Source organism: Danio rerio, chromosome 21 (assembly GCF_049306965.1).
Source record: "Danio rerio strain Tuebingen ecotype United States chromosome 21, GRCz12tu, whole genome shotgun sequence".
In the NCBI taxonomy this organism is placed as follows: domain Eukaryota; kingdom Metazoa; phylum Chordata; class Actinopteri; order Cypriniformes; family Danionidae; genus Danio; species Danio rerio.
The window spans coordinates 38,747,723-39,301,880 of NC_133196.1; the positions used below are offsets into that span (position 1 = coordinate 38,747,723).

Below are 554,158 nucleotides of genomic sequence, written 5' to 3' on the forward strand. Positions count from 1 at the left end.
GTGGTGGCAGCATCATGCTGTGGGGATGTTTATCAGCAGCAGGAACTGGAAGACTAGTCAGGATAGAGGGAAAGATGAACGCAGCAATGTACAGAGACATCCTGAATGAAAACCTGCTTCAGAGTGCTCTTGACCTCAGACTGGGGCGAAGGTTCATCTTCCAGCTGGACAATGACTCAAAGCACACTGTCAAAATATTAATGGAGTGGCTTTACAACAACTCTGTGAATGTCCTTGAGTGGCCTTGCCAGTGCCCAGACCTAAATCCTATTGAACATCTCTGGAGAGATCTGAAAATGTCTGTACACCGTCGCTTCCCATCCAACCTGACAGAGCTTGAGAGGTACTGCAAAGAGGAATGGGTAAAGATTCCCAAAGACAGGTGTGCCAAGCTTGTGGCATCATATTCAAAAAGACTTGAAGCTGTAATTGCTGCCAAAGGGGCATCAACAAAGTATTAAGCAAAGACTGTAAATACTCATGTACATGTGATTTTTCAGGTGTTTTATTTTTAACAAATTTGCAACAATTTCAATCACTCTTTTTCACATTGGCATTATGGGGTATTGCGTGTAGAATTTTGAGAAAATAAATGAAATAATTCATTTTGGAAAAGGGCTGTAACATAAAAAATGATTAGGAAAATGTGAAGTGCTATGAATACTTTCTGCATGCACTGTATATTGTATATACTTATTGTTTATTATACTATTATAATGCCATTATTAATTATTAAAACTGATATTTAGCAAAAGAGACAAGGAATGCTTCATATTTTTCAATGAAAATAAAAGAAAGCAGTTATGTTATAGGCTCAGTTTTGTTATAAATATGCATAGAGTGAAGATGACAGTCATGTAACTACATGACGCCTCAACGTTTTTGGTGTCTGTTAAGTTGTTAATATCAAAAGTAAATTAGGCAGTTCCTTATATCATGTTTTCATCTTACTGTTAAAATTATGAAACAATGTAGCCAGATTGATGCGAATGGCATTATATAGTACACGGTTCCCTTGGAAGATTTACTCGACGTGTCCTTGGGGGCTTGTTTTTCATTTCAAACTTACAAGGACGCAAGACTGCGTTTTGTGTACTTAATATTGAGAAAAAGCCCCAATCAGATTGGCGAATGTCTGCAGCCATGCTTCCATTTTCAGATGTCTTCGTTTCCCCCCATCCACACTGACACAGAGCAGCATCATTTTAAAATGGAAATAGCCTCTTTAGTGTTTAAAAATGCTTCGTTTTTGGGGCTTGAAAACTCTGGGGTTATGTGGACAGAAGGAATAACTATTGCAAAATGTATGCGTTTTAAAACTAAAACGTATTAGTGTAGACACACAAAAAGATATTTTGAAGAACGCTGTAAACCACTGGCTTCCATAATATTGGTATCTTCTACTTTGGATGTCAATAGTTACCGGTTTTCAGCATTCTTTAGAATATCTTACCTTGTGTTCGACAGAAAATAGAAACACATAAAGGTTTGGAACTGCTTGAGGGTGAGTAAATTAGACTTTTTTTGGGGGGAACTTTGACATTGAAAACTTGAAATTGTTGCTAAAAATCTGCTTTCCTGTCACAGGAATTACAAAATTACATAAACAGTGATCATTTACCACTACTTACAAAGCTACAATGCAGAGTTATATGCAGTTTTTAAATTTCGTTTGGGATTTTTTTGTCTGGCAAGTTTGGAAAGTGTTTGCACCAAAAATGCCAAATATGTATGTAATAATGAATTTAATTATTAAAAAGAAAACGCAGATAACAGGAGTGGATTCTATTCTTTCAGATTACGTTCAGCCTATCTGCCTACCAGATCCCGGAGCACACTTTGAAGAAGGGAGAAAGTGTTTTATTGCTGGTTGGGGATTACTGTCTGAAAGCGGTCAGATTTGTGCATTGTATTTTACTTTTTTGTCTTCCTAGTTTGTATTCGTTTGGATATGGATTTTATAAGCTCTGTTCTTGAACTCTAGGTTTAAAAGCTGATGTGTTACAGCAGGCTGTTGTGCCTCTGTTGAGCAACACACAGTGTCAGAAATGGCTGCCTGAATACAACTTTACAGAGCGCATGATGTGTGCTGGGTATGCTGAGGGTGGAGTGGACACTTGCCAGGTTTGTATGTTTTTCAAAATACATTTTAATTATTTAACGCTTATAAATAAATCTAACGCCAGGTCAACTTGGTTATAAAGCTGAAAGTATTCTCAATTCAGCATGTTTTTTTTTTTTAACTGACGTTTCCACTCTTGACTAATTACAGCATTCAGTTTAGTTAAAAATAAATATGAAAAAAATCTGCGTGCTTTTTATTGATTATACATGATGTCATTTTCTGACAATTTAAATATAAAGATAATAATAATTATATATGGTGGCGACTATTTGCTATGAGAAAATAGTTGTCTAAGCAATATGTGCTTTTTAACAGAGAAGGAGTCACTTTTGTTAAGGCATTTCCTATTTATTAAATGTTCTTCGAACGGAGTCATGAGGACGGAGAATATGGGTGAAGCAGCAGGGCGATTAACATTGATTAACATAAATACAAATGAATTATAATAAGATGTCGCTAACACCAGGTGGAAAATAACTGTTTATATAATATTTAAAATAACTATTTAGATGCTGTTCATACACATGAAATAGGCTAAACCTTACTAAATACCCACGAGCCACCTGTGACTTTCGTCTCAAAATAGTTGTCATTGGATTAGGGACTGATTGAAGGTCTTGCATGTTAACTATTTACTAAACTGTTGTACATGAATAAATTATTTATTTTTCATAATTTCTCATTTAAAAAATTGCATTGGCTTAATTAGTGAACTTTTGACAGGGGGATTCTGGCGGTCCGCTGATGTGTGAAGAGGAAGGGCATTGGGTTCTTGTGGGCGCAACGTCTTTTGGTATCGGTTGTGGACGACCTCAGCGGCCTGGAGCATATGCTCGTGTCAGTCAGTTTGTTGACTGGGTAGCAGAGAACCGACGGCTGTATTCAGATTGGAAAGGGTCATAATTAAGTGTGCAGTGATATACATTTTTTTCTTGGTTTCCATGGCCTTTTAGACACCCTAAAGAGTTTGTAACTTCATTGTCACTGCTAAAAACGTGAGTGGTGGAGGAAAATGTATTTGTTTGTGACCCAATAGGCTCCTTATGTAAAAACGACATTGAAAATGTCATTAATGTCATCAAAAACACATTAAAAATGTAAATCGATTTAATGTCATTTGACTATCTTAATGTAAAAGGGTCATTAATACTATAAAGTGCCATTAAATAAAAAAATAAAATAAATTTGGGATTTTCTCTTAACCACACAGTTAAATTATTTAGACTGTAAGAAATTATTGTTGGTCAGCTCCTGCACTTTTTATAAATAATCTGCAAGCAGAAAAAACATTAAAAAACCTCAAATTGTGTCAACCCTGTCATGGACAAATTCAAAGTAGTATAAGTATATTTCATTGCAGTGTGATTATAAAAAATCCATTACCTTTCGGAATTGAAAAAGAAAAAAAATGAATTCACTGACATTTCATGAAAAGTAATACATTCTGATTGATTTTTGATGTTTTTTGACAACAATTTTAAAAGTTTATTTAATCAAGGTGGTTTACAAGCATTTGGAAACACAAAATTATGTGTACGTTTGTAATTGAATCTTTCAGATGAATAATTATGTTATAATACTGTTTGTGTTGTTGTTGTTTTTTTGGCGGTCAAAAGGGTGTGGATATTAAATGGACATCAAGGTTTTGACATAAATAATTTGCATTTTTGACTTTTTTTTCCATGTCAATGTCAATTTGATGTTGTTTTGACATTAAGGTGCCCGCTGGGATTTTGTCAGTAATCATTGCTAAAATGTGATATTGCTAACTCAATTGCTAACTCTTATTTTGTAGATACAATGTTGAAGTTTACTAAAAGGAATATTAATTTGCTAAGTAAATAAAAGACTTTCTTGTAATGGTTAAGAAGTTGGTTGTGTGTTGGAATAAAAAAAAAACGAATTCCCTTTGTCGTTTGTCTGCTTATGTATTTACACAGAGAGTGTGTTCAGGTCATTTCAGAAAACAAATATCAAACAAAAAAAATGTATTTTCCATCAAGCACAACGGAATTTAATTAGAATGAATACGTTTGGCTTTGTTACGATACACTATGAATGAAAATTTTTTTTTCATAAAATCCGGAACTCTTCATTAATGTTCCGAAACACGGCGGATTTATTTTTTAGGCGCACCGCAACACAAGCGCCACGCTCAAAATCTACCCTAATTATTTTTAAGCGTGTTATTTTCAGTGTTAATGCAACAACTTCGGGTCTACAAAAGGAGAAAAAGCAAAAAGGTGTATTAACAATGCCAATAAATTCTTAGCAGCGTTTTCTGTAATTTTAAGTTACCTTTACTCTCCTGCTACTCCGAACGACTGAACCAACTGATAAAATGATTCTGCATATAAACAAAAGAAAAACTTTTGCACCTGTACCAAATGTTGCCTTCCCCCTAGTCATTACTATAGCTTTAAGTGTAGGGTTTGGTCAGACTATTGAGATTAATCCGGGTAAATGTCTCGTTTGGGGTCCTGGATTGAATCCTGATGTTGTGCTTCCTGTCCGGTACTTTTACATACAAACTGTTGATTCACAAGGGGAAAACATCACCCTCTCTCCAGGTAAGAATGAAAATCAACAGTATTGATATTATTTTAAACATGAAAATTATTTGAAAATGTAATAGACCGTGTTAAGTTGTTATCATAAGAATAAAAGCATTTTGTATAAAATGTATGCGTGTTTACGTGTAGGTTTTGTTTTCCATTAGACATTTTAATAAAGGCTTCAGTATTTCATCACGTTTTTCATAAAAAACCGCACGAAAAATAATATAGTAAGTTATAGTAAATACTAAACATAATTGTATTTACTAACTTGCACTGTAAAAAAATCCACTTAATTTCTTCATGTTGTCCCAACACAAATTTATTAAGTTAGCTTAATCATTTTAAGAAATGTAAGTGGATTGAACATAAAACATATAAGTTGTCCAAGAATTGTGTTTCAACTCATTTTAATTATGTTGTTTGAACAAAAGTAATTGAGTTGAGTGTATAGTATTTTTGTGGGAGTTTTTTATGAAGAACATGGTGAAATACTATAGTAAAGTACTTGGAGTCATTAGCTGTAGTAATACAACAACTAAGCCTAAGATGTAATTAATCCACTGTTGTAGACTACTATGTTTTTTTTTTACATCTATATTATGCAACACTACATGTGCAAACACGTTATGCAAAACGGTTTGCTGTGGTAAAAACTAAATATACCACAGTATTTATTACAGTTTATCAGTTCACTATAGTTAATACTACAATATGCTGTAGCATTCATTAACAAACTATAATATATACAGTTTAATACACTTTACCACAAGTATAATTGAAAGACACTTATATTTTCATGTGGCAAGTAATTTAGTAATATTTCAATAAGAAATCCAAATAATATTGTGCATAATATTTTCTAAAATTCATATTTAGTTTATCAGTCAAGTGCTCGTCACTTTCTCGTCATGCATGCTATGATTTCTGCTGTATTTTAGATAAAGACTCTTTTAAAGTGAAGATTTCCTCACTGGAAAAGGAGTATCTTCGAATACATGTCCCAGCACCCTTGGATCGGGGCGACGGCTCCCTTCTTGTCAGATACCGCCTCTATGGAAGTACTTTGAAGGGATTAAAGATTGAAGTTTTGTACCAGGACAAGCAAGTGGCAAAGTCACCATACACTCTTAACGGTAAAGTCTGTATACTTTCTAATATAACATCTAAACTTTGTCTTTACAGTATGTTATTTGGGTAATGTTGAGTTGTCTTTTAAGTAGGTATTTGATACTAAAGCATAAGTAATTCATAAAATGTTTATAAAAGTGTAATTACAAATATTCCAATAATTGCCAGGCATCGAATTGAAGAGAAATGAGGATAAATTATATTTTAGTTTATTATGAATGATTGTCTCAGGGTTCATACGGTCATGGAAAACCTGGAAAAGTCATGAAATTTTGACATGGCATTTTCCAGGCCTGGAAAAAATTTGGGAAAACAGAAAAACCCACAAGGTTTTGGAAAAGTCATGGAAATTATATTTCGTTTAGTCATTTAGCAGACATTTTTGTCCAAAGCGACTTAAGCTGCGGTCACACTAGAGCTTGTGCTTGCAAAATTCTGTCATATGGTGCTGTGAAAAGGGGCGGGGTTATACAATATGATTAGACATTAATAAAAGTGAGCAATTGCTCCGTAATTTTAAATTTCTTATTTTAAATTATCTTCTATTGGTCTTTCGTAATCACCTGATGTGATTTTGTAGGTAAGATTTCACTAAGCTTGAACTTTTGAATGCAGTGAAATGCAAAACTTGTCGCACGTGCTTGCGATTCTGGTCTGCCGCATTCGCATGGCTATGAATGAAAGTCTATGGACCGAAAAGTGCAGTGTGATCGCAGCTTCATAATAGAAGTAGTTTTACCTACTATTACTAGTTTAACAAACTTTTAAGATTATCTAAAATTCATACATTCATTTATTTTCTTTTCGGCCTATTCCCCTCATTAACCTGGGGTCGCCACAGCGGAATGAACCGCCAACTTATCCAGACTATGTTTTTACGCTGTGGATGCCCCTTTTCCATCTGCAACCCATCACTGGGAAAAACATTCATACACTTTCATTCACACAAATACACTACGGACAATTTAGCCTATCCAATTCGCTTATACCACATGTGAAACCCACGCCAACACAGGGAGAACATGCAAACTCCACACAAAAATGGCAACTGACACAGCCAGGGCATGAACCAGCGATCTTCTTGCTGTGGGGGGAACGTGCTACCCACTGCGCCACAGCTTTAATGAAATTCACTATGAAACAATGTTCTGCAACCAAAATATACATTATTACTTTATACATGTTTAAAAACAAAGTCCGCAATCATACTTCTAAACAACATACTTTTAAAAGTAAAAAAAATTGTGTTTGACCCACTTCTGTTCTTTCGACCTACTGACATTTCATTTTCTATGACGTTCACATTCAAATTTCAAACACTGAAAAAAGCACACAACACTATATTAGAATATCATGCATATTTTTGAAGTATATTTTATAATATAATCATATACTTTTTCTGGGGTTTCACAATTTCATTTTTCAAATTATTTTCAATTTAAAACAAACTTTTATCAAATAGAAAGGGTCGCCACAGTGGAATGAACCGTCAACTTATCCAGCTCATGTTTTACACAGTGGATGATCTTCTAGCCACATAACACTTGGAAACACCCATCTACTCTTGCATTCACACACATACACTATGGCCAATTCAGCTTTATTCAGTTACCTATTCAGTTCACCTTTAGCGGATGTCTTTGGACTTTGGGGGAAACCAGAGCTCCTGGAGGAAATCCACGTAAATACCGGGAGAACATGCAAACTCCACAGAGAAATGGCAACTGGCCCAGCCAGGGCTCGAACCAGCGACCTTCTTGCTATGAGGAGATCGTGCTACCCACTGCGCCACTTTGACACCATTATTATTATTTGTTATATTTTGAAGTATATTATTTCCATAATTTTTATTATGCAGAAGTGTACAGTACACTATTTTCCTCATGAGTTTAACCAAACAATTTTCAATTTTTTTTGAAGTTAGTTTTTTTATGTAAAAGTTTTATTTTATTTTATGAAATTCATTGTAAAACGACATTCTATCACCAAACAATACATTAAGTGCATTCAAAATCAAATTATTTCCATAATTTTTATTATGCAGAAGGGTACAGTACACTATTTTTTTACTCATTAGTTTAACCAAACAATTTTCAATTTTTTTTAAGTTAGTTTTTTTATGTAAAAGTTTTATTTTATTTTATGAAATTCATTGTAAAACGACATTCTATCACCAAACAATACATTAAGTGCATTCAAAATCAAAGCCCGTAACCATACTTCTAAAAAACATACTTCTCAAAGTCATACTAACCCACTTTCTTTCTTTCAGCTTTGCGCAGTTTGATTTTCCACACTTTTATGATGTTCACATTAACCACCCCCGCCCCCCCCACCCAAAAAAAAAAATTAACTAAATAAAATGTACATTGAAAAAATAGCTACGACACAAATTATATTCAATTGTTTTACAAAATTATTTTATGTACATTAAAAAAATTTTATTCGTTTTTTGTCAATGAAAAATGTAAAAAAATATATCAATAAAAAACTGAGAATGGAATGTAAAATCTGCCAACACTGTGTTATTCTGTAATTTGATCAGGTCCCATTTATCATGAATACTGTGACTGTCCAGAGTCTGATGTGGCAGCCTGGCAGAGGGTTATGCAGTGTCCACAGGAAGACCCACAAATTCAAAAGGATTTTAGTTCATTTCCATCTATTGACCTGCAGCAGCTCTTGCAGGAGGTTCCAACACGCTTTGCAAAGCGAGGAGGACTCATTCACTACACCATTTTAAACAATCAGGTGCATCGGCGGTCACTTGGGAGGTACACTGATTTCAAGATGTTCTCTGATGAGATACTGCTGTCCCTCGCTCGAAAAGTAAGCAAAAGAACTTGTATCCTACCATGTATTTCATTTTTTAAACAGTGGAAAAAATGTGAGAACTTTTGAAAAAATGCTTGTAAAATATTTATTTTAATTATTTTATTTCTAATTTAGTTATAATTTATAAAGTATTTATTTGTTGTAATAAACTTATTTTGGTGCATAAAGGAATTTATGTACTTATAATGTAATTTTATTACCAAATGCATAATTCATATCCAAATTTTTTCATAATGGCAAATGTGTTATTAAAAATATATTTAAAAATGTCACACATGCAAGTGTCAATAGAATTCATTTGACTGTATTCAATTGAGAATAAATGCATGCCAGTCAATTTCAAAAGCATATTTTAAAATGTTGAAACTACATTGAAAATTGTTCTTTAATTTTTCTTAAAGGAACGTCCCACTTTTTTTGGAAATTGGGTATTTTTTTACACATCCCCAAGCTTAACGTTAAACTCTTGAGTTTTACTATGTTTTAACTAATTCAGCTGATCTCTCGGTTTGTTGGCATCATTTTTAGTTTAGTTTAGGATAAATTATTGAATCAGATTATAATTACCATAAACATCGATAACATTTGCTACTCTAGGATATTACACAGCACCTAAAAATAATTCCTATCTACATAACTTGGTAACAATGCTGCATAGTATCATTTCATCTACAGCAGAAAACCAGTAAATGTTAAGATCCATAGTAGAAAAAACATACTATGGAAGTCAGTGGCCAATGATGAAACTATCCCATTTTCATTTACAATTCTTTGTTTAATTTTCAAATATTTCTTTTATTAATGGCTTGGGTGCAGTAAAAGGTACACTCTAAGTATTATTAACTAAATATACAATAAATTATTAGTATTTATTTGAGCTGCCCAATATTGGGAAAAAACTGACATACAGTTGAGGTCAGAATTTTCTTTCTTTTTTAAATACTGCCCAAATGATGTTTAACAGAGCAAGGAAATTTCCACAGTATATCTGATAATATTTTTTTTCTCTTTAGAGAAAGTCTTATTTTATTTATTTATTTTATTTGTTTTACTAGAATAAAAGCAATATTTAATTAACCTAGTTAAGCCTTTAAGTTTATAATATTCAGAACTAATTTGTTTGTAATAATCAGAACTATTAATGTTCTTCTGAAGAAAGTCTAGTAATTATTTTATTTCGGTTGGAATAAAAGCAGTTTTTAAATTTTTAAACAACATTTTAAGGACAAAATTATTAGCCCGTTAAACAGAAATTGGAAGGAAAAAAAATTAACAGACGGCTAATAATTCAGGGGGGTTAATAATTCTGACTTTAAATACATATGAAACAATATATGGTGCAGCCCTAGTATTTATTTATGCATGTTTTTAAAAATTTTTTTATGACATTTCTTAAAAGATTATGGTGCTTAACAGGGTCTTTCATGTCAACTATTTTACTGTTGTACCTTTCCTGTCTCCACCAGGTAAAATTGCCTGACGTGGAGTTTTATATTAATGTAGGAGACTGGCCAATGGAGAACCGAAAAGTGAATGACAATCCTGGACCAGTGCCTGTTATTTCATGGTGCGGCTCCACTGAAACGCGGGATATCATACTTCCCACATACGACATCACACATTCATCCTTAGAGGCAATGAGAGGGGTAACAAATGACCTGCTGTCGGTGCAGGGGAACACAGGTGCTTCTTTAAACATCATTTTTTTTTTGTTTTTTGTCAGCGTCCAATATTCGCTTACTTTTTCCATGTCTAACCTCTCTGCATAACTGTTTTCCCAGGTCCCACATGGTCAGACAAAATGAACAAAGCGTTCTTTAGAGGCAGGGACAGCCGTGAAGAACGTTTGCGTCTGGTCACCATGTCTAAAGAAAATCCAGAGCTGCTCGATGCAGGAATAACAGCATACTTTTTCTTTCGCGATCGGGAGAAGGATCTTGGAAAAGCGCCTCTGGTTGGCTTCTTTGACTTTTTTAAGGTAAATCAAGTCATTTTTTTTTTCTTTAGGTTGCATTTACAATGTACAGTTGGTTGTATCGAAGCAGCTTTACACAAATGAAAAACAAGATCTTATCAGTAAGATAAGATAGGATAATACAGATTTAGAACTGTTGCATCTTTTTCTGTTCAGAAAACACCTTACCATTTGGTAAAAATTCACCATTTTGAGATCAGATTTGCTTAGATCTAATGAAAAAAAAAAAAAAAAAAAAAAAAAATATATATATATATATATATTATATATATATATATATATATATATATATATATATATATATATATATATATATATTATATATATATATATATATATATATATATATATATATATATATATATATATATATATATACACACACACACACACACACACACACACACACACACACAGTTGAAGTCAAAATTATTTGCCCTCCTGGTAATTTTTTCTTCTTTTTCAAATCTTTCCCAAATGATGTTTAACGGAGTAAGGAATTTTTCACTGTATTTCCTATAGTTTTATTTTGGCTAGAATAAAAGCAGTTTTAAATTTTTTGAAAATCATTTTAAGGTCAATATTATTAGCAGTTATAAAGAACTGGTTGTTTCAATCAGTACATTGTTTTCTTTAAACTTTTTTTTTTTTTTTTTTTGCAATTTGAGGTCTTTTGAGTTTGGGAGAGAGAGAGAGAGAGCTTGCAGTTTACCTTTGCCATCTAATTAGATGCCTCCTAATTGGTCAATATTTTAAAATAATATGAGGATTTGGCTGAATATATTCAGTCTTTTAAACAAAAGCGAGTTTGGAGACAATGTGAAGGATGGGATTGGGAAAGGTCTATAAGCCGGGACTCTAACTCAGGATGCCTGAAGCACAACTGCACTATGTTGGCGTACTGTTATTGGTGTCAACAAATATATTCAGTATTGAAAGGATAGTTCACACAGTAATTTTAATGTATAGTTAATTTACTCATTCACTGAGAATCAAAGAAATGGGTGACTGATGATACACTGAGGGCTGATGAAGGGAATCGATTGGTCTGTTGAAGAAAATTAACATTAGTTACAGTATTATTAGATTTAATCTACATCCTGGGCAAAGCCATCTCAACATGAGCACTTGATGACATACGTGAGTGCGCACTCAGACACAAATTCACTTATCAGAATAGTCATGCCTGTTAGTGTAATTTATACCAGCAATCCTATGTAAGTGTCATTTTGGCAAAAATGTGAATTTTCACTCTCGTTACCTTATGATTGTACTCTTATGCATACATCATTGATCAACCAGATTAAAAAGTCACCTAGTTCTTCGATGGATAATGAGGGTTACTTTTCATTTTTTGGGTGGACTGTCCCTTTAAAGCCTGCATCAAAATGTACAATTTTTTTTTGCTAGTGCACAATATTAGTTAGTTAATCCACTGAAAAAGGTCACTTGTAAAATAAGTTAGTCTGCATTTACACTGCATGACTCAACTGAGCCAATTCTGATTTTCTTCTCCCATGTGGCGCAGATAAGACGCACGCACGTGTAAGCAGGCAAAAACATCACATATGTTCTAATTTACTCAAATCAAATTCAGGCCTTGTTCGAATGTGGAAATTTATCTAATATGAATTGGATACATGCTCTCTTGTCTGCAGTGTAAGCAGGTACATGTAGATCAGATTTTCATCTGTCAATGCGAGTCACACACCATTAAAATGGTAGTAATTAATGTAAACTCTGATAATTTTATTTTGGAACTAAGATCTAAGTCCCATAAGTTATAAGATTTAAGTCCCAAACATTAGAGACAAAAAAGCTTTTATATTGTAGTGTAGCACATGTTAATGCTTTTAAGTATGTTATAGACAGACAGAGAGAGAGAGAAATTTGAAATTGAAATTTGATACATCTTTATTTAATACAACATTTTAAACTACAACATGTTTCATTGATTTAAAAAAAACATATTTCCAATTCACACAATATTTTCATTAAAAAACAATGCATTATTTTCAACACAACGAGAGAGAGAGAGAAAGAGAAAGAGAAAGAGAGAGCACGAGCGCAACATCTACCACATTAACAATATAAACTAATTCAAACTATTGCATACTTTCGTTGCCTAAATCACGCCATTGGCATGACATTAAATTGCCTACTTGTTACAAAAAAGCCTAGATTAAAAGAGGATGGCCAAATGAGAACTTTTCTGTCATGAACTGTAGCAAATCAACTTCTTAATAAAAAAATATATATTCACAGTGAACAGATTAAATACAAGAATAGAGAAGAGAAGCTCTTTTTTTATTTTTTTTTTATTTTTTTGCATCTTTGCATGTGTGGTGTAAATGCAGACATCGGATACGAGTCGCTTAAAAAATTATTTAAGCGGGTCATACAAAAAGTCAGATACAGTCACCAAACCGAAATTGATCCCCAAGATCTGCAGTGTAAATGCAGCTATACTTCTCATCTGGAATAACAGTCCCCTGATGCCATCAGTTTGACGGTTTGGGTGAAATATGCTTAACCACACCCCTCCAACCTTCAGTTTGCTGCAAGTGAAAGATGAAAGTAGGAGTGTAAAAAAAATAAAAGCCTTTTTTTAATTCAATATTCTTTTTCAGTCAGCGCCAGGGATGTAGTGGTTAGTGCGTCACCATATGCACTCCGGTGCTCACGGCGACTCGAGTTCGACTCCGCCTTGAGGTCCTATAATGATCCTTCCCCTCTGTCTGCTCCCCATGCTTTCCTGTCAATACTCTCTACTGTTCTATCCAATAAGGCGAAAACCCCGAAAAAATAATTATGAAAAAAAAAGTTGTAAAGTTTCAGTTGTAAAATGTGTTATCAAAGTGAAACAAAGTTTTTTTTTTTTTTTTAGCAATGTCCGATTCACACAGACTTTAAACTTAGAGAAAAAACAAATGTAGAAAGTGATCAATCATCAATCAATCAATCAATCAGCCAATTAATCAAATGATCAATTATACTGTGTTTTGTGAATGACAACCATGATAACAGCACAGATTGTCTTTGGACTGTTGTTTTACCCTACATAAAAAACATAACAACATACATGATACAACATTTTAACCATTACCAGTTGAAATTATTTTACAGATAGATGCTGATTTACTTAAAAGTGAATAAAAAAGCATGTAGTGTCCTCACCCTTTTTAATCGCAAACCTCTTTGCATCCCTGCTCTTCTCTTTAACCTTTTTTTAGTACAAGTACCAAGTGAATGTGGATGGGACTGTGGCGGCCTACAGATTTCCATACTTGATGCTGGGCAACAGTTTGGTCTTAAAACAGGACTCACCATACTACGAGCACTTTTACACACATCTGAAACCAGGTGTACACTACATTCCTGTGAAGAGGGACCTTTCTGACCTCATCGAGAAGATTAAATGGGCCAAGGTACAATCCATGTCCATGTTTTCAACTTCTAAATCTTTTATAGTCTTTATAAAAACATGTAGTGAAATCAAGTCTTTGAACTGCAACTGTTTGATGCAACTGCAACTTAATGCACACAGAGCAACGACACAGAGGCAGAAGCCATAGCCAGGAGAGGACAGTCATTGGTGAGAGATCTGCTTCAGCCTCATAGACTCTACTGCTACTACTACACAGTGTTTCAGGTAAGAGTCTGACATTTACAGCTAAGTAAATGCTGAATAATTTGTTGATCCAATATAGAGTATGACGCAAAATGTATTTTGCTTCCCAGTTCATTCAAAAGTTGCAGAGAGCTTTTTACTGTTTATAAAAATGTATAAAGCTACCAACAATGAACAGATTTCAGCTTAAACTACAATATATATGATCAATAATTCTGAAAAGTGATGAGTAAATGCACAAACTTGTCAATTGACTGGATTGTTAGTGTTATTACAATGGTATTACTTTATGTTGTGTAACATACTATCACTACCACTTGCAGGCTTTTTAAATAACAAAGAAATTTTTAATTCAAAGCCCATATGGCTTGTTTTGTAATTTAATTCTAGCTTTACTTCCTGAAGGATGGTTACGGCGCGTTGTGAATGTTGGCGTCACCGTAGAAAGTCAAATCTTTCTTTAATTTTTTTGGCTTTTGTTTGAAAGCTTTATGGAATGGCTGTAGCTGTCCAAGGTATTGTTGTACGATTTAAATTATAGTCTATACATGCACCAGTAAATAAATCAAATGAACGAATAAATAAAATAAATATGGATTCCTAAATGTCGGTGTTGCTTTTACTCCAAAAAATATCAATATGTTTTGACAAATGTTTTATAAAAATAAAATGAGCAATTTCATTTCAGATATAGGGTGTTATACAATTCAATAAAATATAAGTTGTACATTTATGGGGCCGTGTAACATGTTTCTATGTGTTTTTTTTTTTTTTTCAGTGATCTAAAATATACTGGGTAGCTTTGCAAAACATTTTCTAAAACGTTAAGCAGGAATTTGTTTATAGCTCGTTAGTTGATTATGAAGACAAAAAATAAAATGATAAAAATACTAAGATTGAAGAGCAGCATTTTAAGCAGCAATATAATAGTCCATTATATCCTTTATCCTGATATGCTATGTGTTGTTTCATATTAGTTTTTATTTCATTTTATGCATTTGTTATGTATTGTTTGAATACTAAAACAATTAACAGCCATTGCTTAAAAGGTTATATTTTACCATCAAAATGAAGTATATTTTATATCATTATCAACTTTTGATATAAATTGCTATGTGTGATTTAATTGATTGATTGTTAAAAATTAAATAATTTAAGTTTTATATTTTTAAATACTGAAAGTGCCTGCCCACTTTTGACAAGGTCCGTCCAAAAATATATTTCTGCCACTAATACAAATACACGATTATTATTGCATTATCATTGTTTATTTTTCTGTAATGTACAGAGATTTTAAATGAATTATTTATTCCCCTAATTTTCAATCATCACATTACATTTTGGTCATTTTACCTCCAAATTAAATTTGCCCAGAGCTGTAGAACATATGACCTCTAAATAAATACGGGTGCTGTGACTTGTAGCTATATTTAGCACCTTTATACGAGAGAATGGCACGCGGGTGTTTAGTCTCGCGGTTGCTTTCACTTTTACACATGAAAACATGAACATGAAAAAAGTAATTTTGCCTATAATTTAAATTTAATTGAATTAAGGGAGCCGTTTACATATTGTCAGCCAGGTGACTACTGATGCGTTTTGTGTAACGTTCCAATGAGCTTTGTTGCAGCACGACGGTGAAAAATTAAACCATATCTGTGCTGTCTGGCCTGGTTTGACACGGAATGGAACGGTTCAGCATAAAGAACTGTTCAGCACGATAGTGGAAAATGGCTTCAGACGCATTCACATCCGCACTGTTTATGAAAATAAAAGCCTTTGGATACTTTTCCAGACACACTTAGCTGCTAGATGTTGGTCAGATAACTTTTCTGTTCCTTCTTATACTTTGTACAAAATGATCAATAAAATTCTTATGATAAGCTGTTGTTTGTTTACTTTCAAGCTCTGCTTGACGCGTGTGCACGTGAAGTGCAGGAGTGCTCCAGTGAGCGCCAGCACACACACATATTTTGTACATCTCGACATGCAAAAGCGTTCCTCCATGTTTTCATCGAAGTTGTTCACAATACTTAACTATCCACAGAATTTGTAATGTTGTTAAATGTGTAAACATTTAGCTGCGGTTAGTGCTTTTGCCTTTAAACGTCTCTGAGATAAGCTGCATGAATGCCAAAGCTTTAAATAAAAGTGAAACCATTAAGCCAGATCTCTATTACAAATACAATTGCAGCTGTTTTGAGCTAATTTCTGGTTAATGATGTCAGAATTTACTGGTATTTTGAAATAAATGTTTGAACGATCATCAGAATGGGGAAGTCCCAGAGTAAAATGAGAAAATATGATACACCAGTGTTTTGTAATATGGAAAAACTGTCTTTAAGCTCTTTTCATATGTTTTTATATTATTTGTTTTTATTTTATTTTATTTTTGTCTCTTTTATTCCTGTTTATGTAAAGCACATTAAAGCACATTGAATTGTCACTGAGTATGAAATGTGCTATATAAATAAACTTGCCTTACTCTTTTAAGTTGAGTCAAATTTTTTTCTGTTTTAGTATAACGATGAACAGTTCAGTGCTTTTAGTAAACCGCTGTCTTTTTACAGACCTATGCAGATCGTCAGAGCAGTCGGCCTGCTGTTCATCCTGATATGGAAATAGTGCCTCAGCCAACAGATCAAACTGCTTTGTGTAACTGTAAGAGAGCAGAAAATCAGAAACCACAGAAAGATGAGCTCTGAGGTCAGTCCAAACCCTCACAGTTCCTTTTCCACCAAAGATTAACTTACAAAATGATGCCACAAGCGACGCAAAAGTCTGATAAATCTGAAAGGAAAATCAAACACTCAATGACACTGAATCAGAATAGTTTGTGTTCAATGTGCTTTCAAAGAATAAGGGATGGACTGTTTCACTTGAAGCAAAAAGATAAAAAAAAATATCTGTACCCATGCATTACACACTTTTTTTTTTTTTTCATTTTGCACATTATTTACTTAAGAATCCATTCACATTGCATATATGAGTTGAATTGAGCAATCAAATACTTATCTTTTAATCCCTTGTTTATCCTTACTAGGCTTCATCGGTATGGAAACCAAGGTTAATAAATATATATTTTAAAACATTGCACAAAAAAAGTCTGTGAAACCTGTGAATAGGCTACATTTAGTTTACCAGTGGAAGCTAAGCATTATACTCATTTCCTAACACTACACTCATAAACTTAAACATGCTTGAAAATATTGCATTCTATGACCGCTCAGAGTGGACTGCTGAATTCTGGTGATGTGATATATGTGTGTGTTTGACTTGTGGAGATCTTTTAGAAATATAAACAATCATTGTGAAGTTGCCTTAATTCTATACACATTCCATTTGTTTGCAATCTCCATTTGTGTCAAACAGGTGTTTTTGTGGTAGTGTGACATTGTTATGCCAACAAACTTGTTTTAATGAAAAAGAATAACAATGCTGTTTCTTAATAAACGCTCTTCAGTCATTTAATCTCGTGTGCTTTTGCCTTTTTTTTCTGGCTTCATTTTTGTACTTCTCCATTTATCTCTAACACTAATGAACACAAGATCTTAAATTTAGCTTTAACTTACATTTGAAATTTAGCAGACTCCAAAAATAACAACAAATTGATTTCATATTCTAAAGGTCAAATCCAAAGAACAGAAACAACCATCTTTTGATAGCAGGGTTATGTTGGGTAAAGTTACTTTAAAAAGTATTATAATAAAATCTTAAAAGGTCACAAAACACTAAAACACAGTTTTTAAGATGTTGAAAGTCATATATGTGTCCCACATTGCTACAAACACTATAAGGACTATTTCACTATTAAGTGAAAATTGGTTGTTTACATACTTTAGTCAAAATGATTTAGTTACTACGTTACAGTATGTTAATATCACTACATTATTATGGACTAAAAGAGCCGCTGTAATTGCTGCTCTCCGATTGTAAACATGTAAGCACCTTAATTAAACTATTACTGTCATGTAGAATTTTCACTGCATTTTGTGGCAGGATAGTCTGTACACACGGCTGTTTGACGCTATTCTCTGCACCCACCTAGAAATGCGTAAGGTTTTTTTCTTCCACATGGCATGCAGTATTAAATTCCATTAAAACTACACTCTTCCAGCAGTTCCTCACATCTAATGTCTGATTTGTCATGGGGGGCATTCATGAAATGTTCCAGAATGAAAGTGAAAGTTCCAAACTGCAGTTAAAGTTGACAAATTAAGAATGAAACCCCCAGAATTACATGAAACTCCGGAGGAAATGTGGATAGCGTGGTGACGCAATGACGTTAATCAAATGATGTGTTATAAACGGAATCATGAAAGGAACATTCAAAAATCAACTCCTGTAAACACCTTAATCATATTATTGTCTAATTCAGATTAAGGCAAATAATTTGATCTGATGTCCATGTAAACATAGTCACTGTCACCCCTGCGTATGTATTTGTGTTGCCTCTGTGAAAATCAGCGTGTACGTGTAATGAAACTCCCATTTTCATGCAAACCCTTCCCTTTTTCGCCACTCGACACTTCCACCTTAACAAACTCACCCTCTTTCCTGGGGAGGTGTGAAACTAGAGGTGTGAAAACACCTTGCTGAGACGGGGGCTTTCATGGCCCTTTACTAAAAAAAAAAGGAACTATGAGCGCACTCGCACTATGCCATCCGTACCGTGCCCAGGCCCGTTTCCCAGATCGTTTGAGAAGTGTGAGTGCGCTGAATCAGGCTCAAGCTGGTCGGCCCTGGCCTGGTTGGAAGAGGTGGGCCTGAGCGCGGTTCACTTGGGCTTTTGTTCGCGCCAAATCCCGAAACTGAAAGCGAGACGTGACTTTTAAGGTACTGTTTCATATGGATTTATTAACCATTCTTACTGTTCAGTGAACACAAACTGCCGTAGCTTATTAAATACGCAAACCCCTCACTGCACGACAGGTGCGCACCTTCAGCAGACCTCCTCATTCCTGCAGCACGAGGGATTTATGATTTTTTATGAGCGCCAAAAGTGGCGGATCTGTTCGGCGAAATATCTGACTGTCACCGCATCCCTAAGGACTTTTTGCCGCACAAAATATTTGACTGCATGTCACTACAAATCAAACTGACTGAAACGATATAACTACAGAAATCTACACTGTGCTGCTGAGTGACAGCGCTTCTTACTGAACAGCGCAGCATCGATGACGTAAGCGTGCCCAGGCCCGATTGTGGTGTGACTGCGGATTTGAGAACGCATATTCTTTTCAGAATATTAGCATTAAAATTGTTGGTCTACTAACTAGGAATGGTTAAATACCATTTAACCTTTTTTATGTGTCACAAAATAGTAATAATAACACAGGCCTTTTTTCTAATAAAAATGTCATCAAAACACATTTCATCATTTGTTAGTTCCAAAAAAAAAAAAAAAAAGTAAATATGGCATGCCGTATACTGTGTATTTGTTTAGATTTAACCTCTGAATCTGATTTTACCCTTTTTTCTTCATTATACAACACATTTTGTTATCTTCATTACACCTGAAGCAAATAACTGCAGCAAGTTTCGCCAAAAAAGCCTGTACTTTTTTTAAAATGAGAAAATAAAGTCTTTTTATACAGGATTCATATTTATTTTGCTTTTACATGTCTTCAAAATGCTAACAAAGAGATGTTGGGGACATAAAACATCATGATATGCAACAGGAAAGTAAAGTTTACTAGTGTGCTTTCAATTTTAAAATTGTGCTTGAGAATTTTTTTTATTTGTTTTTAAATAAAAACCAAAAATGTCAGAAGCTCATGTTTAACTACCACTGTATAATTTGTTTGTAGTGTACGTTTATCTTTTTACTTCTGGTCAGTCATTAGGTTTAGACATCAGAATTTGTAAAAGCTGTTTATATTTAAATATGCAAACATGTGCAAGAATCATAAAATTCTGCTTGTTGCAGAAGTTATTTTTATATGCAGTAATTTCGACCCATTAAAAAGTATGTTTTTATTAAATACTTTAATGTTAAATACTATAGTTTTTAAATCACACTATAAATAAATAACTTCAATTATTCTGTTCTGGTTATTCTATAGTTCATATGGTTAAACCCTTTAAAAAGCTCATTTCAGCCACTGAATAAAAAGATAAAAAATAAATATAAACAATGTAAAAATATTATAAAGTCAGAATTCCGACTTATAAAGTCAGAATTGCGAGTTATAAAGTCAGAATTCTTAGTAATGAGGTCAGAATTCTAAAAAGTTATAAAGTCGCAATTCTGAGTTAGAAAGTCAAATTTTTTAGGTATAAAGTCAGAATTCTGAATTATAAAGTCGCAATTCTGAGTTTCAAAGTCAAAATTTCGAGTTATAAAATCAGAATTGCGAGTTATAAACAACAACTATATAATTAACAAATTACCCAATACAATAGTTTTCTATAACTAGTGTATATTATACCACAACACCACACAGATTATTGAAGTATACTACAGTTTTTAATCCAGTTTATCAGTTCAATGTAGTTAATGTACAATGTAGCAATCATTAACAAAGACTTGTAGGTACGGTGTATGGGTATTATATTATTTTTCTATAGTACTGTTCAAAACACTACATTCTTTACTTTAAAATGTTTGGTCGCTGTTAAGTGGCTTACAAACAAATGTCATTTGTTTTTGTTTTTTTTTAAATCTACATGAACAGAAAAAAACGTGACCAAACCACAGATTTAGTATGATGGAGATTCCACATACTGTCCAGATGGTGTCAGTGTTGTATAATGCATTATATTACATTACATTTTAAAGGGGTAGTTGACCAAAAAAAATTACATTTTTAGTCACTACACTGTAAAAAAAATGCAGGGTTCCACACAACTTGTTGCAAATTGATTAAGGTAACTTAACAAATTGTGGACTGAACACAAAACAATTAGGTTGTCCCTAAAAAAAATCCCGAGAATTGTGTTGTTTCAGCACATTTTAAATTAGTTTGAACAAGCAGCAAAATAATTGCAAATAATTGAGTTTTTCCCCCCTGCTAAACACAAAAGAAGATATTTTGAAGAATGTTGGTATCTGGATAACCATTGACATCCACAAAAATTAAAATAAAATAAGAATAATAAATAAATGAACACATTTTCCACAAATATCTTCTTTTGTGCTCAACAGAAGAAAGAAACTCAGGTTTGTTAAAAGTGAAGGTTGAGTCAATGATGACAGAATTAAAGTTTTTGGGGAAACTATCCCTTCAAGGAGCCAAAGTACAAGAGCCTTGTTAATCATAACAGTCAATAATATCTTAAACCTGACTCATATGATACAGTATACAGCATTACTGCATGATTGCTCATTTATGTTATCAAATAAACTAAAAATCAAGAATTCCAATATCAGTTTTCCAAATCTGAAACTGTCAGAGAAAAGTCAGTTCTGTAGACAAATTATGTATATGCATTCAATTATTCATTTATAAAACATCTGGAATTTTAACAAAAAATGTTTAAGTTTCCTTTATATTTAGCCGTAAATCCACTTTCCCATGTGAAATTCCCCTTTTATTCATTTTTTTGTTGTAGGTGATGGTATGACAGGCCTGTAGACAGCCTGGTGAAATGGGTGGTTCTTTTTTTTTCAAAAAAGTGGACCTTTCTGCAATTATACGCCTCATTTTCTATTTAATTATGAGATTTAAATAGAGCCTTTTAGTGACATTTTAAGCACTATTCTGAATAAGCTTGTTGGATAGTGGTCATAACCACACTTTTTGACTACTTTAGCCAAAACATTATTCAAATCAATTTTAATATTATTTTCGTTTTTACCTTTTTATTGGTCTTTTTTTGTCAATAAAAGGTCCAAGATTTAAAACAAAAGTTACTTGTAAAATGTTTTCTGAACAATATACTGTAGTAGCGAAAGATCACTTCTCTTACATCACATTACACAACTGGATGTTGGCATCATAAAAAATACTTGTTAGCATTGGACAAAACTGATTAGCTGAAGTCACACTGAATGGACAGCAAACAGAGGATTTTGCTCAGTCTTAAAGCCTTTACATGGTTTATTTTCACCAGATGGCATAGCAGTCAAAATAGGACAAATGAGTTTATGTATGGGAAAAATTCTGGATATTTGTCAGTAAGGGGCGAGTCTTACGAACCACTTGAACCCCTGTGGCTACGGGCATGTATGATGGTATTTAGTAGCTGTGTAAATGACATTGAGTGCCTTCTATATAAACTCACCGGCCACTTTGTTAGGTACAGCGTGCTAAGACTGGCTTGTACTTTTGCCTTCAGAACTGCCTTAATTCGTCAGGGCATAGATTTAACAAGGTACTGGAAATAATCCTTAGAAATTTTGGTCCATATTGACATGATAGCACCACACAGTTGCGGCAGATTTGTCGGCTGCACATACATGTTATGAATCTCCCGTTCCACCGTATTCCAAAGGTGCTCTGTTGGATTGATTGATGTTCAAGAAACCAGTTTGAGATGATTCACGCTTTATGACATGACGCGTTATCCTTCTTAGAAGTAGCCATCAGATGAGTTCACAGTGGTCATAAAGGGATGAACATGGTCAGCAGCAATACTCAGGTAGGCTGTGGCATTGAAACCATGCTTAATGGGTACTAATGGACCCAAAGTGTGCCAAGAAAATATCCCCCACCCCACTACACAACCACCCCAGCCTGAACCGTTGATTCAAGGCAGGATGAATCCATGCTTTCTTGTTGTTGACTCCAAATTCTGACCCTACCATTCGAATGTTGCAGCAGAAATGGAGACTTATCAGACCAGGCAACATTTTTCCAAGTTAGCCTGTGACAATTGTAGCCTCAATTTCACATTTTTAACTGACAGGAGGAGTGACACCTGGTGTGGTCTTCGTGTTGTGCGTTCAGAGATGCTCTTCTGCATACCTCAGTTTTTAACGAATGGATGTTTGAGTTACTGTTGCCTTTCTATCAGCTGGAACCAGTATGGCCATTCTCCTCTGACATCTGGCATCAACAAGGCATTTGCTCTCTCTTGTGTCATTGCGTATCCTTCCCTTATTCGTCAAGCCCCTATCACATGACTGTAACTCATGGCTTTAATGCTACCACAAGACAGTACTGTAAACAACAACATGGACACAGAAATGGGAGCGTTGTTTGCACTATTGTCTGTTTTAGGCGCCATTGTGCAGTTATTCATTTGTTACGTTTAGTAACAACTCGACCTTGTCATCTGTCCACAAAAATACCTCTCTTGCTTTCTTTGCCATCGCGTTTATTGTTCAACCGGCGTTTGTTGACTAACAATAACCAAATGCCGAGCGAGGCGCATGCTTTCTGTTTATACTAGAATGTGCATGCCCAGAGTGCGCGAATGGTCACGTGATATGTTTTTGGTGGCGTAGTGTGGGCGGAGATATGTTCAGAGACACTATAGTGAAACGCTAGTGTGGACGCAGATTGTTTTTGATCTAAAACGCCGTTTTAAAACTCAAACGCACTAGTGTAAACGTGGCCTCACAGAACTGTAGCTCACTGGATATTTTCTCTTAACCCTAGATATGGTTATGCTTGAAATTCCCAGTAGATCAGCAGTTTCTGAAATACCCAGACCAGCCTGACTGGCACCAACATCATGCCACATTCAGTCACTTAAATCACCTTTCTTCCCCATTCTGATGCTCAGTTTGAACTGCAGCTGATTGTCTTGACCATCTCTACATGCCTAAATGCAAAGTTGCTGCCATGTAGTTGGCTGTTTAGAAATTTACATTAACGAGCAGTTGGACAGGTGTACCTAATAAAGTGGCCAGTACGTGTATAGTATACGTAGTAAGTTTCTGTGCTTGTTGTGATGTGTTTGTGATGAGTGTCGTTTCATCATATAATTTTTTTTCGTCCACACATGCTTATAGTTGTTTTTGTCAGTGTTGTGTAGATGTTAGTACATTGATGTATAATTATAAATGAAATATGGTCATTTACCATAAAAACATTGTTGTTACTGTACTTTTTAAAGTTATTCAGATTTTTGCTGTTCGTTCAAATTACTTATTTAAAATAAACTGAATCAACCCAATTTTTCAGTTTTCTTTTGGGACAACTTAACACTTTTATGTTCAATCCACTTATATTTGTCAATTATAAATAGATTTGTGTTGGGACAACATGAAGGAGGTGTGGAACCCAGCATTTTTATAGTGCTGTGTTATACCATAAATTATTTTATTTTATTTTATTACAGTACATCTAAAAACATTATACAGGCTATAGCTAATTTGAAATGAATGACCAAAGTGTCTTTGTAATGACCTATATATTTATGCATCTGCATTGTAATTTAGTGGCTTTATACCACCGAACGTTTTATATGAAAGGTCCAACTGCTAATTCAACTGTAGTATGCTTATTATACATTATTTTAGTACTTTAACTAGTAACAGCACCCTCGCCAATTTCAGAAGCACCCTCAGTGATCTCTAAGTGCTACACTTAGTTCAGCTTATCGTTTTATTACCGAAAGTCATTTTTCGGTTTTAGTGGGGTGAATGTTTTTAAGTGTATGTTAAGAACGGTCATCCATAGAGCTCTTGTACTTTTTGTTTGAGAACATTGAAGGTTGAGACATGAATATCGAGCACCTCTATTTTTGATGCTATTGAAACAAGCAGCATAGTGCCAACCTGTACTTCAAACAGCAACGCCAGAATCATGAGCGTGATAACCATGGAAAGGCAGAAGAAAGCAGGGCTTGGGAGTAACAAAATATATATGTGTTTATAAGTCAACATGAGTAACTGTATTTTCTTACAGTAACATTTTTGAATTGTTTGTAATCAAGTTAGTTACATCTATAAAGTATTTTAGATGACCAAATTAAAATAAGTGCTGTTTTTATGCACTATTTATGAGGCTGTCTCAAAACAATCAATTTATTTCATTCTGTGTAAAATTGAAATTGTCAAGAACAAACATCCAGCCAGGGGTCAGCTTAGGTTGCCTGCTAGACACTCGACATCTGGCAGTGCACAGCACGGGAGCGTCAAAAGGGGTACAGAGGCTGGTGGCTGGCAAGAGCAACAACCTCAGAGGAGAGTTGAGGCCACTGCTGACCATTGATGGCCGATTATCAAGCAGAACACAGGTGAGATCCAGAAACTAATGCTGGCATGCAAGACAAGTTACAATTAGATAAGACAAAGCTTTTAGTGGATAATGGTTGCAACTAGTGTAATCCGATAACACAGAAAAAAAAATTAAGTAATAATCTGAGAGACAGAACACACAGGTAAATAAAGAGATGTCGATCAGCTTGGAGTGATAACAGGGGCCACAGCAATCAACACAAATAGCAAGGAAATGGAAAACAAAAAAAGAAATCAAATGTGGTCTATGACAGTAGCATGCAGGGGCATGGAGTTTGGTCTCTCTTCATGAAAAAAGTGGAAGCAAAGTGGAAGAGATTACGATACCAAAAGCCAGTGACTCAGAGAGAAGTTTTTTGAGAGCTTCACTCTCTGAGACTGACAACGAAAATAATTTACCACAGGGAGGCCTACTACCTGGTATAAGATCAATACTGCAGTTTTAGAGAGGGTGAGAAGGAAGAGAAGCCACCCTTAACTGACTGAACATCGCCCGCAGATTGTGGTTCTCCACCAGATAAATATCCAGGCTACTATTCCCTCCAGACTTGAAAGAGCCCAGTGATCAAGCGATCAAACACCTTAACTATTTCCTTTTTTCCCCCAGAGATGGGTTGCAGCTGGAAGGGCATCCGCTGCGTAAAACATGTGCTGGATAAGTTGGCGGTTCATTCCGCTGTGGCAATCCCGGATTAATAAAGCTGAAAAGAAAATGACTCCCAGACGGCCGTGCCCCTTTCTCTCTCCCTGCCCAGTGAGAAGGAAAAGGACAAAAGCAATTATTTGACAATCCTCTGTGTAAGTGGCTGGCTGGAGGGAGAATATTCTCGGTGGAATGGTCATAGTAATATGGGGGTTATTAACTCAGGGCTTGCTGAAAGTGTGATTATCGGCACTGACCTGAACCCCGGGCTTCAGAAATTGCAGTTGGCTGGTCAGTTCCATCACCTGGGCTGCAAAATTCCCCATTGTAAACCTGGCAGGCTACAGGTCCTTCCCGTGACGACCAAGCATGGCTCTCTACAGCTCCACCACAGAGCGAATTGGTCTCACCAATTTAATGGTCAGATTATTCTGTCAAGAACAAAAACAAGCCAAGAGTGTGGACAAAACAAAGGTATTTTATTAAGCAAAAAGTAAACTTTGGCAGTCTGCTACACACTGGACATTGGGTGGTGCACAGCACTTGAGAGTCAAAAGGGGTACAGAGGGTGGAGGAAGCCCGCACTGTTGGAGAGGCTGCTGGCTGGTCGGGTGGGCTGGTGAGGAGCAACAACCCCAGGTGAAGAGTGGAATCCGCTGCCAACCCTTGATTAAGGATGGCTGACGTGAAACTGACGTTTCGACACAGTGTCGAGATCCCGAAGCGCAAGTGTTTCGAAACACTGCACCGAAGCAGGATCCGAAACACCCAGGTCACGTGACTAAAGTGTTTCAAAACACTTGGTCACGTGACTAAAGCGATTCAAAGCATTGATCATTTCAGAGGCGTTTCAAGACCCGCAGAATCTGCATATGACTGTCATGATCAAGTTGTCAACTGTGTCTTGTATGGCTTAGTGGACCGTGCCTGTGCACTACAGTACTGTGTTTCAAATTTGTTTTGGGTTCGAATCCCGACTAGTCCAAATACTCCAAAATCATGATTTTATATATTTTAACCATGTCACTGTTTTATGGTGTAGTCTAGATAGGATACAGCTGCGGATATGCCATCAATTTAGCATCATTTTTGTAACACTGTAAAACTATAATTCATATTTTTACAGTACTGTGATGGGTTTAGGTTTTGGATAGACGTTAATAAAATACAATGGGAAATTTAATTAATAATATAAGTAATTATTGTTAACTTCTGGCCACAACTGTATCTGATCTAGCAACAACCCTGTTTTATGAACAAAACAATACAAATTTATTTACAAGGTGTTTATTCGTATGTCAGAGCAATGTTGAAACAAAACGACACAATAACAAAGCATTACCAACTGGTATTAAAGCATTTCAAAATAACAGTTTCAGTCTTGATTCTAACCCATTATTCCCACATGGCGGTCACGAACTCTAACCGCTCAACTAAACCATTTGCAGATTTAAGGCTACAAAGTGGGATTTCATACCCTAATTTGCTCAACTGTTCTTTGCTGAAGCTGTTTCAGTGAAATACAAATAAAATGACCACTAGGTGTCACCGTAGAGTGTGTTTCGAAACGTTTCGAAGCTTCGACACATTTGCTTCGATAGTTTCAGTGTTTCACGAAGCCTCGCTTTGCCCACCACTACCCTTGATGGCTAATAATCAAGCAGAACACAGAGAAGATCCAAAAACTAATGCTGGCACATGACAAGACAAGACAAGACATGAATAGAAAGGATAAAGCTTTAAGTGATAATGGTAGCAACTAGTGTGATCTGATAAGACAGAAAGAAAAAAATTTTCTGGCAAAGAAACACAGAACACACAGGTAGATGAAGAGATACCAATCAGCTTAGAATGATAGCTGGTGCCGCAGCAATCATTGCAAATAGCAAGGATCTACACCTGGGAGAGGAAAAGAGCTCCAAAAATGAAAAATAAAGTAATCAAACATGGCCCATGACAGTACCATTGCTGGGATGTAGAGTTTTATCTCCTTTCTTAACCGAGAAAAAAATAGCCCCCTTTGGTGAAGTGAAAGAGACTATGGTATCAGCAGCCATATCTCTGAGAGATATTTCTTGAGGGCTTCATGCTTGGGTATAGACAGCACAAATAATTCACCACAGAGAGGTGTGCTGCCTGGAATGAGATCATATTGCAGTCATAGGGACAGTGAGGACAGAGGGAAGCTACCTGGGACTGACTAAACACTGCAGGCAGATTGTGGTACACCTCCAAACCCCCAGATAAATCCCAGGACTCCTCCTGAAACACAGAAACAGAAGACACAGCAGGAACAGCAGATTCTAAGACTTAACAGAGAATCTAGGCCAGTCAATCTGTTTAACGATCTAGGAATGACTCAGTACCATGGGTATAAGGGGTGAATAAAATAGAAAGAAAAAAAAATGTCTCCAGGTGGTTGCCAGAGAGACTTTCACTTACAGGAATGGTTATTCATCTAACGGTGGCCAAACTTTGTCTGTTGAGGGTGTAAACATAAATGGGTTCTTTCAAGCACTTAAAAAGGATTCTGTGCTTGAGTGCTTCAGACTAATCAATAAAGCTGTCCCTCACACCTGATGTATGCTAGAAAAGAGACGGAAACATCAGCCGAGTAAAGAAGAAGAGGAAGGTGTGTCTGGGACTTGGAAGAAGGGGACAGGGTTGTTGTGCTCGCCAATACTCCCCAATCTTCTGTCGAGCTCATTCTTTTACTGGACACAGCATCACAAAGTGCTCTTGAGTGACACAGTACATGCACCGCCACTTTATCAGGCGGTTCTGGCATTTTGCAGAAGCAATATGCAACCCTCCATGTGCAAGCTGCTGCTTGGGTGCAGCGCCACTGGTGTATCAACGCATCTTCATCCGCTTGTCAACTCAAATAGCCAGCACTGCAAGTTGGTTGAAGTGAGGTGAAAGGTCACGGTTGAAAAGTTCCTCTATAACACCCTTTTTAAGGCCATCTAAGAATCGAGCGATGAGGGCTGGTTTGTTCCATTGGCTGGTGGTGCCTAATGTGCAGAATTCTATGGTGTAATTGAACACGGATCTTTTGCCGTGACAGAGTCCAACGAGTAGGCGGGAGGCTTCATTCCCGAATACGAGTATATCCTGAATAATATTACCTTAACCATCTCCTGTATGAAGAGTGGGTAATGAGCACAGCACTCAGACTTAGACTCTCATATGGCCATGCCCCAGTCTCTCGCACCGGACAGTAAGAAGGGAAAGGAAAAAAAAAGTAATCTTCAAATGATCCTCTGTGTAAGTGGCTGTCTGGAAAGAGAAGACTACTTTTCACTGTGTCAGGACTGTTCTGCACTTGGAGGAATGGCGGGGGTAACATGGGGGATTATTAACGAAGGGCTAATTGGGAGCGTGTCTGTCAGGGCTGCCTGAACCCCAGCCATCAGACATTGCAGTTGACTGGTCAGTTCCGTCACCTGCGCTGCCAGATATTCTCCACTGAGAACCTATGGGCGAAAATCTCTTTCTTGTGTTGACCAAGCATGGATCCCTCAGCTCCACCATGGAACAAATCAGGGTCTCACCAGTGGGCTCCATGCCCAGATTATTCTGTAAAGAACCAACAACAAACCAAGAGTGTGGACAAAACTAAGGCAAGTGGGCTGGGGAGAAGCAAAAACACCAGCTTTGAAAATAAGCGATCTGCCCACCATAATAAAGGGACTTATTATAGGGACCTAATCTTTTATGCCCATTTAGGACAAAACTAGTTGTGTTTAAAAAAACCCCCACCAAGATTGACATCTTTAGAATTATTATTGTCAATTATGTGTATAGGCGAGGCAGTGGCGCAGTAGGTAGTGCTGTCGCCTTACAGCAAGAAGGTCGCTGGTTCGAACCTCGGCTCAGTTGGTGTTTCTGTGTGGAGTTTGCATGTTCTCCCTGCCTTCGTGCAGGATTCCTCCGGGTTCTCCGCTTCCCCCACAGTCCAAAGACATGCGGTACAGGTGAATTAAGTAGGCTAAATTGTCTGTAGTTTATGAGTATGTGTGTTTGAATGTGTGTGTGGATGTTTCCCAGAGATGGGTTGTGGCTGGAAGGGCATCCGCTGTGTAAAAACTTGCTGGATAAGTTGGCGGTTCATTCTGCTGTGGCAAACTGAACTGAAATTTGTCGCACGAGCCAATGTTTCTGGTCTGCCGCATTCACATGAGTATGAATAGAAGTCTATGAGGCGAAAGTGCAGTGTGACGGCGTCTTTAGTTCGTTGCACATTTAAATTAAGCCAATTGGCACTTTTTCTGTTATCTTGGCTATCTGTCATCTTTTTTGATTATACTTTTGTACATCCACTTACCTCACTCATTGGTTAAGTCCACCTCTGTCTATGATTATTCTGAATGATTTCAGTTATTTCCCTGCCAAATTAAATCAAAACAGAAAAAATTGATAAGAAAAGTGATGCAGCCACGTTTTGTCAGCCTCAAAGTCCTAATGAAAACTACACACTTCCTTAATGATAATTTTGTATCAAAGGCACCCGTCGTTCACCTGTGTGTTCAACCTGATTGGTTTCAATCTCTTTTGATTCTGCAGACTGATCTGCACTGGCAAACGCACAGTGATTAGAATAAACATAAGTGTGCAGGTGCCCATAATTGCATATTCTTTAGACTTGCATTCAGTTCATCCAATTTCAAGATGCCTTTTTGCATTACTTTGTGTTGTACCCAGGGACACAAAGGGATTAGAACCATTATAGTCATTAAAGTTCAACCGCTGCACATTTGGCTGAATGTTCTTTGGTCTTTTTAATCTCTCATTTGTAAGTTGCTTTCAACAAAAGTGTCTGCAAAATGACTGCATGTTAATTATGGTCTATATAGACCATGAGAATGATTTTTGACAGGTCATGTTACACTGAAGGTCAACTCATTTAATCGCACCCTTTATCTTATTTCTTATTTTCCCTTTATATTATTTTCTCTATAGATGTTGTTTTGAGGCTTTGGGCAAGAAATTAATTAATTAATTCATTTTCTTGTCGGCTTAGTCCCTTTATTAATCCAGGGTCGCCAAAGCGGAATGAACCGCCAACTTATCCAGCTAGTTTTTCGCAGCAGATGCCCTTCCAGCCGCAACCCATCTCTGGGAAACATCCACACACACATTCACACATTACGGACAATTTAGCCTACCCAATTCACCTGTACCACATGTTATTGGACTATGGGGGAAACCGGAGCACCTGGAGGAAACCCACACAAACGCAGGGAGAACATGGAAACTCCACACAGAAACACCAAATGAGCCGAGGTTCGAACCAGCGACCCAGCAACCTTCTTGGTGTGAGGCGACAGCACTACCTACTGCGCCATTGCCTCGCCCGCAACAAATTCAACTTTTAATAATAATAATAAAAAAAATGATTGTTTGAATAAAATGTATCAATGTCTTACTACCAGACCAGTTTACAAACTTCCTCCTTGCACACAGAAGATATATGTGGTGGAAATGTGTCAATTGCAATACAGTATTATACACATTTGTTCATTTATTTTCAATTGTTTATCTAGGGCCGCGTCAGGGGTGCTGAAATCTCAGGAGTGAACTCCAGACTCTTCCTCCAGCTCTTCCAGGTGGATTCCAAGGCTTTCCCTGGCCAGCCGAGAGACCTCCTTCCAGCGTGTCTTGGGTCTTCCTCAAGGCCTCCTCCCGGTGGAACATGCCTGGTACACCTCCCTAGGTAGGCGTCCAGAAGGCATCTAAAGCCCAAACTATCTCTGCTGACTTCTGTAGGAGCAACTGCTCTACTTCAAGCTCCTCCCGAGTCTTCCTATCTACCCTATCACCCTATGCTTACCCAACCTATTATACAAATTAACAAACTTGCAATGCAATGCAATTCTGGGATAGTTCACCATATCAGTTACATTATCATCCTGCATGTGGTTTTAAACCTTTATGACACAGGTGTCAAATTTTGCACAGTTTAGTTCCAACCCTAATTAAACACACCAGATCAAACTAATTGAGTCCTTCAGGCCCCGTTTACACTAGTGCGTTTTAGTTTTAAAACAGTGCGTTTTAGAATGAAAACCATCCGCATCCACACTAGCAATACACCCAGCGTTTCTGAACAGCTCTCAGTCTACACCAAAACGACTGAAATGCACATCACGTGACCACACACACACACTCTGGCATGCGCTGCAGCATACAGTATCTAGCCAGATGAGACCTGTGCTCGTCGGATTGCTCATCAAGCATCTCCCTCTGGATCTAATCTCACTATATTTGTTAAACGTGATATTTCATCATCTTGTTGTCTTTATCTAACAACATATTCATCGACTTTGGTCTTTTGATTCTATTACTTGTTCTTAGGTAACGTGTTTTGGCTGTGGGCAAAGATGAGTTAATGTAACCACGTAAATTCTGTATATTGACTGATTGCTTGCCTTTATTTCCTTTAATGTATAAACTTATTGTATGTTATACTTTTATAATGGCCATTATTGATTATTACAACTGATATTCAGCAAAAAAGAGTTATGTTTCGTATTTTCAATGAAATGAAAGGAGGCAGTGATTTTACAGGCTCCGTCTAGTTATAAATATCCACACAGTGAAGATGATGCTCATATATGCAGCACAACACTTCAACATTTCTGCTGTCTGTTAAGTTATCAACTGAAAATAGGCAGTTCTTTAAATCATGTTTTCATTTTATTGTTGAGAAAGTTAAACAACGAAGAAAGGGTGATGTGAATGAGGTTATAAATTACACTGTTCCCTTTGAAGATTTACCAGACATGTCCTCGGGAGTTTGTTTTCTATATCAAACTTGTGAAGTCTGAACTTACAAGGAGAGGATGCAGGACTAAACTGTGTGTGTAGGCTACTTAATATTGAGGAAAAGCCCTAATCAGAGAGGCGAATGTCTGCAGCACCGCCTCCATTTTCAGATGTCTCCGTTTTTTCCCATCCACACAGAGATGGAGCAGCAGCGGTTTAGAATGAAAACGGCCTCTTCAGCGTTCCCAAAATGCTCTGTTTTCGGTGCTCGAAAACCCCGGCGTAGTGTGGACGGATGGCGGACCGTAGCAAAACTTATGCGTTTTAAAACAGAAATGCATTAGTGTAAACGGGGCCTTAGTCTTGTTTGAAATCCACAGGTAAGTGTGTTGAAGCAGGGTTGCAACTAAACTATGCAGGGCTGTGGCCCTCCAAGAACTGAGTTTGACACCCCTGCTTTATGAGGTTTAAGCTGCGGTCACACTACAGTTTGAGCTTGCAAAATTCTGTTGTATGGCACTTCGAAAAGGGGAGGGATTAAACAAGATGATTAGACATTGTAAAAAGCTAGCGATGGGTCCATGTTTTAAAAGGGTCCTGTTCTGCCTATAGAGGTCATGTTCTGATCTTTAATTGGTCTCACACAACCATCTGATGAGATTTTGCAGGTCAGAGTTCACCAAGCTTGAACTTTCCAATGTAGCAGACTGTTAAACCTGTTGCAGGTGCTTACGTTTCCGGTCTGATGCATTCACGTGCGTATGAATGGAAGTTTATAGGGAGAAAAGTCCAATGTGACCGTAGCTAATCAATGGCTGAACTAGTGGAAAACTCCTCAAGCAAGTGAAAAGTGAGTAAATGATGAGGGAAGTTTCATTTTGGGCAGACATACTAATAGGTAAAAGCCCAATTTTACCTACATATTATGAAATGAGGCATGAAGGTTGAGTGTTAGGTAGATCTAACACCTGACTCACACGGGGTATCAGCGTCAATGCTTCTGTTTTACTTTGAATAAGCACCACATCAATGTTCACTGCAGAAGTTGGGAGTGCCATTGGAAGCGTCAGCCAATCAGATCACTTTATGCAAATATCCCAGTTTAGACAGTAGCTAATTGTGGTTTAATTTCATTGGCTGACACTGCTTAAGCGATTGCATTTCAGACATGAACTCTGTCAAGCATTGACACTAACACTCTATGTGAATGCTGAATGCCTATTTTTTGTGGCCAATACAGCATCACTTCATCTTGGGAATGACAGATACAAGTTCTGCACAGTGGCCAGAGGGATTTTAAGCCATTCTTCTTGCAGAATTGTGGCCAGGTCTCTACGTGATGCTGGTGGAGGTAAACGTTTCCTGACTCGCTCCTCCAAAACACCCCAAAGTGGCTTAATAATGTTTAGATATGCTGACTGTGCAGTCCATGGTTGAAATTCAGTTTCACTTTCATGTTTACCAAACCACTCTGTCACCAGTGTTGCTGTGTGTATTGGTGCATTTTCTCTGACCACATTTCTAGAACTGCTCGATCGTGCAGATTCGCACTCTATAACATCAGAAAGATCCGACCCTTCTTATCTGAACATGCAGCTCAACTCCTTGTTCAAGCTATTGTTCTCTCCAAACTGGATTACTGCAACTCTCTACTAGCTGGCTCTATCAAGCCTCTTCAGCTGCTCCAGAACGCAGCAGCACGAGTGGTCTTCAATGAACCTAAACGAGCACATGTCGCTCCGCTGCTAGTCCGTTTGCACTGGCTGCCAGTTGCTGCTCGCATCAAATTCAAAGCTCTGATGTTTGCCTACAAAGCGACTTCTGGCCTTGCTCCTTCTTATGTGCTCTCACTTCTGCAGATCTATGTGCCCTCCTGAAACTTGCGTTCTGTGAATGAACGTCGCCTCGTGGTTCCATCCCAAAGAGGGAAGAAATCACTTTCGCGAACGCTCACGCTCAATCTGCCCAGTTGGTGGAATGAACTCCCTAACTGCATCAGAACGGCAGAGTAACTCGCCATTTTCAAGAAACGACTAAAAACTCAACTATTTAGTCTCCATCTCACTTCCTAATCTGCAATTGCCTCTCTGGATATCACACTAACTGTAGCCAAAAAAAAAAAAAAAGAAAAAAAATTACTAATACTTTCCTTCTTAGACTTTACAGACCTGAAACTTGCCTATAGCACTTATTCATAGTTGCTCTTATAGTTGTGTAAGTTGCTTCCTTGTCCTCATTTGTACGTCGCTTTGGATAAAAGCATCTGCTAAATGACTAAATGTAAATGGTGCGTTATTATCCAGATACGCAGCAACGTATTCAGGATACAATGTTTGAACCATTGGATTCACATGGTCTTTCAGAATGATTCGGTAGCCTTTTGTAGTGACGCGGCCATCTAGCACAAGTGTTAGGCCTAGGTGATGACATGGTATTGCCCAAACCATTACTAATCCACCCTCATGATTCATTCTGGGCATGCAACAGTCTGGGTGGGACACTTTTTTGGGGCTTCTCCACACCATAACTCTCCTGGATATGGAAATGAAATTGAAGGTGGACTCATCGGAAAATATTACACTTCACATTTTCCACAGCCTAAGATTTTTGCTGCTGGCACCATTGATACTGATATTTGCAATTGGCATGAGGTGACCAAAAATTTAGCTATAGCAGCCCAGCCATGTATATTGACCCTGTGGAGCTCCCGACGAACAGTTTTGGTGGGAACAGGAGAATTGAGGTGTACATTTAATTCTGCCGTGAGTTGGGCAGCTAGTTCTATGTTTTTTTTTTTGTATACAATCCAGACAAGCACCTGGATATCCCTAATTCCCTTTCAGACAGCTTTCTCTTGTATCCACAGTTACTCCTGTTGGATGTGGTTCGTCCTTCTTGGTGGTATGCAGACAATACCGTGGTTCATGATACACCACAAAGACTTACTGATGCACCAGTGAGATGCGCACCAACAATTTGACCTATTTTGAACTCTGATATGTCTCCCATAATGTTATGTGCATTGCAATATTTTAAGCAAAACTGTATAATTTACTTTGCTAATTAAACCTTCACTCCCTGCTCTTACTAATGGAATGTGCAATCAATGACGACTGGCCATATTTAGCCATGAAACCTCCAACACTAGGTTGAACAGTGTTTTAGTTTAATTGTCCAACCCCTACACAGACACACATTTCTGCGTAACTAACATTGAGTCATCATCAGTGTAGCGAAAATAAGAGGAGCCCTACAGGCATTGTGGTGGGCTCTGATTGGAAGCAACAGATCACTCTGTATGCAAAAAGCCAAATGTGTTTGATATTCTTTCTTGGAAAGACTTGTCGTCCCAGGCCTGTAGTCCACCCACTCCTTCATTAAACAGCCTCTATACTGTAAGACTTCATTTTAAAAATGTAGAAATTGTTTATTTTTACAACAGAAAAATTGCAGTTAAAAACATTCAGTGATCTTGCCTGCGTATGCATCTACCCACTCATTCATCCTCACGTCTATCTGCACATTTATTGTACCAATGGGAAATCACAGAGAGAAAAATCCATTTTTATGCCCCTCTCAGTCACTCAATAAACAAACTATTAATTTTCCCGTGGGGCTCATAGTCATTACTCCAGATGTCCTTTGAACTGTCTGAATTACAGCTTGACGATTTGTCTAAAGCTGCGCAGAAGAAAGTATCTCTGTGCAGTCTTATTCAAGCAGCTTTTTGCTTTGAAATAAGCATTTACACCTATTCAATGTCATATGTAAAGGAAAACATTAATCTAGAGTTGTTCACTCAAAATAAGTCTGACAGGCTTACGCTTTATAAGACTGTAGGGCTTTATTTATTAGGGAACTACTCTGCTACATAAATGCTATTCTTGCTAAGATTTTTTTTTGTCTTGTTTCTAGTCCAAATAAAAAATTTAAAATTCCTAAATCATGAAGAATTTTCATTCATTCATTCATTCATTCATTCATTCATTTTCTTTTCGACTTAATCCCTTTATAAGTTAGGGATCGCCACAGCGGAATGAACCACCTACTCATCCAGCATATGTTTTACAAAGCAGATACCCTTCCAGCTGCAACCTATCACTGGGGAAACATCCATACACACTCATTCACACACATACACAACGGTCAATTTACTCTACCCATTTCATCTATACCGCATGTCTTAGGACTTGTGGGGAAACCCACAAAAAATCTACAAAAAAATCTAAGAAAGAAAATCGTTTTTTTGTGGTGTTTAAGCTTCTCACACTTCTAAAAAATTACACAAAGTTAGACAAAGGCGTATTTCACAAAAAACATACATAAACGTTAATTTTAAGTACAATATTTGTTACTCAAATGAATAGTTTTCTAAAAAGTGAACTTACCCTTGCTTTTTCCAAACTTGGGGTGTGTTTCCCAAACAACGATGGATCTCACGGCTAAACTATCGTAGTACAATTCATCGTTTGGGAAAAGAACAATGTAGTGATGAGGGTTTTCCAAAACCTGTAGTTTTTTTTTGTCGCGCATCCATCGTTTAAACCACGTTAGATATAACGTAAAATGCATATAATGATGCTCTAAAGGGAGTGGTAACAACTTCTTTAGAGAAGAACCCCATCATTTCTTTGTGCAAATTTTATTGTTTTACATGCACACGCATTTTAAAAAAATTACTACTTTTGGTAAAAACATGCACTTGCTTTCCATATTAACTGAAATATATGTAAATGGCACATATAGGGCCTGTGTTTCCTTTACAAATATTATTGAGAACATTACATATTCTATACTAAACATAAACTCACGTATAAAAGCTAAAACGTATTCTAATACCATACATAAATAAATAAATAATGAGGCGATTCATTAAAAAATGAAATTTCATTCATTCATTCATTTTCTTGTTGGCTTAGTACCTTTATTAATCCGGGGTTGCCACAGCGGTTTGAACCGCCAACTTATCCAGCAAGTTTTTACGCAGCGGATGCCCTTCCAGCCACAACCCATCTCTGGGAAACATCCACACATACACACACACTCATACACTATACGGACAATTTAGCCTACCCAATTCACCTGTACCGCACGTCTTTTGACTGTGGGGAAAACAGGAGTACCTGGAGGAAACCCCCGCGAACGCAGGGAGAACATGCATACTCCACACAGAAACGCCAACTGAGCTGTGAGGCGAACATGCTACCCACTGCGCCACTGTGTCGCCCATAAAATGAAATTTTATATTTATTAATAGGAAATGAAAAAAATCCTACTTCAATAATAATATTAAAGATGATGACGATTATTATTATTATTTATTCATTTATTTTGTTTTTGGCTTAGTCCCTTTATTAATCCAGGGTCGGCACAGCGGAATGAACCACCAACTTATCCAGCACATGTTTTACACAGCGGATACGCTGCCCGTTATTATTATTATTATTATAGGATATTGTTTATTTGTTTTTATTTTTTTGAAAAGTCTACTTTTACAATTTAACACATGTAAACACTGCAGAAATGTTCTAATCAACAGACCCATGTCATATACAGTACAGATACTGTACTTAATAAATCACCTACTATAAATAAAAGCATTAATGTATTCTATGTTTTTTTTTTTCACAAGCTTTGGAGACATAACATTAATTCCGCTTTTAAATATTAGATCACCTATAGCGTTCGTTATTCAGCTTTTCATGTTCAAAATGACATCAATGTTTTCAAAGTGCACTGCGAAGGGAGCGCAATTGTAAACATGAAGATCCAAGTTTAAATGTTAGAATGTTCTAAATGAATAGGGCATAGGGGGATAACTGGAAACAGAACACAGCCAGGAACTATGTTTCTAACTACAGCTCTAGAGGTGTAGTCGCAAGCGTACAATTTTGTTACGCAGTTGTGAATGTTCGTTGGAACAATGATTTGGTAAACGCCAAATCAACAAACTATGTTTGTAACGACGCATCTTGCGACTTTAGTTGTCTAACCATGGTTTTCGCCATGTTTAAGTTTCTTTCTGCTGTTAAATGCAAAAAAATGTTTTCTGTTTTTCCTATATGGATTTGAATAGTTACAAGTTTTCAGCTTTCTTCAAAATGTCATTTTTTGTGTTCAAGAACAAAGGTTTACAACCACTTTAGGGGAAGTAAATTTTCATTTTTGTGTGAAATATCCAGTTCAATACAATTATAATGTCAAATTTTAATGTTTTATTTCATAGCTTTGAAATTTCTTAATTTGTCAAGAGTCAAAACTGTACAAAATATCGAATTTGATTAACTAAATAATTAACTTAGATTAAGTGGCGACGCAGTGGCTTTGTGGCTAGTGTTCTCGCCTCACAGCAAGAAGGTCACTGGTTCGAGCTTCGGCTCGGCCAGTTGGCATTTCTGTGTGCAGTTTGCATGTTCTCCCTGTGTTCGTGTGGGTTTCCTCCGGGTGCTCCGGTTTCCCACACAAGTCCAAAGACTTGCGGTACAGTTGAATTGGGTAGGCTAAATTGTCCGGAGTGTATGTGTGTGAATGAGAATGGATGGGTGATTCCTATTAATGGGTTGCAGCTGGAAAGGCATCTGCTGTGTTAAACAAATGCTGGATAAGTTGGTGGTTCATTCTGCTGTGGCGACCCTGGATTAATAATGGGACTAAGCCAAAAAGAAAATGAATGAATGAATAAGGACAAGGTAACACTTCTTAAAAAAAACAACAACAAGGTCCTGACTCTCTGTGGTTTGTAGTTGTTAAAAATCCCAGTATGTCCTTGGAAAAAAGTAGGGGTTTAACCCTGGCATCCTGGCCAAATTTTCCCACTGGCCTCTGTCTATCATGGCCTCCTAACCATCCCCATATTATAATTGGCTTCATCACTCTGTCTCCTCTCATCAGTCAGCTTGTGTGTGATGCGCAATATGGTAACGTCGTGTCATTAAGGTGGATGCTGCACACTGGTGGTGATATAGGAGATTCCCCCAAATGTGTAAGGGGCTTTGAGTGTCCAGAAAAAGGAACTATTATTATTATTATTATTATTATGACCACAACAACAACAAAAAAAGGCTTCATGGTTTTAATTTGGTTAGTAATTTTATTGAAGCCCTCGCACTGCGTACTTCAGGTTAATTGCCAACTCTTTGAATACTTTTTGGATTAAGTGCTGCTGATACTTAAAAAAATATTATTGGCAAAATAACAAACAAATAAATGTAAAACCATGAGGGGATGTGATTTACCATTTTGCTGTAATAGACTAGTGTAGTATGTGATCTTGTAAGACAACGCTGTGCTGCTTCATACCATTTGGTTCTCTAAATGGAATGTAGCTGTTGTCAAGTCACTCCGCTAAAATGTAGATACCGGAAAAGCTACATACATTCACCGGCCACTTTGTTAGGTACACCTGAGCAGCTGCTCGTTCACGCAAATTTCTAATCAGCCAATCACATGGCAGCAACTAAATGCATTTAGGCATGCAGACATGGTCAAGACAATCTGCTGCAGTTCAAACTGAGCATCAGAATGGGGAAGAAAGGGGATTTAAGTGACTTTGAACATGGCATGTTCGTTGATGCCAGAAGGGCTGGTCTGAGTATTTCAAAAACTGCTGATCTACTGGGATTTTCACCCACAACCATCTCTAGGGTATACAGAGAATGGTCAGAAAAAGACGAAATATCCAGTGAGCATCAGTTCTGTGGCGGCAAATGCCTTGTTGATGCCAGATGTCAGAGAAGAATGGCCAGACTGGTTCGAACTGATAGGAAGGCAACAGTAACTCAAATAACAACTCGTTACAACAGAGGTATTCAAAAGAGCATCTCTGAATGCACAACATGTCGAACCTTGAAGTGGATGGGCTACAGCAGTAAAAGATCTCTGCGGGTGCGACTCCTGTCAGTTAAGAACAATAAACTGAGGGTACAATTTGCACAGACTCGCCAAGATTGGACAATAGAAAATTGGAGAAACGTTGCCTGGTCTGATGAGCCAATCAGGTAAATTTCTGCTGCAACTTTCAAATGGTAGGATCAGAATTTGGCATCAGCAACATGAAAGCATGGATCCATCCTGTCTTGTATCAACAGTTCAGGCTTGTGGTGATGTAATGGTATGAGTGATATTTTCTTGGCATGCTATGGGCCCATTAGTATTAATTGAGCATCATATCAATGCCACAGCCTACCTCAGTTTTGTTGCTGACCATGTTCATCCCTTTATAAACAGTGTACTTGTCTTCTGATGGCTAATTCCAACAGGATAACATAAAGTGCGAATCATCTTAGACTAGTTTCTTGAACATGACAATGAGCTGTTCCAGTTCTGAAGGCAAAAGAGGGTCCAATCCAGTTCTAGTAAGGTGTACCTAATAAAGTTGCCAGTAAGTTACAAGTAACTCAGCTGCTTGTTGCTGTTGTTTATGCTCTTTCATTTCTGTGGCAGACTGCATGTCACACACTTATGTAGGTGACCTTGTATAGCTGATACATGTTTATTTATTCAGTATGACAAGAAGACCAAAGAGCACATATAAAGTTCATTTTAACTTAGTGTTTACAGAACCCTGCTGAAAAAAAACAGCTTAAACCAGCCTATGCTAGTTTTAGTTGGTTAATCAGCCTGGTTTTAGAAGAGTTTTGACCATTTCCAGGTTGGCTTCAGACATTTATTCAATTTCTTTTCAGCTTAGTCCCTTTATTAATCTGGGCTCAGCTTTAAATATGTCAAACTGGTTTTAGATGATCGTAGCTGGTCAGGTTGGAAAATGACCAGCTAAAACCATCTAAAACTTGCTTAACCAGCTTGGTTTAAGATGGACATGGCTGGTCTCCCAGCCTGGGAGGGCTGGTCAAGCTGGTTTTAGCTGGTCATCTCCCAGCCTGACCATGGTAATGCAGTTGTCTTGTCAAAACATTTAATTTTAAAATAAGTGAAAAGAAGTTATTATTATTATTATTATTATTATTATTATTATTATTATTATTATTATTATTATTATTATTATTATTATTAAACAATTGTAACATGTAATTTGAAGCACATTTAGCAACAATGCTCTTGTTCTTGACAAAGATGTGGTTTCGGTAAGAATAATATGTTTGATTATTAAAACCTCATAGTCAATCCAATTATAATTTGATACAAGTTAAGATGTGAATAGTAAATAAAGTTTGAGACTAAATAAATAAATAAATAAATAAAAAATAATAAAAAAAATAAAACACTAGTCACCAAAAGTCCTTCCGATAATTTCCTTCAACACTAGATGGCGTAAAGTGTGCATAATCTTTACTTAAGAAATTCACAACTACGGCATTACAAAACACCATGTTTATTTTGTCACTTTGTACATTGAGCAGCTGGTTGGACATACAAAAATAAATAATAAACAAAAATAATACGGCTCAAAACATTTTTGTAGTAAAAGTATAGGAAACAGTTGCACTTGGCGCTTCGTGGAATGACACAAACTAAGCAAATACCATCAGAAATGTGCTGTCAAACACAGTAACATATTAGGCTAGTGCTTTGTCCATAGATTCATACAAAACGTGCCTAAGACGACGTTTGACTTTGAGGAGAAGTTACTAATACTTTTCACAAGAAGCCGAACACACGAACGTATTTATCAAGGTATTAATGACGCCATTAATACAGTACCCACAACAAATTTAAGCAGCCTAAATGCCTCACATAAAGAAATCGATTCAAGCTTCTCGTTTTTTTCTATCCCAAAGAATATATTTTATAAAAAAACAATTCTATAGATATTTGAAATACTTAATACTTAGGAAAAGTTAGCTCAAAACGTAAATAAATACACTAATATTGATTGTACAAATTGTATATGAAGAGTTTAGATGCAAAAACCTCTAAATGCCGCATGTTTTTTTTTTAATTATCATTTTTCTCCGACTCTTGTGTGTAGCCTTAGGAATTGTATCTGTATAGTAACAAATAAGTTATTTTCATTGTCTATTAAGTAAAGAACATATGAGACTGAGAAAAATGCCAATTTTAAGAGAAAATTTTAGACAGCATTAAGAGGTTTTTGCATCCAAACTCTTCATTTATATTATTGTACATTTAAGTTTGACTAAATTATTAAAAAATCTAAAAAATAATTATAAAAAATGTGTAATAAATACTGTATATATTTCTTATTCATTCAAGTATTAAGTATTTTCAATATCTGTAAGTTTTAATCCTTACATACTGTACACAGTTCTTCTCTAGCTACTGTACCTCATTTCTTCTGGAATATAGACACCATATTAAATTGTATGTGAGTAAAACAAAAGCTGTGAGGACCAAATCATGCACTGTAAAAATGTTTGTCTTCTATTGGCACTGTTTTTAAAAGCTGAAAATGAGAATGCTAATAATGAACACTAAAGGGTTTTAAGGACACTGTACTTCTATGCCTCACAGCCTTTTTCATACATGTAATTAATAGATTAAAATAAAAACAGCATTACCCTGACTGAGGTCTATGCAGCCACATAAGCTTTATGCATTTGGTTTTTATGTCTAAACTGATTTGTGCACACATACTCAGGAAGGAGGCTCAAAGATCACAACGCATGCTATGCATATGAGCAACCCCACTGTCAGTGACATCAACCACACCATTGCGTAAGATACATTTGTCAGCTTTTTGTAATGTCAGACATTTTCCAGTAATGCATCCAGTTATCAAGTACATTGCCTGAGCTATTATTATAAACAGATGGAAACAACCATCAGCTTGTAATCGGGATTTTGGGGTGTCTGTCCTATGGACTGTTAGCTCAGGAATCTGTAAACAGTAAAAACATTACAGTTATGGAAGCATAACCCCCATAAATTAGGTTCCATAAGCTGTGTTCCTGAAATTAATATGCTTACATAGCATTGAGAGTCAACTTTTAAATACTGTTTAGTAATGAGAATAACTTGGCACCATCATTACATGTAGTGACGTGTTAAATACGCCATCATTCTGTGCCACCCAGCTCGCAAATGTAGACTTGTGTACTTACTTTCATAAACACGACCCTTTATAGATACGGCTTCAACTGTAACCTTAAAATGGTTTCCCAGTGGAAATGTTAACAGGGGAAGGTTGAAGTGCAGGGCTTGGAGAACTGCTTGGCTCCTTCACGTTTGACAAGAACAGCTGGTTATAGCACAGGCGGCAATGTGCACCTGTTGTCCCTAATCAAAGGGTTATATTTCGTCTCTCCGGAGGAGGTCTCAGAGATACTGAAGACCCTGGTTTTCTCTTAATGGAATGTAACATGTCTGTCTGCTATAAGACACTGCTCTTTTTGATCTGTAATCCACATGTTCCGGTTGTAAGTTGGGACATTTATTCATAAATTACAAATGAAATATCAATGCAGGTTTTTTTGAGACATAAAAAGTGTCTCGAGGTAGTAAATGTAATCCAGAGGTAGACGTTCTGACTGTCTTGCCTTTCCAAATCTGTCCTGGATTTCATGCACAAAATTTGTCCCAAAGCAATACTTCATTTCCGTTTGTTCTGAAGTTTCATAATTAAATATTGTCTAAATATAGGCAAACCATCTTGGTTCAAAGGCTTAAATATCTAAAATGGATGTTTTGTCACAGACAAAAACAGTTTCAACCGGATATATTTAGTGCCCTAAATGGACGTCACAGTTTTATTATAATTCCCATTCTTGTTTTTGGTGCCTGCAGTCAAACATTCAGCACCAATTTCTGTTTCACAAGCCGGCGAGGGCTCTCGTGGTCTGGTGGTCTTTGTGTGAACCTTCCAGCTGTGACCACTGTAGAGATATCCCTTTTTACTCCTTGTGGAAGGTAGATGAGAGGGTCTCCAGCACAGGATTTCCTGAAAAGCACATCTAAACTCAGGACTCCTGCAGTAGATTAATGGGTTGAAGGCAGAGTTGGCGTAGCCAATCCAATTTAAGATCCTGAAGGGCAACATGATGTTGTCCATCTTCCAGATGGCTGCCACCACATTAAGCACAAAAAATGGCAGCCAACACAGGGTGAAGGTTCCCATGATGATCCCCAAGGTCTTCAGAGCTTTGTGGTCCTTCATGCAGAACTTGGTCCTCCTGTTCTTTATCTCATTTCCCTCCTGGGTGCTTAAGCTCTGTGTTCGTATTCGCCCCTCAATGCGGTCTATTTTCTGAAGCTGCCTACGGGCCTCTTGGAAGACCCGGCTGTACACGAACGCCATGATGACCAGCGGGATGTAGAAGGAGATGATGGAGGAGGTCACGGCGTACGCAGCGTTGGTGTTGAAGTCACAGCAGGTGGGTTCTTCCAAGCAGCTCAGCGCCTCAGGTTCATCTGACACCCACCACTCCATGTGGATGGGTAGGAACGAGATAAGGGCGGCCACTGCCCACACCCCTATGACCATCCCGCAGGCCTTCCGCTTTGTAAGCATAGACTGATAACGCAGAGGCCACATGATGGCTATGTACCGGTCCAGAGCAATCACACACAATGTCTCAATGCTAGCGGTCACACACAATACATCCGTAGCCGTCCAAAACTCGCAAAAGAAGTTTCCAAAGTGCCATGTATTGAGGAGAATGTAGCATGCGCCGAAGGGCACCACCATAAGACCCATGACTAGATCAGCACACGCCAGGGAGCTGATGAAGTAGTTTGTGACAGTCTGCAAGCGCTGGAATCGTACAATGGCACTGATGACCAGCGCATTACCAAAGACAATGACTAGAACCAGAATGCCTATTAAGATGCTGATTAAGACCACCTCTGCATCGCTGTACTCTGAGACAGAGAGAGACACTGGTGAGGAAGCGTTTAGCCCAGCTGAAATGTTCATATACAGGGAGGTGTTCTCCGTGATCAGCGTATTCTCTCCCTCCATGAGCTTTGACCTGAGGAAGGAAAATCAACATAAAGTATGGTGAGAGCTATGCTAGACTGTAAAAGAATGCTTTATGGTTAGCATGAGAAATGGAAAGTATATACAAGTGCTAGAACGAGAATGATCATGATTTAACTGCATTCTAAATGTGTTAAAGGAGAACATTCATACAGAGACAAATGTACAGTCAGTGCACTTACTAAATCAGAAGAGGGTGTGAGTTGTCCAACTTAAATCCACTTTTCATGGACTCCCGTGAGATATCCAAAACGAATCCCTTTGAGATGTTGTTCTCTCTGAAAGTATTCTGCTCTCACAAAGTGTGCTCATTGATCTTTCTGTTGCACCTTGTCATTTGTCTGTTTCTTTGACATGCTCACAGCGCTGCCAGCTGAGCATGTTGTAGACTAAATGTGCCCCTGACTATCAGCTGGACTCTTATAGCAGCCAGTGATGACATCACATGCCAGCAGCCAATAGCAGCAAAGCTTCCTTACACTGTAGAGTGCTTTACACTTGTAAAGCGGAGTGGAGAAACAGAACAAGACAGCTTTTGGTTTAACATTCGTAATTTATTTTTATGTAATTGAAAAAATATATATTTGTTACAGAAACAGAGTTCATTGGGGAAGAAAACACTTGTTTTGTTCCTTCTTTAATTATCTCTACATGAATGTTCTGTGTTCCAAGAGAGGATTCACACTGTTTTGTCACTAGCTGTGTTGGATCAATATGTTTATTTGTCAGGGTTAAAGTTTTCCCCATATTTTTTATGTAGATAGGCAACTAATATTATTAGATAATTCTTTCTTATATATAAGAAAGAATTATTAGCCCCCCTGTAATTTTTTTCTCTCACAAATTGCTGTTGAACAATGAGAGGGTTTCTTTTCAACACATTTCTAAGCATAATAATATATGTTTATTATAAAAATATTTTACTACATATATTTCAAGATACTTCCATACAGTTTAAAGTGACATTTGATTATGTTAACTGAGCAGGTTAGGGTAATTAGGCAAGTAATTGTATAACGATGGTTTGTTCTTTAGACTATCGCTAATAATTTTGACCATAAAATGGTTTCTAAAAATGTAAAAACTGCTGTTATACTGACCAAAATAAAACAAATAAAACGTTCGCCAGAAGACAAAATATTATCAGAAATACTGTGAAAGTTTCTTTGCCCTGTTAAACATAATTTGGGAAATATTTAAAAAAACATAAAAACAAAAACAAAGTGGGGCTAATAATTCTGACTTCAACTGTAAATACAGTTAAAGTCAGATTTATTAGCCCCCCTGAAATATTAGCCCCATGTTTATTTTTTTCCCCAACTTCTGTACAGCATTCGCCTGATTTAAATTTAAATACTCTCAAATTAAAGCTGACAGTCAGCAGTTGAAGTAAATCTTGTTTGTTTCATTTCAAATCCACTGTGTTGTTGTATAAAGCCAAAAAGGTAAGAATTGTGTCGATTTCCAAATATTTATTGATCTAACTGTATATATACAGTTAAAGTCAGAATTATTAAACCCCCCTATTTATTTTTCCCCCAATTTCTATTTAACAGAGAAGATTTTACAACACATTTCTAAACATAAGTTTTAATAACCCATTTCTAAAAACATATATTTTATATTGCCATGATGACAGTACATAATATTTCACTGGATATTTCTCAAGACACTTCTATACAGCTTAAAGTGACTATTAAAGGCTTAACTAGATTAATTAGGTTAACTAGGCAGGTTAGGGTAATTAGGCAAGTAATTATTTTATGATGGTTTGTTCTGTCCACTATTACAAAAAAAAAAAAAACTTAATGGGGCTAATAATGATAACCTTAAAATGGTGTTTAAAGTGTTAATAACTGCTTTTATTCTAGCTGAAAAAAAAAAAAACTAATAACTAATAATTTTGACCTTAAAACGGTTTCTAAAAACTGCTTTAATACTGGCCGACATAAAACAAATAAAACTTTTTCCAGAAGAAAAAATATTATCAGACATACTGTGAAAGTTTCTTTGCCCTGTTACATATATATAAAATTCTGGGAAATTTTCTTACCCCTTGGTTTTGATTGTGGTCCGGAAAAATCTTAGTTCGAAGGGGTATCTACCCCTTCCCCTTAGCCCTAGACCTTCAAGCTAAAGAAAATTGGAACACCCTTACCCCCCTTCACGTGAACGTGCAAAACGAGTGGTAGGGGTAAGGGTAAGGGCTAAGGGGTAGAATTGAGATTGGGCAGTAATCTCTTATATAGTTGATTTTGTTGGTACGATTGTAATCTTATAAGACAATAGATTATAGGAATAATCACATTTAAAAGATACATTCATCCATTTTACAATACTATCAATAATTATAAAATTACAATTTTTTTTTTACATTTTTTAAAGTGTTATTTGTTTCTGCTTAGCAACCAAATAATACAGCACAAATAATAATGAAAACAAACAAACAAAAAATATTTCTCTCTTTGGAAGTAAAGAAAAGTTAAAAAAAAAATTTTTTTCACTTAAACATAAGTACTTTAACACTGAAAACCAACAATTTCCAATTATTGGGTTGCAGGTAGAAGGGCATACGCTGTGTAAAACATACAGTATGCCGGAATAGTTGGCGGGTTATTCCCCTCTGGCGACCCCTAATAAATAAGGCACTAAGCCGAAGGAAGGAAATGAAAATGTATAATTGCTTCTAAAGCTTTGTAAAAACATATGCTGGAATAGTTGGCAGTTCATTTCACTGTGGTGACCTCGGGTAAATCAGACACTAAGCCAAACGAAAAATGAATGAATGAAAAACAACAATCAAAATAAAATAGTCCTTGTCTTTGATATTTATATATAGTAAACAAATGTTGTCAAATCTGCTGGACCTCTGTTTGAAAAGCCTTTATGATCAGCTATATTACAACATTGCTCTGTATTTTCATTTTGTGGAAAGCTTACAACTTTCTGGACCCAAGTAGTGATAAAAATGAATTAGCTAACTTCATTAGAAAATCATTACACATTAAAGTGACTGCACTACAGTAAATAGATGAATGTGCCTCACAGTGTCAGCATGCTGAAAATTAAACTACATTTTAAAGTCCAAAGTTCAAGTTTTATTGCTATCCTGGCGATCAAGCCAAATGTAAAAGCAGCAGCTAAAAAAGCACAAAAGGTTCCTCTATGGTATGTGTAAACTGCTTTTTGGCACCTTTGTTTTTAAAGTGATATTAGCAGCAGTTTGGTCTCGTGCTTAAAGCAGGATGAATGGATATCAACAGTGCTGTTATGTAAGACTAAATTAATAATAGAATCTGTGGATGTACAGACGCATGCTAGTTTTAGACATGTTTTATTTATGTTGATAAGCTACTACTTTTAAACAGCACTGGTCTCTCTCTCTGGACTGTAATTGTACCCCTAGACCGCAAGTGATAGCAAGTATAAGAAAGAGACTGGCTAAATTTGAGGATTAGGAAGACATCACCCAAGTCAATATCAAGTATGAATATATACAGTTGAAGTCAGAATTTTTAGCCTTCCTTTGTATTTTTTTTTTCTGATGTTTGACAGATTCAGAAAATTTTCACAGTATGTCTGATAATATTTTTTTCTTCTGGAGAAAGTCTTATTGTTTTATTTCGGCTAGAATAAAAACAGTTTTACATTTTTTATGAACTATTTTAAGGTCAAAATTATTAGCCCCTTTAAGCTAGTTTTTTTTCCGACTGTCTACAAACCATTGTCATACAATAACTTGCCTAATTACCCTAACCTGCCTAGTTAACCTAATTAACTTATTTAAACTTTTAAAGGCCACTTTAAGCTGTATAGAAGCGTCTTGAAAACTATCTAGTTAAATATTATTTACTGTCATCATAATAAAGATAAAATAAATCAGTTATTAGAGATGAGTTATTAAAACTATTATGTTTAGAAATGTGTTGAAAAAAATCTCTCTGTTAAATAGAAATTGGGGAAAAAAATAAAAAGGGGGGCTAATAATTCTGACTTTAACTGTATATATACAGTTAGATTAATAAATATTTGGAGATCGACACAATTCTGTCCAATTACTTTTGGACCCTTAACAAGTAGGAGGCACATATGCAAACTGTTTTAATTCCCACAGCGTTCACCTGATTTAAATGTAAATACCTTCAAAATAAAGCCGACAGTTTGCAGTTAAACTACATCTTGTTCTAACAAAAATGTTAGAATTGTGTTGATGTACCAATATTTATGGACTATATATCTTTATTGATTTCAGCCACTTTGACTAATAGTTTTCCAACATTACTAGCCATTCGCCATTTTCACTAGCCACAATTTTATTGTTGGAAAAATATACTTTATACACATAAATATGACTTTGCCATGCTAAAATTACTTGATTTAGGTTTTGCGTTATCTCCACATGCCTCCTCATTCATTTGACTTTTTGTGTGTCGTTTATGAGCTTGCTCTATAATCATGAGCAAATGGGTCAAGGTTTCATAGTATTACAATTAGTTTTTATTTCACATTATTTTCAGAGCTCAAAATGAAGGATTTACCAAGTTTATGTCTGACCACATCAAACATAAACAATTAATTATTTCTCAGCCACAAATTTTAAGGGCCCTATCATACTCCCGGCACAATGTGGAGCAAGACGCGACGCAATTGTTATTTGCTACTTTCAGCTCGGTGAAAGAGTCGTTTTGACGTTTTGCGCCACGCTGTTTAAATAGCAAATGCATTTGCGCTCATCTGTGCACCCATAGGCGTTCTGGTCTAAAAAAGCAGGCGTGTTTTGATGCATTGCTATTTTGAGAAACTATAATAGTCTGTTCTTTAGACCAGAACAAAGCCGGTCTATTGTCTGGCGCAGAGTGCGCTTGGCTTACACACTGTTTAATACACACAAGATGTAGAGCAACACGCAAATGTCCTTACATATGAAAAATAATTAAGATATTAAGGATATATATAGGATATAATAAGGATATATATGGGAATATATAAATATAAAGGATTAAAATATCACAAAACATAATTTTTTCTAGCCTACATGAATTTAAAAACCACTGCCTTCATACTTTCTTCATCTCGGGAGGCTTTTTCAGTTCATTCAATTTGCTTTTGTATAATGTTATTATTATTAGCAGTATTATTTATTATATCCATATTTATATTTGTTTTATTAAAAACTAGCTTAGATTTGCCCACCTGCAGGTTTTAGACCATTTGGGGCATAGCATGTGTATTAGGATATTTTTGAAGTGTTTTTGACCACACTTTGTTATTATTGTTCATTTATTTGTTTTCTGGAAATTAGAACTGAACTTAGAAACAGTTTTGAAACAATTTTTTGTGCTTAACAAATGAAATTAATTATTTATAGGCTAATTTATGTCTGTGCGTACAAGGTATCCCTATCCACGAGAGCAAAAGTGAAACTAGATTATGAGATCCCTATCTCTCATTCTAGTGCGGTAGATGCTCTGTTTAACAGTTTTCTTGCTGAAATGCTCAGTTTTTCCACCTACACTTACGCTACATCATGTAAAAAGCAAATGCGCTTATGGCGGAATGCAACTGGCTCTTAAAGGGAATAGGAGATGAGACTGTGATTGGTTTATTCTCATAACACACCCATAACTCATTAAGAAAATAAGCTCAACCCTTTTAGATCATCAGCCACAGCGCAAAGCGGATTTTTCCATCCTTATATTAGCAAAAATGGATTTTGAGACGCCCTGAAAGCTTTTGCGCCCTGGGCTCTGCACTTTGCGCATGGATCGTCAAAATAGAGCCCTAAATGTGCCAAAACAAGCAAAATATAGTTGTATACTATACTTTTTATTTAACAAAACATATGCACAGTAATCTGTCCTGGTTAAAGGTCCCAGATCATCAGTTAATTACACATAAATTGGGAGTTAATCTCCCATTAAAGCGATGTTATTGTAAAAAATGTTAATTAAACCATATTAACGCAAAAGAAAGGTGAAAAACATACTGTAGCCTACCGTGGGATAATGAAAGGATGATCATACACGAGTAATGTTAGACCATAAATAATCTGTTCAAAGAATGGGTAAAGCGAAAGCAACTAGCACTGCTTACAATAAGTCAACTTTGGATATCTTGAAAGTTTGCATGTGTGCATGTTCATTACTTTTTGTCTAGAGAACCGATCGCATCAATTGTGTTTCTAGACACAGATGCTTCACGAAAGGAAACGGGAGCGTGCACGTGCTATAAACAGTAGCGCGAGTGATTATCCTCTCCAGACCCGGCGCTACAAAATTCTTTCAGTCATTAATTACTAACACTCCCATCATTCCAATCTTCAGAACACACATTTAGATATTGTATGATATGAAACAGCAATTAAATTATAAAAATGGTGAGATTAAAGCTAGACATATAGTCCAGAAATCTGGTCCCCACGTTAGGCCAGGTGCGCCCATATATAGCCTTTAAAACGCGCACGGGGAGGCGCACTTACTGTAACTCACACAGGAGAAAACTAGACTAATGACATGAGGCTATAGCAGCCTAATTCATTACATGTTTTGGTAAACTAATTCTTTAAATACAACTCTCTTGAGCTCTAAAGGGCAAAAAATGCAGAAGAAATTTGCCGTTAAATTAATTTGAGCAAAAAGGCAACTGCCAGTTCTTCACATTAGTTTTTCAGTTATGTAGCCTATTAAAATGTTTAGTTCACTGCACAATGCCACAGTAGTCTACACCACAGGTGTCAAACTCAGTTCCAAAAGGGCTGCAGCTCTGCACAGTTTAGTTCCAACCCTAATTAAACACACCTGATCAAACTAATTGAGTCCTTCAGGCTTGTTTGAAACCTACAGGTAAGTGTGTTGGAGCAGGGTTGGAACTAAACTGTGCAGGGCTTCGGCCCTCCAGGAATTGAGTTTGACACCCCTGGTCTACACTATAATTATTATTTAAATATATTATATTTATTATCATTAATATTATACAATTGACAAAACGTAGAACCCTTTTGAATGTTTGCTTTCATTTTGACATGCTAAAGCACACTTTAGTTTTGTAAAGAAACATCCCATTAAGCAGCAGCAGTCAAGTTAGGACACTTAAAAATGCCTAATATATATATTCAATCTTGAGCCCTTAAAAGCAGCCGGACTGTGGGTACACGAGCATCGCTATTTGTCCAGTCTATTTCAAAGAGAACCGATCGCACCAGTTGCGCTTCCTCTTTACACGGTTGTTTAGTAAACAGGAGCGTGAGTGCACACTTTTTACAGTCGCACGCATCACATCACCTGTGCGCTTGAGTAGTCATCCTCTCATAAGGTATTTACCTATTTTTAGAATCGTACTGCTTCTCAAGTCTAAGATCACATTTGCACGCATATTATATACATATTACTACACATAGTGCAGATATGGAAAATGGAAAATTATTATAACAATAAAGTATTAAATACAAACAATTGCACTCATTGTAAAGTTGTATTGCTGTGAGTTGAGAACCTTAATTATAAAGTAGAAACAATTTTACTCAGTCCTCTTTTACATTCAGTCAGTTGCTAAGACAGTTCAGTCTGTTGACATTATCGGGAGAAATCTGTGTTACAAGTTAAACAAAAATTCTAATAAACAATTATATTTTGAATTTAAATAGTTTTTGTCTTGCGTTTACATTAATTTTACATTTGTATAGCCAAAATTACAAAATTTCAATCTTTTGAATGTGATTAATCATGATTAATCGCAATAAATTTCCAAAAAAAGCAGCAATTTTACTTTTATAGTAACAAATAAGTTCTTTTCATTGACTTTAAAGTAAAATAACTGGACATAAACACAGGAGGCTGAAAAATTTATAATTTTCGGAGAAAATGTCAGACGGCATTTAGAGGTTTTCACACTCACTTTTGAAGGTTCAGTGAAGAGCTTTGAAATGTGCATTTTTTTATTTGAATTATGACGTATTCTCAACTGAAACATGACAAGAGGGAGGGACATATAGTAGCTCCTCCCCTTAAAAACAGCCAATAGCCTTTTGTTTTCTCACAGCTCTGTGGTTGAAATCAAGCACATCAAATGAAAAGCAAATAAGAAGTCTTAAAGGGTGCGGGGCACATCAGATACTAGAGAGCATTAGATTGGTCAAAAATTAGATGGAAACTCAAGTATGAGGTGATCGATTTAGTTGATCGATTTAGTCAAAAATGGCAAATTGCATGCTTTGGATGTTTCTATCAGTTTTATATTTTCTAAACACATTTATTTGTCACTGTTGGAGCACAGTATAGCTAATAGAAATCCTTAAAACTAACAGACTGAAACTTTCCTACTGCTTGGTCTCTGTTTCAGGGGTTGCCACAGTGGAATGAATTGCCAACTATTTCAGCATATGTTTTACGTAGCAAATGCACTTCCAGCCCCAACCCAGTGTTGGGAAACACAGACTGAATCTAAATCTACATATATATTTTTTTATTTTAATTTCACGGGCCTTTTAATGCATTTTAATGATCTAATTGTTTTTATTTTCTATGCTGCAAATTGCTTTGTAAACACTCCAATAAAAAGCTGAACTATGTGTCCAGAGGAACATTAAATAAAGCACAGGGATTCTTTCGAGGTTTTTAACCAGAATCAGATAAGACAACATGAAAGCACAAATCTCCAAGTATCTTCTCTTGCTGAGTCAAATGTCCATGCATCATATCTCAGCATATGATTAATCATTCACCAAACTGTGCAGAATGTACCTCATGAACGTAAGTTGAAGCAATAGTTCAACTAAAAAGGACAATTCTGTCATCATTTACTCACCCTTGACTTGTTCCACACCTGTTTGAGATTCTTTCTTCCGTTACAAAAGAATATATTTTGAAGCATGTCAAAACTGGTAGCCATCTATTCACTTATTCTTTTGTATATATTATATTATATAATATCTATTTCAATGGAAAAAATAAACAAAAAAATTTTGTAATTAAGTGGGTTTCTTCCGGGTGCTCTGGTTTCCCCCACAAGTCCAAAGACATGCGCTATAGGTGAATTGGGTAAGATAAAATTGTCCATAGTGTTTGTGTTTGAATTAGTGTGTATGGATGTTTCCCAGTGATGGGTTGCAGCAGAAAGGGCATCCGCTGTGTAAAACATATGCTGGATAGGTTGGTGGTCCATTCCGCTGTGGCGATTCCGGATTAATAGCCGAGAAAATGAATGAATGAATGAGTTTGTAATGGCTTGACGTTTTCATTTTTGAGTGAACTATCCATTTGCACTAAAGTTATTTTATTCGAGTACATTTTGTGACTTTGTAAAAAATCTATTATTTTTCAAACACAAAAAACTCGAATAATTTAATAATAACATAAAATTATATCTAAAAATATTGTTTAAATGTGTATTTAGGTGTATTTTTGTCTTGAAAATGTTAACTTAAAGTCTACATGATCCGGAAGTTGACTGTCCAGAAGTTGGCTAGTAACACTTTACAATAAGGTTCATTAGTTAATGCATTTACTAACATGAACTAATCATGAACAACACATTTACAGCATTTATTAATCATAATTGAACATTTACTAGTGCATTATTAACATTCAAGCCCATGCTTGTTAACATTAGTTAATGCACCATGAGTTAACATGAACTAACAATGAACTACTGTATTTTCATTAACTAACGTTAACTAACATGAACAAATACAGTAGTAGATGTATTGTTCATTGTTTGTTCATCTTAGTAAATCCATTAATTAACATTAACTAATGAACCTTATTGTAAAGTGTGACCAGTTGGCTCAGAGTTTTATTTCAGTATGTTGATGTACTTCCAATGATGTATTTGAGCCAGCCAGCCTCAGAGCTTCCGGTTAACTTTCTATTACAAAATTACGACGTTTAAGATCTGTTTTCTTTAAAACTTTAAAAGTGATCTTCATTGCCTGATAGATATACAATGTGAGGTTTGTCTCAGATCGGACAAGAAGGACTTAGTTAAATAAAAATTTCCTTTTATATTTTTAATGGAGTTTCTGCACTGACGGTGCTAGCAGTTAAATGGTCTTTCATCTCGTTTTACGCTTGAACAACTAAATGAATATGTACTGTAAGTCTTTTTAACTGAATGTAAAGTAATTACATTACAATATTGATGCTGTAAAAGCAACCTTGTAAAATTGAAAAAAGTCACATTAACCTTTCACCGGAAGTTTATCACTGGCGGAAAAACACTAGCTGTGCATATCGTCACCTTAGAATTATAAGGTTCTATCTGCATTCTGAATGATTTTGAGATATTGAGCTACAAAGTTTTTGCATACCATAGCAAACAGTATGTTGGATGTATTTCTTTTTAAAATAAAAAGTCCTAAAATGTAAACAACTTATAAAATAACATCCCATAATGTAAATAAGTTGTCATTTGATAAGAATGTGTCAAAAAATCAATTTTGACAAAAATGTCAGATAGAACCTTATAAATCTAAGGTGACAATACACCCCAATTAAATCAGGGTTTATACAGCCATGGAAAACCTGAAATTTTGAAATTTGACATGGCATTTTTCAGGCCTGGAAAAACCCACAAAGTCTCATATCATGGAAATTAATTTAACAAATATCTGTACACTTGAATTAGGGCTGCGCGATATTGGAAAAATCTGACATTACGATATTTTGTATTTCTGTGATATATTGTGATGTGAATACAAATAAACAATTAACAGGTTTATTTGGATTGATTGGGGGGGGGGGGGGGGGGTTGTAGAGGAGTGAATCTTGAATAATATACACTGTAAAAAATACCTTAAATTCACAGTAAAGGTAGTTCACAGTAATTTACTGTGATTTTGTTAAATTAAATTATTGTGAAAGTACAGCCATATAGTATAGTGTAACTATAACTATAATACTATAATAAGTCCACTACTGTGATTTCACAGTATTATCTTGTCGAATTAACCATATTTTACTGAAAAGCAGGCTTTCCTCTGCTAATCATTCTGACATTTACCCAGACTTTGAAATAATTTTGGGTGTTCTACAGTGTTTGGTTGTATGAATCAATTACTTTAGTTCCAGTTTTTTGTGTTTTTAAGTTTTTTTTTTCATATTTCCATGTTAACCTTATAAAAACTAAATAAAGGTGCAGTGCACCCAAAAATTAAAATTTACTTTGACATTCATGTCATTTCAAAGCAAGATGATTTTCTTTCAAGTTATTTTTGAAGATGTAACCAAATTGTTTTTGGAGCAGCAATACCATTATGTTATTTGTAAATATCAAAAAGTGCCAATACTAGCTTAAAAGTTCATTTGTATTATCTATGCTAAATGAAATAAACAGAGGTTGACTTCTTATAAGTAACATGTAAAAGATATAGCCCTTTTACAGTAATTTGGTGTAATTATGGAACCTGCCTTAATTTCACAATAGAATGATGAATACAACACATTACTGTGAACTTTTACAGTTAAATCCTGTAATGTGATACTGTGTAATTTACTGTGAAAAATTACAGTAACATGTTGTGAAAATCTGGACATTTTCAAAGTGTACAACAAATAAATAGATAAATAAAATATAGTAAATTCAAAATTTCAGGTATTCACTATTCAGGTACAGATATTAAATAATTAACACTGCATTGTATATTATTTCATCTTTAATAAAGTTACAAATAATTTATTGTGGTCGAATGTTTTAAAATTTGAAATATTCAAATGTTCACACAGTCACAGCTTTAAAGGGACGGTATACTCAAAGATTAAAATGTACTCACTATTTACTCACACTTTACTTGTTTCAATACTATAGGAGTTATTCAATTATATTCTTTTTGTGTTCATTTAAAAAAAAAAAAACTCATAAAACTCATAAATGTTTGAAACAAGTGAAGGATCTATTGAAAATGGTAATTTTTGGGTGAACTATCTTTTTAAAAGTGCATGCAGATGATACACTTTTACTCTATTATGATTAACTCTGTATTAAAGTATAATCCCAACATTGCATATCCTGTGATGTGTCTATAGCGGATGCACACATTGTGATATAAATGCTGAAATGATATATTGTGCAGCCCTAACTTGAATAAAGGTTAGTTGTCCTTACTTTCAGTTTTTGGCCAAAAACTTGCTCTCACATTATTAGTGATGTGTAAGCATTATCAAAATCAATGTTACATAGATATAAAAGCAAAAGAGATTGTTGCGTGTTCTATGATTGCTGTTATAAATTTAAACGTCATTGTTTTTCTTATTATTTACCATGTTGTAGTCAGACTTATTAGCCCCCCTTTGATTTTCTTTTTCTTTATTAATTTTTTTTTTCAGATGATGCTTAACAGAGCAAGGACATTTTCCCAGTATGTCTGATAATGTTTTTTCTTCTAGGGAAAGTCTTATTTGTTTTAATTGTTGGCTAGGTTAAAAACAGTTTTAAATTTTTTAAAAACCATTTTAAGGTCAACATTATTAGCTTTTAGGCTATTTTTTTCAACTGTCTACAGAACAAGCAATCGTTATACAATAACCTACCTAATTACCCTAACCTGACTAGTTAACCTACTTAACCTAGTTAGGCATTTAAATGTCACTTTAAGCTGTATAGAAGTGTCTTAAAAAATATCTAGTTAAATATTATTTACTGTCATCATGGCAAAGATTAAATAAAGCAGTCATTAGAAATGAGTTATTAAAACTATTATGTTTAGAAATGTGTTGAAAAAAATCTCTTAGTTAAACAGAAATTGAGAGAAAAAATAAACAGGGGGCTAATAATTCTGACTTCAACTTTACATGTAGACATTACATATAACATTACATCATGAAAATGTACTTAAAAGTTCTGGAAAAATCATGAAATGTTAGTAGTAAAATGTGCATGAACCCAGTCAAATGGAATATTGAGTAGGGGGCGAGGTTATTGTACAGTCGATATGTTGTATGTACAGTCGATATGGGAGCCCTCTATTTGACGTCAACAGAAGGACTCCAAGTGTGGAAGCAAATGGTCAGATTTTCATTGAAAATTACTAAACCAAGTCAACACATTTTAGCGAAATAACTTGCAAGGATGAATTATTTAGTTTAAAAAGAACAATGTGAGATAACAAAATAAACAGTAAAAAAAATTCACATTGACTTTACAGACTCCCAGTATAGCTATTTTAGACTGTGTCCACCTGCTGAATCTTACATTCACCTTCAGTTATCATAAAAGTCTAGTGTTCATATTTTTTGTGTTTACTTTAAATAAACATTTTTTAAATCAAAACCTATATGTTTATTTGTAATTTCAGTATTTCCCTGTTCTGGTAATCTCTTTTACATCTTATAAACAGGGATGACAATCAATGTTCTGTTGTGAAATAAAGTTTTTTGCATTTACTGTAAGCTTTCGGTTGACCCGTGCTGCAGGTTAATCAGTTATGCAAGTTTGATTTACTGTGCTGTTGTGTCAGTCACAACAGGTTGTCATGTTCTGTTTGTGTTCGGTTCACCACCCGCTCTATCACACTCGTGCAGTATTATTAGTTCACCGGCTCTCAAATCTGATCTCAGTGTACTGTTCAGGTAACTGAATAACTCTGGAAATGGGTTAATTTCGAGTTAGAGGGGGTGTTAGCTATGTTAAAAAGTATTTAATTTGTGGATAAGTAATTACTGGACATCCAAACTGTTTTAAATGATTTAGTTTAATTTGGTGAACTGGTTCAACCGGTTCACTTAGGTCATGTCCACATGTACACTGTTATTTTTAAAAATGTGGTTTTCACCATTTTCGTTCAAAAAAATTTATTTTTACTTAAAAATGTACTGTGATGCAATGTCACAGCACGGTGACACAATGATGTTAATCAATCTATGTACTATAACATGTAAAAAGGGATCATGAAAGGAACATTCAAAAAGCAACTCATGTTAACACATTAATCATATTATTGTCTTAATCAGATTAGGGCAAATAATTAGATTACTGATTTCTATGTAAACATAGTCACAAGCCCCAACCCTAGAAAAAAAAGGTGTTCCCTGATTTTGATGACAGCCTTTCCACAGGTTAGTAGTAAGCTAATTTAATGTTAATTGCATAATTGCATGATGCAAAAAAATCTAATCATGCTAACAGACAAATGATCGAAAGAAATATATTAATGCAATTCAATTCAAATATAAAAAATATATATTCATGGATATTTTAAACTATAATTACATTATTCAATTAAAATTATATATATTTTTTTGTCAAATAAAAGATTTTTCTAGAGTCATCCACCATAATTTTGTGGCTCAAAAGTATCAGTTTAGAAAGCATTTTGGCACGGTACCATTTTAAAAGTATCGATTTAGCACCGGTATCAAAATAACCCCAAATGATACCCAACTCTATTCACCTGACACTGCGTTTTTGTCTGGACAAACAGTGAAACCGTTTTGAAAACACTCATGTTTGTGAAGACAGGGCCGTAGAAGATCTGGTTATGAAGAATGATTCATTTGCAAATCCGACACTGAGGCATGTCATTTCTTTTCTAATTAATTGTACAAAATATTTAGGATGCAACAATAGTAGTTTAACTGATTATATGTCAACTGTTATAATCCCCAGTGATGTAGCCTTCATGGAGAACACTCCCTGTCATTCTAATGAACTACATTTCCCATCATGTATTGCAGTCACATGCCAGTACCCGGGCCAGACAGAATCTGCTGACATTTTTTTGGTATTTCTGCAGAGAATTATGTAAAAAATCTGCGGATTTATGCAGAATAATTTTGTAAGCATCATAACTAAAAGCTTAATATATAAAATGATAATAAAAATAATACCTTTTTACCTTTTATTTAATATTTACAATGCAAATCTAATTAGATCCACTTATTTGTTAAACAAAGCAAGTTTTTTTCATATAATTTATTCACTACAAGACCAAAAATATTACTTTACAAACTTTATTGTGAATAAATCACATGAACATTTTAATATTAGACAATAATTTAACCGAAATTAATAAAAAAACTAATAAATTTAAGTTTACACACATTTACACAAGTAAATATATAGACTCAATGGTGGGCCAAAAATCTGCGGAAATCTGTGGATTTCTGCCAGCGCCGATTCCGTGTGGGCCTACCTATTGATTACACACAAACAACTGAAGCTTGTCATGACTGATCCCTTGTGCTATGGTTCATGGAAGTTGTTTGGATTTTTGGTGCTTTCCCCCTCACTCTCACTCACTTTCTCTCTCTCTCTTTCTCTCTTGCGCTGTCATTCGCTTTTGCTCTCGCCTTTATTACCTTTTGTTCTGTTTTTGTATTATGATTTGTTAATTCATGTCTCTGAACTAATCTATATCTGTAGTCTCAATATTGTTTAAAAGTTTACTTGAGCTTGGGATCTCGACACGTTAGTCAAAAAGTCCTTCGCCAACTTTAGTTAATTTCTCATTCACTTTTTTATAAACAATATTGAAAGGCATACAGTTTTGTTTAAGACATGCCGTGTGGTGTCTGGATTGAGGTTAGCATCTTGAGCTAAGCACAAAATGGTGGAAAATATCAACTCAGTTTTTGTCAACTCTGTTATGCTGTGATCACACCAGACGCGGAAGAAGCGTCATGCGCTAGTCATTTACATGTTAAGTCAATGCAAAGATGTGCATAGACATCCTGCGGCATGCTACATTCGAATGAGGTGGCGCAAATGACACGATTCACGCAAATGAAGCGGCACGAGTTGAGGATTTTGAGCCAACGACACACTTAACATGCGTATCACGTATTTCACGTGAATTGCTTGAGTTCGAAAATCTGAACTTCAGCTGATATTTGCGCTGCGCTAACCAATCAGGAGCTTGCTCTTGTATATGCTTGATTATGATGTAACGCTTGTTGTTGTTTGATCATGGGGAAAATCCTCCTGCCAACACCGACAACAGTTCATCAAACTGGGCTCGGCTCAGTCAGAAGCACCTCTGAAAACTACCATCAGGTTAAGTTTCTGGAGGAGATTATGTAATGTAATGTAATGTGTATTTATATAGCGCATTTATTGTGTATGGCCATACACCCAAAGCACTTCACAATCATGAGGGGGGTCTCTCCACACCACCACCAGTGTGCATCATCCACTTGGATGATGCGACGGCAGCCACAGGAAAACGACGCCGGTGCGCTCACCACACACCAGCTATTGGTGGAGTGGAGAGACAGTGATAGAGCCAATTCGGTGGAAAGGGATGATTGGGCCAGGAAGGGACTTTGGCCAGGACACCGGGGTTACACCCCTGCTCTTTCATGAGAAGTGCCATGGGAGTTTTAATGACCACAGAGAGTCAGGACCTCAGTTTAACGTCTCATCCGAAAGACGGCGCCCACTGACAGTGTAGTGTCCCCTTCACTTTTTACTGGGGCATTAGGACTCACATAGACCACAGGTTGAGCGCCCCCTGCTGGCCTCACTAACACCACTTCCAACAGCAACCTAGTGTTCCCTAGTGGTCTCCCATCCAGGTACTAACCAGGCTCAGCCTTGCTTAGCTTCAGTGAGTAACCAGTCTTGGGCTGCAGGGTGATATGGCTGTGTAGTTATGAGCTCACTGAGCTGTGTGCATCTTTGAAAGGATCTATTGGACTCGGATACCACTCCAAAGGAATCAACTATGTTTTTCAGCCTTCACAAAGCACATACACACAGCTACTCTTTAGCAACAAAGCTAGAGTCACCGGGCAGATAGAAGCCTTGGCCATCAAGCGAAACTGTGTCTGTTGTGAAGTGAATTTGACGCGCAACTAAAGTGAGTAAAGTCAAAATGTTCACGCGGCTATTTACACGTAAATAGTGTGATTTATCCATGGTTGCCTCATTGCTGCATGTGAACACAGCATTAGTGGTTTATAAAGTTTAACAATAATTTAAATAACAATTAGTAAGAGAATCAAACCTTCCCAGTCAAATTTAAATATTTGTTATTATTTAACGTCAATAATGGATTCAATTTACTGCAAATTGGGCGACACGTTGGTTCAGTGGTCAGCACTGTCGCCTCAAAGCAAGAAGGTCGCAGGTTTCCCTCACAATCCAAAGACATGCAGTATAGGTGAATTGAATACTTAATGCTGGGCTGCGGCTGGAAGGGCATCCGCTTCATAAAACATATCCTGACTAAAGTCTGCGAATTAATTCGCTGTGGCGACCCCTGATGATTAAAGGGACAAATTCAAAAAGAAAAAGAATGAATGAATGAATTTCTTGTCAATTCTACATTTGTACAGCGTTTCTTCTTAAAGAAAACTAATGGAAAATGCTCACAATATATCTGCATTTCTACAATAAGTCACATGCTGTTTTCTAGTATGATCTGCAATGTGAAAAAAAAACACTATGTTGTGCAAATTAATGTCTAAAGCTGTCGGTGTATGGATTTTTATTTTGATTTCTATGCGCACATACTGTAGAGTAACATTAGTGAATACCCTGTTGTAACCTCTGTTTTGTGTTCACTCTTTTCAGTATGCAGCAGTAAACAACAGCTAAGTGTACAGCACATGCACAGAAAGCCCTTCATTAATTGTAAATGTTCTGTGCCTTTCCATACAGCCCCTTTCAATCTGTGAAATTGTAGGTTGAATGTCCTGTGCTAGCATAATGATGAAAACATAACCGCTCACGCTATTAGGATATTAAGGTGTTTTAATTGGTTTAAGCGTAAACAATTTAGCTGTGGGAACACATTAGCGTTAGTATTTCTGGATGGTGCAATGCAAAACAACAACAAGAAAAAAAAAGACTTTCCTACCTTAAAAATGACTGAAGATGTCTTGTTTTCTGAAATGAATGGATCATAATTAAAAGGTTTTACTTTAAAACGAAAAAGTCTGTCCGTGAGGTCAGAAAAATTGTTTAGTTTTAAACTCATTTAATTTTGATAAAAATGTTCAGACTAAACTCTCAAACAAACGCTTTAAGCTTTTGTAAAGTGTATTTTTTTAAACAAATAATATACCTTAAAATAACTCTTAAGTGTGAATTAAATGTAATGTTTTAATTACCCGATTGCACATTATTTGTAACTTATTTCATACATTCATTCATTCATTTTCTTTTCGGCTTAGTTATTTTTATTAATCTAGGGTCGCAACAGTGGAATGAACTGGCAACTTATCCAGCAAATGTTTTTAACAGTGGATGCCCTTCCAGCTGCAACCCATCATTGGGAAACATCCATACACTCTAATTCATACTCTATGGACAATTTACCCTATCCAAATCACTTATACCACATGTCTTTGAACTTGTGGGGGAAACCGGAGCACTTGGAGGAAACCCATTCAAACACAGGGAGAACATGAATAAATAATTGAATGAATTATATGGGATTATTGTATTTTTTTATGATTATTTTGCATTTAATTAAGAATTTTGCAGAGAATCAACTATTTGTTGATTTTGCGCTGGATTTAGTGAACGCAAAATCACGAAAAACCAGGCCGTCTGACTTATTATGCGGTCTCTGTCGCCATCTTGTGAAGCAACCGCCTTTGCTCTGCTCAGTATGACAGTTTGATGGCCGCCGACTCCGAACAATAAATAATTAAAGTAGGGACTATCTACTTCTCTATGTGGGCGGAGTAATACACAAGAGTGTAGAGGCTGTACGAGTGCTTTTAATGCGAATATATATAATAATATAAAAAAAATAAAAGTAAAAAATAATAATAACTATAATAATAATAATGATAATAATTATTATTATTATTATTATTATTATTTTATTATTATTACTACTAATATTATGTTTTTCATAAAATAATATTTAGCAATTAACTCTATATGCATTGCAAACAAAAAATAACCACAATTCTACTGACTTATTATTGATTATTAATTAACATAATAAACAATATTATTATAAATAGCAATTTTTAAGTGCACTTATCAAAGTGTCCTCTCTTTAAGTACACTTAAGTGGCTTTTAATGCCAAAAACATACAATTTTCTGCAAGTATCTTTAGATATTTAAAGCATTATAATGCAACCAAGCTCTCATCAGTCATTTTCCTTCACAGTAAATATAGCTTTATTTAATATTTTTAGATATCTGTAAAGACAAGAAATAAAGCAACAAAATAACAAGTATTGCAGTACATTGCAACTTGTTTTTAAAGGAATTTTCTTCGTCGGGGAACAATAATCTTTTTTTTTTTTGTGGATCAAACAACAAGGAAGACATTTTTGTGAGGTGTTTCCTCAGGAGGGACACCCATCATGTCCACACTAACGCGTTTACTTATGCATCTCCTGGCTCCGGCAATAACTTTAGACAAACACATACAGTGGCATAAACACCCTCACACGCTCACGCAAAGGCAAACACGCATCCATACTTCACTTCACTAGAGCGCTGAGAGCAGTTAAGGAAACGAGGCTCTTTAAGAGAAGCTTTTTCCACAGGATGCCTCCAAAAACTCTTTTATCACTGACATGCATACTGTACTGTGTGTCGGCCATATTGTCATTCAGTGCCAGGGAGATCTGACTGAGGAGCAGAACCCAACTTCCTGTGGAAATAAGGGTGGAAAGGGAGTCTATTAGTCATGCCATAAATCAAGTTTTAGCAAAGAATTCAGCTCAACTACAGCCAATAGTGAATTATCATCATGAATATGATTTATTTATCTTCATTTTAATGATGAGGAATGATTCTTGTTACGAACAAACTGTTAACTTTGACTTTTGCCTCAGTAAATTCCTAATTTGCTGCTTATCAATAGTTTTTACACTGTAAATAATAATGGTGGACAGTAACACTGCCTTTTTTACTTTACTACTGTAGTTAAGTATAGGACAGTTTTACTTTTGCTTACAAAATATAGTAAGTTTTACTGCACTAAGCTGAGTAAAAAGGGATTTTGAAAGAAAGAGATCATCATGATTGGACCAAGTCTGGCTTAATACAAGGGCCAAACATGGTTTGACCCATATCTGGGCCAAGTCTCAGCCAAGTATCCATAACTGGGCTTGAACTGAATCAGATATGTTGGTGTGTCACAATTTCAATGTATTAGATAAACCCATGAAGCATTTTGCTTTATGGCCATGCTTTTTCTCCAAGGGACCCGATTGGTAAAATGTTTTCTTTTCTCAAAAATAGCTTAAATGTATTTTAAAAGTGGGTCAAGATAGGCCAAACTTACGTGGCCCACATATACATTTTTTAACATCTGGGCCAAATACTACATTTGATCTGGCCCAGATCTTATGTGCTACCTTAAAAACGGTGACACCTCTGCCAAACCAGGGCCATGTTTGGCCCAGATGCTGTATGCCAGTGCTGGATGAATGCCTGCTGTGCCAGCTTTATGCCAAATCTAGGCCAGAATTTTTTGCTATCTCAGTTAATGCATCCCACATAGCAAAATTTCTCAGGCCCAGATCAGACCCACACAATCAGTTTTTGTTTGGCCCACATGCCGCAGTGAATTATGGTACATGATTGGACCAAGCCTGGCTTCCATTTAAGGGTCAAACAAGGACCATATCTGGGCCACGTCTTAGCCAAGTAATAACCATAACGAGACCTGAACTGGGTCAGATATGTTGGTGTGTCACAATTGTAGTGAATTAGATAAACCCATGAAGCATTTCGCTTTATGGCCATGCTTTTTCTTGAAGCGACCCGATTGGTAGAATAATTTTTTTACTGAATATTTACTGAATATTACTGAAAATAACTGAAATGTATTTTAAAAGTGGGTCAAGATAGGCCAAACTTATGTGGCCCACATATACATTTTTAACGTCTGGGCTAAATGCTACATTTGATCTGGCCCAAGTCTTATGTGCTGCTTTAAAACGGTGCCACCTGTGCCAAACCAGGGCCATGTTTGGCCCAGATGCTGTATGGCAGAGCTAGATGAATGCATGCTGTGCCAGCTTTATGCCAAATCTGAGCAAATCAGTTGCGTTATTTTTTTGTATTTATATTGTTATCATAACAATACAATGTGGCAATAAGATCATAACTTTACTGTGCATTTACACAGTGGTCATATTCATGTAAACACAAGAAAACAACAAAGCAGACACTTTTACAAGCTCATTCACAGCCACTAGACTTTTCTGACAGGGTATTCAAGTGTCATCGAGTGTCAGAATGTTGTGGGACTGCTATTCAGGAGTTATTATTATGGGTAGTAGATAGCGAAATTTAGCGGTTTTTATTTTAACGTTTTCCCGAGACAGTAAAACATGAATGCGAGTATGAATGTATTAAAATGTGAGCTTGTTTGTTGTAAAAATTCATAATAAGGACAAAAAAATAAAAAATAATTTGTGGATCTCCTTACTTCCGGGTGTAGCTATGCTGCTGTTGTGGCTGGTGTATTCTGGGAAATTTTCTAACCCCTTTGGTTTTGAGTTTGGTCCTGAAAAATCTCAGTTAAAAGTAGTTACCCCTTCTCCTTAGCCCTACGCCTTTAAGCTAAAGAGAATTGGGACACCCCTACCCTTTACATGCAAAGGGGAAGGGTCAAGGTGTAGAATTAAGATCAGGCGAAATTATCCTTTCAATGCTTTACTTTTACTTTTACTCCACTACACTTCTTAAATGAAGCTCAAAAAGTAAAAAGTGTCTTTTTCTCATATCATAAAATATAATATGAAGGTATGGCTGTGTCCGAAATTGCATACTTCCATACTATATAGTATGTTAAAAACAGTATGTGAGCTAAGTAGTATGTCCCAGGTGCGTAGATTAAGGTTGGACTGAGGGGACACGTCCCCACCAATATTCTCCCCGCCACAGAAATATCCCCATCATTAATATAATCTACTTTTTAAAATATCGCGCTTTCAACATTAACCTAAACACGCAAAAAGGGTTATCAAATCCTCTCCTTGCGTCCTCCGGCCCCCGAAACGCATATATACATTTTGATTGGCTGTGCCTTTCCCTGCTATCATGTGAGAGGCTGTGGCTGCCTTCAGATACAAGCAGCGCCAAATGCAGTGGATTGTTTTTTTTTTTTCCCGTGCTAGAATAAGGTGTGTTGGATGAGACAAATTAGGATTACGGTAGTAAAAAAAGGTGGACATAGGTTGCTTTTTTTAACGAAAGTGTAAGTCACATAAACGTAAATAAGCTACTGAATGAGTCCATCATGATAATGCCATTAATGCTCGTATTTTCCTCCGCTTTAACGCACAGTCTATCATTACAGCAGACTGAACAATATGCTCTGCAAACTAACTGCAGAATAAGCAGCTAAAGTATATGATTCCCGCCAGTTCTCCTAATCTCTCAGAGTAGCATGTCCAATTTCAGTTAAAACAATTTGTCAGAAGAAATACAGCTTGCATAATACTGTTATAGGATGTTATTATTGCTCTATGGCTAAAATAAACTTAAGTCTTTATTAAACTCTCTCTTTACCAGTTAACAAACATTCTTTTAACATTACACTATCCGCCCTGTAGCCAGCTTAACAGGGTATACGCTGAGCTAGTGTTTTTCCCATACTGATAAACTTCCGGTGACCTGTTATTGTTATTTTATATGATTCCTTTTACAGCATCAATGTTGTAATGTAATTAAAACACATTCAGTTAAATAGACTTGGACATTCATTTAGTTGCTCAAGCGTAAAGCGAGACAAAAACTCGCCTGTCAGAATCGGCAGGCTAGCACAGAAGCTCTATTGAAATTACTGGGGTAAAATAAATGCTCAGATTATAAAGACATGGCGGGGGAAAATGTCATTTAATGCAATGCTTTTTGTAAAATCTGAGACCCACTTTATATCAGATATCACTCAGTCATTGAAGATCGCTGATTTTTAAAGAAAACAGACCTTAAACCCGCCGATTTTGCAATGGCATACAGTTCACCAGAAGGACTTAACCCAGGTTACTGGCAAATTAATAGTCCTATTTTTTTTTTTTTTTTTTGCAGTTATTTGCCTGATTTTCTATTTAGTTATGATTTATAAGTATTGCATTTTAGTGACATTTTAAAAACTAGTTTTACTGGATTATTTTGTCAGATGGTGATCATAAGCACAGTTTATGATGTACCAAAAATATTTCCAACCAATTTGTCAAATTGCTTACCCTATTATTTTAAGTATTTTTTTTTTAAATGTGCATTTAAAGTTTTATATTACATTAAATTGTAAGTTTTATATTACAGTTATTTAAGTAATGAACATTTTCAATAAAAAATATGAAAAGATACTTATTTTTAAAATACAAATGTATAATCATATATCATTACATTTTTTTAGAAATCTGTTAAAACTGGTTTTACATTAAAACCTGAATCCAACAGGCAAATTCAACTTTTCATATATATATAAATGATGTTCGTTCTTGGGGGATGGGGGTAGTGGTGTTTGATTCACCTGTTCCCACCAATTTCAATTGCAAAACTACACCCTTGGTATGTCCAAACTACACTATCCCATGATGCCCTGCGAGAGATTTCATGAATGGGAGAGAAACGACGTAACTGAAGTGGGTAAGTCACGTGATCATGACAAAATGGCGAATGTAATACGTCCGAGTTCCATTCATACTACTCATACTGTATAGAAAGTACTTTTTTAACAGCCGAGTAGATTTTTTAAATTCAAATACTGTACCCATTGAGTAGTCAGCCATTTCAGACGCAGCCTATATTTTATATATCTATGATATACAAGCAACATTCACAGCTAGATTTTTGGGAATGGCTCAATAGGGAATAAAAGGGTCATGAAAGGTTAATGAACTTGTTCCATGATTCCACTGAATTGCCCTCTTGCACAATGACCAGGACCCAGCCATTTAAACAAAGCCAACCTTTACAATTTCAGTGATGGACGAATATTCATGCTGTCACCACAGTGCCAAACAGCGGCGCCAACCCGATCCATTTCTTTTTTTGCACGCACTGGAAAAGCACACTGTCAAAGCAAGTGACAAAATAATGGAAACAGACAGCGATGCACTTTGGTCAATTATAGATAAAAGCTTACTGTCCCAAGAGTCAATCAGAGGATAAATCTACAGCACTTAAAGGACGTACATGCTCACTTTAGGGTATATATATATAAATATATATATATATATATATATATATATATATATATATATATATATATATATATATATGTTTTTTTTTCTATGTTGGATTATTTTATTTTCTCTCTTCTACCTTCTTAGTATCTTCTTTGATTTTTATTGAGATCACAGAATATTGATGCGAAATGGATAAAAGCTTGTCATTTTATTTAAATATCTTGTTTAAGTAAATGTCCTCTGTAGTTTAGTGAGCCTTATATTGTTATGCTGTGCATATATTTTACCTGGCAACCTACAAATGTGGCTCTTCATGGGGTAAATTAAAATAACTGCAATAATTCTAGCACAAAACTGTATTTTATAGTAATAAATCTTAACTGGAAAACAAAATAAAGCTGTGAATGTTCTTTTTTTGTATTGTGACAGTTCATAGAGAAATAAATATAAAATTAAAAATCAATGGGGTGGATTGTTTTTTCTACTGCGAGCTGATTGGATGTAATAAAGTAGGCATTTCATTTAGAAAAATTTAAATAACTGCAGGAAAAAGTGTTTCAGGAACACTTTAAAATCAGGAAAAGTGTTTCGGGAGAGTTATTACAACCTAACAGACACCTCCTCCTCACCATTTCTGATTGTTGTCATAAAGCTGTCAAAACAGTTGGAGTCTTTCAGACAGACATAGGGACCTGTCAAACATGTTTGCCCCGACCTGTTGCTGTTTTCAGACCAGCGCAACCTTCATTTTCCAGTTTTCTTCCACGTTGTTTAAATAGCAAATCTATCTGCGCCACTTTGTAGACTGATGCGTGTTCATGCGTCTAGAAAAGAGGTGTGTTGAAGCACATTGTTGGCGCATGCTAATTTGAGAAACTAAAATAGACTGTATCAAGAGTTCACACTTAGCTGATGATTTACAAAGCTTATTTGGCATGCCCCGGGCTCGAGGAGCTCAAGGGCTCCTCGAGCCCGGGGCTTCCTCCCGTTGGCAGAGCAAGAAGGGAGCCCGAGCTCGGTGGATCTCAGAACTCCCCTGCTGCTGTAGCTAAGGGAACGTAAGGAATTAGACAAGCTTGATTGTTATGTATGTTGAATGTCTTTGGATGGTGGGAGGAAACCGGAGAACCCGGGGAAAACCCACGCGGACACGGGAAGGACATACAAACTCCCCACAGAAACAATCACCGGTCCTATAGAACTAGGACCGGCAGTATTCTTGCTGTGTGGTTCACAGTGCTAACCACTGGACCGCCGTGCCGCCCAATCGCAGGTAAAGGAGGAGAATAGGGGAGGAGGGGGGTTTCTTCCAAACGAAGATAAAGTGAACTGAAAACTGAGGCTATTTATGGTGCTCTAGGGCTCATATGATTGGAAGATTAGTGATTAGCAAATACGAGACTGGACGTGATAAATCATAAGCACGTGATCCTCTCGAAATTAGTTTATGAATAAACTTCACTTCAAGAGTTCACACTTAGCTGATGATTTACAAAGCTTATTTGGCATGCTGTCCCGGGAGAGAGCCCCGAGCTCAAGGGCTCCTCGAGCCCGGGGCTTCCTCCCGTTGGCAGAGCAAGAAGGGAGCCCGAGCTTGGTGGATCTCAGAACTCCCCAAAATGCAGAAATTAATCGCTCGGGACAGCAGCCGCGTATTCAAAGAAAAACCCCCCAAAAGGCAGGAAATTTAGAGCTATATCCGGCTGCTGGATATAATAGAAGGAAAAAAGGTTAAATGCATGGGCATTAATTAGATAGGATTAATAAGGGTGAAGAGAGGATTCTATTAACTCTTGCTAGAGTTAGCGCTTGAAGGAACCCCTGCGGGGGTCATGGTTTTCAGGGTTATGAAAAAGGGGAGAATAGGTGGTTTGAAGCAGTGTAAAGAGAACTTTGAGTGAATCTTGTGGGAGTTGGAGCTCTAAGTGACCCCTGCGGCGGTCAGGGTAGAGTGAAGGTATGGAGCAGTGAGTGGAGGAGAGTAGCTCTTACGAAAGATGGAGCTCGGAGCGCCTCTGTGGAGGTCGAAGCTTGAGGGTAGAGTGTAGCTGGGAGGAGCAATGAGTGGGAGGGAGTAACTCTTGTGAGAGTTTGAGTTTAGAGCGGCCTCTGCGGAGGTTAGAGCTTGAGGGTAGGGTGTAGATAGGAGCGACCTCTGCGGAGGTTTGAGCTTGAGGGTAGTGTAGATAGGGGCAACCTCTGCGGAGGTCATGGCTTGGAGGTAGCGTGTAGATGGGAGGTGCTGGTTAGCGGTGAAGTAGGGGTTAGCCGTGAGAGGTTTTAAGGGTAACTCTTGCGAGAGTTGGAGCAAGGAGCGACCTCTGCGGAGGTAAGCGCTAGGAGGTGGTAGGAGGCGGTGGGTGGAAGAGAGTAACTCTTGTGATAATTGGAGCTTGAAGCGACCTCTGTGGAGGTCAGAGCTTGGGGGTAGAGTGAAGATAGGGGGAGATAGGTAGCATTGAGTGGGAGAGAGTAACTCTTGTGAGAGTTGGAACTCGGAGCGACCTTGTGGAGGTCAGAGCTTGAGGGTAGATTGCGGATAGGAAGAGATAGATATCTGTGAGTGGGAGAGAGGATTTGTATAACTCTTGCAAGAGTTGGAGCTCGGAGCGACCTCAGTGGATGTCCGAGTTTGGAGGTAGTCTGTATAGCAATTGAGGTTGCTGAAATGCTAACTGTAATGGCCTTTGGGGGCGTCCTTGGCAAACCTGTAGGGGTGCCATGGGTGGACGATTAGGCTTCTGCTGAGTTTGGTTAGGATGACTCTAGCGAGAGTTGAGGCTCTATTAGGTACCTTTGTGAGTTGGAGCCGTGTGAGGAGTTGCTTGGGGGTTGGTTAGAGCCTGTTGTGCTTCCTTGAGGCGGTATTTACTGAGGCGTATGTAAGATTTGAAAGCTTCAGAAGACCAGCGACCAAGGGTCTGGATCTGATTGTGTGAGAGCCCGTTAGAGGCTGCTGTAGTGGCTGCGCCAATCCTGAATGAGTGGCTGGAAAAAGGCTCTGGGGAAAAACCTGATAGGCGAAGAATTTCTTTAAGGTGTTTTTGGAACCAGAATCGAGATACTGGACGGTTAGCGTCGTCAGTAAAAAGCAGGGCCATAGGGTTAGCTACTTGAGATTTTCTTAGATTAAGATAGGCTAGGAGGGTTTGGAATGGGCGAGTAGGTGAAGGTATGTCGAAAATGAGGATAGAGTGTCCTTTCTGGATTTGATCTGTTTTGCTTTGTTTGATAAGGAAAGAGATAGTTTCCTTATCTTGCAAAGCTAGATCTGAGATGGTGGGGTGGAGTAGAGGGTTAAATTTAGATGTAACTGTTAATTCGGAACATTTAAGAAACCCAAAAAATGCTAGATTAAACATAGCATCTAAGGTGCGGGCTGTATGGGAGGAAATATACCCTTTGCGAAGGGTGTAGATGCATGAGGTAAGGATTTTGAGTGTGATGGGTTGTCTAGCATCAGGGCTGGTGGGGTGGTTTTTCTGAATACCCTTGATAAGAAGGGAGGTTTGCGAATTTGTGATGGCGTCGGAAGGAGACCCATGGATTAATTTGTGAAAGAACTGGATCCCGCTAAGGTAGCTCTTTATTGAACTGGCTTGTAGGTGATTTGGGGTGTGAAGGTGGGATATAAAGGAAGTGATAGAGAGGAGAGAAAAATCAGGGAAAGGAAGTTGGTGTAGAATATGGAATTGTTTGAACGAATTCCATGCTGTGAGGTATGCATTGAGGGTTCTAGGAGCTATTGCTTGCAGGATGAGAGATAGAGAAGTTTGGTGAAGATTATGAAGTGGGTGGTTTATGGCAATATCGTTTCTGAATACGGAGGTACAGGCGTTGGGTGAGGGTCTGCTTCCGGGGCCAGTTGCCAGAATTTCTGTAGAGAGAAGCGAGAGAGAGAGTCAGCAATTTGGTTTTTGCAACCAGGTACATGTTCAGCAATCATGATAAATTGTTTTTTAGCAGATATCCAGATAAGGCGTCTTAAAAATGGCATAAGTGCTTGGGAGTGAGAGCGCCTTTTGTTGATGCAATGCACTGTGGCTTCATTATCGCAGTGAATGAGAATGCTAAAAGTAGACCATTCGTCCCCCCACAAGATGGCTGCTGCGACAATGGGGTAGAGTTCGAATAGGGCTGAAGAACATTGGTCTTTTGGGATGGAATTGAATTGGGGTGGCCATGTTGAGGCAAACCAGTGTCCTTTGTAGTAGCCGCCGAAACCAATTGAGGGGGCAGCGTCTGTGTATAGGTTAATGTCGATGGGGGATGTTGTTAAGTCGCTATAGAAAAAGGAACAGCCGTTCCATTGCTTAAGGAAAGAGATCCATAAGCAGAGTTCATCGAGTTCAAACCTTGAACTGTGGTGGATAGTTGAAGGAGGTGTGAAATAAAGGGGCGGCCCTGTGGAATGATGCGCATAGCGAAATTTAGATGGCCGAGAATTGATAGGAGTTCTCGTTTTGTGCACATCTGTTTTTCGAGGAAGATTTGGGATAGAGAAGTGATCCGATCGATCTTCTCTTTAGGGAGGGATGCTTGAAATTTGTGCGAGTCTAGATTAATGCCCAGAAATTCGATTGAAGTACTGGGACCTGAAGTTTTTTCCTCTGCTAGAGGAATTCGGAGATCAGCGAAAACTTGTTGGGTGATCGCTAAGTGTTTGGCTGGAGGAGATGACGGGGGAGAAATAATGAGAAAATCGTCTAGAAGGTGGATGAGGTATGGAATTCCGTAATTATTGGATAGAATCCAGCATAATGCTTCTGACATCATGTCAAATATTTTTGGGCTGCTTTTGCATCCGAAGGTTAGTCGGACTGCAAAATAGAATTGATTGCGCCAATAAATGCCAAAAAGGTGCCAGAAGTCTGGGTGGATTGGCATGATTTTAAAGGCAGAAGAGATGTCTACTTTGGCTAGCCAGGCGTTGTGGCCGGCTATCTTTATAAGAGAGATTGCTTGATCGATGTCGTGATAGTTGAGCGTATATTCTTCTAGTGGTATCGTGCTGTTAATGCTAGGGAAAGAGGAATTATGTGGGGACGAAAGGTCGACTATGAGGCGTTTTTTGCCGGAAAATTTTCGAGTTGCGACACCAATGGGGCTAATGCGTGAAATATTGAATGGAGGAGCCTTAAAAGGTCCGATCATGAATTTGTTGTCGATTTCTTTTTTAATAAGATAATCGACTGTTTCGGGTTCGGAGGTCGCAGACTGCAGGTTAGGACAGATTAAATTAAGTGAAGGGAGAGCTGCAACACCTGGGTGGAATCCGTGGGTTAGACCTGAAATGAGAAAATCAGAAAAGTTAGTATCAGGGTGAGAACTTAGTTCCCGAGCAAGGTTAGAAATATTCACAGGAGTCGACAAGTAATTTTTTGATTTTTTATTATTAGCTCTTAGAATTTGGCAGATTATCTTGGCGTGGGCGCCGCCACAGTAGGAGCACAGGTGAAGGTATCTGCATGGCATCCTATGACATCTACCCATGTTGAAGTTGTGGCAGATGTCGCGGCTAGGAAGGGAGGGTTTAGTAGGAATAGAAAAAATAGAAGAAATGTTACGACTGGAAGGGTTAGGAACGTAGCTGGTAGATTTAGAAGGAGGTTGAGTTGGATCAGGAAGAGGGTTAACTAAAGGACAGGAGGTAGTGGAGTGCAGACAGGAGCGACAGACAGCACAGGTTAGATTGCGGCAACCCAAAAATACCCTGTTGTGGAGCTCAGTGTCCAAAGCCCCCCAGTAGGGACACTGATTCCACTGGGTAACACGCAGAGCGCATTTAGCAGAGAATAGCTTGTGGTAAGTGAAAAAGTGGGTGCCCCCATAGGATAGAGCGAGCTCAGCAATAATGGCCATGTAATCATTAAGCTCGCGTCTCCTATGGGGAAATACTGAACAAATTATGTCGGTAAATCTTGAGAAGGCTATGAAAAATTCGGCTAAGGTTAGGGTGCGGGACTGATTATTGACTGAAGATTTGAGGGATACTGAAAATTCACCGCAATCAACCTGGCGTTCTGCCGCAGGGGGTGCTATAGGTGAGAGGAGTGAAATGAGGTCAATATCCGCACCTGAGAGGATTAAGTTGCGGGCTGAATTAGAGATGGGTGGAGGTTCCATAGCTAGAGCATTATTCGGCGGTGGGAGGGGCGTGGCAGATGACAGAGTGAAAGGGGGGCGTGTAGAAGAAACTTGATTAGGAAAAGAAAAGGAGTAAGTAGGGTTAGAGTTAGAGTGAGCGAGGGGAAGTGAAGACGAAAAAGATGGAATATTAATTGGAGGATTTTGAGATGCAAAAGGCAGGTTTTGGGAGGAAGGGGGGGGGAGCAGAGGAGGAGGGGGGGGAGAAGAGGATTGATTTGGAGGAAGAGCAGGGGGAGCAGAAATAGCAGGATGAAACTGAGCATTGGAGGTAGAAGGGAGATGAGGGCTAATGAGAGAGCTAGAGGGGGCGGGGGGCCAGGAGAAGGGGGTAGAAAGAGTTAGAGGGAGAGGGAGAGAGGCTGAGTTCTCTTGAATGGAGTCCTGTTGTGGGAGAATGAGTGACGTCATCGGAGGAGGCTGTGTTTCCTGGTGTTGTGATCTTGCGTGGGAGTGTCTTGCTGTGTGTTTTTGTTTTGACTTCTTTTTTTCTGGTTGTGAACGGGAGGTTTGCGGGTATGGAGTGAATCGAATCGGATTTTCCTGAGCGACTCATCTTGGAGGAGGACTTGCAGAGGGAAGGGAGTCCGATGTTGCGTTTTTGTAAAGTTTTAGGAGTTCCAGTTTTTTGAGATTTTTGGGAGCGTTGATTCCGAGGATGGCGAGCTTGTTCCTGATTTCTGATATGGTGATTCTACTTGGATGGAGGACTGAGGAGGTTGCGGAGATATAAGATGAGGTAGGTGAAGAAATTTGTTGCCTTGGAGTGGATTGCGTTGGTGATAAGTTTTGACGGGACCTAGTAGCGGTGGAGCGTGTCATGCGTCGGCCTCTTGTGACGGCCTCGGGTTCAGGTTGAGAGCCAGGCGGAGCGGGGAGAGGTTGGTTTTCGGAGGGAGAGTTGAGAAGGTCTGGCTGGTTGTTGGCTTGCTCGTTGATGTTCTCGCTGTTCATGATGGCTTGTTTTGTTGGAGATGTTGATTGTTGGAGGGAATAGTAGATAGCGGTAGCAGTTGCGGATGATAATGATGATGATGAATAAATGCTGGATCTGTTTGTAGAAGTTGATGTTTTGGAGATGAGCGGCTACAATTGGATAGCTGGAGCACAGTCTGAGGCTGAGCGGTCTTCCAAACGAAGATAAAGTGAACTGAAAACTGAGGCTATTTATGGTGCCTTAGGGCTCATATGATTGGAAGATTAGTGATTAGCAAATACGAGACTGGACGTGATAAATCATAAGCACGTGATCCTCTCGAAATTAGTTTATGAATAAACTTCACTTAATAGACTAGCTGAAAGCAGGTCTAAAGTCCAGCGCAGAGCGCATTAGTTGTGCAACTCGCTTACACATTGCTTAAAACACACAGGATGTACAGCAATACCCAAATATCTTTACAAGTGAAAAAAAAACAAATTAAAATATATTTCAAAATGATTAATTTCTACATATATAATTAAAAACCACTACATTCATGCCTTCATCTTGGGGGGCTTTTTTCAAGTATTTCTTGACAACTTGCTTTTGTATACTGATTTACTATTAGTAGAATTATTTAGTATATGCATATTTATATTTGTTTTATTAAAAACCATTTTAGATTTGTCCATCTGTCAAAAAAGTCAAAAAGTAAAGGCCGATTGGCTGCTTTATCCTTGTGCATATTTTGGGCCCTATCATACACCCGGCGTAATGTGGCGCAAGGCACAACGCAATTGCTATTTGCTACTTTCACCTCGGCGCAAGGGTCGTTTTGTGGCATTGCGCCACACTGTTCAAATAGTAAATGCATTTGCGCTCATATGTGCGCCCATAGGCATTCTAGTCTAAAAAAGCAGGCGTGCTTTGTCGCGTTGCTATTTTGAGAAACTGTAAATAGTCTGTTGTTTAGACCAGAACAAAGTCGGTCTATTGTCTGGAGCAAAGTGCACCTGGCTTACATACTATACATAAGATGTAGAGCAATACGCAAATATCTTTCCATATGAAAAAGATATAATATATTAGGGATATATATAATAAGGATATATATAGGATATAAATATAAATGATTAAAATATGACAAAAAACATATTGATTTCTAGCCTACATGAATTTAAAAACCACTGCCTTCATACTTTATCTCGGGAGGCTTCTTCAGTTCATTCAATTTTCTTTTGTATAATGTTATTATTATTAGCAGTATTATTTATTTTATCCATATTTATATTTATTTTATTAAAAATAAGCTTAGATTTGTCCACCTGTCAGGTTTTAGACCATATGGGGCATAGCAGGTGTATTTGGAAATAACTCAGTATTTTGACCACACTTCGTTATTATTGTTCATTTATTTGTTTGCTGGAAATTAGAACTGAATTTAGAAATAGTTTTGAAACAAATCTTTGCCACAAATGAAATTAATTATTTATAGGCTAATTGATGTCTGTGCGTAAAGGTTTCCCTATCCACGAAAGCAAAAGCGAAAGTGAACTTACTTTATGTCATGTAAATAGCAAATGCGCTTATGGCACGACGCAGCTGGCTCTAAAAGGGAATGGGAGATGAGACTCAGATTGGTTTATTCTCAAAACAAACCTATAACTCATTAAGAAAATAAACTCAACCCTTTTAGACCATGCGCCACGACGCAAAGCGGATTTTCCCGTCCTTATATTAGAAAATATGGAGTATGACACGCCCTGAAAGTGTTTGTACCCTGCGCTTTCTGATTTGCGCATGGTCTGTCAAAATAGAGCCTGGTCTGTTTAATTGTTTTCTCGCTAGTGAAGCCAGGGAAGTTTCAAAGTCCGCCTGAAAGAAACCCCCCCACCCCTGCCGGGAATGAAAAAGTTATGGAGGCAGTGGTTTTTATATTTATGAAGAAAATAATAATTTTTGTAATATTAATACTTTTTCATTTGCATATTGCTGTACATCCTGTGTGTTTTAAGCAATGTGTAAGCGAAGTGCACAACTGACGTGCTCTGCGCTGGACTTTAGACATGCTTTCAACTGGTCTATTGCACAGTCTATTTTAGTTCCTTAAAATAACAACACACCAACAATGCAGTTTACACACCTCTTTTTTAGAACGAAACACCCATGAGACTACAAAGTTGTGCAAATCGATTTGCTATTTAAACAACGTGGTGGAAAACGAGAAAATTAAGGTTGCGTTGTTCTAAAAATAGCAAAACACATCGGGGCAAACAGGTCTTGCACTTTATTGCACCAGGTGTATGACAGGGCCCTTACACTTTGTGCCTAGATTGTTAAAATAGAGCCCTTATTTAACGGAAACAAACAAGAAGTGCATTTTCAGATTTCAATTTCAGATTACAAGGGCAAACTTTCTTTTCTTAATGACATGCACTGATGATTTGTTCACAACAAAACTAGTCATGCTGGCTAACATAATTAATATGGTTAGTTTTGATTTCATGTGCACTTTAAGGGTCATTTGTTTTTCAGTCTTGGAAAACATCCGTACACAGTCATGTAGACTATAGCCAATTTAGTTTATTCAATTAACCTGTACCGCATGTCTTTGGACTGTGGGAGAAACCGGAGCACCCAGAGGAAACTAACGTCAACATAGAGAGAACATGCAAACTCCAATACCAACTGACTTAGTCGGGACTCGAACCAGTGACCCTCTTGCTGTAAGGTGACAGTGCTAACCACTGAGCCACCGTGTCACCCTGAAAGCATTATACACTCAATTTTAAAAATAAAACAAGCTGAGTATGTAAATGTGAGTATATAACATTTATGTTGATTCGACAACAATTGACTTTAATGACTTAATATGGACCCGGCACAATAGGGCGCAAGATGTGTTTCCACAACGTGTTGCTATTTTCAGACCAACGCAAAGCTAATTTTACTGTTTTCTGCCACGTTGTTTAAATAGCAAATCCATTTGCACCACTTTGTGGACTCATGGGTGTTTCGGTCTAGAAAAGAGGTGTGTTAAGGCGCATTGTTCATGCGTTGCTATTTTGAGGAACTAAAATAGACTGCACAATAGACCAGCCGAAAGCAAGTCTAAAGCAGAATGCAGAGCGTGTTAGTTGTGCACCTCGCTTGTACATTGCTGCTTATATTGTCTGCAATGAGGTGGCGCAGTAGGTAGTGCTGTCGCTCTACAGCAAGAAGGTTGCTGATTCGCGCACATGACTGGGTCAGTTGGCATTTCTGTGTAGAGTTTGCGTGTTCTCCCCGCGTTCGCATGGGTTTTAAGGATAAACAAAAAGTTTATCCTACTTAGTTATGCGCGTATATTTTTTAATGCATATTTAAAAAATGTATGCGCATGCTGGCGTTTCCATCAATGAGTTTTTATGCGCATATGCAAAATGTACATAAAAATAGGTGGATGGAAACATAGCTATTTTTATGCTGATCTGTTTTACTGTTCTCTCCCTAGTGAAGTGTTAGTTTTTCTTCTTACAAAGTCTGTCATCTAAATAGCAAATGCGCCATGGAACGATACAACTGACTCTTAAAGGGAATGGGAGATGAGACTCTGATTGGTTTATTCTCAAAACACACGAGAACTCATTAAGAGAGTAAGTACAACCCTGTTAGACCATGCGCCGTGGCGCAGAGCTTTTTTTCCCATCCTTAAAACAGTAAAAGTGGATTCAGATGCACCCTTAATGCTTTTGCGCCCTGCCCTTTGGACTTTGCGCCTAGATCTTTAAAATAGAGCCCTGTGTTTCACAATTACGAGTTTATTTCTTAAATCTTGTTTTTATGTTTGAAATAAGATTATTTTGCTTACCCCATTGGCTGATTATTTTGCTTGCTTTAAGCAAAAACTTCATTCTTTCTTATCTAGAAAATGCTTAATGACTTAAGATTTTTTTTTTTTTGACATTTGGACTAAAAACAAAACAAAAATATGACAAGAAAATCTTTTTTGTTTTTTGGCAGTGTAATTCATGGCATTTAGGACTTTTTGTCTTATTAAAGCAACTTTATTTATCATAATTTGCACTTTATATGTATCGCGCAATTGTGTTGATGTTCTTTATTTATGACTTCACATGAACTGTTACTTGCTTTCTCACTTTATTTTGCATATAACTGTGAATATATTACTGTATTTCTTTTTTTCATAATTTATGACTTCATACCTCACAATTGTGACTGTATGTCCTGAAATTTGTGACTTGCTATTACAAAAAATAGTTTTTATTTGAAGCTGTTCATATTTTTTGATTCATTTTTTTTCCCTTTATTTATTTATGATTTTGAATTACATTATAGCACCTTGACCTTTTTCTCCAACAAATTTTAACCTTGAAAAATTGGGAAAAAATTACTTTTATTACTATTTGTTATAACTTAAAGTAATATATATAGTCAGGGTTGGTGTTGTATATTATGATACAAATTATGATATGATCTGCCAGTAAATTTTCTCTTATTTACAGACTTGTTTCTCTGTATATAATTTTTTTATATTATTTCAAACTACTAAAATGCCAATAAAAATCACTTTGTTAACTGTAGAATACAATTTTTAACACCAAAAGTCAACAGAGCTGAGCATAATGCAATTCACAACTCTAAATGAATAAAAAAACACATAAAATATGGAAATAACGGTTAATTAACAGAAATTTAAAACTCATATTTGTGTTGATGTTTGTTATTGATGATTTTAAATCAATTGTTGCTCAATTTCTCATTGATTACAACTTTATTTTTCATAAATTGTGCCTATATTTCAGAATTATGCCATTTCCCATCATTTATGACTTCATAATTTACAATTTCACATTTCTTTTATGTCTCACAACTTTAAACTTTTTTTTTGTCACTTTATTTTGAGGGTCTGTTTGTTACATTGCATATGTCAACTAATTCTCATTAGATTCTAAGTAGACTGTTAGCTCGGGGTTAGGGTTAAGTTTAGTATGGTAACCTTAGGTTAGGTTAGTTGACATGTACTTGCAAAGTTTCTTATAGTCAGTTAAATTTCTGTTGAAGAAGCAGTATCAACAGATATTAAGTAGACAGTATACTAATACTCAAATGGACCATCAAAATAAAGTGTTACCAATTTTTGTTTTTTTTTGCAATTTTGGGACTTTAGATCACCCCATTTTGAATATTATTTACAATCATAACCTACAATTTGACTTTAAACTTTTAGAATACAGTTAAACAGTTTTTGCATGTGTTTTAGCCATTTTGCACTCAACGAATATGTAAGTGAAATAATCTTTTCTCAGCACTTCCTTTCTTTATCTTATCTGATTGTGTCTTATGTAAGAATATGTAATGTTTAAAGAGAACTGGACAAGCTATAGGTTGTTATTGAAGACCAAGTGTATGATTTGGAGTGTATAAGGAAGATACTCATAAATAATTTGTAATGTACTTGTAATACAAGTTAATATAACTAAGTAATGCACTTAATCAAGTAACCATGTATTGAACTTATCTTAAAGTATACTTACCTTACATTAAATGGTCATGCTTTACAAGGAGGTTCCATTATTTAAGCTTAATTCATGCGTTTATACCATGAACTATTAATTGTATGGCATATATTATTCATAGTTAAACATTTACTAATACCTTATTAAAATGCATGCTTGTTGTCATTAATTAATGCACTGTGACCTAACATGAACTAACGATGAATAAATTAATGTATATTTTATGAATTAACATTAACAAAGAGGAACAGTATGCTGTAATAATTTCTCACCTTGGAATTAAAAGGATCTATCTGTGTTCTTAATGATTTTAAGATATTGAGCTTCAAAGTTTTTGCATTCCATAGTAGACAGTTTGTGTGTAACATTTTTTTTTTTTTATAAAATTTCCTAAAATGTAAACAACTTAAAAAAAATCCCATAATGTAAATAAGTTGTCATTTAATAAGAATACGTCAATAACTCAATTTTGACAAAAATGTCAGATTGAACCTTATAATTCTGTGACGAAATGTATTATTTATTCATGTTAGTTAATATGTTGACTAATACCACCTTATTGTGAAGTTTTACCCACTAAACTGACTTAAAACATCAAGCTGAATCTTGTATATCATAAAACATTTAACTGAACTTGAATAACCTACTTCAGTATGCTAAATTAACATAAAATGTGTTGTATGACTTATTTATCATATTCATTTTTTTACAGCGATGGTAATTTTTTATTAATAAACATTATGTTGGATTTATTGCCTAATTGCTATTTAAATAAATGAATGAATAAATAAACTCAACAGATTTCACAAATAAATAAATAATAAAACAAACAAATAAACAAACAAACAGCCCATTATCAAAACAAACACAAATAGAAACATCCAATTTCCTAAACAAACACAGCAAATTTCCAAACAAACAAACAAACAAACAAACAAACAAACAAACAAACAAACAAACAAACAAACAATCAACTGATTTTCAAAATAATAAACAAAAAAATAAACTTAACAAATTACCAAAAACAAACGAACAAACAAACAAACAAACAAATTTGATTTTTGAAACAAACAAACAAACAAACAAACAAACAAACAAACAAACAAACAAACAAACAAACAAACAAACAAACAAACAAACAAACAAACAAACAAACAAAAAAACAAACAAACAAACAAAACATGCATAGCAAATTTCCAAAATAAATAATAAAAGAAACAAACAAAAACATCAGATTTTTAAAACAAACAAACAAACAAACAAACAAAAATGATTTTAAAAAAGCAAGCAAACAAACCCAAAAATCTAAACAAACAAACAAAAACATAAGATTTTTTAAATAAATAAGCAAACAACAAACATCAGATTTTCAAAACAAACAAAAACATCTTTTTCAAAATAAATAACAAAAAATCTAACTAAAACATCTGATTTTCACAAATAAAAGAATAAATACAATAAAAAATAAACAAATAAAAACCAAAGCAGATAAAAAATAACTAAATAAACAAGCAAAAAAATATATATACATAAATAAACAGTAGATTTCACAAATAAAACTATATAACTAAATAGCTAAATAAATATGTACGTTGTCTGCTATTTATGAATTCTAATGTGTTTTGATGTTTGATGTTCTGTGCCCCTTGTTTGTGAAAAGGTTAGCGGGTTTAGCAAGTGTTTGTTAATTCCTTGGGGCAGACACAGTGTGCCACACCTATTGATGCTTCTTCCACCCTTTAAGGGTTTCGAATGTCAGTCAAGGGTTCACAGGTCCACAGAATGAAGATAGGGAGGTGCGCTGTCATCCTGTTGATGCCTGGTCATATAGTTTACAGCTGGTGCCGTCGTTATCAGAGTAGATTCATTCGTTTTTCTGCGTGGCAGGGCTGAATTCTTAGATAAATTATCTAAGATGCATGGACATAGTTTTCCGTGACGCGACAGAAGACAGGTGCAAACTAAAAGGTGGCTGGCTTGATTAGTTCGATGCATAAGTGAGAGATTTGTAAGCTGGGCTGGGGAAGATGAAAAACCACTTAAGAAAGCCTATCATAAATCATTATTTTTACCTTTAAAATAGTAATAGAAGTTATAGCCTATTGAGTTGTGCGTTATCCATGCCAAAATGTAACTAATTTTCACTGTACTGTAAAGTTCTTTCTTTCTTTTTTTAAGATAGACAGAGTCTAGTAACACAGTTAGCTACAATTTTAAAAAAAGGACATTACATTTTAACATAACTTTTGCCTAACACTGATATTGGTTGGGTAATGAAGTGTGACGACTCATTTATGATGATTGTACTTTATACAATATGGTTATACGATAGTGGTTTAGCTTGCATGTGTGGGCATAGTTTGACGTTTTTACTTAAAACCTTAAACATTTATTATTATTTGAAATAAAACAGAAAGAAATAAGGAGAATAAAATATGATTTAAACCACTTGTTTGGCGCTAAAGCCATGATCCGTCTGTGTTAATAAACGGTCATAGCAAAACTGCATATTATTATTACTATAAAAAGTATATTATTGCCTTAAGGCAGTAATGCAAAGTAATAAATTAGTGAATAAATAGCCTAAATAAAAGGAACAAGAGGAGCTAAAATCAGTCACCAGGTATAGTGCCCCCATTTGGGATTAAAATGCGCCATCAGTTTTGCTGAAATATATTTACATTTCACACAAGCAGCACAAAACCTTTATTTTTTAGTATTTACTGTAAATTTGATAAAATCCAAAAAAGTGACACATGTTTATTAACTCTCTCATTTTTGTCTTCAACTACAGTAGCAGTACTTTAATTACTTTGCGGACATTAGAATACCACGAATTCCTCATATGCGGTAAGTTACTGTAAACGTTTCAAAATGAACCCACAATGCAGTGCATATTACAGTAGGGGACTGTAAAGAATGTATGTGGTATTTTACTGGGCGTTGTTTTCATGTAAATTACTGGAACATTGACAAGTTATATTTATTCATTCCTTCCAGCCACAACCCATCACTGGGAAACACACACACTCATGCACTACAGTCAATTTTAGCATACCCAATTCACCTGTACCACATGTCTTTGGACTGTGGGGGAAACCAGGGCACCCGGAGGAAACCCACGGGAACGTGGGGAGAACATGCCAACTAAACACAGAAATGCCACCTGGCCCAACCAAGGCTCAAACCAGCGACCCAGGCTAACGGACTACCACCTGTGCCACTGCGTCACCAATTTATATTTATATCATAAACATTTTATAATATAATTATTTATAATTAAATATTTATTATATTTAATTATATTTGCTTGTATCTGCATATATTTATTTTGTCTATTGTGTTTACTTTGGGCATTTGCTTTTATTTGTTAAATCATTCAAAGCTTTATTCCATGTTAATGGGGTTTTTCATATTTGGTTACACTTCTTTGAGTTTTATTTTGTGTTTGACAGGGATTCTTAATCACAGTCCTGGAGGTGCGGTGTCCTGCAGATTTTAGCTCCAACTCCAATCAGACACACCTGGGCTAGCTATTCAAACTCTTACTAGGCTTTCTAGAAACATCCTTGCAAGTGTGAGGCAAGTTGGAGTTAAAATCTGCAGGACACTGGACCTTAAGGACTGAGTTTGAGAACCCCTGGTGTATGAAAAGAGCTATAACTGTTACCACAGGGGAAAGTTAGGTGACAACAGAGAGAGAGGATCCTTGTGCATCTTTATTTAGAGTTGTCAGGCATTGGTCAAACACAGGGTCAAACAGGTATGTTCAGGGTACGTTTAAACAGGTCGCAAGCAAATAAATGGAGCGACTCAACCAGGAAAACTTTGTAATGTTACAGGGTAACAGAGTTATAGAGTAATCAGTCCCAGCTCCCAGCTGTGTGTTTGTAATCAAATGAGAACTGGAACAGGTGTAAGTGAGGTGCATGACAGGATTTGTAGTTTAAATGGTGACAGGATTGTAGTAGTAGTAGTAGTAGTAGTAGTAGTAGTAGTAATAATAATAATATTAATAATAATAATAATAATAATAATAATAATAATAATAATGGGCAGCACGGTGACACAGTGGGTAGCACAATCGCCTCACAGCAAGAAGGTCGCTGGTTCGAGCCCTGGCTGGGTCCGTTGGCATTTCTGTGTGGGGTTTGCATGTTCTCCCCGTGTTCATTTGGGTTTAAGATTAATAAAGGGACTAAGCAAAAAAGAAAACAAATTAAATAATTTGTTACCGCTTTTCCGGGGCCAGGTCGCAGGGGCAGCAGTCTTAGGAGAGAACCCCAGACTTCCCTCTCCCCAGACACTTCCTCCAGCTCCTCCGAGGGAATCCAAAAGTGTTCCCAGGCCAGCTGAGAGACATAGTCCCTCCAGCATGTCCTGGGTCTTCCCCTAGGCCTTCTCCCGGTGCCAAAGCCCCCTCAGCTGACTTCTCTCGATGTGGAGGAGGAGCAGCTCTACTCCTCTGTCTACAAGAGTGCACCCTGCCACCCTGCGAAGGAAACTCATTTTGGCCACTTGTATTCAAATCTTGCCCTTTCGGTGATGACCCAACACTCATGACCATAGGTGAGAGTGGGAACATACATTGACATGTAAATCGAGAGCTTTGCCTTTCGACTTAGCTCCTTTTTTACCACAACAGACCGGTACATCAACCGAATTACTGCTGCCATTGCAACAATCAGCCTGTCAATCTCATGTTCCATCCTTCCCTCACTCATGAATTTTTATTATTTTTAATAATAATTTTATTTTTGTTAATAATAATAATAATAATAATAATAATAATAATAATAATAATAATAATATTGTGGTTTAAATGGGGGTTAAACTATCCATTTAAACCACATTAAAATTAAATTTTAGGTCACGACATGCTGCTACAAACAATCCATTTGGTTGATTTTTAGATGTGAAAACTTATGAATTAACTTGACCTTGTACTGATTGTGTGATAATTTCTGTACCCTTCTGAAGACAGATCTTTCAGCTCTGCTCAGGGATCTATTGGATCACATGTTTTCCTAAGGGAAAGCACTGTTTGAAAAGCTCTACCCCATGCAGCCCTTCAGGACAGAAGACTACTCTATTAGTCAAACATCAAGCCTTTACCTAATTCATGTTTAATGCACAGAGCTATAAGTGAAATATTTCGAAATCTCTGTCAAAAAAAAAAAAATCATCTTTGTTTCTGCTCAGTAGGTATTTCCGTGTGTAGACGGCAAACAAAGAAAGTAGGAAAAAAAATAAGCCCCTTCCTTTAGAGCTGCAGGATGTTTAGTTAATTAAGCTGCAGTACAAGCTAAAAATAAACGTGCATTTACACTGCATTTGAGTCATATGTATCTGAACATTTCCTGACTACCCATATAAAAGCACTGTAGTAATGTATAATAAATGCTAAAGTCTTTTAAAATAATACTATAGTAATGTATACTTCAATTTATCTGTTATGCTTATTCTGTAGTTGCTGGTATCACAACTATAGCAATATAAATAAATGACCCAATACTGTATTTTTTCTACAACCCAATAGTAGAACACCAAAGTTTACTGTAGCAAAAAAAAAAAAAAAAAAACACACACTACAGTGTTTATTACAGTTTAGCTACACTCACTGGCCACTATAATAGGTACACCGGTCAAACTGCACATTAACTCTGGTTTCTAATCAGCCAATTACATGGCAGCAAGTCAATGCATTTTAGGCGTGTAGACATGGTCAAGACGATCTGCTGCAGTTCAAACCGAGCATCAGAATGGGGAAGAAAGGGGATTTAAGTGACTTTGAACATGGCATGTTTGATGGTGCCAAATGGGCTGGTCTGAGTATTTCAAAAACTGCTGATCTACTGGGATTTTTTCTGTATAACCATCTCTAGGGTTTACAGAAAATTGTCTGGACACAGAAAACATCCAGTGAGTGCAGTTCTGTGGGTGTAAATGCCTTGTTTATGCCAGAGGTCAGAGGGGAATGGCCAGACTGGTTTGAGCTGAAAGAAAGGCAATAATAACTGAAATAACCACTTGTTAAATTTGAGGTCTGCAGGAGAGCATCTCTGAATGCACAACATGTCCAACCTTGAGGTGGATGGGCTACAGCAACGGGTCAGAGTTTGGCATCAAAAACATGAAAGCATGGATCCATCCTGTCTTGTATCAATGGATCAGGCTGGTGGTGGTGGTGTAATGGTGTGGGGGAGTTTTCTTAGCACACTTTGGGCCTGTTAATTCCAACTGAGCATTGTGTCGATTCCACAGCCTACCCGAGAATTGTTGCTGACCATGTCCATCCTTTTATGACCACAGTGTACCCATTTTTTAATGGCTACTTCCAGCAGGATAACGTGCCACGACTGGTTTCTTAAACATGACAATGAGTTCACTGTACTCAAATGCCCTCCACAGTCACCAAATCTCAATCCAATAAAGCAGTGGTTCTCAAACTGTGGTACGTGTACCATTAGTGGTACGCAGGTTTCCTTCTAGTGGTACATGGAGGAATCAAATATGTCATATGTACACGCTACAAATTTTTAAAAATCTATCAAAAATATTTATACATGAATATGAAGACATATAGCCTATATTTCTAGGTGTTCATAAATAGACTACTATCTTAATACTTTACAGGAGTACAGGAGTTTTTTTTTACTTTTTAAGAAAAGTAAACTATCATTTTTAACTTTTAAAACCACATTTTAATTTAAATGTTGACATTTTTAGTTTTTTTTTTTTACTTTTTATACAATATATTTATATTGTTTAAAGTGGCTGACAATTATATTCTTATTATTAGGAATTAATCAGCTTTGTTTTTTAACTGTACAAAGCTGTATCTGTATTACTGGGCCTAATACGCTACTGTATTTCAATACTGCTTATTATGGTGGTACTTGGAGAGACAATTTTTTTTTCTGAGGTGGTACTTTTTTTTTTATTATTGGAAGAATATGTACAATTACAGAATGTTTGCAAATATATAAAAAAAGATCCTCCACATTTTACTTATGCAAAAAATAAAATAAAAGAAATTAAAAGAAATTAAAACAAAATATTTCCTTCTATAATTATTAGGTACAAGTGATTATATTACAACTACATGTCTATATGTATATATACATACACATACACACATACACATATATACACACAGACATACACACGTACATACAATTTTTCCCTTGGTCTATTAACACAATTTACAGAGTCTACCTACAGTATGAATATGTAAACCATTATCTGAATTGACAGAGAAAAAAAAACCAAACAAACTTAGTTATCATTACAGAAGGAAAAGAAGAACAAAATATATACGAACTCAAACAAAATAGATCACAGACAAACGAAAATAATACCCTATAATACCCCCCCACCCGTCAGTTTCCGTCTGTAGTGCACACCCGTAGGGAGCTGCCATATGATTTGACAATATCCCCATCAAACAACTGTTCCATTTCTCCCTTCCAAGTACCTTATGAAAGGTTCCCATATTTTAAAAAATGTAGGCTTTTTATTCTGTAAATGATACCGTATTCTTTCTAAATGGAGTGTGTTTGTGAGTTCACTGAGCCATAATTTGAAAGAGGGAGGAAGTTTACTTTTCTAGAATGTCAGAATAAGTTTTTTGGCTGTTAAAAGGCCATACGAAATTATTTGTTGCTGAGACTTGGACCATCCAAGCTCGTGGTTTGAAACCCCAAACACAATTAAAAATTAATCTGGATCAATAGTTTGCCCTATGATTTCAGTAAAAACATTAAATATTTTGCACCAAAAGTCCTGTAAGCTAGAACATAAGGCATAACTATGAAGCAGCGATGCGTCAGATATTTAGCATTTGTCACATTTTGGAGAGACGCTTTGAATAATTTTAGAAAGCTTTGTTTTTGAGTAGTGCAATCTATATAGAATTTTGAATTGGATAAGTTGGTGTCTGGAGTTTATGGAGCAGTTATGTATTTCTTCCAGACACTCTGTCCATGTTTTATTAGGAATCTCTGATCCTAGCTCGTCTTCCCAAAGTTTTTTGATCGTGGATGTTGTGGGCGATTGGTGGGTTTGAAGGGTGTTATATATGCGGGAAATCATTTTCTCCATACCAAAATGGTCCTTCAGACAAATGTCAAGACAGGAAGGATTGATTGTTGTGGATTTCAAGTAAGAGTGTACATAGTTCCTGACTTGCAAGAACCTAAAAAAAAATACTTCTGTAAAGCTTATATTTTTCTTGGATTTCTTGAAAGGTGGCAAAAGCACCATTCTGGTAAAGATCCCTAACTGTGTAAATTCCTGCATCTCTCCACTGGGAAAAGCCTTTATCTAGTGTAGAAGGTATAAAGGAGAGGTTACCGGCTATTGGCATTGATAAAGGTAGTGGTTCCACCTTAAAATGAGATTGGATTTGTCTCCAGGTGCGAATAACTGTTAATAACAGGGTTGTTTCTATAAATTTCTTTTTTAGATCTTATTGGTGAAAGAATGACAGCACCAAGATCGTAAGGGGTACATTCATCCTGTTCTATCCCGAGCCAATCCAGCTGTCTAGAGTTATCATGTAGTATTATTGATATAACTCTGAGATTAGCTGCCCAGTAATAACAGCGGAAGTTTGGGAAGGCCAGACCCCCCACATTTCTAGCTTTGGAAAGGTGCACTTGTTTAATTCTGTGATTTTTATAATTCCAAATAAAGGGCAAAGTAATTTTGTCAAGTTGTATAAAAAAAGATTTAGGGATAAACACTGGTATGTTTTGAAACAAATATAATAGTTGTGGCAGGAAAATCATCTTAATGGCATTTATTTTACCTATTAATGAGAGGGGGAGGGTCCTCCAGAACTGAATATTTAATTTTAGTTTTTCTAAGAGAGGAGTAAAGTTAGCTTCTTTTAAAAAGCTAAATTTCTTTGTCACGGCTATTCCTAAATAAGTAAATCTATCGATGGCTAATTTAAAACGAAGTGGGTAAATTTGTGAGAGATCCTTAAGACCGACTGGCATGAGTTCACTTTTATTTAAATTAATTTTATAACCTGAGAATGTGCCAAATTCTTCAATAACTTTTAGTAAAATTGGAATACTATTCGCAGGTTTAGTTACATATAAAAGAACATCAGCGTACAATGAGATTTTATTTGTTGTTTTTTTAGTGTTAAGTCCATGAATTTTCTCGTTCATTCAAATTGTTTCACTAGGGGTTCAATGGCCAGGGCAAAAAGAAGCGGGGAGAGTGGGCAGCCTTGACGTGTACCCCTAAATAAATCAAAAGGATGCGACAAAGTTCTGTTTGTTAGTATTCGTGCCCTTGGGTTTTTATATAAAGTTTTTAACCAAGAAATGAGTCTTTCCCCCAGTTGAAATTTATGTAAAAGGGCAAATAAGTAAAGCCATTCTACCCGGTCAAAGGCCTTTTCGGCATCTAAAGACAAGATCACTAGGTCAGACCGGTCTGTTTGGGAGAAGTATAGTATATTAAACAATCGACGTAGATTGTTAAAAGAGTTACGGCCTGGGACAAAGCCAGTCTGGTCAGGTTTCACTAGTTTTCCTACCAATGTGTTCATTCTGATGGCTATTGTCTTGGCTAATATTTTTTGATCCACATTAATGAGGGATATTGGCCTATACCCCTCAACCTCTTCAGGAACTTTTCCTTTTTTAGGTATAACTGTAATTACTGCTTCATTAAATGACTGGGGTAGTTGTCCCTCCTCCAGAGCTGAGGAAAACATATCAAGCATATAAGGCGTTAACAAATTGTTTAATTATTTATATACCTCACAAGGGATTCCATCAGGGCCGGGGGCTTTACCTCCTTTAAGTGACTTTATAGTATTCTTTATTTCATCTAAAGTAAAATCTGCTTCTAGAAATTCTCTATCCTTTTGATCTAGCGTTGGTAAATTACAGCTGTTTAAGAATGTTTCTACAGCCTTGGGATCCTTGTAATCACTTGAATATAGAGATTCATAATATTGTTTGAAACAATTATTAATGTCTTTGGGGGATAATGCGTAAGTCCCAGATTTTGATTTAATTCGATGTATTGCACGGTCATTTTCAAGCTTTCGTAGCTGTCTAGATAACAATTTATGTGGCTTATCACCAAACTCAAAGAATTTTTGTCTCATAAACATTATAGAGTTTGAAAGCTTTTCAGATATTAATTTGTTATAGTGATATCTCAATTTTAATATTTCTTTATATAGATCTAAAGATGGTGTAATAGCATTCTGCTCATCTAGTTGTTTAATTTGTTTTTTCAAATCTATTAAGGTAGCTTTGTTTTTCTTATTCTTTGCCCCTTTAAATGATATAAAACAGCCTCTTAGATATGCTTTAAAAGTGTCCCACAGAAGTGAAGGAGAGATGTTTGGTTGGTTATTAGTTTCAAAAAATATTTTAAGTTGTGTTTGTAAATACTCACAGAATTTTTCTCTGAGGTGGTACTTGACAAAGAAAGTTTGAGAACCACTGCAATAGAGCACTTTTGGGATGTGGTGGAACTGGAGATTCGCATCATGGGTGTGCAGTCGACAAATCTGCAACTGCTACCATGTCAATATGGACCAAAATCTCTGAGGGATATTTCCAGTACCTTGCTGAATCTATGCCATGAAGGATTAAAGCAGATCTGACGGCAAAAAGGATCCACTAATGGTTGCTAAAACATTGCTAGATGGTTGCTAAGGTTTTGCTAGGTGGTTGCTAAGGTGTTGCTAGGGGGTTGCTAAGATGTTTTGAGAGGTTATAGGAAGTTGCTTACATAAATAGGAATTAGCATTATGCTAGCATGCTTCTAGCATAAATTAGCATGTTGATAAAATGGTTCTAGTATGAATTAGCATGTTGCTAGCATGTTTCCAATATGAATTAGCATTCATTCATTTATTAATTTTCTTTTCGGCTTAGTCCCTTTATTAATCTGAGGTCGTCACAGTGGAATAAACCGCCAACTTAACCAGCATATGTTTTACTCAGCGGATGCCCTTTAAACTGCAACCCGTCACTGGCAAACATCCCTATATCTACTGAAAAATCCAGCTTAAACCAGCCAAGGCTGGTTGGCTGGTTTTAGCTGGTCGACCATGCTGGTTTTAGAGGGGTTTTGGCCTTTTCCAGGCTGGTTTCCAGCCTGGTCTTAGCTGGTCAGGCTGGAAGATGACCAGTTAAAACCAGCTTGACCAGCCTAGCCAGGCTGGGAGCCCACCCAAAACCAGCTATGTCCAGCTTAAACCAGGCTGGTCAAGCTGGTTTTATCTGGATTTAGCTGGTCAGTTTCCAGCCTGACCAGCTAAGACCAGGCTGGAAATGGCTGGAAACCAGCCTGGAAATGGCCAAAACCCCTCTAAAACCAGCCTGGTCGACCAGCTAAAACCAGCCAACCAGCCTAGGCTGGTTTAAGCTGGATTTTTCTGCAGGGACACTCATTCACACACATACACTATGGACAATTTAGCCTGCCCAATTTCCTATACTGCACTTCACACAGAAACGCCAACTGACCCAGCCGAGGCTTGAACCAGCTGTTGCTGTGAGGTGAAAGTGCTACATACTGCATATAAATTAGCATGTTTGCTAGTTAGATGTTTCTGGTATGTATTGGTGTATTAGCATAAATTGGTATGCTGATATGTCCAATGTAAAGTCAATGGCAGTTTTTACAACGGAAGCCCATGGGACAGTAGCTAAGGTGCCAAGTGGCTGTTAGAATGTGGCTAGTAAGTTGAAAGGTCATCAGTGATTGGCAGATTGTTAGTCTGAGTTAAATGAGAGTAACCTTAAGTCTGTATGGCAGTCTGGTGGAAAGTTATGAGGTCACAAAGTCTGAATCAATGTTAAGTCTATGAGACTTTTTCGAATTTTCTAGTCAGTTATTGGAAAACCTAAGTTTGGTGGTTGTTGTATGAACCATATAGTAGGAGATGCATTTACATTTACATTTACATTTAGTCATTTAGCAGACGCTTTTATCCGAAGCGACTTACAAATGAGGACAAGGAAGCAATTTACACAACTAAGAGCAACAATGAATAAGTGCTGTAGGCAAGTTTCAGGTCTGTAAAGTCTAAGAAGGGAAGTATTAGTAGTATTAGTAATTTTTTTTTTTTTTTTTTTGTACAGTTAGTGTGATATTCAAAGAGGCAATTGCAGATTAGGAAGTGAAGTGGAGACTAAATAGTTGAGTTTTTAGTCGTTTCTTGAAAGTAGCGAGTGACTCTGCTGTTCTGATGCAGTTAGGGAGTTCATTCCACCAACTGGGCAGATTGAGCGTGAGCGTTCGCGAAAGTGATTTCTTCCCTCTTTGGGATGGAACCACGAGGTGACGTTCATTCACAGAACGCAAGTTTCTGGAGGGCACATAGATCTGCAGAAGTGAGAGCAGATAAGAAGGAGCAAGGCCAGAAGTTACTTTGTAGGCAAACATCAGAGCTTTGAATTTGATGCGAGCAGCAACTGGCAGCCAGTGCAAACGGACTAGCAGCGGAAAGACATGTGCTCGTTTAGGTTCATTGAAGACAACTCGTGCTGCTGCATTCTGGAGCAGTTGAAGAGGCTTGATAGAGTTAGCTGGAAGCCCAGCTAGTAGAGAGTTGCAGTAATCCAGTTTGGAGAGAACAAGAGCTTGAACAAGGAGTTGAGCTGCATGTTCAGATAAGAAGGGTCGAGAAGGGTCATTTAGAAGGGTCATTTAGAAGTTAGTCTCAAAAGAAGAAGAGGAATATTAAGGAATATTAAGTTTATGTAGTATAACAGTGTGTTGGCTTCCTCAAGCCACCATAACAATTCATTTTAACCAGTTTGAATTGGAGCGTGTTGAAGTTAAAGCTTATTAGTAAATAGTATATTAGTATAGAGAAGTATATATGAAAAGTTTTCTTAGAAATACCCGTGCTCTTGTTGGCTTCTGAAAACACTTTCATGACAAAAGATTATGTATGTGTAGTTTCTTTTCACAGATTTCAGCTTTTAACTGAACTTTTCCATCATTCTGATGCCAGGACACAGGCAGTATTTCTGCAGCATTATCAGTCATATACTATAACATGTGAAGAACAATTTATAAAAAAGCAAAAAGATTCATGTTTAAACATTTCACCATAAAACACAGAAAAATACATAAATCCAAAGGTTTAATAACAGATATGAGTGATCGAAAAAGTGAACTGAACATTTTATTTTATCTTTATAATCATAGGAAAATCCTGCATTTAAAGGGATAGTTCACCTATAAATAAAGATTTACTCACTATTTACTCTACCTCAAGTGGTTCCAAACCTGTAAACCTTGTTAAACACAAAAGTATGGAGTCAATCTAGAGCCATATGTACTTGCAACATAAAAGAAAGTTTTGCAAACAAAAAATAAAGTATTAAGCACAAAAAAACAAAAACAACAACAACAACAACAACAACAACAACAACAAAAACTATAAAATAAACTATAAAAATAATGCCAGGACCTGCCTCCTATAAAGCGACGTCATCAGCTGGAGACATTCAACCATGAATCGATGTCATTAATCTAATCGAGATTAAGGCCCCGTTTACACTAATAAGTTTTAGTTTTAAAACGGTGTTCCACACCGGCATTCACCCAGCGTTTCTGAACAGCTCTCCATCTACACTAAACTGCTGAAACTGCTTATCACGTGACCACACACACTGGCATGCACTGCTTTGAGCACATCTACCCATATGAGACTTGTGCATGTTGGACTCTGCATGAAGGATGTACCATCTAATCTTACCATATTTGTTACACATGATATTTAACTAATCTTGTTGTCTATATCTAAGGACATATTCCCCGACATTGGTCTTTTGAATCTATTACTTGTTCTCAGGTAACATGTTTTGGCCCAATGCAAAGATGAGTTAGGTTAATATCTTAATTAATGTAACCGCGGACACTGATTTTGCATATTGACTGATTGCTTGCCTTTTTGTTATAAATATGCACGAAGATGACGCTCATATAAATATGCAGCTACACGACGCCTCAACATTTTTGCTGTTTGTTAAGTTGCACATATCCAAATGAAAATAAGCAGTTCCTTATGTTATGTTTTCATTTTATTGTTAAGATAGTGAAACAGCATAGCCAGGGTGATGTGAATGAGGTTATAAAGTACACTGTTCCCTTTAAAAATGTACCCGACATTTCCTCTGGAGTTTGTTTTCCATTTCAAATTTGTGAAGTCTGAACTTACAAGGAGAAGATGCAAGACTGAACTGTGTGTAGGCTATTTAATATTGAAGAAAAAAACCCAATCAGATAGGCAAATGTCTGCAGCAACGCCTCCGTTTTCAGATGTCTCTGCCCACATGGGAAGAAACTATATGAAACTCATATTTTCTATTATCAAGGCAATAACTACCCAGATAGCAGAGTGGCATTAATTCAGAAACATTATTTTGGTTGATGTTTTAACATTTATTTAATGTTAATTTAACTTAGGTCTGCTATCTGGGTAAGAACAAACTTAAAAAATGCAAAAAACGTATGTACGTGCCACTTAAATTTAGTATCGCTTGTAATTGGCATGTTATGGATTTTAACTATAAGTGATGAGAGATGGAAAGCTATAATGGCTACATGTTTTCCTGAAATATTTACAATGCCAATTTTTTTCTTGTGTAAAGGCAGTGGAAAACAAAGAAATGTATAACAAATTTGGTTTGTCTTTTTTATTGTTGTTGTTTTTTTTTGCCTTATTTTTGTTCTTGTACTATGTTTATTTCTTGGATTATTTAAGTAAATAAAAATTGTAATTTCTTTTAAATAATGTTGTCTAGGAGCTGTATTTTAATAATTTTACTAACATATAGGCAAACATATATGTACCCATTTATGTGCACATATGTACATACAAAATAGGAAAACGGCCAATTTTATACATGTCACATATAGCAAAAACCTATATCAAAACCTATATTAAAACAAATGTTTATATAGGTTCTTTCCATGTGGGCGTTTTCCCCCCCATCCACACTGACACGGATTTTAGAATAAAAGCGGCCTCTTCAGCATTTCAAAAATGCTCCGTTTTCGAGGTTCGAAAACTCTGGCGTAGTTTGGAACTATGACGTAAATGTAGCAAAACTTATGCATTTTAAAATGAAAACGTATTAGTGTAAATGGGGCCTTGGTAAACTGCCTGAATCTTCTGTTTTTTGAGAGTCTGTCTAAATCGTCAAATAGTAAAACTCGCAAATCAAAATATGCATTGCAATTTACTTAAGAAGAGGCAATACTGGAAAAAGCATTTAGCAAATATATACATTTTTTGTATGATTTTTTTTTGCAGTTCTTTATTTTTGTTTTGCAAAAATCCTTTTGCATTTCAATTTTCACTTTGCGATTTTTATTTTTGATTTTTTTTAGATTTGCATTATTTTTTTTCACAATTTTTTGCTAAATGCTATATGTAAGAGCCAGTTATGTATAATTTATTTGTGATGATAATTTAGTAAAAAAAAAAAAAAAAACATGTTGAGAATTGTATATTGAATATTAAAATATAATAAGAATTCATAGTGGTTGTATTATCTAAAATGCAAAATTTAATAATTAATACAATTTAAAAACTTTTACTTTGGTATTTTTGGCTTCTGACTGTAATACATCATGATGTCGTTAGCTTGTACGTTTAGGTTAGATAGCAGTTATGGATGTTGGAAGCAACACAGTTTTTTGACCGAGCTATATTGTACGGAATAAAATTGCTGTCATAAATATTTTGAGCGTAAATTAAATTCACCCATCTGTGATTATATCTGGCTGGATCTGGCTTATATATAAGTGGATCTGGCTTTAAAAAAAAGGTTACTTAATCAACAGATATCATGCTATAGTTAAACAACGTTAAGTGATTCATTAAGAAATTCTGTTCTCGTTGCCTGTAACGTTAACTTACATTATGCTCTCTATCCTCTGCCCGTTTTTAATTTTGATTCTGTAAAATGTCCAAGAAGCACAGCAAAAATTTACCTCTTTAAGTTCCAACCTTTATTACCACTCATGACAGACATTTCTTAAAGAAGGAATAACAAAAATCTTATCTGACACGGTGTGTGGGAGCTCGAGTGCCCAGCAGGTGCACCGTTGTATTTGATTGCTCTTGCTTTTTTATTAATGCCTGTTCCTGTAACAGCGCTGACGTAATTTTGACAGTGGAGTGTCGATGTTTGATTTGTACTCGTAATCAGGTTGTCGTGTCCGTGGTGAAACTGTATTTCATGTTTGTAAAGAACACCCATCGTAAATTTATCAGTTATATACAAACAGACAAGGAAAATGTTGTATCTGTGTCTGTTCTAATCGCAGATTTTGGAATTGTACTCTTGTAAAATTACGAGTACGTTCCGCTTTCCTCTACGTTTTTAAAATTACAGATGCCTGAATTTATGACAGCGAATTTTTTTCCATATATCGAGTCTATTGTACCTTTGTATTTTTGTTTGCATATCTTCAATAAACCCCTTTTAAAAGAATATTTGGTTTTACTCATGTTTTTTGGTACATAAGGATGTGCATGAAAGGTGTGCAAGGTTATGTTGCAAGTATATATGGCCCTATATTGACTCCATACAAAAGAAGACATTTTGAAGAAAGCTGAAAAGCTATAACTATTTACTTCTATAGTAGAAAACAAAACAAAACCAAATACTATGAGAGTCTACGGTTACAGGTTTCCAGCTTTCTTCACAATGTCTTCTGTTGAGTTCAGCAGAGATGGCAAAAGTGCACACATCCTTACTTAAGTAGAAGTACAGATACTCACGTTTAAAATGACTCTGGTAAAAGTAGAAGTACTGACTACACTTTTGTACTTTTGTTTAGTAAAAGTAAAGAAGTACCGCCTCAAAAATGAACAAAAGTAAAAATTACTCATTTTAACCACAGTCCAAAAAATTGTGTTATAGGTGAATGTAGGTAATTAAATTAACAGTAGTGTACAAGTGTGTGTGTGTGTGTGAGAATGTGAATGTGTATGGGTGTTTCCCAGTACTGGGTTGCACCTGGAAGGGTATTCGCTGTGTAAAACATTTGCTGGCGGTAAAACAATAATTGACGGTTTAATCTGCTGTGGCAACCTCTGATAAATCAGGGACGAAGCTGAAGGAGTGAGTGAGGATAGGCAGGTATATATTAAATATCTGACATTTCCAATTTTTAAAATGTTTATGTATCATCCTGACGCGAACTCACAGCGTTCAGCATGTAGTTTTGTGGCTGTTAGATCAAAAACATCAGCCGCCATTCATGTTGATTCATTCTAAAATAATTGTGTAGGCCCGTCTATCTTTATAAATATTGGCTTAAATTTTACACTGAATTCTGTCCAAAATATACAGATTTTTTTTTTTGCTAAAATTCTTATCAAATTTGACTGCAAAGTTTGTTTGTTTTTTTTGCATTAAGCTAAAGCTGCTCATTTCTTCAAAGAGCAACTCTTATACATAACCCAGAAATAAAGGAAATAAACCGCAATGCATACATTTTTTATAAATTGTTTGATTGTTTTATTACTAAATGTATAAGTCTTTACAAAAAAGCACAAGTTTTCACTGTATTAGATTGAAAGCTTGTGCAGTATTATCGGAAGTGGACAAAAGGCTTAAGCATGTTTTTGAGCGAGAATGTGTGTCTCTTGTTTACCTGTGATCTGACGAAGCAAAAAGTTTCTTATTACTCTGTAAACAGGGCAGCATCATTCATTCATTCATTTTCTTGTCGGGTTAGTCCCTTTATTAATCCAGGGCCACCACAGCGAAATGAACCGCCAACTTATCCAGCAAGTTTTTATGCAGCGGATGCCCTTCCAGCCACAACCCATCTCTGGGAAACTTCCACACACACACACACACATACACTACAGACAATTTATCCTACCCAATTCACCTGTACCGCATGTCTTTGGACTGTGGTGGAAACCGGAGCACCCGGAGGAAACCCACGCGAACGCAGGGAGAACATGCAAACTCCACACAGGTACGCCAACTGAGCAACTGAGGTTCGAAACAGCGACCCAGCGACCTTCTTGCTGTGAGGCGATAGCACTACCTGCGCCACTGCTTCACCCAGGGCAGCATCAGTCATGTCAAATTTGCTGACTCTCTCACATCTGTGTAGTCATCCTAGCCTTCCTTATAGTAATCTTCATAAACTAGCCCACGTACAGTGCGCGATAGCCGTGCACTGCAGCACGCAGGCGCACAATGAGGAAAAATAGACTGATTGCATCAAAAAGGCGCTCATATTATTGAAATACTATAGAGCGCGCCATCAAACACATGAAAACAAAAGTAACGACCGTGGTTTTAAAAATGTAAGAAGTAGAAAGTACAGATATTTGTATAAAAATGTAAGAAGTAAAAAAAGTTGTCAAAAAAATAAGTAGCTGAGTAAAGTACTGATACCAGAAAAATCTACTTAAGTACTGTAACAATTGTACTTCGTTACTTCCCATCTCTGAAGTTCAGCAAAAGAAATAAAACGGCTTTGAAACAAGTAAAGCGTGAGTAAATAATAACAGAATTTTCATTTTTTGGGTGAGCTAGAACCTCTGTTTGACCTTGGTAAATTGACACTGCTGAGCATCTGGCTAATGTTATTCATTTATAAACCAACAGTATATTTGCAATGTCATCTCATTTGTCATGAATAGATTTAAAAGGCAGAGCATGCCAACAGTGTTGCCAACTTAGCGACTTTGTTGCTAGATTTATTTCACACCCCCCTAGCGACAAATTTTCAAAAAAGCGTCTAGTGACAAATCTAGCTGTCACACAACCAGCGATCGCTCTCCAGAGATCGCTGGTTCTCACACGAACTTCAGGACTACACTTCCGCATTTCCCAGGACTACATTTTCATACATGCACTGCTCCCAGACACCCATGCTCACACATCTAGCTTGATTGCACTCACCAGCTGCATCTTGTCAGAGACTGATATCACACCATACATAAGCCACTCACGAACCCATCCAGTTTGCCGAGTCTTGTTTGCATTTTGTGACATTACAACGCGGTTCCCTGTCTTGTTTCTCCTTGTTAGACCTTAGCCTTGTTTTCCTTGTTCTACTGTTTAGCCGCCTGCCTTTTGACCTGTTGCCTGTTTATATCGACTACGATTCTGGACTGCCTGCACATACCTGTTTGTACCTGATTTGACCACTGCTTGCCTATCGCTGAATAAACCTGCATATTGGATCTTACCTCCTGTTGTATCTGTCACCTCCACCCCCGTCGTTACACTAGCGACTTTTTGTGAGTTAATGGAGATTTTTATAGACTTTCATGTCCATACTGTACCATCCCTACTCTTCTCAACAAACTGTGGGCGATGTCGCTGGCCCCTCCCCCGCCTCAGAGCACTGACAGGCGGCCCAGTCCTCTTACAGCAGCCTCCCCCACCTGCAGCCCTAGAGCAGATCACCCCTCTGCGTACTGACGGCAAATGATTTAGCACCAGCAGTGTCAAGGTATTTCCCTTATACAGTCAAACCGATCTGCTTCTCCTTTATTTTAACCATTTAATTTTTCTGTTTATTATTTTCTTGTTCACAATCACAGATATTCACAGAAATGTTAAGTTTCAGAACTTGGCTGAGTTTATCTGAGAGACTACTGCAAAGTCACCACATATCTATTGATATACTGTATTCAAACAGCAATTAATTTAGTTGAATTGACATGCAAACATAAAGCATAGTGCAAATATAAATACTCCTTTATTAACCATAGGCTGTTAAACAAACAGAAATGGTAGAACGTGATGATATAATTAATATGCAAAGTAACGTATGACATAATCTAGCGACATTTAGCGAATTTTTAGACAGAGCTTAGCGCCTTTTTGTTGAAAATAGTTGGCAACAGTGCATGCCACACAACATAGACATTCAGGCAGTGACTTTAAGGTAAAGCGGATGTGAAGAGAATCCATAGAGAGGTCAGGGCTGATTCAAGGCCACAACGAGTCGCATTTGTCTTCCTCTGATGTCTGCAGTTCAGGAAACTGCTGGAAGACTCTATATAGGACAAGGGCACAGTAGCTGTTATCACTGTATGTCAGGGGCACTAATCAAAATCTTTGAGTCAAGAGGGCAGTCAGTCAGATTGAGGGTCAAAACAGAAGCTAAGTAATACTGTAAAAAGGGAAAAGATGTGACAAATAAAGGTGAGGCACTGGAGCATTTCATAGCACTTACATGTTGATTCTGTGTTGATTTTGATTGCTTCTATTGCCTGAAGGCTTCAGTTATTCTCAAGAAATGACTAGATTTTCATTAATGACCTATTTTTTTTTACCTTCTTTAATCTACAAACAAGCATTTATACTGCCTACCCATACAGTATGTAGAATGAATGAGTAAAATGTGATACCATGTGTTTCTCTCTCTCTCTCTCTCTCTCTCTCTCTCTCTCTCTCTCTCTCTCTCTCGTTTCAAAATGTTTAACCATTTAATGCATTTTAAGTGATGACAATAGTAATTATATTCATTTTGTGTCATGTGTGACAGTAAAAATACAACACCATGTCAACAACCCATATATGTACTACAAGGCCCCTTGAAATAATGATTCTTATTGGTCAGTCACAACATTTAAAATGGGATTTCTGAGTAAACAACCGCACTTGTTAAAAAAAGTACAGTGTTATGAAAAAGTATTTGCATCAAACAAATTAAAATATTAGTCAAAGATAACACAAGTAAACATATCATGCAGTTTAGAACTGAAGGTTTTAATTATTAAGGGAAACAACATACAAAGGTACATAGTCCTGTGTGAAAAATTGTTTGCTCCTAAACCTAATAACTGGCTGGGCCACCATTAGCACCAACAACTGCAATCAAGCGTTTCGATAACTTATAATGAATCTGTTACAGTGCTGTGAAGGAATTTTGGCCCACTCATATATGCAGAGTTGTTGTAATTCAGCCACATCGGAGGGTTTTTCAGTATGATCCGCCTTTTTAAGCTCATCCCACAGCATCTTAATTGGATTTAGGTCAGGACTTTAACTAGGACACTCCAAGGCACCACATTGTTCAAATATCAAATCCACTTTGTGGACTTATGGGTGTTTCGGTCTAGAAAAGAGGTGTGTTAAGCTGCATTGTTGGCACATTGCTATTTTGAGGAACAAAAGTAGACCAACTGAAAGCAGGTCTAAAAAAAAAATTAAAGGAGGGTGGGGGAGGGGGTCCGTTTATTCACGACAGCTTGCTTTTGTATAATTTGATTATTATTATTATTATTTATTTTATGCATATTTATATTTGTTTTATTAAAAATAAGCTTAGATTTGTTTACCTGTCAGGTTTTGGACCATATGGGGCATAGGACGTGTGTTTGAATAAAACTCAGGTTTTTGACAACACTTCATTACTATATTATTGCTCATTTATTCGTTTGCTGGAAATTTGAACTAAATTTAGAAATAGTTTTGAAACAAATCTTTTTGCTTAACAAATGAAATTATGTAGGTTAACAAATGTCTTCAGTGGAGTGCGTACAAAACAGTTTCCTTATTCACGAAAGAGAGAAAGAGAACGTAAAGAGCGATTGGAGGTGGCTAGTTCTTTATCCTCGTGCTGCAGATGGTCTGTTTAACTGTTTTCTCACTAGTAAAGTGTTCAGTTTTTCCACTTACAAAGTCTGCCATGTAAATAGCAAATGTGCTATTGACGCAACTGACTCCTGAAGGGAATCGGAGACAAGACCCTGATTGGTTTAATGCACGTTGTGCTCAAAACACACCCATAACTTATTAAGAGAATAAACTCAACCCTGTTAAAACATGTGCAGTGTATTTTTCCATCCTTAAAATAGCAAAAGTTGATTCGGACATGCCCTTAATGGTTTTGCGCCCTACGATTTAGACTTTGTGCCTAGACCGTTAAAATAGAGGCCTTATGGTTGGTATGGTGTTCTTTTTCTGAAATGCGGTGATACATTAATGACATAATGGGACTGACCCAGGCTCATTCTAAAAACGTACTGCTATAAACATTTCTTTTGCCAAGCACATCCCAGTTTTTGTTTTTGCGAATCCACAAGAGGTCACTGTATAAGCTTTTTGAAATCTCAAATATCTCTTGCGAGTACCGTTGTTTATTTATTTCTTTAGCTTCTGTTTTTGTCTTACCTGCTTTCTGGAACCTTTCTTCACTGGACTCAAACCTCGTTGTTGTGATCAACTCTTCTCTGTATCTGGCGAGCTACTAGACAAACTGGTAACAGCGGGAAAGCTGCCCATTCGGAGGATAAGCGGTCAGCTGGTAAGCAAGAATAAGAACGGTGTCATACCACCCCTTAGCGTTCGTTTTAAAGAAGAAATGCAGCTATATATTCCTCTGGCTATATAATTAGCGAACACCAGAAATGTATATAGGGTTTTGTTTTCAGAAAGAGCCTATATTTAATGGGACACACATCTTCCAAAAAGTTGCACATTTTTCTCAGTCTACAGAGTATTTTCCCAAAAGTCTTGGGGATCATCAAGATGTTTTCTGGCAAAACCAAGATGAGTCTTTATGCACTTTTTGCTCAGCAGTGGTTTTCGTCTTGGAACTCCGCCATGGAAACCATTTTTTTCCAGTCTCTTCTTTATGGTGAAGCCATGAACACTATTTACGTAATTCTTGATTGCAAACATGTCTGAATGTAGCTAGAGAAATTGAACTCAGGTGTGCAAAGCAGGGTTAAATTATGTTTTAACATGGGGGTAAGGGGATGGAGGCAAACTTTTCTACCAGAGATATGAACTACACTAGTTGTGTTTTTGTTTTCCCTTAACAATAAAAAAAACCTTTTTTTAAAAACTGCATGGTTGTGTCTAAAGTTTCACTGAAACTGAAACACTGTAAGTTTGTTTCAACATAAGCACATTCTAAAAAATGTAGCCCTTTATGCATTTCTGGGTATGACGTTGTTCCTTTTCGCGCTTACCGCTGGATTAGAGAACACGATTCAGGAGGATTTGAGACGCAGAGCAGAATTGAACATGACAACGGTGTTTGAGTCTGGCGAAGTACGGTTCCAGAAAGCAGGTAAGACAAAAAAAAAAGGCAAAAACATGAAATAAACAAGTAAATAACAGGGCGACGCAATAGGTAGTGCTGTCACCTCACAGCAAGAAGGTCGCTGGTTCGAGCCTCGGCTGGGCCAGTTTCCTCCAGGTGCTCCGGTTTCCCCCACAGTCCAAAGACATGCGGTACAGATGCAGTACAGAGGTGAATTGGGTAAGCTAAATTATCCAAGTATGTGTGTGAATGAGTGTGTATGGGTTTCCCAGTGATGGGTTGTGGCTGGAAGGGCATCCGCTGCCTAAAAACATATTCTGGAAGAGTTGGCAGTTAATTACACTGTGGCAACCCTGGATTAATAAAGGGACTAAGCCAAAAAGAAAATGAATGAAGTAATTAACAGGGTGAGAATGTGGTAAAATCTAAAAATGCAGTAAAAATCAGGCTGGGCTTACTCAGAGCTTTTCTTTTTCTGCCTTGCTTTTCAAAACACTGTCGGATGGGTTTAGGGAAGTGGGTGGGCGCTGGTCAATCTGTGCTTTTTAAAACACTATCGATTGGATTCAGAGAAGGGGATGGGTAGGGGATTGGTTGGTCAGTCAGTTAGTCAGTAGACAGCGGCCTCTGGTGGATTTACATGAGAAGAGCAGACGCGAATGGCACTTGTAAGAGAAATTTGAGATCTCAAAAAGCATACACAGCGACCTCTGGTGGATTCGTGAAAACAAAAACTGCAAAAAATGTAGCTCCTGGGATATATTTGCCATTCTCCAAAAATGTATATAGGGGTTTGTGATCAGAATGATCCTGAGTTGGTTTGTTTAATGATCTGAAACATTAAAATGTGAAAAAAGTAATCTTTAGGGGGGCAAACACTTTCTCACACCACTGTATTTGCTGGTAAGGTACGTTTTTATGCTGGTTTTTGGCGGTCAGATGTGACTTTTCAATTTGTGATTAAATTTCCTGCTGTAACTCTGTACAAATTCATAATTTAATACAGTCATTTCAATAGAAATCTGTGCAATCAGGAATTTGGCCTGTGGTTGAAAAATGTTTTTGGGAGCTTTGGTTTATTTACAGTATTATTACACTACTGAAAATAGACAGTAGCAAAATAGTCATTCAAAATCAAACTGATTAAGACATGTCCTCTAAAACCACTAACTCAATACACATCACACACAACATACTATATGACCCGAAGCCAATTCAGGCAAATGTCACTATTTAATATGTCTATTACCATGCAGTGTAATTCATTTCCCTGTCACTTTTAACTGTATCCTATTTGCCATCATAAGCACAACCTTTATATTTGAGCGTAATAGGACGTAAAGCAGGCCAAAGAGGTCGAAATACAATTCTCCTTTATACAGGCCAGCTACCACTTCATCAAACACGCTGACATAAGTAATTACCTGTATGAATAAATAGTTTGTTCTCATATCTGTATGAGAATGATCTTATTTTAATGAGTGAGAATCCTGCATACACACGGCAGTCTTGAACAGGTGAAGTCAGAATTTTTAGCCACCCTTTAAATTTTTTTTGGTTTTGTTTTTTTTTAATATTTCCAAAATGTTGTTTAACAGTGCACGTTTTTTCATACAGTGAAGATGCTTTAACCACAGTTTGTTTCATATTTTTATTTTATTTTATTTATTTCCCTTTCCTTATTTACAGGGAGGAAAATAACTGTGCAAACAGTTAAAATCAGATTTATTTGCCCTCCTGAATTATTAGCGACCCTTTCCCCCCAATTTCTGTTTAATGGAAAGATTTATTTTCAACCTATTTTGAAACATAACAGATTTAATAACTCATTTCTAATAACTCATTTCTTTTATCTTTGCTATGATGACAGTACATTATATTTTACTAGATATTTTTCAACATTCTAGTATTTAGCTTAAAGTGACATCCAAAGGCTTAATTATAGTAATTAGGCAAGTCATTGTAAACCAGTAGTATCTTCTGCAGACTATCAAAAATGTATTTTGCTTAAAAGTGGTCTAATAATAATGACTTTAAAATAGGTTTCAAAATATTCTAGCCGAAATAAAACAAATCAGACTTTCTCCAGAAGAAAAAATATTATAGGAAATACTGTTAAAAATCCTTCTGTTAAACATCTTTGGGAAATATCTATATATAAAAAACTAAATTCACAGGAGTGAATAATAATTTTGACTTCAACTGATAATCAATTTGACTAATCATGATTACAATGACATGACCAAAATAACCGGGATTATGATTTTCCTATAATCGAGCAGCCCTATAACTTAGTATGGCCCCTAAATGATGTTACAAAAATGTAAATGGCCCTTGATAGAAAAAAGGTTCCTCACCTCTGCTCTAGATCAGTGGTTCTCAAAGTGGGGGTCGGGACCCCTTGAGGGGTCGCGGAACAATGAAGGGGGGTCGCCTGGTGATTTCCAAAAATCTACTTATTATTATTAGGCCACAAGAATTACCATATTTTATCCATGACCAACTGAAGAGAAAAAAAAAACAGTCGTTTATAGTTACTATAGCAGCTTATTTACTTGTTCTATTGGATTGCGTCCCCATGGGTAATTACATTATGTTAAAGACAGCAATAGCGTCAGATGCAGCAGATGGATTTTATAACACCAGGTTAAACCTTCTGGCCCATTTACAGCACTGACATACAAAAAAAAAATTAAACGAAGAATAGACTTTGGTCTATTGGTGTGTGTGTGTGTGTGCACCATTTCATGCAAGTTCTCTGTATTTATAACCACCTCAGAGGATATTGGGGGTCGCGAGTCACTGGCATTGTTATTTTTAGGGTCGCGTGCTGAAAAGTTTGGGAACCCCTGCTCTAGATGATGATTTATAAAGCCCAGACTATCTTCTTTCCAAAGATACATGAACTGTAAATGTAGACCAAATCATTCTGCAACTGTTAATGTTTTAGTTTAGGATGGTCATTTTGGAGAAAGTGCCTCTGACTTTGAGGAAAAAAGGACACCAATATAGCCTCAGAAAACTTTTTACAGAAATCTCATTTTGCATGCTATCTTTATCAAATTTGAAATATAAACTCATGAAACATTGATGATGATTATCCAATCAGTCGGCACTGACTTTCAGACACTTTATGGATTGTGATTTGCCATGCTTTCCTATTTCTGACTACTTCTTTCAATTGTTCCATGTTCAAGTTCGTGTCAGTCTTGATTGTGTCCAGCTATCGTGTTCTCTGACGCCCTCTTCTTCTCGATCCACTGACTGCACCGAGCATTAAAGCTGTTTCCATGGAGTCGGCTCACATGATATGACCAAAGAACGAGAGCAGCTGCTTGGTGATTTTGCCCTCTAGTGATATATTTTGTTTGACACGCTCCAGAATCGTTTTGTTTGTGATCCTCGCTGTTCATGGTATACACATCATTCACCTTCAGCACCACAATTCGAACACATCGATCTTCCTTCTGTCTTTCTTCTTGAGTATCCAGCTCTTACATGCATACATGAAGATTGGGAAAACGATGGCATTGATTATTCTGATCTTTGTTACAATGCTGATGTCCCTGCTTTTCCATACCTTCTCCATTCTTCGCATTGCACTGCGGCCAAGTGCGATTCTTCGTCTGATCTCTGGCCCTGACTCGCTATTGTAGTCAATCTTGGATCCAAGGAAGATGAAGTCTTGGACTGATTTGATTTCCTCATTGTCAATTGTTGAATCCAGCCATGTAGCTATTATTGTTTATCTGTGTTTGTATATGGAAAACGAAATATTAAACACAATACAAATTAGCATGAGGGTAATCCAAAGTGTAGTTGTGATCACAGACGAAGAGGTCGGTGCAGGCGGCAAACAGCAATAACAATAAAAAAGGCAGGGATAAAAAGGCACGGCAAGACTAGACAAGAATAACGCTTTGTAATGTTGCAGAACAATACAGTGACCTGGAAGAGATGTGATGGTGGGGAAAAAAATTGGGTGGGAGAAAAAACCCTAGTGTTTTCGCCGGAATTCTCCTGTATTTTAACATTCTATCCCGCAATCATCCTATCATTAAGTATTTTCCCGTATTTCTCCCATATTTTTAATCTTGAAAGCACATTAAAATTAATATATAAATGTCCACATTCACTATTTTTCTATTAAAGCTGTGCATCAATCATCGCCCTTCATATGCAACCTCTGAATCAGCAAATTTATGAATAAGTGCTGACTGACAGACGTGCTTCATATGATAAACTGATCCCAGATTAGTTTCTGTACATGCCATTTAAAGAGAAGCTAAAATGCAGGACACTTTGGCATTCGGGTGAGTGTTTAAACAGACAAATACACTTAATAATATATAAACATGTTCGTCCTATGTGTTTTTTTAAACAACACATTTTCTCTAAAATGAGCACAAACAGTTACTAAAGTAATCGAAGGCTTTCATTATAGATCTGTGAATTCACAAAACTAAAGATTCATTTGCTGCTGTTCACTTGTTTGATAACAGAGGTGTCACTTTAAATATACAGCATATACAGTCCTGTCGTAAAACAGTTTTGTGGGGGAATGCAAAAATATAAAATAAATATATATTTTCCTAACACTTAGTTTTTTTTATTCCATCCCACCCTGTTTTTTTTATTCCATCCATTTTTTCCCTCCCACTATCACGTCCCTTTCGGGTCTCCATTGAACAAGACTCTGAGGTGTGAATTTGAGGTGCATTACAGTACAGTGCATCTGGAAAGTATTCATAGTGCTTAATTTTTTGTAGGTTACATGTCACAGCCTTATTCCAAAATCGATTAAGTTAATTTATTTTCTCTAAATTCTACACACAATACCTTATAATGACAATGTAAAAAAATGTAATTATTGCAAATGTATTAAAAATAAAAAACTGAAAAACACATGTACACACTGAAAAAAATTATTCAAAGATGATTCCTTGGATTTACTCAATTTTTTATGTTAGGTGGTTGTAAACAATTTATTTGGGCTGAATTTAAACAAACAAATTAAGTTGAACATCATTACATTTAATTTGCTTATTTAAATTCAACACAAATAAACTGTTTGCAACAGTTCTGCGTGCAACACTTTTTTCAGTGCATGAGTATTTACAGCCTTTGCTTAATACTTTGTTGATGCACCTTTGGCAGCAATTACAGCCTCAAGTCATTTTGAATTTGATGCCACAAGCTTGGCACATCTGTCTTTGGGAATTTTTGACCAATCCTTTTTGCTGTACCTCTCAAGCTCTATCAGGTTAGATGGGAAGCAACAGTATACAGCAATTTTCAGATCTCTCCAGAGATGTTCAATAAGGTTTAGATCTAGGCTCTGGCTGGGCCACTCAAGGACAGTGGTGTGCAGCCACTCCATTGATATTTTGGTGGGGTGCTTTGAGTCATTGTCCTACTGGAAGATGAATCCTCGTGCCAGTCTGAGATCAAGAGAACTCTGAAGCAGGTTTTCATTCAGGATTTCTCTGTACACTGCTGCATTCATCTTTCCCTCTATGCTGACAATTCTTCCATTTCCTGCTGCTGAAAAAGATGGTATTAGCCTGGTGATAAGTGGTGCCTGGTTTTCTCCAAATGTAACACCTGGCATTTACGTTAGAGTTAAATTTTAGTCTCATCAAACCGGAGAATTTTATCTTTTGGCAAATTTCAGGTAGGGAGGGGCTTCCGTCTGGCCACTCTACCATAAAGGCCTGATCAGTGGATTGCTGCATAGATGGTTGTCCTTCTGTAAGGTTGTCCTTTCTCCACAGAAGAACGCTGTAGCTTGGTTTGTACGTTGACATGCACTGTAAACCTTGGGACCTTATATTGACAGGTGTATGCCTTTACAAATCATGTCCAATCAACTGAATTCACCACTGGTGAACTTTAATGAAGCTGCTGAAACATCTCTAGAATGATCAGTGGAAACAGAATGTACCTGAGCTCACAAAGGCTGTGAATACTTATATACATGTCATTTTTCAGGTTTTTTATTTTTAATAAATTTGCTACAATTTCAAAAAATATTTCTTCACATTATTGTGAAGTCATTATGGGGTATTACGTGTAGAATTTTGAGGAAATACATAAATTTGATACATTTTGGATTAAGGCTGTAACATAAAAAATGTGGAAAAAGTGAAGCGCTATAAATACTCTCCGGATGCACTGTATGGTCCATGTAATAAGTATTCATGATCTATAACTGTGCAAGAAATCAGTGGTGATCCCGAACTGGTGTGTGAGTGAGGTGCCTAATGGGAGATGTGGTGCAGTTAGGTGGCAGAATTTTAGTAGTGTATGTTTTCCTGCGATCTGCAAAGCAAGGTTCTTAAAATTTAACAATGAATGAATATTAATTATGGTGACGAGGTGGCACAGTGGGTAGCACGATCACCTCACAGCAAGAAGGTCGCTAGTTTGAGCCTAGGCTGGGTCATTTGGCATTTAAGTGTGGAGTTTGCATGTTCTCCCCGTGTTCGCTTGGGTTTCCTCCGGGTGCTCCGGTTTCCCCCAGAGTTCCTAAGACATGGGGTACAGGTGATTTAGGTAAGCTAAAATTGACCGTAGTGAATGTGTGTGAATGAGTGTGGGATTGGTTGCAGCTGGAAGGGCATACGCTGCGTAAAACATATACTGGATAAGTTGGCGGTTGATTCTGCTGTGGGGACCACAGATTAATAGCAGTAAGCCGAAAAGAAAATGAATGAATGAATGAAACATTAATTAAATTAACAATTTTAAATAAAAAAAGAGGGTTAATAATTTTGTCTTTAATTTTATATGTGTATATACTTTCTTTTTATTCATCAATGGTCGCCACCGTGGAATGAGCCGCCAACTTATCCAGCATATGTTTGACGCAGTGGATGCCCTTCCAGCTGCAAGCCAGTACCAGGAAACATCCATACACACAACATTCACCACAGCCAATTTAGTTTATTTAATTCACCTGTACCTGCACCTGTAATTTACTGCATGTCTTTGGACTGTGGGGGAAACCAGAGCACCCTAAGGAAACCCATGTGATCATGGGGAGATCATGCAAACTCCACAGAGAAATGCAAACTGACGTAGCCGGGACTCGAATCAGTGATATTCTTGCTGTGAGGTGACAGTGCTAACAACTAAGCCACCGTGTCACTTCTTTCTTACTTAGTTATTTATTTTATAAAATCTTATTATACATTTATAGGCACATTTTTAGTTACTTATTTTTTGAAATCTAATTTTGGACAATGTTTTTATTTGTTACTTGTTAACTTATTTAATCATACAGTGTTGTTTAATTATTTATTCAATAGTGATTATAATAATTTTATTTATTTTTCATTATAGCTCCTGTATTATGATATTAGTGCATAATAATTGAAATGTCTGTAACCCCTGCCTTAAAGTACTGAACAGTGCAAGAAAAATAAGAAAATTGGAGTGTTTTTCTCACATCTACATCTTATTTATTTCATCTTTTGGAATCTGCTTGTGGAAAATACAACTTCTGTCCCACTGAGTAAATGTTTTATAATAATTTCAGATGCCTTACTGAGCTGTTTTTCCACCTCTATTTTGGAAAAGCGCACTTTGTGCAGGTCATAGATACGATTTATATTTTTTTGCTGATCATTTTGCATTATATTCTGATGTACTGCTGCCTAACATTTCCACATTCAACATATAACGACATATTTGCTTACTGAATCATAATAGCCCGTTTTCCTATACTCACTCATGCAAACATTTATGTTACTATGTATAATAGAATTCCAATCAGTCATGCAGTCAAGAGACCAACTGTTCACAGCTATTGACTTATCTCTGCTGTCAGACGAGAAGGCTAATCGCATTCTTGAGCTGGCTTATTCTCATGTTCCGAAGTGACGCGGTTTGACTATAACAGCTCTCTGTGATACTGTTGACAGCTTTGGAAATGGTCAGAGCGGAAGAATGTTTAATGTATTTTTTTCAATCATTTATTCTTTGTTTCTTTTAAAAAACAATCCATAACATGATTGTAGCCATACTTTAGATTCAATTGTTTTTGGTGGTTTTGTGAGAATCTCAAATGAGAGAGTTAGCATTTAGCAATTCCGAAAACATTCTGAAATAAATGGTCAAATCAGATTCCAGCTTTTCTTTAAGGGAAAAAAGGAGTTTCTGTTATAACAATAAATACAAATAGTGTAAGATATTAAATGTTTTGGTCATCAGTTATATCTTCAAAGCACTGTTAGAAAAAGCATGTTACTTACCTCAAGCGATGTTGCGTCCTCTAGCGGGAAACCCTGGCAGGCATTGAGGCATGTAATTATTTCACTCTCATTCATTTGTACAAATGTTTTGGGATACAACAATAGCAGATTAATTATAAGTCAACTCAGTTATTGTGATATTTCACTGGATTTTCTTTTTGAAAACCATAATATAAGGAAAACAATAATAATAATACGTTTTATTTATAGTGCACTTTTCTCAAACCAAAAGTGCACTATAAAACACTAAAAAGAGCATCAAAGCACAACAAAACATAAAATGCAAAAATACAAATTAAAAAGAAAGCCTCAAAAATTACAAGCAATAATAAAAAGGTGAGTTTTAAGAAGTTTTTTAGAACAATCCAGGGAACGTTCGAGGTTACTAAAGTAACCCTTCGTTCCCCGAGGAGGGGAACTTCAGCACTATAAGTGGATTTGATTGTAAAATCCACGCATTGGGAGGTTCGGTTCAGAAGCTACTCGTCTGAAAGAGTATTGAACGGGCCAATTAAGAATGAATTGGCAGCGCAAGCCTGCGCAGGTGAGCGGCATAAGCAATCAACTGAGTATATAAGCTCACCTGGCGCCAGCAGACGCTATCCTTTTCGCTTCAGAGACTTTCTGATCGAGTCGATGAGGGTTCCTCCTGCTGTGACCAGCGATTCTGAGCGAACGAGAGCATTCTCCCGGTCCAGAGTGTGTACACGCAGTGGCAGACGGTCGAGCTGGGTTTCTCCCTTGCCTGGCGTTCTTTGGGTCCGGTCCTCCAGAGCGGTGCGTATAAAGTTGCAAACTTCACAGAAAGAGCAACACAGTCGTGCAGCACGTCCTTATCAGGACGGCGCTCCGACTGTGCGTTTCTGGATGCGGTGGTTTCCTGTCCTCGGATGATGGGCGCGGGCACTGCGTTGCATGTCTGGGGGTTCAGCATGTTAATGCGCTGCTCGCGGGCAGTTCATGTCGTCATTGCGATGCCATGACTGTTGCGCAAGATCGCGGTTAGCCTTTGCAAAAGGGTGAACCACCCCAGTTGTCCCCTGCTCTGCAGCGGGCACTCGGGCAGATCTGAGGGTTTCAGCGAGAGATAATCCGTCGCCCACGGGCCCGTGGACCTCCCGCTCCTCTAAGCGCTCTATCCAAGCTTCGGGCGGGGGAAGCGATCCGTCTAACAGATGGTAGCCCTTACGCCCGATGACAACGGAGACCAGATGTCCACCGCGGCATCGGAGGGTGGGCTTTCATTGTCCGATGATGATCCAGACCCGCTCGCCCCCTTCGGGCTGGTGAGCGCTGTCACTACGGATCCTGAAACGGACATGTTAGCCGTGCTTTCCCGGGCTGCTTCGGCCGTGGGTTGGAGATGGTTTATCCCCCAGCTCCGCGGCCGGACCGACTAGAGGGGCGTTCCCTTCTTCCCGGAGGTGCACAGTAGGCTCACGCGGTCTTGTAAAGCACTTTTTTCTGCTCGTGCTGCGTGTTCCTCCACCCTAACCACTCTTGACGGTGAAACAGCCAGGGGGTATGTGGCGATTCCTCAGGTTGAGTGCGCGATGGCGGTAAATCCGCGCGGCGCCTCTTCTTGGCGGGGTCCGCCTCGTCTTCCATCCAAAGCCTGTAAGTTATCTACCTCCCTCGGAGCTAGAGCTTACATAGCTGCGGGCCAGGCTGCTTCCGCCTTGCATGCGATAGCCACCTACCAGCGCTACCAAGCGCAGGCGCTGGCCGAGCTGCACGAGGGTGGGTCCAACCCAGGCTTACGAGCTTCGCACCGCCGCCGACTTAGCTCTTCGGACTACTGAGTCCGCTGCGTGTGCGTTGGGGAGGACGATGTCCACATTAGTGGTCCAGGAGCGCCACCCCTGGCTGATATGCGCAAAGTCGACAAAGTCCGCTTTCTTGACTTCCCCATATCCCCAGCCAGGTTCGGCGACACTGTCTGTGAATTCACCAGGAATTCAAGGCGGTGAGAGAGCAGTTGGTGGGTGATGTCTTATCGGCGGTCCGTAGCCCGCTCCGCCCGCCGTGCCATTCATACCTGCTCCTCGCCGAAGGCGCCCGCCTACGAGAGCTGCTCCGCCCCCGCACACGCCTCCGGCGAAGCGAGCGCGTCGGGCACCTCGGAAGCAGGCTGCCCCCCTGCCAAGAACGCTGCTAAGTCTGGCAACGGACCGCGAAGCGCCCCTGGGACAGGCCATCTGGAGAAGAGGGAACTTGCTCTTTCCCCGCTGGAGGGCGGGGCCCCATTTCACAACGGCACTTTTTACTGCCATGAAAACATTATGAAAGGGCACTTTTCACTTCCCCAGATGTGACAGCCCGAAATCTGCCAGTCTGGGACGCTATGCTTTCTAGCTTGCAGATTCGGTGCGTTTCGCCAGTGGCTCACGAGCGCTGGGAGGACGGTCTCCTTTCTCCCACCCCTCGAGCCTCCCCTCCGGAGCTCGGGTTTGGAGTGAGAGCAAATATCTCACCTCCAGCTTTTCCGTGGGACCCGCGAGCTTCCCGGATCAGCACACCCACTCCGCGCTGCCCCACTGCTGGTACGTCAGCGATTGTAGCGATGAGTCCATTAGCGAGAGCTCTGCCTGCCTGGGCTGGCTTCTCTCACGTCCTGAGACCCCGCCCGCGATATGTGCCCAAGGTTCCTACCACTCCGTTTTAATACGAGGTAGTGAGCCTGCAAGCGCTGCCCTCGGAGGAGGCAGACCCAGCCCTTCTTATTGTCCAGTTCGCGTTTTGCGTATTATCCGGACCGCACTCAGAGTTTAGATCATCTGAGCAGCTCTTCGTCTGTTATAGCGGTCGGCAGCAGGGAAGTGCCGTACCGAAATAAGTTCCCACTAGATTGTGGATGCCTTTCTTTCACTATCAGAGCCGAGATGAGCCGCGTCCCCCGAGAGCGTGTGCGCACTCAACTCGGAGCTTCGCATCCTCTCGAGCGCGCGCACGCGGCGCCCCTCTAACAGACATCTGTAGAGCTGCGGGCTGGGTGACACCCAACACATTTGCAAGGTTTTACAATCTGCGAGTGGAGCCGGTTTCCTCAAGGGTATTAGGTAACCCTTGGTGATTGAGGAAACAATTCGGTAGGGTGTTGAAACACGCTTGCTGCGCCATTTTCCCTAACACGGAGATACGTGCGCCTTTTTATCTGTCAGTAAAGTTCCCCGTCAGGTGAGCCCTGCAGATTCCTCCGTGGCCCCCAGCACTGACTCAGCGGAGGAGTCACTTGCTGGCCCACTACGTTGTAGGTCTGCCCGCTGGTCAGCCCGCGTTTTGGGTAAAGGTGCCTGCTATGCGTGATCCCCACTAGGCGATCCCATATGCTTATTCCGCCACGGTTAAGTCCCCCCCCTGGGCGGACCCGTGTCTTCCCTCCCCGCTAACCACTCTTTTGCTATGCGTACTCCCCCTTTTTAGGGCTAGTCCATATGTAAATTCTGCCATCTATCCCCCCTTGGGTAACGGATGGCCTCCGCAGCGTCCTCCCTATCGGGATTGCACGCTTCCCAACGTACTGTCGTATTTTCCTAGAATTATCTAGATGCTCACGACTTCCCAAAAAATATATATAAATCCGTAAAACTTCTGTTGAAGTAGGATAAATTAGGGCCAGGGACACGTTGGAGGACCGCGCCCCCCATGATGTGGGTGCGTCACGCTTGCTTGACTATCTCCTCATCGGGGGTGTTGGTAAGGTGCAGTCATTATGGCGCTTTCAATGGGCTCCCAATGCGTGGATTTTACAATCAAATCCACTTATAGTGCTGAAGTTCCCCCCGAAGGGGAACGTTCGAGGTTACTAAAGTAACCCTTCGTTCCCCGAGGAGGGGAACGGAAGCACTATACTCCGTCGCCATAATGACTGTCCCTTAGCTGTTGAAAGTCTCTTCAGCTTAAAAAGGATAGCGTCTGCTGGCGCCAGGTGAGCTTATATACTCAGTTGATTGCTTATGCCGCTCACCTGCGCAGGCTTGCGCTGCCAATTCATTCTTAATTGGCCCGTTCAATACTCTTTCAGACGAGTAGCTTCTGAACCGAACCTCCCAATGCGTGGATTTTACAATCAAATCCACTTATAGTGCTGAAGTTCCCCCCGAAGGGGAACTAGTGGTTTCTGATGTTTGTGGGTGCATTCCACAATTTACTGTAGGTGGACGGAGGGAGAATTGGAAGGAAAGTTTGCAATGAGGCTAAAGCAAGGTGATCCCGAAGCGGAACGCAAATAACACGAGGAAGACGCTGTAGATATAAGATTACATACAGCTCAAGTCAGAATTATTAGCCCCCCCTGAATTATTAGCCCCCTTGTTTTATTTTTTTCCCCAATTTTTGTTAACGGAAAGAAGATCATTTCAACACATTTTTAAACATAATAGTTTTAATAACTCTTCTCTAATAACTGATTTATTTTATCTTTGCCGTGATGACAGCAAATAATATTTGACTAGATATTTTTCAAGACACTTCTATACAGCTTAAAGTGACTTTTAATGGCTTACCTCGGTTAATTAGGTTAACTAAGCAGGTTAGGGTAATTAGGCAAGTTATTGTATAATGATGGTTTGTTCTGTAGACAGTCGAAAAAAATTAGCTTAAAGGGGCTAATAATTTTGTCCTTAAAATGGTGTTTACAAAATTTAAAACTGCTTTTATTCAAGCCAAAATAAAACAAATAAGACTTTCTCCAGAAAAAATAATATTATCCGACATACTGTGAACATTTCCTTGCTCTGCTAAACATCATTTGGGAAATATTTTAAAAAGGAAAAAAAAAAAATCAAAGGGGGCTGATAATTCTGACTTCAACTGTAATCAGTCATTATGCTTTTTTTTATTTATTTATTTTTTTTATTTCAAAAAATTATATTTGTACATACTTTTTCTATACTGATGGATAAGTGACCGCACGGGCATTGCCGACAAAGAGCATGTGTTTGTGTGCATGGAAATGTATTATCCTCCTTCCCTGTTAAATTTGATCTAATCCGTGTCCTGAAACACACCTCCTCTCTCCTGCTTTTACTTCTAATGCTAACGGAGGGAGCGATTCGTTTATTAATGAATCTTCGTTATGAACGACTCGTGTGAACCATCAATATCCCTGCCTCTCAATGTGCATATCCACCTTTCTAATCTAAGCAGTAACAATTGTAATATTCAATAATTTAGGGTTGACAGTATGCACATTGAGGCGCAGGCACATTAATACTATCAGGCACACTACTTCAAAAACTAGCCGTTACTTCACTTAGCCAAAAATAATACACGTTTATGGCAGTCTTCTTGTCATATTTAATTTACATTGTTTACTGATTTTATTCCACAATTTTAGCATTCTAGTCTAGAATTTAGTGTGAGCTAATGCTACTTTGTCTTATGGTCAGTGCAGAAAGTGACTATTATCATCAATATCGCTATTTGTTTAGCACAGAAATTTGTAACATACAAAAATGTAAAAAATGAAATCTTACCAATGAAATGTTCTGCCTTTATGCTTTGTTTTCTTTGTTTACTTGTAACAAAACCAGCGCAAAAGTCCAGCATCTTCAGATTAGCTTTAGCCTTGACTAAGTGTGGTTAAAAAACCTTTGTTCTGGGAGCACTGTACAAATGTGGTTGCAGTATTGATTGACACTTGCTCAGGGTTCATATTTGATATCTAGTGTATATATCTATGGTTGAGCTCAATTGCATCAAATGAAAAGCAAATGAGAAGCATCTTGTAGGGAATGTCAGACACTAGAGAGCATTTGATTGATTATGATGTGATAAGAAACTACAATGTGATATGACGTAAATAAAACCGTTGGTCCATTTAGGTGGAAGAGACAAACTACAAGCTTTACATGTTTACATCAGTTTTCATTTATTCATTCTTTTTTTTCAGCTTAGTCCTTTTATTAATCTGGGGTCGCCACAGCGGAATGAACCGCCAACTTATCCAGCATATGTTTGACTCAGCGGATGACCTTCCAGCTGCAACTCATCACTGGAAAACACTCCAGTTTAAGAAAAATCAATGGAAAATGCTTGAAATTCTATATCATGATTCAATATACATAAAGCCTGATCTCACGAGAAAACATAACTATTTTACGGTTTGTCAATTTAGTAGCTAATTCGTACGAATTCAGTTGTATGAAAAAATGTAGGATTTTAAAAAGTAGGCGTAGCACCCAACCCCAGCCCCATAACCCTACTATCATTGGGGGATAATCAAGTCGTACTATATTGTACAAATGAGATCATATGAATTCATACAAATAAACCATTAAATCAAAATGTTACGAATTGCTCTGAGATTGTGTTGGAATATTCCAAAAGTAATGTATTTCTAATTTTTTTTAAATAGTCTAAAATGAATACATCAGAAAAAGTCATCAAAAATGTCTTCATCCCTACAGTTTCCAAGCTACTATATAGTCTTTATTTCAGGAACATTTGTTTAAGAAAGTTTGTTAGCACAAAATCCTAAAATTCTATTTCGCCACTTATTAGCAATGGATACAGATCACTCATCTCAGTATTAAAACACTCAAAGCATGTGGTGAGCCATTATTACTGATGTGTTTTATGTTGTAGAATTAAAAACACACCTGTCTTAACTGCTGACCTTATCTCAGACATTTAAATTTTCCATTTTCTTGCACTTATTTTCATACATTCAAAAAGGACATTTGCTGTTTGCTCAAACTACTAATGTTAAATGAGCTGAAATTCTTTAGTTTTTTGGAGGAACAACTTAATTGTTTTATGTTTCATCCACTTAAATTAAAACTAACAAGATAACTTAATTCCTTCATGTTGCCCCAACACAAATCGATAGTGTGTTTACAGCAGCAGTTGCCAACAAGGGGGTCCCGGGCCACAAAGGGGCCTCAGCGAGCTCTGTGGTGGGTCATATCATATTTAAAAAAAATTAGCAGTGGAAAATTAGGAGAATAATCATGTTACCTTAGTTCATTTTATCCCCTGGCTTACCAGAAATGGACAAATTTATAATTCGTTCCCTACAAAAAAAAGAATTAGTCTCACTGATTTGCCCTCAGCAGCTAAAAGTAATGACCCAAGCATACTGGACCAGGGTGAGTAAGCTCAAAACATTTCGGGTTGCAGTGCTAGCAATACTGGAACCACGAAATGCAGGAAATACGAAGATAGTAACAATGTTTTATTCAATTTTCTCGAAGCAAAGAGTCCCTGACCCAGCCACAGTGAATTATCTGTGCCAAAGTTCTTTCTGATGAATGCATGAGGTTGTCCAAATTAATAAGACATTTGCAGACGACTCATCCCCAATACCGCAACAAGTCCAGAGCAGTTTTTGAGCGCAAGGTGGAAAGGCTTACGTTTTTCCTTTACAAATGGCCTATTGATGTTTTGCTTTATTTTTTTACATCAGGCTATTATTTGTGCATAAACATATATATATATATATATATATATATATATATATATATATATATATATATATATATATATATATATATATATATATATATATATATATATATAATAATAAACATACCGTTTGTTTGAAAACAACATTCTTTGTTATCCAGGGGAAAGGGGGGTCTCAGGCAAAAAAAAGTACCTCTGGGAACCCCTGGTGTAGTGAGTACAGCACAGAGAGCAGAGAGGAAGTGAAATACCATTAGGTGTTCAAAGTTGAATTGTCTATAGCACAAATATATGCCATTAGCTACACAACTACATCTATATTTTAATTTAATTTTTTAAAAACTTAAAAACACTTAACTTTTTTTAATGTTCTATAATCTGATGTGGACTGTCTACAGAATACCACTGACATTTTTTTATTGTTTGGAAATCATCAGGATGTTATAAAATGCACTTCCATAGCTATCTTCTGCCAAAGTATACAGTATGTGAAATTCACGGCATTGTCTTTTAATAACATTGACCTTTACAAGAAGTCCTGAAAGTTTGTCACTTTCCTCAAGCATAAAATAACTGTAAAAACATTCTCACTTAAGTGACTCAACTGTAATCTTAAGAAGCTCCAAGCACAAGAAGCTTGTGTGCCCCCCCGCAAAAGTTTTTGTGGTAAGATAACATTGAACAATATTCATTTAGATAAATACAAATCACAAAAGTTTGTTACTCATGTGTTTTATATTGTGGAATAAAAACACACTAACTGCTCATTTAATTTAGGCATTTAAATTTCCCATTTTTTGCACTTGTTTTTTATGTATTCAATAAATGACATTTTCTGTTTTTTCAAAGTGATGCTTTGTAAACAAATTTCAGGAGGAGCATGATCAGTCTTTGAGGAGGCTGCGGTCACACTGGACTTTTCTTCCCATAGAATTGATCACCGGCTGCAGCCATGGTTCAAGTTGAATGCACCTATTGGGATAAGAAAAACTCTGGTTATGTGTAGTGTGTTAAGCTGCGGTCACACTGGACTCTTCTTCCCATAGACTTCCAAATCACGCACGTGAATTCGTCAGACTGGAAGCGCAAGCTTATGCGTCAAGTTTCGCAGATTACTGCGTTGGTAATTTCAAGCTGGGTTTACTCTGACCTGCGAAATCGCATCACTTCACTATGTGAGACCAATCGAGAATCAAAACATGACCTCTCTGTACAGATTTTTTAAATATGGATCAATCGCTTGCTTTTTTAATGTTTAATCATATTGTTTAATCCTGCCCCTTTTCGAAGTTCCGCACACCAGAATTTCGCAAGCTCAAACTCGAGTGTGACCGCAGCTTAATTCATCACAGACAACCATTCTATTATCCAATCAGCTCAAGACTAAACCCCTATAAATAGTCAAACAAGTCATACCTCTTTTTCTCTTGACTTCAGCGTCCCTCCACCCCAACTCTATTAACACTATTAATCCCGATACCTACTTAAATCTGAGGGGAAAGCGTTCTGGAGCCGGGCTAGACACTGCGCTCAGACAATATCTCTCTCTATTCTGATAAAGGGGAAAACACGAGTTAGGGTGTCTTTCCGAGCTCAGAGCCCTCTCCCTCGACAGCAAGCCAAATACACATATTCTATTCAGTCAAATATCTGCGAGTTTGAACTCATGAACTACTTGTTTTAAATAAGCTTAAACATTGTTTCTTGATTATTGAAAAGCGATGGTTCTTAACCATCTTGCTGGAGCCTCCTTTAGGTTGCACATTTGAATATTATCTGGCTGCAGATTGACATATGCAAGTTGAGACACGCAGTCTTAGACATGCAGTCTTAGGGTGTATTCACACTAGGCATGGTTGCCTTTAACCTACACGAAAAAATACAATTCCTCGCCAATATCCTTCTTTTTATCAGGTTGTGGTGTGTGTTTACTTAGAGAATATGACAAAATATTGCCATTAGAGTCAACAGTGCAACAATCACTGTGTGCATTGTGGCTATGTGCATTGTATGTGCATTTTGGCAATGTGTATAAAAAAATGGTTAATGGAAACGCCAAGATGCACATCGATTTTGAAAATGCATGTAAAAAACATATGCGCATAACTGAGTAGGATAAACGTTTTATTCGGTAAGAAAAGATGCACATAAACTACAATGGAAACACGTTTACCGAACAAATTCAAGTAGGCTATGCGCGTTTAAAAAAAGTCATATGATTTTGTTAAAAGAATTTGATTTTGTGATAAAATGTGTGTGAATGGACAAACCAGCAGGCTGAGCACATTGTAAAACATCTGCAATGTTGTTTTGGTCATTCTATAACACCTTAACCGCTTCAGTGTTATTATATTATTAATGACCTCCAGAACCGTCAAAAGCATCTGTGCTTGCGTCTCATGCCTTCAAACGCCACTTCGCGTTCACTGCTTGTCTGCATCGTCTTCTAAGGTGCAAGTCATTCATAAGTTTATTTTTAAACTAATTTCAAGAGGAACACGCACTTATGATTTTTCTCAGCTGGTCCCGCATCAGCTCATTATTGATTCTCCAATCAGATGATTACTAACTCACTATAAATAACGAGAATTTTTCTTATCTCAACATCTTCATTTTAAAGAATCCCCCCTACCCACCCCTACTCCCCCTCCTTTCCAGATGGGTGACATGGCAGCCCAGTGATTAGCACTGTTGCCTCACAGCATGTCTCATGTCTCTGGTTAAAGTCCCTGCTAAACCAGACGACATTTCTGAGTTTTGCTAGTTTTCCCCATGCCCGCGTGGGTTTTCCCCGGGTTCTCTGGTTTCCTCTCGCGGTCCAAAAACACTCAACCTAAGTAAATTAAACACACAAAATTGATATCATAGCCAAGCTCTTAGCAAATACACCTCTCCTCAGTCTTCCATATCTGTCATTTAGCTAAAAATAACTCCCCTCTCGCCCTGCCAATGGGACGGAACCCAGGACTCGAGGATCTTATAAGCCAGGGCCCCCTCGGGACAGCATGCCAAACAAGCTTTATTATCAATTATCCGCTAAGTGTGAACTCTTGAAATGAACAAAAGATTTACTCAGCTTCTCCTACTGCAGCAAATTTTATGTTTACTGTTGATATTTGGCACCCGTTTTATCGGAAAGTGACGATTTTGTTCTGTTTGACTCATTGGATGAAAACGCTGCTTTATTTGCACGTCTTCTATGCGATATATCAGCTTTGCACAGAAATATAGTTTGCATCTTTGAATGGAAACACAACTATTTGTAAACAAATTTGATTTCGCACTTTTTTTTTTTTTTTGGCTAAAAATTGTGTGTTTGGAGCTTCTTATGATTACAGTTGAACACTGAAGTACATAAAACTTTTTTGGGGGTTCTTTTTTTGAGTATTGACTGATCTTGACTTGAGGGTGAATTAATAATCGAATAGGTAAATATGCACAGCAAGTGTTGTGTCTCCTACTGATAAACTTCCGGTGAACAGTTAATGTCACAGTTTTCAATTTTATGCGGTTCCTTTTACAGCATTGATGTTGTAAAGTATCTAAAATAAAATCAGTTAAATAGACTTTTAGTTGTTCTAGAATGAAAACGAGAGGAAAAGTCGTTTACACACACGCATCCTCAACAGGATCAGCAGGCTAGCACAACAACTCAATTGAAAATACTGAAGTAAAATAAATGTTTATTTTTTAAAGACATGGCGTGAATAAAAATGGAATTTAATGCAGTGCTTGTACATTTTGAGACCAACTTTATGTTGTATATCAATCAGGCTGTAAAGATCAATGATTTTTAAAGAAAACTTTAAGATTTTATAATGACTTTTTTTATAATGACATACAGTTCACCAGAAGAGCCTTAACTGTGCTACTGAAAATTTAAAGTTATACCAAAAATACCCTATTGAATTTTTTGTGTGAACTAATCTATTGCACTTTGTTAATTGCATCCTTTAATTAATGTACCAGTTACTAGAATTACCACATAAACCTGTTGGTAAAATATAAACAAGCTGATAACAAGCATTCACAATTAAGCCTGTCAATAGTGCCACCCAAAGGAAGGTGATGATTATTATTCACCTTATAATGATTATTATTTCTTATGTGAATGCTGTATCAGCCTTTAGTATGGTTATACATTTCCTCTCTCTCTCTCTCTCTCTCTCTCTCTCTCTCTCTCTCTCTCTCTCTCTTTCTCATTAGTGTGCACATTCTGGACAAGAGCAGTTTCAACTCAGATCAATTTAAAAAGTCTGCTTGATAAAACACTGCAGAGAGTAGACATCCTATAAACAAACTTAATGAAACATTATTTTTAATGCACCATTTGTGTTGAGGCTTCCTATAAAACAATGAAGGGGCGGCTTCCGTAAAGTTATTGCCAAATGGAGAGCAGGACAAAGCTTTAGATGCAAGTGGAATTGTTAAAGACAAAAGTGTGTAAAAGGTTAAAGCATTAAGTGCTGGAATATAACTGTTATGAATGTAGAATATAATTGTGTAGCTGTTTAAACTGTGAGGCCTGTTTAAAATCCACACAGAATTATTAGTGGACAAAATAATGCATGTAAAATTCAAAATCTAATTAGATTTTTTCTGTACACAAATCTCATTTCACTGGCAGAAACACATTTCTCTATTCAGTGCTGATTGAAGCTGATGCAATCTTTCATTAGATGATTTGCCATGATTAATAATTCAAATATTTTCTTTGGCTTAATCACTTATTTATCAGGGGTCACCACAGTGGAGTGAACTGGCAACTATTCCATATACCATATGTTTTACGTTGCGGATGCTCTTCCCAGCCACATCCCAGTACTGGGAAACACCTATACATTCTAGCATTGACACAAACACACACCCATATACTATGGGCAATTTAGATTTATTCAATTCACCTATACACTCTCAGAAAAAAGGTACGCGAGCCCCAGAGACATTGTCAAAAGCCCACGCCAATCCCCTCCACCCCAACCCCCCTCTTAACTTTCGGCTGCGTTTGCCACCCCCCAACACCGCCAGCCCCCCTTCACTCGCCTACCAATCCCACACCAACCCCACCCACCACCATTTGACGTCAATACGACGTTTGTTTAAGATGTTGGCTCAACATTGGTTTTTGGCCACTTTCCAACACAATCTAAAATCAACCAAATATCAACGTGACTTGACGTCGTCATTGGACATCAAAATAACATTGTCTTTAGACGCTGACTAGACATTTTATTTTGGTCACCTGACATCACAACCTAAATCTAACCTAATATTAACATCTTGTGACATTCTGTGCCTGCTGGGCAATAACTAAATGCACTACAGAATGTTACGTTTTACACACAATTTGGGTAATTTTTACAACACTTTTACTCTACTTGCACTATATTTTTAGGAAAGTAATGGTATTTTACTTAAGAATGATTTTTCAATACTCTTACCACCACTGGTTAATTCAAATGAGTGTCACATGTAATCTTGCGTGAAACATGGGTGACAAGCAAAAGCGTTCCAAAAACACACATTTTATTTCAGTGGTTTTAAAATCTTCTCGTGTGTCACATACAGTTTCGCATTTGCAAATTCACGGTCATGTGATCACATGCAAATTAACATGTGAAAGTTGTGTTATATTTCTGTAGGGTTTTTTGATGAGACGTCAAAGAAGGAGATTATGATTAAGCAGTGATTGGATTTTGCACATCAATTTCTTTTCCATCATATATAGATAGAGCTGTGTTTGGAATCGATTCTGAGAATTGATTCTTCACTATTGTAAAGATTTTTTCTTGATTCTTGCTTCTCCAACTCGTCCATCAGTAAATATGGTACTGACAGAAGATCAATCAATTGTGCAATTAATTGCATAGATGGTGCAAGAGCATAGAGTGTCTAGATGTCTAGAATATAAACTGTCAACAGCAAAGTGTATGCTAATCATATAGGAACACTGAGAGAAATCATAAATGCTGTGTTTTTGCATGGAAGATATTTCTATCACAAGTAGAAAAAAATAGAAAATAATAGTCAAATTTTATTTAAAACAATAATAAATCTAGAAAGCGGAGCTGTATAACATAATTCTTAATAACATAGTTCATACACTGTAAAAAAATTATTTGTTCATATAACTTAAATTAGTTAAGTCATCTTGTTGCATTGACTCAGTTAAGTTGTTTTGACTTAATTCTTTAAAGGGTCATGACACCCCCCACTTTCGGTTCAGGTCTACTTGAGAATTTTTTCAAAAGATGCATCAGAACGGGCGTGGAGCTCCGCGAGCAAAGGGCAAGAGTGGGCATGGCCAGCAGGGAAGAAGGAGGGGAGCGAACAACTGTTGTCAGTTGGCTCACAAAATGAGACACAAACCATGAGGATTCCCATGATTTTATTGTGTACAAAGTTCAAATGCAAAGAATTAAACAGTAAGAAATGTAATGCCCTGCTACATTTGTTTTTGGTAATTTCATGTACAGATAACCACAATTTATATCATTATAAACATAGCCGTGTCCATATAAACACTGTGAATGAGGACTTTCCACAATGCCCGGGCCTGAATCAAAGGTCTGAATGCAGACTCAGTGCAGCAGGTCTCTTGCTCTGTCTATTTTAACCATTAGCACTGTTGGTAATCTAGAGGATTTAGGCAAACACAGCAGCAAAGCGATGTGTCTAAATGTGAACAAACTCCTGATAAAAGACAATGTCTGACATTCACTAATGCAAAAAAAAAAAAAAATGCTTCCTGGAAACAGCATCACTGGGAAAATCATGCAACAAACCCTGTGGATCATGGAAGCAAACACATACGACTCTTCATGAACAGCTAAATACTGTGTGCCGTGGTTTCCGTGTCTCACAGCTTGGCACTGGCAGTTCTGTCTTGCCTTCGGAAAACATGCGCAGTCATGAATAATAAAGAAGCCGGCTCCTCTCATAAAAAAAAAAAAACTCAGCTATGAATATTAATGAGAAACCGACGCGTCATCTTAGCACTTGCAGTTTTACACTATGTCGCCGATTTTGATTCCGCCCAAAAAATCATTTTAAACCCGGAAGCTCAAATTTATGGCTGACAAAATTATCCAGTTTCCCCCATAATTAAAGCAAACAGGTGCTAACATTGTCTTAACGGATGCTCAACACACACAAATCTGTTAAGATCTCAAAAAAAAAAAAAAAGTACTCGAGGGTTTCGTGAACCTTTAAGTTTTCTCATCTTAAAATGTTTAGTTGACAGGGTTAAATAATTGACTCAGCTACACCTATTTTAAGTTAACTGGACTTGCAAAGTTTAATAGGTTTTAATAGGTTAACTTACATTATCAAGTCAGCAGAACTTGTCAAGTTCACTTTAAATACATTAACTTCCATTTTCAAGTTCACTGAACTTAATCTATAGCAGATTTTCTCAATTAGAAACAGAACACACAACAAAATAAATTACACATTTTTTAAAAAGGTCTTTATACCCAATTTAGCAATTACACACAACACACTTACAATATAATTGTCTTTACAAAGTATTTTTCTTATAAAATATTTGTACAAATTAATTGTAAAGTAAAAGTAATCTCAAGAGGAAAAAAAATGCAAAACTCTTAAATACACAACTAACTAAGACACAGAAGAAATGACACCAGAACTTGTAAGATTATAAAGTCAGATGTTTATTTCAATGTATTTTAAAGTGAGCGTACTCTTGCACTGCAAATATCTGCTCCAGTGTTCATCAACAGTTTTTTGATTTCAAGGAGTCATTCCTCTGCTCAGCTTTTCTTCAGAGTCTGTGTGCTGTATAAAAAAGACAAAGAAAAAAATCTTTACCTTTCTTTCTTTATATTACACAATTTATGACACCAAAGCTGGAAAACACAAACTTAAATAAATGTGGGATAAATAAGGGAATAAGCTAAAGGAAAATGAATGAATATTCATTTGAATGTTTTTGCATGACATACCACAATTAGATTTGACAAATTACATGATTACTCTTGCTTTAGTACAAACCTGGATGACTTGGTTTCTTCTTCAATGCATTCTCACAGCAGTTTGTAATGTTTGATTTAGTGGCTAGTTTGTATCAATTTGTGTGATAACATTTGTACATTTTAGTACGATTCTGTGGGGGAAACCGGAGCACCCAGAGGAAACCCACACAAACGCAGGGAGAACATGCAAACTCCACACAGAAACGCCAACTGAGCCGAGGATTGAACCAGCGACCCAGCGACCTTCTTGCTGTGAGGCGAACATGCTACCCACTGCACCACTGCGTCGCCTCTAACATACAAAAAAAAAAAAAAAAAAACGTACAAAACTAAATCTTACCTATGAAATGTTCTGCCTTTGTGCTTTGTTTGCTCATTACAACACCCGTAGATGGCGTTGAACTCCAGCCTCTTCATGTAGTAACACTGTCTTGACTAGTGCAGTTGAACGACACTTGTGCTGGGAGCACTGTACAAATATGGCGGCGCTATTGATACATGCTTGGGGTCGCTATGCGATATCTAGTGTATTTATGATTGCTAAATAACAGGAGCAATCAAAATATGACATAAAATTGGATAAAACAACAACAATATAATAATTTAACAGTATAAGAAAGATGCAAAAAATGTTTAAACTGTACAGTAACTTTATTTTAGGTAAAAAAGGTTGCAAAGATTTATTTTTCATTTGAAGTACCGTTTTATTTGTGCATATTTAATGAATAACGTTGTTTATGTTTTTTTTTCCTGTTTATAATATAACTGAGCCTTTATTTGTCATTTATAAGGGATTTATAAAGCATAAATAGTCCTCACTTTAGATTAGGTCACAAAACAAGATGAAGTTAAGTTATTAAAGCATTTATTAACATATAAAGGAACTATTAGCATATGCCTGAATAATAAGAATTATTCATTTAATTTGAATAGTTTATTAATCATTTACTATTTGCTAATGCTTAATAATTGGTTCATAGTGTGTAGTTGTTATAAAGTGTTACCAAATTTATTTTCAGCTTTTAAATATTTAATTTGCACCTTTATATGGCCTAAAAATAAATAAAGCCTATTAAAATAATTTTTCCTTACTCTTTCTAAACTTTTATGATTTTCTTTCCTCTGTTGAACATAAAATCTAGATGTAAGCACAGGTAGAACTACCTGCAAGGCATTTCTGCCTGACACACCTCCGCCGGTGCCATTTAATCTGGCTGCAGGGTCATCAGCCAGGAGCCGCCCAAGGTTGATGTTTCGTTATTTTGATTTTATTGTTGGAAGCCTGCAGCAATTGACATCCATAGAGGCAATACACATGCTATGGAAGTAAATGACTGCTGCTTTCCAACATTCTGCAAAATATGTTCTTCTCAAATAAGTTTGGAACAAGTGGAGGGTGAGTAAACGATGACTACATTTTCAGTTTTTGGGTGAACTAACCTTTTCATTCATTAATTTTCTTTTCGGCTTAGTCCCTTTATTAATCTGGGATCGCCACAGAGGAATGAACCGCCAACTTATCTAGCATATGTTTTATGCAGTGGTAGCCCTTCCAGCTGCAACCCATCCCTGGTAAACATCCATACACACTCATTCACACACGTATGCTACAGACAATTTAGATTACCCAATTCTCCTACTTCATTTGGACTTATGGGAGAAACCGGAGGAAACCCACACCAACACAGGGAGAACATGCAAACTCACACAGAAACGCCAACTGACCCAGCCGATGCTCGAACCAATGACCTTCTTGATGTAAGTCGAACGTGCTACCCACTGCGCCCCCATGCAGCCAACTAACCTTTTCAGAGTAACAAATTATATAAAAGCTATCATTTTCTGTTTATAAACATAGTTATGTGTACGTGTTTGAAATCAGGGGAGCATTTATTTCAGCATTTTCTGGCAGTCATTGGCTGAACTTTCAGTGAATCATATTCCACTTATCTGCTACGGGAGCGTTGGAGAATCACTGTGTCACTTGCTGAAACACCATGTGCTCCACTGTACCTAAGGCTAGGAAAGAATGTTATTACTCCAACACACTTCTCCAGCTAATATCTTTGATCTGGGTGAGACAATGCGTAAGCACCACATCTTGACCACTGGAATGCATTCAAAGAAAAAATATCACTGCCAAAATAGACGTTGTATCAGGCCATAGATGCAAATTAGTTTCAAGTAGCAGCTGTCGTACATTGTGTACAGACTTGTACCGACTGGGTGTGCATACAGTCCCATGAGCATTTTGCCATCACATCTCCATGGTGATGGGAAACTTGACCATTGGTGGTCAGATAAATAGTCCTAATGTGTACCTGATGTACGGCAAGTCAATCAGCTGTGTTTCAGTAACCATGGTGACAGCGTCCACATCTTGTTTGTGTTTGATGGAGCCAAAGGGAAGAGAGAAAAATAAAAGCAAAGCAGTCTTTAGACTGAGCCTGGTGCCACTCTCTTAACACTGGAATAAATAAGACTGCAAAAACACATTAAACCATGTTTTCACTTAATCTTACATTTTAATTGTGTTTTTTAATAATTTTCCACCCATGTAACCTTAATATTAAAGATGAATGGACTTTATATATTTAAAGAGCCCCTAATTTGGGTTTTTGAAAATGAGCTTCCTTGCAGTGTGTAACACAGCTCTAAGTGAATGAAAATATCCAGCTGAGGTTTAAATCTAAAAGTGCATTTTGTTTAAAACTATTGATTCTTTGACAAATAGTTGACTCAAAGTTGAATAAACGAATCGAGTTGGGTTTGTAACTTTTATTTAATCGCATTGATGTCGATACGATACATCACCAAATATGTACTTCCAATTCCGGTAAAATGTGCACGCGATTTCCTCCACACACTAGCAGAGGCGTGGGGAACCACGGGACTGATCATGATGCGAAGATGGTGATCACTGACAGATGGAGATTAGGCTGCGGGGAATAAAGGGTTAACGTTCATTTTCTCAACAATACCACAGCCAACCTAGTGCTGTGTTTGTTCCTGTCATTTTCTGATGATTGATACAATAACCTACACTGCAATGCAGGATTCACCGGCCGTTTGATATTGAAGGAGCAGCAGAGACTATAGGACTTTGTCAGACTTTGACAGGGACTTTGTCAGTAACTTTTACAGTTCAAATAGACCAGTTTCTTCTTCCTCCACATCATAACATTTAAGCATCATTAAAATCAACCCAAGCTCATTCTGGAAACGTAGCCCCGCGGACGTTTCTGGAGACCGCGATTTACGTGGCCGGAGGTACGTAAAGGCCGCATTTATTTTTTTTCGAGCGAACGCCGCGGGGCGGTGTGGCGCCGCTCCGCCCCTCCTCTTCGTGCTCGCCGGCTGACGGCTCGCCTCCGAGTCGAGGGCTTTCCCGACACAATCAGTATGTCCGCCTAGCTCACAGTGTTGCATCGGCGGAGCGGAGGCCCCAGAGGAGGAGGACCTGCCGGAGCCGGCCGCGGTGGATGACGACCGGGATCGAGTCCGGGGAACGGCGGGTTCCGGAAATCAGGTAAGACGAAAAACGGAATCCGGAAAATAAGGGCGAGAACGCGGCGGGATCCGAAAACGCGGTCAAAATCGAAGACAGGGGCTTTTGCTTTTTTTTTTTTTTTTCGATCCGGCGGCAATTCGCGAGAGAACAGCGCGGGCGCGAACGCCGCACGCTCCCGAGAGGCGCCCGCCCGAGACGCGAAAAAGCGCGCACAGCGGCCTCTCGCGGATCCGCGAAAACAAAAAAACGCTCGAATACGTACCTCCCGGGACGTAAATCGCGGTCCGCAGAAACGTCCACGGGGCTACGTTTCCACAATGAGCCCGGGTTGATTAAAATTGTTGCCTCCTTTTGTGTAGTTTGCAAAATATGTTTAATTGTGTGTAATAAGTTGTAATCTACTATATCTACTATAGATCAGTGCTTGTATCTCTCAAGTTAAATTTGAATGGGGCTGTTCTAGGGATGCAACAATACAGTTAGCCCACGGTTCAATACATACCTTGTGCCTTTTTTATCACGGTTTTCGGTTCGGTTCTCATGGCTTGACACGTGTGTTTTTTTTATTCTATAGGCAATAGGAACAGTAAGAGGTTAAGGAGAAAAAATAAAAAAGATTTATTGCATTACTCATTTTGTTTTAATTAAAAGACAAGAAAAGTACACTAGTTCCTAGTGTAATGTATAAAAAAAATTAACACTGAAATCTCACAGCTGCTGGCGGCCCATGTACAAACTGGGGAACACATACATTCCTACATTTAAAAAAATAAACATACATGTGAAGTTAATAAAGATAAATTGGCCATTTCAAATTAACATATTTGTACTTAAGTAAACAAAAAGAAACCATCTTAATTATCTCGGTGCTGAAAACATGCGAGACTGTAGTCTGTAATGCAGATCGAGTGCTTTTATAAGATGACAAAAGTCATCTCCAATCACCGGTAAAGGCTGCAAACCTTTAGCAATAAACACATGCACTGCCTTTGTTATTTTTATGTGCCTCTCCGAACCAGTGGGGTATGTTTTCTGGAAAGATTCAGCGATGGATTGTTGCTATTTGGAGGACTTTATTACCTTCTCTGCTATCCTACACTTGGGTACAGGTTACCCGAGTGAACCGCGGTCAGGCACACCTCTTCCAACCGGGCCAGGGCCGGCCAAGTGAACCATGCCTGAGCCCGATTCAGCACACTCACACTTCTCAAACGATCCAGGAAATGGGCCTGGGCATGGTACAGATAGCATAGGGTGAGAGTGGGCTCTCAAATTGGTGGGGGCCATTTCAGTGACTGACAATTCATAGGAGGGCCGTTGTAACATTTAAGTACACGATAATAGTGGAAACCTGATGATGAAACCAGACATGAAGTTTATATTTCAAGCATTACCTGTCACCAGTGATAATGCAAATCAGCATGTTTCTCGTGTCACACATCAGCTGTTGAAATATATCTGTGGTTGTTGTGTGTATGGCCCAGCATTAGACACACACTTCATTCTTTCACAAAGTATATGCAGTCAAAACTCTATCTTTTTATTTCTTGTTGTACATATTGAATGAGCTCGTTTAACAACTATGAAAATGCTAAAAATAATAGGCATAATAATTATTATTCTTTCCCAACCAATTATATAATCCCAATAGTATCCCAACTTTACTGGTAAGTGTACTTCTCAATAGCTTTTTTTTTTTTTTTTTTTTGTAAATCTACAACAAAGAGGGGGAAAGTGTGTACATATTCAAGTTAAATTCAACTGGCAGAACAAACAATTTTACTAATGAACATAATTTTTATGCAAATCTAAATAAGCATATGAGGAAAATCTATTAAATGAGACAATTTGAATAGAATATTAGCAAAATTATCATATTTGTTACACCACCAGCATAACACATAAGCTATAAAGAAGTGCTTGTACAACAAAATACAAGTGGAATAAAAAGGATAATAATCAAACGACCCTTGAATATTTACAAAAATAGAGCTTTAGTTAAAATAGAGCAGTTTACAGACATGTATTTTAATGTTTAAATCAGTCACAGAATTCAAATGCATGTGTGTTAATCTCGACCTCACGCTGTGAGAAAATGAAAGTAAAACTAATCTGAATGCAGTACTTTAAAATTGACTAGGTGGCTGACTGCACAAAAATGATAGTGGTTCAAAAATATATGTTTTGGCAGGCTGAATCTTGTCATATTTTTGACGTCAGTTGCAGGCTGGAGGGAGGAGTAGGGCGAGCCATAAATGGCACGCGGGCTGGCAGTTTGAGACGCCTGTACTAGAGTATTATATGTTCAATAAGTTATGCTTAGTCAACAGCATATGCAATGTATTGTTTTTTTTTTTTTTTTTGACAAAGTTGAATATCCCCTATATAATTGTTTGGATTCATTCCTTTTCCTTAAGGCTGATTTATACTTCTGCATCAAGTGATCGGTGTGACCCACAGCACATGCCTTGCACGTAGTCGTGCATTTATACAACTGCGTGCTATTTCTGTTACTCTGCAATAACACTTCCGAAATGCTATCTGGCAGTAGGTTTTTCAATGTTCCTCTGTATCAAGTTTGTTCAGGGGTGTTTTGTTTTTTCTGAACGCTAACTTAATATACAAGTGGCTAAAACTCATTCAGAGGCGGGAACCGACAGACATGCAATGACTTTAATCATAAGGTAAACACAAAACAACAGTTTCCATCTGGACCCCCTTCTCGGAACTCGCGAGTCTCAGCCCCACCCACACTGGTCACAGCTACCAAGCCGACCTATCACAGAGCTTGTGCTATGCGTCATTGTGATGTGTAGTTAAATTTTTTGAGAGGTGTGTGTCAGCGTCTTCGTCAGCCTCGGCAAGGGCTATGTGACCATGCAAAAGTCTGCGCTGGAGCATACTTCTGCTCTTAATGCAGAAGTATAAATCATCCTATAGTCCCTTATTTGTCAACGGTCGCCATAGCGAAATGAACTGTGAACTGTTCTGGCATATGTTTTGCGCAGTGGATGCCTTTCCAGGCGCTGCCCAATACTGGAAAATATTGGGCTGGAAAATATTCTTGCATTCATATTGCACACACACTCATACAGTACAGCAAATTTAGTTCATCCAATTCACCTATACTGCATATCTTTGGACTGTGGGGAAACCGGAGCACCTGGAGGAAACCCTTTTTGCTAACAACTGAGCCACAGTTCTGCCCAATTTTAGAGATTCATTAATTTTCCTTTAGCTTAGTTTCTCATTTATTAGAGGTTGACACAGCGGAATGAACTGCCAACTATTCCAGCATATACTCCAGCATATGTTAGAATAGGTTTTACACAGCAGATTACCTTTCAGCCAAAACACAGGAACCAGCTGGGACTCAAACCAGCAATCTTTTTGCTGTGAGGCAACAGTGCTAATCACTGAGCCACAGTGCCACCCAATTTAACAGATTCCTTTACATATATTTTTTCTTAAAATAATAATAATAACAATAATAAATAGTAATAAAATAAGACATCAGTGGGACACAATCTTTCTCCACATGCACCAGACACTTTCTTATAAACACTCCATGTTTCTGGAAAAACATTGTGCAATTCTTAATGGGGTTCATGAAGGTGAGTTGGCTTGATAAACCACCTGTAGGCAGCAGGATAACTCCCCTTTTAAACCCCCTTTATTTGTGCCCCCTTTACTTTCTATGATTTTTTACTGTGTGCCATCATTGCAACAGAAAAGTGTCTGAACAGAACACAGAGTCTGTGTGTGTCGATCCAAGCATCTGTGTCCAGTAACTTTGCTTGCATGCTCTAAAAATAACTTGGTGAAAGTTCCGATGAGCAGGTATTGCGGTTGAAATGATTGTTTCAGACAGCAATAAAACCCCAAGTAGCAACAGATGACTTCATGGTTGATTCATGGTTGATTCTGTATACTGTATGCTCAGGTCAGAATAATCATATTTTCTGTCGGACAGAATGGATACAGCTGTTTATATTAGTCTAATAACACCAAAAATATTTTTTTGCAGTTTATGCATGAAAAACAATTAATAGAATAAGAAGAAACATTTTCATATTATCTGCCTACATATTAATTTTGCTGCTGTCTGTCAACAATTAATATGACAAAATATTGATTCAGCAAACAGTTTTTTTTTTTTTTTAATTTTGTAACATTTTGAGGTTAGTTTGAAGTTTTATTTGTTTAACCAGCTTTTTTTCTGGATTTTGTTTCACGTAAATCCCTAAATATATGTTAATGCAGGTAATGGGATTTTTACAACTCAGGCTCATTCTGAAAATGTAGCCCTATATACATGTCTGGAGAGCACCAAATACGTCCCAGGAGGTATGTTTTTTGCCGTTTTTGCTCGAATCTACCAGAGGCTGCTGTGTACGCTTTTTGAGATCTCAAATTTCTCTTGTCAGTGCCATTTGCCCCGGCTCTTCTTGTGTAAATACACCAGAGGCCGCTGTCGACTGACGGACTGACAAAGTGATTGACAGACGCACCCTACTCTTTCCCTAAACCATATATATATATATATATATATATATATATATATATATATATATATATGTACACATACATATGCATATATATATATACATATGCTTATACCGGCCCCTGTATTAGGTACACCTGTCCAACTGCTCGTTAGCGCAAATTTCTAATCAGCCAATCACATGGCACCATCTCGATGCATTTAGGCATGTACACATGGTAAAAACATTCTGCTGCAGTTCAAATCGCGCATTAGAATGGGGAAGAAAGTTGATTTAAATGACTTTGAATGTGGCATGTTTAAGTATTTCAGAGACTGCTGATCTACTGGGATTTTCATGCACAGACCATCTCTAGGGCTTACAGAGAATGGTCTGAAAAAGATCAAATATACAGTCAGCATATAGAGAGGCAACAATAACTCAAATAACCACTCATTACAAGCGAAGAACGCAGAAGAGCATCTTTGAATGCACAACACGTCCAACCTTGAGACGGATAGGCTACAACAGCAGAAGACCACACCGGCGCCACTCCTGTCAGCTAAGAACAGGAAACTGAGACTACAGTTCACACTTTAGGCTCACCAAAATTGGACAACAGAAGGTTAGAAAAATGTGCCTGGTCTGATGAGTCTCGATTTCTGCTGCGACATTCGGATGGTATTGTCAGAATTTGGCGTCAACAACATGAAAGCATGGATCCATCTTGACTTGTATCGATGGTTCAGGCTGGTGGTGGTGGTGTTGGGGATTTTTCTTTGACACACTTTGGGCCCATTAGTACCAATTGTGCTTTGTGTCAACGCCACAGTCTATTTGAGTATTGCTGCTGACCATGTCCATCCCTTTATGACCACAATGTACTCATCTTCTGATGGCTACTTCCAGCAGGATAACATGCCATGTCTTAAAGCATGAATCATCTCAGACTGGTTTCTTAAACATGGAAATAAGTTCACTGTACTCAACTGGCCTCCACAGTCACCAGATCTCAATCCAATAAAGCACCTTTGGGATGTGTTGGAACAGCAAATTCGCATCTTGAACATGTAGCTGATAAATCTGCAGCAACTGCGTGATATCAATACTGACCTTGTTGAATCTATGCAGCGGAGTATTAAGGCAGTTATGAAGGCAAAAGAGGGTCCAACCAGCTATTAGTAAGGTGTACCTAATAAAGTGGCCGGAGAATGTTTATATGACATGAAAAATGAATTTTTTTTTTACTTCAGTCCTAGCTATCAATGTAAAGCTTCTTTAAAGAACACTAAATGATAATTACGGATGACTTAAAATCCATTTTAAATGAGAGTTGAAATCACATTTTCCTGACAATTCACTAAGTATCTCCACGTATTGTGCACATAAGAAAATCATACATGTTTTTTTGGAAAAAAAAAAAATTATTACTCATTTTCAATTTTGGTGGAACTATTCTTTTAAGTGCCCTTGAAGAGATCAGGATTACCCCAAACCCTGACCCCTAACCTTTACAGTAATATATCATTTCAGGCTAATTTCACAAGCTCCACGTTATATTTCCCAGGAGTGTCCTTTGAAAATCTAACAGTTTACCTCTGGAGTATCTTAATTCCCATGAGTCAAAGTGTGTAATCAATATCCACTGGCCATCCCAACGCAGTCCTCAGCCTCTCCATGTGAGCAAAACACTTTCGCATTAGTACAATCTCTTACATAAAGGAAGCCCAACACGCTGGCAGGCCTCCAGTGACCTTTTAGAGACTAGTGCTCCACCGAGAGTCTTGGCTCTGCACTCAATCTCAAGCGCTGCCAGGTAAACTGATCTCTGGGGTTAGAAAATAGACCGATCACGCTTACAAAATGAACCGTAATGTTTCATTACGAGCCCCTTAAACATCACAGCTCCACTCTGAGGCAGTGCCAGCATGGAAGAATGCCATCAGGCAGATATTATGTACAATAGCATTGAATGGGACTAGCATGAGCTGTATTAGGTGGTTCATTGGATGCCTAATGATTATTGAGATTGACTGGCAAGCTAACGGATTGAAGGGGATTGTTACTGCGATTGTTTTTTTAATCAAATGAAATGGTATTTGGATTGTTTACAAAAGATTGGATTGTACCTCCTTCTAGAAAACGCACACACAATTCTACTGAGTGACCAACGCATCTTGCCAACTATCAGTGACGGCTATAGAATTTCAATAATGCTAAATAAAGTATTACTGGACATATGACTCTTGAGTACTTTTCCATCATGTAAATTGTTAATTGGCGTCTTCTTGATAGAGTGTGATAGAATGATACTACTGTTTGTGAAACACACACACACACGTTTGTTTTAAAGGGACTTCTCATAGATGTAATGATTTTTATAACATACCGACTGCATGTTTTTCTGCATGGGGACTAAAACAATGTCTGAAGTAGGTAAAAAAAAAAATGTGGACCTTGCTATATTTGTGGAGACATAAGGTTCCCACAAAGTGATGAATACCACAGCAGCACACACACACAGAGAGACACAAGAGAACTCCAAATTCAATCTGATCTGGCAACATGAGTCATTAGGTGCTGGATTAGATTTATACACCTGCCAAACACTTCTATCCCAGACATTCAAGATAGACATAGCGGTTCATGGATTCTCTGGGAAGTGAACATGTCGCTTGCACAATACCGTACACTTTAACCTACTGGAATGCAATTAATGTATGCCACTTCCTTTATAGACACAAGATTAATCATCTCTGTTATATATTCTTTTGCTGAGACATTAAAATATATTTATTAACTCATTTTCTTTACATTGCTTTTAGTTCTTTTGATCTTGCAAGCTGTTTTAGCTCATGTATTTAGCACTTGTGAAGTATACAACCCAGACTCATACTGAAAACGTAGCTCTATATACATTTCTATCAAATACGTCCCAGGAGTTATGTTTTTTTGCAGTTTTTGTTTTCGTGAATCCACGAGACTTTTTGAGATCTCGGGCACTATCATGCACCTGGCGCAATGCGACGCAATTGTTGTTTGATAGTTTCAGCTGGATGCAAAATGAGTCATTTTGGCGTTTTGCACCATGCGGTTTAAGTAGCAAATACCTTTTCTCTCATATGTGTGTCCAAAAAAGGAGGTGTGTCAAGATGCATTGCTGGCACGTTGCTATTTCGAGGAACTAAGATAGACTGCACAATAGACCAGTTAAAAGCTAGTCCTAAGTCCAGCACAGAGCGAATTGGTTGTGCGCCTTTCTTACACATTGCTTAACACAATGGTTCTCAAAGTGGGGGTCGGGACCCCCCGAGGGGTCGCGGGACAATGAAGGGGGGTCGCCTGTTGATTTTAAAAAATCTATTTATTTTTATTAAACAATAAGTATTACCATATTTTATCCATAACTTACTGAAGAGAAAAAAGTAGTCGTTTATACCATATATAGTTACTATAGTAGCTTATAGTTACTACTTCTATTGGATTGCAACCCCTGGGGTATTAAAGTTATATTAAATGATTAAAATTATATTAAAATTATGATTAAAATTTTTATTATTATTAAAATTATATTAAAGACACAGCAATAGCGTCAGATGCAGCAGATTTCATAATACCCGGTTAAACTTTGTGGCCCGTTTACAGCTCTCATACATTAAAAAAATTAAAAGAAGAATAGACTTGGGTCCATTGGTGTGTGTGTGCGCCATTGCATGCAAGGTTTCTGTATTTATGACTACCTCAGAGGATATTGGGGGTCGCAAGACACTGGCATTGTCATTTTGGTGGTCGCGGCCTGAAAAGTTTGGGAACCCCTGGCTTAATACACACAGGATGTACAGCAATACGGCTTTCTCAGTTTATTCATTACAATTTGCTTTTGTATAATGTTATTTGTGGGGAGGTAAGCATGGTCGAACACCCAATAAAGGGGGAGTGCATGCTCAGAGCCCGGCGGCTAATCAGCAGGCCAATCTGAAATAATAAGCAACACCTGTTTATTCTAGTGACTGGGCCGGAGAGACACCCGTCTTAAGGAGAACGGGAGGAACAGTCGGGAGAGAGAGCTGCCTGACGACCACACAGTGGGAGTGTCTGTTGCATTTACCAACAAAAATAAAAAGTCTGTTACTTACCTCAACGCTGACCCTGTCTTCTTCTTCCTTTGTCCTTAACAAAGATCCTTTGTTACATTATTATTAGTAGTATTATTATTTATTAAATGCATATTTATATTTGTTTTATTAAAAAAAATCTTAGATTTGTCCACCTGTTCGATTTTGGACCATATGGGGCAGAGCATATGTATTTGGATATAACTTTTTAACCACACTTCGTTATTATTTTTCAGTTTTTCAATTGCTAAAAATTAAAACTGAATTTAGAAATAGTTTCAAAACAAATATTTGCGCTTAACTAACTAAATTAATTATGTAGGCTAATGGATGCTTGTGCGTACAACACGTTTCCTTATCTAGGAAAAAGAGTGAAAGTGAAAGTAAATAATGAGGAGGCTCATTCTCTCATTCTTGTGCTGCAGATGCTCTGTTTAACTGTTTCTCTAGTGAAGCGTTCAGTTTTTCCAATTACAAAGTCCGCCATGTAAATAGCAAGTCTGCTATGGCGCAACGCAACGGACTCTTAAAGGAAATAGGAGATAAGACTCTGATTGGTTTATTTTCAAAACACACCCCTAAATCTCATTAAGAGAATAAGCTCAACCCTGTTAGACCATGCTCCACAGCCCAAGTGGATTTTTTCATCCTTAACATAGCAAAAGTGGATTCTGACACCCTCTTAATGCTTTTGCGCCCTGCGCTTTGGACTTTGCGCCTAGATCGTCAAAATAAAGGCACCTCAAATTTCTCTTGCGAGTGCCATTTGTGCTTGCTGTTCTCATGTAAATCCGCCAGAGGCCGCTGTGTACGCTTTTTTAAATCTCAAATTTCTCTCGCGAATGCCTTTCCCGCCTGCTGTTCTCTCATAAATACATCAGAGGCTGCTGTCGACTGTTTGACTGACTGAATGACTCACCGATTGACTGACCCACCCTCCCCCTTCCCTAAACTCAACCAATAGTATTTTACTGGAACTGTTCTTCACCAGACTTGAACCCAGTCGTTGTGGTAATGTCTTCTCTGAACCTCACCTCATCTCTCATACATTGTGAGCTAGCTGGACAAGCAGGTTACAGCCAGAAAGCCATCCATTCAGATGTAAGCGGTCAGCTAGTAAGCGCAAAAAGGAACGGCATCAAACCTCACTGTAGCATTCATTTAATAAAATGAAATGCAGCCATACATACTTCTGGCTACATAGTTCCTGTTCTCCAGAAATGTATATAGGGTTACGTTTTTTAGAATAAGCCTATGTTGGAAGCATAGCACTTACGTTTGACAAAATGGAAATCAAAGTAAATTTGCTCGTAAATTTAACAGTACTCAAAAACAATCTACTGCTATGCTTCAGCCCATGTTATATCTTACATTAGCTTTTGATAAAGCAACGCTATGCAACTTTCTCTCACTGCTCCCTCTTATGGTTGATAAGTGCAATTGTCTGTTACCAACAAAGTAGGTAACAGCTCATAGAAATTTCTATATAAGTCCATGGTTCCGCTGGCAGGGATGGGCAGAGCTTTGTGTCTACCAGATTGGGCTTTCAGTTCTTATGACTTTGCAAGTTGTTTTTAGCTCATCTATTACACATTGTACTTGTGAAGTATAAAACCCAGACTCATTCTGAAAACAGACCATCAAATACATCCCAGGAGCAATGCTATTTTTATTTTTATTTTATTTTTTAATTTTTTTTGCAGTTTTGGTTTTCGCAAATCCATGAGAGGCCGCTGTGTGCTCTTTTTGAAATTCCAAATTTCTCTCTCAAGTGCTTTTCGCACCTTCTGTTCTCTCAAAAATCCACCAGAGGTCGCTGTTGACTGACTGTTTGACTGACTGAATGACTGATTGACTCAACCAACAGTATTTTAAAAAGCACAGACTTTCAGTTCTTCTGATCTTGCAAGTTTTTTTAGTGGTAGTACAATTTCTCGAAAACATAAAATCATGATAAAAGTACTCATGAACAATCTATTGCTATTGTTTTAGCCAATGTGATATCTCACTTTACACTGTAAAACTAAATCACCATTTGTTCAGCACACTATACTTTTTCTGTTGTATATACTAAGAATTGTGAATAAGAATTGATTACATAAAAATATATGGTATGTCAACAATATTTGCTAAAATGTTACAGTATGTCTGCATGTTTAACTGAGTTTTCTGGACAGACATTTTTGTGTTGAACAGGAATGTGGATATTTAAATAATTCCCGCATGCGTGACGTGACGATTGAAAACTAAGCTTGCTTATTAGTTGCTTGAAAGAGGGGTGACACAGTCGCCTCACAGCAAGAATGTCGCTGGTCCGAGACACGGCTGGGTCAGTTGGTTTTCCTGTGTTCACGTGGGTTTAATAATATCGAAATTCAAATTTTAGGTTTTTGGGAAACTCTTTTATAACTTGCAATTCTGAAAAAGAACTTAGAATTGCAACTTTATAAATCAGAATTATGACTTTATAACTCAGAATCGCAAATTTATAAAGTCAGAATTGTTATTTTATAACTCAGAATTGCAACTTTATAACTCAGAATTGTTATTTTATAACTCAGAATTGGGACTTTATTAACTCAGAATTGCGACTTTATAACAGAATTACGACTTTATAACTCAGAATTGCGACTTTATAACTTAGAATTGTTATTTTATAACTCAGAATTGCGACTTTATAACTCAGAATTATTATTTTATAACTCAGAATTGCGACTTTATTAACTCAGAATTGCGACTTTTTAACTCAGAATTGCGACTTTATAACTCAGAATTGTTATTTTATAACTCAGAATTGCAACTTTATAACTCAGAATTATTATTTTATAACTCAGAATTGGGACTTTATTAACTCAGAATTGCGACTTTCTAACTCAGAATTGCGACTTTATAACTCAGAATTGTTATTTTATAACTTAGAATTGCGACTTTATAACTCAGAATTATTATTTTATAACTCAGAATTGGGACTTTATTAACTCAGAATTATTATTTTATAACTCAGAATTGGGACTTTATTAACTAAGAATTGCGACTTTCTAACTCAGAATTGCGACTTTATAACTCAGAATTATTATTTTATAACTCAGAATTGCGACTTTATAACTCAGAATTATTATTTTATAACTTAGAATTGCGACTTTATAACTCAGAATTATTATTTTATAACTCAGAATTGGGACTTTACTAACTCAGAATTGCGACTTTCTAACTCAGAATTGCGACTTTATAAACTCAGGATTGCAATTTTAGAACTCAGAATTACGACTTTATAACTCAGAATTCTGATTTTATTACTCAGAATTGCGACTTTTTAAACTCAGAATTGGGACTTTATAACTCAAAATTGCTAATTTCTTACTAAGATTTGGGACTTTATAACTCAGAATTCTGAGTTTATAATAGTTTATTTTATTATTATTTTTTTATTCAGTGGCTGGAACAGGCTTTCATAATAAGCAGCCATTCTGATATTAAACAACCACACTGCACATATACTGCACATAACTAAGCTAACACTGATATAAATAGCACACAGGGAGTTTTGTCAACTTTTATTGTTGCACAGGGCATTAGTCCATCAACGACAAGGTCACTGATAAGAGGAGAAACCAAAGGCCATTTGTTGGCCCAACAGATCAATCGTTCGATTCCACTCTGAGTTAGACAGCTGTCTTAGCCATTAGCATCTATTAGCATTTATTTGCTAAGGTGTGAGTGAGGTAAGGTACTGGTGCTTTTTACACTCACACAACTCATATACAATGCCTGCAAATTAGCCACCATTCAGTTCTCAAGTCAGCAGCAACCTGAATCTGCTTCTGATATATAGCAATACTAATGTTAAAGATGTTTATGAATATTATTAGCATTAATGCAATTCTGACATTTCATGCATTCACCTTTTAAGTGCAGAAAATGATGATAACATTAACCACAATCACAATAGCTTGTGTTCTTTCATCGCAATCACTTGGATGGTAAATTACAGGCTCATGATTGTTACTTTTTCTAGTGAACCCCTGCAGAGAAGCTGTTGCCTACTTAGCAGAAGAATGACAGCAGAGAGTTTCAATTATTCTCATAACTCTGTACTACATGTTCTGAGATTGATATTGCTATACAAAGAAATTTAGTCATTATACAAGTGTATATTCCATGATGTGTTTGAACGTGTCGATATTTTTTTTCCTCTATTCGCAACAAATTCATTTCACATTTAATTCTATTGCGCTTTTACAATGTACAGTAGATTGTGTCAAAGCAGCTTCACATAGAAGATCATAGTAAATTGAAACACTGTAGTTCAGTTTTCAAAGTTTTAAGTTCAGTTCAGTTTAGTGTGGTTTAATAATCACTACTGAGAGTCCAAACACTGAAGAGCAATCTATTAATACGCAGCTCTACAGATCCCGAACCATGCAAGCCAGTGGCGACAGCGGCGAGGAAAAAACTTCACCAATTGACAAAAGTGAAAAATTAAAAAACCTTGAGAAAAACCTCAGTTGGGCACCACCATTTTTCCACTGGCCAAACATCGTGTGTAGAGCTGCAGTCAAGGCGTCGGAGGCCGGAAGCAGGACCTCATCGAAGACTCGTCTGTACCTGGAGCGCCACAGGAATCAGTCGTATGCTCTCCACTTCTCCATGACCAAAACAGCAGCAGCTCAGAATACAGCCTGGTCCATGATATGGAAACCTTGGGATCATCTCGTCGCTGGGCTTGAATTGAATCAGTGGTGCTCCATAGTCTGAGGGCCTCGGGATCCCCAGGTGGAAACATAGAATAAAGAGAATAATTAGCGTAGCTGCTGTTCATAGTGTAAAGAAGCAAGAAGAAACCTGTGTGGAGCACATTTATGTATTATACCGCTAATTGATGAGTGTAAGCTTTATTAAAAATATATGTCTTTAATCTAGTTTTGAATTGGGAGAGTGTGTCTGAGCCTCGGACATTATCAGGAAGGCTATTCCAGAGTGTTTGTGGCATGGGATATATGACTTTGTATCCCTCTAATCCCTCTAATAACTTTGTATCCCTCGAATTGTCGAGTTGTGAGATCTGCTGTGTACAGGATTTAGGCCCAATAAGTAATTCAACTGCTTTCAAGATTTGCAGGAACTTTTTCGACACCAATTGTCTAGAATAATGTTCATGCTTAATATTTAAAGTACAATTCATAATAACTATGGTTTTTGCATCAGCAACCTCCTAACTGGCTGCATTTTAATAGTTAGCTAGGTTGAAGTATTAGGGAATATAAAATAAGACCATGTAGAATATGCACTTTATACATAGGTGCTGATAAAGAGTCAATATTTTCATAATAAGCAGATAATTAGCCACTATGTAATACTGAGAATCGGTCCCTACAGCCTGATCTCATGAGGAAACGTAAGTATTTTACGTTTTGCCAGGTTAGTGGCTAATTTGTACAAATTCTTACGAGTTCAGTCAGACGAAAATATACGATTTTAAAAAGGAGGCGTGGCACCCAACCCCACCTCTAACCCCAACCGTCATTGGGTGATGAGCAAATCGTACTAAATTGTACAAATTAAATTGTACGAATTCATATGAATTAGCCACTAAATCAAGTTACAGATCGCCGTGAGAATATGTTGGTCCCTAAACTAAAGTTTTACTTGCTATTCTTAAAAAATAAAAAAAGATGTTTAATCAAAATGCCATTAAAAGTATTTAGGCCAACAAACAAACAAATGAGATTTATGTCTGATTCCATATATAATTTCCATCCATTTTGATTGCATACTTTTAGCATAACTGAACTCATGGGTGTTGCAAGGCCTATATTTCTGCTCAGCCCCCTAAAACTTTTGCGAATAGCTTAAAAACTGTACACTAAATTATCGCCTCAGGCCCCTTTGAATTTAATAAGAAAATGGCGGCAGAATTCAGCTCCTCCCCGTCATTTGTTTTTCGTTTGATCAGCAAACCACGGCCATGGAGAGCGAGAGAAGTGTGTGTGCTTATTGATAAATTGTTATAATATCTGCTTATTTGCAGTTCTTTAATATAGATAGCCTTGTATCACCTGCATCCCAATGTCATGAAAGAGCAGTCGGGTTTTCTTCTCATCAGCACAGCTGTTTCCTACAGCAAAAAAAAAAAAAAAACTCTTAACGAACATTTTGCTACTTTTATTTTTTTATTTCAAAATGAACAACCAATATTAAACATTTATTGTGGCATTAATTATACCTTTTGAAACCCTTTGAATTCTTTTTGCTATCTGAAATATTTCTCAAATGATGTTTAGCAGAGCAAGGACATTTTCACAGTATGTCTGATAATATTTTTCTTATGGAGGAAGTCTTATTTGTTTTAGTTCAGCTAGAATGAAAGCAGCTTTTAACTTTATAAAAACCATTTTAAGGACAAAATTAGTAGCCCCTTTAAGCTATATTTGGTTCGATAGTCTACAGAACAAACCATTGTTATACAATAACTTGCCTAATTACCCTAACCTGCCTAGTTAACCTAATTAGCCTACGTAAGCCTTTAAATGTCACTTGGGGTCTTGAAAAATATCTAGTCATATATTAATTACTGTCATCATGGCAAAGATAAATTAGTTATTAGAAATGAGTTATTAAAACAATTATGATTAGAAATATGTAAAAAAAAAAAAATGAACCACCAACTTATCAAGCTCATGTTTTACGCAGCGGATGCCCTTCCAGCTGCAACCCATCACTGGGAAACAACCATACACACGCATTCACAGTACCGACAATTTTAGCTTATGCAATTTTTGGTTGCACTATTTAGTGAACAGTTCTTTAAATAACCAGTTTTCATAGTGTGAAGAACATTTTAGTAATCTAAAGAACCTTTTGTGCTGTGAAAGGGGTTTATAACAATAACCGTGTATTAGCATGTTTCAGTTTACACAAAAATATATTTTTCAGTGCATCTCAGAAAACAATAATTGTCACAGTATGAGTTCAATGAAAAGGTATAAAGCTTGCATTCAGCTGTTTCTTTACACACACATCTATAGAAACCCCCTTGGGTGACTATACACCTTTCACAAGATATTGACTTTTCTCAGTAGCCTGGCTGTGAACTGTCTGAAACAACTTGCCCTGCGGTCATACATGGCTGATTTGCTCATGAATGTCAACGATCAAATAATTGTCAGGGTGAATTAAAAGCTAATAGTGTCTAGCTCCTCTTTTTCACATTTAAATGAGGCGAATGTTGGCACTACCCCTACAGTTGGTTATAAATGTGTATAAATATATTCAAAAAGAATAGACTCTTGGGTTTGTCCATAATTGAACCAACATTGTACAATCCAGCCTTTAAAAAATAAACAAATAAAAAAAAAACGTCTAAATTCAAAATTATATTGAATAAATGTAGAGAGCAGAAATGGTTAAATAAAATCGAATCTCTGCTGAGATGCAAAAAGACAAGGCTAATTAGCTTGCTCCATTTCACTGAACACACAATGTTCTAAGTACTGTTGTGCTTAACAAGGATGGCAAATTGCCCTCATTTTTGTGCTACATCACAAGTGAACAACATGACATTTGCCTGGAGTGAGGGTTAAAGCGGTGGCATGGCTGACAATTGCTTCTGCTTCAGTTACTAATATTGCTTCTAAGTCAGACTCAGTTGCGTTTGTCCATATTTGACCAAACATTGGATTACAACAGTCCAGCATTGTTTTTAGAGTGTAATGTAAATAGTGTAATGCATTGACTTCCAGAGTAGGAAAAACAATGACTTTAAGAAGTCAATGGTTTTAGTTTTCCAGATGTATAAACTTTAAGTGCTAGATAAAGTTATCAATAGGTATAAATCAGCTATGTATGTTAGATCCAATTCCAACAAAATTACTGAAAGAGTTTGACCTGTAGTAAGAGAACCTCTTCTTAATGTTATCAACTCTTCTTTATCTCTAGGTCACCTACAAAACCCTTTCAAGCTAGCTACAATTTACTGCATCTCACTACTAGTATTAGTTGACTTCAGTGCTGCATTCAACACTATCAATCATGGTATCCTCATAGATCACTTAAATTTTATAGGTGTCCAGGGACAGGCTTTACAATGATTGAAGTCATACTTTACTGACTGTTACCAGTTTGTAAATATAAATCAACAACTTTCACAAGATAGGCCAGTAAAGTATAGGGTGCATCAAGGATCAATTTAAGCCCTTTGTTGTTTACAATATACATGGGATCAGTTTTCACTGCTATCCAGATAAATTTGCTTATATATTTCAATACAGTCTGATGAAACATCTGAACTGTCTAAGCTAACTGGGTGTATTAAAGATGTTAAAGACTGGATGACCAACAATTTTCTACTATTAAACCCAGACAAATCAGAAATATCAAGTTACAAGGCATGTTATCTGTCTCAGATGCAAAACAGCTAGTTCATGCTTTTATGACCACTAGATTACATTACTCTAATGCAGGGGTTTTCAAACTTTTTCAGCTGAGGGCCCCTTTGTGTAGGGCAAATTCTTTCAGGGACCCCCAAAAAATAAAAATGACGCCACACCCTCAAATTAACAACTGTACTTAATTTTTTAAAATTGTATCATTCAATACATTTATATTATTATATATTATTCAATAATTCTATATTATTCACTATCTGGATTAATTTTTGTAAGATGTTAGTTGAGTTGACATGGTTTCAGTGCTTCAATCTATTGATTAAATCTTCATGTTCAGTGTTTATTGTGGTCTGCTCTCACTGGATTCCATCAAGCCATATTTTGTGTTTGAGTCATCACGTTTACACAGTTTTTTATGCCATTTTTATGCTTTTTTCTGCCTATGCACAGCTAGACTCTTCTGTATTTACCCTTACAGCTGAGAGTCTAAATGTATCTAAAGATTTAAAGCTTTGAAGTTTTAAAGAGTTTTGTCATTCATCAGCCTGTTAACAGTTAACTGTACTGTTGTAACTAGCAATACTACAATAGAGGCTGTAGTGGTTCAGTGTGTTTTGTTTGTTTTTATTCCTTTTTTTTGTGCACATCATAATTTACCCAGGTCGACAATCCTGACTTACACTGATAAAAAACAATTTCTTAAATGCAATCTAGAATTGGGTATTCAAGTTCAAAGAGCCACAAATTTTACTTTGCATAATTTTAGAAGCTTTGCTGACTTTAAAATGTTCATACCAGTTTGTTCTATTAATAATAATACTGAACATTACATTTAAATTAGTTACACACATAAATATGGGAAAAAGTGGAACATCTTGTATTTATATTCAGAGTATTAAAATTTGATCAGATATGTTGAGCTCCATTAAATATGGAGCACTAATACATTTTAATATTTAATAATTAATTAGCCCTATAACATAACACAAACAGATACATTATAATTTTTATAGGCTATAGTGGTTTTATTCAGGGTGTATACAATTTAGTTTTTTTTAATCATCCAGTTATGAACCAATGCGAGTAAGAGGTCCACTGCAGAGCTCATCCAGCTGTCATTAGTGTAGCAGGAGTGAAACTCTGAGAACTCGCTGATGTGATGTCAGCTCCATTCATTGTTATTGCAGAACTTTTTGCTTTACAATTTTAATATGTTTGTTTGCCATGCTGCAAAGAGGACCGTCTTATATTTGTACAATGCAAAGTGTAAAGCCTGTCACACTGTGGACGAGGTGCAATGTTGTGCCGTGTCTTTAAAATGATATTTGTTTCCTATGAGTGAAGCCTGCGCAGAGAGGCGCGCACTCCGCAGCACCCAGCTGATCGCTTACTTAGGAACGCAAGCCATAAACAGGGAAGTGCTTTCAGCCTCCGATAATGTTCTTACACAAAATTCATCCATGTGGGCCCATTGATTACCCCTTATCTAAATTTTTTTGCGGCCCCCCTAGCGCCATCTGGCGGCCCCCAGTTTGAAAACCCCTGCTCTAATGCTCTATTCGCTGGTTGCCCAGCCTCTTCTATTAATAAACTTTAAAAAAAAGTTTTAAAAAGAAAGAGTAAATGTTGCATCCACTGAAATGAATTGATTCTAAACAGAGAAAAGTGTAAAGCACTTTTTTGCTTCTTGTCTGTGAAAGGTGTATATAAATACATTTTTACTTTTAGGTATTACATATCTTAAGCTTTTCAAAGTATTCTAAACCATTTAGATTAAGACCTGCTGTAGGGATGTATAGAATAAGGTCAAAAGCAACAATATATTTGATGTATTTTGCTATTTAGTATAAAAAAAATATCTGAGTATAGAATGAGGAGAAAAGAGAATAAGGCAATAATATGTCATCTGCGGTGCTTCATAAAGGTGGGTGGGTGGGTGCTAAAAATCTTTTTTTTTTTTGCTAGGTTTGTTTTAATTTTCTGGCTGATGAAGAATCATTTAGCAAAATCAAGAAACCTAGTCATTTTGGCAGTCAATAATAATAATAAAAAAAGGTCTTCAGCAAAAGAATATACCATAAATTAGCATCCTCATTGTCTGCAAAGTTTTAATTTTTATTAACTTATTCCCATATGTGAATATTTTTATATTCAGAACTTTAATGCTCTATATTACTGGTCACTTTTTATCAACAGCAACACTAAATCTTTTTCAGTGAAATTACTTTTAATTACAGTAGGGAAACGTGATGTTGGTGAATGGGCAACAAAAAACAACGGAAAAAAAAACGAGTTAGAAAGATACAAGAAATTAAAAAAAATACAACATACGCCAATTTAATTTCAATTTCCACTGAATTTTGTGAATTTCCCTTTGGGATTAATAAAGTTTAAACAAACAAACAAACAAATTGGCTTCAAAATTTGATTATAAGAAATGTTTCTTTTTTAGAATAAATATCTAAACATTCTTAAGATTTCTTAAGATATCGTGCTCTTAAATTGTTGTATAGATAATTTATAATTTATAGTATTTTATGTTTTTTAATTATTGATTTTACTTTATCATTTCATATATTAGTAGTTTTAATAGTCAAATATTGTGTAGAGTGTGTTTGACGCATTTCAGAGAACTATGCTGCATTACCCTGTCAAATTTTAAATAAACTAATTTATTTTAGTTTTAGATTTAATTTCTGAATTTTTTTCTGCATAAATAAATGTGTTTTGAAGCATCAAAACAGACAAAAGATGTAATGTGGTACACTGCCAACCATTAACTTAAACACACTTGGTGTTGTATTTACGATTACTAGTTTTTAGGTACAAACTTTTTAAGGCAATAACCTATGAAAAAAACTTTATTCTCTCGTTTTATTAATCTTGCATCTCTTATTGTCACAATCACCAATGATCCAGGCTTGTAGATCACTGGGAATCATTCACTTTCACTCAGGACTACAAATCTGTCACCATATGGACTACAAATCCTGTCACGCACCACAGACTCACACCTGTTCCGGTTTTCCACTGATTGCTAACACACACAGCTGAAGCTGTTCATAACTCATTTCATGGACTTTAAAAGCAGCACAGAGACATAATTGCTGAGTATTTTTAGCTGTATTGTGATCATTGCGCTTGCTATGCCTTGATCCTTGTTTTGTTCATTTACGTTGTCTGCTGCCTGCATTTTGGTCAAGTGCCTATTTATTGACCACATTTCTGGATTTCCTGTATACAGTACATCTGTTTGACCCGGTTGACCATTGCTTACCTGAACATTTTTTAAAAACCTGCATTTGGGATCCGCACTCCTTTGTCAGCGTCCCTTCACATTGCACTTATGTAATATACACTGAAAAAATTATACTTTGTACTAACCTAAATAAAATACTTTAATGTGTTACAGCTAAAAAATGTTTGTCTTTTACAAATTATAATTTACCTTGGGTTCAAACTTTAAAATTCAGTTAGTTAGCTTTTTTATATAAGACTTTTTTGTTTTTACAAGACAACATTGCCTAAAGTGCTGAACACAATCAATACTAATTAAAATAACAAGTCATACAGAACATAACAATTAAAACATAAGATAAACTACTCAACATAAAAAAGGCTTAAATGCTGAAAAGCAAAGATGCCATTTCAGAAGGTTTTTACAGACAGATAAAGTTGAAGTGTGGACAATGTGGGGTGGAAGCTTGGTCCAGTTTTTTGGGGTAATAACAGCAAAAGCCCAACCCCCACTTCGCTTACACCAGAAAATGTGGTTAATTTAATTTAATCTCAATCAAAAATATTTGTTGTGGTTAAAAAAACAAAATTACATTCACACAAAAGTTAAAATATTTTTTACTATAAAGACATTTATTTGTTTTTTTGTTTTACTTTGGTACAACATAGATTTTTATTATAGAAAAAATATAATTTTATTATTAGATCAATGATTAATTTTGGTTTGTACTAACCTAAAAATAAATGGCTGTAATTTGTTATCCCTAAATTGCTAAATTACCCTCAAATTATACTTTTTTTCTTGCTTGAAACTGCTGGTTTGAATTAAAAATACTATTTTGAGAAAAATAATGCTTTTAATTTTTCCTAGGGTTTTTTTTTTTTTTTTTTTTTGCTTTAAAGGGTTATTGAATCCCTCTGTTATAGTTCAAGTCTACCACAGAAATTAAAAAAAAAATTCTCCGAGATGGGCATGGAGCGCTGTGAACAGAGGGAGGAGAGGGTGTGGCTGGCAGTACAGGGGAAAAAGAGTGGAGCAAACAACTGTTGTCAGTTGGCTCACAAAATGAGACACAAACTGTGAGGAGACCCATAATTTAATAGTTTACAAAGTTTAAATGCAAATAAATAAACAGTAAAGCTGCATCTGAAACCTCCCACTACACAGTAGGTACTGCATTTGAATTTAAACGTACTCGGCCGTTAGAAAAGTACTTTCTATACAGTATGAATGTGACCATTGTGAATAGAATTCGGACGTACTACATCTGCCATTTTGTCATGGTCACATGACCTACCTGCGTCAGTTGCGTCACTTTACTCACATTCATGAATTCGCTCGCGGGGCATCAAGAGATGCCCAGTCTAGAAGCTCGCCGGAATTAGTGAGCCATACGGACACTTCTCGCATACTGATTTTCGAATTCTATAAACTCGGACATACTACTCGGCTCACATACTGATTTTAGCATACTATATAGTATGGAAGTATGTGGTTTCGGACGCAACCTAAGTAATTATTAATTATGTAATTTATTAATAATAAACAGTGGATAACAGTGCAGCAGGTCCCTTGCCCTATCAATTTCAACGATTAGCCCTGTCGGTAATCTGGAGGATTTTAAACATGTGTGAACACAGCAGCACGGATATAGGCAATGTGTCTGAATGGTCACAAACTCAACTGATAAAATTCAATTCAGTTTTCAATTCATCTTTATTTCCATAGCGCTTTTACAATGTAGATTGTGTCGAAGCAGCTTCTCATAGAAGATTATAGTAAATAGAAACAGTTTTAGTTCAGTTTAGTTCAGTGTGGTTTAATTTTCACTGCTAAAAGTCTAACCACTGAAGAGCAAATCCATTGATGTGCATCTCCACAAGTTCCAAACCATGCAAGCCAGTGGCAACAGCGGCAAGGAATAAACTTCACCAATTGGCAAAAGTGAAGGGAAAAAAAAACTTGAAAAAAATCTGGCTCAGTTGAGCTTGTCTATTTCTCCTCTGGCCAAACGTCTTGTGCAGAGCTGCAGTCTAGGCGCTGAAGGCTGGAGAATGCTGGAAGGCCATTGTGGAGAAGCTGCAGATGGGAGAGGTCACCTGCTGGTGTACAGGCTGGCTTTTAGAATCAATGCGAGGACTTGTCTGTCACTGGGGTCTTGCAGGAATCTGTCTCATGCTCTACACTTTTAATATTCTGGGCTCAATTATTAATTAATTATAGTATTAATTCAGCATAGAGAACGTGTTGGGCAGTAATACACCATAAGCTCCCCCAAATACTGGGGAGCTAAGCCGTTCAGGGCTTTGTAGCTAGTCAATGAAATTTAAAGATTTTATACAATATTTAATAGGGAGCCAATGCAATGATGAAAGAACAGGAGCATTATGATCATATTTCTTTGTTCTAGAAAGCACTCTAGCAGTTGCATTTTGAACTAGCTGAAGTTTGTATACTAGACCAACAGGGCAACCGCCTAGTATTGCTTTACAATAATCTTATTGAGAGGTCATAAAAGCATGAATAAGCTTTTCTGCATCAGTCATTGATGGCATATGTCAAAGTTTGGCAACATTTTTAAGATGAAAAAAGCAGTTTTACAGATAAAAGACAAAGTCTGCCATTCTCCTATTCTCGTACAGCTTTCCCGACAAAAACACTTGCTGCAAACCAACATCTTTGCTTTATCGGCCAGCATCGTAGGGAAAAACATGTTACAAACCCCGTGGATCATGGAAACAAACACATACGACCCATGATGTGCGCCAGTCATTGGGTCTCACAGATTGGCAGGTCTGCTTTGTCTTCGGAAAGCACATGCTCTCATGAATAATTTAGAAGCAGGGTCTTCTCATAGGATAAGAAAGCTCCGCTATAAATAATAATGAGAAACTGACGCATCATCACTTCACTAGCAGATTCAGGCTACGTCACCGATTTTGATACGACCCAAAAAATTATTTTAAACCCGGAATATGAAATTAGCTGACAAAAGCTCAAAACTATCCAGTTTTCCCCACAATAAAGCTAACAGGTGCTAACATTGTCTTAAATCCTGCTTAACACACACAAATCTTTTATAAAAACTTTTAAAAAAAGTACTCCAAGGTGTCTTGAACCTTTAAGGCAAATGTAATAAAATAGGTTTAAATAAGAAATCCTATGTGAAAATATACTTTAAATGAAGACAGTAGTTTAACTTTTTTTGTACATCAATATGTACTGTTTCTTTCCCATCTGTAGATTTACTGTAAAAAATGTAATGCTATAACAATTTAATGTCATTAAATGAGGCTTATAAATGGAGTCTTGTTATTTTAAGACTTTTAATATGTGATTCAGTTCCATTGTGAACGACGAAGGTAATTTTCTTGCTCATTTTATATTTTCAGGTGCAGAAACAGTTTTTAGACTTGAAAAAGAACTAAATAAAAGAGCGAAAGACAGGATTGTCAGACGGAAAATGAATAAATCAAGACAATCGAGACAGAAAGGTGCAAAAAAGAAAGAGGCACACAGCTTAAAAGAGTCTTCACATCACCCTGAAGATAATTTGACTCATCTCCGGCAAAGACTGTTTTTAGATCAGTCTGAATGGCCCTGAAAGAAGAGTGGTAAATGGTTCGCACTTTGCCAGCAGGTGTTCAGCCTACACTAAAAGCAAAAGTACAAAATCTTGTTTGTCAGAATATGTGAACAAAACCTCATTAATGAAAACCCAGAGGAAACAGCACTTCTTTATTTGACCCTGCACAGTAGAAAAGATGAGGGTTCCACACAGTTCATTCATAATGATCTCAACACAAAGTCATTAAGTTTATTTAACAGATTTAAGTGGATTAAACATAAAACCATTTAGTTGTTATCAGCCAACCCAGGCTCATTCTGGTTACGTACCCCTATATACATTTCTGGAAAGCTAATATGCCAAATAATATAAAATAAAAAAAGTTTTTGTATTCGCAAATCCACCAGAGGCGCTGTGTACGCTTGTTGAGATCTCAAATTTCACTCGCCAGCTCAACTCACATAAATCCACCAGAGTCCGCTGTTGACTGACTGATCAACTGACCAACCCTGCTCCTTCCCTAAACCCAACTGATAGTGTTTTCAAAAGCAACGATTGACCTGCCCACACACTTACATAAACCCAACCAACAGTGTTTTCTAAAGCAATCCAGAAAAAAGAAAAGCCCTCACGACTGATTTTTCCCACGTTTTCAGATTTGATCACATTCTCATGTTACTTACGTGTTTATTTTATTTTATTTTTTGCCTTTTATTTTTGTCTTACCTGCTTTCTGGAATCGTTCTTCACCAGATTCAAACCCTGTTGTCACGGTCAAATCCGCTCTACATCTCAAATTCTCCGATGTACGTGACGAGCCACTGGGCAAACTGGTAACAGTGGAAAAGCTGCCCACATGGTGTTAAGCGGTCAGCTGGTACAGTAAGAGCAAAAAAGAACGGTGTCATACAGCCCCGTAGCATTTGCTTTAAAGACAAAATGCAGCCTAACAGTCCACTGGCTATATATTATGCGACCTTCAGAAATGTATAAAGAGCTATATTTTTACAATCAGCCTGTGTTGGTTTCAACTCATTTAATATAAGTAGTTAGAGTAATCAGTTATTACAACTTATTTTACTCTTTACGTTGTCGTTATAAGATAATTTCAAACCAAACAGTTCAAATGCAGTTTAATTACAAGTATGTATTCTGAAATCTTTGACTTACAATAAGCTAGATTCATTTATACATTACGATAGACTTACTGTATGTACAGCTGAAGATAAAATCATTAGCCCTCTTGTGAAATTTGAATTATTTTTTAAATACTTAAAAACATCTTCACAGTATTTCCTTTTTTCAGAGAAAAACTTTCTCAAGTTTGGCTGTAATAAAAGCAGTTTTATTAATTAATTGATTAATTGTTCTAAAAACTATTTTTTTAAGATCAATATTATTAGCCCCCTTACAAAATTCTTTAAGTTTCTTGTTGTCCAATGACATGCTTAGTTAACCTAAACTAATTATCAAAGTTAAGCCTTTAAATAGGATTTTAAGCTAAGTGTCTTGAAAATTAAGTAGCAAAATCAGTCATAAAAACAAGATTGTTAGAAATTAATTATTAAAACTGCATTTCTTTTTTACAGGAGGGCTAATAATGTTATCTTTAACTCTACATAATGTTAATGTTTCAGAATGGATTGTAAATCTCTTTTAAAACATGTTCATTTGCGCAGTGACTCATTATTAATGACACACATTATCACAGTGCTAATTTATTGATCCAATTTTATTAAATATTTATATTTATCAGCAATTAAGAATATCATCAATTAGGAATAATCATAAATAATTAACATGAAAATTGATCACTAATTATGACTTTAATTTATACATGAGGGTTAAATCAATCTAGTATATCACGATGGGAAAAAAATGTGTTATTACACCTATAAAAAATATTATATTAATATATTAATGCTAATTAAAAGTGTTGAATTATCAATTAAATAAATAAATAAATAAATAAAACCACAGATGACTTTTAATACTTAAATGCAATTGGTTGTTGTTTTATATACATACATAAATACATACAGTGGATAAAATAAGCATTGAACATCATAGTTTTCTCAGAAATCATATTTCTTAAGGGGGTCGCACACCGGATGTGCCGCTCAGCAGCGTGCACATGACAATTGGAAGTATCGCACATCAAATGCACACATTCGCATGTTATTTAAAATGAACTATTCAGATGGCGCTCTGTGGCATGGCAGAAATATGAACAGTGTTCTGAGGCGTAGCTGGGCACCACTGAGAGTTGCTGACTTGCAGCGCTGGTGTGCGTACCCTGATAGAAATCTATGTTTACAATTCTAAAATGCATTGCACTGTGTGGTGCAGCGTGTCGCTGAGCGGCACATCTGGTGTGTGACCCCCTTAAAGGTGCTGTTAACTTAATTGATGTCAGTAACAACCAAAATAATCTATTTATAGAAAGAAAATTATGTTATGTGTAATAAAACGAAATGACACAGGGTATTGAAAGTATTAAACACATGAATAAAGGGATGTGTAAAATTTCACAACATGTTACTTTAATTTAACACTGTAAATTACATTAGTGGCACTTTACAGGATTTAACTTTTTAATTTTACATATTCTGAATTTTATTGTGAATTTAAGACAGGCATCATGATTAGAGTAAACTACTGTAAAACATGAGATATCTTATATCTTGCACGTTAGTTATAGGAATTCAAACACTATTACTATTTTTTCAACAGAAATTTATTCACATTAACTAATGCTATAGTACACGCACTTGTTTTCATATTTAGAAATACTTACAGAATTATTGTAATTATGAAGTACCTTACAGTAATTTACTGTGAATTTACATACAGTACCTTACTGTGAAAGTAATGCAATTATTAGCCAGAAATTTACTGTAAATGAAAGGTAATTTTACAGTGTACACTTAGGGCAGGGGTGTCAAACTCAATTCCTGGAGGGCCGAAGCCCTGCACAGTTTAGTTCCAACCCTGCTGCAACACACTTACCTGTAGGTTTCAAACAAGCCTGAAGGACTTAATTAGTTTGATCAGGTGTGTTTAATTAGGGTTGGAACTAAACTGTGCAGAGCTGCGGCCCTTTTGGAACTGAGTTTGACACCTGTGACTTAGGGCAAATTTATATTTTTGGCAGTTCACTTATATAATCAAAAAGACGGCTTAAAATGCAATTGTGCATGTAGATACATATGCCAGTATCAAAACATTTATGAAATTATATATGATATTATGCAACATTTTATTTATTAAATAATTAGCTAAATATTAGAACAAATAACAAATAATCGACTGTTTTGGAGCTTTCCATAATTCGAAAGGCAATAAATTCATAACTCCATGGAAAACATACTGATTCCCATCCCCCTCAAAGTATTTATAGTTAAGCCAAAATAAAACGCCAGATAATGCACTTTCAAAGTCCCACATTTCTTCTTTCAGTAGTTTGCTGCCACCTTGTGTTGAGTATTTAAATACAGTTGAAGACAAAAGTATTATTTCTATCCAAGTTTTAGGAACAACAAATAATAACTTGACTTCTAGTTGATCATTTGGTATCAGAAGGGGCTAATATGGAAGGCAAAAGCCTCTAGATTACCCTTATTTTACCAAATAAAATCTGATGCCTTGATTTTTAATTAGGACAGTATAGTCTGAATTTGCTTAGACAAAAGTCTTGTCACTTAACGTAAAAAATGTACAGTATAAAATAAAAGTCATGGTGCAGTGGAAAAAGAATTAATATTGTGGATGACTCCGATGAGCTTGGACGACTGCATCCATACATCTCTGCAATGACTTATATAACTTATTAATAAAGTTATCTGGAATGGCAAAAAAGCCTTCTTGCAGGACTCCCAAAGTTCATCAGGACTCCTTGGATTCATCTTCAATGCCTCCTCCATCTTACCCCATACAGGCTTAATAATGTTCATGTCCAGGGACTAGGCTGGACAATCCTGGAGCACCTTGACCTTTTTTTGCTTTCAGGAACTTTGATGTGGAGGCTGGAGTATGAGAAGGAGCGTTGTCCTGCTGAAGAATTTGCCCTCTTCTGTGGATGGTAATGTAGTGGGCAGCACAAATGTCTTGACACCTCAGGCTATTGATGTTGCCATTCACTCTGCAGATCTCCCGCATTGTCTACAGAACAATCCTCAGTTATCCAATGAATTTTTTAAAAATTTTTAAAATTTCAAATAATTTTGACTTAATAAGCTTTATGACATATACAATGTGATGAAGTCAAATGGAAACTCGGAGTACTTAACTCACTATATTTATATATGCTCTCATGAGACACTATGTGCACTAAGAGACAGCGGTCTGGAAATACAGAAATACTGGATTTTCTGTTGTTGATTGTCATCAGAGAACGTCCTCCCTGACTTCTCTTATGAGTCACATGCATCAGATGGTGTTTACATATTGTGCAGACATACAATTATCATCTAGTTGAGGCATGACATTGCAGCAGGTTGCCATGGAGGCATACGAAATATCTGTTTATTACCTTAATTTATTATTTAATAGTTTCATTATGTGATGTTTGTATTTTTAAACCACTGCCCCACCACAAGTCCCACAAAGAGCCCAGTGTATTAGTATCAGAATATAATCATGGCTTCTCGAGTCACCCTTTGAGTCCCTTATAGTTCACTTAATCCTTTATTATATTTAAAAAAACAACAACAATAATGTATGTAAAAATGTTTTATTCATCATAATTTACTTTTTTTATTAAATGTTCTAATTATTAAACTTTAAATTTTTTTTTTCTTAATGTAGTTTTATAAACGCTGACATTTTGGCCTGCAAATCTGTCCGCAGCAGTGTACACTTTGTAGTGCACACTTTTGTTCACTAGGGCGCGCCACACATCAGTTCCAAACAAACAGCTGAAGAGACATTTTTGGCATTAAAAGAGAAAATTTTTTTTAATCATGAGTCAGTAAAACGCATTAATAAATTGTTAGAGCCTCATTAATTCAGCAGCTGTTTAGATTTTTTTAGATGCCATGGATGCATATTTTCAAATATGATGTTGGACCCTAATTGCTGTTATTATATTATTATTATATCATTATTTTTATTATATAGGTCTAGCCTACTGTAAAAATAGCTCTGTCGCTTTAACAAAGTCTCATTGTACTGCACTCTTCACTGCACCCTACCTGCCATGTGCCTTTATTAGTTAAGGCCAAGGGTGTTTTTTCCATGCATTTTTTTTATTTCTCTTTGCTATTTGGGCTTATTGGAACCTAATTAGAATAAAAATCTACGTATTATCTTGTGATATGATGTACTTTTAGAGAAAAATGATGCGGACTTGTGGTCCGAATTTACATAAAACACTTTTTTTCCCTGAATGTTTTTAATTCATATTTAACAAAGGATTTTTTACTTGCTTTGACTATCAGAGAGTAAAAAAAAACTACTTTTTTTTTTTTTTGGACAGTTAAAAATAGGGTTTTGGACATTTCATATGCTGCAAAATAGTTGCAAGATGACATGTAACAAAATAGAAAACATTCAAAGTTTTTAAATAGCCACTTAAGAGCTAAAATGTGCTGTCCACATATGTTGACCCTCAAGCCCTAGGAGGGTATTGTATTTTTGTTTTTTCTTTCTTTCTTAATTTTTTCTAAAGTTATTTGTATTTATTAAATATTTACATTCCTCTTCTAGTGTTTTTGTGTGCGCTCATGAGTCTGAGAGTAACATAATTTCAATTATATATATATATATATATATATATATATATATATATATATATATATATATATATATTTATATATATATATATATATATATATATATATATATATATATTGTTGTTGTTGTTGTTGATATTATTATGTTGATTGTAAACTAGGGTTTTCAAACTGGGGCCGCAAGGCGTTGATAATTGATATATTTTTAGTTTCGTTTAAAACGAATTTCAACGAATTATTGGAAATTGTATTATTATACAAAAACAGAGCAACCGTTATAAACGTTGAAAACACGTTAAAAACCGCGTAAAACTAATTCAAGGAAACACGTCCTACAGACAAGACCTACATTTTGTTTAACGTGTCTTACAGTTAAGACTTACAGTTTGAATCCCTTTTTCTTTAGCATATAATCAATATACACTCTCCAAGCAGCGTTGTCTGTCCATCACCCTCAGCTCCTTTACCGTGAGCGGACTAGAGACGAACACCTTGGCCGCGTCTCGAAACCTACCTAGGAGCCTACCTAAACAGCATGTCAGCACCTAGAGTGTGCGCTTTCCGAACGCTCGGCGAACAGGCAGCTGCCTAGGCTTTGAGTTACAGCCGCGTGTGCATAAACCCGCCCCGCCTCTCCACAGCTGATGCCCGCGCCCTGTCAATCTCTATCCCGGCAGAGAGAGAGGACGGGGGGAAACCGAACCAGAGCGGGTCCGCGGGGGGAAGAGGCGCATGAAAACATCCATGGGTGGCTGTGTGGGCAGTCATCATGATTCTTCAGGCAGTTTAAACGAAAACTCGGACGGAACCGGAGGTAGGAAGCGAAGCGTTTCCAGGAAATGCGAGTCAATTTGTGCTGTTGTTTTTTTGGGGGGTCTGCGCTGCTTCCCTTGTCTCCTTTTCGGCTTGTTGGGGCTCTGAAACATCGTGGTGGGTTTGTAAAGCTCGACCGCTCTTCACGGACATGAGGAACAATTAAGACTGTGATTTTTGTGATTATGCAAATGTTTTCATAATTCTTCCCCCGCCGCCCTTTGTCTTTGGGCAGTGAGTCGTTTTGCATATAACACCTTCCTACTAGCTGGTTAGCTTTAGCTGTGTGTGTTATATATATACAGTATAAAGAGAAGTGTGTGTTAGCTGCATGGCTAGTGTGGGTTTGTTTCTGCTCCTTTTAAGAAAATGTGGGTCATGGTTTTGCCCTGGAATGCAGAAATACGCCAGGTTACTCCTCGCTATGATGTTTGTTTTGTTTATTTTACGTTGTTTTGGTTTAAACGTCATTTCATCCTGAATCAGGGTTGTTCATTAGATTATTCTCATACCCAAGAGTGCTGTTGTACTGAATAACAGCATGGCAAAGATTGGGCTGATAAGCACAGCCTGTGCTGAATATTCACACCGGCAGCATGAATGCAAGCATGTGATGTTGAGTATACACATCCTGCTTTTCCCCCCTCAAAACATTTATAGGAAACCACACAATTGAGTTGTATTGCCAAGCAAAGCAGTTTGGTTTTATATTCACACATATATAAAAGTATTCTTTGCAAATAGGGAAATCATATAGATTGTGGTGAAGCTGGTTTATAGCATGGCTAAACATAGAAGTCAGAAGATGCACAAATTGGTATTTTTTTGTCATTATTACAAATTTTTACAACAAACAAGCACATGTTTTAATACATTCATAATTCACACCGTTATGCTTTAGGAAATAACCTGATAAAATAAAAAAATGTCGACACTAAATGTCGCTATCTATAATCCCTTTTAATAACTCCTGTATAGTAGTCCCACAACATTCAGTCACTTTGACGCTCGGAATACCCCGTCAGAAAAGTCTAGTGGCTGAGAATGACCCTTTTACAGTGTCTGGTATAATGTAATAATACTTTAGTGTGTTAACATAGATGAATATGGCCACAGTGTAAATGCACAGTATAGTTATAATCCTATTATACAATGCCACATTATATTGTTATGATAACACGATATATTAGTGATTTCTGGAAGATAAATACCAACAAATAGCGCGACTGGAATAACTACAGCAATTGCCATTGTCGATCTCATATGAAGCAAGGGATTGCGATGACATGTGCACGTCTTGTGGTGTCTATGCATGCGTCGGTATAAGATTCTGACGCTATGATAACCTTTGATAGAAATATCACGGTTTCAGGGTTTTGTGATTACTGCTCTAAAATACATCTTTTTTTAAAGTCTGGGTAAAACACTACTTTTTCCCCCTTTGAACACAATATGTTTTATTTTGAGAAACATTTAAAGTATTTTGGAGTAGTAAACATGTCAGACTAAGACTTCTTCTGTCTTCATTTGTTTCAAAAACACAGATTTCTTTACAACTTAAAACGGTATCTTTCGATATATTTTCTGCTGGTGATACTTTTGTCCTAAAATATGTAAATAAAAAATCTCACACACACCTTAGGAACAGTATTACAGAAAATATTGGTGGTTTTAAAACCTTGACTTTTCCAAACTGCGGTATACCTTAAACGGCTATCGTCCCATGCCAATGTTTCATTTCTTAGGGGTACAATTTGAAGCTTTATTCTTTACACTCTGTTTCAAGGGCTAAGGGGAAGGGGTAGGGATACAAAAATAGAATTGATATTGGGCCTAAATGGTGCTTTCTCACAATTTGAATTGTGGGTTTATTATAGTACTATAACTATAGCAAGTATCACACAGCTGTTTCATTACACCCACTTGGTTCACTTTAGATTGTGCAGCTGATTCTTTTTTATTTAAAAAATAGGCGTCGGCGATCTGTGGCTTGGTGGTTAGCACTGTCACCTCACAGCAAGAAGAGTCTCCGCTTGGTCAGTTGGCATTTCTGTGTGGAGTTTGCATGATCTCCCCGTTGTTTACTCCAGGTGCTTCGGTTTCCCACAGAAGTCCAAAGACATGTGGTATAAACTAAATACTAACAATACTAACAATAAACTAAATTGGCCATAGTGTGAATGAGTGTGTATGGATGTTTCCCAGCACTGGGTTGCAGCTGGAAGGGCATCCTATGTTTAAAACATATGCTAGATAAGTTGGCGGTTCATTCCGCTGTGGCGACCCCTAATAAATAAAGGAATTAAACTGAAGAAAAATGAATGAATGATGAATTTAGGAAAAGTGGATGCTTGGATTATCTTAAATTGCTATAGCCATTCTCATGGCCACCGTTAGAGTTTAACATCTTTTTAGCACAAAGCAACACAAGGCAAAACTTGGTAAGGTACCCTATACAAAGATATTTTATAAAGATATGTTTGTTTATTACATATAAATAATACAGTACTATGTAGGGATGCACCTATACCATTTTTTTTGGAACTGATCCAATCCCGATACCAAAACTCTGAGTGTCGACCAGTACAGATCCAGTCTCGACACTGTGCCGTTTTTAATTATTATTTTATGCACAGTTTCTATAGTTCTGGCGATAAACTCAAGTAATATATGAAAGACACACAGTTTGAATTGGAAATGAATGGAGAATGATTGACAGGCACAGTGGCGGGTGAACAGTGCTGAAGTGAACATGAATTTAAGCACTTGAATAGATTTTTGTGTTGGCCTACATGACAACTTTCTAAACCCTTATAATAGGCTATCTTCATGGCTTTTGTTGACTGGATTTCGATCAGTACCAGCTGGCCGATACCCAATCTAGCAAAAATATGAGGTATCGAACCAATATCTGATCCAAGTATAGGGATTGGTGCATTCCTAGTGCTTTGTATTGTAAGCACTTACACCACAAATAAGTTAGTCAACATGACATTAACATAGTTTATTTTTGCTAGCGCAGAAATGTCAGTGCTAAGGTTAATTATTAATCCATGCAAATTAATCCACTGGAAAAAATGTTTTAATCTTTAATTAAAATCTGGTTATAATAAAAATGTGCTTATTCTCGGGAATGGCAGCAAAGACTGTAGAATAAACAAGGCATGTCACTTGTGTAGTTTTACATGGAGAAAAGTGTAACGATCTATACGTCAACTGAAGCCCCGCCTTCTAGTACAGGAGCTAATCATTGATCGCTAAACTGGCCCAGACCAGTTTCTGCAGATTTTGTGTGTTTGAATGTTTCGAAACTAAACTAAAGTGACAGTTGTTCTTTAATCTTATTGGTGATTCCTAAAATAAATTTAAATCTTAAGCTTGGCAAGCAATTTTGGAGAGTTTGATGTTTCCCTTCAAACAGAACGCCCGAGCATATACTGCCTGAGAGGCGTTTCAGTGATGGCTGCCGTGTGAAATTACTTGCTTTAAAAGAACTCTGATGACAGTCCTTCTCTGATGATGTCAGTCTGACATCTTGGGCAAAATATGCTTAGCCATGTCCCTCCTCCAACCGTTAGTTTGTTGTGCGTGAAAGATGAGTGGACGTGCACAACAATAAAACCCCGGCCCCTACTCAATATTTAGTTTCAGTTGAAAATAAGCCATCATCACACTGAAAAGAAAAGTCTGCAGCAACTTCCTGTTCACAGAAACGTCAAGTTTTAAACCATGGTTAGACTATTCTACAGTAAATATACATTACTTTCTGCGTATGTCACTGCATTTGTGGTGAAACTGCTGTTAAAACTGAATCTACTCATTCTGGATCTACTAGCTATATATTATCTTGATTTTGTCAGAGGTATTAGCTGTTCCCGATATCTCAGTCTATTGTCGATACACTACATCACTGTATCTTTATCTATGTCAGCACAACTCTAGGTTTATCTGCTGAAAAAATCCTTCTCTTACAATATTGTCCCCTGCTGTCATTATAGCCGACTTTTTCTACCCTATAATTAAAAGAAATGTATAGCTATGATTAAATGGTTATCGTCCTCAGTTAGCTCTTAAGCCAACTCTGCTTTTTTGCACTAATATTGAGAGAAATCTGCAAACATGTATGCTTTCTTAAAAAATCGTCACTCAATTTCCCCTTTTCTCACTGACAAAACTACTAGGCTATAATTCAATGAAAGATATCAGTGATTTATTTACTGTGCAAGTCTAAATAACTCCTTTTAAATGACTGTTAGTGGAGAAAGTCTCTTTTTTGCTTTATTATACTGGCAAGAGTTAATTAGACCACGCTAACAAGTCAAACCTTGACCACTTCAGAGGTTGGTGTGAATATTTCTGGACATCTTAATCACCCAGTGCCAAGTTAGTAATTGATATTAATGGTCTGTTTTGCTGGAATAGACTACAATTTAAATGTGGACATTTTCTAATACTCTTGTACAGCAGCAGCAGCAGCATCTGTGAAAAATGTTTTCAGAGGCTATATTTATGGATTAAAAGCCACAAGTCTGTTATGTTTGCTAATAATTGTAACATTTCTGTTTTTCCGCATGCGTTACAGCTTATGTCACAATCAGTTTTTTTAGGGAAGTGCTGATGTGCACAAAGCTTCACTAATCCTTGTGCAGAAATCACAATTTGGATCACATAAAGCGTATATAACATGACGGCAGCAATTACTGTCCCTCTCGCTCAGGCGCTCACATAACAAAAATAGCTTCTAGACAAAGCCTATGGGACTAAATTACACATCATGTGTCATTATTGTAATAAGAGAGGCACCCTTAGATGAAACCCTGAACAGTTCCTGCAATTGACAGTTACCTGCAGACTTAATGGCTGCTAATTTTTCACAGCACACAGTGCTTGATTTGGATGTCAACAATTTAATAGCTCTTTGGGGGATGGTGGTAGTTGTGCCACAAAGGATTGCAAATGTTTCTAAGGAGTAATAGTAAAGCAGATCTAAGATATTGAATTCAATATGAAGTTTCCTTTATGTTTGGTACTACATAACTGTTTTGAAAAAATATTTAGTAATATTTCACCTAGGGCTGGGCGATTTGGCCTAAAACAAAAATTTTGATTACTTGAACATTTGAACTCGATTACGATTAATGAATGATTGTTTTATTCATTTATTTTTTCTCCTGATAGTTCACTGGCAAGGTTTGCACAGTAAATATGCTCAGATATTACCAGAGAGATTTTTTAATGAAGGGTGCATTACTTGATTTAAAAAAAATGATTGAAGAAAACAGACACTATCTATGATTATTTATTGAACATCAACGTAGAACAATTGAAAATTAATCCATGCCCATTGCTTGTCACCACTTTCAAACGAACCAATCACAAAACCTGCACTACATGTCGACGCAACATGTAGTTACATTTTTTGCGGCCGCACGAAGGCTGTGCCAGACCATAAAGTATGCAGAAGTATAAATCAGTCATGACAGAGCAGGGTCACGTGACTCCACACGTGGTAGGGAAAATAATTGAAAAAAATCGACCGGGAAAAATTTGTTAGATTATTGGTTATGAATGTTGGTTTTGATTACTTTTTTCGATTAATCGTCCAGCCCTAATTTTACCTAAAAATGTTTTTGTTCATGCAATGAAAGATGAAGGGGTCAATTAAGGCTTGATGATTAGTCCAAATAAAACATACCATGTCAACATTGGGATGTGAAAATAAGGGATTGCTTTCCTAACTCGCTCTTAGGCGCGACGGCGCCTGTAATGGAAATAAAGGGAACCCTGACATTTTTATATTCATTTTTTTATAGTTTTCATGCTTTAAAAATGAAAGCACAGAACAGATTCTCATTTAAGAGCAAGAGGCGTTTGACAGTATGGTTGCGCATAGGGAGGATCAGCTCTTTAATGTTTATTACCACTCTTCGTAAAAAGATAAAAAATACGGGAGAACTACGGGAGAATACTTAAACGGGATGATAGCAGGGTAGAATTGTAAAATATGGGACAATCCTGGGAAAAACAGGAGGGTTGACAGTAGGGTTGGGCGATGTAGACCAATTTGGCATTGTAAGATGTCTAATGTGAACAATTGTGATGGACGATGGCATTGTCATCATGTGAAAGGCAAGGTGGGGGGGATGTTTGATAGTGCACACAACGTGTCTGAAGAGCGAGGAGGGATCCGGGGATGATAAGGGTGTGCGACTTATTTGAGGACCAGGAGGGAGACGTGCGATTAACACTTGTTTGCGGGCATTATAAGTCCCGCAAATGCATAGAGACTCCCGGAACTTCCGGGAGACTTGGGATGTTTGAGTATCACGTTTCACAACTACAGTAAGATGCGATCTAATGGTACATCCTTGATAAACTCAACAAATAAAGTCAGTTATTGATTTGAATGATTTATTTTGACAAAATAAAATAGTTTGTGTTCAAAGGAGAAAAAGTTTTAGTTTTTTACCCAGACATTTAAAAAGAATATATTTTAGAGCCATAATCAAACTATCATGAAACCTTAATATTTTTATCCAAAGTAATCATACTGTCAGAATCTTATACCGGCCCATGCCTACTTTATACTGTAGTTACAACCTCCCTGATGTACTTTAGATCTAACTTAACTAATACAACCTCATTGTAAATTGTTACCAATTACATTAAGGTGACTTCCTGACAAACTTTTAAATGACTACAAGAACGTAATCCTATTTCAATGTTCATGAATCTCCACTCAGATATTTGGGTCATCTTAACACTCGCCTAAAGTCTATTCATTCGCAGTGTTTTCTGCGCTGTTGTGAGGTGAAACTTGAGTGGCTTGTCTGTCTTGCATTATGCAGTGTTTGAGTTCTACAAGCAGGCAGGCGCATCGGTCCTCATGCCAGGCCTCGCTTCACCTGGATCATTGGGTCGTCATGGTTATGAATGTGGAACGTGTAGTAGGCTTGACATCTTGGCCAGCTTGCTTTAACGCTAACGTCGAGGCCTCTCCTATGGAATTAAAGGAATGTTTATTCGCTTTATGAAATGTCTGTATAGAGGAAGTAAGAATGAAAAATTAGCCATCACAGATGTATAAATTTAGTCTGGGGGCCTTTATGTTTTTAGTTAAAGTGAAATATGATTTCGGGGACTGTAAGCTATTGGCTGACAGACGTTCTCCATGAAGTGACCCATACCTGCCCATGTTATTAAACCAGACAGCTTGCCATTAATTTCCACAAATTTCTTTGATCTTAGAGAATGTTTTATTGTTGGCCGGCTATCAGAGAATTCAAGACAGCTGGAAGTTATTCAGAGGCTTTTGCAAGGGCAAACCAGGCAATGCAGAAAATGTGAACTTCATGGCATTACGTGTTTAGACGTTGATGGTTAATGCGATATTTCACATAAAACATGTCATAATTTAGTCACCCTCAGGTTGTTCCTCTTTTTTCTGTACTGCAATACAACACTTTTACATGCTTTTGTATTGAAAGGAGGTGTCCATTTTAATTTTGTGATTGGTTATGGTGTGATATGTGGTTGCAGCTTGTAGAAATACACACTCAAAAGTAGGCATGGGACGATAACCGTGTTCAAGGTATACAACGGTTTGGAAAAGTCAAGGTTTTTAAAATGACAAAATGTTCTGCTTTACCATTCCTATGGTATGAGTAAGATTTTTTATTTATGTTTTTTGTGTTGTTTTGCTTTGTTTTTTTTTTTTTAGGACAACAGGATCTCCAGCAGAAAAGATATCCAAAGATGCCATTTTAAATTGTAAAAAAAATCAGTGTTTTTGAAACAAATGAAGACAACAGAAGTCAATAACTCATATGAATTATTTCAGGGTTTCTACACGTTTCACCAAGGCAAACTTAAGACTTTTTAAGATACTTTTAAGACCATTATGAATGGAAGTTTAGACTCATAAAGGACTAAAGGCTAATGATTTTGTGAAATAGATGGAAAAGATTTTTATCATATATATATATATATATATATATATATATATATATATATATATATATATATATATATATATATATATATATATATATAATTGAATACATGTAATTATATATTAATTATATTTTAAATAATTTTTTATAATATATTTTTCTTAGCAAAATGTTTTAAATATTATATAAGCAAGCTCTTGTATCTATACACTTTTTTCCAACATAAACTTTCTTAAAAAAATTTTTTTACAAATGTTTAAAAAGTATAATAAACTAAATCTATGCACAACAATCTTTCCAGGTCAGTGTCCTCAGCAGTAAATACCTGGAGCACTTTTAAACATATGTTATTGTAGGGAAAATAATTAAACCATAATTATAAATAAACTTAAAAATCACAGTTTAAAATAAATAGTTTAAAGTTTTTGAGTTGTTGGTGATTGTATGGGTTTTGGCCAAATTAGCAATACATGAACAAAGGAAAATTAAGACCTGTTTAAAAAGATTTAGGACCTACAACACAATATTTCAGTAAATTTAAAACTTTTTAAGGCCTAAAATTTGGATTTTGAGATTTAGACCTTTTAAGACTTTTTAGGACCCTGCAGATTATCCTGACATGTTTACTGTTCCAAAATATTTTAAATGTTTCCCAAAATAAAAGATATTGTGTTCAAAGGGATAAAATGTTTTTTTTTTTTTTTTTAAGATTTTTAAAAAGAATATATTTTAGAGCAGTAATTACAACACTGTGATATCGTGAAACCGTTATATTTATATCCAAGGTTATCATACCGCTAGAATCTTAGAATACCGGCCCATGTTTACTCAAAAGTGACTTTTGCTGCTTGTTTAAAGTACTTCTTTAAAATCAGATTTTTGGGAAAACTTAATTGTTTTATGTTTAACCCACTTAAATGTATCAAAACCATTAGGTAAACTTAATGGATTTGAGTTGGGACTAGGGTTGCAACAATTATAGATTTTGGTTGTATGATTATAGTCTGAGGAATAGTCACGGCTTCATGGTTATCACCATTATTATGCACTCATTATTTTCAAAACACGTCTATTTTAGAAAATCAAACAATTTAAAGTGTTATTTATTGCGGCTTAGTAACCAACGAATACAGAACAAAATAATAAAAAAATAAACAATAGTCCATTTCTCTTAAAAATAAATGAAAAAAAAGTTTTTGGCTTTTAAACACAAAAATGACAGAACAATTAATAAATAATGCATGGTAAGTTTATACACATTTCATACATAATGGTAATTCAAAGTGCTTTACATAAACAGAAAAAAACAAGAAAATAAAAACTAAAAATAAAAAAGATTAAAAACTGATTGAAATGTGTTAAAACAGGTTTTAAAGGAATTAAAAATAAAGGAAAGACATACTAGTGCGATCTGTCAGTAGCAAAGTGCTCATTCAGTAAAGGCACAGCTAAACAGACATGTTTTAAGTCTTGATTTGAATGTGCCTATTGTTAGAGCACGTCTAATCATTTCTGGAAGACATTTATCATAAAATAACAGATATTACATTTCAGAAATTTACTGGAAATTTTAATTGTAATACATTTCTGTAATTTAACATCCATTATTGTGTATGTAATTTAAATGTGTGTAATTTAATGGCCGTTATTTTAGGTTTTTTAGGTATTTTAGCGCCTAGGGCCGGGCTTGCATAAAAAAGAAAAAGAAAAAAAACTAAACTATTTAAAAAAAAAAAAAAACTATAAAAAATTTAAACTAAAATTAAATTTTACTGTAAAAAACGTTAAATAACAGATTTATTTTTTACACAGTGAGGGGCTCTAGTTGGGACAACATCATTGAGTTGTGTGGAACAAGGTAAAAAAGCTAAGTTCCACAATTAGGCACAATTAGGTTGGCCCAAAAGTAGCTTTACAGTTGTGTTGTTTCAGCTCTATTTAAAAAAGTAGTTTGAACAAGCAGCTAAATAATTTATTCTTAGTGAACCCTGTATTTTTTACAGTGTATGATCACACAAGCAGTAGAAACAGTAATCTAATGCACACACAAATCTACTGTATACAGGAAGAACAGAGAAATTCTGCTTTTTGTTTTAAGTTGGTCAGCTACTTTTAAATCATGTGTTGATGGCTTACAGTACATTTTGAGTTGGCATTTTTATTTATTTATTTTTTCAAATGAGATTTGACAACCATTCGCCAGATATTTATCAAAATGTTGCACATGGAAATCTCTAATGTTAGTTCCCACATGATATTTCTAGATTCAGATTGGGGATGCACACTATATTGTTTTAGCATCGATATCACTATGTAATAATTAGCACTAAACACATCGCAGGATATGCAGCGTTGAGTTTGTATTATAATTCATAATTTGAATGCATTTTTGATGCCTGTAATTGTATAATGACATTAAAAGCATTTAGGCATAAGAAATTGTACCAGTTGTGACTTTAACAGCGATTGATTTGATTGAATTATTAATTGTATTTATCGATTGTTATGCATAAAAATACCTACAACACATGCAAATACAGAAATGCACTGCAAATAGCACAGAACACAACGAAAATGTGTCGGGGAACCCCAAAATTTTAATAGATTTTTTTTATTAGATTTTATGGAAATCAAATAGTAAACATGACTGAACACATGCATAGAAATACTCACAAGACATGCAAATGCAGAATCGCACTGCAGATAGCACAGACATTTTATGCAGATGCACTCCCACAGCAGAATCATCCCAATTGATCTAACATTATAAATTCTTTCCAAATGGATATATTAAGTCAGCGGTTCCCAACAAGGGGGATTTGGCCCACAAGGGGGCCTCAGCGAGCTCTGTGGGGGGTCATGTCCTATTTGGCCACATTTTTTTAGCAGTGGAAAATTAGGATCATGTTGCCTTAGTTCATTTTAATCCCCTGGCTAACAAAAAATATATAAATAAATAAAATAGACAAATTTGTAACTCGTCCTCCACAAAAAAGACAGAATCTCACTGATTCACCTTCAGCAGTTAATACTAATGACCCAAGCATACCAGGTAAGGAAGCTCCAAACATTTCGCGTCACAGCGCTAGCAATACTGGAAACATGAAATGCAGGAAATACCAAAATAGTTACCTGAACTATGGTTTTATTTTATTTTCTCTAAGCAGAGTCCCTGACCCAGCCACAGTGCATTATCTGCTCCAAAGTTCTTGTTGATCAATGCACGTGGCCGCCCAAATTAATAAGACATTTTTGGACGACTCATCCCTAATACTGCAAGGTGTACCCAGAACAAATGGCCTACTGATGTTTTGCTTATATATTTTACATTAGGCTATTATTTGTGCATAAACATATCTAGATATAAATATACCGTTTGTGTGAAAACAACTTTTTTTTTATCATACCTATTGCAAACTTATGTGAGCGATAATATCATGTAAATGTAGAGGGGGGCCTTACATTATTTTTCGGAAGGGGGGTTTTGGGGTCTCAGAAAAAAAAAAAAAGGTTGGGGACTACTGTATTAAGTCATCTGGTGAAATTGTATATATAGCAATATATATCACAAAATAAAAAAAAATCTAGATTTTTCCAATATTGTGGAGCCCTAATTCAGATAATATACAAACTTAATTCAGTTCAATTTGTATTTTCATCTCAGGAATATTGGGTCGACAAACCAAAAACAAAATTAAAAATTTGTTTTGTTGATTCATTTACTTCATAGAACTTTCATTTTCTTGCATCATTTTATGCTTAAAAATTGTTCATATGGGAATTTGTTACTTTTACTGCTCAATTTATTTTTACTCATTGTTTTATCTTTCATTTAAAGTGGTGGTCCACTAAGATATCATATTTTAAACTTTAGTTCGCGTGTAATGTAGCTGTGTAAACATAAACAACATCTCTGATTGTAATTTGTTTAAAGTTCAAAGTTAGCTTAGCAAAACCTACAGCAAACGAAGTTTAGGGACTTTGAAAAAAATGCATCCGGCTTAGTGAGTTCACAAGTGCTTTAGGTTACACGCATACACCCCATACAGCAAAGAGAGAGAGTTATAAAGAGATTATAAAAAGATATAGCTAGCATTTGACAAAGGACAGTTTCCAATTTCTCCCAGTTCAGTGCTGGATTTGGCTAAAAACTCCTCAAAGAAGGAGCAGTTCCAACCATAATAGACAAAGCTGTGAGTCTTAAGCCACAACCTGCAAGTGTTTTTAATTATTAAAAATGATCTATTACATGTATAGTTTCTACCATTAACGGTATGTTGTAGGAAGGACATAAACAAGGAGGTAAACAACGGGAAATGCTTTTTGGCACGTTTAACAATTTAGCTACAAATTAATTTTTATCTGTCAAACCGCTGTAAATACCCACAATCTTCATCAGCGATGCAGTGTCTCTTTATGCGGCCGCTTTCCCTGCATTCTACATCTCAAATAACCAACTCGCAAAAGATATGTCAACGTTTCATATAACTTACACATATGAAGTATGTATTCCAAATTCATAGATTTTATTTTAGAGAGCAGGCGTGAGGTTCAGCTGTGTCCTCTGTGTCAGTTTCTTTCTGATTCAGGCTTAAACTGATATGGCTAACAACTAAACTGACTGACAGTATTTACACAGCAGAGGCAAAGCGTGTGGTTGTAGGCACGTGAAACTTTTCCTGGTGATATAGAGCCAATTCGTGAATCAAAGCACGTTATGTTAGCTAACCAATCAGAGCCTCTTGAGGGTGGGCTTTCAGAGGAACTTGGAAATATGACAGTCATTTTCATGATAGCTGAGTATCTGTACATAATCAAAGTAAGATTTGGAAAAAAATAACATGATTTTTGTTTTTACAAATGAAGCATGAGCACACATTGCTTTGCATCTTATAAACACAACCAAGCCTTAAATTAAACTCTAGAATAGAGATCTGCCGGGAATACATTTTGAATCCCGCTCCCACCAGGTTTTAGCCAGAACCCGACTGCTTATATTGTTGTCCCGCTGCCCGACCCGCCCCGTATTCAACCCACCGCACCCGTTCCCGCTACAAAACTGAAAAACACCCAGCTATACAGAGTCCAGACAGCCTATAACAAGCTGTCTGTATAAACACACACACACACACACACACACATACCTCTCATTCGTGTGCACACACACACACTCAGCAACAAACAAGCTAAATGCAGCATCACGCTGTCTCATTCACACACATACATACGCGTGCTCGCTCGCTCGGGAGTAGGTATCGATATTGTTAGACCGCTCGCTCCCGTCCAAAATTAAACCAGTTACCGACCACGCTGTATTCTGAAATTTATTCCTGCGCTGCAGATATCTGGTCGGGAATGCAGACCTCTACTCTGGAACACCCTTTTAGTAGCACCATGCGTATTAGAGCTGTTTTATTGTTGTAGTCACATGACAAAACATAATGATATTATGTAAATTCACGTAACAGCAAATGTTTTTCATAATAATTAAGCAAGCAGAACATGCCCAATGTGGCACACATTGAGGTTTGCACAGAATCTGCATGCATTTTTATGTGACAAATCTCACACATGCGACTAGTTTCACTTCTGTTCATTTATTTTTGATGTCGTTTTCGTACATGGTAAGTATTGATTTTTTTTATTTGTATGAATTATTAATGATGTAGTAATCATGCTTCTCTCTCTACTTACTGTCAAGTAGCACTGGTTAATTTACTTTCTGTGCTCTTGACATTAAGGCAAACTACAAGCGGTAAATGTGAACACAACGTGTTTAGACATTGATGCTTTCCATAGTTAATGCAATATTTCACATAAAACGTGTCATAATTTAGTCACCCTTACACCCAATAAAGCATACTACAAACTGCCCATTGATGTCTGTGAGAAAGTGATGTACACTTCATGAGTGAATGCTCTCTGTGCACACTCAATCCTTTCAGCATGCTTCTTATCAGCTCACTCACAGCAGCTATACAGGCATGAATATTGAATTTATGTCGAACATTCTATTAATTATATACATTTACAGACATCCTTAGTCACTGGCAACTCCATTCGGTTGTGTCTATTCTGTTGTCTGTTTCTAGCTGTGTGGTATGTTTATATATATATTTGTATATTTATTTATTTATTGTGGTATTAGAGAATATTATTGAGCATGAGTTAGGGTTGGCAGATTAATCTAAGCCGATTTATGATTTTTAATGTACATTTTGTCAGTAAAAGCAGTTCTAGTAAACCTCCTACATGTGCTTTAAGATGGAGCAGAATTAACTACACAGAGTCTTAGTTTACTGACAGTCTCCACCAAATCAGTTTAATCAGGTGATAATGACAATAACAATATGTCCATCCACCTATTTTTATTTGCAATTTGGATATGAGCATAAAAAAACGCATCATAAAAATGATGCACATACGTTTTGAAAATGCGCATTGCTGAGTAGGATAAACTCCAGTGGTACCCAACATTTTTTTTGCCTGAGACCCTCTTTTAACCTGGAAAATATTGTAAGGCACCACATTTAATGATAATTTATCACTCATATAAGTTTGCAGTAATGATGACAACAAATGTTGTTTTCAATCGAATGGTATTGTATGTTTATTACAATATCTAGATATGTTTATGCACAAATAAAACCTAATATAAAATATAAAAACAAAACAGTAGTAGGCCATTGGTAACTGAAAAACTTAAGCCTATTTGAAATTTCGTTTTTTTGTAGGTTGCTAGGCGGCCATCAACCATTTTCTCAGAGGATGACAAGCTGACAAAACATTGCTGTCACTCTGATACAAGTTTTATTCATGGAGAAAGGTACTAAGCACTGCAGTGTTTGTTTTCTGTGTTTGTCTGAGAAAAGTAGTCTTACCGAAATGTAAATACTCCATGCAAGCTAAAGCTGATAGATCATTTCTTGTCATGTGACTTGCGATGCGCTCGCGGGGTTCATTGGCGCAATCGCATCACGACGCTTGTGCGAGCAAGCCGCACACCTCCATTGGAAACAACAAACTTGTGCAAACTCTAAAAAATATGCAAAATGCGAACAGCCCCTAAAAGGCCGCTGTCATTTGCGATGTCCATCAGTTGATCTTCTTCCACAGCCATGGTGGATTCACCTGATTTGTTGACGAATGGGTTGTGAATCCATACCTTGGCAGTTCGTGGGTCCTTCACTGGGCCTTTTCCCTTTTACCAAAGAAACTTTCCAAAGACGTCTGTTTCTTACTCAAGTGACTCAAGTGACCGAGATGTAACCATGAGAATATGGTCATTTTCCAAAATAAAAGACTTTTCAAAATAAAAGATTGTTCAGACTCGGATAATAAATAAAACGGAAATAATTCATGATTTCTTGTGCGGCCGGGTACCAATTGATCCGCGGAATGGTGGTTGGGGACCACTGAGTTGGGGAATAAAATGAACTAAGGCAACATGATCATTCTCCTAATTTTTCACTGCTAAGAGATTTTTCAAATATGACGCAACCTCCCACAAAGCTGGCTGAGGCCCCCTTGTGGGCTGGAACCCCCCTGTTGGGAACCACTGTTATACACCACCATGCGTTCATTGCATGTTGGCATTTGTCTTCTGAGGCGCAAGTAATTTATCAAATAAAAAAACGATTCATTCAGCTTCTCCTATGTTACGTTTTTACATTTTATGTTTGCCGCAAGTTAATCAGGAAGTGTCAATTTTGTTGTCTTCGACTCATCGGATGTAAACGCTGTTTTATTCGCGCGTCTTTTATGCAATATTCCTGCTTTGCTCATAAATTTAATTTGCATCTTTGGATGGAAACATAGCTATTAAAATAAATGTTCTTTGATTTATGAAAGTAAATCAAAGAAAGTACTAAGGGTGGGCCAATAAACGATATCATATCGAATCGCGATAAAATTTGTTAATATCAATGATAAGCTCTGATCTTTTTTATTCTATATAGATCTAAGACCCAATCACAAAACAAAAATGTGCAACAATAGGAATCTAAAAGTGCGTTGATATTAGAGATGTATCGAATTTTCAGCCACCAAAAATTTATCAGGCGAAAATATGTTATGCCATTTAATGCATCCTCGTAATGGAAGCAATCAAAATATGTATTGAAATGTATATTGCTATTGGTCAATATGGAAAATAATTATTGATATTGCATTTTTGCCATATCGCCCAACCCTACCTCAAACTCACTTTGAAACTTCAATCAAATGTTTGAATTAAATCCTTGTGTGAAATGGTTCCATAATTGTGTGTTTGTTAGCCATACGTCAACAATGAAAGCAGTTAAGTCTTCCATTTAAAATGCAACGCTATGGGGATTTCCTGGTTTTCTTGTTTGTGGATATTTGGATTTTCTGTGTGAGAGCACACTCTGGTCTTTGTTAAAGATTTACTACATACAGGATCATTAGTTGTTTAGTACCAGTATGAGTACATTTTGAGAGGGCTGCACAATACAGTGGTAACAGCCAATCGCAGCCCTTTCTGTTGAGCGCGTGACCAATCAAAGGGGTTTAAGAAAGAACTTGGTAGACAGGACTCAGAAAGCGAGCTGATATTTATATTTGTTTATTTGCTATAAATGCTCGTGTTGTTTAAAGGTAAAGTTTATATATCTGACTGTTTGTATTAAAGGACAAAATTGTATTACTAATAATATATATACTAATAATAAATATATATATATATATATATATATATATATATATATATATATATATATATATATATATATATATATATATAATTGTCTATGGAAAGCATATCGAATTAAACCGAATTGATGGCATGATAATCATAACCGGACCATGAGACCAGTGTAGGTTCACACCTCTAGAGGCCAATATCGATTGTAAATGCATATTGTTCATCAAGAATAACACAAATGAAGGATTTTTAATTCTAAATTCAGGTCACGGGTCCAATTATAGCAATGTAATTCACTATTATAAAGTCTGTCTTATAGGCACACCATATTCATTGTATTCTTAAGAATCAAATGAGGAAATACAGCCTCTCCTTGAATTTGCCCTTACGTAGACAGTTCTCTCATTTTGAGAAGAGCTGGAACCCGAGATGAAGATTGGTACATTCGTCTCCGGAGACTCCCAGAGATCTGAGATGCCTCTGCTGGACTGGCCAGAGGTTGTGTGATTTGACCCTTCTGTCATGCGATCCTGATTCTACGTAGGCTACTTGAACGTGGCCTTTGAAAGAAGAACCATTCTTCCACTGCTTTCTTTTCCACTGTCATCATTTTATCTCCTGCCATACATGACACATCTAGAAAAAAAAAACAACAAACCCAAATGACAGATGATTTTCTCGACGAGACACAAAGCTCCTGCCACTCGCTACTGAATTATTGACACCCCGTATGAAGTCCTGCCCGTGTCTCGACAGGCCAAGCTCCCCGGTCGATGTTGTAGACTTAATTGCGTCAGGCTTTTCTTTTGTCTCGGCCTCGTTCCCACTCTTTCTGTCTCTGCGCGGTTGTGTATCAGCGGCTCTCGCTCCCTCCCGTGTGCAGGCCTGGCAGTCCCGATAGTTCCCAGATGTCAGCACGCCCTCACACAAATGCTTCTCAGAGAGTCCTGTGGCTGACCGGCCTGATGGGAAGTACATATACAGTATTAAATACCTTATGGATGAAGTCGGTTTCTCTGTGTTTTTATGAGGGTGTGGTGGTAACGGTTTCCCTAATGGGTGTTGATGCCGACTTTGAATTGGGAGGAATGAAGGCAGAAAAAAAGAAGGATTAAATGAAAGAATTTGCCTGTGAGAATCATGCTCTGGTTGCACCCAAGGATGATTTTTTTTTTACTTGCATACACATGCCGTCAAGAAATGTTCTCCTTTCGGAGCTTAATCCAGATGGTCCTAATTTGGGGCTCTTGTGAAAATGAAATTCACACAGCTCAATCTTGCAGGAAAAACTGGGATAAATCGGTGGGCTCTGGCGTTTTGCTGTGCTGTTAGTTTCCACTGTGTAAAAAAAAAAAAAAAAAAAAACAGCATAAGGATTTGTTTGTGTTGTGGTGGAACTTGTCTGTCCGAATACCTCTCAGGTGTTTAACTCTTGCAAATGAATCTTGCAAGGTTTTGTTATGGCTAGTTTTAAGTGAGACAGCTATGGAATACATCAGGGGTCCACATGTGGTGTTATTGCAGTTCTCCACAAGTTTAAGCTACCTATAAAGGAATTAAGGGAACATAATTCAGAAGCCATTTATATGCTGTACCTCAATTAATCTATTTATACTATGCAGTATACACTTATACTGTTATTGAAGTGCACTTGATCTAATTTTTGTTTTTGCTTTCGCTAGTACCATATTGTCCACAGTTCTCTTTTGGCCCATTTCCACTGAGTGGTACAGTATGGTACTAGTCGGTACGGGTCACCTTTTTCAGGCTTACGTTTCCACTGCTAAAAGGGTTTTTGTGGGCATGGTGTATGACAGAATGTTCTGGTGGACATCATTCTCGCTTGAGGAAATATCACAGTAAAGCCATACAGGTTGTTCAAATATCATATGAGAAGCATTTCTCACAAAACAGATGCTTTATACACACAAATACTTCTGTATAAATGTTCATCACTAACTTTTCTATAAACAGGATTTGATTATAACTGCAGATCAATAATAATACGAAATGGCCTACTGCAACGTCTGCAGTTATATAAAATAAATAAATAAATGCAACATATATGAACACATACAGACGCTTACTGTCTCTGATATGTTACCAACTACACACTGCATACATTTAGTCCTTATTTGGGTTCAAAAACAACACTCAACATATAGCCTACAGTCAGTGCAAACCTCTTGGGCTCTATTTTGACGGTCCATGCGCAGGGCGCAAACTCTTTCAGGGCATGTCAGAATCCATATTTGCAAATTTAAGGACGGGAATATCTGCTTTGCGCCATGGCGCATGGTCTAAAAGGGTTGAGTTTATTTTCTTAAGGAGTTATAGGTGTGTTTTGAGAATAAACCAATCAGAGTCTCATCTCCCATTACCTTTAAGAGCCACCTGCGTCGCGTCATAAGCGCATTGGCTATTTACAGGACGTAAAGTAAGCTCACTTTCGCTTTTGCTCTCGTGGATAGGGAAACCTTTACGCACAGACATCAATTAGCCTATAAATAATTAATTTCGTTTGTTAAGCGCATTTGATTTTTGATTAAGATTTGTTTCAACTATTTCTAAATTCAGTTCTAATTTCCAGCAAACGAATAAATGAACAATATTAAGGAAATCTAAAATCTAAAACCTGACAGGTGGACAAATCTAAGCTTGTTTTTAATAAAACAAATATAAATATGGATATAATAAATAATACTGCTAATAATGATAACTTTATACAAAAGCAAATTGAATGAACTGAAAAAGCCTCCTGAGATGACGAAAGTATGAAGGCATTGGTTTTTAAATTCATGTAGGGTAGAAATTAATATGTTTTGTAATATTTTAATCATTTATATTTATATCCTATATATATATATATATATATATATATATATATATATATATATATATATATATATATATATACTTATTATATATATATCCTTAATATATTATATCTTTTTCATATGTAAAGATATTTGCTTATTGCTGTACATCTTGTGTGTAGTGTGTAAGCCAGGCGCACTTTGCGCCAGACAATAGACCGACTTTGTTCTGGTCTGAAGAACAGACTATTTACAGTTTCTCAAAATAGCAACGCGTCAAAACACGCCTGCTTCTTTAGACCAGAACACCTATGGGCGCACATTTAAGCACAAATGCATTTGCTATTTAAACAGTGTGGCGCAACACCTCAAAATGACCCTTGTGCCGAGGTGAAAGTAGCAAATAGCAATTGCGTTGCGTCTTGCGCAACATTGCGCCGGGTGTATGATAGGGCCCCATCGTAACCAGCCCATGAAACCTCCGTTAGAAAGTAATTCCATCATTTTAAATTCATTATAGTCCTAAAGGCGTTGATAATAGTTAAACATGGCAGTTTGTTTACGTTTTAGGTTGCTGAAACAATCATTTGCTCCTTCATTTTTTCATGCATCAATCTCGCGTTTGTCCATTTCTGAAAGGATCGGATGTCAGAAACACTCATGAGAAAGCTAAACCACTTGCGATTTAGACGGCCTTTTAAAAAACTATGGGGCTCAGGCTAGATTCTGCTCTTCTTCTTGTCTTTGTGGCTGTTCGTCAAGACGACAACAAGGTTTGTTTGAGCTCTGGTCGACCATGGCTTGTTGGCTTCTTTTACTTGTGATCACATGTGGAAGAATCAGTGCTGGTTTATCATACTAAATAAATGTTAAGTTTCTGTTATAATGCTTCTTTGTGCCGTGTATTAAAACACATGACATATTAAAGCATCTTTGGTGGTTACATCCATTTTTTTATTTTTATTTTTTTATTAACCAAACTGGAAATTAAGGGTGTTTGAAGTCATTAGCATGCCAACACAGGACATGGTCCCTGTCACTAGTTGCTTATTTCTGGAGATTTTAACATACTTCAAAACATTTTAGATACTGTGCATCCAGAAAGTATTCATATCACTTCACTTTTTCCAAATTTTTTCTGTTAAAATCTTTTTCCAAAATTAATTCAAAAATTTATTTTCTCAAAATTTTACACACAATACCCTATAATGACAATGTGAAAAATATTTTTTGAAATTGTTGCAAATTTATTAAAAATAAAGAACCTGAAAAATCACATGTACATAAGTATTTACAGCCTTTGGTGTAAAGCTTTAAATTGAGCTCGGGTACATTCTCTTTCCACAGATCATTCTTGAGATGTTTCTGCAGCTTAATTGGAGTTTACCTGTGGTTTGATTCAACATGATTTGAAAAGGCATATACCTGTCTATATTAGGTCCCAGTGCATGTCAAAGCACAAATCGAGCATGAAGACAAAGGAATTGTCTGTAGACCTCTGAGACAGGACTGTCTTGAGGCACAAAGCTGGAAAAGGTTACAGAAAAAATTCCACTGCTCTGAAAGTTCCAATGAGCACAGCGGCCTCCATCATCTGCTAGTGCAAGATGTTTGTAACCACTAGGACTCTTCCTAGAGCTGGCCGGCCATCTAAGCTGAGTGATCAGGGGAGAAGGGCCTTAGTCAGGGAGGTGATCAATAACCTGATGGTCACTTTGTCTGAGTAGCAATCCACCAATCAGGTCTGTATGGTAGAGTGGCCAGACAGAAGCCATTCATTAGTAAAGGCCACATAGCAGCCCACCTGGAATTAACCAAAAGGCATTTGAAACAAAATTCTCTGGTCTGATGAGACTTAAATTAAACTCTTCAGAGTGAATGCCAGGCGTTACATTTGGAGAAAACCAGGCTTCGCTCATTACCAGGCTAATACCATCCCTACAGTGAAACATGGTGGTGGCAGCATCATGCTGTGGGGATGTTTTTCAGCAGCAGGAACTGGAAGACTAGTCAGGATAGAGGGAAAGATAAATGCAGCAATGTACAGAGACATCCTGAATGAAAACCTGCTTTAGAGTGCTCTTAACCTCAGACTGGGGCAACGGTTCATCTTACAGCAGGACAATGACCCAAAGCACACCACCAAAATATCAATGAAGTGGCTTAACTACTCTGTGAACATCTTTGAGTGACCCAGACCTAAATCGTATTGAACATCTCGGGAGAGATCTGAAAATGGCTGTATAGTGTTGCTTCCCATCCAACCTGATAGAGCTTGAGAGGTAATGCAAAGAGGAATGGGCAAAAATGCCTAAAGACAGGTGTGCCATGCTTGTGGCATCATATTCAAAAAGACTTGAGGCTGTAATTGCTGCCAAAGGTGCATCAACAGAGTATTGAGCAAAGGCTGTGAATACTAATGTACATGTGATTTTTCAGGTGTTTTATTTTTAATAAATTTGCTACAATTTCAAAAAAAAATTCTTCACATTGTCATTATGTGGTATTGTGTGTACAATTTTGAGGAAATATATGAATTTAATCCATTTTGGAATAAGGCTATAACATTAAAAACAAATGTGGAAAAAGTATAATACTTTCCGGATGCACTGTAATATTAGTACATATGTCAGCAAAAAATATAACAGTGGTCTAGTAGTTTTTAGTAAATCTTACATTTTATACCTTAAAAGTCTACATCTGGCCTGTCGTACCATAGTAAAATGAGCAACCCCTCTCCTTGGACACAATAGCAGTCAGATCTTAAATGCCACGGAGCCTTTCTAATGAATTAAATTAATGTGGTCACCCGTCCATTTTACTCAGCTGCTAGTGCATCATTTACCAAAAGGGAAATGGAACTGTGATGTTAATCAGGCTATAGATTTTCTGTCTGCAGCATGGAGATATGTGCACCCTGAGGGAAGTCCACATGCTCAACAGCTCTCAGAAAGACAATGACTGTTTTTTTCTTTCTTGGAATAGAGGATCATTGTTGCGACTCTTAGCGTATTTACGGTGCATTTTGTTTGTATAGAGTCAAAGCGTATTGCTGCTGGAGTCATTGTGCTGGTTTGAACGCTTGATCACAGAGCGCGTCCAAAACAATCGTGTTTTGTGGACGATCTCATTTTCTCGCTGTCACAATCCTTCAAATACTTGTTTGGTGGTGGTCTACTGTGCGTATTTTCTGTTTATATACTTGATTAGCCTTCAAAGTAGCAAAACATCAAGAAAAGTGACTGCAGTGATTGTGTAGAACTGTATAGAATCTAATTTTAGCAGCCACAGCTCACCTCTCAGGTGAGGATCGAGCTATAAATCACTGTTTAAGAGGACTTGGTGTCATTTTTGGTGCGGCTGAAGTAGAACATAGCTCACAGAATGCATTTGGAGAATGTAAGATGCTTTAAAGAAGGAGCAATGGAATTATAATGAACAGCAGTGCCTTGGATACAGCAAAACATTTTAACCTTTGACTTAGAAACATGTCAGATTGTATCTTGTTCCTGTCAACCGCAGTTGCTCCCTCAATTTCAATCCTAATTTCTCTAACAGTAATTCTAGAAGCAGTCACTAATTTAATTATTTTATCATTTATCATGAATGTGTATTTTACTTTGTAATTTAATACTTATTAATGCAAGTAAACATAATAAATAAATTACTAAAAATATATAAGTACAAATTTTGCTGCTGTTGGAAAACATAATGTACTTTTGAGGCTTTTTTTCAGTGGAAAATGTAGTTGTTTAGATTGCAACTATGTTATTTATAAGGATAGAGCCTATTTTAAATATTTATAATTTCAGAGATACAGCACATCCATATCCATCAGCCTGTCATTGAGCAGAGCAAAGACAGTTGACATTGTCCATCCACAAGATGGCTAAAGAAACCTTATAATAAGCCTTTAGAGGAGAAAAACTTGTAATTTCTAACTACAACTGATCGAATCATTATTAAACTGGTAAGTGATACTCTAAAGCCACTTTCACACAGTGATACCAGTAAATATTTGGAAAATTTCAGGAATTACTTCATCGGTAAATTCAAAAAAGCACTGTTCACACAGGCGAGGACATTACGGAAGTTTTACGGAAAAACATTCACACATCCGTTCCAAACCACTGGCAAATTCTGACATCATTAACTAGAAATGACCTCTAAACGGCTGTGCATGTATTTGTAAACATTTACAAAGTCTGTGGATGGATCAGTATTGTAAGCAACTTCGATAAAAACATATAGAGAAACACTTTCACATGTCAAGATGTACGTAATATGTGTGTGTGTTGGAGCTCACTCCTTTACGGGCACACGCGACACGTCAAGCAACTGAAGGAAGCAGAACTTATGAGACTTATCAGAACTTAACGGCTTATCATAAGCATCTTATCGATAATTATTTACAAATTTGGCATTAAGAAGGAACATATAAATGTTGTCTGACTAACATCTAGTAGCTAAATTTGTCAGGAATAATATTCAAAGACTATTTATTATAAACCAAAAAAAAAAAAAAAAAAAAAAAAAAAAAAATATATATATATATATATATATATATATATATATATATATATATATATATATATATATATATATATATATATATATATATATATATTAAAAAATTTGTTTAATACATAGAAATAGTCCACAATGCACAGTAGCCACACAGGACAAATATTTTTTTTTCCAAATTCTGTAAATTCTTTTGGTCACTTTTTTTTTTTTTTTTTTTTTTGGATTAGGCCTATAGTCTTTTTCTGTTGTTAATTTTTCAACCAAACTCTGGAATTAAACATTGAGGAGTAATTGTGCAATTCTTATTCCTTAAAAATAAAATTTGGTTGGCGCAATAGCCCAGTGGTTAGCACACTAACATATGGTGCAGTAGCACTTCAGGGCGTCCCGAGTTCAAATTTGGCTCGAAGACATTTCCTGCCCAAAACCCTGCCCTCCTATTTCTCTCCCACTTTGCTTTCGGTCTCTGCTTTGTCCTATCTAACAAAGTCAAAAAGGCCAAAAATAAATCTTTAAAAAATTAATTAATTAAATTATTATATAAATAAATAATTTGACAAGTGCATTTTACTTTTCTTTTTTTCACCATTTCCTAAGGTCACACATACTCTTATTTTGACAGGTTGTTGTAAAGATACTTTAATTTGTCTGGGCACATTATATGGTTATTTTTTTCTAACATAACACCGTAATATTTATGTGTTAATGTGTTGAGAAACATAAGCATCATCCATACTTGAGTTACTGTGTAACTCTAAGAAACTGTGGTATTGTTTCCTTTAGGTGGTAATATTCAAGCCATTCCAGCGTTATGGATGTGACATTTGCAGAAAAAATTCAAAACATGAATTCACAGAGAAAAGAAAAAAAGTATATGTTAATATTGCATTAAAGCATTTTCCAAAACAACTAACCACAGTTATGGGATCAGAGAAATATTCATCTGTAAACATTTTTTTTTAGATTTTAAATGATGAAAATAAACGTGTTATGGATGTGACAAAAAAGTTATACTTTGTAAAACTTTGGTAAATTAAATTGCAGAACCTAAAAGAAATAATGCTTTTCAAAAGGATAAGAGTTGGCTCTCTACAGAACAAAACAAATTGATTTTATTTTATTTTTGCATTGATGATAGGGATGCTCAAAAAAGATGAACCGTTAACCAATTAATGGTATAAATTCAATGATAAAAAAATGTTATTTTATATATTTTTTAAGTTTGGCTTCACAAGAGGCCGATCACAGCGAATCCCTTTTTTTATGGTGAGAGGCACAGCTTTTGAATGGTTTACTAACGGCCGCGAGTGTTTTGCAAGTTGCGTATGCGCCCTGCGCGCCTCACATTTTTGTCGTTGTGTGCTAAAAAGTGAAAAATATCTAGGGCAGGACTATTTATTTTATTCTTTTTTTTTTGTTTATTCTTTATTTCTATGGTGTTGGAAACACTGCAGGTGCGTGAAGATGTTCTGTTGTTAATATGTTGGCATGTTAAAATAAATCCAGTATTTTAAAATACAATATTTAATGTGTCAGACATAAAATAGACACGTCAATTATTTTCTTTTGTTAAATAAAAATTTAATATTAATCTGACCAGTTAACCGTTAATATTTGGTTATCGATCGGTGGTTGTCGGTTGGCAAAATTAACCAAAATGAGCATCCCTAATTTATGAGAAAAAAGCTTTGTTATGGATGTGCCACTTCTCTGTTATGAATGTGACAGATGGCAAAACTTTGTTAAATCAAATATAATTGTTTGAAAACATTGACAGAGACAATTTAGAGTACTTTTGAAATCACACACACTTTTAATTTTTAGGTGAAAACATAATTATTATTTTTTTTATTCATGGCAAGGTTGATGTTTGCATGGAATTGCTCATACACAAATACTATAGTCTACATCACAGTTTAATTGGGTGTGCAGTGTTTGATTTATCCATCCAAAATTCAACACATTATGTCTGCTTGTTTGTATTTGCATTTGGTGATTTGTTTGCTGTTTTGTTTATGAAATAAAGATGAAATAATGGAAATAATAATATATTCCATAGCTAATTGTTTGTTTCTATTTCTCCATACTTGTTTTATCTGATAAAATTATTTAGTCAGTAGAATTTGTTAACTATATGTTTATAGGTCTGTCAAAATTAGCGCGTTAATGCACGCAATTAATTTTAAATGTTTAACCAGCCAAAAAAAAAAAGTGTATTCAGGGACGGCACGTGCATAGAGGCGAGAGCGGCGTGATTGCTGTTTGCCTAGAGCAGTGGTCACCAAACTTATTCCTGGAGAGCCTATGTCCTGGAGATTTTAGCTCCAACACTAATCAAACACACCTGAACAAGCTAATCAAGGTCTTACTAGGTATGCTTGAAACATACAGGCAGGTATGTTGAGGCAAGTTGGAGCTAAATCCTGCTGGGACACCGGCCCTCCAGGACCGAGATTGGTGACCCCTGGCCTAAAGCGCCAGTTCAGCTTGCTCCAGCCCTGCGTGTGTTTAATGTGCAAAGAAATTTGGATAAGACCAAGGATGCGCTTTTCTAAGGAAAGTTTCAGTATAAAACAATTAATGTCGCATTACCAGGCTATCCTGTGTTTCCTCCAGAGTTTCATGCAATTTCGGCTGTTTCATTTTTAATCTTTAGACTTTAACTGCAGTTCACTCTCATTCAGCATATTTTCATTCAGGATGTTTTATTGGAATATGATACCGCATGGCGAACGGAAAGAAAAACCTCCACATTTTGGGACCTGCGTGACTCTTTAAGGTAATCAAAAATTACTGCCTACATGGTAGACTCTTAAACAGTCAATCTTTTTTGTTTGTCATTGGCACTGTTTTTTTTATTTTATATTTTTTATTTAAATGGCACTTACATGCCTGTATTTTTATTTCTGTAATAAATACAGCGTTTTGTGATTAATCATGATTAATTACTAAAAAGTGTGATTAATTACGTAAATTTTTTTAATCATTTGTCTAGTTTATATACCTTTTTAGAGTATCAAGTTGTTAGTGTATCCACAAGCTCTACTGGCATGCAAAGTTCTTTCTTTAAAATCTGTCATTTGTGGCAACTTCAGGATGCAGCTGCATATGTGTAGATTATAGACCATAATAGGAAGTACTGAACCAGTACTATCTTACCAAACATATTTTTAAATGAATGGATTCACCTTAAAGCTGCGCGATATGGGGAAAAACTGACTTAGTATTTTGTATAATTTATTGTGATTTGGATACAGTGTCACCAGATGATTGAATAGCTCTATTTGAAAGGAATTTATACTTTTAGACTGATTAGGACTAGTTTGAGTGCGTTTGCTTAAAATAAAATAAACAAATTTAAAGCATGGATAAATACAATAAAGCAGAGATACAAATAATATCAAATGTTCTGTGTGTTTTCTCAGGAATCTTGACAATTCAGTTACAGAAATTAAATAATTAAATGTAAAAGAACAACATATTGTCTTCATAAAAACATGATACACTATCCAATGTTAAATAAACTAGATGCTCTATGGGGCTGTGTATGTTTTCCTATTCTATTTGTTTTGTACAGTATATAAACAATTTAGTCTGCATGAGAACAATTATTTATCAAATTTTCTGACACTGATATTAAGCCTGCTAAAATAATCTGACTGATTATCAGTTCAAGATTAAGAACTTGGATTAGAAAATTTAGTTTCTGTTTATGACAGAAACTTTTAATAATGGAAATCTGACATTTATTAAGCAAAAACTGTCTCATATGTTTCCTTTCTAAACATCCAAATCGAACAAAATCAGCATTTGTTTTCAGGTTGCCCAAGCTAATGTGCATGCGCACTTGAAAGGAACGAGATCACGACATCAACCTCATTTATGGCCATTTTATGCATTAATATCCTCTGGATAATGCTTTGTCAGATCGCGTTGCTTGTCTGAAGTAATTCACAACTTGGTCTTCGTGGCGAATCTTCTTCAGAAATGACCGCGACTCTTTGTTTACAAGTTTGTGGACCTTTGAGCAGTTGCTGCATTGTGATGTGCGTTTGACAGGACGGACTGTACCTTGTGTTTGTTTTAAACAGACTGCAAAACCAAAAAACGTTTCTTTTTAAGTATAGTTGGTTCAGTTAAAAGTATAGACTTTAAGCTTTATGTGAATACATTACTTATGTCTGTGAAGCAAGTATTTGCTGAGATTCCAGTGTCATTAAAGCACACGTTTGGTTACCGACCTACATCACACATGATGTCACATGGTTCAACCCTGCATACCGGTTGCAAAAAAAAGGCTGGTTTCAATAAACTGCAGACACTGAATGCTAAGAATAAAATGTAAAAATGTGAGTTCACATACCCTGCCATACAGGGGCAGTCCGCTGTAAGAATGCAGTTGTTCTGATCGTTGATGATTACCCGTCTTTTTTCCTTGTCTTTGGCTAGGCAGAACTTCGGTTTTTAGCACTACAAAGTTTTGAGTCTGGTAATCGTGGAACATTTTTTCTTGCACATGACCACAGAACAAAACTGTTGGCATCCATAGACTTGTTGGCCTTTAACTTCTCTCTTGTAAATTGACTTGGGGTTTCAATCAGATAGTTGTATATTTGGGGCTGGATGCTTGGCCATTTTGTCTAATCCAATATTCATTGACAGGCTGCTATCGCAAATGGACCTGTCTGTTGAACACCACTCCTTTTAATGTTAATTTTGCCTAATAACTGTGCTTGTCACTGGGTGACAAGCTGTTATAATCTGCTGAAAGCATTATGTAAATAATATATACATAATATGTAATCATAATAACTCATCTTTAATACAACAACAAACTGTACAGCATTGGATGTCATTCTCTTGCTGTAAATGCTAGAGTTCCCTTTTTTTTTCTGCAACCTCACTGAATGCGAAACCTTGAATTTTTACAAACGGTAATTCATCTATAGTCTTTGGAAGTATCAGTCGAGACTGCAATGTGCAAAAAAATCAAGCTGTAAGGCGATTTAGAAATCGTAAAATCGTGATTTCGATATGATTTTAATAAATTGCACAACCCAATTTTAAACACTCGACTGGTGTTACGAGGTGAATTTGTAGTTAAATATGTTAATAAACTGTTATTTGTAAGCAGGCTCAAACATACAAATCTCACTTGTACTACTGTAATAATAAATAAATAATTTCACCAAAAATTATAGGTTTTATCCAAGCGGCAACCTCCCCCTCAGGAAGCCAATACGGAAGTAACTAAAACTGCAATTCATCCGAAATTCCGCTAGTCCTGGCCGCTCCTGGCTCCAAAACAGAGCAAATTTTAATTGAGCCCACTGTTAGAGTGGCCAACTTTACAGCAGAAAAAAAGGTGTTTACAGCCTGGTACAAAAAAAGATTTTGGTTAATACAGGTAATATCACCCTTCATGACAACTGTGAGGGGGGTGAATTTTTTTTATAACTCATCCGTTTCCTTTATATTAAGTTATATTAAGTTTGCATAATTAAGGGAGTGGCCACTTGAGTGACAGCTAGGTCTCGTTGGTCGCCGTCACGTCACCTCAGCTGAATCCTGCAGATTAGCCACTGAACTCGGCATATTTATCATATTTCTGTGTTGTTTTATGTGGCTTTACACAGTCAACTGCCTTCTGGACTTGTTTCCTACAATTATTAGATGGCATGGCATGCTGAGTGCACTTAATTGTGCTCACAAACCATTCACGTGGCCTCCGTTTCCTATGTGAGTAAAGTTGTATACTTATATACCATCTCTATACATGTATTTGTTTTATTTAAGATCATTTATCGTTTATATTTATATTTAGAGCTGTAATGCACTCCAGAATCTGTCAGATTGATTAAATGTAGGCTCTAGATCAGTCATCTGAAGCATTGTCATACAGTGTTATGCTGGATTTCATCAATAGTCTTACATTAACTAACACAGACTATCTGAAGTGTTTGGAAGTAATTCGCGTTTTCCTCTTGTTGAAAAACGTCATAAGAATAATGTTTAGTGGCTCAATGTATTACAGCAGTGTTTTTGAAAGTCTAAACACTTTATTGATATAGTATACAACAAAGCACAAGTGGTCAGAATACAAGCGAGTCACAGGTGATAAAGTATTAAGCATTTCTCCCAAAGTAAAGTGTGTCTGAACCAGGTCCAAGCTAAATGCTAGCAGGTGTCTGTAGCTCCGCTCACTCTCACTCTCTGATGACGCCTGACCAAAATGGCGACGGTTGGCCGCGCCTACTTGTGGCTTCTTTTGCGCTCTTCAGAAACCTATGGGTGACGTCACGGATACTACGTCCATATATTTTACAGTCTATGGTTTTATCGTAATTAAAATAAATATTTTTTTTTATCATGGGGCAAATGTTACAGGTTATATTGCAAAAGATAAAATATCTCCCCTCCTACACTGTACAAAAAACCCATAATTTTACGGGATATTTCCGGCAGTTAGGGTTAAATTACAGAAATTTACCGTAAAATAACAGACATTACATTACAGAAATTTCCTTAAATTTACATTTCTGGTAAATTTCTGTAATTCAACCTCGGTTATTTTACAGTAAATGTTTGTAATATAACGACTGTTATTTACCTACCTTATTTTTCCGGTACTCCAGCTGCCGAAAATGAACCGTAAAATTACGAATTGTTTTACAGTGTTCTTTTAAAGAACTCTTTTGAGTGATTCTTTTCAGGTAATTCCATCTGGAAGATGGTATGAAGACCCTTGATCAAAAAAAGACATGTATTTCCACTGCTATTGTTTTACATTTTTTAATAGGATCTTAAAATAAACTATCTGAAAATGTTTGTGCTTGTATTAAATTTTTTATTTTTGGAATTAAATTGTTGTATGAAGACAAATTTCTAACTTCAGCTTTTTTTTTTTTATTAAATTTTAGTAACAAACCAAGTTATTGTTTTTTTTATTAGAAGTGGCACAAAGTAACATGCGTTGCTGGTTCTCTTGACAACAGGAAGGGGTCATCAACGAGCTGTTTTGTCGCAGAGAAATAGCCTTGTTTCACAGTGCAGACAAACAGGAAGTGAGCACGCAGAATGTAGGAAATATATCTTCTCTTTTTACATTAGTAGGGTGCTGCATCAGACGACAGGAACTGATTTTAGGTTTTTGAAATATGGTTTCTCTCTGGCTGGTGTTTCTGGGTCATAAAAAGAGCGATACTGATTCAGTGGCTCTGTCTGAATTATTAATGGCCAATGGCTGCAGTTAGTTGTACTCTTTATGTACTGTAGTTTAGGCTTGTTGAATGGTTTGTTTTTGTGTCTCTCATCACTGAACATCTCACTGCTTGGTAGCATTATTGCAGGCCTTGGTTGCTCTACATCCTGCGTTCCAGACCCAAATGTTGTGTATAATAGCAGCCAGATGTTTTACCCAATAAATCTGGCGTTCTCAAAGATGTCTCAGGCCCTCTGATGTAACTGCTTGGGTTTCAGCCCTTGGTAATTCTGCCAGTATTATTGACTGGGAGCCTGTGTGTCTGTAGTCTGCGCGCTGGTTTATAGAAAGTTCGATACATCTCGGGGTTAGCTTTCAGCAAATGCCATTACTGCATTATATGTACTCCCGAAGGAACTGGCAGAATGGTACAACACATGCCACAAACCACCACTTCCTATTCAATATGGGATGTATTTGCGCCCTTTTAAATAGCAAAATATAAATAAATAATTAGCTAAATTACAAGACTGAGATTAAAATTATGAAACAATTGTCATTAATTAGCATTATCCAATGAAAATAAACTTTACGTTTTATGATCATTTATTTACACTTATTTCAAAATTTGTACTGAGAAAAGATTAATCGCATCCAAAATAAAAGTTTGTTTTGACAGATGTGTTTGTGTGTGTGAACTGTGAATTATATATATTTGTGCTATATGTCATAAACACACATACATAAAAACAAAAGTGTCCTAAAGTTTTTTTTTTATATGTTTTTCTATTTATTGTGTATAGATATTTAAATTTATATATGTTGTATAATGTACATATATTATGAATGGACATAGATTACATTTTCTTAATTTGATTAATCTCACTATAATCTTGGAATTAATCAAGATTTAACTGGCTCGTTTGAATTCTGCCGAAGGCATTCAGAATATGTGTGCTACTTAAATAATGACTAAAAGTAAGTCTTTAAGAACGGGTTTCTCAAGCCAGGTGGCACATTAGAGCAGGGGCTCATCTCCTGTTTCCAAAAAGAATCACAAACTTCTCAAGAAACTGTTTTACTATGATAATTGGTGATAAAAATAAATTGTTCAATAAGATGTCCTTGTGTTTACTGTTTATTCAGTTAAACATGAATTTTGAACTGTAGGCCTACATAAGCTCGAAACAACGATTTTTGATTACCTTAATCCGACTAAAGTCTGATTTAAGTCTAAACTGAACTAAACAGAAATGGAATTAAGACATGTGGAGTATGCAGATATTAGTGGCATTATTGAAGTAAACAGCACAATCAAACTATTACCATCATGTAGGACTTTTTGCCATATTTTCCAACCAGATCCACACACGCAGAGTCGGTAAACGACCACAAACACACACACATCGTGAAATGCGAGAGATGTTTTTTTTCCATTTGGCGTGCGTTATTAAATAAATAACACTCTCACCAGTCCTTACTCCTTATTTGCATACCTGTATTGCGTCTAATAACTGTATTGCGTCTAATAACTGTATTGCGTCTGTATTATCTAGTAACTGTATTATCTAATAAACTGTATTGCGTCCGATACAGTTTGCCAGGGGACATGAATAAAATGTTCATGAGTTAAAGTGAAACTGCCAAACTGCAGTTAAAGTCAATCAAAATTACAGGAAAGTCTTACATGAAAGCACTTCACGTAAACATCTTAATCATATTATTGTCTATTAAGGCAAATAACTAGATCAAAGATGTACATGTAAACGTAGTCAATAGTGTCTTCGAAGTAAGAGAAAGATCCAAAAGGGCATCCTGCTGATTTGATTCAGAAGGGCACTTTTTTTGTCTGACGGCTCACTGGTCAGGTATACATCATTCATCAATTGCTTGCGTAGAATAGACCTAGCTCCCAACACAATTTTGAGAATAGATTAACGGCGATAATTTTTTTTTTTGTACAATAAGAGTCTCACGTTAATGTAGCATGTTAACACTGAAAACGACCCACCACTGACATATATATTTTATATCTAAATAAATAAGGTATATGCATGTATGTGTGTTTTTATATATATATATATATATATATATATATATATATATATATATATATATATATATATATATAACCGTTTCTGCATTTTTTTTTGCGTTGGCAAGTATCTTACAGTACTTAAGAAATACTTAAAAATGTATATATTTATATAAATATATAAAATTAATATAATTAATATATATATATAAATTATATATATACACACTAGGGTTAGGAAAATAAACGATGCCATATATATATATATATATATATATATATATATATATATATATATATACAGTATATATTCAATTCAATTGTTTATTGTCATATGCACAAGAGGGAAACACGTTTCTCTGTACAATGAAATTCTTACTTTGCCGTCCACAGTGAAGTCATACACACAACATACACATCACACACGACATACACATAAATACACATATATGCACAGAAGTGACTGAAATATAATTATAAAATGTAAATGTATAAATATTTATGAAAGTAAACAAAATATAATACTGATTGTGGAGTAATGAAACATATGCAAACAACAAAAAGTGGTTCTTAAATTGTGTTTAATATGGAAAAAGTGCCTAGTGCAATTGGCTTATGTGCAAATAACATTATAATGGCCGGAGCAGATTTAGTGCAATTGTATGCATTAAAAAGTGCAAACTGGGATGGAGAATGTAGTGTTCTACTGAGCTGAAAAAGAAGCTGTTTATATCCACTGGTTATCCGTTTAAAAGTCTTTGGACTTGTGGGGGAAACCGTAGCACCAACACGGGGAGAACATGCAAATTCCACACAGAAATGCCAACTGACCCAGCTGAGACTTGAACCAGAAACCCTCTTGCTGTGAGGCGACAGTGTAAATCACTGAGCCATAGTACCACCCTAATATTTTTTTTTAAATGAAACCTAAAATATTATTTATTTAAATACTTTGACAAAAATGGTCACATTAGTTTGTTAGTTGATGCTTTATCAATATCCAGAATTAGGACTAACAATGACTATATTTTCATAATTAATGAAAATAAATGAAGAAGAATAAATGTTGTTATAAATGTCTTGTTTCTATTTGTTCACGTTTGTAAATAAATAACCTAACTTGGTAACACTTTATAATAACTACGACTATGAATCATTTACTAAGCATTAGCATCTAGTGAATTCATTATTTATTAAGCATTAACTCTACATTAATAAACGTTAGTAAGCAGTTTATAACTGCAGCTACAAATGCTCTATTCTTGACTTTTAAGCACCTGTATAATGTGCTTAATAATTGTATTTTCATACTTAGTTAATGATTTATTTTTCATTCCTAAATTAGGTATTGCATTATTTACAAACTAGTTGTATTTAAGAGTAGTTGAGGGTTTTTAGGATCATTCAGAATGAGTTAGTAAATGATTAATAAACTATTGAAATTAACATTTATATATCTTATTATTCAGGCATATACTAATAGTTAACTAATATGTTAATAAATGCTTTATTAACTCAACTTCATGCAGTTTTGTGACCTAATCTAAAGTGAGGACTATTCATGCTTTATAAATCCCTTATAAATGACAATTAAAGGCTCAGAATCAAATGAACAATAATCTTTGCAATCTTTTCTAAAAAGTAAAATTACTTACTTAAGTTTAAACATTGCCAAATTACAGGAGTGTCAAAATACAACATAAAACTGGATAAAGCAACAACAATATAATAATTTAACAATATAATAAGATGCAATGTTTAAACTATACAGCTATTTTATTTTAGATAAGGTTGCAAAGATTTATTTTTCTTTTGAAGTACAGTTTCATTTGTATATCTTTAAATGAATAGGAATGAATAATGTAATTTTTCCTGTTTAGAATTTAACTGAGCCTTTATTTGTCATTTATACAGGATTTATATAGCATACATAGTCCTCACTTTAGATTAGGTCACAAAACTTGATGAAGTTGAGTTAATAAAGCATTTACTAACATACATAGTAACCATTAATATATGCCTGAATAAAAAGATATATGAACGTTGATTTCAATAGTTTATTAATCATTTACTAACTCATTATGAATTATTCTAAAAACCCTCAACTACTCTTAAATACAAATGGTTTGTAAATATTGCAATACTTAATTTAGTAATGAAAAATAACTCATTAGCAAAGCATGAAAGTACAATTATTAAGCACATTATAAATATTTTTGTAAGTCAAGAATAGAGCATATGTAGCTGAAGTTAAAAACTGCTTACTAAGGCTTACTAATGTAGAGTTAAAGCTTAACAGATAATGAATTTACCATTTGATAATGCTTAATAAATGATTTATAGTGTGTAGTTATTATAAAGTGTTACCACTAACTTTAACTAATGGAAGCCTTTTAAAATGTGAACAGAAAAAAAAGTATTTTTTTAAAGATTTTTCAAACCTTTGGCTACATTTTATCTTTTATTTATTCATTCTTTTCACAAAAGTCACTTTAATCATCAGTAGTCGCCACAGAGGAATGAACTACCAACTTATCCAGCATATGTTTTACATAGCGGATTCCCTTCCAGCTGCATAACTTTTATATCTTCTGCAATTTTCTTTAAAAAAATTTTTTGCCAACTTAAATTTTTTGTTGTTGAATTTAATAACTTTTCTAGCCTTCTCAACTTACATCAATCAATTCAGCTGAAAGCTGATTGGCGTATTAAACTAAGTTCAACCAACATTTATTTATTTTTTATTTTTTTGGCATTTTTTGATCAATGTTTTACAGTAGAGACTCCTGACACCTTTAGGTTTGAATGCTGTAAGTTTGTTTACGAACTGCCAGTTTCACACCAAATCCATTTAGTTCATTCCATTTCTTTTCTTTTTTTCTGTCTGCCATGCCCCATTTTCTCATGATCAACATTCTTGAATTCAGTCTCAACAGCTTTTCAAGCGTTGTTAGCGGTTTTTGGTGGTATTTCAAGTCCTGTTTTTTATTTATTTATAATTTTACAGTGACTGTTTTGCAAAGGCATTTTGAAGTGCAGCTGTGACCGTCATGTGTTTGAGTTTGGCATTTGATATTGTGCCTCTAGCAGGGAGATGCCTTGTTTGGGCATTTTTTATTCGTCCAGTTGAATTTATTCTCTTGGACTGGTATATCAGAATGTGTGCAGTTCATCACACTAGACTGTGCTATTGACACAGGCTCCACTGTGTCTGTAGAATGTACAATTACATGTGTTTTATAGTTTTTCTGGTTTTGTTTACAAATACTTGTTATGTTTATGCTTTGTACACTCCTAAACATGCTGGGTTCCACACAACTCCTTCATATACTCCCAACACACTTTGATTGTTAACTTGTTTTTTATTTATTTATTATTTTATTTTACAAATTTAAGTGGATAGAACATAAAACAGTTAACTTGTCTCAAAAAATAGGAATTGTGTTGTTTAAACTCATTATAAATAAGTTTGAAGTGTGAGACATCTTCACTGTAAAAATGCTGGATTCCACACAAATCCTTCATGTTGTCCCAACACCAATCGATTAAGTTAACTTAATGGTTTTTACAATTTTAAGTGGATTGAACATAACCAGTTAAGTTGACCTCCCAAAAATAATTGAGCAGTTTGAACAAAAAGCAAAAACGAAAAATTCAGTGTTGATAGTTAATAAAGTAAATAAAAAACAAAATGCTTTAACATTATATATTATCCATCCATTACCAATCCGAACTGCTGCTTATTGGTGATTTAACAAAAATATATATTACAATTGTTTTCAAATCACGATTCACGATTTTATCATGAGTCTTTCAAATGTTTTGTGGTTTTATTAACATAAAATGGTTTGTTCTAACGACTATCGAAAAGATATATGGCTTAAAGGGGCTAATAATTTTGAGCTTAAAATGGTTCTTAAAAAAATAAAAACTGATTTTATTCTTGCCGAAATAAAACAAATAAGACTTTTTCTGGAAGAAAAAAATATTATCAGACATACTGTGAAAATGTCCTTGCCCTGTTAAACATCATTTGGGAAATATTTTTAAAAGAAAACAAAGTCAAAGGGGGGCTAATAATTCTGACTTCAACTGTATATATAAACTATGCAGCCCTAGCTCGTACTATAACCTGGGGTAAACAAATAACCCTGGGTATTCAAGAAAAAACACTGTGCATTCCCAAAACCCTGGGTTAACGTTCTTATTCGCATAATTGTGGTCACTGTTGCAGTTAAGTCTGTTTATTTGGTAACACTTTGGGGATTTCCTGGGATATTTCTTCTTCATGGATATTTGGAGTTACTGTGTGAGAGCGCCCTCTGGCCTTACTGCAGATCCCAGAGCCGTTTACTTAAAAATGTATGCAGTTTCACCGATTGTTCACAGTTTACCAAAAGAATTTACACTAAGTATTTTGGGGTAGGAAAAAGGTGGATTGGATCTTGACCTATTTGTCTCTGTTTTGCAGTTGCACTGGGGCGAAACCAGCCCCTGAAGAGAGAGAAGCCTAAATGGAAGAGCGACTACCCAATGACGGATGGGCAACTGCGCAGCAAGCGTGATGAATTCTGGGACACGGCACCGGCTTTTGAAGGCCGCAAGGAAATCTGGGATGCACTTAAAGCGGCTGCCCAGGCCTTTGAGAGCAATGACCACGAACTTGCTCAAGCCATCATTGATGGAGCCAGCATAACATTACCACACGGTAAGAGACACACATTACAGATGCTGCTAGACATGTTTTGATCCAAACCAAACACTTGTCTTGAGAGATTGCACTGTTAGTATGACCAAATAAGGTGTAAGGGCAGGTCAGAACGTAGGGTTAGAAGTCATGGTTTTGTTTTAAGTATGGCAAAAATAATACTTCATTTTTGGATGAACTTTCTCTACAAGGATAATTAAATAGAGAAATGTGCAATAATGTTAAAAAATGGTTTTATTTTGTTGATGTACACTATCTGACAAAAGTCGTGGTGCTATCTAAGTTTTAGGAATAACATATTCATTCATTCATTCATTTTCTTGTCGGCTTAGTCCCTTTATTAATCTGGGGTCGCCACAGCGGAATGAACCGCCAACTTATCCAGGAAGTTTTTTACGCAGCGGATGCCCTTCCAGCCGCAACCCATCTCTGGGAAACATCTACACACACATTCATACACTATGGACAATTTAGCCACGCGAATGCAGGGAGATTATGCAAACTCCACACAGAAAAGCCAACTGAGCCGAGGATCGAACCTGCGACCCAGCGACCTTCTTGCTGTGAGGCGAACGTGCTACCCACTGCGCCACTTATATAACTTATTAATAAAGTCATCTGGATTGGCAAAGAAAGCCTTCTTGCAGGACTCCTAGAGTTCATCAAGATTCTTTGGATTCATCAATGCCTCCTTCATTTGATCTTTGATCTGAAGGCTGAAGAATTTGCCCTCTCCTTTGGTTTGTAATGTAATTGGCAGCACAGATGTCTTGATACCCCCATACTGAATGTAACCCCAAACCATGACTTTTCCTTCACCAAACTTGACTGATTTCTCTAAGCATCTTGGGTCCATGTGGGTTCCAATAGGTCTTTTGCAGTGTTTGTGCTGATTGGGATCCCGTTCAACACATGATTTATTGGAAAAATGTACCTTCTGCCACTTTTCCAAATGATTAACTAGAAGTCAAGTTATTATTTGTTGCTATTACATCTGGGATTGACAACAAGACTTTTGTCAGGTAGTGTATTTAGGTGCACAAAAAAAAAAAAAAAAACACATGCAGTTTGTAATTAAATATATTGAACGTTTTTAAATGTTTCGTTCAGTAAACTATTACGTTAATAATCAAACCGTAATGTGCAGTAATGATTGGTTACCAATAAATATATATGTAATATAACACTCTTTTGGTTATCATTATTGGGTGGATGGCAAATAAAGGAAATACATTTATCTTTATAATTTCCTTCACCAAATACGGCCAAGATCCACTTTTCAGTAATTACACAATAAAACTGGCATATCACACATGTTGACTGATCAGATTTGAATAGATGTCATGGATCCTTTTCACATTTACAGGCATCTCATCAGTGGAAGTTATCAGAGTTGTGTAAACTTTGAGCACAGTGAATTGGAGAGTACCACAAATTGTATTGTATTCTTATTTGCCCAAATAATAAAAGAGAAACTCCACGATAGCATTTTTATGACTTCCAAAAAAAAAAAAGGGAAAACAATTGTGTAAGTCACATGTCAGACAGAAAAATAGAACAGCATCAAATTTAGGCCACGTCTACACTTATTCAGATACATTTGAAAATGGTGTTTTCATCTATAAATGCTCCATGTCCACATTTTCAATTCTTTCTGAAAAAACTCCCCACTAAAACGACTGAAAATGCATTCGTTCATGAACTGCACACATAACTTCAATGATTTTAGCTGTGTCATATTAGCCTGGTGTTTATATACTTTCCATCTCACCCAAAATCTTTGCTCTATGTGGGGTGTGTAACGACAAAGAAAATAGAATACACAAAACATGTCACTCATAGTTTTTATTGGGGAAAAGTGTAACGGTAAATATGGCGAATGAAACCCAGCCTACTAGTACAAGAGCCAATCATCATTTGCTTTATACTGACGATTGTCCGGGGGAGAAGCTCAGATCAGACATGTGCTTATACAGTTTATGTAGTCAACAAACGCAGTGGAATCTGCACTGTTCAAGTGACTCAATTCCAAATTAAAAAAAAAAAAATTCTCTCCCATGTGGCACAGATTGAATATTGTCCATGTACGTGTAAGCAGGAACAAATCACATGGATTCCGATTTACTCAAATCAGATTCAGGCCTTGTTCGTAAGTGTAAATTTATCGGATCTGGTTTCTGTGTGGATTTTGTATGTTCTCCCTGCGTTCGCATGGGTTTTCTCCGGTTACTCCGGTTTCCCACAAAGTCCAAAGACATGCAGAACAGGTGAATTGGGTAAGCTAAATTGTCCTTAGTGTATGAGTGTGAATGAGTGTGTATGGATGTTTCCCAAAGATGGGTTGCAGCTTGAAGGACATCCACTGCGTAAAACATTCTGGATAAGTTGGCGATTCATTCAGCTTTGGCGACTCCAGATTAATAAAGGGACTAAGCCAAAAAGAAAATGAATGAATGAATCAGATCTGTGTTCTCGTGTCTGCAGTGTAAGCAGGTAGATCGGATTTTCATCTGTCAATGCGAGTTGCGCATCATTAAAAACCGTAGCGAATGACATCAAGTTTGACACTTTCTTTTCAGAACCGACTTCAGCAGAGTCCCAAACCTTAAATCTCATACACGAGGACTTAAACAGCTTTCATATTGTCATATAGCACAGGTATTTAAGCATGTTAACGAGAACGAGGAAGCGCAATGTCAGCCACGTAACCAATATACAACATAAAACTAGTGCACACATCAAGTGCATAAATCATGCCATGGACATTACATTAAGATGCCTAAAGGTTTAAAAAGCCTATTTATGTCAAAAGAAGATAATGAGAACCTTTTTGTCATAAACTTTAGTAAAACAGCTTGTCAAAAGCTGCAAACAGATAACATACAGGAATAGAGAAAAGAGCACTCTTTAATTATCAGCTGTTAGTCAGCACCCACTCTTTTTTTTTTTCTTGGTCATTGCGCCTTTTCCAAGTGCTGTGTGAATGCAGACGATCGGAAAAGATTCACTTTTAAGAGATGATGTAAGCAGGTCATCACAAAAGTCGGATACAGTTACAAAATTGAAATTGACCATCAAGATCTGCAGTGTACAGTAGATGCAGCCTTAGTGAATACTTACTTCACAGACAAAATAAATATATCCAAATAAAGCTTGAAAAACCTCTAACTCTATTTTTAAATGAACCCACTACCATAGAAAAACAAAAGTTGTCTGGTTTTGTAATCTGCATGAACCAACGCGAGTTAAAGTCCGTCCTGTCAACCGCATATCACATAACAGCAGCAACTACTCAAACAACCACAATCTTGTAAACAAGGAGTCTCTTTTATTTCTGGAGGAGATTCGCCATAAAGACCAAGTTGTGGATAACTTCAAAGAGCAATGCTATCCGTGTGTAGGACGGCCGTGAATGAGGTTGATGTGATGATCTCCTTCCTTACGAATGCGCACCTGAAAAAAATGTGATTTTAGTTTGATTCGAACTTTTAGAAACTAAACTTATGAGACAGTTGTTTAATTTTATTGGTGATTCCAAATATGTAATGTAATTACAAGCTTGACGTTTTAAAGAATTTGATGGTTCCCCATTCAGGCAGAATGCCCAAGCATGCTGCCCTAGACGAGTTTCAAAAAGATTGCCGCCAAGTAAAATGACTTGCCGTAAAAGGACTTTGGTAATGCTACTGTAGTCTGCTTTCGCCACTTAACAACAACTTCCAGTAAACATTCCGTGTTCTTTGAAGAGAAGCAATATGGAACATGTAAAAAACAGACATAAATCTTTAATAAAGCTGTTAAAACTGTCAGCACTTGCTTTACGATGTCTTCCACCATGTTAGCTGAATTGGTCACATGACTAAAATGAAAAGCCTCTATTTTCACAATCCACACTACAACACGAAAATGGTGCTTTTAAATTCATCCACTTTGGACAGAGCTTTAAAAAAAAAAGATACATTTTTGTTTCTTAAAAATGCTGTCTCAGTGTGGACGGAGGCTAAAACGGAGAGAAAAATTAGCATTTTTAAACCAAAGGTATTAGTGTGGCCATGACCTTACTGTTGCACCCATATTACAAACACCTCTCATAAGCGGTAATTTGTTTTTTTTCCGTATTTTAATGAAGAAAGATGAAATAATACAAAGTATAGCTTTATAAATGTACAGTGCTTCCCACACAGACTTTACTTGGGTGGGCCGCCCAGATATATTTCGTGGCAGATTTTTAATTTTTTTATTATTATTATCATCCTTTTACACTTTTTTTTTGTTTCCGCTCAATTTCAGCAAACATCTGTAATCGATTCAATAGTTGAAAATCTTCTTTCGTTTTCATGTTTCATTCTGTGCGTGAGAAACTGTCAGCACTCCCACAGACAGTCTCACGTGCTCTGCAGTCTCACAGATGTGCTCCAATCAATTTTTTTCCCTACCGCAAGATACTTAGTGTAAATTTGTTTAGCCGTGGTTTCAAAATCTCCTAAAATGTCAGAGATTCGGTTTTCTCTTTCTAAAGCTGTCATTTGTTAAATGCGTTTTTGCATTACCTTTTAAGGGTGCTTTCACACTAGCACTTTTGGCCCGCACCCGGGTTTGTTTGACGTCATAGTGCGGTACGTTTAGCTAGTGTGAACGTGTCTTCTGAACTCAGGCGCACACGTAAACCGCACCCAAGTCCACCTGAATGAGGTGGTCTGGGGTACAGTTCTTGAAAACTTTGGTACGGTTCACTTCTGATGTGAATGCAATCGTACCAAATAACAGAGATGAACTGCTAACTGTACAACAAACTATTATCATAACGTTCATTCGTGTGTGTGTGTGTCTGTGTGTTACGTTTCGTACCTTGGTGACACACAGGACTGAGCCAGGGCAAACACAGTGATACACAGTGATGTCTGCTTGTCTCCTCCAAAAACAGCTTTTGCAGACACTGTGTGATGTTCTGAATGTTTATAATATTTTTGCGGCAGATGGACGCGACTCGCTTTTTGTATGTCCAAAACCAAAAGCTTCAGCAAAAGCAGAATGACCGCGATGTGCTGATGTCTTTCCATTTCGCGCTTGCTTTCGTCACCGTCACCTAGCAACGGCTGTAAACAAAACAGCACCTCGATGACACAAGCGTACGTTCAGAAGGAAAAAAGACAATGTGAACACAAACAACTGAGGAGGTATCTAGGGAGGACAATCGAACTTGGGTACAGTCCAATCAATTGAACCAAGTGTAAAAGCACCCTTACTTACGCATACTATCGCTTGGCTTTGCAGCTCACAGCATAACAACAGTCGTGCGAGCAAAACATTTAATTATTATACTATATAATATATAAAGCTTTATTATATTCTCGATGAGGACTAAATGGCCGTTATAAACTGTATAAACGGTATAAACTAAATAATTGTTCTAATTGTTTTAGAGATATTGCCTGTTTTTGTTTCTTTTTCTGTCATTTATTTCTCATTTATTGTATATTTTATTAATTTGATGATGTCAATATGTTACATAGGTTATTTTATTTACATATCTAAAATGCGTTGACATTTAAGTTTGCTTTGAACTTGAAAGAAAGAGAGAAGCAGATTTGACCTGTCAGTCAGTGGGTGCACATGGCTCCTTAATAGTATAAGAGAAATAATGGATTTCTTTTTTATTTCAACAGTCATTTTTATACTTTAACCCATTATAAAAAGAAACAGTATATAATAAATAGAATTTCATTTCATTTTCTTTTCGGCTTAGTCCATTTATTAATCCGGGGTCACCATTTTGGAATGAATAGCCAACTTATCCAGCACATGTTTTTACGCAGTGGATGCTCCTCCAGCCACAACCCATCTCTGGGAAACATCCATACACACTCATTTACACTTATACACTACAGACAATTTATCCTACCCAATTCACCTGTTCTGCATGTCTTTGGACTGTGGGGGAAACCGGAGCACCCGGAGGAAACCCACGCAAATGCAGGGAGAACAAACTCTACACAGAAACGCCAACCGACCCAGCCGAGGCTCGAACCAGCGACCTTCTTGCTGTGAGGCGACAGCACTACCTACTGTACCACTGCGTCACCATGAATATAAATATTGTTAAAGATTTTATTGTTTTTTGTTGTCAACTTAAAAACAATAAAATGACTCATATAGTCAACTCATATAGTCTACTATTTATGTGATGTGGGTAAATGGCGTGTTTCAATTCAGCTACCACTGCAAGTAAATTTCAAACCTGTGGCAAGCACGTATGTACATTATAATAAAGTATGAAGATGCTGTTGACTGTTAAATGCATCATAAAGATAAATAGATGAATGAGCACAAATTTAATGAATTGTTTATGTATTTAGCTGGACAAAAAAAAAATCTTTTGATGCAGTCTGAATATTAAACATTTTTAAATGTAAGATATTTAACAAAACAATTAAATGCATTCATAAAATTATACAATTTTATATTTGGTAGTCCTTTTAAGCATGTTACTTAAGGTTTTTGTAAGTTTTCAGTAAGACAGAGAGAAATAATGCTTCATTTTGGACAAACTTTCTCTATAGAGAGAATTAAATAGAGAAATGGCCAAGAATTTAATGGTGAATGGTTTTACTTCATTTATGTTTTTAGCTGGACCAAAAAAAAAAAAAATGCAGTTCATAATTAAATATATTGAACTGTTTTAACTGTAAAATATTTCAAATATTTAATCAAAAATATTGGATTATTCTCAAAATAATACTAAATTATATTTGATAGTTCTGTGAAGCATGTCACTCAAGGTTTTTGTAAGTTTTCGATTTGATAGAGAGAAATAATAATCAATTTTTGCATGAACTTGGAAGAATTAAATAAAGAAATGAGCTTAAAAATAATAAAATGGTTTTATTTCATTTATGTATTTACCTGGACAATATATATATATATATATATATATATATATATATATATATATATATATATATATATATATATATATATATATATATATATATATATATATATATATATATATATATACATACATTTATATATATCAAATGCAGTTTATAATTAAATATATTGAACTCTTTTATATGTAAAATATTTCAAATATTTAATCAAAAATTTTTAATTTATTCTTAAAATAATACAAAAAAAAAACCATGTTGCTCAAGGTTTTTGTAAGTTTTTGTTATAAAACTTCATTTTTGCATGAACTAGGGAGAATTAAATAGAGAAATGGCCAAGAATTTAATAAAATGTTTTTATTTAGTTCATGGATTTAGCTGGACCGAAAAAAATACAGATGCAGTTTATAAGTAAATATATTGACCACTTTTAAATGTAAAATATTTCAAGTACTTAATCAAAAATGTTTAATTATTCTCAAATTAATACCAAAACCTTGTGCAACATGCTTAACAGGACTACCAAATATAATTTAGTAGGTTTTCAGTGTGGCAGTATGGCAAAAACTTCATTTTTGGATAAACCTTCTCTACAGGGATAATTAAATAAAGAAATGAAAAAATATTTAATGAAATGGTTTTATGTATTTAGCTGCACCAAAAAAGATATCACATGCAGTTTTTGTAATTTTATAAATAGTTTTTTTTTTTTTTTTTTTAGATATAAAATATTAAAATGACTTAACCAAAAATGTCAAATTATTCTCAAAATAATATAAAAACCTTGAGCAACATGATTAACAGGACTACCAAATGTAGATTTTGGCTGGATGGAAATCATGTGGCATCCTGTTTGATCCTTTGTGCTTGTTTTGAACTTAGAACAAAAGCTTGGTGCAAACTGCCTTAAGGTAAAATATGTAGTAAAATGTAGTAAAATATATAGTTGTATGATAATGTTATATGACATACAGAAATAGGGCTGCTTGCTGAATAAATGTTGCTCTAGAGTGCTTTTTCTTTTTAGATGATGATTGACGTTATTGCTGACTGATGTTAGCCAAGTTGGGTACTTTAGGTACTGTAGATTTGCATTATTATTTTAACTATTTGCCAAACTATTTTATCCAGTGCAACTTTCAAATGGGAACCATAGAATTAATCATAATCAACACAACAAAAGAACAAAAAATAAAGTAAAAAAAATAAATAAAGAACAGATAAAAGACACTGTGAGAAAATAGTAAGTATATCACACTACAATAGAGTATTTTAATAGTGTACTAAATTAATTTTTCCAAACAATGTGGATATTTGAAAGCACCAAAACAAACATGCCAGTAACTCAGCAGCGCCCCGTTCTTCGTTGCTCGCTTAAATGATCCAAGGTGATTTGGCAGATCCTGGATCTTTTAATCTTGATAACTGATCTCTGGCTGATTTGGTTCTTTAAACAAGTCCACGAATCAGATTAAAATGTCTGCATGAACTGATCTGAGATCCCTGCGTGTGTTATGAAGAACCGATCTATCGATCCTTGAAATCATGATCAGCAATGCTACGATTGGCTGACGGCACAGCAGCATAATGACATCATCTGATTAATAGTCAATTATCCATGTGAGCAAAATTACACAACATTTGTAGTAAACTGTTTGTTAATATGATATACAATAACTTGACACTTTTGTTGAGGGTTACATGCTTTACACTTTCATGATTCAAGAGTATTTAGCAATTTATTTAGTTTTATTTTACTTTTAGAGCAAATTTTCTTTATTATTGTAGCCTAGGCCTATTTACGTTTCTGAATAAATGGCTGTTTAAATTAATTTTGCTTAAAAAAAGCATTTTTATATTGTAATGGTGTCATATAAGCTGTCAAAATGTGTGCATGACTGCATTATTATTTTTCTCCTTTAAAAAAAATAATAATATTGTGCATGTCTATTATCATACACTAATTGTACTTAACTGGGTCAGTGTTTGTGTCTAAAAAGTCCATATTAATAAATGTTCTCTTTGAAGCCCTTGAGGAGAGAACACCACCGTGACAGTTTTTGTAGACTTTTTTTATTTCAGACTTTCTATTTTATATACACTACCCACCAAAAGTTTGGGATCAGTAAGATTTTTAAATGATTTAAAAGAAGCTTCTCCTGCTCACCAAGGCTGCATTTATTTCATCAAAAATACAGAATAAATTGTAAAATAGTGAGATGTTTTTGCACTATAACTGTTCAAATGTAGTTTATAATTTAACTTAATCATTTATTCCCGGGATTTTATTGATGAATTTTAGCTTCATTACTCTTCAGCCTCACAATCCTTCAAAAAACACTTTAATATTAATCATTATTGTTGTTATTATTTTTAATGGTAATAGAAATAAAATAAATAATGACTGGAGTAATACTTTTCATTTGAAACTACATGCTCTAAGTAATAAATAAATATTTAATAAATAAGTATTAAATAAATTTTGTTTTACATTCATGCCTTTTTAATTGTTTATATATATGTGTGTGTGTGTGTGTGTGTGTGTGTGTATATATATATATATATATATATATATATATATATATATATATATATATATATATATATATATATATATACGCACGCAAATATTGTGATCCATTCGCAAATAGTGCACTTTATTTGTGCATGTGTCTGGTGTGAACACAAACCGTCAAACTGCAATCTCAGTGTGGATGGAAGGCAGAAACATTCATTCATTCATTTCCCTCAGCTTAGTCCTTTATTAACCGCAAACTATTCTGGCATACGTTTTACACAGTAGATGCCCTGCAGCTGCAACCCAGTACGCCCAATTTAGTTTGCCCAATTCACCTACAGCGCATGGCTTTGGGCTGGGGGAAACCAGATCACCTGGAGGAAACCCACGCCAACATGGGGAGTACACACAATTCCACACAAAAACAACAACTTGAACCAGCGACTTTCTTGCTGATAGGTGTTAGTGCTATCCAGCATGCATCATCACCGTCTTTTGAAAAGGCTCCATTGGTTTAGATGGAAGTGCAATTCCCAGTGTTCCTCCATGTGGTTTTCCTCCTTTGTGTACTTTAGTCTGTGTGCAGCTGGAGATTCTTGCAGGCAGTTGTCAGCGTCTCCTGAGAGTCAGGCTGCCTGGTGACAGTATGGGGGGAAAATTACGCTGTTACCAGGCTGCAGTTGAACTCTCCAGTAAGATTCATGTAGATTCAATCAATCCCTTCCTGTGAGTCAAAACATACTTTCCCTCCTAGTCATTCCCATTTTTTCCACCTTGTAAAATTAGGTTGTATTAGTTGAGCAGTATTAGTTGAAGGATGTTTTTTCAAATAAAGAATTATGAACACATTAACTTATGACCTTCATTTAGTGCCATACCTGGTAATTAAGATATGGGTGAGTGTTGGTTTTTCAGCTGTGCAGTCGACGGAAGTGGAGACAAAATTATAACCTTTAATCATTCATTTTCATTTTCTGGCTAGTCTTTCAGAGGTCACCACAGTGGAATGAACTGCCAGCTAATCCAGCATATGTTTTACGCAGTGGATTCCCTTCTAGCTGCAACCCAGTACTGGGAAACATCCATAGAAACATCCACACACTGATACACTACGCAAATTTATTTTATTTAATTCACTTATACTGGATGTCTATGGACAGTTTATTTTACTAGATATTTTTCAAGACACTTCTATACAGCTTAAAGTGGCATTTAAAGTTTAAAGGCTAAACTAGGTTAATTAGGTTAACTAGGCAGGTTAGGGTAATTAGGCAAGTTATTGTATAACGATGGCTTGTTCTGTAGACTATCAAAGAAATATGTAACTTTAATAAACTTGAACTATATATATATATATATATATATATATATATATATATATATATATATATATATATATATATATATATATATATATATATTAGGGCTAAACTATATGGCAAAAATTTATCACGATATATTTCTTATATAATATAATATATAATTCCAATATCAATATGGACACAATTAAAAAGCTAGGAAAAAACTGCCAAAACACATACAATAGATGTCTGTACCTACAAATGTCTGCAAACTGGATTTGCAAAGTCTTTAATACTTCCAGGCTCTTATATATATTTTTTTAATTAAAAAAGTACAAAAAAATTTGTTCACTTTTTATTTGTATTTAGCCTTTACAAAGTATATTCACACATGGCTGCTTTTCATCTAGAACGTCCTTTAAGGGTTTATCTGTCTATTTATATTTGTGTATAATTATCTAATTAAATTAAAAGGTTTACCATAAAATAGTTCTTATATATTTTATATAGTCTATTTATATATTTGAAAATACATACGTTATTTAGTGGGCCACTATGTCATTATTTATTTTCGCTGCTCACTGTGCACGAAACAATTAACACCAACCAATGAGACTAATTGTAAACGTAAGAAATCTGATTAGACAAAAGTGACTTTATGTGTGTGTGTGTGTGTGTGTGTGTGTGTGTGTGTGTGTGTGTGTGTGTGTGTGCATAGACATTGCACTCAGCCAGTGCTGCTAGATTGGACGGTTTCGAATTTGATTGGGCGGTTGTTTTAGCATTTCAGCAGGTTTTGAATAGTTTTGGGGCTGAAATCAGTCAACAACATCTGGCAACACTGCACAAAGCTTTGCTTGCTCTCTCTCTCTCACACATACACACACATGCAGGTATTCACCACGCACAAGTTACGCAAAACACGAATATCTGACAATTCCCGGAGCAAGATCCAGCTCAGATTAAGCACTGCCGCAAACAGTTTATTCGCCGTACTTAGCATTCGCGCCTTTTAGTTATTTGTGAAGGTTTGCAGTTTATGCTGGAGCTCCTTGCACACCTTCTTTCGGCTTTCGCCCAGCTTGTACTTTGCTGCAAAAGCTGCATGGTGGGTTCTTTACTTGTGGAAGCTTGTTCATACACATCTGTGTTCAGGGCTCTCATTTTGTAGCTTAAACTTTCTGCGACGAAGCGAACTGCTGAGCGCTGGCAGCTGCATGTCTGTGATATTGGTCATCACGCAAGTGACATGATCACGCTCTTCACGGCTGAGCTCTGAAAGGCATTCAGTGACAAATGATACAATGTATAAGATCTTATATATAATCAAATATATATAATCAAATATATATATATATATATATATATATATATATATATATATATATATATATATATATATATATATATATATATATATATATATGCCATGATGACAGTAAATAACATTTTACTAGATATCATGAGCTCACGAGCACCACCAGTGTTCTCAAATACATTATGAACACAGTAAGTACGATTTATTTATTTTTTGATGCAAGTACATAGTAGTTAAGGACACTTAATATAAAGTGGGACCAAATGTTTATTAAAAAAATTCAAAACTGCTTTGATTCTAGCCAAAATAAAACAAATAAGACTTTCTCCAGAGGAAAAATATCAGACATACTGTGAAAATGTCGTTGCTCTGTTTAAGCATCATTTCAGAAATATTTAAAAAAGAAAAATAAAATTAAAAGGGGGGCTGATAATTCTGACTTTAACTGTATAGTAAATAAATAAACAAATAGTATATATATATATATGAGCAATATCACACGAGTAGCAGTGCGATATGGCTGTATATCGTCACTGGTGGGAGGTGTGCATGCCTTAATGCCCCCAACAGTGCTGATGAGGACTAGCATAGGTAGGAAGGTTAAACAACGTCCTTTTTGTTGAGCTCAGAACCACCTAAGAAAAAAATGAAGAGGATCAAGTAGTATTCAGAACATACACTTTCTCACACTACATTTTTTTTGGCAAGTTAGGGTACTTCTTTGAGTGATTTAGGCATGGGATGATAACCGTGTTCAAGGTATACCGCGGTTTGGAAAAGTCAAGGTTTTAAAGGTTTTCTGCTATACCGTTCCTATGGTATGAGTAAGATTTTTTAAATTTTTGTTGTTGTTTTTTTTAGGACAACAGTATCTACATCAGAAAATATCTCCAAAGATGTCATTTTAAATGGTAAAGAAATCAGTGTTTTTGAAACAAATGAAGACAACAGAAGTCAATAATTAAATTATACAGTCTGACGTGTTTACTGTTCCAAAACATTTTAAATGTTTCCAAAATTAAAATATATTGTATACAAAGGGGACAAAAGGTTTTGTTTTTTACCCAAACATTTTAAAATAATATATTTAGAGTAGTAACCTCAATACCCTAATACTGTGAAACCTGATATTTATATCCAAGGTTATCATACCGTCAGAATCTTATACCACCCCATGCCTAATGATTATTTTCATTTATTTATTTTTCACAACTGGGTTATTAATAAACCATAAAAAACAACTATACAAAATCAACATAAAGACATTTCACGCATTTTTATGACTACTGTCACATTTTTCCTTTATTATTAAAAATAAAATAGTCTTGAGTTAATTTGTTATAAATGCCAATACTAGTGTTCATTTTACAGCTATGTATTTTTAAATGAGGTCACAAGTCTTACCCCACAGTGGGCTTTTGAAAGCATAAACCCCCTGAACACCGCAGGACTAGGTGATGTAAAGCAGTAGTTTGTTGCAGTAGACATTTTCACCAGTGTAGTCATAGTTTGCATCAGCAGTTTAAGCAGCGGGAGAAATTCCATCCACAGAGCTTTTTCGGGGAGGGGGTTCTAGCAGTGCTCTGCATGTCTGCATCAGGCCTGTGGTTGCTTGTCATGCACTGCACTCATGCAGGTGTATTTATAGCCCGGAGATTCACCAAGCGAAAAGGTCACAGATTGTAACTGTCCTCCACTTTCTCTTAACCTCCAGCCTGAGTAAACCGTAGTGGTTTTACGCCGTTCTTTTTGCTCTTTTCGAATGCATGTGGTCAGGTTTATATGAAGAGCCATGCCATTTGGAGTTTGGAGGGTTCGTCAGCGGCATTTTTATTTATTTTTTATTGCCGTTCACCTTTTATGGAACTGAATCACATTGTTCACATGCCTACAGAGCGAGAGTTTGGAATTTCAGTTTTCTAGGCCTTCTTGAATGGGTTTAACTGGGACATTAGTCTTTCAGCACCGTAGGGCTTCTGAACTGTAACTGCTGATCTCATCTTCTTTCTGTAAGTCAGATAGTGTAAATAAAGATCTGCATAACCTAGTTTTATCCTCAGAGAGTCAACTGCTGCTTTTCAGATTGAATTAAAAGTGTGTTCTTTGTCAGCATGTTTGTTTGTGTGTTATACAGTCGAAGGCAAATTATTAGCCCTTAGTGTAAATTTGCTTTGGACCCCTTTTAAATTCCCGGGTATCTTAGCAGTGGAAGTCATCAAAGTTGAGTGAACTTAGAGCGCAGTGAATAGGAGAGTACAACAATTTTTTTTTTTACAGATAGATAAACTTTTTAAAAGATAAACTTCAGGTTGGTGTTATCAAGACTTTCAGAAAAAGGAAAAATCGTGTGAGATTGAAAACGGCAGCCAGAAGAGAGAACAACATCAAATGAACTGTCCTGCCCCCATACACTCTGCATTACAAATGCCTCACTTTTTTTTTTGTAATGTAATGCAAAGATTAAATAATATACATATATGCAAATACACTACCTGACAAAAAATCTTGTCATTGATTCCAGTTGTAATAGCAAGAAATAATAACTTGACTTCTTGTTGATCATTAGGAAAAATGGCAGAAGGTACATTTTTTTTCAGATAAATGATGTGTTAAACTGCATACCACTCATCACAAATACTGCAGGAGACCTATTGGAACCCAGGATTGGCCAGCTTAGTCACCAGACATGAACATTATTGAGCATGTCTGGGGTAAGATGTAGGAGGCATTGAAGATGAATCCAAAAAATTTTGATGAACTCTGAGAGTCCTGCAAGAAGGCTTTCTTTGACATTCCAGATGACTTTATTAATAAGTTATTTGTATTCATGCAGTCGTGTAAGCTCATGGGGGTCATAAAATATTATTGTATTTTCACTGAACCATAACTTTATATTCTATACTGTACATTATTTTTGTTAAGTGACAAGACTTTTGTCTAAAATAGTGTTGAAATGTGTTGAAAAAAATCTCTCCATTAATCGAAAATATTTGTATTGGTAAATATTTAAAAAAGAATAAAAATCTCTCAAGGGGGGTGTAAATTTATCTAAATATTTATTCGCTTACTATAATTGAATATGAAAAAAAAAACTACAAAACTATTATGAAACTTCTGCAGTTAAACAAACAACAACAAAACATTAAATGTGTAATATCCTATGCACATTTTCGTACATACGTTACATTTTGTCTTTGAAGCCTAAATTAAATGTAATCTGAACTAAAGCTATTAATACAGGAAATCTGAACATTATCAAAAAAATAAGATAAGGTTTGACAGTCTAATCATTCTTACATGTTGTTCATGTTGTTTAATCTATCTATATATATATATATATATATATATATATATATATATATATATATATATATATATATATATATATATATATATATATATATATACATATATAGATTAATCTATTTATATATTGTTTAATCTCTCTCTCTCTCTCTCTCTCTCTCTCTCTCTCTCTCTCTCTCTCTCTCTCTATATATATATATATATATATATATATATATATATATATATATATATAGATAGATTGTGTGTATATGTGTATGTATATATATATATATATATATATATATATATATATATATATATATATATATATATATATATATATATATATATATATATATATATATATGTGTGTGTGTGTGTGTGTGTATGTATTTATACAACAGTTCTGTCTGGTTCTCTGATTGGCTGATAGCCGTGATATATTTAAGTAATATCAGCACCCGCACAGCCTCTTTAACTGTCAGCTTATGATTTGAATCTTGAAGAAAGTAGTTCCTCATAAAAAGGGTTTTTGAGACTCTCCTTGTTTGAATTTGTTTTATATACACAAGTATGCCGACAAACTGTTGTATAAATGCAATATCACACTCGTAGCAGTGCGATATGGCTGTATATCGACACTGGTGGGGGCACCAAGGCTATCAGCCTGCGGCCACGTGCCAACGCACGCCTCCCACCAGTGCCGATATACAGCCTTATTGCACTGCTACTCGTGTGATTTTGCTCACACACACACACACACACACACACACACACATATATATATATATATATATATGTGTGTGTGTGTGTGTATGTGTATATATATATACTATTTGTTTATTTATTTACTATACAGTTGAAGTCAGAATTACTAGCCCCCCTTTTATTTATTTTTTTATTTTTTATAGATATATTTCTGAATATGATGTTTAAACAGAGCAAAGACGTTTTCACAGTCTGATATTTTTCCTCTGGAGAAAGTCTTATTTGTTTTATTTTGGCTAGAATCAAAGCAGTTTTTAATTTTTTTAATAAACATTTGGTTCCACTTTATATTAAGTGTCCTTAACTACTATGTACTTGCATCAAGAAATAAATAAATCGTACTTACTGTGTTCATAATGTCTTTGAGAACACTGGTGGTGCTTGTGAGCTTGTGATATCTAGTCAAATATTATTTACTGTCATCATGGCAAAGATAAAATAAATCGGTTGTTAGAAATGAGTTATTAAAACTATTATGTTTAGAAATGTGTTGAAAAAAATCTTCTCTCTGTTTAATAGAAAAAAGGGGGAAAATAAACGGGGGCTAATAATTCTGACTTCAACTGTGTGTATATAAAAATATTCCTTTAATCCATACTACAAGAGGATCTTTGAGTCTCTTTCCATTTTAAAGCAATAACACACTCCACCTGGAGTAAAATTCTATTAGTTTGTGTTTGTGTGAATTATTAAAAAAAGTTATATAATTCTTTCCATTTACTAGCAGTACAAACACTTAATGTTTAGTATTCACTACTGAATTTAGTAAATTCAAAAGAAGCGACTAATGACTTTGTCTTCAACTACAGTAGCCGTACTTGAAAACTTTGAAAACAGTAGAATATTACAAATTCCTAATACGCAGTAAGTTACTGTAAATGTTTTAAAATGAGCCATAAGGCAGTGCATACTACACTAGTGAACTTTAAAGAATGTACGTGGTGGTTTACTGGGCATTTTTGCTGTAAATTACTTTAAAACAGCAACAAAGTCTATTGGTCTAGCTTTTATATTAAACAATATTTTGATTATTTCAGGATTTGGAATGACTTGCTGTATTGTCTGTTTCCACTACTACTGTACTACTACTACTTCTAATAATAATAATTGTCACTACTTTTACTATTGATCTCTTTACAAATACTTTGATCTGTCATTGGAAATGGCTATAGTTGCCAACTATAAAGATCAAACAAATATCTGTACAGTCTACAATATGTGGCAGACCATGAGGCGAAAGTCTCTCACGAGGCTCTTGAAACAGGGACAGTTACCAGTTTTGACTGAGAGCCAAGAAGCAGCCTCTGAAGCATCTCTTGAACATTATTGACTCTCTCAGGCTGTACACCTGCCTATATGCGTTTGTCAAAGACACATTAATAGGATGAGAGCGGTACTTAAGTCTGCGCCTGAATGGGGAAAGAGCCTCTCAGGCTGGAGGGAATCATATGTCAGTGTCTTCTCGCCTCCTTATAGCCTGGTTTGGACTTTTTTTTTTTTTTTTTTTTTGAGTGACACAACTAGGGCATGGAGACCCTCATGTCATGGTGAATGCAGATTTTTTATCTCTTTAGGGAAGCTTTTCTGGGTCCACTAGGTCTGGGTGATAGTCATTTATTCATTGTCCTTTGGTTTAGTCTTTTAATAAACAGGGATTAACACAGTGGAATGAACCACAAGCATATGCGACTAGCAGCAGTTAAGTGACAAGTGAGCGTTCTACGCGAGCAACAGCGACTGTTGGCAACACGATAGAGTTGAGTATCCTTCAACTTTATGTAAATGAAGAGTGACTTTCTTGGGCGACAGCAAATAAGAGCACCAGTAGAGCTCAAGTGATCTCCACTTAGCTCGCGCAGAGGCTGGTTGTATTCTCCTGCTGTGAACCAAAAACACAGTGTTTGCAGCAGGTCCCCACCCAAAGTGACAGGCAGCTACAAAGTCGCTGCTACTGTGAATGTGGCATTATGCAGCAGATGCCCTTCCAGCAGCAACCCAGTATTGGGAAACACCCATACATTCACACACAAACATTTATATACTATGGTAGGGCTGGGCTATAAAATCAGTATTTATTGAGAGAACACCGTTGTCAATATTGATTAAAACAAAGTTCGATATGAATTTTTGTTATGAAGCGTTATAGTTTTATTAAAATGTGGCTGCTGAGCGGACGCCTTGGAAGGAATGCCAATAAGTTTAGAGTGTAGATGCGCATTTGGTGTGCAAGCAGCGAATATGTGACGCCGTGCATATTCCTGGTACACCTTGTTTTTTTGTGATTTTTACATGTGAGTGTTTATTGATTTTACATGTGGCCACAGCATCCTTACAATTTTCCTTCAATAAACAAAACAAAATCCACTCCTCAAACCTCCCAACCCACCCGGAAAAACACCCACTCCATCCCCCAGCAGTGCCAGAGTCCATGCCATCCCACAAATAGCATTGCAATCAAGACAAATAATACAGTGGCAGTGGCGCAGTAGGTAGTGCTGTCGCCTCACAGCAAGAAGGTTGCTGGGTCGCTGGTTCAAACCTCGGCTCAGTTGGCGTTTCTGTGTGGAGTTTGCATGTTCTCCCTGCCTTCGTGTGGGTTTCCTCCGGGTGCTGCGGTTTCCCCCACAGTCCAAAGACATGCGGTACAGGTGAATTGGGTAAGCTAAATTGTCCATAGTGTATGAGTGTGTATGTGAATGTGAGTGTGGATGTTTCCCAGGTTTCCATGGGTTGCAGCTGGAAGGGCATCCGCTGCGTAAAAACTTGCTGGATGAGTTGGCAGTTCATTCCGCTGTGGCGACCCCGGATTAATAATAAAGGGACTAAGCCGACAAGAAAATGAATGAATGAACCTTTCATAGGACAACACTGCAGAATGAAAAGTTGTCAGTATAAAAGTGTTTATAGCAGTGTAAATTTATTGTCCTCTCAAAATAACTACAAATACAGCCAATAATAGCTGAACCCCTGGCAACAAAAATGAGTAAACCCCTAAGTGAAAATGTCAAAATTGAGCACAATTAGTCATTTTTCTTCCCCTGTGTCATGTAATTCATAAGTGTTACACTGTCTCTGGTATCCACAGATAGCAGGGGAGTTAAATTTGGTATAAAAGCTCTTCCACTCTCTCAACCAGGCCACTGAAAGTTCAACATGGCACCTCATGGCAAACAACTCTCAGAAGACATGAAAAACAAATTGTTGCCTTACATAAAGATGGCCTAGGCTATAAAACAATAGCCAACGCTCTGAAAATGTGCTGCAGCACAGTGGCCCAGACCATTCAGTGCTTTAAGAGGACAGGTTTTTCCCAGAACAGGCCTCGCCATGGTCAGCCAAAGAAGCTGAGTGCACGTTCTCAGCGTCACATCCAAAGATTGTCTGTAAAAAACAGACAGATGAGTGCTTCCAGCATTACTGCAGAGATTGAATCTATGGGAGGTCAGTCGTTAGTGCTCAGATCGTACGCCGCACACTGCATCAAATTAGTCTGCATGATTGTGGTCCTCGAAGAAAAACTCTTCTAAAGACGATGCAAGAAAGCTTGCAAACAATTTGCTGTAGACATGCAAACTAAGGACCAGGATTACTGGTCTCAGACCAAAATAAACCCATTTGGTTCAGATGGTGTCAAGTCTGTGTGGCAGCAACCAGGTGGGGAGTACAAAGACATGTGTGTCTTGCCTACCATTTAACATGATGGTTGGAGTGCCATGTTCTGGGGCTGCATGAGTGCTGCTGGCATTGGGGAGCTACATTTTATTGTGGGAAACATGAATTCTAACATGTTCTGTGACATACTGAAGCAGTTCTCTCAGGAAACTGGACTGCAGAGCAGAGTTCCAGAATGATAATGACCCCAAACACACCTCCAGGATAACCACTGGCTTGCTAAAGAGGCTGAGGGTAAAGGTGATGGACTGGCCAAGCATGTCTCCAGACATAAACCCCATAGAACACCTCTGCGGCATTCTGAAAAGGAAGGTTGAGGAGCACAAGGTGTCAAATGTCCACCACCTCCATGATGTTGTGATGGAGGAGTGAAAGAGAATTTCAGTGGCAACATGTGAAGCTCTGGTAAACTCCATGCCCAAAATAATTAAAATCATGCTGGAAAATGATAATGGACACAAAATATTGACATTTCACATTTTCACTTAGGGGTGTTCTCACTTTTGTTGCCAGGGGTTCAGCTATTATTGGCTATATTTGTAGTTATTTTGAGAGGACAATAAATTTACACTGCTATACACACTTTACACTGACTACTTTTTATTGTGTCAAAGAGTCATTTTTGCAGTGTTGTCCTAAGAAAAGTTATAAATAAATATTTGCAGAAGTAGGAGGGGTGTACTCACTTTTGTGACATACTGTGTGTGTGTGTGTGTGTGTGTGTGTGTGTGTGTGTGTGTGTGTGTGTGTGTGTGTGTGTGTGTGTGTGTGTATATATATATATATATATATATATATATATATATATATATATATATATATTTTAGAGCTGCACGATTCTGGCTAAAATGAGAATCATGATTTTGTTGCTTAAAAATAAAGATCACAATTTTCTCACGATTCTGTAGATGTAAAATAAAGGTATGGTAAAAACAAACATATGGCACAACATCGATAATAATATTATGTGTAGGTCTACTGGTTTCTATAAATAATTCTATTCTACTTATAATAATTCTGATGTTGAATTATTATGTTTTATATATATGCTTGCAATCTGTCATATTACACAAATTTATTCACTGGTAAAATCAGACATTTGCCATTATCAGATTATATTCAACAATATATAGGGAGGAGCTTTACTGACACTGTAAACATTTATTTTCATGCACAACTGTGGGTTTGCTATAAAAAAAAAAACATATCAAATGCTTGTTGGTGTGTATAATGGTTAATAGTTAATGGTTGTACTAACTCTGAATGATTCATCAAAAAATATTTATTGACTCATAATTAGTTTCAAACTCATATGATTTTTTCCCCAATCAAACATTGCAAGAAAAACCTTGAAAAACATTTTGTGGAGATATTTAGGCTTTTACTAGAACAAAGAATCAGAACAAACGCAATAGAGCCTGTGTGCTGTATTTACTATATGAAGTAATATGACATGAGGTTATGAAGTCTGATATTCTCTCTCATCCTGCTAAAAGCTGTTCAAACCATTTGAATCTCAAATATGGTAACAAATCGCCTTTGTGAACTGGATCAACAAGTTCTTTCACAAGATCTGAGCACTTCTTCTGTCATGAAGAAGTTTCAAGGATAAGTGTTCATGAAAAAAGCTGGAAAGAATTTTTGTATAAAAAGCATCTTATTAGATTATTATGCCAGGGACGACGCGTTAGTTTTCACTTCTAGCTAATTTGTTCCTCGTTTTATTCTGGTTTCATCACATGTTCTCTGATCGGATGATCAGGAAAGAGTTTCACCTGAAAGTATCCGAAGCAGAAACATTTTCATTACCGATACGAATAAAACATATATAAATTACAGAACTCTCATGTGTGTCATCCTTTTGATATGACAATATTTTTTTTGCTGAATTCCATGGAGGTGTAGCTTATTGTGATTACTATGATTTACTTCCTCTTTGGAGATTTAATCCCATTGTTCTTTTGGTGTGAACCCTGACTTTGATTCATTGCTCCTAGTTCCTCTTTGATTTATAATAGGTCTTTATGTCATAGTCTAAGGAATGCTCGTCATGTGACGCATTTCAAAACAACCTCGGTGGCTAACGCTGTGCTTGCTTGAGGTTAGAATATGTGGTTATGAAATACCAAGTGTACATCTTTTCATTAATGAAAACGAGGCCAAGGGTGTTTCACTGGAAGAGATTTGATCTTTCATAAAATACATATTCTTAATGCATAATGGATGAATAGCCATCAATTGTGTTTACGATTTGAGATTTTGTTTATATTAGCATTTCTATGCCTTGTAGAAAGAGTTCAAATATGTGCCAATCCAAGGAGGAGGGCTTTCCCTTCAGAGTCTTGGTTTCTTCTTCCGGTGTATTTTGAAATCTTAGGGAGATTTCCTTTTAACTTTCAAATTTATTAAGGGATTTGTAAGGTAAATGTTTCAGAAACATACTGCTTTTGAGGACTTTCATAATGAAGTATGCATAATCATTTGTAAATGTATCACTGCTAGTAATCGTAAGTAAAAGTAATCCCAGACTGAACCCAAGCAAGCCAGTGGTGACAGTTATGAGGAACAAAACTTTACCAATTGACGAAAGTGAAGGGAAAAAAAAACCTTGAGAGAAATCAACAGGGTTACTACGAACTATACAACATTGTGCCATTAGAGTCTGCAGCATAACACACAAGCGTCATATTCCTAATAGTTTAGGATTACAATTGAACCACTGAAGTCACAGCTAATGATTTTGGTTCTTTTTCTGTACATCTTGAGGCCACTGATATAGAAGAAAGATTATGGAACTCTGTAAAATATCTTGTGTTGTGTTCTGAAAATAAATCTCAGGGGACTGAAATGACATAAAGGTGAATAATTAGTTACAGGATTTCTATTTTTGGGTAAATTAATTCTTTAAAGAGCCCCTATTTTCCATTAAAAATGTCATATTTTGGTTTTAGGGGTCTCCAGCAACTGGTCGAAAAACACTTTTATTGTCTTATAATATGCATTTCTTTTTACCTAATTATCCAGCGACTCCCATACGAATTGCTCAGTGATTCATTTCTTCTCAAACCCATCCTTAACGCGAAGCTAATTTACGCTGATTGGTCCGATGATCCTGTCTGTTCCGATTGGTCAACTGCGTTCAGCACGAGACAGAGAGAAATGCCCACCACGGCTACTATATGAAATAGCACAACGTATGTGAGAGTCTGATGCAGGAATGCAATAAAGCAATGCAGTTAAACACCAGCATAGACTCTCCTCTTAAACCTAACCTCAAGAAATAACAATGACACACATTCAGTAATAATCCACACAGTGGCAAAAGTTGAACTATTTTGAAAATTGACCGCACCACTCATGTGTATGAACAGCTGATGGTGGCCAAAGCAACAAACAGCAGAGGATCACTAGCTCAGAAACGCATTTAAATTGGTAAAGGAAGAAGCATATGTCGCGTTTTTAACGTGATTTTGGACGCGATTTGTGAACGGCCCCATATAGATTTGACCTGAGAGATACAGTACAAAAACTGATCTATGATCATTACAAGATTACAAGCAGCACTGGGATTACAGATTACAGAAGCAGCATTACAACTTATAACACACAATTAAACTCATATTTTGCAAACTACACAAAACGAGGCAACAATTTTAATGACACTTACATGTTATGATCCAGAGGAAGAAGAAACTGGTCCATTTGAACTGTAAAAGTAACTGACAAAGTCTCTGTCAAAGTCCAATAGTCTCTGCTTCTCCTTCATTATCAAACAGCCTGTGAATCCCGCATTGCAGTGTAGTTTATTGTATCAGTCATCATAAAAAATGACAGGAAAAAACAAAAAGCCGATTCATCTTCGCATCATGATCATTCCTGTGATCCCCAACGCCGCCACTAGTGTGTGGAGGGAAAGGGTGTGCACATTTTACCGGAACTGGAAGTATATATTTGGTGATTTACCGTATCAATGTCAATGCAATCAAACAAAAGATCCAAATCCAGCTTGATTCGACTCTTGAGTCAAATACTTAGCTAAAGAATCAATAGTTTTAAACAAGATGCACTTGCAGCTGGATGTTTTCATTCAGTGTTACACACTGCATAGAAGCTCATTTTCAAAACTCATAATAGGGGCTCCTTAAAATGTTCTTATTCCACTACTCGAACTCGGTCCTGGAGGTCCGGTGTCCTGCATTTTTGCTCCAACTTGCCTAAAAACACCTGCAAGGATGTTTCTAGAATGTCTAGTAAGAGCTTTATTAGCTAGCCCAGGTGTTTCTAATTGGAGATGGAGCAAAAATCTGCAAGACACAGGACCTCCAGGACTGAGATTAAGAATCCCTATACTATATAGTCTATATGATTAACATGTATTGAAAAGTGTGGTCTACTGTATCAAAACGTTTGATATGTCTTCTAAGGCTTGTTATTTTATGTCTGCAGGCGCTCTGACTGAATGCTACGATGAGCTGGGGAACCGCTACCAGCTGCCTGTCTACTGCCTCTCCCCTCCTGTAAACATGATTGAGGAAAAGAGCGAGTCGGAGACCATTGAGGTCCCAGAAGCTCCAGCCAGCGAGGGCCAAGAATGCCAGTTGCGCCTACGTCTCTCTACAGGCAGGGATCTGCGCCTGGCAGTCCGCACCAGCGACAGTGTCCAGCAGATGAAGCGGCGTCTGCAGACCCAGGAAGGCGTAGCGGCCACCAGCCAGCGCTGGTTCTTCTCAGGCCGACCGCTCACCGACAAGATGAAGCTGGAAGAATTGAAGATCTCAAGAGACTATGTCGTCCAGGTGATCGTCAGCCAGCCTCCCACAACCCCGCCACTGCCGCAGAACCCGACGCCAGTGGAAAATTAAGGGGATGCTAACCGACTCACCAATTGGAGATTGTGTGCGTGGGTTGCTAGATCTCTTCGATTTGGGATTGGCCGTCTAGAACATCTCTAGAGGCTTCTCTCTTCAAACACTCACTGCCTTCGAGCTCTTCTTAAGGAGTTTTTTGGTTAAAAGCCTCAGGTCTTAAACAAACTGGAGCCCTGATTTGACCATTATAGGTTGAATGAGTTTTGGCAAGGGAAACTTAATAATGCTTTGTTATTTTCAAGATTATGAAGTTGTTCTTCATATTCTGTTCTGTTTTTGTGATGAGACCATATGTCTGCAAGGCAGACCAAAAGTGCGGACCTGCCCGTGTCTGTCAGAATTCTGAAACTGAGGGACACTGGAGGAACTTTTTTTGGCTTTCAGCAACAGGAGGCTCACTTGTTGGACCATTTTCGTAATTTTCGATTTATTAGAGACTCTCTAACCAAAAATATATTAAGATTTTTAAGAAGAGGAGGCCTGTTACATGTGGCAAAAACAATGCCGGTTTTGTTCCCCTGACCTTTCCTGCCATCTTTGATACTTGTTGTTCTTCAGATAACCTTTTGATTTAAACAGCGTTCATTTAACTCTTTATTTCAAAAGAGACAAGTTTTTCCCATTCTGAAAGGTTAGTACATCTGCTCATTTTGGAACATCTCCCTAAAGCAGAGCTTGTGGTTGTCACACTTTCCTGATAACTTTCATTTCAGAGAGATATTTTGATCGATATCCTCACATATTTGACTCTCACTCCCTGTCAAACCATCCGCCCACAAGTGTGAAATCGGTATGGAAGGAAGATTTCAGTCATTACCCGCGCGACCGTTCGTATTCTTTGTAAATCGTGGCACTTTTAAGAACTTATTCAGCTCTGCGAGGTTGCCATGGCGCTGTGCTTTGCCTCACGCATCCCAAGTATATATAAGGGTGACGTGGGGGTAATGGTGTAATGAGGGTTTCTATACGCGTGAATGGGGAAGCAATGAGCAAGTGATTTAATGGAAGGAGAAGAATATGCAATGGCTGGATATTTCTACACCAAGGTGTATGGGAAGACAAATATGGATTGGGAGGACACACAGCATTGTTGTGTCCGCACCTAGGATGTGTAGGTGTCATCTCTGAATGTAGCTCAAAAAGGACATTCTCATAATACTCTATATACATGTTGTTTTTTATTTGATTTAGTTTTGGCCTTTGTGTTGAGAGGAACAGTGGAAATGATGAGCCAGATTTGAATGAGCAGCACAGCTCAATATGTAGTAGCATGTGTGCTAACCGCTAGCTCACGATTTAAGTGTTTTTAAATGGATTTAGCGTCCTGTTGAAAGAGAATTTCAAAAACTGTTGCATATTTTAATGATACAGAATGCGTTTTTAATTAAAAAATGCTGAAACATTTGTACACTTCAGTATTGATGTGTCTGATTTTGTTTACATAATGTTCATTCATTTTCATTCATTTTCTTGTCGGCTTAGTCCCTTTATTAATCCGGAGTCACCACAGCAGAATGAACCGCCAACTTATCTAGCAAGTTTTTACGCAGCGGATGCCCTTCCAGCCGCAACCAATCTCTGGGAAACATCCACACACACATTCACACACACACACACACACTCATACACTACAGACAATTTAGCTTACCCAATTCACCTGTACCACATGTCTTTGGACTGTGGGGAAACCGGAGCACCCGGAGGAAACCCACGCGAAGGCAGGTAGAACATGCAAACTCCACACAGAAATGCCAACTGAGCCGAGGTTCGAACCAGCGACCTTTTTGCTGTGATTTGAAAAGGCATACATCTGTCTGTACAAGGTCCCAGGGTTGACAGTGCATGTCAAAGCACAAACCAAGCATGAAGACAAAGGAATTGTCTGTAGACCTCCAAGACAGGATTGTCTTGAGGCACAAGGCTGGGGAAAGTTACAGAAAAAAATCAGCTGCTCTGAAAGTTTCAATGAGCACAGTGGCCTCCATCATCTGTCAGTGGAAGATGTTTGGAACCACCAGGACTCTTCCTAGAGCTGGCCGGCCATCTAAGCTGAGTGATCAGGGGAGAAGGGCCTTGGTCAGGGAGGTAATCAATAACCGAATGGTCACTCTGTCTAAGGTCGAACTTTCTTCTGTGGATAGAGGAGAACCTTACAAAAGGACAACGACAATTCACCAATCAGGCCTGTATGGTAGTGGTCAGACAGAAGCCACTCCCCACTTGGAATTTGCCAAAAGGCATCTGAATGACTCTCAGACCAAAAGAAACAACATTTTTGGTCTAATGAGACTAAAACTGAACTCCTTAGAGTGGATGCCAGGCGTTACGTTTGGAGAAAGCCAGGCACCACTCATCACTGGGATAATACCATCCCTACAGTGAAGCATGGTGATGGCAGCATCATGCTGTGGGGATGTTTTTCAGCAACAGGAACTGAAAGACTAGTTAGGATAGAGGGAAAGATGAATGCAGCAATGTACAGAGACATCCTGAATGAAAACCTGCTACAGAGTGCTCTTGACTGGGGCGACGCTTTATCTACCAGCAGGACAATGACCCAAAGCACACCGCCAAAATATCAATGGAGGGGCTTCACAACAACTCGGTGAATGTCCTTGAGTGGTCCAGCCAGAGCCCAGACCTAAATCCTATTGAACATCTCTGGCGAGATGTGAAAATGGCTGTACACCGTCGCTTTACATCCAACCTGATAGAGCTTGAGAGGTACTGCAAAGAGGAACGGGCAAAAAAAAGACAAGTGTGCCAAGCTTGTGGCATCAAATTTAAAAAGACTTGACCTACAGCACTTACCTTGTGAATAAAATACAACAAATTTGGATTATCATATGATGATATCGATAACGTGATAACCTTAATTCGACTAATAACAGTAATAAACTTATTTACATTTAATATTTCGATTAGACAGTTTTATATTGTCGATCATTGTTACTGAAGGTAATATCCTCAAATTCATGTATTAATTTTGTTCATATGAAAATGTACAATTTATTAAAGGAGGCGTGCACCCAAACCCCACTCCCAAATCTAACCCCCTCTCATTGGCGGATGAGCAAATTGTACCGAATTATATTAACTACATCGTACAATAAAATACAATAACAAAATCTAAAAGCTAACATGGGATTACGTTAAATATCCACATCACAGTCAGCAGGTTAGCTACTAAGCGTAAGCATATGTATATATTTTTTCGTTTTATATATATATATTTTCTAACGTTTTATATTCGGAGGGTACAGCATTTGTCTTTGGTTTCTGAGCAGACATGTTTCGCCACATGTGAGCATTTTTGAAAGCCTCAATTCTAAATCAAACAAGTTAAATATGTGCTTTGTTCGATTCACTCAATCCTTTATGTTAATAGGGAAGTCGCCTCTCGCTCTGGATTTTTCTCTTTATTTTTTGGAGAGAACTGATTTTTTTTCTCTCTATGGTTTATTACTTTAGAAATTCTGAAAGCTTTAGAGATTTTCACAGACGTGGTGCTGTTAATAATTAATGAACCTGGTTTTTTAGGCCATCATTACTTCCCAGTTTAGAGGAAGTGTGGAACTGTACGCGAGAACAACAATGCTAGTCAAATGGCTCGAGAAGAGATTTTAATAGCGGATATATTTTTGGTATAGAAGATAAAAGCATCAAATGAACTTCCTCCTCGTCGTCATTAGGACGACTATCGATTTGGTGGTAGGATTTGAGTGGATAATTATTAGAGTAATTGTGATGAGTTTAAGTGGTCAGATGTGCTTAAGCTCTAAAATTGTTTCAGAACAACATGTACTCCTTTATTTATTGTCAGTACATACATGTGATGGAAAAACAGTAGGTGAAATACATGGTCTAGAAAACTTGTGACTGGTGCAACTGTATAAATGAATTTACAGTTGTTAGAAGTTGAAGTCAGAATTATTAGCCCCCCTGTTTTTCTTTCCCAATTTCTGTTTAATGGAGATTTTTTTCAATACATTTCCAAACATGATAGCTTTAATAACTCATTTCTAATAACTGATTTCTTTTATCTTTGCCATGATGACAGTAAATAATATTTGACTAGATGTTTTTTAAGACACTTCTATACAGCTTAAAGTGACCTTTAACTAGGTTAAATGGGTTAACTAGGCAGGTTAGGGTAATTAGGCAAGTTATTGTATAATGATGGTTTGTTCTGTAGAATATCAAAATAAAAAAAATAGCTTAAAAGGGTTAATAATTTTGTCCTTAAAATGGGGTTTGAAAAATTCAAAACTGCCTTTGTTTCAGACGAAAAAAAAAACAAAAAACAAATAAGACTTTTTCTTAAAGAAAACAAATATTATCAGACATACTGTGAACATTTTCTGAATCTATAAAACATCAGTCGCAAATTATTTAAGAAAGGAAAAAAAAATCAATGGGGGCGGGGGGGGGGGGGGGGGGGGGGGGGAGGGGCAAATAATTCTGACTTCAGCTGTATGTCAAATTGAGGATTTTTTTATGTCCATTACATCAAAATGCAGGTCTTGTTTTAAATAATAGATTACTAAAATATATTTGGACTAGAGAAAGAAAGAATTGAATGAAACACACTATATACAAACAGTGGAGGAAATAAAGATTCAACATGTCCAACATCTACGGATGGCAGCTTAAAGAGGACTCTCATATAGAGAATGAAGTGCTCAGAAGTGAGTTTTGCACATACTTCAACTTAGTGTGAAAATCTTGATGGTTCTGTGGGTGTTGTATACTCAAACTGATCTTTATTTTGTATTTCCTATTGGGTTCAGGTCAGGTGATTGGCTGGGCCACTCTACTGCTGGATTTTCTTTCTCTGAAAACATTCGAGAGTTTCCTTGGCTGTGTTTTGGATCATTATCTTGGTGAAATGTCAATCCTGGTTTCATCTTCATCCTCCTGCTAATGTAGATGTTGGACTGAAGCAGCTGATATTAATTCATAATGAGGAAAGGCTGAGGGTTGGTGAATAACTACTGAGAGATTTCAGTTACTGTCTGGGCTTTCACTGCCTTTCTACACCTCCCTTTCTTTATGTGTTCAATACTTTTTTTACTGTGCCATTTCATTTTATTACACAACTTTGTACTTTGTAAACTAATTAGATTTGTTTTCTTTGCATATGGGTAATTCTTCATCTACGGTCACTTATGTCCTTTGATCATATATCCTACACACACACACACACACATATATATATATATATATATATATATATATATATATATATATATATATATATATATATATATAATTCCTCTTTCTTTGGCAAAATAACTATATTAAATTATATTTTTTCATATTATTAAACCTCCTTTTAGGTGTCAAAGTCACTGTTTTCACCTTGTCGCACACCCAGAGTTTTAAAATTAAACAATGAAAATAACTTTTTAAAATAATATTTATCCAGTATCTATTATTGTATCCTAATTAAGCACCAGTGAAATATATATTTTATAGTTATTAAAGTGAGACTATTATCAATATAATTTTTTCACACAAAATATAGCTGTCGCAGACTATCAGTGTCCACCACAACACTGTAATGTCGCTTTAAAAAGTTTGTGTTAAAGATTATTTAGGTGGTTTCTATGAAAATGAATAGTGCCATCAACACATGTCAAGGATGGAGGGAATTTACATTTTTATCAACAACACTTGTAAATATTGGTTGATAAGGAAATACATTTATTCTACATCTTTTCCAAACATCCAGTACCTTTAAACATGTTTTTAAAAACCAAACAAAATGAAGGTAAATAAGAGTGTTTTGTCTACATGAAAGGCTAGTATCAACTCAAAGCTAATCGGTGAAGCTGTTTTTCATTTTTTCACAATAAACTGTTGAAATGTCATTTCCACCACCACCACACATATTTAAAAAAAATATTTAAAAAGTTCTCATCACACATTAAAAGTGTATTCACAATGTATAAGTTCATGCTCTATTTATTACACAACTTCAGTTTATTTATTTTCTAATAATCTCTAAACCAAATTAATATGATATTTTAGAGTGTGACAGGTGTACAATTCAGCATACAACTCATTTATTTAATTGACAAATGTTTATTTATTATATATATTGTGGAAAGATTGGTTAAACTATATACAAAAATGATTTTGAGAAAATGTTTGACTGCCATAATTTATTTCATTTTGAAATAAAAGCTGCACTGAAAAAAAATGGCCTGCAAAATTGTTGCAAACAATTTGTATGTGTTGAATTTAAAAAAAGTACATTTAGTGATGTTCAACTTAATTTGTTTGTTTAAATTCAGCCCAAATAAATTGTTTACAACCACTTAACTTAAAAAGATTTAGTAAATCCAAGGAATCATCTTTCAATAATTTTTTTTTCAGTGTGTATATTATAACACAATCTCACAGCAATTCCTAACTTTTTCATTTAATTCGTATAAATTCGTACGATCTAATTCGTACAATAGGGTATATGCCGAAGCATGTTAATAGGACTTGCCAGTAACCTGGGTTAAGCACTTCCGGCGAACTATATTCAATCCAAAAACCGGCACGTTTAAGGTCTGTTTTCTTTAAAAATCAGCGATCTCCACTGGCTGAGTGATATCCGATATAAAGTGGGTCTTGGGTTGTACAAAAAGCTTTGCATTAAATTACATTTTCATCCGCCATGTCTTTATAATATGAGCATTTATTTTACCCCTTGTATATTCAATGGAGCTTCTGCGCTATCCTGCCAATTCTGACGGGCGTGTGCGAGAAAACGGCTTTTTGTCTCGTTTTATGCTTGAGCAACTAAATGAATGCCAAAGTTTATTTAACTGAATGTATTTTATTGACATTACAACATCGATGCTGTAAAAGGAACCGTATAAAATGGAAAAAAGTTTAAAATAACAGGTCACTGGAAGTTTATCAGTATGGGAAGAACACTAGCTCAGCATATGACGGTTGGGGTTAGGGGTGGGGTTAGGTGCCACGCCTCCTTTATAAAATCGTACCATTTCGTACGACTGAACTCGTACGAATTAGCTACTAACTGACAAAACGTAAAACGTTTTCTTGTGAGATCATCATGAGAAAACTGGTATATTGAGATGTGGTGGAATTGACATTTGTTCACTTCACAATGGAAAAAATGTTTCTCTTCTTATCCGAGTTTGTCCTCTTACAGATCTTAAAACTAGAAAATTGTTTAAACTTGTGAGGCTATGTTACGTTCATTTTGAACATTTTTTTTTTTTTTTTACTTCACAAGGCTAAAAGTGCCGTAGTTGAAGTATGGCCCATATATGGATTTCTTTGGCTGTTATCAACATCTGGTGAAAAAATGTGTGTGTGTATAAATATTTCAAAAGCTGAAAAGACTATAGGAAAATTAATCAAAATGGTTTAAGTACTAGAATACAATATTTCAGTGAATTTAAAGCGATAGTTCACCCTAAAATGACAATTTCATAATTTACTCACACTGAAGTGGTTTTTAAACTTTTAAGAATTTCTGTTGAACACAAAACAAGAAGGAGGGAAAAAAGGAGACATTCAAAGCAGGAACAAAAAATACTATGGAAGTCAATGGCGGTTTTTCCAACATTCTTTAGTATCTTCCTTATAGTTTTAACACATGAATGGAGCATGAATGATGACTGAGTTTTCAGTTTTGAGTGGACTGTCTCTTTAAGACTTTTAACGAGCCCACAGAAAGGACCGTTTAAACCACATTTGACCTACTTTTTTGTGTCATATTTAAAATACATGTAGGTTTTGTATTAAATGGTTCTCAAGTAGTTTTCTCACACCGCTGTTTCAGAGTTCCACTGTGGTACAATATTTTGCGGTGAATATCGCCAAAAAGTCCCTTTGAACGTGAGCTTTGGTTTGTGGATAAAGGTGCGCACTTCTCTTATGGTTTGCACTTTCACACGTCAGTAGAAAGTGACATTCACTCTATGGGACAAGTGTCACTGCTGTCTAAATGACTTCGATTGACACATTCTCTGTCTTAAAAAATAAAATTAAATATTGAGTATGAAAAATTACAATCGAATAAAAAAATATTATAATAATAGTAATATATGTTTTATTATTATTATTATGAAAGATAGATAGATAGATAGAGAGAGAGAGAGAGAGAGAGAGAGAGAGAGTTGAAGTCAGAATTATTAAACCCCCTGAATTATTTCCCGTTTATTTTTCCCCAATTTCTGTTTAAGAAAGAAGATTTTTTCAGCACAGTTCTAAACATTATAGTTTTAATAACTCATCTCTAATAACTAAATTATTTTATCTTTGCCATGATGACAGTACATAATATTTTACTAGCTATATTATAGACACTAGTATTCAGCTTAAAGAGCAACTTAAAAGCTTAACTAGGTTAATTAGGGTAACTAGGTAGGTTAGGGTAATTAGGTAAGTTATAATGACAGTTTGTTTTTGTAGACTATCGAATGAAAAATATAGCTGAAAGGGGCTAATAATTTTGACCTTAGAATGTTTTATTTTTTATTTTATTTTTTTTTTATTAAAACTGCTTTTATTCTAGCCGAAATAAAACAAATAAGACTTTCTCCAAAAAAAAAAAAAAAAAATATTATCAGACATAATGTGAAAATTTCCTTGCCCTGATAAACATAATTTGGGGGAAAAAAATCAAAGGAGAGCTAATAATTCTGACTTCAACTGTATATGTATGTATTTGTGTGTGTGTGTGTGTGTGTGTGTGTGCGTGTGTGTGTGTATATATATATATATATATATATATATATATATATATATATATATATATATATATATACACACACATATATTTTTTACAACAATATATATTTTTTATTTAATTTAATTATAAAAGTTAATCAAATATATTTTTCTTGATTTGTAAAACAAATTGTTAAATTAAACACTTGACTTGAGTAACACATAGAATGTTGTGTGCTTTTTTTCCTCTTGTGACTAACGTACAATAATAATATTGACATTAATCAGATAATAATAAAAAATATAATAATATTAATGTTAAAAATATTTTGTCCTTAACATGTAAAATAAATTGCCAAACAAAACACGGGGTAATATATGTTGTTTATGACTAATAGCAAATGACTAGTAATAAAATTAAAAACGTGTAAAAATTAATACATATAATATGAAAAAATGTAAATTAATATAAACTTAACATTTTTTATAACATATATTTATTTCTATACAATGTTTTTTCATGTTTAAACTTCAGAAGTTAATAAACTTTGATGTTCATTCAAAACAAATGATAAATCTGACCTTAAATGTCAACATTATTTCTACTTTCTTTATTCATTATTTGTATTTGACATTTCGTCCCACCAAGAAAAAAAAAATAGATTGCATTTCTTGACTCCTAATGTCGCTAGTTAACACACTCAATGCATTTTTTTGTCAACACATGCCATGATTTCTAAAATATCAACCTCACCAAATAATTTATATGTCGGTTTACGGTAAAAGTACTGGAATTAATATATATATATATATATATATATATATATATATGTATATATATATATATATATATATATATATATATATATATATATATATATATATATATATATATATATATATATATATATATATATATATRTGTGTGTGTGTGTGTGTGTGTGTGTGTGTGTGTGTGTGTRTATATATATATATATATATATATATATATATATATATATATATATATATATATATATATATATATATATATATATATACTATAAAAAATCTAAAAATATGAAGTGTTAGTCCAATTTATTTTAAAAAAAATTCTAAATAAAACATTTTTGAATACTAAACCATCTTTACTTTTTGAAATATGCCATCAAATATTTCAGGTTCTCATTTAACTAGTTTTCTTTTTTTTTTTAACAGTAAAACCCAGATTAAGTGTAGTAGTGCAACAGGATGTTTGTTTGATTTTTTTTAATTTTGTAAGCCAACGATGTGGTGTGTAAACCATTTTAAATTTAAATTTAAAACAGTCATTCTTTAAATGACTTTAACAGTCATTATCTAAAAAGTCAGGCATTTGGTAGAGCAGGTTATAAAGAAAAACACTAAAGTTTTACTCAAACCCAAACCTATAATAAATACAGAAAAACTGATAGAAACACATTAACTTAATGCAAATTGAAGCTCCATCATCTCCTTAAAAGCACAATTAATGACTATTTTTTAAGCTTCTAATGTGCAGAACAAAAATATACACTTATTTAATACAGGGTTATTAAGATGAGTGAGTGTGTTTACTTTATTCAAGGGGATTTGACTGACCGAAAACAAAAGCAGAAAACAAATAAGAATACACCTATAAATGAAGATGATTTAATTATGAAACAACAACACACACAAAGCTGATGGAAATCCCAATTGAAAACTGGCTTCACGTTAGTTTCTATGCTCTTTTATACAGAGCTTTGTTACTTCTGCTTGTGGAAATTCACAAGTTCTGTATTGCAGACTCATATAAAAGCTGCTCTGCTTCAGGTACTGCTGCAGTGAAAGGGAAAGCAGAGAATAGCCACAACTCATTCGCTTCTCAAGGTAAGATCGTGTTTAAAGAAATGGGTCATCTTTGTTTGTCTACATAGAGAACGTTTGTTTAAAGAATATTTATTAGTGGTATGTTGATGATTTCTTGATGAATAACTTTTTAGAAATTAAATTAATTTAAATATTAAAATTAATTCAGTATTTTTTTTTTACTTTATCTAAAACAAATAAATTAAAGATTTGCTTTTTCTTTTTATTATGACTAACTTAAAATAATAATAATAATAACAACGCAAAGAAAAATAAATCCAGTATTTTGTTTCTTAACATGTAAAGCTAATTTATAAATTAAACACTAGAGTTAAGTAGATCACATGAAGTGGAAATAAAATTAATATGCAAAACAAGTAATTAAACCAAACCAAATAAATCCTTGAGTTAATGTTTATTTTTTATTTTTTTTGTCAAAACTACCTTTATAAAATGTGAGCAAAAAAATAAATCCAATATTTTTTTCCCTTTAATATGTGAAATTAATTGATTAATTTAACATTTGAGATATTGTTAATAATAAATTAAAAATAAATAAATTCAATTCAATTATGCATCAAAATGAATAACTTTTTGTCTAATGAATTGATAAAACACAAGTAATATTTATGATTGTTTTCATGACTTTTTAATGACTTTATATATATATATATATATATATATATATATATATATATATATATATATATATATATATATAAATATATATATATAATTATTACAAAATAATTTTACGTGAAGTCACGTTAGCCCCTACAATTAGCCCCTTTAAGCTATATTTTTTCCTCATTGTCTACAGAAAAAAACATCATTACAATAACGTCTAATTACACTAACCTGCTAAGGCTTTAAATGTCACTTTAAGCTGTGTCTTGAAAAATATCTAGTCAAATATTATTTACTGTCACCATGACAAATATAAAAGAAATCAGTTATTAGAAATGAGTTATTAAAACTATTATGTTTAGAAATGTGTTGAAATAATCTTCTCTTTGTTAAACAGAAATTGAAGAAAAAATAAATGGGGGTGTTAATAATTCAGGGGGGCTAATAATTCTGACTTCAACGATATATATATATATATATATATATATATATATATATATATATATATATATATATATATATATATATATATATATATATATATATATATATATATATATAACAACTTTGCAGCTGGAAGGGCATCCATTGTGTTAAACATTTGCTGTATGTGTTGGTGGTTAATTGTGCTGTGGCGACCCCTGATGAATAAAGGGACTAAGCTGAAGAAAAATTAACAAATGAATGTAAAACACATTGACATGTATGATTTTTTTTCATGACTTACTTAAATAAAACAAACAAAAAAATACAATATTTTTCCCATAATATGTCAAACCAATTGATAAGATTGAAGTTTTTAATAAATCAAAAATCGTAATCGTAATATGTAAAAAAAAACATACATAAACACTTAAACAACATTTGAATAAGTAAATAAATATTTTTGTAATATTTATACAAAATAATGTGATAGGTAACACTATGTAATTGTTTTGTTTCTTCAGATGAAGAAGATTTTCTTTCTTATTCTGCAAACTGTTCTTCAGTTAGCGGACAGCACTTCACTGAGGGTCATCCAGCCTAATGGTAACTATTGCTGCTAAAATCTTATTTATCTTCTCTCTAGCTTATGGCAGTATGTATATATGTATTTTTTTTATATAATTTCCAAGAGATGGGTTGCGGCTGGAAGGGCATCCGCTGTGTAAAAACTTGCTGGATAAGTTGGTGGTTCATTCCGCTGTGGCAACCCCAGATTAATAAAGGGACTAAGCCGACAAGATATGAATACATATATATATATATATATATATATATATATATATATATATATATATACAGTTGAAGTTGGAGTTATTAGCCTCATGTTTATTTTTTCCACAATTTCTGTTTAACAGCGAGATTTTTTTCAACACATTTCTAAACATAATAGTTTTAATAACTCATCTCTAATAGCTGATTTATTTTATCTTTGCCACGATGACAATAAATAATATTTGACTAGATATTTTTTCAAAACACTTCTATACAGCTTAGAGTGACATTTAAAGGCTTAACTAGGTTAAATAGGTTAACTAGGGTAATTAGGCAAGTTATTGTATAGCGATGGTTTTGTTCTGTAGACTATCGGGGGAAAAATATAACTTAAAGGGGCTAAAAAATTTGTTCTTGAAATGGCTTTTAAAAAACTTAAAACTGCTTTTATTCTAGCGAAATAAAACAAATAAGATGTTTTCCAGAAGAAAAAAAATATTATCAAACTGAAAATTTCCTTGCTCTGTTAAACATCATTTGGGAAATATTTAAAAAAGAAAGAAAATTCAAAAAGGCGCTAATAATTCTGACTTTCAGATGCAAAAACCTCTAAGTCCATCAGACCTCTTTTCTTGTAAATGAGCATTTTCCATCAGGCTTCTCAGATAAGGTTCAAAAGTTTCATTTTATATGTAATGAAAAGGTTATTAGCTAGTAAATAAAACACCTTTTTTTCAAAAATGTCACTTTAGACAATTCTTTGGTTTTTAACAAGGTAGATTTTCTTTTGTGTAAAAACCAGCTAAATCCACGTCTGCTTTTATGCAAAACCCTCTAAATCCACCTATTGGAATAAGACATTGCAATTAGTTGAAAATGAAGATGCCATTAGAAATTATTTTACCAAACATAAAACCCATTACACAAACCAACTAAAATGTAAAATATATAAATCTGTCAAGTCATTGGCGGTTAATTCCACTGTGGTAAACCAGGGAAAAAACAGAAGGAAAATGAATGAATGAAATATGTCAATTAAGTGCATTAAAGAATAACATTAAAACTGACTTTAATTAAATCTTAAGCATCTGTTGACATCTCTGATATTTGGGATTTAGATTTAATGTAAGTAGAACAATGTAACCTTATAAGCTAAGCTTAGTAGATTAAAATAATGTAGTGTAAAACATTATTATGAAACATCAATATCTGTGCATTGTCCATTAATATAAAAAGTTTATCAGATGTTTAGGTATTATGAAGTAATACAAATAATGTATAGTTTTACACATTGCATTCATCTTTTTAAAAATTAGCAAATAAAACACAAGCTAGGCCTACTGGGCAAAAAGGGAAAGTCTCTCAGACACTTTTAGAAGCTGCCATTCCGTGTTTATCTTTATAGCTTCCACGTGGGAGAAAAGAACGACATCTTAACTCTGTCTTTTGTGAAATGTAGTTGCCATTTAATGTATAGTAAATCGGACTCATTCAAAAAAATATTGCTGCGCCAAAACACGTTATGAATACATGCTTCACTTCTGACTGTACATTGTGTTTTCTTCTTCTTACAATGCAGAGTTTTGAGGTTAGGGACGTTTTCATTTGCCATTCATTGACAGTCGGACAGGCTCATCCAGTTCATCAAACTTCGTCTTTTAAAATCGAAATCGAAAGCGCAATATGTCTCCTCATAAAGCCGGCGTATCAGCACGCTGCTACATTGAAAACATATGATTTAATTCACGCCTTCTGATTGGTTCTCAGGATATAGCGGCTTTTGCTGTCAAAGGCAAGTGGTGTTTAGTGGGTTTTGCCTACAAACTGTTATTTCTGAATGCACTGACGCTGGGATTTAGATGATTTGAAGCAAATCTATTTGTTGATGGTGTAGTATGTGCCTAAAGAATTCACTCAATGCGGAAGTGGCGTTTAGCGGCTTTTGCATCTGAACTCTTCATATGTAAAGTCATAACTATTAGCCCCCCTTTGTTTTTGTTTTTTTTTTTTTAAATATTTCCCAAATGATATTTAACAGAGCAAGGAAATGTTGCCAGTATGTCTGATAATATTTTTTCTTCTGGAGAATGTCTTATTTGTTTTATTTTGGCTAGAATAAAAGCAGTTTTAAATTTTTTAAACACCATTTAAGGGTCAAAATTATTAGCCCATTTAAGCTATGTATTTTTTTCGATAGTCTACAGAACAAACCATCATTATACAATAACTTGCCTAATTACCCTAACCTGCCTAGTTAAGCCTTTAAATGTCACTTTAAGTTGTATAGAAGGGTCTTGGAACAATATCTAGTCAAATGTTATTTACTGTCATCATGGCAAAGATAAAATAAATCAGTTATTAGAAATGAGATAACAAAACTATTATAATTAGAAATGTGTCAAAATTTTTTTTATTTCCGTTAAACAGAAATTGGGGAAAAAATAAACAGGGGGCTAATAATTTTGACGTCAACTATACATGTCAGAATAAGTAAGTTGTTTAATTTTTACACATATCTCTTAGCATTATCTTACCCATACGGTGTTTTCAAATTTTAGTTTTAAAAAAGTCATTTGAAATGTTAAAAAATACAGACTTGTACACTGTAAAACAATCCAGTGTTCAACACAATTCATTCAAGTTGTCCCAACACAAATCAATTTACTCAGCAAATTTAAGTGGATTGAAATATCTCACTAATTGAGTTTATACTGTTCGTATGATAAATCGCTTTTGTGATTTGTAATTTGATTCAGGCAACATCTTGTCTTTTACCACATTAGCATTCAGTATTTTCCTACCCTTACAGAAAAACCATAGGCATCACATGAGCTAAACTAGCCTGAAATCACATGTGAAAGACAAACAAAGTGTGGTTTTGGAACTTTTTCATTTCATTTACAAAACATGTGACCATGTGATCCCTGAGTTCACATCCAAATATTCCAGAACCACAGGTTTCATTTGTGGCGCATATGAAAGCAATGGGCTGTGAATTAAAATCAACTAAATGATTAGAAAATAATCCACAAGTGAGGTGGAGATTGTGCTTAATTTTCTCATATTAGTTATTATTTTACATTCTACAACTCTCAAGAATCAAATCGAAATATAATAACAGGCATTGGGTGATATGCGTAAGAAAGTAGTAATAGACACAATGACTGTAACTGGTAAATGTAGTACCACACCTACAGTCATTGTGTGTAGGACTACTTTCTTACGCTTCTCTTCTCTTCCTTTTATTATATTTTGATTTGATTCATGAGAGTTTTAGAATGCAAAATAATATGATTAGGCATAATGATATGGAACTAGCGTAAATCTACCTGAAACTCTGTGAGCTTAGCACACCTTTACAATGTAGGCCAGGGGTGTTCAAACTCGGTCCTGGAGGGCTGATGTCCTGCATATTTAATTCTATTCATTCATTCATTTTCTTTTCGACTTAGCCCCTTTATTAATCCGGGGTTGCCACAGCGGAGTGAACCGCCAACTTATCCAGCACGTTTTTACGCAGCGGATGCCCTTTCAGCCGCAATCCATCTATGGGAAATCCACACACACTCATACACTACAGACAATTTAGCCTATTCAATTCACCTGTACCGCATGTCTTTGGCCTGTGGGGGAAACCGGAGCACCCGGAGGAAACCCACGTGAACGCAGGGAAAACATGCAAACTTCACACAGAAATACCAGCGACCTTCTTGCTGTGAGGTGACATCACTACTGCGCCACTGCGTCGCCCATATTTTAATTCCAACCCCAGTTAAACACACCTGAACCAGCTAATCAAGCTCTTTCTAGGTATACAAGAAACTTCCAAAGAGGTTTGTTGAAGGAAGTTTGAGCTAAACTATGCAGGACACCGGCCCTCCAGGACTGAGTTTGGACACCCCTGATGTAGGCTGTGAAATAACTAAAATCATTGGGCGTAGTGATATACAGCTGTAATGCAGTCAGAATCCGCTTGGAACTACTTTATCTGTGAATGTATTTGAGAATAATTGCACACCTTGTAATGTTACCAGACTTCAAGTCATGTTGTGTAGGACTACTTTCTTACACATTTCATCCAAAGCCTTTTGTTTAATAATACTTTAATTAGTTTCTTGAGTTTTGAATCACTGAGCGTAGTGATATGGAACTGCAGTCAACACCTGCCTGATCTGCTTCTGCTGTGCGTTTATCTGAAAATAACTGCACACCTTAGAATGTTCAACAGCCAAACAGAATCAAGTATTTAACATATACGTGATTTTAACATTAAGCTAATATATTTTTTCCAAGTTGTTTTTTTTTTCTCAAACATCTTACGTTTGAAAAAAACAAATTTTTCATTTACTATGCTATAAAATCAGGTTACATGTCAGCTAATATGCTCTTTTTAGTTGCAGTGGTGGACTCGGACATGCAGGAGTTGTCCAGCTTTACGGTGCCACTGCATTGCGGAGAGCAATATGAAGGAGAGCAGATTCACTGGGAGAAGAACGGGAAAAGCATTTTGGAAACAGGAAACCGCATCAATGTTACGATAAATGGACTGCTCGGAGGAAACTTCACGTGTCACAGACCAAACAGAGACTTCCTGAATTACACAATACTCCTGGTGCATCCAGTCAAGTTTCATAAAGCTCTACTTCTTAAACAATCCAGCAGCAAAGGTAAATGTGAACAACATGTCTGATTCATGCTTACACCGGTGTTCATGGTAATCATGAAAGTACAATGATGAAGCTCTTTATCTGAATGTGGTTTGGTTTTTATTGACTATTGTTGGAGAAGCTTTCAGTTTACAAGACTATCCTTGTGGTTAAATGCGTCAACATATAGAGAAGTGCTCAAGGTGATCCAAGTTAGATTCCTGGCTCTAGATCCTTTTCCGGTCCTTTACCTTTCTCACTCTGCTCACCATGATTCCCTGTCAATACTTTCCACTGTCCTATCAATTAAAAGTTAACCCTACTCCATATATATATATACATACACATACATATATACATACATATATACATACATACATACAGTTGAAATCAGAATTAGGCAGCACAGTGACTCAGTGGTTAGCTCTGTTGCCTCACACCAAGAAAGTCGCAGGTTCGAGTCCTGGCTGGGCCAGTTGAAAATTTCTGTGTGGAGTCTGCATTCTCCGGTTTCCCCCACAGTCCAAAGACATGCGCTATAGGCGAATTGAATAAACTAAATTGGCTGTTTTGAATGTGTATGAATGAGTGCGTATAGGTGTTTTCCAGTACTGGGTTGCAGCTAGAAGGGGATTCGCCATGTAAAATATATGATGGCTAGGTTGGCGGTTCATCCCACTGTGGCAACCTCTGACGAATGAAAGAACTTACTGTGCATTCACACCGATCGCTCTGGCTGCCCTGGCGACAACGATTTAGTTTGTCTCAGTTTGTTCTGGATGATGATCAGGGGTGAGTTTACGAAAACTATCATTAGCCAACTAAGGTCGCAAGTTCCGTCGTTACAATCAAAGTTCATTGATTCGATGTTTCCCAAATCTGTTGTTCCAACGAACTTTCGCAAACTGGGTCGCAAACTTGAGCACTTGCAACTACACCTCTGGAGCTGCAGTTAGAAACACAGTTCCTGGCTGTGTTCTATTCAAATTATTCCCCCTATGCCCTATTCGTTTAGAACATTCTAACATAGAAACATCCTTGCAGGTGTGTTGAGACAAGTTGGAGCTAAAATCTGCAGGACACCAGCCCTCCAGGAATGAGTTTGGACACCCCTGATTTAGAGCATCATTATGGGCGTTTTACATTATAATTAACGTGGTTCAAACAATGGATCTGTGACAGAGAAATTACGGGGTTTGGGAAACACTCGTCACTACATTGTTCTTTTCCCAAACAATGCATCGTACTATGATAGTTTAGCCGCGAGTTACGTCGTTGTTTGGGAAACTTGTTGTCGGACATTAATCTCACAGTATAATCACAATTAATGACAAAAGTAATCTTTGGAAATGTAAATCGATATTTCAAACAGACATGCAGAAAAATATAGAAATAAAAGACTTGAAACGTTTTTTTTTTTTTTTTTTGTGAAAATACTAGTGGCCTAAGAATTTTGCACTTTATTATATATATAATAGTGATGGGCTGCTGCTGGAAAGGCCTCCGCTACATAAAATATATGCCGGATGAGTTGGTGGTTCATTCCGCTGTGATGACCCCAGATTAATGAAGGGACTAAGTCGAAAAGAAAATGAATGTATAAATAAATAATATATATATATATATATATATATATATATATATATATATATATATATATATATATATATATATATATATTTTTTTTTTTTTTTTTTTAATATAAAATACTTATATCTTAATATAAAGGGACTTTTAATATTTTTACTGCTGATCTTACTGCTGGCCTTGTGATGCCTTTAATCAGGGTGCGAATGACAGGGGGGTTTGGGTGGGATTGGACCCCCCCCCCAATTAATGCTTGATCTCCCTGAAAGACATCAAAACAAGACGTATGGGAGGGTCAGCCCTTTAATACTAAGAAACAGCTTTCTCCAATCTATATTTTAAATATTAATCATTAAAAATGTATAATATAAATATAAATTTGACCCACCCTATAATGGTTTATACCAATGTGAATGCATAATCGCTAATCAATGCTAGGAAAAAAATATATCATTAAACAGTCAGAAACTGGCCGTTCTAGAGCACCAATAGACATGTTAAGTATCCACAACACACATTTCTTGTAAAATAGGTGTTTATATCTGCATGTAAACAACAAAAAGAAAATATTAGACACATAATGTGTATAGTTTGACCTACAGCAACCTTTAAAATATATCCCTAAAAACATTGAAAATGTGAACATTATATTACTAAATTAGATGTTTTTATTATTATTGAAATGTTTTTTATTTATTTATTTTTTTAACAAATAGGACGCCAGTGTAACATTAAGAACACTGACGTTGTGTAAAGTTGATGTTTTTTCATTGTGTCTAAAGAAACTTCTGGTCTCTGTAGAATTCGTGTCTTGCTCGGCCAGAAACTATAATGGACAATTTCATTGCTCCTGGAAATGGCATCATGAACGAACCCACAAAGCCGTGGTATATTTCGCTGCCATCAGGTAATGAACATTCGGGATTAACAGTTTAGTAAAGAAATTATAATCAGGATTATAGTATGTAAAACAGTACAAATCAAATCTGTCCTTGTGTTTACGCAGAAACTCATCTGACCTCAACTGCACCCTGGACTCTAATATCTCGGAACTGACCTGCATCGATAAGGATTATTGTCCGTATTCGGAAGAGCCTTTGAGCATCAACCTCACGCTGCTCGTCAGAAACATGTTCAGGCTGGAGGAACATCACAGGACTTTCTTCATCCGAGACATTGGTGAGAGCTTTGTGTGCCCCCGGGTGGTCACTACATGTTATAGCCGTATTTAGAGCGAATGTGTAGCTCAGCAATAAAAGTTGTAGCTCCAAAATTATAGATAAATATGAAAGCCCGTTCCCGCCACTGAATTAATAAATAAAAAAAAATACAATGTAAAAACATTGATAAAGTCAGAATTCTGAGTTATAAAGTCAGTATAACTCAGAATTGCGACTTTATAATTCAGAATTGCAACTTTATAACTCAGTATTCTGACTTTATAACTCAGAACTTAGATTCTTAGATTCTGATTAAACTCGCAATTCTGACTTTAAAACTCACAATTCTGACTTTATAACTCGTAATTCTGACTTAATAACTCGGAATCCTGACTTTATAACTCGGAATTTTAACTTAACTAGGAATTCTGACTCCATAACTCACGATCCTGACTTTATAACCCACAATTTTGACTTCATGATTTTTGATTATATGTATTCATATATATATATTTTAATCAGTGGCAGGAATGGGCTTCCATAAACGCTTGAACAAATGACACTTAATTGATGTTTGTTCAAACTGCTTGTTTAAAATAAGCTGAAACATCATTGCAACAACTTAATTGTTTTATGTTGAATCCATTAAAATTTGTAAAAACTTAACAAGTTAACTTAATTCCTTCATGTTGTCCCATCACAAATCGATTGTGTGGAACCCAGCATTTTTTACAGAGTAGTTTAGCATTCTAAAGTGTTTATGTCAATACTATTTTAAAAATAGTTGTTCGTCGTTTGGTTTTACATTTTTAATTTCTATTTCAGTTTAAGTTTGAGTAATTCCAGTCTAATAACATGTGCTGTATTGACCAGAGCAATTAAGGGGGTGCTGGATGGGGGGGTCCATATGTAAATTTCCCACCAAAAAATTTAAAGTCCTAAAACATTAAACATTTTATATGGACCATCTGTAGCTTTTTTATAAATGAATGCAATAAATTATAATATAGATTACTTGAATTTGTTTACACGTTATCAGAATATATATTTTTTAATAAAACACACACAAAACATTTTACTCAATATTCAGAACCAGTAATAACAAATCCATAAGTGGTTTCATTTGGTGTTTATTTCAGAACTTGTATAGTACAATTTAATACATTATCCAGTAGAATTTAAAGGAAGACTTTTGGAAATAGGCTAATTTTACAACTCCTCTAGAGTTAAACCGTTACGTTTTACTATTTTTGAATCCACTCTGCCAAACTCCAGGCCTGATGGAAGCATTTTTATAGCTTACGCCAGAGTGACAATATAATTTTTAAAACGTATCAACCTTGGAAATAGCAGCTTTTCATTTTTTCTTTTTTATTGTGGAATTTTTGTAGCAAGATGCTAATGGTCTAATCCGATTCAATGATTTATGCTAAGCTAAGCTAAAAGTGCTCTCTCAGACTCAGAGATCAACTGAATGGATTCAAAAATGGTAAAAACCAACTGTTTAACTCTAGACAACTTGTAAAATGAGCCTATTTCCGAAAAGTGCACTGTAAAGTCAACATTATCAAATAAGTAAACTCAAAATTTACTGAAACTTAATTCTACTCATGTAAAAAGAGTTTTGAAATCAGTGTTGAAGGTAATGAGTTAAATACCTCATTACTTCAGCTTAAATGGAGTAAGTTCACAGTACTCATATAGATTAGTTTAACTCAAATGGTTTGTAGCAATCAGTTTTCTCACATGGTTTGTGTTGCCTTAACTTATTGGGGTTTACAGTACTCATTTGGTTTGAGTTCTCCGTTTATTGAGTTTTACTGTGCTCAAATTGATTCGTTTACTCAAATGGATTAAGTTCACAGTACTCATTTGGATTAGTTTTTTACCTTTACTTTTTGGGTTTTAAAGTGTGGAGTGTCCTTTAATAGCGCAGCATGTTTTAGGAATTCATCTTAAATCAGTTTAATTCATCTTGTGGTCCACCCAGTTGAGAAACACAGTATTAAACTGCTATTTTCCCATAATTCATTGTGTCTCGATTCATTCAAACCTTCAGTCAAGCCAGATAAAGTGGGCATCACCAAGATCCAGGACAATGAGTTTGAGTGGCGCCCCCCACAGACCTGGAGTTTCCCCTGCAGTTTCTTTCCTCTTTCCTATGAGATCAAAGTAGTTCCAAGAAGTCATGATTGCGACTACACAGGGAATCGTGTTGAAGTAAGACATTTATTTCTATTTTCAAATTCAGTTCATTGAGATCAAACAATTAAAAATATACATTTCTCATATAGCAAAATGAAACCAACAAGACACATTACAAGGTGAATAGCAAAAAGCCGTATACTTTCTGCATTCGAGCTCAGGACCCACTAACTAAAGCAGTTTGGAGTGACTGGAGTCATCATCATCAGTGAGTATAAAGTAATATCCAGTATATTTATGTGTTTTATGAACAAGTTTAACTGTACATTCCACATCTATTGTGTTGCAGGAAAAAACACCATCACATCCTGGAAAAATAAAAAGTGAGTTTATTTGTTCTTATTACTGATAATTATGTTTTTTATTTTTAATTATGCAGTTCGTATCAATACTACTGTTAATCTGAATAATATTTCTCACTTTATTTTGTTAATTCAGGTCTCAAAGGAACACTGCACTCAGCTAGATTATCAGCCTTCAATTGCTGAAAGATGTTCATATTTATTTATTTATATGTGATAAGTTTTGAGCTCCAAGTGTTTTCATGCATTTACTTTCCAGATCATTAAAAATATTGAATGTTCTTGGATTTGTCAGTTTTTCACCATTTATTGTGTTATATTTAATATTCATTTCATTTATTTTATTAAATAGTGTTAGCTAATGGGGCTTTTTGCAAATCAATGGCCGAACATTTCACAGTAACCTTTTATGTGCGTGCAAGAATATAATATAACATAATATAATAAAATATAATATAATGCATTTTCTTTTCGGCTTAGTCCCATTATTAATCTGGGGTCGCCACAGCAGAATGAATCGGCAACTTATCCAGCAAATGTTTTACGCAGTGGATGCCCTTCCAGCTGCAACCTATTACTGGGGAACACTTATACACTCTCATTTATTCTCTGGCAATATAATATAATATAATATAATATAATATAATATAATATAATATAATATACGTGAATTAAATTCATAAAATGTATTTGATCATTTTCTTCCTGTCTCTTTTACAGTTCCATGGCTGTACATCAGTCATAACTTTGTCAAAAAAGATTTTTTCATGGATTTTTCAATCAGGTTCAGATCAGGACTCCTTCAAAAACTTCATTTTTCCAATGTTTTCAGCTTCAATAAATAAAGCAATGTTACAGAAAGAGCTTCTGATAAACACTTGCATTCAATTTGTCATGTAGCTTTAATAGAAGCCAATCTTCTAGTTTAGAAATCCACCATGACATTTCGTTCCATACTTTAGGTTTAGTCTTTCCTCAGATTAATGAAAAACATGTTTTCTATTTGATCGAAATAAACACACTGAGGGCTCAGTTTTTTCCCTATATTTCGAAGAACATATGTTTTACTAAAAAATAAACTTGCATTCATCACTAATGTGAACTTTACAATGGACAAACTGGAAAGTTAAGCAGCCAGTTACATAGGGTTTGTCAGATAATTATGGAATTTACCACTGTGTGCAAGTTTAACACCAATAACTTGGAAGTTTCTGAAAGTATTCTTCAATTTTGTACTGCTTCAGAATAAGTAACATTATTCAGAATAATGTAACTTATGAAATATACAGTTAAAGTTAGAATTATTAGCCCCCTTTGAATTTTTTATTTCTTTTTTAAATATTTCCCAAATGATGTTTACAGGGCAAGGACATTTTCACAGTATGTCTGATAATATTTTTTCTTCTGGAGAAAGTCTTATTTGTTTTATTTAGGCTAGAATAAAAGTAGTTTTGAATTTTTAAAAACCACTTTAAGGTCAAAATTATTAGCCCCTTTAAGCTATATGTTTTTTGATTTACAAACTATCGTATACAATGACTTGCCTAATTACCCTAACCTGCCTAGTTAAACTAATTAACCTAGTTAAGCCTTTAAATGTCAGTTAACCTGTATAGAAGTGTCTTGAAAAATTATGAGTCAAATATTATTTACTGTCATCATGGCAAAGATAAAATAAATCAGTTATTAGAAATTAGTTATTAAAACTATTATGTTTAGAAATGTGTTGACAAAATCTTCGCTCTGTTAAACAATAATTAGGGGAAAAAAATAAAAAGGGGGCTGAAATTTCAAGGGGGGCTAATAATTCTGACTTTAACTGTACTTAAAGTGCCCGTATTGTGTTACAAATTGTCATAATTTGGTTTTAAGAGTCCCTAAAAACAGGTTGAAATGCATGCAAATTCAAAAACAACACTTTCGATATCTTAATATGATTCCCATGTGATTTTCTCTTTTGTGTGATACTAATCTGCAATAATTGATCTGGTAACTGATCTGTTGTGTCTGATAAAATGGCAAAAAATGGTAAAACTCAACTGTTGACTTGTGAAATGAGCCTATTTCCAAAAACAAAAAAGGGTTCCTTTAACATTGACTATGGTTATGAAATGCTTTAGAAGATTTAATTGTTCACTGTTAGTTCACATTATTGAATGGGACCTTAAAGCAAAGTGCTACTATAAAGGATTTGTGAACTAATAAATACAGTTGAGGTCAGAATTATTAGCCCTCCTTTTAATTTTCTTTTCTTCTATAAATATTTCCCAAATGATGTTTAACAGAGCAAGGAAATTTCCACAGTATGTCTGATAATGTTTTTTCTTCTAGAGAATGTCTTATTTGTTTTATTTCAGCTAGAATAAAAGCAGTTTTTAATTTAAAAAAAATAAATTAAGGTCAAAATTATTAGCCCCTTTAAGCTATATTTTGTTTTCGATGGTCTACAGAACAAACCATTGATATAACTTGCCTAATTACTCTATCCAGCCTAGTAAGTTAACCTAATTATCCTAGTTAAGGCTTTAAATGTCACTTTAAGTTGTATCGAAGTGTCTTGAACAATATTTAAAATATTATTTACTGTCCTCATTGCAAAGATAAAATAAATCAGTTATTAGAAATGAGTTATTAAAACTATTATGTTTAGAAATGTGCTGAAAAAAATCTATTAAACAGAAATTGGGTAAAAAAAATAATAAACAGGGGGATAATAATTTAGGGGGGATGATGATTCTGACTTCAACTGTATATGCACAAGGTGAAGCCTTTGTTTTACAATGGCAAACAAACAGACACTGAAAAACTACTGTAAAACCATTTAATTTAAATGTCCATTTTTAAGGTTCCATCAGTAAACCCAACGCCCACATTTGAGCACTGGCTGCAATGCAGTTACACAAAATGCAATACGGTTACAATAATATCTACTGAGTTAATGACAAAAAACACAAACTGGAGGGTGGAAATATCGACAAGCTTCAATGCTATGACTAGACAGATAAAAAAAAAAAAAGTTGGTCAGGCTACTTTGATATGACACATTTATCTCCCTTAAGTCATGTGACCATTTAAGTGACCATACAAACTTACATCACACCATCCAGTTAGCATATTATGTTAGTGATAAAACAAAACATGCATGTAAACATGACTCCTGTCCTTTATTGTTCGTTTTGGAGATTTGAAACGAAGCTGAAAAAGCGTGTTCACTTATAAACCTCGTTTTTTTTTTTTTCTGCAGTTTGAAATTATTTGAATTCGGATTTTTTTTCCTTTTGAGAAAAAAAATACTGGTTTACCATTCTGTAGCATTCAAAGCTCTTTATTAATTGATAATTAAGTATGGAAGCTTTTTTTCTGCAAAGTGATAAAACAATTAGACAAAAAAAAAAAATTGTATTCCAAAGCAGAACCAAGCTTCCATAAACACAAAGACACTCAAGCATAGGTCTCAAATTTGATTTCTGGAGAGCCACAGCTCTGCAGGGTTCTGTTCCAACCCTAATCAAACACAGCTGATCTAACTAATCTAGGTGTTCAAGACTACAACGTGCTATTAAGCAGGTGAGAGTTGGAGGTGGCTGGAGCTAAACTATGCAGAGCTGCAGCCCTCCAGGAATTGGGTTTGAGACCATTGCTCTAAAGAGCTTTGAACGTCAAGCTGAAAATTTGGGAAAACAAAAACGACATCATATGCACTACTATTCCAATTAGATATGAACGACAAATTCTAATTTCCATATTACCAGTTTACTTATAGGAAGAAGTGTGATCAGGCAGGAAGTGAGGTAAGAGGATCGTCATGCTTGCCTGAATGCTTTTTACTGACCTGTTGAGGTAACCACTGTTTTTGAGCAGTGCTAGAATTTCATTATTTTTCATCCTTCAGTAACGACCCACTATAAAGACGTGTAAGATAACAGATGCAAAACGAAGAGAAGCTGATCAGCGAACAAGAGTTTCCAAACTCAAACCTTTTTTTTTTTTTGAGACACAACTTCTCTTCAGTGCTGAAGATGTTATTGATTCTGCTTCTTTGAGAGGTACCTGTGGGACAGGAAAAGAAATATATTATTTTTTATGTCACGTTTTTATTAAAATTATTTTATAATATGCTTGCTAAATGCATTACAGTGTAAAATTTCATAGAGTTTACTTAAAGTCGCTGTGAAATCTGATGTATAATACAGAAGAAAGCAATTCGAATTATAGATAAAGTGGGAAATTTGGAGCATACAAAGTATTTTATTTTAAAGATGAAGACAATTAAGGTTACTGATTTTAATAAAGGAATAGATGTGATCATATATAAATTCTATTCATAAATTCTCTTTCCCAGTTTAATGAGTTAGTCGTAACTATGTCACAAAAGATTTTCGCATGGATTTTTTTCAATCAGGTTCAATTCAGGACTTTAGGCTGGCCATTTCATTTTTAACAAAGTTTTCAGCTTCAATGAACGCAGGAAAAAAAAAAAACAATGTTTACAAAATGAGCTTCTGATAAACATTTGCATTCAATTTGCCATGTAGCTTTATTACTTCTAGTGTAGAAATCCACCAAACCATGACATTTTGTTACCCAAAGATACAAATTTGGTCATCATTTACTCGCCCTTTACTTATTTCAAACCTTTATGAGTTTCTTTTTAAACACAAAAGAAGATACTTTGAAAAAAGCTGGAAACCTGTAACCATTGTCTTCCATAGTATTTGTCTTTCAAATACTGAAGTTAATGGTTACAGGTTTTCAGCTTTTTTCAAACTATCCTCTTTTATATTCAACAGAATAAAGAAACTCAAAAGTTCGGAAGCACTTGTGAGTGATAATTGTCATGTTTGGGTGAACTATTCCTTTCAATTTAAAACGTCAGAAGTTATGTTTAAAGCTAGGAATAAATTACTTATGGAAAGAAACGAAAACATTTCAAAGAAAGACTGAGTGGATATAATCTAGCAAAATTTAGGATATTGAAAATGTGGACATGAAAAGTATTAAAAGCAATTACAGAATAGTCTGGAAAAGATTTTAAAAGTGTCCAGATAGTAAAGAGTTTAAAAAGTTAAATGTTTAAAAAAGAAATGTGTACAAATTTATTGAGATGATTTAGTTAGTGGATGTTAGCAGTACCATGTAAAGTTCGGGTTTATGTTATAAAGAAAATATACAAATTAGAAACATATCATTGGTAAGGATAAAAGATGAAATCAGTTGAATAGTGTGGAATTTGGGGTAATGAGGTGGAAAAAACAACTCACGTCATTTCCAAATGGTTAAAATCAATTGTTCTTTTTGAAATTACACATATTTAAAGATGTTCTGTTTCTTATGATGTAATGTATGTGTTTGAATAATTGTTTTTAAGAGTTTAAAAGTGTGATTATACTGTTTGAAATAAATCAAATCAAATGTTTTTAGACGTTAGTATAAAATTCGCATTACGAAGATACAAACATCAAAAGACTACAGTTCTACTGTAAAAGACTACAAAGACTACAATCAGGGTGTCCAAACTTGATCCTGGAGGGCCTGTGTGCTGCAGATTTTAGCTCCAACTTGCCTCAACACACCTTCATGGATGTTTCTAGAAAGCCTAGTAAGAGCTTGATTAGCTAGCCCAGGTGTGTCTGACTGGGGTTGGATCTGCTACGTTCACACTGCGAGGCTTAGGCCGTACTCACACTAGGTACAGTTGCCTCGAACCGGGCCAAGCCAGCTTGTCCCCCCTCCTGTCTCCCCCGACGGCCCGCACTCACACACAATCGGGCCTCGGCATGTTTACGTCAGATATTTCGCCGAACAGATTCGCTCATAATCATAATGCTCTCGTGCTGCAGGAATGAGGAGGTCTGCTGAGGGTGCGCAGCTGTCGTGCAGTGAGGGGTTTGCGTCTTTAATAAGCTACGGCAGTTTGCGTTCACTGAACAGTAAGAATGATTAATAAATCCATATGAAACAGTCCCTTAAAAGTCACGTCTCGCTTTCAGTTTCGGGCTTTGGCACGTTTTGCACTCACACACAAGTGTACCGCGCCAAAGACCAAGTGAACCGCGCTCAGGCCCACCTCTTCCAACCGGATGGCATAGTGTGAGTAGGCCCTTAGTGCTCAAATCTGATTTTTTTCTCAGATCTGATTTTTTTTGCATGGCTGTTCACACTGCTCTTATAAATGTGGCCAATATCAGATTTACAGTGTGAACAGATCATGGTCCTAAACTGACCCGCATGCGCAAAAGTGCATTAAGGAGAGCACAAAATGTCTAATTATGCACACGTGTGTTCTGCGCGAGTAAGCACGTTGTCAGATCATGCTTATTACCTTTTTCACAGACAACCGTGGTTTAATTCATGAGGATTGTTCTGCTACTACTAATGTGCATTTCGGCATTTGACACCTAAAATAAGTCTCCTGTGATAAAAAACACTGATCGTTTGTGATTTATGACAAGCGCTGTGCGTGGCGCTCTGACCATCGGTGTAGTGAACTCATCAAGGGTTAATGAGCAGCCGCAGACTGAACTGTGAAGGCGGAGTTGGTTTATCTCCGTTTGCGGAGTTATTTAATTTTACTTCGTTATGAACAGCAGACACGTGCAGAAGTGCGGTTTGGGTGCGGTTTCGAGCACCTGACCTTTTTTTTCCTCTCGGAGAGAAAGTTCTTCCTCCTTTGCACTCGAATCCCCTATCCTCAACACCCACGATGCTTTTCGGCTTCGCAATCGACCCGTGCCTTAATCGTTAACCAGATTAGTTAGCTAGCACCAGTTATGCCTTCAACATCTTTTTCAACATGAACAACCAACTTTCTGTGGTACTGTAATCGCCCTGTGTGCTATCCTACTGTGCTGCTGAGGGGTAGATGATGTCTGCAGCACATAATGATGACGCATGTTGCTCGAAGATCATGTAAAAGTCACATGAAATACGACATAACCGTTCACACTGCGGTCACATTGCAAAACATCAGATCTGTGTCTGATTTAAAACCACATATGAAAGTGGCACAGATCTGACCTGAAAAGATCAGATTCCATGCGGTTTGGGCTGTTCACACTGTCATCACCTGAGTCACATGAGGGGGAAAAAAATCAGATTTGTGCCACATTTACCTGCAGTGTGAACGTTTTGCAGGACACTGCACCTCCAGGACCGAGTGTGGACACCCCTGGCCTAAATGGATCAGCGATTTTTTTTTTGCATCACCTCATACTTACTTCAGTTTCTCATCAAATCTTTTGACCAATTAAATTCTTTTAAGTATCTGACATAGCCCACCCCCTTCAAGATGCTATTGCTATATCCGCTTGAGCTCACACTAGATTATAGATATAATTAAAACTAAGAAACTAAAAGTAACATCTAAAAAACTTTACTTTAATTTCAAAGCACTTGTAAATGTCCTTTTAGAGACTAGCAGAAACCTTAAAGACGGAAAATAAAATGAATTACTGTATGCTGATTTCCACAATAGGGCTTTTAACTTTTGATATACTGTGTTTGTGAGCCTGTTATTTAGTATTTTGTTAACATCACCTTTCCCAGTGCTTGTGGTTAAGACCTGAGAAGTCATCAAGTTTAGCGATTTCCTTCAGATACTGAGACAGTTTGTAGAGCTCTTTGTCCTTCTCGCGGTTTAAATGTGCCTTCATGAAAGGTCTGATCTGTGACCAATACAAATGAAAAAATATGTTTAAAAAGCATAATATGCTTTCTTCTAAAACAGAAAACAAAGACAAACTGTAATTAAACAATAGCACTGGTAGGAGAATAAAATTCTTCAATTATGATTCCTTCTTTAACAGTTCTGAATTAATTCTGAAGAATCTGTTGTGAAAAATTGTTTGCCCCCTTCCTGATTCCTTTTTTTTTGCATGTTTGTCACACTTTAATCTAACAAACTCAAATGTTAGACAAAGATAACACAAGTAAACACATCATGTAGTTTTTAAAGGAAGGTTTTAAAAGCAATATCTAAACCTACATAGCCCTGTGTGAAAAAGTGTTAGAGATATTAGATATTATTAAACGTACTCCAATTATTTTAAGGAAGACACACCTACATATATATATATATATATAATGCAAATATATAAAATATATTTGAAGAAAGCAGGAAACCTGTAATGACTGACTTCTATAGAAGAAAAACAAACACTATGGTTATCGGTTTTCAGCTTTTTTTTCAAAATATTTTTTTTTTTTTCTTTTGTGATCATAAGAAAATAGAAACTCATAACATTAAAAAAAACTCATAAGCTTTCATACTATTTGCTGATCAGTAAATAGTTTGTACATTTACATTTTGGGTGAACTTTGATGAGAAATTAACGTAAACCTCAAATAAAACATACCTTCAGTCCATTCTGTGGATTCATAAGGAAGTTTCTTCCAATGTCATCGAACATGATTGTGTTCTTTCTGTTGTAGAACTCACTATATTTACCCCATATGACTCCCAAAGGCTTCACCTATAAAGTATAAAGGAAACGTTATGAACTAATAGAACTTTTTATTTTAAAGTGGAATATGTCTGACCTCTACGACTCCTCTTTTAGGTGTGTGTACTGTGATCATAGCTGCACTATCCAACATGAAGGTGATTTTGTAGTTAGGGTTGTCCGTCACCCCCAATTCCTAAAAGACCACAGATAAAGCAGACATTTTAATCTGAGTAAAAGAGGTTATGGATTTAGAAACAAACACACCAATTACCATCCAAAATATATTGAGGCAAACAACGGGTTTCTCAAGCCAGGTGGCGCATTAGATCAGGGGATCATCTCCTGTTTCCAAAATGCATCACAAACGTAGTTAGCTAGTTAGTTAGTTAGTTTATTTATATGGCACGTTTTTTACAACACAACGTTGCCCAAAGTGCAGAACACAATCAATACTTATTAAATAAAACCTACAGCACATATATAACAATTAAAACATAAGGCAAACCCCTCAACATTAAAAAGGCTCAAATGCTAAAGAACAAAGATAGAGTTTCAGAAGCTTTTTAAAAACAGATAGAGTAGGAGCGTGTCTGATGTGGGATGGAAGCCATAACAGCAAAAGCCCAATCCCCACTTCCCTTACACCGGGACTTTGGTACCGTAAGAATTAACTGATCAGAAGACCTTAGTGACCTACCAGGATTATACACATGTAAGAGCTCTAATAGGTAAGGTGGTGCCAGATCATTTAAAGATTTAAAAACAAAAATGAATAGTTTAAAACCAATCCATGACCTAATAGGCAAAGAACTGGGGATATGTGCTCATACAGTACTTGCGAGTCCCTGTCAGAGGTCTCATAGCTGCATTTCGTACTAATTGCAATCTATTTAAGGCATTTTGACTAATACCCACATATAGAGAGTTGCAATAGTCCAGTCTTCCCAAAATAAAAGCATGGATCACCTTCTCAAGGTCATTAAAAGAGAGAAATGACTTCACTTTTGCCACAAGTCATGAATGGAAAAATTTAATTTAACAACTGGATTTACTTATTTGTTAAATTTCAGATTTAAAAAAAATTCTAAATGAAACCCAAGATTTTTAACAACAGGTTTTTGATAAATTGATAGCTCACTAAAACCTAATAAATGCAGAAGGGTTGCTTGAGAAACTTTGAGTTCTCAAACTGCTTGAGAAACTGTTCTACTATGAAAATTAAAGTATTGCTCTTTAATATAGTTTTACCTGTCAACATCTAACTTCGATGACTAAACAGAAAAAAGTAAATGGAGAAATAAAAGATCTAGCTACCTATCACCACAGACTAATGCTACTTTGAGGATGTTTACCAAATGATTTTACACCAGTTATAATCAAGCATATCGCTCAAAATAATAGAATTTATTTCTTCTGTCGAAGAAAACTTTTTGTAAAATGTTGGAATCCTTTGACTTCCACTGTATTTGTGTCTTCTACCATGGAAGTCAATACTGATTTCCAAAATTCTTTATAATATCTTCTCGTAAGTGTGTTCCAAAAATTGCGTACTTATACTAATTATACTACAAAAATGGCATAGAATAGTGCATAATAGTGCACTAACACTGAAAAAGTGCGCGTTAAATACGATGTTGCACTTATTTAACTTTTAAAAAGTTATGCACTCAACGCTCGTAGCTTTGGTTATGTAGAGGAAGGGACAGAGCTATCGGGCAATGTATTTTGGATTGTGCAAGCTAAATTCTCCTATGTGAGTGATTATGCTGCCTCCCGATGGTGGTTGTACTAAAGGCAGGTATTATTTGTCCATTTATTTCACTAATTGACCCTTTGCTAAGCCACACCTGAAAACTTAGCTTAGCAACTGTAGCTACGTGCAGGAGGTCTGTCAAGCTTTCGAGCGAGGGAAACAAGCCTCTATATACACAAGTGTTGTGTATATAGATTGTGCAAATCTAATATCCTAAAAGTTTGGACGGGGTGGCGGAATTTTTTGCCCCTTCAAAAACTTAAAACCCAAGGGGAGAAATGCCAGCGGGGATCAAGCTGTGTGAGTGCCACTAAAAGAGGGGGGTTAAGTAAGTTTTGTTTTCGATATACCTGACACATTCAGAGATAGACAGCAATAACTCACACACCTCTTACCGTAATAAGATCTAAACTGTTTCTCCTACAAAAATACGTAGCAGGTTATGTTTCCCAGCGGTCTTTCTCTTTTTTTTTCCGCTCAATATTATAAGCACTGCTCTGTTTAATCCCTCGCAATAGTAGTCATACTAATAGCAATCATATTTCAATCTGTTTCAAGCTACGACTATTTGAAATTACATATCAACAGAACAAAACCAAGATGTGATCACAATCTGAGCACTTGCGATCAATATACTTCACCTGCAGCAGCTTTTCAGTAATTTATAAGCCTCATGTCCATGTCAGAGCTACAGTTCACTGATGTTTTCATCTGTCTTTTAGAGATTTAGTCATTGGTGATGACGTTATAGAGGATTAGTGTCTGCTTTTATATTTGGTGTCGGATTAATATTTGCTGGTACGGAAAATATGTTTTTTCACTTCTGCTATTTATAATTTGCATTTCAATCTACTTATTTTTTCTACTTAACTGCAAAATAGAATAGAAACTTTATAAAGAGCACACAAAATTACTGACAGTTGTAGGTACTGTACTTTGTTATGGGTCAATGATGCTAATATTCGGCACAAATCCATTTATTTCCTCTTTCTGGCTGTTCTTTCTATAAATAAATTATGTAGAAGCACTGTCTGTGCATGCTTCCTCGTCGGTTAGTAACACTATATTTCAGTGCACAACAATAATCTATCAGGCTATTTGGCTATTAACTATTATAAACTATTTTCTAATCGTTTGCCTATTATGTCGTGAATATACCCCTGTAATGCATACTACAGTCCTTTTTTGTCTGGCTTTCTCAAATACGCATCTCACCTGTTCACCAAAAATGACAAATTATATCCCTGGCAATGTCTGACAGCGGTGCATACATATTGTAATAGACGTGCTAGGCAGGAAAGCTTGACAGGCGTAGCAACAGTAACCAAGAAAGGTGGGGCTTAGCGAATGGTCAATTTATCAACTGTACTTGGAATGTGAGGAGACTTTAAACCAGAACAACAAAAAATGTTTCTGAAGACAATCACCTACGGCACCTTTAAGGAACTGTGTGGAACCTAGCATCTTTAAAATTCAGAAGTAAGAAATTCAGAGTTTTATTTTATTTAGACCTATCCCTTTAATGTGGCTAACAAAAAGAATATTTTATATACTGACTTACTTTCATTTTAGCATCAATCCACTTCATACTTGTTGCAGCTAAAAAGGAAACGAAAGAGAAACATTAGATCTAAATCTCGAGGTTCTTAAGAAGATTTAGGAAAACGTGAATGTCAAGATGGATGCTTACACCAGATGACAATATCAAAGTCCTCATATGCCGATGTAAGAAACTCGTGCAAGAATGGTCTCATCAGCTCATGGCCTGTCTCTGCACATGACTTATGATCTATATATGAAGATAAAAACAAATAAAAACACACACACACACACAAAAATACACACAGTCAAGCCCAAAAAGTATTTATACGTCTGGCAAATTCTGACTTAAATATACTTTTATTTAACCAACAGATTTTTTGGACCCCAAAAGAAAATAAGACGATGTAAAAGAGGCATCGCTGTGGTGAACAAAATATTTCTCAGCTTTTATTTACATTTGATCAAAAAATTTAAGTCAGAATTTTCCAGGGGTATGAATAATTCACGCTTAACTGTACATGGATTTGTGCTGCATGCCTTATCAGATTGTTTGAGTCACCAAAGTTTTTACTCACCAAAGAGTGTGTAGTCAATATCTAGAACAAGCAATCTTTTTCCTGGCCTTGGGGGATTTAACTCCTCAACTTTATAATCTTTCACCCGGCGAGCTATTTTGGCCAAATTCTCCTCTCTGCATAAAAGGAAGACAAATAGTAAACACAACAAGTCTGTGTGCAGTCATTGGCAATTGGAAGATGGAAATAACTTCAGCTATTAAAACACACAAAGGTTCAACAAAGTGAGATGCCCACACTGTAAATTGCTACTACTACTAATACTACTACTACTAATAATAATAATAAAAAAGTGACCAAAAATCTGCTGGGGTGGTTACTTTGGAAAGTAATAGATTACAGATTACAAATTGCCCTATTTAAAATGCAATGAGTAGTGAACATTTTCAAGGACTTTATAAAAGTAAAGTAACTGATTACATCTGATTACTTTTTAATTAAAATTAAGTTTCTAATGGACATTTTAACTAAATTATTTTCAAGCATTTACACCAAGCCGGTGTGATCTTACAGTAGCTCTGTTTACTGTTAGAATTTCAAAATCTTCAAGATTAAGATTATATTAATTTAATTTTAAAAGTACAGCCACCACAAAACCAGAACTTATAACAAAAAATAGATTACAGTTGTTACAAAATCTAAATTTTAGTTGGTTGTGCAGGGTACTTTTTGTGGTATTTGCAATAAAAAAAATACATCTGAGCTATTTTTGCAATTTTCATTTTTAAATCGAAGCAACTTAAATCAAAATAAATCACATTTTAGTAATCAATAATGTTGAAATTAGAAAAACAAATGTTGGGCGATGGATGATTTCATTCTTCGTGAACCAGTTTTATTGTTGGAAGATGGTAATCGCTAACAAAATGGAGAAAGACTGATGAATGGGTGAAGGCAAAGCAGAATCGAGATACGGCCTGATAGCCCCGCCCTAAAGGTATTCCATGTGACCAGAAGTCATTTCGAGGGGGAAGGCAGGTTGTGATATTTTATTAAATATGTAGTGGACAGATAAATCATTTACAAGTACTACTATACATATAAAATAAAAAATAAGAAAAGTTATTTTGATTTCATGCCGACTTTAAATAACAATTCTTATTTCGAAAAAAAAATAATAATAATCTCATAAAATTTAAACGTATGAGCACAAATAAATGATTGAATAAGAAAGAAAATAGGCTTTACTGACCTGTTTTCAACCTCAGTCACTTCCTCTTCAATGTCAAAGTCATTGACAACATCATCATTTTCTGGTGGAGGCGCCAACACATCTTCCTATCAAAAAAAACATTTTTTAAATACCAAAATTACTTTAGTCATTCGCTTAGTGATGACTACAAGAACAAATATTTAAAAATAAAATTTAAATAAATAAAACTACAAAAAATTATTACCCACCAGACTTTCCTCTCGGGTGCCCATCATCATAATTTTGGTATTGGGCTTCAACTTCAAGTCACCCAGTTTGACATTATCATCCGCTGGTTTACCTGACAAAATACAGTCATCTTTATACAGAAAAAGCAGTCTTTACTAGAGATGCCGCAATTCTTGGTATAATACCATTTATTCTGACCTCCACGGTTCAATATGCATATAGCTATTACCTTTTTTTTTTTTTAAGTTTTGCATTAAAATAATAAAAAAAATAACAAAAAATGTGTATTTTGCATTTCCTCAATTCCTTTATTTACTCTCTGAACTGACTCTACAGTACAGTGCATGCGGAAAGTATTCATAGTGCTTCATTTTTTTTAATGTTACAGCCTCATTCCAAAATGAATTAACTTCATTTGTTTTCTCAAAAGTCTACATACAATACCCAATAATGACAATGTGAAAAAAAAAATATATTTTTATATTTTATTTGCAATGAAATGAAATTTGCAAATTTATTTAAAAACTAAAAATACTATCTCTTAAACTCTATCTGGTTGGATGTGAGGCGACGGTGTACAGCCATTTCAGATCTCTCCAGAGAAGTTTAACAAGATTTAGGTCTGGGCTCTGGCTGGGCCACTCAAGGACATTCACTGAGTTGTTGTGAAGCCACTCCATTGATATTTTGGCGGTGTGCTTTGGGTCATTGTTATGCTGGAAGATGAACCATCACCCCAGTCTGAGGTCAAGAGCACTATGAAGCAGATTTTCATTCAGGATGTCTCTGTACATTGCTGCATTCATCTTTCCCTCTATCCTGACAAGTCTTTCAGTTCCTGCTGCTGAAAAACATCCCCACAGCATGATGCTGCCACCACCATGCTTCACTGTAGGGACAGTATTAACCTGGTGATGAGTGGTGCCTGGTTTTCTCAAAACGTAATTCCTGGCATTCACTCCAAAGAGTTCAGTTTTAGCCTCATCAGACCAGAGAATTTTGTTTCTTATGGTCTGAGAGTCCTTTAGATGCCTTTTGGCATATTCCAGGTGGGAAGCGGCTTCCATCTGGCCACTCTTCCATCCAGACCTAATTGGTGTATTGCTGCACAGATGGTTGTCCTTCTGTAAGGTTCTCCTCTCCACAGATAAATGCTGGATCTTAGACAGAGCGACCATCTGGTTATTGATCACCTCCCTGACTAAGGCCCGTCTCCCCCGATCACTCAGCTTAGATGGCCGGCCAGCTCTAGAAAGAGTCCTGGTGGTTCCAAACATCTTCCACTAATGGATGATCGAGGCCGCTGTGCTCATTGGTACTTTAAGAGCAGCAGAAATTTTTCTGTAACCTTCCCCAGGCTTGTGCCTCGAGACAATCCTGTCTTGGAAGTCTACAGACAAATCCTTTGTCTCCATACTTGTATCCTTTGTCTTGATGAATGATTACATTAGCTGCGTTTCCACTTTCATGCCTAAAGAAAGCGAGCCAGGGCGAGGCAAGGCCAGTCGCGTTTCCACTGTCACTTCCGGGCCTAATTGGGCCAAAGCGGGGCTTTCTCAGGGCCATCGGCCAGCCTTTTTCGGCCTGCCAAATACCTTGGGCCAAAGAGGGCCAACTGGGGCTTCGGGGCGGAGTGAAAGAAGAGGCGGACACTAGTTTTATGATTGCACACGAGTACATGCGCCAAACAAATAAATAAATAAGGGAAAGAAAACATCTAGCCTCATAGGCTGGGGTCTTTTTGCATATGATTGCCCTTATGTTTCCCTCTTAAATGTAAGGGTGTTGCATAAAATAATAAAGTTTTAATTTATAAGTGGCATTCTTTGCTGTGTCCTCCTTGATGTTTCAATAACTCATAATAATCTTTACACCATATTAAAGACACAGCAGACAGTAAAGGTTTTTAAGAGATTTTGTCAAGTTTAAAAGGTGTGTTTGTGCACGTTTAGATGCCTGTATGTAAATGTGAAACCAAGCAAGAGATCGCTTCCTTCACAGCTCTGTTTCTTTTTTTTTTGTTGCATATAATAGACAATATGAATACAACATAAAGACATAAAACTTAACAAATTTCCTGTCCACTTTTGTAGAATCAAAACAATAGTGTCATATCTTGATAAAATAGCTTAAGCTACATTGAAATAACTTAAAGAATTACAAATATCGGATATAATAAAAATCGCAATAAATAAATAAGCTAATAAAAAAAAAGCTAGCTATAACAAAGTAGGAACATACAATACATAAATCAAACCGTTTTAAAGCCATATTAAACTTTCTGTAACCTTCCCCGGGCTTGTGCCTCGAGACAATCCTGTCTTGGAAGTCTACAGACAAATCCTTTGTCTCCATACTTGGTTTATGCTTTGACATACACTGTCAACCCTGGGACCTTCTATAGACAGGTGTATGTCTTTTCAAATCATTTCCAATCGACTGAATATACCACAGGTGAACTCCAACTAAGCTGCAGAAACATCTCAAGAATGATCAGTGGAAACAGAATGTACCTGAGCTCAATTTAGAGCTTCAAGGCAAAGGCTGTGAATACTTTTGTACATGCGATTTTTCAGGTTTTTTAATTTTAATAAATTCGCAACAATTTCAAAAAAAATCTATTTTTACATTGTCATCATGAAGTATTGTGTTTAGAATTTTGAGGAAATAAATGAATTTAATCCATTTTGGAATAAGTCTGTAACATAAAAAATGTGGAAAAAGTGAAGCACTATGAATACTTTCCGAACGCACTGTAGCTATGTAGCTCAGTAATGAATAACCTTTTATGCAGTGATGGTATTTACAGTATGCAGTGCTATTTGATTGTTTTTTTTTTTTTTTATGTAACTGAAAAATCTGAAAAGCTGTTTATTTTAGCATTATCTTTGCTATAATGTATTGATTGGGTTTTGCTTGTAAAGTTTTTTTTTCCTTTTAATTTTTTTTTTGACAGTAAGGCTGCACGATATTGGAAAAATCTTTCCATATTTTGTTGTTGTGCAACGTATTGCAATATAAACACAATTTCGCCAGATGGCTTGAATATCTCTATCTGGGGATTATTTATTGTTTTAGATTAATCAGGTTGATTGTGTAGGGAAGAGCATCTGCGTAAAACCAAATTAACAATCCACAAGCATAGAGAAGTACAATAAAAAAATATACAATAGAAATGAACGTGTTTTATCGTTTTACAGGTCAAACAGCATTCATGCACAGTATATGAATAATAAAAATAATTCCTCATGCCTGAATGCTTTTAAAATAATCACAGGCCTCAAAAACACATGCAAATAATACATTTCAATAGAAACTCAACATTGTATATCCTGCGATGTGACTACTGCGAATGATTACATTAGCCGCGTTTTCACTATCACGCCTAAAGAAAGCGAGTCAAGGCCAGTCGCGTTTCCACTGTCACTTCCGGGGCCTAATCGGGCCAAAGTGGGGCTTTCTCAGGGCCATCGGCCAGCCTTTTTCGGCCTGCCAAATACCTTGGGCTAAAGAGGGCCAACTGGGGCTTCGGGGCGGAGTGAAAGAAGACGCTGACACTAGTTTTATGATTGCACACGAGTACATGCGCCAAACAAATAAATAAATAAGGGAAAGAAAACATCTAGCCTTATAGGCTGGGGTCTTTTTGCATATGATTGCCCTTATGTTTCCCTCTTAAATGTAAGGGTGTTGCATAAAATAATAAAGTTTTAATTTATAAGTGGCATTCTTTGCTGTGTCCTCCTTGATGTTTCAATAACTCATAATAATCTTTACACCATATTAAAGACACAGCAGACAGTAAAGGTTTTCGAGAGATTTTGTCAAGTTTAAAAGGTGTGTTTGTGCGCGTTTAGATGCCTGTATGTAAATGTGAAACCAAGCAAGAGAGCGCTCCCCTCACAACTCTGTTGATGCTGCGAGCGGATTTTTTCTTTTTCTTTTGTTTTTGCAAATAATAGACAATAAGAATACAACAGAAAGACATAAAACTTAACAAATTTCCTGTCCACTTTTTAGACTCAAAACAATAGTGTCATATCTTGATGAAATAGCTTAAGCTACATTGAAATAACTTAAAGAATTACAAATATCGGATATAATAAAATCGCAATAAATAAATAAGCTAATAAAAAAAAAGCTAGCTATAACAAAGTAGGAACATACAATACATAAATCAAACCGTTTTAAAGCCATATTAAACTTTCATTTTACAAAAGCCTGTCTGAAAAAAAGATTTTAGATATTTTCTAAAAACAATAAACACCGGAGGAGGTTTGAAATATTATTTATCAAGTATTTAGATACATTGATAGTAATCAAATCATAGATAGCACTTTTTAGGTGAGTAAAGGCAGAAACTAGGCTACCTTTTTTTCTGTCCTGCGCAGCGTGTTCTGGGTCCTCAAACAAGTGGTTTATTTTTATATGATGTGGTAAAATTAAATAAAAATTAAATTTTAAATACATGAAGAGCTTTATTAGTGAAAAGCTGCTGAGTGCAATAAAATATAGGCTATATTTTATTACTTGCTCTTATGTGCTGAAATACTTAACACTTTCCTTAAGATCACAGAATAATATGCAACATCTTTAAATAAAGGGGAATTACCAATTAAGTGTCATATAGTCATAAGGAAAAATGTATATGTTTCAGGGCTCTCCAGAGCATTTGGGCTGAATGTTTGACATGCAGTGTCTAAATGAAGATGTTATAAAATACATTTTCTACCGATGTGTTAACGGAGAATTTCTGTGGTGTTATATTATGGATGGTGCGCTCCCTGTGCTGGGGAGACCACTCAATGTTCGATGCCAATAGTGGGTCGTCGAGTAAATAAATATAATGAATGAGAACACACAGGCATGTGCGTATAGACATATAATGTTCTGCTGTACAGTAACGTGTCATTTGTTTGTTTCGGTTGTCTTCATTTTAATAGTTCGTGATGATGTGTGATGGTGTGCTTTATCTGCCTTATTCCCGCTGAAGTGGGTGGGTTGTGTGACGTTTGATTTGGGGGATGTTCTGGGGGCGACGGTTACATGACGCGCTGCGAGCTACTAGCCTGACAGTGGAAACGCGACATGATTTAGGCCTCACTGCTCAACCTCCCGGACGATAGGCCGGCTTGATAAAAGCCCAGGGTCGCACTGGCCCGACAGTGGAAATGTGGCTATTGCAATATCAATGTTATGTAAAATAATGACCTATTTGACAGTGTTTTTTACTGAACATATCATATACCCAAGCATACCAAAACTGAAAACCAAACCAAAATCTGTATTTTTGCTCCGCTAGTCTTTACACTTAATTCCGAGCAGACCCAGACCTGCTTTAGTGCTACCTTGAATCTCTGTGTAAAGATGACTCAAGATCTTTTTTTTTAATTTTGTTTCCACTTTTCGAATTTTCCTAATGGGTATTAGACATTGCTACTGTTTTCAGTGGCACTCACCTTTCAGTTTCAACCCCAGGAGCTTTTGTCTTTCTGGCAGGACTCCTGTGAGCGATTTAATGGACTGTTTCAGATCCAGCACAGTGTCTTCCTCGGACAGCGTATTAATGGAGTACTCCTGCCCTCCCCACTTGATAATAACCGAAACTGACATGCTGGTGGACGAGCTGTGAAGGACAGTTTTCAGTTATTTGCACGTCAGCATGTCATAAACCACAAACCACCCTTGTGCACAATACATACATCGATATATACAGTTGAAGTCAGAATTATTTATATTGCAATGTATGATAATTTTGCAAATATTTGGTTCAAATGGTCTCATTTAACAGATTTTCCTTACATGCTTATTGAGATTTGGACACAAACTATGTACATTATTAAAATTTTACTGCTGGTTGAATTGAACTTGTTGAAGTAAATGTGAATATGTACATACTTCTCCCCTCTCTGTTGTAGTTTTACAAAAAAAAAAAAAAAAAGTTATTGAAAGAACAATTGCCAGTAAAGTCACTTAAGTTACCCAAACTATTTTCTGCTGTTCTTACGCTATTGTACAATACAATTGGTTGAGACAGAATTATTTGTAGTATTTTCGTAGCAATTTAAACTCCCCCTTCAATACACAACAAGTAACAAAAAGCTTTGGCTGCATATACTCTGTGTAAGAATGACTGAGTGTGTTTCTAATGCTCGGCCATACACACAACAACCACAGATTTATTTCAACAGCTGATGTGTGACACGATAAACGTGCTGATTTGCATTATCACTAGTATGCTTGAAATATAAACATCATGTCTGTTGTCCTAAGATCAATTATGTCAGGTTTCCACTTTTTTTTTCTTATACTTGAATGTTAAAAGGGCCCTCCTATGAATTGTCAGTCACTGAAATAGCCCCCCACCAATTTGAGTTTGAGACCCCTGCTCTAGGGACATCAGAGACTTATTTTAAATCTTGTAAAAAGTGGCATAACAGAAATTCAATAATCAAATAAAATGGCATAGACTTTATTGTATAAATAAGTAAACAATTAATCCTTGTTAACGTTGCAAACTTTATCATTTTTGCGTCTAAATGGTTTAAATACACTTGAAATAGCTCGGGATCCTTGGATGTGGACTATTTTAGTTTTGCACATTGAGATATCGATGAATGAATCAATATATTGTGCAGCCCTAATAATAAATGCTGCTGATATGGTATTAAAACATAATAAATACACACACTCACACTCACACACACACACACACACACACATATATATATATATATATATATATATATATATATATATATATATATATATATATATATATATATATATATATATGAAAATAAATGTATAGACTACCTTGGCAACACTACACCAACTTAAGCAACAGTAGAGGTCAACTGGTGGTCAATACACAAGACAAATGGGTCAGGTGCTACATATCTATACAAAAAAAAGCAAAAAAAACAACCTCATTTAAAAGCCTTTCATAAACAACTGTGTAGACTGTATAATATTACATTTGCAAATCTTTTCTGTCTACAAGTGTAAATAAAATAATTTATTTGTTTTTACCGAACATATTTTGTTAGAGATCTTGATGGATGGATGTGGAATGTTGATGCTTGAACAAGCATGTATGTATTAGCTACTTAGCTTTTTGAACTCATTAAGTTATTTTGCATGCTTAATGCATTAATTGGGTGTGATCTAGCTGTCGTAACGACGCTGTTAATTTCTCTAATCATTTAATCCTGAAACAATCTAAACCACGCTGAGAAGAAGAATAGGGAAAGGTTTCTCACTTACATAATAGGCAGTTCATTCAAAGCTCAGGCTGACTGCTTTGGGTACCACAAGATTTGCTTTGTTCTTCTTCTATCTGTTTATGACGGCCTGTTTACTGTGCTTACTGCCACCTCCCGGTTAAGAGTTTGTCGTGTAGTACTTTTTTATTTCTCCTTCAATGCAGTTGTTTTGTTTTCCTAAGTACTTATCATTGACAGGGTGCGGTTTTGTTTTTGTCGTGTTTTGAACTGAATATACAATTTGTGCAACTTAATAAATCGATTTTATTAGTTTCATTGTAAGCGGCGTCACCGAGTTCCTCATCCGACTCTGTGAATCGGTTCATTCAAACTGTTGATTTAAAGGAGCCAATTTCAAAATGACTCTGTTTAGTTTGTGTGCAACAGAATAGTGCTCGGCTTTGGGTTCATGAGTTTTTTTTATTTCTTAAGTTGCACAGATGTATTTCTAGGAATAGCCAACAATACATTTGAGTCAAAATTATAGATATTTTTTATTGTCAAAAATCAATAGATATTAAAATTGTAGTTACAAAAAAGTTTTGTAGTCCTGTAGGCTCACATGAAAAGAACTTACAATGATGTAATGTTACAGCAGTGACAAGATATTAGTGTTAATAATGTACATAAAAAAACAACAATACTAATACAACAACAATTGAGGAGTATCTAAAATGTTTTCAATTCTGCATATCTTGTTTTCATGAAAACAGATGCAAGACTAATAGACAGTGAAATCAAATAATAATAATCCCCCCCCCCACACACACACCACCCCTTATACATATAATATACTATATACTAATAACTCGCTTTAAGTATACAAAAATAAGAATAATTCATTATTTACATTAATTTTCAATATAACCAGCTTGTAATTATCAATTGTTATTTTATACCAGTGAATCAAATTTAAAATTACAAAAGAGCATTGTGGTGAGTCATCTTTAAAATTGTTATTATTATTTTTTATCTTTTTGGAGAGAGAAAGGAAAAAAAGTGTTTGTTGACTAGATTTTATTAGTAGAAAAATATGCCAATGTCTCTATTACACAACCGGTGAATCACATACAACTGTAAGCTGTTATATTAACCCACAAAAAAAGACCCCCCCCCCCCCCCCCCCCAAAAAAAAAAAAAAAAAAAAAAAAGATAAACGTACAAAAAGACAAAGGCACAAAACAGTGGTGGAAAGAGTACTGTAAAATCATACACAGGTAAAAGTTTCTCAGGTACCATTTCTTGCCCCAAAATATAGTGCAAATACAGTAAAAAGTATCTGTTGTAAATATTACTCAAAAAAAAAAAATAAAGAAATTGTGAAAAGTAGCCCTTTTCAACTACATAAGAGTGGTGAGTTGTATGTTGTAAAAAGCGATGTACTTACATGTAATTTCTGTGTGTGTGTGTGTGTGTGTGTGTGTGTGTGTGTGTAAACGTAACATTCTGTAGTGCATTTATTTATAGTTAAGGCCATTTCGGTCATCATACAGTAAACATCCGTCATCTTTTCTTCATAACATACAGTTAAAACAGTCTCTCGATCATTGTGTGTAAAGATTTTAGACATTTTCTTGGACACTTAATGCTTCCAAACAGTTTGTTGCATTCATAAAGCGCTCATGTCTTGAGGTAGTTCATTATGATGCGATTTACTTTCTATGTGTGATCTGATTAGACAAGAATAACAGGACTGATTTTTCTAATTCCCCTAGACAGGAAATACAATAAAGTAGTGACTGCATTCAAAAACAGCAGTAAGATATCAATAAAATTCCCCACACAACAGGAGTTTTACTTCCGGAACAGGACCATTGAACCGTTAATCGTTCAGACCAGTTTTGTGAATCGCTGCAAGTGATTCTTTCGGAAGATTTTGTTCACTCGCTTGAAAGCGGAAGTGACGCAGTGAAGCCGGCCAAAGCAGTTCTTCACGTTTTGGAGAAGTATTCCGTCTAATTGTATCATTTGTGGCTGTTCAACACATTTTCCAAAAAGATGGGGGACCCCGTTACCGAATACGCGTCACGACTTCAGCGACAGGTCAGCTTTTTTCTTCATTAACATGTTTAAACAATAGTTCAAGTTTAAAAGTTGTGTTCCTTTATCCATGTGTTTCTCGTGCTCTGACGTAATAGACTGAAACGCTCATCCAGGTCTGACAGTCGTCATCTCATGCATCTCCATGCTACATATTGCACATTCAGCTCTGTAACGTTGTGTTTGAGTTTAACGTTAGTTGTTTCTTTTAATAGTGAATACTATATTATTAGAGCGCTTTACAAATATAAAAAGCATCATAATGTAGAGAGCTATAGTTAAAATACTGTACAATAATGCATAATGAAAATGATGATGTTTACAGCTGATGCCTAAAAGATAATTAACGTTACTCAAACCATTCACCTTCATAGGAAGATAATGAAGTAATTAAATTTTTAGTTAAAGTGAAAGTAAAACAGAAGTGTGCAGGTTAATAAACAATATGGTTGTGATTAGTTGATACCATAAATAGGTTGGACTTTGAAGCGTTTTTATAACTGAGCTGTGTTTGGTCTTTGTTCTTGAGCTGTTTGAGATTTTCTGCCTTCCAATCCCCCCATACAGGAAAGAGAAATCAAGTTGCTCCAGGATGAAATCGAGAGATTGAGAGATCCACAGGATTTAAACTTCACATCTTCACAACTGGATGAGCTGCGGGAGGAGAATTCCCGTCTGAAATACCGCCTCAATATTCTTAAAAGAGTGAGTGTGATGTGATTTTTTTGTTGTTATAAGCCCACTGGTCTAGGTGTTTGTTTTTATGTGTGCGTTTTTACTGATTTGTGTGTGTGTGTGTGCGCATTTGGATAGGCTAAATAAACAACACAAATCCAAGTATGGGTCCCACCATACTTGGCCACATATCACAACTTTACCCTCCCGATCCTTTTCTTTTTCCTAAACGCTCCTAGATTGCGGAACTTGACCTTTAATGCCTAGACTAATCATATGTAGGGCTAATATCTAAAAAAAAATTTAAATCAAGATACATACTAGACACATGAAATGGCATAAGAAATTATGTCTTGTTTTCTGAAAAAAATTAAGTGATTGTTTTCCTAAAGCAGGAAAAAAATCTTAATGAGATATAATCTCAAACAGAAGTTTTAAGCATCACATCATTTTCTTATGCGATTTTTCTTGTCTAGTAATCTTGATTTATGAGTTTTTAGATATTTCGTCAGCTTAAAATGATAAGGTTCTATCTGACATTTTTGTCAAAATTGAGTTGCTCACATATTCTTATTAAATGACTACTTATTTACATTATGTGATTTTTTTTTGTGCAAGTTGTTTACATTTTAATACTTTTTATTTAAAAAACAAAAACGGTTTATCTGCAAAGTTGAACTGTAGCTTGGCTCTATAAGGTTCTTTCAGTGAGCCAATCAGCATTTTTTTAATGCACACACGAGGACCAACCAGGATCAGCTTTCTCCCTTAATGTTTCGGCAGTGACACGTCATGTTTGTCATGTGACACACCACAGCCACAATAGCGCTGCATGACAGATGTGTCCCTTTTATTATGCTTTTCCGTTTTAATACAAAAAATTCACACACTTGCTCATCGTGTCATCAACTACCTGATATTCCAATTCACAAAAACATGTGAGTGTTTTCTGTTGATTAAAAGTTGTATACATGATCTTGATTGTGATCTAAAATGTGAAATGGGCCTCGCCATGTTTAATTGTGGCCTCGTGCATGCCTCATACATAAAAGCGGGACATGCAGGATTCAGCACGTAAATTCATCAGTTCCTCCCAAAATGCAAGCAAACAAGTGGCTGGCCAGCTTGGAGAAGAAAAGATTGAACTTTATTGTTACTTTCAACACATGTATCTGATAGGAATAATACACATCTGCAAGTTATATTTAAATTTATTGTTAGTCTTCCATAGACTTTCTTGTGTTTTACAAACTCTCAATGTATTGTTTTACTAGTACTTGTGTGTATTTACATGTCTAAAACATAAAATAAGCATTGGGTGGTTAAAAACACTGCATAATTGTGATAATGACATGTCTTTCTCTGACGTGCGCCAGCCAATACGCCAAAGCTCAGTTTGGATTTTTCACTTTATGCTTGTCAAGCTGGATGACAAGTAAACACCAACACCAGGGACATTATGTTTCTCAACGAAACAAAAGTAGGATTCTGTAGTGATTTACCCTGCTGTTGCTCCCTTCCTCCTTATCAAAGACTCCAACATGTTTTTGTTTCAGGTGCTGAATCATTGCCGTGGTGCTCCCGTCATCACGTTTGCATATTTGGCCGGCGTTAGCACACTTTTTTTGTGTATTTATTGTGAAATGCTCCACACCTTGGATTACTAGGGTCACACAGATTTCTCTGCCTTCGCCATGTATCTTTTCTCCAACTTTACCTCAGCTCATTTTTTATTTTTTTTGCTCTGTCTTGTCTATAAGGCGCTGAACTCTGCTGGGATCAGTGTGAGACAGAATGAGTGTGTTCACTCCACTCTGCGCTCAACTAAAATTATTTTAATAGTCAAACGTCCTCGCGTCACGCGACACAATGAATCGCTTATGAAATTCATTGCCAATGCTTTTAGTAATCAATTTTGATCCTTTTATTTGATTCGTTGTTGAAGCCCTAAATCATGTTCAATTTAAGCATTCATATAATACGTGACAAACCTTTGTGTCAGAATTGATTGTGCACTAATATCAGAAAAAGATTAATAATTTACAAATTATACTGAATTATTGTGCGATTTCTTGTTATTTTATATGTAATGTACAGCTTGTCCTTGTACAGTAAAGGTTTATTGCATATAACAGAGTCATAAAAACATACACTAAAACTTAGCATGTTAGCACAAAAATATTCTCTAAATTATTATTATTATTATTATTATTATTATTATTAGTAGTAGTAGTAGTAGTAGTAGTAGTATTTTTTATTAACCTTTCAACACTATTAACCTTCTTAAAAAAGAAAAAAAGTACTGTACCTTCTTAATTTTTGTGAGGTTGAATTAAGGAAAATAGTTTTTATGTGACATAACAAAAATATTGTAAATTTAGTCATTATGCCTTCCAATGCACCTAATAATAAGTACAATTATTTCTGAATTTTATACATTGCGTAATACTTTTCAAATAATCTTTAATAATAATAAATTTATATAATATATTTATATAAATAATAAATTATATAAATTTCCTCTACATAAAAACTTTAAAAGTGCTTATTTAATTAGTTATAGTTATATATATTTTATACTGTAAGGGGATAATGAAAAAAAAAAAACTTTATTAGCTATTTAAAATAATTTATTTATGTAGTGATCATACTAAAATAAACGGGTAATAAATATTTTTCTGAGCTGATTATAATGAAAAAAGATTATAATAAAAAATACCACAAATTACTAAAGACCTCAGCATAAATTCTGATTCTCATTGGCTATTGTCTTTTTCCTCTTATCTCAGAGTATTAGTTTTTAATTTAAGCTCTGGGTTCACTAAACCTCATAGGGCTTAGTGTCCACGTACGTGGACAGCACATTTTAGCTCTTATGTCTTATTTTTTATATTTTGTTACAGACACACAGTGTCATCCAGCAACTGTTTTGCATCATATGAAATGTCCCAAACACTATTTTAACTGTCCAAAAATGTTGTTTTTACTGATAGTCAAAACATGTTCAAAAAATATGTGTGTGTATGTGTTATTAGTGCAATAAAAAACAGTCAGGAAAAACTGTTGTTCAAGGCAGAAATAAAGAGTTTTTCACTTTATTACACAAAGGTGACTTTATTGTGTTTTATGGAAATTCGGACCACAAGGTCACATATATGGACATCATTTTTCTCTAAAAGTACATCATATTAAAAGATGGTACTTGGGTGATACTATACTAATTATTAGGGGTGTAACGATATTAAAACCGAACCGAAATATCGCAATACACCAACCACGATACATATCGCGAAACTCTAGTGGCGTACCGCGGTACTCTCACGCCCCCTGCTGCCCATTGTTGAGGTTGACGTCACTTGTCTCTAACTAATTGAACCAATTTAAACACATCTTTAATATCATATTTGATTACATTGTTTTAGTAATGATGAGGATTTGTTCTAAATATTATATTCTAAAGTTAGTATTTTAGTGCATGTTATGTCATGTGACTTGAGTAAGCATCACACTCGTTACTACTGGACGCAGGATGGCTGCTTCACATAGTTCTGAGATTGCAGATTCCCCAGACACATTTAAGTCATCTGTGTGGAAACATTTTGGTTTTCCAGTTGAGTACAGGAATAGAATTCGTGTCGTAGACAAAGCACACGCCTGTCTGTCTCAACTGTTTCACGAAACTTACTTGTAAGGAAAAACATTTAAAAAGTGTGGTAATTTCACAATGTGAGGGTGTAAGCAACAGAACTGCCAACAAAAGTGATTTAATGTACAAAAGTAAAACCAGAATAATGCCCAAATATACAAAAAAAGAGAAATATTTACACTAATAAAAATAATATAATAAAGTAACAAATTCAATCAAAAGTATCAAACAAAATTTCTTAAAGTGGGCAAAAGTAATGCAAAATAATTTTACCCAAACGAAAGTTAAGCAAAAACAACGAAAATCATAATCATGTCAGAAAAATACACGAAAAACTAGATCAAAGAAAAAAGCGCTCTCTCTCCCGCTCTTCCTGACATGCTTTTCACATTCCCGCGCTGCGTCGCCAAATGATGATAGATCGGTCTCCTGACCAATCAGCTGTCAAAAAAGGCGGGCCTACAGAAATGACAGGCATCGGCTGTCGTGAAGGCGGACCTACATAAATGACCGCCATAGAGGGAGCGGGAGAGAGAGAGAGATCGGGAGGCAAACATACAGCCGGCTACAACCCTAACATTAGTTTCAGACACAACTGCAATGTATTTTACTGGTGAATATGTCATGAAAAAACACTTTACAAACACATTATATGTATATTTTTTCATTAATTTAAACGGAAACCTATCTATCTAAATGAAACCATATAATCAAAAATGAGCGTCTGTGTCTGCACAGAGATCAAGTCTCATCGGAGAATGTGGATATTATGGTGTTTTTGAAGAAGATCTTTCACTAGTCTACACTGCAGTTATTTATTTAATTTTAGTTTACTTAGTTAAGATGGCTGCACTAAAGAGAATAGTTTTTTTTTCTGACTAGTCTATATTGGAGGTATTTATTTAATTCTAGTTGTTTACTCTGATATCCTGACTGTACTAAAAATGCGATGACAAAGTTAATAAAGAAAAAGTTAAGATGTTCTTGTTATTAAGTGAATTGTCCCTTAGCATTGCTGTTAACATGACATCAACCCTAACCCCACAGCAAACAGAAACCGAACCGTACCGAACCGAACCGTGGCTCCAAAACCGTGAACCGAACCGAACTGTGCCTTTTGTGTATCGTTACACCCCTACTAATTATGTTCCAATAAGCCCAAATAGCAAAGAGAAAAAAAATGCATGTAAAAAAAAAAATAAATAAATAACTTGGGCCTTAAGAGGTTAACAGAACCTACTAAAGCTGTTCAGACAAGACTGCGAAGACTCAGCAACACTTTCAAGTCATATGTGACAACTGTTAACTGTCCGTCTTTAACAGCACTTTGTGCTTCAATCTTTATAGTCACTAACTTTAATTTCCAGAAGTTATTGTCCGTTGGTGAGTAAATGAACCCAAGCATTTGCTCAAAAATACCAAGGCATGTATTCTCATGAATGAACATAGTAAAGGCCCCATCTGATTGGTCCGATTTGGATAAACAACCTATGTGTGCAGCACACAAACGCTTGGCACATAAAATTAACTTAATAAATTGCACTTATATTGCATATACTATTATTTTGATAATTTCAATATTATTTGCCCCCGAAGTAATTTTTTTTTTCGAATGTCTACAGAACAAACTATCATTTTACAATGACTTGCCCAATTACCCTAACTTGCCTATTTAACCTAATTAACCTAGTTTAGCCTTTAAATTGCGCTTCTAACATAAAAAGTATCTAGTAAAATTATTATTTACTGCCATCATGGCAAATATAAAAGAGGTCAGTTGTTAGAAATGAGTTATTAAAACTATTATGATTAGAAATGTGTTTAAAAAATCTTCTCTCCATTAAACATAAATTGGGGAAAAATATACAGGGAGGCTAATAATTCAGGAGGGCTAATAAGCCCCAATCCCAATTTTATTTTTGTACCCCTTTTGTACCCCTATTTTTGTGGCCCTTAAAGCCGAGTGTGAAGGGGAAGGGCTTAAAAATGTACCCCTAAGAAATAGGACAGCACTACAGCAGCACACGTCATCGCGATCTCTTGCTTCATATGAGATCAGACGATCGCGACTGATGTTGTTATTCCAGCTGCTATATTTTAAATTTTTTTTTTTTCAGGAAATTACTGAAGGCATATGTTATGTTATCATAACAATCTAATGTGGCAATTAGATCAGAACTATACTGCGCATTTTCACAGTGGCCATATTCATCTATGTAAAAACACAAAAAACAACGTTAACATTATAGCAGACACTGTAAAAAGCCCATTCCCAGCCACTAGACTTTTCTGACAGGGTATTCGAGTGTCATCGAGTGACTGAATGTTGTAGGACTGCTGTACAGGAGTTATTATTATGGATTATAGATAGCGAAATTTAACATTTTATTTTAGCGTTATTTATTTATTTTATTTTTTAAAGCATGATGGCAGAACACGAACTTGGTTATGAATATATTAAAACATATGTTTGTTTGTTGTAAAAATTCATAATAATGACAAAAAAATACTAATTTGTGCATCTATTGACTTCCGGGTGCAGCTATACTGCCATTGTGACTGGTGTATTCTGGGAAAATTTCCCTCCCCTTGCTTTCGAGTGTGGTCCTGAAAAACCTCTGTTCGATGAGGTATCTACCCCTTTCTCTTAGCCCTACGCCTTCAAGCTAAATGGAATTGGGACACCCCTATTCTTTAACTTGAAAGCTCAAAACTAGGGCTAAGGAAAGGGCTATAGGGTAGATTTGGGATTGGGCCTTAATGACTTCAACTGGACCTACAAGAAAGAACTAAAGTTCAGTCATTACTTTTGTCTTTCTGCCTTGTTTTCTCAGAGTTTGCAGGAGGAGATGAACCACAACGGAAAGACGATGTTGAACATCAACCAGCTTTTGCAGCAGATCTTTGGGGAGGCCATTAGTTCCGCCTACCCTGACCTAGAGAACCCACCACTCGCGGTCACCCCTAGTCAGCAGGCTAAGTTTGGAGACTATCAGTGCAACAGTGCCATGGCCATGTCTCAGGTTAGTTTCATTTAAACTATGTCTTGGGTCCCACTTTATATTGTGTCCTTAACTAATTTGTACTTACACAGAAATTAATAATTAGTTACAATGTATTTATTGTGTAAATACATGTATTTACTGTGTACTTATTAAGGGTGGAGCCGAACCCGAATACAGTATTCGGAAAGGCAGGAATAGATTGTTTTTACGAATACTTGATTCGAACAAATACTTGAAAAATTATTGGTATACGGGAGCAAGAAAAACACTATATCAAAAAGCAGCGTTTCCTCATGAGACCACAGTGCATGCCCACGTGAGTGAGAGAGAGAGAGAGAGAGAGAGAGAGAGACGCGCTCAGTCAGTAGTGGGAGGGCGGGGCGGAGATAAAAGGTGTCTGACACAAGCTTCTCCACAGCAACAGACAGAAGGCTCGGCTGAGCGAAAAAAATACTTCACTGCATCACTATTTTTGTTAAATAGATTTTTGTACCTTAATTGGGTTCCAAAGGCAGTTTATAAACTTGTAGCGGAGTTGAAGCGGAGTTTGTTCGGGATATTATTGACGTCTGCAACCGGGTGCTCTGTTTATGCAATGTTAGCTCTGTTAGCGCGGTAATTTACACAATAGACTGTTGACAGAGTAACGTTAACGTTTGTTTATAAAGGTTAAAACGATGCTTTTGCAGTTGTGTCGAATAGTATGCACTTATGGGAGTTATATGGTACGTCTAAATTACTGTCTTTTGCAGACAGCAAGATATATGCTATAGGCTAGTTAACCTTAGCATAGCTTCCAGTCACTTTTTATTAACTTGAAACTCCTCAAATACATTTGGGCACCATGAAAAAAATGAGACAGTCAGTGGTGCTGCAGATAAAACAAAGTAATACTGTATAATGTTTACAAAAGTGAAATCAGCAGAGGCAGAGATATTAAACATCTGTCAACATCTTTTATGCATAATCATTCATTTCTTTTCGGCTAAATCCCTTTATCAATCTGGGGTTGCCACAGTGGAATGAACCACCAATTTATCCAGCATATGTTTTACGCAGTGGCTGCCCTTCCAGCTGCTACCAGCACTGGGAAACATCCATACACTCTCTTTCACACACATACAATAGGGACAATTTAGCTTACCCAATTCACCTGTATTGCATGTGTTTGGACTGTGGTGGAAACCGGAGCACCCGGAGGAAACCCACGCCAACATGGGGAGAACCCAGTCGGGGCTCGAACCAGCAACCTTCTTGCTGTCAGGCGACAGTGCTACTCACTGTGCCACCGCGCAACCTTCTATGTAATGTATTATCACATGCACTAAAAGCATCCTCTCCTGATACTGTCTATGAACCCCCCACAAGCATCAATCCCTCAATCACCACAGCTATGTTCTGCTAAATCCTCCACAAGCACCAAACCATCAACACAGCCACATTCTGCCCCAGCAAGTCAGTTTCAAACATAAAAAAAAAAAAAAAAAAAAAACGTTGTGTCTGTTTTGTGGCTGGCAGATGACAATAGCAGGGCTGTATCTTTTAGTATTATATAGAATACTTTTGTTCTGCCAGATCTCCCGGGCAGGGTTTATTTAGATTTATTTAGTTAATATTAGTTTTTGGAATTCTGTCCATTGGAAAGAAGTTCTTTCAGAAGAAAACAGTTTTTTGAAGTATTATTTGTTTTTATTCTGTCTATTCAGTGTCCTTCAACAAGAACGGTGGTGGTGGGGTTCATAATATTCACAATGGTATTTTATTAGTTGTTGGTTTAACCATGGATGAGATAATGGCTTCTATGTTATTATCTTTTCAATGACATTTCTTGTCACATGTTCAAAAACAACAACCAATATTGCATATCTATAATTTATATAATGGGTATAATTAAACAATACTTTCACAATAAAACAATTCAAATTAAACAATACTTTTTACTAAAACGTAAATTAGAAGTGTAATAGAAAAAATATACATTTTTGCGCCATTTTGAATTTTACTCGAATACAAATACAAATACTTTTCCCCCCTCAACAAATACAAATACAAATACAAATACCGGCTGCTCCGCACATCCCTAGTACTTATGCTTGATTAAATACCTGTATGTAATTACATCTGTAATAAACTTCTGTAATTACATTTGTAAATACACTGTTGACCATACATTACACCTCAACACACCCTTAACCCTACCCATACAACCAAGCCTGTCCATAACCCTACTCCTATCCCAACTCACGAGCAGCACAAGTGTTCTCAAATACGTTATGAACACAGTAAGTACGATGTATTTATTTTTTTGATCCAAGTACATAGTAGTTAAGGACACTTAATATAAAGTGGGACCATGTCTTGTTTTTATTTTTGAGTTAATAGAACTCTGGAACTTTCTTTTTATGTCTCTCCAGACTTCACATAGAAGAACATTCAATAAAACATGCCACTATGTTCTATTTTGCCGAATTTTATTATTAAGTATAAGTATTCAAATGATTTAAATTTGTCTTTTAAGATGATGAAAGCCAAAGGACTGAAAGTCAGCCCCAGAGAGATCGCAGAGAAGATCGTCCAAAACATTCCCAACAATGACTTAATTGAAAAAACTGAAATTGCTGGGCCAGGTATAGTTTCAGAACACTGTAATTCTTTTCCGCTCCTGATTTTAAAGGTTTATTGTACTAATGAAGTGTATATTGGATCGTAGGCTTTATCAACGTTCATCTCAAGCGGAACTTTGTCTCTAAACTTCTCTCAAATGTGCTCGTCAATGGAGTCCAGCCTCCGCCTCTTCAGAAGAAAAAGAAGGTACAAATTTCACTTTGGCTTGTATTGCAACATAGGGCTATAAACTATAAAGCCATGTGTTCTTTTTCTTTTATGATCTTCATTTTTTTCTAGGTCATTGTGGACTTCTCTTCACCTAATATTGCCAAAGAGATGCACGTCGGTCACCTGCGATCCACCATTATTGGAGACAGCATGTGTCGACTCTTTGAATTTCTGGGTTATGAAGTGCTAAGGTTAGTTTCGATAAGATGTGAAGCTCAACTGTGGGCTTATATTAAAGGTACATTATGTAAGTTTATTTCAATAAAATATTGCAAAAATACAAAAAAGTATTATATAATATGAATTTACATAATCCTAAATGTTTCAAAAAATGTTCACATCCAAAAAAATAAGTAATTCTAACATATTGTGTCCTGTGTGGCCTTGCTAATGACATTAAACACCCTCGACTAGTGGTTTTGTTGCATACAAGGTGTGCACAGGGTCAGGTATCTTACATTTCAAATAGAAAATTTTAGACTTTGAAAAGGCATATAATTTCTGAAAAATGGTTTTGTGGGTCATTTTTAAAAACCATTTTAAATTAATTTAAACATAATTTTCCTAGATCCATGTAAAGCTACCCGGTCGCGCAAACACCCATCCAGTCGACATCAATCCATCTCAATAAAACTTTGAACAAAACTTTGTTTATAACATTTATTTACCAGTATGGTTTAATTATTTTTCTTACAATAACATTTGTTTAAAAGTTCTTCATGTAATGTGTTTATAGTCCATATATGGCGAGGACACTGCATATAAAGTTTTTAATATATGTATATTTTTAAAGCTTGTCCATTTAGTGCAAGTTTAAGTTAATTTATTTATAGAGCACATTTAAAAACAGTCTCAAGACTAAACAAGTAAAAAATATAATATAAAGACAGAATATAAAAACATAGAAATAGGACAAGAGAAACGACTGAAAAAAATGTAAAGATGTAGCAGTAGAAAAGACGATTCAAAAAATAAGCCAAGCTAAAAAGTTAAGTTTTTAAGGAGTGAGTTAAAAAATAGATTATGATGGAGCCATTTTAATCTCAAGGGGCAAGGTGATCCATAACCGAGGACCCGCTACAGAAACGACTCTGCCCCCTCTACGTTTCAGGAACTAAAGGAAAATTTTGTTACTTGATCGAAGAGTTCTCACGGTAATGTAAAAATGCAACAGCTCTGAGAGATAGGTTGGGTGCTAGATTATAAAGGGATTTATATATTAGTAAAAGTACTTTAAAATCAATTCTGAATTGGACGTGCAGCCAATGGAGGCCTCTTAAAAGAAGGGTAATGTGGTCCTATTTTCTGCTATTACAGATACATGTAAATCTCGTCGCAACATTTTAGACCAACTGAAGGAGAGAAATTTGAGATTTTGAAATGCCAAAAGCACTGAGCCTTTCAAGCCCACATCTGACCAATCTGGACAGCAGAATAGAGCGGTCAACAGTATCAAATGTATCAAACAGTATCTTTTAAACAAAAAAAAGCCATGTTGGAAAAAATGTGTATGAAAACTACGTCTATTTGCTTGCTGACACATTGACACCTTATTTTTGTGGCTCAATTCAGTTTTATTGATTGGGCAAGTAACGATTTTTTGCGCTTGCCCAACTGGAACATCAGGAAAAAATCCTACGCGTTTAGCTTTATGTAAGTCTGAAATGTCATTCATAATGGTCTTTAAAACGTCCTAAAAGTTTTAAATTTGACTTGCAAGCATAGCAATCTTCCGTTTACAGGTGCTCATTGGCTTTGGTCTATGCTGGGTTTTAAAAAGGGCTGCATCTCACATTTTTGAGATGCAAAGACTTGTGCTGTGTAAATGAGCCCTTCTCTGCTTTATATAACATGATAATAATTTTTCCAATATGTTAGCTAATCTATAAACAAACATGATTTCTGCAGGAGTCCCCTCACAGATATATATATATATTTTAAATAAAACTTTCTATTAGATGCTATACACTACCTGACAAAAGTCTTGTCATTGATCCCAGTTGTAAGAGCAACAAATAATAACCACTTCTAAGTTGGTCATTTGGAAGAGTTGCAGAAGGTCAATTTTCCGATGAATCCTCTGTTGAACTGCATCCCAATCATTACAAATACTACAGAAGACCTATTGGAACCCGCATGGACCCAAGATACTCACAAAAGTTTGTCAAGTTTGGTGAACCAAAAATCATGGTTTTATGTTGCATTCAGTATGGAGGCATGCGAGAGATCTGCTGAGTGGATGGAAACATCAACAGCCTGAGGTATCAAGACATTTGTGCTGCCAATTACATTACAAACCACAAGAGAGGAAAAAATCTTCAGCAAGATATCGCTTTTTTTTTTTTTTTAATACTTCAGCCTCCACATTAAAGTTCCTGAAAGCAAAGAAGGTCAAGGTGCTCCAAGACTGGCTAGCCCAGTCACCAGATATAAATATTATTAAGCATGTCTAGGGTAAGATGGAGGAGGAGGCATTGAAGATGAATCTAAAAGATTCTTGATGTACTCTGGGAGTCCTGCAAGAAGGCTTTCTTTGCCATTCCAGATGACTTTATTAATAAGTGATTTGAGTCATTGCAGAGATGTATTAATGCAGCCCTCCGAGCTCATGGGAATTAAACACAATATTAATATATTTCCACTTCACTATGACTTTATATTCTATACTGCACATTATTTCTGTTAAGTGACAAGACTTTTGTCTAAGCAAAGCCAGACCTTACTGTCCTGTTTAAATAATTAAAAATCAAGGCATGACCGTATTTTATTTAGGTAGAATAAGTGTAATCTACAGGCCTTTGTCTTTCACATGAGCCACTTCTGATACCAAATGATCACCTAGGAGTCAAGTTATTATTTGTTGTTCCTAAAACTTGGGTAGGCAACAAGACTTTTGTCAGGTAGTGTACAGTAATATATTTGTGTATATACAGTTCCGGAACTAATCTTGCAAAATTATTTAAAATGACATTATAACAGTTTGTATATCCCAATGAATATATCATGCGAAAAATTAAATAAAGTTTTAATTTAATTTAATTCATCGTTATTTCTATAGCGCTTTTACAATGTATATTGTGTCAAAGCAGCTTCACATAGAAGATTATAATAAATTGAAACCCTGTCAGTCTAGTTTTCAGAGTTTGAGTTCAGTGTAGTTCAGTGTGGTTTAATTTTCTTTGCTGAAAGTCCAAACAATGAAGAGCAAATCCATCGATGCGCAGCTCCACAAGTCCCAAACTATACAAGCCAGTGGCGATAGCGGTGGGGAACAAACTTCACCAATTGGCGAAAGTAAAGGAATAAAAAATCTTGAGAGAAACCAGGCTCAGTTGGGCACGACCATTTCTCCTCTGGCCAAATGTCTTGTGCAGAGCTGCAGTCTTGGCATCAGAGGCTGGAGAACGCTGAACGTCCCTTGTGGAGAAGCTGCAGGTGGGAGAGGTCACCGGCTGCTGTACAGGCTGGCCCTTCAGGATTAATGCGAAGACTCATCTGTCAATGGGTCTTACAGGAATCTGTCTCATGCTCTCCACTCTCCACCACAGCAGCTGCTCAGAATGGGGCCTGGTCCAGGATTATGGAAACCTCTGGAATAATAAAAAAGACTAACATAAGTGCAGATGCCGTTCAAATTATGTCTTTCAGGAATTGTTCTCGGCTCCGGTTGCCCCTAAATAATGCAGACTAACAATCCTTTAAAGTATTTGGATTTCAAAAGCATTTGTGTTTTAATCATTGTGTTAATAAATATGACAAATTAAGAGAACCATAATGTTGGGTGACAACTCTTTTTTTAATAAAAAATGGTTAGAACAACTTCCTTCGGATGTACCAAAATATATGGTCTACGTTCACAGAGAAATCGAGAAAAATCTACGTTTTCAAAGAGGATTTACTCATTTATATAAAAGGTTTAAGATGCAATTAACAATTTCTCCATGATTTAGAAACCTTTATTCTCAGCCAGAAAGTCAAACATATATTAACCACTTTGCTCTCTGTAAAGCAAAAATGCTATTCTTTTATTGCATGTTGGTAATCTGAATGTTCACTGAAGCTTAAGTGCACCTCTTTTGTCATTTCGTCCTCTATCTGTCAGGTTGAACCATGTTGGAGACTGGGGGACACAGTTTGGGATGCTCATCGCTCATTTGCAAGACAAGTTCCCAAATTATCTCAGTGTGTCTCCACCTATTGGTGACCTTCAGGCTTTCTACAAAGTGAGTATCTGTTAAATTCAAAACAATTGTTTAACCTAAACTTGGTGGCACAGCTTTGTTGTTTTTTTTGTTTTTTTGCAGGCTAAAATGATTTAAAAACAACTTGGTTTGCTTGCGACAGTGCTTGCCCACCTTTTTTACTGTCTTCTGATGATTTGTGCTACCTCCTCAGAATGTGTTACTGGTCATGTTTTACCTAAAAAAACAACGGCACATCTTGTCAGTTTTAAATGTCAGTTGGAACGAACTACCAGTCTAATAAACAATAAACAAATAAATATAAATAAATTAAATATGAAAATATGAGGTGGTTGTTCCCTCTGATAGACATTTGAAGCTGACAAAATGTGCTACCCCTGTTTTTTTTAGATGAAACATGACAGATTGAGCACAAATCATTAGTTTCTGAGAGTATTTTTTCATTCACATTGAAGCCTGTTTTCATATCGAAATCTCATTTAGAAGTTAAACCAAACCTAAATGATTTTATGCTGAATCACAATACAAGCAAAAATTTAATTAAAATTAAAAATCTCACATAAAAAAAAAAATTAATTTAGAGAAACAACTATAGTCCCATGATGCATTGCAAACAATTGAATCAGAATGTAGACACCTATCCATCCATGTGTTTCCCCTACCATTACTATGGTAATACCATTACCATCTCTCCTGCCCACTGTTTCCACTACCAGTACCATCCCACCCACCCAGTGTTTACCCTATCAGTACCATCCCTCCTGCCCAGTATTTTTCCTATCATTACCGCTTGTCTGTACCATTACCATCCCTCCTGCCCAGTGTTTCATCCCTCCCTACCATTACCATACCTCCCTAACATTACCATCTCTCATGCCCATTGTTTCCCCTACTATTACCATTCGTCCCTACCATTACTATCCCACCCTACCAGTACCTCCCTCCTGCCCAGTGTTTGTCCTACCATTACCATCCCTCCTTACCAGTACCTCCCTCCTGCCCAGTGTTTGTCCTACCATTACCATCCCTCCCTATCAGTACCCCCCTCCTGCCCAGTGTTTGTCCTACCATTACCATCCCTCCTGCCTAATGTTTACCCTACCTTTACCACCCCTCCCTACCATTACCATACTTCCATACCAGTACTTCCCTACTGACCAGTGTTTGTCCTACCATTACCATCCCTCCCTACTAGTACTATCCCTCCTGCCCAGTGTTTCCCCTACCATTACTATCCCTCCCTACCAGTACGATCCCACCCGCCCAGTGTTTACCCTATCAGTACCATCCCTTCTTCCCAGTGTTTTCCCTATCATTACCACTCGTCTTTACCATTACCATCTCTCCTGCCCTACCATTACATCCCTCCCTACCATTACCATCCCTCCCGCCAAATGTTTTCTCTACTATTACCATCCCTCTCTACCATTACCATCCCTCCTGCCCAGTGTTTCCCCTTCCTGCCCAGTGTTTCCCCTACCATTACTATCCCTCTCTACCATTACCATCGCTCCCTACCAGTACCATCCCTCATGCCCATTGTTTCGATTCCCTGCAAAAACAAAGGGCCCCCCAAACTCAAATTTCTTTTTTATTTATTTATTTATTTATTTATTTATTTATTTATTTATTTATTTTTTATAAAAAAAAATGTTGTAAAAATTCACAAACATATATAGAAACTGCTGAAATCTGCTGTTCTTTGCAGGTCAGTGGAAAGACTGCACACAGTTCATTTGTTCTGACGCATTAGATATGCATTTTACATTTGCAAAGTACATCCAATGTGCATTATTTATTTTACTTTTCAAAGCTATTCAACACCTTTGTTCCTCTTGCCTTCATCAGGAGTCTAAGAAGAGGTTTGATGAGGATGAGGAGTTTAAGAAGAGGGCCTACAAATGTGTGGTTAAACTCCAAAGCAAAGAGGCAGACTTCATCAAAGCCTGGAACCTCATTTGTGATGTCTCCCGGAAAGGTACGTGTGAGACATATAAAGACATTCCGTTCTCGCAATTTCTCATTTTGAATAGACTAAAACCTCTACAGATTGCATGTAGCCTTAGTTCAGGGGTCTCAAACTCGCGGCCCGCGGGCCATTTGCGGCCCTCGGTGCAATATTTTGTGGCCCGTGCCGACCGCTGTAAACTGACAGAATCAGCGGAGCGGGGAGAGAGAGCGCTTCCCGCTCCGCTGATTCTATCCGTACACAGCGGTCACTGGCATTCCCCGCCCGCCGTGTAAACAAAGGAGCGGGGATGCTGGTGACGTCACCACGCACCCCGCCCCTTTGTTAGACGCTGTGACGGGCGGGAAGAACCAAGGTAAGCTGTTCCCGCCCCTGCCTGCCACTTAGCTACAGCCTGCATCTTACAGGGCTCAAAATTGCGACCATTTTGGTATGCGACCTCATAATATATTTTGGCGCATTATGCGACTGCTGATAATGGTTGTAGTGCGACCTGTTTTGATTTTTTGTAAAAACGTGCTGAATCGCTCTTCCCTGCTGCTATATTGGTTCATATTAGCTGTCAATCACTCAAGGTATTCCGCTGTCAGATGACAGGGAAGGAGCTTTTATGACCACGGGAAATGCAAACGGCAGAAGAGTAAAAACTTAAAGCACACAGGTTTGCAAACCCCACCTAAAATTGAGGTGCAGATGAGAGCGATCATGACACGTCACGTGGTGAATATTGATCCGCCAGCTGAGATCAATCGAGTATGCGCTTCATGGAGAAGGTGCCCGAATCTCCATGCGTTGCATTGCGTGTTCAGTGCAAATGTCCGCTAAAAGTCAAATCTAATACTGTACATATCATCGCCAAAGAAGCTCGCCTTTACTAAGTTTACACTGAAACTGCGTCTCATAACAAACAGCGGTATTCCGCCGGTGGTCATCGCAAGAATCTTGCTCTGCCTGCTCATAAATTGGGTCGGCTGACTCGCCAGCTTTTCCACTAACACAGACAAATGAAGATCATCTCAGACTGAACCTTTAAATTGACACAAACTGAAACCAAATCTTTTAAAGAGTGATAGAAGTGAGACTTTACTTTCTTTCTTTTGTCTATTCTTTTTTGAGGTGTATATTATTTTTATTTTTTATATATTTACTGATGACTGCTTTGCAGCTTTCATCATTGAATTGAATGATTTATTATAATCCTTTGTTTGTTTTGTAGCAGAAATATTATTTATTAAGTTGACATGCATATATAAAAAGCAGTACAAAATCAATATTTCTTACTGCAATGCTTCATTTTTGTTTGATGCAAACTATACAATTATTTTTCATAAAGTAACAGACTTTTTATAGCAGATAACCTACATTCATGCACATTCAAGGCAGTATCATAATGAGAAATGTAATTCATTTTTACTATTATTGTCATTTTCATCATCATTAATATTCTATAATTATTAGACAATCATTTTGGAATTATTGCACACAAATATCAATGTCTTCGCAGCATTAGTTAGATAGTTGTTTCTGGTTTTTGTCAGTCCTATTGATGTTGTTTTAAAATACAATAAATCCCTTAAAAAGCAATTTGCAGCGGTGCTCAATCATTTTTGGTGGGTGCTCCTAATTTTTTTCTGGTGCTACTAAATTTATTTTGGTGCTCCTAAATATTTGAAGTTGGGATCACCGGTGCTACTAAGTAAAAAAGTTAATTTGAGCCCTGTCTTATATATATTATAGGTAGATACAGACTGGTACAGACTGATGTGACTGGAGTGGGGTGGGGGTGTTTTATTTATACATATATACGCCTTTTTTTAGGTGAGGGAATGGAAGTTTTGAGTGAGTTCCCCCACTTTTTTCCCTATAGGACTTGGCCTTTTTGAGAGCACATATTTGTGTGAGAAGTTATTCTCCACCTTGAACTTCAATAAGTCAAAGTACAGGTCTAGACTTAATGATGATCATCTTCAAGCCATACTGAGGGTCTCAACTGCTTCCGCTCTAAAGCCAAATGTGGTTCAGATTTGTGAGAAGAAGCGCTGTCAAGTCTCTGGCAGTAAGGAGTAGGCAAAAGATGCCATGTTCAGAAGAACTGTTCATAATCTTCACTCAATGTTCTATCAATGTTCAGGATAATTCATGTTCAGAAGAAATAATTAAAACTGTTAATAATGACATTTGAGGAGTTTTTTTTTGTGAAATCCCTTATGCGGCCCAGCCTCACCCAGACTTTGCCTCCTGCGGCCCCCAGGTAAATTGAGTTTGAGACCCCTGCCTTAGTTACTCTATTTTATTTCTGACAGCAGAGTTGATGGGATATTAGCTGAACCAGCAATTAATTAAGTAATTTGGCAGTAAGTAGTTTAGTGGACTGTAACTATAGATAAAATGGTAAAATTGGTAACTGCTAAAGGAATCAAGTTAAGCTATAAAAATGCAAACAATTACAATTTAACTAAAAAGACATTAATATAGCTCATTTAAAAACAACACAATTTAACCTAAGTGCTTTGCAGTGGTTATTATGGACACTATAAGGAAGATACCCCCATCTTCTAGCAGATCAAGATTGACCAAGAGGGACACAAGGAATGTTTTTTCCTACGACACATTTACAAAAATGCAATTTTGTTCTACCTGAACTATGACCTAATCCTGGCTTAGCCTAAACCCTGCTTTTACGTTTTATATTTAGGGTGATTAATTTAAATTAATTGCATTTACATTTTGTTATTAAAATTATAATCAAGTATTTACTAGAAGCAAACATATAAAAAATAGAAATAATATAATATAATATAATATAATATAATATAATATAATATAATATAATATAATATAATATAATATAATATAATATAATATAATTTAAATCTTTATCATTTTTAGATTGGTAATGGATTTTTTAAAATTAATATTTCTTAAGTTTTCTTTTCAAGGTACTCTACTACTAACTGAGCATAAAGAAACTTTTGCTCATTCGGCCTCCACTCAATTTTCTTGCATGAGATTTAAGCCTAAAAGTGCTCACTGTTCAGTTGTAGGATGTGTGTAGTTATAGGATACCAAACCTTTTGTGCACTGCCACAAGCACCACAAATGACATCGCTTTTGGCATGAGCATATGCTTGTAAAAACAGGCTTGAACGTCTTAAAAGTAATGTTTTCTAAGTACAGTAGAGGTCAGTATATAGCCATCACAGTAGCAGGGTAAAAAAGAACAGACTCCAGAAAGTCGAATAATAAATCAAAACATAAAGACTGATGCTGCTCTGCATCTATTAAAGAAATATTGAATTAAATGAGGAAATAAAGGTATTCATTAATTATCTGCATTGACCTTTAATATAATCTACTTGCACAAATACTTAAATTCACATTTGATGTGAATCATATGCTCTTGTTTGCAATATAAAATATATCTGACCAGATTTGAGATTGACAAGTGTTAAACCAAGAAGTAATGATAATACATCTTTTATATGCTTTTTTTCCACTTTTGATTAAATTCTATCATATTTTTAACCGATTAGTTTATCGGATAAAAACTTATTACTTTTTTATTTCATGTTTAGCTTATTATAACTATATAAATCCATAAATCAGGGTATTATGTATAAAAGTATATTTTAATATGTGGCAAAAGCCACAAATTGAATTGAATAATCTTAAATTTTGACATTTAAAACATTAAATGAAGTACTGAGTTTGTTTGAACCGTAAAACTAAATAAAAATAAACAAAAAGCAAAACTAGTGTTGTACTCCTATTATATTGGCATTGTGAAATCAAGATAAACATGCTGACAACAATAATTTGTTGAAATGTTAAAATTAGGAATCCTAAATGCACAACAAATATTTCTATTTGAAATCCGAGGTAGAAATCAGAAGAGCAGGTAAACTTTCACTGCTCAGTACACAGATGTTATGTTATTCGCATTCGCTGAAAACCACAACATTGACTATATTCTACTACTGCTGTTTGCTGATCTTAAACACACCGTTTCATGTAAGCTAGTCATTTTTTATATTTTATGCAGATGCCCTGCACAAAAAAATACCTTATCATCCCGGTCAATCTGAATTAAACCTTTTCAAATAGAGCTATTCAAATGATCTGCTGAAATTATATTCATATAACATATATCGCAGCAAAACAAAATATCGAAAATTAACAGAATATATAATGTCAGATTTTTCCAATATCGCACAGCTCTAGTATGTGTCGTATGTTATAGTGACTGGCTGGAATGTAATGTAGCCTACTATAAAAATTTAATTTGTCATTTAATTTTCATTGCATGGTTGTGTTCACATTACTTTGTATTTTTCTTGGAGCAAAACATATAATAATAATACTGAATTTTAAAGCAGTTTAACATTTTAAAGCTTTATTATTGGGTATAACGTCATTTAATGACTACTTATTTCTTTACGGAATGCTTACGAACAACTAATTATGAACAAACTAGGAACTAAACAACAAATTTAGTTACAAACTAGCTAGTAGTTACTAAGCGCTAGTGTATTGTTGTCAAAAGTATCGAGTTTAGTACCAATCGTTACTGAACACATTGTTAAACAGCACTCAACAGAAATGACTAACGAACTAATGACCTTCACAGCCAATCACAGTCATTTCTGTTTTGCACATGAACACAATAGCCGCATTTCCACTATCGGGCCAGTGCGAGCCAGGGCTTTAATCGGGCCGGGGCGGGCCAATAGCCCGGGAGGTTGAGAAATGAGGCTGAAATCATGTCGCGTTTCCACTGTCGGGCTAAAGCTCACAGCGCGTCACGCAAACACCGCCCACAGAACGTCCCCGAATCAAACGTCACACAACCCGCCCACTTCAGGGGGAATGAGGCAGATAAAGCACACCATAGAATCATCACGAAACGAAACCATTAAAATGAAGACAACCGAAACAAACAAACGACACGTTACTGTACAGCAGTACATTATATGTCTATACGCACAGACCTGTGTATTTCCATTCATTACATTTGTTTACTCGCCGACCGACTGCATTGTGCATGGAGTGCTCTCGCCACTAACGCAGGGACCCAACACAGAGAGCGCACACATTCATAATATAAAGCCACAGAAATTCTCCGTTATAACTCGATATGGCATGTATTTTTTAACATCCTTGTGTTGATAGAAGTCGTGTTAAGTTTTCAGCACAAGAGCGAGTAGCCTAATAAAATATAGCCATATTTGTTGGGCTCGGCAGCTATTCACTAAAACTCCTCATTTAAAGTTTCATTTATAAATTTAACCACGTCATATAAAAACAAAAACAGTTGTTTGAGGATTTAGAACACATTTTGTGTTTGGACTTTCCCCCATATGCGTTTAAACAGCGAGTGCTGCGCAGGACTGAGTGACAGAAAAAAAGGTATAGGAGATTCTGCTTTCACTCACCCAAATAATGCTCTGTTTGCGCGATTTGATTAATATCATCGTATCCAAATACTTTATAAATATTTACTTATATAAATATTTACTTTATATAAATATTTTAAACCTTCTCCGGTGTTTATTGTTTTTAAAAAATATCGAAAATCTTTTTTTTTTTCAGACAGGTCTTTGCAAAATGAAAGTTAGGCTATATGTGGCTTTAAAACGGTTTGATTTATGTATTGTATATAGGCTACCTACATTGTTATAGTTAGCTTTTGTTTATTTTATATTGGTTAATTTATTTAATGTGATTTTATATATATCCGATATTTGTAATTCTTTAAATTATATTTCAATATACCTTAGGCTATTTTATCAAGATATGACAATATATTGTTTAAAGTCTACGAAAGTGGGCACGTATTTTGTTAAGTTTATGTCTTTCTGTTGTATTTATATGTGTATTCTCTCCAAAATAAATAAATAAAAAAGCCGCTCGCGGCATAACAGAGCTGTGAAGCGCTTTTGCCTGGTCTCACACACACATACAGGCATCTAAACGTGCACAAACAAACAAACATTTTAAACTTGACAAAAACTCTCGAAAACCTTTACTGTCTGATGTGTTTTTAATATGGTGTAAAGATTATTATGCGTTATTGAAACATAAAGGAGGACGCAGCAAAGAACGTCACTATAAATTAAAACTACTTTATTATTTTATGCAGCAGCCTTTCATTTAAAAGGGAAACATAAGGGTGATCTTACGCAAAAAGACCCCAGACTATAAGGCTAGATGTTTTCTTTCCCTTATTTCTTTATTTGTTTGGCGCATGTACTCATGTGCGATCAGAAAACTGTCCGCCTCTCCTTTCACTCCGCCCCGAAGCCCCAGCTGGCCCTCCTTGGCCCAAGGTATTCGGCGGGCCGAAAAAGGCCGGCCGCTGGCCCCAAGAAAGCCCCGCTTTGGCCCGATTAGGCCCCGGAAGTGACAGTGGAAACCCCACTGGCCTTGGCTCGCCCTGGCTCGCTCGCTTTAGGCGCGATAGTGGAAACGCGGCTAATGGCCAATCAGTGGTGTTTATGAACATGCTTGACAGCACTCAAATGTTAGTGGGAAATGGATATTTTAAAAATTTCAGTAGCGATTGGTACCAAACTTGATACTTTTGACTACCCTACTCAAGTGTGGAGTACATTCCAGTTAAGCAAGAACTTACAAACCACTGTCGCAACCCTACCCAGGGCTGTCATTTTTATATTTAATGCAGAGGACAAACCAGTTGACAGAGATGGCCTACTTTACAACACTTCTGTTTCCTGCGACTGCAACTCTAGACTGATATGACAGCATCTAACTTTACCCCTTAATCAAGCCCTCGCTCCTCCGCTGAGGCTTATCTAATGAAGGTCAATTAGTGTTTATTTACTTTTTTTTCTGCTGATGCCATCCAATCGGGCTTTGCTAAATCAGGTGAGTGCTGCGTTTGATTTCCCTGTGGTGTGACTGCTGTAATTAAACCATCTTGTCCCTTCCGCTTCTGTCCACTTTGCTGATTTGCAGAGTTTCAAAAAGTCTACAACTGCCTGGATATCAGCATAAAAGAGCGAGGAGAGTCCTACTACCAGGACATGATGACTGCGGTGGTCAAAGAATTTGAGGAAAAAGGTACAGTGGAAGTTAATTTTTTTTTATTATAATGGTTTTTTTTTTTGGTCTTTCTTAAAGTAATTAGAAAAAGTTGTATTAGTTCTAGTTAGTTCACCTAAAGATGAAAATTTTGTTGTAAATTTATGACTCTAATGTTGATGTAAACTCCCAAAAACTTAACTCAACTTAGGAACACAGGTTTTGATTTTGACCTGAGACATTAAAAGTCATCATAACAGTAACTGTAATCATAAACTGTTCTGCCCCAAGAACAACTTTGTAACACCTCATCAGTGTTAGGAAAGTTGCTTAAACAAAATAATCAATTTCTATATGCATCATTAACAATTGTGTTTAAGTTACTTTTCTGAATACTTTGTCTGAAAAGTTGTTAAAAGTAAAAATCTACATAAATCTCAAGACATTAAATAGAACTAGGCCCACACGGAATCTGTGTGCGCAGAAATCCGCAGATTTATAGCCCATCATTTAGTCTATGTATTTACTTGTGTGAATGTGTGTACATTTCAGCTTTTTAATATATTTTATCTAGTATTATTGTGACGTAATAGCAGAAATATTAAAATGCTCATATGATTTATTTACAGTACAGCTTGTAAAGTAATATTTTTTGTCTTTTAGTAGAAAAAATATATTAGAGACTTGCTTTGTTTACCAAATAAGTGGATCTAATTGGATTTGCATTGTAAACATTGAATAAAAGTTAAAAGGGGATTATTTTTATTTCATATATAAACTTTTTAATTATGACACTACTAAAATCATTCCATATAAATCCGCAAATTATTATTATTATATATTTTTTTGACACAATTCTCTGTAGAAATTACAAAAAATATCTGCAGATTCTGTCTGGCCCTAAATAGAACTTAAACTCTAAATTGATTACATTTTAGTCTTTTTTTTCAGGACCTTTTAGTTTAGCTTTTTTTCTTTAATTAAAAATTATATATATATATATATATATATATATATATATATATATATATATATATATATATATATATATACATAAACACACACACATACATTTATATTTATATAATAATAAAATATAAAATAATAATTATATTATTTTATTAAAATATATATATATATATATATATATATATATATATATATATATATATATATATATATATATATATATATAAAAACTTAAAATCATTAAACTTAAAATATAAATATAACATTAACACTGCACTGTGCTGACAAGTAAAAAAAATAAAAATAAAACGTCAACATTCAAATTGAAATGTGCTTTTAAAAGTTAATTAAAAATGGCACTGTTCTTAAAGTAAAAAAAAAACTGCTGCACTTACATGTAAAGTATTATTATAAAGTATCCTATTCATCAAAACCTGGAAAAGTTCCTTGGACCTCATAAATATAGGCTACTTGTCATCAAATTGATATATAAACTCTTTTTGATAAATTTTGTAATAGATGTTACATGCAAATATGATTTATTTGTGTATCTTTGAAATCTAAACATTCACTTATATTTTAAATCTATGAATTGAATTTACATATTTAAATTAGATATAGGATCTGTTTACTGTGCGTTAGAGTAGGCTTTGTGTATCAGAAAAGCAAGTGATTATATTATTCCTGTCAACATTGGGATATAAAAATACAAGATACGCCCCCAATAACCGTTATAAATATGCGGAGGAATTTAGCATTAAATTATAGAATACATAACAAACATTAGATAATTTATAATAAAATAAAAGGTTTAGCATATTAAAATAAATTTACTAATCATATTGGTGTTCTCATACGTGTTAAAGGCTTAAAAGTGTGTTCATTTTTGTACTTTAATTATTTAGCTATTCCTCCGCATACCACTAAAAGGAAACCTGCGTACCACAGTTTGAGAACCAATGCTTCAAGACATTCTCATGATGGTGTTATCCTTGTTTCTGTCTGCAATGGCATGTAATACTGTGTGCTTTTATTTTGTCTACACAATATTGTCATAGTGCACAGCCCTATCTAAATGAAAGTTGCATTAAATTAAAAGTATAATTCCTGAATCAAAAGTCGAGATCAAGGTCCTATAATGCATTTCATAACCTTAAATAAACACCTGTGAACTATACTATAGATTTTCAATGCAAATTCAATACAATATACACCATCTTTTTTTAACCAGGAGATTTAATTGAGCCAGAAGTTTTTACTGCGCAATCAACAATAAGCTGAGTTTGCTGTCAATAGAGTTTGTTTTTTCCTGAGTTGCACATTTCTAACCGCACATTTCCAGTAGGGGGCAGTGTTGTTTTACGCTTGACTTGATTCCCTCTTTCACATTCTCCGTCGCTCCTCTTCTCTCTCTCGTCAGGGCTGGTGGAGGTGGACGAGGGCAGGAAGATAGTGTTTGCTCCTGGCCAGTCTATTCCCCTGACGATTGTCAAGTCGGATGGAGGCTATACTTACGATACCTCGGATCTGGCTGCCATCAGAAATCGTCTGTTTGACGAGAAAGCTGACATCATCATCTACGTGACAGACAGCGGCCAGGTGTGTGGGTGTAGATCTGGATCTCTGGGTAGCTTGTGTCACAGAGAGTGTTGTAAAATCTTGAACATGCCCCGGAGCACAGTCCTTCCCGCAGATATCTGATGTGTATGAGGACACGTGCAGCAGGGGTCAAGGGCGCCGCATTCACCCCAGAATTCAAAGCATGTATATTTTTTCGAAATGTGTTCGGTAGACTCCTCAAATATTAATGTGGTCTGGGTCAGGAACACGGTCTGCTCACATCGCTACACGTCTGCTTTACAATTCTGCACTGTGTTGACAATTTGGGTGAATATAATGAAGGAGTCATCATAAAGAACTTGATCGCAGAATGTGGGGGTTTTATTTGATTTTTTTTTATGTTCTTGTAATGAATAGCAGGGCCTGTATTTACAAAACGTTTTATATGATCACTAAAAGTTCTTCTAAATAGAAGTAAAAGATTTAACTGAGTTTTGGTGCACCCAAAAAGCAAAATCATGTCAATTTCTCATCCACGTATCGTTTCCAATTCTTAGAGACCTTCGTTCATCTTCAATACACAAATTAGAAGGTTAAGGTGCTCTAGAATTGGCCAGCCCAGTCACCAGACTTAAACATTATTAAGCATGTCTGGGGAAAAATGGAGGACGTATTGAAGATGAATCCATAGAATTTTGATGAACTCTGAGAGTCCTGCAAGAAGGCTTTCTTTGCCATTCCAGATGAATTTATTATTTAGTTATTTGAGTCATTGCAGCGATGTATGGATGCAGTTGTCCAAGCTCATGGGTGTTACACAATATTAATTATTTTTCAACTGCACCATGATGACTTTATATTCTATACTGCACATTATTTCTGTTAAGTGATACGACTTTTGTCTAAGCAAAGTCAGACCTTACTGTCCTAATTAAATATTTAAAAATCAAGGAATGATCATATTTTATTTTGGTAAAATAAGTGTAATCTAGAGGCCTTTGCCTTTCATGTAAGCCACTGCTGATACCAAATGATCAACTAGAAGTGAAGTTATTATTTGTCGTTCCTAAAACTTGGACTTTTGTCAGGTAGTGTATTGCCTTGTCCCTCATCCACTGTAATTTGCCGGCTAGCTCAAAAGTAACAATGAACTTGCAATGCCTGAACAAAATGCCAAGTGCTTAACCATGAGTGTAAAACGGCTACTTAACAACTTGCTATGCCGCAGACGCTCAAAAAATGGGGTGGTACTATTGTCACCAACAGAAAACAAACGCTTCGGTGGACAAAAGTCCAAAAAGTTGTTGTCTACATTAATATAAAAAATGTCTGTTTTAGTTTACTCAAAAAGAAAAATTATGTAAACAGTAATTTCTCATCCTCATGTCGGTTTTTAATTTTTAGAGACCTTCGTTCATCTTTAAAACGCATATTAAGATGTTTTAGCCCTCTCGTCAACCATTTTAGCTACAGCAATGGTCACAAGATATTCAAAGTGCTGAAAAAGAACCAAAAACTTTGGTAGCATTTTATTTTTATGGTCCATTTGAGAATTAGCAGACTGTAGGCTTAATATCTGTTGATAATGCTGTTAAACAGACATTTAACTGACCATAAACTTTGCAATTAAATGTCAACTTCGCTAACCCTAACCCCAGCCCTAACCCCAACCTCTACTTAAAATCTAATGAGAACTAGTTGGCATGTAGATGCAATTTAACTTAAATTCAACAAACAGACCATCAAAATAAAGTGTGACCAAAACTTTGTCTAAACATTCTACATGACTTCAGTGTCTCAACTGTAATCATACATAGTTTCAAGAACAATTTTGTCTGCCAAAAAAAAGTCAAAAACTACTTTGTTTGCCAATGGCTTTCTCCTCAGGCTAGGTTGTGCATTTACTATGGGGAATACAATACTTGCTTTCTTGGGCTCTTGACTCTTTAATAGCAATTGGGCACCTTTTTTAAACCACTTAATTCACATGTAATGTTTTGGATATTTTTGGTCTCAAGAACATTGTTGTCGATGGAGGGTAAGGGAGCTCTCTGATTTCATTTAAAATATATTAATTTTTCATTCAAAGACAAACAAAGGTCTCAGGGGAGTAGAATATTGTTAGGGTGAGCAATTAACTCCCTAAGAACCAAGAACTTTCCATTTTTTTAAGTGAACTAATCCTTTAAAACCTATTCATAAAGCTGCTGAGACCAACTTTTACTAAGGATTTGATTCTTAAGCTAAGAGCCTTATTAATGCAGTGATGACCTCATTGCTACAAATGATGTCAACAGGCTTACTAATTATGCACACAAGTGATTGGCTGAGGTTGAGGGGTCTCGGTCAGAAATTTATTCTTAGGAACTTTTAGAGAGTAGAGCTTGTGTTGCTCTATTCAAATAAATGTTTAGAAATGAAAACATTGATATTTAAATTGAGTGTCTAATTCAACAAGTTTCACAGAACTGGGTTGTGGCTGGAAGGGCATCCGCTGTGTAAAGCGTATGGTGAAATAGTTGGTGGTTCATTCCGCTGTGGTGACCTGACCTCTGATAAATAAGGGACAACGCTAAAGGATAATGAATGAATAATTAAACAAATGGTGATTGTCAGGCTCTTGCACTTGTTTTTTTTTTTGCAAACAGTTAGCGGATATGCATATAAACACCCTTTTAATTACCCGAGTAGAATAATTATTGCTGATAGTAAGACATGCAAATGTTTTGACTGCATTCCTGACAAGTTTTACACCAGTCATAATATTCCCACAATTAAAGCCACACCTTTGTAAATCCTTGTTATTATTAAGAGACCTATCATACAACCAAATTAATATTTTTTGTGTGTGTACTGTAACATTTTACAGCGCCACATTGTTTAAATAACGAATGCATTTGTGCCCATTTGTTTGCTCATTGGGCATGCTGGTCTGAAAAGGCAAGTAAAATAGACTGCATTCTTGGGGGCCCATCATACCAAACGCACTTTGCCGTTCTAAAACACTGAGGCGCACGTAATATTCAAGATTTGTGAAGTCGAACAGCTCCGGATAGCTCAAAACAGTAACCACTAGTCCCTCCTCTGTCTTCAAAAGTCTTGACAACACACACTGCTGTCACCGAACACGGTTTTCCGCAAAGAGTTAACTTTTTTCCAACTGCGAGCGCACAGCAAGCAACAGCAAAAAGTGAGGTGCAGCAGGCGGTTAAAGGGTCACGAAACCCCCCTGTCTCAGCACGGTGTTTTACCACCTCTAGTTTAAAAAAAAGTCAGGAAAGTGGGAAAGTCTAGCTCTATTTAGGTAGAAGTGTCGAGGGAGGGAAAGAGGGAAGGTTTTACATAAAAATGGGAGTTTCCATTTGGGCACGCACTGATTTTCACAGAGGCAAACCAAACACAGACGCAGGAGAGAATGACAGTGACTGTGTTTACATGGACAACAGCAGTGGTGTGAAGTAACTAATTACAAATACTCAAATTACTGTAATTAATTACTTTTTCTCAGGAATTGTAAATTACTGAGTAGTTTTAAAAATGTGTACTTATATTCTTACTTGAGTACATTTTTAGTGCTGTAATTGTACTTTTACTTCACTACTTTCCTTCAACCTGCAGTCACTACTTTATTTTTTCTTATCTATGGTGATTAGGAAAATCAGTCCTGTAATTCCTGTCTAATCAAATCACACATAGAAGGTAAATCTCCTCATAATGAATTACCTCAAGACATGGGCGATTTATAAATGCAACAAACTGTTTGGAATCGTTAAAAGTGTCCAAGAAGACGTCCAAAATCAATATCAGTATTTGACGTCAATAGGATGTTGGTTTAGGATGTTGGTTTGACATTGGATTTTAGTCACTTTCTAACACAACCTAAAGTCAACTAAATATCAACGTCATTTAACGTTGTTATTAGACATCAAAACAACGTTATCCTTAGACACTGGCTAGACATTGAATTTTGGTCACTTGACATTACAACCTAAATCTAACCTAATATTAACGTCCTATGACATTGTGTGCCTACTGGCCAATAACTACATGCACTACAGAATGTTACGTTTACACACATCTACAAGTTACATGTAAACGCATCAGCTTTTCACAGCGTAAAACTCACTACTCATTACTCATGAGTACTTTTAAAAGGGCTACTTTTTACTCATACTTTGAGAAAAATTTACAACAGATACTTTTACTCTACTTGCACTACATTTTTAGGGATGTAATGGTACTTTTACTTGAGTATGATTTTTCAGTTCTCTTTCCACCACTGGACAACAGTAATCGAATTGTTTGCCAAATATTTAATTTGTCGACTTTAACTCCAGTTTGGCACTTTCACTTTCATTCAGGAACATTTCATGCATGCCCCCCACATGACAAACAAGATACTGAATGCGTGGAACTGCTGAAAGAGTGTAGTTTTTTTATGGAATGTTTGATGCCGCACAGCGAATAGGAGAAAAGAAAGATTCTCGTAAATTTTGATGAACTCGGTAGGTAGAGTCAGAAAGCCGTGTGTGTATAGACTATCCTGTCACAAAATATGGCAAAAATTCTGCGCTCTCATAGCAGGAAATAACAATAAAACCTTAATTGCAGCACATTTATAAACAAAACACTGATGACCCATGTCTCTAAACAATTCTTGTTCTTCCACTTGTTTTGGCAACACAATGTGGTGTCTCTCTGCCGTCTGAACACTGTAACCGGTAAAGCAGTCTTCAAAGCCAGCATGCATATTAATGAAGTTGACCTCATTCACTGTAGAGTGCACTGATTGGTTTAAACCAAGTCTATCTTTTGAATTAATGCTGAACATTTAGATGTCATGATGTACTCGCTGGTACAGACATCCAGTCTTCACGCTGGTATACACACAAGGATCTAATCACTGTGACGTAGCTTCAAAAATTAGTTCAAACTAGAAGAACGAATTTGCTCAAAATAACGCAAAAACAACCAGTTTTCACTTTTTAGTAAGAAATATGTGTCCTAATAGTGTTTTTTAGCTGTGTGGGACACATATACGACTGTAAACATCTTAAAAAATGTGTTTTGGTGTTTCATGACCCTTTAAAACATGAGGCGCGCAGGGCGCATAAGCAGCGCACGGAGCGCTCGCGGCGGTTAGTAAATCAATCAAAAAAGGCGCACCTCAACGCAAAAAGTACATTTGGTGTGATCGACCCCTTAGGCTACGTGTTCACCAATCATTTGCATGATATTGTCCTGCCCCTCCCTCACTATGATTTTACGTCTAGCTCAAAAGTGACAATGAACTTGCAATGCTTAAAAAAATACAAAGTGCTCACCCATGAACAGGAAACAGCCACTTGGCAACTTGTTACGCTGCAGGACTTCAAAGATGTGGCGGGACCATTGACGACTAAAAACAAACACTCAGATAGAGAGGGAAAAAAAACGCTTTAGTTGATATGCAGCCTTAACCAACTAAATGTTGATCCAACGTCAGTGGTGCAGTTTAATAAAACTGTAAATATGAAAAATCAAAGGTTTAAAATATAAAATATTATTATTGTCTGTACAAATATAAAAAATGTCTTCATGTCTTAATGGACAGCCATTGCATGTATCAAAATTACCTGTTTGCAGTAATGACAAATGACATTGGCTAATTATTTGACTAATCGATCAGTTTCCTTGCTGGTGAAGCTTTTATTTTTTCCACTTACAAAGTCCGCCATGTAAATAGTGAATCCACCATGAAGCGAATGCAACTGTCTCTTAAAGGCAAAGGGAAATGAGACTTTGATTGGTTTAATGCACATTGTGCACAAAGCACACCCATAACTCATTAAGAGAATTGGGACAGCTCTTAGACTATGCGTTAGGCTCGCCGACTGTTTTTCTCATCCTTAAACTAACAAATGTGGATTCAAACATAGCTTAAGTCTACCTGCGCTGTGTGCTTTAAACCATATGCTTGGATCGTTAAAATAGAGCCCCAAATGCTTGTAAAATGTTTTCTTTCCAAGGAAGATTGGCTGTAACAGCTATTTTAGGATAGCTTGTTGTTTGGTCTTAGATCGTCCCCTTCACTGCCTCTGATGTTACATGAATTTAGGAGCTAGCTTTTTGTGAAATGGACTGACGCACCAATTATTTTTAAGATTTTCTCTTAAGTCGGCAAGTTAAGAGCTTAAGATGCTTTGTAAATATATGCCCATTTATCTAAATCTTTTCTATGTGTGTGTGTGTTTGTGTGTTTTTTTCATTGGCATTGACTGCAACTTTCGGAAGGCAATGCACTTTCAGGTGATCTTTGCTGCTGCTCAGCTGATTGGCTGGTATGATCCCAAGGTCACACGGGTGGAACATGCAGGTTTCGGTGTTGTGCTCGGAGAGGACAAGTAAGTGCACTGATCATTTTAGAAGTCACCTTTGTAGTTTTCCCACCAGGGTGACCCAGAGGGCTGCAACATGTAGTAATCTATAAAAATAATAATGATTTATATTGCTTTATAAATTGATTTCTGATCAGTAGGGCCAAACAAAATCGGCAGACATTTTTTGCTGTTTTTTTTTTTTTTTTTCAAAGTATTGTAAAAATTTGCAGATTTATGCTTAATCGCATAAAAACTTAATATGTTAAAAAAATGTAAACAAAACAAGTCTCTCATAAAAACACATAAAATATAACTTTACAAACTGTATTGTAAAAAAAGTCTTATAAACATTTTCATATTAGTCAGTAATATTAATTAAATTAATTTAAAAATAGAAGAAATATAAGTTTACAAAAGTAAATAAATAGGCTCAAATCTGCGGATTTCTGCGCGCGAAGATTCTGTGTGGGCCTACTGATAAGAAGCCTATTTATAAACAATTATTTTGCCCTCACTTTAAATGCATTGAAATGCTTTACTATGAAAACAATGTTTAATTATTGATTACTTTATTGCAAAAATTTAGAAAGGATTGCATTCAATTTAGTAAGAATGACTAAAGGAAAATTACGAAATATTTCCTCTCAGATTTGGAAGATTCTAAGGAAAAAGCCTTTTATGGTTTCAACAAAAGTAATAAGCAGCAAACTGCTTTTAACGCTGGCAATGAGAAAGCTTTTCTGAGCAATTTGAAATGATTTCTGGAGGATCATAGAGAATGAAAGCTGAAGTGGAATAAATCACAGGAATAAATTAGAGTTTAATATATATTAAAAACCAAGAAGCATTTTTCATAGTATTACCGTTTTAATGTGTTCAATACAATAAATAGAACTTTGGAGAGCAGAAGAAACATTAGGCATTAATATCTTTTAAATGGTAGTTTAATTTTACTATTATATTGTTGCAAGCATTTTTTCAACAACATGTTAAAATACACAATTCTAAGTAAATTAAAATTTTATTTGAAACCTTCATTTATTGCATTAATACTCTCACCGGCCACTTTATTAGGTACACCTTACTAGTGCCGGGTTGGACTGCCTTTTGCCCTCAGAACTGCCTAAATCCTTTATGGCATAGATTCAACAAGGTGCTGGAAATATTCCTCAGAGATTTTGGTCCATATTGACTTGATAGCATCAGGCAGCTGCTGCAGATTTGTCGCTGCAAATTTCCCGTTCCACCACATCTTAAAGGTGCTCTATTGGATTGAGTTCTGGTGGCTGTGGAGGCAATTTGAGTACAGTGAACTCATTGTCATGTTCAAGAAACCAGTCTGACAGGATTCGCACTTTATCACATGGTGCGTTATCCTGCTGGAAGTACCCATTAGAAAAGATTTGTACACTTTGGTCATAAATGGATGGACATGGTCAGCAACAATACTCAGGTAGGCTGTGGCATAGACACAATGCTCAATTTACACTAATCGACCCAAAGTGTGCCAATAAAATATCCCTCACACCATTACACCACCAGCAGCACCCTGAACTGTTACTTTCATGTTGTTGATGCCAAATTCTGACCCTACCATCCAAATGTTGCAGCAAAAATCGACACTCAAACCCTAGCGATGGTTGTGCATGAAAATCCCAGTAGATCAGCAGTTTCTGAAATACACAGACCGGCCCGTCTGGCACCAACAAAGTCACTTAAAGTCACTTTTAAAGTCACTTAAATCACCTTTCTTCCCCATTCTGATGCTCTGTTTGAACTGCAGCAGATCATCTTAACCATGTATACATGTCTAAATGCATTGGGTTGCTGCCATGTGATAAGCTGATTAGAAATTTGCATTAACGAGCAGTAGGACAGGTGTACCTAATAAAGTGGCCGGTGAGTTTATAGTCACATATTAAACTTAAAACAAAATAGTTCATACGTTGTTTGAAGGAGTAAAATCAAGCAAGATGCCCAAGTAGAATATTAATATTCAACTAATCAAAGAAATAATTGACAAACTAATCAGTTATCATAAAAAATAATTACAAGTTGCAGCCCCAGAGCTCCATGCAGCACTAGTTTTACCCGTATTGAAAATATTTGCGCTGAACAGTAATTTATTTTTATATTCTTCATTTCTCTGCTTCATATTTAATATATATATATGAAATGTTTATCCCAGGAAAAAGTTTAAGACTCGTTCAGGAGACACGGTGCGCCTGATGGACCTTCTGGAGGAGGGTCTGAAACGATCCATGGACAAACTGAAGGAGAAGGAGAGAGATAAGGTATATATAAAAAAAAGAGGAAACAAGCACATCCTTGCCTGAAAACGTCCATCTAGCTGGCTTTGTGTGCCATTAGCTTGATTCAGAATAGATCAATGGATCTCAAATGAGACCAGATGCGCTAATGACAATTACTGCCTATATTACTCACAACTCCTTTGTGCTCGGAAATGAAGAGCCTCCTAATGCCTCACTCGCTTGATTGATATCTCACAAATGAGCTTCTAACAGTAAAGGAGTTTGAAAGGGGCAATTATATAATTTCAGACACAAGTAAGCAATGCAAATGCATTTAGACATTTCGAAGAGATAGACGAAATATAACACTTACGATGTTTAGTTTACTTAGGTTGTATTATTTATAAAAACACATCATTTCCCTAAAGCGAATCCGACTTTTGTCAAATGCCTTATTTGTCAGGAACATTGAAAGTAGCATATGCTGCATTAAATTAGGCAGAAAAGTTAGAAAGCGTGTAATCGTGTGCAATGTTCCTGTGAGCATAATCAGTTCGAACCAGCGATGTAGGACAGAGCCAAAATTTGATCTGATCTAAAGCTTTTTTTTTCTTGTTAAAGCACTCTTTAACACTAGTTATCTGTTCATTTTCTTTTAATTGCTTGCTATTCTGTGCAAAATCCAATATGGTGTGTGAAGTGGGTCACATCTACTGATGCTCAAAAGTGAAGTAGAATAATTTCAGTCAAATTTTGTGAAAATGTTTCCCAAATTTTAAAAATGAGCAGATTTAGTTCATTATCAAGGTCAAATTTAACACATTTAATCACAGAAAGCTGCTTTGTTATTGATTTCTTTGCAGAGATGGGTAGAGTAATGTAAAACTAGGATAAAATGCGTGAAGGGATCCCTCCATCTGTTCTTGTAAATGGCATTGTAAATTCTGTTGCTAAATGTAAATTCCTAACTGTAGTTTTTTTTATTTGTTTTTTAGTTGACTAATGTGGTTTCATTGTCAATTCATGTCTCTAAGTGTTTCTGCGTTTCCCATTAGCACATGCAGGCTGATGTACAAATCATTTAACCCTTGTGTAGGGATGTTTCGATCGATCGTTCTGTAATAACGGCCGATAATCACATTTCATTGCTCGATCGGTACGATTGGGGTGTCACGATTAAATAGATTAAATAGCGACGAGATTCCTCATCGAGGTGAAAAGTTGTCTCGTGAGTTCAAATGTTGTCATGATGTAGCGTGAGGGTGAAATTAGCATTGAACATTAGAAGCAATATTGAATTTGACCCGCAAATCAAGTGCCTTGCACACACCTGGTAAGACTGGCCTCTGTGTTGCACATGTCACTCAGTTGGGTGGGCGAGTGTGACGTAACCGCTTAAGCTGTTATTCATGTCCAACCAGAGGCTGCAGATAATGCAGCCACACAAATTAACCATAGACTTTACCATGTGATGGAATATCACTGTAGATGTGCTGAAAGTTGCATTATTGAAGTGCTGTACAGATATTTAAACACCGCAGTCAAACTATTACCATCGTGTAGGAATTTTAGCAGCATTTTGTGACAGGACAGTCCACACTGCTGTTTGACACTACATTCTTTGCACACATTTCTAAGCACACTCATCCTGAACTGCTGGAGACTCAACTCACCTGCAAAATATTTGAATTCTAAGACTATTCCATTCACATGCTTCATCATTAAGGATTTTTTTCAAACTGGAAGGGGTGTTAGAGAGGCCAGCAGGGGGTGCTCAACCTGTGGTCTGTGTGAGTTCTAATGCCCCAGTAAAAGTGTGGGAACACCACAGTCAGTGGCCGCCCTTTTTCGGATGAGACGTTAAACCGAGGTCCTGACTCTCTGTGGTCATTAAAAATCCCATGGCACTTCTCGTAAAAAGTAGGGGTGTTACCATAGACTGTAAAAGATATGGACGTAGTATCTGTGATGGCACCCATAGGTTTCTTAACACTGCAAAAGAAGTTACATGTAGGCTCGGCCAAATGTCGCCATTTTGTTCGCATGTCATCGCACCCAGGGCGATCCCAAAAGGCAATTGACTGTGTTAAGAAACATTAACCCAAACAAAAATACGATGTAAATGCCGAGCTCAGTGGCTAATTAGCTAGAATCAGCTGAGGTGACGAGATGGCGAGCAGCGAGACCTAGCTGTCACTCAAGTCACGCTCCTAGTTATGCAGACTTAATATAACTTAATAAAAAGGAAACGAATGAGTTAAAAAAAAAAATCACTCCCTCACAGTTGTTATAAAGGTTAATCATAGCTAAATGCACTAAAGCCATCATTTGTACCAGGCTGTAAACGTGTTTTTATCAGCTGTAAAAATGGCCAGTTTCCTTTGCAGTCAAAAATCACTTGGACCCCTAGGCAAGTAGATTAATTGCTGTTTTAGTTACTTCCGTATTGGCTTCCCGAGGTAGAGCGGAAGGTTTCCGCTTGGGTGTAACCCCGGTGTCCTGGCCAAAGTCCCTCAATCGGCCCTTACAATCATGGCCTCCGAATTGGCTGTATCTCTGTCTCTCCACTCCACTAATAGCTAGTGTAGTGAGTGCCATTTTCCTGTGGCTGCCGTCACATCATCTAACTGGATGCTGCACACTGGTGGTGAAGTAGAGAGACCCCCTCATGATTGTGAATCGCTTTAGGTGTATGGCCATACACAATAAAAGCGATATATAAAAATACACGTTACATTACATTAAAATAGTGTAAAAAGCTTGTCTTGTTCTCATGAACTCAATCTTAAAGCTTTAATGATTTTCTGGGCAGCATCTTCACAGTAATCGTGTACAGAAATTGAATAATCAAACGTAAAAGAGCATTGCTTAGTCTTCACCATATAAATAATAATTTAATAACATTTATTTTTTAAAACTTGATGCTCTTTATGTTCAACTTTTACTCTATAATGGTTCAATTCTGCAGTGTTTCCTCAAATTTCACGTGTTTTGACCTGTGGAGTCTGGTCATCTACATTCATAACTCAACATTGCTGATCTTGTGATGCGACTATTGCGCACACGCACATTGTGATATGATATATTGTGCAGCCCTACTTTATATATGCACAATGCTATTTATTTGAGATATGGAATGATTGTAAGAAAATGTCTGAAAATGTGCAAAAACTGGTGCACAGTGTGTTTTCTACAAGTGGTTTGTCACGCCCACTCACTTGTGTGAGGCCGCTCACTCAAAATTGCATAACGTTTTAAGGTTAGCATGTGGTGTGGTGGGGGTAGAGTAGAGGGCGCCCTGGTTTTGTTCACAGGGGTTCAGGTGATCGCGGAATAGATTTGTTTTTAGTTTGAATGATACTAGTAATTGTAGTTTGTAGTTCTGTCCTTCTGTGTAAGAGTAAGAGTATTGTGTAAGAGTATTGATGTGTTACATGATGTGAGTATCGATGTGTTACAGGTGCTGACTCCAGAGGAGCTGGAAAAGGCTCAGCAGGCCGTGGCCTTTGGCTGCATTAAATATGCAGATCTTTCCCACAACCGCATCAATGATTACGTCTTTTCGTTTGACAAGATGCTGGACGACAGGGGCAACACTGCAGCCTACCTCCTCTACGCTTTCACACGCATCAGGTGAGACCCACATCAAGTAGGTATTGATCTACGTAAATGATGTATTGCTTATTTTTGCTTTGTCCATTCACATTTGTTTTTATAGCATTTAAATACAGATTGCTATTGGATAATATGTAATCTTATCAGTGTTGTGTAAGTTACTTTAAAAAAGTAATAGATTACTGATAACTACTGGAAAATTGTAATCTGATTACATTACTAATTACTTCATATAAAAAGGAGTCAGATTACTAATTACTTTTCTTTTAAGTTACTTTAAAAAATAAAAAATAAAAGATAAATATAAAAATACAAAATAAACTGCAGCTCGCTTTTCGGAATTGACATATTCAAAATACTTGAAGTTTGCCCAAAACTTAAAATTCTCTCATCATTCAATTTTTCCAATCCTGTTTGTCTTTTCATTTTTACACAAAAGTAAACATTTGGAAGAAAACTGGATACCTGTAACTATTGACATCCATAGTATAAAAAAGCACTGCAGTGTTTGGGTGTTCTGTGTTTGTCTGAGGTTATAATCTACCTAAATGTGTACAATATATTCCAAAGAATGAAGCTGGGCTTTTGGCTGGGCCACTCAAGGATATTCAAAGAGTTGTTTTGAAGCCACATTATATTTGGGCGGTGTGCTTTAGGTCATTGTCCTGCTAGAAGATGAACCATCGCCCCAGTCTGAGGTCAAGAGCACTCTGAAGCAGGTTTTCATTCAGGATGTCTATGTACATTGCGGCATTCATCTTTCCCTCTTTACTGATTAGTCTTCCAGTTCCTGCTGCTGAAAAACATCCCCACAGCATGATGCTGCCACCACCATGCTTCACTGTAGTGATGGTATTAGCCTGGTGATGAGCAGTGCCTGGTTTTCTTCAAACGTAACGCCTGGCATTCACTCCAAAGAATTCAGTTTTAGTCTCATCAGACCCGAGAATTTTGTTTCTTATGGTTTGAGAGTCCTTCAGATGTATTTTGGCAAATTCCAGGTGGAGAGTGGCTTCTGTCTGGCCACTCTACCATACAGGCCTGATTGGTGGATGCTGCATAGATGGTTGTTCTTCTGTAAGGTTCTCCTCTCCACAGAAGAGCTCAGACAGAGTGACCATCAGGTTATTGATCAACTCCCTGACTAAGGCCCTTCTCACTCAGCTTAGAAGGTCGGCCAGCTCTAGGAAGAGTCCACTGTGCTCATTGGAACTTTTAGAGCAGCAGAATTTTTTCTGTAAACTTCCACAGCCCTGTGCCTCGAAACAATCCTGTCTCGGAGGTCTACAGACAATTCCTATGTCTTCATGCTTAGTTTGTGTTTTGACATGCACTGTCGACCCTGGGACTTTATATAGACAGGTGTATGCCTTTTCAAATCATGTCCAATCAACTGAATTTACCACAGGTGAACTCCAATTAAGCTCCTATTAAAATGAAACAGAATGTACCTGAGCTCAATTTAGAGCTTCACAGCAAATGCTGTGAATACTGATGTACATGTGATTTTTCAGGTTTTTTATTTTTAATGAATTTGCAACAATTTCAAAAAATATTTTTTCTCGTTGTCATTATGGGGCATTGTGTGTAGAATTTAGAGGAAATAAATGAATTTAATTAATTTTGGAATAAGGCTGTAAACATAAAAAAATTTGGAAAAAGTGAAGCGCTATAAATACTTTCCGCATGCACTGTATAGAGAGAATGCATGTGCAATACCCATTTTTAACAGCTGTCTAAAGTGAAAGTATGTGAGAGTAGCCAAAATTAACGCGCTGTCATCATTACTATTAATCAACAACAAATGACTGAAAAACAACGCTAAGACTGAAATTAGGATACATGGCCTTGAGAATGTCACGTCATGTCATTTTCATTTGCTTATCCGGTGCCGGGTCACGTGTGCAGCAATCTTAGGGCTGCATTACTGCTGCCGCTGGACCAATCTGCCTGTTAATAGCACACTCGGCAGCAAACCGCACCAGTGCATGCTGAAGTCCTTGTTCGATGAAGCCAACAGAACAACATTGTCTGTGAATAACAGAGATGAAATCCTTTGGTCCCCGAACCAGACCCCCTCCAGCTCAACGCTGCACTTTGAAATTCCATCCACCAAAATTCTGAACGGAATTGGTGACAAAGGGCAGCCCTGCCAGAGCCCAACATACACTGGAAAGTTTGACTTATTGCCGGCAATGAGAACCAAACTCCTACTCTGTTCATAGACAGTCCTTAACAAAGTGCCTCTGACCCCATACTCCCAGAGCACCCTCCCCAGAATGCCACGAGGGACACGGTCGAATGCCTTCAAGTACACAAAACCCATGAACCCTCGAGCACCCTGGTGAGGGTATAGATCTGGTGCAGTTTGCCACGGCCTAAATGAAAACTGCGTTGTTCCTCCTGGATCCTAGGTTAAACCATTGGCCGGATACTCCTCTGCAGTACCCTGGCATAGACTTTCCCAAGGCCTTGAGAATAACTTTTTTTTAATACTGTAAAATGTTAACCAAATTAAACCAAAAACCTTGATCAAAAACCTTGATAAAATCCGAACCCACAATTTTTGAACCAACCCCCAGTATTAACCCATATTTACCTGTTTCAGGTTAAATGCTTAGCTTATTAGTTTTTTAATTATTATTTTTGATTCCCTTTTTCAGAAATGACATGATTATGTGGGTCTGTGCTGGAAGTGTAGTCCTGATTGGTTCCCTATATGGGGGGTGGGAAACAGTTCATCAACACTGCCGGCTCTTCCAGTTCATTCTCACGGGTTGTTGGTCATTTGTTCTCTTGGCAGTTTAAACCGTGTTGCTGTGAGGAAACTGTGTGTGGGACTCGGGGGGCTTTGTGTTTGTATGCACATGAATGAATGTGTGCATCTGCTGTGCAGTCAGAGTGTGTTTTTTTTGGCTGAAATGCGTATGTTTGTGACAGTTTTACTTCTGTTGTTGCCTGAGTGGCTGCTCGGCACAAGTACTCTCTTATTTTTCACTCTTTGTCACCTTCTGTTTGCTCTCCTGTCTCAGCAGGGCTGTTGACCTCATGTCAGAAGCTTAGGGGTACCACAATCCCTCTGGTCTTATGGCTCTCATGCATTTGGAGAGCTTCTATGAGCTGTTCAAAACAATTGGTTACAGAAAATCAAATTTCAGGAGAAGTGTAGGTGGAAATCAGAGCCAGTGACAGGAGAAATGCCAAAAAAATAATTGTTGGACACGGCAGCAGTTGGTGGGGATTTCAGTGTTTTGTTTCTCAGAATGACAGAACTTTATCCTCTAGTTCACTGGCCAAAGGGCTTTTAGATGCTAAGTGGTTTCTTGTTTTTGCTCATGATGTTTTTCTTTTTTAATTTCTTTCCATTGTGCACTTTTCATTTTTATGTGGCTCTCTGCATAAATCTCTAAATTGCTACACTGCAAAAAAATGGCTAGCACTTTATTTTGATAGTACATTTGAGTATTAGTAGACTCTGCTTAATGTCTGTTGATACAGACATTCAACAGACATTTAACTTACTATAAGAAACTTTTCAAGAACAACTTACACTAACCCCAACTCTAACCACAATCTAACAGTCTACTTATAATCTAATGAGAATTAGTTCGCATATAGTTGGGTCCCACTTTATATTAAGTGGCCTTAACTAATATATTCTTACACAGGAATTAATAGTTTGTTACAATGTACTTATTGTGTAAATACATGTATTTACTGTGTACCTATGCTTGATTAAATACATGTATGTAATTACATCTGTAATTAACTTTTGTAATTACGTTTGTAAATACGCTGTTGACCATCCCTTACACCTTAACCCACCATTAAACCTACCCATGCCACCAAACCTGTCCATAACCCAACCTCTATCCCAACTCAAAAGCACCACAAGTGTTCTCAAATACATTATAAACACAGTAAGTACATTGTATTTATTTTTTGATGTAAGTACATAGTACTTAAGGACACTTAATATAAAGTGGGACCTATAGTTGTAATGTAACTTAAATTTAACAAACGGACCATCAAAATAAAGTGTGACCAAAAATATTCTTTCATGGGGGTTTCTGTGTCTTTTTTAGTCCAAATATCTAAAGATTCGGCAACACTTTAGAATAACTACACACTATGAATCATCTATTAAGCATGTGCAAATAGTGAATTTATTATTTGTTAAGCGTTAACTCTACATTAATAAACATTAGTAGGCTGTTTATAATGGCAGATATGAATGCTCTGTTCTTGACTTGTAAGCACACACAGTTGAAGTCATAATTATTAGACCCCTTTTGATTTTTTTTGTTTTCTTTTTTAAATAATTTGTAAATGTTTAACAGAGCATTTTCACAGTATGTCTGATAATATTTTTTCTTCTGAAGAAAGTGTTATTTGTTTTATTTTGGCTAGAATAAAAGCAGTTTTTAATTTTTAAAAAACCCTTTTAGGGACAAATTTATTTGCCCCCTTTTTTTTTTCGAGTCTACAGAATAATGCAAAAAAACAGAAATGTGCAAAAATCTAGAAAATCTTGAAGGCAGGTGCTCGATCAAAAAACAAACATTTGTAGCAAAAGATCCAAAGAAAATTGGCACACTGCCACTTTAGCTCTCAAAAACACACACATTAAAGATTTTTTGAGAGCTAAAGTGGCAGTGTGCCGATTTTCTTTGAGTCTACAGAATAAACCATCATTATACAATAACTTGCCTAATTACCCTAACCTGCCTAGTTAACCTAACTAATCTAGTTAAGCCTTTAAATGTCACTTTAAGTTGTATTGAAGTGTCTTGAAAGTCAAAAATTATTTACTGTCATCATGGCAAAGATAAAATAAATCGGATATTAGAAATGAGTTATTAAGGGTGCTTTTACACCTGTGAATCAATTCAGTTGTTCCGAAACAGAGATTACAAATGTTACATTGTTGCTCTTTGCTCTTGGAGCGGTTCGCTTTCACACTGCAAAGTTTCTAATCGGACCAAAAGAGCTAAAACAAGTCACGTGTGAGTAAACTCTCCTCACATTGGTGAGGAGTGTCAGGGTTTATTTTGCAGCGTTATGCTCAGCTGTCAGGAGAGGTGGTGGTTTGGTGGTGATTGACAGGGTGCGCGCGTGACGTGTCTGAGGAGAGACGCGGTGGGGAGGGGTGAGAAGGGTGCACGACGATGCCTATTTGAGGACCGGGAGGGAAACGCAAGATTACCGGGAGATCATCACTCGTTTGCGGGCATCCGGAGACTCGCGAAACTTCCTGCCCTACTCATAATTTTCTCTTCATATAGCCGTATGCCTATTACATATCCATAAAACACTGTAATATAACCGCACTTGGATTGGATCGCTTTCTCACTGCAATCGAACCGCTCCAGGGTTCGTTTCAATCGAGCCGTGACCACATCATTCAAGCGATCTCGGAGCGATTACTTTGGCGCGGAACAGAGCGCGATTGCCCTGTTCACATATGCCAAACGAACCGCGCTAACTGGGCAAACGAGATGCGTTCCGAAACAAAAGTGTAGGTGTAAAAGCACCCCAAAACTATTATGTTAAGACATGTGTTGAAAAAATCTCACCTTTAAACAGAAATTGAGGAAAAAAAGTAAACAAGGGGGCGAATAGCTCAGAGGGCCTAATAATTCTGAATTCAACTTTACATAACGGGTTTAATAATTGTACTTTCATACGTGTTATTGATTCATTTTACATGACAAAATTAAGTATCGCATTATTTACAAACCATTTGTATTTAAAAGTAGTTGGGGGTTTTTAAGATCATTCAGAATAAGTTCGTAAATCATTAATAAACTATTCAAATCAACATTTTTATCTTATTATTCAGGCATATATTAATAGTTAATGTGTAGGTTAATAAATGCTGTCATTAAACTTCATCCAGTTTTGTGATCTAAAGTGAGGACTATTTATGCTCTATAAATCCTTAATAAATTACAATTAAAGGCTCAGTACCAAATGAACAATACATCTTTGCTAGCTTATTTAGAAAGTAAAATTTCTGTAAAGTTTACACATTGCTGAATAACAGAAGTTTCAAAATTTAACACATAATTGAAAAAAAAACAACTTTATAATGATTTAACAATATATTGTGATGCAATGTTTAAACTGTACAGTCATTTTATTTTAGTTAAGATTGCAAAGATTTTCGTAATTTTCGTTTGATACAGTTTTATTTGTGTATCTTCAAATTAATAGAATGAATAAAGTCATTTGTTTTCTTTTTTCCTGTTTAGAATATAGCTGAGCATTCAATTGTCATTTATTTGGGATTTACAAAGCATAAATAGATCTCATTCAGATTAGGTCACAAAACTGGATGAAGTTGAGTTAATACAACACTTACCAGCATGCAAAGTAACTATTAATATATGCCTAAATAATAAGAATTATACATGTTAATTTGAATAGTTTATTAATCATTTACTAACTCATTCTGGATGATCTTAAACAACAACTATCGATGCTTAAATAACTTGTTTTTTAAATGTTGCAATACTTAATTCAGTAATAAAAAAGGTAATTAACAAAGTATGAATATACAATTATTAAGCACATTATAAATGTGGTTTTAAGTCAAGAATACAACATTTATAGCTGAAGTTATAAACTGCTTATTAACGATTATTAATGTAGAGTTAATGCTTAACAGATATTGAATTCACTATTTGCTTATGCTTAATAAATGGTTTATAGTGTGTAGTTTATTATAAAGTGTTACTGAATACTTGATGACATGATCACCTCAGGTACACTTCATGTGCTTTATTCAGTGTTAAATGCTTACAATGTGAATTTGAATGCCATTTTGCATGACATTTATTGCCATACTACTGAAAGCTGCAGCAGATAGTTCACCTCAGATTTTGAAAATAAAATAAACCATTTGAAATGTAACTTTAGAACTGACTCAAAGCCAACACTTAGTGGTTTAGCATGTAGATTTAAAAAGGAGGTAAAATTAAAGAGGTTTAAAATGTATTAATTAGATTATAAAACTTACCATTTCATGAGTGCAGGGGTGATAGCGTTCCGGCACCACGCCGGATTTCCGGCGTACTGTGCCTGCGGGGGAAAAAAAAAATCAGGTTCACGGATATTGATCTGTCATTTCTCTAGATTCACAGAATTCACTCACTGCTGAAAGCGCCGGATTGGTTTTTATTAAGTGCCATTTTGTGTGCTCGTGAATCATCTTTTGAGTGTAGACGCCATGTTAATAAAAGATTAATTGTGTAATTTAGAGAGCTTTATAAATTATAACGGATCTTTGTGAGATCTCTATGAACTAAGATTAGTGACGCTTTTTAGTGATAATAAGAGGAGCGTGCTTTGCACTTTCCAGGCTATAATCTATTCAGAATTTGTATGAAACTTTCGTTTTCAGCACATATACGCTGATATGTTTTGGGAATGACATCTGCATATTTACGCTGGGTTTATTCTCGAAATAACGGTGAAGCAATAGACGGGACAAAAATATATTTCCCCCTTCTCCTTAAACAACTTAGTGTTTCAGCTATGAAATAGTTCAGTTTTGTATGTATCTTAATGGTAAAGTGTTTATATTTAGTTTCGTTTTTTATTCAGCTTATTTAGAAAAACGTTTGGAGCATTTTTTATTCGTTAAAAATAAGTTGTTTTTTTTAACGAACAGCGCCCAGCGGAAGACCATCATTGTCTGTTTGATCAGTTTGCCTTCTCAGATCTCCACGACTTGCCTAAAATAAAAGATAAAACAGTTCAAGTATAAAACAATGGTAGCTTAAACGTTAAAGAATGTGTGCTATTAGGCGCATAGTTTGCTTATAAAAAGCTTGCAGGACATCGAGGCGCCAGAGCAATCACTTGCATTTTTTCAATGGGAGCAATTTAAAGTTATCCGTCATTTTTGCTCTCAAAGTACGAGTAATACATCAAAAAACGTTACAGCGTTTTTATAAAATAAAGAAAACCAAAATTATGCGCTTTCTGTCGTCTGGTTTTTGAACAGGAGCGCTTAACAAAATGAAGCAAAATGTATATGCCTCACAGACATAATAAATATATTTATAGAAAGCTTTAAATTATTACTTAACGAAATAAAACAAATCGAAAACAAAAAAACTCCTTCATGTAATCCGTAAAGATGATTTTCTTTCTAAAGGCGAGTCCAAGAGGAGATTGCCAGTCAGGATCTTTGCGACACTGACTCAGAATATGTAAATAATAAATTAAAATAATAAAATAAAAAAATAAAATAAAATAATAAATAATTAAGATATGTCCTTTCTCTTTCCTCGACACATTCATTGTTATTTGTTTTTGCCGGTGCTTGGGGCGAGTTTTAGCTTATTGTGTGCGCTTGAACGCGGATTCACAGTAGCAGTTTTAACATGGAGTGACACGACATCTGACTGACTGGCACAGTCCGGTTTTCCACTGTCATGTGTCACTTGCTAGTGGCATGTGTAGTGACCTGTGCAGGGCTCGAAATTGAGACCATTTTAGTCGCATATGCGCCCGAAATTTAAGCTATGCGACTCATAATATATATTGGGAGCATTCGTGCGACTGCATATTATGGTTATAGTGCGACCTGTTTTTTTTTTTTCTAAAAACGTGGTAAATTCGCTCTTCCCTGCCGCTATATTGGTTCATATTAGCCGTCAATCACTCAAGACTTTCCGCTGTCAGATGACAGGGAGGGAGCTTTTGTGACCGCGGGGATTGCAAACTGCTGAAGAGTGAAAAGTACACTGAATCTCGATGCGTTGTATGCACAGCGTTCAGCCAACACAATCTCACGGCAATTCATAACTTTTTCATACGTTTCCTCGTGAGCAGGCTGCAACAGCGCAAATGTCCGCTAAAACACCATCGCCAAAGAAGCTTGCCTTTACTAAGTTTGATCTGATGCGGGTTATAACAAAGAACAGTATTGCGCCGGTGGGCATCGGGAGAATCCTGCTCTGCCCCCCTCTTATTGGGCCGGCTGACTCGCATGCTGTCCCGCAAACACAGAAAAATGTAATTCAGCGCATAAAGAGGCTGAGCATTAAAACAACACGAACCGAAACCAAAACTTTTAAAAGTGAGGCTTTTCTTCCTTTCTTTTGTCCGTTCTTTCTTGAGGTCTATATTATTTTTCTATTTAATTACTGATGACTGCTTTGCAGCTTTCAGCATTGGATTAAATTATTTATTATATTATTTCGTTTGTTTTGTAGCAGAAATATTATTTATTAAATTGGCATGCATATAAAAACAATAGTACAAAATAAATATTTCTTACTACAATGCTTCATTTGTGTTTGATGCAAACCATCAATTTATTTTTCATTTTTCATAAATTAACAGTAGGACTTTATATAGCAGATAACTTGCATTAAAGCACATTCAATGCATCATGATGATGAGAAATATTATTCATTATTAGTATTATTGTCATCATCATCATCATTAATATTTTATAATTATTCAACATTCATTTTGGAATTATTGCACAAATATTAAGTCATCACAGCATTAGTTAGATAGTTGTTTCTGGGTTTTGTTAGTCCCAATTGATGTTATTTTCAAATACAATAAATCCCTTAATATACAACTTGTCAAATATATCATTCATTTTTGGTGGATGCTCCTAATTTTTTTCTGGTGCTCCTAAATATTTCAGGTTGGGAGCACCGGTGCTACCAAGTAAGAAAGTTAATTTCGAGCCCTGCTGTGTCACTCAGAGTGTCGCGCTGCATGTCACTGCAGTGACATCGACACCCGGCGAAGCTTATGACATTAATTAACACGAGCAAAACCATATTTAATCATTACGCGACTTTTAACCTAATTTATCGCGTCGCAAGTTAGTTTATTTGCTGAGCTACTCCACGATGTTTTAATTTAAACGCATTTATTTTATGTATTCGTAGTCATACTTCCGTACGTAATATAGTCATTTGACAGTACATGTCAGTCAACTTTATTGTGGCATGCTTATGTATGGGAGGGGTTACACTTATCTGTTGTACTGTATATTATTGCATCCTGGCAGTTCCTTTGTTCCCTACAATATGGACTTCTCTATGTTTTTAATTCATTCATTTATTTTATTATTTAACTTATTTTCATTTTAAGGTATTTTAAAAAATATCCTTTAAAAAGTTATAATAAAATGCATGTTGAAAACTCATAACATATATGCATGTAAGATAATAGGTGTCATTTGCCTAATGATTTTTAAATATTAAAGCAAAGAGACTTATAAGATTAAGGTGCTTATAACGTGCTTATACTGACACCTACTGGCACATGTCACAAGATCACTGACACTGGCATGTGTCACTGACATTACTGGCATGTGTCTAAAAAGAGCCACTTGACAATAATGATGATTAGGGTTACACATAGGCTGTTAATATATTTGGGCCCAGGGGCCCACGAGTTATGTGTTAAAAGTGCGTTGCATACATAGTACCCCCACCCCTACTCACCTCAGGGGCAAGGAAAAAAAGTTCAGGCTCAGGAATTTTTTCCACTATCAGCCCTGTGAGTGAGTGCATATTCTATGATTCTGAGTGGCTGTATTTGAATTTCTGTTGTGTTTTGTCTGGTGCAAAAAGCTAAACTGCTTATCACTGCAAATCTCATCACATATAAAGCGTGTTGTTAGGACACAGTGTTACAGTGTAGCCTGCTCACGTAATGTTTATGTTCATAATGTTTAAAATATTTACTAATTAATAACCTCATGTGGATCTCTAAATCTGAATCTCATTTCGGAGTCTGTTACTGTCCACCGGAGATCGCATTTCGGTCATGGGTGCATGCTTTGAGAGCTTTTCTAAATGATTTAATTAAATATGTGGTTTTCCAACAAGGCAACTCGAGGTGCTGAAATATAAATGGCTGAGCAAGGAGTGGGAGGCTTAAAAGAACCAAAACAGACAGCGTTCCGGCATGGACATGCTTATTTTCAAAGCAGAATAACTTGACTTCAGCATTGTAGTTCTGATAAACAAGAATGTTCACTTGGCATGTTTCTTAAATATCTGCAAGCTCATTATGGTATTTTTATGCTTTAGAAGAGTCAAAAACTTACATAGAGTACCTTTAATAACTCTGGGGAAAAACTAAATGAATTGAAATGTTTACTTGAAATCTAATTTTAATAAGATAGAAAAACATTTAATTCATAATTACAAGATTTAAAGCTTATGAACTATAAACTAGAATAATACTGGTTTGTTGTCAATGGCTCTTAGCTCAATTTGTTTTCTTAAATTCCACAACTTGAAAATGCAGAAATGAGATTCCTAATATCTCCAATAACACACACACTTCTGTTTGTCTCCAGGTCTATAGCTAGACTGGCGAACATCCAGGAAGCTGCTCTTCGCAAGGCTGCCGAGACCACAGATGTAATACTGGACCACGAGAAGGAGTGGAAACTGGGTAAATGCATCCTGCGCTTCCCTGAGATTCTGCAGAAGATAACAGACGACCTGCTGCTCCACACGCTGTGCGACTACCTGTATGAGCTGGCCACCACCTTCACTGAGTTCTACGACAGCTGTTACTGCGTGGAGAAGGACCGGCAGACAGGTGGGTTTCTACACGGAGCACGATCCTGAAGTTATTAGTGTTTACTGTGAGCTGGATATACATTACCACTCAAAAGATTCAGGACAATGTGTCTCATTCACTAATAAATGCATAATTTTGGTTTTTATATGCACATTTGAGCTTCTTACAAAAACTTTTCGGTAAATCACAACATCTGCATAAACACATTAGCTAGTTTTTAACACTGGAACTACCAGAATTCGATCACACTTTACTTTAATGGTCTGTTTGTTACATTGCAACTACATGTCAACTAATTCTCATTAGATTGTAAGTAAACTGTTAGGTTGGGGTTAAAATTGGGGTTAGAATTAGGGTTAGTGTAAGTTGACATGTACTTGCAAAGGTTCTTATAGTCAGTTAAATGTCTGTTTAGCAACAGTAGCAAGAGAAATTAAGCAGACAGTCTACTAATACTCAAATTGACTATCAAAATAAAGTGTTACCCAAAATTCTATAACTACTAGAATTACCATATTGGTCATTCTAACCGTTCTCATATAAGATGACATATTGACATCATATTTCAATCCAAAGCTTCTAATGAGATATTAAAATTAATCTTTAAATTTCTGTCATTATATTTATTTAATTCATCACCCTAAAAATACGATCTTTTTGGTAATGCTGCCCATAAATGTATAGTTAGTCTACGTTAAACCTCTGTGAATGTCCACGACACTTTCCACTTTCTCAGCCAAGGGAGAAGGCTTTTTCACAGTGTGGAATATGCTGTTTTAAAAGACATATCTAAAGTAAAGTTATGTTTTTGGTAAGAGAAAGTAACGTTTTTACTAGCAGGCAGTTGCTAGGCAACAGAGGCACGCATATTACAAGTCACGGGGAAAAGTATCAGACAACTGATTTGGTAGATCTTAGTAGAAATAGTCGTAACTTGTGTGTTTTGTAATTTTAATAAAATATCAATGTTTGAAGGAAATAAACACATATTTAGTAAAAGTCAGGGAATTATAGATAAAAAATATTTAATAATAAAATTAAAAACTGAATTTTTCAAATGAAGCGTTAAATTCTTTCTTTTGTTAGTGAATTTAGAGTCTTCTAAATGAGCGCCTATGTGCATTTGGTTAGTAATTTTATTTCCAGAGAAAGACAAATATGGCAATGAAACAAAAGGCCAAAAAAAAGAACTTTACCGATAATGAATGTCAGGTTTGCTGTTGAATGTGGAAGCCAGAAGAAAAAAATTTTATTTAAAAAACACTTGCATAAAATCAATAAGAACTTTTCTGGAGAATCTAAAGTGACTGAAAAGCCAATCTCAGAGCATGTGTCGCAATCAATGACTGTAAAAAATATGGACGACGCGACAGCCCTTTTTACCATTGAACGCCTTGAGGGCAAAACGCCTGCTTGACGGGCACAAACTGTCGCAAAAGACTGCTGAAATTGGAGCCAGACATGCGCAGAAGGATTGTCTGATGGAGCCAGAGGAGGAGCCGCGAAAATGAGCAGAGTCGAGCTTCCAATCAAACGCTTTATGTAAAATCAACTACGCCCCCCGAACTTCTCAGCATGCGTTTGCTGTCATATCAACACAAATGGATGTAATAACGTTAACAAATATGAGGGTTTTATATATTCAATCGCGCCAGCTCCAGGCCGCAACACATAACTTACTCGCGGCGTCGCGGGCTGATTCCGGCTCGCATGCGAAAGCGCCTGCTCGCTCGGCCGCCGCATCTGGCTCGATTGACTCGGGCTGGAATTGGGTAGTGAGTCCAGGCATCCGGAGTAGGTCCAGCAGAGGTAACATTAGTCAGTCTGAGCTCTAAGAGATAAGTCTCCGGCAGGCGAGAATCTAGCCGGAACTGTGTTTTGCTATCTGGGTGGCTAGGCGTGTATCAGCAAACTAATAAAGCCCGAAAAAAGCCCTGAACTTAGCGAATAAACAGTGTTCCACCAGGATCATGTATGTCAGAAACTATAGTTTACTGCTGAACTCATTTTGTCATGGTAAAATAACACAGAAATCGAATAATAACATTTCAGTCTACTTCAGTCTCCTGCCGAAGCTCAGACGCCGCGCTTTGAGAAACTGTCAATCACAGCTGTCAATCACGATGACACGCCCAGCATTAAATTACTGCTAAAAACAAACTGTTTACAAAAATGAAGATCTGCACCTATTTCAGCACAATAACCAGTGCCTTAATCGACCAGAACTATCTTTCGGGACATTTTATTGCAAGTGTAATATTTTTTTTTAATTTGGGCTCAAGTCTCCTTCATTAACACGGAGGAGGCGGGCTTTATGACTTGTACTGCAGCCAGCCCCCAGGGGGTGATCTAACGGCCGAAACCTTCACTCAAACGTAGGCTTGCGGCACACTTGGTCGCAATATCTTTAAACAGTACCAAGTGTGCTTCTAAACACAAGGTGAGACCAAATGGTGCGTACATGTATCGTGAATGAGACTCAATTTTATTTTTTTTAAAGAAGCCTGTTCTGCTAACAATTCTGCAATCATTTGATCAAAATGCAATAATAACGTAAAAATTGTAAAATATTATTACAATTTTCAGCAATTGTTTACTTATTACAACCGGAAATAAATAATTTAAATGAGTTTATTTCACTCAAATGTTTAAAAAAAAAGTTAATTGCACTTAATAGAAACGAGTTACATGAACTTAAAGATCTGTTCAATTAAGGTGAACTTAAAATGACTGAGTAGAAGTAAGGGCTCTAGTTTGACGATCCTTGCACAAAGTCCAAAGCGCAGGACGCAAAAGCATTAAGGGTGTGTCCGAATCCACTTTTGCCATTTTAAGGACGGAAGAATCTGCTTTGCGCCGCGGCGCATCGTCTAACAGGGTTAAGCTTATTCTCTTAATGAGTTATAGGTGAGTTATGGGAATAAACCAATCAGTTTCATCTTCCATTCCCATAGCGCATTTGCTATTTACATTGCAAACTTTGTAAGTGGAAAAACTGAACGCTTCATTAGCGAGAAAACAGTTAAACAGAGCAAGTACAGCACAAGAATTAGAGATTAGGGTCCTCATTCTTTACGTTCACTCTCGTGGATAGGGAAACCTGTTGTACGCACAGACATCCATTAGCCTATACATAATTAATTTAGTTGATTTCAAAAATATTTCTAAATTCAGTTTTAATTTCCAGACAACAAATAAATGAACAATAAAAAACAAAGTGAGGTCGAAAAATAGTTATTTCCAAATGCACATGCTGTGCCCCATACGGTCTAAACCTGACAGGTGGGCAAATCTAAGCTTGTTTTTATTAAAACAAATATAAAAATGCATATAATAAATAATGCTACTACTAATAAAAATATATAAATTCATATTTATGTAGGCTAGAAAAAAAAAAATTTTTATAATATTTTAATTCTTTAATTCTTTTTCATTTGTAAAGATATTTGTGTATTGCTGTACACCCTGTATGTATATGCAATGTGTAAGCGAGGCACACATGTGTGTGTATATATATATATACATATATATACATATATATATATATATATATATATATATATATATATATATATATATATATATATATATATATATATATATATATACACAGTTGAAGTCAGAATTATTAGCCCCCTTCGATTTTTTTTTCTTCTTTTTTAAATATTTTCCAAATGGTGTTCAACAGAGCAAGGACATTTTTACATTATGTCTGATAATATTTTTTCTTCTGGAGAAAGTCTGATTTGTTTTATTTCAGCTAGGATAAAAGCAGTTTTTAATTTTTTATGAACCATTTTAGGGACAAAATTATTAGCCTCTTTAAGCTATATTTTTTCTTGATAGTCTACAAAACAAACCACTGTTATACAATAACTTGCCTAATTCCCCTAACCTGCCTAGTTAACTTAATTAACCTAGTTAAGCCTTTAAATGTCACTTTAAGCTGTGTAGAAGTGTCTTAAAAATATCATTTAAAATATTATTTACAGTCATCACGGCAAAGATAAAATAAATCAGTTGTTAGAAATGAGTTATTAAAATTATTATGTTTAGAAATGTGTTGAAAAAATCTTCTCTCCCTTAAACAGAAATTGGGGAAAAAATAAACAAGCGGTCTAATAATTTAACGGGGCTAATAATTCTGACTTCAACTGTATATAGATATATATATACATACATACATACATACATACATACATACATACATATATATATATATATATATATATATATATATATATATATATATATATATATATATATATATATATAGTTTAAGTCAGAATTATTAGCCCCGTTCGAATTTTTTTCTTCTTTTTTAAATATTTCCCAAATGATGTTTAACGGAGCAAGGACATTTTCACAGTATGTCTGATAATATTTTTTCTTCTGGAGAAAGTCTTATTTGTTTTATTTCGGCTAGAATAAAAGCAGTTTTTAATTTTTTTAACACCATTTTAGGGACAAAATTATTAGCTCCTATTTCTTTTTTTTTTTTGATAGTCTACAGAACAAACCGTCATTATACAATAACTTGCCTAATTACCCTAACCTGCCTAGTTAACCTAAATAACCTAGTTAAGCCTTTAAATGTCACTTTAAGCTGTGTAGAAGTGTCTTGAAAAATATCGAGTCAAATATTATTTACAGTCATCATGACAAAGATAAAATAAATCGGTTATTAGAGATGAGTTATTATTATTATATATTATATATTATTATATAATAATTATTATTATTATTATTATTATTATTATTATTATTATTATTATGAAACTATTATGATTAGGAATATGTTGAAAAAAATCTTCTTTCTGTTAAACAGAAATCGGGGAAAAAATAAACAAGCGGTCTAATAATTGAGGGGGGCTAATAATTCCGACTTCAACTGTGTGTATATGTATATATACATATACACACACACACACACACACACACACACACACACATATACATTTATGTTCTTTAACTGCATTATATTTAATCTGCAACAACAATGTGAACTTTCATAAAGATGTTTTTGGCCATTAACTTCTCAATGCATAATTATGCAAATTATGCACAGTTATGCAGATTATGGAGATTTCTCTGCATGAAAGATCCACAAATGGCAGATTAACATGCGGCAGCAAATCTAATATAAAAGGAAATTAATATGAAAGAAATGTGATGATGTGTAAGATGATTCACAGGGCATGTAACTAACCAACATAATAGTCTGTTAGTGAGGTAGTATGACCCAAAGCTTGCATACTCTTCTGTTACACTCTTAAAACGATGAACATTCCAAAAAAAAAAAAAAAAAAATTAAGTTTTACCATTTTTTTAAAATCTTTTTTTTAGATCTCTAGGTCTAGCAGGATAACTATAAGCTTAGCTCGGCATAAATAATTGAATCAGATTAGACCATAATTAGCTCCTAGTCATATTGGCTTAGAAATTTGCAATTTGTCATTTTCCGTCAGTCTTACTACAGAGTGTCATGCATTAAATAGGAAATTTATTGAAATTTTTAAGCGAGATTCAAATGGTCTAATCTGATCTCACCAGACCTAGAAATGGGCTGAATGCATTAAAGATTGGTGAAACTTAACTGTTTAACTCTAGGCGACTTATAAAATGAGCCTATCTCCAAAGAAAAGCAGGCTGTTCCTTAACTGTGTTTCATCTCATTTAAAAAATAGTTTGAGTCAGTGTGTTGTCACAAAGGTTTTGAGTAATCGGATCTGTTTTACAATGTGAATGTAGTTTTAAAAAAAAATAAATAAATGTATTTCTGTGATTTAAAGCTGAATTTTAGCATCATTACTCCATTCTTCACCGTCACATTATCCTTTAGAAACTCTAATATAAGGATTTGCTGCTTAAAAAAAAAAAAAAAAAAATATATATATATATATATATATATATATATATATATATATATATATATATATATATATATATATATATATATATATATATATTAATATCAGTGTTAAAAAACGTTTGGGCTGCATTTTACTTTTGTGGAAACTGTGGTTCAGTACCATTTAAATTGTAATCACTGTTTCCTCATCAAAGATGCATTGAACTGTTTGAGTCAAAGTAAAAACATTGACTTATTTTTAATTTGGCTAAATTCTAATATATTTTGTGGTTTTGAACTTTTCAACAAACAAGCAACACACCAAATTATGAAGCAGAAAAAAATATTGCAGCATGGAAAAATATGTATATGGAAAAATATACAATCTTTATGAATGATAGTACCAAAAGTAATTGATCAAAATAGAAACCGAACCAGCAGTGTCAGTGATACTTAGGGTGCTTTCAAACCTAGACTTTTGTTTCGGAACCTTTCTCGTTTGCCCAGTTAGCACGGTTCGTTTGGCATATGTGAATCCAGCAATCGCGCTCAGATCTGCGCCAAAACACGTTAATAACGAACATTTAAACACAAGTATTTATGTATATAAGGCATCTGTTTTATGAGAAGTGCTTGTCATATGATATGTGATTGACCTGTATGACTTTACAGTGAAATTTCCTCAAGTAAAAATGACATCGTCTGAAACATTCTGTCGTACACCATGTCCACCAAAATGGTACCCTTTTGGCAGTGGAAACGCAAGCCTAATAAAAGTGACCGTTCCATATCGTACTGTACCACTCTGTGGAAATGGGCCATTAGATATTGCTTGACACTATTAGCAGGTTTGGCATGCTGGGAGAGGCGTTGACGGTTCATTCCGCTGCGGTGTCCCCGGATTAATAAAGGAACTACGGCAAAAGGAAAATGAATGAATGTTATGATAAGCACTTAAAGATACATTATACAGTATAACTCAGCATATCTTGACAGCCACAATGAGAGCTTCTCTCGCCATGATTTAACGGTAAATAAAACAGTTGTCATGCCAACTTTCTAATATGAACAGAGGCTTGCCATGCTTCAGAACTTTTCTAATTGGTCCACTGCTTTTGGACCTGACAGTGATGAGCTGTGCTGCATGTGAAAATGTAAGATTTGTCAACTTGACACTGCGTCTAAAAGATTAATGAAGTGAGCATAATGGTAAAACATGTTTGTCAATTGCATGTTGACATTGAAAAACAATAGAAAAGTAGCGCATTGGAGAGAAAAACATGCCGAGTCTAATGCTGAAAATTTAACTTTGAATTGCAGAAATAAATGTAATTTGTAAACTATAGTCAAACAGGTATTTTATTTTGTAATAATAATAAAATAATAATACAAATGTAATTATTGAACCAGTTGTATTATATTTTTGAGCAAACAAACACAGCCTTGGTGAGCAAAATAGGCTTAGTTTAAAAACATCCTAGACTTTTGACCTCTAGTGTATGCCACCCTTTCATTGACAGTGATAACTAAATATAAGTAAAGCTGGCCCAGACTTTCTCCCATATTAAGAAAGAAAAACATACTCTGTGCCCAAAGTCTTTAATGGTTATGAGGTTTTAATGGTTAATTAAATACATTCAGGATGATAGTTGTTCCAGAAATGTATTTACTTTCATCTCTCTGTCAAACTTTTACTGTAATGAAAGATGTTAATAACTTTAATTTAATAACATTTGTTTTTCACAGTTGCAATATTTTAACAAACAGGGAAATTGAATCTAGGATAATATCAAATTAAAAGTATATGTATTTTATCCCCTTGCCATTGGATTACCCATTAAAGTCTAGTTACTTGAGCACTGATGAAGCTACTGTCTCTTAAATGGTACAGCTCATTTAGTCTTTTAATATAGACTAATGGAAGTGAGCTGTGCTGGAGAGTTTCAAAAAGGCTTTGCTGCCTATGGGACTAAATAATTTTCTTGTTTTACGAGTGATTTAAAAGCTCATAGAATTAAAGGTAATTTCTGCGCCACTAATGGCAATAAATGCAAAAATAATAATGACTTTTTTTCAAAGTTACCTAACACTGCCTTATAGGTTACTTGTGCATCTCATATTAAACTATAGGGAAAACAAAAGTATATCAGAGAAACCATCTTAAAAGGCTGTTCATTCTTTCATAATTTTTTCTTTGGCTTAGTCCCTTTATTATTCTGGGGTCGTCACAGCTGAATGAACTGCCAACTTTTCTAGCATATGTTTTAAGCAGTGGATGCCCTTTCAGCTGCAACCCAGTACTGGGAAACATCCATACACTTACACACATACACTACGGACAGTTTAGTTTATTTATTCACCTAGAGCGCATGTCTTTGGACTTGTGGGAAAAACCGGAGCACCCAGAGGAAACCCACACCAACACGGGCAGAACATGCAAACTCCACACGAAAATGTCAACTGACCCTGCTGTGACTCGACCCAGTGACCTTTTTTATGATTGTTGTTTTAAATATTATTATTTATGCATTGGCTTTGATAATTTGTTTTCATGACCGATTTTAGTAAAAAAAAAAAAATAAATAAAAAATTTGTAAAGGGAAAGTTCACACAAAGCTGAATTACACTTTGCAAATTTTATTTTCATTCATGAGTTTTATTTTTGTTAAAGACGAAAGAAGTTATTTTGAAAATATATGCACCAAAATATATAACTTATATCAAAGTCCCTTTGAGGCAAGTCATTTCACTCAGTGGCCAATTTTGAAACGTCTCTCAGGCAGTATGCTCGGGCATTCTGTCTGAATGGGGGGTAACACATTCTCCAAAACTAATGGCCAAGCTTACGATTACATCTCATGTTATGAATGACCAATAAAATTAAACAACAACTGTCTATTTAGTTTCATTTCTAAATGTTCGGATCACACAAAATCTGCAGAAACTCACACCTTGTGTGAACCCTCCCCTGGAGAATTGCCATTCCATAGCAATCGCTGATTGGCTACTGTACTAGAAGGTGGGCTTTATTTACCATATAGCGATCACTGATTGGATTCTGTACTAGAAGGCCGGGCTAAATTTGCCATATTGACAGTTACACTTTTCCCTATTCAAAAGTATACGGGTGACATGTCTTGTGTATTATATGGTTTTTGCCTATGGCTGTTTCTCAATACCAAGTACGCAAAGTTCGGACTTGCGTCCTTGGAAGTTCAGACCTGCCAAGTTCAGACTTGGAAGAACGAACTCCCGAGGACGCGAAGACACAAGTTGGGTACTTCTTCAAATGAAACAGCAGTGTACTTTATAACGTGACTTACCTCACCATGGATTCATCAGTTTCACTGTACATTAACAATAAAATGATTTAATTAATATTATATTAATATTATAAATCGACATTTTTGATTTAAGAAAATGTACACATATATTCATATAAATGTGAATTAAAATGAGTTATTATACACGTGTCTTTAATTATCAGATTTATTAAACTACAATGGTATTCATACACACAATAAGAAATAAAGACATACACGATAAGAAATAAAGATTACGTCAAGCAATTTGGTAAACAAAGACAAACAGCGTACAACACGGTAACATAATTAAAGACAATTATAAAAGGTAACAGAATAACACTGCCAAAATAATACACCTGAGAACAAATAATAGATTTATAAGGCCAAAAACTGTCCGTTAGATATTCCCAAGATGTATTAAATATCCTGTTTTAACTACAATGGAGAGATGAGATCCAGCGGTACGTCCGAGATGGCCTGGCCGAAGTAAAGCTGCTCTAGCGGGGGAGCTGATGACGGAGCTCCCGCTGGGAGTCGGAGTCCGCATAAGCTGAGCCACATCGTTAAAGAAGTGCTATCTTAGTGAATAAACTGCCGATTCGAGTTTAAAACAACTACATTCTTGCCTGAAAAACTGTTAAAACTTTATTTTGTGACACAGTACAGGAGCAGTTTTAAAACCGTGTGGGTTTCCTCCTCCGCCATTAGAGCTTGCTGGTTATGCTGCAATGCATTCTGGGATACCTGAGCTTCGCAAGTTCGCACAAAGTCACCTCTCGATGCATCCTTGGCCAAAGGCCAGAGCAAATACACATCCGGGAATTTCATGTGTACCTGGAATGATGTGAACTTTGAATTGGAACAGTACTTTGGCGATGGTTAATGACGTTTCACGAGGACATAAGAACGCAAGTACAGACAAGAACGCATATTGAGAAACAGCCTATTATGTTTACAGAGAAATGGATTAAAATATTTAAATTTAAATATGTATGCTGAGCACTGTTCAAATCCATTAACCATTTATTTAAATATATTAAATGTATAAAATCTTTTTTCATTTTCATTGAAACCATTAAAAGTGGAAAATAGGCCTTTTTAAAACAAAACAAGTTTTGTTCAAGAAAAGGTACTTTCAGAATGTTTGGAATATTTGAAGTTTTTTAAGATTGATTGATTTTCTTAAATAACCTTTAATGATGTGGCAGAATGTCCTTGGTTTGATTGAAATCAAGCTGCCTCCTAGAAAATAGCCTGTTTGACTAATGGCCTCTCTGTTTCGTTGTTCTCAGGGGAAGTGGTCAAAGTCAACATGTGGCGGATGCTCCTCTGTGAAGCCACCGCTGCGGTGATGGCCAAAGGTTTTGACATTCTGGGTATCAATCCAGTTCAGAGGATGTAAACGGGTCAGCGCCTTCCTTCTCTAAACAAGAGACCTTTTTTCACAAAACCCATCAATGTTCCTGCGGATTCTTAAGGTATACCAAATAAAAGTCATACGGCTGACCGTAACAAAAGCTTTGACTTCCTGGTCATTTCTCTTCACGTAAATGTCATATTAACCTTCCGGACCCTGAAAAACGGTAAAAGTCAATCTTCTGCCCTTTCCATCTCTATAACAAGTCTGAGCTCTAGCCAGGCGATAAGAATTAGGTCGCTTCATTTTTTTACCTCAACAACAGCTTTATTTGTTTTGTTTTTTTTATACCACTTTTTGTACAAAATAAGTCTCTGCTGTCCTTAAAGTGTGTATGTGACAAGGTCAGAATAGTTTTGGATTTTCATTCATTAATTCGTTTATTCATTTTCGTTTTAATCCCTTTATTAATCACGGGTCACCACAGTGGAATGAACCGCCCACTTATTCAGCACGTTTTACACAGCTGATGCAATTCCAGCTGCAACCGATCACTGGGAAGCGTCCATGGATTCTCATTCACACACATAGTCTACTGACAGTTTAGCTTACTCAATTCACCTATAGGGGAATTACCAACCTACGTCACACGGGCTTAACTGTGCATACCGGTTGCAAAAAAAGACCGGTTGCAATAGAAATTCAAAAAAGAAATTCAAAATAGAAAATTTACATTTTACCGTACACCACACTGCTTTTAATGCCAACCGCAGACGTCTTTGGTTAACAGTCATCAGAAGAGCTGAATGGAGTGAGGACCTAATTAAAAATGCTCGACTCTGCAGATCTCATTTTATATTAGGTAAGTCCACGCTATGCTGAATCATACACATTACTCGTTTTTGATTGCAGCAATGATTACAGCACAACAGTTAAATATGGTGAATATAACTCCGGACACTGAATGCTTAGAATGAAATTTAAAAATGTACGTTCACAAATCCTGCCGTCCAGGTGCAGTTCGCTGTCAGAATGCAGTTGTTTTGCTTGTCGATGATCATCCATGCCTTGTACAGTTCTGCCTTCTTTCCTTGTCTTTGGCTAGGCGGAACCTCGTTTTTTAGCACTACATAGTTTTGAATCTGGTGATCATGGAACATTATTTCTTGCACATGACCACACAGAACTAAATTGTTGGCATACAAAAACTTGTAGGCCTTTAACTTCTCTCTTGTAAAATCACTTGGAGTTTCAAGGAGATGGTTGTATATTTGGGGCTGGATGCTTGGCCATTTTATTTTATCCTATATCCATTGGAAGGGTGTTATCGCAAATGGACCTGTCAGTTGAACGCTGCTCATTTTAACATTAATTTTGCAGAATAACTGTGCTTAGCTGTGTGAAACCCCTTCTAAATGTGATTTTTCCATAATAGGTCCCCTTTAAATCCCATAATCTGCATACATTATGTTGTCCATTGACTTCCCATGCTATAAATCTATTTCCCAATGCATGTCTTTTTCACTCCTTGCGATAGGAACTTATTTAATTTAAGGTTTTTAATAGAGTTCAGTGTTTGTTTTGCCTCCTGCCTTCAGGATGAAATTAATTGGAGGCGATAAATGCAGCGACCGGCCCTGATAATCTGTATGAAGATTAAGAGGAATCATTTCATTCACTCACTGGGGTCAATGGTTATTTACTCACTGGACGTTCTGTAACAGGGGTTTTCTCCATTATTTCAGCTTGGAGATCAAAATTAAAGATGTGGACATTTAATTACTTGGTTAAGTCGTGGTGAGTCCATTAGTTTCCTTCTAAGGACTTTTCAACCCATGGCACAAAGCTGTGGTTTCCAGTGAAGCCACAATAAATGTTACTTGTTTCGCATCTCTGGAGGTGGTTGTAGTTCAATAAAAAAATCAATAAAAAGTCAGAATTATTAGCCCCCCTGTTATTTCCCCCAATTTCTGTTTAACAGAGAGAATATTTTTGTCAACACATTTTTAAACATAATAGTTTTAATAACTCATTACTAATAATTGATTTCTTTTATCTTTGCTATGATGACAGTAAATAATATTTGACTAGATTTTTTTCAAGACACTTCTATACAGGTTAAAGTGACATTTAAAGGCTTAACTAGGTTAATTAGGTTAACTAGGCAGGTTAGGGTAATTAGGCAAGTTATTTTATAACAATGGTTTGTTCTGTAGACTATCGGAAAAAATATATAGCTTAAAGAAGCTAATAATTTTGTCCCTAAAATGGTGTTTAAAAAATAAAAAAACTGCTTTTATTCTAGCCGAAATAAAACAAATAAGACTTTTTCCCAGAAGAAAAAAATATTTATCATATTTATATAAATAATTATCAGACATACTGTAAGAATGTCCTTGCTCTATTAAACATCATTTAGGAAAAATAAAAAAGATTAAAAAAATGGGGCTAATAATTCTGACTTCAATAATAGGGGTGTGAAGAGATCTCGGGCTACAAGATCTCCTGAGACTAAATCCTGGCAAGATTTTTTTTGTTAATATATACAATTATATAAAAAAAAATTCCGTTCTTATATCGGCAAAATATTTTGCAGTGTTTGCATGTCCTTTACTGCAAATAATTAATAAAAACAGAAGTAAAATAACATTCATTACAAGATGATTCGAAAAAAGCACATAAATCATTTTGCATTGATTTTTTTTTTCCTTTAATTGAATAAAAGACTATTTTCCATTTATATATTTTATCATTGAAGACTTCTTAAAAATAGTGTAAAAATCTGGTGAGGCCCACTGCAATGTGACATAGGAGTGTGGTTTTCTCCGCCCACCATATTGATTGACAGGTGCCATGTTTCTATAATAACAAGTATGCACACAGAACATTTTGTTTGCAAATAAACTGGGATTAAAACATCTGTTCCAACTCTGTGATTTTTTTATAAGTTTAAAATGTTTTTAAAACAGAGTATGTTTGTAATAAAGACAGTAAAATTTATATGTAATTCTTAACTGCTATAATCACCACAGCCGTATGGTGTGTACTGCAAACGGCATATGTGTGAGACTCATCATTTCAGAAAGGCTTGAATAAACTCCACCAGAAATACATCAAATACTCACTTGATATTTTTGATAATGAGCTGTATTTCAGCTTCATCTGAGTCTGTCTCTGTCACTGACTGCTGTTTATCTGATGTAAGGCATGATGAGACGCTGACACGCACGTGGGAACAGTAGGCGAAGAGAAGCGGCTCATTTGCATTTAAAGCCACAGGCAGCAACATAGGCAGATTCTGGAGGCTACAATAAATGATCTGATTGATATTTTGAGCTGAAACTTTATAAACACATTCTGGAGACACCAAAGGCTTATCTTACAGCTTAAAAAATAGGTACCCTTTAAGTAAAAATGGTATTCCATGAAGATATTTTCTAAATTTCCAATCGTAAATATATCAAAACTTATTTTATGTTTAGTGATGTGCAAAGCCAAACTCTCAGATTCCAGGTTTTTGAATAGTTGTATTTCGACCTAATATTAAAGTATACATCAATGAATCCTCACAAATATGAAAATAATAAATAAAACATGGCATGCCAAGACCAGGTGTACCTTTTCACGATATTTCTTTTTATTTAAATAAAATCTGTAACATATTAACAAAACATACAAATATAATTTATATTAGAACTTGCTATAATGAAGTTGATTTTTCATAGTTATGATATTTTGATTACGAAAACCAATGCGTATCGTCACAGTTTAATAATACAGACTCTATACCAGTGAAATGCAAAGGAAGTATAATACAGTGGTAGCGTTGGAGCCTGACACAGTAAAGCTTTGCAGGTGCCAGGTCTCATATCCTTCAAAACAGTCTTTTTCACACTCTTGAATAAATAAAAGCAAACGTGGCGGCTTGAATCAATGTCACATCGACTGCACACAACAGGGCTAATCTGTCCTCGTGTTATTCAACAGCTGAAGCAGGCTTGCCATGAAGTAGGCAACAATCATGGAGCAGACAAGTTTTCAAAGATGTATATTTCCAAACCGTGTCACCCAGTCCATCCTTTAATGCTTAAAAACAGTGGAGAGTTTGGGAGTCGAGCACTGCGACGCATTGGCTCATTGGATAGTCCTGTAAATAGGATGAGACATTTCATTACTCTGACACTCTCCCTTGTCAGTCTTGATAACACCATGTGCGGTGGCTCTCCTGAAGCACCTCATCACCCTGTTGTTGTTCCCTTTTCTTTCAGGCTGAATGGTCCTTGCATTAAAATAGTCCCGTATAACTCTGAGGTACTTGAACTTTGCTTCATGGTCTCAGATTTTTGGAGTTTGAGCACTCATTTTTCTCATTTTTTTTGTTTGAGGTGATGTTTGGGGATTTTTAAAAGTTGTCCAGGTTGTATTCTGTTTCTCTTTGGAGTCTTCACTGTGCTTTGGTGTCTTTTGTTTTGTGTCTAAAAGAGTCTCTTATTGCCATCAGCACTGATGAAACCAGATGTCCTTCTACTTTATGATGCCATTCTGGAGTTCGGCCTCTGATTGAAAGAAAATAAAAAATAGTAAAACTTTAGTATTCATGTTTACTGTATACTGCATCATACAATAAGCAGAATCCCTCAAAGAATAGTTGGCTCCAAAATGAAAAGTTGTTAATAATATAATTAACCCCCAGCCATCTAATATACAGTTGAAGTCAGAATTATTAGCCCCCCTTTGATTTTTTTTTTTTCTTTTCGAAAAATTTCTCAAATGATGTTTAACAGAGCAAGGAAATTATCACAGTATGCCTAATAATGTTTTTTTCTTCTGGAGAAAGTCTTATTTGTTTTATTACGGCAATGTAAAAGCAGTTTTTAATTTTTTAAAATCCATTTTTAGGTCATTATCATTAGCCCCTTTAAGCTATATATATATTTTCGAGAGTCTACAAAACAAACCATCGTTATACAATAACTTGCCTAATGAAACTAACCTGCCTAGTTAACCTAATTAACCTAGTTAAGGCTTTAAGTATCACTTTAAGCTGTATAGAAGTGTCTTGAAAAATATTTAGTCAAATATTATTTACTGTCATCATGGCAAAGACAAATTAAATCAGTTATTAGAAATGAGTTATTAAAACTATTATGTTTCGAAATGTGTTTAAAAAGTCTACTCTCCATCAAACAGAAATTAGGGAACAAAAAAAACAAGGGGGCTAATAATTCAGGGTTGACTAACAATTCTGACTTCAACTGTATGTATATTTTACTAATATATACACTGGCCACTTTATTATTTACACCTGTCCGACTGGTTTTAACACAAATTTCTTATCAGCCAATCACATGGCAGCAACTCAATGCATTTAGGCAGGCAGACAAGGTCAAGACGATCTGCTGCAGTTCAAACCGAGCATCAGAATGGGGAAGAAAGGTGATTTAAGTGACTATGAACGTGGCATGGGTGTTGGAGCCAGACCGGCTGGTCTGAGTATTTCAGAAACTGCTGATCTACTGGGATTTTCACGCACAACCATCTCTAGGGTTTACAGAGAATGTTCTAAAAAAGAGGTAATGGCATCTCCCTTTGGTATGAGAATAGCAGTGTATCTGACAAGAACACCGTTAAGAGGATCATAAAGTCAGCTGAAAGGTCTGTTGGAGTCAAAATGACATCTATCGAGGAACTCTTTTAACGACGCTGTGTGTCTAGGGCAAATAGCATTTTAAGGCATCCAACCCACCCTGGCCATAGCTTCATGCCATCAGGCAGGCGTTACAGAAGTCTGAGGAGCAAATCAGTGCGGTTTTGTGATAGTTTTTATCCTGTCATTATAAGACTTTTGAATAATACCATTTCTTAAACACTATTGAAAGCTAGTGTGACATAATAAATCATTAAATAGTTAAACTAGCATAAATTGATAATATTACAACTATTATAACAAATGGTGAAATAGGTATTTAAGTTATTCTCTTTAGAGATTTTTTAAAATTGGGTTATATCTTAAATTATAAAATCTGATTTATTATGTTATGTTCATGTTATGTTTATTATGTTATTTATTTGTTATGTTCTCGTTGGATCTGGTGCAACGTAATTTCGTTCTGCATTACAATTTCATTGTGATGTTTTGAACAACAAAAATAAAGGAAACTGAAACTGAAGTTAATTTTTTGAGTGTATCGTAGTGAAGTAAACTATTCCACAAACTGCCAGTCTACTCAAAAAGCCCAGTGCATTTTGGAGAAAAAACAGAAAGAGATGTACTGCTTAAAATTGTCACATATTTCTAAGCCCAGATAGTCGCATTGTAAAAGGCTTCTTCCCTAATTGAAAACACAGATTCATGTCCCCAACTGACCAATCAATATACAGAAAAAGGCAGTTTACTTTCTTTGACAGGACAAATACATGTTACAGTCTGAAGGAAGAAAAAAAAATATTGTCTCCATTTTCCTGCACTCTCAAATGTGCCAGCTAGACAAGTCTTAGCCGGTGGAGGTATTACAGTTTGTCTCAATGATTGTGCCGCATGTTTGTGCTGTCACAACACATCCCTGAGAACACATCTCAATTTTCGATGACAACGGTTTTCTGTATTACAGCCCCGTGTTTCATTGATTCGGCCCTAAAATATGAATCTGTAGGGGCTCTTGCAGACCAGCAGTGGCTTGCAGGGAACAAATTGATTGTAAGATAAACTAAATCTTTGAGCCAAAGCAACTCTTTCTCCAATAAACTCTCATTTTTAGCATCTGCTGTTGATTTTATTTGAGATTCACGTATCATGTTGAATGCAAGCAGCTATATTAGAACAGAGGAATTTTAGCGTGCAGCTTTAAAGGGCACCTATGATGAAAATCATCTTTTTAAAGCTGTTTGGACAGAACTGTGTGTAGGTATAGTGTGTCCACAGTCATATTGGGGTGATATTAAAACAATAAGTATCTTTTTTTTTTATTTCCTGAAGTTAAAATAGGATCCAAATCCCTTTCATTTTGAGGCCGACCACAACTTGATGTTGGAGTGCGGTTTCCCCGCCCACCATATTAATTCGTCTCTGTAGTAACGCCTTTAATCATATCAACAAGACAGGGCGTGCACAAAGCAACTGGGAATAACAGATCTGTTCAGCTCTCTGTGATCATCAGTCATCATCAAATGTGATCAAGAATGAGTTTTACAAGTTTAAAACATTTTTAAAACAGTGCATGTTTGTAACATAACGGATATCTATACAGCAGTGGATATTATATTAATATATATATATATATATATATATTAGGGCTGTGCAATTAATCGAAAATCCGATTTCGATTTCGGCTTGTAACGATTATGAAAAGCCATTAATCGAGATAAACGATTATTCCATCACGTACCGCCCCCTTTCCAGTTGTACACGTGTGAAAACTCTTTGCCTCTGCAAAGCTCAGTTCCACGTGAAAATGACTAAAAGCATGTGCTGTAATGTAACTTTTGCAGCACGGGATGCGCATCATTCATATTTTTTAAAGCGCAAAAGAGCACGTGCTGTTGTGTGTGTGTGTGTATGCGCCGTGCTTAGCCTCGGACATGTAGCGTGTGTGTGTTTGCACGCGCGCCGCGCTAAGCCTCGGACAGCAGAGCACACACACATCTAACGCGATCTTAATGTGAGCGCTTTATGGTGAAATACATGCACACTTGTGTCAGAGCGCAGTGTTTAGTGATTATTCATATTAACCCTCATTTGTTTAATAAACAAACAAGTTGAGAATCAAAAGACACGAAAAAGAAAAACCTTATCTGAGCCGCACTATTCTTAAAGTGAGCGTGCCGTATTCCTGCTGCTGCCGACTGTTTTATCATTAATCAATAATAAAATCAAAAATACATTAAAGCACAGTTTAAACATAAAAGATTTAATAACTCATTTCTAGTAACTGATTTCTTTTATCTTTGCTATGATGACAGTACATTATATTTTACAAGATGTTTTTTAAGATACTAGTATTCTGCTCAAAGTGACATTCAAAGGCTTAATTAGGGTAAATAGACAAGTCATTGTATAACAGTAGTTTCTTCTGCAGAAAATCGAACATATATTGCTTAAAGGGGCTAATAATATCGAGCTATTAAAATAGGTTTAAAAATATTCAAACCTGCTTTTATTCTAGCTGAAACAAAACAAATAAGCCTTTCTCCAGAAGAAAAAAAAAATATTATAGGAAATACTGTGAAAAAACCCTCTGTTAAACATAATTTGGGAAATATTTATATATAAAAATAAATTCACATGGAGGACGAGTAATTTTGACTTCAACTGATAATCGTTTTGAATAATCGTGATCACAATTATGACCAAAATAATCGTGATTATGATTTTTCCCATAATCGAGCAGCCCTAATATACATACATACATACATACATACATATATATATATATATATATATATATATATATATATATATATACACAACAGTTCTGTCCGGTTCTCGAATCTGATTGGCTGCATCGCTAGGGCACTTCAGCTCATTTTGGAAGGGCACTTTCTATCCAAGACTAAAAAGGGCATGTGCACTGCACAGGTTGAGCCCTATGTGTGCACGTGCCTGGCTTGCTATAATACATAATAGGTAAAAAAACAAACAAACAAAAAAACATAAAAGCCTGAAGCTCTTTTTCTCCAATATGTCCTCACTTCTGGCCTCTGTTCTTGCTATTCTTTGAGATACACACCTTGTGTCTGTCCGGCAGAGGTGTGTGACTCGTGACTTTTTTGACCCCAGCAGTTCGATTAAAAAGAAGCTGCAGAAAACTTGTGCCTGGACTCCTCTCACAGCCACAGCGGTGTGTTGGACAGAAGTAGACGACACAAACATGGGCCCGGTGGAACTGTCCGACTGCCATGTCCTGCAAGAGAAGGATAGAAAAGTTTTCATTTAAAGATCCTGTAAGGCAGGGGCGTCAAACTCAAATTTGGCTAATAGTTTGACTGTAAAAAATTCTGACAAAAAGCTAGCCTTTTGTCGGTTTACAACTATGAAAAATGCAAGTGTTAAAGTCTGTCAGATAATGTTTGATTGTTGTTAAAGCTATTCAATGCATCAAACAGCTTTCAAAAATAGAGTGGAATGCTGGTTTAGTTCTGTGTAGAGCAAAAACTATTCTGATAAGTTCAAGAGCAAAATGTTAAATATGTACCTCTCCTAAAATTATTTATTTTGTTGTTGTTGTTGAAATATTGTTAAATCCAGTACAACAAAGACTTTTGGCTGGTTTACAACTATGAAAAACACACATGAACATTTAATTGTTGTTGAACCTATTCAATACATCAAACATGATGCAAAAATACAGTGGAATGCTGGTTTAGTTCTGCGTAGAGCAAAAATAGCTCGCATAATTTCAATATGGGCTGGTGGAACATTTTAATGAGTCATTTTTTGACTGGTTCAAATGTTTTGTTCAAAACTGATTCGTTTAGAAACAAAGCAAACGGTGAACTGAATCATGGACTCCATAAAAATGTTTTTTTCAGAAATGGGTTTTTGTATACGAAGAGGATTTTAAAAAGTTCAATATGTACCCTGTACCTCTAATTAAATTATTTCTTTTTTCTGTTGTTGTTGAACCATTGCTAAAAATCAATTCATTCACGATTATGCTTATAAAATGGGAGAATCTGCATTCTTGGTCTTGATTCAAACAGTTGCTTATAAAATTTATTTCTAAAAGATATTATGGTAGACTTTTTTCAAAAATGATAAGACATGTTCAAAAATAAGTAGTTATTTATTAAAGCCAAAAGTATTCGATTTTAAGATATCTATTGCTTCTTAAATAAAATAATGTAGCAAATACACTTTATTTAAATTTCTAAATAAACTAACATTTATGGTTATTTTATTTTAATGTTACAATCATCAACTTTCAATCACAATCACAAACATTTTTTCTGGATTCTGCATGCAATGATGTGCATGCCATGAGGTGCCGTTGTCAAGAGATTTATTTTTTACTCCACTAATTTGTTGCTGGAAAATTAATTTGGGGATGAAGCTTATGGTAAGTCTTAATTTTCTGCTGAAATGTTCACCTATTATCCTTCGGGCAAGCTAATATAGATGTCAAAACTATAATTTGTCCCATGTTAATACGAGGGATTCTGCGAAAATGAAACACCTTTGAGTTTCGAGAAAAACACTCTTGCTCTCAATTCATTCTATGGGCATCTTCCTGTTTCATGGCTTTAGTAGTTTATTGCTCTGTAACACCCAGAACAAGCTTTTGGGCGTTCTATTATAACAGTCATTTATGATTATTATTATTATTATTATTATTATTATGATATTTTTTTAAACATTTGGCCTTTATTTAAGAAAAGCCCCCAGTTTCTAATTTCCACATCTGTTATTGAATCATCATAAGATTAAATGTGTATAATATGTTTATAAATTACGTTTATGTAGTGATCAAAATTCAACATTGAAACTTAATTTGATATTAATTTGTTTAAATGTGTATCTTAAAGGGATTGTTCACACAACAATGCACTGTAAAAAATGCTCTTTTCCACACAACTCTCTTTATGTTGTAAGACAGTGGTTTCCAAACTTTTTGCTGTGTGCACCCCTTTCTAATATTTGACACCTGTCAAGCACCCCTTTCTCTGATTAAACTCCAGATTTTTAACTACAATAACTAAATACACATATATTCTGTATACGTGGTTAAAATAATAAAATATGTGAATTTAGGGAAAGAGCTTTAATGAAGTTGACTATTTTCACAGCGTCTTTAAGGACCAACAAAAGTTCATCTGGTTTCTACTAAATTTCTACTGCTCCTTTGTGCTTTTGTTTTTCTTCTTCTGCAGTTCCTCCAATTTTCCTTGAAAAAAACATACAGGCATGTCTTGTACTGTAAGTGGCTGTGTTTTGTTTTATAAGTGCTGGACCATATATGAAGGCTTAAGACTGCTATTAGCTAATACCTCCCCACAGACTACACACTGCGGATTTGTATTTTCTGCATCTCCAATTCATGTAAACTCAAAACCAATGTAACTGTTGCTATATTTTCGTTTCGTATTTGACATTTTTTCACTCTAGCGGAGGCCTAATTCTCTTCATCAGTACATCTCTGCTGGATTTCTCTGTTCCCGCCTGCCTTTCTTCACCTCGTTCGTTATCCTCCTAGTCCATATATTTAAGACCGCTGCACATCTCCATAGAAAGAGGCCGATGTAAATGGTTCATCCCTACTGTCATTTGACTTCTTTGAAGTGCCAGTTTTTAACCTGGTGTCCATTTTGATGAATATAGTAAGCAAAAAAAAAAAAAAATTATAAATGTACTTTCACTTAGCACCTAATGGGAAATGGTGGGGCTATTGTGACGCAGATGTGAAACCAAGAGATGAGTGAGATTTTTTTCATTCTCAGTGAGTTTCTTCTCTCAAAAATATGACACATGAAGTTTACCCAAGATAGATGCATGAAAATAATAAAAGGTAAATTTTTCCACCATTTCAAACATTCTCTCGCGCACCCCTGGTCAGACTGCGCACCCCAGTTTGGGAACCGCTGTTTTAAGGGATTAAATATAGGAAACGTAAATCGATTAAGTTAACCTAATTGTTTTTACAAATTTAGGTAGATTAATCATAAAACAAATAAGCTGTGCCCCCCAAAAAACTCAAGAATTGTGTTGATTCAGCTTATGTAGTCAATTGGTAACAGCAACTAGAATTTTTCAAACATAGTTTGATTTGTGTTCAAAAAATGAATGAAACCCATAAAGGTTTAAAACCACATGAGAGAGTGAAAAATGATGAGTTAATTCAAAGTTTTGGTTGAACTAATCCTGTAAAATCAGTCTTATTTGGACATCAAATCATGTTGGATGACTTCAGATGCAAAATAACCTTTTTAGTTAGCCGTTTTTATCACTGTCCTGGGGCCTCATGTATCAACGCTGCGTACGCACAAAAACTTTGCGTACGCCAGGTTTCACGCTCAGAATCGCTCACGTTTGGATTTACTAACAATGAACTGAACGTGGGAATGTGCGCAACTTCACGGCAGCTTTCTGGCAGGCGTACGCACATTATTTGTGTGTGTCTGTTATATTTCCATTGGCGACTCCTAGAGGCAGTTGTGTTAAATTGCTCTCTACAAAGTGTCTGAGCCTTGCAATGGCAGTTGTATGAGGCGGGTTCAGCAGGTATATAAGGTTTCCATACCATACAGTTGACCAGCTAAACATTAAAGCACAATTTGCAGCGGTCGCCTGTTTTCCCAATGTAATCTGAGCAATCTACCGCACGCACATTGCTATAAAGACACTATCTGAAGATGAATTTGCATGCGTGAATCAGTAACATTTCCATTCAATATTATTATATCTGTAAAATGTTGCTGCACCCTGAACAGACTCAGTGGCGCGCTCGTAAGACACATGTGAACATATTTTGACACGTTCGAGCATGAACTCGGCTCGAATCCAGCGTCTGATGAACTCTTTCTTCTTTTTTCCCCCGCTACATATCAGATTTTGCCTACTATTTATCACGAGAAAGACTAGTAGGAATCATCAATAAGTTTGTGCATCATATTTTATTTGCACATTTATTGAATGGAAATGTTTCTGATTCACGCATGCAAATTCATCTTCAGATAGTGTCTTTATAGCAATGTGCGTGCAGTAGATCGCTCAGATTACATTGGGAAAACAGGCGACCGCTGCAAATTGTGCTTTAATGTTTAGCTGGTCAACTGTATGGTATGGAAATCTTACATACCTATCTGAAGATGAATTTGCATGCGTGAATCAGAAACATTTCCATTCAATAAATGTGCAAATAAAATATGATGCTTATTGATATGAACTTATTAATGATTCCTACTTGTCTTTCTCGTGATAAATAGTTGACAAAATCTGATATGTAGCGGGGGAAAAAACAAGAAAGAGTTCATCAGACGCTGGATTCGAGCCGAGTTCATGCTCGAACGTATCAATTCCTGAACACATGGGTCTTACGAGTAGCGCCACTGTGACTGTTATTCATCCTGTAACATTTTACAGATATAAACCACAATATTTCTTTTTTCAATGCACTCAGTGCGATGTTCAGACCCAACTGTGTTAACCGCATCAGCTAAACTCTCCCGCTCTATTTATTTCTTTTATTGTTAATTCCGGAGAACAAACTTGCAAATAACATCGCTTTTCTCCGGTCTACCTCTGAAAGCACCTCCAATTCACATTCTGTTCAAAGTTTCTCTTTTTGCTTGCTTTTGCCATTGCTTTTTCGTTGGGTTTTTCCATTAGCATAGTCATTAGCATATTCATACGGGGGAGGAGTCAGGGAGGGGTTTTGTGCTCGTGCATGTTGCGCTCAGTTTCACGTTCATTCAGATGTACAAAAGAATATGCGTGAGATTCGGCGTACGCAGTGTTTCATACATCTGAAATTTTTTCTGCGTATGCACATTTACAGCTTTGTGCGTACGCAATGTTTTAGTAAGATTTCCACGCAAGTCTTCGTAAATGAGGCCCCAGGTCTTTGTTTCAGTAATTTAAATTCAATGGTTCACATGGGCAACAATACTTTAGTACGATTAGGACAATACTTTGATTAAGAGTCACCATGTACTATAAACAGCGTTTTTTGATTACCTTAATCCGACTAAAGTCATAACTGAACTAAACTGAAATGGAATTAAGACGTGGAGTATACAAATATTAGTGGTGTTATTGAGATAAACACTGTAATCAAACTATTACCGTCATGTAGAGCTTTTCGCTGCATTTTGTGACAAGCTTAAACGGCTGTCAGTTAAGGTCGCGCGCGCACACATATACTCACACTTACATCACAAAATGCAAAGGTTTTTTTTTTCCTTTCCATTCAGCTTTCTATTAAAACAACTCTCTTCCACCAGTCCTTACTTTATATTGGCATCTATTACCCCAGTGTGTCATGGGAGCGCGAATGATATGTTCATGACTGAAAGTGAAACTTAAAACGAACCGCAGTAAAAAAAAAAAAAAATTAAGAATAAAACACCCCAAATTGGATTTGAATAGTAAAAGTGAATAGCCTGGTGACGCAACATTTGAAAAGCACTTCAGGTAACACCCTTATTATATGCACTCTTAATAAGGCAAATAACTGATGTCCATGTAAACATAGTCAGTAGTGTCTTCAAAGTGAAAGATCCAGAAGGGCATCCTGCTTATTTGATTCAGAGTGGCACTTTTTTGTCTGACGCTCACTTGTTCGACTTTTATTTATTTATCGTCAGTCATTTTAAAAAGCCCCCGCTCCATTTTATGTGTGTATATTTTACTGGAGCGCATTAAATCTACAGGTGCCTGATAGTTAGCTGTGGACCTGACTTTAATCAAATTCCCTCTAGTGAACGCATAAAAATCGTCATCATAACGAGTGCACGCCTCAATGTCTCGCACCCTCCTTAGTTTCAAAACCCCTGCCCTAGACGATCTTAATCCAGCATCTCTTGTCGTGAATTCGACTTCTTATCAATTAGAAATTATCAGACAGGAGGTTTTGAATATCAGAAAATAGACTTTATTCTCCATAATAAAGCCGAGAAAGAGCAGAGCAGACCCCAGAGCATTCTGAAGTCTCTCCTGGACACTTCCTATCTCTGGTTCTCTCTTTCCAAAGTCTCTCCTGCTCCTTCTAAAGTTTCTGTGTGTTTCCAAAATCTTTATTCAAGTTTTTTGACACACCCCTAGGTGTCTCTTTTTAAACTCTTGACCATTTTTGAATAGGTTTTCTAGTCTAAGGGGTATTGCGATTCTTGGCTCTCAGCCCGCTAGCTCATGTCAACAGAGATGTTACAGGTCTATGTCAGCAAAGTATAGATGCAACTTATGCAAAGGAACTACAGTGTAAGTGTTTACATACATTGTCATGATAGGATAATAACTTTATAATATGTTACTCATTCTAACTTCTGACACATACAGCTTCATACAAGTATTTAACATGTATAATCAGTGCTTATACTCATCTTACACAGTATTTTTAACACATGCTGGCATGTTTGCTGCAAACACTACATACATTTTGTGAAGAAAAATGATTCTGCCAATGGAGAGAAGCAAAGGTGCACAAGTCTTCACATTGTTTTACATATGTTGCTCAGCAATATAGACACCTCCAAATGGTGTTAAATGTGTCACATACTGTATTTATAAGGTATAAATCACCCCAAAAGGTAATTTCTGTCTTTATGTGGGCCGCGAAATCAGCTGTTAAGCTGGATTTATACTTTCGCCTGGCGGTGCATTGTGCACCTCCGCTGACTGTGCATGCACCTCATGAAATGGACAAGGCTTTTATACTTGCTGCGTTCGCTGTTGTGATATTCATTAAAACAACAGGGGGCGGTCAAAAGAAACTGACTGTAAAGTCAGACGGATATAACAGAGAAGTAGAACGTTTCCGGAACTACGTCATATTCAATTCAATTCAACACAGGAAGAACATGCAAACTCATTCGAATGAGTTTGAATGAGTTGAGATGACAGTGCTAACCACTGAGCCACCGCACCACCCACTTCCAATTCATGCAGACTTTAATAAAGCGCTAAACACTTATCCTATACACTAATGCAGTGTTAATGGCTGGTATAAAGTGTATTTCTTTACCTTAACAGCACATGCTGCAGTGGTGGTCTGGCTCCAGCAGCCTGCAGTGTATAATGATACACCTCCACATCCTTATCCAGAGTCTCCACCACTTCGCTGTGCGTCAGGTCTCTTTGCCACTGACTCTGTTCTCTTAAAATGCGCTGGAAAACCTCCTGCTGCGGAGCGTCCACTTCAGTTGTTCCTCTCCACAGCCGCAGAGGGTAGCCATCATCCACCTTTAGCAATGACATCACAGCCAAGTCAAACATCTTTGGCATGACGTCATCATTTATGCAGATAATATTTATTCCCTTTTTTAAAAAGCCAAGAGAGCTTAACACGCTGCAACTTGAGAAAAAAACATGCAAATAGAAAAAACCCCAGCAAATTAAAAACATCTTCATCGTTTTGACAGCACATTTGATATAAATACGCGTGTGGTTCTGGTCTTAAAAAGCAGGCGTGTTTTGGCATGTTGCTATTTTGAGAAACTGTAATAGTCTGTTCTTTAGACCAGAACAAAGCTGGTCTAAAGTCCAGCGCAGAATGTGCCTCGCTTACACACTGCTTAACACACTCAAGATGTAGAGCAATAAGCAAATATCTTTACATATGAAAAATAATTAAAATATTAAGGATATATAGGATATAAATAGAAAGGATTAAAATATTACAAAAAACATTCTTTTCTAGCCTACATAAATTTAAAAAACCACTGCCTTGAATTCTTCTTCATCTCAGGAGGCTTTTTCAGTTCATTCAACTTGCTTTTGTATAATGTTATCATTATTAGCAGTATTATTTATTAAATCCATATTTATATATATTTTTTTATTAAAAACAAGCTTAGATTTGCCCACCTGTCAGGTTTCAGACCATATGGGGCACAGCATGTGTATTAGGATATAACTCAGTTTTTTGAACACACTTTGTTATTATTGTTCATTTATTTGTTTGCTGGAAATTACAACTGAATTTAGAAATAGTTTTGAAACAAATCTTTGCGCTTAACAAACTAAATTAATTGTTTATAGGCTAATTGATGTCTGTGCATACAAGGTTTCCCTATCCACGAGAGCAAAAGTGAAAGTGAATAATGAGATGCCTTATATCTCATTCTTGTGCTGCAGATGCTCTGTTGAACTGATTTCTTGCTAGTGAAATGCTCAGTTTTTCCACTTACACTTATTTTTTTCTAAAATAAATAACTATAACTAATAAAATAACTATAGATAAATTAGTCTTATAACTAATAAAACTGATTAAAATTCTTCTATGTTGTCGCTGATTTCCATTTACATTGTGTTGTGTACTACTAGGCCACAACTACAGTGCTCTGGGTTTCTAAAGTTTTGATGTTAGGAAATAAAACAAACCTTTTTAACTGCCACATCCACATGGTCCGAGCTTAAACAGGATGTCCAGCCTTTAGACTTATCTCTGGCCTCTCTCAGGAGTTTTTGAGTAAGTAGAAATAGCCTGGCTCGGTCTGGAAGTTCATTTTCTCCAGAGTGGGATACAGAACTCAGGACTGCATCGTTTTGCTGTGAATCTTCCGTAAAGCTGCCTGCTCCATGGGTTTCCCAGTATTTCGGTATCTGTATTGAGGACATGTACGATTGTTATATGTTTCATATATGCAATATACATATAATTTCGTTTGTTAAGTTGTATTGTAAATGCAATATTATTTCTAACATCATCATTTTGGATTGTTATTTCATATTATATATTTAGTGTCCAATTAACAACTTCTTATTAATGTTTAAATTTAATGCACTACAGTGCATCCGGAAAGTATTCATAGTGCTTCACCTTTTCCAAATTTTTTTTAAAATATTACAGCCTCATTCCAAAATGGATTAAAGTCATTTATTTCCTAAAAATTCTATACACAATACTCCATAATGACAATGTGAAAACAGATTTTTTGAAATTCAGCAGCAATTACAGCTTCAAGTCTTTTTGAATATGGTGCCACAAGCTTGGCACACATGTCTTTGAGAATTTTTGCCCATTCCTCTTTGCAGTACCTCTCAAGCTCTATCAGGTTGGATGGGAAGCAATGGTGTACAGCCATTTTCAGATCTCTCCAGAAATGTTCAATAGGGTTTAGGTTTGGGCTCTGGCTGGGCCACTGAAGAACATTCACTGAGTTGTTGTGAAGCTATATATCTATTGATATTTGGCGGTTTGCTTTGGGTCATTGTCCTGCTGGAAGATGAACCGTCGCCCCAGTCTGAGTTCAAGAGTACTCTGAAGGAGGTTTCCATTTAGGATGTCTCTGTACAAAGCTGCATTCATCTTTCCCTCTATCATGACTGCAGAAATTGAATTTTTTTTTGTACCTTCCCCAGCCTTGTGCCTTGAGACAATCCTGTCTCAGAGATATACAGACAATTCCTTTGTCTTCTTGCTTGATTTGTGCTTTGACATGCACTGTTAACCCTAGGACCTTATATAGACAGGTGTATGCCTTTTCAAATCATGTCCAATCAACTGAATTTACCACAGGTGAACTCGTTATTACTTATATACTTATTTACATGTGATTTTTCAGGTTTTTTCATTTTAATAAATTTGCAACAGTTTCAAAAAATCTTTTTTTCACATTGTCATTATGGGGTATTGTGTGTAGCATTTTGAAGAAATAAATGAATTTAATCCATTTTGAAATAAGCCTGTAACATAAAAAAAGTGGGAAAAATGAAGCGATATGAATACTTTCCAGATGCATACGTGTATGTTTCACGGGTATATATTTGGAATCTGAGGACAAAATAAATAAATAAATAAATAAATAAAATAAAAATAAATTGCCTTTGAAGATGTACAAATTAGAAACAAACGAAGTCAATCATTTTGACCCATACAATGCATTTTAGCTAATGCCCATGATATACCAGTGCAATTTCAGAATTGAGGTTTAAACTTGTGGTCCAAGATGACAAATTAATTTATTAAGCTGGGATGTTCATTTTTACAGCCATTTGTAGACTTTCCTATTACCCTTTTTAAAACCCCTGGATTGGAATGTTTTTTTTTTTTCCTTTTCTTTTTTCGCATTATAACACCTGGAATGAGGGAAAATATATTGTTCATCAGAGGTCTACAGCACATTTAGATTGCATGCATATGTGATGATCATGGATATTAGTACTAATTAGTATTAGTAATATGTACCTGGAAAAGGCGAGAGCATTCAGTAACCATATGTGACAGTCCCTGTGTTGCAGCCAGATTCTCACTTAGATCCCTCTGGTCTGGCCTTCCCAGGCTGTATTTCCGTTGTCTAGACCTGTGTTCAAAAGCAGAAAATGGTACAAATTTGAGACATTATGCACACAACGTTGAATTCATTCAAATGTCTAACCCTTTCTCCAATTTATACACTGAAAAATTCCCAGAATTTCACAAGTTACTGTAATTTCTCACAGTAAATGACATTAGTCTTACTTCACAGGATTTAACCGTGAAATTCACAGTAATATGTCGTATTCAAAACATTATTGTGAAATTAAGGCAGGCAGCACGATTACAGTAAATTACTGTATAAAGGACTATATCTTAGTTATAGGAAATCAAAGTCTGTATTTAATTCAACATAGAAATTAATACACATGAACTTTTATTGTATATACAGTGGAAGTCAGAATTATTAAAACCCCTGAATTATTAGTCCCCCTGTTTATTTTTCCCCCTAATTTCTGTTTAACGGAGAGAAGATTTTTTCAACACATTTATAAACATAATAGTTTTAATAACTCATTTAATAACTGATTTATTTTATCTTTGCCATGATGACAGTAAATAATATTTGACTATATTTTTCAAGATACTTCTATACAGCTTAAAGTGACATTTAAAGGCTTAACTAGGTTATTTAGGTTATTGCAGGTTAGTTTAATTAGGCAAGTTATTGTATAATGATGGTTTGTTGTCGACAATCAAAAAATATAGCTCAAAGGGGCTAATAATTTTGACCCTAAAATGGTTTAAAAAAATTAAAACTGCTTTTATTCTAGCTGAAATAAAACAGATAACAGTTTCCCCAGAAGAAAAATTTTAGCAGGCACATTGTGAAAATGTTCTTGCAATGTTAAACATCATTTGAGAAAAATTTCAAAAGCGGTTTAATGATTCTGATTTCAACTGTAGTCATGTTTTTGGTTTTTTTTGCATCTGTATTTACATTTAGAAACCCTTGCAGAATCTCAAAAATAATAACAATAATGTAAAATTATTGATAGTTTTTCGATAGTTTTATTAACTTTATTAAAATCTCTGAATAACATATAAGTTTTTTTTTTTGGGGGGGGGGGGGTTGTAAAAAGTAAACCCCTTGGTTTACTTGTTTTTTTTTTTTTAAGTTTACTTATACTACTTATACTAACATAACTAACAAATGGGAATAGTCATGTCCTTCATGTTTTTTTTTTGGTACAAACCTAAATTACATTGTAAAAAAAGTGCCTGGTTCCACACAATCAATTTGTGTTGGGACAACATGAAGGAATTAAGTTAACTTATTAGCTTTTACAAATTTAAGTGGACTGAACATAAAACAACTGAGATGTCCCAGCTCAAAGTTGTTTCAGCTCATTTTAAATAAGTGAACAAACAACAAATGCAATTTTTGGAGTATTACTTAAATAACTTGTTGCCTTATAAATATATCTGTATATCTATTTTATTTTTTGGCTACACTGCAAAAACGTTTACTATGATCTACTATCTGTTTTAGTAAGCTGGTAATGCTGTTTGTGGAGTTGTTTAATGATCCTCTGCTGAGATTTTGACACATTTAATGTCCTTTAATTCAGTTGATTTCATCTAATAGTGTAACTGTAGTCAGTTGTAGTTTTGAACCAGTGTAAAATGTGAAGAATATGGTAAATAAATACAGTAAAATGTTAACTTCCATTGTCCTGATATTGGGACACTTACGTTTGCTTTACTATATCACAATTAAATATAATCTAATCTAATCATGACAAACTAAATATAGCTGAAAAGTCTTCTGAACACATAATTTGTCGCTGTTTTTAGTTTTTTTGTTATATAAGAAGAGTAAGAGTTCAAAATTCATTAACTGTCACCCTTCTACCTGTGGGACCATTTGTGATTATGTTTTTAAACTATAATAATATAGAAAACCATCGTTTAAAACCTGAACATTTCTAGTTTCCATATCTGGTGATTGATTTTCGATAAAAACTACTGAAAAATTGTTAATTACTAATTTGCAACAAGGATACACATAATTGTAAAGCATTACTTTGCTACAGCAATCCACTTGTAAATCTTTTAGAAGCTAAATTCAAGTCAAATACCACCAAAATGCCCATACTACTTCAAAATCTGATGTCTACTGTAAAAATATTGTCAAAAGTATAAATAAAATTGCTATATATTCTACAAAACATACACAGAAATAGAGGGCACCCTTGTATGGTCACATATGGAAACTGAATGTCAGCTGGTGGTCATGTCTGGTACTGCAGCCGAACAATTATTGAAAGCAAATTTATAATTTTTTTTTTTTAAATGTCAACTTTAAATTTGGTATACGAAATATTAATATATTTAGATTTTATTATTTTCTCACCAATGTCTTCTGCTATATCCCTTTTTTGTCAAGTGACAGTATTTACCTTTTAAAAAAACTGATTCATTCATGATATTTAAATGATCTAGAGGCCCTAGTTTGCTTTTTTGTAGCTCAACAATTCAACAAATAAAAGATTATGTATATTAGAAAATACAATCTCTGTTAAGGCATTCCCCAATCTTTCTCATTATTCTTCCTCCTTTCTCAGATAAGACAGAGGGGCCAAATCAAATGTGATTAATGGCCAACTGAGCCCAAATTTGGTCATCTCAGATTTAGAATAACTATTGCATCAGTTAAAGACTTTTGATTGTATTTGTAGTTGTAAAGCATTACTTTGCTACAGCAATCCACTTATGAAAATATATTTTAGAAGCTTAATTCAAGTCAAATACCACCAAACTGCTCAAACTACCTCAGAATTTGGTGTCTACTTTACAAAAATGGTCAAAAGTATGAAAAAACATGGTTTATATTATACAAAACAAACACAGAAAAAGGGGACAACCTTGTATGGTGATAAATGGAAACTGAATGGTTAAAAAAGGTTATGTAAAATTAGAAAAGACAATCTCTGTTAAAGGCATTCCCCAAACTTCCCCAATATTCTCCCTCCCTTCTCAGATGAGACGGTGCGCCAAATCAAAGGTTTTCAATGGCCAGCTAAGCCTTAATTTGGCCATCTCAGACTTAGAATAACTATTACATCGGTTAAAGACTTTTGATTGTATTTGTAGTTGTAAAGCATTACTTTGCTACAGCAATTCACTCGTAAAAATATCTTTTAGAAGCTAAATTCAAGTCAAATACCACCAAACTGCTCAAAATACCTCAGAATTTGGTGTCTACTTTACAAAAATGTTCAAAAGTTTGAAAAAAATATTGTTTATATAATACAAAACATACACAGAAATAGGGGGCACCCTTGTGAGGGCACAAATAGAAACTGAATGGTTAAAAAAGGTTATGTTAAATTACAAAAGACAATCTCTGTTAAAGGCATTCCACAAACTTCCCCAATAGTCTTCCTCCTTTCTCAGATGGGATGGTAGGGCCAAATCAAAGATTACCAATGGCAAACTGAGCCCTAATTTGGCCATCTCAGATTTAGAATAACTATTACAATGGTTAAAGACTTTTGATTGTATTTACTACATTTTATTTATGACGATCGACTCAAATCTACTCAATTTCTTTAGAAATTTGCTTAATGCTTTAAGTATAATTCAGAATTTTTCACAACATTCAAAATCAAAGCCTAAAAATGTTTCACCAAAAGAGCTGAGTAGATCACAGTAAACGTTTATAGTGTATAGGCTGGAGTTATACTAAAGATTGGGTTGCTGTAACAAAGCCTACATTTCATTTTACAACACATTTAGCCGTTTTTTTTTTTTTTTTTTTTAGTGCTTCTTATAGCGGTACATTGAAATTAACCTTAAAAGTTATCTGCAGTGCCAGTGCATAACACCGAATCCAGAGCTCAGCGGGAGAGCAAAGAGAGCTTGTTGGCTCTCCGGCAGCTGGCTTTTGCAGAAATCGAGGGAGTTTCTTCAAAATGCCTTCAAGTCAGCCTCTTATGCATTTACCCTGTGACGTAACTGTATCACTTTCCTTTTCACCCTCAAGACACTCCAGAGGAAAAAGGGTCTATAGCATCCCTATACTCCGGAGCCAAGAGTATTAGATAACATGTTGTGGAACATTCATCAGTCTTCATCTTCGCAAAAATAAAGTTTGAAGGGACCAGATTTGGAAATATTAATCCCAATTTCCTGGAGAAATACATCTTTTCGCTGGTTCTTGTCCTCAAATTTTCTCTGTCACTCGTCCAGCATTTCATTAACCAGCTGAAATGTATTACAGATACAATATCTTGGTTATCTGTAAAATTAAAGCCAGATGTGGAACTGCGCTGTTACATAAGCTGCTCTCACAAAAAACGATTATAGCGTACAAAACAGGGTGGACAAAAAAAAAGCTTTTGGCTTTTCGATGGGAATTGATGTAATCTTTATTGTGAAAGATGACAGGTCTGATATATTTAGAAAGTTACAAGGATATGCTTATTGGATTTCTAGTGCAAATGTATGGGCACCAATGCACTTTTATGGTAACTTTTATGCTCCTGATAGCGAGGCACTTAAGTTTAATTCACTATATTGCAATTAAATCCTAATCATGACAAACTAAATATCCCTAAAAAGGCTTCTGAACACATATTTTGTAACTGTTCCTAGTTTTTTGTTTTGCAAGAAGAGTTCAAAATTCAATTACTATCACCCTTCAACCCGTGGGACCATTTGTTGTTACATTTTTAAACCATAATATTATAATTTAAAAATAAAGCAATCAGTACAAAATATGGTTTGAAACCTGATCATTTCTAGTTTCTAAGCATTACTTAGAATTACTTATCAAAGCATTACTTTGCTACAGCAATCCAATTGTAAAAATATCTTAAAGTTAAAAGTTAAAGTTAAATTCAATTCAAATACCACCAAACTGCTCATATTACTTCAGAATCTGATGTCTATTTACAAATATTGTCAAGTATGAAAAAACTTGGTTCATATTTCACAGAAATAGGGGGCAAACTTGTATGGTCACTAATAAAAATTTGGAAATTGAATGTCAACTAGTGGTCATGTCTGGTTTGTATTGGTTTCTAAAATCACAGTGGATGTTATGAAGTGCACAGAATCCATCTCACAATGAGTGTGTGACCTATGTACACACATTAGCAAGAAAATACACATACTGTAAGTAATATATATATATATATATATATTGGTGTCCAAAACTGTAGTAGAGTTGCACTCAACAAATCTCTATAATGACAGTACAACCCATGTAAATTAGGGTTGTAATGATACACTGAAGTCAGGTAAATAAATAATTATTTCATTAAAGTAACGTTTGTATTCATGACAGAAATCAAAATAATTTGCTTAATTACTAATAGACAGCTCACTAAGTGTTAAATACCTATCGCAGAGTCTGACTAATATGTTTCAAATTATATCCATTTACATAAATGTTATCAATCAGCACAAACAAAAACAACATCTCTTCTGGTCTTCGAATTCACTCAGGCTGCATCCTGAAATCACCTACTCCTAAGTAAGCACTACATTTGAATTTGAATTTACTACATGACTATAAGAAAAGTATGTTCTATATAGTTCTATATATGAATGTTGTTACTATGAATGGAACTTGGATGTACTACATCCGCCATTTAGTCATTATAACGTGACCTACTTTCGTCAGTTGCGTCGCTTCACTCCCATTCAGGAACTCTCTCGCATGACATAATGGGATAGCGTAGCATCTATTGGATGCACACTTCAGAGTCTCGCCAGAAGTAGTAGGTCATCCGGGTACTTCTCACATACTGTTTTTTGAATCCTATGAATTCTGACATACTACTCGGCTCGCAAAATGTTTTTAACGTACTCTATTATGGAAGTATGTGATTTCAGAAGCTGAGTCAGTCATTTTCATTCACTCCTTCAAGTGGACTGGTGTAAGGAATAGTGAATGAGAGTATAGGGGAGGCTTTCAGATACAGCTCTTGATTAATTAGATCAGCTGCGATTAATTAGGGTCAGAGCTAATCTCTGCAGGATAGTAGCTCTCCAGGACCAGGTATTGGACAATCCTGGCTTACACCCACCTCATGCTGGTTCTGTCTCTTTTAAAAGAGTTGAGATGGAACAGGGAGGGTGCCAAACACACAGCGATGTTGGTAGGGGTCATTTGGTTTTCCTTCACGCAGGCGACCACCTCTTGGAGGAAGAGCAGAAGGCTTTGAAGAGCCTCCCTGTTCTCATCAGGCAGGAGGTAGATGGCTGCTTGGACCCCCACAAACTGTTGATCTTTGGGAAAGTCTGAAGAAAAAGCGAGGGCATTAAATGCTGAGGGATATATTTGAAACAGATGCCAAAGTTTGTGTTTTAACCATCAGGTTTGACAGCTTGTTACTCTCTGCGTAAATACAGTAGGTCTTTGAGTCAGATCTTTTCATTTGTTTGGACTTAAGCTGGGCTTACATTGGTAGATGTGCAGGAAGCTTTCGCACAGTTTGCTGGAAAAGATGGGTTCAGGCAGGTCTCTGAAATATTGCTTCACCATGTCTGCCACATCAAAAGCAGACTGATTTTCAAAGGACACGCCATCTGGGTCAGCTTCCACCATGTCCCTTAAATTCTGAATGCGGGACTTGACCCCAGACTTTCGAAAGAGCCCAACCTGTCAGATTTGACAAAATATGTGTAAGCAAAAGGCGATCTAAAGTAATCAGTTATACTACGCATGAATAGAAATTCAGCCAGTAACAGCCATTCGTTTAATGAATTCCATTAAGAATATGGATTTGGTCTCTCTAGGCTACATTTTTGCAAAACATGAAATCACTGGCACAATAGTTAAAGTGTCCACTAGTCAGGCAAAATTGTAATGTTTACACTCCTAACAACCATTTCAATGTGGTCATGTTATGAGGCGCCGTGTAGGATTTAAATTAAACTTTGCTTATCAATACACTCATAAAACACGTGCATATACACCTATAAAATGCTCACATATACACCTATACTATTAGATGTTCAAAACAACATATACGAAACTTTTGCATATACATATAAACTTGACGCATGCATAGACACACATACACACGCATACATATAATCTTGCTGGATGCAAACATACCTGTGCACACTTGCATATACAGTTGAAGTCAGAATTATTAGCCCCCCTGTTTATTTTTCCCCAATTTCTGTTTAACGAAGAGAAGATTTTCTCAACACATTTCTAAACATAATTGTTTTGATAACTCATTACTAATAATTGATTTCTTTAATGTTTGCCATGATGACAGTAAATAATATTTGACTAGATATTTTTCAAGACGCTTCTATTCAGCTTAAAGTGACATTTAAAGGCTGAACTAGGGTAATTAGGGTAACTAGGCAGGTTAGGGTAATTAGGCAAAAAGGTATTGTATAATTCTGTTTTTTTTTTTCTTTAGACTACCGGAAAAAAAATAGCTTAAATGGGCTAATAATTTTGTCTTTAAAATGGTTGTTTAAAAATGAAAAACTGCTTTAATTGTAGTCTAAATACAACAAATAAGACTTTCTCTTGAAGAACATTTTTTTATCAAAATTCTCTTGCTTTGTTAAACATCGTTTGGGAAATATTTAAACAATAAAAATAAAATCAAAGGGGGGCTAATAATTCTGACTTTAACTGCAAATATATACTCAATTCTCACATAAACACCCACATTAACATGAACATATGAACATATAAACTCGCAGCATGCAAACACACCTATACACACTCACATATACATATAAATTTGATCTTTGCAAATACACCCACAACAACACATGCACATTTTTTATTTTATTTTATTTTTTTACTTATTTTTTCAACTTTTTAAAAAAAAAATTATTAGGAGACTACCCATAATTTTGTGAAATAGCATTTTAGATTGCATCCAATGTAAAATACCCATGATAATGTGAAGAAAATCCCCTCTCCTCTCCCCCTCGGTCTGCACTCTTTGCATTTTTACGTACCAAACCTGTACACGCTTACATCATTGATGATGCGACTGTTCAGTTTAACAAGAAGAGAAGCACTCTCACTCAGCACAGTGGAAATTGCTTTAGGTATACAATTTCATATTATTTCTAGTCATTTGAGATGCCGTGACACGCAGTCAAACACTTCTCAGAAAAGATCCACCACTTTTGACGCTTATAAATTATCATAAAATTCCTCATGCTGCAGGTATTAGGAGGTTTTCTGAAGGTGCAGCAGACATGCAATGAGGGGTTTGTGTCTTTAATAAACTATGGCAGTTTGCATTCATTGAACAGTTAGAGTTATTAATAAATTAATAATTTGCAAACACTACAAGGCAAGCGCACGGCACCAAACTCCAAGCTAACCAACCAGGCCATGACCGGCCAAATGAGCCACGCCTGAGCCCGATTCAGAGCACTCACACATCTCAACCGAACCGGGAAATATGCCTGGCCACGGTTCGTATAGCATAGTGTGAGTGCACCCAGAGTTTACCATAATAACTTTTTTAACTCCGCCTATATCCAGGAAGTACTACAAGTCAGATAACTGAGGTAACTTCGTACTCTCTCAAATTACTTAAATATGGGTATTCCAACCTGATCTCATGAGAAAACGTAAGTATTTATTCGATTTAGTAGCTAATTAGTGCGAATTCGTACAAGTTCAGTGATACAAAATGTACTATTTTAAAAAAGAGACGTGGCACCCAACCCTGCACCTAAACCCAACCATCATTGGGGAACAAGAAAATCATACTAAATTGTACAAATGAGATGCAATTTCATATGGATTAGCCAATAAATTAAAAAGTCACGAATTGCCGTTTTAAACTTGTTTTAATACATAACAAATACAATTTTTTAACCCTAATCATCTTATACCCAGTATTGGGGAGGTTACTTTGGAAATTTAATAGCAAAAACATTTTACCCTATTTAAAATGTAATAAGCAGTGTACCTTTTTAATTACTTTATAAAAGTAAAGTAACTGATTACATCTGATTACTTTAAATACTTTTAATTGCTTAATTAATATTTTTAACTAAATCATTTTTTAAGCATTTATACCAAGCAGGTGTAACTTTACAGTAGCTCTGTTTGCTATTAGGATTTCAAAATCTTTCATCACTTGAATTAAGATTATATTAATTTATTTTTAAGTACAGCCACCACAAAACCAGACCTTATTACAAAAAATAGTTTACTGTTGTTACAAAATCTAAATTTTAGTTAGTGGTGCAGGATGATTTTTGTGGCATTTGCGATCAAAAAATACATCTAAGCCATTTCTGCCATTTTCATTTTTAAATCAAAGCAGCTTAAATCCAAATGAATCAAATCTTAGTGATCAATAAAACTGTCAATGAAACACATGAGGGATACTTGTTTAGTTCAGTTGTTTACTGCTATTAATATGCTGTACCAAACAGAAACAATTTATAGTATATAACAACAAAACAAAAAATGCAATAAAACCAGGTGTTACACATTTAAAATGCTATAGTAATTTATAGTGAAGGGAAATATTTGGAAATGAGCATTATATTTTATATATATTTACAACTTTTCATTGATAAATTACACTACATAGTATCATTAGAAACTATCATGAACTAATAGCAATTAGCATAGTATACTTTAGCCTTTTCTAGAATAAACTATATATTTATATCATATATATCATAACACTGATCATTCATTCATTTTCTTGTCAGCTTGGTCCCTTTATCAATCCGGGGTCACCACAGCGGAATGAACAGCCAACTTATCCAGCACATTTTTACGCAGCGGATGCCCTTCCAGCCGCAACCCATCTCTGGGAAACATTCACACACACATTCACACGCACACTCATACACTACGGACAATTTAGCCTACCCAATTCACCTGTACCACATGTTTTTGGACTGTGGGGGAAACCTGACCACCCGGAGGAAACCTACGCGAATGCAGGGAGAACATGCAAACCCCACACAGAAACACCAACTGAGCCGAGGCTTGAACCAGCGACCTTCTTGCACTACCTATTGCGCCACTGCTTCGCCCATATATATATATATATATATATATATATATATATATATATATATATATATATATATATACACTGTATAGACCTCCTCTCCTTCTGTCATCTTTCCATTAAGAAAATTTCAGAATTTCAGACAGACCAGAGGGAGAATTGGCAGTAACACACCAAAAAGTTTGTTGTTGACCACCGAAAAACACGTTGAAGAAAAATCATCCCTTTCACCATCATATGGCTTTATTTTCATCCAATAGACACCATTCTCACAGCTCTGTGAATGCTGGTGTTCTCACTTATTGATCCTCTGTTGGATAAATGTAGCTTGTGTGGACGCTACAGCGCTACTTGACTAAAAAAATAGCTTTGCTACTGATAAGCTATTTGATTTAGAAAGTAGCTACGCTACCACCATGCTACTGAGAGATGTAGTTATAGCAGAATAGCACCCCTTTGATAAATGGACTTAGCAGAAGGCATCGTGCAGATAAAAATCTACAGTTAATATTATTCAACATATGCCAGATTTTTTAAAGAAAATGTTTAGATGTAACCCCATTTGTAATCTTTAACATTTTCATAAGTAACTGTAATTTAATTACACATTTTTTCTCCTGTAAAGAATTACTGTTACTTTAATTTTGTAATTAAATTACATAACGGCGTTACATCTAACTAGTTACTCCCCAACACAGCTTATACCTTTATCTTTTTGTACAATTACCATATATGGATTGTGTCAAATGAAAAATTCAATGTGTTTTGATTCACGTAATATTAGGTTTGTTTGTTTTATGGCTAATAACACTTTAGCCACTTAATGGATTTCATACCTGATCTAAGCACTTGGTCCTTAAGAACTCCATTGCTCTCAAAATGCTCGGTGGCAAAGGCTTCCCCGACTGCTGGACACTCTGTAGCAAAGGCACCTCAAACACCTTTCTGCTCTTATGTTCTGAAGGTTTAACCTTTCGGTATAATTTTGGCACAGTCCTAAAATAGAAAAAGAACAGAATGATGTATTTTCAGCTAGTCACCAGCATTACTCGCGTACATTTATCTGAGATAATGAAGTGTTGAACTGAATTGAAGGAAGGGTATATTTAGCAGATCACATTAACCATATTAGCAGTGTTGTGAGGCCTTCATGCACATCACCATCAGTGATAAATGTGGCACGTATTGAACTGACATTTCATTTGTTTGTTGCAATAAGCTTCATGTTATTTTCTCAGAGCTTAAGCAATCTAATAGTGTAGAAGTAAAGCAATTAGAATAGATGTAGTGGTTTTAATCTTTGAGTACATATTGGCCTGCTGGCGAAAGGCTCCTGATGAATCTCCAACTGTCCTTTTGGTTTAGCAAAGCCCATATTGATTTACATTCTGAAAGGCCTTTTATCATTAGACAGCCATTTTGCTGCCATGACCATAGGCTGTGTAGTAGGGAAGATAACCTGACAGCTATTTAGAGCTTGCTTTTCATTATTTCTATATAAATCAAGTTCAGGGACCTTGAGATAAAACTTCAAAGCCAATTAAATTTGCTTTTGCCGGAGCTGACTAATTTGACAAAAATTGGATTTTAAAAATTTCATATCGTTTAGTTTCTCTTGATAGCGTTAGCCTCAATTACCCCTTCATTTCTCTTCAAGCCTGACTCTCCTCGCTATTAAGCTGCGTTGTTCAATTAAAGACAATATCAATATACACCTTATTCCATTTGCTCAATTACGTTTCCCTAGTGGCTCGGTGCGATTGTTTAGATTCAAAAGGCTACATGTTTAACACAAATTTCCAATAACTAGTCTCATATATTGTTTATTGCAGAAGAAAAATGTCTTGAATCAGCGGCTTATGTGAAATCAGCAAGCTGACAGTGAGGATGCTGAATGCTCAAGCAAAGCGATCAATGTGAATGTGGGGGCAGAGTTGAGAGTGTTGTTTCTTTTGTAGTTAGCTCAGTGGTTGTTAAAACAAATAGCCTAATTACTTCTCTCCCAAAAAAGTCAATTATCCTTTCCTCTTCGCCTTAAGCGATTGTTTTTTTGTCCATTTAACTACAGAAATGCATAATGTCAAACATGTTATTAATTGCTCTACGGGGAGCTCAGTTCTCTGATTTGGGTTAAAATATCAAAGGTAAGGTTGGTATGAAAAGCACTAAGCAAAAGGCAGATAATTGCTATTATCCTCATATCTTTTCAAATAGAAATGTGCTTCATGTTTGGTGACTTAGGAAGGTTGTTAATTAGCAGTTAATAAGCATTTTCACTGTATTGCACTTATCCAGTTGCTTAAATAATTATATACTTATGGGAAGTTAAACTGGGAGTCTCACATTGTGAAGTTTATTTATAAACTAAATTTGAGAGGATCACATGCTTATGATTGGCTAAGGCTGATCCCACATCAACCAATACATGATTCGCAAATCAGACCATTCATACGTCACTATAGATAACCAGGGTTTCATACCTTAGTTATCAGTAGTGGCGCAAGCTTAACTGGTGCTCTAGGTAAACCATGGTCATGCCGCCCTCACAGTGTATGTGATGAGCCAGGGGTGGGGTGGGGGGATCTTGATGCCACCCTCAATCGCCAACATTGCCTACGCCTAAATCTGCCACTGTCAGTTATCTTTTTCATGAAGAATCCCCCTTCCACCTCTAATCCTCCATCTTCTCTGATATATGGCAGCATGATGGCCCGTTGAATTGACTAAACCAAAATTGGCACACCAGACGAGCTCTTAGCCAGCATTATATCTCTCCATAGCAATCCCTAATTTGTCTTTAGCCATAAACAGTAGGGGAGTTCTCAAGATCTAACTGAGCAAACGGGAGCGAGCCCCGGGCTCGAGGATCTTATTTGCTCAGGGCTCTTTCCAGGAGAGCTTGCCAAACATGCTTCATAATTAGTCCAGCTAAGTGTGAACTCTTGAAATTTGATGGTACAATTCTTGTTACTTACATGCCATTAACTAAGATTTTACCTCAATTAATGCAAAATTGATCTCGCATCTTGTCAGAAAAGTGGCTAATTTGTATAAAAGGTGGCTTTTTTAAAAGGTGGCATGCCTCTAAACCCTATCCTTACCCCTCATTGTGGGATGAGAAAATGAGAGTCCAAATTAATACAAAGTAGCCTTTAAATCATAATGATTGCTGTGAGGTTGCATTGTAATTTTTACTCAAACTAAAGTGTTTCCGAACATAAATGGACTGATTTTTACAAATAATATTGTTTTTGTTATCATTTTGAAGGATATGATACAATAGCATGGCAAAATCACATTGTGGGAGTAGTAAAAAAAAGAGCAAGGCTCTGCTGTGTCATGCAGTAGTGGCATGAAGGGGTCCGCTTGTTTTCATTGCTATTAAACTCACTACTCTTGTAACCTTGTCTATTTTGTCTGCTGAGAGATTTTACAAGGTTGCAACCTAGCATGAATAATGAATGAAAACTCTAAACAGCAGGTTCTAAACTCGTTCCTTTTCCTTTCTCATTGTCTCATTTTAGTAAGCCATCCACTTTTACTAGATTATGTCTTTCCCACTTTGCTTCTCTACCTCCCCCCCTTACTTTGTCTTACCAGTTCCAGCCTTGTTTGCTGAAGGGTGAGTGCTTGTCCATCAGAGCTGTTAGTCTGAGAAGGCTGAGTCTTTGCAGCATAGAGACATGTGCTGCTGATTTAGCCTCTATGCCTGTTCCGGGGCTGCTCAGTGAAAGCATCTGTGCACTGGACCAGTGGGGCCTCTGAATTCTGAAATGTAGGAAATCAAGCAACCTCTTCATAAATAGGCTTTGAAAGAGCATGATTAATGATTTTGAAATTGTTTTAAAAGTATGAGGGATCTACACCAGATCGCTAGCATGTTCATGAATAAGACTTGTTTCAACAGACTTAATGAAATGGTGTCTCTTACCGATCAGTATGCTCTGTAGGCTGAGCAGTGCATTCAAATGCTTCTGGGCTTTTGTTGTACATCTCCTCTAGGGCAGCTTCATCTGTCTCTTCTGGCTCTTTGATCTCAAGGTGGATGTCAGTCAGAGAGGAGGGCGATGGAGAACCCGAGTGCGAAAAATCGGAATCCCCGTCCTCTGACAGCTTGTCCGTCCAAGAGGTTACCAACTGCTGTAGGTCACAAATGCGTTCCATTACGCTGTCCAAAGCTGAGAAGACATCATCGTCCAAAATCTGCACGTGATCTGGGACATTGTCGTAAAAGCTGACACGGTGATCGGAAGAAGCCAGCGGGCTGCAAGCTTGTTCCTGGTCCTTGGAACTATTGCTTTTACAACGCCTGCCTCTGTATCCATGGAAGCTTCCGGTCCTCCAGTTGACTGAAGTGTTGTCGATAGGTAAGAAGGCATTGTTGTGGGAGAGCACCGTTGGGAATGTTCCTGGCTTGTGTCCGTGAGGGATTTTAAAGACAGGGTTGACTTGCTTGTTGTTGAAATGCTGTGTGTTGATTTGTTCCTGTTCAACTTCTTGTTTGAGAACACCAGGACGTTTGCAGTTGCTGCGTACTTTAGTCACGGGGCTTGGCGTGCTGACTGCGCTGCTGCTTTCTGAGGTACTACTGGATCCAGAGGGAGGAGAGCAAGATGCAGGACTTTCAGTTTTATTCTGAATACTTGCTAGGTCTAGACATTGAAGATGCTTTAATCTTTCCTCATCAAAGCCTTCTTGGATAATCGGTCCACTTATGACAAGTCTGCCTTTACCACTGTGAGATTGTGACTGTTGTGTGCTCCCTCTCAATCTTAGTTTCTCCATTTTCCGAAGTAGGCCTTTGCCTTTTTTTAATGGGGGCTTTTCAGGAAGGAACTCTCCACTGCTCAAAGTGTGGTGTTCGCTTGGGGATGGAGGTCTGCTGGAAGAGGTGTCAGGAGATTGGGGCTTGTAGTTTGATGAGCATCTAGAGGAGCTACGGCTTGTTTCAGGTTCTTCTGTCGTTTTGTTGGGAGCGCTTCCAGCATCGCTGTCATTATTACTGGAACTATGAGTGGAGCAAAGCTCATGGCATTCCCCACTGTCGGAAAGAGAGGCCTCACAGCTTCCAGATCTCCTCAAATTTGAAATGGGGCCGCTCAGTGTGTGCGGTAGCTCCCCATCGTCCTCACGGATCCAGCGCCTGCTCTTCCTGTCGAATGTCCATTTTGGGCTGATGGCATAGAGGTCTTCTTCCTCCTCTTCATCTCTCTACATGATCAAAATGATTTGTTATACACAGCAAAGGACAGGGGGAAGGAAACTTTTCCCCCCAGGCATTCTTTTGTTTATACGCAGTGTTTACATGTATCTCCTCCAGAGTTTTCTCACACACTCACCCTTCTTTTGGAGCGACTCAACTCCAGCTTCATTTCCACAGACTTGTTTAAGGTACTTAATCTCCTGAAAGCAAAAGACAACATTCACGTCAAACAGGAAGACAGCATGACGTCCCTCAAATTCCTCCTGCTGTGATTAGGAAGAAGCACTCATTTTATGTCAGCATGGAACATGCTCGTGCAGCCAAGGGGTGAGAACACTACCTGCAGAGAGAATCTAAGGCATCCTTATCCAGAAAATCGTGATCACTCTTTACCCAATCTATGTCAATGGGGAAACAGCAATCTAAAGGGTAAACAAAGCAGAGTTGTGATACAACAATATTTGCATTTTGTTAGGACACATGGTTATAGTATACATCGAGAAATGTTAAAAAAGTAAATACTTACCGGTAAATAACTGTGCATACTGAGGAAAGCCAGCCGCATGAAGCCAATCGCAAGCTTCCTTTGCTTCAATCTCTGCAAAGAGAAACAGTGCATATTAAGTATGTCATTTCTAGTTGTTCAGCTTTTATGAGGCAAACCCAGCCAACTATTACCACTTAATTCAATTGAATTTGTTTAATTAACATTGAAAGAAGAACATTTGATTCCAAAGCCACTTTAATCCACCCCTAGTTTATCAACCATCCTCTCATTTCATTAATTTCCTGTGGATTAAAAGTGGAGGCTGGCTAATTTGCTGCTAATTGAATGTCTTTGACATTAACATGTTTGACCAGGAGAATGCAGCCAGCAGACATTGCTATTCCTGTGCCACACATTCACTTTCGCATTTTGTGATTCTTTCCTAAAGTACCACTGCCAGGAACAGATGGTGGAAAAAAATCCTTTCTTTGTACTGACTGGCGATCCATAAAACCTTACGTAGGATTCTATCTTTCCCATAAGCAGTGAAGGGGTCAAAGGAAGACAGCTGGATATGTGCTACAAAGAACAGATGGCTCAGATATGTAAACATAGGGACTGAGTTAACAATGCCACTCCCTGCTCTGACGCAGAAGTGTCCTGTAAAGGACGGTGCTGGGTGCGATGGCCCCATGTAGCTGTATTGCAGGTGACATGCAGGTTAGCGCTGCTGCTTGCTGTTAGTTTGTCTTACCACAGCTTATCAGGATTGCTGAATCTTGGTCTGGATAAATGAGCTCTGCAAATCCAAAGTTTTGCAGACAGTGGGTGAGAATTTGGAAGCCAAATTGTGGGAAATGTGTGCATACACTCATGCTGGTAGCTGACGCAATAACCACTACCTCTGCAAATGACTCTCTTCCAGCCATTTTTGAGAACGCATGGGAATTATATAAGCGTGATCATATCACAAGGCTCTCCACTGTTTAATAGAGCTGAGCAGGGAAAGGCACTTCCTTTTCCAAATACCTCAGGCGGCCCTACAGGAAGTCGTGCTTTTAGGGTTTGGATGCTGATAACAGATGTGGCTTGTGATTGTCCTCCGCCCACCCTAGAGGTCTCTGGAAGCCTACAAGCTCCTAAATGGTCTGGGAGGGTCTTGGCTAATGGTGCTACGTGCTGCACAGGCTGTAAGCTATGAATGATACAACACGCCGCTAGATTGGTTTGCTGATACCTCCCTTCCTCTTTGCAAGAGGCACATAGAAGCTCCAGGTTCTATAGAAGCCACCTAATAAAGTGCTACAGCAGGACCCCTGGGGCTTCAGCAACTGCCATAAACAGCTGCCTTCAGAGGAGCACTCAGAGAGTCGATTGACATGAGAAAGGCATCTGTGGGACCCCTGAGGGGTGGAGAACATCATGTTTGGCTGACAGCTTGAACAGGTCTAACCTTGAGAGTCTTGACGGAGCTCAAGCAGAGCAACCTTTAGCTTTTGAATAACTTGAGAAAGAGATTCAGGTTGCGTGAAAAGTCTAGGGAAGCATGTGTGTGTTAAGATACAAAAAACTGTTGGTGTACTATACAGTATGTGCATTTCTATAAAAGTAAAAATAATGCATTGAGTATGTTTAGCACAATTTCACTTTTATAAAACCTGGATTTATTTTTGAGATGATTACCGTACATTTCACCTTGCGATATACCCGCAGACTTTTGTAAAAATGCAGAGAATGTGCAAAAAGTGACATCATAAATAGGTCAGTCCTATTTTCTAGAAAAATTTTCTCATATTGTTAAATGTTCGTTTCGACCACAAGTGTAGCGCCCCAAAACTCAAGTCAACTGCATATCTACCGTGCTTTTTTGTACAAAGCTAATTGTGTCAAGGCACCTTTGCTGAGCAAATAGAGCAACAGACAAGAGAAAATGATGTACAGATTTGTATGAAGCATATTGGATGGATTCAATTCAGCAATATGATGGTTTTTGTTTGTTAGTTAGTTCAATGACTCATTCAGTTCAAGATAAATGGTCAAGATAGATGGTCTGCTGCTCCAACATGAGTGTTCAAAACATTTTTCTAAAAAAATTCTAGAAAAAAAGCAGCCATTGACAGCCATAGTAAGAGCAAGCAAAATATTATCGAAGTCAATGGTTTTCGGAAGAAAGAAACTCAACAATTGGGGGAACAGTATAAATGATGGCAGAATATGAACTCTATACACTATATATAAGTCTCTGTACACTATTTAAAAAAAATGTTTCCCACAATTCTTTCATGTTGTCTCAACTAGGCATGGGCCAATATAAGATTCTGATGGTATAATAACCTTGGATAAAAATATCATGGTTTCACGGTATTGTGATTACTGCTCTAAAATATGTTCATTGTAAATGTCTGGGTAAAAAAACTAAAACGTTTTTGCCCCTAGGACACAATATGTTTTATTTTGAGAAACATATTTTGGAGGAGTAAACATGTTGGTAAACATGTTCTGCTGTCTTTGTTTAAAAAACCCAAATTTATTTACAATTTAAAACAGCATCTTTGTACATCTTTTCTGTTGGTACCACTGTTGTCCTGAAAAGAAATGAATAAAATAAATAAATAAATAAATAAATAAATAAATAAATAAATAAAATATCTTACACATACCTTAGGAACAGTATAGTAGAAGATTTTGGCGGTTTTAAAACCTTGACTTTTCCAAGCCATGGTATACCTTGAAAACATTAATCGTCCTATGCCTAGTCCCAACACAAATTGATTAAGTTAACTTGTTTTTACAAATTTAAATGGATTGAACATAAAACTTCTGAATTGTGTTGTTTCAACTCATTTAAAAAATTTTTTTAACCAATTTGAATTTAAACAAGCAGCAAAAGTCATTCTTAGAGTATTAACAGCCTGTTTTTCACTGAGCGCCCTGCTGAATAATCCAGCTTAAACCAGCCTAGGCTGGTTGGCTGGTTTTAGCTGGTTGACCAGCCTGTTTTTTTAAGGGGTTTTGGCCATGTCCAGGAAAATTACCAGCTAAATCTAGTTAAAACCAGCTTGACCAGCCTGGTTTAAGCTGGACATAGCTGGTTTTGGATCGGCTCCCAGCCTGAAATGAAACCAGCCTGGAAATGGCCAAAACCCCTCTAAAACCAGCCTGGTCGACCAGCTAAAACCAGCCAACCAGCCTACGGTATTTTTCAGTAGGGTTCTACAGTACAGTAAGGTTCGGTATGCTTTTATGTCTGTTTCCACTGTCAAAGGGTACCTAAAAGTGAACCGCACTGTACCACTTTTTGGTCACCCTTTGGTCTCCTAAAAAAAGGGTACCAAAAGGTGGAGCAAGATGCACAGCTGAATGCTATTGGTTTACAGAGATATGTCACAGAAACAGGTAAATTAAAAAAAAGGAAGCGCCATTTTTAAAAACACAGCCGAGACATTACATCGTAATAATATATACATATAATAACAAGCCATGGTCGACCTGAGCACAAACAAACCTTGTCATCGTCTGAAAAAACAGCAGCAAATGATGCTTTCCACAACATGAACAACATGAACAAACTGCCATCGGCTTTTGGACTTTTAGGAATTCAAAATGACGGAATTACTTACTAACAAAAGGCTACACATGCTGCTGAAGTTTACAGACACATATGAGAGGTTTGCATTGACTGTGGACTATATTTCGTGATGTTTTTTAACTGCAAATTCATAACTTTTTGATTTAGTGTTTTTTTCATAAGAATGTGTACAATCTTATTCATACAATTTAGTATAATTTGCTTATGCCCCAAATCACGGTTGGGTTTAAGGAAGTGGTAGGGTGTCATGCCTCAATGTTAAAATTGTACATTTTTATACGACTGAACTCGTACGAATTCGTACAAATTAGCCACTAAACTGACAAAACGTAAAATAGTTGCGTTCCCTTGTGAGACCTTGTGTTCTGTCACTCCTTGTCAACTATAATTCAGACTCAACATTGCATTTCTTGCGATTTGACTATTGTGGATGTGCACATTGCGATATCAATGCTGAAACTATATATTATACAGTCCTACAATATGCATACCTTCATAGAGTGGATCAGTATTTCTCAGTCATTAATAATTAAAATTCTTATAGTTATAGAGAATGCCAGCTAAAATTCACGATTTTAGCATCTATACCCAAAAATTTCACTGATATAAAACAAATTGTTCTGATCACATATAAACTGAGTTCACCCTATAGTGTTTCGGGATCGTTCATCAGTTATAAAAGTGATAAGTCACTGGAATTCTAACCGTCATCATCATTTCCAGATGTGGCACAAACGTTTTTGAGCCATGCTAGCAGATTTTCCATAACTACGAATTCGCACAGCTGTTTTCTGACTGACAAATATGCTCCATTTCATCAGCGACAGGACTGAATTCGATGAAAAGCCTGGCATGTACTGAAAAAATGAGGTCACTGGGAAAATCGTTCAAACATTTTGTTGTTACTCCTGGTTGCTAACAACAATCTTTTCATAGATCAGATGTGCCAATGCAAAAGAGAGACCCTCCAACTTCTAAGAGATATTATAGTTATATATACCACTGTCCAGCAGTCAATATTATTGCATTACTTTCCATTTCTATTGTTAAATGCAGCTGAATCGGATCCAATTTTGTGCAATTAATGTTTAACAGTTTTAATTTTATCATATTTTTAAACATAATACTAACCCTATAGTGATCAATTTCTGTTGTCTTTGCCATGACAACAGTTCATAATATTTTACTAAATATTTTGCAAGATACTAGTATTCAGCTTGAAGTGACATTTAAAGGCTTAACTAGGTTAATTACGGAATTTAAGGCAATTAGGCAAATCATTGGACAGTGGTTTGATCTGTGTATCCATTTGGAAAAAAAATAATAAAAGAGGATACTGATATTAAACAATAGTCTGAATATTTATAAGATAAATTTATTTATTTTAGAAAACTTAAAGATATACCCCCCCCCCAAAAAAAAAATAAAAAAAATAAAAAAAGTAAATGTTTCATTTAAAACTGTAAAACAAAGTCAAAACCAGCTGACAAACGTAATGCTCTTCCTTTTCCAGTCTAAAGCTGCGGTCACACTTGACTTTGCTCCCCATAGACTTCCGTTCATACACACTCGAATACGTCAGACCAGACACGCAGGGTCATGCGTTAAGTTTCGCAGTTCGCTATGGTGCAAAGTTTAAGCTTGGTGAACTCTGACCTGCGAAATCGCATCACTTAACTGTGTGAGACCAATCGAAAGATCAAAACATGACCTCTCTGGACAGAAATTTAAAACATGGAGCAATCGCTTTTTTTAATGTCTAATAATCTTGTTTAATCCCGCCCCTTTTCACAGAGCCATACGCAGGGCCGGAGTGGGACTCTTTTCAGCCCTGGAGTCTCAAGCCTCAGACCGGCCCACCTCAGTTCACGACTGACTATATTAAAATAAGGTCATTTCCAATTCAGTTTCTAATTACACTATTACGTCTTTTTTTGAGAAAACAGCTGCTTTAGAACTTTAAATGTTCAACAACCCTAACAGTATTATATGTCTTAACAATAAAAATGAAAAAAAAAACAACAACAATATACTCAGACAAGGATTAAACCCGGGTCGGCGACGTCGTAATCAAACGTGCTAACCACTGAACAGTTGTATATTGAAAGATGACTAATCTGAGTAATATCATCATTTACCTGCAGGCTGGTTATATATAAAAAGATTTTTAAAAAAATAATGAATAAGAAGACTGTGGTCAAGTAAATAAATAAATTAATTTAAAAAGTGTGACTGCTGAGAGCAACACATTCTGGAGCTAGGGACACCGGCCCTCGCGGCCAAAAAATGGACCGGCCCCCCGGGAATTCTCCCGGTCCTCCCGATTAGCCAATCCGGGCCTGGCCGTACGACAGAATTTCACACAAACAAACACTAGTGTGACCGCAGCCTAACCTAGCAGACCAAAAAATTAAATATGTACAGCAAAAATATCCACACATACACAACAACTGTGACCAAAATAAAACCTAAGAACAGGCATTCTACCAATAATGTACACTATACAAAAATCTGCTGCTTGTTCAAATTACTTAAAATAAGCTGACAAACTCAATTCTTGAGTTTTTTGTGACATCTTAATTGTTTTACTTTAAATCCAACTTAATCTAATTGTGTTTGGACAACAATTTTGTGGAACCCAGCCTTTTTACAATGTAAGTCTTCTAATATGTTATGTTGTTTGACTAATTTTGCCAGCCTTAACTTCAAAGTGGTCCATTTGAAGTCATTAAGATGTCAATCACTGCTAATTTACAAGTGAATAGTTTGTTCTACAAAATTTGTAGTTTATTAGATTATAGAGTCACCAAAATGAACCATGCTCCCACAACATAAAAAGCAATCGCAATACAAAAATCACTTGTACTCAAAAAATAAGTTGTTTGTTCAAACTATCTATTACAATTGAGCTGAAACAACTCTAGTCTTGAGTTTTTTTTTTGTGACAGCTTAATTGTTTTAAACTCAATCCAACTTAATCTGTTTGTGTTTGAACAACGTGAAGGAATTTAGTGGAACCCAGCCTTTTTACAGTGTAATTCCTCTAATATGCTATGTTGTCTGACTAATTTTGTCAAGTAACTACCAAGTGGCTCCTTTGAAGTCATTACGATGTTATAACATCTCAATCACTGCGGATTTACTGTGCAAGCGAAAGGTGTTCATTCTGTGTTGTGAATAGTTAGTCTATCAGTATATTGAGTCGCCAAACTGAACCATGCTTTCACAACCTAAAAAGCAATATACTATACTTAAAAAAATAAGTTTGATGTTTGTCCGAACTACTTATTTAAAAATGAGCTAAAACAACAATTCTTGATTTTTTTTTTCTGACAGCTTAATTGTTTTACGTTCAATCCAACTTACTCTAATTGTGTTTGGTCAACATGAAGAATTTTTCTCGAATCCAGCCGTTTTACAGTGTAAGTCAGGGGTCATCAAACTTGTTCCTGGAGGGCCGGTGTCCTGCAGATTTTAGCTCCAACCCTAATCAAACACACCTGAACTATCTAATCAAGGTCTTACTAGGTATACTTGAAACACCCAGGTAGGTGTGTTAAGGCAAGTTGGAGCTAAACACTGCAGGCACACCGTCCCTCCAGGTCCAGGATTGGTGACCCCTGGTGTAGATCCACTAATATGTTATTATTGTCTGATTAAAGTCATTAAGATGTCAATCAGTTTTTAAGTCATATTAAGAATTAAGTTTTAAAATGAAACATGCTCTCACAACCTAAAAAGATACTGCATTTCAAAAATGACTTGTACTCAAAAAATTAAGTTTGCTGTTTGTTCAAACTACTTATTTAAAATGAGCGGACACAACATAATTCTGGAGTTTTTTTGTGACAACTTAATTGTTTTACGTTCAATTCAACTTCTAAATCTATTTGTGTTTGAACAACATGAAAGAATTGAGTAGAACTCAGCCTTTTTACAGTGTAAAGTCCTCTAATATGCATTTTTTTTCTGATTAATTTTGTCAGCCCTAATTACCAAGTGGTCTCTTTGAAGTCATTAGCATTTGATAACATCTAAATCACTGCTGATTTACAAGTGAACAGTGTTCGTTTTACAACATTATTAGTTTATCAGAATATCGAATTGCCAAAATGAACCATGCTCTCACAACCTAAAAAGCAATCACATTTCCAAAGGGTCTTGAACTCCAAAAATGAAGTTTGCTGCTTGTTCAAACTACTTAGTTAAAATGAGCTGATACAACACAATCCTTGAGTTTTTTTTTTTTTTGACAACTTTATTTGTTCAATTCAACTCAATCTATTTGTGTTTAGATAACATGAATGGATTTTGTGGAACCCAGCCTTTTTACATTGTAAGTCTTCTAATACTTTATGATGTCTGACAATTTTTTTTAGGCTTTATTACCAAGTGGTCCCTTTGAAGTCATTAAGTTGTGATAACATCTCAATCACTTAATCATCCAACAAAATTAGTCACCAAAATGAACCATGCTCTTATACCATAAAAAGCAGTATACTATACTTAAAAAAAAAATCTGTTTGCCATTTGTTTTAACTACTTACTTTAAAATGAGCTAAAACAACAACATTTGAGTTTTTTGTGACAACTTAATTGCTTTATGCTCAATCAACTTAATTTCTTCATGTTGTCACAACACAAATTTTTGCGTGGAACCCAGCAATCTTTACACTTAACAGTAGATTCAGATAAATTACTGTACATACATTCTGTATTAAAAAATAAACAGAGCAAAAGTTAATATTTTACTTACTTGTAATGAGCATTATTGTTCGTTTGGTTCTTGCGCAGAAAACGGCAGACAACTTCAAATTTAAGAAGCCTAATATGTAATTAAAAGCATTACTTCAAGTAAATAAGACAGAAGCTTAAAGCTTGGATTAACTGGTGTAAAATAGTGCTACTTTTAGGAGAAAGTCAAGCTTCTCTTTCACACTGGTCACCATAATGAAATCACAGGAAAGGCATTCCTCCTCTTTCTTCACTGGACCAAACCAAACACAACTTTGCCTGGGTGGGTTGTTCCTAAAGTGAGCGGAGTAAACAATGACTTTTGTCAAGGTTATTTACAGTGAGCACCAGGAATTATTGCTAGACATTTTAAACAAAATACTGTTGTGTCTGGTCTTTATGTTAGAAAAAGAAATTATTTTTTTGTAAAATAAAATGATCAGTCAAAATGAAAAGTTACAATAAGTGTATGTATATATATATGTATGTATATATATATATATATATATATATATATATATATATATATATATATATATATATATATATATATATATATACATATATACAAGTGTGTATGGATTTCCCAGAGATGGGTTGCTGTTGGAAGGGCATCCGCTGCATAAAGCATATGCTGGATAAGTTGGCAGTTCATTACACTGCAATAATAATAATAATAATAATAATAATAATAATAATATTTCTCAGAGATGGGATGCGGCTGGAAGGGCATCTGCTGTGTAAAAACCTGCTGGATGAGTTGGCGGTTCATTCCGCTGTGGCGACCACGGATTAATAAAGGGACTAAGCCAACAAGAAAATGAATGAATGAATGAATGAATGAATAACAATAATAATAATAATAATAATAATAATAATAACAATAATAATAATAATAATAATAATAATAATAATAATACCTTACATTTATATAGCGCTTTTCGAGACACTCAAATCGCTTTACACGGGAATCTCATCAACCTGCAGCATCAACCTGGATGATGCGACGACAGCCATTTTGCGCCAGACCGCAAACCACACACCAGCTGATTGGTAGAGAGGAGAAAGAGTGATGAATCCAATTATGATATGGAAAGGGTTAGGTGGCCATGGTGGACAGAGGATTTGGCCAGGTTTGTCCAGGATGCCGGAGTGTAACCCATACTCTTTTTCGAAGGACATCCTAGAATTTTTAATGACCACAGGTAGTCAGGACCTCAGTTTAACGTCTCATCTGAAAGATGGCGCTCACTGAGCAGTATAGTGTCCCCTTCACTATACTGGGGCATTAGGACCCACACAGACCTCAGGTTGGGCGCTCCCTGCTGGCCTCACTAACACCACTTCCAGCAAATTATCATATGGGGATGGTTAGGAGGTCATGATGGACAGAGGGCAGTGGGCAAATTTGGCCACAGAGAGTCAAGACCTCGGGTCAACTAATCAGTAGAGTCCCCTTCACTATACTGGGGAGTCCCCTTCACAAACACCTATTCCAGCAGCAATCTAGCTTTCCCATGTGGTCTCCCATCCAGGTACTGACAAGGCACAGCTCTGCTTAGCTTCAGTGGGCGATGATGCAGAGAGCTAGCTGCTGGCTGAATTGTATATATAAATCATTATTAATAAATTGTTATTGTATAATTTTGTAAATATATGAGTATTTAAATATCTACATATGTTTTGGGTATGAGCATGCTGAACATTTATAGTTTTAATAGGAATTTCTGTTGAAATTAGTACTTAAACTTTCACACACACACACACACACACACACATATATATATTTATATATATATATATATATATATATATATATATATATATATATATATATATATATATATATATATATATATACAATAAAACTGTTTTCTGCTTTGAACGACAGATTTTGTTTATTTAAATGAAAATTTTTGTCATTTACAATTTATTTATTTAAGTAATGTATTTTTGGCTATAAAAAACTAAAAAGGTGCCATGTTTTCAAAAAAAAAAAAAAAAACTGTCATTTTCTAGGTAAAGAAATTAATCAAATACCAATATATTTTCTTTGAAATTGAAAGAAATGTTAGCAAACCTTTATAAAATAAAACAAATTTGAAAATGTTATCAAATCCATGTCCTCCTAATAAAATTAGAAACATATATATATTTTTTTAGGCCACGAGGCTGCAGAACATGCATAGCTTTTAATAGGAATTGCCATTATAGGGATGCTCAGTTGTGTGATATTACGCCTAGACGGTGCCGGTTCAAAAGTTTTGTGAAAGAGTTTTAGACTTGAACATCTGCTCTTTTGTCGCTTTTCTTTGAAGGACAGACGCACTGCTATGACACTAATGAGTGCCCTAAATCCCATAAGGATATCGACACAGCCCATCACAGCTAATAGTTTTTGACTCTGAGGCTTCATCAGGACTTACTCCATAGTAACCCATTAGCACTAATGGCTCTCATTAAACACACCGGTGTTTGATTACATCCTCTTAAGTGAGAAAGCCTCAAGTTCTCAGTCAGACATTTTCTTTAAATGAACATGCATGCAAATACGGATAATGGCAAAATGGTTATTTCGATTGAGAAACCATCACAGGAGATCTTAAGATTTCCACAGCAAATAGCAATAAAGTCCCAATGAACTGGAAGCTGTGACCATTTATTTTTTTTTTGTATTGTGATGCAGTTTCTAGACGTATATTAAATGAGAAAACGGTGAGTGTGGCTTATTTCTTTCTACTCCAAGCTGATTGCATGTAGTAAAGTAGGTATTTAATTTTGAAAGATCGGGGAAAGTCTTTCGGGCAGTCCGATCTCATGAGAAATCGTAAGTATTTTACATTTTGTCAGTTTAGTGGCTAGAGTTCAGTCGATCGAAATTGTACAATTTTAAAAATAAGCTGTGGCACCTAACCCCACCCCTAAAACCAACCGTCATTGGGAAATTGTACTAAATTGCACAAATTAGATTGTACAAATTCATATGAATTAGCCACTAAATCAAAAAGTTACGAATTGCCTTGAGATTGTGTTGGTTTCAGATAATTACAGACAGAGACCTCCTCGCCATTTCTGTTTGTTGCCATAGAGATGTCAAAACTGACAGTTGGAGGGCTGTGGTTAAGTACGTTGGCCATGCCCAAAACCTCAGACAGACATAATCTGAGAATTTAACTGAAAACCAACATGAAGTGCATTCTCAGATTTCAGTTTTGGATTACAGTTTTAGATTAATGACATGCACAGATGAATTGCTCACTGCAAAACTAGTGGGTCAATAAAATCAATATGGTTAGTTTTGATTTCATGTTTACTTTAAATACATTACAGCAAACCATCAAATTTTAACCATCAAAACTATTAGATTTTAAAGGGACGTACTTTATAAAGAATTATTGATTTTAGTATTCTACCAATAGAAAGCAAGCAATTATCAATAGAGATCCAAAGGGACAACAGCTTCCATTAAAACCATTACAATATCCATCATAACCCTTAATAGCATTAACAATTTTACACTGTAAAATATGACTGCGATTTTAATGTGGAAAAAACCCAACATAGACTCGTTCTGAAAACGTAGCCTTAAATAGGTTTCTAGAGATTGCGAACTATGTAGCCAGAATTCCGTATGACTGAATTTTGCCGTTTAAACAATCTCTATAGAGTGGAATGATGCCATTCCTTTTCCTAGTCTTACCAGCTGACAGCTTATCTCTCTGTATGGACGACATTCCTGCTGTTACCAGTTTGTCTGGTAGCTCAACATGTACTTTGGCGGACTTGAGACGGAGAGCGGAGTTGACCACGACAACAGGGTTCGAGTCTGGTGAAGAACGGTAGCAAGTAAAACAAAAACAAAAAATAAAGTAAATAACAGGGTGAGAATATGTTAAAATCTGAAAATGTGATAAAAGTCAGACGATGGCTTTTTTTCTGGATTGCTTTTTAAAACATCAGTTTGGTTTAGGGAAGGGGGTTGGTGGTGATATCGGTCACTCGTCAGTCAGTCGGTCAGTCAGTTAGTCGACCGCGGGCTCTGGTGGATTTATATGAGAATAGCTGGCATGAATGGCATTCGCGAGAGAAATTTGAGATCTATAAAAGCATACACAGCGACCTCTGGTGGATTTGCGAAAACAAAAACTTCGGTCGATACACACCCTAATCCTGTGTTCACACCAGACACAGATGCCTCATATCGCATGTTTTGCTCAAATTGGAAAATCTGAACTTTAGCGAACATTGCGCCACGTTAACCAATCAGAAGCTTGCTCTCGTAGGGGAGTGATTATGATGTAGTGCCTGTTGTTGGTGTCCCCGGGCGAAATTCTCTTGCTGACACGGAACAACTGCTTATCAAACTGGGCTCAACTCAGTCTGAAGCACCGCTGAAAGCCTCAATCATCCAGGTATACTTTGTTGAAGAGTTGATGGACTCACGGAGCTGGGTGCACCTCTAAAAAAATCTAATGGACTCAGACACGGCGCCGAATGAATTGTCTGTTTTTCAACCCTCCTAAAGCGCATACATCACAGCTACTATTTAAAAAAAATCCACGTTAACCATTTAGCAACGAAGCTAAAGTCACCGGGCAGACAGAAACCCTGCCTATGACATGAATTCACGTCTATAGTGAAGCGAATTTGATGTGCAAATGAAGCGAATTTAATGGTGAATAAAGCGAGAAAACAGTAGCTTCTTGACAGTAGTTAAACAGTATGAGAGCATTTTATGTTGTGTATTTGACAACAAATGCATTTGTTCAGAGAATTCCAGTATTAAAAGCATTGGATCTGGTTGTAAATGCAACTTCAACACCTCGGAAAGCACTTCAAAAATTCCATTCCAATTATTCTGTACCTTAGAACAAAAAATACAATTCTGAGATAGAGCTGCATCTGATGAATTACATTTGTCGCAAAGAGGTGAAACTTTTTGAAAGATTCGATAAATTTTTTTCTTTGAATAATGTAAACTAATGTAAAAACTTTTACCTTAAGGGTTTTTTTTTTTCTCAAGCTGAGCATTTGTTTTCTGTTGTTGTCAATGGTAGCGCAATTTGAAATCTTTTTTGAAAATTTGAAATCACGGCAAGAGCTGGAGGTTTGGAGTACACAGCATGTTGTAGTAATGTTTACAGTGCTGATTCTATACTTCCAGGTTTCTAACCAAAGCAGCCTTCGTGTTTTAAAATGGCGGCCGTGTGAAATAAACGTATAGATATTCTGCGGCACAAATAACGTGATTCGTGCAAACGGCGTGAATTGAGTGCTTTGCATGTTTTTCGTGATTCCAAAAAAAATCACGAAAATCAGAAGTTCATTGGACATTCGTGCCCCGTTAACCAATCAGGAGCTTGCTCTTGTAGGGGAGTAATTATGATGTAGTGCCTGTCGTTGGTGTCCTGAGGAGAAATCCTCCTGCCGACCCTGGACAACAGCTCATGACACTGGCCTTAGTTTATTCTGAAGCACCACTGAAAGCCTTCATGCTCCAGGTATAGTTTCTGGAGGAGTTGATGAACTCACATAGCTGGGTGCACCTCTGAAAGAAGGTGCCGAATGAATCTATGCTGTTTTTCAGCCTTCCTAAAGCACAGAAAGCACAACTAGTATCTCAATAAAATCCATGTTAACCATTAAGCAATAAAGCTAGATTCACCGGGCAGACAGAAGCCCTGCCCATGACGTGATTTCACGTCCATTGTGAAGTGAATTTGATGCGAAAATGAAGCTAATTTGATGAATCAAATTTAATGGCGAATGAAGCGAGTAAACCAAAAATGCTGTCTCTGGTGTGAACACAGCATGAGGGTTCATTCATACCAAACACCTCTTTACTTCTAAAAACGTGAAACGCTGCGCTCAGGAATGCGCAGCACATCGCAAAGACAATGTGACACAATATTATGAATGTGATGTATTAATGACAATAGCAGACCCATTAGAAATAGGGAAATATGTTATGATAAGCACTCGAAAATACAAAATATAACTCATGAAATCTGGACAAAGTCACAAAGCCTCCACTATGATATAACGATAAATAAAACAGTTGTCTTTCTACAATAAACAGTGCCTCCAAAACCCACCCCTAACCATAACGATAATTGGGGAATGAGCAAATCATGCAAAAAATTATATTTGAGATGTTAAAAATGAAAGCAAAATAGACACTAAATCAAACAGTAATGAATTGCTTTAAGATTGCATTGTCACAATATATGTTCTATGTGTGTTAACTTTTTAGAAAATGTAATGCCCTTTTCTTTTACTGTAAATCATATTTATTTATTTTTTCCACATTGTATGATAGTTTCTGTAATTTTTTAAGCAGGGTTGAATGCTAAGAAAGCATGCCCTACTACATAGCTAAATCTGAATTTATATTTTCTGTTTATTTTTATTGTTGAGAGCAGATATTTCGATTGTATTGTATTAAAAATATCCGTGTCCAGCGGAAAGAAAGAGGATGGAATCACAACGCATGTGATAAGTTAGCGGAAGGTATGACATGCGTCCTGGCTCCATGGAGTCCCCAGCCTGTCCCACCCTCACTGAAGGGTGTGACGGAGGCATTTGGCGGCAAGACACGCAGCAATGTAACAGCGCAGTTTCCTTTCTGGCTGCATGTCAAATAGTTTCAGAAGTGTCATAAGTCTGTCAAGGCAAGTGAAACTGGAAAAACTGACTTGGTCTTTGATATTTTTAGTGTTTACGTTTACATATGCACTTGTAATTTTTTAATGCATACTACTCTCAAATAAACTTTTTGCTAGTTCAAACTATTCATAATGAGCTATAAACACAATTCTTGAGGTTTTTTGGGGACAACATAATTTTTTTTGTTTAATTAATTTAAGTTTGTAAAAACAATTGAGTTAACTTAAATAATTTGTGTTTGGACAACATTAAGGAACTGTGTGAAACACAGTGTACAGTATGTAAAGTCCTAAATACAATTTATATTGTATATTACTCGAAAATGTAAAATATCTCGTAATATATTATAATTTTTTTTATCCTAACTGTATTAATATTTCATCAGCCTAACATTTCATCCAGTTTTTAAAACAAAAACATCATTTACAAACTCAAAAAATCATTTTGACTGATTGTTCAAGAGCTGAAATCACCACAATTCTTGCGTTTTGTTAGACAACACATTGTTTATTAAATAAAAGAACAATCAAGTTAACTTAATTGATTTGTGTTGAGACAATATGAAGGAATTTTGTGGAACCCTGTACTTTTCACACTTGTACTTTGCATAAAGTAACTAAAAAAGTTCTATGTTTTCAGACATTCATTCATTCATTTCATTTCAGCTTCAGTCCCCTCATTAATCTGGGGTCACCACAACAGAATGAACCGCCAACTTATCCAGCATGTTTTATGCAGCGGATGCCCTTCCAGCTGCAACCCATCTCTGGGAAACATCCATACACACTCATACATTACGGACAATTTTAGCCAACCCAATTCACTGATAGCACATGTCTTTGGACTGTGGGGCAAACCGGAGCACCCGGAGGAAACCCACACAAAAGAGAACATGCAAACTCCACAAAGAAACGCCCTCTTGACCATCTTGCTGCGAGGCAACAGCACTATCTACTGCGCCACTGCGTCGCCATGTTTTAAGACATGTTTTTGTAAATTTTTAAGCATTACAATAATACAACCCAGGGTCAATCTGATAACGTACACCTATATACATTTCTGAAGAGTGCCAAATACATTCCAGGAGCTACATTTTTTGCAGCTTTTTTTTTTGTGAATACACCAGAGGCCGCTGTGTATGCATTTTCAGATCTCAAATTTCTGTCGCGAGAGTGTCATTTGCACCTGGTCTCATGTAAATCAACCAGAGGCTGCTTTCGACTGACTGACTGACCGACCGATTACCCGCACTCACCCCCTTCTCTAAACCCAAGCGATATGGGTTTAAAAAGCACTGATTGACCAGTGCCTACCCCATTCCCTAAACCCAACCGACAGTGTTTTGAAAAGCAATCCACAAAAAAAGCCATCACAAGCTCTTCTGATTTTACCACATTTTCAGATTTTACCACATTCTTACCCTTTTATTTACTTGTTTAATTTTTTGTTTTTTGTTTTTGACTTTCGGGAATCATTCCTCACCAGACTCGAACCTCGTCATCAGTCAACTCCGCTCTTCATCTCAAATTCTCAAACATACGCGATAGCCACAGGACAAACTGCTAACAGCGGAAGAGCCATCCTCACTGAAGTAGGCAGAAAAGGAACGACGTCATAGTAGCGTTTATTTTAAAGGCTGCATAGTTCCTCTGGATACATAATTCACGATTTCCAGAAATCTATATAGTGCTACTGTATGTTTCAGAATGAGCCTATGTTAGAACAATGCCAAGGCTTTAGAACTTCAGAAAGCAATATTTGGTTGAATAACCCAATTAGTATTATTTTTTTTTATCAAAACAAATGTCATATTATGAAAGAAAAAAAAAACAATATTTGTTTGTTCAAGAGTGCACACATAGTTGATGATTGATTATAAAGCTTGTTCAGCATGCTGTCCCGGGAGAGTGCCCAGAGCTGTGCCACCCATCTAGGAAATGAGGAGGAGTAGGGGTGTAAGGAGGGATTCTCCAAAACGAAGATGGCTGATATATAGAACTTAGGGTATTTATGATGGCTTAGGAATCGTCTGATTGGTGAATCATAAATTGGATAATGCAGGACCAGCCGCAAGCAATCATAAGCACGTGATCCTCTCGAAGTTAGTTTATAAAAAAACTTCACAAATTATCAGACATTTAAACAAACAAACATTTTACTTAAACCCATACCTAATAAATCCAGTGATTTAATCAATAAAATTAATTCCACAAATTCAATATTCTAACCTAAAACGATTGGCAAACATTTCTATGTCTGTAAATGTATTCGTTTTTGAAGCTCTTTATTCATTCATTATTTTTTGTTTCAGTGAGCGTGCTAATTTAGCAAGCGTTACAAATGCATTTGCATTGTGCAGTTTGTTGCAACATAGGCTCATTCTGAAAATGTTGCCCTATATACATTTCTGAAGATCCCAAATTATGTAGCAGGGCGGTATGATGCCATTCCTTTTCGGCACTTACCAGCTGACTGATTACCTACGTATGGACAGGTTTTCCACTGTTACCAGTTTGTCCAGCAAAGTTGACCACGAGTCTGGTGAAGAACAGTTCAACAAAGCAGATAAGACACAAACAAAAGGCAAAATAGTTAAATAAACAAGTAAACAACAGTGTAACAATGTGGTAAAATATGAAGACGTGATAAAAATCTGAATTTTCTTTTCTGGATCGCTATTGAAAACACTGTTGTTTGGGTTTAGGGAAGTGGGTGGGCGGGTCAGTCATGCTTTTTAAAACTCTTTCAGTTAGATTTAGTGATGGGGTGCGTCTGGTTATCAGTCGGTCACTCAGTCAGTCAACAGCGGTCTATGGTGGTTTGCGTGAGAACAGCAGGCTCAAAAGGCACTTGCGAGAAATTTGAGTTTTCAAAAAGTGTAAACAGTGGCCTCTGATGGATTTGTGAATATAAAAATGGAAAAGAATAAATAAATAACGTAGCTCCTGTGACGTAATTCCCTCTCTTCAGAAATGTTCACCAGAGTAGGTAATCAGAATGAGCCTGGCTTGGTTTCATAGTTAAGTAGTTTACACTGAATCCTATGCTCAAAACCTTTCAACAACATTCAGAAGAGAGTTTCTTGATCTCTTTGAGAAGTAAGAGTAAAACAACATTTCCTTTTTGCAAAGTTCTGATTGCAAAGTTCTTGAGGTGCCTGATTTAGTGCCGCATAAAACCCGAGGGCCGCTTGGACTCTTGGAGTTTGTCTGTGTTTTGCCAGACCTTCCAAGGCCACAGGAAACACTAAGTGCCACAGATCAGCTCTGAGCCCTTGTTAATGTAATCTCTAATAATATTCAGTCCTAATTGAATCTCATTTGAAAGCATCTGGACTCGAGCCCGCTGCATCTCTCCTTCAGGATTGATTAGCTGGCTCTCTCACTTCTGCAGGGCCATTACTCGGATATAAAAAAAGAGGTTCAAACAGTAGTCATCTCTGCAGTCTGGATTATCTTGATAATGTATTTCACACTCTTAATTTCCTATCTCCACCGCCCTCCGTGAAGGTCACAGTCACAGAACCAGAAAAAGATTATTACCGAGAATGACTACACAGCAGTCAGATCATGGGCCGCAGTGCTTTGGAAGCACTGCTGATAGTCACTGCTGCGATGGCAGAGTGTGCGTGAACAGGAAGGACAGCCAGTTCTTGGAGCAGAACGCTCACGGAAATATAGGAAATACCACTGGAGAGACTTGGAGGCAGCCACAGTGTCAAGCTGGATGCTTTTCAAAGCTCTTCCTCACATTTACAAAAGAAGTGATCTATAAATATCACCAAAACAAAAGAGGCTCGGCCTTTAATAACACTGCGTGAATATGAATCTGTAGTCATCCATTATTTGTACTCCCGATTGTGTAACCTAAAGGGTGATCTTGGGGTCACCAGAACGCCCACACTCCAAAAATGACGTTTGATGCTTTTGAAAATATTTATGTAATATGAGCTGAAACAACACAATTGTTGAGGATTTTTGGGGGAAACTTAATTGTTTTGTTCAATCCTTAAATATGTAAAAACTAATAAGTTAATTTAATTGCTTCATGTTGTCCAAACACAAATCAATTGTGTAAAATGATAGATTTTTTACAATGCAGCCACACATTTACAACAGTATGTTTGCTTTGACACTTTTGCTGGATTAGAAATTCAGAAGATCAGATAATTAATAATTAATAACAATCCCCAAATTACTAAATATGTTCCTTTGGAGCTGTTTGATTGTAAATAAACAGTTAAATGGTCAGTGATATGTTTTATTATTATTAATTACAAAAGAAAAAATAAATATATAAATTAGCAGCAAATACATTAGCAAACAGTTCAGCTTATTAAAATGAATAGCTGTTATAATGAAATAGAATCAAGCTATCAAATCTCATTAGCCGTTTCTTCACTGTATTACTTTACATTCTGATTAAAGAGCAACAAATGAATCTCTTATTTATTTAGATTTTTTTTCGTTTGCTTACATTAAATAACAGGTGTCACTTTAAAATGCACACATCTAACAAAATAATGAAGACATTCGACTGCTTTCCTAACTTTTTATGGTCATTTAAGACTAAATTAGTTGTGTTTGAAAGAAAAACACCAAGATCGATACCTTTAGATGTCTGTTTAAACCAAGCGGCAACCTCCCGCTCTCCCTCAGGAAGCCAATACGGATGTTACTAAAACTGCAATTCATCCGAAATTCCGCTAGTCCTGGCCGCTCCTGGCTCCAAAATAGAGCAAATTTCAATTGAGCCCACTGTTAGAATGGCCAACTTTACAGCAGAAAAAAAAGGTGTTTACAGCCTGGTACAAAAAAGATTTTGGTTAATACAGCTAATATTACCCTTCATGACAACTATGAGGGGGGTGAATTTTTTTATAACTCATCCGTTTCCTTTATATTAAGTTATATTAAGTTTGCATAATTAAGGGAATGGCCACTTGAGTGACAGCTAGGTCTCATTGGTCGCCGTCACCTCACCTCAGCTGAATCCTGCAGATTAGCCACTGAACTTGGCATATTTATCATATTTCTGTGTTGTTTTATGTGGCTTTACACAGTCAACTGCCTTTTGGACTTGTTTCCTACAATTATTAGATGGCATGGCATGCTAAGTGCACTTAATTGCTTACCAACCATTCACGTGGCCTCCGTTTCCCATGTGAGTAAAGTTATATACTTATGTACCATCTCTATACATGTATTTGTTTTATTTAAGATCATTTATTGTTTATATTTATATTTAGAGCTGTAATGCAATCCAGAATCTGTCAGATTGATTAGCTGTAGGCTCTAGAACCGTCATCTGAAGCGTTGTCATACAGTGTTATGCTGGATTTCATCAATAGTCTTACATTAACTAACACAGACTATATCTGAAGTGTTTGGAAGTAATTTGCGTTTTCTTCCTGTTGAAAAACGTCATAAGACCAATGTTTAGTGGCTCAATGTATTACGCAGTGTTTTTGAAAGTCTAAACACTTTATTGATATAGTATACAACCAAGCACAAGTGGTCAGAATACAAACGAGTCACAGGTGATAAAGTATTAAGCATTTCTCCCAAAGTAAAGTGTGTCTGAACCAGGTCCAAGCTAAATGCTAGCAGGTGTCTGTAGCTCCGCTCACTCTCCGCCTCTTTGCCCTTGTTTGGTATCCCGCCGTGGGTGTGATGACGCGCGAACAAAATGGCGACGGTTGGCCGCGCCTACTTGTGGCTTCTTTTGCGCTCTTTAGAAACCTATGGGTGACGTCATGGATACTATATCCCTATATTTTACAGTCTATGGTTTAAACATGCACCTAATCCCTGAGCTTTCACTCCTCTTCAAATCGCGTGTATAGAATCCGTTTAGGAAACATCGTCTATTTATCACTGTGGAGCGCGTCAGCAGACAGTCATGCACCATTATATGAATTTTTTCAGAAAGGGGAATCGCGCCATTTTTATATATTTTTTTTAAGTGTTTTCGTGCCTAAACAAAGCAAAAGCACAGAACAGACTCACATTTAAGAGCAAGGGCCAGCCCCTGGTGGTTCTGCAGTATGGGTTTCGTATAGGGAGGCTCGGCTCTTTAATGTTTATTTGCCACCCTTCAGAGAAACACTGAAAATATGGAACAAATAAGAGAAAATACCTTTACAGGATGATAGCAGGAAAAACGGGAGGGTTGACAGGTATGCCCTATACCCTTATTTACAGTATAAATCCCTACATTAATCTAGGAATATGTCATATGAAAATTAATTAACCATGTTTTTATTTTTGACTATATGGATTTGAGTCTATGGTTGTACTATAGTGATATTGTAGGAATAAATGATAACATTGCAGAAACCATGACTGAGACAAACGAGAGCTTCCAGAATTTCTCCCAGTTCATCACTGGATTCAGCGAAAAACTTGTGAGCCATAACCAGCAAGTACTTTTATTTGTTAAAATTGATCTATTACATGCACAGTTTCTAGCGTCAAGTTTACAGTATGTTGTATAGGGACGTAAACAAGGATGTAACCAACAAGAAATGCTGTTTGGCACCGTTAACAATTTAGCTACAAATTCACATTATTCACACCAAACCGCTGTAAACACCCAAAATCTTCAGTGTCTCTTTATATGGCAGCTTTCTCTGCATTCTACATCGCAAAAGATATGTGAATGTTTATATTACTTACACTTGCTTAGTCCGAATATATGTAAAAGGCACTTCTCAGATTTTATTCTAGCGAGCAGGCATGAGGTTCAGCTGTGTCCTCTCTTCATTTTCTGTCTGATTCAGGTTTAAACTGATACGGCTAACAGCTACCCTGACTGACAGTATTTACACAGCAGAGGCAAAGCGTGTGCTAGTAGTGGTACTTTCTGGTGACATGGAGCAGATCTGTGAACCACAGCACATTATGTTAGTTGACCAATCAGAGCCTCTTACAGCAGGCCTTCAGAGGAACTAGGGAATATGATAGTTGTTTACATCTTAGCTGAGTAGGTAAGATATATGAAAAAATAACACGATTTTCTACAAATAAAGCTTGAGCACACATTGCTTTGTAGTTACTACCAAGCGGGCACAGGACATCAACATGACGTCAGATTGACGTTGAACCTCAATGTAGTTGAGATGTTGCATTTAGTTTGGAAAATAAAAATCGGGTTGACTTCAGAACCCATTTTTATGCTGAAATCGATGTCCAACGTCCAACCTAAAATCAACTAAATATCTAGGTCTAATGATGTTACAACTTGATTTTGTGTGCATATTACCAAAATGATGTCTATCGGATGTTGGATTTTGGTTGCCATACCTGATGAATAAATGTCAGGATTTGACGTTTAAGATGTTGGCTCGATGTTGGATTTTGGTCACATTCCATCACAACCTAAAAATCAACCAAATATTAATGTCTAATGATGATATATGGATGTTACCACTGTGACGTCTGTCAGACGTTGGATTTTGGTTACCATACCTGATGAATAAATATCAGTATTTGACGTCAATATGAAGTAAGTTTAAGATGTTGGCTGGACGTTAGATTTTAGACACGTTCCATTCATTCATTCATTCATTTTCTTGTCGGCTTAGTCCCTTTATTAATTCAGGGTAGCCACAGCGAAATGAACCGCCAACTTATCCAGCAAGTTTTTACGCAGTGGATGCCCTTCCAGCCACAACCCATCTCTGGGAAATAGTCACGTTCCAACACAACCTAAAATCAACCAAACATCAACCTCTAAAGATGTTACAGCTAGATGTTGTGTGGACGTTACCACTATGACTTGTATCCAACGTTGGATTTTGGATGCCATACCTAACGAATAAATGTTAGTATTTGACATCAATATGACATTGGTTTAAGATGATGGATTTTGGTGACTTTCCAAAACAACCTATAATCAATCAAATATCAATGTCTAATGATGTTATATGGACATCACTACTATGACGTTTATTGGACGTTGAATTTTGGTTACCATACCTGATGAATAAATGTCAGTATTTGACATCAATATGAAATAAGTTTAAGATGTTGGCTGGATGTTGGATTATGGTGATTTTCAAACACAACCTAAAATCAACCAAATATCAACATCTAAAGATGTTACAGCTTGATGACATGTATCAGATGTTGGATATTGGATGCCATACCTGACAAATAAATGTCAATATTTGACATCAATAAGATGTTAGTTTCAGATGTTGGCTGGACAATGGTCAATTTCCAGCACAACCTAAAATCAACCAAATATATTACATTCCTTATTTGACATCAAAATAACATTGTCCTTAGACGCTGGACAGACATTGAATTTTGGTCACCAGACGTCACAATCTAATTCTAATCTAATATTAACGTCTTATAAAGTCTTTTGTCTGCTGAGTTTTCTCCAAATGCCGTTGTAAAACCATAGTTCCTTTTACAGTTACAATGGTTTTAAGTCAAACATCCTAGTACATTTACATTACATTTACATTTAGTAATTTAGCAGACGATTTTATCCAAAGCGACTTACAATTATAGTTGATTTTGAGGTTAATTATGCTGGTTTATAAATCCCTCAGACAGATTAGTTTTTAAACTTCTTAGTCAGAGCCTATTATTTAAAACTTATTAGGCTGTCTGTTTGAAATGAAACTATAATTTTGTTTTTTGTTATGTTAAAACATTATTTCATTTAAGTTTTACTTTGTTAAGAAGCTGGATGCCATCTCGTAGTCAGATGTGGAAATGTATTCATGCTTGAGCTCTCACAGTGCATTATTTTCTAGCTGCTGGGTTCTACATGGGTTGTACACTCAATATTGGGGCGCATTGTGGGATTGACTGAGTGCACTTAAGAATGTTCGGACACCTCCACAAATGGCTGCTCCCTCAAGCTGCACTATAAGGGCTACAGGGCCCTTGATTTTAAGCTGCTCATGGATGACGGTTGTCAACCATCTGTTCCTTTGTATAAAACTGCAAATCTCAATGTCCATTTTCACAGCTGCTTTTTCCAAGCCATTCTTTCGTGGGCTCGGCACCGTTTGATCAAACAGATGTCTTGGCCTTTAATGAATGCGGAAAGCTGCAACCGGAGTAAACTAGCATGTTGTGTTGTTTAGAAATGAAACATTCTGATAGTTCTGTCAACGCTAGTTCACGTCAGCTCGTCCGAAAACACACAATTATGTGAGCTGAGCCGGAATGATTTTACGAGGGGGTATAGTCGCGTCTGTGCCAGCTCCGCTCACCGAATGACTCTTCCTCTCAGATGCACTTCTTCTTAAAGGGATTTGACAAGTCTGACAATTCCAAAATGCCAGGCTGTATACACAACAAATCTTAAACAGAGCTGTAATTATCTCTAACTGTCAAAATAGCTCTGCTCAGAACAAGAGTAATCATTAAATGGAGGAAAAAAGAGAAAAATAAAATAACTTTTACAGCTATTTTCCCTTTAGGGGTGAAAAGAGAGAATGTATTTTTGAATTTTTTGTTTCAAAATGAAATGTGAGCGCTAAGGAATTTGTTCTTATTGTGCTGAAATATTTAAACTCTATCTAAAATTTTACATTGTGAATTAGTTTTCGACTCACTTTTGGCCATACGGAATTTCAGATAAAATTAGATAACTCCAGGATTCTTAAAAACAACTATTGTCTTACAGCCTTATTGTGGCAAAGAAGCTGGTGCTAAGGTTTTGGAAATTAACAGAATCCCCATCATTTAAATCTTGGCTGGAAGAATTAACTAAATTAGCACATTTGGAAAGCAACAGATTTCTTATGGATTTCTTAAAAAATAACTTATTGATAAAATTTGAAAAGATTTGGTCTCCCCTTCTCCTCTATCTTAATTGTGTAGGTTAAAAACCAAGATGGTGAAGGTCACACCAACAGTACTGCAGAAGCTTTGGTCCCAGGGGTGGGGTGGGTTTTAGTAGCTCGACATTTTGTGTTTTTTGGAAAGTGTATTCTGGGTTTATACAAATTATTTGTTTATTTATTTATTTATTTATTTATTTATTTTTTATGTGTTATATTTAATTTTGTTAAATTATTATAATTTTTTTTTTTGCCAAAAAAAAAAAATAATAATATGGGGGTATATGGGGCTGGAAGTTGGGGTTGAGAAACATGTGTAGTGTAGTACATGTGCTAATAATTTCATGCCTCTGGAAAATTCTGACTTAAAGGTTGCTTTGAAATTTAATCAAATTAAATTTACCGTTATGATACTATGACACTTCACCATTTTATCTCTTCTTTGTGTAGGATTAACTAAAGTAAATGTGGCTCAATACACTCATTTACATTACCAAATTTGATTCAGTCATTCTGAACCACTGACCAGATATAGAATAATGTTCAAACTGAATTTATTTTTCATGCAATACTCGATAGACAAATCTTTTGTAGACAGACAAAGAGATAGATAGATAGATAGATAGATAGATAGATAGATAGATAGATAGATAGATAGATAGATAGATAGATAGATAGATAGAAATATACAACAGTTCTATGTTTTTCTTGATTCTGATTGGCTGAAAGCTGTGTGAAATTTAGCAAAAAACACATACAAACAAACAGCGTCAAGCAGAGGACACTATACAGTTTGACAAATAATGCTGATGTTAGACAAAATAATGCACTTTTGAGGATTTTTCAGGGGAGAATGTGGTTGTTTAGATTGCAACTTTATTTATAAGGATAGTGCCTATTTTGAAAATATTTATAATTTCGGAGCCTTGGAATCAGTGCATCAGCTGCCATCAGCCTGTCTGAGCAGACCAAAGAAAGTGATGGTTGACATTCTGCCACAAGATGGCAACAAATGAGTCCTCTGAAGAGAAAAAACTGCATTTTCAAACTATAGCTTAACAAATCATTATAAATCAGGTAAGTGACACTCTAAATCGATCTCTCTCTTTTGTATTTTGTAGTGCTGAATTTATGCCACAGAAACTGGCAGTGTTTGCTTTGCTTTGGCTTTTTTCGTGGTTAATTATTGTGATATCCTGATTGCTACTGGGAAATCTCTGTAGACTGATGGCACTTCATGCTGTTCAGTCTTATAATCTTAAAATGTGAGAAAAATTATCTGTTTTGTCATCACTTTAGACATTACGCTAGAGGATCATTCAAATACTAGCTTTAAAGTGATGTGTGTGAAGCTGTTCTGATGTTACCTGCAGATGTGAATAAGTGGCAGAAGAAAGTAGTTCCTCATACAAAAGGATTTTGAGACTATGTGTGTTTGATTTTCTTTTCATTATACAGTATTATGCCGCTGAACAGTTGGGGGCAGCTCCGCCTGTGGCCTCTAGACTGCTAAAATTGTCAATGCAAGTCTTTTTTTTTTTTTCAAGTTACATTATCAAAGCAGATCCCATATTGTTTTCCCAAATGCGTTCTAAATAAAGGTCTAAATAAAAAGAAAACAGCTGTGAATAATAAATAAATAAATAAATAGTTATTTTTTTATTATGGCTTAAGCTAATAATGTGATAATTGTTTTGTTATTAAAAATTATATATATTTTTTATTTAATTTTGTGCTATTGTGGCTATGTTGTAGCTTTGAAACATCAAATCTCCATTTGATGCTGGCTCAAAGTTTGGGTTTGGAAAGTACAGCACAATCAGGTATCACTTGAAAGTGGTTACACACATATAACAGTGGTTTCTGTTTGGACACATGCAGGCTTTAACAAGTTATCTGGTTGTTCTTGTTGTTGTAGCCAGTGGAGTGGAAAACGCTTGACCGTGTTAGCATGAAGGTCACTGTGTTCTGTTCCTGAGTTATAGAGTGTTCCTATCAGGAAATCCCCATGCCAGTTCTGTTGCTGGTATCAGGGACAAAAATAGTCTTTTTAGTCCATCACGGGAAATGATTGTGCATAGGAACAACAAGGTCCTGTGAATCATAATTGATGTAATGTTGTGGTGTATAAATCATCAAGCTGATGTTCTCCCTGTGGTTTTATAATATGCTTAAATGAAGATGCAGGACTTTCCGTGTAGGAGTTAACAAGCCTACTTTTGGTCCCGAAGTGATACTGAATGCTTTTACGTTCACTGCATCCAAAAATGCTTTGCAACACCCACAACATGTCATAAAATGTATTGTACTGCATTATATGCTGTGTCTTAGAAAACAAGCTGGATTTAGCTTTTCTGTCATTTTCATCAAGTATTGCAAAATAAACAAGTGCTAGAAACTAAGGCTGGCCGATTGATCGGAAAGTAATCAAAATTGACATTAAGAACCAATAATCGATCAAATTTTACCAGTTCAATTTTTTCAGTTACTTTCCCTACCACGTGGAGTCACGTGACCCTGCTCTATCAAGGCTGATTAAAGCCTCATTTAAGCTACAAGTGACTCGTAGCGGCAAAGCTTCAAGCAACTGTTCATTTTAACACAGAGTGAGCAATCTCTGGCGACCTCTGTCTACGCAAGCGACAGCGACTGTTGGCGACCAGGTGGGCGTGTTGAGCATCACGACAAAGTTGAGAATCCTTAAACTTTGTGCTAATGAACTTTCTTGAGCGACAGCCAATTGGAACACCAATACAGCTCACGTAATACTCTCTCAGCCAGCTCAGGGCCCGGTCATATAGGCCTTTTTCACGAATGGCCGAACGCACGTCCGTTACAGTGATAGTTGCTTATCGACACTTCCGGCCAGAGCAATATGTGAATGGAGTCAGATACACAAGTATCTGTCAGACACATACACGCAAACTCTTTTTTTTTTTACTTTTTCACTACCTCTTGTTTTACCTCAGCGGATGTTTATCTTCTTGTGGACCGACATTCTATTGCTCCACACTCTAAACTTAATAAAGAATTTAAGTTTTTCCACCGAAATTACATTTTTAATTAAGAAGGTGGGTGACGATCCATACGTAAGCATGGTTTAGGAAAGGCTATTTATATTTAGGCCATTTGTAAAAAAGACCTATTCGTGCTATACCTACACACTCCTACGTTTGAAGCAGGTCGCCACCAACAGTCAGCTATAAAGTCGCTGCTACTCTGAATGAGGCATTATACTTCTGCATCGAACACACAGGTATGGTCTGGCGTAACTACTGGTCGCACTTTTTTTTTTTGCATTTTATTTATTTTCATTGTTTAAATAAAAAAAATTGACTGTTGGTTTTAGGCAATGTGTGTTTTTATTTCAGTCGTTCAACGTTGATGTTCTGTTAATTAAAAATCATAGATAGTGTGTGTGTTTCCTTCATTCATTAATTTTCTTTTCGGCCTAGTCCCTTCATTAATCTGGGGTCACCACAGCGGAATGAAACGCCAACTTATTCAGCATATGTTTTACACAGTGGATGCCCTTCCAGCTGCAACCCATCACTGGGAAACATTCGTACACAGTCATTCACACATACACACACTATGGAGAATTTTAGTTTTCCCAATTGACCTGTACCACATGTCTTTGGACCTGTTTAGGAAACCGGAGCACCTGGAGGAAACCCACGCAAACTTTGGGAAAACATGCAAACTTCATACAGAAATGCCAACTGACCCAGCCGAGGCTGGAACCAACAATTTTTTTGCTGTGAGGCTACAGCACTACCCACTGCGCCAGTAGTTATATATATAATCTGCTTATGTTAAAACCTTGCCACTAGCTCTCTGCAACTCTCACATGTTTGCCCACTGAAGCTAAGCAAGCCCGTGCCTGGTCAGTACCTGGATGGGAGACCACATGGCAAAAATTGGTTGCTGCTGAAAATGATGTTAGTGAGACCAACAGGGGGAGCTCAACCTGTCCTAACACCCCAGTATAGTGAAGGGGACTCTATTTTGCTCAGTGAGCGCTGTCTTTTTAAACCTAGGTCCTGACTCTTTGTGGTCAGTAAATATCCAAAGATGTCTTTTGAAAAAGAGTAGGGGTTTAACCCTGGCATCCTCGCCATATTTGCCCATTGCTCTCTGTTCATCATGGCTTCCTAACCATCCCCATATCATAATTGGCTTTATCACTCCGTCTCCTCTCCACCAATCAGCTGGTGAAGTCTGACACAATATGGCTGCCGTCGCATCATCCAAGTGGATGCACACTGGTGGTGAATGAGAAGATTGTAAAGCAATTTGAGCATCTAGAAACGTGCTATATAAATGTAAGGAATTATAATAAGTTATTATTATTAAAATTAGGTTATGATGTATTCAGTACAGTAAAGTTTGTTGTTTGATGCGCCACCTGGTGGATGTTCTGTAAAGCACAAAACATTTATTTCAATTCCAATGAGAGGAAATTTGGCCAGGATGCTGCGGCTGACCTGAAAATAAAATGAGACGAGCTGTGGTAAAAAAACGCCTATTTTTATGACCCTATCTGTAGGTCAAGTCGCCTCGCCATAATATAAACAACACAATTTGAATATAAATCCCTTAATTAGGGAAAGAAAATGTATGCTCGCTTGAGGTGGTTTTGGACTACTATGGTAAACTAATGAGAGATAAACTCAAAACATTAGATGAAAAAGCAAACATCACACCTGTGTGACTAATTAGCTGCCACCAATGTTTGCTTGTTTACTGTTGGTTGCTAGGCTACCAATACTACATTTGGGCACTCTAACAACTTCATGATATTCCTGACATCCTGAGTCATGGCTGGGCATTGCGGACAGCCACAGACTTGCGTAGCCGATGTGTGTACCTTCATAGAAACCAATGTTTAGAATTTTGAAATGCATGGCGTTGCATGGCGCAAAGCTGCGCATCGCCGAATGGCGCTTCTGGTGTGTGACCCCTTTAATTCGCAGTTGGGATTATTTTGTATTTTTGTGCTAACTTAATAAGGTTCTTTTCACGTTTGGATGGAAACCTGGCTACAGAGTGCAAGACATTCAAATTACACATTGTGAGGACTTTTCCCAAATTGGCCCTGAGACAGCACTTCACACATTCAGCTTAATGTCTACTTCCATGTTAGAGGGAAAAGGCAGAATCGCAGCAATTGAGAGGTTGTTGCATTCAAACGCTCCACAAACAGTGAAGAACACAGAGAAAGGAAGAGTGAGTGAGTGAGTGTTTGTTTCTCCTCTTGAGTCGTAATGCCAGCTGCCTGACTCTCAGGGGGCCTGGAGCCAGTGTGCACAGTTTGAGCTCAGTGTATGCAAACTGTTGAGAATCAGCTTTGCATAATTTCCTGCTGGCTTTAGTCAGCAGTGCCAAAAACTTTAAACACTTATTCACCTGCATGTGTATACTGTACATGCACAGATTCCTCATCTTTTTTTTATACAGAAATAACCTCAATGAAAGATAAATGTCAAATTTAGAAAACAACCTACAATTTATCCAAATTTCAAGGTCACTGCTAGTCTTATTTGAAGCTCTGCTAACATTGTAAAAAATAAAAATTAAGCACATTTTACAAGATGCAGTGCATCCGGAAAGTATTCATAGCGCTTCACTTTTTTCACTATTCTATTTATTTATTTATTTATTTTGCAGCTTTATTTATTTACGGTTGTGAATCACGTTATGGGATCTCTGCAGTTTAACAAAGTAACTTTTATTGACATTTTATTTATTTTTAAATAATATATTGCTTAAGAACCCATATATAGAGAAATACAGAAAAAAAAAAACATGTAGGCATTATTATTGTAGGCAGATTAAAGGTTTTTGTACCATACAGCACCAACCCAAGACCATATATCACATCAAACTATTAAAAATGGTAATAAAAGTCACTTTTTCCAACTTTTCGAGGTTAAAAGTTGTTGGAAGAATGATCAAGGTCCCATAATGTAATTCAAAGCATAAATAATTAATAAAATAAATGAAAACATTAACCACAAAATACAGCTAATTTATGGATATTTTTTACAGTGCACTTTACAGTGTCTTTCCTACTTGCACCACCTTGTGCTCCATAAGGCACACTGCCAAATGCTGCAATCTCAGATAACACTACAGGACCATGTTTAATCCTCAGCTGCTGATATGGCATAATTAACAGGCATTCTGGCTAGCCAACACTTCAGTAAGTTCTGTAATAGTATGGTTACTTTAAGCATGATGTTTAATTAGAATGCATCTGTAATTTTGTAAACCATCAGTGATGTACTTTGGCGTCATTTACTCAAAGGTTACAAATCGCGTCCATCTGCTACACCCTGAAAATCCCCTGCAGTAGAACATCAACATCTTAACTTTTCTGAAACACAGAGGACAGACATCTGTTTAGTGACTCTGTTTGATCGTTGAGGTGTGCTTAAATTGGGAAGAATTTAACATTGACTGCATATTTGGGACTGTTTAATGACTAAACTGAATATAAAGTGTTTTGATGCAAAAACTGAACAACTTCTGGATTTCTAAATGGATCTAGTTGTGGTGTCACCTGCAGGTGAAACTTGTGAAGGTGTGATCTCATTGGGTAGCACTTTACTGTATATTAAGTGGCATTAACTACTACTTAAATTGAAAAATATGTACAGTGTGTTTATATTGTATTGCACAACATTTATTGGCTTATTGAAGTGGGATATTGTTAAGGTTATGGAAGGTTTTTAAGGACAGGTGTGAGTTTGTTTAAAGGGTGGGGTAAAGTGTAAGGGATAGGTCAAGGTAATTATGCAACATGAATTAATTAACCCCAAGATACTTGAATTCCTCCACTTGGGGTAAGAGCTTTTTTCTAACCTGGAGATGGCAAGCCACCTTTTTCTGGTGAAGCCTTGGACTTCAAGAAGCTGATTTTTATCCCACCCGCATTACACTTGGCAGCAATTCGTCCCAGTGCATTCTGAAGGTCCATGTTCGATAAAGCCAACAGAACAACATTGCCTCCAAATGACAGAGATGAAATCCTGTGGTCCCTGAACCAGACCCCATCCAGCCCAAGGCTGTGCATAGAAATTCTGTTCATAAATATTACAAACAGGACTAGTGACGATGGGCACTAGAGTCCAACATGCACTGGAAACAAGTCTGACTTATTGCCAGCAATGCGAACTAAACTCCTGCTTTGTTCATACAGGGACCAGACAGACCTTAACAGAGCACTTCTGACCCCATACTCCCAGAGCGCCTGCCACAGAATGCCCCAAGGGACACAGTCGAAAGCCTTTTCAAAGTCCACATAAAAAAACACATGTGGACTGGTTGAGCATACTCCCATGAACCCTTGAGCACCCTGGTGAGGATATAGAGCTGGTCCAGTGTTTTGTTCATGAGTAAATGAAGGATGAACATGAGATTGACAGGTGGATTGGTGCAGCGGCAGCAGTAATGTGGTCGATGTACCAGTGTGTTGTGGTAAAGAAGGAGCTGAGCAGAAAGGCAAAGCTCTCAATTTACTTGTCAATCTTTGTTCCTACTCTTACCCATGGTCATGAGCTTTGGGTCTTGACCGAAAGAACAATATCTCGTATACAAGCGGCCAAAATGAGTTTCCTTCACAGAGTGGCAGGACACACCCCTATAAACAGGGAGAGGAGCTCTGTCACCCTGAAGGTGCTCGGAGTTGTTCCTCCACATTGAGAGAAGTTGGCTGAGTTGGCTCAGGCATCTGTATCGGATGCCCAGTTTGACCTTGTTCTTCCTTAATCAAAAGCCTTTTGTACTTCTGTTTGTGTATAGAAGCTTGCCAAATAAGGGTTTGCCCCTCATTGAGCATGGATATGTTGATTTATGAGCTGAGATTGGTCAGTGACACTCAGGATGTAATGATGGAAACCCAACTCTGTGATCTTGAGCGGTGAAATTACCCTTTATAGAAGTTTGTCTCAAGAGGAAATCCTTGCCTGATTAACCAAGTCCTGCCCTCAGGCCCCGCGCCCTGCCTTTTCCTGTTTAGTCCCAAGGTGAGAGAGACAGTAACGGAAAGATAAGTAACTGTCTGAGGACACGGACAGTAATGAATGAGGAACGTTATGTAAAGGATAGACGTCCATGAGATGCAGCAACAAGCATCAAGGAGATGATTGCTCTTGACTGTAACAAAACTCGAGCGAGCTCAAGTGAATCACTCCGACTCGTCTCTCACTAATTGTGTTTGACAGGACTAGAGCGGCGCTCCAAAATAATATCGCAGAACCCTCACGGGCTCCATAAACCTTTGATAAGAAGATGACTGATATTTCAGAGGAAAAATTACTCCTCGTGGTTATTGGTCATTCATAATCCTGTTTTGAAGTGTTAATGGAGAACCATATTTAAACTGCCAGATTTAATACACACATCCAGCAGATATATTAAATCTTTAATGCTTTTTTTAGGAACGTACACGGCCAACTCCCAAGGACAGCTAACTCCCTTGAAATAAAAAATGCTGAAATGCTTTAACCTTTTTTTTAAGAAGGCGCTAATAGTATCATTGAACGCCAAGTTGCAGAAACAATATATTATCCTTGAGTTCTTGTGTAAATTGGATGAAGAACTGAATTGTGCCTCTATTTATTTTGAGCAACGTTTTAAATGAAATTCGTCATAATATATGCTGTTAAAGTACTGTATTAAGTGTGCTAAATGCCAGAATATCATTTCCAAACTGAAAAATAGAGTCATTTATAAAAGCTGTTGAGTAACAAGGACTGTATGTCTTCGTTAGGCCGACTTTTGATTAACTCACTCTTCAATCTGCAAGAAGAAGGAAAATGTAGTGTGTTGCCCGAATGTAATTGTAAACCATTTGAAGGTTTTAAGAGTGTCAGATTTCTAAATAACGATGCACTGGGTCCAAACCACATTCATATATTGATGAAGTAGTGTTAAGTGATTATTACTTAGCACAAAACAATGACTTAATATCTGCTAAATAATTTTCCTCTAAAGTAAAAACTGACCCATTAACCCATTTGTGCCCATTTAAAAAAAACATGGTTTCATGCATGTAGCCTTGTTAATAGTGTCCTATATGAACATGTTTTACATTTATTTTCTCCAGGTTTTTGATTTTTTTTTTTTTGTATTTGAATATGCAACAACTATAATTGACTGTGGGCAAATATGTTGTAAGAACATTTGGCATTCTGAATCAAAACAACTGCTTTTAAAAGTTCGCACATGCATAAACACATGTATTATGTGTACAATTAGAAAACCATTTAAAATGAAGCCCCCGAAAATGATCTATCATATAATTTCATGAATATGAAACTAATCCATTCGTCTTAAAGTGAATAAACATGCACTAGTTTCCCCCAACAGACTGCTGTGTGTCAAAAAGATAAATGAAAAAAGTCATCAAACAAAAATATTTTCAGTAAATCTCACTAGACTGTTGTAGACATTGACTGAATTAGTCAGACAGCTAGTAATAAGTAAAGCTGCTGATTCTGTTTGTGGAGTTGTTTAATGATCTTGATAAGCTGAGATTTTGAGAGATTTAAGTTTTCAGTTAAGTACCTAATGCCATGTCCACACGTACACAGGTATTTTTGTAAACGACTATGTTTTTTTTTTTTTTTCTCAATTTTCAATTAGAGCACACCCTGACAACAGTTTTCAAAAATGTGGGTTTCAGTGACCTGATACTGTGCTGCTTGGTAAAAAAAGCTGCAATTTAGACAAAACCCATGTTTGTGTGAACAGCATGACAACCATAATCTGCAAGTTGTGACTGAATTTGGTTGTAGTTTTGTGTTTTTCTTTAGTTTTAACAGAAGGAGTTTATTATTCTTAGTTCATTCAAAACTTTAACTCTGCTTCAGTGTTATTTTAACAGTGTTGTGTCAGTGCCCTTGTCAAAGGTAACTTGCACTTCAGTGATGGCATCATTAATGCTGAAAAATACATAGAGATTTTGGAGCACAAAATGCTGCTTTCTTTTCCAGGGACGCCTATGCATATTTTAACAGGGCAATACAAAACCACATTCTGCACACATTACAAAGTCCTGGCTTTGGAGGATGAGGATAGAGGTTATGAGGATACTTGACTGGCCTGCTTGCAGCCCCACCCTGTCTCCAATAGAGAATGTGTGGCGCATTTTGAAGCCCAACAAAATGCAACAACGAAGACCCCTTACTGTTGCCCATCTTAAGACTTGTTTGCAGAAAGAATGGGACAAAATTAAACACTTTTCACTTGGTGACTTAAACACCAAACATATTTAGTCCCTAAAGATACTTTGTGTTGTGAAAAGTAAAGGCAAACTTACATAGTGATGAATGCTTTACTGTTCCAACTTTTTTTTAAATGTGTTGCAAGAACCAAAAGGTACAGTCTGATCATCCATTGTCAAACTAAATTTATTTTAGCAGTGCTAAAATAAATTTGACAGCAGATTTCTAATCAGCAGGAACATTCCAGATGCGGTGCTGATTCCAGATCTGGCTTATATTTATATCAAGTTTTAATTAAGACTGGGCTATAGCCTTAACATAATTCTGTATATAGGCTTTTTATGTGTTACACAGATGGATATAACCCTTATTTACACAGTTAAAAATTTTTGTGTGTAATATTTACACACAACACCCTTGTCTTTAAAATATTTAATGTAAGATAATGTAGAATCAGTGTTTTTGGATGGTTAACATTTGAATACGAAGTATTAAAATTTATTAATTTATTATTTTTTTTTTCATTTAATACAAACGACCCCCAATAAACTATACTAAAATGGCTAAAATTACTATTAAATTAAAAACAATGTCCTGTTTTTAAACTTAAAACATTTGACATACTGTTGGACTGGACTTATGTCTCATTCAGTCAAATTTAAATATACCGATATAATATTCATTCAAATTCTATGAGAACAGGACAGTCCACACCACAGCTGTAACGATGATACAGGAGGACAATATCATTGGCTGTATTCACATGCAATAATAAGTTACTTATTGGACTGACTGCTCAGCCAGACTAAATGGCCTTCATGCAAACCCATTAGACTGAGCTTGATCTGAATACATCTTTTTGATTGAGTTGGAAGGAATGACCTTTTCTAATCCACTCGAGAGGTAAAACTTGAGAAGTAAACTTGATCAGACTGCAAACCAAAACTGTAAAATACTGAGGTAGAGCATAGATGACGTATGAAACCAGTTGTTTTAGTAGAATGAAGTGTAAACAATGACAATCATGTTATTGTAAAATTCTCTTTCCACATCCCATTGGCCACCCTTTTAGCCACAGATGGCTTGTTTTGGCCATAAGAGTGGGCAATTTTACTGTTTGATAAATGTAATCAGCATGGCACAAAGCTTCATGCAGTCATTGTGTCCTAATTAGGACCTGCAACAAAAACATAACAAGTCTGCTCTTTAAAACTAAAAAAATAAGCAATGGTAGAAGACATTGCAAACAGCAAGAGATTCTGTGTCCATGTTAAGAGATCAAATGATTGAATCAACTCAATCACTTTATTTTAAAACCTATTTACATAATGGCTAGTATTCCCTGAAGCTGATTGGTTAACATTTTGAAGATAAATATTAGACAGCAATAACCATTCGGTTCTTTGCATTAGTGCATCACACTCCCTGAAAAAATAAAAAGCAACATTGTGTCCTGTTAAAATCTTCCATATTTTGTGCATTTCAGAAAAAAATGTTCATTTATTGTTTATATATTAGTTGTCACATTTCTACTAATGTGCCAAATGGTTCATCAGGTACCAGTTTTATTTCCAAATGGATCTGCGCACAATTACAAATCGTTCTTGACCACAAAAGGCAGTAACTTTGTTTTTGGCTAAAAATAATTTATGAATATCTTCAGGACATTCGGGACCTCTTTTATCATGTGGATTTTTAGTCTGTTTTGGTGTTTGGTGTCTAATTTGCTCAACTGGCAGTTTGCTACTTATAATTGCTTTGGCTGGACTACTAGAAATGTTTTAGCCAAGTCATTTTTTCTCATTTCTCAGCTTTCCCAGTTCTCAGTAATAAATAGTATGAATATGGTAGGAATACAATTGCAAAATAGACCATAAACAACAACATAATTTATTTTTGTTTCAGCCCACACTAGAGGTTTAAAGTACTTGAGTAACATTTTCTTGATTATTGTTCTAGAAGAGTTTTTATCAGTTTATTCACGACAACTTGGTTTTGTATGTTATTATTATTATGATTAGTATTTTTTATTATATGCATATTTATATTTGTTTTATTAAAAACAAGCTTAGATTTGTCCACCTCTCAGGTTTTGAACCATATGGGACATACGTTTAGATTTAACTCAGTTTTTTTAACACACTTCGTTATTATTGTTCATTTATTAATTTGCTGGAAATAAGAACTAAATTTACAAATAGTTTTAAAACAAATCTTTGTGCTTAACAAAGAAAATTAATTATGTAGGCTGATGGATGTCTTCAGTGGAGTGTATGAGAAAAAAAAGTGAAAGTAAAGGCTAATTGGAGGAGGCTCATTCTTTATCCTTGCGCCGCAGATTGTTTGTTTAACTGTTTTCTCACTAGTGAAGCATTCAGTTTTTCCACTTACAAAGTCTGCCATGTAAATAGCAAATGCACCATGGCACAACGCAACTGATTCTTAAAGATTGGTTTATTTTCAAAACACACCCAACTCGTTGAAAAAAAATAAGCACAAGCCTGTTAGACCAAGCGCCACGGCGCAGAGCATTTTTTTGGTCCTTAAAATATCAAAAATTGATTCGTTAAAATAGAGCTCTGTTTGTGAAATTTCAGCGAAAAGTACCTCACGAAAAATGTTTTATCCCTCTTTGAATCTGCCCTTTTTGTGCTCAATTTGTGCTATTTTACTAACTGTCACTTTAAATTCAAATGAGAATATATATATATATATATATATATATATATATATATATATATATATATATATATATATATATATATATATATATTTATTTTTCATTTTTTTTTTATCTTTATTTTTAGCCCTGTTTATTTTTTCCCCAATGTCTGTTGAACGGAGAGAAGATTTTTTAATTCATTTTTTTAACGTAATAGTTTTAATAACACATTTCTAATACCTAATTTATTTTATCTTTGCCATGATGACAGTAAATAATATTTTACTATATATTTTTCAAGACACGTCTATACAGCTAAAAGTGACAATTAAAGGCTTAACTTGGTTAGGTTAAGGTTAACTGGGCAGGTTAGTGTAATTAGGCAAGTCATTGTATAACAATGGTTTGTTCTGTAGACTATCAAAAAAGCTAAAAGGGGCTAATAATTTTGACCTTCAATTGGCTTTTAAAAAATTAAAAACTTTTATTGTAGCCGAAATAAAGCAAATAAGACTTTCTCCCGAAGAAAAATGATTATCAGACACTCTGAAAATTCCCTTCGTTAAACATCATTTGAGAAATATCATAAATATATATATATAGGGGCAAAGTAGTGGCGAAGTAGGTAGTGCTGTCGCCTCACAGCAAGAAGGTCATAACTAAGCCATAACATAACTCGGGTATAACTAAGCCGACAGGAAATGAATGAATGGATATATATATATATATATATATATATATATATATATATATATATATATATATATATATATATATATATATGTATATATATATATAGTAAGTAAGGTATAAGTAAAGTATCCATTCATGTATAAGTATTCATTCATGCTGTTACATATACTTACACGTACTTATTTAATACCCAAGTAAAATTGCAATTAGGTACTTTTTTCACTTTTGTGTGTGTTTCTGGTCATCACTTTAGTAATGTCGGTGAGTTCTTTTTACACATCTGAGTAAAAACAGAATATATAAGACTTCAATCTAGATTTAAAAAGTCTAACATGGGAGAGGATCCTACGGTTACTGGAAGTGCATTTTACTGTTTTAGGGGCCGCAACTGCAAAAGCTCTGTCACCCTTAAACCTCTTTAAACGGGACCAGGGGACAGAAAAAAGCAGTGGTTACAAGAGTAGAGAGATCTTGAGACAGCATACGGTATTAAGAGGTCAGCAATGTATTAAGGTGCAAGTCCATGCAAAGCTTTATACACCAACTGCAAAACCTTGAAATCAATTCAGTTTTTTTTTTTTTTTTTTTTACTCAGACTCACTATACTCTCAAATACTTTTCATTTATCAAACCAGTAGAGCACCTTTTGGATGCAGATTACAGGACATTCACATCATGAATGTTCAGCCAACAAAACTGCAACATTTATGGAAATTTTCCAGAGCCTTATTAAAGTAAATATATATATATATATATATATATATATATATATATATATATATATATATATATATATATATATATATATATATATATATATATATATATATATATACATCCTCACCTTGGAATTATAAGGTTCATTTTGGTTCTGAATGATTTTGAGATATTGAGCTTCAAAGTTTTTGTATTCCATAGCAAACAGTATGTGTAACTTTTTTTTTTTAAATAAAATGTCTTAAAATGTAAACAACATATAAAAAAACATCCCATAATGTAAATAAGTTGTCATTTAATTAGTATATGTCAGTAACTCAATTTTGAAGAAAATGTCAGATCGAACCTTATGATTCTAAGGTTATAAAAATTATAAAAATTTTCGAATTAATATTATTATCTAATTTTCCACCATTTGATTTATATTTGATTATTATATATATTTTATATTTTATTAAAATAGGCCTGCAAGTTTACAAAATTAAGTAATGACATACTATGAACTTTAAACAGTTCAAACAGGCTGCAAAAATCAGCAAAACAACAACAACGAAAAAAAATGCAATACTTGCTAAATTAGTCTATTATAATAAACACTTTAAATAGGGTAAACGTTTCTTTAATACATTTTAGGAGTTCACACTTTGCTGATGATCAATTATAAAGCTTGTTTGGCTTGCTATCATATGATCCTTGAGCCCAGGGCTCCCTCCCATTTGCAAGGCGAGAGGGGAGTTTGAGCTCTGATAGATCTCGAGAACTCCCCTGCTGTAGTAACTAATGAACAGATAGTGATTGCTCTTAAGAGATAACTACTTACTAGGAGCATGTCTAAGTGCCGATTTGGATTAGTCAATTAACTTAAGTTGCATGTTTTTGGACAGTGGGAGGAAACCTGGGAACCTGAGGGAAACCCAATTGAGCACGGGGAGAACGTAAAACTCCACACAAAAACATTGGCTAGCTTGGTTAGGACTAGAACCAGTGACTTTCTTGCTGTGAGGCAACAGTGCTAACCACTGGGCTACCGTGCCACCCATCAAGAAAAGGAAGAGGAGTAGGGGTGAAAAGGGGGATTCTTCAAAACGCAGACGACTGTCATATGGAACTTAGGATATTTATAGTGGCTTAAGAATCGTCTGATTGGTAAATCATGAATTAAATAATGCGGGGCCGGCTGCAAGCAATTATAATCACGTGATCCTTTCGAAATTAGTTTATAAATAAACTTCACTTTATATCCATGCTTTGGAAATCCACAAAAGCTTATTGTGGTCTTCTGAGTTACAGAAGGCTAGCTAGCACCCCTATTTTATTTATTTGTTTATTTTATTTATTTATTTATTTTTTTGCCTCCATTGCTCCATATTATTACTGTTGTTTACATAAAAGGGGCAAGGTAAACATTCATAAAAAAAGTTTGCTTTTTAACTGGTTCAGTTAGACTTACTGTAAAGCCTAACTGAGTGTATTTACTTGAGATAGATACTCCACAACGATGGATATTTTAGTAACTGCTTGTGTAGGCTATTTGACTTGTTCGCACAATGTCTCGGTTATAATGTGTGATGGAAGGACTGTGCAGGCACGTGCCGGTTTGAGTCCAGCTGTAACCGCCGCGCGACCAAGACAGCGCTTCAGTTATAAGACCATTCAGTATGATTCTGCCCATCCCAGCTTCTGTTAGTACATGTTCTAGGATATTAATGATGAAGACTGTTTAAAATTTATTTTTTGTTCTGTGACAAGCTTGGTTAGCCTACCTTTGACTGAAAGGTTCTCGCAGTAGTGCCGAAATAAAGGACTGTCCTGGGAAAATTGGGCATCTGATCACCCTTCTGGGTGTCTAAGACAGGGCTATTCAATATTCTGATTGGGCTACAGCCACTCTGAGCCCCAGTTTAGAACCAGCGTCACTGTTTTTGAACAGCAGCGAACCGAAAGGAATACTTCACATTATCAGTAAGAGAAAGCATAACGCAAAGAGGAGTTTCCCATGTCATATTGCAAACTAATTCTTCAACCAACCAAGGGCCCCCTTCTTCCATGAGCCCTGGTCCTTCAGCCCAACCTAGCCCTGTCCAAAGAGCTTAGAATGACCAGTTCCATTGCAACAGCAGCGCCCAGCAACAGCCCTGTGATTCCGCCTTTTTGGAGTGAAAGCGATCGGCCGTCCATTGGATCTTATTGCTGTCACAAAAGCAAGCAGCTGCTTTGTTTGTTATTTATTTGTTTAAAAAGCGCATTAAAGCTGAGATACAACCTGAAAGATGACAATACAACACTTACTATCACAATCATCTGCACTTTAAATAGTTTATTGTACAGACTTAAGCTGCGTCCCAAATGGCACACTATACACTATGCACTCATGCACTATGTACTTATGCACTTACACACTCAACAGGATAGTATATGTATGTAGTGTCGTCCCAAATGCCACACTAATGTTTTTTTACTAAGCGGAAATTCAAACCGTTTCCCTGAAGACGTTTGACGGTTGCCAAATCGGTGAAATAACCGAATTATCAAATAATATCTGCCGTGAGTATAACCGCATTCTCCATCGGGAGGTGCTATAATCACTCTCGTAGGAGAATTTTGCTTTCACGATCCAAAACAAATAAAGTTATCCAACATGTGCGCCCGATAGCTCCGCCCCTTCCGCTCTGTGACCAAACCTGTGGTCGTTGAGTGCCTGAAGTGTCCATCATTACACACTTCATTTTAGCGGCTGAATGAGTGCATCATCCGGGTAATTAAAGTGCACTTATTATTTTTAGGGTTTTCAGTGTGAACACACTACTTACACTATTTATACTACAAAATGGCGTAGAATAGTGCATAAGTATGCGATTTGGGACGCAGCTTTATAATATGCTATTGTTCTATTGGAATTTTTATTCCAAAATGGCCACCGCAGCATCTAGTGGCTGTTTCTCAAATCGCACTAGAGTGTTGCCTCTTAGTGATTCTATGCTCTTTGCCCTTTCGTTAATCTGGCCCTAAACATGGGGTCCAACCTGGTACCTATAATGTAGCTGTAAAGTGTCTGGTGTAGTTTTAGCTCCTACAGTTCCTTCTAAAGCAGCATTTGATGTTGCACCAATAAAACAGTGTTATAATAATAAGGCAGCATCTTTTTAATCTATTATATTTATACACATTGCTCACAGTACAAATTGGTCAATGAAAAGATGATGATGACAGAAAAAATATGTTGAGGAAGCAACATGCCAATACTTATAACCTTTCTCTCAAAGTGTTGGATGAGCCAGGCTGCGATGAAAATGTCACATCATCTTTTCTTATTGAAAATCATTACCAGTTAAAGATCATGACATTAAGGAATCAGCCAGGTACATAAACATTGTACAAGTAAGCAAAAATGGTTGCTGGCTAGTGCTGGGTCCTGTTGTGGCTGTCCCAGTGTTGCCTGAGAAAAATGTCATGGAAGGGAAGTCCATTCATCAACTGATAACGAGACATTTTACGAAAGATGTCCAGATATTGATGCATGATGCCATTAATGCCCTATTCTTTGACGCTAATTCAAGATGAGTATATAAACATATAGGGCTCTATTTTGACGATCAATGTGCAAAGCGCAGGGTGCAATCGCCGTGTTTCAAGGCGTGTCAGAATCCATTTTTGCTAATATAAGGATGGAAAAATCCGCTTTGCGCCGTAGCTCATGATCTAAAACGGTTGAGTTTATTTTCTTAATGAGTTATAGGTGTGTTTTGAGAATAAACCAAACAGAGTCTCATCTCCCATTTCTTTTAAGAGCCAGTTGCGTCGCGCCGTAAGCGCATTTGCTATTTACATGTTGTAAAGTAACTGTGAATGGAAAAACTGAGCATTTCACTATCAAAAAAACAGTTAAACAGAGCATCTACCGCACAAGAATGAGAGATAAGGGATCTCATAATCTAGTTTCACTTTTGCTCTCGTGGATAGGGAAACCTTGTATGCACAGACATCAATTAGCCTATAAATAATTAATTTAGTTTGTTAAGCGCAAACATTTGTTTTAAACGGTTTCTAAATACAGTTCTAATTTCCAGCAAACGAATAAATAAACAATAATAACAAAGTGTGGTAAAAAACCTGAGTTATATCCAAATACACATGCTGTGCCCCATATGGTCTAAAACCTGCAGGTGGACAAATCTAAGCTTGTTTTTAATAAAACAAAAATGAATATGGATATACTAAATAATACTGCTAATAATAATAACATTATACAAAAGCAAATTGAATGAACTGAAAAAGCCTCCCGAGATGAAGAAAGTATGAAGGCAGTGGTTTTTAAATTCATGTAGGCTAGAAAAGAATATGTTTTGCAATATTTTAATCCTTTACATTTATATCCTATATATATCCTTATTATATCCTATATATATCCTTGATATTTGATATCTTTTTCATATGTAAAGATATTTGCGTATTGCTCTACATCTTGTGTGGATTAAAGTGTGTAAGCCAGGCGCACTCTGTGCCAGACAATAGACCGGCTTTGTTCTGGTCTAAAGAACAGACTGTTATAGTTTCTCAAAATAGCAACATGCCAGCAACGCGCCAAAACACGCCTGCTTTTTAGACCAGAACGCCTATGGGCGCACATATGAGTGCAAATGCATTTGCTATTTAAACAGCGTGGCGCAACACCTCAAAAGAACTCTTGCGCAGAGCTGAAAGTAGCAAATAACAATTGCGTTGCGCCTTGCACCACATTGCGCCGGGTGTATAATATGGATTATAATAATTAAAGTGCCCCTTCAACATTTGTTTTCAGTCTGGAATTGTCATTAAAAGTTACATGTTTTGAGTTAAAGGTTAATTATAAGATAAATTTAGTTTACTGTACTTAAAAAAAGGAAGTAAACCTGTTGCTTTTATAGGAACACTGTGCTTTTTTTTTTTTTTTTTTTTTTTTTAGAAAATAGGCTTTTTTTACAACTCCCTAAAAATATTTCTCAGCTAACACAATGTACAGAAAAGTCAAACTATAGATAGGAACATCATCTAAACTCTTTTTAAAATTTGTTTTAAGTGAGATGCTAATTGTCTAATCTGATTCAATTGTCTATGCTAAGCTAAGCTTAAAGGGCTATTACCAGACCCAAATACCAGCTAAATGTATTAAAAAGTGATAAAACTCAACTGTTAAAACAAACTATTGGGCAAAAATAATATTAACTTTTAATTTTGCCTTGATCTTCATGCTCGGTGTAACTACAGAAGCGTCAAACTATAAATAGGAAGCTAATAGGAATCTAAACTCTTTTTTGATTTGTTTTAAGTGGGATGCTAATGGTCTAATTCAATTAAATTGCCTATGCTAAGCTAAGCTCCCCTAGAGCACATGAAAAAAGGCCTCAGGTAGATAACTAGGTAACAGCACTGTAAACTTTTTTTTTTTTTTTTTTTTTTTTTGGAAATAGGCTCATTTTAGAAATAGGCTCAACTCCCAAGGTAACAGTGCTGCGTACTTTCATTGACCCTGCTGCAGCCATGGTACAGCAGCAAAGTTCCTTGACTATGTGCCAAAATTATAGTAACTTTTCATTTTTTCCTTGATCTTCAGACCCAATGTAATTACACAAGAGTCAAACTGGGATATTATCTAAACTCTTTTTGATTTCATTCAGTGAGATGCTAGTTGTCTAATCCAATTCAACTGTCTATTCTAAGCTAAGCTAAGCTAAAAGTGCTACACTGTAAAAAAAATCTTGCTGCCTCACATTTTGTTGCCTCAAATGGAGTTTTTTATTCATCTCAACATACATTAACCAAACTAAACAAAAAATTTAAAGTTAAAAGTTAAATGTTTGATTTTAAACCTGGTAAAATACCTTAAAGCAACATGAAATATTTGTCATCTTTACGTTTTTTTTCACAATTTTTTTACAGTGTAATGCCAGACCTAAATATCAGCTGAATGAATTAAAAATGTGGTAAAACTCCAACAGTTTACAGGTGACGTGTAAAACTAAAAAGTGAAGTTAAAGTGATTAGTTTACTTTACTTAAAAAAATTACTAAACACATTGCCTTATTAAGTAAATTAACCATGTGCATTAATTCATTCATTTTCTTTTTGTTTTAATCCCTTTATAATCCTGGATCGCCACAGCAGAATGAACCGGCAACTTATCAAGCACGTTTTTACGCAGCGGATGCCCTTCCACCCGCAACCCATCTCTGGGAAATTATGGACTTTATATTAAAAATAATGGTTATTGTTTTTTTAATCACTTTTATATTATAATTAAAAGCATTTATGAACAGAAAATGATAATATGTCATAATAATATATTTACACAGCAGATTTCACAATTCAAGCTGCAATTATAGGGATACAAAGTTATCATTACCTCTACTGTGAAAGATCTGGGTGTTGTATTATACAGCAACTTCATTTTTGAAAATCATATCTTCCATGTCACAAAAACCACCTTTTTTCATCTAAGATTTATTGATAAGTTACGAAGCATTCTACCCATCACATGCTTTTATGACTTCTATAGGCTAAATTACTGTACTGCTCTAGTCGCTGGTTGCCCAGCATCCTTTATTGATAAACTTCAGTTAGTGCAAAATGCAGCTGACAGAGTTCTTACCAGATCAAGAAAATATGACCATGTCACAAAAATTTTATCATCCTCACACTGGCTGCCTGTTAAGTAATATTGCTTAAAGCCTTAAAAATCTAGCTTCTGTTTATCTAACCAACCTTCTGTCTCACTATAATCCAGCCCGCTCTTTAAAGGGCCATGAAACCCCCTCGTTTCAGCAGGGTGTTTTCACACCTCTACTTTGGAAAAAGTCAGAAAAGTGGGCGTGTCCAGCTCTGTTTAGGGGGAGTGTCGGAGGAACTAAAGTGGGAGGGTGTAGGAGTGTCTATTTGGGCACGCGCCAGTTTCAGTCAAAATACACACAAGAGGAAGTGATGGTGTTTAACCTACATGGACATCTGTAGTCGAATTATTTGCCAAATTATTAAATGTTGGACTTTAACTGCAGTTTGGCTCTTTCATTCAGGGAATTCATTCATGCCCCTCGCGACAAACGAGATATTTGATTCGAGGATCTGCTCTAAGCGTGTATTTTTCATGCAATGTTTGATACCGCACGGCGAATGAGAGAAAAAAAAACTCTGCATTTCCCGGAAACTTAGATGCACACGGCAGGTAGCATCAGAAAGCCGCGTGTGTTATTCCGGTCACAAAATGCGGTGCTAACATGTCTGCACTCAGTGCAATAGTTAACTTAATTCAATATGAACAAACTGAATAAACAAAGAGCACTGGTCGCTCACTTACCAAATCTGTAGAGACAGGACAATCACCAGCAACTAGAAGATGAGAACAGCTCTCAGGTAAACAATAATCCCCCTTAGACACGTAAGGTATTGTTGTCGAGCGTCGCTTACACTGTTAATCCACGCGTGATCCAGATAAGCTCTCACAGAGAGAAAATTAAAACGAAACTTAATGGCAGCAAACTATAAAAGCAACCCTTCACGCTTGTTTTGCCAACACAACGTGGCGTCTCTGTGGTGTAAACATGGTGACACTAATGAATATTAATGAAGTTGCACAATAGAGCGCGCTGATTGGTTTGAACCAAGCCTTACTCATGCATTAATGTATCACACTGTAAGACGTAATAAGACTCACTCAGGCACAGACGCCCAGTCTGTACTCTGGAATACACGCTATTATGTCATGACCGTGACGCAGCTTCAAAAATTCGTTTAAACAGGAAGTACGAATTTGCTTGAAATAACGCAAAAACAACCAATTTACACTTTTTAGTGAAATATAGGTGTTCTAATAGTGTTTTTAGCAGTGTGGGACACATATACGACTGTCAACAGCTCAAAAAATGTGTTTTGGTGTTTCGTGACCCTTTAAGATATCAAAACTCTGGGCTTCTGGTGGTACCCAGAAAAGCAAAGTCTACTAAAGGAGGTTGAGCCTTCTCATGTATGGCTCCTAAAATTTAGAGTAGCTTTCCTGATAATGTCCAAGCCTCAGACACACTCTCGCATCTCACATAGTAAAGCATACAAATAATCCATCATTATAATGGTCATCCACATGTAGAAAACATCCCTGCATTGATGTTTAATATCTTTTGTTTAAATACATCATAAACAACGCGACGCTAATTGTTTTTTTTTGTTTTTTTTGTTCTCTATTTCCACCTTGGGATACTCATTCCAAGGCCTGTAGAGATTGTGCAGCGCCATTGATCTGACTAAAGACCTGTGAAGAGATGATGCCAAGCATCGAGGACCTTAAGGGCAACACATACAAAGAGATGAAGAGATGATCCCAACCATCAAGGATTTCCAGGACAACACATGCACTAAATACACAAACACACTTCATTAAACATGTAAACAGAGTTGAATAATATTGTATATTGAATAATAATGTCTCTGTTTACAGACCTTAAATATTGGTCAGAAAATATGAATAAAATAAAAAGGGTCTTTTTGTAGAACATTACTTTAGGCACTATCAAAATGCTCCCATCAGTCACAGAATTATCTTGCATAACTATGACTGCTCATCATATCTCACTGGGAATTTGAACTTGTGCTCTTATGCTATTTAAAGTCCATTAATGCCCACGTGACTAAAACTTTGCCTACCCCTGCTTTTGTGAATAAATTAGCTCTCATTTTGACTATCCCGTAGCTTTTTGGGTTTTGGACAACTCATAATGAGTTTATTACTTATGTAGCATCTAGTGGATAAAACAGGGAATCAAGAAGTCACTTAAATCTGATGTAATGTCTGGTAAGTTCAGCTTCGCCAAACATGGCCATGTAGAAAACAAATGACATCCTTCCTTAGCTCTAAGCTGAGCTGTTATCTATAAGATGTGATTTGTAAGAATGTTTTTGAATGTTTCATTCTCACCAAGGTTGTATCTATTTGATTGAAAATCTAGTAGTCAGTATCAGATCATTTAACAACAGCAGAAACACATAAATCTTTATTGTCACTTTTGATAAATTTGATACGTTTTTAGTGAATTTACTAATATTCTAAACAATATTAAGGTTCTTCTCGGAAATACTGAGAAACTTAAAATTGCACTTATGCACTCAAAAGTTTAGTCAAGATCCGGCCCTTACAGCCCTGTTACTCCTGTCTGTGTTTCAGAAAGGAGGTTAAGTGAAAAATCAGAGTATGTTAACCCTGAAATGAGAGAAACTCTTGGTTTTCCATTTCAAAATGGCAGGATTGTCAAACTCGATTAAGCAGGGTAAGTCAAGCCGGTTTCTGAAAGATAGGTAACTTTAACGCTGTTACCGTGGTCACTTACTCTGTAAACCTAACCTGGTCAGGAGCAGGTTTTATTCTCTAAACTCTGAGTTTCTGTATGTCTCCTCCCCCTTCTTTTAAAAATTAAGAGGTATTTCTCGCCTTAGCCTTGCGCTTCCACCCAACTATTTTTATGCGCTATTTGTTGATGTGCATAAAATAACGGTTGATGGAAACACCAAGATAACTTTTGAAAATAGGCATAAAAACATATGCGCATAACTAAGTAGGATAAACTTTTTATTGGATTAGAAAAAAATGCACATAAACTATGATGGAAACCCTTTTACCGAACAAATTCCAGTATGTGTATTAAAAAAGGTTTGTCATAAGAGGTCACATGATGATGAAAATGTGTGTGAATGGACAAACCAGCAGGCTGAGCGCTTTGTAAAACTGAAATGTTGTTTTAGTCATTTTAAAATGCCTTAACCGTTTCAGTATTAGTGTAATTATATTATTAATGACCTCCAGAGCGTCTGGAGCGTGTCAAGAATGTCTGTTCTCCGCGCCCCATTGCTTCAAACGCCACATCCCGTTCAATGTGTGTCAGCATTGACACGCAAGTAGGCGCAAGTATATTTATTAAATAAAGAAAAGATTGACGCAGCTTCTTCTACCACTGTAAATTCAGTTTTTATTCTTGATATTTGGTCCCAGTTAATCAGAAAGTGACGATTTTGTTCTCTTTGATTCATTGGATGGAAACGATGCTTTATTCGCATGTCTTTTATGCGATTTTCCGGTTTTGCACATACATTTAATTTGCAATTGTGAATGGCAACATAGCTATTGCCTACATTTTAGTTACACAAAGAAAAAAGTCATGAACAAGAATGACAAGAATCCTTTTTTAATGAATAAATCGCTCATATTCACTGCTCTTCGACAGGGACATGTACTGTAACTAGATTAATAGGATTTTTACTCGTTCTAAAAACTTTTTTTTTGTTCTGCTTACATTCTAAATGTCATATCAACCTCTACACTTGATTAATAATAAAGGTAGACACACAAGTGCACTTTTACATCTATTAAAAACTCAATTGAAAAAAAAATTATCTTAAACTGATAAAACAACATGTATAAAAGTGAGAACCTTAAATGAAACATTTCCACTGAACATTAAGTTAAGGTTATCTGCATTCTTGTTTTCTCAAATGTGTTATAGAAACTATGCAGTAGCCTATTTTTTTCTATTACATCTGAAAGAGCTTCACAATTACAGCCAGTTCCCCACTTTTCAAGTGAAAATAAAAAAATAAATAAAAAAAAGTCACACATTACATTACTTATTTTATTATACTTAAATTTTTAAATACTTTAAATGGAAACTTACCCATTAACGTGAGCAGCTATGTGTTCCCATGCTAACTGTCTCTGTTTCACTGATGCACTGGTGTTGCTTTTTTAAACATATGGTCATATTTGTTATAACTTTCCATGAGCACATCAAGCCTTTTTTTAGTCGCGGTGTGCGCACTTAACTCTGAGTTAGTCTACTCAAAGTTGATTGACCTGAACTGAGATCAGCTATTCTGAAACTGAAAACTCAAAGTTTTTAATCTCTCGGTAAGTCAACTCAGAGTTCAAGTTTAAACTCTAAGTTGGTTAAACCTCCTTACTGAAACAGGCCCCTGGTGTTTTGAAACACTTTAGTCACATGACCTGGGTGTTTCAAATCAGCTAAGTCATGTGACCTGGGTGTTTCGCATCATGCTTCGGTGCAGTGTTTGAAAACACTTGCACTTCGGGATCCCAACACTGTCGAAACGTCTGTTTCACGTCAGCCATCCCTACTTGTCTCATTTATTTACATTTGATTTTGTTTTAATTTTTCTTCTTTCAGCAAGATTGCTGTCTCATTTTTATTTTTTGTTTGTAGTTCAATTCTTATTTAAAGTTCTCATTTAGCAATTTTTTTTGTCATCTTCAGTCACAGTCTAGTCCTAGTTTCTTTTGTTGTGTTTTGTTTCATTTCTAGCTACATTTTATTGCTTTAAGTTTTAATCTTTTTTTAAAGTCCCTTTATAGTTTAATTTTATTTCTCGAGATCTATTTTTGATTTCCCTCCTAAAAAATGTACTTCTTGTACTTAGATTTTCTTGTCTCCCCAGCTGTCTAGCCCTGTTGTTTGTTGCTTGTGTCACTTGAATCCTGAGTCTCTACTGGTTGTGAACTCTGTGACGTGGAGTTCTATCTGTTTGCCACCTCTGTCCTGCCTGAGGTCCCTCTAGCTACTTACTGACGTCTTGCCCTGAAGCTTGGAATTTCTCCTTTCAGCCTGTTCTCCTGATGTCCACCCACAAGATACTCCCTGCTGTATCATACTGAAGTCTCGAGTCTTCATCCCTCATCAGCCTGTTCTCCTGCCATCACCCTGCCCTTTTGTGTGGACTCTTCTCATGCCTTGCCTTGTTTCCCTTATGTAAATAAATCTGTGTTCTCCTCTCTATTCTGCCTTTGGGTTTTCCTTGCCAACCATGACACATTGGCTGTTAAACTAATTTAAACTGAGCTGAAACAATAAAAGTTTTAGGACAAGTTAGTAGTTATGTTCAATTCACTTAAATTTGTAAAACCTAATAAGTTAACATAATTCCTTCACAATCAATTCATCTTTATTTGTATAGCACTTTTACAATGTAGATTGTGTCATAGCAGCTTCACTTAGAATATTATACTGAACATGTCCCAGCACAAATTGATTGTGTGGAACGTTCGAGGTTACAGAAGTAACCCTTCGTTCCCCGAGGAGGGGAACGGAAGTGCCATGAATGGGAGGATTCGGATCAGAAGCCGCTTATCTGGAGAGTATTGAACGGGCCAATGAATGAAATTAATTGGCAGCGTAAGCTTGCGCAGGTGTGCGACATCTGCAATTATCTCAGCATATAAGCACACCTGAAGCCAGCAGACGCCATCCTTTTAAGCTGAAGAGACTTTCAAACAGCTAAGGGACAGTCATTATGGCGACGGAATATGGCACTTCCGTTCCCCTCCTCGGGGAACGAAGGGTTACTTCTGTAACCTCGAACGTTCCCCTTCGGTTGGGGAACTTCAGTGCCATGAATGGGAGAATATGGAAAGCGCCATAATGACTGCACCTTACCAACACCCCCGATGAGGAGATAGTCAAGCAAGCGTGACGCACCCACATCATGGGGGGCGCGGTCCTCCAACGTGTCCCTGGCCCTAATTTATCCTACTTCAACAGAAGTTTTACGGATTTAGATATATTTTTTGGGAAGTCGTGAGCATCTAGATAATTCTAGGAAATACGACAGTACGTTGGGAAGCGTGCAATCCCGATAGGGAGGACGCTGCGGAGGCCATCCGTTACCCAAGGGGGGGATAGATGGCAGAATTTACCTATGGACTAGCCCTAAAAAGGGGGAGTACGCATAGCAAAAGAGTGGTTAGCGGAGAGGGAAGACACAGGTCCGCCCAGGGGGGGGACTTAACCGTGGCGGAATAAGCATATGGGATCGCCTAGTGGGGATCACGCATAGCAGGCACCTATACCCAAAACGCGGGCTGACCAGCGGGCAGACCTACAACGTAGTGGGCCAGCAAGTGACTCCTCCGCTGAGTCAGTGCTGGGGGCCACGGAGGAATCTGCAGGGCTCACCTGACGGGGAACTTTACTGACAGATAAAAAAGGCGCACGTACCTCCGTGTTTAGGGAGAATGGCGCCGCAAGCGTGTTTCAACACCCTACCGAGTTGTCTCCTCAATCACCAAAGGGTTACCTAATACCCTTGAGGAAACCGGCTCCACTCGCAGATTGTAAAACCTTGCAAATGTGTTGGGTGTCGCCCAGCCCGCAGCTCTACAGATGTCTGTTAGAGAGGCGCCGCGTGCACGCGCCCAAGAGGATGCAACGCTCCGAGTGGAGTGTGCACGTACTCCCGGGGGACACGGCTGACCTCGACTCGAATAAGCGAGTGAAATGGCATCCACAATCCAGTGGGATAATCTTTGTTTCGATACGGCACTTCCCTGCTGCCGACCGCCATAACAGACAAAGAGCTGCTCAGATGATCTAAAATTCTGAGTACGGTCCACATAAATGCGCAGAGCGCGAACTGGACAAAGTAAAGAAAGGGCTGGGTCTGCCTCCTCCGGGGGCAGCGCTTGCAGGTTCACTACCTGATCTCTAAAGGGGGTGGTAGGAACCTTGGGCACATAACCGGGGCGGGGTCTCAGGATGACGTGAGAGTAATCCGGCCCGAATTCCAGGCACGAGTCACTGACCGAAAATGCCTCCAGGTCCCCGACCCTCTTGATGGAGGCCAACGCAACCAGCAGAGCTGTCTTCAGGGACAGAAATCTTAGAGATACTGATTCGAGTGGCTCAAAGGGATCGGATCGCAGACTCGTGAGAACGAGGGCGAGATCCCAAGACGGCATGAGAGGGGGGCGAGATGGATTAATTCGCCTAGCACCCCTAAGGAACTGGATGACCAGGTTATGCTTTCCCACGGTGCCGCCAGCTACCGCGCTATGATAAGCGGAGATGGCGGCCACGTAAACCTTGAGAGTGGAGGGCGACAGCCTGCTGTCCAACTTCTCTTGAAGGAAAGAGAGCACAACACTAATCTGGCAATTTCGGGGGTCTTCTCTGCGAGAGACGCACCATTCAGTGAATAGACTCCACTTCAGGGCGTAGGCGCGCCTCGTGGAGGGGGCTCTAGCCTGAGTGATGGTATTAACCACCGCAGTCGGTAGGTTACCTAAGTCTTCCTCGCGTCTAGGGACCACACGTGGAGGTTCCAAAGATCGGGGCGAGGGTGCCAGATGGTGCCCTGTCCCTGAGAGAGTAGGTCCTCTCTCAAAGGGATCCGCCAGGGGAGGGCCGTCGCGAGGAGTGAGAGCTCTGATATCCAGGTCCGGTTGGGCCAAAGGGGCGCAACTAGCAGAACCTGTTCCTCGTCCTCCCTGACCTTGCACAGAAACTGCGCGAGCAGGCTCACTGGGGGAAACGCATACTTGCGCATGCCCCGAGGCCAGCTGTGGGCCAGTGCATCCGTGTAGAGAGAGCCCTCGGAGCCTCTGAAAGAACTTCAGTGGGACCACTAGTTTGCTGTCGAGCTCCCTCAGACAGTTCAGCAACAGGCGAGCGCGTTCCTCGGAGAGGTGCGCTACCATGGTGATCGAGTCCAGCTCCATCCCGAGAAAAGAAATCCTCTGCACGGGGGCGAGTTTGCTCTTTTCTCGGTTGACCTGAAGCCCCAGTAGGCGGAGATGCCGAAGCACCTCGTCCCTGTGCATAATCAATTGCTCCCGCGAGTGGGCTAAAATCAGCCAGTCGTCGAGATAACCGAGTATGCGAATGCCCGCGAGCCGAAGGGGCGCTAGGGCACCCTCCGCGAGTTTGGTGAAGACCCGCGGAGACAGAGAGAGCCCGAAGGGGAGGACCTTGTACTGCCACGCTCGACCCTCGAACGCAAACCGCAGAAATTGGCGGTGGCGTGGAAGAATGGAGACATGGAAATACGCGTCCTTCAGGTCTATGGCTGCAAACCAATCCCGAGGACGAACGCATTGGAGAATGCGCCTCTGCGTGAGCATTCTGAACGGCAGCTTGTGCAGACAGCGGTTCAAAACGCGCAGATCTAGGATTTGCCGTGACCCACCGCTCTTTTTGGGTACGATGAAGTATGGGCTGTAAAACCCACTCTCCATCTCGGCTGGAGGAACCGGCTCGATTGCACCCTTCGCCAGGAGGGCAGCAATCTCCTCTCGCAAGACAGGGGCGGACAGGGGGTTGACCCTGGAGAAATACACGCCCGTAAACTTGGGGGGCCGTTTCGCGAACTGAATCGCGTAACCGAGTCTGATTGTGCGTATGAGCCACCGCAAGGGGCTGGCCCGCGCTAACCAGGCAGGCAGAGCCCTCGCTAATGGAGTCATCGCTACAATCGCTGACGTACCAGCGGTGGGGCAGCGCGGAGTGGGTGTGCTGATCCGGGAAGCACGAGGGTCCCGCGGAAGAGCTGGAGGAGAGCGATTCGCTCTGGCTCCGCACCCTGACTCCGGAGAGGGGGCTGGAGGGCTGAGGGAAGGTAGACCGTCCCCCCAGCGCTCGTGAGCCACTGGCGAAGCACGTAGAGTCTGCGAGCCGGAAGGCAGCGCGTCCCGGACTGGCAGAACTCGTGCAGTCACATCCGGGGAAGGGAAAAAGTGCTCTTTTACTGATGTTTGGTGGCACTGAAAAGTACCGTTGTTATCGGGGCCCCGCCCTCCAGCGGGGAAAGAGCAAGTTTCCTCTTCTCCGGATGGCCTGTCTCAGGGACGCTTCGCGGTCCGTTTACCGGACTTAACGGCGCCCTGGGCAGGAGGGGCTGCCTGCTTTCGAGGTGAACGCCGCGCCCGCTTGGCCGGAGGCGCAGGCGGGGCGGGGCAGCACTCGTTGGCGGGCGCCCTCGGCGAGGAACAGCGGAGGTGGATGGCTCGGCGGGCGGAGCGGGCTTACGGCCACGCCGATAGATGACATTGCCCATCGCATCCGACTGCTCTTTCACCGCCTTGAATTCCTGGGTGAATTCACCGACGGTGTCGCCGAACAGGCCAGCCTGGGATATGGGCGAGTCAAGAAAGCGAACTTTGTCAACGTCGCGCATATCGGCCAGGTTTAGCCAGAGGTGGCGTTCCTGAACCACAAGTGTGGACATCGTCCTCCCCAGCGCACACGCGGCGGACTTAGTAGTCCGAAGAGCATAGTCGGTCGCGGTGCGCAGCTCATGTAATAAGCTTGGGTTGGACCCGCCCTCGTGCAGCTCGGCCAGCGCCTGCGCTTGGTAGCGCTGGTAGGTGGCCATCGCGTGCAAAGCAGAAGCAGCCTGGCCCGCAGCCTTATAAGCTCTGGCTCCGAGGGAGGCAGACAACCTACAGGCTTTGGACGGGAGGCGGGGCAAACCCCACCACGTAGAGGCGCCGCGCGGACAAAGATTGACCGCGATAGCGCGCTCCACTGACGGGATCACCTCATACCCCCTGGCAGCTCCGCCGTCAAGGGCGGTGAGGGCGGAGGCACTCGCAGCACGGGCAGAGAAAGGTGCCCTCCAGGACTGCGTGAGCCTACTGTGCACTTCCGGGAAGAAGGGGACGAGAGGCTTCGAAGGCTTCGCCTTCTGGTCCTCTACGTAGCACCCATCTAGTCGGTCCGGCCGCAGAGCTGGGGGATAAACCATCTCCAACCCCACGGCCGAAGCAGCCCGGGAAAGCACGGCTAACATGTCCGCTTCAGGATCCGATTTGACAGCGCTCACCTGCCCGGAGGGGGCGAGCGGGTCCGGATCTTCGTCGGACAGTGAAAGCCCACCCTCCGATGCCGCGGAGGACATCTGATCTCTGGTGTCAGCGAGTGTGAGAGCTACCATCTGGTTAGACGGATCACTCTCACCACCCGAAGCTTGGATGGAGCGCCGTGAGGAGCGAGAGGTCCGCGAGCCCGTGGGCGGCGGATTAGCTCCCGCTGAAACCCTCAGATCTGCCCGAGCGCCCGCTGCTTTTTTAAAACAGGAGGCAACTGGGGTGGCTCGCTCTCTTGCGAAAGTTAGCCGCGATCTTAGCTGTGCAACGGTCATGGCATCGCAATGACGACATGAACCGCCCGCGAGCACCGCATTAACATGCTGGACCCCCAAACATGCAATGCAGTGATCGTGTCTATCATCCGGAGACAGGAAACCCCCGCATCCAGAAACGCACAGTCGGAGCGCCATCCTGAAAAGGACGTGCTGCACGACTGTGTTGCTCTTTTAGGAAAGTTGCAACTATACGCACCGCTCTGGAGGACCGGACCCAAAGAACCGCAGGCAAGGGAGTAACCCAGCTCGACCGTCTGCCACCGCGAAGACCCACTCTGGACCGGGAGACACACTCGTTCGCTCTGAAGTGCTGATCAGCAAGAGGAACCCTCATCGACTCACTCAGAAAGGATCTGAAGCGAAAAGGATGGCGTCTGCTGGCTTCAGGTGTGCTTATATGCTGAGATAATTGCAGATGTCGCACACCTGTGCAAGCTTACGCTGCCAATTAATTTCATTCATTGGCCCGTTCAATACTCTCCAGATAAGCGGCTTCTGATCCGAATCCTCCCATTCATGGCACTGAAGTTCCCCAACCGAAGGGGAACCCAACATTTTTGGTCTTTACTTGTTCATTGACATTTTATTATGTATGTACTTGCTTAATGGGTCAATTTCTTTAGTGAAATAAAATATTAAAGTGTTTTTAACCTCAAAAGCAAAATAAAACAGATAAATAAATTAATGTTTGAAAAATAATGAGTAATTTCTTATTCTCTTGTTCTTTTGGTATGAGACAATTTAAATGGTAAAACTGGTTTCATGCTGCCCCAACACACTCCAACTTCTAAAGGTTGTGGGATCAGTGTGTTAATGCTGTTGGTGTTTGTTCCTACCAACTGAACATGTTCAGTCACTGTTTGTCAGATTACGGAATATTTGAACAGCCTGGTGCGGTTTAACAGCAAACCCTAATATAATCTTCTTTGATCATGAAGTTGCTGGTTCTCCACAAAAATCTAAATATTGGCTGACTACTGCCTGAGTAATTGAGTAGTTAATGAATATCTAAAATATTGCTAAAATCATGTTCCCATGGGTCATGGAATTTAAAAAAAGGTCTATTTAAGACATTGAAACTAGGGGAATTTAATATGTTATTGGTCAAAGTCATGGAATATCAGATAATATATATATATATATATATATATATATATATATATATATATATATATATATATATATATACTTTTAATTCCTTTTTATCTATTTTGGTTTTCTCTACCATGTTTTTAGCACATAGCTTCGCATGTTCTGCCTAATGTGAGGGTTAGGCGATTTCAATGAGAACTTTTATGAGCTCATTTTGTGTCATTTGCTTGATTTTGCATTCAATTTAGCAATCACAGAATCTCAAGATTTCTGGAGGAACTTCTAAACACAATAGCTGCCTATTTTTCATTATAGGTCAAGGAAATTCTACTTTTAGATAGTGAAAGTCAAGAAAAGTTCAAGGAATTTGACTTTTCTTGAAGTGGGAACCCTGTAAAGTAAATGTAAGCATTGTTTTAGGGGAAGATCTTAAAACTGCTCATTTTTAAATCTACATTAATTTTTTCAGACCACAGACCCCTTGCAAAAATAAATTTATTTAATTGTGAATGAGTATACTTCTTTTAAACTAAAAATAAGAAAGTCTATTCTGTAAAATATTGAGTACTTCTCAGAAATATGCTTAAAATTTACCCAGCAGGCACACCTTGTCGTACGTTAATATTAGGTTAGATTTAGGTTGTGACGTCAGGTGACCACAATTCAATGTCTAAGGAGAATTTTACTTTGAAGTCCAATAACAACATCAAATGATGTTGATATTTGGTTGATTTAAAGCTGCGATCACACTGGAATATAAGCTTGTGAAATTCTGTTGTACGGGGCTTTGAAGGGGGGGGGATTTTTTAAGATGATTAGACATTTAAAAAAGTGTGCGATTGGTCTATATTAAAATTTCTGTACAGAGAAGTCATGTTTTAATCCTCGATTGGTCTCACGCAGTTAAGTAATGCGATTTTGCAGGTCAGAGTTCACCAAGCTTGTACTTTGCAATGCAGTGAACTGTGAAACTTGACGCACAAGCTTGCGTTTCTGGTCTGATGCTTTCGCATGGGTATGAATAGAAGTCTATGGGGAGAAAAGTCCAGTGTGACAGCAGCTTTATGTTGTGTTGGAACGTAACCAAAATCCAACATCAAGCCAACATCTTTCACCAATGTTATATTGACGTCAAATACTGGCATTTATTTGTCAGATGCTGTATGGTGACCAAAATCCCAAGTTTGATAGATATCATAGCGGTAGATTTATTATACATTGATATTTGGTTGACTTTAGGTTGGACGTTGGACATTGATGTCAGCCTAATGTTAAGTTCAGACACTGACCCAATTTTCATTTCCAAACAAATTGCGTTAGGGTACAACGTCATGCTGACATTCTGTGCATGCTGGATAAGTACATTATACTTGACTTATACTGACAGAAAAAAATGTTGGTATATTTGATATGTTTTAACTGACATATATTTAAAAGTATAATTATCTACTTGACTTTTTTTTTTTTTTGATTGAGCTGTCTATTATACAGTGGCTGAGAGAGCTTAACACACTGCAATTTAAGAAAGCTCATGCAATTACAAAAAACAAAAGCTAATAAAGAAACTTCATCTTCATCAATTTGAAAGAACATGTTGCAAATTGGTCACAACACAACCAACTTACGAAACATGCTGCAAATTGGTACAATACTTGCAAATATCCACTTAACACAAATGTTTTTAGGGGACCCAAAAAACATGACAGACCCTGCTGAGATATGGATGTGTTATTATGCCATGACTGTTGCTCAGTGAATTGATTGGTGGTCTTTCAAAGGTGAGATGTTTTCGTTTATTTTAATATCCTGATTACACAACATAATAAACCCATTATAACACATATCTAATGACACATCTATATCACAACAGGGTCCGTCATTTTTTTGGGTCCCCTAGAAACATTACCGTTGTGTAACATGGATATTTGCAAGTGTTGTGACTAATTCACAGCACGTTTCTTTAGTTGTTTGTGTTGTGACCAATTTGCTGCGCTTTACTTGTTTGTGTTGTGATCAATTAGCAACATTATTAAATTATTATTAACTTGGCCCAGATATGGTACATCATTGTTCCTTGTCTGAAAGCCAGACTTGGACCAGTCATGGACTGTTCCATAATTCACTGTGGCATCTGGGCCAAGCAATGTCGACATGCTGGTGCAATGGTAGGCTAAAAAATAAAAATCTTTTTTTGTAAACCCACATCATAAGGCTCACTTCATCCACAACCATCTTGTTTTATTGTACTCTTCTCTTCTTCCTTGTACTTAAATAAACAATTATATTATTTATATTTTCACCATCATTTGTCCAGATAATTTACAGTTCCTATTTTCAGCTCTTGTGTAGGATGTAAAGCCATATGGCAACTCATACTACTACTATTACTACTACTACTACTACTACTACTACTACTACTAATAATAATAATAATAGTAATAATAATAGTAATAGTAATAATAATAATAATGTAAGGTCTTGCAGTGATTTGTTTTAGGTCATAAATTCCTTCAGTTATTATATTTATGTTGGTTTGTGGATGATAGTGACTGTGTGTTTCTTCATCAGCCAAAAAGTTTTGTAGGGCCTGTTGCAATTCTACTGTTTATGCAGTAAGTGGTGTTCAATTTATCATTCCCTGTCATGAAGTCTCCACTGCAGGGGTCTTCAACAGGGGGTCCACTACTTGTAGAGGGTCCTTGGTGGTAAAAGCAGGGGGTCTGGCAATTATAGTTTCATCTCAAACAATGTTGTGAAAAAATAATATTGAATGTGGCAAACACAATATTAATGTATGTGCGTTTCAGTCTGCAGTGTGTCTTCATTGCTTCTTTTTTGAGAATTGTACTTTCTTTTATGTGTGTGTGTGTGTACATATAAATGCATAAATTAATGAAAAACAATAATAATAAACATTTAGAAGTGGGCACTGTCGCCTCACAGCAAGAAGGTCAAGAACTTCAGTTGGGTCAGCTGGCATTACAAAGTTCGTCATTGGGTGATGACCAAATTGTATTAAAATATACAAATTTGATTGTACAAATTCATACGAATTAGCCACTAAATCAAAAAGTTACGAACTTGCGTGAGATTGTGTTGGTATATTGGCACTGGTAGAAAGCATTTGTTGGCTCGAGGCTGCAGGCCAAGTGCTTTATTGCCCCCCACCAGTGACAATTGACAATATACAGCCATATCGCACTACTATAAGTGTGATATTGCATGTATAATCGTGTAAATAAAAAAGAAAATTAAAAACAGAAATGCTTTTGTAAGAGAAACTACTTTCTTCCGCCATTTATTTACATCTGCAGCTGACGGTCAAAACAGCAGAAACTGTTACTAATTCACAAATGTCTCTTTAGAGCTAGTATTTGAATGATTCTCTAGCGTTATATCTAAAGTGATGACAAAACAGGTGATATTGCTCACATTTTAAGGTTATGAAGCTGAACGGCTTGAAATGTCATCTCAGTCTACAGAGATTTCCCAGTATTTCTCTGTTGCAATCGGGAAAAACATATGCTGGATAAGTTGGCAGTTCATTCCGCTGTGGCAACCCTAGAATAATAAAAGGACTAAGCCAAAGAGAAACTGAATGAAGGAATGAATATATATATATATAACACTCGCCAATCCGCCAAACGCAGGTAGATTTCGGTTAAGGCGGGTTAGACAACCACTCCCACTAGCCACTTTGGCTGGCTGAAACTAATTTTTCAATTGCCAGTGCTGGCTCGTCATCATTTTTATGATTGGATTAGACTGTTAGTTTACGACCGTTTTTCTATATGTGTTCAAATGTGATCTTAGAACTGAGAAGCAGCACGACTGACAAAAACAGCTTTTCACATGAGCAAAAGAAAGCAGGTGAATAACGAATGACAGGATCACGCACACGGTGAGACAGGCATTCCTCACTCACTAATGAGAGCTTTAGTGTCGCGCACACAGATGATTTGATTCGTGCGGGTGTTTGAAAGCTCCTGTGCCGTTTCCTCACTTGAGAGAGGGGTCTGGATGCAGACCTGGTGCAGTGCAATCTGAGCTGCATCCTATGCTTTTTAATGGGCTCACCTAACACCACCCCTAACCCTACCCCACACAGTGAAGTAACTAGCTCCACTTGAGTGCATTGTGTCTGACATTGAATTGCTGAGTGATGCAATCTCAGCTTGCGTCAAAAAGGCTGCATCCAGATACTATTGTGTCACTTGAAGCAAACTTGCCTAGAAACAAAACTAGTGCGATGCTCATGCACCCACAGTCCTTCAAGGGCTCGAGATACTTTGTAAGCAGCAGTTATTGTTGCTTTTGCTTTAACCATTCTTTGAACAGATTACTAATTGGCATCATCCTTTTAATATCACGCACAGAATGTTTTTTACCCGCTTTCTTTTGCTTGCTGTTATTTTTGTTAATCTAGTTTAATAATCATCCATTACAATAATATTGCTTCAATATGTTGTTGTATGCATAGTTAACTGGTGATTTGGGATCTTGAGCCAGAACATATCACTGTGTATAGTTTTAGATGCATGAGAATATATTTTTTAAATGTCAGCTATTTTGTTGAATAAAAAGTATATGTACGCTGCAGTATTTTGCTCGTTTTGACACGTTATTTAAAAATTGTGGCAAGAAAATAATTAGTTTGGAGTGGCCAGAGAAAAAAAAAGGTAAATACTTATTGTGTTGAGCCCTGAAAAAGAATGTGAAAAGAAAACTAATCATGTGAAAGAAAACTAATTTTAATGCAACATTTTTTTATGAAAGCATAACCCAATTACTCATGCTCATTGAGTAAGCTCATAAACAAAAAATAGTTAAATGAACGAGGAGGCAAGTAGAAAAAACACAAAAACTAAATTAAGTAATTTTAGCATGCCGCAACCCATGCCAAAGTCAAATTTATGCCTAAAATATATTTTCCCAACAACAAAATTGTGGCCCCTCAAAAAGGTGAGTGGCTAGTAATGGTGAAAAACTACTAATTTTTAACTAAATTATTCATTTATTTATTTGACAAATAAACAAAAACTCGGCGAGGCAGTGGCGCAGTAGGTAGTGCTGTCGCCTCACAGCAAGGTCGCTGTGGTGACCCCGGATTAATAAAGGGACTAAGCCGACAAGAAAATGAATGAATTAATGAATGAATGAATAAACAAAAACTCATATCTGCCTTATCTCATATCTTCCTCGATAGTGCATGGTGCTCACAACGCACTCCAAACCACCTGACCTCCTTGTTGCCGCTTGATTGGCCCGTAACAACAGCTGTCGGTGACTGAGGATTTTTGTCTGTTTGTTCTTTATCGTCCACCGCATCACTTTTTTTTTTTTCACCTTTATTATTAATATCACAACTATTTGGCCGTCTAAAGAAACTTCTCACACTCAGCTGCTTTGAGATTTTTTGCAACTGTTCACAGCGGTGACAAAGAGGGCAATCGCCATCAGCTGGACAGGAGTGGGAATTACAGTTAGCTACAAATTAAATAGATCCCCCTCAACTTCAGATTTTTTCGTCCCTGCTAAAAAAAATCTGTCAATGACGGAAAGTATTCAGTTAACGCAACCCTTGATATATATATATATATATATATATATATATATATATATATATATATATATATATATATATATATATATGTGTGTATGTGTGTGTGTGTGTGTGTGTGTGTGTGTGTGTGTGTGTGTGTGTGTAAAAAGATTACTTAATTGAAATTAGGCAATACAATTAAGTCAAATTAACAAATTAACAAACTTTTATTTACAGTGTTCTGTAATGTGTTATAATCAGTTATTTTGATGTTTTATCATATACTGTAAAAAGGTTTATGAATACAGCTCTCTGCCTTGTTTCTACAAAAGAAGTCCATAGGCTTAAAAAGGATTTCAACTACAGGTCCAGTTTTAAACTAAGATCACACCATCATTTCCCATTCTTACCCTGTTAAAGACAAAAGGCAATAAAGTTTGACTTGGCAGGTTTCATATAGCACACTAAGAAATATAGTCCTCATAAGCTTCAAAGCACCCAATATTGCTTCCTTATATTAGGTAATGCTACACATACTCAGCTGTCACACTTTCTCTAACACCCTAACCTTATTTATATTTATATTGCCAATCAATAAAGCTATGACAGGATTCAGCTTTAAGTCCCAGCAGTCCGCAGTGAGTCAGGATATTTCCATTTCGCCTGTCCATGTCAGAGGAAGAAGAAAAAAGGGAAGTTTAAATCATTGTTTATTTGTCACACCTGAAAGGGCAGAATAGATGTCCTTTAGAGCAGTTAAACGAAGTGAATGGTTAAAAAGACTAAACAAATGGCAGAAATGGTAATGTGTTTGTTATGCAGTCTTTGGAGGTCCTTCCAATCTGCTGGTGATAATTCCTCGCTAGATACGCCTCAATGGAAACTTTCTGGTTTGTTTCGGAACGTGTTTCTCCTTCTAATTATACCACCAGAACTTATTTCAGCTGAGTCAAACTGATGGGCATATAAACAGAACTGACATTGTCTAAAAATATACCTCTAAATAAGATTTTCTAAAGATACAGCTGAAACCAATAACATAAAACGGCAATAACTTTTATACATTATTGATGATTACCAGTTACAAGTCTTTGATAATGCTGAGTGTTCATGTTTAGTTCATCGTTTATCCATCCCCAGCTTGTTCCAAACCATTAAGAATCTCCCAAAATACATTTTAAGAATGCTAATCTGCCAGTTGATGATACTATACAGCAGTTAGGTTTACAGGTACTAGTATCATTGTGCAAATTACAAGGAGGTTTGGGGGGACTGACCCTCCTAATTAAGGCTTGGTACCCCCTGAAGGATAAAAAAACAAAATGTGTGGGGAGTCAGCCCTTTGAAACTGAAGAAACAAGTTCACTCTGAACTGTGTTTTAAATAACAATACAACAATAGTCTATCAGGCTTTTTGGCTAAAAAAAAAAAAAAATAGAGAGAGATATCAGTTTCATTTGTTATTGTTAGATTATTTTTAAATGTCACCTCTCCTGCTGTGCGTGAACTATACTGTTTATTTTATAAATAATAAACAAATATTTGATTCAATTATTTTCTAATCAGTTGCCTATTATGTTGTGAATATACTCCTGTAATGCATACTACAGTCCTTTTTTTCTGGTTTTCTCAGATATTTCACTTGTTCGCCAAAAATGACTAATTAAATTAGTGGGAATGTTTGAGACTGGCACATATATATTGTAATAGACGTGCCAGGCATGGAATCTTGACAGGCATAACAACAGTAACTAAAGAGGGCGGGGCTTATTGAAGGGTTAATTGCGCTCTCGTCGCAGTGGACTTTAAAAATATATATACAGTACCCTTTTGGACACAGCCATGGCCCATGACGAAAGCTATAGGTGACCTGTTATTTAAAAATGGAATTTATGTTACGTCTCCAAAGCTTATGAAAACAAAAAACATATCTGTAGCCTACTGAATATAACATGGGCCTATTGGTTAGAAGACTTCTGCAGTGGTTGGAATGTGACAAAGTTGTTTTAAAAATGATGATCATGAAAATAGTTAAACAATTTCTTTCATTTATTCATTCATTTATTCACTGCGCCGCCCCATTTCCTTCATAATAATAATAATATAAATAATAATAATGATAATTAATATTATTTTTAAGTAGGATTTTTTTTTTCACTTTGTAATGAATACCTACCGTAAATTACAATCATTTATATGAGATTAGGATACTCGTTATATTTTTGTAAGTGGTTTTATGTTTTAGAGTAGAATATGCATGTCAATATATATATATATATATATATATATATATATATATATATATATATATATATATATATATATATATATAAAATCAATTATCAGAAAGTAGGGAAAAAACAAACAAACGGAAGCTAATAATTCAGAGGGGCTAATAATTCTGACTTCAACTCTCTCTATAAATAGAAGATATAATATTTTTAAATGGAATATATAGGCCCTATGTGCTGTTTACATGTTTTTCAATTAATATGAAACACAAGTGCATGTTTTTTTTTTTTTTTTTTTACCAATACTAGCTTAATATGGATTTTTTTTGTTGTGTTATTCTCTAAAGTAATTATTATTCCACCCCATTAAGAGTGTCATTATAGACGTATTACGGTATAACTAACAAGGTTCAAACGATGGATACTCGTACTATGAGTACTATGATAGTTCAGTCATGTCATGAGTTACAGTAAGGCGTTGATTGGGAACAAGTTCATTGTTGCTTGTTAGTTTAATGTCAAAAGACAATTTTAAAACTCCTCCAAAGCTGTGCACTCCTGGTCAATAAGAAGCTCAAGTGTGACAGGCAACGTCCAGAACAGACAAAAATTTGGACGTGTTTCCAAGCAAACTATTGGGTCTGGTCTCCAAGCCATAGTCATTTAGCTTGATAAATGGGTTTCCTTTGATTCCAGCCCCCCTGCCGACTTGTTGACATTACTCTCTTGTGAAGGTTATTTTCCAAGGGAAACAATCCATCCGCCAAATTTGTCTGCTCACAAATGATTCAAAAACATACCATCATATTAAAACCCAAAGACAAGCTCCAGCTACATTGTCCGTTTTCTTTGCTAAGACTAATATAGAGTCAAACGGTTCCCTCTTAACTGCCTCGCAGCAAGAATCCATCTTCCTTTATCTCTAGCTTCTTACAAAAGAACGTAAGAAAGAAAGGCCAGTGATCATGGTGAGTGGTCGAATCAGTTATTAAGCATTATTGTTATTCTCATCTCTTATTCGAGCCTCAAGTCATAGCGTAGCACTACAGAACACCTTAGCGAGCTGTGATAGATTCGAGAACTAAACAGAGCTGACTGAAGTTTCAAGGTTAGGGGGGCTTTTTATGGACTCTGGGATGGGAACGCCAAGCTCGGTCGTGATCATGGTTTCCATTATGGCTAACATGGCCCTGCAGACTGCTCATCCGTCATGGTGATGCAGAACGAGTGGAGCGTTCCCTACATCAGGCCCGAGCAGGTGGCGGGAAGAGGCTGCTCTTTCCCTTGGCTCAGGAAGTCAGACAAGGCAGTTAGACAAGGTAAGACAAAGCACCATTCAGTGATGCCCGTTATGGATTAATAGCTATAGACTGACAAATGAAGTGCTGTGGTCAATGCTGTGTTGCAGTAGTCTATTTTTAAGCCTATGTATTGTCATTTTTTTACACTTAGATTTACGTTATTTATAGAAGTCAATGACTAAAATGTAATTTGATGTTAAAAAAGCTTTATATACCATAATACTAATTGATTATAATGTTAATTATAATTTTTATACTTTACTATTACCATTCAAAGGCACATTTTCAGCAAGTTTTTTGGGGAATCATTCTGCTGTGGCAACCCCTGATTATTCAGGGACTAAGTTGAAGGAAAATGAATGAATGTATTAAGTATGATAATATTTATAATTACACAATAATACAATTACAACCAGGGCTTAATTTGTGAATGGAACACGCCAGATCCTGCACCTCTGAATTCTGATCTGGCACCTCATTTTACCAAACGCCCTCCTCAACCGCCCTCCATCCGCTGTTCAGAATAGATGTCCTTTAGAGCAGTTAAACGAAGGGAATGGTTAAAAAGACTAAACAAATGGCAGAAATGATAATGTGTTTGTTATGCAGTCTTTGGAGGTCCTCCCAATCTGCTGGTGATAATTCCTCACTAGATACGCCTCAGTGGAACCTTTCTGGTTTGTTTCGGAACGTGTTTCTCCTTCTATTTATACCACCAGAACTTATTTCAGCTGAGTCAAACTGATGGGCATATAAACAGAACTGACTTTGTCTAAAAATATACCTCTAAATAAGATTTTCTAAAGATACAGCTGAAACTATAAACATAGTGGAATAAAACGCCAATAACTTTTATACATTATTGATGATTACCAGTTACAAGTCTTTTATAATGCTGAGTGTTCATGTTTAGTTCATCGTTTATCCATCCCCAGCTTGTTCCAAACCATTAAGAATCTCACAAAATACATTTTAAGAATGCTAATCTGCCAGTTGATGATACTATACAGTTAGGTTTACAGGTACTAGTATCATTGTGCAAATTACAAGGAGGTTTGGGGGGACTGACCCTCCTAATTAAGGCTTGATACCCCCTGAAAGATATCAAAACAAGATGTGTGGGGAGTCAGCCCTTTGAAACTGAAGAAACAAGTTCACTCTGAACTGTGTTTTAAATAAGAATACAACAATAGTCTAACAGGCTTTTTGGCTAAAAAAAAAAAAAAAAAAAAAAAAAAACAATATATATATATATATATATATATATATATATATATATATATATATATATATAGAGAGAGAGAGAGAGAGAGAGAGAGAGAGAGAGAGAGAGAGATAAATCACAGTTTCATTTGTTATTGTTAGATTATTTTTAAATGTCACCTCTCCTGCTGTGCGTGAACTATGTTGTTGAATGGTCTGTGTATGAGGCAGCTAGGCTTAAGTTTTAATTTTGATTCAATTATTTTCTAATCGGTTGCCTATTATGTTGTGAATATACTCCTGTAATGCATACTACAGTCCTTTTTTTTATCTTTTCTCAGATATTTCACTTGTTCGCCAAAAATGACTAATTAAATTAGTGGGAATGTTTGAGACTGGCACATAAATATTGTAATAGACGTGCCAGGCATGGAATCTTGACAGGCATAACAACAGTAACTAAAGAGGGCGGGGCTTAGTTCACTTTCTTCCACGACTCCCCAACCCTCTTTACTTTCGTCTGCTACAACCCCCCTTGCTCTTCACTTTTGTCCGTGACACCCCTCCACCATCCAACGCCCCGTCATCCTCCTGCCCAACCCCGCACTTTACTTTCGTGTGCGACACCTTTACATCCTCGGGTAACATGATAGATCTGTTAACCCAGGGCTTAATTTGTGTCGGAACAAGCCAGATCCGGCCCCTCTGAAATCTGATCCGGCACCTCATTTTACTGATCCCCCTCCTCAACTGCCCTTCTCCCCCGTCTGCTGTTCACTTTGATTTTTTTCTGCCACTCCCCAACCCTCTTTACTTTCGTCCACGACACCCCTCCGCCATCCAACGCCCCATCATCCCCCCGCCCCACCCGTCTCTTCACTTTCATTACTGCATTCTCGGGTAACATGCTTAATCTGTCAATCTTGGGCTTAATTTCTGCTGGAATATGCCGGATCCGGCACCTCATTTTACCAATCCCCATCCTCAACTGCCCTCCTCCCCCATCCGCTGTTCACGTTCACTTTCTTTCTTCGTCCGCGACAACCCCCCTCGCTCTTCACTTTCGTCCGCGACACCTCTGAAATTTAATCTGGCACCTCATTTTACCAATCCCCCTCCTCAACTGTCCTCCTCCCCGTCCGCTAGTCACATTCACTTTCTTCAGCGACTCCAGCGAGTGGCATCCTACGCATAAAACACATGCCAGAGTATTTGGCAGTTCGCTCCACTGTGATGACCCTTAGCCGAAAAACCAGAGAATGCACCAAAAAAGTGAGTGTTTGCGAGTATATTATTATACATGCTTATCTGTCATGCCATTGTTTCTAACTGTTTTCCACCATATTGTGACTGAATAAGGATTAGTAAATTATTACAGCTCAGATCCTTGTTTTGTGTTTAATTGTATAATTTTGTGGTAATTAGCCCTGTCATTAGTGGATTAATGTACATCTAGGTGGTTGTTTTCAGAAAATAAAGCCCTTCAGTCTTACAACAGCCCTGTGCTATATGCATTAAGGCTCGTACACACTGAGACACTTTTCGTTTGCGTTTATTGTCAGCGTTTCTTTAGATTTTTTTCCGCATTCAATCCCAAGTGATTTTAACTGCCGTCAAATAGAAGAGTATGCAAAATCACTCCTTGACGTTAGATGGCGCTACACAACTTTGAGCTTCTGACACGTGCTTGTAACACAAAAGAAGTTGACATGCTTGTTAAAGTTGCTGGCGTTTCGAACAAGCATGGATGGTTCAAGTAGCAGCGCCAGCTCTAGTGCTCTAGTGCCTCCAAGTGCTGTTTACTGTAATTCAGCAGCTCCGTGCAAGTGAACAAAAGTGATGATTGGTAGAGAAGGATTTCACGTGGCCCATCAAAACAAAAAAAAAATGAGCATAAGCCGTTTCGTTAAAAATTAAGCTTTTACGTCTGGCATTTTGAGTGTTGGTGTACACGATCACATTGTCACCCTTTATTTAGTCACAAGGCATTAAACGTTGACGGAAAACGTGAGAAAAAAGCTGACCAATGTGTAAGCTGTTGATAAGGCAAACAGGCTTTATTCTGTTAGAAGGACAACCGCCTAGATCAGGGGCTCCCAAATTTGGTTCTGGAGGTCTGATGTCCTGCAGATTTTAGCTCTAACTTGCCTTAACACACCTGAAAGGATGTTTCTAGAAGGCCTACTAAGAGCTTGATTAACTAGCCCAGGTGGTCTCATTTTGGTTGGAGCTAAAATCTGCAGGATATTGGACCTCCAGGACTGAGATTGAAAACACCTGGGGCCTCATGTATCAATGCTGCGTACGCACAAAAACTTTGCGTACGACAAGTTTCACGCTCAGAATCGCTCACGTTTGGGCTTACTAGTGATGAAATGAATGTGGGAATGTGCGCAGCTCCATGCCAACTTCATGGCTGGCGTACGCACATTTTTTGTGCATGTCTGTTTTATTTCCATTGGTGACTCCTAGTGGCAGTTGTGTTAAATTGCACTCTACAAAGTGTCTTAGAGCCGTGGTGCAATGGCAGCTGTATGACGGGTTCATCTGCATTTCTAACAGGTATATAAGGTTTCCATACCATGTAGTTGACCAGCCAAACATTAAAGCGCAATTTGCAGCGGTCCGCTGTCTTCCCAATGTAATCGGAGCAATCTACTGCCCACATTGCTATAAAGGCACCATCTGAATCAGAAACATTTTTATTCTATAAATGTGCAAATAAAATATGATGCACAGACTTATTAATGATTCTTACTTTTATCTTCCTCAAAAAAAAAAAAAATAGTAGGCAATATCTGATATGTAGTGGGGGAAAAAAAGAAGAATGAGTTCCTCAGACACTGGATTCGAACCGAATTCATGCTCAAACGTATCAAAACATGTTACCATGCTTTTACGAGCAGCGCCACTTTGACACTGCAACAGTTTACACCTATAGATCTCATTATTTCTTTTTTAATCCATTCGGTGCAATGTTCAGACCCAACTGTGTTAACCGCATAAGCTAAACTCTCCCACTCTATTTTTTTTCTTTTGTTATTACGTTGGAGGCTAACTTGCAAATAACAGTTTTTCTAACTCCGAAAGGAGCACCTCTAATTAACTTTCTGTTCAAAGTTTCTCTTCTTGCTTACTATTGACATTACTTTTTCGTTTGGTTTTGCCAAAGTAGAGTCATTAGCATATTCACACGGGGGAGGAGGCAGGGAGGGGTTTTGCGCTCGTGCATGTTGCGCTCAGTTTCAGGTTCATTCGGATGTACAAATAATATGCGTGGGATTCAGCGTACTGTTTTACATCTGAATTTTTTTCTATTTGTACGTACGCAATGTTTTAGTATGATTTCCACGCAAGTCTTTGTACATGAGGCCCCTGGCCTATAGATTATGCCTTACTGATTGTCAACTATTATATAACTATTATAATGTTCATGTCTGGTGACTGGACTGGCCAATCCTGGAGCACCTTGACCTTCTTTGCTTTCAGGAACTTTGATGTGGAGGCTGAAACATGAGAAGTAGCGCTATTCTGCTGAACAATTTGCCCTCTTCGGTGGTTTGTAATGTAATATGCAGCACAAATGTCTTTATACTTCAGGCTGTTGATGTTTCCATCTACTCTGCAGATCTCTCACACGCCCCCATACTGAATGTAACCCCAAACCATGATTTTTTTCCCTCACCAAACTTGATTTCTGTGTCCTTTCTTGTGTCCATGCGGATTCCAGTAGGTCTTTTGCAGTATTTGCAATGGTTAGAATGGAGTTTAACAGATGATTCATCAGAAAAATCTACCTTCTGACACTTTTTTTAAACAATCAACTAGAAGTCAAGTTATCATTTGTTACACTTACAAATGGGATCGATGACAAGACTTGGTCCCACTTTATATTAAGTGGCCTTAACTAATATGTACTTACACAGGAATTAATAGTTTGTTACAATGTACTTATTGTGTGAATACATGTATTTATCGTGTACTTATGCTTGATTAAATACCTGTATGTAATTACATCTGTAATTAACTTCTGTAATTACATTTGTAAATATAAGAACCTGTCCATAACAGGTTCATAACCCTGTCCATAACCCAACCCCTATCCCAACTCAAGAGCACCACAAGTGTTCTCAAATACATTAGGAACACAGTAAGTACATTGTATTTATTTTTTGATGCAAGTACATAGTAGTTAAGGACACTTAATATAAAGTGGGACCCAAGACTTTTGTCAGGTAGTATATATCTGTTGTTATTTAGCTTATTTAACTTTACCACAATATCCAGTATGTGTTTTGCTATAATTTTACTCTGTAAAATACTTTCACAATGTGTGCTTTGCAATGTCCAGCTACTGTGTATATAAACTCTGGATTTCATTTATTTTAATGCCCCTTTTACTGTGAACTAATTTCTATTTAGCTGAAAATTGAATAGTGAGTAGGCGGTATGAATTTCAGGGTTCTTGATTCAGGAATTTGAATGTTATATTGGTAATTTCCTACAAAATAATATGAAATACAAAGCAGATTATTGCTGTTGTAATATGACTTTTGCAAAATCCTACTTTGTAAATAAACTGTCATCTATTAAACTCAGGATTCACTCTATGGAACTGTGAAAGCTTTTTCCAGGGCTTTGCAATACTTCAGAAGCTCTAGACAGTGACTAACAGGCAAAAGCCACTGCAGCCCCTTTTAGGTCACTACAGTTTGTATATAGGTGATGTTCAAGCTGTGCTGACTCTGGAGAACTTAGATTCCTGTTGTTACATGGCCTTAAGGTAAACTCTTGCCTTTGTGTCCTGCAGAGTTTTTTTTTTTTTTTACAAGAATTTTTGCACCTGACAGCAAGTTGCTCAAAAAGTGGCTCTTGTTCATTTCCTTGAGCAGTGAAATAGACCTTGCAACAGTCTCTTGGTGAAACAAACCTTTACTTGTGCTAAAATCAAACAGTTTGCTTAGAAGGAAGCAATAAATAAAAAAGTAAAGTTTTGAAAGAAGTCAATGCTATACTTCAGTTCTTTCAGAGCTATAAGCCTTATATGAAACCACTGTAATTGTATTAGTAATTGCAGATATTCAGATAACAGTTGTAGCATAAATGTTTTTTCAAATGTTTTCAGAAACATTGAAGTGAGACCAACTTGTTCATAACACATTTGTTTGGATGAAATTAAAACAATTTTCTTCATACAGGTATGACCAATTCAAGCATGCCCTTAGCCAAGGGCGGTTCGCTTTGACCCACCCCCACAGCCAAAAGGTCTAGAATTTACAATCCACAAGAGGCCGCTGTCGACTGACTGACTGATCGACTGACCCACCCTCCTCCTTCCTTAAAGCAAAACAATAGTGTTTTCAAAAGCACCAATTGACCTGCACCCACCCACTTCTCTAAACCTAACCAACAGTTTTAAAATTGAATCCAGAAAAAGAAAAGCCCTTGCCTGATTTTTACCATGTTTTCAGATTTTACCATATTCTTACCCTGTTATTTACTTTTGTTGGCTTCATTTTTTTGTTTTACCTGCTTAATAAAACCATTCTTCACCAGACTTAAACCCCTTCATTGTGGTCAACTCCTCTCTGCGTCTCAAGTCCTTTGGCGTACATGGCCAGCTACAGGACAAACTGGTAACAGCAGAAAAATCCATCACTATGGATGTAAGTAGTCAGCTGGTAAGGGCAGAAGGGAACGACGTCATACGTCATATGGCAACAATCATTTTAAAGACAAAATGCAGTCATACGTACTTCTGGCTACACAATTCATTCATTCATTTTTTCTTGTTGGCTTAGTCCCTTTATTAATCCGGGGTCGCCACAGCAGAATGAACTGCCAACTTATCCAGCAAGCTTTTGCACAGCTGATGCCCTTCCAGCCACAACCCATCTCTGGGAAACATCCACACACACATTAACACACTACGAACAGGTTAGCCTACCCAATTCACCTGTAACAAATGTCTTTGGACTGTGGGGGAAACCGGAGCACCCGGAGGAAACCCACACGAAGGCAGGGAGAACATGCAAACTCCACACAGAAACGCCTACTGAGCCGAGGTTTGAACCAGTGACCCAGCAACCTTCTTTCTGTGAGGCGACAGCACTACCTACTGTGCCACTGCCACACAATTCGCGATCTCCAGAAATGTATATAGGGCTACGTTTTCAGAATGAGCCTATGTTGGAATATAATCAGCTTCTAATGGTAACAATTAATGAAATAAAATTTTCATAATGACACTTCTGCACAAAAACTTTGATTGACATTCTCCCATGAAACGTCATCAGAGGGAAAAGGCCCCGCCCATTAGTGACAATTTCTCCCTCATTAGCATAGACAGCCCTTAGTAAGAAGCAACCATCTGCCTTTAGAGTTTTCACAGTTTGGATCAAAGCCTAAAAGGGGACGTTTTAAGGTGTTATAAAGTAGAGGTCTGCATTCCCGACCAGTGGTCCCGACCAGAGTTCTTGTGGAACGAGAATAAATTTCCGAATAAAGCGCAGGAGCGGTCGGTAACTGGTTTAATTTTGGATGGGAGTGGGTGACCGAGCACTCATATGTATGTGAGAAAGTGTGATGCTGCATTTAGCCTGTTTGTTGCTGTCTAATGCCTAGTTCAGACTGCGTGATTTTAGCCCTGATGTTGGCTCGCCGACAGGTTTTGAGAAATCGCCGACAAATGCCTGAAATCAAAGGCAAATCGGTGCTCGTGCACGTGAGTGACAATCACACAGTATGAACTATCAAAGACGCGATCTGAGAGAATCGCCGATGAGTCGCTGATGCCTGTGAGATATTTGGCGTGCTGAATATCTGGAGCTATCGGCGATTCAAATCATGCCGCGTGAAATGAGTTTTGAATGAAAATAACATCGGCGATCGCCTACAGCCAATGAGAGAGCAGCATTCACTTGTCTGTGTGTGTGTATACCTGCTGCAGACCAGCGGGAGGCTGGGGGAGAAGTTAAAAGTGCTTATTTTCGTTTTATTTGGACCCACAAAATGGAGGAAAAACTAGAGGAGGTTTGACAGGACTCAGGAGCAACCGTGTCTGTTTGACGTTTCATACAGAAAGAAATTAGTTTATTATCAACTTAAGTTAAGGAGAAATGGCTAATTCCCTTTAAACCGAGGTGAGCAAATATGTAATTTTTTACCCCTTTAAAGGCTTCTTTCTCATTATGTAGTTAATAACAAAAGATATACCACATGTTTTTAGCTGTTAGACGTAGTTTGGACGAAGTTGTCGGCAATTCTTTCTATTGTAAAGTCATGCAATGTGAAAGTCCCTGTTGCCGATCCATCTTGCAGTGTAAACAAAGCAGCGACGAAACGCAAGTCCAGATAGTCATGCAGTGGGAAAACATCTGTGACATGACTACTTTGAAAATCATGCAGTCTGAACTCGGCAAAAGTGTATGTGTGTGTGTGTGTTTGTGTATGTGTGCGTAAATGAGAGAGAGCTTTTTGCTGTCTGTCTGCATGTGTGTGTGTGTGTGTATGTATGTGTGTGAATGAGAGAGAGAGAGAGAGAGAGCTTTGTGCTGTCTCTGTGTGTGTGTGTGAAAGTATAGAAAACGGGGCGGGTCGGGCAGCGGGACAACAGATGCTGAAAATAAGCGGGGAATATAAGCTGAAACTTTACATAAACACTCTAGGGACATCAGAGGCTTATATTACATTTTGTAAAAAGCCGCATAATAGGCCACCTTTAAAATATTAATTACCCTTAAGGTAAAAAAGCAGATATAACATTCAGTTGTTTTATATTCATTAAATAATAACTAATCTAAATATGTTAACCTCCACCAGAATGGCACCTGTGTAATTTTCGTTTTGTGCTTTAATTTTCGCCTCTGCCGCTCACTGTCGATAGCTCTCTGCATTGACTGACGGCTCTGTGTTTGTGTGGTCTTATCCCATGTCAATATTACAAATAGGATCAAATGTGTAAAGTGACCTTTTCCTGCCAGTTTACCAGCAGCTTATTTTCTTTCGTCAGGCAGATTTACAGCTCTGGCTTCTCTTCGCCTTATTGTGTTCTAGTCAGCTGTTTTCTCCGTCGGCGCCCTGTTCCTTCAGACCTGCTTATCCAGCATTATTCAACTCTCATCTAACCCAAAAATGAGAGTGACTTATGTCAGTCTGAATCTATCAAACCAGGGGTCCCGAACCACTTAGAGCAAAAAAAGGAGACATTGGCATTTCATAAGAGGGTTGGGGAGAGATTGAGCCAGGTTTGTGCTGGATGAATAAGGGGGAAAAGATGGAGTGTATGAGGGAGGTCCAGGAAGCAGTGAGCCGGTAGGTGTGATGCCACGGATAAGAAAAGCGGCACAGCGCAGGCGAGAGAGACAGATTTTACAGATAAGACTGCAGAGAGCCGAAGGTAATAAATAGAGGTTCATAGCAGGGTTAGACCGCAAATGCGGAAATATGTGACTTTAAACTTCGGAAATGAAACAGAGGGGTTGTAACCAGTGTTGGGCAGAGCTCCTGCCCCACTTTGCATTGTACCACACATCATTTTCATCTTCTGTCATGTTGCATATTGAGAAAATGTCTTGCGTTGTAAGAAGTGTTAAATTTTACCTGTTATATTAGGACAAACTTTCATGTTTTCTTTTGCTTTTGGACGAAAACCTTTTATTTATTATTTTATGTAGTTTCACCTGTATTTACCAGAGCTTTAACATAAGTACATATGTAGCGGAGGCCAGCTAGTGAAGTGCTATGCAGGTAAACCTCACTCCTCTGACCTCTAAAGGTTGTCAAGACACAGACACTTGAGGCCATGGTCTTAAGCCTCTTTTATAGAGACTATGTTGGAATATAATCAGCTTCTAGTGGTAACAATTAATGAATTCAAATTTTTATATTGTCACTTGATAAAAACAGTCTGCATTAAAACTTTGATTGAAATTCTCCCATAAAACGTCATCAGAGGGGAAAGGCCCCGCCCATGAGTGTCAATTTCTCCCTCATTAGCATAGACAGCCCTTAGTAAGAAGCAGCCATCTGCCTTTAGAGTTTTCAGTTTGGATCAAAGCCTAAAGGGGGATGTTTTAAGTAGTTATAAAGCATTACTTGCTGTATTTTTAGCTGAAACTTCACACACACACTATAGGGACATCACAGGCTTATATTACATTTAGTAAGAAAATCGCATAATAGGCGCCCTTTAAAATGTTAATCAACCTATTGGTAAAAAAGGAGATATTACCGGATGGGAGTGAGGTTTAGGTGGGTGAGTGTAGCAGAGGCCAGCTAGTGAAGTGCTGTGCAGGTAAACCTTACTCCTCTGACATCTAAAGGTTCTTAAGTGACAGACGCTAGAGGCCATGGTCTTTAGCCTCTTTGTTCGAGCAACCAACATCCATACGGAAAGTTGCCGGTTCGATTCCAGCTTGGAGTGGGTTGGGTGGTGTAGGACCAGCAGGGTTACACAAAAACCATCTCACACAATCCTACACTCTCAGAAATAAAGGTACAGATTCTGTCACTGGGGTGGTACCTTTTTAAAGGGTACACTTATGGTAAAATGCAGGTGAACATTCAACCCAGGCCCATTCTGATCATGTACCCCCTATATACATTTCTGGAGAGCACCAAATATGTCCCAGGAGCTCCTTTTTTTCTTTTACAGTTTTTGTTTTCACAAATTCACCAGAGGCCGCTGTGTATGCTTTTTGAGATCTCAAATTTCAAGTGTCATTCGCACCTGCTATTCTCACCTAAATCCACCAGAGGCCGCTGTCGACTACTCACTGACTGACTGACTGACCGAATGATCCCCTGACCCATCCCCTTCCCTTAATCCAACAGATATTAAAATGCACTGATTGACCAGTGCCCACCCACTTTCCTAAATCCAACGCACTGTAATTTGAAAAGCAATCCAGAAAAAGAAAAGCCCTAGTGGCCGCCTGATTTTACTAAATTCTCACCATTATTTACTTGTTTTATTTTTTTTGGCTTTTGTTTTTTGTCTTACCTGCTTTCTGGATCAGTTTTTTTTTCCTGGACTTAAACCCCTTTTTCTCATTTAACTCTGCTCTGTGCCTCAAAACATACGAATGAGCCACCGGACAAACTCGTAACAGCGGAAAGTTGTCCACATGAAGGTAAGCAGTCAGCTGGTATGCGCAAAAAGGAACAATGTCATACCACCCCGAAGCATTCATTTTAAAGATCAAATGCAGCCATACCTTCTTCTGGCTACATATTTCGTAATCGCTAAAAATATAAATAGGGCTACGTTTTCAGAATGAGCCTATGTTGTGGACATTAGTACCTTTAGGGTACACCTTTAGGATACTTGAGGTACACATTTGTACTTTTTAAGAATTAAAATGTACCTTTAAGGACTTGATGGGAACAAAAATGTACTTTTGAAAAGGTACCGCCCCAGTGGTAGATATTATACCCTTATTTCTGAGAGTGTATCCAATGGGATGTACTGTGGGTATGGAAGTGTTTCTATTTACTTTTTTTTTCTTTTTTTTTTTGATGTGACTAATTTCAATATTAAAATGTTCATTTTAAAGGGGTGGTCCAGAATGTAATTTTAAGGCTTGGTTATGTTTATAAGATGCAAAGCAATGTTTCACTTAAAGGAAATCATGTTATAATTTTAAATATCTCACTTTGATTATATACAGCTACTCTGCTAACATGAAAACGACTGATATATTTCCTAGTTCCTCTGAAAGGCCCGCCCTCATGTGACTCTGATTGGTCATCGTCATAATGTGCTGCGATTCGCGGATTTGCTCCACGTCATGCCCGTACAAGCATGCGCTTTTCTGCTGTGTAAACAGTCAAAACAGTCACCCAAAATGGGGTGCAGCTCTTTAAAAAGACATCGCTAATGCGTGTGTCTCTGTGTGTGCGTGAATGTGTGAACTCTCTGTAACAAGCGCATGTGTGCGGGACATTCATTTTCTCTGTTGCTCGGATTAAGTTATTTTCTGTAATATAATCGTGACAGAAGAATAAAGCACAAGATGTGGGATGCGACCTGCGTGAGCCTTAATTTATTTTTCTGCTGCTTGTCTTTCACACTTTTACGGAATATGCAGGTGTAAGTAATATGAATCATCCACATATTTTTGCGACTTCATTATCTGAGATGTAAAATGCATGGGAAGTATGTGTGTGTGTGTGGGTGTTTACAGCTGTTTGACTGATAAATATGAATTTGTAGCTAAATCGTTTGCGGTGCAAAACTGCATAACCCATTGTTTACATTGTTGCTACAGCATGCTCTTAATGCTAGACACTGTACATGTCATGATCAATTTTAACAAATAAAAACACTTGCAGGTTGTAGCTCACAGCTTCTGCTTTGAGGAGATTTTAACCAAATCCAGCACTAAACTGGGAGAGATTCTGGAGCAGTTTTGTCAAATCATGCTTGCTATGTTTAGTATAATTCTCTGGAACAATTAATATTGAACTGTAAGCACTTCTGTCTTTGTGTCGTGTCCTTTGGAAGGCCAAAATACAGAAACAGACGAAGCTCTGTGGAAACAGCAGCGTTTGAACGCATTTTAGCTTTATCTCTGCTATAACGTTACAGCGCCTCTGGCCATGGCCCTTAGCTGCGCATTGTGTGTGCGCGGTAAAGGAACTTTTGTGATTTCACTAGGGCCGGAAGTATTTTTTATAGTCCCCAAAATTAGTTTTTTTGTAGGCTTTGCTAAGCTAACTATGTAAAAACCAAGGTCTCCCTTTGCATTGAACTTTGAGCTTTTACATTCAGAGATGTTGTTGATGTTCACACAGCTACATTACACATCAACTAAAGTTTAAAATATGATATCGTAGTGGACCACCCCTTTAAAGCATTGATATTTTCATTTAATCAAAATATAGTCAGTTAAATAGGCATAAGAATTTATTTAGTTGTCCAAGAGTAAGATTAGATGAAAGAGCAGAAGGTGAGTTCAGGTAATCTATTGAAAATACTTTGGTAAAATACATTTCCATAATACAAAGATGTAGCGCAGAATAATGCATTGTATGCAGTGCTTTTTGTCTGGTGTGAGACCTGCTTTATATTGTATCTCAATTACCGAAAAATCATTGATTTTAAATAGTTCAGATCTTAAAGGCGGTAAATTTATATTGATGTGACAAATGACAGTACACCTAAAGCAAAAGTCTTTGTTTATATATCAGATTACTGAAAAAAAAGATGTCACATGGTACTAATGTGGGGCTCACACCAAATGTGAGTTTATGTATTGACACAAGTACACGTTCAAATAATTAATCTGGAATGGATAAATCTGTGTGAGGTGAAAAAAATATATCCTGTGAGTAGGTCTAGAACATGTGACGTAATGCTTTGCATCAGCAGTAAACCCAGAATACCGTGCTTGTCAATCAAAATGTGGATAAAGTGATTTATGTGTTCTCTGTCAAATTATTTGGCTGTGTTTTGGATAATTCAGTAAAATAAAATCTATTAGTCATAATGACAAAAGAAATGTTTTTAAAATGTAAGCCTATTTGATGTTATAACTTGCTGCCTTTCAATGGCCACTGTGATGTGGAATTTAAATGGAATTTTATTTTACATAAAGACATGATTTGTTTCATTGTGGTGTTTTCTGAAAGGAACAAAAGAAAAAAATAATTTCGAAGGCACAATAAATACAATATATGGTGCGATGGCACAGTGGGTAGCACTGTCGCCTTACATCAAGAAGGTTACTGGTTCGAGCCTCGGCTGGGTCAGTTGGCATTTCTTTGTGGAGTTTGTATGTTCTCCCCGTGTCCATGTGGGTTTCCTCCAGGTGCTCTGGTTTGCCCCACAAGTGCAAAGACATGCGAGACAGGTGAATTGGGTACGCTAAATTGTCCATAGTGTATGTGTGTTAATGGGAGGTTATGGATGTTTCCCAGTGCTGGGTTGAGGCTGGAAGGGCATATGCTGGAAAAGTTGTTGATTCATTCTGCTGTTAAAAAAAATCTTCCGGATTAAAAAAAGGGACTAAGCTGAAAAAAAAAAAAGAATGAATGAATACATTCCGCCATGTAAATGGCAAATGCGCCATGGCGCAACGCAAGGTTAAGGGAAGTTGGTGGGTGCTGGTCAATTGATGCTTTTGAAAACATTATCAGTTGGGTTTAGGGAAGAAGGAAGGTGGGTCAGCTGATTTTTTTCAGTCAGTCAGTCAGTCAGTCAGTCAGTCAGTCAGTCAGTCAGCAGCAGCCTCTGGTGGATTGGAAGAGCAGACTGGTGGATTGGCAGAGCAGGTAGGAATGACACTCGCAAGAGAAAATTTGAGACATTAAAAATTCACAGCGGCCTCTGGCAGATTTGCGAAAACAAAAACTGCAAAAAAAACGTAGCTTCTGACATGAAGCTATGATTACAGAATGAACCTGGGTTGCCATATATTGTCAAGAACTGTCGTTTCTTAATTTAGTGTTTCTTGTGCAATAGTCTTAATACATTTAACATTTTCATTCATTTTCTTGTCGGCTTAGTCCCTATATTAATCCGGGGTCGCCACAGCGGAATGAACCACCAACTTATCTAGCAAGTTTTTTTACGCAGCGGATGCCCTTCCAGCTGCAACCCATCTCTGGGAAACATCCACACACACACTCATACACTACGGACAATTTAGCCTACCCAATACACCTGTACCGCATGTCTTTGGACTGTGTGAAACCGGAGCACCCAGAGGAAACCCACGCGAAGGCAGGGAGAACATGCAAACTCCACACAGAAACGCCAACTGAGCTGAAAATTAACCCAGCGACCTTCTTGCTGTGAGGCGAACGTGCTACCCACTGCGCCACCCATTTAACATTTTTACATGATAAAATAGATGTTTTCAGCAAAATATATCTGTATAACAAAATACAATTACTTTTACTCTCTGAATGTGTTTGTACAGAACTGTTGAATTTATTTAAAGAATTTAAGGAAAGTGCATTAAAACTACAATTTAATCACCTAAAAATACATCAAAATCCCTTCCATTTCTTTTTTTTTTTTTTTTAGTGTATCATGTAATTTAATTATAGTAACTTTGCAGTTTCTCCCAACACTGGTTATAATGCGGTTCAAACATAGCTTCCCGTACAGAAGAAAGGTGTGAGCGACAGGATATTTCATCTGTGGTCTGAAGACTGTGTGACTGACTTTGTAAGACATCAATGAGCGGACAAACACGGTGTGTACGTGAGCGTCCAATTCTGTAAATTGTTCCTCACCATTGCATCGTCATTCATAGAGGCTGAACACACAATGGGGTTTTTATTGTTTGTCCGACTGGGTGTCTAGACGCTGCTGACAGAGACATCTACTCTGGGACCCATGAAGGGCGAATAGGGCTCGCAAACAAACAAACACACACCTGAGCCCACAAACCAAGGTTTAAAGGACACGTTTGATGAAGGTTTTGATGGCTTATCCTGTGTTCTCTAGTCATTACTGACCTGTACAATAAATCAGCAGGTCCATTCACGTTACTGGTGTGATGATTTAATACAAACACACATAAACTTGTAGACTCAAGGCTGAGGAAACATAGATAGACATACTATTATACAAACATCATTTCGGCAGCAGAGGGCACGACATAAGGCTACTGACTTATGTTGTAATAGAGACAGAGCACATTTAGGCCATGCCCCAATATGGAGTGGGAGGGAGGAGTAGTGGTACAATCCAACTCTCTCCATTGACTTTGCATTGCCTACTCCCTCAAAAAATCTTAAAAAGTGTACAGAAAACATGCTAAAAAATCCAGAACCTCCAAAAACAAGTGTTTAATGACACAAAATTAATGTCACTTTAGAGAACTAAGATTCATAAAATAAATTTATAACCATATAAAAAAAACTGGATCACACTTTATTTTGATGGTCCGTTTGTTGAATTTAAGTTACATTACATCTACATGTCAACTGTTTCTCCTTAGATTGTAAGTAGACTGTTAGGTTGAGGCTAGGGTTGGGGTTAGTGTAAGTTGACATGTACTAGCAAAGTTTCTTATAGTCAGTTAAATGTCTGTTGAAGCAGAAGTATCAACAGATATTAAGCAGAGAGTCTACTTATACTCAACTGGACCATCAAAATAAAGTATTACCAAAAATGGTGGTGTGACGGTGTACAAAAAACAAAATAAATATCCAGAACTGAATTTATACAAGATCCTGAATCGTAAAAGCCAGCTTTTAAGTACACAGAAATGAATACAAAATGTTTCCTGTCACTGTATATGTTTCCCCCTCATTCGACTGAAACTTAATTCTCTAATGTGAGACTTTGGACTCTACTATTGTGTCCTTAAACACTTGTTTTGTGGGGCCAACAAGTTATAAAAACTTGTTTCTGGATTTTATTTAGCTTGTCTTCTTTACATTTTGTACATTGTACAACTTTTATACATTGTTGTATTATTTTTTATTTGTCATAAATGTCAAAGAGTCACCATCGCACAATATAAAGTCAATGGAGGAATGATGGAAATACAGTACAAGCTTCAGCCTACATTATTGTGAAAGGCAAAAATGTTCTTAAACATACATTCAACTGCAGTTTCTAGATAAAATGAATGCCATGGGACAGTATCACACCAACAGCATTTGTTCTTTTTGTTCTTGTTGTTCTTCAGCTCAAAAAAAGCTATATTTTATTGTGCAGTTCTTTGCACAACATCAAAATCAATACCCCATGAACAACTTAGTAGTGTCAATGGTTTGTAATCGAATACGTTTGCCTCACCGGTAACACTTTAAAATAACAGTATATGAATAATGGTGTATGAATATGTAAAGTAAAACATTACTTTATTATGAATTAATGATGAGTTAAGGCATGCCTTAATCATGAACGAACTTTAACTACGAGATGAGTCACATGAGTTCATGTGTAAATAACGGCTCCCTTAAATACTTGTTTAGTACATGTCTTTAATTAATGTATAAATTAACGTTTAAGTTTAAGCTAAATGTAACCAACATAAATGCATGAGCTGTATGATTATGCCATGACTTCACTTGGAGGGGCACATAATCGTTAAATTATCCTTAACCACTCATAAACTCCTGTGTTTAAACTGTGTTGATGCTGACTGAACACTTTTCTATTGTTATTCAGTGTAAACACACTATATGGACATGCATAAGGAGTTCATGAGTAGTTAAGAATAGGTTAATGATGATGTGCCCCTCCAAGTAAAGTCATGCTATAATAATATTTTAACAGCTCATGAGTTTATATTGTTAAATTAAGCATAAACTAATGTGGTAATTAATATATTAATTAAAAAATTATCATGTACTACCAAGTCATTAGGGTCGCCGTTATTGACACATGAACTCATGGGACTCATGTTGTAGTTAAAGTTAATTCATGATTAGCGCATACATTAACTCATCATTAGTTCATAATAAAGTAATGTTTAATTTACATAATAACACATGATTATTCATGCACTGTTATTGTAAAGTGTTACCGCCTCACCTGTCTGTGTCCATACACTCTCAGAAATAAAGGTACAAAATCTGTTACTGGGATAATTCCTTTTCAAAAGGTACACTTTTGTGTCCCACAGGTGCACGTTGGTACAATTTTTACATTTAGAGGAGACTTTATGTCCCTTAAGGTACTAATAAGTTACTTTAAGGTACACATTTGTACTTTTTAGGTGTTAATATTTACCTTTAAAGGTACAAATACGGTACAAAACTGTACCTTTTGAAAAGGTAAAACTATAGTGACAGGTTTTGTACTTTTATTTCTGAGAGTCTATGGACAGCTTAGACTTGTGAAGCAGAGTACTGATGTTTGAGTCCAGTGAAGCATGATTCCACAAAAAAGGTAAAATTAAGATAAAACTACCTGATCGCGGTGCACTTTTCTCTTATGCTTGCTTTTGAAAACTTGTGTTTGCGTTTAGAGAAGGATCAGTTGATTGCTAAGTGATCTTTAAGATAAGCCCTGCCTTAATGTGGACGTGTACAAGAACTATGTCAAAGCACAATAACGGTAAACACGTGGCAACAAACATCTGAAGTAGCTTCAGCCGCAGTTGCTATTTATTTCGGCTTAACATTGTTAGAACGCTAAAGTTATAAGTACAGAAAGTGTAATATTTACTTGAAGTACTGATTCATTTTTCAAAAAAAACTATTTACCCACATATTCTGAGTTGAATTGTCCCACATTTACAAAGCAGACTGCGCCAAAATGGTTAGTGTAGACATATAACAGTTTTGGAAAATTTTCTGTCACCTGATCTTTAAAGACAAAGCTCAGCCACTTCAGCCACTGTTGCTCATTCGCAGGAAGATGACGAAGGCTGTGATGTTTATCCTTACATCCAAAAATAGTGCAAGGTGAAGAACATGGTGGACATATGGTAATGAGCATATGGTAATGCACGCCTGTCAATCAATATTTGGTAAACACACCGCACAATATCAGTAAACACATGGCAACAAACATCTGAAGTAGCTTTAGCCGCAGTTGCAATTCATTTCGGCCTAGCATTATTTGAACGCTAAAGTTATAAGTACAGAAAGTTACTTATTGAGTAATACTTACTCAAAGTAAGGCAGGATTAAGGATTGTTGGAACTCAACCATTTTTCAAAAACGATTTACTCGCGAATCCTGAGTTGAATAGTAACTAATTTACAACGCAGTCTGCGCTAAAATATTGGCCTTGACATGCAAAAGTTTTGGCACATTTTCAGGCACCTGATCTTCAAAGATGTAACACAGCCACTTTGTCACGAAATGGGGAATGATCACAAAATGCAAAAATCCAAGTGCAGCAATTTATTATAACAAAGACAAAGGTTTCCAAAAGACAAAGGTTTCCAAACTTGAACGGAACTAAAGCAGGATGCAAATCGAGTCCAAACAAGAGAACAGGCAAAAATCCAAAAAACGAGTAAATACAAAAACAGGGTAGGAGTGCTAAAGAAAACAAACACAAAACAGGAATCCAAGAATATCAAAAACTAGATGACCAGACAAACCTACCAAACGTGAGGAGCTAACAAAATCCTAAGGCAACTAAAACAGAAGACAAGAGGGTTTATAAAGACAGGACTAAATTAACAAACACAAAACAGCTGTAACATAACACAATCAGTAATACAAAGGATTATGGGAAATGAAGTGAAACTACAAAACAAACTAGTGCCCTCAAGTGTCCAAACTAGGGCACTGCAACAGGTGTGACATTACCCCCGCTCAAAGGGAGTGGATTCCAGACACTCCCACTTGATCTCTTAACTAGGAGGGAGGTGGAATGGAGGTTGACCAGGGGGAGGGAAGGTGGGTCAAACATACATAAACTATAACATACATGGAAACAAGGTGGAACCATACAAGCCAAGGTGAAGTCCATTAAAGAAGTGAGCAAGTGAGCTTTGAAGATGTGATGCCCAAACTAAAGGCCACCATAGTGGTACAAATGCTGGAATTGGTGGCCAGCCTAAGGTATAAGGCCACCCAGACAGTGATGAATTAAACTTTGGTCTGTTTGGAACAAAAGTTTGTTTTGGTGGCAAGGGCCTTCTCAGCTTAGTAAGAGGCTTACCCCTAGATCTGGGTTGTGAAATGGGCAATGGCTCACCGGCGCTTGAGGGCTCACCGGCGCTTGAGGGCTCACCGGCGCTTGAGGGCTCACCGGCGCCTGAGGGCGAGGGCTCACCGGCGCCTGAGGGCGAGGGCTCACCGGCGCCTGAGGGCGAGGGCTCACCGGCGCCTGAGGGCGAGGGCTCACCGGCGCCTGAGGGCGAGGGCTCACCGGCGCCTGAGGGCGAGGGCTCACCGGCGCCTGAGGGCGAGGGCTCACCGGCGCCTGAGGGCGAGGGCTCACCGGCGCCTGAGGGCGAGGGCTCACCGGCGCCTGAGGGCGAGGGCTCACCGGCGCCTGAGGGCGAGGGCTCACCGGCGCCTGAGGGCGAGGGCTCACCGGCGCTTGAGGGCGAGGGCTCACCGGCGCTTGAGGGCGAGGGCTCACCGGCGCTTGAGGGCGAGGGCTCACCGGCGCTTGAGGGCGAGGGCTCACCGGCGCTTGAGGGCGAGGGCTCACCGGCGCTTGAGGGCGAGGGCTCACCGGCGCTTGAGGGCGAGGGCTCACCGGCGCCTGAGGGCGAGGGCTCACCGGCGCTTGAGGGCGAGGGCTCACCGGCGCTTGAGGACGAAGGCTCACCGGCGCTTGAGGACGAAGGCTCACCGGCGCTTGAGGACGAAGGCTCACCGGCGCTTGAGGACGAAGGCTCACCGGCGCTTGAGGACGAAGGCTCACCGGCGCTTGAGGACGAAGGCTCACCGGCGCTTGAGGACGAAGGCTCACCGGCTCTTGATGGTGAGGGCTCACCGGCACTTGATGCTGAGGGCTCACCAGCTCTTGAGGACGAAGGCTCAAAGAAACTTAAAAATGAAGACTGAACAATATTAGAAAAATAAGGTTCAATGAGTCTAGAAACAGAATCAGAAAAAATGGAGAACAGTTCAAGAGCAATGGAGGATGAGGACTCAAAAGTGATTTCTGGAGCAGAGACTAAACTGGCAGTCATTTCAGGCTGAATAGTTAAATGAGCAGGAATACTGGACAAAAGGTCTGAACTGCTGATCCCCTCGGGCAAAGGCTGTAAGGTTGTGACAATCCTGGGCAAAAAATCTGGAGTAATGGCTATCTTACTGAAAGGTTCAGGACTAGCAGATCTCTTGAGGAAAGCCTCTATGTCATCAGCCATCATTGAAAGAGGTCCTGGAGAAACATTAAACTCGATTAAATTCTCTGGACTAGTGATCACTGTGGGCTGAAATCCTAAAGGATCAATTGATTTAGACAGAGACTTGACACTGGCTAGAATTTTAGAGAGAGTGTCAAAACATTCAACAGCCTCAGTGACACACTCTGGGATGATCGTTGTTTGAGGTGGAGATCCAGGGGTGACGGCAATTTTGGAAAAAGAATCAAGCTCAAAACTATTATTCTTAAGGTGTATAACAAAATCCCAAAATTGAGCAATCATCAGATCTTCCATCCCTTTTCTAGATAAAGGATGATCCAGACATTGATTAAAAATGTTGATAAGTTCATAGTCAGACAGTCTCAGTCCCACTGACAAGGTCCAAAATGACTGGGCAAAGGCTCCTACCTCCAAACCCTGTTGGCGTTCTGCCATCAATGCCTGGAGACGAAGTAATCGCTCCTTCTCGTTTGCAGGCGAGAGAATCTTGAAACTCATCCTCCCCAAAAAAAATAAATAAAAAAATAATAATTTTGCTGCTGGATTTAAAGTGGCCTTAGGATTATGTCACGAAATGGGGAATGATCACAAAATGCAAAAATCCAAGTGCAGCAATTTATTATAACAAAGACAAAGGTTTCCAAAAGACAAAGGTTTCCAAACTGGAACGGAACTAAAGCAGGATGCAAATCGAGTCCAAACAAGAGAACAGGCAAAAATCCAAAAAAAACGAGTAAATACAAAAACAGGGTAGGAGTGCTAAAGAGTGCTAACGAAAACAAACACAAAACAGGAATCCAAGAATATCAAAAACTAGATGACCAGACAAACCTACCAAACGTGAGGAGCTAACAAAATCCTAAGGCAACTAAAACAGAAGACAAGAGGGTTTATAAAGACAGGACTAAATTAACAAACACAAAACAGCTGTAACATAACACAATCAGTAATACAAAGGATTATGGGAAATGAAGTGAAACTACAAAACAAACTAGTGCCCTCAAGTGTCCAAACTAGGGCACTGCAACAGGTGTGACACACTTAAGCTTCTGTTGCTCATTCGCAAGAAGATGATGAAGGTTCTGATGTTAATCCTTACATCCAAAAATATAAAATGGCAGACGTGAAACAACAAACTGAGCATATGGTAATGCATGCCTGTCAATCAATATTGGTGGGCAGGGGGAACTGCACTCCTACGTCAAGTTGCGGTCAGTCTCAAAACCGCTCCAATTGGTCCACTGTTTTTATGTTGTTAAATTGAAATAAAAAATAAAAAAAGTACTGGGTGTGTTTATATCACCCCAATATGATGGTGTATACACTAACCTACACATATGTCTATCCAAACAGCTTGTAGATTTTTCATCATAGGTGCCCTTTAATATTGTATAGGGGCTGAAGAATTCATTATAAATCACTATAGTATTTTTTAAGTGGGTAGTTTGACCGCTGTACAGTAAGTTGATCTTAAATATTGTGAATGCCTAAGCATTGTAAAAGCCGTTTTTTTTTTTTTTTAAGTATCAATAAACCACTAATACCCCAAGCTTATTTCAGAAAATACTTGACTTAATTTACTTACTCACCAGATGATACAGTTAATCCATTTCATGGATTAAGTCAGCAAAACCAAGATAACAAACATGCCATGCTTCACATACTCTCCCGGTGCCAAAAGAGGAAGCTGTCTTAGTTGGATCAGGAGCTCAATACGCAACTGCCACTTCTTGTTTGCATGTTCATTCTGCACAACACAATAGCGCTTCGGGGTTTAAACAAAGTCCAGAATTAAAATATAATCAGGGGATCCAATCTTCCAACTTATCATGAGTGTTGTGGAAATAATCTGCGATCTCTCTCCAGCTGTGTGTGAAACTAGATTGAGATCAAAAATAATAGGAGGCACCGGGAAGCGTCAGCAATTCTGATTCACCAGCTTCTTCTTTATCGTTGTACGCCACATGCGGTCGGCGTGCAGATGAATTGGTCTCAGAATTGGTTATTCTAGGAACCAATGGGGACTGGATGTCTTGAGACTTGGTAACATTCTTTTATTGGCAGTAGAAGACATAACAAAAACTGCAAATGCTGCCCCGTTGAATAAATAAATAAAGACACAATAAAACTTATATAAGCTCCAACTAATAATAAAATAACTAAATAAATAAAGAACAGTACAATCGGGGAGTTTATTTATTTCTTTCTTTCCCCCCAGAAAATGGCATCGGTAATTCATTGAGAAGTACTGTACATTAACCGGCCACTACATTAGGTACACTTTAAATCTACAAAAAAATCTACAAAGTAGATTTTTCACCATAGTTGCCCTTTAATGTGCATTATAAAGTATTGCATGAGAAATGTCTGATGTTTTGAAATAAATATTTAAATTTGCAAACATGTTTTTATGTTTTTATGCTGAATTGAGGGTATTTTTGATTTTGAGAAAAAAAAAAAAAAGGTTAGTGCCATTGATCTATGATGTAGAAGTGGATTGGTCATGACATCCTAAAAGTGAAGTCCCCACACTACCATATTGGTATGCATTACTATATTCATACATTCTATTGAATAATAAAACAAAAAACACACATTTAATAATTGTTATTAAATTAAATTCCTTACCTCCATATGTATACTATTAGACAAATGTCCTAGCATGAAATGATTGTTTATTTGGAAATGGGAAGCTGCTTTAAATAAAATAAAGCTCTCATTTGGAGATGATCTAGCAGCTAAGGATTTTTGGCTAATCATGCTAACAACATGGTAATAACATTTTAATCCTGCTAACAATGTGATAATTGCTAGCAATGTGTTAGTAAAATACAAATCATGCTGGCAATGTGTTACAGGCCCCGTTTACACTAGTACGTTTTAGTTTTAAAACGGCGTTGTAGAATGAAAACGATCCGCGTCCACACTCGCGTTTTACCCAGCGTTTCTGAACAGCTCTCCGTCCACACCAAAACGCTGAAAACGCACATCACGTGACCACACACACACTCTCGGGCAAGCGCTCCAGCATTTCTACCCAGATGAGAGCTCTGCTTGTCAGACAGCTCATCAAGCATCTCCCGCTGGATCTAATCTCGCTATATTTGCTAAACGTGATATTTCATTCATGTTGTTGTCTTTATCTAACGACATAGGCCAATTCCCTGACTTTGGTCATTGGAATCTACACTGTAAAAAATTCCTGTAAATTTACGGTGAAAATAAACAGCAAAATACTGTTTTAATGTAAAAACAGCAAGTTGCCGTTTTTTACAATGCATTATGGGAAGACTTGCTCACTTCAGTTTGAGTGGTTGAGCAACAACAGTAAGGGCACTGTAATTTAACGGTTTTATACCATATTTTTTCTGTGTACACAAGACGCCATTTTGGATTATCTACATGAGGTAAGTTTACAGCTCCATATGTGACTAACTCTGTAAAGTACCTGTTAGTTTTTAAAATCACATGTAAACATCCAATAAAAACACAACTGCAACAATGATTTGACTGTGTGAATTTGAAAAGCAAGATTAGCATAAGGACTCGGTAACGTTAGTCCTCACATCTCCTGGAGCCTGGATGGATATTTTACCTGAACTTTTAGGAACAGTGCAAATGTTGAACATTATGATTTGTGGTTACATGAACTGGTACATTGCCCTGCATTTTATGACAGATTTGAACTGCGTGCCTCTGTTTGAAACTCCAAGGTACTTACAAGAAAGGATAACTGGATAATTTGGATATTTCTACGAGGTAAGAAGCTATATCTGTAAACGTACTATCTTTAAATTACTTATTAAATTTAAATATCATGCCATAAACATCCAATCAACACATAACCAAAGCACCTGTTTATTTAATTGCAGGATCCGACCGTGTGAATGTCTTGAGAAGAGAAAGGGGGTAACTTTAGCCTAATTTAGCAAGCTAATGATAGCTGGAGGACTCATTTTCACATCACACACAGGTAAGAATGTTAAACCTAGATTTTACATGAACTTTGAGTGAAGATCGTACAAAAATCTTTTTTTTTTTCATGTGGTTACATGTGTAACTTGCATATTTGGTCCATTTTATTACAGATACACCTTTTCATTTGCAACTCCGGTGCTTCTAAAAATAACATTTTAAGATCGAGTGAGACCTTTGTTATTTTTACGTTATTGCAGTTGGTTTATATAGAAATTGACTAGAGTTACGATCAGATTTTATGCTTGGTAACGTTACCTAAAGTGGCAGAGCTTTTAATCTTTTTTATGAGTTAGGAGTAACTGCTATTATAATGAAAATTCTTTACAATTCATTTTTGACCAATAGATGTCTGCCACCACTGCTAATCTTGAAAAGATGGGTAACCTGCCTGTGACTCCTCATTTGATTCTGCCTGGTAAGTATTTTGTGATTAAGATAGCGAAAAAATCTAATTTGTGTCCCGCTATAGACTTTGCTGGTTTGTATTTGACGAAATAGATTCATTCATTTTTAATTCATTAAAGCAAAGTCTCATTTAGTTAGAAATGTATGTATTTGTTTTGATCTGATACCCAAAGAAATAAACTTGCCTTTTAGAAGCCTAGTTATCCTTTAGTATTATTATTGACATACTATTGTCAATGTTTTAACACATGCTTAAGACATTCTGTCACTTTTCATTATCTTTGAATCTCAGATTACCTGGTTTGATTTCATGTAGTTGCTTATTATAGTTATTTAAATATTTATTTTAATTTTGAAAAATTATATTGTATGGCTTTATCACGTCTTGCATAATTTTATCATGGCCCTTTCTACACCAAGCCTTTCAAAACAAATGATAAATTACAGAATTAATCTCCAGAATAATTCCTAAATAATACTTTAATCAACCAATTTATTAAAGGTTCAGATGATACTTTGGGCCAGTGGATAAAACAATGGATGATCAGCATGGAAGGCAGAGTAATCTGTGAGGGTGAGCATGCACACTGGAATTCCTTCAAAGGTAATATGTTTGCACTTACATATTTTTGTTTAATTTAATTTAGCATGAGGACTTCATGGAATAGAATATTGTTATGTCCAACTTGTCACATGTGTGTTTGTGTGTATACACTACAAGTGAAAAGTTTGGAATCAGAAATATATATATATATATATATATATATATATATATATATATATATATATATATATATATATATATATATATATATATATACGTTATATACGTTATATTTATATATATATATATATATATATATATATATATATATATATATATATATATATATATATATATATATATATATATATATATATATATATTTATATATATATCGTATAATAAGCTTCTTGTGCTCACAAAGGCTAAACAATACTGTAATAGAAACAAGGACAAATACAGCAAAAACTGTGATATAGTGAAATGTCAGTTAAATAGTATATATTTATCATAAACTAATTTAATCATGTACTGGTATTTTATTGTATTTAGTTTAAAATGTGATTCTTGTATTTTAAAGTTAAATTTTGATCATCATTAAAAATACTAGTCCTCAGTGTCACATAATTCTCATGGTGCTTAATATAACCATCTGCTAAGAATAAACATTTATTGTTGTTTTCATAACTTTGTGAAACAATACAATACACATTATTCATTCATTTTCTTTTCGGCTTAGTCCCTTTATTATTCCAGGGTTGCCACAGCTTAATGAACCGCCAACCTATCCAGCACATTTTTTATGCAGTGGATGCCCTTCCAGCTGCAACCCATCTCTGGGAAACATCCATACACACCCATTCACACACATACACTACGAACAATATAGCCTACCCAATTCACCTGCACCACATCTTTAGACTTGTGGGGGAAACCAGAGCACCAGGAAGAAACCCACGCGAACACAGGGAGAACATGCAAACTCCGCACAGAAACGTCAACTGACCTAGCCAAGTCTCGAACCAGTGACCTTCTTGCTGTGAGGTGACAGCACTACCTACTGCGCCACCACGTCAGTACACATTATACAATACTATTTCAAAGTACCATTGAAAATTAATTACTTTTACTCATCAAACTAAATTGTTCAAGCATGAAAGTAAATTAGACAACGCGGTGGCTCAGTAGGTAGTGCTGTCACCTCACAGCAAGAAGGTTGCTGGTTCAAGCCTCGACTGGGTCAGCATTTCCGTGTGGAGTTTGCATGTTCTCCTTGTGTTCGCGTGGGCTTCCTCCGGGTGCTCCGGTTTTCCCCACAGTCCAAAGACATGCGATACAGGTGAATTGGGTAAGCTAAAATTGTCTGTAGTGTATGAGTGTGAATGAGAGTGTATGGGTGTTTCCCAGTGATGGGTTGCAGCTGGAAGGGCATCCGCTGCGTAAGGCATATGATGGATAAGTTGGCGGTTCATTCCGCTGTGGCTACCCCAGATTAATAAAGGGAAAAAGCCAAAAAGAAAATGAATGAAGGAATGAATAAAAGTAAATTTATTTTTTATAATGCAAAAAAGATTTTTAAAAAAATGTACTTATTTTTTTTATCAAACAATCGTAAAAGAATGTATCAGTTTCCAAAATACTTTGAAGCTTTTTTTTTTTTAGCACTGATCATTATAAGAATCAATTTTAGTGGTTTTGTACCAATAATATAATGATTTCTTAAGGATCATGTGACACTAAATTAAATGTGAAACTAAGTTTAATAAGAAAAAAAATAAAAAGAAAAAGAGCTGGAAATGATCGAACCTAAAGTGGGTTTCAAATCGGATGTTTGAAAGCATTTCGATTTCTCTCTAAAAAGATACAAGAAAGGAGAAAAAGTGACAGACAAAGAAAAAAACAGTATGCAGGCACTGCAAGACTGTTGTGAAATATAAGTCGGGGAATATGACTAAAAACAGTCATGGGGACTGCAGAACACAGCACACTTGTTAGATTGATGCAGACATTGACTTGTACCGCAAAGAGACCTCTATCTCACTCATGGCTTGTCCTCTCAAGTGGGGGAAAGACAATGCACAGTGTTACCCACTGCTGTCAACCTTGGCTTAATCATATCTCTCTGTCCCAGAAACCTCTGTCCCAAATGAGAGGGGTTTTTCTGTTGCAGGGGACATGCCCAGAGATCCCAGCTTTTACCAGATTATAGTTATATGATAATTTTCCTTAAAAAAACCCATCTCTATCTAAGTGAGTGAGTGATTAAATGTTGAATGTGATGAGTTTTCAACAATACTAAATTGAAACTTTTTTTTTTATATATATATAGTTTAATACTTTTTTGTTATTAAAATTTAAAAATTAAAGTTTCTGTTTCAAAATTTACAGATAGATGGCTAATTTGTATGTCATTGATATGTTCAGTGCTAAGGTAAAAAAACACTTTTGGCACTTTATTCGAGTCTTTTCATTAGTTTTGTTTTTCCTGTAAATTATTCAATAAGTATGCCATTCATACCGAGGTATTATCGTACAGTGAAATTCTGATACTGTTACATCCCTAGTAGTAACACTTTAAAATTCAACATTTTTACTTTATTTTTGATCAAATAAATGCAGCCTTTGTGAGCAGAATAGCCTTTTTAAACATGACCTCTAAAAAATCTGTCCTTCAGATTAATATTTTGAATAGAATGCTTTACAATTATATATTTGTGCATAAACATTAGATTAGTCAAAGCCAAAATTGGAGCTAATAAACTTAGTACACGCCAGTGAATATTTTGAATATTTTGATGAAAAAAAATAAATACATCTTTAATAATAAACAGGAAAAAAATATTACTCTGTTTAATAAAACTGTTTTGTTTAAATGCACCAATATATATATTTGTCAATATTCACTGAGGAATTTATACAAATATAAATTTTTTAAAGGGGCTGTTCATTTATGCTGAACACTATAAGTGGTGTGTGTGCGTGTGTGCGTGTGTGTGTGCGTGCGTGCATGGTCAAAATTATTAGCCTCCTTGATTTCTTTTTTCAATATTTACATATTTATGTTTAACAGAGCAAAGAATATTTCACAGAATTTCTGATAATATTATTTCTTCTGGAGAAATTTTTTCTGATTTTTAGCTAGAATAAAAGTAGTTTTTATTTTTTTTAAAAACATATTAAGGTCAATATTATTAGTCCCCTAAAGCAATACATATTTTTGATTGTTTACAGAACAAACCATCGTTATACAATGACTTTAATTAACCTAATTAACCTAGTTAGGCCTTTATATGTCACCTTAAGCTAAACACTAATATTTTAAGAAAATATAGGCAATTATTATCTGCTGTCATCATGGAAAAGATAAAAGAAATCAGTTATTAGTTTTTACAAATTAGTTATTAAAACTAGTATGTTCAGAAATGTTGAACAAATCTTCTCTTTGTTAAAGAGAAATTGGGGGAAAAAAAAAAAAATTATATTATATACAGTTGAAGTCTGAATTATTTGCCCCCTGTTTATTTTTTTTCCCCTATTTCTGTTTAACGGAGATAATTTCTTTAACACTTTTCTAAACATAATAGTTTTAATAACTCATCTCTAATAACTGATTTATTTTCTCTTTGTCATGATGACAGTAAATAATATTTGACGAGATATACTTCAAGACACTTCTATACAGCTTAAAGTGACATTTAAAGGCTTAACTGGGTTAATTAGGTTAACTAGGCTGATTAGGGTAATTAGGCAAGTCATTATATAGCAATGGTTTGTTTTGTAGACTATCTAAACATTATATAGCTTAAAGGGGCTGGTAATTTTGACCTTAAAATCAATATTTAAAAAAATTAAAACTATTTTTATTCTAGTCAAAATAAAACAAGACCTTTTCCTGAAAAAAAATATTATCAGATACTGTGAGCATTTCCTTGCTCTGTTAAACATCATTAGGAAAATAATGAAAATAAATAATTCAAAAAAAGGGGCTGATAATTGTAACTTCAACTGTACATAAATAATAGCAAATAGGGACTTTAACTATGTACACACACGTCACTGGTGTTGTTCAAAAATCAAACATTTTAACATTTGAATGCCCTTTTCATGTCTTAAATCTTCATCATATAATAATAACCTTTTTTCTGGGAAAACCATTTTAGTGCTGCAAAAATGCATGTGCTTTTTCACTAAAATTTTCTTTCAGAACAGAAAATCTCTTTTGCAGATAGTTTATTTATTTTTGTAATTCATACAGTTTTAAATACCTTGTTCACAGAAAATCTTTTATTCTTATTATTCAGATGCTTTGCTGGCATAAATCCAGAGAGGGGAACCAAGGCTGTGAGAGGAAATGTGACGTCAAAAAAAACTGGCAAGACAGTTCAGAAGAAGACCATGACTGTAAACCCCAAGGTTTCAAACCTTTTAAAGAAACTAATGGACTTTGAATGGGACTTTATTTAAAATGCAGCTAGCTTGCACCCCCCTACTTTTGCAACACAGAGGCCTTTTTTTCTTTATTTGCTGAAGCTCATTTTGGGGCTATAAATTTTTATATTTTATATCCAAGACTAAATTGTAAAGTGGTTATTTATTAATTTTTTTCTATGACATTCGGTAAGTTGCTTCTTGTTGTACAATGCTGAATACAATCTTAACATTTCTGGAGAACTTACAATTTTTGCCTGTTCTTTGGCTTAATATTTTCACAAACACAATGCAGATTTTATTTTGTGTTGTTTGAAAATAAAAATGTGAAATATAACTTGGATTTATTTCTATTTTTGAATCATTTTAATCTGAAATAATATGGTTAAATATGGATTGTAATTTAACAGCTTTATGCTTCTAAATAACAGATGCATGCTGTAGATAAAATGTAAAAAAGGTAGGGCACTGTATTTTTACATTAGATTAACAGTGGTATGCTGTATCTTACAAAACAGTATCATGCTGTTAATTTAAAATGGCAGGGCACTGTATTTTTACAGTTCCATAACAGTAGATTACTGTGGCTAAAAAAACTGTATCATGCTGTTAATTTAAAACGGTAGGGCACTGTATTTTTACAGTTCCACAACAGTAGAATACTGTTGCTAACAAAAACAGTATCATGCTGGTAATTTAAAAAACGGTAGGGCACCATATTTTTACAGTATGATAATGGCAACCACAGGGAAATTTTTTACAGTGTATTAAGTTACTTGTTCACGGGTAACATGTTTTGGTTAAGCGCAAAGATAAGTTAATGATTAATCCAGGTACATTGACTGATCGCTTGCCTTTATTTCCTACAATGTATAAACTTATTGTATGTTATACTTTTAAAATTATCGATTATTAAAACTGATATTCAGCAAAAGAGAGGGTGTGTTTCGTATTTTCACTGAAATTGAAAGGAAACAGTTGTTATCGGCTCCGTTTTGTTATAAATATCCACACAGTGAAGATGACGCTCATATATGCAGCACGGCGCCTCAACATTTCTGCTGTCTGTTAAGTAGCTAATATTAAAAAGAAAATAGGCAGTTTCTTTAAATCATGTTTACATTTTATTGTTGAGAAAGTGAAACAACGTAGCCAAGGTGATGTGAATGAAGTTATAAAGTACACTGTTCCCTTTGAAGATTTACCCGTGTTCTCGGTATGTTTTCTATATCAAACTGAGAAGGGGGAGACTGCAGCCTTGATCAAACTTGCGAAGTCTTAACTTACAAGAAGATAATGCGAGACTGAACTGTGTGTGGGCTACTTAATATTGAGGAAAAGCCCCAATCAGAGAGACGAACGTCGGCAGCCCCGCCCTCGTTTTCAGATGTCTCCGTCTTTCCCCATCCACACTGAGACGGAGCAGCAGCGTTTTAGAATGAAAACGGCCTCTCCAGCGTTTTCAAAAAGCTCCGTTTTCGGCGCTCGAGAACTCCGGCGTAGTGTGGACGGATGGCGTAACCGTAGCAAAACTTATGCGTTTTCAAACTAAAACGCACTAGTGTAAACGGGGCCACAGACATCCTAATCATGCTAGAAAAATGTTAGTAACCACTCAGAACACACTAGCAGCTGGATAGAAACTACTCTTTTTATCTTAGCAACAGCTTAGCATCCACTTACTACTATCTGTTTAACTATAGAAACTGTTTCAAGTCTTAACCCTGCTAAGTCTGTACTGGTCCAAGGCTAAGGGTCCCCAGTGAGCTGCAAGCCATTAATAGCTTACTCATTGCCAAAACGTTAGCCCCTTTAGTGCTGGCCATGCATGGGCAGCCCTCACCTAACTCTCAGGAAGCCCACTTTAGCCCTACAGTTTCTGCAATAAAATCTACAACAATAAATCTGTTTCAGTATAAAAACCTTTCAGTTCAGTTTCAGTCATCATACATCCACATATGTTTATGTTAATAATGCCATTCTAGCCACAATGGCATTATTTATGGTGAGGATCAGCTTACTAATATGTATTGAACGACAAGGTAAGATTTTAGTGGTGTCAAAGGTTTGTAATTTTTAAAAGAATAACACAAAAAAATATCAGTGGTAATAAAGGTGTATTCTTGGATTATTTAGATTTCATTGCAGCAATTGCTTTAAATAATATTATTAGCCCCCCTGTTTATTTTTTTCCCTAATTTTTGTTTAAAGGAGAGAAGATTTTTTTTTTACACATTTCTAAACATAATAGTTTTATTAACTAATCTCTAATAACTGATTTATTTTTTATCTTTGCCGAGAATAATATTTGATTAGATATTTTTCAAGACACTTCTATACAGCTTGAAGTGGCAATTCAAGACTTTGCTAGTTTAATTAGGTTAACTAGGCAGGATAGGGTAATTAGGCAAGTTATTGTATAATGATGATTTGTTTTTTAGACTATTGAAAAAAAATTGCTTTAAGGGGCTAATAATTCTGTCCTTAAAATTGTTTTATTCTAGCCAAAAAAAAAAAAGACTTTCTCCAAAAGAAAACATATTATCAGACATACTGTGAAAGTTTTCTTGCCCTGTTAAACATAATTAGGGAAATATTTAAAAAAGAAAAACTTTTGACTTCAACTCTATTTATATTCTCCTGGATTTTGTGTGGTGGTGTTTGTTTCTAATTTTTATATAACACGTTAACTTATTTACATAGCTTGGCCCTTTATATAATCTTTATTGGGGATGTCAAACGAATTATCGCATTCCAAAAAAGTTTGCATACATGGATGTATTGAATAAATGTTTATTACATTCTGTGTTTTCTTCCGTTTTTCAGCCAGTTTCCCCTCTTTCTAAGCAAAAATTTTTGGAAGTCTATAAAAGCTGTTAGGTATTTCTTATTTTGGCTGATTTAAACAATTATAAACAACATAAAACTGAAATATTTTGCTGTTCTGATAGCGATTCCTATTTAAAAGAATCACTTCTTGTGCGTCATGAATGACTTCATGTGCACCGACGTCTTGATGTGACCGCATTTGCTTGAATAAACTCTAATGTAGAGAACATTATTGTGACCAACCAGCTGTCTCCATTATGCTTGCTTTGTTTACTTGATGGAAACTGACCTGATTCACATCTGGGATTGTTTTATGCTAACTTTTTAAAGGTTCAGTTCACATTAGGATGGGAACCCGGCTATTGCCCTTTCAATGCATTTTTACATTCACCATGCACAGAAACACATAACACTTTGGGTGAAGATTGGTGCAGAGTGCTTTACATTTTGCTATTATTTAGTTTTCTGTATGTTTCCAAATAAAAGGGAGCTAATAGTTTGTTTTTATACGTGGATGCATGAAGTAGTCTGATGAAATTGCTGAGGCTTAACAGGCTCTGAAACTAGACTGTTGGATTTCTCCCAGACGGTGTCTAGCCATTTAAGGCTATGAGACTCTCCATGCTTAAGCGAGAGACACTTTAAGCGCAGGCCTTCAATAACAGACATGCTTGCCAAGCGACACTACAGAAGACGCTGTGCAGATCGCAGTGTGAAAAACCATTAGGCAACTTGCACCTTTGGAGCTCATACTGCTGACGCAAACTGCTGTAAGTCTTACAAGACCACCACTTATCAGGCTTGTGAACCAGAATAGAAAAGTGCCCCCCGAAACAGAGACAAAACTTTCAGCTTTTAATATCATCTCCACACTAATGATAAAGCTTCTGATTTCAAATTAAGCCTTGATTCTTATCGGAACTTCAGCAACTTGAAAGGTTAGCCTGTTCTGCTCTCTTCTGGATGTTTTTGTAATTAACTATAGATAATTGTAATGTGTTAGTGGGATCAAAATGTTAGTTTGTGATGTTAATGATGGTTATTTCTGCGAAATAGGGTCAATCTTATACTACAAATGCTAGTAGTAATAATAATTATGATAATATGAACAACAACATCACAACCACGACCAACAACGACACCAACAACACCTACAATAATAATAAGTTAAACAGAATCATAAATAAATAAAATGTAAATAAAATATAAATAAAGACAAATAAAATGTATTTAATAGGGTGGTGTAGACTGTGGTTTATATTAGATACATAAATCTACATGCATAAATCTGATAAATGTAAATATATGCAAGTTGCATATTTAAGACATTGTTTACTGTATGTTTGTATTTTAAATAAATAAATATAATAATAAATATCAATAAAATATGAATAATACAAATTTTAATTAAATATGTATTATATAAAAGCAACATTTTTTCAAAATGTTGCAGGTTTGTATTTACTTATTAGTTATTAACTTATTACTTATTACTTATAACTTATCAAAAAATTAGAAATACTGTCTCTTGAAATGTATTCATAAATTCTTTTATGTGAAATTTCCTTAGACTACAAACAAACTACAAAAAAAAATCACATTATTTAAAGAACAAATGTCTGTTTAAGCTTTGGGTAATAGGTTATTATAAAATCAGGTGAATCAAATCTACAATACAACATTTCTTTGTGGGTTGTGTACAAAGAGGAACACGGTTAATGTCACACATTATAATCTTATTTTTTTTTGATAAGTGAATAAAAGTTTTTGCTGGGCTTCTTAGTCAAAAGGATAAATAAAACCAACACATATTTAGAATACTTACTGATACTTAAAGCAACCCTATTTTTTTATCTAAAAAGTCAGTTTAAATACTTAGTCAGCTTTCTTAAATAATTTTTAAAAACAGTGTGTACAAGTTGGTGACAATTTATTCTTATGGTCATCTTTAGACATTAAATTCAACTTTATTTAGTTAACTACCACTGAAAAAACGAAGGTTATGACAACTTTTTATCTTTGATTTCAAATTGTTTTAATCAGAATTTTTAGAAGTAAACTTGAACTTGTAATTTATTATTTGTATAGCGCTTTTACAATGCAGATTGTGTCAAAGCAGCTTCACATAAATGGTCATAGTAACTGGATCACTTTATTTATATATAAATATAAATATAAATCACATGACAGCAACTTAATGCATTTAGGCATGTAGACATAATCAGCCAATCTGCTGCAGTTCAAACTGAGCATCAGAATGGGGAAAAAAGGCGATTTTAGTGACTTTTAACGTGGCATGGTTGTTCCTGCCAGACTGGCTGGTCGGAGTGTTTCAGAAACTGCTGATCTACTGGGATTTTCACGTATAATCATCTATAGGGTCACAGAGAATGGTCAGAAAAAGAGAAATTATGCAGTGAGCTGTAGTTCTGTGGGTGCAAATGCCTTGTTGATGCCAGAGGTCTGAAGAGCATGAGACTGGTTCGAGCTGATAGAAAGGCAACAGTAACTCTCGTTACAACTGAGGTATCCAGAAGAGCATCTCTGAATGCACAAAACATCAAAGCTTGACGCGAATGGGATACAGCAGCAGAAGACCACACCGGGTACCACTCCTGTCAGCTAAGTACAGAAAACTGAGGCTACAATTCGCACAGACTCTCCAAAATTGGACAATTGAAGATTGGGAAAACATTTCCTGGTCTGACGAGTCTTGATTTCTGCTTCAACGTTCAGATGGTAGGGTCGAAATTTGGTGTCAACAACATAAAAGCATGGATCCATCCTGCCTTCTATCAATGATTCAGGCTGGTGGTGGAGGTGTTATGGTGTGGGGGATATTTTCTTGGCACACTTTGGGCCCATTAGTACCAATTGAGCACTGTGTCAATGCTACAGCCTACCTGAGTATTGTTGCTGACCATGTCCATCCCTTTATGACCACAGTGCACTAATTACAGTGCAATCTTCTGATGGGTACTTCCAGCTGGATAACGTGCCATGTCATAAAGCGTAAATCATCTCAGACTGGTTTCTAGAACATGACAATGAGTTCTCTATACTCAAATGGCCTCCATAGTCACCAGATCTCAATCCAATGGGATGTGGTGGAACAGGAGATTGGCAGATTGGATGTGCAGCTGACAAATCTGCAGCAACTGCTTGATGCTATCATGTCAATATGGACCACAATCTCTGATGAATATGTACAGATCGTTGTTGAATCTATGTCACAAAGGATTAAGCCAAAAGAGGGTCCAACCTAGTACTAGTAAGTTGTACCTAATAAAGTGGCCGGTGAGTGTATATCTCACAATTCAAACAGTTCAGACTTTTTTTTCTAGGAATTCTGAGTTTATATCACACAATTCATAACTGATTTCAACTTTATGACACATCATTTTGAGTTGATAAAATGAAACTCATTCAAAGTGTGCTACATGTGTCAATCAGTATTGATGAAGTCAGTTTTTGGTCTTCTAGAACTCTTAGCTAGTCAACTGAGAAGCTTTTAAAGTTGTGGGTGTTCTCAAAATTGAATATAACTGGTAAAATTCTAGCTTTTGAGGATCTTTTGGTCTACTTCACTTTGTTAGGCAGGTCCTATTCAAGTAATTTATTGATTGTGAACAGGTGTGGCAGTTTTAGGCGTGGGTGTAGCTAGGAAAATCCAACTAAGGTAAACCAGAGGTAAGTTAATGAGGTGGGGATACCTGAGTACTTAAACAGAAATCTTATAAATGGCAGTCATTTGTGTCTACTCAATGGTATAAGGTGTAGCTGAAAAGTATTCATTTACTAACTTTAAGTGCTGTAATGATGACAGTTGCTTTGGCGGTGCAAAGTATTGAAAGATGACAATTTTATGCATAATCAAAGGTAATGAAGGATCTGAATCCTTCCTTCAGGGATGAAACTTCTGATTAGCCCATGATTCCAGATTATCCTGTTGAACTGAATGAGAATGAAGGAAAGCTAAATCTTTTTGAAAAGGCTGTAAGGGGAGGAAAATGAGGTCATTAGAGAAAGAGAAGTCATAAACAGTGCCCTGAGAGTCATGTGGAGGACATTTTGGCAGTTAAAGAGGTCAGTTCTCTAAGCGGCCATTTAGTATGTAGAGTTTAATTTATGAGTTTTTGGTGCAGCACAGCGGGAGGGCATTCTCAAATATTTTATTTGCAAATGTATTATTGTACTAACAGTATTGCATTATTCAAGTTGGTAAATGATTCTCTGTGTTGGTCTTGTTTTCGTGATTTTTCTACATAACTTTCTTGTTAGTCTTTAAACAGCTCAATCCAACGGGTGGGATACATGATTCTCAAACTGCTGGAGGAAGAGGTTTTGAGTTGTGCACACTTTGTGGGGGTTCAGGATCATCAAATTAAATCAAATCAAATCAAGTAAAATACTGCCTAAAAACAACTATTTTGAAGTTAGTCAATGCATACAAATAATTATAGTTATTGTATATAATTCTATATTTATTTTACTCACTAAATCTTACTCAATTTATCTTACTCAAGGTTACTCACTGAAGATAAGCAGGGCTGAGCCTGGTTAGTACCTGGATGGGAGACCACATGGGAACACTTGGTTACTGTTGGAAGTGGTGTTAGTGAGGCCAGCAGGGGGCGCTCAACCTGTGGTCTGTGTGAGTAATGCCCCAGTAAAAGTGAAGGGGACACTACTCTGTCAGTGGTCACCGTCTTTCAGATGTGACATTAAACTGAGGTCCTGACTGTCAGTGGTCATTAAAAATCCCATGGCACTTCTCATAAAGAGTAGGGGTGTAACCCCGGTGTCCTGGCCAAATTCCCTCTATAGACCCTTACCAATCGTGGCCTCCCAATCAACCCCATCCTAAGAATTGTCTCTATCATTGGCTCTCCACTCCACCTATAGCTGATGTGTGGTGAGCGCACTGGCACTGTTGTACTGTGGCTGCTGTTCCATTATCCAAGTGGATGCTGCACACTCCTGGTGGTGTGGAGAGACCCCCCCCCCCCCCTCATGACTGTGAAGCACTTTGAGTGTATAGCCATACACAATTATTATTATTATCCCTTTGTTTTTATCAGCTCTTTTCATCTAACATTTTAATGGGCACTTATTTAAAAAAAAAAAAAAAGGTCAATAACTTGACTGTCAGTTTTATTGTATTTAATATTAAATCCTTGCAGTACTTTTTTTTATAAAAATCTGAGAAAAATTTCCCCAAAATTTCAAATAAAAATATATTAATTCAATTATTTTTGTACCCTAGAACATTATTATTGGTAATATTAACAAATGTTTTAATTTTGTTTTGTTACTGAATTTTAGCATTAACAAGTGTGCAGTAAAAAAAATAAATAAATAAAAGTGGATTTTAATGATGTACTGTGTGGGACAGTGTGGAAAACTAAGCTTATATTATATTATATTATATTATATTATATTATATTATATTATATTATATTATATTATATTATATTATATTATTGTGCCACACAAGAACCTCAAACAGTTGGCATATCTATGTGGGGTTTCTTCGGGTGCTCCAGTTTTCCCCATAGTCCCCAAAACATGCAATATAGGTGATTTGAATAAGCTAAATTAGCCGTAGTGTATGTGTGTAAATGCAAGAGTGTATGAGTGTTTCCCTGTGATAGGTTATGGCTGCAAGGGCGTTTGCTGCATAAAACATGTGCTGGATGAATTGGCAGTTCTTTCTGCTGTGGTAACCCCTGAAAAATATAGGGACTAAGCTAAAGAAAAATGAAAGAATGAATATTATATTATATTAAATTATATAATATTATAACCACCTACATATTATTCGGTCACAAGATGGCTTCAAACTGTCAGGAGCAGAAACATGACAGCATGTTATTAGTTTCAGTAGTTGTTATCTGGGATTATTACGCGGCTGTCTGGTATACCCCATTCTGATTGGTCAATTCCAACATTCCAAGGAATGTTATTCCCAGATAACCACTGCTGAATAACACAGGCTCATCCGAGAACTTTGAATCACCTTCAGTGAATGTGTTCAAATCCTCCATCTTGTGAATAAATAAGTAGGTCAGTATGTTTATTCAGACGTTTTTGTTTCTGTCAGCTTTGCATTCTTGACTGTTTGCCACCATCTTGTGATTGAAAAGTGCACAGGTTAGCTTCATACGCTTTACTGTGTTGTGTGTAGGGAGTCATGTAATAAGCAGGATAAAGTTCATCAGGATGGTTGTTTTCGCAGAGTAGTGCACTTCCGATTTGCATCAGACTGCCTATAAGCCTTTTTGGCTTTATTCTGCAATTAAAAACCATCTGGATGTACTTTATCCCGAACATAACACTTTGGAATAATATGATTGATCCTTTAGAATCAAGTATTCCAGAAAGCTTTGCAGTAATGCAAAACAATTTGGCAGTGCATTTGCTGCTCTTATTTATTATGAAAGAAAATTAGCTAAAGTAGTTCCCCTGCTTTTTAAAAACAGATTTTACTATCAGTACATCAGGCTCATTTGTCATTAAGTGATGATCTTAATTCTCTAAAACACATATATGTGAATAGTGCTTTATTATGTGTAGGTTTTATATGCTATTCTAAGTTTGTGCATGGATACAGCTAGTGTAATTGTCCATTTTGAAAAAAAGACAACATGTTATAATGCCTTTGTCAAAATGAGCTATGATCACTTTAGTCTCACAGACTGTTAATTCATTTACCAGTTGTTCAGCCATTGACCGGAGCAGCACAAATTCCAACACATCCGATGTCCAATCAACCCTTGGTCACATGGGACAATAGAGGGAGACCAAGCTGTAAATCTGAGTTGCAGCTGGTTTAATGAGCCTTGGCCGGCAATGAGAAGCGATTATATATGGTTATGAGGGTATGTGAACACCTACCTCATGCCCACCTAACCTTTGAGGGCTATTTATGGAGAGGCACATGTGTAAATCTGTTACTCTAATCAGCTATTTGCACTTCCCATGGAAAACTGCTGACAGATGTGATTAATTTTACATTTAGCATAGTACAGACTAGTCGTAAGTAATTGGAATGATAATTCCGATATGCCAGATTTCAGCTCAACTTTAAAACCATATTTTTAGTTCCTTTGGAACTTTATTGTTTGTTTAAAGGGATAGTCCACTCAAAATTTTACATTTACTCACTGTTTACACACCCTCAGGTGGTTACAGACTTTTTGTTTTGAGTTTCTCTCTTCTGTTAAACACAAAGGAAGTCATTTTGTAGCCAATTAAAAACCTGAAACCACTGATTTCCATAATATAAAAAACAAAAACTAAGCATGCCTGTAGCCAGGGGGGGGTTCAGGTTATTTGAACGAACCACCACCATGGCCAAAAGCTCCAGAATTTGTCCTTTTAATTATTTTATGTAGTTTATATTTATTATATGATTTTTATAATTTTTATTTAATATATATTGTTAAAAAAGTGTAACTTAAATAACTATGGCCAGTAATTTGAATCCCATGGAGCCTCAAAGCCACAATAATGTGACGCGAGTCACATGACAATCCACTGAGTGGTAACATTTGAATCTTAGATGCCATACTGGGTAATGCTATGAGTCGAAAAGAGCAAGAGAGGCAGAAAAGGCAGGCAGCGACGTCATTATCACAAAATATTGTGGTTCAAAAAGACTGCCAATCAGGGTAAGGCTAAAGTTACTTACTTCCTAACAGATGAAAATCTGTCCCTATCCCTGAGGTTCCATGATTAACTGGGAAATCCTGTATATTTATTGACTTGTCCAGTAAATGACCTCCCTTTCCCTATTTTAGCCATTGTTTTTTTTTTTTTTTTTAAATAACGGATGTTCCATGAAGGCTTTAATAGCAAGCGTTGTCCTCAGCCGTCAGATGTCCCTTCGTTTGGTCATTTCATTTGTTTTATTCTGATCGGATATAAATCCGATCACTTAAACCAGGGGTGTCCAAAGTTGGTCCTGGAGGGCCGGTGTCTTGCTGATCTTAGCTCCAACTTGCTTCAACACACCTGCCTGGAAGTTTCTAGTATACCTAGTAAGAGCTTGATTAGCTGGTTCAGGTGTGTTTGATTAGGGTTGGACCTCCAGGACTGAGTGTGGACACTCATGTCTTAAACCACTTCAGAAGGTGGTCTGGGATGCATTCCAGGCAAAACTGGACAGGTCTAATCATGTTTTAGACAAAATTAATATAAACAAAATAATATATGACCTGGGAAAAATCTGACCTGCGCCTAAAACACCTGCAGGTGAGCTTTTACAGTTAAATTTCTAAAAACATGTTTACTATAAGCATAAAACATGTGTTCTAACTTTTCAGGCCTGTAGCCAGGGGGTTAGGGTGGTTCGGAAGACTCACCCCTCACTGACAAAGGCCCAGAATTTGTCCCATACATGAGCTCATTTGTCGTATTTTGACTGCTATGCCGTCATAAATAATGAAAATAATCCATCGAAAAAAAGGCTTTAAGACCATACGGAATCCTCTGTCTGCTGTTGTTTTGGTGTATTGTTTTTAAACAGAGAAAACATTTTTTCAGGTAACTTTTATTCTAAATCTTGGACCTTATTCCTGAAATAAAAATGAGCAATGAAAAGGTGTGAAACACCAGAAGCGGACCATATTAAATTAATTTGAATGTATTTTGGCTATTGTTGATATCCAGGAATTTTCTTATGTACTTTTTTTTTTACCAAAGAGGCAAGAAAAATTCTGAAGAATTCATTATTATAGTTTTATTATTATTATGTTTTAATTATTATTTTTTATTGGAATGGCCAAATGGTGACTAATGTCAGGGTTGGTGAGGGGAAATGGGGGAAAAAGGAGCGAGGACTCAAATGCAGGGAAATGGGAATTTATTAAATAATAAAAATAAAATGCAAAATAAAATACCCCGAGGGGGACAACATTAACAAACACACAAACAAACTTCACTGGGTTGGCTGGTAAGGAACAGGACTGGAAACACAACAGGACAAGACTTCAAACGACGACATGTGATGACGAACTGGCACAGGACAGCAGACATAAGGGGTTTATAAACTGTAGGAAATTAACACACAAACAGATGAACATAGTTAACTAATAATGGGTTAACAAGGAGGGTGGGACTAGACAATAGACGGGAGAGCACATGACACAAAGAGACAACACAAGTCAGTATTTAAATCTTATAGTTAAATAGAAACTGAGGTGTATAACTGCAAAAAGGTCCACTGTTTGAAAAAAAAAAAAAAAAAAAGAACCACACACCTTTCACCAGGCTGACTATGGGGCCTGCTGTGGAAGTCAAAAGTTACAGTTTTTCAGCTCTCTTCATAATATCTGTGTGTATGTGTTAAACAGAAGAAGAAGCTATACATTTTGCTACAAGTAAAGGGTGAATAACTAATCACAGAATTTCCATTTTTGGGTTAGCTATCCCTTTAAGTCTTTATTTATAGTCTATTTTCAATAAAAGATGTTGTAAAATGTGTTTTTATAATCTATTACATTTGCGTACAAGATTAAGGCTATGAAATGGGGAACTGCAAAGCCCCTGAAAAACAAATAAGTGGAATTTATTATCTTACTGATGGACTGCGGTTATTCAGCAAAGCCACTTGTGAAAAACATTAACAGACTCCTGGGAATACTGGTTTTAAAATCACATACTAAAACCTAATGTAGGCATAACTTTAGTTTCGCTGTCTGGTAAAAGCTTTGCACTAAAAATATGAATTCATATTCATGAGAAAAGTACTGTGGTTTTCTAGGTAAACATGCATTTGCATGCTTAGATTAATTGGAAATATATCATTCGCACCTCAAATTATATTCATTCATTCATTCATTCATTCACTAATCAATCAATCAATAAATCAATCAGTCAATCAATCAATAAATTCATTCATTCATTTATTCATTCCTTTTATTTTCAGCTTAGCCCCTTTATTAATCTGGGGTTGCCACAGCGAAATGAACCGTCAACTAATGCAGCATATGTTTCATACAGCAGATGCCCCTTCCAGCTGCAACCCATCACTGGGAAACATCCATACACACTCCTTCACACACATACACTACGGACAATTTAGCCTACCCAGTTCACCTTTACCACAGGTCTTTGGACTGTGGGGGAAATCAGAGCGCCCGGAGGAAACCCACGTGAACACGGGGAGAACATGCAAACTCCACACAGAAATGCCAACTGGCCCAGCCAAGGCTCAGCCCTGCTCTTTGTCACCAATTCTTTTCATAATTTTAATGGACAGAATTTCAAAGCGGAGCCTAGGGCTGGAGGGGGTCCGGTTCTGGGACCACAGGATCTCATCTTTGCTATTTGCAGATGGTGTTGTTCTGTTGGCTTCCACAAACATGGACCTTCAGCATGCACTGGGGCAGTTTGCTGCTGAGTGTTACACGACTGGGATGAAAATCAGCTCCTCCAAGTCTGAGGCCATGGTGCTCCATCAGAAAAAGGTGGTTTGCCATATCCAGGTTGGAGGATAGTTATTACCCCACGTGGAGGAGTTCAAGTATCTCAGGGTTTTGTTTTCAAGTGAGGGAAGGATGGAACGTGAGATTGACTAGCCGATTGGTGCAGCGGCAGCAGTAATGCGCTCGATGTACTGGTCTGTTGTGGAGCTGAGCTGAAAGGCAAAGCTCTCCATTTGCCAGTTAATCTATGTTCCTACTCTCACCTATGGTCATGAGATTTGGGTCATGACCGAAAGGACAAGATCTCGGATACAAGCAGCCAAAATGAGTTTCCTTTACAGAGTGGCAGGGCGCACCCTTATAAATAGGATGAGGAGCTCTGTCACCCGGAAGGAGCTCTGAGTAGAGCCGCTGTTCCTCCACATCGAGAGATGTCAGCTGAGATGGCTCAGGCATCTGTTTCAAATGCCTCCTGGACACCTTTCTAGGGAAGTGTTCCAGCCATGTTCCACCAGGAGGAGACCTCGGGGAAGTCCCAGGTCTTGCTGGAGGGACTATGTCCCTTGCCTGGTGTGGGAACGTCTTAGGATCCCACCGGAGGAGCTGGAGGAAGTGTCTGGGGAGAGGGAAGTCTGGGGTTCTCTCCTAAGACTGCTGCCCCTGTGACCCGGCCAAGTAATATCGGTTGAAAATGAATGAATGAATGTCATAATGGTTCTCACAATATGTAGTTGATTTCTTTTAACTGTGACATCATAATTTACAACTCATACAACTTTTTAAAAATATTATAACTTAAATATCTCACACATAATCTCATAGCTAAGTAAAAAAATATTGAAATAGGCCTCCATAATGTGCAATCACATTAAACCTCATATCAGTGACCTACAAAATATAGTTTTACTACAAATACTCCATAGTTCTGGTTGATAAATGAATAATGTGATAATTATAATGAACCCCAAAACATTTGCTGTGATGCTGCGTTCAATTTATAACCACTTGTTGGCTTTACCACATCACATCTGGTTAGGATTCAATAATATAAACACATCTGTTCAAATATTCAAAATGATTTTTTAGGAGGATCTATAAAAATAAGTTGTTTTAAATACAGTTCAGATTGAACCATCATGACAGCATTTTCAAATCAGGAATTCAGAAGCCGAATGATTTCCCAGAAGTGACATTGCAAATTCAAAGAATTCCCCCAAAAGATCTGCAAACCAAAATCGTAAAATATTAATGGCCGCAGTAAAAAGAAGAACCTTCGTTTTTTTTCAGAGATTCTCTATGCTGTTATTGTAGCTTAGAAAAATATGCAATTTGACCCCATTTCCTTCCCTTTTTTTTCCAGCTGTGTATGTTTCTTTTCAACCACCCCTTCCTAGTTTTCTTTCTTTCTTTTTTTTAAGAGATTGCAACATCTGGTGAGGCATTCTCACAGTAATCTCTGGAGCTAACAGGCCTGCTCTGCATCATAATGGCTCTCAGAACTCTTTATACACAGTTTCCCTATCGTTCACACATGCAAACACTGCTCTGACAGGCACACCAGAAACACGTGGCTCTGGTTCCTGCAATGAGGTAATGCCTCTTGGCAAGAGTGTAATAAGAGCTGACTGAATGGTGAGGGACAATCTGTTCAGTATAAACCTCAGGTAAAAATGATTGTAGCATTACAATAGAAAAGAAGGAAAGGCAATTATCAATGTTTTTGTTGCAAAGGCCCTCCATGTGTTCTGACTTTGACATGAACCAGATACCGCAGTACCTCACACATCAGCCCATGTCGATACAAAAAACTCCAATCTTTCCTAGCCAGATGTTTACTCCAGATGCCAGACACTAGTTTTGCATTGTATTTTACTTGGCCGTGGTGTCGTGTGAAGTGCCACAGAAAAAAATAAAAAAAAGTCCTTGGCGCCGTGCAGCATTTAATTAGGGTTTGGCAACAATCTGTTTTAATTGGCTCTCAGAAAGCTTTTTTTGCTCTAAAGTTGCTCATTTATGGATCACATCTGGCTGACATGGATCTTTGGATGCACCTCGTGATCTTTTGCGCTACAGCCGTATTTGGACCGAGGTATGACAAGCTTGGTCAGGGTGTAAATATTAAGACAGGCTTGTAACATATGACAGACAGAAATCCCCACCCTCGAGCCCCCTTCAAGAAAGAGATAGAAAAATGATCAAGGAAGATTTAGCCCTCTTTCCAACCAAAGGCCATTTCCTGCCGTGCCTAGGGTGCTCGTGATGTGGATATCCGAGCAATTAGCTGGCTCTTGTTAACATGTCAAGAGTTTTTTTTTTAACCACATCTCACTCAGAGTTAAAAGAAACTGGCTTAAGCTGTTTAAAGGCCAATCATCGCTGAAGATTTCGAGTAGTTGCCACACATGATGTACACAAATAGTACTTCACTTTAAGGGATAGTTCACCTAGAAATAAATAAATTACTCTCACTTGTGTGGTTTTAGGAGTTTCGTTCCTCTGTTTACCACATAAGAAGATTTGAAAAAATGCTGTTTGACCCATCAACTTAGTACGATAAAAATATTACTATAGAAATAATTTTTTATAATCTCTTTTGTGGTAGAAAGAAGAACAGATCTAATGGGTTTGGGATAAGTGGATGGTGACTAAATGATGACAGAATTTTTATTTTGTGTGAACTATCACTTTAAGTTGCATTCCAACTACACGCCAACTAATTCACATTAGAGTATCTGCGGATATTACTTCCTTAACAGATCTTGTCATGACTATAAGAAACTTTGTGAGTACATCAGCATACACTGACCCTAACCCAACAGTCAACTAACACTCTAATGAGAATTATTAGTCTATTATTAATCTAACTGTAGTCTAAAAGACGTCTAATAGATGTCTAAACATAATCGTCTAGGCTAAAACAAGGCTAAATTTGGGCTGTCACTAAAAATTTATTAGACGTCTAAGAATAGGCCAAAACTAGACTAGTCTAATAATAATAATAATAATAATAATAATAATAATAATAATATAAATAATAATAATAATAAAAATGATAATAATAATGAATTTTATATGTAATGCGCTTTTCTTAGACTCAAAGCCCTAAAGTCTAGTTTTGGGCTATTCTTAGCCTTGTTTTAGCCAAGCTGTCTACATTTAGATGTCTATTTGATGTCTATGAAACACAAAATTGTTTGCTAAATTCAAGGTCAGAAATCTGCCAACTTTATTTTTTTTTTTACTTTTCAAATTACTAAAATAATTGCTACCTGTAAAAGACAAAACCTCTTCTTAACCTCATCAACTCCTCTCTTTCTTTAGGCCATGTTCCAAATCTTTTCAAGCTAGCTGTTATTAAGCCTATTATTAAGAAACCACAACTAGACCCCAGCAACCTAGCTAATAATTGCCTATTTCAGATATTCCAATTATGTCTAAAATAATAGAAAAAGTTGTTTTTGCCCATTTATGCAACTTTTTGCAGGTGAACAATGTTTTAGAAGTGTTTCAGTCAGGTTTCAGGCCTCATCACAGTACAGAAACCGCATTAGTGAAAATAACCACTGATTTAGCCTTAGCTGCTGACCAAGGGTGCATCTCGTTATTAGTTTTACTGGATCTTAGTGGATTTGACACCGTTGACCACAATATCATCATAGACCGCTTAAATTCTACAGGTGTCCATGGACAGGCTCTACAATGGTTTAAGGCATTTTGCAGTTTACAATATACATGCTACCCCTGGGAGACATTATTAGAAGACATGGGATTAGCTTTCATTGCTGTGCAGATGATACTCAATTATATATTTTAACTAAACCTGATGAAACGTCTGAAATGTCTAAGCTAACTGAGTGTATTAAAGATGTTAAAGACTGGATGACCAACAATTTTCTTCTCTTAAACTCAAAACAGAATTATTACTTATTGGACTTATATCCTGTACACAGCAGATCTCACAACTCGACCTGCAATTAGAGGGATACAAAGTTAGCGTTAGCGTTAGCTGTACTATAAAATATTTTTGTTATATTGAATAGTAATTTAACATTTGAAAATCATATATCCTTTGACACAAAAACTGCCTACTTTCATCTGAGAAATGTTACGAAGTACTCTATCCATCTCAGATGCAGAAAAGCTAGTCCATGTTTTTATGACTTCTAGGGTGGATTACTGTAATGCTCTGTTTGCTGGTTTCCCAGTATCCTCTATTAACAAACTTCAGCTAGTATAAAATGCAGCTGCCAGAGTTCTTACCAGGTCTAGAAAATATGATCATATCACCCCAATTTTATCCTCCTTACACTGGCTGCCTGTTAAGTTTCGTATTGGTTTACAAATATTGCGTCTTACCTATAAAGCTTTAAATAATCGAGCTCCTGTTTATCTAACCAACATCCTGTCACACACTACAATCCACAATCCACAATCCAAACTACAATCCAACTTGCTCTTTAAGATTTCAAAACTCAGGGCTTCTGGTAAAAAAAAGTTGAGTCGAGTAAAGGAGATTGAACCTTCTCATTTATGGTTCCTAAACTCTGGAATAGCCTTCCTGATAATGTCCGAGGCTCAGACACACTCTCGCAGTTCAAAAATCATTTACAGTAATATATCCACTAAATATATGCAAACTTATACAAACATCATGTACACATTTGCACACTAATCAATAATATCATCAAAATGTATAAAAATGAAATAAATAATGTATATATTTACAAGTACTGAATATAAACAGACTCACTGATGGACTCAACAATCTGTGGAAATATGCGTCTTTCTGTGGGTGCAAGTTCTGTGTGGGCCTACAGACTGTAAAATCAACAAAATGTGTTTAAGGGACCATCAAAATAAAGTGAATCCAACTGTTTATATAAAACCTTTTAAAAAGTTCCCAAATGTACATTCTTGGTATGTTTAAACAAAATTTAGCATGTCAAATTACCTCAGTTGTACAAAGTTCATTAAGAAAGCCAGCAAGAATGTCAATGGACCACCAGAGTGATCTGTCAACAACAACAACAGCAGCAGTAGAGTAAAGCCACACTCTTCCTACCTGAGAGTCGCTTCTCACGTGCGCTCTTCCAGAATGTATCCCAAGCCTTGTTAGTGGAATCCTTCACATGCTCGCTAAAAGACCTCCTGAGTGGAGTTTTGACTGTGTGTGCCATATCCATAGACTTTCCAAAGTCCTTCCATGCGATTTTTCACTCCATCTGAGCGCCGTGAATCCTCCAAGTCCAACGGGGAGCCCAGAGGGAACGAACTTTCTTCTTACTCGCTTGACACTTGATGCAGAAAGTCTGCATGTAGTTTGCAGACACCCTCTAAAATGAGATTGTGTAAGAGAGAGGGAAAGAAAGTGGGAGAGTGAGAAGGAAGGGGGAGAAAACTTTTTTCCCCTCCCAAGCTAGGGGTCAGAGGAGCCTGAAAAGGAAATAGCATCTACTTTGGGTTGAGTGTCACCACCCCTCTTCATCTCCCTTGCCTGCAAGTCATTCATGCATCTGGACAGTCACCAGTCATACACAATTGCTCCCAAGCTAGATGCTAAGATAAATATTACATTTGGATGTGTCTTTTGGTAAAAGGGTGGGGAAATATGTAAGCAAAGTCCCCTTTTTCTTCTTTATCTTTGTTTTTCTCTAGGCGTTTGGCTGTGGTGTGACTTCCCGTTTTTGAAGAACTTCTCTGTTTTCTGTAATTTCATACTGTCAGCCCTTTTTGAGGCTGACTGTTTTATTCCAAACAATTGGGTTTCAGATAAACAAATCTGTTCGTTCTGTCATGATTGCGAACTGGCTTGTCACGGTGTCCTCGTTAGCTTGTATTTATTGAATAATTTGAGTTCTCTCTGTGCTTACAAATAGTGACATTTATAATTATGCTCAATAAGTGTTGGAGGAGTTGCTGTGAATTTTCTCAGTGAACTTCTCCAGTGGTTTTTATCCTCTTATTTCATCAGAATGAGTGCTAAAGTGACAGCGATTTTGACAAATTAATTAATTTCCATATTTAAATGATTTCTCAGCTTGAGATCCTAAAGTTGTTTACATTTACATTTAGTTATTTAGCAGATGCTTTTATCTAAAGTGACTTTCCCACAAAGCAACATTTCTCTGGCCCAGCTCTGGCCTACACAATCAGGTTTTGTTTGGCCCACATGCCACAGTGAATTACGGTGCATGACTGGACCAAATCTGGCTTCCAGACAAGGGCCAAACACGGACCATATCTGGGTCAAGTTTCAGCCAAGTTAATAACTCATAACTGGACTTGAACTGGGCCAGATAGGTTGGTGTGTCACGATTGCAATGAAATTGATAAACACATGAAGCATTGTGCTTTAGGTACACTATGGGGTGTGCTTTTTCTCAAAGTGACCTGATTAATAGAATTTTTTTCTTTACTTAAAAATTATTTTAATGTATTTTAAATGTGGGTCAAGACTGGCCAAACTGTGGCCCACATATACATTTTTTAAAATCTGGGTCAAATACTACGTTTTACTTCTGGCCCAAATCTTGTGTGCCGCCTTAAAGACGGTGCCACCTCTGCTATACCCGGGCCAGAATTGGCCCACATGCTGTATGCCAGTGATGGATGAATGCCTGCTGTGCCAGCTTTATGCTACATCTGGGCCAGAATTCCTTGCTACTAGGGTTACAATTGGGAAGGCATTCAACAACATGTGGCAGTACACACAGTAGGTGCTAATTATAGAATTGTAATTAGAATTATGGAATTTAGTGCTAAATTAAATGTAGGGGATTTATTTTTTTGATTTTTAAGAGAGAGAGAGGGAGAAAAATGTTTCAAAAGGTGGTTTGTCAAGCCCACTCGTGTGTCTGTGTGTGTGTGTGTGTGTCTGTGTGTGTGTGTATATATTATAGAATTATAGAATTAATTGCCCCTCTGAATTATTAGCCCCCGATAAATTTTTTATACCCCAATTTATGTTTAACAGAGAGAAGATTTAATAGGTAATTTCTAATAAATTATTTATTTTATCTTCGCCATGACAGTAAATAATATTTGACTAGATATTTTTCAAGACACTTATATACAGCTTAAAGTGAGATTTAAAGGCCTAACTAGTTTAATTAGGTTAACTAGGCAAGTTAGGGTAGTTGGGCAAGTTATTGTATAATGATGGTTTGCTCTTGAGACTATCGAAAAAAAAAATAGCTTAAAGGGGCTTATAATATTGACCTTATAATGGTGTTAAAAAAAAATTAAAACCTGCTTTTATTCTAGCTGAAATAAAACAAATAAGACTTTCTCCGGAAGATAAAATATTATCAGACATACTGAGAGAACGGGAATTAATGAAGCTTTTTTATTTATTTATTACATAGTTTTAATTGATTATTGAACATTATAGACTAGGATATATTGACAAAGCAAGGAAGAATGACAAAAAGGTGTGCGTTTCTATGTTTTAAAGTGTGTATGTACTTGCATGTTGGGAGATGGTTAAAGAAATCTATTAGCTTAGTTTTGTTAGCATTTTTTTTTTTGCAAACAAATAAACATAATTGAGACATTTGCCAAAAGGCCTAAAACTAATGAGACAAACACTATCCCCCACATGGAGTGGAGACCGCAGTCTCATCAGCACCAGAGCCGGTGAAACTGTTTCTTTCATCAGATGTAGCTGCTGGCAGCCTCTTCGCATTGAACAGCTACCATTCAAGGCTTTTTTATTTAGGGATTTTATCCAGAAAATAAGTGACCAAGAAAAATATTTAAACAAAGACAAACTACATACAATATTTATTTTAAAAAGATATTTTTTTCCAAGAAAAATATACAAATTATAGTTTTGTTTAAACCCTGCCACTTCTCAACTGTGCGGGTGGATGATTTTCGGTCAGTGGAAAGTAAGGATTTAATTAATGCTTCACTAATTGAATTGTAACACAATCTTCTGTCATATATTTGCAATTTTTTTAATATGTCATAATTTTAAAGATTACGTCTTGAGTATCTGATTTTTCCTTGGTGCTGATGTGCTTTTATTACATTCAGATTTCAAAGAAATATTAAAATAAAAAAAGAAAAACAAATTATGTTGTAACGAATGCCCTTAAATAATGTAGACTTTGACAGTAAGCATCAGTGTTTCTTGACATGATTAGGGGAAGGGGACGGGGCAGTGCTGGTTTTGTACGTACATAGGAATAAAATCTTGCAGGCGCCCCTGGTTGAGTACACTGTATTTCTCTAGGTTCCACACAATTCCTTCATGTTTTACCAACACAAATCAATAAAGGTAACTTAATCAGTTTTACAAATGTAAGATTAACATAAAACAATTAAGTTAAAAAATACAAAAAAACAAAAATTGTTTTGTTTCAGCTCATTTAAAATAATTAGTTTGAACAAACATCAAAAGTTTTTTGTGTGTGTAATAGTGTTGATTTTTAGCCTCATGCTAACTAATATGACCATATTGTAAAGTGTGACCAAAACAAGAAGCAAGTTTTTTATGATCTTTTTTTGGATCAAAATGTGCTACAGTAACTGTAACTACAGACAGTATTTTTTATTTAAAACAAAAACCACCATTCTACAAAAATCTACTCGCAACTCTTCAGGGGGCCCCATTGCTTATAATATCATTTCCGGGTTTTACTGCAACAAATTAACCAGCTCTACTACTTCCTGTTGACAGAGCAAACAACACATGAACAGACAAGCTGAAATGACCCAGGCATGCAGATTCTTCCCGCCCCACAGAATATGCTGAGCTTCTGGCAGTCCAGATCATGGCATGTCACTGGCACAGATGCTGTGCTGCCATATGTCAAACATAATTCAGTTTTGAGCTAACACACCAAATACCCAGCATGGGCTATACACAAGTGGACATATTTGGTCCTTTCTTGCCATCATTTTTTACCCATCTGCTCTTTTTTTTTACTTTAAACCATTGCTTACAGTAAATACATGCTAGCTCATGTAGTGAAAATAATCAGCGAGACATGTCAGATGGCTAAAAAGACCATCTTTTTGAAAGTTTTGCCACATGCAAGATGGCAGAATATTATTAATGTTAGCAGAAACTGTGGACAGATTACAAACGGTGGAGTTGTGCTGTGATGCTGTGAACTTCTCCAAATGCGCATTCTTCTCGCATGTGAAATATAATTAGCAATGTCCTATCACCAGCTTTGTTCCTCACGACTAAACATGAAGTTCTGCATGAATGTTTTTTTGGGAAGAAACAGCAGTTCATGATTCTTTCATTAGGGGAACTGTCAGGTTTCCTTCTATGAAAGAATCATGATATAGTGTCGTTGATTGACGCAACAATTCTCTTGTGTAAATTTATGATTATTATGGGCCTGTGGAAATCCCTGCATGCCTGTAAATGAGTGCTTATAGGCATCTGGTTCACATTAGCGACAATGTTTTTGTTTTGCTTAGTTCTTTCTTTCTTTCTTTCTTTCTTTCTTTCTTTCTTTCTTTCTTTCTTTCTTTCTTTCTTTCTTTCTTTCTTTCTTTCTTTCTTTCTTTCTTTCTTTCTGTTCATTATATGGGACTTGCTGTGTTCACATTAAAGGTGGGGATGATCTGGGGTGAGCTTCCGAAAACCATGGCTAGCCAAATAAGTTTGTAATCTCCGTGGTTACATATATAATTTGCGGATTTTCATTTCCCAAATCCATCTTTCCAACGAACATTCGCAAACTGTGCTGCAAACTTGCATGCTTGCAACTACACCTCTGGAGCTGTAGTTAAAAACATAGTTCCTGGCTGTGTTCTTTTTTCAGTTATCCCCCCTATGCCCTATCCATTTAGAATATATCACTCTTGGGTGTAATTTGCTTTCAGTGTATTTTTACTGTTCAGTTTTAGCGATCTTCACAATGATTAAAATTGTGCTCTCTTCGCAGTGCACTTTAAAAACATTGGTGTCATTTTGTACACAGACGTGGCTCATGTTGAAAGCTTTAGGTGACCTATTACTTAAAAGAAGAATTTATGTTATGTCTCCAAAGCTTGTGGAAAAAAAAAAAACAGCATACGTTATTGCTTTTAATTTACAGTAGATTATTTGTTAAGAAGTGTATCTGTATATTACATGGGCCTGTTGGTTAAAACATTTTGCAGTGGTTTGCATTTGTCAAATTGTAAAAGTAGACTTTTCAAAAAATACAAAATAAACAATATCTTTCTTATTAACAACAATAATAATATTATTATTATTAATAATAATAACAATAATTATCATCATCATCATCAATGTTCATTCATTCATTCATTTTCTTTTCGGCTTAGTCCCTTTTTTAATCCAGGGTTGCCAAAGCGGAATGAACCGCCAACTTATCCAGCACATGTTTTACGCAGCCGATGCCCTTCCAGCCGCAACCCATCACTGAGAAACCCATACACACTCATTCGCAAACACACATACAATACGGTCAATTTAGCCTATCCAATTCAACTATACTTTTATATATGTCTTTGGACTGTGGGAGAAACCGGAGCACTCGGAGGAAATACACGTAAACGCAGAAAGAACATGCAAACTTATAACAGAAATGCTAACTGACCCAGCTAAGGCTCGAACCAGCAACCTTCTTGCTGTGAGGCAACAGCACTACCCACTGCGCCACTGCATCGCAATCATTAATGTTATTAATATTATTATTAAAGAAGGATTTTTTTATTTCCAAATAAATGATAAATATTAGATTTCATTTCTTAATACATAGCCTCTTCATTTATTTATTTATTTATTTATTTATTTATTTATATATAATATTGGCTCATTAGATATACTTGTTAGCTTTTGTAAGTGATTTTATGTTTTATAAAAGAATATGTAATGTTCTCAATAATATCTGTAATGGAAACATAGGCTCTATGTGGCCATTTACATATATTTCGATTACAATGGAAAACGTGCATGTTTTTACCAAAACTGAACAACAGAAAACTGACAATGATCAACGATGTGCTTTATTCAGTGTTAAACGCTAATAATGTGAGTTTGAATGACATTTTGCATGACAATTATTGCCATACTACTGAAAGCAGCAACAGATTGTTCTCCTCAGATCTTAAAAAAAAAAAAAAAAACTTTGAAATTGAACTTTAGAACTGTCACTTCTATCAATTCTTTTTGTTTCATTTTTTAGGAAAATGATACTATTAACAAATTATTATTTAAAATATAAATGTATTTTTTTTTAAATAATGTTAATAAAAATCTTTACATGTACACACACACACACACACACACACATATATATATATATATATATATATATATATATATATATATATATATATATATATATATATATAGTGTGTGTGTGTGTGTGTGTGTGTGTGTGTGTGTGTGTGTGTGTGTGTGTGTGTGTGTGTGTGTGTGATTGATATGTACATACACACACACACACACACACACATCCATATTGTATATACACACTACATATATACATACACGATACACAACACACACTCATATTTATTCTCATTCACCTAATGGAAGCAAAAGAGAAAGAGAGGGCTGGTTTATATTATTTATTGATTTATTTAATTTATTTGTATTTAATTTTTATCATTATTATACTATATATTATAATACTATTGTCAGGTTTCTGCCACTCTGGTCTTGTAAACTCTTGTTTTGGTGGCAGAGCTCGGACACTACCCATGTCTGGTCCGGTTTCTGTCTCTGTGTGCGCGCGCGTCGTCGTGGGTGTACGCAGAGTGTGCGTGCTCCTGCTTGATGCGGCCGCGCGCGCGTTCTGCGTCTCTCAGACGCGTGCACTCTTGTACTCGTGTTTGTGTTTTCGTCTGTCTGCAGCGTGGTGTTTCATTCCCAGCGTCTCAGTCTTGTTGGTTTCGGTTTTGGTCGGCGCTGGGATGAAGCATGCACGCTGCGTGTGTGAGCGCACGGTGAGTGTTTTCATTCATCGTGTGCTTGTGTCTTGCGTCTGTTGTCAAAGCACGTGGCTCTGTGTTTACATTGTGGTCACGTGCTTTTGTCGTGTGCCTCTGTGTTGTGCTTGTCTTGTCATGAACATGCGGTTAATGAGTTCTCTCATTGGCTGCATGTTCTTGTCATGTTTCATGTGAGCGCATGGCTTGTGTTGTCTCTCTGTGTCATGCGCTCTCCCGTCTATTGTCTAGTCCCACCCTCCTTGTTAACTCATTATTAGTTTGTCATGTTCACCTGTGTGTCAATTTACTTTTTTGCTTTATAACCCCCCTCATGTTTTCAGTCCTTTGCCAGTTCGTCGTCGATACTCCCTCTGTGTTCCAGTCGTGTCTTGCCAGCCCAGCCAAGTTTGTCTGTTTGCCTTCTAGTTATGTTTTTCCCCCCTTGGGGTAGTTTGTTTTGCCTTTTTGTTTTTACTTTATTATTAATAAAACCCTTATTTGTTGCAATTGAGTCCTCGCTCCTTTTACCCTCACCCGACCATGACAACTATACTACTATTTGCTGTGTTTACTATGAGAGAGAGAGGTTTGCCTCTTTAAATGTCTTTTGTCGGACAGGGGAAGACTAAGCAGAGGAACACTGGGGAGCTTGTTTTTGTTCCGCTTCTTTATAAGTTTCAGGGTGTGTTGTCTGTAAGTGTTTATAAAGGCTGCTTGTATTGTTGCTGTGTACGACTTTCTTATTACAAATATTGCTTGTATGTGTTGGATGTGTTATATCTCTTGCCATCGTGTCATTCTGTAATGCAGAAGTGTGCAACTTGCATATGTTGTTGCGTAGGCTATGTAAGTCATCGGAGAGGCACATGATCACTCACGTCACAATCGCCACAGATTGAGTGGTGTAACGTCTTGAATACAAAGCATCACTGACAATCCTGTACACAGAGCTAAAACATTTAGTTATGCACAAATGATTAAAATATAGTTAAAATATCGATACTTTAAAAAAAATAGCGATACCAAATTAAAATCTTCTGAGTATGGATATATTAATACTTGAGCATCGATGCACATCTCTATTCATAAACACCTCATATGGAACTCTGAAAAATCACCGTGGAAATCATAGTGAAAAAACATAGTGAAAAATCCCTATGGAAATCACCGGAGGTCCCATTTTGGTTGGGGATGCACACTGAATGAACTAAACGCTGGTTTCCACCAAGGCAATACAGGGTTTTGAAATATAATTGGCTAAACTGGCTGCTACAAGGGACACAGCTATAGGTTTATTAGCAGGAGGGTCAAATGGTCAAAAAGGCAGGCAGCAGACAGGAATAAACAAACAAGGCGAGGGTTTAAAACACGGCAGGACAAGGCAAGGGAAAACGTATTGTTATCATTTTACCAGGCTCAGCACTGATGAGTGTGTGTGCGTTATATAAACAGTCCATTTAATGAGTCTTTGACAACCAGTCATGATCAGGAGCCAGTTGTTAGTGTGTGAGGTGCATGACTGGATCTTGTAGTCCAGTTCGGCTCTCTTTTAGACTAAACTGTTTCAGGAATTTCAATACAAAAGGAAAAAATGGCTTTTGTTTGGTTTTTGTTACATTAATATTGGATTATTATACCTTTACAGCCATATCCTATACAGTTTTGTTGTCTGAGTGGCGGTCGTTTCAAACTAAAATGGCCCTGTGGTGCACTACAGTAGACATAATGGAAAAAAAAAAAAAGTAAAAACTCTAAATAATAGATTTTTTTTTTTACCCAAAGGATGTAGAAAATCACAGAAAAAAAGGAAAAAAAAAAGAAAAAAATTCTTTGGGTTTCAGGAGGCTGTAGTCAGGGTTAGAATGTGGGTTAGGTTTAGGGTTAGTTGCGTGTACTGCAAATATTCATACACCATTGTAGTGTTCACATAATATCCATTCAGTTCTTTGTTCATCATCATAAAATGCGTTAAGCTATGCCATGGTTTCTCCACACCCATGATAATATAACCAGAAATATATTGACATACCAATAATCATCCATGTGCCTCTAAAAATATAAAAATATATATTAATTATAATATAATTATTATTATATTATTATAATTATAACATTTGATAAATCTATTACTTCATATACTCTACTTTTAACAACATGTTATTGCTGCCTCTTTCCAAATAGGCATGAAATCACTGCGTGAAGTGCACTACATTGTTGACTGACACACAAAAATCCACTTGTGAATATTTAGGATTATTACGACCCAGTGGAATTCCCTGCACGTCTGGATATTGTTGTGTTATGGTCATCTGGTTCATATTAGCGACAACATTTTTTCTCTCTGCAAAGCCAAATCACAAGCAACAATAAAACAACATTCATGTATATTTTCTTGGTGAAATCACTCTTTTGTGTTGAACAGCGGTTTCCTCAGGGGAAAGGTTACGCTATTAGGACAAGTATTATAGGTACATTTTTACTCATTTTTGACATACAAAAAACAAAAGTTAAGTAACATAGAATCCATTTACAAAGATATGATATATAGCCATATTTTAGCATATATAAAAATATGGTCAATATAATCTTATATTGCAGTTTCAACAGTGTAAAAATCTTGATGGTTTTGTGGTTTTATCTATCCAAACTGGTCTTTATTTTGTATTTTCAATTGGATTGAATGGCTGGGCCGTTCTACAGCTTCATTTTCTTTCTCTGAAACCATTTGAGAGTTTCCTTGCCTGTGTTTTGGGTCATTGTTTTGTTGAATTGTCTACCCTGCATGGGGCCTGTTTCAGAAAGGAGGTCAAGTGAAAACTCAGAGTACTTTAACCCTGAAATGAGACAAACTCTGGGTTTTCCGTTTCAAAATGGCAGGTTTGTTAAACTCGAGAAGGCAGGGTAAGTCAAGCCTGTTTCTAAAAGAGAGGTAACTTTAACTCAGAGTCAGTTACTGTGGTAACTTACTCTGTGAAACTAACATGGTCACGAGCAGGTTTTATTCTCTAAACTCTGAGTTTCTGTTGGTCTCCTCCCCTTTTTTAAAGATGAAGTGGTATTTCTCGCCTTAGCCTTGCGCTATTTTATTGCTCATTTTGGATATGTGCATAAAAAACGATTGATGGAAACATCATGATGCACTTAACTTTTGAAAATAGGCATAAAAACACACGCTTAATTGAGCAGGATATACTTTTATTCGATAGAAAATATGTGCATAAACTATGATGGAAACACTTTTACTGAACGAATTACAGTATGTACAATAAAAAAAGGTCATAATTTGATGATGAAAATATGTGTGAATAGACAAACCAGCAGGCTGAGCACACTGTAACACGTCTCATAGCTTTAAACGCCCCCACGTGTTCATTGTCTTCTGAGGTGCAAGTACATTTATTAAATAAATAATTGACGCAGCTTCTTCTACCACAGTAAATTCTGTTTTTACTGTCGATATTTGGCGCCAGTTGATCAGGAAGTGAAGATTTTGTTCTCCTTGACTCATTGGATGGAAACGCTGCTTTATTCACATCTTTTATATTCCAGTTTTGCACATAAATTTATGTAATGTATTTGGATGGAAACATAGATATTGCCTACCTTTTAGTCACACACAGAACAATAAATAATTAGCTTAAATTCATTGACCTTGGACATGTACTGTAATTACTGGGATTATTATTCTTTCTAAAAATAATTTTTAGAACTGCTTACCTTCTAAATGTTATATCAAACTCTATTGCTTGATCAGTAAAAAAGGCAGACACAAGTGCTCTGTTAAATCTATTAAAACTGTATAAAAGTTTAGAAAAAAAATATAAACATCACACATAACAATAATTAGTTTATTATACTAAAATATTTAAATATTTTAAATGTAAAATTACGCATTTAATTGAGCAGCTGTTTTCCCAGGCTAACTGTCACTGTTTTACTAATGGTTGCTTCTTTTTAAATATATACACTCATATTTGCTATAACGTTGCATGATCACATCAAGTTCAGCTGGAGAAAGAAATGGTGATCTCTTTTTTTAAGATGTTGCCATGGTCACTCGTAATATCTGCGCTCCATTGATAATGCCTTTTTAAAGTCACGATGTGCGCGCTTAACTCTGAGTTGCTCTACTCAAAGTTGATTGACCTAACTCAGATCAGCTGTTCTGAAACCGAAAACTCAAGAGTTTTTAATCTTTCGGTAAATCAATTTAGAGTTCAAGTTTAAACTCTGAGTTGTTTGAACCTCCTTACTGAAACAGGCCCCAGGTTTCATCTTCATCATCCTGTTAATTTACAACGAGGAAGGACAGAGGGTTGTTGAATAACTATTGAGAGATTTTAGCTGCTGTCTGGGCTTTCACTGCCTTTCTAAGCCTACTTTTCTTCATGTGTTCAATACTTTTTTTCTGGGTCATTTCATTTTACACATACTGTAACATTTGTAAACTAACTAGATTTGTTTTCTTTTCATACACATTTAAAGTCAGAATTAGTAGCCCCCCTGTTTATTATTTCCCCAATTTCTGTTTCACGCAGAGAAGATTTTTGCAACACATTTCTAAACATAATATTTTTAATAACTCATTTCTAATAACTGATTTATTTTATCTTTGTCACGATGAAACTAAATCATATTTTACTAGATATTTGTCAAGACACTTCTATACAGCTTAAAGTGACATTTAAAGGCTTAACTAGGTTAATTAGGTTAACTAGGCAGGTTAGGGTAATTAGTAAAGCTATTTTATAACTTTTTGTGTATATATACATATATATATATATATATATATATATATATATATATATATATATATATATATATACACACACACACACAAACACACACATACAAGTATATATATATATATATATATATATATATATATATATATATATATATATATATATATATATATATATATATATATATATATATATACATTCATTCATTTATTTTCTTGTCGGCTTAGCGGCTTAGTCCCTTTCAATTAATTAATCCGGGGTTGCCACAGCAGAATGAACCGCCAACTTATCCAGCAAGTTTTTACACAGCGGATGCCATACAGCCGCAACCCATCTCTGGGAAACATCCACACACAGATTCATGCACACACTCATACACTACGCACAATTTTTTAGCCTACCCAATTCACCTGTACCACATGTCTTTGGACTGTGGGGGAAACCGGAGCACCCGGAGGAAACCCACACGAAGGCAGGGAGAACATGCAAACTCCACACAGAAACAACAACTGACTCGAGGTTCGAATCAGCGATATATGTGTGTGTGTGTGTGTGTGTGCGTGCGTGTGTGTGTGTGTGTGTGTGCGTGTGTGTGTGTGTGTGTGCATGAAATTCAAGCAAGCAGCCTTATACCTTAACACATTTTTATATGTTATTTATTTATTTATTTTTTAATCCTTTTTATTATTTGTTTTTATTTCCTTATACTTGTCTCTTTTATTCCTGTTTATGTAAAGCAATTTGAATTGCCATTGTGTATGAAATGTGCCATATAAATAATCTTGCCTTGCCTATACGTATATTACACATAGTATTCGATTTGCATAAATTACCATATATCAAGTTCTATATATGGAAAAGATCTCAAAACAAAAGCTAATACAATTTGAAGTACCTCTTCTAGCACAGATGTTAAATTATTTAGAGTCTTGTGTTGGTGTTGTTTCTTTGCTTATGTTGCCTTTAAATTAAGATTTATTCAAGCAGTACTGTATGTATCCTTAAATGCAAAACTGATGGCATGGCAGACCTTAAGGGTTGTGGGTGGTGGTAATAATGATGTGGTAAAGGAAATCTATGCCTTCATTAAAAGCAAACTTCACTTGCCATGACTTACTGCACAGAATCAATTAAATGAGACCTCATGATCATTCTCAACCCACTGATTGTTTCCCTATTGTTCAAAACTGGCTCTGCATTCCTACGGTGAAGGAAATCTACTTAAAAAAACTAATTTTAAAAGATAATGTTTTAGACAGAAATAAATGTAAAAAATAAACTTACAAGGGTGGTATATCAATATTAGATGGTGTTTTGTACCAATTCAAAGAGCATTTTTTAAATTTTATTTTAAACAAACTGCAAATTGTTATTGTTGGCCTCATCAGAACAATGTAACAACAATATATGCTCAATTTACTGGCCTATTTTTTATAATATAAAAAATAATATTTTATATTATATAATAATTTTTTAATTTCATAATAAAGTTTCAGTATCGAATACATCATTGACAATCATCCCATTATCATATCAGTTCTTGAACAAACCCCTATATATACCAAAGCTGTCTTACTTGCAGCATCTCACGACTTTAGCATCCAACCTTCAACGTTGAATCATGTCAGAGATTAATCTCTTCGCAGAGGACAACGCCTTCCTTGCCGAGGCCCCTCTGAGATCTCCCGCCGGCACCCGGAGCACCGCAGCCGCGCAGACCCCAACAGCTCAGCCCGCAACACGGCCGTTCGATCACGAAGGGGCTCACCATCTCCATCTTCCAGAAGGCAATCTTTTCCAGCCTCATCCTTCACCTCAGCCAGGTCCTACGTCCCGGCCACGGGGATAAACACAGTCTCCGACCTCCGCCAAGCATTGGCCAGCGCAGGCGTCATCGTTCCACACCGAACAACCAAAGCGGAACTCCTGGCGATGTATAATTCCTTGCAATCCGAAGCACCATTTCCATCCACCACTCCACCGTCCAAAGCCACTAAGAAATCCAGCCAGGTTCGACACAATCCATACCGGTGACCAGATCCAAGCCCATACTCCAGACCCGAACGCAGCAGCAGGCCTTCAGCGAGTCTGGGGCGAGCCCCAGGTCCTGATGACGTAGGACCCCAATCACCGTAAGTTGGACTCAACGCGGACTCTAGGCATGCTCCTTCGAGCCGCCAGTATAGTGTGAGCTTGCCTCCGCTAGCGGAACCAGAAGTCCATCCCCAACTCCATCCTTGGCCCGCTGCTCTCCCGTCCAACTCAAGCGCATTGTCGCTACAGGAAGCACAAGCCCAAGCTCATAATCCACCCGCCCACCCCTTCCAAGTTACCTCGAGCAGTGCGAACGTGAGGCTGCCTTCACTCCCAGCTCAAACCCCAGCTTCTCTAATTCCTCCTCTTCTTCCCCAAGTTATTTCAGGCCCGACGCAAGTTCCAGCATGAGGCCGCCTCCGCTGATGTCACTGGCGCCGGCAGCCCCTCCACTCTTACCTTTTTGTTCCACCTGCAATCCTAGAGCCAGCAGTACCGTGAGCAATGAGCATGCCTCCGCAACCGGCTCTAGCTTCCTACTTTATTCCAGGCGCCGACGCAAGTTCCAACGTGAGGCCGCCTCCGCTGATGTCATTATCACCAGCAGCGCCTCCTCTCTTCTCTTTGCCTCCCACCCAGGAACCCAGAGCCAGCTGTAGCATGAGCATACCTCCGCAAACGGCCCCAGCACCTTACCTTCCACAGTCATTTTCACACACTAAATCTTTTTCTTTGTCCACAGCCAAACCTCTACCTTTTTCACCCAACGCCCTCGCCCTGGATCCTCCACCTGTCTCCAACACCATCAGGAGCCAAATGCTGTCAGGTTTGGATGTCGATCTTTCTTCCCTCCTCTCACCCATTCCACCCTCATCGGCAGACTACCAGATAGATTGCGGCCAATTTTCAGTGACCCATTTTCTAATCATCTCACCACCCGACGCTATCCCAGCCACGCACCTCTTGACAGTTCAAAAGGTTTTCGCCGAACTCAGGATTCCCATAGCAGAAGAAAAAACACCGGTCCAAGCACTTCAATCGAATTCTTGGGCATTAAATTAGACTCCAACAAATTACAAGCGTCCCTACCAAAAGACAAAATTGATCGAACGATCCTGGTAGCTTTCTCCCTATTAGACAGCTCCACCTGTTCTAAGCGCGAGCAATTATCAATTCTCGGCCACTTTGAATGCGCATAATTCCCCAAGGCTGTTCGTTTATTTCTCATCTCTTAGTTCTCGCATCCTCAGTTCACAGTCTAGAGGATCAAATATCCATCGATGAAAGTAGCCTAAATGAACTTCATTTATGCATATTATTCCTCAAACAATGGAACGGTCTCTCTTTCTTTTACAGCGTTCTAATATCTTCCCCAGCAGACATCAATTTATTCACCGATGCTCCCCCGTCAATCGGATTCGGAGGTTATTACCAAGGACGCTGGTTCGCGTCTACTTGGCCACCCCAGCTGTTACACCTGCCGTAACCACTAAAATCATTGGCGATATTCCAACTTTATCCACTAGTTGTCACTGCATCCCTATGGGGAAAAGAATGGTCCGCTTCCTGCATTATAATTCACTGTGACAATGAAGCAACCGTTCACTGCATAAATAAAGGCCGTTCAAATTCAATAGCATTAATTCCCCTACTTAGACCCCTTATGTGGATCTCAGCATGTGACCAATTTATTCTAACTGCAAAGCACATTCCTGGGTCCAAAAACCAAATTTCTGATTCTCTCTCTCGTTTTGCTTTCCAGAAATTCAGACATTTGGCACCAGAGGCGGATCAGTTTCCAGTCCAAGTCCCTCCTTATTCAGAGCTGATATTACCGTAGATCATCCTTTAAAAAACCTGCTTGGAGCCTCCCTCGAATATATCCTTCAGGCAGTGGTGCCTAGAACCCTGCAGTCATATTTAACAGCATGCAAAAGTTTTAAAACATTCCACGCATGTTATAATATACTGTTTCCTGATTTTTCCCTACTTACCATCTCATCTTACATATCCTACCTGACCATTATCAAAAAACTCCAGATCAATTCCATCAAAGGCTATCCGCACCTCACTTAGCTTATTCTCAAACTGCTCTTTTATTGAAAGGCATACAATGAACCCACCCCACACGTCAAGACACACGGCAACCCATAACGCTGAAAGCACTCACTAAATGCATATCCTCTATTCGCAAAGGATACGAATCAATCCACACAGCACGTACACTCGATGCTATGTTTATTTTAGCTTTCTTCGGGTTTTTAAGGTGTTCAGAACTCACCATTACATCTGGGTTCAACCCAAACATTCATCCCACCGTATCCGATCTAGTAACATTAGACAACGCAACCATTTCATTTTTCATTAAGCAAAGCAAAACTGATCAAGCAAAAAGAGGCCATTACATCTATATTTTCAACCTTCAATCACCTATTTGTCCTTACCAAACACTGCTAGCATTTTCACAAATCCGGAAATCACAAACCTCTTCCTTAGGAGTCCCTCTCTTCACAGACGATAGGAATCGCCCAGTCACTCGTTTTTGGTTTCAAAAGCATCTTAAATGCGTCCTAATTAAGTCTGGCTTCCCACCCGACAATTTCTCCAGTCATTCTATTAGAATAGAAGCAGCTACCACCGCAGCACAAAACGGTCTATCAGAGCAGCAGATCCAAACACTCGGACGCTGGTCCTCACAGGCCTTTAAGTGCTACATTCGATCTGACCGCTCTCACATTAGAAGAGCCCAACAAACCCTCATCAAAAAAACCCTCTAAGATAAATTAAAAAAAAGAGCCCATCACACCACATCTCACAACACATTTCGTCTTTGACAATTCACAAGGCACTTTCTTTAAACACCCTTCTCATATTATCTCGATAATGCTAGTACAGCATTCGCTCCGACTGGAGTTGCACAACTTATTACGCACACCTTATTATTAATATTAAGCATCACAGCTAGTGTAACGACTGCCCCTAAGGGAGACGCACACTTTATTACATACCACTGCTAGTGCAGTGACCACTCCTACAGGAGACACACATTATTATTATGCACCACTGCTAGTGCAGTGACCGCTCCTACGGGAGACGTACACCTTATAATTACGCACCACTGCAAGTGCAGTGACAGCTCCCACGGGAGACGTACACCCCACTATCATGCACCATTGCGAGAGCAGTGACCACTCCTACAGGAGACACACACTTTTTATGCACCACTACAAGTGCAGTGACCGCTTCTACGGGAGACGTACACCTTACAATTACGCACCACTGCAAGTGCAGTGACAGCTCCCACGGGAGACGTACACCCCACTATCATGCACCATTGCGAGAGCAGTGACCACTCCTACAGGAGACACACACTTTTTATGCACCACTACAAGTGCAGTGACCGCTCCTACGGGAGACGTACACCTTATAATTATGCACCACTGCAAGCGCAGTGACTGCTCCTACGGGAGACGTACACCTTACAATTATGCACCACTGCAAGCGCAGTGACTGCTCCTACGGGAGACGTACACCTTACAATCATGCACCACTGCAAGCGCAGTGACAGCTCCTACGGGAGACGTACATCTTACAATTATGCACCACTGCAAGTGCAGTGACAGCTCCTACAGGAAATGTACACCCCATTATCATGCACCACTGCAAGAGCAGTGTCCGCTCCTACAGGAGACGCACACCCTTTTTATGCACCACTGCTAGTGCAGTGACCGCTCCTGCAGGAGACGTACACCTCATAATCATGCACCACTGCAAGTGCAGTGACAGCTCCCAAATGGAGACGTACACCTTAACATTCACCACTATCAACACAGCAACTGCTTCCTCCCAAAACACATACCTCACAATTCAATAGCACCCCTCCGAATTTTTAACATCAGCAAATTTTGGGGGGCTTGCACACTTGTCTGGCTGCTGTCCTGTAACCAAATAGCGTTTTTTGGGGAGCGTTCTGGGGCTGGGCTAGATACTTTACTCGATTTCAACTCCTCTTTGTTTCCTGATAAGGGGAATAACTCGAGTTGGAGTGTCTCCTCGAGCTCAGAGCCCTCCCCCTGGACAGCACGCCAAATATGCTTTATACTTAAACGAATGCAAGTGTGAACTCGTGAAATATATATATATATATATATATATATATATATATATATATATATATATATATATATATATATATATACTGCAAATATTTTGTCATTTATCTTCTGATGATTTATCTAAGAGTTTCGATGCTAGCCCCATGCTGCTGCTCCTATAACACTTTTTTTTTGTTTTTCTTTTTTTGTTATTCTATTGAGGATAAAAAATATATATATTTTAAAAGAAGTGTAGAAACCTGTAACCATTGCTCACTTTCTATACATGTTTTTCCTACTATGGAAGCCAATGGTTACATTCATTCATTTTCCTTCAGCTTAGTTCCTTTATTGATCAGGGGTCGCCTCAATTGAAGGAATCGCCAACTTATGCAGCATATGTCTTACACAGCTGATGCCCTTCCAGTGGGAACCCAGTATTGGGAAACACCCATACAAACTCATTCACACACATACTTTTATTCATTTTCTTTTCGGCTTAGTCCCTTTATTAATCTGGAGTCGACACAGCGGAATGAACCGCCAGCTTATCCAGCATATGTTTTACCAGCATATGCCCTTCCAGCTGCAACCCAGTACTGGGAAACACCCATACACACTTAATCACACACATACACTAAAGACAATTAAGTTTATTCAGTTAACCTGTGGTGCACGTCTTTGGACTTATGGGGTAAACCAGAGAACCTGAAGGAAACCCAGGCAAACACTTGGAGAATATCCAAAATCCACACAGAAATACCACCTGACCCAGCCAGGACTTGAACCAGTGACATTCTTGCTATGAGGTGATAAAGTAAAATATAATAAACTCCTAAAGCTCTCAAACCACTTGAGTGTGTGTATATTCTGATGTTAATTTTAAAAATTGTTAGATAAATTATCCCTTTAAAATATCACCTAAATGTAATATTTAAACCTCTTAATTAAAACAAATATAAATGAGTCCAAAAGGTCTACTTATTGAGAAAAATAACAACCTCCTTTTCACCAGGCCTACTAGAGGCGTGACTGAAGCTATACATGTAGTAAGTTATGTACATTTCTTGGGTAAAAAAGTGTCACTTTGATTGGTGGGTCCAGTGGGTCAACAGCAAATTGCACTCCAACTAAAACAGAACATTTCTCTTTGGGGAGTTCAAACCGCAAAGCAATCCTTGTTCATTTGTGAACTTCACGCTATGCTGTAGTCATTGTGTCGTCACACTAATATGCAAGTGTGTGTGGGTGTGCGTCAACAAACCCGCTTACAGTACATCTCCTTCAGCTGCGTTCCCTTAGGGTTTAATTGTTTATCGGCGTCCTCGCTGGCATATCTTTTCCCGGCAAGAATTTGTTCTCGGCTCTCTACTTGCTGTGGAATAAAACGTGATTAAAGGCGCAGTTTTCTCCTTTTTTCGCACATTCATCTCTTCCACACTATCGTTCTGGAGTCAGTGAAAGCACTCTGAGACTCTGAAATGGGACTTCAGTGATCACTTTACATTGCTGTAATAAATACACTTCACTGTGTGGCGATTACAAGACCCAGGTGAATTGTGTTCTTAAGCAAACTAAAGTAATGCGTTTCTAAGGATCAGGTTTGGGGTAATTCTTCCATCACTTGTGCGAGGATATTATGCTAAGGGGTTAGACAATTAAACAGACAAGTTTATGGCACATTTTTGCTGTAACGGGCAGAACAAAAACAAACAAATACATTTGTGCATTTTGACCTTTAAAACAATAGTTTCTTTTTGTTGTGTCAATTGTGGAATTAGTCTTAGATCAATGTTTTTTTTATATATACATATATATATATATATATATATATATATATATATATATATATATATATATATATATATATATATATATATATATATAGTTGAAGTCAAAATAATGAAATATATATATATATATATATATATATATATATATATATATATATATATATATATATATATATATATATATATATATATATATATATAATCAAATATTTGCCTAAGGGAGTGAAAGGGAATTTATTTTATTTTATGTTCTATTATATTTCTGTTATATCTGGAGATGTCGTATTCTTTTCTAATTTTTCAATAAGAAATTTTATTAATTTTTTAAATGAAAGGTAAAAACTGCTAATTATTATTATTATTAATTTTATTATTATTATTATAACCTTACCTAGTTATGCATTTTAATTGCACTTAAAGCTAAATAGTAATATCTTAAAAAATAACTAGTAAAATATTATGTTCTGTCATCTTCTGTCAAAGATTCTCACAGAAATCAGTCAAGTTTGGATAAAATCCTAGTTTGGGGTCACATTCAGTATTGGGGCGTGTGAGAGGTCTGCAGAGTGGATGGCAACATCAACAGCCTGAGTTATGAGGATATTTAAATAATTAAAAATCAAGGCATGATCATATTTTATTTTAGTAAAATAAGCTTAATCTAGATGCCTTTGCCTTTCATCTAAGTCACTTCTGGTACCAAACAATCAACTAGAAGCCGAGTTATTATTTGTAGTTCCTAAAACTTGGATAGCGGTTAAGACTTTTGTCAGATATTGTATGTATGCATGCATAAATGTATGCATGTATGTATATTTGTGTGTATGCATGTCTTTATGTACGTTTGTATGTACAGTACAGTTAGGTCCATAAATATTGGGACATCGACACAATTCTAACATTTTTGTTTCTATATACCAACACAATGGATTTGAAATGAAATAAACAAGATGTGCTTTAACGGCAGACTGTCAGCTTTAATTTGAGAGTATTTACATCCAAATCAGGTGTAGGAATTAAAACAGTTTGCGTATGTGCCTCCCACTTGTTAAGGGCCCAAAAGTAATTAGACAGAATAATAATCATAAATCAAACTTTCACTGTTTAGTACTTGGTTGCAAATCATTTGCAGTCAATTACAGCCTGAAGTCTGGAGAGCATAGACATCAACCGGAGGGTGGGTTTCATTCCTAGTGGTGCTCTAACAGGCCTTTACAGCTACTGTCCTCAGTTCCTGCTTGTTCTTGGGGCATTTTCCCTTCAGTTTTGTCTTTAGCAAGTGGAATGCAAGCTTAATCAGATTCAGGTCAGGTGATTGACTTGGCCATTGCATAACATTCCACTTTTTTACCTTCAAAAAGTCTTTGATTGCTTTTAAAATCATTCTTTATCTACAACGTGAAGAGCAGTCCATTGAGTTCTAAAGCATTTGGTTGAATATGAGCAGATAATATTGCCACCTCCTGAAGAGTGTTCATAATCTGGCCAACTGTTGTGATGGGTGTTTTTTTCACCAGGTTAAGAATTCTTTGTTCGTCCACTACAGTTGTTTTCTGTGGTCTTCTGGGTCTTTTGGTGTTGTTTTTGTCCACACCTAATGTTATTGCTATCTCTCTAATGGGTTTGTCTTGTTTTTTCAGCCTAATGATGGCTCGCTTGACTGATAGTGACAGCTCTTTGGATTTCATCTTGAGAGTTGCCAGTAACAAGTTCCAAGTGCAAATAGCACACTTGAAATTAACTCTGCACATTGTAATTGGGATAATGAGGGAATTACACACACCTGGCCATGGAACAGCTGAGAAGTCAATTGTACAATTACTTTTGGACCCTTAACAATTGGGAGGCACATATCCACACTGTTGTAATTCCTACACCATTTACCTGTTTTGGATGTAAATACCCTCGACTAAAGCTGCGGTCACATTAGAGTTTGAGCTTGCGATATTCTGTCGTGCAGCGCTGCGAAAAGGGGCTGGATTAAACAAGCTTATTAGACATTTTTAATAGCGAGCGATTGCTCCATGTTTTAAATTTCTGTCCAGAAATGTCATGTTTTGATCCTCGATTGTTCTCACACAGTCAAGTGATGCGATTTCGCTGGTCAGAGTTCACAAAGCTTGAACTTTGCACCTTAGCAACATGCGAAACTTGGCGCATGACCCCGCGTTTCAGGTCTGACGCTTTCGCGTGCATATGAATGGAAGTCTATGGGAGGAAAAGCCCAGTGTGACCACAGCTTTAAAGCTAACAGTCTGCAGTTAAAACACATCTTGTTCATTTAATTTCAAATTCATTGTGTTGGTGTATAGAGCCAGAAATGTTAGAAATGTGTCAATGTCCCAATATTTATGGACTTAATTGTATGTGGTTTCGTGGTTGTAGAAATATAATGCAAAACGCTATAGGAAAAATCCAAACTCCATCATGCTCAATAAGGGAGCATTAAATAAAATAATAAAAATATGTTAAGAATAAATTATATTAAGATTTAACTTATAAAAAACTCCCATATAAACTGAACTCCAGTGTTTTCCCCCAGAATTGAAGCCTAGTTTGAGTGTCAGTTTCTCAGAGACTTTGCTAAGGTAAAGAATCCTGAAGCAACACCTCCACTTATGCAGCAGATAAAGACATCTTATGGATAGATACTGTAGGTTGAGAGTAAGTGTGAGGTAACAGTACTAGTTCAAGTGAGAAAAAGCAAAGAAGTGATGAAATCATGGTGTTAGCTGATACCAACAGTGAACAAAACAGGTAAGAGCTGGACTTATAATGAACTTTCAGCACTTACTGAGATATTTGTGAAGATGTATTCTAATTTATAAAGAGCCTCTATCATACATTAAAAAGGGTCATATTTTGGTTTTAAGGATCTCCAACGACAGGATGATATTTATGCAAGGTCAAAAAACACTCATTGTTTCATAATGTGCATTTATTTTTACCTAATTATCCCAGCGACTCCAATATGAATCATTCAGGGATTCATTTGTTCCCAAACCTCTTCTTGCGCTGGTAGAACCGATGACAGCCGATTGATCGAAAGCGATCAGCGCAATACAGAGTAAAATGCCCAGCATGCCTTATCAACAATATTGAGATTGTCCGAGTGCATAGGGTATGTGTGAGCATACCTGCTAACACTCCTGTGTTTCCCAGGAGTCTCCTATATTTCAGACCAATCTTCAACCACCCACCCATATATATATATATATATATATATATATATATATATATATATATATATTTTTTTTTTTTTTTTTTCTCAACCCATTGTTCTGCTGCACTTACACCAGACATTAAAACTGTTAAATAACTACACATCTGAATATAAGCAGTTTTTTTCCTTTCAGTTTTCCTTCCAGTTCCAATTCATATTTGTGCAGTTACAACTTGTTTCAATCAGTTTTCTGAAAAGATGGCAGCCTCCAGGCTACTTAGTTCATTGAGATGGATGGACATGGATACCATTTAATTGATACCATCCGGTATTTTAGACCTCTTTGAGTTGCTTTTACACAAAAACTTCCTTTTAATGATTCTCTTCTTTTTGCGTCAATATTTTATCCAAACTATGCATGAGAATTAAGCAAATGCCACATGAATCATCAGCGTTTACATGGACACCAATAAATTTGATTTTAATGCAATTAAGACAATACTATGATTAAGAGTTTAACATTTAAACAGCATTTTTTGTTTAATTTAATCAGATTAAGGTCATAATCAAACTAAAGAGAAAATCGAATTAAGACATGTGGAGTATGTCGATTTTAGTCGCATTACTGAAGTGAAGTACAGGCATGTAAACAACTTAATCGAACGTCATGTAGGGCTTTTCTCCGTGTTTTGCGACAGGATAGTCCACACACACACACACACACACAATGAAAGTGAAAGTGCCAAACCACAGTTAAAGTTGACAAATTAATAATGAAACACCCGAAATTACATGACTCCGGAGGAAATGCGGATAGCGTGGTAACACAATGCTATTAATCTAATTATGTGCTATAATATGTAAAACAGGATCATTAAAGAAACATTCAAAAAGCAACTCATGTAAATGCCTTAATCTTATTATTGTCTTAATTAGATTAAGGCAAATAATTTGATAACTGATGTCCAGGTAAACGTAGTCATTGACATGCATTATCAGGATATGATTTCCCAATATAAACAGTGGAGCTTTACCAGACCTCCTCAAAAATGTAATGTTTGAGAAAACTACACCGTTCGATGCTCTGTGCTAGGTTTGTAAGATGTTTCTCGTTCAGTTTGCGGTCTCATGAGAAGACTGGCTGCACTGGTTCACAGGGCCTCTGGAGACTCTGGGCCTTTGAAGAGGATTAAGCAGCGAGACCGAGCTCAAACCATCCAACAGGCTCTCTGAGGGCCCACTGACGTTAGAGTAGGACGCTATGAATGACACATGTGCTCTGAGGCCCCCTGCTGTGATACAGAAACAGAGAAATGCGGAGAGAAATAGACACGGAATGACAGATAGAAAGAGCTCTGTAGAGCTAAAAGTTGTTAGTTCCTTGTTTTCAAGCTCAAATCATTCAAATAATGACTGCTGACAGGGCTATTTCTTATAAACTTGATGATATAGTAAATTTCAGTTGTATTGAGGAACTGTCTCAAACCATCCAACAGGCTCTCTGAGGGCCCACTGACGTTAGAGGAGGTCACTATGAATGACACATGTGCTCTGAGGCCCCCTGCTGTGATACAGAAACAGAGAAGTGCGGAGAGAAATAGACACAGACTGACAGATAGAAAGAGCTCTGTAGCGCTGCAACAGATTTGTGTTTGGTATTAACATCCATCTTGGACAGGACGATTGATCAGATGACCTAGTTTCTCAGCATGCGTCCTAATGTGATGACAAATACTGTAAATCCTGGATCCAGTCCTTCTGTTTTTCTTTTAAATGGAATATGTCAGTTTTGCTTCTGTCTCAGGCATAGTCTATCTATCTATCTATCTATCTATCTATCTATCTATCTATCTATCTATCTATCTATCTATCTATCTATCTATCTATCTATCTATCTATCTATCTATCTATCTATCTATCTATCTATCTATCTATCTATCTATCTATCTATCTATCTATCCATCTATCTATCCATCTATCTATCCATCTATCTATCCATCTATCTATCTATCTATCTATCTATCTATCTATCTATCTATCTATCTATCTATCTATCTATCTATCTATCTATCTATCTATCTATCCATCTATCTATCCATCTATCTATCTATCTATCTATCTATCTATCTATCTATCTATCTATCTATCTATCTATCTATCTATCTATTTATCAGTACTTTTTTTAAAGTCTATCTATCTATCTATCTATCTATCTATCTATCTATCTATCTATCTATCTATCTATCTATCTATCTATCTATCTATCTATCTATCTATCTATCTATCTATCTATCTATCCATCTATCTATCCATCTATCTATCTATCTATCTATCTATCTATCTATCTATCTATTTATCAGTACTTTTTTTAAAGTCTATCTATCTATCTATCTATCTATCTATCTATCTATCTATCTATCTATCTATCTATCTATCTATCTATCTATCTATCTATCTATCTATCTATCTATCTATCTATCTATCTATCTATATATATATATGTGTGTTTTTCTATACATTAAACACAATGTTCAGAAGTTTCTTTGGTAAAATACAGCAGAAAGAAAAGCCTATGAGTGGAACAAGGCACAAACATATTATATTTTAAATATCACATCAAATTTCTGTGGCTTGAACTTGTTCCATCCATTTGTAATAAGAACATTATATCAGAATTAACAGATAAGCAGTAGTCAATGACCAACAAGTTGTAAAATGCGGTCATGCAGAATATCGCTGAAAAGGAAAGCCATTCTCTTGGTGTTATTAGAAACTGAACAACAGAAATGCCCAAGATAACTGGAATCATTATTTGATCGATACATCATTGTCTGCGTCCCCAACAAGCATTTCTCCCATACACATTTACCTTCATGAATAATAAAAGGTAAATATCCAATAGGCACTGTTATATATCAGTCCGGTTGTGGCCTCTTGAAAGAGAACCTGGTTCTTTTGTACCAGATGATAAACTCTTGTTGATCTCTGTGCCCTGAGAGCAATACCTCAACAAAACACAAGCCAGATCCTGACCGCTAGTTTCAAGCCTTAGTCCAGTTTAGACTGACAGCAAAGACTTTGAGTCAGTGGGGTGGAATAACAGCTACCTTTGATAAGTAGCTTTCTGTGTAAATAAATTCTTTGTACTCTGTCAGTTTGGCAGACTCTACTACCCTCTGACTCAACTGTGCATCAAGATGGGAATTAATTAAGCGGTTGTGGAGGACGCAGACTACACCTCAAGCTAACTGCTGCTTGTATTAGATAAGATCGATACTTTGGATGACTACAGCTTTAGAATTTGTGGCAGATGAGCCAACTTGCTTCTTTTCCTCTGCATTTGTTTCTCTCCTTGGACTTTTACATTTAACCGAAGGGTGACTTTAAGTGATACTGATTGTAGGTGTTTTTAATGAGGACAGCATGTAAGGAAACCAAGCTTCCTATAGATGTGTCAAATCTGTTGGTCACCCAGTAACAAGAAAAGAGAACTGGAGAACAAGGAAAGATTGGGAGTAATTTTTTCGTAGTCAAAAAAAGTACACATTGAATCATGTGCATCACTTTTAGGTAACTTCCATGGATCTAGAAAACATATTTTTGGTTGTAAATTATTAAGTAAATTTGTGAGGCTAATGTTTAAATTTTGCCACTACTGCTCAAAATCTGCCATACTGTATGTGTTGTTGTTTACATTCAGTAAACATTGCTGCTACTGTTATTGCTTTCATCACTGCAATGACAGTAAAGCCCTTTTAGTCTTTATATCAGTGTGTGTTTTAGGCCGGTTTTTCATTTTTGTACATTACAATATGAAATAACAAAACTGACTAATAATATTCAGTGATTTTTGAAAGATCAGTAAAATAAAATGAGTCAAATTACTGTAAGCCTCAGGCCAGAAATAATTTTTATAACATGAATTTATTATTGATGATTTATTTATTTATTTTTTTGGAATGTTAACAAAGTTCTTGTTTAAAAATACACTCATTAATTGTTAAAAACCGACAGCAGGGGCCAGTCTTTGTGACCAAAGGTTATAGTGCAAGTTAAATCCACATTTTGGTTGTTTACACATTATCACACATTATAAAGGGTGCTTGACTAGCCCTTTGTTTTATTAGTATGTCATGAGTTTTTCTTTAAATGACTAGTTTCTTCTGTATTGTACATGGAGGTCAATGCTGAAATTTATCACAAAAAAAGATGAGGTGGAATGACCAGCACTGCTCCAGAGACACCAGCAGCTGCACAGGTAGAGACAGAGGCTGCAGTACAGAGGACCGTCCATCTCTACAGTAACAGAGAGGGTTTAATTTTTTTCCTTTTGCAAATGTTTGAAATTAGGAATGTTTCTGCAGAAGACATGTCAGTGTTTATTTTAATTTATGTAATTTATGTATAGAAATAAATAAATACCTGTTTAAATACATATGTTTGTGTGTTTTTGTTCCTCTGTGGGGGCACCACAGTAAAATTTTTGCATAGGGCACCCTTTTGGCCAGCAGTGGCTCTGCATACACCAACATACACACACACACACACACACACACAAATGTATAAACTCAATCTGAACATAAACACCCAAATTAACACACACACACACACACACACACACACACACACACACACACACACACACACACACAAACTCGCTGTATGCTGGTATAGCAGTCGAGCAAACTAACAAAATAAAATTCACAAACATATTTATCAGGAATCTGGTTATTGCAAAGCTGATGAAATAGAAAGGATTTGATTAATAAAGGTATTAAACATGTTAAATAATGAAAATGTGTTATATAAAATATTAGGCCATATAAATAGACTCTAAAATATATAAGAGCTATTTTATGGTAAACCTTTTAATTTAATTAGGTAATTACATACACAAATAAAAAGACAGATAGAACCCTTAAAGGACGTTCAAGATGAAAAGCAACTGTTTGTAAAGGCTAAATACAGATAAAAAGAGAACATATTTTTTTTTGTACTTTATTGTTTAAAGAAAAGTTTTAAGAGCCTGGATGTATTAAAGGCTTTGCAAATTCAATTTGAGTATGGTTAGGCACAGTTCCACAAAGCAATGTAAAATCACTGTAAAACTATTTGATCACAGTGTAATTTTCTTTTACGTTTGCCTTTGAGGGAAGAGTTTAGTCAGTGGTTTGCTGGTCTAGATCTGTACGACAAGTCCTGCCTATTCAGTGTGTATCTAAAAGCAAAAACACATACCAAACCGCTCTCTGCTATATTTCAGTTGTGCAAAAATGAAGTCAGTGCCCTCTAGTGGACTCATTCATTAATTTTTCTACAGCTTAGTCCCTTTATTAATCTGGGGTCGCCACAGCGATGAACCGCCAACTTATTCAGCATATGTTGTACTTAGTGGATGGCCTTCCAGCTGCAACCCATCACTGGGAAACAACCATACACATTCATTCACACACATACAATATGGGCAATTTAGCCCACCCAATTCACCTGTTCCGCATGTCTTTGGGGGAAACCAGAGCATTCATAGGAAATCCACGCGAACGCAGGGAGAACGTGCAAACTTCACACAGAAATGCCAGTTGACCCAGCCGAGGCTCAAACCAGTGACCTTCCTGCTGTTAGGCGACAGCACTATCTATTGCACCACCGCTTCGCCTAATGCAGAATAATCAAAAGAAAAATAAATATAATATAAATGTGCTGCATTTGCAGGTAATGTAAAGAAGTGATAACAAACAACAGCACAGATTCTGACAGATTTCGTCATCTTAGAATTATAAGGTTCTATCTGACATTTTTGTCAAAATTGCGTTATTCACATATTCTTATTAAATGACAACTCATTTACATTATGGGATTTTTTTAAAAAGTTTTTTAAATTTTAAAATGTTTTATTAAAAAAACAAAACAAAACAAACGGTACACACATACTGTTCATACAAAAATTTCAAAGCTCATTATCTTAAAATTATTCAGAATGCAGATAGAACCTTTTAAATCCAAGGTGACAATTTCCTGGCAACATTTTAGGCCTAATGTTTGGGCCTGTGACATCAGCTGCTGGTAAGAATAGTCAAACCTTAAAGTCTCATGAAAAACGGCTTTCTGCGTAGCTTCTTTACTGATTTGCAGGTAAATGCATAAAATAAAATCTAAAATAAACAGTTTTTCAATAGTTCTCCACATATTTTGTACATGTAAACGCACAAATTGGCACAAATTAGATCATGCTCAGTGCATATATATATATATATATATATATATATATATATATATATATATATATATATATATATATATACATGTGTGTGTGTGTGTGTGTGTTTTTACCCAGACATTTAATAATAATATTTATAAAAATGTTCTTATTTTTGGAGCAGTAATCGAAATACAGTGAAACCATGATGTTTTTATCCAAGGTTATCATACCGTCAGAATCTTAAACCGGACCATGCCTAGGCTGTCTCTAAATTCCAAGAACGCAGAGAACGGACTTGCATTCTAGTGGAGACTGGACTTACCAGGTGTCCTCGGAAGAACGAACTTAGGAGACCGCGAGGACAGAGGATGCTTCCTCTGAGAAATGAGATGCTGCATTCTTCCTGATGGATGCTTGACCTTCAAGCATTCTAAATGGAAAATTATTTAAACATTACAGCATTTATAAAACGATGTATTGTTTTTCCTCTTTTCAAAATGTATACTACGCATGAAAACATTATAAATATACATTGCGCAATATAAATAAAACAGGTTTTACAATGAATTTCAGCAAAGAAACACCCTTAATATGTTTATTCCTTTATTAAGATGTCCATGGTAATGTTTATATTCACAGTTTCATTTAGGGAAAATCTTGAGGCACATAAGTGATATCTCTGAACTTTAATTATAAATCTAAATAAAATGCTGCGCTTCCCACTTCTAGTCGCAATGACTTCTGGAACTTCTAGGGAGATATTGAAGTGCGTCCCCTGACTTTTGGAACTCCGAGAGATATATTGAGGTACGTCCTCGATACCAAGAACACATCCATGAAGTTTCACGCGTCCTCCGTTCTTGCAGTCTTGAGTACTGGAACTGACCTTTGGCAGCTGATGATGACGTTACAAGAGGACGCAAGACAGCTGAAGAACGCATATTGAGAAGCAGCCCTAGTATCTTCATAATGGTGCAAATTGACTGCTGTTTATTTAACATCACGTCAGTGATGTAATGTTTGTTGGATCCGTTTGGAATTGTTTTATTAAATGCTGAACTGCTGAACCATGTTAGTAATGATGGAACTCGTGACCGTTGTTGGTTAAAGACACTTTTGGAAAATCCACCGCGGAACAGATAATCAGTTTAGCAAACCAGTGCATGGAAGTGAAAAGCAGAAATGACAAAAGCAAGCTAAATGATTGATGATGTGCAGTGATATTTAGTCATGTAGTCGAAGAAGTTACAGATGTGTCTGTGGGAGCCGATTTATTTACAGTTAGTACTGTAGATCTCTAGATGTCTAAACTTTTAGTGTTTTCCAATTTCGAATGACAAAGACAGACTACTGCCATCTTTTGGTAGGATGATTTATTTCCTGTTACAAAGGCACAAAGTGTACGTTCAGGCTGGCTGTTGACTGTTGGCTTTGCAATGTGTTCAAGCGCAACGTTTTGGCCCAGATGCAGGGAATGTGAAGTGACACCACAGTCGGCCCTTGTTGCCTCTAGTTCTTTGATGTTGAATTGGTATGTCTGGGCCTTTAATGCTCTTCATTTTCTCTGCGTTTGTGTTGCCTCCATCCACTCCTTTTGCATTTATTAGCTTATCTCTTGCTTTCATTTGTGCATTAATGTTGTTGTTTTTTTCTCTCTAAAGAAAAAAAGACCTTGCACAGTCAATGTCATCTTACAGCCCATAGGAGGCTTATCAAATAACGAATAGAAATTGTTGGATTATCAAATAATGAATGCCAAGACTTAACAGTTTTTTTAAATATTTTTTTTATAATACAATATGGTTTTACACGAAGAGAGGGATTTACAATATTATTGGTCAAGGTAAAGCGTATTGTCTCCCGTACAAGAATTTTGTTTTAGAAAAAACATTCTGCTGTACATAGACACCAACAAGACAACATATAACATACATACACAGAAATCTTATCCTAAAATACCTCCTACTATAAATAAAATTCCATAAAATCAATAATTAAGAAAATTAATAAAAATAAAATACAATGTGCCCCCACTGCCCTCTGTTATGCCAACCAATCCAGTTATGTTAATCTTTGACCGTCCTACCACTTGCTCATTGGTCAATTTAATTGAAAAAGGAACAAAATAAGGTTCATATCTATTAAACTTGCATATTACATTTGTTTGTTCCTTTTTCAATTAAATTGATCAATGAGCAAGAAGGGTAGGACGGTCAAAAATTAACATAACTGGATTACATAACCCCAACATTAGTTATTAACATAACTATTGTTGGGGTTCCTGCTGTGTTATACAAAGACTACAGAAAAATTTAAGTTGCAGTAGGGGATCTGGCAAAATGCTTACCCCTCAGCATATTACCTTTGGGCGGCGGGGAGGTACTGTGATTCAAAGCCATGCCTCCTGAAATCGTGAATGCGCGCACCGCGTCACAACATCAGACAACCCACTAGTTCATGTCCTTCGCCAGTTAGTTAGTGTTTGGCTGACAGAGTGCAGGAATTACATTTATTACTAAGCCATACTTGCATGCTATTTAGAGCGAATATTCAGAGTAGCATGGTAAACATTAGGAAGGCTGTCAATGTGAACATAAAGGCAACTTCAGCTCAGTAAAGCAGGTTAGGCAGAATAGCGATGTTTTATTGTTAAAGTAAGAAAAAATCTACAATATCAATGCAGTCAAAAGTCCCTCATAAAACTGAAAATAGTCACATCAATCTTTCGCCGTGTGATTTCAGTGGCTGAACAACACGTCTGTGCATATAAGCTATTCATAACACAACACAATCTAACATAAGCTTAGCCTGACTAAAATAGTTTTAAAAAAGAACATTACCCATCTAACAGTAATACGTCAGCTGTGGTGTCGTCCTTCCTTCAGTGTGCAAAAGTAACTCTAGTATTGGTTTAGGATTTTCAAAAGTTTCAATTCAGCATTTGATTTCACTGCGTCTGTGAGCGGCACTAATGCAGGCGGGCACGCGCAAATGGCGGATCTGCGTAAACAGATGCGCAGAAGTCCGTATCTACATTTGCTGACAGACAGTTTGAGCTACTTATCGGAATTATGGAAGATGACGGCCCGACAATATTTAATTGGATGAACATATTTTAGTTTTATGCCTTACCCTGAATATAAAAATGCATATAAACACATTTAGATCATTTACTTTAATCAATACTTTTGGACTGTGAAGAGACTTTAAACCAGTCATTTAAAACATCACACATTATAGTTCATTTCTAAATATACAACATGACATTGAATAAACAGTTAGATCCATAAAAATTTGGAGATCAACGCAATTCTAACATTTTTGGCTCTCTACACCAACACAATAGATTAGAACTAAAACAAACAAAATGTGCTTTAACTGCTGTTTGTCAGCTTTAGGCCCCATTTACACTAACATGTTTTTGTTTTAAAACGCATAAGTTTTGCTACAGTTAAGCCATCTGTCCACACTACGCTGGAGTTTTCGAGCATCAAAAACGGAGCGTTTTGAAAATGCTGGAGATGTCACTTTCATTTTAAAATGCTGCTACTCTGTCTCATTGTGAATGGGGGAAAACGGAGACATCTGAAAACGGAGGCATGGTTGCAGACATTCCCCTATCTGATTAGGGCTTTTTCCTCAATAATAAGTAACCTACACACAGTCCAGTCTTGCATCCTCTCCTTGTAAGTTCAGACTTCACAAGTTTTATATGGAAAACAAACTCCCGAGGACACATTGGGTAAATCTTCAAAGGCAACAGTGTACTTTATAACCTCATTTACATCACCCTGACTACGTTCTTTCACTTTCTTAACAATAAAATGAAAACATGATTTAAGGAACTGCCTATTTTAATTTTGATATTAGCAACTTAACAGACACAAAACATGTTGAGGTGTCGTGTAGCTGCATATTTATATAAGCATTATCTTCATTTTATGCATATTTATAACAAAACAGAGCCTATAACATCACAACCTTCTTTCATTTTCAGTAAAAATACGAAGCATACCCTCTGTTTTGCTGAATATCAGTTTTAATAATCAAGAATGGCCATTATAAAAGTATAACGTACAATACATTTATATATTATAGGAAATAAAGGCAAGCAATCAGTCAATACAGAATGTAGGTTGTTACATAATTATTACCTTATCATTGCGCTCAGCCAAAACACGTTACCTGAGAACAAGTAATAGATTCAAAAGACTGAAGTCGGGAAAATGTCGTTAGATAATAGACAACAAGATGCATTAAATATCACATTTAACAAAAATATAGTGGGATTAGATCCAGCGGTAGATCCTTGATGAACAGTCAGACGAGCACAGCTCTGATCTGGGTAGATATGCTGCAGCGCATGCCAGAGTGTGGCCATGTGATGTGCGTTTTTAGTGGTGTGGTATAAACGGAGAGTTGTTCAGAAATGCTGGGTGAAACGCAAGTGTGGACACGGATCATTTTAAAACTAAAATGTACTAGTGTACTAGGGGCCTTAATTTGAGGGTATTTACATCCAGCAGTGAATGGTGTAGGAATCACAACAGTTTGCATATGTGCCTCCCCCTTGTTAAGGGTTCAAAAGTAATTGGAAACTTGGCTTCACAGCTGTTCCATGGCCAGGTGTGTGTTATTCCCTCATTATCCCAATAACAATGAGCTGATACAGGGTCCAGAGTTCAGTTCAAGTGTGCCATTTGTAAAAAGGATAGAACACGACTGTGAGCTCAGCAACACCAAAAGACCCGAAAAACCACAGAAACAACTTTGGTGGATGACCTAAGAATTCTTTCCCTGGTGTAGAAACACAGTTGGACAGATCAAGAACACTCTCCAGGAGGTAGATGTATGTGTGTCAGAGTCAACGATCAAGAGAAGTCTTGAACAAAGTGAATACAGAGGGTTCACCACAAGATGTAAACCATTAGGGAGCCCCAAAAATAGCAAAGCCTGATTGGTTAAAAAAAAAAAAAAAAGAAACTGCTTCAAACTGCTGGAACAACATCCTATGGACAGATGAGATCAAGATCAACTTGTACCAGAGTGATGGGAAGAAAAGACCATGAAGGAACTGCTCATGATCCTAAGCAGTAAAGCATGGTGGTAGTAGTGACTAGGCTTGGGCATGTATGGCTGTCAATGGAACTGGTTTTCTTGTATGTATTGATGATGTGACTGCTGACAAAAGCAACAGGATGAATTCTGAAGTGTTTCAGGCAATATTTGCTGCTCATATTAAGCCAAAGAGTTCAGAACTCATTGAAGCGTGCTTCACGGTGCAGATGGAGAATGACCCAAAGCATACTGCAAAAGCAACCAAAGAGTTTTTGAAAGGAAAGAAGTGGAATGTTATGCAATGGCTAAGTCAGTCACCTGACCTGAATCCGACTGAGCATGTACTTCACTTGCTGAAGACAAAACTAAAGGAAAAAATGTCCCAAGAACAAGTAGGAATTGAAGACAGTTGCTGTAGAGGCCTGGCAGAGCACTACCAGGAATAAAACCCAGCATCTGGTGATGTCGATTTATTCCAGACTTCAGGTTGCATGTGTCTGCAAAGATTTGCAACCAAGTATTCAAAAGTAAAAGTTTGATTTATGATTATTATTCTGTCCAGTTACTTTTGGTCCCTTAACAAGTAAGAGGCACACATGCAAGGATGTAAATACCCTCAAATTAAATCTGACTATCTGCAGTTAAAACACATCTTGTTAATTTCATTGAATACATTATGTTGGTGTATAGAGCCAAAAATGTAAGAATTGTGTCGATGTTGGGAAAATATTAATGTACCTAACTGTATATAGCATGTACAATATATGTTGTGAATATGTTTATGCATTTTATATGTAAAAAAAAAATATCAATAAGAAAGTGTGTACGGCTGGGGAAGGCTTAGCCTCCCCCTGGTTAGAGACCACAGAGATGTTGATGTGAACACTTTAGTTATTGTCAAAAGTCAAAGTCCCCATCTGCACAAAAAAAAAATAATAATAATAATAAATAAATAAAAAATAATAAAAATGGAACTGTACAACTCACACTTTGCAATGATGAGCGCTGTTTTTGAGTTTAGTTGGCTGTATGTGAAAAGTGCTGGATGGCGAACAGACTTTTCTGATTTGCTGGTCAAGGACATAATTAATAAAATGACAAATGAATATTACAAGATATAATACAAGGTATAATAATATATAATTCTGGTTAACTTATTTTCAGCAGTAAATGGAATGGAATGTGTCTTATCGTTAAGAGTTTTACATTTTAAAGGTCTGAAAAATATAACAAGACATGGTGTTTTTTTGGCAAATCACAAAGATGTTTCATAATTTATGACCATAATATTACACTGATCTGCTTATTTGTCAAAATATGACCTTTCAAATAGCAAGTAAGTTAGGCAGTTAGGCAATATTATACATTTTTATGAAGGAGGTATTTGGTCTAATAATAATTAACTTCATTTCATTTGTTCATTCATTTTCCTTCGGCTGAGGCCATTGTATATCAGGGATCACCCCAGCTGAATGAACTGCCACTATTCCAGCATATGTTTTACACAGCGTATGTCGTTCCAGCTGCAATCCAGAACTGGGAAACATCCATACACTCTCACATTCACACATCCCTATTCATACGACATTCTTATTCATATTCTATGGCCAATTAGTTCATTCAATTTACTTATAGTGCATGTCTTTAGACTGTGGGGAAAACCGGAACACCCGAAAGAAACCCATGCCAACATGGGGAGAACATACAAACTCCACACTGAAATGCCAACTGGCTCAGCCAGGGCTCAAACCAACCTTCTTGATGTGAGGTGATAATGCCAACCACTGCGCCACCGTGCTTTAAATATATATTTCAATTATCTCTGAATTGTGTTTAGCGATGTGGTATGTCATTGGGTCTCAGGCAAATATAGAGTTAGGTATCATCAATGTGAAAAAGACAACTACACTGTTTTCCTTAATGGCATCTCCTAAAGGTAGCATTATGTGAAAAGCCGCGCTTCAACTACTCAGCCTTGTGGTACTCCATAATGAACTTGTGATTGCTATCATTTACCTCATTTACTCCTACAAATGGCAATGGTTAGATAATATCAGATATACGGCAGCCGATGCTATCAGGTGCAGCACTAAGGGCCAGTGACACTAATACAGAGATTCAACCACAATCAGGTGATAAGAGCAAGTCATTTGTAACTAATGTAGGTGAAGTTTCAGAGCTGGTCTAAACCCAGAACTCTTTACAAATAAACCTTTCAAAGAACAAACAATTGTGAGAACACCTTTTTTACTTGCATTTTTTTATATATAGATAATGATACATATATATTTTAATTCAAAATTCAATAGTTTCTGGATATTAATCCATATGTAACTTATTCATATCAAATCAGTTTTGTATGGTTTTTGTATTGTTCAAACACAGTACTCTACGGCCGTGATTCTCTAATAAGTATACTCTATGATATACGTAGATTGCTAAAGGCAACCATCAACCAATTTCTCGGACGATGACAAGCTGACAAAACATTGCCAAAACTCAGATACAAGTTTTATTTATGAAGAAAATTAAGTTTGTCTGAGATAATTAGTCTACTGTAGTCTGTATAGTCTATGAAAATGATGTAGCTGATTCAGTCAGTTCTTGTTACGTGACTCGCTGTGTGCGCTGCATTTTGAAAAGTGAGTTGGCACTGGATATGTGTCCAAAAAACAGAAATAACAAACCTGTGCACGGAAGATACGTGATTATTAAAGATGGCTGACGTGAAACTGACGTTTCAACACAGTGTCGAGATTTCAAAACACTGCACTGAAACATGATCTGAAACGCCCAGGTCACGTGACTTAAGTGCTTCAAAACAACTAGTCACATGACTAAAGCGATTCAAAGCATTGATCAGTTCAGAAGCGTTTCAAGACCTGGCAAATCTGCATTTGACAGAAAGGGTCAGCAGAACCTTTATCTCACATAGCCTAGTGGACCATGCATGTGCACATTGTTACTGTGCTTCAATTCATTTTTTGGGTTCAGATCCCAACTTGTACAAATAAAATCAAGAATTTATGGATTGTAATCATGTTACTTTTTTATGGTGGAGTGTAGATAGAATACAGCTACGGATACGTCATCAATTTAGCATCATTTTTGTAAAACTGTAAAACAATAGGTAATATTTTTACAGTACTGTGATGGTTGGGACATCAACAACCCTGTTTTATGACAAAAACGAGACATATTTATTCACAAAGTGTTTATTCAGACCAACGTTGTAACAAAATGATACTAGAACAAAGCCTTTCAAACTGATATTAAGCATTTCAAAATAGCTGTATCAGCCTGGATCCGAACACACTATCCCTGCATGGTTGTCAGGAAGCCTAACCGCTCCACTAAATCACTTGAAGATTCAAGTCTACAAAGTGGGGTTTAATATCTCAATTTGCTCAATTGTTCTTTACCGAAGCTATTCCAGCATAATACATAAAAAAAGACCACTAGGTGTCACTGTAGAATAGGGTTTCGAAACAGTTTGAAGCTTCGACACATTTGCTTCGACTGTTTCAGTGTTTCATGAAGCCTCGCTTTTCCCACCACTAGTGATTATGTGAACAAGGCCGCTGTCAATTGCAATCTCCAGCAGTTGATCATCTTGCACAGACATGCTGGATTTGTCTGATTTGCTGACAAATAGGATGCAAATTTAAGCTGCGGTCACACTAGAGTTTGATAAAGCGATATTCTGGTGTGCGGCGCTGCAAAAAGGGGTTGGAATAAACAAGATTATTCGGCATTAAAAAAGCGAGTGTTTGCTCCATGTTTTAAATTTCTGTCCAGAGAGGTCATGTTTTGATCCTCGATTGATCTTATGCAGACAAGTGATGCGATGTCACTGGTCCGATTTCACCAAGTTTGAACTTTGCACTGCAGTAGCCTGCGAAAATTAATGCATGACCCTGCGTTTCCGGTCTGAAGCATTCACGTGAGTATGAATGGAATTCTATGGGAGAAAAAGCCCAGCGTGTAGAGTTTGTTCGTGCAAAATTCAGTCATACGGCGCTGCGAAAAGGGGCGGGATTAAACTAGATTATTAGACATTTAAAAAGCGAGTGATTGCTCTATGTTTTAAATTTCTGTCCAGAGAGATCATGTTTTGATCCTCGCTTGTTCTCACGCAGTCAAGTGATGCGATTTTGCAGGTTTCCTCCCATAGACTTCCATTCGTACGCACGCGAATTCGTCAAACCGGAAACGCAGGGTCATACGTCAAGTTTCGCAGGTTGCTGCGGTGCAGAGTTCAAGCTTGGTGAACTCTGACCTGCGAAATTGCATCACTTGACTGCGTGAGACCAACCGAGGATTAAAACATGACCGCTTTGGACAGAAATTTAAAACATGGATCAATCGCTCGCTTTTTAAAATGTGTAATAAACTTGTTAAATCCCGCTTTTTTTGCAGCGCCGTACAACAGAATTTCACACACATAAACTCTAGTGTGACCGTAGCTTTATTCCTTGGAGTCACATCCCCGGCTCGTTCCTACTACTTCAATCACCAGTCTCCCTCACCATCTCATTTCTGCAGCTCCAATCACCACTCTCCCCCTCCAGTCACCTCTCATCATACCCATGCACATTCGCCTAAGTTCCAATGAGACACACCTGCACCAGCAATCACAGTCCCTTATAAAGGCTTATGATGTCCAGTCATTCATCGGGTGGAATAGAAGTCAGATGGTTCACCTCACCTTCTCTCCTGCTTGTCTTCTTCCATGAACATTTCTCCTAACCTATGGATGCACATTCTGTGATTAAGAGAAGTGACTTCATACACTGATGTTTGAATGAAGAGCCTTGTTTACATTGTAAACAACATACAAGTCTGCTCTCCATCCAGGAATATCACTTACTTGCTTCCCCTGTTGAGCAATCCACTGTGTTTTGAATACATTGATGAAAAGAGATAACCATCCTTGTCTTCATTGTGTGAGTGTGACACTTGGCAGTTTTTGGATCTTTCATTGGGCCTTTTCCCCAAAAAACTTTCCAAAGATGTGTGTCCTACGTATTTTTCTAGCTTGTGGATTACATTTTGGTGCTGAAGTGACCGAGATGTAATCGAGAGAATACAATCATTTTTCAAACGTTTTTTTTTTTTTTTCAAAATAAAAGATTGTTATGAATATAAAATGGAATTAATGATTTCTTGTGCTTATTTATTTGCAGAAGTTTTGCATAACTGTGTGGTATTTAAATAATAAACTGCAGCACTGTTCCTCCAAAATATGATGTGGGCATGGTGGCTATATCATAAAGTATTTTGATCTTCAAGACGTGAAGGAAGGCGGTTGCTTCCTGACATCAAGGACAAGGAAGGGTGGCAGAGCAGATCATTTCACAAGCTCCCGTTATCCAACCGGTGCAGCAGCCAGTCAGACATCAACTTTAGCTCTGCAAGGCATCAAACCGAGCAATAAGCTTTTCTGTCGTCTGCTGTGGATTTCTACTTTTATCCTTGCCTTTCATCCACTTTCCCCCTGCTCTGACCCTTATTCCAAAACGATGACGTCTCTGCTGTTTCTATAGAGAAGCGTTGATAGTGTGGGCCCAGCTAGGCTTTTGGTGGGGCACTGACAGGTAATTCTGCTGAAAATCTGTTTGCCCCAGCCAGCTGCCATTAATCCCTCTTTCCTGCTTCTAAACGTTTCATATGGAAGTTGTTAGCACCCCTGATGGGAGGCCGAGGAGTGAACTGTGTTTTTAATTACAGTGCTATTTCAAATGATAATTAATTTATTACTTTACATTCTTCAAAAAAATTAGTTTTGCCTCATTTTTTTAAGTTTAACCAAATTAACTTTATTAAAGTTATTTAAACTTGCATAAATTAAAATGATTAAAACATCAATTTATAATTTGCAGACGTAAAAACAGAAACTGAAATAAGATTAACTTAATAAAATAAGTTAAAGTGACATTAAAACATGTCATGACTTTTTGATCTTATAATTTTATACAGTGCATGTCTTGTAATCTATTCCATTCCCACCATATCAAATATGCATATTAAATAAATAAAAATAGACAAAAACAATTGTGATTTATGTAAAAATTATGTAATTGTAAATATTGCATTTATTATTTGATTTATAGATTGTTATGTTCAAATGATCTTTATATTTCATGGAAACAGATGACACAGGTAAAAAATAAAAAATAAATAAATTGCTGTCTCACTTTTATACGGTGGCCAAGTGAGCTTAATTTGCTGCAGTTTAAGAAAATGCATGCAATTACAAAAAAACGCCAACAAATTAAGACCCTCATCAGTAAGCACGTGTTGCAAATTTTCAAAACACAACAGAAAGTTTTATCGGGACCCCAAAACATCCTGATTACCGTTTCTTTTGTATTTCATTAGCCTAAATTGCCATAACCTAAAATAACATAACCCCTTGAATCATTTCCGTTGTGTTCCATGCTTTTTCAAAGTGTTTTGAGAATGCAGCATGTTTTACTAATTTGTTTGCATTGTGTAAAAATGCAGCGCATTTTATTAGCTAGTTTGCATTGTGACAAAATGCAACACGTTTTATTCATTTGTTTGCATTGTGAGAAAATGCAGCGCATTTTATTAATTTTTTTTGTGTTGTGACAACGTAGCACATTTTATTATTTTGTTTGTTTTGACAAAATGCAGTGCGTTTTATTAATCTGTTTGCATTGTGACAATGCAGCGTGTTTTATTAATTTGTTCGCTTTGTGACAAAAAGCAGCGTGTTTTATTGATTTGTTTGCGTTGTATAAAAATGCAGCAAGTTCTAATAAATTGATGAGACAACGCAACATGATTTTTAAAATTTGTTTGCGTTGTGACAACATAGCGTTTTTTATTCATTTGTTTTTATTGACAAAATTCAGCGCATTCAATTAATTTGCTTGCGTTGTAATAAAATGCTGCATATTTTATTTATTTGTTTGCATTGTGACAAAATGCAGTGTGTTTTATTAACTTGTTTGAATTGTGACAAAATGCAGTGTGCTTTATTAATTACTTCGATTTGACAAAATGCAGCTTGTTCTATTACTTTGTTTGCATTGTGACAAAATAAAGGACATTTTATTTATTGTTTGCATTTTGACCAAATGCAGTGTGTTTTATTAATTTGTTTGCTTTGTAACAAAATGCAGCATGTTCTATTAATTTGTTTGCATTTTGACATAATGCAGTGTGTTTTATTAATTTGTTTGCGTTGTGACAAAATAAAGCATGTTTTATTAATTTGTTTGCGTTGTGAATAAATCCAGAACATTGTATTTATGTTTACGTTGTGACAAAATTCAGCACATTTTATTAATCTGTTTGTGGTGACAAAATGCAGCGCGTTTTATTAATTAGTTTGAGTTATGAAAAAATGCAGCACATTCTTTTAATTTGTTTGTGATGTGGCAAAACGCAGCACATTTTATTCATTTTTTTCCGTTGACAAAATGCTGCGCGTTCTAGTAATTTGTTTACGTTGGGACAATGCAGCGCGTATGCTGTCAAGCGGATTATTATTTGCTGTATTTTGTAAATTTGCTGCCGTTTTATTGTAATTGCACTTGTTTTCTTTAAATTTTAGCAAGTTAATCTCTCTCAGCCACCAAAAAGTCTTATAAGTAATCATAATAAGTATGTCAACTTGCATAAATTAAAATGACTAAAAACATTAGTTATAATTTGTGTAGCACAAAAAATGAAGAATTTACTAAAATAATATAAAGTTACATTAAAAACATGTTGAACATGACTTTTTGACCTTAATGTAACTGTATACAGTTTTTTTTTTTTTTTGGATTATGTTTTGTTTATATTTAATTAATATTTAAAAATAACATATTGATTTTCAAATATTCAAAGTTGTTCATGCATAATAACTAAAATTAACTAATTAGAAAATGTCTAGGATAGCGCAGTGGGAAGCGCTGTCGCATAGCAAGGAGGTTGCTGAAGGTCGCTTGAATCTGTGGAGTGTGCATGTTCTCCCTGTGTTCGCTTTGGTTTCCTCTGGGTGTCCAAAGACTCATATAGGTGAATTGGGTAAGCTAAATTGTCCAAAGTGTATTAATGTGAATGAGAGTGTATGGGTGTTTCCCAGTGATAGTCACAGGGGTAGGTTTTTTGTTTTTGTTTTCAAATTTAAGCGAATTCAACATAAAACAATTAGGTTGTCCCGAAAATAAATTAAGAATTGTGTTGTTTCAACTCATTTTAAATAAGTAGTTTGAACAAGCAGCAAAAATCATTCAATGTGGAAAGATGAAAAGGACAAAATGCTTGCTACTGTTTGCACCGCAGAACTGTTATGTTGTTCACCATTTATTCTGACATTTAAGCATTGACTACAGCTTGGCACACGGTTAAGCAGTGCCGAGTGTGCAGTCATTGGCTCAGATATGCACAGGTAGCCAGCCAGGAGCTGTTAGAGGTCAGCAACTGCATGTATTAAGTGGGATTGACTGGGCAGAGATGCTGCAAAGCCTCTAAATAATTCACACATCCACCACAAAAAGGGCTCGGCAAGACCCAGCAACTTTTTAAGTTGAGAAAAGCTGCTTTGTCAGTGCACATTTTTCTCCTTCGTGCTCTCCCTTTCAAGGATGGTTAACAAGTCACAGCGTGACAGTGTTTCTGTGTTGTCCCGCGAGGATCTCGGAGGTCAACCCATAGCAACACAGCGGGATCTTTTGGATGACAGTGCAGTCTTGCTTTGATTTTGCACTGTGCGGTTCACTGTGGTAATCCCGTATCTGCCTCCGGATCATTTTTTGTGGCATTTTTAGTGTCAGTAAATGGATATGAAATGAATAAGCAGGCATTATGCAATGCTTTTTAAGTATCCCTGTTAATAAAATCCAGTTCCACACAATTCATTAATGTTGTTCCATGACAAATCAATTAAGTTAACCAAAAGAGCCCCTATTATGGGTTTTTTAAATAATAATAATAATAATAATTCCTTACATTTTATATAGAGCTTTTCTTGGGACACAAAGTGCTTTACACATAGGGAGGAAGCTCCTCGTCCACCACCAGTGTGCAGCATCTTCCTAGATGACTTGACGGCAGCCATTTTGCCAGACCGCACACCAGGGCTGCGTCCGAAACCGCCTACTACTCAGTAGGTACTGTATTTGAATTTAAATGTACTACTCGGCCGTTAGAAAAGTACGTTCTATACAGTATGAATTTGAAAAGTATGAATGGAATTCGGACGTACTACATTCGCCATTTTGTCATGGTCACGTGACCTACCTGCGTCAGTTGCGTCGCCTCACTTCCATTCATGAATTCTCTCACGGGGCATTATGGGATAGCGCAGCGTGCATGGGATGCGCACTTCAAAATCTTGCCGGAAGTAGTAAGTCATCCGGGTACTTCTCGCCCACTGATTTTCGAATTCTATGAATTCGGACATACTACTCGGCTCGCATACTGATTTTAGCATACTATATAGTATGGAAGTATGCGGTTTCGGACGCAGCCCAGCTGATTGGTGGAGAGGAGACAGAGTGATGAAGCCAATTTTTTAAAATAGTTCAGCTTTTGCCACTGTGTGGATTAATACTGAATGCGTGTTATTGTTTTTACTTATGGATAAGAATAGAGAAATATGCTGGTGTTGAACTCCTGCATTGGGCTCACACATACACTTTGACTAGTTTTAAATTGTTAATAATTTAACAACTTATAACACCCAGGTTTGGGTGAGTTCGGGCTTAATTTCTATGATTTTAGACGTGGTCGGGCCGGGCTCAGGGCTTTTTCAGTATTTGAACAGTCATGTGATGCATTTTGATTAGCTCGAGAAAGTAATCAAATCGTTTGTTATAACATTAAAATCCATCCATGCAAAGGTGAAACAAATGATAACGGAGAAGGCCAGTTCAAAAAGAACAATCATTCTTGGTATTTTGGCAGTCGCTCATACACTGTGTATTACGGTAGAGCACTAAACATCAATGTACAGCAAGCTGACAGGGAAAATGACGAGGTCATGAAATGAAATGGCTGTTCTTGGCTGGTGAAAGATGACCAAACTATCCTACCCAAAACATGCTAAATTAGCCAAAACAGTATGCATCCAGTAGCCAGTAGCAGCAGCAGTGAAAGGGTGTTCAGTGCTGCTCAGTGAGCGCAGGACTGTGCAAAAGCCATTTAAAGTGGGTTCAAAAATATTCCTCCACAAAAACATGCAACCTAAACTTAGTGAGTAAAGGATTTTCAAATTTAAACAAAATATTTATTAAACTATAAATTCACAATGTAGCCAGAGAATTAGGGCTAATGTTGGCATTAATCTTTTATTATTTAGCTTCACCATCATCTTAAGACAAGATTGTGAAGAGAAGTGGCAAACAAATCCTGCAGAGGATTTATCTATCTATCTATCTATCTATCTATCTATCTATCTATCTATCTATCTATCTATCTATCTATCTATCTATCTATCTATCTATCTATCTATCTTTCTTCCTATTTTTTTATTACTGGATGTTTATAGTATTTACCAGATGTACACATTTAAAAAAAAATGTTTAATTAAATAAAATAAAATTTTGGCACCATCATCTTTGCAGAGCACAAGCAGTTTAAGCTCTTTGTGAGTATTGATTTTTGTGAACAGTAAAACAATAATGCAAAAATGCTGCTTTTTGTTTGTTTATGGTAGAAAGAATGACAATGACTCAATCAAGATTCTGGTGTAGTATGTATGGGTTCACAGAGATGTCAGCAAGAGAAAGAAAATCAAACACTATCATATATCCCATGTAAATGAGGTGCTCAGGAAAGCCTCTGGCACCAAAAAGGTGATCGCAAAGAACTTCATCAGAACGCAGCTCCGGCTGATGAAAGGGACTGTAGTAAATTGATCTATTTATATGCCGTCCTCTACAAAAATAATTAGCGGGGCTGTTGCTGATGACCTCCATTTCTATCTGACACAACGTGCCCTTCAGAAACAAACCTGAACAATGACAGGCATTAAAACATGCATGACTTTACAAAGGACATTCAATGTTCCCGGCATAAAGTATTTATGGATTGCTAGTATGTACAGATAAAGCAAAGTAATATATATAACGTGGGAAGTTTGCATGTTCTCCCTGCGTTCACGTGGGTTTCCTCCGGGTGCTCTGGTTTCCCTCACAGTCCAAAGACAGGCACTGCAGGTGAACTGGGTAAGCTAAATTTTCTGTGGTGTATGAGTGTGTGTGTGTGTGTGTGTGTGTGTGTGTGTGTGTGTGAATGAGTGTGTGTGGATGTTTCCCAGAGATGGGTTGCTGCTGGAAGAGCATCCGCTGCGTAAAAAATGTGCTGGATAAGTTGGCGGTTCATTCCGCTGTGGCGACTCCGGATTATTAAAGGGGCTAAGCCGACAAGAAAATGAAGGAATTAATAAAAGAAGCTCAATAAAATCTCAAGAATCTCACAGAATAGAAAAGAGTCTTAATTATAGAAAATAATCTATTCCATAAAATGTTCTTCCTTTCTCTTTCTTTTTTTAAATATAGTAATTGTGAACATAACGAACACAATAAGGCGACCATGAAACATTTGTGAATGTAATTAAAAATGGTGCTGACAACTTACAAATGCTTTTGAATTGAATGTTGTTTACCAGCGAGGAAACAGAGTTAAGGATTTATTCACAAATTGAAATTGATTGATGTGAATCAGGAGTTGAACTCAATGGCTCAGTGATTTAATAACAGCAGTTAATAGCTGATTATTGTTGAATAATGACTGCAGCATTGGAAATCCAGATGGCATGATTTTTATTGCCTTGTCTTTGCTTTTTATTTTAAATAGGTATAGTGTAGGCATATTGCAATCAATGTTTAATATGTAAAAGAGACTCTGAGGTAAAACAAATTGATTATAATAGTTAAACTGTATTTCATTCATATTCTTTTTTGTTTTTGTTTAGTCCCTTTAATTAGGGTTCGCCACAGCAAAATGAACTGCCAACTTATCCAGCGTATGTTTTACACAGCGGATGGCCTTCCAGGTGCAACCCAGAAAACATCCTTAGACTCTTGCATTTACACACATACACTACAGCCAATTTAGTTAATTCAATTCACATATACCGCATGTCTTTGGTTTGTTGGGGAATTAATTAAAAAAACACCCGGTGAAAACCCTTTCAAACATGGGAACAACATGGAAAGCCCACACAGAAATGCCAACTGGCCCAGCTGGGGCTCGAATCAGTGACCTTCTTGCTGTGAGGCAATTGCACTATCCACTGTGCCACAGTGATGCCAAAGCTGTATTTATAAGAATTTATTTCGATATGAAAATTCTAGCTGTGTTTCCTTCAATGACACAAGTAGTGATTCAGTATATTAACTCATTTGAAAGCATATCTTGTAAGTGTTTAATTAATCCATTAATTCGCTATGAATCATTAACAAATGCACTTAATGACTTGTAAAAAAAAAATCTTGGACCTTTTGTTTTGTTTTTAGTCCAAATGTCTAATTTGTTTGCATTTTTAGTTAAAATTAAGAAGCATATCTAGACAAGTAAAAAACAAAAAAAAAACTGTATCTATTTCAGATGCAAGTACTCTATCTCTCTCTCTAAAAAAAAAAAAAAAAAAAAAATATATATATATATATATATATATATATATATATATATTTTTTTTTTTTTTTTTTTTTCTGCTTGTTTAAGCTACTTATTTATTGAGCTGAATCAACACAATTTTTGAGTTTGTTTTGGGACAACTTAATTGTTTATGTTCAATTATGTTCAATCCACTTAAATATGTAAAAGAAAGTAAACTCAATCAATTTTTGTTGGGACAACATAAAATAATTGTATGAAACCCAGCATTTTTTACAGTGTAAGTAAGTAATAAGTCAAAATTCAGTGGCTTTTTCCTTAAAACTAGTAAAATAATAAAATATTTTTAGTTTGAAATAAAAATATTTTTATGTAATCCATACTGTCAGATTATTTAGCTTGAAAAGAAAAGACTTATTTTTTTCTGAAAACAAAACAATATTAGTTACTAATCTAGAAAATGCTTGCTGATTAAAGACATTTAGACATTTGGACTAGAAATAAGACAAAAATGAGTAAGAACTTTGTTTTTGCCGTTAATTAAATCTCGTCGCATCTTTAAAAAGTCTGGTCCCTGTAATGTGGATCTTGGCAATTAGTCCCAGTCATGTATTTAAATAATACGATTAAGCATGACTAAGTACTGAAGGTGGTGGCAGAAAGCATATGTAAAGCCATCATCTCTGCTAGGTACCATCTTGCCCCAAAAAAGGAGGACTGACTTTGTGAAAGCTGGAGAGGAACCCTGCCAACTGCAAAGGACAAGGTCTGACTGGAAGTTGCAAGTTGACCTGAGGAACCAGTTAAAGTTTCCACAGCACATAGTTACAACATCACCCCTAACAGACTTAATTATCATTTCTGAGGCAACAAGATTATGCTTGAACTCACAGTGTTCTAAGAAAAGCGGATGGAAGAGACAAACGAAAGAAAACGCTTAACGTACCAGGAGCTAGTAGAGAAGTGCCAAGAGGAGGGTCTGGAACACCTACTGTGAGCCAATAAAAGTGGGCTGTATATGGTTTGCAGGGTGTTCACTCTGTAAAGTCTTCAACCAACTAGGCCTACCAGTAACAGCTAAGAAGAGGGCCATTAAGTCTGTTTGTGAAGGTGCAAAGAAAAGCCACAAGATGGTGGATAAATAGGGCTCATCTGTGGGTAAGCTGGGTCACCTGGGCGAGGGTGTCTGTTGAAAGACTTCAAACACCCAGTGACCCCAGTATACATCACTGACGATGCATCCCAGTGCATCTAGATGTTGTATCTTGGACACATACCTCAATATTTTCAGAAGAATCAGTAGGCTATCACATAAAGAACCATTTTATAGTGCAAAGAACCATTTAGGGCTGCAAAGACCTTTTGTGCATGAAAAGGTTCCATGTATATTAAAGGCTCTTCAAAGAACCATCTACACCATAGGTCTCAAACTCAATTGCTGGAGGGGCGCAGCTCTGCACAGTTTTGCTCCAACCCTAATCAAACACAGCAGATCCAGTATTGTCTAGTAGTCTTGAACACATTGATTAGTTTTATCAGCTGTGTTTAATTAGGGTTGGAGCAGAACTGCGCAGAGCTGCTGCCCTCCAGAAATTTGAAACCTACTGTATGATCTACACCCACAAAGAACCTTTTAAGAATCTTTATTTTTAAGATTGTAGCTTATTAATTGAGAATAATCACTGAAATTGTATGTTTTTTTAGATTTCTGAAGACTTGGAATGTAACACTAACAACCATCTAATTTGTTTGTCTTCATGGTTCTACAAGGTTGCTAGAAGGTTCTAATCATCCACAATATAACCTGAAGCTATAATAATTGGATATTGATGAAATGCTAGACTTTCACTTTGTATCTCCTAGAACAGTGGTTCTCAAACTGTGGTACGCGGGCTTCCTCCTAGTGGTACGCGGAGGAATCGCTGAATAATGAAAGAAATATACACTTTTAATCCTTTAATGTGTAATATAACACATTAAACACTTACTGCTCCACAACGCTGTGCTTAGAGTGTTTATTTTAGTGCATTGTGTCATAAGCTGCTATAAATCAGTTTCCGAAGTTTAAGAATTGATTCTGAAGCGTGATTTGACTGACATGAAAAGTGGCCAATCACAGTCGACCTTGTCTAGTTGCGTGAAATGTAAGGGCGGGACAAAGGCTTTCTGTGTTGCAGAGACAGAAAAAACAACTTAAAAACAAATGTTTTGTTGGAATAATGCTTCTCGGATGTTTTCACTATAGAGATGTCTAGCTGAGTAATTAAACCGCGAACATATTTCCTGCCTTTTTGATGATCTACAAACACGTTTCGCTCTCCGACAGCCAGTCGACTCGCCTCTGACCTGTCACTCCTCTATACAGTCTGAATGGCGGCGCGGGAATGAAGGTATTGCGCAATTACTCATTTCTGCAAATGCGGCGAGTGCTCTATTTTAACACGAGAGCCATTCATGTACGCAGATCGCTAAAACAGATATGCGAGCTCTTAAATAGGCTTTTTTTCAAATGAACTGCAAGTGCTCTCATGATCGCGTGTGTGCTCAGATAGAATACAATCGCGATCTTTCCACTATTAAAGTAGACATTATTTATCTTTGCTCCTTGACTAAATTTAGTCAAAAGTATTCAAAGTTATCAAGTATTTAGAAATAGATTGATGCATGATCGATGACAATGCTAATGGTCTTCTTATTTGGCTGTGTTGTCAAGTAAAACTTACTTTTAGCAAAGGTGGAACTTTTTTATTTCTTTACGACAAAATAATTATGCTGGAAATGTTTCTGGATGAGGTATTTGTGTGATTTATACATTTACCTGTATTCTGATCTGTCTTAAAGCATTACAGGTCAAAGCAATCCATTGTTACTTATTGTTTATTTATCAACATTTACAAAAGGCTCTTAAAGCACTGCTTTGATAAGTGTAGTGTTGTCATATTTCAAATACAAGTAAAATAAAGTCATTTGTTTTATTTTTTACTGACAGTGTACTTGTATTTTTTTAAGTTTCTATTTTAGATTAAGATCAAGTGTAAAATAAAATCTACATGTGATGTACAGCTATTTAAGAAACAAATTTGCCATATTGTAAAGAAAAATAGTGTAACAAATGTAAATAAAAGGCTAAATAAAAATCTTTTTACCATATACTTTAATTTAACCTTTCAAAGCTTAAATTTTTTTTTAAAAATGGGCAAAAAGTGTCTCCATGGCCTTAAAGATTATTTGGTAGTTTTACCAGTGCTATTGAAAAAGATTATTTGTCATGAAAGAAAAAATCGGCCATACTTCCTTTGTTAGTGCAAATTCCTATACATGTAGCTTTGGGATTTAAGCAATCAAACCATTAAATCAGGTTTACACTTAAAAAAGTGATTTCATAATGAAAATCTGATTTTTTTTTCAAAAGTAACCAACTAGTACTTTTTAAAAGAGTACTTTGTACTTTTACCTAATATTAGCATTATTTACTAAAAATATTGTTATTTTAGCAGTGTAATAGTATTTTTACATGAGTACAAAAAAAGATTTCACAAGCATTTAGTGCAGGTTTATTATATTATTAATATATGATTAATAAATATTATTATTAATGGTTTTTATTTGTATCTATTCCTATGCAATGTTTTATGGGTTGCTGAGAATACATTTCAGGTCTTCAATACATAGCATGTCAGTCTTGAAAAAAAAAATAGGTTCTGGAATTGATTTTCATTAGGCTGTGCCTGTATGAACCCTGTCATATGTACATTTAACATATATTTCAAGATTTGTCTGAAAGTGTAAAAATATGACATATAGCCTATATTTATAAGGTCCAAGCAGCATTTCCAGCTTTTGATGAATAGCCTACTATGAATACTTTAGATTTAAGTACAGCAGTTTTCTTTTTACTTTTTAAGAACAGTGCCATTTTTTAACGAACTTTTAAAAGCTTGTTTTAACTAAAACTTTTCTTTTATCTGCAAGCACAGTTAATGTTCATACTATTTAAAATGTTTAAAGTGACTGACATTAATACATATTCTTAATAATAGGAAGTAATCTGCATCGTTTTTAAACTGTGCACACCTGTAGCTGCTTAACTAGGCCTATGACGCTATTTTTTAATACTGGTTAAAAAATAGCGTCGTAAGGTGGTACTTGGAGAGACAATTTTTTTCTAAGGTGGTACTTGGTGAAAAAAGTTTGAGAACCACTGTCCTAGAACACTAGCTGCATGTTTTTTGCAGCGTTAAGCAAATCAGACAATCACAGAACTAGAAGTGTTTAAATTACAGTGCAATTATACATGCTCGCCAATCCTCTCATTATAAAGTGTAGACACGAAGTAAATTAGATATTCATTGTGAAGTACTGAGAGCCACGTTGATTGTAACATAACTTTGTGAGATTGCAATGAATGAGGTAACTAAAAGCTAAAGTGATTTATAAAGGGAGTGTAATTTCAGTCTTCTTCCGTCGATTCACTTTGAATAAAAGCTTTGTTTTTTTTTTATTGCTACTAAAAGGACAAATTGTCACATGGACGTTGAAAATGTTTGACAGAGATGTCCTCAGATACATATGGGATTCACTTATGAAACTGCAATGACTGACATATGCAGACCTATAGCAATTAGGTAACATTTTATAATAACTTGATCAACTATTTATTAAGCATTATTAATTTACTTTATATTAATAAACATCAGTAACAAGTTTATAAACATTTAATGTGCTTTAATGACTTATTAATGCTATTAATGACTCTATATTCATTATTGAATTAAACATTGCATTGTTTACAAACCAATTATTTAAAAATAGCTATATGCTTTAAAGATAATTTTGAATGATTAAGTAAATGACAGGGCGTCACGGTGGCACAGTGGGTAGCACGATCGCCTCACAGCAGTATGGTCACTGGTTCGCGCCTCGGCTGGGTCAGTTGGCATTTCTGCATATTTTCCCTATGTTCATGTGGGTTTCCTCTGGGTGCTTGTGGGTTTTCCCCACAAGTCCAAAGACATGTGGTATAGGTAAAGTGGGTAAGTTAAAATTCTCCGTAGTGTATGAGTGGTAATGAATGTGTAAGGATGTTTCTCAGTGATGTGTTGCAGCTGGAAGGGCATCCGCAGTGTAAAACATATACAGGATAAGTTGGCGGTTCATTCCGCTGTGGTGACCCCACATTAATAAAGGGACTAAGTCAAAGGAAAATTAATGAATTAAATAATAAGTAAATGATTAATAAACTGTTTAACATTTATACATCTAACTTTTCGGAGGGTTAACTGCTTTATTAACACAAATTCTTACAGTTTTGTGAGGTCATCTAAAGTAAGGACTATTTATGCCTTGTAAATGACAATTAAAGGCTTATATTTATGTTTGAAACAGGAAAGAAAAGAACATAGTTGAGTACTAAAAAAAAATCTAAATTTCAAGATACAAAAAATAAACTGTACAACTCTATCAAATAAAAAAATAATCATTTATTATCAGTTTAAGCCTTGCTGAATAACACTGAAATGTTTTAGCATGTTTTTATATTAATGACTTATTGTATAGTTGTTTAATATAATTTTATGTTGTATTATTTTACACTCCTCTTATTCAGTTTTTTCTTTGTGAGAAGAATTACTTCTTTCCATCACAGATTCAAATTTTAAAGTTGAAAGTTTATCAGCTGAACAAAAGCCTCTGTTACTAATTTGGAAATGTTACTTTAACTAGTAAAAGAGTGCTGTGTACGTTAATACCGTATTTTATAATAGCATAGCTTTAGGAACAACAAATAATAACTTGACTTTTAGTTGATCATTTGGTATCAGAAGTGGCTGATATGAAAGGCAAAAGCCTCTAGATTACACTTATTTTACCTTCATTTTGGCTTTTAGTTATTTAATTAGGGCAGAAATGTCTGACTTTAAAGTTTTGTCACTTAACAAAAATAATGTCCAGTATAGAATATAAAGACATGGTGCCGTAGAAAGTTGTTTATGACTCCCATGAGCTTGGACGACTGTATAGATCACTGCAAAGACTCAAATAACTTATTAATACAGTCATCTGGGATGGCAAAGAAAGCGTTCTCGAAGCGCTCAAGTTTCTTTGGATTCAATGCTATGCCTTCTCCTTCTTCTTACCCCAGACATGCTCAATAATGTTTATTCCTGGTGACTGGGCTGGCCAATCCTGGAGCACCTTGACCTTCTTTGCTTTCAGAAACTTTGGTGTAAAGGCTGAAGAATGAGAAGGAGCACTATCCTGCTGAAGAATTTACCCTCTCCTGTGGTTTGTAATGTGATGGGCAGTAGAAATGTCTTGATACCTCAGACCACTCTGCAAATCTCTCACACGCCCCCATACTGAATGTAACCCCAAAACATGATATTTCCTTTACCAAACTTGACTGATTACTGTGAGAATCTTGAGTCCATGCTGGTTCCAATAGGTCTTCTGCAGTATGTGTAATGATGCATATCAACAGATAATTCATTGGAAAAATCTACCTTCTGCCACTTTTCCAAATGATCAACTAGAAGTCAAGTTAGTATGTGCTGCTCTTACAACTAGGATTGATGACAAGACCTTTGTCAGGGAGTATATTTCAAGTATTTTTGTAGATATACACTTGAAACCAGAAGTTTACATACACTATAAAAAAGGATCATAACCATTTTTTTTATGTCTGATGGTAAATAATACTAAACTTTTACTCTTTTAGGTCTATTAGGATTACCTAAATGATTTACATTTGCTAAATGCCAGATAAATGAGAGAATTAGTTTTTTTGATAATTTTTTATTAATTTCTAGTCAGTCAAACGTTTACATACATTTCTTTTGTATTCTTTAGCTTTGCTTTTAAACTGTATGACTTTGGTTAAATGTTTTGGGTGTCCTTCCACAAGCTTCTCACAATAGTTTGAAGGAATTTTGGCCCACTCCTCCTGACAGAGTGTAACTAAGTCAGATTTGTCTTCCTCGCACAAGCTTTTTCAACTTTGCACACAAATTTTTGATAGGATTGAGTTCAGGGCTTTGTGATGGCCACTCCAAAACATTCACTCTGTTGTTCTTAAAGCACATTTTAACTAATTTGGCAGTATGCTTAGGGTCATGGTCTGTTTAGAAGACCCATTTGTGGCCAATATTTAATTTCCTGGTTGATTTCTTGAGATGTTGTTTCAGTATTTCTACATAATGTTCTTTCTTCATGATGCCATTTATGGTGTGAAGTGGACCAATCCCTCCTGCAGCAAAACAGCCACACAACATGATGCTGCCGCCACCATACTTCACAGTTGGGATGGTGTTCCTAGGCTTGTAAGCTTTCCCCTTTGTCCTCCAAATGTAACACTGTTCATTATGGCCAAACAGTTCAATCCTAGTTCCATCAAACCACAGGACATGTCTCCAAAAATGTTTTTTTTGTTTTTTTTGAGTCTAACTTAGCAAATTGTAATCTGGCTTTTTTGTTGATTATTTTTGGTTGACTTTCCCATGTTGTCACAAAAGGAAGCAGTGTTTGAGATTTTCCTTAAATACTATTCTACAGTTGTGCCTCCAATTAACTCAAATGTTGACATCATCGTCTGAGCTTTTTCAGAGGCATTATAATCTTATTGTATTTAAACTTGACTTTCAAGAAAAGTTATAACAATTTCTCAAAAAAATATCTCTCTCGTTATTCTGCTATTAAGCATAACAGAAACAAATTTGATAATCCCAATTTACCTAAAAGAGAAAAAGTTTAGTCACATTAACATCTGACTTTTTTTTTTAATGGTTGTGCCTTTTTACACAGTGTATGAAAACTACTGGTTTCAACTGTATTTTAGTAGAATAGAGTATAATTTATGAGAGAAAGAATGAGAGAGATAAATTGAGCAAGTCTACCTTATGCATTCATTCTTCCAATCTTGCTCATAATAAAACAATAATTTAAAGGTCTCCTGTGGAAAGTAATCTTTCTTGTAATAAATTACTCATGGTATACTCACATTACAGTGCTGGTCAATGCTTTGGATCCATCCAATCATTGTTTTACACCCTTGCATCCTGTCTTCTGTAAAAAAGTGCTTCTTCAATCACTTCCAAACAGACACACCAATTTTAGAACCAAAATGTTAAAACTGCACACAAAAAAAATTGTTTGCTGTTTGTTCAAACTACCTATAGGGCACCAAGTTTACCCCCTTTTCAAGATTTAATATTAATATTATGGTCCAGTTTAGGTTCAGTTCAAAACACAATTCAGATTTTTTTATTATAATGTGTTAAAAAGTGTCATTGTGGTGGCGTGTACACAGGTCATTGTTTTAGGAGTGTGTTGCTCCACATGAAAATTTGTTTTGACTTCCCGCCGAACTAAACAAGGGGGTGGAGCCAAGAGCTCCCCCGCTTTGTGTATGGCAACAGACAGTCAGACAAGAGAAAGCAACACGACTGAGAGGACCAGCATTCAGCCGTACATGTACAACTCGGACACAGACCAAGCAGAGACTACTGTTGAGGAATCAGTATTCCTAATGTGCCAGAATGTGTCAGAGAGGTAGTTACAAAATCATTTGCACAGTTTTACAGCCGCTATGTAACGATGCATTTGTCATCTGTATAGGGATGTATTGATTAACCGGTTCAACTATTAACTTTAATTCGTCACGGTTAATTTATCATAAAGGATTCTCAGCACCGTGTTTCTGCACGGAACAAAACTGCGGCAACTAAACAAAGTTATGCCAACTGTGAGCTAGTGTAAAGTTCAAGCTTGTACACCAAGACTAATAACCACACACACTGAATTAACTTTGACTGAGGCTATAACTAGGGCAAGTTTGTTATTTCCAATGGAGGGACCCACATGCGAGGCAACGCGCTCACCTAGTTGAGATGACAGGGAGCTTCTGTGACCGAGGGGAATGCAAACGGCTGAAGTTTAAGGAAGACCCGATGAAAAGTATGCATGTTTGCAAACCCATCTAGAGTTACAAACAATAGCGCCAATGAAAGTGATTATGTGGTGAATGTTGATCCACCAGCCAAGATTAATCGAGTGTTTTCGGAGAGAATGCTGAAAGACTCGGTGGATCAGCTGTTTTTAATGATCCGAATCTCGATACTTTGCATTCACTGCATGTTCAGCGCAAATAGCCGCTAAATTTAAAATCTCTGTTGCTCATTCGCAGGAAGATGATAAAGGCTCTTGTGATGAGCCCAATGAGCCATACATCCAAAAATAGAGCAAGGGTGTTTCTTTGGTGAAAATGGCAGACATGAAACAACAAACATGTTGTTTCGTTGCATGTTAATGTGTGCCTGTCAATCAATATTGGTGGGCAGGGTGACCGCACTCCTATGTCAAGTTGCTGTAGGTCTAAAAACCTCTCCACAATTGGTCCACTTTTTTTATGTTGTTAAATTGAACAAAATGACTGAGTGTGTTTATATCACCCCAATATGACAGTCTATACACTATACCTACACACATGTCTGCCCAAACAGTTTGTAAAGTAGATTTTTCACCATAGGTGCCCTTCAACCCTTGTGGGGTGTTCGTATTTTGGTTACTCAGCCAGTATTCATGGGTCTGGTGGACTCGCTAGAGTTTTGGCTCTTCCAAATTAACACTATCAAATAATTTTATGTTAAATTACTCAACAAATATTTACTTAATCCCAATGACAAGCCATATGAACAACAAACATGGTTAATTTTTCCCCTTTACCTTTAGATCATATTGATGAATTAATGTGGTTCTCATTTTTTTATTTTTTTTATTTTTAATGTTATGAAAGAAATAAAACCCACAGATTTGTTTTTCGTATTGTTCCCACCGTCATGGACATCATCATAAGAAGTTCCTCTCTCTTTCACATCCAATTGCAAAGCCCTCGCAGCAGATATTATTTTGGCTATCTTCATCAGTTTTGATAAGGAACCACACCGGCAAAGTCTTATTTATAGTACTATGCCCCTAATTCGCAGATGGGACAGGGTATAAGAAAATAAAGTTTGGTTCCCGCAAGAGAGTGTGTAAAATGTGCTGGAATGTAAGAGCAGACAGTGTTGATAGTTAAATTTTCAACAATGTTGTAACTTTGTGCGGGAGCAGGAGGGGAAGGGGAAGAAAACAGCAGCACTAGAAAGGAGGAGGACAGAGTGTAGGAACACTGGACCTACACTTTCAAGACTTTTATTAGACCTGGGTCAAATGGACCCGAACACCTTGTATGTAATGTAAATGTGTGGGGGGAATTACATTATGCGGTCATTGAAAATTTGTTCGGATCTATGTTCTTCATAGAAAATAAGCCAAAGCCAACGAATTACAGGTTGAAAAAATAATTCATTGTTTCATTTTCTTTTGAAAAAAAAAAAACAAAACAACTGAAAACAGGTCTCACACAGCTTAATTGTGTTCGGTTCAATCCACTTAAAATTGTGAGAACTAACTTAATTTCTTCATGTTGTCCCAACACAAATAATTTGTATAGAAGCTGACCAATCACTCTCCAACAGTGTCAACACTAAAGATTGCTGGGTTCCACACAATCAATTTAACACACATTTAAGTTGATTGAACATAAAACTATTAAGTTCTCTCAAAAAACCCTAAATAATTATGCTGTTTCAGCTCATTTTAAACAGCCAGCAAACAAATATTTTTTTTTTAGTGGAGACAAACGTTGAACTTCACACTGAAGGATTTTTTTACAGTGTATAAACAGAAATATTATTTATTTAACAAATAATACAAAATAAACATAGAATGCTATTTTAAATATTGACAACCCATTAGGACAGAGGCAGAGAGTTCAGATGCAGCATTAAAATGAAATCACAATATATTAAACATTGCCTTTAGCCACAACTGCATGCTGGCTCTGAAACAAGCCCCGGAGGTCACATCTCTGAAATCAATAAAACACATTTCAGACACTATAAGAGCTATTGTCATAAATAAACTGCACGTTTGTAATCTAAACGAGTATGTTTTTTTGTCTAAAGGGCTCTTTAGACCGCATTCAATGACACAAATGCAGGATTTTTTTTCAATTTCTATTGAGTTTGGCTCTCTGCTGCTATGACGCTGAAAAAATGCTGCTGGTAAAATGATACACATTGTGAATCCCTCACTGATTTTATTGTGGAACTAGACTTTGTGATCATAAAGATTTGGAATGTCTTTGTGAAAGAACTGCCATGGAATTTGAAGCAAAGCAAAATCTTTGTCTTTTGAACTGAAACATCAATTAGCAAAAGCTTGTCATTGTTAGAGCCAGTGACCACTTAAATATTAAGTAAATTATTGTAGATCATGATAAATCAGATAATGTACTTTTTTTTTACTTGACAACTCTGATGCAGGGCGAAGCAGTGGCGCAGTAGATAGTTGCTGGGTCACTGGTTTGAACCTCGGCTCAGTTGGTGTTTCTGTGTGAAGTTTGCATGTTCTCCCTGCCTTCGCGTGGGTTTCCTCTGGGTGCTGCGGTTTCCCCCACAGTCCAAAGACATGCGGTACAGGTGAATTGGGTAGGCTAAATTGTCCGTAGTGTGTGTGAGAATGAGTGTGTGGATGTTTCCCAGAGATGGGTTGCTCCTGGAAGGGCATCCGCTGCGTAAAAACTTGCTGGATAAGTTGGCGGTTCATTCCACTGTGGGGACCCCGGATTAATAAAGGGACCAAGCCGATAAGAAAATGAATGAATGAATGAACTCTGATTCCCTATTTCATGCTAAATGGATAATATAGAGTGGACTTGAATATTGGGCTAGATCAGTTGCGTAATAATGTAGTGGATGAAATGTGATGATTTTGCAAACTAGCAGAAAATATCCTAAAAAAAGATGCAAATGGAGGTTGTTTTTATTTTATCTCCATGAATTTCAGGTTGAAGAATTCCACACTATGGCCGCATCACCTCGGGTGTGTATTATTTTCTAAAACTTCCCAGCATGTTGTGAAATATTTGTTAAATATAGGGTTGCATTGGGTCTTTGAAGGGTTTTGTTTTGGAACATTTAAAGCTGCAGTAGGTGATTGTCTTCAGAAACATTTTTTGTTGTGCTGGTTTAAAGTCTCTTCACAGTCCAATAGTAATGATTACAGTAAATGATCTAAATGTGTTTATATGTATTTTTATATTCTGGGTAAAGCATAAAACAAAAAAAGTTCATCCAATTAAATATAGTCGGACCGTCATCTCCCTTAATTCCGATAAGCTGGTCAGACTGTTTGTCAGCAAATGTAGATTCCGACTTCTGCGCATGTGTTCACGCAGATCCGCCATTTGCGCGTGCCCGTCTGCATCACAAACGCATGCGTGCGAAGGACAGCCGAGCTCGGGCCGATTACTGTAAAGCCAGGCGCGGGTATAATTTGCTCTTAAAGCGGCCGCGCGGTCACGAGACAGACCGGGAGAAATCAAATGCTGAATAGAAACTTTTAAATACCTGAATCAATATTGGAGTTACTTTAGCACGCTGGAGGAAGGACGACACCATGGCTGAAGTATTACTGTTAGACAGGTAATGTTCTGTTTTAAAACTATTTTATGTTAGATTGTGTTTTGTTATGAATGACTTATATGCACAGACGTGTTGTTCAGCCACTGGAATCTCCCAGTGAAAGATTGATGTGATTATTTTCAGTTTCATAAGGTTCTTTGACAGCATCTATAATGTAGATTTATATTTAGTTTAACAACAAAACCCCAGTAAATAGCGCTATTCCGTCTAACCTGCTTTACTGAGCTGAAGTTGCTTTTATATTCACATTGGGTCATTTTTGAACAATGATAGCCTTCCTATACTGTTTACCATGCTACTCTTATATTCGCTCTGAAATAGCATGTAAGTTTGGCAAAGTATAATAAATGTAATTCCTGCTCGGTGCTGGCACTAACCAACTGGCGAATGACCTGGGCTGCGTTTCCCAAAAGCATCGTAAGCCTAAGAAGTTCGTAGAAATGATCGTAGGACTGATCTTAATATTACGGTCTGTTTCCCAAAAGCATCGTAACTTAAGTAGCACTTGAAAATCTTCGTGGATCTACGAGTGCTCTGGAGTAATCGTAAAGCCTTAAGTGCATCGTAAGGAGACAGAGTTATGAGGGCACCTGCTGGACAACCGGCAAATTGCACCTACAATTTACTTCTCTTCAAAGTCATTATTCATTTTATTTGTACGTATATCTCTATTCATTTATATTTTCTACACATTACACAATTCAATATACAAATAATAATAATTAATAATTAGGCTAAACTTTTCAAAAATAAATGTAAGAGCTTATTTATTTATTTATTTATTTACTTATTTATTTATTTTGATGTGAGATAAGCAATTTTTGATAAAGAAATTGATAAATAATTCTACTTAATTAAGGTTTCATATAAATATCGAAAATGATGCTGATGTCATTTCCGGCAAGGACTGTTAGAATTAGTTTTATGCGAGATTGGAGCAAGACAGTGTTTTTACAGTACGACATTTCCAGTTAATTTATGTTTTTAAACTGGCTCAAAAATATTTTTTTTTTATTTTATTCGAGTTGAATATACATTCACACAAGTAGAAGAAGAATTATATGGATTGCTATAACATGTGCAACAATAACGAGCCATTCTATAGCGTGACATTTCAGCACTTAACAAACGGATAGCGACTCCTAAGTTGCACTTAAAGCTGGGCTATGTGCAATTGTGTTAAGTGCATTTTTGGGAAACGCACGTGAAACAATAACGAACGTTCGCAAAATGACTCGTAGAAAACGCTCTTAAGTGCTAAGATCAATCGTTATCGGGAAACGCAGCCCTGAACTAGTGGGTTGTCTGTCGGCTGTTGTGCGCGCTCGCGATTTCAGGGGGTGTGGCTTTGAATCACAGTCCCTCCCCGCCGTCCAAAGATAATATGCTAAGCGGTTAGCTTTTTGGCAGATCACCTACTGCCAAATAATGAACATGTAGCCGGTTGTTCTATCAGAATAAAGGCTGACAGGCTTATCAGCAGCCTTGTCTGGTTTTTCGACTAAAGGGCTTTATTCTGTAAAAACAGCTAGATGTAGCTTACATTATCCCATTTATTAGATGGCTACTTGCTACTAAAGTAAACAATTAGACTGACAATCTAATCTGAGTGGTAAAAAAAAGAAATGAAAAATGGTTAGTGGAGGCTCCATTTAGTTGTTTTTGATTCTGTCAGCTTTGCCTTTAATGGAATAATTATTGAATATTATAGCTCAGAACAATTATTTGTGCCTAATCAAATGTTTTGTGGCAAGTAGCCATCTAAAAAGCAGGATAAAACACACCAAGGCCACTTTTGCGTAGGGCTGCCAATGATTCTTACAGGCTTTATTGTGCAATAAAAACCACCTGGATGTACTTTACCCATTACATACTGTAACATTGAACAACCTATTGGTTGACCAATGAGAATCAAGTAGAGAGGCATGTGGAACAAGGTTAAAACCCACAGTTCAAAGGTAGAAGAATATGGAGCCAGATCAGTCTCAAAAATAATACATTTAAAAAATCAATTTGTAAATTCAAAACAAAATCCATAAATACAACAGGCATTGTGTATTCACAAGTAAAAGTCGTTTTACACGTGTATTTAAGAATTGGGCTTTATTTTAACAATCTAGGCACAAAGTCCAAAGCGCAGGGTGCAAAGCATTAAGAGCGTGTCAGAATCCACTTTTGCTATTTTAAAAACGAATAAATCCGCTTTGCGCCGCGGCGCATGGTTTAACAGGGTTAAGCTTATTCCCTTGATGAGTCATAGGTGTGTTCTGAGAATAAATCAATCAGAGTCTTATCTCCCATTCCCTTTAAGAGTCAGTTGTGTTGCACCATAGCGCATTTGCTATTTACATGAAGGACTTTGTAAATGGAAAAACTAAAATGATTCACTAGTGAGAAAACAGTTAAACAGAGCATCTGCAATGCGAGAATGAGAGATGAGCCTCCTCATTCTTTACTTTCACCTTCACTCTCTTTCATGGCTAAAGAAACGTGTTGTATGCACAAACATTTATTAGCCTACATAGTTAATTTTGTTTGTTAAGCGCAAAGATTTGTTTCAAAACTATTTTTAAATTCAGTTCTAATTTCCAGCAAACGAATAAATGAGCAATAATAACAAAGTGTGCTTGTTATATCCAAATACACAGGTTGTGCCCCATATGGTCTAAAACCTGACAGGTGGACAAATCTAAGCTTGTTTTTTTTTTAAAAAAAACATATATAAATATGCATATAATAAATACTTCTTTATTATACTTCACAATTATTTTTCAAATTGTCATGAATAAACTGAAAAACTCTTTCGAGATGAAGAAGGCATGAAAGCAGTGGTTTTTATGTTTAGGTAGAAAAATCTTTTTTGTAACATTTTAATCATTTAATTCTTTTTCCTTTGTAAAGATATTTGCGTATGGCTGTACATCCTGTGTGTATTAGGCAATGTGTAAGGGAGGCGCACAACTAATGCGCTCTGTACTGGTCTTTAGAAATGCTTTGAGCTGGTCTATTGTGCAGTCTATTTTAGTTCCTCACAATAGCAACGGGCCAGTAATGTGCCTTAACACGACTCCTTTTTTAGACCAGAACGCCTATGGGGGCACAAATGAACGCAAATGCATATGCTATTTAAACAGCGTGGAGCAAAACATCAAAATGACCCTTGCGTTGAGCTGAAACTAGCAAATATTGCGCCGGGTGTATGACAGGGCCCATTGTGCTTTTGAATTTTTCAAATTGGTTTTGTGTATTTATGAATTGTTTTATATTTATAAAATGGATTTGTACATTTTTGAATGATGTTTAGTATTGTATTTGTGTATTTTTTATTCATGTTTAGCATATATGAATTGGATTTGTGTATTTATGAATTGTGTTTTGAACTTACAAATTGAAAATTGTAAATGGGATTTGTGCTGTAAATGTATACTTTTTGAGACTGATCTGGCACCAAATAAGAAGCCGAGAACTGGCAAACATTTTAATGATCCAATTAACTAAGCAAATGAGTGAATTAAACTGGCTCCTAAATTGAAACCAAAACTAAACCTGAAATGTCCCAGCCCTGGTCCTCTCATCTTTCTCTGTCATCACTCCTCCTTTTATCCTTAAAAAGCTCCTCTTCATAGGTCTCAAGTCCAGGTAATGCTCATAAGCTTCTGCTCTCAGCTCCTAACTCTTATCTGTACTGTTATAAATTTTTTCGATTTCATATTGGTAGCGAACTAAAAAAGTTGGGTTGTTTTGGTAAAATATGGACAAACTCAGTAACTGAGTTTAATTTTTAATTGCATTTTTAAACCCGTTATTGGGTCGGTACGTGATTTACTCCAATTTATATATTTTTACATTTGCTTGGAGTATACTGTTTTTGACATGGAACAGTAGGTGTAGAGATATTCAAAATAGAATCCCTAAGCCATGTACAAAATTCAGCTAGACTGCATGGTTCTACCACGACTGCTACAGTGTATTCCTTTGCCCCAAATGTCCTTCTCCTTTTTAAAAACTCTAGCTTTGCAAAAAAAGTGATCAATCCCTGGGCTCCTGGAGAGGAAATGACACTAGTTGTGATCCATAGAGTTTAAAAAGAGCAGCTCCCTTGCCTTGCTGCTTTTTTTTCCCAGACAAAAATCCTTTGAAACTTCTTGGGAAATAAGTGTGTAAGTTAACTGTACATGAATTCTTAACCGGTATACATACATAATTGAAGCCAAATCCTGTGAATGTTCTGTTAGTAAGGACAAAAGTTTGAACACGTACGCTACTCGAGTTCTCTGTGAGGTTTTCTGCAGTGACAGCTGCGTGTTTGACAAGCATCCTACACTAATTGCAACCTGTCAAAGTTGGAAACAAACAACAGAGCATGATCAAACAAGCTAGTGTCACATTTTTTTTTCTGCAAACAAATAGTCACTTATACTGAAAGTAAACCTGGGGATGCGATTAACATGCTCTATTGATAAACGGTAGAATTTATTTAAAAATGAAGGAAAAGTCAATGTTCAAACTGACAAACTTACATTTAGATACAATGGAAATGTTTTGCAGATATCCAACCCAGGCTCAATCTGAAAACGTATCTATATATACAGTACACTTCTGGAGAGGGGCGGAGCTACTTTTTTGCGGCTTTTGTTTTTGCGAATCCACCAGAGGCTGCTGAGACGCTTGACTGAAGGCGGTCTGAAGTTGGGGCTGAAGCGATCGTCATTGAAGCGTCAGCCAATGAAATTCAGTCAGAAATATGCCACTGTCTAGCTGGTGTTTTTGCAAACAGCGATCTGATTGGCTGATGTTTCCGTCAGCGCTTGAAAGGTTGAGCTAGTCTCAACTTCTTCAGCGAGCAATGCTCCTGAGGCGGCGGCGATGGATCCACAATGCAGTTCGGCAACGCCTGACATCACCAATTCAAAGTGAATGGGAAGCGTTGACGCTGACGCCCCGTGTGAATGGGGCGTAATTTCTCTTGCGAATGCCATTCGCACCTGCTGTTCTTGTGTAAATACACCAGAGGCCGCTGTCAATTGACTGAAAGACCGATCGACTGACCCACCCTCCTCATTTCCTAAAAATGAACAAATAGTGTTTTCTAACTCACTGGTTGTCCCACTAACCAACTTCCCTAAACCCAACCGACAGTTTTCAAAACCAATCCAAAAAAAAAAAAAAATTGCTGATTTTTACCATGTTTTGAGAATTTTACCACATTCTCACCTTGTTCTGTAGTTGTTTATTTTATTGTTTGGATTCTGTTTTTTTGTCTTACCTGCTTTCTGGAACCGTTCTTCAGCAGACTCAAAACCCTGTCATTGTGGTCAACTCCTCTCTGCATCTCAAGTCCACCAATGTACATGGCGAACTAACTGAACAAACTGGTAACAGCGGGAAAGCAGTCAACACAGAGGTAGCTGGTAATTGCGAAAAGAAACAACATCATACCGCCATTTAGTTTAAAGCCGAAATTCAGCCATACATACTTCTGGCTACATAATTTGTGGACAGAAATGTGTGTGTGTGTGTGTGTATGTATGTATATATATATATATATATATATATATATATATATATATATATATATATATATATATATATATATACAAAAATATATACAAAATGTATATATACAAAAAGCAGATTTTTCTGCCACCAATGCATTATTATTCAAGAAACAATTTTATAATTTAATAATTCTTATTAATAATTCTAATTAAACATTTTTTATTTCTTATTAATAATCAGTTAAAATCTGCTTAATGTTAAGATTGCTGCTTATTATTATTATTTTTTTTTAATGTTCACTAAAACAACTTGCATACAAAACATTCATTCATTAATTTTCTTTTTGGCTTAGTCCCTTTATTAATTTGGGTCGCCACAGCAGAATGAACCAATATTATCTGGATACAGCCTTTATGATGCAAGCTGAGACTGCATCACTCAGCGATGCAATGTCAGACACAATGCACTCAAATGGAGCTAGTGATGTCACTGTGACGGGTAGGGTTAGGGGTGGGGTTAGGTGAGCCCATTAAAAGCATTGGATGCAGCCCTGATTGGTCTGCAGCCAGACCTCTGTCGAATGAACTGCCAACTTATCCAGCATATGTTTTACGCAGCGGATGCCCTTCCAGCTGCAACCCATCACAGGGAAACACCCATACACTCTCATTCACACACATACACCACGGATAATTTAGCTTTCCCAATTCACCTATACCGCATGTCTTTGAACTGTAAGTGAAACTGGAGCACCTGGAGGAAACTCACTCAAACACGGGAACATGCAAACTCCACACAGAAATGCCAACTGACCCAGCCGAGGCTTGAACCAGCGACTCTCTTGCTGTGAAGGGAGAGTGCTACCCACTGTGCCACTGTGCTGCTCTAAAGTGCACTTTTAATACCTAAGTGCAATAAATTACATAACATATTGCTCATTTCAGTTTATTTAATGTTACTTCAGTTGTACTGCAGATTTTACTGCTGTTGAACTTTATTGCATTGTAGTTGAAGTGTGTTTATACCTTTATAATTGAATTTTACCGGTATCCTTGTATAGAGGCTACTGCTGTTGCACTGTTCAGTTCACAGCAGTTATATTTTATTATTTGTTTTTGCAAATAAACTCTCAAAAATCTAATTGGAAAATTACTTGAATCCAAAAAACATGCCTGAAAAAAGTATAAAATATTCTTGGAAGATGCTGAAGAACAAACCCCTTAGAATACAAGTGCAGTACAGTTCTTACCATACTGTTGACAAATTAGACTACAGTAGTTGAGGTAAAGACTGAGTTTACTTGTTTTTACTCTAGTTTATGGCAAAAATATTGTTTTTACAAAATATTGTAAATAAATATGTGTTTTTTTGATAACTCCTGCGGTCTGTGAGTTTGTGAAGTGAGTGATCTGGGACAGTTTGTAATATAATGAGATAAACAAATGCATATTAATAGTGAAATTAAATAGTGAAATTAATAGTGAAATTATTAATAGCTTTTCCAAGAACATCCATAATCCCTTCTTGACATATCAGAAGTCTTACACGTTAGCTACCCACACATATAATGTGGAATAATAATCAAATATGAGTTTTTGCTATCATTCCTAAACTAAATTAAACTAAAAATCCACTCCAAGACCAGCAATGCAAAAATCACACTAAAAATGTACCTGTTTATTATTCCACGTGTTTATCAGTAATTGCTTCTCAATATCATGTAGAGCCTCAAGGCTACTTGAGCTGAACAAAACCAGTGTATGGAATATCAAATGCCTACAAAAAAAATCAAATAAAAAATAAACACAAGAAGGCATCCAGGAGCTTTTCAGTTCATTTGTAAGATGAACAGGATCCACATATAGTATAAAAGCAGGCATCTTTGCGTCAGTCAACCAATCACAAACTCATTTAAGAGGTTGTGTGGTGTACGTAGCCTCAGCAGCTCAACCATTGAGCTACAATTGTGGTTCTGCCTGCATTTGCTGTTGCACTTTCAGACTAATTGGCTGACTGAATTAGACCAACTGTGAAGTGAGTGATTTCGATTGTCTCAATCTGTTTGTTTTTCAGAGAAAGGCTTTTAAGTGAAGATCCTCTTCTAAATTCACTTCTGCAAATGAACTGCAGGGAAAAAAAAACACTTTGCTCAACACAAAAGCAAGCTCATTTCATTTCAACAGGTGTTTTGTTTAACAGAAAAGCACATTACTTGTTACTTTCAACTCAGCAGAAGTTCCCTCAATCAAAACACAAGTCATTTTTATTTAATCAAGAGTTTGTAAAAAAGTGATCGAAAGTTAGAAAACTGCAATGACTGTTGCTCAAAGAAAAGGTTATATCTACATTTTCTGAAGGCTACAGCAATCAAATATTGAAAAAAAAAATGCAGGCCTTTGCTTTAAATGGCAGAGCATCACTATTCTCTTACATAACATTACTAGTCTTTTAGGGGCAGTTTGCAGAAGCATGTTTTCATTTTAAAACATATAGGTTTTACGGTTACATGGGGTCTTTGACCTACGAAAATATTCATATTCAGTATCCATTTTCATTTGGAAATGCTGGTGGTTTGCTTCAGTGTTGATGAAATGGCAACAAAACTTTGGATAATGGCTGCAGCTATCTACCGATCTATCTATTACTTTCAATAAGGTGTAGGTCAGGACACTGGGAGGGCTATTTCATTATTTTCCGCTGCTACACTGCTTCTGTAACTGCTTTACCTGTGTCACGGTCACACAAGGAAGGTTGTTTTATCAAGCGTATTTATTTAAAGCCAATGCGGATTGAAGAGGGAAGAAGCAGGCAAGTGGTGTAGCAGTAAGCAATCTCACACACAGTTCATCAGGGAAACAACAAATCTTCGGACCAAAATGAATTTAACTTGCTTTCATCACTGATCTTTGGAACAGTTTTCTGTCCACCCAACATGCTCCTCAGCAAAGCTTATTCTAGTCTTTTGCTACCACCACACATAATATTAGCACCAACAACTTAACAGTTCTTCATTTTGGGTGATTTTTTTTTGTTGTTGTTATGCTCTCAGCTGTGTGTTTGAATGTGTATTAGCCCCCTTGTTTATTTTTTCCCCCAATTTCTGTTTAACGGAGTGCAAAATTTTTCAACTCATTTCTAAACAATAGTTTTAATAACTCATTTCTAATAACTGATTTATTTTATCTTTGTCATGATGACAGTAAATAACATTTTACTAGACATTTTTCAAGACATTTCTATATGGCATAAAGTGACACCTACGGGCTTAACTAGGTTAATTAGGCTAACTAGGCAGGTTAGGATAATTTAGGCAAGTTCTTGTATAATGATGGTTTGTTCTGTAGACTATCGAAAAAAAAATGCCTAATAATTTTGAGCTTAAAATGGCTTTTAAAAAATTTAAAACTACTTTTATTCTCCAAGACTTTCTCCAAAGAAACAAAAATCAAAGTTGGGCAAATAATTCTGACTTCAACTGTATGTACACTATCTGACAAAAATCTTGTCGCCTATCCAAGTTTTAGGAACAACATATATTAACTTGACTTCTAGTTGCTCATTTGCTATCAGAAGTGGCTTTTATGAAAGGCAATGGCAATGTTAATTAGGACAATAAGGTCTGACTTTTCTTAGACCAAAGTCTTGTCACCTATAAGAAATAATGTACAGTACAGAATCAAGTCAAATAACTTTTATAGTCACATCATCAGCAGTGCTATGATGAGTGAAAAGCTTAGGTGCTGGCTTCAGACAGTACAAAATACAGACAGTGCAAATACAACAGCATACTCCCAAAAAAAACAGGACAATGTAAAATTGGCAGTATTGACAGCGATATGTACAATGAATACTGTAGGTGTACCCATAGCTGTAGGCAGTATTGTTTTAAGTATGGATTGGTTAAAGTGCAGTGCATGCTACATATTGATGGTGTGCAGTGAGAGGTATGGAAGAGTCTGTGTGAGGTGTGTTAAGTGTTCATCAGCCTGATAGTTTGAGGGAAGAAGCTTTCCTACAGTCGGCTGGTGCATGACCGGATGCTGCGGAACCGTCTGCCTGAGGGTAGTAAAGAGAAAAGTCTATGGCTTGGTTGGCTGGAGTCGCTGATGATTCTCTTGGCTTTCCTCATGCACCGTCTTGTGTAGATGTCCTGGAGGGAGGGAAGCTCACCTCCTACTAGTCGTCCAGCAGTTTGCACAATCCTATGTAGGCCTTTGTGATTGCTGCTGGTGCTATTTCCATATCAGGTGGTGATACAGCTAGTCAGGACGCTTTCCACAGTGCAGGTGTAGAATGAGCGGACGATGTGGTGGCTCATTAAAAACCTCCAGAGATGCCTGAGGAAGAAGAGGCGTTGTGCTTTCCTCAGCACCGCGTCTGTGTGAGCAGGCCATGTCAAATCCTCAGCGATGTGGACTCCAAGAAACTTGAAAGTGCTAACTCTCTCCACTGGCGTCTCGTTGATGGTGATAGGGGTGTGTTCTCTCTTCTCTCTCCTGAAATCCACCATCAGCTCCATGGTTTTGCTGATGTTGAGTGTGGTTTTCCTGACACCACTGCGTCAGAGTGTGCACCTCCTCTCTGTAGGCCGTCTCATCATTATTGGTGATTAGGCCCACCACCATTGTGTCATCAGCAAATTTAACCTTGTTGTTGGAGCTGTGTTTGGCTGTACAGACATGTGTGTACAGGGAGCTCCAAGGACTGCATCTGGGAGTCATCAAGAAAGCGTTTCATCTTGAATGCCTCCTTCTTCATTTTACCCCAGACATGCTCAATAATGTTTAGGTCTGGTGACTGGGCTGGCCAATACTGGAGCACCTTGACCTTCTTTGCTTTCAGGAACTTTGATTTGGAGGCTAAAGCCGAATGTAATGCCAAACCATGAATTTTCCTCAACCAAACTTGATTGATTTCTATGAGAATCTTGGGTCCATGCGGGTTCCAATATGTCGTCTGCAGTATTTGTGATGATTGGGATGCAGTTCAACGGATCAAATTCTACCTTTTGCCAATTTTCCCAATGATCAAGTATAAGTCATTATTTGTTGCTCTTACAACTGCGATTGACGACAAGATTTTTGTGAGGTAGTTAATGTATATAATCAAATTATACACACTGCTTCATTTAAATGTAGAAGTTGTCTATTTTGAAATTGATTTATTGTTGTTTTGAATGGAACATTGAATCATTGATTCAAATGAATCAATCAAAATCGCCACTGGAACAAAACATTATAGTGTTGCTTTGAAACAGATAACATTAAAAAGTTCCCTGCTATATATAAAAGTTTTTGTTTTCTAAACTTACTTTTGCAAATGAATTTTGAAAAAAAAAAAAAAAAAACTCAAGAAAAGCCAGCTTATTTAATGTCAACAGTTTTCTCTCTCTCCTCGATATCTAGCTGTACGAGGGACAGTGAAAATTGAAGTCAAGGGTCAGGAGGGAACCGGGTTAGCAAAATAAATTGTCCCAGGAAGCCAGACAGACTTAACTGATCCGAGGCTTTGTAATGCAGAGCGCTATTTTTCTTACCCCTTAATCTGCATGTCCTTGCAGCGTTTGCATAATCATAACAGTTTCACTTACATCTAGTAAACCACAACGGGCTCAATAGCGACACATCCCTACTCAAAGCAAGGACAACGCTTATGTAATGTAGCTTGCAATGTGCCAGCTGAGCCCTCGTGTACCTTAATGAAAACCCCACGGACATGTTTATTGTTTATGCTCCTGATCACAGGTGTTGCAGTTATTTCCCTGTTTTTCTCAAAGTAGTTATTGGCTCTGGGGAAAGTGTAGCCCTGGACACATGCAAAGTTAAGATGATTTGCGTCAATATCGTTTACAGTAAGGCCAGAACAACAATTCAGAGCTGAAAATGATAATTAGTTGTTGAAAAAAATGACAAAATCAGAGTTATTAGTTCATAAACAATGGGGACAGTTTATATTGTATAGTGTGTATTTATGGTTTGGTGGAATGTTTTTCCAGTAATCCTTCAAAGTGAGTCTTCAAAAGCTGGATTTGAGTTATGACTGCATATAAGTTTACAATAATGCCAACAGAGGAAACTGTGCTTGCTTTGATTTGTAGTCTTTGTATGCTAGAGCACCGGGCAATTCATCATTATGGGAAATGTTTCTCTGTCTCTAGACTTTCTCACATCCGCACAGTTCTGTAATGGAGGAAATACGGATGAAATATTTGTTGCATGTAGGCCATATTCGTGTTTATAGGTGAAGTGTATCATTTTTTGCGCTACTGGTGAGACGAGTAGTTCCCCTAAACTTATATTATTGGTTGTGATACTGTGTCAGGCTGGTCGGGATGTTAAATGAACAGAGTAAATTTAAATAAATAGAAATTATTAATAAAAATACGATTATTCAACATAGATCGATGGATGAATGGATGGATAGCTGGGGGGATGGCCGGACATACATGGATGAGCATAAATAATTATATATTTTTTCTATTTTTTTAAAAGATGGGCATTCGAACATAAGACAGGTACGTTTGTTGAATGTATGATTAACCATTGACTAACTAAATGATTCAATGGAGATAAAATATTGTATTTATTATTATTATTTTTTAAATATATATATATATATATATATATATATATATATATATATTTTTTTTTTTTTTTTTTTTTTTTTTTTTCCAAATTATGTTTAAAAGAGGATAGAAATTTTCACAATATGTCTGATAACATTTTTTCTTCTGGTGAAAGTCTTAATTGTTTTATTTAAGCTAGAATAAAAGCAGTTTTTAATTTTTTAAAGCCATTTTAAGGTCAAAATTATTAGCATATATAAGCTATATATATATATATATATATATATATATATATATATATATATATATATATACAGTTGAAGTCAGAATTATTAGCCCCCTTTTGATTTTTTTTCTTTTTTTTTTTATATTTCCCAAATTATGTTTAACAGAGCAAGGAAATTTTCCCAGTATGTCTGATAATATTGTTTCTTATGGAGAAAGTCTTATTTGTTTTATTTCGGCTAGAATAATAGCAGTTTTTATTTAAAAAAAAAAAAAACAATTTTGGGACAAAATTATTAGCCCCTTTAAGTAAATTTGTTTTCCAATAGTCTACAGAACAAACCATCGCTATACAATAACTTGCCTAATTACCCTAACCTGCCTAGTTCACCTTATTAACCTAGTTAAGCTTTTAAATGTCACTTTAAGCTGTATAGAAGTGTCTTGAAAAATATCAAGTAAAATATTATTTACTGTCATCATGACAAAGATAAAATAAATTAGTTATTAGAAATAGGTTTCTAAAACTATTATGATTAGAAATGTGCTAAAACAAACTTCCCTCCATTAAACAGAAATTGGGAAAAAAAATAAACAGGGGAGCTAATAAGTCAGGGGGGCTTATAATTCTGACTTCAACTGTATATATATATATATATATATATATATATATATATATACATATATATATATATATATATATATATATATATATATATATATATATATATATATATATATATATATATATTAGTGCTGTCAATTGATTAAAAAAATAACTAATTAATCGCACCTTTTTAAAAAAAATAATCACGATTAATCACATTTAAAATACTGAAACTTGTAATTTTGGCTATTCAAATTTAAAATTAATGTAAACGCAAGACAAAAACTATTTCAATTCAAAATATAATTGTTTATCAGAAATAAAATTCAAAATATAATTGTTTATTAGAATTTTTGTTCAACTTGTAACAGATTTCTTCATGTAAATAACATACCCACAATAAACTATCAAGATCTTTACTTGACAGCCATATTTATTAAAGAAATTAAAACACAGGCATGTTAATGACATTTAAATTTCAAAACAATCAATGCCAATAAAGAAAACATTGATTTCCATGTTGGATTCTAAGTGGACTGCAAAAAAAATGCCAAAATACAGGAATTGCAGATATGGAAAATGAAAAATTATGATAATAAACTATAGAATACAAACTGTTGCACTCATTGTAAATTTTTATTGCTGTGAGTTGAGAACATTAATTATAGAGTAGAAACAATTTTTCTTAATCCTCCTTTACATTCATCCAGTTGCTAAGGCTAGGAGTATCCCGCAAGTGCACAGAGACTCCCAAATGCCCGCAAATTAAGGATAATTTGTCGCAAACTGGTCGTTAAATACATTTCACACCCCTCTCCCCCGCATCCCTTCTAGCTCTTCAGGTAGCCTATGTCGTGAGCACAGACACACACAGACACACACACAACGCGCTGCAGACGTTTTGGCCCCAACGGCCTTCCATACTGGAGCGACTCCCCTCAGATTCAACACGCATGATTACGTTCATCAAATTTGCTTAAACTAAGCATCCTAAAGTATTACTGTATTTCACAAGGATTCTGACACAACAACGCAAAGCATACGTTTTCGTTGCGTTTAATGAAGAAACAAGCTAAACTTGGAGGGCTCATGCTGAAAGGCAGAGTAATGCCCTGTCTTTGACAGCTCGCGACTTCACCAGAGACTTTCTGAGTACATTCACATAAGACACCAATACTCCGATTTTAATATGATTAAGATTATACTCTTATTAAAATTCTACCATGTAGCCTAAGCAGTGATTTTATTACCTTAAAGGAACACCGTCACGAAATGCGGAGGATTTTCTTTCTGTTCGCCATGCGGTATCAACTTAAGACAGAAGTCAAAAGTTAAAAATGAAACACCCGAAATTGCATGAAACTTTGGAGAGCCTGGTGATGCGACTAATTGTTTTATACTGAAACTTGCCTTCCAAAAAGTGCTTGGTATAATCCACATTTATTGCATGTTAAACACACGTCCACCACAACAGGAAGTAAAAAAAACCTGCAACTGCGTTAATTGCGTTATTTGTTTTTAACGCGTTAATTATTTAAAATTAATCACATGCGTTAACGCACTAATTTTGACAGCGCTAATATATATATATATATATATATATATATATATATATATATATATATATATATATATATATATATATGTCAGAGGTCTGAGTGAGAGAGAAGATGGTTCAGACACAGATGCAGGTCTCAGCAAAGTTTATTGAAGCCCACACACTCAAGGGGCAAAAAACTAGCCAACAAAACAATCTTCAAAAAAGGAAACTAAAAATTCCTCCGTAATGGAGTTGGCAAAAAAGCCCAAAGTTCACAAAAAACTCAAAACTGAGAAATAAAGTCTCCAAAAACGATTAAATAAAACTACTCCGGAGAGGTTAGATGAACAGTCTTCAAGAGGGTGCAATACCCTGATACCCGACAGGGG

General features: G+C 36.4%; 9 protein-coding genes and 3 long non-coding RNA genes across 23 annotated transcripts in view; 7 read left to right on the forward strand and 5 right to left on the reverse strand.

Annotated features, from left to right (window-relative positions):
• tmprss15 (transmembrane serine protease 15) overlaps positions 1-4,032 on the forward strand; it is a 51,449-nt gene extending 47,417 nt beyond the window's left edge. The window contains exons 23-25 of the mRNA XM_068216127.2: positions 1,798-1,893; positions 1,985-2,124; positions 2,849-4,032. Coding sequence (XP_068072228.2) covers positions 1,798-1,893; positions 1,985-2,124; positions 2,849-3,028 — 416 coding nt within the window. The 3' untranslated portion in view covers positions 3,029-4,032. The remainder of the gene's footprint in view (positions 1-1,797; positions 1,894-1,984; positions 2,125-2,848) is intronic.
• A 214-nt stretch (positions 4,033-4,246) lies between these two features.
• Positions 4,247-17,723, forward strand: poglut3 (protein O-glucosyltransferase 3). Its single transcript, NM_001098745.1, is given in 8 exon segments — positions 4,247-4,695; positions 5,622-5,816; positions 8,357-8,640; positions 10,113-10,329; positions 10,428-10,624; positions 13,855-14,049; positions 14,169-14,273; positions 16,823-17,723. Coding segments are annotated over 8 exon segments (1,557 nt in total). The 5' UTR covers positions 4,247-4,466; the 3' UTR covers positions 16,958-17,723.
• Positions 17,724-42,109: 24,386 nt separating this feature from the next.
• On the reverse strand, positions 42,110-46,080 carry adrb2b (adrenoceptor beta 2, surface b). Of its 2 annotated transcripts, XR_012396436.1 has the most exons (3): positions 45,872-46,080; positions 42,850-45,681; positions 42,110-42,769 (listed from the first exon to the last, which is right to left on the reverse strand). XR_012396436.1 is itself a non-coding variant. In NM_001089471.2 (2 exon segments), a coding segment is annotated over 1 exon segment (1,230 nt). In that variant the 5' UTR covers positions 45,672-45,681; positions 45,872-46,080; the 3' UTR covers positions 42,110-44,441.
• A 112,240-nt stretch (positions 46,081-158,320) lies between these two features.
• Positions 158,321-162,728, reverse strand: LOC141379892 (uncharacterized). Of its 2 annotated transcripts, none has more exons than XR_012396846.1 (3): positions 162,440-162,728; positions 159,484-160,485; positions 158,321-159,315 (listed from the first exon to the last, which is right to left on the reverse strand). It is a non-coding gene; the product is annotated as an uncharacterized lncRNA (long non-coding RNA). The 2 variants fall into 2 exon arrangements; XR_012396844.1 differs by having other exon boundaries at positions 158,836-159,315; positions 159,444-160,485.
• ubtd2 (ubiquitin domain containing 2) lies at positions 162,685-226,805 on the forward strand. The gene is given in 3 exon segments (NM_001002718.2): positions 162,685-162,870; positions 200,534-200,770; positions 224,969-226,805. Coding segments are annotated over 3 exon segments (735 nt in total). The 5' UTR covers positions 162,685-162,788; the 3' UTR covers positions 225,385-226,805.
• Positions 226,806-229,818: 3,013 nt separating this feature from the next.
• On the forward strand, positions 229,819-247,948 carry il12bb (interleukin 12B, b). 2 transcript variants are annotated; one of them, XM_073935454.1, is made up of 11 exons: positions 229,819-230,078; positions 230,181-230,369; positions 235,903-235,959; positions 237,513-237,594; positions 242,157-242,429; positions 244,797-244,902; positions 245,002-245,174; positions 247,215-247,375; positions 247,450-247,568; positions 247,650-247,683; positions 247,799-247,948. In XM_073935454.1, exons 4-10 carry the CDS (start codon positions 237,513-237,515, stop codon positions 247,678-247,680), a joined length of 945 nt encoding a protein of 314 aa, XP_073791555.1. In that variant the 5' UTR covers positions 229,819-230,078; positions 230,181-230,369; positions 235,903-235,959; the 3' UTR covers positions 247,681-247,683; positions 247,799-247,948. The 2 variants fall into 2 exon arrangements, with proteins under 2 accessions (XP_073791555.1, XP_073791556.1); XM_073935455.1 differs by lacking the exons at positions 229,819-230,078; positions 230,181-230,369 and having other exon boundaries at positions 235,831-235,959.
• Positions 247,949-250,469: 2,521 nt separating this feature from the next.
• On the reverse strand, positions 250,470-268,687 carry ublcp1 (ubiquitin-like domain containing CTD phosphatase 1). 3 transcript variants are annotated; one of them, NM_001002319.2, is given in 12 exon segments: positions 250,470-251,712; positions 255,199-255,326; positions 256,017-256,133; positions 256,201-256,299; positions 259,421-259,458; positions 259,550-259,648; positions 259,977-260,092; positions 261,169-261,254; positions 261,378-261,469; positions 266,817-266,983; positions 268,174-268,257; positions 268,624-268,687. In NM_001002319.2, coding segments are annotated over 10 exon segments (957 nt in total). In that variant the 5' UTR covers positions 266,971-266,983; positions 268,174-268,257; positions 268,624-268,687; the 3' UTR covers positions 250,470-251,684.
• On the forward strand, positions 255,874-258,962 carry LOC141379891 (uncharacterized). Its single transcript, XR_012396843.1, has 2 exons — positions 255,874-256,692; positions 256,826-258,962. It is a non-coding gene; the product is annotated as an uncharacterized lncRNA (long non-coding RNA).
• Positions 268,688-270,524: 1,837 nt separating the features above from the next.
• On the forward strand, positions 270,525-331,040 carry rars1 (arginyl-tRNA synthetase 1). 2 transcript variants are annotated; one of them, NM_200048.1, is given in 15 exon segments: positions 270,542-270,665; positions 271,230-271,367; positions 277,818-278,006; positions 280,507-280,615; positions 280,699-280,799; positions 280,893-281,014; positions 284,926-285,046; positions 286,874-287,003; positions 293,970-294,074; positions 296,425-296,603; positions 302,838-302,947; positions 305,112-305,217; positions 308,636-308,808; positions 320,138-320,385; positions 330,816-331,040. In NM_200048.1, coding segments are annotated over 15 exon segments (1,986 nt in total). In that variant the 5' UTR covers positions 270,542-270,620; the 3' UTR covers positions 330,926-331,040.
• A 3,457-nt stretch (positions 331,041-334,497) lies between these two features.
• On the reverse strand, positions 334,498-480,551 carry si:dkeyp-23e4.3. 5 transcript variants are annotated; one of them, XR_012396838.1, is made up of 14 exons: positions 480,303-480,551; positions 365,501-365,572; positions 365,315-365,396; positions 365,111-365,174; positions 363,703-364,982; positions 363,369-363,539; positions 360,608-360,767; positions 356,203-356,401; positions 355,412-356,040; positions 349,720-349,834; positions 347,913-348,134; positions 346,555-346,772; positions 339,607-339,780; positions 334,498-335,436 (listed from the first exon to the last, which is right to left on the reverse strand). XR_012396838.1 is itself a non-coding variant. In XM_005161428.6 (14 exons), exons 1-14 carry the CDS (start codon positions 480,421-480,423, stop codon positions 335,325-335,327), a joined length of 3,204 nt encoding a protein of 1,067 aa, XP_005161485.2. In that variant the 5' UTR covers positions 480,424-480,551; the 3' UTR covers positions 334,498-335,324. The 5 variants fall into 5 exon arrangements, 2 of the variants coding, with proteins under 2 accessions (XP_005161485.2, XP_694618.5); XR_012396837.1 differs by lacking the exon at positions 480,303-480,551 and adding an exon at positions 373,807-374,002 and having other exon boundaries at positions 346,555-346,847; positions 347,867-348,134; positions 355,827-356,040; XM_005161428.6 differs by having other exon boundaries at positions 355,827-356,040.
• LOC141379889 (uncharacterized) lies at positions 415,790-419,301 on the reverse strand. The gene is made up of 2 exons (XM_073935453.1): positions 416,940-419,301; positions 415,790-416,649 (listed from the first exon to the last, which is right to left on the reverse strand). Exon 1 carries the CDS (start codon positions 419,180-419,182, stop codon positions 417,626-417,628), a length of 1,557 nt encoding a protein of 518 aa, XP_073791554.1. The 5' UTR covers positions 419,183-419,301; the 3' UTR covers positions 415,790-416,649; positions 416,940-417,625.
• LOC110438649 (uncharacterized) lies at positions 456,005-462,911 on the forward strand. 2 transcript variants are annotated; one of them, XR_012396841.1, is made up of 6 exons: positions 456,005-456,033; positions 456,306-456,385; positions 456,499-456,599; positions 456,950-457,019; positions 457,512-457,613; positions 461,855-462,911. It is a non-coding gene; the product is annotated as an uncharacterized lncRNA (long non-coding RNA). The 2 variants fall into 2 exon arrangements; XR_012396842.1 differs by lacking the exons at positions 456,005-456,033; positions 456,306-456,385; positions 456,499-456,599 and adding an exon at positions 456,694-456,769 and having other exon boundaries at positions 461,855-462,323.
• Positions 480,552-554,158: the final 73,607 nt, after the last annotated feature.

Coding starts and splice junctions, on each gene's coding strand:
- il12bb (XM_073935454.1), top strand. CDS start 237,513: ATGAAGAAGATTTTCTTTCTTATTCTGCAAACTGTTCTTCAGTTAGCG. Junction 244,903..245,001: donor GTATATTTCGCTGCCATCAG/GTAATGAACATT, acceptor GTGTTTACGCAG/AAACTCATCTGACCTCAACT. Junction 245,175..247,214: donor TTTCTTCATCCGAGACATTG/GTGAGAGCTTTG, acceptor TCAAACCTTCAG/TCAAGCCAGATAAAGTGGGC.
- ublcp1 (XM_073935033.1), bottom strand. CDS start 266,970: ATGTCAGTTTCGGTTATTATCAAGTGGGGAGGGCAGGAGTACTCCATT. Junction 261,470..266,816: donor CCTGGGGTTGAAACTGAAAG/GTGAGTGCCACT, acceptor GTATTTTGTCAG/GTAAACCAGCGGATGATAAT. Junction 251,713..255,198: donor AACCACAAGCACTGGGAAAG/GTGATGTTAACA, acceptor CCTGTCCCACAG/GTACCTCTCAAAGAAGCAGA.
- LOC141379889 (XM_073935453.1), bottom strand. CDS start 419,182: ATGCACAGGGACGAGGTGCTTCGGCATCTCCGCCTACTGGGGCTTCAG.
- si:dkeyp-23e4.3 (XM_005161428.6), bottom strand. CDS start 480,423: ATGGATATGGCACACACAGTCAAAACTCCACTCAGGAGGTCTTTTAGC. Junction 349,835..355,826: donor AGAGACAGAACCAGCATGAG/GTGGGTGTAAGC, acceptor TTTTGAACACAG/GTCTAGACAACGGAAATACA. Junction 348,135..349,719: donor AATGCTCTCGCCTTTTCCAG/GTACATATTACT, acceptor TCCTCAATACAG/ATACCGAAATACTGGGAAAC.